Source organism: Melanerpes formicivorus, unplaced genomic scaffold, assembly GCF_026170545.1.
Source record: "Melanerpes formicivorus ecotype bairdi unplaced genomic scaffold, bMelFor1.0.p_v2 SCAF_32, whole genome shotgun sequence".
Lineage (NCBI taxonomy): Eukaryota > Metazoa > Chordata > Aves > Piciformes > Picidae > Melanerpes > Melanerpes formicivorus.
Window position 1 is genome coordinate 29,773 of NW_027142384.1, and position 576,716 is coordinate 606,488.

General features: G+C 40.4%; 1 protein-coding gene and 1 long non-coding RNA gene across 3 annotated transcripts; both read left to right on the forward strand.

Moving 5' to 3' along the window:
- Positions 1–17,846: 17,846 nt before the first annotated feature.
- On the forward strand, positions 17,847–326,345 carry TSNARE1 (t-SNARE domain containing 1; the record flags this gene model as incomplete). Its single annotated transcript, XM_068155430.1, has 10 exons — positions 17,847–17,924; positions 26,292–26,361; positions 73,026–73,116; positions 76,415–76,489; positions 78,004–78,060; positions 110,764–110,937; positions 149,736–149,808; positions 159,316–159,398; positions 270,516–270,631; positions 325,950–326,345. Coding segments are annotated over 9 exons (797 nt in total), but the record flags the coding sequence as incomplete, so codon positions are not given.
- A 75,739-nt stretch (positions 326,346–402,084) lies between these two features.
- LOC137449679 (uncharacterized) lies at positions 402,085–410,603 on the forward strand. 2 transcript variants are annotated; one of them, XR_010989443.1, is made up of 3 exons: positions 402,085–402,114; positions 408,990–409,045; positions 409,896–410,603. It is a non-coding gene; the product is annotated as an uncharacterized lncRNA (long non-coding RNA). The 2 variants fall into 2 exon arrangements; XR_010989442.1 differs by lacking the exon at positions 402,085–402,114 and adding an exon at positions 408,770–408,868.
- The last annotated feature ends 166,113 nt before the right edge of the window (positions 410,604–576,716 follow it).

The window sequence follows — 576,716 nt, forward strand, 5'->3', positions numbered from 1 at the left end:
TGGCACGTTGAGGAATTATAGACTGGTTGAGGTAGGAAAGGACGTTTGGAGGTCATCTAATCCAACCTCCCTGACTGACATTTTGGTTCAAAACCTCAAAACATTTCTCCTGAAAGCTTGCAATAGGTTGCTTCAACTATGGTAAAGGAAGGAAGAAGAAAACAAACCTCTCAGCAGAAAACAGCTCACTGAGCTTGGCATTTGTTTCTGTTGACTGAGACCAGAATGTTTTAGCTAATAAAACAGTTGTCTAAAAAATGTAATTCAGCCTTTTCTTCATCAGTTTCCTGTCACTTCCACTTTCTCAGACTCATCAGTACCCCAGTGCTGTGGATTCAGTTATTTTTATTTATTTATTTATTTTTATTTAGGCAAATACTTTGTTCCATGTCTCAGTTTTATTTTGGAAGGAAGGGAGAAAGTCTGTGCTCAAGTACATAATAGAGTCTCTTCGATTAAGATGAAGAGCAAAATCTGGTCTGCAGATATCTAATGAGTCATGCTGAGAATGACAAAGCGAGCTAAGCTCTGCTGAATTAAACAGCAAAAGGCCAGGTTTTGTCTTGCAACCGAATGCACAGATGGGCTGGGGGATAGATCAGTCCTGCTCCACCTTAGGGCTGATCCCCACTGTGATATCCATGCCACTGTTGTACCCACAGGGAGGGCTTATTGTGCTTTTACAAAGGCATCATAATAATTTCTAATAAACACTGACACCCATGCAATAGGGACCTGGGGGTACTGGTTGATAGTAGGCTGAACAGGAGCCAGGAGTGTGCCCAGGTGGCCAAGAAGGCCAATGGCATCCTGGCCTGTATCAGGAAAAGTGTGGCCAGCAGGAGCAGGGAGGTCATTCTGCCCCTGTACTCAGCACTGGTAAGGCCACACCTTGAGTACTGTGTCCAGTTCTGGGCCCCTGTTTAGGAAAGATGTTGACTTGCTGGAATGTGTCCAGACAAGGGTAACAAAGCTGGGGAGGGATTTGAAGCACAAGCCCTATGAGGAGAGGCTGAGGGAGCTGGGGTTGCTTAGCCTGGAGAAGAGGAGGCTCAGAGGAGACCTTCTTGCTGTCTACAACTACCTGAAAGGTGGTTGTAGCCAGGTGGGGGTTGGTCTCTTCTCCCAGGCAACCAGCACCAGAACAAGAGGACACAGTCTCAAGCTGTACCAGGGGAGGGTTCAGGCTGGATGTTAGGAAGAAGTTCTTCGTAGAGAGAGTGATTGGCCATTGGAATGGGCTGCCCAGGGAGGTGGTGGAGTCACCATCACTGGAGGTGTTTAGGAAGAGACTGGATAGGGTGCTTGGTGCCATGGTTTATTTGATTAGATAGTGTTGGATGATAGGTTGGACTCAATGATCTCAAAGGTCTTTTCCAACCTAGTTAATTGTATTCTATTCTAATATTATTTAATCTTTTACTGATATAAACATGGGTATAAAATTCTTCATCCAAATTACATTGCATGTGGAGTAACTAGATATGGAGTAACTACTGTGTTCTGTTCTGGGCAATGCAACAGGGACATTGAGGTGCCCAAAGAAGACCAACTTAGCTGTTGAAGGGCCTCAGTCACAAGTGTAAGCTAAGGGCACCGGGGCTATTTAGTCTTCAGAAGAGAAGGTTGAGAGGATCACCCTGTAGAGCTACCTGAAAGGAAGTAGAAGCGAGATGCTTGTTGATCTTTTCACATGCAACAAGTGACAGGGCAAGAGGAAACAGTCTCAAGTTGCAGCAGGGAAGGTTTAGGAAAAATTTCTCCACAGAAGGGCTTACCAGGCATTGGGACAGGCTGCCCAGTTTGGTGGTGCAGTCACCATCCCTATAGGTATTTAAAAGATGCATGGACATGGTGCTTAGGGGCATGGTTTAGTGGCAGAGGCTTATCAGTAAAGGTGGGATTGTGTGTTCTAGGTGAGTGGTGAGACTTGATCTCAAAAATCTCTTCCAACCTCAACACCTCTATGATTCTGGGATTCTATGGTACTTCTGCAGTTTTGCTTAAACTTCAAATAAACTTCTCCATTGCTTTTGTCACTTTTTTAATCACTCTTACGGGTTGTGTTGTGGGTTAGAGCTTGCCTTTTATGTTAACAAGCCCATGAGGTGATGGCTGAAATTGTCTTGAAAAAAAGCAAAGGGGTTTTGGTTCTGGTGGGGTTTTTTGTTTGGTTTTTTTTTCTAATGAATAATTAGCAGTAAGATATTTCCATCTACTTCTGTCTCAGTAAGTGAGGAAGGGCTGTTGCTGAGTATGTGTGTGCCTCTGCATGTGAAAAACACAGACAAATTCTGTACTGTTTGCCCACATTGACCATCTCTGTAGCAATGAACAATATAAAGCCTTGGCAGTAACTTGCAGAGGGTCAGAGAATGAACAATCTGCTCCATGTGGATCTTAGGCAGACACAGATGAGTCTGTGCCTTTTATACTACTCTACCTTTTCTAGTTTATAACTGCAGCAGTAGCTGTGTAACAGCTACAGTCTCTGCTGACTACTTGCAGGTCTCATAAGCTGTGGAGCACCAGATCTGCATAAAATGTTTCACAGAAACAAACCCAGGAGACTTGCAGAAATTGCAGCAGATGGTATTTCATCTTCCTCCCTGACTGATGTCTGGGGTTTTGTATGGATGGATTATAAAATCCAGAGTGTGCTTTATGATTTCTTCCAAAGAAGAAATCTGGTTCCTCAAACTAGAGGGTTTCTATTATGGTTAATCTTTGGCAAACAAAAATAGTTTTCATAGAATCATTTAATGGTTTGGGTTGGAAGGGACCTTTCAAGGTCATTTAGTCCAGCATCCCCCTGCAGTTGGCAGGGACATCTGCAACTAGAACAGGTTACTCGTTCCACCAACCTCACCAACCCTCACTGTGAAAGAAAATTCCTAATTATGTCTTGTCTAAACCTCTCCTCTTTTAGTTTAAAACTGTCACCCCTTGTCCTGTCACAACAGGCCCTACTAAAAAGGATTCTCCCCATCTTTCTTATAGGCCATTTTAAGTGCAGGAAGGCTGCAATAAAGTCTTCCAGGAACCTTCTCTTCTCCAGGCTGAACAATCCCAACTCTATCAGCCTGTCCTCACAGCAGAGGTGTTCCAGCCTTCTGATCATTTTTATGGACTTCTCTGGACCTGCTCCAACAGGTTGCTTCCTCCATTAATTAAATGCTGGGAAGATGATGCATAAATTATCATGCATAAATAATCAGTGTAGTTTTCATATTTAAATATACAGATAAAGACTCCAATAAATGACACTTCCCCCCTGCCCCAGAGAAATTCAGCTCTCCAGCAGAGGACACTGCAGTGATGGGTGCTTTTACTTTGAACTTGGAAGTCTGCTTCAGCACTTCAACACTATCCATCCACAAAACACTCCTTTTTTTTTCCTGTAGATAGATGCCAGCTGTCGCATTTCTTGGTTGTTGTTTCCCATAACATCCACTTTGTCTCTGTTTGGGTAATTTCTGCTGTCCTGTCATCACAGATCTCACTTCATCTCTGTGCAGATCTCAATGACTCTGCAAGGCCTCTCCAAGAATGTTCTGTTTACTTGCTGCTGGTACAATTTTTCTTCTGTGTCATTGAGATGGTCTGAATTTTCAGTCCTGGCCAATAAAGGAAGTAGATGAGGCTCTGGCCAGCCTGATCTAGTGTGGGGTGTCCCTGCCCATGGCAGGGGGGGTGGAACTAGATGATCTTTGTGGTCCCTTCCAACCCTGACTTATATTATGATACTCTTCATCTGAGTGTCACCACTATTGATACACCAAGTTTCATCTCTGGCAGTGTTCCTGTTAGATTAGTGACTCATCCCTACTCTGGAACTTCTCCACCATGGTGTTAGTAAGAATAATCTCATTTATTATACACATTATCTACCAGGATCACACACTCTTTATTGCTAACCTTTTTATCCAATATGCTTTGGGGATCTTTTTGGTAACGGAGTTTACCTTTCAAGATTTTGTTTCTAGAATCCATAATTTACAAGGAGTGAAAAATGCTACTAATAATCATAAAATCCAAAAGTATTTACCTGGGTGTTTTCAACTGGGAAACTGTGGTAAGATCGTAATATTTAATTTTTTCTGTCTTTTATTTGAATAGCTGTTTTTTCAAACTATCACAGTATCAGTCAGGGTTGGAAGGGACCACAAGGATCAGCTAGTTCCAACCCCCCTGCCATGGGCAGGGACACCCCACACTAGATCAGGTTGGCCAGAGCCTCATCCATCCTGCTCTTAAACACCTCCAGGGTGGGGCCCCAACCACCTCCCTGGACAACACATTCCAGGGCTTCACCACTCTCATGGTGAAGAACCTCCTTCTCACATCCAGTTTGAATCTCCCCGCCTCCAGCTTCATTCCATTCCCCCTAGTCCTATCACTACCTGAGATCCTGAGAAGTCCTTCCCCAGCCTTCCTGTAGGCCCCCTTCAGATACTGGAAGGCGACAATTAGGTCTCCTCGGAGCCTTCTCTTCTGCAGACTGAACAGCCCCAACTCCTTCAGTCTGTCCTCATAGGAGAGGTGCTCCAGCCCTCTGATCATCCTCGTGGCCCTTCTCTGGACACGTTCCAGCACCTCCACATCCCTCTTGTAATAGGGGCTCCAGAACTGGACGCAGTACTCCAGGTGGGGTCTCACCAGAGCTGAGTAGAGGGGGAGGATCACCTCCCTTGACCTGCTGGCCACACTTCTCCTGATGCAGCCCAGGATCTGATTGGCTTTGCGGGCTGCAAGTGCACATTGAGAGCTCCTGTTGAGCTTTTTGTCCACCAGCACCCCCAAGTCTCTCTCCAGTCACTGCCCAGCCTGTATTTGTGCCTGGGATTGCCTCGACCCAGATGCAGGACCCTGCACTTGGTCTTGTTGAACCTCATGAGGTTGGCTTGTGCCCACCTCTCCAGCCTGTCAAGGTCCCTCTAGATGGCCTCCTTTCCCTGCAGCGTGTCTGCTGCACCACACAGCTTGGTGTCATCAGCAAACTTGCTGAGGGTGCACTCAATGCCACTGTCCATGTCCCCCACAAAGATGTTGAACAAGACAGGTCCCAGGACTGATCCCTGGACTTAATCAGAAATAAATAAATAAACTCATCTCAATTTTATCATCAATACCCTGAATCTTAAAAAAGTTATTTTCTAAGGCAATTAGTACTGAATGCATTAATAAGGCCAGAAGAGGGACTGATTAAGAGCTAGTTTAAAAATAAAAACACTATTTTGTAGTCTATATCAGCAATAAGTCTTTAAATAACAACATTTTAAATATGTTTGGCTTCTTCCTCTATTTTTTTGGCTGTTTTCACATTACATTTCCAACAGCTTGCGCAGCGAGTCTAAGATTAGCCCCTTGCACTTTGTTTTTCAGTCAGTTCCTTCATCATTTCATATACTGCTGGTGCTTGTGTGTGTGTGTGGTGATAGCATAGGACTGCAGACTCAACTAAGAATATTTCAGTGCAACGAAAACCATGCTTTCACTCACATTTATTTTAGAGAAAATCATATAATTGTTGAATGTTTTGTGTTTAAAGGGACCTTTAAAGGTCATCTAGTCCAACCCCACTGCATTGAGCAGGGACATCTTCAACTAGATCAGGTTGCTCAGAGCCCCATCCAACTTGACCAGGACAGTTTCCAGGGATGGGACATCCACCATCTCTCTGGGCAACGTAGAAGAAGAATAGAATAGAATAGAATAGAATAGAATAGAATAGAATAGAATAGAATAGAATAGAATAGAATAGAATAGAATAGAATAGAATAGAATAGAATAGAATAGAATAGACCAGGCTGGAAGAGACCTTCAAGATCATTGCATCCAACCTATCATCCAACACCACCTAATCAACTAGCCCATGCAACCAAGCACCCTGTCAAGTCTCCTCCTGAACACCTCCAGTGATGGTGACTCCACCACCTCCCCGGGCAGTCCATTCCAATGGGCAATCACTCTCTCTGTGTAAAACTTCCTCCTGACCGCCAGCCTGAACCTCCCCTGGCACAGCCTGAGACTGTGTCCTCTTGTTCTGGTGCTGGCTGCCTGGGAGAAGAGACCAACATCCGCCTGTCTACAACCTCCCTTCAGGTAGTTGTAGAGAGCAATAAGGTCACCCCTGAGTCTCCTCTTCTCCAGGCTAAGCAGCCCCAGCTCCCTCAGCCTCTCCTCATAGGGCTTGTGTTCCAAACCCCTCACCAACTTTGTTGCCCTTCTCTGGACACGCTCCAACATGTCAACATCCTTCCTAAACTGAGGGGCCCAGAGCTGGACAGAGTACTCAAGGTGTGGCCTAACCAGTGCAGTGTACAGGGGCAGAATGACCTCCCAGCTCCTGCTGGCCACACTGTTCTTGATGCAGGCCAGGATGCCATTGGCCCTCTTGGCTGCCTGGGCACACTGCAGGCTCATGTTCAGCCTACCATCAACCAGCACCCCCAGGTCCTTCTCTGCCTGGCTGCTCTCCAGCCACTCTGACCCCAGCCTGTAGCACTGCGTGGGGTTGTTGTGGCCAATGTGCAGAACCCGGCACTTGGATGTGTTAAATCTCATGCCGTTGGACTCTGCCCATCTGTCCAGCCTGTCGAGGTCTCTCTGCAGAGCCTCTCTACCCTCCAGCAGATCAACCCCTGCCCCCAGCTTGGTGTCATCAGCAAATTTACTGATGATGGACTCAATGCCCTCATCCAGATCATCAATAAAGATGTTAAAGAGGATGGGGCCCAGCACTGATCCCTGGGGGAATTCCAGTGCCTCATCCCCCATACCACATCCCACACTCAAGCTTTGTCATCATTAAAAAAAGAACCCTGATAAAATAAAACTGCCAAACTTCTTAAATTGCTTTTTTTTTTTTTTTTTGGTTCAAATTACTTGGGAATCCTTTTAAAAAATAAAGTCAGACACCACCTTAGCACTTGCTCGTGCTACTGCTTTGGAGTGTGAAGAAGGGAACATAATTAGGCTTTCCATCGTGGACAGATTGAAGCAATGGGAGTTGACAGAGAAATTTTGCAAATGAATTGGTATTTTCCAGTGCACTGATTTATTTCAATCAAAAATGAATTGTCTTTTTGACTCGCTCCTAATCCACTACCAGCATTAGAAACAAAGAATCCGAGGGCTTTGCTTTATTTAAAAGCTACTTAGCTGCATCTTGGTAATATGTCGGAATTATGCAAAATCTTTTGAAGTTTGCCTGGTCTTAAAAAGGGAGAAAAACTCTTAATTGTGAAACTGTCCAACCAAAGCCAAAGTTCCACACTCTGCCAGATTAGCAGCTTCTTAATACATGGCACAGCTCTGTCCTGCACTTACATTTTTCATAAAACCTGTCTTAAAATTTTAAGACTATTTTGCAATTAGCCATCATGGAAAATCCACACAGAATAAATAGAACTGTTTTGATTGGAAAAGGCATTTAAGATTATCAAGTCCAGCCACTCCAACATTCTCCCTAATTCTCCTGTCTGAACCAGAACACCTCAGCCACTGTGGATGCCTGTGGTGAAAGGAATTCTCTGAATGACTTTATTAATTTTGGATCTGGGCAGGTAAAACAGGCCTGAGAATCCCACCTATTCATTTCCCATGGGATGCCAAGCTTGTCTGACCTTCAAATCATAGACTCACAGAATTGTTTTAGTTGTAAAAGACCTCTAAAATTGTTTAACTGTCAACCCATGACCAACATGGCCATCGAACCATGTCCTGAAGAGCCATGTCCACAAGTTTCTTGAACACCTCCAGGGATGGTGACTACACCACCTCCCTGGGCATGCTGTTCTAATGCCTGACCACTCTTTCTGTAAAGACTTTTTCTTTACAAATACCCAGCTTCAACTTCCCCTTGCACAAGTTCAGGCCATTTCTTGTCATTCTATCACCTGATACTAGGGAGAAGAGACTAACCTCCACCTCACTAGAATCTCCTTATAGAGAGTTGTAAGAGCACAATGAGCACACCCCACCCCACCCCCCCCCACCACCTCTTTTCTAGACTAAACCACCCCAGTTTCCTCACCTGCTCCTCAGACGACTTGTCCTCCAGACCCTTCACCAGCTTTGTTGCCCTTAAATCAGTTTTAATCATCATGTTTTAAATCACTTTTAGCCATCATGTTATTACCATGAAGTGATGGACTTCTTATTCTAGTAATGCTCTTGTGGGTCTTTGAAATTTCCTTCCACTAAATCAGAAAAGATCTGATGGGTTTGTTTTTTTTTTTAGAAATTGGAAGGCTGTGTGTGGATTGTTTTTTGGGGGGGCATGAGGGGGCATTAAGTTCTTGGTTTGGTTTGGTTGCTTGGTTGGTTTTTGCTTAGTTGATTGGGGTTTGGTTTAATATTTTTACTCCTGCCTGAAAGGAAGTATAAGATGAGATTTTTTCTGTCAGCAATGTGATTTAATACAGATGCAGAGGGTATAATGTGTGATACTGCAAACTATTGTTAGCCTTTTGAGCATCTTTAGCAAGCTTGAAAACAGACGATTGAAATCTGCAAACTGTATAGTTTGCAGTCTTTTGTTTTCAAGCTTACCAAGCTGTTCAAGCTGCTGGAAAACACCTGCAAAAGCAGGGGATCTGTTAATAAATTAAAATAAACTGTTAGGGAAATCATGCAGTAAAGTTTGTTGGTTGGTTAGGATTGTTGTCTTCAGTTTTGTTGGGTATTTCTCCCATGCCATGAGCTGGAAGCAGGCTCTAATTAGCATCTCGGCTTCGTCTGTTTTACTGTGAGGCGTATGCCACCTTCTGGGTGACACTTCATGCCAACAACTTCCCCTAATGCTTCTTGTCAAGATTTTGTGTGTCTCCAACTTTTGCTCCTAGCTTTGTTGTCCAGTTGTGAAGTAGACCTTCGGCACTAGAGCAAATCTGAGCTGCTGTGGCTCACATCTAGCCACATGGAATGGGTCACCATGGATGATCTCACCACGGAGGACATGTCTCAATTTGGTCAAGAGTCAGTGCCTGGTGGGGGCAAAATGAATGTATGTTTGGTTTGGCTCTAAAGACAAGTTCCCATGGTGGACTATTTAGATGTCTTTCTTGCCTTAACGGTATTTGGGTCAATTTAGGGGTATTTGTTATTTATGTTTTTGACTGTGAGATTGGTGGGGGTCTACCCTCTGGGACATGGGTCCAAAGTGGTCACCAAAGCTGAACAATATGTTTTTGGTGTGGCTGCACAACTCCTTGGCCAGGCTCCCTGCATGTGAGCTGATGCACTGGCACCTGATTGCCTGGACAGACAGGACACGCTACATGGCTGGGGACATACCAGCACTGGGTATCTTCTGTGCACCTAGAGTGTCTCCCTGCTTTCTTCTTCGACAGTTGCTTATTAGGGTATATGCTAAAGAAGGGAATGAGAATTGAAACATCTTAACTGAAGATAATGCAAAGCAGATCTGATTGAACCTTGATTGCACTGTTAAAAAAGATAAATTATGCTTCATTTTCTTTATGAACCGCTTCCTGGGGGGTTGCAGATTTGCATTTTGCTGGCTGAGGACTTGGTGTTGCATCTGGAGTTGCAACTCCAACCTCCCCCTTATGGTGTGGGAAAGGAGAATTGGAATAGGGCAAAACACCCTAGTATATAATGCTCCATCCAAGTGACTAAGTAAAAATCCAAAACTCTCCTGGCTGATTTAAGATGGGAGTGCACAGATTGTCTACAGCCCCTTTCCTCATTTGATCATGCAGGGGATACTGTATAATTCTGTATCTTCTTTAATTCAGAGGATGACTTTCACTGCAAGTTAATGCCCACCCTTTAGCTGGGCTATCCCTTGTGATGCCTTCTGTGCCACTAGGGCAAACACTTGAGATGCTGCAAAGCTTTGGTCCCACCGCCCTAGATCTCACCTATGTGGGAAGAATTTGTCTGAGTAGCTTCTGCCCTTGTCTTTTTAGAATTTCGTTGGCATGGGCTCTGTATTTATTATTCCTGCCAGAGATGCATGTTTTATATTTATTTAAAGCTTTATTTTTTATTTCACCCTAGGATCTTCCAAGAAGGAGCTGTGCTGAGTTCCAGGTAGATCTCATTAGCTGTAGCAGGAACGCTTGTGCTGGGGATACTGTGTTGCAGTTTCTTCTCTGGAGAGCCGTTAACTAAGGCACAGATCTCAGAGGCTTTACAAGGGTTAATGTGTTGAAGCTCTGCTTCAGAGAGCAGAAGAAAAAAAGCATGCCTAGGTGGGTCCTTACCAACCTGAAATCACTCTCCCTGCCTGCATTACCTCCTTGGGCTTCTACGCTCATTACATTTGGACCCTGCACTCAATTTGCCTTAGAAATGACAGTGTCTCTGTCTTCTCTGGTTAACTGGCTGTAGAAAGATCTACTGATCAGTCAAAAAGAATAAAATTACCGGTTCTCATAAGCAGAGCTCATTCAGTGGTTTTTTGAGGTTTGTTTGTTGTTTTTTAGTTTGGGGGGGTTTGTTTGTTTTTTTCTCTATATTTTTTCTGCTAGCGTATCCGATGGGGAAGCAAGGTGGGAGTAAGATACTTCCTCAGGGCAAGGCTGTGGGGTGAGAGACCTCTTAACTTCTTGGTTTTCCCTTGGGGGAGAGGAGGAGAAGGCAAATACTTCGCTACCTAAGCGTATCTCTCTTCCAGATGGGTTGGATGAAATAGGTTCTTCCAGCTGAGATGGCTTCAGGTAAAGCTTCATTTCTGAATGAAATGGAAGGAAAATTTCATTTTATATCTCCAGGAGAACTTGACCAACCCAGAAAAGCAATTTCCAAAAAATGACCAAGAGTTTATAAGTGTTAATGCAAACAGAGACCCCGAGTTAGCCTGTAGGTAATTGAGTTCTTGAATACACTGACTCCACTGTGTGAGAATGGGGGTTGGAAGAGGATTGATGCAAACACCAGCTTCATCCCTTTTGTTAAGTGTGTAATCTCCTCAGTGTCCCCTCTTTGTGCTGTGGCCATGCTGAGGAGACCCAAGGCTTTTCTACAGATCTCTCAAGAAATCCATAGCAAAGAGCTTCAGAGCATTGCCATGTGAAACAGCATCACGTTTTCACTCCAACAGAAGGAAATCAAAAGCTCCCAAGCTTGCATGCCAGGAGCAACTTTGCAACACTAGACATGATGATGCTTCTTTCATTCCCTTCAATTTCCCTTTCTATTTTAAGCTCTTTTCCTTGAGGAAAGGAGCCCTGTCCAAACATGCTCTTGACCGGTCCTTTCTATGCTAGTATTTGTCATCAACAATTTTTTTGACCAGTTTCAGCAGACAGGCAGAGGTCATGAGGGTAAATGAGGTTCCTGTGGTTAATATGAAATGGAACGGCAGCAGAGGACCAAAACAGTGTCCTCGCTTCAGAAGAGACATGGAATCAGACACCAGAGAGTTGCTGGGGATAAGCTCCCTGGGAAGCTGTGGTGGATAGAGGACTTGTGGGTGCAGGTGGCTGTGCATCCACCAATTCTTGCTTGTCTGTCTTCTGTTCATTTTCTTTTTCCTGTGACAATCTGCTTCGTCTTTACCCTTCAACAGCTGGACTTGATGACCTAACAGTTGGACTTGATGATCTTACTAGTCTTTTTCAACCTAAACAATATGATTCTTTCTTCCCCCACCATGCCTCCTTCGTCTCCCACCTCTTCATTTTCTATGTCAACTGTGGAAAAGCTAAAATGAAGACAGAAATTCCATGTTTTGCTCCAGAGCAAGTGTCTTGCTCTTGAACCAGCAGCCAGAAATCAATCTTTTTCTGTCTCTTGAGTTCATTTCCCATTGCCAGAGGCACCTGGCTCTCATTATGGATCACAGTCTTTGGTAAAGAGTTGCTTCTGTGTATAACATAGGTCAACACTATGACAAGTCTTCAAGGGGGGAACTGAAGGCTTGCAGTGGCTCCCCTGGTCCTGGGGAAGGAACAAGGTGCTTGATGGATGAAACTTATCCAATCAGCTGTGCTGTTGAGGAGGTAGGCAACAAGGCTGAGTTCAGGTGTGCTTTATCCATACTGACAGATGTAAACTGAAGATTTAGGATGGCTGGTTTGAAATTAGAGTGAGCAGGTTGCTCCCTATCTCCCTATCTGTACTTTACTCCTTGCAGGAGTTTCATGGCACAAAAAAAGGAGTTTGGACACCAAGTAACATTCTTCAGCAGAGGATGGTATGAAGCTCTGTGGAGAAGGACCTGGGGATCCTGGTGGATAAAAAGTTCACCATGAGCCAGCAATGCACCCTCAAGGCTTAGAAGAATGCATTAAGAAGTGCACAGTCAGCAGGTTGAAGGAGTTTCTTCTCCCCCTTTACTCTGCCCTTGTGAAGCCATACCTGGAGTATTGAGGTGCAGTTCTGAGTTCCCCAATGTGAGAGAGACAGGAAACTACTGGAGAGAAGCCAGTGGAGAGATACACGGATGCTGAGGAAACTGGGGCACCTCTGTGAGGAAGAAGGGCAGAGAGACCTGGTTAGCCAGGGTGGAGATCATGAGGATGGGACTGGACACATTTCAGGAGCGCCCAGTGATAGGACAATGGGCAGCAGGTACAAACTAGAACACAGGAGGTTTCACTTGAACTTAAGGAAAAACTTCTTTTCTTTGAGGGTGACAGAGCACTGGAGCAGGCTGCCCAGGGAGTTTGTGGATACTCCTTCTCTAGAGAGATTCAAAACCTGCCTGGCTGTGTTCCTGTGCAACCTGCTCTAGGTGACTGTTTTAGCAGGGCGGTTGGACTAGATGATCTCCAGAGATCCTTTCCAACCCTCACCATTCTCTGATTCCATGATAGCTTCACTTAAAGCTTTCAAAGGAGCGAGGATGCAGATGCAGATGTCTGTGCCTGCCCTTTACAGAGCACAGACATAGCTCTTGCAGGTACACTGGGGAGAAGTTAATCACAATTGTGAGATGTTGAGCTGCTTTGCTACAGCCATGTTATGTATTTTAAGTAAAAGGATTGAATTGCTTATCCTGTTTTTCTTATTTTCCCTTTTTATTGGAGTTACTGTAATTATTGCCTCTTCTTCCCTACAACTTCTGAGTTATTTTAGATTTGCTACAAAATTGAGTTCAGGGAGGCAATTGACTTCACCTGGCTGCAGAAAAGCCATTAGGAGCTTCAGATTAGTGTGAAATAATTAATAGGGAAGGAAGATTAACATGGGGAACAGGAGTAGTTTTCATTAATGTTAAGCAAAAGAGTATTTCTGTAGATACCTTTAGCATGCGTGTTGTCCTGGATCTCTACCTACTCCCTTTGGACATTAATTATATTTGGATCACTAGAGACAGGACCCTATAAGCCTGTCATGAAGAGGAGCCGGAAGACATTTCCACTTGCCAGCTCTCTCAGATATCTTCTTCTCCTGCCACAGCTTCTGTCGGTGATGGTTGGAGCTAATGACTGTCACAGCTCCTGAGAGCCCCAGGGATGCCCACATGCCATCAGCAGCATTTTCTTTCTCCAGAGCAGGATGAGGGGAAGCTGACTGTGAGATCCCAGGGTATATTTTGCTCCAAGCACTAACACCACATCTCTCACTGATCAGTTCTCATCCTGAGTGTCTCTCATAGACACATCACAAAAGTGTGATAAATTAAGGATTATAATTGCACTGAAATGTTGGAAGCAATGCACTCTGAGTTGCCATGGGAAAAATGGTTGTAAAAATTGAGTGTAAGACTTGCATGGACTTTTAAGGTTCCCAAGCACTCTCTACAACTCCCTGAAATGAGGCCATAATGAGGTGGGGGTCAGTCTTTTTTCTGAAGTAACAAGAGATGGGGCAAGAGGAAACAGCCTCAGGTTGCACCAGGGAAGGTTTAGGTTGGTCATTATGGAAAAAAAAATCATCAACAAAAGAGTTACCAAGCCCTGGAACAGGCTTCTCAGGGAAGTGGTGGAGTGGCCATCCCTGGAAGGATTGCAAAGATGTGTAGCTGTGTGCTTAGGTACACGATTCAGTGGTGGATTTGGCAGTGCTGCGATAATGGTTGGACCAAGTAGGAAAATATAAGAAAAGCTGGTGTAAGGTGCTTCTTCTTTAGAAATTGTTATCTCTATTTGCCAGGTGGGGAGAAGGTTGAGCTGATTTCACAGGAAAATATGTTGCCCTGTTGCCTGCCAAGAGGATTCTGCTGGAAAACCAACAGGAAAGATAAATGGAAACTATACAAATATGTTCAGAAATGTCCAGTTAAGGAAGTGGAGGGGAAACAATTTGCACATAGGATTCTATAACATATCAAATAATGTTCAAGTTGGATATTAGGGGAAAAATCTTTACTGAAAGAGTGGTCAGGCATTGGAACAGCCTGCCCAGGGAGGTGGTGGTGTCACCATCCCTGGAGATGTTCAGAAACCGTGCAGACATGGCATTTCGGGACATGGTTTAATGGTCACGGTGGTGTTGGGCTGAAGGTTGGACTCAATGATCTTAGAGGTTGTTTTCCAATCAAAACTATTCTATGGTCCTGTGAGTCTAAAAGTCATCTTTTCCTGGTTGTGACCCTGAACTTTTTTAAGTGTTAGGGCATGGAAAGTATTTACTGGATATTGACAACCTCATACTTCTTCTGCAGGAGCTGTAATATTTTAGCACTCGCTTTATGCAGTTGAAGTTGTTTAATTATTTATTAGACACAAATGTACTTCACGTTCACTTTCTGTCATGGTTGTGGTATGTCTTCACTTAGCTTGGCTGTGCAGATGCATTTTTGCTTTGCTTTCTGCTGCTGTCTTTTAAATTGTTTTGCTTGTCTGCTTGAACTGCTGAATCCTCCATGACTACTTACAACATTCCTGCGTGACGTGGAAGATTGAAACTGGAGTGGTTAAAACCTCCTCCTTGTTACCTTTTCCTTTCTCTTCCCCTTTCCCATTCTTTTTCCTTTCCCCTTCCTCTTTTCCTTTCCCTTTCCCCTTCCCTTTTCCCCTTCATTTTTCCCTTCCCTTTTTCCCTTCCCTTTTCCCTTCCCTTTGCTCCTTCCCCTTCCTCTTCCCCTTTCGCTCTCTCTTCTTTGAGTTGTAGGGATGATACAGTGCTATGTTAGGTATTTCTGGATTGAGTTTTCAGGCCTTTGAGAAGGAGTTCGTCATAGAATCATCCCACAGTCCTCTTGTATTTAGCTAGAATGAACATTCTGAGGCTTAAAAAGTTGTTTCCATGTCTTCATAGTATGATCCTTGTACTGTCCCGTTGCATTTTTCCTCCTTTCTATTAAGGAAATACAATACAGGGTGAGAAAATTGGTCTCCTTGTGGCCCCCCCAGGGGAGGTTGGATAGATCCCACTCTCCCAAATCATCACCTGAATTGCTGGGCAGCTTTATAGACCAGCTCTGGACATACAGAACTATTGCTCAGCGATTCAACTCTATTACTCAGTGTTTCTTTCTTATGGTGTTGCCGGGACTCCAAAATGCAGGTGTGCACAGCCTGTGCAGTGAAACTGGTGCTTTGCCTGCCTTTTGCAACATTTGGCATATTTCATCTGTGACATTTTAAGTGATTCCCTAAAGGAACAAGCTGGATGCTGTGAAACTACAGAGCTGTCCTCACGTGGGAACACATTGAACTCTGCAGTCCATAACATTTGAGGGGTTTAAAGTAGTACTGTTCCTAGCTGGTGCTTCAAATTGAGGACTCAAAGGAGTTTCCAGCCCATGGTTTGGCTGCATCATAGTTCGTCTGAGGCTTCATTCAGGAAAATACCTCAATGTATATGGACCCAGGATCACTGAGCTAGGCTAAAAACCTGTACAGTCCAATTCAGTGTTTCTAAGGCAAAAATTGAAATTACAGAATCATAGAATGGCTTAAGTTGGAGGGAACCTTAAAGATCATCTAGTTCCATACCCCCTGCCACAGCCAGGGACAGCCCCCACTAGACCTGGTTGCTCAAAGACTCATCCAGCCTGCTCTTAAATACTTCCAGGGATCAGCTGTCCACAATGGGCAACATGTTCCAGTGTCCCACCATCCACATAGCAGAGAATTTCTTTCTGATGTGTGATGTAAATCTATCCTGCTCTAGTTTAAAATCATTGCTCTTTGTCCTATCACCACAGGCCCTTGTAAATGGTCCCTCTCCAGCTTTCCTGTAGGCTTCCTTCAGGTACTGGTAAATGAGCCTCTCTCCCCCACACATCAAAACCCCCTCTATCACAAAAGGTGTGGGCCAGTCCTTTCAGCACATGCAACTGGAAATTTAACCAAGCTGAAGCCACGTACTGGCCAGTAATCCTTCCCTATTACTAACCCAGCCTACGTCTGCACACTGAAAATCTAGCACTGGGCTCAGCACAGTCTGTAGAGATCTAAAAATCTTATCCTGCTGCTAGATCTTGTTAGTAATAAATGAAATTCCTGAGGGATTAGGGAAGCCCAAGCTAATTTCTTGTGTTCTGTGGCCTCAGCTATAAAGCAAAGGGAAAGGGTAGATGGGACAGCTCATTTAGGAGGAGCTGCAGGAAGAGAAGAGTGGGGAAATCTTTAGCAGTGAGCCCCTGTGTATTTGGATTAAGGACTATTTAATGCCCTGGATTTGTGTCAATCTGACAGACTGATCCAGGACTTTCATTTGCAGCTGGTACAGGGTTGAACTATCTCACACAGGTGCTGCTGGGGATGAGGTGTGTGAGAAGCAGTGGAAAATTCTCTGGTTGCACTGTTGGCATGTGGAGCTTGTCCTCAAGCACCAGGAGGTGCATCCTGAGGACTATCCTGAGCAGTGCATCAAGTAGGCTTCTCCCTTAGGTCAATATTCATGGTTTTCATCTTGCTCTATAACTGACTTTCTGCTCTTTCAGCTGCAGGCTGGGTGCATGATGTTTGAACAATGCAGGGAAATATGGTTAAGGGATGGAGAATACATCACAGTTACAGTCTCCTGATTTGAAAATGTGAATTGTACCTCCCACTGGAGTTTTTGTCAGGCTTCAGCTCTTAGCCACTAGCTAGTAGCAGTGGCTTTTTGAATGTACTGAGGTGTGTTGGGTGGACAAGCCCTTTTGGACTTGACTGAAGTTTAAGGTTAAGCAGCTACAAAAGCTGCTCTAAGTGAGAGTCCATGAAAAAGTTACATTCTGTCTACTGCTTTCTCACCTCTTCTGAAGGCAAGACGTGCTGACATGCCCTCCTGCTCTGGAAAGTGATGGATAGCCATGCTCTTGTGCTTTCATTTTCTCATTCATTCATGTTTCTCATACTCACACTTGATAAATAAGCAGAAATCACTTGTATTCCAATTACTAATGAATCATAGAATTAGGAGGTGTTGGGTAGAAGGTTGGACTTGATGATCTTAGATGCTTTTTCTTACCCTGTGATTCTAAACATTCTTCTAATTCATGTGGGTCGTATCTGCCTTGTTGCAGCAGCATCTTTGTTGTCCTGATGGTGCTGCAGTAGGTATTTGCCTGTCCAGTGCAAGCTGCATGATCAGACACTGTGTAAGACTGCATCAGACCACCTACTTAATCTAAATTCCTGCAGCAAGAAGAGCAGTAGCCCCTTTCAAAGGAGCTGGAAAAGAGGAGATTTAGACTGGATATTAGGAAGAAATTCTTTACAGTGAGGATGGTGAGACATTGGAACAGGTGGACCAGGGAGATTGTGGAGACCTTATCCCTGGGAATTTTTTAACACTGGGTTGGGCGAGGCTTTGAGCAACCTATTCTAGTGGGTGGTGTCCCTGCCCATGGCAGGGCGGGGTGGGACTAGATGATTTTTAAGGTCCCTTCCAATCCAAACCATTCATGTTCAGCTGGCAATTGAGCCCTTTTCAGAGTGAGCATTGATCTCCAGTATTAATGCACCTTCTCCTTTTTTTTGTCTTTGCAGCCACCCAGATTGATCCCAGTGAACTACAGGAACTTTTCCAGGAGACTTCAGCCAACGTCTTCCGAATTAACTCCAACGGTGTGTACAATGAGAGGTTTCCTCCTCAGTTACCTGCTGTCCTGCTGATGGCTTGTGTGCGTGGCAGCTCCCATTCTCAGGGAGCAAATATTAATGCAATTTTCCTGCTGCTCCAGCTCACAAGTAGCAGCACATGTCCACGACACAGTTCTTTATAAGATGTAAAAATATTCCACCATATGTTCCATTAAACAGGCACAGATATATTTGATCCTTGCTGAGACCACATCCTTTTCTATTTTTAATTGTGTCATCTGTTACAATGGGGAGTTGGAGCGCAGAAAGGTGGAACAAGCCAGACTCATTTTGTAATGTGTTGCAGCACTACTGTGTTCAGAGTCTGTCATAGGAGCCTGCTAAACATCCATCTCCCTTAGAAAAACACCAACACCAAAACTCTTCTGTTATTCTTCACACTGTAGATTGAATAGAATAGAATAGAATAGAATAGAATAGAATAGAATAGAATAGAATAGAATAGAATAGAATAGAATAGAATAGACCAGACCAGACCAGACCAGACCAGACCAGGTTGGAAGAGACCTTCAAGATCCTCATCTCCAACCTATCATCCAACGTCACCTAATCAGCTAAACCATGCAACCAAGTACCCTATCAAGTCTCCTCCTGAACACCTCCAATGATGGTCCACCACCTCCCTTGGCAGCCCATTCCAATGGGCAATCACTCTTTCTGTGTAGAACCTCCTCCTAACCTCCAGTCTAAAGCTTCCCTGGTGCAGCTTGAGACTGTGTCCCTTTGTTCTGGTGCTGGTTGCCTGGGAGAAGAGACCAACCTCTGCCTGTGTATAACCTCCCTTAAGGTAGTTGTAGAGAGCAATAAGGTCCCCCCTGAGTCTCCTCCTCTCCAGGCTAAGCAACCCCAGCTCCCTCAGTCTCTTCTAACAGGGCTGTGTTCCAAACCCCTCACCAACTTTGTTGCCCTACTCTGGACATGTTCCAGCAATTCAACATCCTTCTTAAACTGAGACTGAGCAGGGATGCTGTTCCTGCTCATGTCTCCCTGGACCCTGGAGATGCAGAGCGGTTCCCACCTTTGGAGACATTCTCTGGCTCATCAGTTTTGGTGTGCTGAGCTGGAGAGATGTGTTTTGCAGGCATATATGAACTAGCATCACAGAATGGTGATAGTTCCTGTCATGGTATCCCAGTTCTAATATACACTAGTTTGAGACAAGGATGTAAAATTATCAGGTGCTGATTTTAATGTGGACCTTGAAATTGCTTCTGAGTCACCTGGACAGCTTCTCTGTCTGCTCTGGTCTGTGTCTATTACAGAAAAGGCTGGCCTAGGTGTAAAGAAAGGATTTAGGGCCTCCTTATTTCTGTAATTAGCTTCACCAACATGTCCCAGAGGTGAGCCTCAGTCCTTGTGTCAAGGAAACCTTGCTAGAGGAAGAATCACAGAATCACAGTATGGTGAGGCTTGGAAAGGACCTCTGGAAATCATGTAGTCCACCCCTGCTAAAGCAGGGTCACCCACAGCAGGCTGCCAGGAATCATAATGTCCAGGTGGGTTTTAGAAGTCTCCAGAGAAGGAAAATCTACAACCTCACTGAGCAGCCCGGTCCAGGGATCCAGCACCCTCCCAAGAAAAAGAGTTCTAAAACACAGTCATCTGTTATTTAGAGGAGCTGTTTATTCTCTGTCTGCCAGGAAAATCCAAGCACCATTTTTTCTGTGACTACAAAGGAGTAGTGGGTTTGAATTTACTTTCAACAGTGATCACCTTGAGTTCAGGACCTTCTGCAGCACAGATGTTCCTCACCTCAAGCACTGCAAGTCTCAGTGCTGCACTCCAGTGTAGGCTCTAGCCAGGCTCCATTAAGTCAATCAGTTGTCCAGCTTGCTTTGAAGTCCATTGTTGTTTGTATCTTATAGGATGGAGTAATGCTGTGTGACAGGACAGGACAGGATGGATGCTGGCTGGCTGTAAAGCTGTTTTGAAGAAAAGGCCTGGGGGTTCTGATCAACCACAAGCTGAACATGCATTAGCAGAAATCATATTCTTTTCTGTAATTACCTAAAGGAAAACTGTAGAGTAGCTGGAGCCATAGCATCTCAGATGTGCATGGTGGAAGGATGAGAGGTGTAGGGCATGAGAAGCAAAGGACATTACAACTCAGTATGAGGAGAAAGGTTCTGGCCCAGAGAGGCTCTGTGATCTCCATCCTTCAAGATACTCAGAGATGAACAAGACCTTGAACCATTTGCTCATGAGTGGACCTTCTGTGAGCAGAAAGCTGGACTAGAGACCTTCAGAGATCTTTGGCCTCCCTTGAAATTTTGGCAATGCTTAGCCTAGTGAAGCCCAGGTTAGAATTCTCCTTGGCAGCAAAGGCCTATTGCTGGCTCTTACTCAACTTGGTGTCCTTGCCTTTTTCCTGAGCATTTCCTTGAGAAAACTCCAGTGGTGTAACCTGGGCTTGTGGCCAGTGTGGAAGCTTGAGCCTCCCAGATGTGATAACCAATCATGGTTTCTCCATCACTAATAGTTTTACCTGAACAATGGTAGTGATGAGAGGTAGCAGCTCTTCTGGCCCAAACCAAGGGCTCGGTGTGAAGTTTCACAATGTGCTCATGAGCTTGTGTGTGCTGTTAATACTCAGCTAGCCCAGTTAAGGCAGCCTTGGATATACCTTTGTTCTATAGCCACAACTCCTGCTGCAGTGGAGTTTATCCTGAGAAATCCTTCTGTTGAAGGGGGCCTCGTTTTTGAAATGTCATGATCCAGTTTCTGGTTTTATTCTTTGTTGGAATTGCATTAATCATTTCAATTAGGCTTTGAGCAGTTTCTGGTGGTCTTTGTTCCACCTCTTGAGATGGTACAGAGAGCGTCATGATGTGCTTGCTGTTAAGAGTCGCCCGCACTGAGTGCTCTGTGAAGCAGGTAATGACAGCACCTGCACTTAAACCTATTCTGCCAAATTGGAGAGGGTACAGAGAAGGGCTGTGACAACTATTGGAAGTCTGCAAATGAGCCTTTAAAATGCATGCCATCCAAACTTCTGCTTTAGACATCTAAGAGGGCTTGATCGTGGCATGTAAGTACCTCTTTGGGAAGAAAGGCATCAAATAGCACTGGACTCATTAATCTAACATGCTCACACGTAACAAGATCAGGAGATAGGAGTCAAAGCTAGACAAATTCAATCTTTCTGTATGAGGATTACTAGCCATTAGAACTGTGTATTGAGGGGGCATGATGGATTGGTGTTGCTTCGAAGCTCTAAATCAAGACCTGAGTGTCTTTTTATAACATATACTTTAGTCCAGCTACAGTCAACAGTCTTCATGTAGGGGTGATGGGACAGGATTTTATGGGAGGAGATCAGATTGGATAATCAGAATTGCTCTCTCTGGCTTTTAAAATCTATGAATCTATGAATGTATAATGCTTTTTAAAGTGCTCTTAGGTTGAAGAAATGGCCATACAGTACTCTGCTGTTGTTGCTCTGTTCACCACCCGTACTAATTTTTGTCTGCTACTCAGTTTCATTCAGGTTGTGTGGCTTCTTCATAGCCTTTGCCCCCAAAGTGGGTACAGCTCTTCAGGAGAGGGATGTTGAGTGTACTGCTAAGGTTTCTTAGAGCTAATCCATGTCAGGTGAATAACTTTGTGAGGATATAAAATGGGGAAGGATGCCCAGGATCCTTTCTGCTCTCCACAGCTGTACCATATGGCCTATTTGGGAAACTCAGCAAGCTCCATCTCAGAGCATGTAGCAAAAGTCAGTCCTGTTGTTTGTGTACCACCAGAAAAGTGACTGAGCAGGGAACAAGTGGCTGCACTGCAGATGCTCACCAGATGATGATGGTTTCTACTCTTTCACCGGGCATGGTGTGTTGAACCTCCTACAAGGTTGCATAAATCAAATCACACCTACTCTTTTTCTTTTTTCCCTGCCTTACTCCTACCTCTTCAGGATTTTCCAGGTTCCCCATTGTGTTTGGAGACCAAACCATGCTATACATCTATTTAGATTCCCAAAAGGCCAAGTCGTGGGCAGTCCTGGCTTTATTTTTCCTGTCTTTGGGGAATGACTACTTTTCATGAAACAAGAAGTCAACTTTGTACTGGGATTTTAAAGCACCTATTTTTCTTTTTCACTAACACCATGGAAGTAATCAGCACTGCATGCTTTGTCCATCTTTGCTCTCCTTACTCTTCTTTGGGCTGGCTTAAATTCTTCTTGGATAGCTGAGGACTTGCCTCCTTTCCAAGTGAGCTCTTTGCAGCTCTGAACTGATCATGGCTGATCTCACATAGAAATGCCTCCTGCTCCCTTTTGCTGTGATGAAAACCAGAAATATTCTTCATGTATTAAATACAAATCATAGCCAGAGCAGTTGGTCCTGTTTATGTGCTACTGGATCCCCCTTCTACCAGGTTCTCAGCTTGCAGACTTTTCTATCTCATTTCTTAGAGAAGTGCCAAGGGGTAGAGGAAGATTTTTCCTATTCTTAGCACCTGCTTTCTTTCTCTACTTTTTGAGGAGCTGGCCCTGTTGAGCAAAGGGAAGATTATCTGATGATGCTTTGACTTGTGCAGGTTTGATGGGGCTTTTGTTGTTATTTCCTTTCAGGAAAAATGAAATAAAATAAACAAAGTAAAGAAAGCCACAAACAAATAAGGAAACAAACAAAAACCAAAGATCAAAAGCAAAAAAAGCACACCAAAAGAAGCTCCAATACTGGCTGAATTTGTTATTTCAGTGCCTTTTTTTCCTGCTTATTTTGATTAAGGTTTTGCATTTCTTTCAGTGTGCAGCTTTTAGCTTTCCTCTCAAGTAAATGCCTTATAAATGAGTACAATAAATAATACTTTTCAAAGCAGTTGGCTTGGGGCATCTTGTTTAGAGGGCTGATCAGTGGAGGATATACTGGAGGAATCAGACCTTTTCTGGCCAGATGGAGAACCAGAATGCTCTAATGGGTCTCTTCCCTCTCTAATTCCTGCTAGTTGCTCATTAACGACGCCATGTGACAGGTTGGTGCCATGTGCGGTCCCATTACCTTGATCTGAGAGGCTGAGCAAAAGATTTTTCAGCATCCCCCAGGTGTGATCAAGTCTCCATTGCCATCTCAAGATGGTTTCTTATCCCCCATTGGCTTTAAGAATTGCAACAGCGCAGACAACTGGTGCCAAACTCTCAGTTTATGTAAATGGGTGCAGCTCCAAGAGCAGTGATCTCTTCTGAGTGTGCCTTATTCTGGAGGACTAGTTGAAAATTTAAGTATACAAGGTTTAAAGTAAGATGTCTCTTTTAACACTGGCTTCACAGCATCTCTTCAGCACAGCTTGACATGTTGCTGCTTCAGTAAAGTTACTGCTTTCATGGTCAGAACTGCTAAACTGAGAGGGATTTTCCACATCCAGTGCAGGAACTACACAGATTTTGGTAGAGCAATTCTTTGTCAAAGCAGGTTAGATTTACTCCAAAAATAGCAGTGTCTCCAAGATCTAGGAGACTCAAGCTGGAGTCTTAGTCCTGCTATTTCACAAGTAAGAGCTATATTAGATGCCAACCTTTGGCTGTTCTTTTTGGACCTTTATGTATTTGTATAAATACTGTGCTCAAATTAAAATACTCCCTTCTTATCCAAAGCAAGATGTAGCAAAGGTCTGTATTGTTTTTGCACAGAACCACCTGCATATCAGATCTGTCTTCCATCAACCTCATCTTCCTTTGTAGGAAGACACTGGCAGAGTTACTTTGACTTTGAATTGCCCTGAGTTTGCATCTCAAGTTAGAAAGGTGCCTGGATGCTGCAGATGCTGTTTTCCTGTACAGAGCTGCCCACATGACATTAACGTGTTCTGAGAAACTCATTGTTCACATAAGTGCTTTCTCTGCCTTTACTTGATTTCCACTCTTCCAGGACCATGGTTAGCCCAAGATGGACATGTACCTGTTGCAGTAGGTCCAGAGAAGATCTACTAAATTGATCAAAGGGATGGAATACCTCTTCTATGAAGACAGGCTGAGAGAGTTGGAGTTGTTCAGCCTGGAGAAGATAAGGCTGCAGGAAGACCTTAATATGATCTTTGAGTGCTTAGAGGGGTCTGTAAGAAAGATGGGGACGGTCTTTTTATCAGTCTGTTGTGACAGGAGAAGGGGTGATGGTTTTAAACTAAAAGAAGGTAGATTCAGACTAGATCTACAAAAGATTTTTTTTCTACAGTGAGAGTGGTGAAACACTGGCCCAGGTTGCCCAGAGAGATGGCAACATTCGAGGTCAGAAGAGGCTGTGAGCAACCTTATCTAGTTGAAAACGTTCCTGCTCATTGCTGGGAGTTTGGACTGGATGAACTCTAAAGGTCCCTTCCAAGCCAACCATTCTATGATCCTACAATTCTATGATTCTGTCCATGCTCTGCTTTATTCTGAAGGGTTGGTGGGCCCAGAAATATTTTCAGGTAATTCAAAATTGTCCTTGAAATGGACAGTATGTAGATTGCATGGAGGATGGATTTGTTAGGACTGTGGAAGGGGGAAGAGTGAGGACTCTTATTTGTGAGATCATTACAGGGTCAGTGCTGTTCTCCTAGAGAAGCAAATAGTTATTAGTAAAATCTTTCAATTTAGTCTTTAAAACATTGTGCATCCACCAAAAGAGAATAATTATTAGCTCAGTTATAAACAATTCCTTGAGGCTTTCTCTTACTGAATCACCAAACTCGGCATTAAAATCTATTATTGATTTACCAACTGGGTGAAAATGTATGGTAGCATTCAAGCTTGTTTTGAATAGTCATGATGTCCAGACACATTAGTTACTTTCTATGTTGTTTAATGACTTTTGATGTCAACCCTCTGGTGTTTTGCCAACACAAAAAAAGAAGGGATTTTTGCCTGAAAAATAATTAAGTGGATTGTTCGAAGTTAGTGGCCAAGTCCAAGTCTGCAGAAACATTAAAACAGAGGATTTCTTAAGTTTCTACAGAAATAATTAAGCCATGTTCCTAATCTGTTCTTTTTCCTTTCATTGAATAGTGAAGCATGACTGATAACAGGTTATGAGTTATTATGACTGGAAGCATCCTGAGAAAATCCCACATGCAAATACCAAGAATCTCATTTATGTAGCATCTTTCAGTGTGGAAAATCTTGGTGGGCTTTGCATAGTTCGTACATTAAGGCCAAGAGCTGTTAACCTGCTGTTAATTTGAGAGCGTATTTGAAACAGTGAACATTCAAAGATGTATAAAGACAACCATACTCCAAGATTTCTGCTATTTTTTATACATACACACACACATATATATTTTCTTACATCTGAAGTCATCATGTATTGCAAAGTAAACCATGTTTCCAGCTTCCAGCTGCTCTCACTTGGAAAAGACCTCTAAGATGAAGTCCAACTACCAACATAACACCACCGTGGCCATCAATCCATGCCCCAGAGTGCCAAGTCTACATGTTTTTTAAACACTTCCAGGGATGGTCACTCTGTCATCACAGCAAAGCTCCATTTTATCTGAGCCAAAACAAAGATTTTGAAGTCTTCATAAATGAGATAGAAAATATCAAAATGAACATGATATTCTACCTCTTAATCACTACTCAAAGCAATGAATGGTTCTTATGCACTAGATAGGGCTCAAAGCCCCATCCAGCTTGTCTTTGGACACGTCTCGGGGGGAGCATCCACAGCTTCTCTGGGCAGCCTGTTCCAGTGTTTCGCCAGCATCACAGTAAAGAATTTCTTCCTAATATCTAATCTAATTCTGATAATGTGATAATTCTCCCTTCTTTCAGTTTAAAATTGTTATCCCTCATCCTATCACTACTCCCTGATAAAGTGTCCCTCCCCATCTTTCTCATAAGCCCCCTTTAACTATTGGAAGGCTGCTATAAGGTCTCTATGGAGCTCTTTCTTTTCCAGGCTGAACAACCCCAACTCTCACCCTGTTATCACATCCCCCTGAGGTCATTTTTGTGGCCTCCTCTGGACCCTCTGCAAAAGGTCCATGTCTTTCTTATGTTAGGGGCCACAAAGATGGACACAGTACTGCAGGTGGGGTCTCAGTAGAGAGGGACAATCCCCTCCCTTGACCTGCTATGTATGAAGCCCAAGATATGATTGTTGTGGCACACGATACATGGATTCACCATTTATGCATCCAAGGAACTCAACTGACCTTTCTTAGGGTAATAGCTATTCCTAGATGTTGTCCCCTTTGTCCCAGGAGTTACTTGTCCAAACACTCCCTTCTCATACTGTTTGTAAAAGAAAATAAAATTAAAAGAGCAAAACCTGAATGAAAATCCAGGATTTCCCCCCTGCCCCCCCTGAAATCTGTGTACTGCTTTTTTATTTGTCCTTTCTCTGCTGTTGACAGTGACCTCTCTGGAACGAAGCCTTCGATCTCTGGGGACCTCAAATGATACTCAAGAGCTGCAGGATGGACTGTGAGTTTGCTTTAAATTGCTGCAGGTCTCTCTTTGTACCAGCCTTTTCATTTTTTGTCTCCCTTATCCTAACCCTTTCTTTTGCCCTTTTTTTTACAGCTGGACACTTTTTTTGTCAGGCTTCCTTAGGTTTTTTTTTTTTCCCTTTCTGTTGGTGATTAATGATGGTAGGACTTGTACTGATTGCATAAGGCTTTGCTTGTGCTGGTTTCAGATGGCAGAGAATGGTGGGCAGATAACAGAAAATAATGGCCCACATTGAAAGAGGGTTGTGCATGTGGTGTTATTTTTTGTTGGGTGGTTGTTGTTGTTGTGTGGTTTTTATTTATTTTTAATGTCAAGGCAGAGCAGGATGCTTGTGTAGCTTTTCCTTTTTTTATTTTGCTCCTCCTGCCTCACACTTTGCCAAGGAGCACAAACCCAAGAGGGAAAAAAACAAGCAAACAACCAAACAACAGAGGGAAGGAGCAAGAAGCTACTTTATAGGTGGAAAAGTGTGTGTGGTGGTGCTGAAACCTGCACCACACAGCACAACGCTGAGGAAATGGAACTTCGGTTTCACTTGCAATAGATGCAGCTCATCAAACCGCCTCTTCTAGCTCCATGCACAGACAAACACACACACACACACAGAGTTAGTTTTAATTGTACTCATGCTAATTAGAGAATTAAAATGGCTTTTCCAAAATGTTGCACCATTTATTAAAGCTTCTTCCCTTAACGCAGCTGGTGCGCACACAGAAAAATCAAGTGGCTTGGGATGTGGCTCTGATTTGGTGCACGTGACTGCAGTTCCTGCTAAGATTCAGCTGTGAACAGGGGGGAGAATTTGGGTTCTGTTTCTTTATATTGGCTTTGCACACTGTAATTTGCCTGATGGACTTGACTGACCTTCTCAACGCAATCTAAACTCTCAGGCTGGTTTGCAGTCTGTCTCCTTCTCTCGCCAATCCGTTTGCTTTCATCAAGTGCATCAGCTCTGCCCTAATTCACATATACTCTGGTTTGCAAACTTGAGGATTAAAAATAGTCCCAGTAATAATAGTCAGAAGATTTGAAACTAAATTTAGGAGACTGAAGAGGATGAAGGAATAAAAAGTCAGTCTGTGAAGATGGGTGTCATCAGGAAAGATGTTTGCATGGACGAAATAATTTGTAGCATAAACCACCTTAACTGATGGAGGTCCTTAACCCAGGGAAGCCTCATGCAGAGCAGCAATTGTCTTCCACTCCTAAACCATGTTGGGTTTTTTTAAATGTAAGAATCAAACACAGACACAAAACAAGTAGATGATTTTCTTCTTTCCTGAGCAGTTACATAAATAGATGCATAATGCACTAATTGCAATAATTATTTTGGATCTTGGAATTATCATTAATAGTCCACATAGTTAAATGCAGCTTATTTTTATTTCATCCATGCTTCACTGTCCCTGTTTTCAGCCCCAGAATTCCTTCAGCTATCTTCTTCCAACCTTCTGATTTATCCCCTCTTCCCTGGCTCGAGCAGAAGGTCTCTCCTGATTTCTCCCATTTGAGTTGTTGCACCTCCAGACCAGACCATCCATGGTGCCAAGCTGAGAAGGACCAGCAGCTGTGTTCTCCTCAATCCTTCCATTCTTTCATGCTGTCCTGACACTGATGTGTCCTTCATGTTGGCCCCTATTTCATCTCCAGATATATGCAAACAGCCTTGAATGTTCTACTCTGCCTGTCTCTCATGAGTACTGCACCGACAAAAAGCAGTATGCCATGAATCATGAGAGCTGGCAGTGCTGCGTATATCTCTATGTTCAGGAGCAAGCAGAGGGTCAGCTCTTCAGGTGAGACCTCTGGGGCAACATTTTCTGCTTCCCCAGCTGCAAATCATGGCTTAATCTTCCTCCTTTGCCATTTGACCCATTTCCTTCAAAGGCTGATACATGTTTCTCCTTGAACATCCTCTAACTTGGAAGACAGCTGGGGAGAAGCAAGTGAACATTTGGTATATTTATAGCCTTGGCTAGTAGGAAAACAGGGATGTTTGAAGGGGTGGGGTGTACCTTGAGCAAATTTTCTCCTGATGCGAAACTGGGAAGTGTGGCTGATACAACATAAGGCTGTGCTGCCTGAGACTCAGCAAGACCTGGACAGGCAGGAGAGTTGGGCAGAGGTGAACCTCATGAAGTTCAACAGTGGCAAGCGTAGGGTCCTGCATGTGGGGAGGAGTAACCCCCTGCATCAGTACAGGTTAGTGCTTGACCTGCTGGAAAGCAACTCTGCAGAGAATTACTTGGATGTCCTGGTGGACAAGCTGACCAAGAGCCATCAGTGTTCTCTTGTGGCCAAGAAGGCCCATGGCCCTGGGGTGCATGAAGAAGAGTGTGACCAGGAGGTTGAGGGAGGGAGGCTCTCTACCTCTACTCTGTCCTAGTGAGACCACATCTGGAGTACTGTGTCCAGTTCTGGGCTTCCCCAGAATCTTCTCTGAAGATACAGAGGAAACTACTGGAGGTAGTCCAGCAGAGAGCTATGAAATGCTGAGGGTAGTGGAGCATCTATCTGAGGAGGAAAGGCTGAGAAGCATGGGACTGTTTAGCCTGGAGAAGAGCAGTCTGAAAGGGAAAATACTTGGTGTTGCTCAGTATCTAAAAAGTGGGTGTCAAGAGGATGGGGCCACAAAGTGGAACACAGAAAGATCCACCTAAACATAAAGAAAAAATTCTGTCATTTGAGGGTGCCAGAGCACTGGACCAGGCTGGCTAGAGAGGTTGTGGAGTCTCTTTCTCTGGAGACTTTCACCTGGACACAATCCTGTGCAACCTCTGAGTGACTGTGCTTTAGCAGGGAGGTTGGACTAGATAATCACCTGAAGTACCTTCCAGCCCCTACCATTCTGTGACTCTGAGAATAGAATAGAATAGAATAGAATAGAATAGAATAGAATAGAATAGAATAGAATAGAATAGAATAGAATAGAATAGAATAGAATAGAAATTAACCAGGTTGGAAAAGACCTTTGAGATCATTGAGTCCAACCTATCATCCAACACTATCTAACAACAAACCATGGCACCAAGCACCCCAGTCTCTTCTTAAACACCTCCAGTGATGGTGATTCCACCACCTCCCTGGGCAGCCCATTCCAATGGCCAATCACTCTCTCTATGAAGAACTTCTTCCTACCATCCAGCCTGAACCTCCCCTGGCGCAGCTTGAGGCTGTGTCCTCTTGTTCTGTTGCTGGTTGCCTGGGAGAAGAGACCAACCCCCACCTGGCTACAACCTCCCTTCAGGTGATTGTAGAGAGCAATAAGGTCTCCCCTGAGCCTCCTCTTCTCCAGGCTAAGCACTAAGAAGTGTAGTAACCCTTAGCTTTTTGTTTTGTTTTGTATGTCTTGTGTGGACATTTGCACCCTAAATAGACTGAAATGATCTTTTGGAAGCTGAATGGTTGTCCTCCAAGCTAGGAGCCTCAGCAGCTTGCTGAGGAGGTGGATGAATCCATGCCCTTCAGCTTTTCTGCATTGACATAAAAGAATAGAGGGCTGTTTTTTTTTCTCAGTTCATTTTATCATTTATGTGTATTGTTTCCTTTTTCTTTGATAAGTTGGAGGTATGGCTTATAAAAAATGATTTATTTTGTTTTAAAAAGCTTGTTCTACAAAGGTTTTAATTCCTCTGGAATGCAGATTCATTCGAAGCAGAAAGAGATGTTAAAGTTGTAATTTACTGAAAGAAGATTTTTTTCAAGTAAATCAGACAGAAGCTTTCAAGTGTCAGCATGTTTAATTAAGGGTAGGATTTAGTAATATTTTATGTGGTTTTGTTATCCTGCTTGTATAAGCTTAAGAGAAAAAAAAAAAGAGAGAGAGATTTCCATAAATATTTTGAAATGTCATTTTGATTCCGTTAATATGTTAAACCCTTCAAAGTAATACCTTCCCTGTTCAACTCAAAGCAGTCAGATTAACTTTATCTATCCTCCATTTATCGCTGCTGGCATCAATTTCTGACATGAAAAAAACCTCCTAGGTTTGGGAGTTAAAATGGGTTGCCAGATTGCAATGTTTGCATTTAACTTCATAATACACTTACTGCATTAATAACTGTATTTATGTGACAGATCTTACCCTTAAGATTCCCGGAGCTCCAGATATGTGACATCTCTGTGATAAATTACAAGAGCTGGTGATGAACTGCAAAACTCTCCAGTGATGATAAATTCATCTGCTTTTGACCACCTTCCCTGCTTAGAGAGGTCCTTGGAGTATCCCTTCACATGCCTGAACAGTTTCTAATGGTCACTGCAAATCAATCTGTCAGAGAAGGTTTTTGCTCTTCAGTGTTTTCCTCCCAGATTGCCCTTGCCAGATGCCTGAGTGGGCCAGAAACCTTGGCCCAGGCAATAGCATCTTCCCACATCAAGAAAGCCTTTGAAAGTTGTGAAATTTATGTCATGAAGTGATAGAGCAATGATTAGTTTGTGGCAACCATGGGGCAAAGAAAGATGGCATCTGGGGGTTTATCAGCTATCTCTCCTTGAAGGTCTCTGTCACTGCTGCCTATGTAATTCTTTCATCTTGGCTTGCATTTTCTTTTCTCTCTTCAATGTCATGGTCAGTCAAGGATACAAGACCATGAGAGCTTACTCACTGTTAGTGTCTCTGCAGGTGAAACTGGGTTGCATGGGAGCCCCAGCTTTCCCAGGTACTCTTCTTCCTATCTCCAGTTTGCAGATTTGACCATCAGCCTTAAGTCCGTCTGGTTAAACACAGTGGCTGTGACATCTTCAGGGGAGTTGAGGAACAGGAGAAGTTGGTTACCACAGGGTGAGCACAGGTCTTTGCACATTCACTCCAAGAAAACAGATCTGCAATAATGCTCCCTGGTCTTTTTGCCATTGTAACAGAGAGAGGACTGTTGTCTTCTGTCAGTGATGAGATACTGTAAAAACAAGACTTCTTCTCATCCTGTGCATCTCTTTTGATTTGGTGCCTCACTTGAAGAGTGTGTGCTCCTGTTTTGGAAGCCAGCTGAATCCTCCAGCAAACACTCCATTTGTAGCAAGAAAATTCTGCACTTCTAGAATTGTAGCTGGGTATTGCTGTGTGTAAAAATACTTGGTCACGCTTGGTCTTCTCATAAATTTTTCTAAGATGCTTATCTGGGAAATGCTGAACTCATGCTGATGTTATCTTATTTTTTTATTTTAATGAGCAGCAGCAGGATGAATAAATAAATAAAGTAAACCACTTCCTCCCTTTTCATCTTTTGGACCACCATGATAACATCAATGCTCCTGCTGATTTTTCAGAAGTGTTTCTGAGCTTGGTCATTGGAAAATAGAGAGTCATAGAACTGTTAAGGTTCGAAAAGGCCTTTAAGATCATCAAGTCTGACCATCAACCTAACACCACCATGTCTACTAAACCATATCCTGAAGTGCCACATATACATGTTTTTTGAACACTTTCAGGGGTGGTCACTCCACCACCTCCCTGGGCAGCCTGTTCCAATGCCTGACCACTCTTGCAGTGAAGAACTTTTTTTCCTTATATCCAATCTGAACTTCCTCTGGTGCAACTTGAAGCCATTTCCTCTTGTTCTGTCATTTGATACTGGGGCGAATAGACCAACACTGACCTCACTACAGCCTCCTTTTAGGTAGTTGTAGAGAGGGAGAAGTCTCCCCTCATCCTTCTCTTCTCCAGATTAAAAAATCCCAGTTCCCTCAGCCACTCCTCAGAAGACTCATTCTCCAGACCCTTCACCGGCTTTGTTGCCCTTCTTTGGACAGGCTCCAGTACCTCAATGTCTTTCTTGTAGTGAGGGGCCCAAAACAGAACCCAGTTTTGAAGTGTGGCCTCACGAGTAACATGTACAAGGGCACAGTCACATCCCTACTCCTTCTGGCCACACTATTCCTTGTACAGGCCAGGATGCTATTGTCCATCTTGTCCACCGGATCACACGCTGGCTTTGTATTCAGCATGCTCTCAAACAGCACCCCCAGGTCTTTTTCTGCTGATCATCTTCCCAGCCATTCTTCCCCAACCCTGGATCATTGTATGGAGTTATGACCCAAGAGCAGGATGAGGCATTTGGCTGATCATCTTCCCAGCCATTCTTCCCCAGCCCTGGATCATTGTATGGAGTTATGACCCAAGAGCAGGATGAGGCATTTGGCCTTATTGACTTTCATGCATCTGACCTTGGCAATATGCAGATCTCCTCTCCTATTATTACCACAGATATTATCTTTTCAATTTTGAGTTTACTTCTTTTGCCATTCCTCTGTGTTTGAAATGAAAGCTGGTGTTTGCTTAGGATAAAGATTGGCATTTTCAGTCAGCAGAGAAAACTTCATCCTCCCTCACCTTGAAAAACAAACCAACTTCAAATATTTTCCCTCTTTCCTCCCACAGAAATAGAGATAAGTGAAAGGCAAGTGCTCATCCTGTTAGCACTGCCTGCAGAGGGCAAATCTTTTTTTCTTTTTTAATTTGGTTTGAAATCTCCATGGGCAGGAAATTTATCTCATGACTTGAGGTCCTGACTGGGGTGTCTCGTCTCTGGATTTGTAAGTACAAGCTTTGTAAACTGTTTAGACCAAAACAATCTTCCCGGAGGGGAAGTGGGATGGCTGAGTGTTTATGGTTGAAGCTTTGTGCCCATAGTTGTACATTCAGAGATGTGGTTCATATTGATTGACTGGAAGGACTTGGGGGATGAAGTTTGTTTAATAATTCATGTGTGCAGGCATGGAGTGTGTGGTTGTCAGTTCTGAGCACCCTTTCTGCTGGGGAGTCCTTCAGGGGTCTGACATGCAAATCCAAACATGCTAATGTCTACTGCAACCCTTCTGCTGGCTTTCTGTAAAGTCTTGTTTATTCCCTGTGTCCTACACTGGCCATAAAGCCAGGAGCAGTGGTCCTGTCAAGGAGAAGGACTTTTGTTGTAATCTGTGGCTTTGACTGATCTTTTCACTCATGTTTCTGCAGGCTATCTGTGGAAACAACTGCAATCTTCTGGGTATTGGGGGGGGGGGGGGGGGGGAAGAAAGAAAAAAGGTAGAGTCCAACCTAAGAGAAGAGTACAAGGATCTGCTGAGGCATTGCTTGCTGGAGAAGTCACTCTGGCTTTCTAATTCTTTTTGTTTGGTTGGTTGGTTTGGTTTGGTTTTTTGTTATCTTGTTTGTAGGCTCATAGAATGCTAGGGGTTGAAAGGGACCTCCAGAGATCATTTAGTCCAACTCCCCTACAAAGCAGAACCACTTAAGGCAAGTCACACAGGAGCACATCCAGACAGGTTTTGAAGATCTCTAGAGAAGGAGATCTTCACAACCTCTCTGGGCAGTCTGTTCCAGGGCTCAGTCACACTCACAGTTAAAAAAAAGTTTTTTCTCATGTTGAGATGGAATTTCCCGTGACTGAGTTTAAGTCAGTCTCCCTTCGTCCTATCACTGGGTATCACTGAAAAGAGACTGGCTCCATCTTCTTTACAGTCAGCCTTCAGATATCTGTAGACATTAAAAAGGTCCCCTCCCAACTTTCTCTTCTCCAGACTAAATAGCCCCAGGTCTTTGTCTTTCCCCATAAGAGAGATACTCCAGTCCCCTATTTGTCTTTGTAACCCATGTTTAGTCAGGACCATAATCAATCCTCTGTGCAGAGACATCATCCATCTTCTGGTACCTGAAAGGGCCTACCAGAAAGCTGGGGAGGCGTGTTTGCAAAGGTATAAAGCAATAGGACAAGGGTCAATGTTTTTAAAATAGAGAAGGGGAGATTTAGACTGCACATTAGGAAAAAATGTTTTACTATGAGTGAGAGTGGTGGAACACTGGAAAAGATTGCCCAGGGAGGTGATGGAGGCCCCATCACTGGAGATATTCAAAGTCAGGCTTGATGGGGCTCTGAGCAACCTGATTTAATTGGGGATGCCCTTGCTTACTGCAGGGGGTTTGGACCAGATGACCTGTATAGATCCCTTCCAACCCAGTGCGTTCTGTACTCTTCCCATTGCAGGAGGCACTGCCAGGGCTTAATCAAATCTTTGAGTAACTTGTGTGAACAATGCATGTTTTGATTGAGCAAAGAGATGAAGAGATGTTTTTTGGCAAGTAACACTTCCACAGAGCAGTAATGGGAGATCAGAAGGAAATTTCATAGAAGATTGGGTTCAAACACCTTTCCATACCTTGTTTGAAGTGGAGCTAGATGAGCCAGATGCAGATGTCTTTTTGGGAAAATGTTTTGGAGGAAGAGAAGTGAATAAATCCAGAAGAGACCTACAAAGAAAAGAGAAGGCAAGACTGCTCTGAGAGAAATGTTTTTAATACAGCACTGTCTGGTTATTAGCACTGTCACAGCTTTTGGAATTTAGCATTCTGACTGAGCAGATTTATTCCACCAAATGTTTGTGATCAGGCATGGGTCTGTGACCTCCTCTTGAGTAACAAAGCTGAAGGTTAAGTGTTTGACAAACATGTGTGCTTTATTCTGAAGAAAGTGAAACTTCAAGGAGATTATACACGTTGACAGGACATCTTACACTGCTGTCTCCTTATATTCTCTCTCTGTTCACAAAAGAGATGCAATTTGTGCACAGAGAGCTTGCCTGCTTGCATCCTGTGATCTTCATGCATTCAGTCTTGCAGGATAATGAACAAGTGATGTCATGCTTCTTTCCTAGATTGCAGTGTCACAAAAGGAGAATATTTTTTCTAGATTTAAGATAAGGGTGGGGGGAGGAGATCTTAGTTCTCCAGTACAAGTCTTCAGAGGTCAAACTAAATGAGGAGGAATTTTCATCGTCCTTTAAAAGTTATTTTATGAATTTTAATACAGTAAATAGGTCCAGAAAGTTTAGGCTGTACATGTGATCCCCTGCACTTTGCAACAATAAACAGTTAAATAAGTTTTGAGTGCCCACTTGGTCCCATGGCAACAACCTCACGAGGAAAGGTGCAGACAAAGAAAGCAAACTTGTTGAAGTATTCAAAAGGTAGAACACTGAATAAGTGATTTGTTTTAGCTGTATTTCTGCTTTTCTTTCTCTCAAGCTGCAGTAAAGAGTAACCCTGTGTGCTAGAGTCTTGTCTGACACCCTGTTAGTTGGTGCTAAAATTATAATATCCTCCCTTTTGGGTGAAAAATGGATAAATCTATTGCCTTGAGAGGATGTGATTGCACCTTGAGTCCAGTCTTGCTTCTTGGAGGTGAAACCAGGGATGAGGAGAAATACAAACACAGCAGGAGAAGAAGGAGCAGCAGCTTTTGTTGCTGGCCAAAAATAGCATGTAGCTTATTGTGCTCTCTTGTAAACTTGTTCCAACCATGAGCCAAAATATTTCTAGATGCCTTTTTGAGCATGGCTTTATGTAGGGCTTCACAGGAAGCTGATTGAGATGACTAAGCAAAGATGTGAAAGGAAAGGGGTGATACAGGTTGCTGTAAGATTGATCAATACAAATGATGCTTCCCGCAGGATGGGGAATGTAAATTAGTGTTACTCATTGAGGTGAATCTGTCCCTCATGGAAGGATGGAGGTGAGAGCAAAAAGAGAGCCTTGCACTGCAGAAGTAGATACCACACCTTAAACACTGTGCTGGCTTGGGGCCCCTCGCTACAAGAAAGACATAGAGGTGCCAGACTGTCCAGAGAAGACCAATGAAGTTGGTGAAGGGCCTGGAGAACAAGTCTGAGGGAACTGGGGTTGCTTAGCCTGGAGAAAAATGAGGCTGAGTGGAGACTTCTCTTGCTACAACTACCAGAAAGGAGGAAGGTCAGGGTTGGTCTCCTCTCCAAGTAACAACAGATAGGATGAGAGGAAATCACCACAAGTTGCCTCAGTGGAGGTTTAGATTGGACATTAGGGAATTTTTCTTCATAGAAAGTGTTGTCAAACACTAGAAGAGGGAAAAGGTGGAGTCACCATCCCTAAAAATATCTGAAAGATGCTCAGGTTCATGGTGTAGTGGGGGACTTGGCAGCACTGGGTTGGTGGTTAGACTTGATGGTCTTTTCCTTTCAAATGATTGTATAATTATATGGTTCTATAACAGTGAAAACAACTGAACAAAGCAGAAGTTTGGATTGTTGTGACAGAGAGCAGTTCTGAAGTGGGTCAGGCACTGTTAAAACTATTGTCAGTGGATGAGCTCCCGAGAACTGAAAAGGGGGTTTGAAATGGATGCTTTGATAGCTTCCAGCCTGTGTGCAGGACTGCAGTGTTTTTCCCATGTGAAGCCCTAAGTGCACTTGTTTCCTTTCAGTGTAATTACCCGGTAACAAAGTCTGATGCTTGACATTTTTGTTGCATGTTTATGGTACTGCACATGATTGCAGTTGTGTTATTATACAGCAAGGTTAGAGATAAAACCATCTCAGATGGTTCAACTGGTGCTCATGGATCATTTCTGTACGTAGACCATTTAACCATCTGAGCTGGCAGATTGCAAATGGGATTTAATATGGGTTGGTATTAGCTGCTGAGATGTTTGAGAAGGTGGGCAAAACAGCTGAGTTATTTGCCAAAAAACAGGTTATAGCAGCAAGTTGACAGGAGATTTAGATTGTAATGTTGATAAAGCTCCTCAGCCTCTCCTACTTGATTTGCATCTGGAGTAGTGGGAAATTCCAGCTATGTCACATTGTCTGAGGAACATAAATGTGAGAGAGGAAGATTATTGAATTGCTGAGCATGGCAAATTCCCTCAAGCCCTGTAGAATAATGAATTTTAGCGATGCTGTACAGTTTATAAAGGTCAGTTTGCACTTCAATTGCAAATCTAGGTTTAAAGGCTGTAAAAGACACAGGGAAGAAAAAAAAAAAAGTAGTGATTTTTTTTTTTCCTTCTTTTTTTCTTTTGTAATTACCTCTTGGAATGCTGATAATATTTCAGACTCATTTATAAAAAAGATTTCATAGTACTATAGCAACAGGCATTTTCAAAGCCTCAGTAGGAATGCTGGAAATCTAGGTCCTGGTTTTATTTCTCCCTTTTACAGATGGACAAAATAAGCCTGGTGAATTTTTAAGGCTTTACAGTGAATTAATGACAAAGTTGGGGAGCAATCTTGTATGTAAGGTTCAGTCAAATAGCAAAGGAACTTCAAATAAAAAGAAGCCACACATTTTCTCCTTCCTTTTATTTTTTTTTAAATGATTTTGTTTCCTTTTGTAACCCTTTTTTACCAGCATCCTGGTTGTTAATCTTCTTTAGTGAATATGATTTCACAGTGTGCTGGGATCGCAAGGTCTGGTTAAATCTGGAGTTGACTGGGATGACAAGAGAAAAGGTTTCTACCGATGAGGAATTAACCAGAAACAGGAAGAATATTTTTCTTCTGTATAGATATGACTGAAATAGGGCAGGAAATGTTAATTTTAAGCAGATGAGTAGGTGCCTGTGCCTTTTACCCAGGCACTCCCTTACTACAGATGGCAGCTGTCCCATAGCTCCATGTATGTCTCTTCTTCTTGTCAATGTTGGAGTGACCACACTGCTAACAAGCCATGAAAAAGAAAAAGCTGAATTACAGGGTAAAGGGTACTGCATTCTGGAACCAGATCACACTAATTATGGCACTGAAAAGTGAGTTTAACTGGATCCAGCTAAATTACTACATTTTTCAGGCTGCTAGAGGGAGATTTTTTTTTCCTCACACCAGCTGAGTAACACTCCCTCCCTCGACACATGTGCTGCAGTCTATTTTATGTGTGTCTTCGTTCTGCTGATTATGCCCAAGAGATGGACAATTAAAAAAGCATCTGTTTTTATGGAAAGAGCTCTTCTGCCTCTGGCATTTTATGTGCCATAGTGGTTTTCTACATAGGGGAGGAGGATGAACGAGGAAAAATGTGGTTATATGGAAAGAAAAAAGAAAGAAAACATAAAAAGAATAAAACTGGCAAAATGTTCTTCTAAAAGGCTGTAGGCTGTGCTTATGCCTTCTGAGCTGTTTGGCTTTGTTTAAGCAGCAATGCATTTGACAAATGGATTGACAACACAATTGATGTGAAGCTGGAAGTGTGATGCTGATGCTCATGGGATGGGCAATTGGGTCGCAGCTCTGGAAATGCTTTTGGGCATCAGACTGGGCATGTGTCACCCAACAGGGTTGTTGCAATGGACTCAGTCTCTGAGAAGAGTCAGGGTGCATCCATTCTGTCAATGGAGGGATGGTAGTCGGATGGATGGGTGGATGGATAGATGGATGCTTTGGGTAGAGGTGATGGACTTAGGACTATGAATTTTCCCTGTGTTGCCTTGTTGAAAATGACACATGGCTCATTGCTATGGGAGGAGAGAGGAAACAAAAGATGTAGGGTAGTATTTGTCACGTATTTTCATGTATCCAAGCTGGGACTGGCACATGAGAGAGCTTAATGCCAGGAGCAGATCTCAGCTTTATCCTTTTTCTTATAATGCAACTCTCCCTGCTGTAGTTTCTTCTGTGTAGGCAACTGTGGGTTTTTGAATCACATCTCTTCCCAAATCTAAACTCACTTGCACATTAAGCCAGAAGAATCTGGGACATGGTATATGATGTTTTCACCCAGTAATCCCAGTCATACTCACAGAGCCATAGCCATTGCCCGAGAGAGAAATGCTCCAAGTACACGTCATGCATGCTGTTTAGTGCTTGTTAGTCACAGCCAAGGAAATGTCAGCTCTATTTCATCCTAATTTTTATGAAGCCACAGGGGCCCAGTTCTTTCTTCTCAAGCAGTGTAACCAACAAGCATTATATTAACATTTAACTCTTTTTCCCCCAAGTATATAAGTATGCATAAATGATGTATCTAAGTGTACATATATGTGTGTCTATGTACAACATAGAGACACCCTTCCATAAATAGGTAAAACACTTTACTACCTATGTATAACAATACATTCTGGATTGTGTGTCCAAATGCCTTGTGCATTAGCATGAGTAGTGTGTGTCTGTCAGAGAGACACAGGAATTGAGGCATGGAAGGGGATGAAATGAAAAAAGAATTGAAATTTGAGATTTTCATTTATCTAATTCCCCACTCAGCAGCTGTCATTTGAAGGACAGAGTTTTGTGGCCAGTGGAGTATATAACAGTGCCTGATCCTATTGCAATAGTTGCTGCTGCCACTGAGATTTCCTCCTCCTCTGCCTTGCAGCATACAGGTAACATAAATAAGAGGAGAGATCACTTTGTGTGGGTAACCAGGATATACAGGCATAGAGTTATAAACCTCCTCTTCTGTTCAAATGTGGAACTTTCATCAAATATTAAATAGATTCATCTTGGGATCTTTTCTCATTCAACACTGCTGACCCTTTTTTTACCTTTGTTGCTCATAAATGAGATGAGTACGTACAGTAGTCTTCTCACACTTGTCAACTGGCAAGATGATGGATAAAGAGGAGAAAAGAGATGCTCATGTTTGTCAGTGATGCTTATATCCTGCTAAAAGCAAAACACATTATATTTGCTTCTGAAGATATTCCTTAATCCAGCTGCTAGATCACAGAGTGATTGTGCAGCTCTCAGAAAGCCATAAAACCATCTATGCACCTGCTTCCCTCCCTGAGTTCAGCAGGGTCTGCAAGATAGTGCTGGAAGACTGTGTTTATGCAAGAGCTGCTGTGCCTGCTCTGCAGGAGGAGATGATTCCTGTGCAGATGCATGGTGTGACTGAAAAGTCCACTTTGGTGGCTCACCTTTCTAGTTTCTTCCATCATTATTTTGCAGGACTTGAGGTGAACAATTGCATTTGAGCAAAGTAATTTATTGCTGTGGAATTGCATGGAGTGTAGATCTGCTGTTTAGAGATTTGCTGCTCATGGGGAATTTTGTCCTGAATTGTGTTCAATTTAATCTTTTTCCTAGTTTTTTTGGGGGAATGGTCAAGTTCAAGACATAAATCTCTCTTGGCTTACCCCTAACTTCTGACTTTTTAAACCATTAATACGCTGTTCAGTGTTGATTAGAGTTAAAAAAAATGCAATAGTATACAGTTGTGGTCCAAAGAGCTTGTTTTTTCTGTTCAGGATGTTCTGAATGGTTCAGTAAAAGTGGTCCTTGCTGGGTCAGGACCGAAGCTGCTGCTTTTGCATATAGATTAATACCTGGTGGATTGAGAACTGGCTGAGCGGTAGAGCACAAAGGGTTATGATCAATGGTGTGGGGTCAAGTTGAAGATTATGGCTGGTGGAGTTCCCCAGGATTCAGTACAGGGTTCAGTCTGGTTTAACATTCATCTATAACCTGGGTGAAGGTACAGAGTGTACTCTCAACAAGTTTGCTAATGATGCAAAACTGGGAGGAGTGGCTGACACCCCATCAGGCAGTGCTGCCATTCAGTGAGACATGAACAGGCTGGAGAGTTGGGCAAAGGTGAAGTTCAACAGGGACAAGTGTAGAGTCCTGCCCCAAGGGAGGATTAACACCCTGTACCAGTACAGGTTAGTGGTTAGCCTGCTGAAAAGAAGCTCTATGGAGAAGGACCTTGGAGTGCCAGTGAATGAGAAGTTCACCACGAGCCATCAGTATGACCTTGTGGCAAAGAATATCATTGCGTCTCCTGGGGGATATTGAGAAGAATGTGGTCATTAGGAGGTTCTCCTCCTCCTCTACTCTACAGGAGCTGCTGGAGAGTCCAATGGAGAGCCACAAAGATGCTGAGGGAACTGAAGCATCTCTCTTACAAGGAGAGGCTGAGAGATCTGAAGTTGTCTAGCCTGGAGAAGAGCAGACTGAGAGGGGACCTTCTCAATGTTTATTGAGGATAGGGCTGGGCTCTTTCCAGTGGTGGCCAGAAGTAGGATAAGGGGCATCAGGTACAAAGTGGAACACAGAATGTTTCACTTGAACTGAAGGAGAAACTTCTTTCTTATGAGGGTGTTGAAGCATTTAAGCAGGCAGCCCAGAGTCTCCTTCTCTGGAGGCTTTCAGAGGGTCTGGGTGACCCTGCTTTAGGAGAGGATTTGCACTAGATCTCTGGAGGTCACGTCCAACCCCTACCATTCTATGATTTTATGAGTAGGAGTAGTTATGGAGTCAGGTGGAGCTCAACAGGAGCCAGGATATACCCAAATAACATTAGGAGATAGGAACTTGCTCTTCTCATCCCCTGCAAAAAAGAAAACAGGAAGAGAATGAGTGCAAACAGGCAAGCTTACCAGCTTATATCTGAGTATTGCCCTAGAAAGGAGACCTCACCTGATTTTTGCCTTGAGAGGCTCCACAGCTCCTGGTGTGACATTCCTCTCTGAGGTATCTCTGTACTGACAGTGTCTTATGAACATTAGTATGAGCTGTTGGACCTATCAAGAAAATGTGGTAGCTTAATAAATGATGATACAGGCAGCATTTTATTCATAAATGATGGTGGGGATGGAGGCACAGAGAGGGGAGTAGGAGCTGAAGGAGGCATTAAATCTGGCATTTGTAGAGTGGGAAAATGATCAGCGTGAGGGGGAGCTGGAACATGATGGACTGTTTATTGTGAGAGAGGAGAGATTTATGACGAGTGTGTGAACGGCTCACTGTTTTCCCCATCTCCTGTTTTCGTGGAGGAATAGAGCTTCTAGCTGAAATCAAAGTTTGCCTAAGCAAGAATAAAACACAGGTCAGAGCAACCAAGAAAAATAAATAATGTAAGGAAAGAACCTCCTATTATATTTTAAACCACCCTTGGCACAGTGTAAGATGATTGTAAAATTGCAAGGATGCCTAGAAAACACAAACTGAATAATTCCTGGGTGAAATGGAAACCAGGATTGACTTCAAGAGAGTGCTCTACATACTAAAGTTGAATTGAATACAGAAAGCTGACTCCATCCTTTCAAATGTACCCACAAGCAGTCATGTTTGCTTTTCCCATGCCTTTCTTCTGTCCTTCATCAGTTGGCTGAACAAAAGTTGCTCCCTTTCGTAGAATCATAGAATGACTTGAGCTGGAAGGGACCTTAAAGGTGATCTAGTTCCAACCCCATTGCCATGGGCGAGGGGCACTGCCCACTAAACTAGGTTGATCAAAGCTTCATCTTCATGAATTTCCTTTCCTCTTGCCAATACAACTGCATAACTCTTATAGCCCAGTGCTTTCCACTGCTTGGTAGATGTAGCAGATCAGTGCTCTGCCCTACCTGCCTTATCATTTGTATCCTTTGCATCTTTATTTATTACACTTGTGAATTTGCTTTATTTTCTTGTGCACCCTTCTTAATGGTTTTCTGACCCAAAGATTTAATAAAGTCACATCTTAAGGATTTCTTAATGAAATGCTGATTTCAGAATTAAATGCTGATTTCATAGGTACATTAGTTCACTACCACTGATGGTTAGTTTTATAAATTGTTCACTTAGGTAAAACTTGCAGGCCACAGAGCAGTAGAATTCTTTTGGTTGGAAAAGACCTTTAAGTCCTAGCACTGCCAACCAGTAAACCATGTCCCTCAGCACCACACCTACATGTCTTTTAAATGCATCCAAGGGATAGTCACTCCACCGCTTCCCTGGGCAGCCTGATCCAGGACTTGGCAACCATTTTGGTGAATGTTTTTCTCCTAATGTCCAACTTAAACTTTCCTTGGCACAACTTGAGGCCATTTCCTCTTGTCCTACCACTTGTTACTAGGGAGACCAGCACCCACCCTACTCGAATCTCCTTTCAGGATAGTTGCAGAGAGTGAGAGGTTCAGCCTCCTTTTATCCAGGCTGAGACACCCAGTTCCCTCAGGTAGACCCTTCACCAGCTTCATTGCCTTTCCTTGGCCACTGATCAAACCCTGTCCATATAGGTAGGTGTCTGCTCACTTTTTGTGGTTTATACAGGTGTTCATTTAGAATAAACCTTTATTTAGAATAAACCAAACCAGGTTGGAAGAGACCTTCAAGATCATCGCGTCCAACCCATCAACCAATCCAACCCACCCAAACAGCTAACCCATGGCACCAAGTACCCCATCAAGTCTCCTCCTGAACACCTCCAATGACGGCGACTCCACCACCTCCCTGGGCAGCCCATTCCAATGGGCAATCACTCTCTCTGTATAGAACTTCTTCCTAATATCCAACCTGAACCTCCCCTGGCGCAGCCTGAGACTGTGTCCTCTTGTTCTGGTGCTGGCTGCCTGGGAGAAGAGACCATCATCAGCCTGTCTACAACCTCCCTTAAGGTAGTTGTAGAGAGTGATAAGGTCACCCCTGAGTCTCCTCTTCTCCTGGTAATTATATAGATTACCAGGGTGGTACTGTTTTTAAAGGGACGCTGCTTGGTGTACAGATGTTCAGAGGGCTTGGGAAAGATGTATGTTGTTGTAATCAGTTGTATTTTTTCTTCAGTTGTGGGTTAAATTTTTTTTGTATGTTTTGGGGTTTTTTTTTAGGTCTTGAGTAATTTTAAATCCAATTCACTTGTCATAACTGTGATTACACAATACGGGAAACATCAGTCAACAGATTATTTTTAATCCATTTTTAGTAATTTTCCCTTCTTTAGTTTTGTGATGTTAACAAATGGCTGCAGAGTCTGAGCTGTGTGGATTGTAGAACATTTAACTCTTGTCTTTTGAAATCCAGATTGGTAAGAATAAGAATAGAAAAACAAAGCAACCATGCAATCCTTTCTGTTTACCTGCAAAGCCTGCAGACTAACCTCAAGGCTATCCCAACCCTCAGAATGATAGGGGCTGGAAGATACTTCTGGAGATCATCCAGTTTGACCCCACACCTAAAGCAAGGTCACCCAGAGCAGACTGCACAGCAATGTGCCCAGGTGCATTTCGAGTCTTTCCACAACAGAAGACTCCTCAGGCTCTCTGGGTAGTGTGCTCCAGTGCTCCATCACCCATATAAGAAAAGTTTTTCCTGTGTTCCAGCTTATGCCCATTGTCCTTTTCCTGTCACTGGCCATCACTGAAAAGAGTCTGGCCATCCTCTTGACCCCTGTTCTTTAGATACTGATAAGCATTGAGAAGATCCCCTCTCAGTCTGTTCTTCTCCAGACTACACACCTCCAGGTCACCAGCCTTTCCTTCACATAGAGAGATGCTCCAATGGCCTAAGCATTTTTATAGCCTCTGCTGGACTGTTTCCAGTAGTTCCCTGTCTCTCTCCAAATGGAGAGCCCACAACTGGAGATAGTATTCCAGAAGTGTCCTCGCTAGGACAGAGTACAGGGGGAGAAGAACCTCCTTTGACCATCAGGTCACACTCTTCTTTAATGCACCCTAGGAAACCATTGGCCTTCTTGGCTGTGAGGACACACTGCTGGCTCTTGGTGAAGTTGTTTTCTACCACAGGTTCTTCTCTGGATCTGCTTTCCAGCCATTCACTCTCCAAGCACCTCTTTAGGGGGGCAAGACAAATATATGAGTAAAAGAGCACACACAAAACTCATTGCAAGTTCTCTGCTCATTTTCAGCCACTAGATTAGAGTTCTTTGCCTTCGGACCAGAAAGTGTTACCATGCTTTCAGTAGTATTGTTATAAATCAGCTAAGAGGAGCCCCTGTTCCCCTGTTCTGTCAGACTTTGCATGGATCAGGATGCCACTGGAGGGAGTTGGGTGCATGTTGCTGTCTGCTCCAGCAGTGACGTTCCTGCTTATTGCGGCAATCAGGGGATGCCCATTTTAAACATGCTATAAAAGGCCTGCTGGCATTTATCTGCTTGTTTATTTTGGGACTTTATTCAGCTGTTTGCTTTGATAAATTACCTGACTAGTTTTAAACTGTGCAGAGCAAAAAGCCTGTATGGCTGCAGTCCCTCTGGGACAGGAACACCCCATCATAAAATTATGGAATCATCAATGTTGATAAAAGACCTCTAAGGTCATCAATTCCAGACATCAACCCAACACCCCTGCTCCCACTAAACCATGTCCTGCAGCGCCATGTCTACACACTTTTTGAACACCTCCAGGGGTGGTGACTCCACCACTTCCCTGGACAGCCTGTTCCAATGCCTGACCACTATTATTGACAAATAGGTTGTTGTGTAAATGTATATTAGAAAAAAAAAAAACACCAACACACAAAACCCCCAAAGCAACAATAGCACACAAACCGACCAACCAAAACCATTTAAATGGAAATAAATTAGCCTGGCAAGAAATACTCTATAAAAATGGATTGTGTCTACCCTTCATCTTGATGAAGTAGCTGGGCTTAAATTTGGTCTTTGACTTGTGTCTTTGGTTAAAGCCAGTGTTTTGGGGTGAAATATTACAAGTGAAGCTCTAAGCCTAAAATAATTTGTTGCAGCCTGAGCATTTTATTTTGGCACATACCTAAATTTCTCTCTATCCTGCCTTCACTGGGGTGATGTCCAAGCTCCTGGTATTTATTATGGTTTTAGTCAGCAGTCCTCTGAATATCAAAACAAGGTCTGTAAGACTCCTACAGTGTTTGCTTCATTGGGACAACAGCTGTGCTAGAAATAGTTGTAATGGTAATAAGAATGAGAAAGATTGCTGGGAGGTATCTTAGTCACTGTCAAAATCAGTATTTCACTTTCAAAGCAGGGTTGTGTCTCTCAGCTCACCACTGCAGCAGTAGTCCAAGGACTGAAGGATGTAGCAGAATGCATGGAGCTCAGCAATTTGCATGTCACAATGTCCCTAGCATCTTCCAGTGACTACAACCTTGCAACCACACCATAGTGTGTTTAGACACTCTCTCAAACCTTGGTGGAGCAAAAGGGAGTACACCATTTGGAGCCATGGTTTATTGTTAGGGTAGTTAATGTTTTATAAGTCTGATTTTCCAAGTTACCTAGTCACTGCAGGAGGAGACTTGACAGGGTGCTTGGTTGCATGGGTTAGTTGATTAGGTGGTGTTGGGTGATAGGTTGGACGCGATGATCTTGAAGGTCTCTTCCAACCTGGTCTATTCTATTCTATTCTATTCTATTCTATTCTATTCTATTCTATTCTATTCCATTCCATTCCATTCCATTCCATTCCATTCCATTCCATTCCATTCCATTCCATTCCATTCCATTCCATTCCATTCCATTCTATTCTATTAAAAAAAACAATTATAATTATTACTACCAGTGCTTTTGTCTTGTTGGCTCACAGCTAGTCAGGCTTTCTATCCTGTTTTGTTTCTCTAAAGTTGCTTTTCCCTGATTCTTATGAACCACTGCTGTCATGCCTTTTGATCATAGAGTCATAAGATCATCAAATCCAGCCATCAGCCTAAAACAACCATGGCCTTTAAAGCATGTCCCAAAGTGCCATGTCTAAATGTTTTTTTAAACACCTTCATGACCACCTTCCTGGGCAGCTTATTCCAATGCCTGACCACTCCTCCAGTAAAGAATTTTTTTTTTCACATGCAACCTTAACCTCCCTTGGTGCAACTTGAGGCCATTTCCTGTAATTCCATCACTTGATACTAGGGAGAAGACACTAACACCCACCTCACTCCAACCTCAGTTCAGGCAATGAGGTCTCCCTTGATCCTCCTTTTCTCCCGACTAAACAACCCCAAGTCCCTCAGCCACTCCTCACAAGACTTATTCTCCACACCCTTCACCAGCTTCGGTGCCCTTCCCCAGACATGCTCCAGTAACTCCGTATCTTTCTTGCAGTGAGGGGTGATGTTGTGCTTACAGCATATGATGTCTGGTACCATCTCATGTTTGCACATGTTCATACTTCTGGAGTCATAGACAGAGCAGCTACTTGTTAAAAACTGACACAAAACTAGGACAAATTTGGACAGTGGCAGTTGTTCAGACAGTTGTTATTACAGCTAAGATAGGTGCAATAACATTTTCTACTATTAGAAGACTACTGCTCTCTCTCACACACAGCTTCTTATTCATCTCTGTTTTAATTCATCATCTGAGTCATAGAATTACAGAATGGCTGGGATTGGAAAGCACCTTAAAGATCATGTAGTTCCAAACCCCCTGCCATGGGTGAGGACACCTTCCAGAAGACCAGGTTATGCAAGGCCTTGTCCAGCCTGGTCTTGAACCCCTCCAGGGAGGCAGCATTCGTGACCTCCTTGGGCAACCTATTCCAGTGTCTCACCACCCTTACTGTAAAGAATTTCTTTCTAACCTCCAGTCTAAATCTGTCCTACTGAACTTCAATCCATTCCCTCTTGTCCTATCACTACAAGCCCTTGGAAAAATTCCCTCCTCAGCTTTCTTGTAGGCCCCCTTCAGGTACTCCCCAGAGCCTTCTCAGGCTGAACAACCCCAAATCCCTGTGTCAATCCCCATAGAGGAGATTCTCCAGCCCTCTAATTGTGGCTCTCCTCTCAACCCACTCCAACAGTTCGATGTCGTTCTTGTGCTAGGAGCCCCAGTGCTGGACACAGTACTCCAGGTGGGGTCTTGCAAGAGCAGAGTAGAGGGGCAGAATCACCACCCTTGTCCTGCTGGTCACACTTCTTTTGATGAAGCACAGTTGTCTTCTGGACTGCAGGTGCACATTGCTAGCTTGTGTCGAGTTTTTCATCATCTAATAACCCCAAGTCCTTCTCCTCATGAGTGCCTCTCAAGCCACTCCTTGCCCAGACTATGTATGTGCTTGGGATTGCCCCGGCCCAGGTGTAGGACCTTGCACTTGGCTTTACTGAACTTCACGAGGTTGCATTCTGTGATTGTGACATGGGCCTATATCTCAAGCTTCTTCAAGGTCCTCTGCATAGTATGCCTTCTCTCCAGTGTGTCGACTGTGTGTGGTCACACAGCTTGGTGTCATCCTCTGTCCTTTGCTTCTCCCAAACAACCATATCTAGAAGAAAAAGAAGAGGCTGTCCTTAGCCTCTTTGCTGTCACAGTCAGACGTTTGTGTGGAGAGTTTTTTGGTTGATTTTGTCTTTTGGGGGTCTTCTGGAGTTTTCTTCACTTTTTGATTTCTTTTTCTAGGTTCTCCTATATTTCTTTATTTACTCCAAAGGTTTTTTCAATGTCCTCCCTCTGGGACTTTTGATTGCCCTGGCACTGAACTAAACTATGAAGAAGCTGTTAAACTAATGAGAGTTAAAACATTTTGCTTTCTTTGGTTGGCAGGGTGGTATTCAAACTCTGTATAATCATCTGCACATGCTGAATCTTAAATTTCATATAGAAATATAATGTGTTAATTAGACTTCCCCTGTCACGTACATTAGACTAATGCATGTGGCTCATTACTCATCTAAGGACAGTCTGGGTGGTGATCAATCACTTTGGGATGCAAACAGGTTTGTGATGACTGACCTCCATAATCCAGTCTTTGAGGGGTATGAGAGGGGAAGGTTTTTCCTCTCCAGGGGCTACTTGAAAGCAAAGTGTGAGCTAATGTGATGCCGGACTGAGAGCCCTGGTGTGTATTCAGAAAAGACAAATAGGATGGTGTTGATCTCTGAAGTGGAGGAAAGAGGGACACTTCTGTGATCCAATTAGTCCCTGTGACTTTGTCCATGAAAAGGAACAAAAAGGTCTCTTACTGAAATTGCAGATTGATAAAAGCCTTCTCCAGCCATGTGAATGTTGAGTTGCACCTGAAACATCTCTGTAGGCTGAACAAAGTTTTCATGGAGTAAAGCTTGCCTCATTTGAGAGAAGGTGATGAGGATCCTGAAGGGTGGTTGTAGCCAGGAGGGGTTGGTCTCCCTGGCAACCAGCACCAGAACAAGAGAACAGAGTCTCAAGCTGCACCAGGTGAAGTTTAGGCTCGAGGTGAGGAGAAAGTTCTTCACAGAGAGAGTTGTTAGCCATTGGAAAGGGCTGCCCAGGGAGGTGGTAGAGTCACATCCCTGGAGGTGTTGAAGAGGGGATAGGATGTGGCACTTGGTGCCATGGTTTAGTAGTCATGAGGTGTTGGGTGACAGGTTGGACTTAATGATCTTTGAGATCTTTTCCAACCTTATTGATTCTATGATTCTATGATTCTGTCCAACCTCTGAGGATTTAATGTCTTCAGAATGGTGAACACAGAAAAGTCAACAGGCTAAAGCAACTAACCATAATTTCCAGAGTAACTAGATGTTTTGATGCTTTCTCATCAACTATCTCTCACCGTCTTCCTCTTCCTCAAAGGTTGTGAGGTGTCATGGGTGAAAAGGAGATCCACTTCTGTGAAAGACAATAAAAAGCACTTTTATAAATATATTGATGCTAAAAAGAGCTGCAAGAAGAACCTTTACTCTTTATTGGACTTGGAGGGGAATATTGCAGCTAAAGATGAGGAAAAGGCAGAGGTATTAGATACCTTCTTTGCCTCATTTTTTAACAGTAAGACAGGAGGGGTCCAGGATTGGATGTAGCACTTCGAGCCATGGCTTAGTTGTCATGAGGTGTCAGGTATTAGGTAATAGGTTGGACTTGATGATCTCTGAGGTCTTTTCCAACCTGCCTGCTTTTGTGATTCTGTGAGGTGTGTTACTTTAAGGCTGCACCTTTAAAATTTTCCATAGATCTTGAAGAGAAAGTGGTAGAATATAAATAAATTACTGTTGGGTGTAAAAAGGAAAATAATGATAGTTCTAAACAATCCCATTGGAGAGATATCTACCATAAGAATTAGTTTGGTAAACTTTCTGTCTCATTTTGCTTCTTCACACTGGCAGATACTAACTTAGTATTTCTGCTGGCTTCTGCTTGACCTTAGCTGCATTGTTTTGGGAAAGTCTAACATCTCTCTGCTCCTTTCTCTTGTCCTTTTGTGTACAGAAGGGGTGAGGGGGCCAGGGAGGGAGAAGCTATTAGCAGCTCCCCTGGTCTTTGGCCAGGGGTGTCCTTGTGCTGTTCATCAATTGTAAATACAGTAAATACTGTATATTACAGTATAACTTAGGTTGGAAAGGACCTCGAGGATCATCGAGTCCAACCTATCAACACAGACCCCATGACTAGACCATGGCACCAAGTGCCACATCCAATCTCCTCTTGAACGCCTTCAGGGCTGGTGACTCAACCACCTCCCCTGGCAGCCCATTCCAATGACGAATGACTCGCTCGGTGAAGAACTTTCTCCTCACCTTGAGTCTAAACCTCCCCTGGTGCAGCTTGAGACTGTGTCCTCTTGTTCTGCTGCTGGTTGCCTGGGAGAAGAGACCAACCCCTTTCTGGCCACAACCACCTTTCACGCAGTTGTAGAGGGCAATGAGGTCACCCCTGAGCCTCCTCTTCTCCAGGCTAAACAATCCCAGCTCCCTCAGCCTCTCCTCGTAGGGCTTGTGCTCAAGGCCTCTCACCAGCCTTGTTGCCCTTCTCTGGACACGTTCAAATGTTTCGATGTCCTTAAACTGAGGGGCCCAGAACTGGACACAGTACACATTTTGTACATATTCATTGCATTTCATTGTAGATTGTAGTTTTGCTTGTAAATACAGCTTCTATTTGCTTCCAACTGGGCTGGGCTAGGCTGGCAAATTTAATGTTGGGGGTAATTTTCAACCCACCACAAGGAGGCCATACATTTTGTAGCTCATCTGAAACATCAAGGATCTATGACCTCAGTTCCCTTTCAGATACCAAAGTTGAGGTCACAGGATCACAGAATGATAGGAGTTAGAAGGGACCTCTGAAGATCTTCTAGTCCAATCCACCTACCAAAGTAGGTTCTTCTAGGGCATGTTGCACAGGACAGCATTCAGGTGAATTTTGAATGACTCCAGTGATGGAGACTCTACCACCTTTCGGGACAGACTATTCCAGTGCTCTACCATCCTCAAAGTAAAGAAGATCCTCCTTACATTTATTGCAGTGCTGCTGGAGATCCCTTTGGGAAACTTTTGCTTCCAAAGTACTCTCCAAAATCCCTTCATGTGAAATGTAATTTACAGGATGGGAAATCTAAGGCAGGCTTTAGATTTTAGAGCTGTGAGCATGCCTCTTCTCTGAGACTGGGTGGTTGAAGATAAGAGGAGGAGTGGGACAGTAAGTTACTAGAGGGCATAGATTACCTGAGGGAGGACAGGAGGGCATAGATTATCTGGGGGAGGACATGTTAAATAGTAGAGGGAAAAATAACATCTAATCTTTGCTCTGTTGAGCAGAGGCAGCTAAGGTATGTTTACAGGGAATAGTGACAAGTGTAATAATCAGTTACAATACACAGGTATGAGTCGCTCAGCCTAATGTCATCAGGATATGAAATGGTGGAAGAAATAATAGTAACAATAGTATGTCATCTTGTGAATCTCATGCAGCTCATTCCCTTTCCCTCTCCCTCTCCCTCTCCCTCTCCCTCTCCCTCTCCCTCTCCCTCTCCCTCTCCCTCTCCCTCTCCCTCTCCCTCTCCCTCTCCCTCTCCCTCTCCCTCTCCCTCTCCCTCTCCCTCTCCCTCTCCCTCTCCCTCTCCCTCTCCCTCTCCCTCTCCCTCTCCCTCTCCCTCTCCCTCTCCCTTTCTTTTTCTCTTTCTCTTTCCCTTCTTTCCCTTTCCCTTTGCATAAACCCAGAGCTTCTGGAATAAGACTTGTCCTGATGCTTTCCTTCTCATTCCAGAGCTAGCAGGGATGCCTAAAAGCTGTTCTGCCTCTCCTAAAGCACCATCTGATATGATAAGCAAATTAATAACCTTAACTTTGTCCTTGAATGGCAAATTGCTGTCTAAAGGCTCTCTCTGGGGTTTAGCAGGTCAGTGACATCGTCACTAATGTGTATCTGCGCACCCGGCCCCAGCAGTGAGCAGAGGTGGCACTTATGTGGGTGGTGATTGCCAGCATAAAAGGAGGAATGGATGACACAAGAGCTTGTTTTTGCAGCTAGAAAAACTTGGAGGTTTAAGGAGGCGGTAAGAGAAGGAAAACATCATTGGAGTTGTATTGGGAAACATGGAGGAACTGCAAGTTTTGTTTTTTCTGCATTATAGTTCCTTGTGTTCTTCAAACAAAGCTTTTAGGGGTTGATTTGGGATAATTCAAAAGATGTTCAGGGCTCTGTTTTGCATTCAGTTCTAACCAGCTGTAGTGACTGGAGACAGCACTGCCTTGTGCCTCCTTTGTCCTATGCTGGGGTCAAAGCTGACAGAAGAAAATGGTTTTGCCATTGCTGCAGTTCGTCCTATGTTTTTTTTTAGCATGAACACAGTCAGATCCATTCTTTTAACTGAATCCCAGAGATACTTCTCCTCCCACCTTTAAGGGACAGGTAAGGCCATGAACAAGATCAACTTTTGGAGCTGGTCAGTCATCTTTGTTTGGCTTCTCCTGTTGACTCCTATTATCCTCTATCATATTCTGTTTGCCTGCTGCCATTTTAACTTATTGGGAAATTCCATGGGTAGTATTTGTGAGTTTGTGTAAGGATGTCAAAACATGAAGAGTCTCTAAAATACTGTATTTGCTTTGAAAAAGGCAACCTGCAAAGAAAATATTCCAACAGAGGTGTTCTTTATCTTCATTCTGTGGGGGATTGAGAAACCCTACTGATGTTGCCAAAGCTATTTTAAGGCACGCGAACACAATGCATTTGAAAGTTTAATTGCTTGCTGAATAATGTAAGCTGTCAAAATAAATACTCAAGGTCTTGCATAAGGGAGAGCATTTAAAAAAAATAGAAAAGGAGAGAGAGAAAGAAAAAGAGAAAAGAAAAAAAAAAAAGAGAGGGGGAAAAAAAGACAATGCAGAAATGTAAACTTACTGAGCAGTGGAATCACACTTTACCCCAGAGTAAGCATCACCTTTCTTTCTGCAGGCAGTAGCTGCAGCAACAAAAAGCCAGCACAAGTTTTGGGGGGTAATAGTCTTTATTATCTGAAGTAGTTAGAAATCTGCTGGCTGGCTCCTGTAAATGTAACTGCTCCATGATAACCTCCTTTTCCCCCAGCTGATGGGTATGCAGCTACGTTTTCTTCAGGCTAACCAGAAGGAACAGTTAAGCTCCATTATGCAGATGATAAAAAGCTCTCACCCTGTGGAACGCAAAAGAAAAGCAACTGGAGGGGTGGTTTGGAAGCGTTCAGATGGACAGGAGGCTTTGGGTCACTGAGCCTACCTGGGAGGCAGCTGAACAGACACCAGTGGCTGTTTTATTGGTGGGAGGGCTTTTGTTCTCTTATGATTGCACTTGAGGAACAGTTCTTTGTGTATGATCTTTCTGAAGAAACAGGATTGCGTCAGCAGCATACCAGTATCTTTTCAGTAGGCAGAATAGGGAAAACCTCTCCCCATCTTTGAAAAATCCAGGGAAACATCCACATTGAAAGAGTTTTGTTTAGCAGGTCACACCAGTTTAGGCTGAGGTTGGTGAGGCAGCATAGCAAATTTGGCAAGGATTGATGCTCTCAGGTAGTGGGAAGCTAGGCTTGGAAACATCTAGCAAGAAACATGGAATGAAGAATTTCCCTTCCTCTTCCTTCTGCAAGTGGATTTTAATACCTAAGGTTTTGAGTGACACTAATTAAGACTCTCATATTCTGTTAATTAAGCTGTATCTGTGGGTTGGGCTGATGGTCCATAGTCATAGTGCTTTTTAACTGCATTGTATGCAGCGAGGTAGGTTCTTTTCTCATGTCACTGCTGATAGCAGACACTTCCACTAATCTCATTAGTACCAGGAATGATACTTGTGTGTGGAGGCGCCAAAGTGCCATATGATAGAATCATAAAATGGTAGGGGTTGGGAGAGATTTCTGGAGATCATCTAGTCCAATAAGTCTTCTAATCAAGGTTCACCTACAGCAGGTTACACAGGAATGTAGGTTTTGAAAGTCTCCAGAGACGGAGACTCTACAACCTCTCTGGGCAGCCTGGTCCAGTGCTCCGGCACCCTCAAAGGAAATAGCTTTCTCCTTAAGTTTGAGTGAAGCCTCCTGTGTTCTAGTTTGTACCCACTGAGAAGAGCCCACATCCCATCCACATGACCTCTGCCCTTTAGATATGTATATGCACTGAAAAGATGCCCTCTCAGTCTTCTCTTCTCCAGGCTAAACAGCCCTAGGTCTCAACCTCTCCTTGTAGAGAAGTATATTCCTCTCTGCCTACTGCAGGTAAAAGCATGCAACCAAGGTGTCAACTCCCTGACACTGTTGGAGGCACAAGATTATTTCTGTGAAGCTGAGCACTTGTGGAGGATGTTCAGCTGCCTCACACACCTGGGAAGAAACATTTAGGGGCTGTAAGAGCATTTGGCCTTTGTGGTGCTTAAGGTGTCAGTACTCCAGCATAGCCTGCACAACAAGCCTAGTGTCCTCGTGTATTCCTCTCCCATTCAGTAAGAATTATCTCCTTGTTGAATCCCATGGCACTCAGTCTTAAGTTCATAATTATAATTAAGTAATTTGTAAGTAATTATATTGCTCAGGGCTGAAATTCTTGAAACTTTTTGGGTTGGTTTTTTGTGTGTTTTGTTGTTTGTTTTTTTAAATCCAGGTGGAACTGAGATTGTTTTCTTCCCAAGAGGAGTCCAGATATGTGACTGCTCATGTGTGCTGAAGCATGGCAGCAGAAGGGCTTCCCCCCATTTGGTTTAGTGGGCACAGTGGTTTTGGGTTGCCAGACTTTATGATCTTGGAGGTCTTTTCCAGTATTAGAATAGAATAGAATAGAATAGAATAGAATAGAATAGAATAGAATAGAATAGAATAGAATAGAATAGAATAGAATAGAATAGAATAGAATAGGAAGAGGTTGGAAGAGACCTTTGAGATCATCAAGTCCAACCTATCATCCAACACTATCTAATCAACTAAACCATGGCACCAAGAACCCCATCCAGTCTCTTCCTAAACACCTTCAGTGATAGTGACCCCACCACCTCCCTGGGCAGCCCATTCTAATGGCCAATGACTCTTTCTATGAAGAAATTTTTCCTAACATCCAGCCTAACCCTCCCTTGGCACAGCTTGAGACTGTGTCCTCTTGTTCTGGTGCTGGTTGCGTGGGAGAAGAGGCCAGCCCCCACCTGGCTACAACCTCCCTTCAGGGAGTTGTTGATGGCAATAAGGTCTCCCCTGAGCCTCCTCTTCTCCAGGCTAGGCAACCCCAGCTTGATTCTCTTCCTCTTGTAATATCACATCTTTCCCTCAGTGGGAGTTGTAGAGAGCAAGAAGGTCTTCCCTGAGCTTTTCTTCAGGCTGATCAACCCAGTTCCTTCATCCACTCCTCCTAAGGTTCATGTTCTCCCCAGCAGCATGTTTGTGTCTAGCCAAACACAAAGTCGTTCCTCAGAAAAAGCAATCTGAGCCATGTTTATTAGACAGGGATGATGGTGAAGAGCAGTGACCTTGTGCAGATCAAGAAACATAGAAGGAGTTCCCAGGGATTCACAGGTCTGTGAACACTTATCTAGGGGGTTTAGAGGAGAAATAATCAAGTCCAAACACCTCAAGCTTACAATCTCACCACTATCACTAAGGTACTACCACTGAACCATGTCCCTAAGCATCATATCCACGGGTCTTGTAAATACCTACAGAGATGGTGACTCTGCCACCTCCCTGGGCAGTCTGTTCCAGTGCTTGATACAAAATTTGTTCTGTGAAGATATTTATCTTCATGTCCAACCTGTATAGTTATCTGTGCAATTAGTAAATTAGGGAACTGTGGATTATTATTTTTTTTCAGTGTTCACAATCATGGTAAAACTGTAAAAAAAAGACATGAGGAAAAAAAATAGAAGAACTAATTGGTATCTTGGGGGGATAAAAAAGGTGTTTCTCAGTGAGTCTTGTAGCACAGTCTTGATCAGAAATGAGGCTGAGAAGTGACTTGTATCACCGAGTACAAGCACCTTCAATGGGGAAAAGTAGCAGTATCTAAAGAGCTCTTAAATCTAGCATGTAGAGGAGAGATGAGAAGAGATGATAGGAAGTTGACAACAGAAAAATTGGAGTTAACTAATGCAATTAAAAGTAGTCTTGAGTGTGCTTAACCAGGGAAACTATCCACTGAGGCTATATTTGACCACTTGGGAAATGAAAGAGAAGTTGAGCAGGTATCTGAAAGGTTTTTGAACTTCTTTTTCTGAACAGAAGGAAATGCTCCAACCCTGCAAAGATGTGCAGATGCTGGAGGTAACCAGGTCTCCTTTCCTACTGGGAGGGATTCACACATTTCAGCAGAGGTGTTTTCTTTGAGCTAGTCACTCAGAAATGCTCGTAGTCAATCAAAAGAAACAGACAGTTCCATGGCATATAGTTGCCTGAATTTGACTAGACTATTCCTGTTTGGTGACTACATCCAGGCATGGTCAGTCCTTTATTTTATCCTTCACCTTTCTTTTTAATTTACTAAATTAATTCACCACTTTATTGCCAAAATTTAAATAATCTCTGTCTTTTCCAACCTGGTCTATTCTATTATTCTATTCTATTCTATTCTATTCTATTCTATTCTATTCTATTCTATTCTATTCTATTCTATTCTATTCTATTCTATTCTATTCTATTCTATTCTCTGCTACTCTGTGCTACTCTACTACTTCTATTCATTCTATTCTATTCTATTCTATTCTATTCTATTCTATTCTATTCTATTCTATTCTATTCTATTCTATTCTATTCTATTCTATTCTATTCTATTCTATTCTATTCTATTCTATTCTATTCTATTCTATTCTATATTTACAGTGTGGGTTAGATAATGGTTTGCACTAGTGGGCTGAACTGGAAGCCCATCTCCCATCTCTTGCTCTCTGATCATCCACCAGTTATGGTTGCCACCTGGACTCAACCAAACTGTGTTTTTTTCTCTTTCTGCAAACCCACAAACTTTCTGTGGTGCCTTTTTGAATCTTCCTTTCAATAGCTGTAGGGTGAGTCGTGAAAAGCGATAATTAAAAGATAGAACACAAATTTCAAGAGGTTAAAGGAGAGAGCACCTGGAGAAGAGAAAGAAAATTTGTAACAAAGCCAGAAAGCCATATCCTGGAGAACCCTGTCCCCTTTTGTTCTCAGACATCTTGGACTATAAATAGAAGATAATGGAATGCAAAGTCCTGCAGGAACCGTGAATAATTAGATGGCTGATGTACAAGAGCAAGTGGAGGTCACACAGATACACTAAAATAATACTTGAATTTATTGGGGGGAAAAAATTACTTGGAAATTACTTTGGCTGGCTTCTTGTTTTAATGGTAGGAAAACAAAATATATAAATCTTGAAAAGCATAAGCTCAATTCAAGACAGTGGTGCAAATCAAGAGTAATTCCATTAAAGCTAATGGAATTACGTCAGTGTAGGACCGGAGGTAAGTTCAGACCCAATTACATCTTAGTCCTGAAATGAGATTTCAATATTGTTTGCTAGTATTTGTATTACAGTGAGATCCCAAATGAGAATATTGCTTTGCTGTGCTGGGTGATGCTCCAAAGAACCTCCAATCCCAATAGACAAGGTAAAAAATAAATAGAAGAAGCAGAAGTTAATTCTTTGTAGAACAGAATGGGAAATGGAGGCAGAGAAGAAGCCCAAATGAAGCAGCATGGCTCATTAATGCATTTTAGAAGGGAAAACAAATGTCTTGTTCTCTCTGGGAGCAGTGTGCACCTGGCCAGTGATAACACTTGGGGAAAAGCTTGTCTTGGAGTCAGTTATGCAATAGAGTACAAACAAATGTAAAAAAATGTATCTGATGTGAAGCAGTTGGGTGCATGGCTGGAAGGTAGCAGGTTTGGGAGACTTGAGTTTTTTGATCTTTGTCTAGAGAAGAGCCTGGCAGAAAATGCAGGGTACAAAACCATCTCATTTTGAAGGTTATTTCTTTACACTTTTTAAAGATCTTTTTACTCTTCCAGTCGAGGAATACTTTTATCAGCTAGTGAAGTCACAGTGTTAGATTTCATCTTGTGCTGCAGGTAAGGAGTAGGTATTTTTTTTTAACACAAGAAATTGATCTTGCAGAATAAGGAACATGAAAAAAACCCAACACCTGTGAAAGAGGTTTTGTTATGGTCAGTGCCTTCTCCTGAACCCACAGTTTTATTACTTTTTTATTATTATTGCAAAACATCTGTGTGGCTTCAGAGGGACACTAAGATGCTCTCCGCTTTTAGCAGTGAACTAGAATACCTTGAGTTTCCTCCAGCCATCCCATCTGCAAACAGATTTTCTCAAGAGTCCCTGACAGCTGTTACAGAGCTGTTGGGCTCTCCTTAGCCAAGAGTGTTTACTAAACTCTGGTGCACTTCTGTCATCTCTGATTTACTGTGCTGGACAGTACCAGGATGGTTGGGGAATAGTAAAGGAGTTGTTTTCACAGAATGGTGGGGGTTGGAAGGGATGTCCACCCAGCCTGCTTAAAAGCAGGGTCACAAAGAGCAGGTGGCCCAGAATTGTGTCAAGGAGGGTTTTGAAAGTCTTCAGAGAAGGAAACTGCACAACCTCTCTGGAAAGTCTGATCCAGGGCTCTGATACACTCAAAGGAAGGAAGTTTTTCCTCATGTTTAGCTGCAATTTCCTGTGTTCAAGTTTGTGCCCATTGCTCCTTGTCCTGTCGCTGGGTAACACTGGAAAGATAATGGCCTCATCCTATTGACCACTGCCCTTTAGCTCTTGCTGAGCATTAAGAAGATCCCCTCTCGGTCAGCACATCTCCAGGCTAAACAGCCCCAGGTCTCTCAGCCTTTCCCTCTCAGAGATATGCTTCAGTTCCCTCATTATCTTTGTAGCCTTCTGTTGGACTCTCCAAGAGACCTGTGTTTCTTGGACAGAGGAGCCCAGAGCTGGACATGGGACTCCAGGTGTGGCCTCACCAAGGCAGAGTAGATAAGGAAGAGAACCTCTCTCAACCTATTGGCCACAGTCTTCTTAGTGCACTTTAAGTTAAAACTGTAAGTTTTCACATGAATGACTATCCAAGCTGTCAGTGGGACACAGGAAACATAATGTGGTATTTCACTGCAATTTAATAATAAAATGATGGGTATCCCTTAGCATCACATCACTGTTTCTTGATGGCTAATTCCCAGTGACATAAAGGTAGGGACTCTTATAGCTTGGACTGAAGCCTAATGGTGGGGAAAGGTCAGTGTAGCTGGAGAGATGAAATTTTGCACAACTCCCAGCTTGCTGTGCCAGGTGACATAGCTGGAATTGTGAGCCAAGGGGAATTGAAGACATGCTGTCATTGATATTGAAAGGGGAGTTGATAAATTGCTGTATTGTCTGTTTTAGAGATTGATTCTATTTTGGTCCATGAGAGTAAGAGTAGGCGATTTGACTGGTAGATTAATTGATCTTTTTTCTGTTCAAGTAATTTCACTTTTCTCTTTTTCAACCACTTTCCATTTGGAAAGTTACCACACCAACACTGGGAGCATTAAAAAGTCAGCAGTCCAGGGAGGGAAGGAAGAGGAATATTTCTCCAGTATTTTTCTCTACACTAAAGAAAAAGTCCCTAAAGTGACATAATGATTGGTTCGGAAGTTGAGATTGAAATCTCCTTCCCTGTCACATTCCCTGCTACAAATCCAGACATTTGACAAGTTGATTTTGTAACCTTGCTCAAAAAGCTGCTGTTGTGGATTGCTGGTTTTATTTTCTGTTCTCAGGGAGACAGTCCCAAAGACCTTTCCTTGTAGTTATCTCTGACATCTTTTGACCTCCAAAATAATACAAACAAAGCACAGTTCCAAAGTGGCATTAATTTAATGCATTAATATAAGAGATTGATATGGACTAATCAAATGAATACCTCTGATTCAGCAAGTTCCTTTCATGGAAGTTTTAAGGGCAGGTAAGATCCTTCAGTGATAGAAAACTCTTATCTCCTTTGAGAGATAGTAAAAGAGGCCCTTTCTTCAAGTCTTTTTTGTTAGATAATGTGGTTTAGAACTAAAAATGAGATCCCACCAGTATGACACAGATGTTGTGTCAGACAGGCAAATCCAACCATCATACTGAAATGACACTGGTTGCACGAGGCTCCTTTGTGCTGTTGGCTAAGTGCTCTCTTCAACAGACATGGAAAAAAATATTTCCTCATTACTGGGGAGAAAAGAAGACATGGAATTGTAGAACCATTAAGGTTGAAAAAGAGTTCCAAGATCATTAAGTGCAACTGTCAACCCAGCACTACCATACCACACTAAAACGTCTCCTGAAGTGCCACGTCTTCATGTGTTTTGACCACCTCCAGGGATGATGACTCCACCTCTGACCTGGGCAGCCTATTCCAATGCCTGACCACTCTGTCAGTAAAGGATTTTTCCCAACATCCAACATAAATTTCCCCTGGTGCAACTTGAGGCCTTATCCTCTTGTCCTCTTGCTAGGTACTTGGGAAAAGAGACCAACCCCTACCCCCGTGTCTGCAGATGGGTGAGAAGCAGGTGATAAGGATCCATCTGGGTGACAAGTAGGAGCACAGATTATGAAGCACCTCCACGGCAGAAAATTGCATTTCACAGAGGGTGTGAAGTTTGTCAAAATCTTGCTGAACTGAAATTGAGGTAGCTTGTGACAGCAGAGTCACGGTAACATGCTGGTTTGTGAATGGCTGCAACTGTGTTCAGGACCATTCTTGATGGGACTCGTCTTCTTTCAGTGTCACCCAGTGGCAGAACAAAGGGTAATAGGCACAAATCCGAACATATGATGTTCCATCTGAACATGTGGAGAGAAAGAGCACTGGAAGAGTCTTCCCTGAGAGGTGGTGGAGTCTCCATTTCTGGAGACATTCAAAACCCACCTGGACACGTTCATATTCTTGTGTGACCTTCTTTAGGTGAGCCTGCATTGACAGGAGGCTTGAACTTCATGATCTCCTGAGGTCCCTTTCAACCCCTACCATACTGTGATACTGTGACCATACCATAGACATCTACCTTTGGTGCAGGACTGCAAAGTGAGCAAAAAGATTCAGCTCTGGCAATGCATTTGCTCTAACAGATCATAAGGACATGGTCTGGTACAGTTGCTTAGAGGAGCCTACAACCACCAAATAACCTGCTCATGTTGGGCTGGGCTGGGCAATGGATGGGCAGAATATTTGTGTCTGGCAAGTGCAGCTGAAAGTACCCAGTTCTCTTTGCTGTTCCGTGTAGCAAGGACTTAGTTTGTTGTTGGTTTTGGTTTTGTTCTGTTTGTTTTGTCATTAATATGGGGAAGAAGATAATCAGGAAGCAATGATTTTTAATTTTGGTTTGTTTGTTTGGTTGGTTTCTTTACTATTATTTAAATTACATGATTGCTTTGGAGCTTTCCAAACATCTTGATAAACTCTGTTGACTGACCAGTGACAACTCTCCAAGGCTGGAAATTGCATTTGGACCAAAGCAATTAGGTTATCAGTAGGGTTGGACTGGATGATCTCCAGAGATCCCTTCCAAAGCCTACCATTCTCTGATTCTGTGATTCATTGAACTCCAGAAGTCAGTTGAACAAACTCTTATCTCTATTTAGGAAAGAGAAAAAAAAATATTTAGAATCTCTCCCCTTACCTTCTTGCTTTTCAGTCTGACCTTGTTTTGATGAAAGATCCCTTTATTTTCAAAGGAGAGGTCAGTCCCCTGCTTCTGTAGGCACCTCTCCTGTGGTGCATCAGGGCTTTAGCGGATATTGCTGCTGTATTCATTCAGCAGCTTGTCAGCTGGATCCATGTGCACAACCCTTTGGTAGCTACTGTATAAACCCAGAGTACTTAACCATGTCATATGAAGGGCTGTTTTTAAGCATTAAAACTGCAAAGAAAGGTTTGGGCTGATTTGTCTGCTTTTATGGTGCAGAGTGTGACTTTTTCTGTTTGCCTTTGTGTCTCCACCTGTGCGAATGCAAGGTGATTTTCACAGCCTGATCGTAAATACATAATTTAGTTACATTTGCAATAGCTTGTGTGGAAGTGAGGTGACACAGAATCAGTCCCTGGAATATTTTATTCTGCACATAAGCTGCAATTCAGGGGGAGAAGTGTTATTGATCTTTCATCAGGTAATTTTCTTCTTTCAAGTACCTGCATTGGACTCTTAACAGCAGTTCTTAAGCTGAATCCATTTTCACTCCAGACAACAAATTTGCTATCAACGGCGGAGGCTTGTGATAACAGAACTTAAAAGTTTTCACATTTGAATGGATTGGAAGAATTGGATATTTCCATTGTCCCTTACTGTAAACAGAGTTGCTGTATCTGAGTTCATTATATTCTTGGTCCATTGCCTTCTGCCAGCAGAAAGAAAAAAAACAGTCTTGTCTTACCTGAAGCAAGCCTTGGAGCCTGTTGATTTCTAATGAAATTCTTCAGATCTTTTATTCTGTTTGTTTATCCTCCTATTATATATCTGTGTCCCATTCTTCCTGAGGAAGTATCTCCTTAAAGTTTAATTTTTTGGACCACCAGTAGTGCATTGTAATTGTTGCTCTCCCTCTGGAGGTACATGTCCTTCTGGCCACAACCTAAGAGGCTTTGTCATGGACTGTGGATGGTGATTTGCACAATTCCTCTACCAGCAATGCCTTTTGGGTGCTAGTGCAAAATTTATTGCCCCACAAAATGGGGTCTTCATTCACATGGCCGCTCTTGTGGGTGTTTTATTGGCCAATAAAGTGCCTTGTGTTTTGGTAATCTAACTGCTAGGCTGCTTTATGATCTGATGTCAGCTGGAGGGTGGTGGGGAGGAGTAACTTGTGGTACATTGGGAATTACACATTATTGTCACTCGAGAGTCTGAAGGCTCTTTAAATTGATGAAATATGAATCTGGTGAGCAGAGAAGCCTCACCAGTAGAATTTCTTTTAAGACTTTGTCTCTTTTTTTAGAAGCTTAATCATTCCTAAAAAGAGACAGAGACGTTTCTCTGCCTGCTAAATTAATGTGCAGCTAGAAAGGTGGCGTGAGGCAGAGTGAGATTTAAGTTGAATGGAAAAGACAATGGAGGAGATAGAAGGAAAAGTATTTAGGGATCAAGAACTCTGTATTGCACTCTGGGCAGGATAAATATATTACTTTCCCTTGCACTTCACAGCTTGCCCTTATGTTCAGAAAGTTGCAGAGATGTCAGATCTAAAGAGGCATATGAAGTATATGGGGTAGAGCAATAGGTGGTACGTGGGCTGCTGAGATCCATTTTTCTTCCCAGCACAATCCCTTTTAGTCATCTCCATGCTTTTTGAGAATGAAGTGCATTATTAAAACAAATAAAGCCACAAGGAAAAAAAAACAAAACCAAAAAACAAACAACACAACAAACATGTCTCAGGCAAACATATTTTAAAGCTGCTTTCTGCTGCATATTGTCTTCATGTTTTACTTTTCTCCTTTCTATTGCTAAAAAAAAAGGGAAAAATAAGAGGAAAATTCGATTTTGGCATAAGTGTCTCAAAAGAATGTGTTCAGAAAGTGACAGCACTGTTACCAGCCTTGACTTTTATAGAATCATAGAATCGCCTGGTCACAGAGGTTGTGGAGTCTCCTTCTTTGGAGAATTTCAAAACATGTATGGACCTGTTTCTGTGCAACCTGCTCTGGATGAGCCTTCTTTAGCAAGGGGATTGCACTAGGTGGTCTCCAGAGGTCCCTTCCACCCCCCACCATTCTGTGATTCTGTGATTTCCTTCAGTTGTCACATGGGATGGGTTGGAGGGGGAGCACTGTAACTTCATCAGAAGTTACGGTTTTGCCGACTTGCTTCCTTCCGAAGCCCATAGCACTTGTTTTTGGCAGTGGTTGAACAATAGTTTCAACACTGCCAAATGCCAGGGTCCTGCACTTGGATCACAACAACCCCAAGCTATGCTACAGGCTGGGGAAGCGTGGTTGGAAAGCTGTCTAGCAGAAGGGGACCTGGGGTTTCTAATCAACAAGGAGCTGAATATGAGCAGTATGCCCAGGTGTTCAGTTTTGGGCACCTCAATACAAGAGAGATGTTGAGGTACCAAAGAGAGTGCAATGAAGCTGGTGAAGGGCCTGGAGAATAAATCTTGTGAAGAGCAGCTGAAGGAGCTGGGGCTGTTTAGTTTGGAAAAGAGGAGGTTGAGGGGAGACCTCATTGTCTTTACAACTACCTGAAAGGATGTTTTGGAGAGATGGATGCTGGTCTCTTCTCACAGGTAATTAATGATAGAACAAGAGGGAATGGCCTCAAGCTGTGACTGGGTAGGTTTAGACTGGGAATTAGAAGAAAAAAAAAATCTCAGAAAGAGTGGTCAGGCACTGGAATGGACTGCCCAGGGAGGTGGTTGGGTCACCAGCCCTGGATGTGTTTACAGGTCGTTTGGATGCAGTGCTTGGGGATATGGTTTGGGGGTGAACCTTCTAGAGTAGGGTTATGGGCTGGACCTGGTGCTTCCAAGGGTCTTTTCCAACCTGGACGTTTCTGTGATTCTGTAGCTTTCGTGTTTGTGTCCTGCTTCAGTGCTTCTTGGATATTTGTTGATTCATAAAGCTGGGCTTCTTGGAGGTGATAAACCACTTGTTTTTACACTTTAGACTGCAAAAGGATTGGCTGGTCCTTGCCTTTCTCTTTAGATTTCTTGCTAGTCCAAGGGTGGACATTTTTCATAGGTTTCTATGCCTGTTTGCTACACATTGCCAATTTCCGTGGCACAATTGCTGCTAATGCCTTTTCTTCCTCACTTAAATCCTGATTGAGGAACTGGGTTTAGGCACATCGCTTAATTTAAGTATGCACATAGGAACATTTGTGCTTTAATACCCCTAACTAGAAATACACAAATAACAACAGCAAACTGCAAAGTGTCTCCAGCTGTTTGCTTGCCTTTGATTTCTTGCTCATTTCACAAAATAACAAAACATCTCACAGTTCTTTGAGTGAAATGGATTCATTTTTCAATTAAAATTGCCTGACTTTAAGCAAAGTTGGCTTTCTTTTTCCTTTATTTTTTAATGAAATAATTTTTTGGGGGTGAAAATGCCTTGGTCTCAGAAATTTTTGTGATTTATTTGCTTTTTGCAGCTGGTTGTTTGTGCCACCCAGAAGGTGGATGGCAGGAAAAGACATGAAACAGCAAAAGCAACTTTTAAAATCATAATAGAGCCTCAAAAATATACATTTCTGGTCACCAAAACTCTCTGTACTCCAAAGTAGAAAGCACTGGCTTCTTTATTAATGAGGGTTTCAGCACAGTTTCTCAATGAGAGCAAAAGCAATCAATCACTTATTCACATCAGTAAAGTGCCCTTCATTTTACTTTTCACAGTGCCATACCCCATACTAAACTCATGTTAAATGCTAAAGCAAGAGAGCAACTGTGGGAAGGATAACAGGCTAAATTAATCTGCAGTGCAATTTATCTCCTCTCCACTTGTCCCTCTATTTCCTACATACATGGGGGGTTGTGTATGACATATTCCTGCATACTAGTGTAGCAATCAACTCTATCCAGATTGAGCCCTTGGTTAGGACTGGTGTGTACAGTGTGGGATGTGTTGCTGTGTCACTGAGAGCATGGTAGTATGTCTTACTATAAAAAAAAAAAAAAAAAAAAACAACAAAAACACTCAGCAATGCTGGAAAAGCTGTCAAGGGTTAGGGCTAGGCTGGCCACTAGATAAATGATGTGCTCTTTATGAACCCCTGTCCCTTCCCAATGGGAAAGAGAAAGGGAATAAGAGAGAAAGAGATGGGTTGGAAAATTACTGTCTGCTGTGAAGACAGGCTGAGGGAGCTGGGGTTGCTCATCCTGGAGAAGGCTCTGGGGAGACCTAAATACAGTCTGGTACCTGAAGGGGGCCTGCAAGAAGGATGGAGAGAGAGATGGAGAGAGAGGCCTGTGGTGATAGGATGAGGGACAATGGTTTTAAATTAGAGAAGAATAGATTTAGACTGTATGTTAGGTACAAGTTTTTTACCAGGAGGGTAGTGGAACACTGAAACAGGCTGCCCAGGTAGGTTGTTGAGGCCCATCCCTGGAGATATTCCAAGTGAGGCTTGACAGGACTCTGGGCAGCCTGATCTAGCTGAAGATGCCCCTGCTTACTGCAGAGGGGTTTACACTGGATGACCTTTGGAGGTCCCTTCCAACCCAAACCATTGTATGATTCTGTAATTCTAAAATAGCTTTAAATAAAACAATAGCAATGAAATGAAATAGATGCAAATAGATACAAATCCAATATTGAACACATTCCCCCGCATTCCATGTCTGCAGATTTGAGGGAAGGGTGACATATTCTAACACTCTCTTATGGTATATAAAATGTTTTCTGTGTTTATGGAGTACATGCAGGACTCAGAGAGTGTGTGGTTCTCCCTGTTCCTCCCTGCAAGTTGACTGGCTCCATTGCCTCCTTATGAGAGCCCTAAATACAGCAACTCGGGGCCTTAGATTGGTGTTGTGCTTCTGAAAAACCTGGGAAGATGACGCTGATCCAAGCTTCAGGAGAAAGTTGCAGTCAATTACTGGAAGAAAGGGTGGTAACAACTGTACCTAGGTTTCATGTTACTTAATAGCTTTCTGGTGTTGTTACAGGCACCTCTGGCTATACCACTGAGAACTGCTTCAGGGGTACTTCCCAGTAACCTTTCTGTGACAGTTGTTTAGCCATGGTCCACTTGTTTCTGCAGAAATTAGAAAAGCAGGACAGAATTAGAAAGCACAGGGAAAGCAATCAGAGCAGTCACAGTTTGATTCCATTTACCTTAGGGTGCTAAAAACTTTACTGGGCCGATGCTGGAAATGCTGGTGAATACTAAGAGCTTGTGGAGGGCAGCTGAGGTCCTCAGGCAGAAAGGGGAGGGACCTGCTTGTGTTTTGCAGAAATGTGGTGCACAGGATCATAGAAACATAGAATGATTTAGGTTTCTTAAGACCTTTCAGATCAGGCCCAACCATTAACCCAGCAGTGCTAAGTCCTCCACGTCTGCATGTCTTTTCAGTACCTCCATGGATGGTGACTCCATTACTTTACCAGGCAGCCTGTTTCAGAGTTTGACAACCCTTTTGGGGAAGAATATTTTTCCCCCTAATATTCAATCTAAACTTCCCCTGGTACAACTTGAGGCAGTTTTCCTCTTGTCCCAGTGCTTGTTAGTTGAGAGAAGAAATTGACCACCACCTTGTTCCAGTGTCCTTCCAGGTACTTGTAGAAAGTGATAAAGTCTCTCCTGAGTGTTATTTTCTCCAGATGGTCTCCTTCTGTAGAACCTAAGTTGTGAGAATAGTTAAAAAAAAAAAAAATAAGCAGTTTATCAGCACCAGAAGGAAAAAAAAAAACATACTATCATGATCAGTGGGCACCAGGGTTCATCCAAATGAAATGATGTTGAATTGAATTAATTTCTGTCTCTTGATAAGTTAAGAGGCTTACTGGATAAGGAGGGAGAAGGAGGTGTAATATAGTTCATTGCTAGCAGGGCATTTTCAAAGGATCCAAGGGACTCTTTTATTAGGAAATAAAGTGAAACTTGTAAAATTCAAACTTACTTTGGTAATAGTATGAATGGGAGAAGGAAAAATAACTTGAGAGGTGACTAATGTCAGTCACATTGTTAAGCTGCTTCCCATGGGGTCCTGTTTTGTGTGTTGTCTGAAAGTAATGATTGACAGATGGAATCTGTGGTAATATTGAACTTAATCTGCAGGTGATGCATGGTTTAGAGGGGATCATATAATACTGTCCTGGATATAATTTTGGTTGAGGACAAACCTCCATTGGTGGTACCAAGTCAGCGAGTAACTAGCTACTTGCAGAAACTGACCAAAATCTGTAGGGGAGCAACAGTTCTCCTTATTTGGTGATTCCTGTTTCTTCATTCTTTATTAGATAGTTTTAAGAGGCAATGAAAGAGAAAAGAGAAGAGGAAAAAAAAAAAAAAAAAAAAGAAAAAGCCTGACAGATCTTGAAAGTATTACAGAAAATTTTGCTAAGGTTTGCATTTCTGTGATGAAATTCATGAGGGCTACTTTCTGACTGCAATTCATGTTTTAATCCAGAACTGCTGAACAGTGTAGCTGCTAACCGTGTAGAGGAGATGACACAGTACTCATGCCAGGTGGATTTGAAATACCTCCTCGTCTTTTCACACACAACCACAGACCACCCCCTAAGATCCCTACAGAAAAATAACACCACATCTCCTAATACTTTCAAGTGACAGGCAAATTGGAAATCTATGATGCTTTTATTATAGAATACTGTGTGGCTGCAGACTTGGAAGTCGCAGTCTGTTTTTCTCCTGGCTTTTACTCTCCTGGATGGTTTACACCTATGCAAAGGGGTTTGCTGACAGATCAGAATTAGAGCTCTTATTTTGCCCTGTTGTAAATGATTCCTCAACATACAAAATCAAGTCCTAAAGGAAAAAAAAAAAAAGGGGAGGGGGCAGAGGGAAGATTTGTGAGCTTCAGTTTGGAGCCAGAGAACAAGCAGATTTAGCTTTTCTTCTTCTGATGATTGTAACAATTCTATAAAGATACTTTAGGGTTTAGTAGAACCACCTTTCCTCTTTGCTCATCTTTCCACTATGTTTACATTAGCAATAAATACTTATAGATGAGAGATGCTCACTGTGTTCATCATGCAGAAGCAGCTCTAGAGGTTGGGATGTGAGGCTGTCTGGGCAGTAAGTTACAGCAGCCTAATGCAGCATAAATTTCTATCTTGTGGGTAAGTGTTTGCTAGTGCAATCGTCAAACACATCAGCCTGTATCATCTGCTCCTGGAGACATCCTTAGCTCTGCTGTAAGATCATAGAATGGTTTGGGCTGGAAGGGACCTTTCAAGATCATTTAGCTTGAACCTCTCTGCCAGGGGCAGGGACATCTTCAACTAGTTCAGGTTGCTCAGAGCCCTGTCCAACCTGACAGCCAACGTGTCCAGGGATGTGGCTTCTACCACCTTTCTGGGAAGCCTGGGCCAGTGTTTCACCACTCTCAGTGTAGAAAAATGGTTCCTTAGATCTAGTATAAATATCCTCTTTTTTAGTTTAAAACTATTATCCTTTGTCCTGTCACAACAGGCCCTGCTAAAAATATTGTCCTCATTTTTCTTAAAGGTTCATTTAAGTACTAAAAGGCTGAAATAGGTCTCCCCGGAGACTTCTCTTCTCCAGGATGAACAACTCCACCTCTTTCCGCCTTTCTTCATAGGAGGGATGTTCCATCCCTCGGAACAATTTTGTGGCCCACCTCTGGTCCCATCAATCTCTCTCCCTTATTCCCTTTTTATACCCTTTGGGAGCATCCATCGTTGGTCTAGTGACCAGCTGAGCCCTAACCCTTGACACAGCTATTGCAAACTCTTATGCAGCAGTGTGGCATCTCCTGTCTTAGTGCATTCTCTTTGCAATCTTTATCCATACAGAAATACACAGCAAGAGATGATATTCTTCCTAAGAAATGCCCTTTTTCTGCACATTTCTTATTTTCAGAGTAGCTCTGTAGATGTAAAAGTCTTTTACAAGGTTTATATTTTAGCTATTTGGTATCTCCACAGACTGAATATGTAACTTACTAATGTGCGGAGGACTTTTTCAGAAGACAATTTTGCTCATCAGAGACACCCCTTTAATTAACTTCCACACTTGCATAGGAAGAGGAATATAAAGAAATAATAACAATAATAGTAATAACAACAACAACAAAATACCTTGTTACTCTTACATACTAAAATAAAATGCTGCAGGGACAGGACCTTCAGGGCCTCTTTTTAAATGAAAATCTTAATAGCATTTAATGTAAATTAAATATAATCCCTGTCTGGTTTCTCAGTGTATGTCTGAGGCTGAAGAATAAGAAGTTAATTGTACTGACAACATAGTGGGAAGCATCAAAATCAAGCACCAGCATGTTGATTAAAGTGCATTTTGAATGAAGAGGTGGAAGGCAAAACTTTTGGTTTTTTGTACTCCTGGTCCCTGTTATTTTGCAGTGCAAAGTGTGTGTGCAGCGTGGATTTATAACATAAGATGTCTAATATAGATTTTACATTAGAATGCAAATGAAGGAGGGTTTATTTAACTTTAGAGATTGGGAAGGATCAGATGCATGAGCCTAACAAGCCATTTTGTTTTGGGGATGGGGAGTTGCTGGGATGTAAATCCCTAACTCATTCTTTGGGTAGATAATGAGGGCTGCAAAATGACTGGACCTCATCTCTAGCATCTTGCATTGCATTAAGAAGAATTAGTTACAAAAGTCTCCATTTTCAAACTGTTGCTTATGGAATTCATGCACTTGGTGGTAAGATTTACTTCATTAAAAGATTTGGGATCAGGGTAACTGTGTACTCAAACTGATGTGACAGGATTCAAATCCCAGTTCCTTTTCTTGCAGTGTCACTGTGGCGTACCTGTCTGTGCTAGATATGACCTCTTCCATCTCAAATTGCAAGTGATGTATTTAGTCAGCTGGTGTAATGGGTCCTGGGATCATAAAGAAATGAAATACATTTTGATGAATGAATACAGAAATGGTATCTTAATGCAACTAAGGAGAGCTGAGAACAGCTAGCTATTGGATAGAGTGCTGTTTTCATATGAGATTGTTTCTCCTCCCTGTCTGGTGCCAAAGGAGTGCGTGCCTTCTGTGTGCCTGTTCAACCCTTAACATACATCTGAATTTACTGTTCTGCTCCTAAGAGGCGTTATCATTGTGGTACACTAGGCTTTCACTTGTACAGCTGGTAGGTGCTGTCCTTGACAGCTTTTCCACCTGAGTAGCCTGTATGTGCATCTTATGTGTAAAAAAGCTGCCCAACTTTGCTGTGGGAATGAATTTAACATTTCATGGTGCTTATGTCCATTTCCCCTGACTAGATGGAAGCAGCAGTCAGTAGAGTGCTTGTTGAGAGGTCCTTGTTTGTAGCTGAGGTTGGGCTTGTGAAAGACTGAGGCTTGTTCCGCAAAGGAGGTGCTGAGAGAGTTGACATAAGCCTTAAAAGAGCTGATTTCCAGCAGTGCTAACAGAGAGGCAGGAAGGACATGAAAAGCCAGGACAAGCCATGAGTCTTCAGGACAGAGAGGTCATAATCAGCAAATGTGCAGATGACATCAAGGTGGGAGCAGATGTTGATCAGTTAGAGGGCAGAAGGGCTCTGCAGAGGGACCTCGACCGACTGGGCAGATGGGCAGAGTCCAACAGAATGGCATTCAACAAATACAAGTGCCAGGTGCTGCACTTTGGCCACAGCAACCCCATGCAGAGCTACAGGCTGGGGTCAGAGTGGCTGTAGAACTGCCAAACAGAAGGGACCTGGGGGTGCTGATTGACAGCCGCCTAAACATGAGCCAGCAGTGTGCCCAGGTGGCCAAGAAGGCCAATGGCATCCTGGCCTGCATCAAGAATAGTGTGGCCAGCAGGAGCAGGGAAGTAATTGTGCCCCTGTACTCTGCACTGGTTAGGCCACACTGTGTCCAGTTCTGGGCCCCTCAGTTTAAGAAGGTCCTTGAGACTCTTGAACGTGCCCAGAGAAGGGCAACAAGGCTGGGGAGAGGCCTTGAGCACAAGCCCTGTGAGGAGAGGCTGAGGAAGCTGGGATTGTTTAGCCTGGAGAAGAGGAGGCTCAGGGGAGACCTTATTGCTCTCTATAACTACCTGAAGGGAGGTTGTAGCCAGGAAGGGGTTGGTCTCTTCTCTCAAGCAATCAGCACCAGAACAAGAGGACACAGTCTCAAGATGCACGAGGGGAGGTTTAGGCTCTAGGTGAGAAGAAAGTTCTTCACAGAGAGAGTCATTAGCCATTGGAATGGGCTGCCCAGGGAAGTGGTGGAATCACTGTCCCTGGAGGTGTTCAAGAGGGGATTGGATGTGGCACTTGGTGCCATGGTTTAGTCATGAGGTCTGTGGTGACAGGTTGGACTTGATGATCTTTGAGGTCTCTTCCAACCTTGGTGATTCAGTGATTCTGTGAAAGTCATCTTAACATTTTCTTATCAGAGAACTTCCATTCATTCTACATCCTGCCCATTCTGAAAAGAAGAGCAGTGTCAAATGAGCCTTTTCAATACAACCATGGCTCAAATGTATCCTCTAAGGAAGAAGAACAATGTAGGCCTCTAGGCCTTTCTGGAGTCTTTCTAGAATTTTTGATTGAAGCATTACAGAAATGCAACAATTTCTGACTAAAAAGATGTGCAATGCTCCCTGGGGAAGATCAGAGGATGAAAACATCCTATTGACCTTGTAAAGCATGAGAACTACTGGATTGAGCTAACAAATGGCTTTGGGCAGCATTTATGTTCCTTCCCTCTGTTTTGTGTGGTTGTGAGGAACAAAATCAGCAGTCAGAAATAATGGTACTGAAATTTGGGGTAAAAAGGATAGGGACAGCCATGACTGGAGAGGGACTGGTTTGGCTCCCTTCCTGCCTGTTCAGTGCTCATAAAACAGCACTGCACCTTCACTTTCACAGTGCTTTCCTGGAAACACTGAGTCATTAGCAGGTAGGTGATCACAGTAAGTGAACTTGTCCTGGACATTTTCTGCCTCTTCAAATTTCTCTTCTGAATACAAGATTTTCTGGCCAAGCCATCAGGCATCTCCCCAGTCCTATGTCTTTTTGCTGTATAACCCTTCATTGGCCAGTTGTAGTTGCAATGCCATCTGTGGTGGCCTCGTTACCTGTCCACCCCCTGCTTTCACCTTATCTTCCCCCATTGTCTCTGCAAGTCCACAGCTGTTGTCTGTGCAGGTGACAAGAAGAGTGTTTTGGGCAGCTACTTGCTGGTGTTTCCTACAGGCTTCTGGCTGCCATTTCTGGTCAGGACTCTGGACTTGCATAGTTGTACTGTGGCTCCACGTGCTGTGTGTTGTGTTGTCTCAATTGCTCTGCAGCTTGATAAATTTCTGTAAGTGTCTCATTATGCAATTAATTTCAATTGCAATTCCCATCATCTCTTCTCTTCTGTAGGCATGCAACCCAGCAGGAGACTAATAAAACCATCACGACGAGCACCAAAGCCATCAAGCAGCTGTCTGAGGTTGTCAGAGGCTCATCCAGGGTATGTGTCATTCAAGATGTTGTTGAGGGAATGTGCTGGGTCTTAGAGAGGGAGGAATAATGAATAAAGGAGTGGTAGTGGGTGCTTTAGGGCTGTTTTATCTTCCTTTCCTGTTATATAATAAGCAGAGCTTCCATTTATAAATGACCAATGGGAAAACAGCTGCAGAAACCAGTTCTCCCAAAACTGGATAGTGTAGAACTGGAAATAAAGAACTTCTCAATAAAACCTGGAGTAGCTCACAACTATCTCAAGGTCTCACTCACATGAGCTTGGCACTGGTTATGCATTGGGTGCACTGGATGCAGGTGACTTTGGAAGTGTCTGGAAAGGGCAAAGCAGTCAAATATGTCTGGACATGACATTCATTCACTGTTCTGTTCTTCTGTGAAGGAAGCAGTGAGGTTGGTAAATTAGAGGCTGTGGCCAGATCAGTGCAGGACTTTCAGTCACGGTTTACCCCACAGCAACCCCATCTGTTGTACAGCCAGAATGTTCTTCTGTTGTCATTAGGTTCACCTCATGTGAACAATATTGTCTCAGGAGTATGAGTAACCCCCATCTCTTAGTCGCCAGAGCAGCAACTCTCATCTTTATAGCCTTTCCACAAAGGCCTTTATACCTCATAGGTTCCTACTAGCCTTGGCCTGTTTTGTATACATCATGGAGAAAACTGAAGCATACCGTGGAGGTTAAACTTCAGCTGGTGTGAGAGTTGAGGAGGAGTTTCGTCCACATAACGAGTGATTCAGCTACTGACATGAGAAAAAGGACAAGTCTTTTCTACTTGATTCTGCCTGGCAGTTTTCCATTATGTTCTTGCTTCCAGCAAGTTTCTGGGTCAGGGACTTACCTGAATTGGTGTTTTATCCTCACTCACTTCCTGCCGTTTTCCAAAGTCATATATTACTCCAACTCTGTTCTTACTGTCCTTCCATCTAGAAAAAAATCTCTGCCCTAAACACACAACTCATCTCTGTCCAAGTGTTTTTTACATCCTGGATTTATGTCACTTGCCAACAGGCATATGAGATAAGGCTGTAAGAGCTGAATCACTCCAGGCCACCTTTGTAACCTGTGGAAGACCATGTGCAATTTAGCCCACCATAAAAAAATGAATGAATGATGGTCTACTTCAGAGGATGGGGAGAGAACTCAGCAATGATTGGTCTCCATGCATAGACATCAACCTTAATGCAGAGATCAACCGTAATAGTTTAATCTTTTTTAACATGTTGCTTTAATTATGGATGAACCTAGGGACTACTTTTTTCTTGCATACTCTGAGAATGATCACATCAGATCTGGATGAAACAGAAGATACTTTCTTGGAGATATGTGCATCTTCAGGGTTGGGGTTTTCTTGGTGCTGATCCCCTGACTCAGTTTTGTGACATAAATTGGGTCCAAAGGTCATGTTAAAGTAATTATAATGCCACACAAGAATGTCATTTTCCCCTTAAGCCTGTGTAGTGTCCTATAGACTGTGTCCTAGTGACTGTAGAGGACTCTCAGGAGAACAGGCTTTACTGTCATGGGGGAAAAATGTAACATTAAAGGGAGAATATTTAAGAACCAAAGGAATTAGACAAAGAAACAGTTACAGTAATAAAAGGAATTAACTTGCCACTCTCTACAGATACCACATTATAACTTTCCCTGCTCCCTCGTCAATTACTTGAACAGATCTTGTGTTTTTAACTCTTCTTTTCTAACAGTGTGCAATTTAAGTAATGAAACCTACAAATTCTAATACAAAGCCTGTATACCTCATCCTTTAGATAGATTAAATAGTTCTGGTGGGCATTGACTGCTGGTTGGTAAGTCCCTCTTGGAGATCTGGGTAACATTGCAAACTTTCCTCACATACAATTTCTCACAGCATGAAAAACCTTCCATTAATTAAGGACATTATAGTCAGTCCTTTCTGATACATTATGCTGTGTATTGTTTTGCATGCACACATAGACAACAAATGCTCATTTTTCCTTCCTTCCTTGTCTTCCACCACCACCAACATGGTTCACTGTGGGTCTTTCTCTGATGTCCCCTGAAGCTTCAAGTGCTGCTGGAGCTATTGGAGTCAGGATGCCCAACTGAGCAAATAAATAGTTTTTCAGGAGCAAAAATACTGATGTAAATGAAGCACTGGGATACAAGGCAGGAGACTGATATAAAATAGCACATGGTTATATTAGGGCTTCCTTTCAAACTAAGCTCAAAGGACTTAAATAGAGAAGCCTATCAGGAATGCAGAGTTTTGTAGGATGAATGCTGGACCATTAGATCAGCTCTCCAGGGTGGCAATCTTCTCTTCCTTTGCATGTGTAACAAACATAAGGTTTATAGACCTTTATCTCCAGAGTGGGAATAATGATGCTTGCTCTGTTCTAAAAATGGTTTTAAATCTTTGGCTGGAGAACTGCAAGACTGGGATATTCTGTGTATGAAAATATTACCATTAAAAATTAAAGACCTTTATCCCATCCATTATAAAATTTATGTTTGTATCCTTAGGCAGCTGTCTGAAGCAGCTGAAATTGATGTCAAGTGAATATTTCTGCTTAGTAGCTTTAGGGTAGATGTGGGTTTGTTTGCTACTCCTTGCAGTTCGTTCCCTTCTGTGAAACCTGGGCACATAAACTCCAACATACCAGAGATGCAGAAGGTAGAAGAGTTCCAGGAGAATTTGTGTTGCACAATAGTGTTTGGGTTTGGTGACTCCATCATAGAGCATCAATTTTGCAGCAGGTTGGATAGTTGCATCAGGCTAGGCTGGGGTTGTCTTTCTGAGAACATCCCCAGCAGATAATCCAAGGCTGGATTTTATTAAACAGAAGCAGGATACTGTGCTGCAACAATTCTGGTGTTTGGATGCCAGTAAGTTGTTCATTTGCTTGGGTTTCACTGTCTTTAAGAAATGGTGTTGGAGTGAGGCCCTCTTCATGTAACAATCAGGACAGCAAAATGCCCCACTCCATATCCCTGCCACAGAAGGTGTGCAGCCTAGATAGCAGGCCACACTGTAGTCATGACTTGAGTGCTGTCTTGAATATCCAAGGTGACATTTTTTTAAATTGCTTTGGTCTGAAAGATCAAAGCATCCTGTGCTGCCTTCCTAAAATAAACCCTCATAGCATCCTGCCAACCACAGTGAAATTGAATTTTTAGGATACTATTTGTGCCCTCTTTGTTTACCTGGTGTCTCCCACCAGGACTGTTTTCTCATGGTCACAGACTCTACTGCTCAATTTATCTCCAGATATCTGCTAACCTGGTCCTTGCTTTTTCAAAACAGCAAGAGCGACTTCAGCTGGACAGGTTGAAGAACCAGCTGTCTGATGCCATCCAGAGATATGGAGCTGTGCAGAAGGTGAGGGTCTCTCTTGCTTCCACTTTTCCACATGTGAGTTTTGGAGGAGAAGTGTTAAGTGTTACCAAGCATGGCTCCCAGGAGCATGGACCCTCTTCACAGAGCTGCTCACATGTGGTTTCCTCCCTCTTTCCTTACTTTATCAGTCAAGCAGCGTGTTATCACTTTGAAACATGCAAATGCATATGGCTGCAGAATAATTCAGCAGTAATGGAAAAGGGAAAAATAAAATGCTTTGGCCAGCTGTGCTTCTGGAAGGACCACCAATGGTACCAATGGATTAGACATTTTATTTTGGTGTGTCAGGGCAGAAAGAGAAGTGATCACAAAGTGCCCCTTTCACCTCTTCTGCTTAGAGAAAATGCTTGAGCAACCTTGCTGATTTAAATGTTAACCCATGTTATGGTTCTGCTGTGTGATATGACTTTGCCAGAAGATTGCTGAACACATCTTGTGGGCTGGACCTGTCACCAAGATCAAGTTGTTTAATAAAACAAACAAAACCTGAACTCCAGCTCCTTCATTTGCTTCTTGCTCTCCCACTTTACCCGGGGGAGACTCCACTGATAAGCAGATTTGCTTTGCTTTTAAACACTGTAGTAATGACTTAAGCTTACCATCCTCAAACTGCTTCTCTCCCTTGCAGTAACAAGTTTGCACCTGGATTAATCTCTGGATTAATCTAAATACAGCCTGCACAAAATCTGATTGCTTTCTACTCACTATTTCAGTGACTTTGACCCATGCCTGCAGCACAAGGGAGGCATATATGTTGTAATTATATAGGTGTAATGAACTTTGGCTAGCAACATGCACTTAATAATGTTTTTTCCGTTAGAAATGGTCTCTGATGATTGATTTTGCAACACTTGCTGCTGCTGGTTTAAAAAGAAATAAATATATAAAGACATAAAAACACATAAAATTGCCCTTCAACAGCATGTGTATTATGTAATGGCATTGCATTAGCTCTACCACTGTCTCATATTTTGAATTATTTCTCTGTCCTATTCAAAAACATAACCATGTGGTCTTGAAATGCAATAGCTTTAACCCTTAAATGAGAAGCTGGAAGGATTTAGGTGAAGCTAAAAAGGGGTTCAAATGAAAATTCAGGGACTGTGCATGTAGGTTTTTTTGGGGTGGTTAATGTAAAAACTCTCATCGTTTCTGAAGTGCCAAAATTAGCTGTTGCAGTTTGTGAATGCCCAGTTACGTCAGGAAACCAATCTGAGTGCTAAATTGCTACTTATCAACGTCCTAGCTGTCAGTTCTTAAATGCATGTTTCATTTTTGATAACCTTGTCTCTCTGGAAGCTTTGAAGACTTTTAAATCCGGCAAGACCCAACTTTTCAATGTGGTTATACTCCCTTTCTTTTTCTTAATAATAAGAGCTTTCCTCTATGTCCCTTTCTTCCAAAAGTAATAAATTCATTTGATTCCTTCCCTAAGTGTTTGGACTATTTTCTGAGCCATTTTATCTTTTTTTTTTTTTCCTTTCCCATTTCCACAGAAAATAGCAGAGAAATCCAAAGCTTTGCTTCCTACTGGGCAGAGAAGTACCAAACAGGTAAGTTCACATGTCTCTGTTTGACAGTAAGTGGTGTTGCTACAAAAGGAATGTTTTCTGACCCCACTGAAGATGCTGAAGAGCATGGTGCTTCCCCACTATCTACAGTGAAGCCAGTAAGGTGGTGTTCAAATAAAGATATATTACATCTTTGGAGGTGGAAGATACAGGACCTAGGAAATAAGACGTATACAAGGCCTGGTTAATCATTCTCTCTCTCACGGGGCTACTTTTCCATCATGGATGGGAATTTTGTCTATTCTCAGATATATCAAAGAGCATCCTGTAACCCCCTCCTTGGAAGCTGGGCTCATAGTCTAAGTGAAATCACGTTGCAAGAGTCATTAAGGGAGTGCACAACGGGGCTTTGGAAAGCACCTTCCCATTTCTGAGAACCGCTGTTAGAGCATGCAGCAGAGATGGTAATGTGTTTCAGGATACAGTCACTTCTGGTATCTGCTTATGTGTGGGGTAGACATACCTCCAATCCAGCCTTCTCCTTCTGCACACACTTTTGGTGCAAGGCAGCTGTTCCTCCTTCCAGAGAATCCACGGCAGGAGAGGGAGGATTTCAGGTGTCCCTCAGCTGTGACACGGAGCCTGAGACTGTGAGGCCAGTGGTAGGAAAGGTTAGAGAGTTAGAACAAACCTGTTGTCCTGGGCTAAGTCCATCTCACAGTGCAACAATTGGGTATAATAAAATATAGTAATGTTCAAACAGCGCAGAATAGATTATCCAGAAAATTAAAAATATAACTGATAGCCTGCAGAAAGTGTGCAAACTAGCCAGTAATCCCTCTGAGCTTAGGAGATGAAAAGAATTCTTCTTTTTAATGCTTTTTAATTATGATGCTTCTAACATCATCTGCTTCCCACAGAATGAGAAATATGTTATTGTGCCCATGATTGAACAAGTTCAAGTGATATTAAACCCAGGAGCAGACTAGGCTGACAAGCTGAGGGATCCTCAGGATCCATCCCTGGCAGTGCCTAGCAGGTACAGTCTGGTTTCTGCATCCCTATGAGATCTGCAGCATGTCTTTGGACCGCTTCCATCTTTCCTGGCTCCTCACTGACCGCACTTAGCCATCTATCTTCTCAACTGATGAGGAGGACAGTGGGCTTTCTCACCATGCAGACTTTGTGGGTGGTTCCCCACAGGGAGTGGGAGAAGGGGAAGCACATGTCTTTTTTAGCTGACAAATGAGTTTTCAGCTCAAAGCACACCGAAAATCTGAGCAGACACTTTGGGGTTTTTTTAAGAGGAAACTTTCCTGGCAATTTTTAGAAATTAAAATTACAGTAATTGTCATAGTGTAATGGCACCCCTCTTCATTTCCTGCTGCTCACAGGGAGAGGGAAGGATAATTACTGCTCTGGAACATGGCAGTTGCCAAAAGAGATGCCTTTGTTGCTTATTCTGTAAGCCTACTTGACCCATCTCTCAAAGGTCAGTAAATTATGTTTCTTAGGAGCACAGAACTTGGTAATAAACCTCTATTTGCATATACAAGCATTTTTCTCCTGACTGCATCAATTTATTCGTGCTTTAAATGGACTTCCTTCTCACAGGAAGCATCATTTCTCTCTTTCTTCCTGTGTTTGTGAAGTTGTTCTTTTTATATGATTAGAGTAAAATTCTTATTTTGGGGTAGCAGGATCCAACCCTTGTCTTTATGGAAGAATAATTTTTTTGGCAGCAATATCTGCTTAAACCTCATATATGCATGTGTACAAGTAATGACTCCAGTTATTTGGGCTCGTATTTTTGCAGGGTCCTTATCATGGTAGATGCTGCATAAGCACAGCTATTAGATTGTGCCACCCTGAGGATCTCTAAGCAAACACCAACAGGCTGTTTGTAGGCTAATTAAGCATGAGGGTTTTTTTAATGCAGTAGATGCACCTCATGCTGGAATTCCAAAGCTTACTTTGAAACTGGCTTCCACGTTTGGGAGAAGGTTTGTGTTTGGCTGAAATGCAGAATTGAGTTTCTTGTAATCAAAATACAGCTCTTACCCCAACCAATGGTGCTTTTTATTTGCACATTTATCTTGCTGATTCTTAACATCTTATCTTAGAACTCATCCCAGTTCCTGATGTTCCAGCCAGGCTGATGTATCTTAGGAAATCAAGCCTTTAGCTTTGGTGACACTATATCTGAGATGTGTGGTAGCAATTGCTGTGTCTTTTCAAGGTCATTTGGTATGCAGCTACTTCTGTAAAAAGTGTTATGCCAGTAATGTCAGCTTTGTTTTAAATAACTATGCATCCATTAAAAGCTGTATTCTAATCAACACACTCCTCTGTTCCCAGGGCTGTCAATATGGAGCATTTAAATCACACTGCTATTTTTTCTTGACTTTATTCAAGTAAGGCTTTTGTTTGTTTTGTGGAGTTTTTAAGGTGGCAATTAAGGCAATTTTCCTAAGAAAAAAGTCCTTTTATTCTTTTTTCTCCCTGTTCAGGGCTAGGGAAATAGATTCTAATACAAGGATTTAAGAAGTGAATGGAACTACATTCATACTTGATTTTCTTTCTTTGTTCCCTACATTCCCAAGTGAGGGGGGAATTTATTCTGAATGGCCCAAAGTACTGCCCTTGCTCTGCTTCTGGTGGGTCTGGAAGGGGAAGATCTTTCCTACTCAGTATGCCCACAGCCTTGCACAAAAAAAGCCAATGGTCTTAAAACCACAGTGCTTCACTAACTTTCAAAACCCTCCTGGACATGATCCTGGGCAACCTCCTCTCGGTGATCCTGCCTTAGCAGTGGGGGTGGATTATATGATCTCCAGAGGTCCCTTCCAACCCTGATTGCCCTGTGATTCTGTGAATCCTCCATCTTTAAGGGCAACAAAACCTGTACCACAACCCTTGGGAAAATGTCCATATTCCTCTTTCTGCTTGTGGTTGCACACTGGTTTTATGAGGCAGTAGGAATACTCAGTGCTTTAGAGATGCATGCAAAAACATGTAAGAAAACCCTGTATCTTTAAAGGAGGTAATTTCAGAGACGAGAGATATCAGCTTCCAGTTACAAATTCTACAAAAGGAGAAAAACAAGAAAAGAGCAAATCTGTATAAAGATCAAATTGGTAAAACCAGGTTTAGGAGGAGGTTTTCCATTTCCTAAATTGCCCAAACAGCTTCAACATCATGGATTTTCCTTAGCAATCCCCTGTCAGACACCTGCCATGGGATAAGCTTGCTTTGGCTTCCTGTGTCTGCTGGTGTAGGTAGAAACTGCAGCTTGCCTCTATCAGCACTGGAGCGAAGGATTTTGTGGTCGTTAGCTGGGTTTTCTGGCTGGCTAGGTTTTTTTGTTTATTTCTTTCCTTCTTTGTGGGTGGTGTTGTTTTTTTCCTTCTTTCTTTCTTTTGTTTGAATGAGAAAGGACAGAGGTTTTTATGTGGGCAGAGGATGAAGGCAGGGGAAGGGTTTCTTTTGTACGAATCCACCTCCACAGCAGCTTGCTGGCTTCACACGCCGTGCTGATGCTGCTCTCCTCTACCCCAGCTCTGAGTCACTGCCGGAGCTGTCTCACAATCCAAAGGGTTGTTTTGTCTGGAATGAGCCAGCCTCACCGCCCAGCTCAACAAGCATCGCTTTGATGCTCCCAAATCCTAGGACCACTTTCCTTCACCCCAGGCTGGTGAGGACCCTGCTGTGTGTGGGAAGTGGTGATGTTGGGGCTGCTTGGAGGCGTTTGAGGTCATGGGATGAAATGTGGGTGTGAACATGCCTTGTTAATAGGAGAGAGTGTTTTCATGGAGAGCAAATCCATATGGTGCCCAGAGGCTTGGACAGATGACATAACTCAACCGGTACCCACGTTATTATTCTTCTACAGCCAGCAACAACTCTGCAAATGTTTTACACCTTTGCTTGTGATAGCTGCCTGGGTAGCTGCAGTGCTCCTTTATCCTCCCAGCTTGTATTTAAAGGATGTTGTAAATATTCATAAAGGATGTTGTAAATATTTATACCAACACAGGGTCATTCATGGAGGGGGTCTCTGTAAAGATGTGAAAAGCCTTTCTCACCTGTTGCATCAGATCTGGCTGTGGTTTTGAGGAGCGCTAGCTCCTGTTTCCTCATGAGTGCTGCTTTTTCTGCAGTGACTGTGGGCAGCAGATGGCTGCATGGTCCTGTACAACACTGCTGATATGGACTTGTTCATCTATAGATGTATCTGTGTACCTGTAGATACCTACCTCTATATAAATCTAATGCTAAGTCTAATTATAAATCTAAATCTAATTGCAAATCTGAATCTAAATTTAATATTAACACACAAATATAAATTCATAGTAGCAGGTCAAGGGAGGTGATTCTTCCCTTCTAGTCCACACTAGTGAGATCTCCACCTGGAGCACTGTGTCAAGCTAAGGAGTCCTCAGCACAAAAACGTCATGAATATGGTCCACTGGAGACCACAGGTCCACTGGAGACCACAAAAATGATTAGGGGGATGGAACACCTTTTCTATGAAGAAAGGCTGAGAGAGCTGGGGTTGTTCAGCTTGGAGAAGCTCCAGGAAGACCATACTATGGCCTTTTAGTACTAAAAGGTGGCATATAAGAAAGCTGAGGACAGACTTTTTAGCTGGTCCTCTTGTTACAAGACAAGAGATGATCTTGATGTTTAGTCAATACCTGACACTCTCTTCTCGCTGGTCCTCCCTTTCTTAAGTAGCTAAATTGCCCTCCAGAACCTCACACTAAGTCCTAATTAATGTTACCTGCTTAGAATAAACCACTATTTAGAATATTTAGAATAAACCAAACCAGGTTGGAAGAGACCTTCAAGATCATCGTGTCCAACCCATCAACCAATCCAACCCACCCAAACAGCTAACCCATGGCACCAAGCACCCCATCAAGTCTCCTCCTGAACACCTCCAATGACGGTGAGTCCACCACCTCCCTGGGCAGCCCATTCCAATGGGCAATCACTCTCTCTGTATAGAACTTCTTCCTAACATCCAATCTAAACCTCCCCTGGCGCAGCCTGAGACTGTGTCCTCTTGTTCTGGTACTGGGTGCCTGGGAGAAGAGACCATCATCCGTCTGTCTACAACCTCCCTTCAGGTAGTTGTAGAGAGTGATAAGGTCACCCCTGAGTCTCCTCTTCTCCAGGCTAATCAATCCCAGCTCCCTCAGTCTTTCCTCGTAGGACTTGTGTTCCAAACCCCTCACCAACTTTGTTGCCCTTCTCTGGACTCGTTCCAGCAAGTCAACATCCTTCCTAAACTGAGGGGCCCAGAACTGGACACAGTAGTCGAGGTGTGGCCTAACCAATGCAGTGTACAGGGGCAGAATGACCTTCCTGCTCCTGCTGGCCACACTGTTCCTGATGCAGGCCAGGATGCCATTGGCTGCCTGGGCACACTGCAGGCTCATGTCCAGCCTACCATCGACCAGTACCCCCAGGTCCCTCTCCACCTGGCTTTTAATGCTTTTAATCTAAAAGAGGGGAGATTTAAACTGAAGAGAAGGAAGAAATTTCTTGCAATCTGAGTAGTGAAATGCTGGCCCAGGTTGCCCAGAGAGGTGGGAGATGCCCCATCCCTGGAAACATTCCAGGTCAGGTTGGATGGAATGCTAAGCAACCTGATCTAGTTGCAGATGTCCTTGCTCAGTGCGGAGGGGTTTGACTAGATGACTTTTAAAGATCCCTTCCCACCCAAACCATTCAATGATTCTATCAAATACAAATCTCAATATATTGTCAGGTGTGGCCAGCTGAATGGAGACTCACCATGGTTGGAGATCTCTGTATGTAGCTTTTCTGAGCAGTAAAGGTCACCTTTGGCAGCATTGTCAGTGTGCTGACACCAGTGTAAGAGGAGAACAAACACAGGCCAAGATCCAAGAGATGATGAAATATAATGACCTGAAGGGTGGTTGTAGCCAGGAGGGGGTTGGTCTCTTCTCCCAGGCAACCAGCACCAGAACAAGAGGACACAGTCTCAAGCTGCACCAGGGGAAGTTTAGGCTCAAGGTTAGGAGAAAGTTCTTCACAGAGACAGTCGTTAGCCATTGGAATGGGCTACCCAGGGAGGTGGTGGAGTCACCATCCCTGGAGGTGTTCAAGAGGGGACTGGCTGTGGCACTTGGTGCCATGGTTTAGTCATGAGGTCTGTGGTGACAGGTTGGACTTGATGATCTTTGAGGTCTCTTCCAACCTTGGTGATTCTGTGATTCTGTAGACTGGATCTTCAGGACACAAGTGGCTGTGAGGGCAGTAGGATCTACATCAGTATGAAAGCTTGGATTTTGCTCACTTTATGGGCTTTTCTCACCTGTATGTTCCTATTTTCCATCCTTTGCAGAAGCCTGATGATAGAGTGATGATTTGCCCATAGAGAGTGGGAGTGGTTTTTGCTGGTGTGATGGTGATGCTTGTATGGCCCCATCCACCTCCTCCCCGTCAACCATGCCTTGCAGAAGTTGCACGGCAAGAGTCTAAATTGACTTTTTGCCCTGTCAAAGATCACACAGCAACTGGAGAAATCAATATGAAACCTTAGTCAGTGTGTCACCTTGCTCCAAAGTGAAGGCAGTGTTATTTAATACATTTAAACCCCTCTGTGGAGACGAATTACTGAAAGGGGAGAAATTGTATTCTTCCGAACCTACTTTGATGGCTGCATTTATCACATGGTTAAATGTGAACAACAATGGTATTTTACCATGGGGAAGCAAAAAAAAAAAGTATGTGGAAACAGGTTAACCCTTGCTTCACTAGAGTCAAGGCAAAAGTAATATTCAATCACCTTTCTAGGGCTTCGTGAGGTTTATTTCCAGAGTCTTGACAAGCACAAGCCCTACGAGGAGAGGCTGAGGGAGCTGGGATTGTTTAGCTTAGAGAAGAGGAGGCTCAGGGGAGACCTCATTGCCCTCTACAACTACCTGAAGGGAGGTTGTAGCCAGGAGGAAGTTGGTCTCTTCTCTCAAGCAACCAGCACCAGAACAAGAGGACACAGTCTCAAGCTGTGCCAGGGGAAGTTTAGGCTCGAGGTGAGGAGAAAGTTCTTCACTGAGAGAGTCGTTAGCCATTGGAATGTGCTGCCCAGGGAGGTGGTGGAGTCACCATCCCTGGAGGTGTTCAAGAGGGATTGGACATGGCACTTGGTGCCATGGTCTAGTCATGAGGTCTGTGGTGACAGGTTGGACTTGATGATCTTTGAGGTCTCTTCCAAACTTGGTGATACTGTGATCCACCATGTAATTCAAAGATACTTAGCCCCTTTCAATCCTGTGTAGAGGGCAGTGCTGTCACCTCCCCATCATGTATATAATCTATGAAATGCCATGTGTTGTTTCAGCTACTCCACATGCCAGCCCCCCCATCGACCTGGCATAATAAAACAGATTTGCTATCTCAGACTGTTTGCATCCATGACAATTATTCCTGATTTACTGCAAACACAAGGAAATGGAAGACCAGGTTTGTAATTTGGATTCTGTATTCTGGTGCCCAGCTGAAAACTGAAATCCAAGGTTGTGTTATTTTGCTGAATTAACTTTCACTATGTTGTGGGGTTTCACCTTCACTTCCAATGATAACTCAGGGTGCTTAGTACCTTTGGAGCTAAATGGCAAATCTGGACACATATCAAAGAGGTAATTCACATATATCTTCTTTACAAAGTACTCCAGGATCTGTAAGATAAGGTAAGGTATGTGCTGCAGGTGGTGTTTCCAACGGTTATTTCTGAGCTGATAGCAATATTTTGTGTGCTAAATAAAATCAGTGTGTTCACCTAAACACAGACAGTGGTTCTCCCTTATACTCTCACAAACTTCTCAATTTGAGAATGTACCTGTGTAGCAAATAATTCTCTTAAGAGACTTTTGACCTTTGTCCAACGGTCCCAAATATGAAATGGGATGTTTCATGACCTATGCCATGGGCAAACCCTGCTGAAAATTCCCAGGAACCCTGGAAGTGTTTTGAGCAGCCTGATCTAGTGGAAGTTGTCTCTGTCCATTGCAGGGGGGTTGGAGATAGATGACCTTCAAAGTCCTTTCCAGTCCAAACCATACAACGATTCTGTGTTTTCACAGATGGAAATGACATGGGAATTGGACTTGATATTTCTTACAGGTCACCTCCAGCTTGAGATGTTCTGTGATTTCTGTGAATGAAAAGACTGAGCCATGAGTGTTGTGCATCACTGCTACTGTCAGGAAGAAATCTACATTGCCCAGCTGGTACCTTCCTAGCCTTGCCCAGGTACTTCATGCCAGGAATCTGTGTATGAATCCTGGGGGAAGTGATCCAGCCAAGCTATCATGGATATTGTCCTTCTGTGGGTATTCAAATGGGCAATTTGGCATTTCAGTAGCAAGATGACAAGAATGCATCTTACTGTTTTCCCTACAGGAAAACACAGCAGCACTTTGCAGTGTCCCCTTCATTAATCCCATTTTAATTAAAGCTATGTTACTGTGTGGTACACTGGGATGAGCACTAGGCAGCTGGTCAGGCCAGTGAGTCTTTCATTGAATGGGTGTAGTGCAAGAGAACTTCTCTGCTGCTTCCTCAATTAGTTAAGTCACATCTCTTGTCTCTTTGTGCTCAGCCTGAGTACTCCAGATGCTGGAAAGGAGCTGAGAATCCTAGAGAAAGACAGGGTTTCCCTTGTGCCTCTTTCTCTCATATAGTACATTCCAATATCATAGAATGGTTTGGGTTGGAAGGGACCTTAAAAGGACATGAAGTCCAACCCCCTTGCAATGAGCAGGGACATCTTCAATTAGATCAGGTTGCCCAGAGCTCCACAAAGCCTGACCTTGAAAGTTTGCAGGGATGGGATGGGATATATCTTACACACATGCAGTATTTCCCATACTGAATGAAAAGTTAAAGTTATTACACTTCTTGAAAGTGTGTTTAGTTACATGTGATGGATGAAAGCCTTATGAAAACAAACAGTGGTACTGAGTGAAGGAAAGCTGACCTTCTGCCCCTGTGTGTGCAACTTCGCACATCAAAACTCACACCACAGACAAGAGTTTCCCCAGGTTGTTATTGATACAGAGAGCAAGCCATGGAGAAACCTATAGAGGCTGCATGGAAAAACTGGATGGAAATAGAACAAAAATAAAAGGATTCATTCCATGAACACAGTTTTCTATGGGGCAAAGCTGAACATCCTACTTCCCATTTGCAGAAGCCCTGGATCTGTTGTGAGTTATGGTTTGCATACCTCTCTTGGATAAAATGAAAAACTGAGAGTATTTTATTTTCTACCCTCACTCAGCCTGGAAGCTCCTGAATGAAGTAAAAGTATTGAATTGGTTCCTAGAACTGTAACTCAGTATTACACTTGATGCAATCAAATCTCTTGATCTGCAGTGTTTCTTGCTTTGAGAAGTTTCCCTTTCATCTTCTTTCCCTTCCTCCTTTCCTTTTCTTTCCCCTTTCTCCTTCTTCTCTCCCATTTGTCCTTCTTTCCCCTTTTTATTTGCCTTTTCCCTTTTTCTTTCCCACTTTTCTTTCCCCCTTTTCTTTCCCCCTCGTCTTTCCCTTTCTCTTTCCCCTTCCCCTTTCCTTGTGGGGGTACATTTTCATGTAGAGATCAGTAGTGGCACACTGAGAAACACAGATGAATGCTCTAAAAAAAAAACCAACCCAGCAAACAGAAATGAGTAATCAAAGCATCTGCTTGCAACACAACGGATCTCTGGTGAGCGAGGAAGGTGTTTTCTCCCTTTCTGTGCCTAGCAGTTTGTAATTGGTTTGGTGATTTAAGGGAAGGGACTAGGAATGTGTCTTTTGTGAGCAGCAGAACATAGTGACCTCTTCTGGAAGCTGAGGACTGGGAAGTTTGATGGCCCTATTGTGTGAACTACTTCATTGACCCTTATATTCCAGCATGATTAAAAGCACCACTGAAGAGCTGAACACAGAAGAAAAAAAATAAACAAAGCCTAAAAGAAAACCCCAGCAAACAAAAGCCCACAAACAAACAAATGAAAAAAGGAGAGCAAACAAACAAAAAAAGCCTTTTCCAGCAGTTACTGGGGATGGGGTGAAGGAAGCTGTGGATGCTGCACACTATGGAGTGCCATCTGCTGGCATAGGACTCAGACAGATACAGAAGCCTTGTTTTATAGCATTCAGATGAGAACAGTGGTGGAGAAGGCTTGATGAACTGTCAGTGTTAATAACAGTGAGATGAGGATAAAATCTAAACAGACTTGGAGTGGAACAGGGTGTTTTATGCTTCTGTTGAAGGCAGAGTCCCTGCACTAGATGGTGGGAAAATGCAGTAAGTAACCACCTGGTACATGTTGTCTGTACTGGGTAGAACATACATATGAAATAGAGTTGAAGTAAATCTAATATGAATGCATTGTGTGCACACATGTCTATTTTTTCAGGTTCCTATGGAGAAGTTTTAGGTTTGGGTCTCATTTACTGGGAAGCACTAGGGAGTTTGGCAGTTTTTGTCCTCTTTGCCAGTTAGTCTGGTGGTCTGTGATGGACTCCACAGGGCTGTGTAGATTCTCCCTCTCTTCAGTTTACATCATTTGGGCACCTTAAAGATGAAAGTAGGTTTTACATAGAATCATAGAACAGTTTGGGATGGAAGGGACCTGTCAAGGTCATCTAGTCCAATGCCCTGCAGTCACCAGGGACATCTTCAACTAGAGCAGGTTGCTCCAAGCTCCAAATAGTGTTTAAAAATGCTGAGTTTGAGATGTAGCCTTTTTATTATTATTATTATTTGATTTTGATTTTATATTTTTTCCTTCATGCCTCACATTTTGCAAAACTACATCCTCTGCATGTGGGATGTCATTTGTGTTCATGTCCTACACCAGCCCTGCTTGTTTTGAGCTTGTGAGATCCAACATGATGAAAACTCCTAGCATTGTTTGTTGCTTCCAAACCTCTAGGTATTGTGACCATGTAGAAACTTGAGTTCACACAAAATCCCTTATTGCTTTAATCAGCCTTTTGTCTTCTTGACTCTCCCCTTCTGCCCTCTTGAATCCCACTGCTCTCCTGCCCTCAGCTGTAAGAGGCTGGAAAACATTACAGAGTATACATTGTCAAGGGAGAGGAAAAGGGACATTGTTAAAGTGTGGTATTGAGGTTTGTGGGCTGGGATTTTTGCTTGCTTGTTTGGGGGTTTTGTTGTGGTTTTTTGTTTGTTTTTTTAGAAGTGTGGTTTTTTTTAGATTCCCTTGCTTACAAACAAGTGATTGAATGTCAGATTTGTTATGAAATAGAAATGTGTTGAATTTCGGATGCCCCTGCAGATCTCAAACATTTTGCAAATGAAGATATTTCAACGCTACTGGGCAAAAAAAAAACACATACTAATTTTACAGAAAAGGCAGAGGTAGGATGGGGATTGTGGGCTGTGCAGGAAGTCATATATAAGCTCATCAGATTTGCCTTTGTCACTGTGTTGTTGTCAAAGTGTTTGGTCCTGCAATAACCCATGTCATGAGTTACCTGCTTTGTTATGTCTTGGTTTGGTTTTGGGTTTTTGTTTGGTTTCATTTTCATGATGCTCAGAAGGAAATGGAGATTGATGGGTCTGGAGGTATGTGCAAAGAGGAATAGGCTGAGCATCTGTCATATTCAAGGATGTTAGACATGCAAGAAGTCTGCTGCTTTTTAGTAGACCTGACAAGTTAAGTCAGATGCTTTTGGGGAAGGGCTTCAGTGAGTTTGAAAGCTTCTGCCTAGGAATGAGTAGTGGAACTGGGCCATGACATCTTCATGGTGAGGGGATTTGAGGAACATATCCTCTTGCCTTCAGTAGGGTTATGTTGTCATTGGCCTGGCTTACAGAACAGGAAAGGTGGAGGGGAGAATTTAAGTATTTCATTGAGGTTCAGCACCAGAACGAGGGGACACAGTCTCAAGCTGCGCCAGGGGAGGTTCAGACTCGAGGTGAGGAGGAAGTTCTTCACCGAGCGAGTCATTCGGCATTGGAACCGGTTGCCCAGGGAGGTGGTTGAGTCATCGACCCTGGAGGCGTTCAAGGGGAGATTGGATGTGGCACTTGGTGCCATGGTCTAGTCATGGGGTCTGTGTTGATAGGTTGGACTCGATGATCCCCGAGGTCCTTTCCAACCTAAGTGATACTGTGATACTGTGATATGACTTCTTCACCAAAGCCATGTAGTCATTTTAGATGGTGACAGGAAGGTATTTTGAAAAAGGAGTGATGTGCCTCATTGCTCTGTTAATTTCCCTGAGTTTCTCCTGAAGAGCCAAGGAATGAGTGAGGTATTTCATATTTATCAAATATCATTACACTTAACATAGTTTCATAGTTTCTGTGTGTAAAATCATGCATGGACTTCTTTACTTAGCATGGCAACTGGTTCATCTGGGCAGGCTACTCCACTGAGTAGGATAAAGATGACTTTGGCTACATTTCAGGACAAGTGATGTGAGAAGACTGCTTGTCTGCAAAATCTTTCCTGTCAGGAAAATTCCTTGCTCTATGATTCATTTATGCCAAATGTGGGGGAATGAAATTCTGTGCGAGATGCATGAAGGAAACCCCATAGGAGAAGAAAGGATTTGGCAGCTGATCTGTAGAGCTCTTTCAATCACCTCTAAAGAAAATGCTGTGATGCCAGTATCGGTCTCTTTCCACATCTGGGCTTGACTCATCTGCTCCATTGAAAGAAGAAAGAAACCCAAAGAAATAATTAAAGTTCATTATTGCATGTGTATGAAATAGCATTATTGAAGTATCTACCTCACATTTATTTATAACCCTTCTTCCTGACAGAGCCTGACATGTTGCACAAACACCACTGAGTGATTATATATTCCTTGCCCAAAAATCTCAGAATGATGCTCTGCATTTTATTCATCACTTGTTCAGTCAAATTTATGTTCCTGCACAATCTGTACATTTTATGAGATCTCTTTTTGTAGGCACATTACTCATGACACCTGCAGAAATATCTAGAATAAGGTGAGGTGGAAGGGCTCAAATTTCTTTTTGCAAAAGTAGGTATTTTAGGTTTTTTCTGAGGAGAGCCAGACTGGGCACTGCCACTGCATCAGAGGGTGAGACTGGCAGCAAATACCACCATCATCAATACAGTTCAGTAGACACAGACTCGTACAATCACACAATCATAGAATCATAGGATCATAGAATTGTTTTGGTTGGAAAAGACCTCTAAGGTTGAATCCAACCATCCACCTAAGATCACCATGGTCATTAAACCGTTTCCCAAAGTGTCATGTCCACACATTTCTTGAACACCTTCAGGGACAGGTACTCCACCACCTCCCTGGGCAGCCTATTCCAATGCCTTACCATCCTTTCACTAAATAACCTTTTCCTAATATGGAATCTAAACCTCACCTGGCACAATTTCAGGCCATTTCCTCTCATCCTATCACTTGATGCTAGAGAGAACAGACCAACCCCTACCTCATGCCAACCTCCTTTCAGGTAGTTGTAGAGAGAAATGAGGTCTGTCTCTGCCAGCTTTTCTCCAGACTAAACAATTCCAGTTGCCTCAGCTGCTTCTTATAAGACTTGTTCTCTAGACCCTTCACCAGCTTGTTGGTTAGCACAAAGGAGTTATCAATGATGACACTTACCAGGACAGCTGAACTAACATGATTTCTCTTGGAAAAGTTCCTGAAACATTGAGCATTACCCAATAATCAAAGTCTTCTGTAACCTCAGCCAAATGATTCCTACAAAATTAAAGCATGAATCAACATCATTGGGAGACTGGCTGAAGAGCTATCTTAAGGGCCTGTCTTTTAGTCATTATCACACTGGTCTCATCCTATTCTGTCTGAAAAATGAAACCTGAAAATGGTATGGATTGACTCTGTGGCTCTGGCATATTAGCACAGCTGTGTTTGAGCTAAGCAGCAGCAGGGGGGAAAGCATAGGTGGTGGAAGCAAATAGAAAGACTCCAGCAGAAAGGCAATGTAAACTCCTCAGGGACTTTAAAATGCTGAGACAGATCGATGTTCCTTCACTGATGGGAAGCGTCACCTCTCTCAGCAGGCAATGTCAGTGGTTCATGGAGCACTTTCCATGGGGAAAGTCAGTGTGCAGCCTAACGATTATGATAAAATATGCAGTGATGTTAGGGACTCATCCAGCTTCCACGATTTGGTATGGAAAATATATGTTCAGCATTAACTACGCCAACCAATTCCCTCACTCAGTCTAATCTCAGATCAGCAGAGAATTTAGTGTCTGTAAAGAGAGGTTTTGCCAATGCTTTTCTTTTACTCATTTTTAAATCTGTATTGCTAGAAGTCCCCTATGGCAAGAAAGTTTCCAGTGGTGGGAAAGATGTTGGTTTATCTTCAGAAATTATTGTCTTCTCCAGAAGAAGACAAAGATGTCTGCCTCTAAATGGGACTTTACTCCCCAGAAGCTGCAGCAGCAACAGTAGTGCATGGACTTCCCTAATGGGTACACTTGTTTTGTAAAGATTCTAATGGATTCCTTTTACCATCCTTGCTTCTGAAATACGTCAGCACTACTGAGAGTTTTGTTCCCTGTGAGGAAGATCTGCAAGTGGTCCTATCTCAGACCCTGTCTTACCTGAGTGAGATACCTGTGCATTTTGGAAGCATCCTGGATTTGCCTTTGGGTTCTTTTCAGTTTAATTCCATGCTTATAGAATCACAGTTGGAAAAGATCTTAAAGATCATCAAGTCAAACTGTCAACCTAACACTACCACAAGCACTAAACCATGCCCCCAGGTGCCATGTCTACATGTCTTTGGGCAGATACAGGGATGGTGACTTCCAATGCTTGATCACTCTTTCAATAAATATTTTTTTGCTGGTATCCAATCTAAACCTCCCTGGCACAACTTGAGGCCATTTCCTCATGTCCTATCACCTCACTAGGTTATCTGGGAGAAGAGATCAACACTCACCTCACTACAACCTCTCTTCTTCTTTGTCTTCCTCATCCCCTTTCCAAGCAGCTTCTATGATCTTCGTTCATTATTGCTATTTCCTCCTGTGTTTTTGGTTAGCTCTCCCCCTTCTCGTTTCTCTGTCTTTCTTCTCCTCTGTCTTTTGCTCAAGTTGTTTCCCTCTGCAGATGCTTTGGCAGAGAACTGAGAGCAAAGAGCATTGAAGCCATTTCTGTGATGTGTGTAACCCCTTGCATAGCACATGATACATTTCTGCCCATAGCCATACTATTAATGTTTAAATTGTGCTCATTGACATGATGATACCTATTGTGAAAATAACAATACAAATATGCTTGAGGAACAGCTAGCAAAACAAGATAAGTGTTTCCAAATGCCCCAGGGATATACACGGGGTGGAGAGTAATAGGGAACATGATGTATTTCACTCCACAACAACTTTTCAATACAAGAGGATTTAAAACCTGCAGCAGTTTTTAGCATATTAAGTGTGTGGCACTGAAGCGAATTGGGATTAGTTTATGTAATGACTTCTCTCTGTGCTTTAGCAAACAACTTTTGACTCTAGTTTGTGAAGTTGCTCTGTTCAGTGGAGCCTGTGGAGGTCATAGAAGCATAGAATTGTTTTGGTTGGAAGAGGTCCAACCCTTAACCCAGCATGACCAAGTCACCACTAAACCTTCTTCATGCCTTTTTGATTCCCCCAGGGACAGTGACTTCCCCTCTTCCATGGGCAACCTGTTTCAGGGCTTGTCAACCCTTATATTGAAGACATTTCTCCCAACATACAGTCTAAACCTTCCCTGGTGCCACTTGAAGCCCTTTTCTCTTGTCCTATTTGCACTCAAAAGTGTTTTCTTTGTGCTTCAAAAGCTGAATGGATATGAAACACCACTGAATCAGGGTTGGGAGTTAGAATCAGAATCAATGGAAAACAGACTCTGTTCTGTCATTCAATCTGGTGTCTACACTGTCCTTTAGGTTGGACTTGATGATCATAGAGGTATTTTCCAACCAAAATGATTCTATGGTATGTCATGCTAAAAACTAATGAGCTGTACTGAAACAGTTTCAGTACAGGTGTTCTGATAAATAGTCAAATATCATAAAGCTAAACAGAGGTGTCAAATAACTTTTAAGGGGGCATCATGGGAAGATCAGGGATCAAAAAAGATCCCATTGATATCCATGAGCCATAAGCTTCACTAGGATTGAAATTAAACCTTCAGCAACTAAATCCCAGGAATTATCACTCCATTTTCTTGCTGGTATTCTTATCTCTTGGTCAGGGTTCCTCCTTGTAATACAAAAGCTCATCCTGGAGCGTGGTAGAGAGGAAGGTGATATCTGTGAAAAAGCCAATTTTAGCAGGGGCTTCCCCACTGCACTAGATCCTTCATGGTCCACATTGTACCTCCCTTGATTGATTTAAATTGACCTTCAGGCTTTTCCCCTGCTTCTTGCATTGTTCTGAGCACTAAATCCTGAAGAAGCAAAGACCTCTTGTCTGACCTGAGCACATTTCACGGATAATCACTGTGTCTGTTCTTCAGAGTCTATAATGTCTTCGAAAGACACAGCATTGAGCATCTGCTTTCTCCTCTCTCCCCAGCACTGGTTTGTTTCTAATGAAATATTTATTAAGAGAATGATATTTGCAGGCAGAGAAGGAGATAATTCATGCAAGCAATCAGCTCTAGGTTAACTGGAGAATGAAAATGTCTTGGACCGTAGCAAAAACTCATAATCAAAGGGCTCCCCAGCTATCCATCAAACAATCAATTACTGTATCCATTAGTCCCCTTTCACCACACATTAGAACAATTTACTAGACATGCTAATGTTCAGGTCAATGCTCCTTAAGGATGAGCAAATAGCAGAGGCATCTATCAAAATTTTGATGCAGTGTGATCTCATACAGGGTGAATATATAGCTTAGATCACTTCATATCCTCATGGTATTACTAAGTCTATTAAGGACCTGGTCTGTGAGGGAGATGCTGGTTGCTTCCAGATCTCACCAGCTGGAGAAAACTTGTCAAAAGAAATCCAGCATTTCATATGGTGCAGCCTTCTGTGTGGTGAGATAGAAGGTCATTCTGTGTGAAGCATGTAGAAACAAACCATGCAGCAGAAAAATGCTGGTGTCTTTGTCAATTCTTGGTTACTCTGACCAGATAATTGCAAATGCATCTTCTACTCTTAAATGTGCCAGATAAGGCAAGACAGTATATCCTCATGGACTGTCCTCATCCACTGCCTGGTAAATATAGTGGGATATCAAACCACACATGTGGAAGGAGTCTCTGTTAATTATTCCACAGTGTAAATTTCTGTCTCTGAAGGCAGCAAGACTCCTAATACAATCAGGTGAGAGAAATGGACACATCTTAGTTTACTCATCTGAGCTAAGTAGGGTGAATTGTTTTCTAGGAAAGAAGTCTACCATGCCTACAGCTGGGCATGAAAAGTGTAGGTCTCTACTTCTGAGCCTGACATTCAAGGCTCCCTTTATAGTCTACAACACAATCTGATGTGAAATAGCTGTCAATCTTTTAAATCTGGAGAATAGGATTCTTATCTCCATTGACTTTATTGACCATGTCTCCACTGAGTATAATGGGAGTCTTAATCAGGAGCTAGGAGGTCAGTGCTTCCAGTATGGGTATGTGAACCTTGGTGAGGTGGATTTCTGAGAGTTGAATTTGTCCAATGAATTCAAATGAAGAGATCTACTGTGGAAACATCTCAAATTAATGTTAGGAAGGATCCTACTTAGACATCTATGCCTCCCATCCTGAACTATCATCTACCTAATTTGTCCCTCTTTTTCTGAATGAGACACTTGATATATGATAGGAAAAACTGGCATCTAACTTTAGGCAACTCTGTTAACAGCTACTTAGTCCTATGAGCTGTTTATAGATTCTTAGAAAGTCAGTGAAGAAAATGCCAACAAAAAATAAAAGCTAGCAAAGCAAGGATATGACTTTATTGGGTTGAATTACCTGCTAGAAAAGCCCTCTTTCCTGTTTTAAGTAGACAGGGCACAGAAGGAAATAAACTCCCTGTAAATATGTCTCCTATTGTTTGCTGTGGTCCCTTTTTCCTCCTTGGACAGAGAGGACAGTGCCAGGGACTGGACAGAGAGCAGGGAGAGTGCCAAATGCTTTGCTTCTTGTGCAAAGTGAAGTCTTAGGTTGTGTTATAAAAAGCTCATCTACATACATGCAAAGGAACACCAAGGAGCAGTATGTTATATGCTAGTACATACTGTGCACCACTGCATAGAATCATAGAACATTTTGGGTTGGAAGGGACCTTCAGAGGCCATCTAGTCCAACCCCCCCTGCACTGAGCAGGGACATTTTTGACCAGACCAGGTTGCTCTCTGGACAACCCATGCCAGTGTTTCTCCACCCTCATTGTAAAAAACTGTCTTCCTCATATTGTCTCGATCTGTAAGTGAGGACAGAGATGTGGTTCCCCTGAACATCTCTGAGAGTGAAAGTAAGACAAAAACGAGGTCATATATCAAGATGAGACTAGTTATTACTTAGAAACAAAACAGAGACAGAAGGAAAAGGGAGAGAGAAAGAGAGAGAATGGAGAAAGAGAGAGCAGGATTGATAATTACCACCACATGGTCCTTCTTGGTGCGAGTTGGGGGAGAGATGTTCCTGGGCTGCTGTCTCCATCCTGAGATGTCCCAGGTGACATTTCCCCCAGTAAGCTGGCATAGCTCAGGGATTTTATACTGTTCCTGGTAGCTCCACCTGGCCCACACCTTAGTCACATTACAGTGCATATGTGATTTCCAGGTGTGCTATTTTGGTGGGAAGAGCTGACGCATCAGGCAGGTTGTTCACCATGATCTTATCTTTGTTGAGACGATTAGCATGTTCTTAAGGTAGTCCTCACATTCAGGAGGTGATTTACATGATCAAAAGAGGATTCCCTCACATATCTAGTCTAAGTTTCCCCTCTTAGTTTAAAATCATCACACCTTCTCCTGTCACAAAAGACTGGTAAAAAAGCCTGTCCATAACTTTCTTATTGCCCCCTTTAGGTATTTAAAGGCTCTAATAAGGACTCCCTGGAGCCTTCTCTTCTCTAGGATGAAGAACCCCAACTCTGTCAGTTTATCATCACAGGAGAGGTGTTCCAGCTGTTTGATCATTTTTGTGGCCCTATGTACATGTGTGCTGTATGACCTGGAACAGCTCATTGCTGAGGCCTGATTTGAAAAGAGAGTAAGTAAAGAAAGGACAGCATTTTGAGTAGTAAGTAGTTACATCATAAGGTGTTATGAAGCTTGAGTAGCAAACTAGCCTTCATAGGAACACCAGAAAGTTGCCATCTTTCCACTGAGTGGATTCTACTCCAGTGAGTTTGGAGACAGAGGTCTGTGTTGGGGAGTGAAATATGATTTTAATTCAGTATGTCCTAGCCTTTCACTATCATTTCATTTCTCCTTTATTACCGTAGGAAGGGAAAATGTCCAGATTTGAATCCTTCAAGACTAGGCGGAATAATTAGACAAAATTACCATGAAGAAATCAATTCAACCAACCAACCAAAGCCCCATACAACAGTTTTCAGACTTGAACATGTAATACAAATTTCTTCTGTATTTGGATGAAAGCTCCCAACAGAAAATGCATTTTCATGGCACAAACAATGAAGTCTTGGAATTTATGGCTCGGGAAGGGCATTGGTATATAGAGAATAAAAAAAGAATGTGAATAGAGCAAGTAAAATAACATGAGGTATGTAGTCTATAAACATCAGATGAGAAAATGAGGGAGCTAAATTAAGTAGTCTGAAAGAAAGTGTCAATAGAGACATGATTACAGTCTATAAATACTTTCAAGGTGAAAACACAAATGAAGACCAGGTGAATTATTCACTGTGCTAAATGATAGAAGTCAGAATGGCCTAATGGTTGGAAAGAAACATGCAGGTTAAGTGCTAAAGCCAATAAAGAACAATAGTTTGGGTGGTTAATGCCTCATCAGTTTGGAAAGTCAATAGCACAGTTAAACTAGAAGTAAAATAAATAATAATAATAGCCCAATAAAAATGTGTGATAGAAATTATCTGCATATTTATCTGTGGCCTCTTCTACCCCTGACACCATTAAGACATTGTCCTGCTGTGTTGGTTTTGGTTTTCTGGGTGTTTTTTTTTGTCTTAATCCTTTCCCTGAATGTTTTATTTTGCAAACATTTTAGGTAGCTTTTCAGTCCTGCTGAAAGCCTTCATCTAGCCTGAGTGCTAATCGTGCAGTATGGGACTGAACACTTGAGCTGAAGAAATGGTGGCATCAGCCTAAACGTATATCACAGAGACAGCATGGAGCACATGAGGATAATAAAGCTGGTCTGCATCACTTTCCTTTGCTGGCACTCCCTATTTCTTGTCACTGTTTGGAAGGTTAAATTCATGTCATCTTGCCCTAGAAAGACCTTGCATGGGATAAATGAGGAAACTGCCAAATTCTTCCTGTTCTCCACAGGCAAACTCATCCAGATACAAGGTTTTTTGTTCCTTTTAGAAACGTTTGTGCTCCCCATTTTTGTTATTTTGCTCTGCATGCATTTTGATAACAAAGGTCCATCTGTGGTAGGGGTTGAAAGGGACCTCTGGAGATCCAATCCCACTGCTAAAGCAGGTTCACCTAGATCAGGTAGCACATGAACCCATCCAGGCAGGTTTTGATAGTCTCCACAGAAGACGCCACAATCTCTCTGATCAACCTGTTCCAGTGGCCTGGCACTCCAAAGTAAAGAATTTTTCCCTTCAGTTCAAGTGAAACCTTTTGTGTTCCTGTCTGTATCCATGTCCCTTGTCATATCACCAGGCACCACTGAAAGGAGTCTGGCCCCATCTTCCTGACCTTTACATATTCATCAGCATTGATAAGACCCCATCTCAGTCTGCTCTTCCCCATATTAAATATCCCCAGGTCTTCTCCTCATAAGAGAGTTGCTCTAGTCCCCTCATCATCTTTGTGGCCTCTTTCCAGTAGTTCCCTGTTTCTCTTAATCTAATGGTTTGTTGTTCTTTTTCTTTGCTGAGACCTTTCTTAGATCTGTGATAACTGTATCACTACTCTTGAAGAAGGATGTGATTCTCTTACTGCTTTTCATGTGTGTTTTATTATTTTGTTGGGTTTTGTTTTTTTCTTTACAGCACTAAATATCTTGACTTTATTTGACTTGAAACTGAAGTGGTCACTCTTAATTTTTATTGATATTGAAGTTCACATCCTCCAAATGAAGTTGACTGTTAAATATTTCCAGTAAAACAGTGTCCTCTGATCCATGTCATCACTCCTCTGTCACATTGCAAAGAAACTAGATCAAGTATTCAGTTTTCATCACTAGAACATAGTTGTGTGGTTGTTTTTTTAAGGTCATTTAGAGATAGAGAGATGAGACTCCTTTAGACAGGGACGACTATCACAAGACTTATCCCCTGTGATGTGGTGAGACCCTGGAACAAGTAGCCCAGACAAGTTGCGGATGTGCCCTCCCTGGAAATGTTCACATCCAGTTTGGATGGGCTTTGAGCAACCTGGTCTAGTGGAAGGTTTTCCTGCCCATGGCAGGGGTTGAAACAGGGTGGTCTTTAAGGTCCCTTCCAACCCAAACCATTATATGATATGATATGATTCTATTCATTTCTGTTTGTTAGGTTATATACTTTCATCACTCTGTTTTGTTAGCTCAAGCAGATATGTCACTTAAAAGAGGCCAAGGAACTTGCTCCCTAAGAAATTGTAAGTTGGAAAAAAAGCTACTTTGTCTGTCTAAAGCTCTATTTTGTTTTGTTAGTTTAAGGAAAAGTCCATCAAGACTCTGCTTTCCTGGCCTTGGCTATTTTCTTGACCCAGAAGGATCAGCGGAGCCTCTATAATAAGCACAGACTAATGCACTGTTGCAGATCCAGCTGAGCTGGCTGAAAACACAACCCACACAAGCTGTGCTGGGATTGTCTTCATGGCTTTCTTAAGAGGATGGGGTTGGTGATTGCTCTCAAGTCCATTTCTAGCTAAACCAATGGAGAATATCCATCCACCTGATTTTAAGGTCACCTGCATGCATCGCTGATGTGGGATAAGGGGCTCTCACAAAATCTACATGCTTGGATTGTTCCTTCATTAAATAATCTAGAAAGACACCCTTCAACATCTTCAGTGCTACCTGTTTTGGGAAGTAGATCAGCATAATTATCTAGTCTTTATTAATGATTACTTCCTTCCTTCATCTCCTTCCTGGTGCCTTTGCTTTCCTATCTCTCTTTTTTTTATTTTGAGATGCTTGTGATAACTTCTCAGTGTAGGTCAAAGAGAGAGAGACAGAGAGAGAAAGCTTATATCTGATCTGTTGAAAAGAGAAGCCAGGTCAAGCTCTTTAGATACTGTTTAGCCATTGTGAATGGGTTCACTAGAGGGTGACCGCGGATCATGTCAGTGATCCATGACAGCCTGTTGTATAACAGTGCTGCTAGATAGCCCCAAATTAGATTCTCAATATTTCATTTCAATTCAGTCAGTGTCTCTTGTTTCACTGCTAGTGTCTCTGTCATTTTGTATCTTTTAAGCGTGTTTATTATCTTTGTTTGCATTTTAATTACAATTAAAAATGTCCTGAATAAAACCAGTTATGGGGTTGTGTATAGTATTAGTGCAATACCTAACAAGCAGCTGCCTACAGTCAGATTGGGAGCAATAGGTTTCACTGTAGAAAAATCTGTGGGAATAAAAAAGCCCAAAACACAAACCACCAAGGTTTGCAGGGCATGGAGGAAGTGTGGACCTCTTTTGTCCCTTATCCCTTCTACTGTGCACATGCAAAGGGTCTGTGAAACACACTTCCTTGTTGAACAACCCAACTTCTGGTTTTGATCTGTTTGGTTTCTCTGCTGACACTGTGTCATGCAGTGTGCTGCTGACTTCACACTTGCTTGCAGTGGCTTTTTTTGGATGGGATAAATCATAGAATGTTTTGTGTTGGAAGGGACTTTCAAAGGTCACCCAGTCCAACGACCCTGCACCAAGCAGGGACATCTTCAACTAGATCACAGAGTCATAGAATGGTTTGAGGACATGTAAGCTGCTGACAGACCATGCATACTCTAGACTCGCTGTCAACTGTCCTATATATTGGTCTTTTTTTCTTAACACTCCCCTTGTCTTTGTAGAAAGAGTTGGTGATTTCAGCTCATCTCTAGACCCTTCTCTAGGCTCCACTGACCTAATTTTTGTTCTTTGGAAAGGTTGTTTTCTAAGGTGGAGATGCCACATGTAAATCATTGTTTAATTACTCAGGTGGACTCTGCCTGGCTCTGACTCTTTTGCCTGATTATTTTGAGTAAATTGCTTTGACTTCATATTTTCAGGCTACCAGCCTTTGATAACTCCTCTGTCATCCTCTGAGTTAGTTCTGCAAAAAATTTGCCTTAAGCTGGACCAAAGGGCTGAGCATCCTTTGTGACAGAATACAGACCATTTATGTCTTGCTGCCTTATGTTGAAATCGGATGGGTAATCAAAGGCTGCTCAGAAAAGCCTGGAAGTGAATCACAGAATCACAGAATGGTAGGGGTTGGAAGGGACCTCTGGAGATTGTTTAGTCCAACAGTCTGCTAAAGCACAGTCACCTAGAGCAGGTTGCACAGAAACACATTCAGGTGGCCTTTGAAAGTCTCCAGAGAAGGAAACTGCACAACCTCTTTGGGCAGCCCATTTCAGTCCTGTCAACTTCAAAGGAAAGAAACTTTCCTTCAGACGTTCTTTTCCTGCAGAGGTGTTGCCGTCATCCAAGTCTGGATCTAGTTATTTCTGTGTGGCAGCATCTTGCTGTTTTCTCAGGACAATGTTGGCATTGTTCAGGATGTATCTCTTCTGTGGATAGTTCCAGAAGTTGTGGTGGGGTGAATAGGTGTTGTCCCATCCTGATGTTCAAAGCTCAGCCCCTTTTCTCATCCCCTCTCACAAAGATGGTCCCCACTATTGATTTTTTTTAAAGAAAAAAAAAACCATTCTTTTTATTTCCAGCATCTTCCTAATTTTCCACTGCTCTGTACTACAGAGTGGCACTGAGCCCATTCTAGAGGTTGTCTGTGCTTCAGGAAATCAAGTTGGATTTGGCTCTTGCCTCCATGTGAACCCAGGAAAAAGTCTTCTCACTTTTCTTTTTTATTGGTTGGATGGATGTTAAGAAGTGAGCCAGTGACTCATTCTCCTTGTTTGCCTTTCTGTCAGCAACCTGCACACCAGCTGTGTGACACATACATTGGCATGATGAGATAAGGCTGCCCTTTCTAGACAGCCGTGGTGTATCTGTGAGCTCTTGCAAGGGTAGACCATTTACACAGATGCTGGGTGCTTCAGATATTCAGTGAGGAAGCTGCAAGTAAGGAAGTTTTCTGCCTAGCATCAGGATGCAGGGACAACATAGAGCACAGTTCTCAGACAGCAGTCTCAGCCAAAACACCGTGCCAGCAGCAGAGCTGTACAGGGATGGGGAATTATGAGAATATGAGACAGATAGGAAAGGGCTAGGAACAGCTTTAGGAATATGATGCTGTAAAAACACTAGTAAATTCTCTCCTTCATGACAGTCTTAAAGGAATGTTGATGCACTTGCTTTACATGTGTAGAGATGCCATCTGAAGCTAGTGATAGCACCGGCAGTTGGCTTGGAGAAGGATGGGTGTAGATGTGTAGTCAGACTTATGTCGCTCAATTAAATGAATTGGAAAAGGATGTTGGACTACAGAGAAGGGAAATTTCTGCCTCTCTTCATGTTACCATTTTCACTCACACTGCCATGGGACTGTTTATTTCCATGGTGGATAAAGTTGCCAAGTGAAGAGGAAAAAAGAAGGACTGGAAGTAGGACCAGGACAAACTGCTCTTTCCTTCCCTTATGGGGCGTCTGTGAGAATTCTGCAGGGTCAAAATACATAACAAAATTTAGCTCTCACCATCAACTGAAGTTTGTCCTAGAGACTGATGAGCTCCATGAGCAAAACATCAATGTCAGCCCCACCATCTAACCCTGGTAGGAAGGGCATTCCTCTTAAATTTGGTCTTCACCTTGGGGTGAAAATATGCTGTGCTTCTAAAAAGCATGTTGGCTATCAGAGAGCTCAACCTCAGGCTTCCGGCTTATTTTCTTTCTCTTCGTCTGCCAGAGACGTGTCATTTAATTCTCTCACCCTGAGTACAGAAAGATTGACTCTGAGCTAGTGCAGCCCTAGGTGATGAGGTCAGGATTGCTTAGAATGAATTTGGTGAAGTAATAAAGTCTTGAAGGAAAAATACAGAAGAAGAGAACAGTAGGAGGTATGAACTAGGTACTCTGTTACAAAGTCTCTTCTAGTTCCAGGAAGCTAAATGGATTTTCTTAGTCTTCATGACTGCAGAGGTTTGAGTGATTAAATCTATAAATGCTGAAAAGCAAACTAGGAAAATAGTTTCTGCTATTGCATCTCCCCTGAATTTAGTAATTTCTTGCAGATTCCATAGCAGGAAGCTGGTAGAAATGGCAATTTTCTTGCTCAATTTCAGGTTCACATCATTCAAAAGTAAACAACTTGATCAAGAGTGAAGAAAGAAACACATGAGAGAGTCTAGTTAGTTTAAATAAAAATGCACTTCAACCCTGCCCTTTATGCTGATTTTCCCCTACTAGTTTTTCTCATGCCACATTGGCACATGGTAATCAAATTTACATAAGTCAAAGAAATGCTGAACACATTTCTGTATTTGCACATGTTAGTGATGCATGCAGGAAGGGTCAAAAATATCCCATCTTAGAGTCATAGAATCATAGAATTGTTTCAGTTGGAAAAGACCTCTAAGATCATCGAGTCCAGCCACTGACTTAACACCACCAGGACCATTAAACCATGTCCCAAAGTGCCATATCCACACATTTCTTGAATGCTTCCAAGGGTGGTGACTCCACCACCTCCCTGGGGCAGCCTGTTCCACTGCCTGACCACCCTTTCAGTGATCTTTCTTTTTTTCATAATATCCAATCTAACTCTCCCCTGGCACAATTTGAGGCCATTTCTTCAGGCCTTATACTAGGAAGAAGAGACCAACATCCACTTCACTACAGCCTTCTTCCAGGGAGTTGTAGAGAGCAATGCTGTCTCCCCTCATCCTCCTCTTCTCCAGACTAAGCAATCCCAATTCCCTCATTCACTTTTCACAAGACTTGTTCTCTAGACTTTTGACCAGCTTTGTTGCCCTTCTCTAGACAGGCTCCATCACCTCAATGTCATTCTTGTAGTTACAGGCCCAGAACTGACCACAGTATTTGAGATACAGGCTCACCAGCGCTGCATCCAGGGTACAATCACTTTTCCTTATTGCTGATCATACTATTCCTGATCCAGGCCAGAATGCTGTTCAGGATTCATCTTTGTTACTTTTAAATATGCCCATGCTTGAGTGCAAAGGAAGAGCAAGGGTGGTTGCTGTTAGATAACAGACCTCAGATTGCCATTCACTTCTGTGATCATCTGTGGGGAAGATAATGCAAAGTTGTAATATCACTATTTCACTCCTCTAAAAGATTTAGAAGTCCCAGGCTGCTTGTTCTGTGTCTGCCTGAGGCCATTCTACCTGTAATTGCTTTGGGCTTTAGCTTGCTGAGATACAGCTCTAAATCTCATTGAGGCTGCAAGGTTAGTTGTTTTGGAAGGATGGTTTGAGGAAGATCATCTAATCCAATTTATCTGTCTTCTTAACCTAGCTGTACATTGTAGATAGGGAGACCAAACTGGCTGCTCTGTGCCGGTTTTGTCCAGAACAGCTTGCAGTGCCACCCTGCTATTAAAAATGGGTGAAACCCAGGCAAGCAGTGTAACTACAGCAGTATTCTGCACAGTGACCCTCTGTGTAAAGTATTTTATTGATCTTTAATGCAGGCACTCTGGCCTCATTATTCTACAAACAATAAAATGTGAATCTCTGAGCCTGGATGCTGGTGAGAATAGGATATCCTCATAAACTGTAGCCTGGCTGTTTATATGTCTATGCATCCTGTAAAGCAAGAGATAAACATCCCTGCATTTGCATTTTGTTTGAAAGCCAGAGCCAAAATGTTACCCAAGGAGATGTGATAGTTTGCAGGAGGTGTGGGAGGTGTGTTGATTTCTGCTTGAGCTAGCCATATAGAGGTATAGGAGGCTTCTGGAGATTAGAGAAGACAGAGCAATCTTCCTTGGTTTACTACCTGTGTCATCAGACCACTAAAGTACTCTATTTTCCCGGTTGCAGAAGATTTCCTTGGAACAATCTGCAGTATATAGTGCAAAATTAGCTTACATGAGTGAGAATTCTTTTATCTGTGCTTATATAAACTTGGAGGTAACAATGAACTTCTGAGCTGTGCTGTGTCTATCAAAGGCAAGTGTCTTACAGTCAAGTGATGAGAACAGCTCCAACAATTTACAATATGTATGTGAGTGAAGTAGTCAGCAAGAAAGAACTCATTTTACATTCTGTTCTCCAGAGTTAGATTTTCAGTCCAGTTAAGAGACTCACCTTCCCCAACAGCTCTGCCATATCCATCCTAAGATACTATGTCAGTATCCTCTTCCTGTGTTTTCAAACACAGTCAGAAATTAAATCCTCTCCAGACACAGCTCCTGGTTGAAGTTAGAGTGCATGGAGATGATGTAGGAATGGATTCATGTCCTCTAATTTCCTCTTCATTTGTCTTCCCACCAAAGTGAAGGTAGAAGTGTGTGACAGTCTTCTTCAGCCCTTCACCCTCCTGTCCCTCTAATGTGTTGTTCAACTGCTGGACAGGCTCTAAGTCTTAATTATTTACATCAAGTTTTACAGTTCTTTTTTTGGAGAGACTTATGGGGACACCTTAATAAAGTGCTCAGGTAACCAACCAGAGTTGGAGGGATTATATATATGTGTCTCTCTCTCTTTCTCTGTCATATACTTTTTTCTCTTTATCTTTGGGTTTTTGTGGAGATGTGGAAAAGAAATTATCCTTTGAAACCTCTAAAACATTTCACTGTCAGTAGAAGCCATTTCTGATCCTTCTCCAGTCAACATTTTGGGTTCTTAATTTCTGATTAGGGGACAGTTTTGGAATGAGTAATCAGAATTGGCATCAGAGTTGTAAAAGGGAACTACATGACTGAGATGGTGCCAGCACACATCTTGCTGTGCAGGAGATTCCCTGGCTCTCTGAAGAAGAACCACAAAGGCTGGTTGATATAGGAAGTGGGGCTGATGTTCAATATCTCCTTCTGAGTGGAGTAAAGACCATATGGGGACTACAAGAGAGGTCATTTCAGTGCCTTACTTGGTGATTTTATGTGATATGGGTTGTAAAGCTTGTGATACTGCTGTGTACAAGGAGGGGAAATCATGTGTGCTAATGGCCCTCTTCTGTGCCTTCTAATACACAAATGAGGAGTGAGATAGGCACAGGGCTGGGAGGAGATCATCTTTGGAGGGGTCTCAGACATGCAACTTCTGATGGCAAGGTAAAATAAATACTGGCAGGAGTTGTCACCAGCCAGACAAACCCCATTTTTAGGCTTTTTGGTTTTTTTTCCCCCTTTGTACTTTTTTTTTCCTGTCAGCATCTCCATGCAGCATCTCCCCATTGGTAGAATAAATCTGATACAAAAATGTAGTTGTCAGCAGCAACGATTTTATCTTAGTGAAGAGATTTTATCCAGCAGGAAAAAAAAAAAATAAATGAATGTTGTGCCTGGGCATAATTTTTCAGGTATGATGAATAACAGAATAGTATGACCCTCAGTCCTAAAGATTTAATTTAAAAGAACTACTGAACATATCAGATATACTCAACTTTTCCCCTCCTATCTTTTTTTTTGTGTGTGTGTGTCTTTTTTTCACAGGCAGAGTTTGGTTTGTAGATACATCTTGACAAAAATCTGCCACAGGCAAATTTCAACAAAAGAACAACTTCAAACACATCCAATTAACAATTTATGAAAGGGAATCCAACAGAAAATTACGCAGGGGTTTACAGGGCATAAAAATTGGCACTAAATGAAATTTAATGTGGAAATGCCTGTAAATGGAGTTATGGCCCCTTCCACTGTGGTGTCGAAAGGAGCTTTATCTGTGGAAGCTCAGTGGGATCCCTCCATCATATCTTCTCTTGCTATAAATAAAATATTTTGTCAGATATGGCAATGAGAACAGCTCAAGAGGGAACAAAGGCCACTGATAAATCAAGCTGTATTCAGAGTCCAAGCAGAAGTATTAAGTCATTAAGTGTCTTCTCACTTTCAAGTGTAGGATTTGTTCATTTCATCACAGAAACGAGAGGCTCTGTACCATCAACAAAGGCAAAATCAATTTTAAGTTGTTGACAGAAGCAGCCACCATACATGCCCCAATAGCAGGTGATGGTGACTATATTTAATGTTACTCTGAAGCCATTTTTATGTCTGGAAGGAAATGTCAGCCTGCCTGCATCCTGTTGTTTCCGGATTTACTCACTCATTCTGCAGCCGTGGTTGGATTTTCTCAAAGATGTTAAGGATGCAAACTCATGTAATTGCCTTCAGCAGCTCTGAAATTAACTTAAGCCACTTCTTTGTTTAGAGAAAAACATCTGTGTGTAGACCATTATCTATTTAAACACATGAATGGCTGGCTTTACAAAGAGATGGCTGTACAACATCACTTGCATTGCACTGTCTGGGTTATTTCAGGGGGTGTGTTATTTACAGAGAGCAGGACCAACAAGTGGGGATGACTAATAGAGTTGACACAGGCCAAAATCAAGCACATTTGTGATACGACTATGGTGTTACATGGACTAATGTAAGCTGAGGAGTTGGATGCTGTATGGTTGGCTCTCCTGGTAACCCTGTGCTTCCACATCAGAACAGAACAGGAAACATCTGAAAACCTGTAAATTCATTACCTTCCACTGAAATGCATATCTGTGTAGGAAAGCGTGGCTTTCAGTGTCCATTCATTTTCAGTTAGGTCTGTGGCAGTGTCCTTGCTGTGATGGTAATACAGGAATTAAATTACATCACTGTTTTCCTGCATCTTCAAGGGGCAGAAACTTGGGCCCTTTCCACCTGCTTCACAGAATTACAGAATAGTGGGGTTTGGAAGGGACCACTTGAGATCATCCAGTCCAACACCCCCTGCTAAAGCAGGGCTACCCAGGATGCCCAAGAGTACATTGTCTAGATGAGTTTTTAATGTCCCCAGGGAAGGAGATTCCACAACCTTACTGGGCAGCCTGTTCCACTGCTCTGTCACTCTCAAATGATTTTTTTTTCCCCTTATGTTTAGGTGGGACTTCCTGTGCTCTATTTTCATAGTATCATAGTATCAGTCAGGGTTGGAAGGGACCACAAGGATAAGCTAGTTCCAACCCCTCTGCCATGGGCAGGGACACCCCACACTACATCAGGCTGGCCAGAGCCTCATCCAGCCTGATCTTAAACACCTCCAGGGACGGTGCCCTAACTACCTCCCTAGACAACCCATTCCAGGGCTTCACCACTCTCATGGTGAAGAACTTCCTCCTCACATCCAGCCTGAATCTCCCCACCTCCAGCTTCATTCCATTTCCCCTAGTCCTATCACTACCTGATATCCTTTTTTTGGGCAAGTATCCCTTTGTCCTGTTACTGGGTATCACTGAAAAGAGTCTGGCCTCATCCTCTTGACTTCCACCCTTTAGATGTTGATCAGCATTGAGAAGATCCCCTCTCAGTCTTTTGTTCTCCATGATAAACAGCCTCAAGTCAAGCATTTACCCATACCACTGCATGATGTTCTTCCCACCCAGTTTCAGGGCTTTACTCTTGCCCTTGCTGAACTTCATTAGATTTCCCTTTGCAGCCCAGGATACTTGGCATTATGCAGTATAAATGCCTCTGCATGTTCTAGTTAACCCACTGGTGAAGATGAAAGGACACCTCTGTCACTTTAAATGAAACATTAGAATACCCCAAGGGTTTTTTTTCCTTCAGTCCATTAATACATGCTTTTGGCTCTAAAACACTCCACCAGATAAGTTAGTGTCCAAGGCACATAATAATTAGTCAATAAAACACCCCCAGAGCATCTTAATCCTATTAAAATGGGGCTTTTAAAGTGTAAATTAATTTTTAACCTCATTTTAAATGATGATTTTCTTCCTGTAATATACCCTTTCTCCATAGATAACAGATCCCAGGGAAGCAGAAGGTGAAACAAAGACAGACTTTAATGTCCAGGAGTTTAATCTTCTGTTTATATGTTTGAAAGATTGCTGGTTTGTTTTTTCTTTTTTCTGTAGGCTTCTAATTCCATCCTTTCACTTCCTTCACCACATTGGATATTTTTTCTTGTCTACAACTAGATCATGGTGATAATAATAATAATGATAATAGTCATGAATTAATTTAATAATGTAAGCTTTAAGCAACTGCAAAAATTCTTGATTCTAAATGCAGAAATTATACACTTTTTATAGAGTTAAGGAAGAGGTAAAGAGTTAAATAAGTGTTTCCAGATGCCTGATAGTCTTTAAAATCTAGCCAGCAGGAGTGCCTAAATGTGATTGCAGATGTTAAATATTACCCTTTTTTCTATGCCTCCTTCATTGTTCCTCCAAGGCAGATCTGTAAGCAAACAAGCAAAAAGTAAAACAATTTATAAGTGATTTTTCTTCTTTTCTTCTTTTTTTTTTTTCCCTTCTCACTTCCCCTTCCCGCCCCCCCCCATCCCTCTAACCTCTCTCATGCATGCTTGGATAGAATTCTCATTCTTGCTGTGGTGATTTGGTATTGCTTCCACTGCAGTGTCCGCTGGAGTCGTTGCAATCACAGAATTATTTTAGATGGAAAAGACTTCCAAGGTCATGAAGTCCAACCACTGACTTAACACCACTATAGCCATTGAACCATGTCCATAAGTGCCAAGTCCTTCCAGTTGTCCAGTCAGTCCTGTGGCAATCTTTCTGGTGATTGTATTTCCTCTTCACTCCGAGGGAATTTGAGGCATATTAATACCTTTGTAGGTTATCCACAGCAAGAGTGCAAAGACCTTTATTTCTCAGGCACAACTCATTGAAAAGGCTTTGGTAAAATTCAGATTTAGAGACCTGAACATTTCCCTGAATCCTTGAGTGTGTTTTCTCCTGTATCTTTCAGAGACTTCAGAACAGGTCAAGGATGTGTTGTAGCAACTGCCATTTCATCTTTCAAGCTCTTCTTTCAACCAGAGCAGCAGAAGCACTTGGATTACTTTTTTACTCTTTACTTTTGATGAGGAGTTAAATCTTAGCTTAAGGCCTGATTAACCGGACCATGCACATTGTTTTAAGTGAAATACTCATGCAGGTGTGAGATTGATGTCTTCAGTAACACCTGTTAGTTGGGAATTTGAGCTTGGCTTGCTTCAGTTCATTCTCTGAGTCCAGTCTAAACTGAGGCTAACATAAAGTCTTCAAGGCAAATTCATAGGCTCAACAAGGTGAACATGTCATTTGTCAGATGGATGTCAATGTTCCATTCTGTCAGAACAGTTGGAAAAATGAAGTTTGTTGCTGGGGCTCAAGTGTAGCTCAGGAGATCTGGCTTCAGGTCCCTGATCTTCCTTGAAGACTTGATATGTTTCCCCTCAGGTAATTTACTCTTTCACCACTGTTTATGCAATCTAGTATATTAGTATGTTCTTTTCCCATAAGAAGGTCATGTAAAACTGGACAACATTTACACTTCCTTTGCTTATTTTCCATTCTCCAGTCTCAGCAGAGCCCTAGGACTCCCTTCTCTGACCTACCTGATGATGAGAAGATCTTTAACGGAGGGGATGGCACATTTCAGAACCAGAACCAAGACCAAGCCTTGCTCTCAGAAATCACAGAAGAGGACCTGGAGGCCATCCGTCAGCGGGAAGAGGCCATTCAGCAGATTGAGGTCAGTAACCTTCTCCCATCATGGACTTGTGAGCTAGTAGAGCAGATTGCGCATTGCTCAACATAACATGGTGAAAGAAATGCTGATTTACATTGCTGCCAGTAGAGTATCACTAAATATGGGAGAGATTATCAAGTGTTTCTATAAATAGAAGTCAGTGGCAGAAGGAAGAATGAGCAATCCATATGACCTCTAATGAACATGACAGGAATTAATTAATGTTCATAGACTAATGTGGTGGGGTTTTTTTTCAGCGAGTCTTCCATAAGAGAGTTCATAATGAAGCAGTTCACTTGAGCTTGGTTCTGCAGCACAACAACTTTTCTTGGTGCATGCAAGTTCCAAACTGGAATTTGTCAGGGAGAGAAAATGCTCAGCTTTACATTAGGGAGAATAATGGCTAGACAAAAGGAAATCATTTGCTAACTTTTTCAAACAAGTCAACGTTTTTGCTTTATTAAAGTATTTGGATGTTTTTAATGAAGCTAAAAGGAGGCATACTAATTTAATTCCTTTATTTTTTTTTTTTTTAAAGAAGTGCTATAAATAAAATGTGGAAAAAAAAAAAAGGAACAAAAAGAGGCCTGAATAAGTTAAACATCCCACATTTTTCCTTTTATGCTTCTCTTTTTATGCTTTTGGGGAAATCATTACTCAAATTTAAGCAATTAATGAGTAAAACCAGAACATTTTAAACCTTCCTGATTTGTATGCTTTTGCAGGCCTAAACTGAAGATGAACCAAGGGGGGGTGTGGGGGGGAAGGAGGGCTTCAGAATGATCAGAACATCTAATTAAGGACTATACTTCGTCCTTTAATTGGATTGAGCTAATTTTATCAGGATAGATTTTGGTTGTGGTATAGCAGGAATTGTGATTTAGTTAGTGTAAAAAGGGGACAAATGCTCCTGGTGCTTGGAGATTTTGAGCTCTTTTTTCAAGCAGTGATAGCTACATAGGATTCAACACTGTTAAGTAACACATTTTGATAGGTTTATGGGAGTGGGTCGAGGTTAGTGTATGTCTAATTTCTGTTATGGTTTGCTGCATACAGATGATTGAGTTTTGTGGACTTGTGTGCATTACTAGGGATGAAATTGTTAATGAATCTTCTCACACTGAGTATCCTGAGGTGTGAATTCTCCTTTTGTGCCTGAGGAATCTCTTTTCATCCACAAAGACAAATTCCAGGGTGGAGTAAGGTTGCATATGAGGAAAAATTTCTTCCCCAAAATTGGTTGTCAGGCCTTGGAACAGGCTACCCAGGGTAGTGGTAGGGTCACCATCCCAGGAGGGTTTAAAACCGTGTAGATGTGATACTGAGGGATATAGTGTTCTGATAACCTGATGGTACTGGGTTGAAGGTTGGACTTGATGATTCTAAGAGTCTTTTCCAACCAAAACAATCCCATGTATCTATAAGAAAATGCATGTTATGGGATGTTCCTGCACTGTGATGTTCAAGAACAATGGTTGCAAAGGTATTTCTGCAACCTTGCTGGGGGGACAGAGAATATTGTTGTGATAGAATAGAATAGAATAGAATAGAATAGAATAGAATAGAATAGAATAGAATAGAATAGAATAGAATAGAATAGACCAGGTTGGAAGAGACCTTCAAGATCATCGTGTCCAACCTATCACCCAACACCACCTAATCAACTAACCCATGTAACCAAGCACCCTGTCAAGTCTCCTTCTGAACACCTCCAGTGACGGCGACTCCACCACCTCCCCGGGCAGTCCATTCCAATGGGCAATCACTCTCTCTGTGTAAAACTTCCTCCTGACCTCCAGCCTGAACTTCCCCTGGCGCAACCTGAGACTGTGTCCTCTTGTTCTGATCCTTTTGTTTGGAATATAGCTACTGTCTTTTTCTCTCCATCTCCATGTTTCCCCCTCTCCTCCTCTGGAAAAAAAAAGGACATATTTAGTATTTGCTTGTGAAGCCTACAGCCTGCTGGCTATGGGCTTAGGGCAGAGTGGCTGGAAAGCTGCCCAGGAGGAAAGGACCTGCAGATGCTATTTAACAGCCATCTGAACATGAGACAAGTGTGTACCCAGGTGGCCAAGAAAGCCAACAACATCCTGGCTTGTATATGAATTAGTGTAGCCATCAGGAGTCTCAAAGTGATTATCTGTCTGTACTTGGCACTGGTGACGCCACACCTTGAATGCTGTGTTAGGTCTTAGGCCTCTCACTCCAAAAGGACATTGAAGTGCTGGAGCCTGTCTGGAGGACACCAAAGCTGATGAAGCATCTGGAGAACAAGTTTTGTGAGGAAGGGTTGAGGGAACTGGGGTTTATTAGCCTGAGGGGAGACTTTCTGGTTCTCTATAACTTCCTGAAAGGATTTTGTAGTGAGGTGGGTGTTGGTCTCTTCTTCCTAGTATTAAGTGATAGACTGAGAGGAAATGACCTCAAGTTGCAGCAGGGAAGGTTTAGGTTGGATATTAGAAAACAAAACAAAACAAGATTACTGAAAGGGTGATCAGGCATTGGAACAGACTGCCCAGGGAGGTGGTGGAAACATCATTCCTGGAGGTATTTAAAAAACATAAAGCACTTTGAGCATGACGGTGTTGGGTTGATGGTTGGACATGATTGTCTTGGAGGTATTTTCCAACCTTAATGATTCTATGAATTTAACTTTGGGAGAGAGGTAAAGTCATGTCTCTTGTAATAGTTCCATGTTTTGCTGGTAAAATTGTATTTCTATACCACTACCTGATATCTTTGCTTAAAGCCATGCTTAACTATATGGCTGTGGTGAGGTCCTTCATGGGAGTTAATCCAGTCCCAGCTCTACAAAACCTGTAAGTAAATGCAGCACTCATGCCTTGTGTTGGTCACATATCTATTGGTTTGATAGCTCCTGTTTAACTGTCTGCCTAATACAAATTCATATCTGAATAACTTACTTAACTTTACACAATTAATGACTTACCCAGCTTAATCAATTAATGGTCTTCAACCTTCAGCTCTCTAAGAATGTGTACATTTTCTTCCCACATGTTTTTTTCACTTTTCCTGCATTTTACTCTTTGAGATCCATGTTGATCCTGTAAGGAGAACTGCATTCCACAAGACTTATTTCAACTGTAGCTTAGACATTTCTCCTCAGGAGAAAAACATTTAGGACCAGTAGTGTTTTGTTTGAAAGAAATATAATGAAAATGAAATGGATTTTTGGGCTTCATCATACCTCTCCCCAGCTGCATGTGAAAGAGCAGATGGTGCTTTTAAATCATTTTCACTGGATTTTGTATATCTGTTTGTGGACTCACATAAACATATTTCATGTGGAAGGAATCATCCTGCACATTAAAACTTCCCTAATTTCATTAGAAGTTGTGGGTACGTGGAGAAGAGACTCACTGAGCTCACAGTAAGCCTTACAGCTTTTTCCCAGTATGTTTTCATAACCAACAAGTAACCAAGAAGGTTAAAAGGAAATATCATGCCTGTCAAACACAACTAATAGATTAAATCACAGAATCACCAAGGTTAGAAGAGATCTCAAAAATCATCAAGTCCAACCTGTCACCAGGGACCTCATCACGCCTGTCAAACACAACTAATAAACTATATTTATTGTCAAATTGATGTATAGAATTTGCTCTCCTTTGCCCTTTTTGGACAAGAGTGACGAAGAGAGCTGTGCAAAACATCTCTCATGCAAGTAGGTTGGTCTTACTGGGATTTTTATGTATCTGTATACCTAGCTTCAGAAACATGTAGAGATCTTAAGTAGCAAAGAAAAGGTCACAGAATATTGCTAGATCGTCATATCTTCTGGGCCACACTGATTAGCACACAACCTGGAGAATCTTACAGTGCTAGCACTGCTAATGGTCCTTTCTTGTTTGTCTTTGGTTTTGTTTTTAAGAGGCACTGAATTTGCCCTTTTTGCAAGAACAGTTATAAAACCTTTTTCATTGCTAAAGAAATTAGGGAATAAATTCTCTTCCTGTCTTGTGTCCTGAAAAACAGATATAAATTTGTGCCCATAATAGACATCTTCTTACTGTTCCAATGACTCTATCCCACTTGTGTTTTCTTCATCTCCAGAATCTCTTCAGAGGTTCAGGTTAATGGGACGTGTTCTCTGTCATGAACATCCCTCGAGGCACTTTCTAGTGTTCACAGCTTCCACCTAGAAAGACAACAGCCGTGTCAAAAGTTCAGCTGGTTGTTCATTTTATTTAAATGCACTTCTTTTGCTATTGCTTGCAGATTTAAAATCAAGTCTGCAAAGGAGATGTCTCGCCAAACCCTTGCATTTTGGATAAAGATCTTTATTGCTTGGAAATGTCAAAATCTGGTAGGACACAGCAGCCTTGACACAAGTGTTATTTCTTAAAATATTGCTTTGAACTGTTATATAAAACCTATTTTAACTTGAACTGTATTGGCAGTGAATAATAGATGCCATAACAACTTTATATATAGCACTGTAAAATGTGCCATCAGAAATACATGAGCTGAACTGTAATGTGCATTGTCAGTGCTCAGTGCTGGCACAAGCTCTGTCATGGCAAATAGATATAATTTAGCATCCTATGCCTTCCCTTGGCACCTGTGGACATGTGAAAAATGGAAGGAGATAAAATTTTGAGAAGAAATGGATAACAATTGAATGAAGAGCTTCATAGTTTCATCTGGTGACTAGAAAAACCTGTTAAAAAAGATACTAAATACTGTATTGATTCAGAAAGCTTCCAGCAATCCTCCTCAGGTTCACAGCTTCTTCAGAGGTGATGAGAAAGAATGATGAGATAAATACCTCCCATATCTCACCATCATTTCCTTGGAGTGACCACCAGGTCATCCCACCTCCTCCACAATCCTCTTTCCTTTCTTATAGCAGTCTCATCCCCTTCTTCTGTCCTTCTCAACCTGCTAACACAGGAGTGGGCATTCTCCTATCATGAAGAATTTGGAATACATGAAACAGAAGTCCACCAGGGAAAGGGCAGAATTGAAGAGCAGGGAACTGGGAGTGATTATCCCTGAAATGGCAAGGTTCACTTCATCTATTCTGACTTTCCTACATTCCTTTGTCTCTCTGACCCAACAGAAGGAGCTCAGTCCATGGAGGCAGACATTTGCCCACTTTGTCAGCTACCAAACATAACACTACCAGGGTTAACCTTGTCACCTCTTGTCTGCTCTGAAAAGCAGTAGTTGCCAATTGGTTTATATAGATAATTGCAGCAACCAAATTGTTTAGCAGTCAGGAAGTTATTCAGGTCAAATAATACAAGTCTAGTTGAAACCCAGTTTAATGATTGCTTACTACTGGATGGGTGGACTTTGCAAACTGGAGACCATCAGTTGCAGATGCAACTGTAAAATGATTCTAAAAGCTTTATCCTACATCTCAGAGGGAACTGGGAGAATAAGTTGTTCATGATATTCCTTCCTCATTTCAGTCAGAAGACATAATAAGTAGCCAGAAGGACACCCCCACCTGCTCTGCAGGGTATTTCCACGGGTTTCCATTTCTTTCTTTTGCTGTTTATGCAGAACTTGGGCATTGTCTTGGCTGATGTGAGAAGGTGGATAGTTTTCTCCAGTAATATATGGTCATTGGAGCATGTGAGCCAATGCTATTGGGTGATGCTCTGCTAACTTTTGGCGAGGACTATATGGTAAGACTATCTCTGTCCAGTTTCTAGCCATCAATTGAGGATACCCTGAAGAAATCAAAACACATCAAATGAGCTTTGTTTGAGTTGGTGCTTCTTTTGACAAAGGGTTGGATAGGGTGTGGCAACAGGTGTGAGGGAAATGCTTTTGTTTTGAGGAAAGCTTGTATCCTTTGAGAAATGCAGATGTTCATTCCCTATCTGTTTTGAAGAAGACTGAGAGATGCCAGCCTTCACACCTCTCAGTCAAGCATTTGTGAGCAGACAGAAAATGAAACACAATAAAAATAAACCAAACCAAAACAATAAGCCCCACAGAGTCTGTCAGAGCATGTTTGTTAGTTCAGACATGTTCTTTGCTCACACATTGCTATGTATCATGGCTTGCTGAGGGGTATTTTCAGTCAAATCTCTCACTGATTCTAACCTTGTAAAGGTTTAATTCAAGTTATTTTCAATCCTTCATCATCTTCAGTAGTCTAAGTTTTTGACTTATGAGGGCTCTGCCTGCCTCTTCACAGCGACTTCTCAAGTCAGAGCAATGGATAAATAACACAATATCATGACAAGCACCACAAGTAAAAGATATGGTGCCTCCTGGGTGTCAGACAGCACTCTTTTCATTGCAGCATGGTGGAGCCTAATTATCTTGAGCAGCAGAGCTGCCTGCAAAGTTGACATGGCCATCCCTGGGACTTGCTATTGAGTTGTTCCCTAAAGAATCCACTCGAGTATTTTGGCCAGTCTAATTTAAAATGACCTGAGCTGTAGGACTGCCACCATTTAATTCAGGAGACTATTTCACGGTCCAGCAGGCTTCAGTGTTGATGAAATGCTTCCCCCTGCTCTTGCTAAAGATCCCTTTCTCATTCTCAGCTTCTTGTGCCTACTGAAACTCTACTAGACCCCACAAATAATTCTTCTTTCCCTTTGGCTTTTAAACTCCTCAAATGCTAGCAGTTATCCTCCACTTCACAAGTCAGTCTCTCTTTGCCTTTCAGTCACTTCAGTGCTCTGTTCTCAGTTATTTCCCATTTGTTATCTCCTTTCTCCTACAGCAGCAGACCACATAAAGGATCTTGGTGTTGCACCAAAGCTGAACAGAAGAAATGTGTAAAAAGCCCAATGGATCCAATTCAGAGGTCACAAGTGCTGATGAAAAATGTCTAGATAATTTCCACTAGTAAATTAAGCAGTATCAAGGACACTGGAACTGACTTGTTATGCTTTAAAATTGTTAGAGCCTATCCTGGCACACTTTCAACCCAGATTAGCCAGTGCTTGCCCAAGTATCAACACAGTTTGAGTTAACTTGTGCTCCATAAGCAGTTTTGATGCAGCTACCTTGTTCAGAATCTAAGGGGAGTTAATGATGTGGATGCAATGAAGTCCATGTCTGCAGTTTCAGTGCCTGAGTACAGGCATCTTCTGTGCCATTGTAATGCTATAGTCCTATCAAATCATAGAATCATTAAGGTTGGAAAGGAGCTCTAAGATCATCAGGTCTAACCATCAATCCAACACCATCATCATTTGATAATCTGATCACAAAAATTTCTGTAGTCTTCACTGAATTAAAGGAAGAGGAGAAGTAAGGTGAACTAAGGGTATATTCTGTGGGAAATTGTTCAGATCTGAGGGCAAAGTAAGAGATATCTGAAAATAACAGCTGCTTTCTTGGGAAATCTGGATAAGCCTTAGCAAATGTTGAGAACAAAAATGTCTGTCCCAGCAGATTCATGCAGTGACCATTTTCACTACATATTGATTTGTCTTCCCCCTCTTTGGGGACCTCCACAACTTATGTGTTGCTCCAAACACCAGTTACTTGCCTTCATGTTACAATACTTCACAGACAATCTCCACATCCTTAACATGTTACTTTCAAACTGCCATTGTCCTGCCAGTCAGCACTGAAAAGTTTTAGCAGCTGGAGTTTCAGAGGCTCTGCCCTGAAAGGGCCAGTCCTCATTTGATGTTTTTAGTGTAATTTTGACTCCCTTTTTCACACCAAATGCTTTTTCAATCATTATCTTTATAAGAGCTAGTTAACTTACCCAGGCTTCTTTGTGGAGCAAATCTGGCCTTCTTAGGCACTGGGCATACTCCCTGGCTCATATTTTGGTGGTGAGCACACAGCTGTGCTCACACATTGTGGTTTAGTTTACTTTTCAGAGCACTCTCACAAATTAAATCGCTGTGGGGTCAAATTCTATTAAAAGATGTATTGCAGGTTTCCACTTCATGAGCTTTGACCGATAACAGGCATTCATAGGAGCTTGCTGGAGCTAGTGTAAAGTCAAACTTCATGGATACTTTGCATATTGGGACCCCAGCACAGGGTTTGTTTTTTTCCTCTACATCTGTACCTGCTGCTCTGCAATAGTTGCCAGTGCATGTACAAAGAGTTCTTTTCAGAGCAAACAAGTCATAATCTGCTTCTTTTTCTTCTCCAGAAAGCCAGTGTGATTACATGTTACCCTAAGTTTGACTTTTTCCATCCAGGATGGCTGTCAGTGCTGCTTTAAAGTGCTGTATTCCTTTTTTATCATGTCCTAGAGCCCAGAACATCATGGTGCTAGAGGAGTTCCGCCATCATGCTAGAACAAAATTGCTCCAGCAATATGTGACACAACTCTCTCATGATACTACCTTGCATAGAGAAAGAAAATAGAAGATTACATTCCAGTGCTAAAGAGGCATCACACAGAACCCAGGGGAGATCCATGAGAAGTGCTTTGCAGTGTGTGTCTAGTCAGTTCTGTTGGTCTTGCACAGTGCGATGCTCAACCAATAGCTGAGGTGTCAGGATCCTTTTACTTCTGCAGCCCACAGGGCATGACAACTCAGTGACAATTTGGAGAATGGTATAGGTGAAAGTTACATGCTAACACAAAAGTCACATGCACCAACAGAGAGTTCTTGCTGTATTTTCTTCTCTTCCCATTTCCACTCTGTATTAAACGCTACTGTTACAACTATATTGCTATACATCCATCTCGCCCATAAACTCAATACATGCAGACACAGAGGCAAGAGATGAAATACCACCAGGTAATATATTGTGAAAATTCTTTCATCATCTCCTTTCTGCTCACACATCATTTTTGTTAGGACTACTTGCAAATGTCCCAACTCTTTTTTTCCAGCTAGAACTGTATTTCTTTCTGTCCTCACAGAACCGATTGGAGCTTGTCTATTTCTGCCAGGAGTATTTCATCAGGGATAGGTGTGCAACCTAGGGTCTCACTTTGCAAGACAGAGAGGATTCAGGAATATATAACATTTATTTTAAGCTGCAGACATTTCTTATGTGTCAGATGTAACTTTATGATGATACTGTGTGAAGTGCTTTTAACTAAATTGGAGAGTTTTCTACTGTGTGCCAGAGATAATTTTCCTTTTTTGACTTTGATTTGCAATGCCTTATCCAAAGACTGTTAGTGTCAGAGAGTCTTGCCCTAAACCCTCTCCTTCTTACACTCCTCTTTCAGTGAGTCTGCATGAAGAAGCCAGTAATAAAACCCTTGATTCAGCAAATCACTTACGTGTGTCTTAAAAGCTTTGCTGAATAGAGATGGACTTTAGCACCTACTAAAAAGTGAAGTATTTCCCCTGCAGAAGGAGAAAATAGTGCTGACACACACACTATTTGCTAATAATCTGAATTTTAGGCAGACACATCTACATATATATATCCACTGAAACTGAACTGAGTTAAGGACTTGTAATTTGACTATCAATGTACATTGATAAGGTGGAGAGCCAGAGAGGGATCTCTAGTGCTTGTGATGAGATAGTGCTTAGCTTCTGCAGATCCTTTTAATTAAGTGTTAATATTTCCTTTGTTGAAAGGATGTTACTTTCCTCCTCCATTTACTGCACTTTTGCCTATGTTTTTGTTGCCTGTCTCAATAAAGGTCTCACTACTATTTCTCTTGGCACAGACAGTACAAGCATCACACACACCCCCTCCCCCGCCTCCCCCACATTGATGTAGCTATTTTTGTGGACTCTCTCCTACTACTTAGATTAGAGCCATACATTGTCTAGTTCTCTGCTGTTAATTAACAGTGTAGATCAACAGCCCACTGACCAGCCCCTAGCAGTGCTCTCAAGAGCTGTTGCTGCATATTTGACTTCTTGCCTTCCTGGACTGACTGCCATGTTGTTTTTCCTTATTTCTTTTTGTCAGGGAAATCAAAATTTCCCCCATTCCAGGTGGAGAGCATCTCCACCTGGTGCAACTTATGGTCACTTCCTCTCATCCTGTCACTTCTTACTAGGAAGAAGAGACCAACACCCACCTCCTTCCAACCTCCTTTCTTGTAGGTGTGGAGAGCAATAGTATTTTATCAATGCCTCTTCTCCCACCAATGTTGACTGGAGCATCTCTGTTACATGAAGAGGCTGTGAGACCTGGTGCTGTTTAACCTAGAGAGGAGAAGCCTGAAAGGTAATCTTACCAATATCTTAAGGTTATCAATATCTAAGGGGCAAGAATCAAGAGAATATGTGCAGACTCTTTTCAGTGGTGCCCAGCAGCAGAACAAGGGGCAACAGGCACAAGCTGGAATGCAAAATATTCTATCTGAACATAGGGAAAACCTTCATTTTGAGGGTACCAGAGCACTGGACCAGACTGCCCAGAGAGGTTGTGGAGTCTCCTTCTCTGGAGACTTTCAAAACCCACTACTCTGGGTGACCCTACTTTAGAAGGGGGATTGGACTAGGTGATCTCAAGAGGTCACTTCCAACCCTACAATTCCGTGATTCAGTGAGAGAATGGCAATGGGGTAGTCTTACATCATAAACAGATAACAGCTGACGTAGAAAGTCGCTGGAGCATCCCACTGAGACCCTACTGTTTGGGGAAGTGAGGGGGTGGGGAATCAGCCCTCCCTGAACAGGAAAGAGGAGGGTGAACCATGCGAATTGGAAAGACCCTACAGAGATAACAAAGGAAGAGATCGCTGAGGAGGTGATTGAAATCCACATTTCACAGCAAGACTAGTTCATATTCCCTCCTATTTATGAAAAGATGCCTGGTTCTTTATAAATTAGCCTTGAGAGTAATATCCTGGCAGGAATGAGACTGAAAATCACAGGCAATGTTAATAGCATTAACAATGGCTGTCAAATTTTAGAGCCTGATGACAAAGACGGTTTTAGTTTATGCTCTCTGCACTAGGCAGGTTCTTCTTCAGGTATTCTTGAATACTTTTAATTCTTTATAGAGAGGATGTATGCTCTCTGGTTCAGGAAGAACTGAGAACTACTTGAGAGGGTACAGCAAAGGGCTACAAAGATGATTAGGGGACTAGAACATCTCTCTTATGAAGAAAGGCTGAGAGACTTGGGGCTTTTTAGCCTAGAAAATGGAACACTGAGTGGGGATCTTATCAATGCTTATAAATATTTAAAGGACAGGTGTCAGGAGGATAGGATCAGTCTGTTTTCAGTGGGGTCAGTGACTGGACAACAAGTAATGGGCACAAACTTGAACATAGAAAGTTAAGAATGTTAAGGCTCACTTAGGTGTTATGGAGAAAGGCAAATTTTAAGGTAAATCTTTCAACGAATTTTCTTTTCAATGCACATTTTTAACTAGGCCCTTGAGCAATTTGGTCTGACCTCCTGCTGTGAATGAGGAGCTGGACTGGGGCTCTCCTGTGGCCATTTCAAATCTGAGTTACCCTGTGATGCTGTTATCTTTCCATCTCCTCTGACTGCACCACTGAGGGCCACCAAAAGTTCATGTGTTAATCTTAATTCAGTCTAAAGCCAAGACTCTATTTCCCTGAGGACCCAAGTCATTCTCACATCCCTTCCTCTTCCATTTTTTGCTACCACAGGCAGGAGTTCATGCTGTTCTTCCTCTTTGACACTACACTTATCAGTTATTTGGGAGCATGGTTAGGACATTAGTATGTCAGCATCCTTTCCTCTATCAGATGCATGGGTAGAAGTCAGCAAAGGCTGGTGAGTAGAACATTGTCCATGCCTGTGTCTGCACCTCCCTGGAAGTGTAGTCCTCTGAGATGGTCCTGTGCCCTGTGGATCCATGTCCCATCAATGGGGTTACTCTGTGGACATCCCATGGACAGTGTGTCCATACGCTGTGGCTGGTCCTGAGTTTGCACTGACAGTTTGCTGTGAGTGTGGGTAACAACAATGATCTTATGAATAACCATTGGAGCTGCCCTTTGCTGGTCATGCAAACAGACCTGTCTGGTCTACAGACTATTAAATACTTGAAAGTGTGGCTGCAGAGAGAAAATGGTAAGTGCCCCATGGTGGCATTCATCTGACCAGATGCAGATATCTTAAGAATAGGCATTTCTGCATGAAGAGTTGCTTAGAGTCTGTTTATACTCAAGACAGTTAAAGGGTTAGATCAGAAGTTCAGTTTTTCTAAGATGATGTTTGTTGATCAAGGATCTCTGTGTACTTTCAAAGGACACTGAAACATTCTGACATTTGTCCTTCTTTCCCTTTTTTTCTGTATTCTTACCATTTTCGATGACTCTTATTTGTAATGGACTCTGTGACTCTTGTGCAACCTTCTTCCCTGTGCTCCATAAGCATTTCTTGTGAGTGCTTCACAGACCAATGTGAACTTGCTCTGTGCCCTCAGCTGTCACAAAATCACACTCTCATACATCAGGCTCACCAGAAGTCCTCTAACCATTGGTAGTGCAAGTTCTTCCAAAGGGCAGGGTAACAACCAAGACTCAGCAGACTGGTAGCATGGTGCAATTGCTATTGAACTTGCTGGATTAGCCCTTTCTGAGCACTTCTTTAAGCACTTTTTGTTTTTCCTGAGTACTATTCTTTTTTGAGGAATAGATCCCAACAGAGTATGTTGGAATGATTGCATTCCTACCATGTTTATTAATTCATTAGTCAAGTAGATAAAAGCAGCAAAGAATGGTTAGCATAAAAGTTGCCTGAGAAGTCTGAGTAAGTCAAGGCTGCGCATAAACATTTCTAGTGCTCAGTAGGGTGTTGGTAGTTTCATAAAACTTCTAGAAGCACATGGTTTAGCCTGAAATATTAAACCTCAAACACCAAAACTCAAGAGCTTTTAAATCTTCCTTCCCTTCTGGGAAGTATAATAAATATACAAGCACCTGGGCTGATGAAGTGTCTTCCCATCTCTATTTGCAGTACATGTTGGAAGTTCATGATGAGCGAAGGAGGAGACTATTTTGGTGCAGAGAGTTTAGACCTGTACATCCAGGGGCATCTTTTCAGGAGAATTCAGATCTATCTTCTACAGCAGGCAGTGGAATGTATATGTGGCGGGGCCAAACATGTAGTGAAAGTTTTGTTTGCTGTATTTAGGAAGGGAACCAAAGATTAATGCTTAAAAACATACAGGCATCAAAACCCACTTCTTTTGGTTTTGTTTGTTTGTTTTTTTCTTTTAAATGCAGCCTCTTGCTGACATAAAGACCAAAGGTGAATTATCTTGCAATTTGAGGGTGAATGATTGCTGTTAAAGGATGGGAGATGAAAGGGCTTTGATTCAAAGATCCAAACATATCCAACCTTTTTTTTTTCTTTTTTTTTTTAAATGTTATTTTCAACATCTGCTGAGCTGTCAGAGACTAAAAGGACTTTTCTACATCATTATAAGCATTCTCATTAATGTTTAAGATTTCCTTCCTTTCATGTACCTATAGCAGGCAGCACTGCTACAGCAATAAGCATATACTAACTCTGCCTTTGGTGATTGCAGTATCACAAAATGGTAGGGGTTGGAAGGGACCTCTGGAGAGAATCTAGTCCAACTACCCTGCCAGAGCAGGTTCACCCAGAGCAGCTGTCTCAGTCTGAGGAGGGAAAGAGACTCAGTTCTTCTGAATATTCCTGTGTTATGAAATGAGAGGCACGAACAACGCCAAAATATCAACAGCTAGAATATTTATTACACAAATAAAGTGAATGGATCAGAAGGGGAGAGAGAGAGAATAGAGAGTGAGAGAGAGAAGAGAGAGAAGAGCAAAGGAATTATATTACCACACCTCTCACCCCCCCAAGACAATTTGAGTCTGTGGAGGAAAGGTGCTGCAGCTTTGGATGTAGAGGAGAGGAAGGGTGCTGCAGCTCTGGCTGTAGAAGAGATACTGTCCTCTGAGCAGCCTCTTCAGCTTCATGAGTTGCAGCAGGCGGAACTTAGGACATGGAGAGGGGGTTCTTCCAGGCTAAATGGTGATGTCTCTGTCCTGGTATTCTCTCCATTTTCCTTCAGAGCAGCATTGCCCCGGGCTTTTCCTTCTCTTGTGTTTTCCTTCTCAGTGACATTGTCCAGGTCTTTTCTTTCCATGTTTTCCTTCTCCTGTGTTTTCCTTCTACTGAGCCAGTAGTTGCTCAGATCTTTTATACAGTTTTTGGGTCGATTGGCCTCTGCCCATTTCCAGGACAGCTGCAATCTCATGAGCAGTCCTTATCTATGCACCTTCCCGAGAGTCCTTCCTGTGGCTCTGCCCAATACACATCAGCTATTGTCTGGGCAAGCAGCAGAGGTGATTTTATCTTTGTTGAGTCACATCAGGAGAGACAAGATTTAGTCTCTCACAGCAGGTTCCACAGGACAGTGTCCAGGTGGGTTTGGAATGACTCCAGAGATGGATACTCTGCAATCTTTCTGGGCAGCCTGTTCTAGTGCTCTACTACTCTCAAAGTAAAGAAGTCCCTCCTCGTGGTAAGATGGAACTTCCTATGTTCAAGATTGTGCCCGTTCCTGAATCTTGTCTGTCCTTGTCAGTTCTTACCAACAAAGCACATGAGGGATCAAAATTGCTGCAGATTTCTTATGGTGCTCCTATACCTATTTCACAGCTGGAGAAACTGAGACATTATGGATTGTTTGTCTTCCAGCTGGGCACTGCAGAAATGTAAATCCCTTGTCTAAGACCTGCAAAAGAGGCAGGATCAATGCCAGGATTAAAATGCTTCTTGTTCTGTATTTCCACACTGAATTCCCTTCAGATTGTGCTGCGATGAGAGATCCAAAGACAAGATCTGGAGTATTTGGTTTTTAATTTTTCACCCCTTATTCAAGTTGCTAGGCAGATGGAATGTGCTCCTATTCACAAAACACCCTCTCATCTATCCAGCTTGGATGAAGCTCAAGGAAAATGCTAATCATCATTTGTAACTGAAGGCAGATCTCCCCTACAGCGCGAGCTTGCTGTGCTCTGAAGTTTTGCCCATGATATCATGGCTTCATCAAGAGAAGCTAAATAGCAGCCCGTCTCTCAGGGAGCACATAGCAGATTGCCCTGTCACAGAGAGAGATAACTTCTTGCCCTCTGAAAAATCTTGTGATATGAAGATGAGGCTATAGGAAGGAGGACAGGAAGGAAAAGAGCTGCTCTGATCCTTGTAAACATAAAGCACACCTGGGGGAAAACTTACAGGAACATGGACCTTGTCAGACAATGTACTGTGTTAAGCTCTTAAAAGATGACTAATCTCCTGAGTGCTGTGGGACTGACAAGCAGATGTCCATGGGGGGTTCAGAGTTGAGTGCTGGAGAGTTAGATTAGCATATGCTTATTTTATGAAGGATGTTTTTCTACTGGCTGCTTTCGCAGAATGGGTTTGTGTTCAAAGCCCTCATACACACAAGGGCATTTTGCCCCTGTCAAGCTTCTTAGAGGAGTCCTTTCTCCCCTGGGAATGCTGGGAGCCCAGCTATTTGGCAATGATGAGGGGGAACTACTTTAAATCTCACACAGTGCTCAGAGCTCTTGCACTCTCTTTAAAAAGACTGCTGTGTTCTCATGTAAGAAAAAATCCTGTCCTAATGTGCAAGGCAAATTGTTGAGGAAAGCACTTACTGCCTCTTTGCATGGCTGGTTTTAGGGATTGGCTGTAAATTCAGAGGTTTTTGAGGAATTATGACTCTTTTCAGCTTCCCTGTCATCTGTGTTGATCAGGTTTCTGGTGAACTAAAATGCCTTCAGAAAGCTTCCATTTCTCAGGCATGAAATTAATTTGGTGTCTCAGTATCAGCCAAGAAATTGGCTGTACCCAGTCTTCAAAAGTTTGGACCAGATGATCCTTGAGGACCTTTCCAACCTGGTATTCTATGATTGCAGAAGAAGGAGAGTGTACAAAGTAATTCATATGTTCTCCCCGTTGCTCCACATATACTAAACAACTGCTCCTGGAGAGTCTCCATCCCGGTGGCTTCCAGGGATTTGGGTCCTTGACAAAACTCAAAACAGACCAGATATGCCTCTTTATTATTGGTATTTTTGCACATGGGATGGGGCCAGTGGGGAGTAATATTGAACAGAGGGTAGGAAACTGGTAAGGAGGCAAAGTGAAGGTTGTCTAGATCTGCAGTGATTCAGAAGGATGTTCTATTCATTCTCATTTCAACAGTCCCTATAAACATAGTGCCATGTACATTTCACCTCTTTGGTCTGATTTAATTCGCAAGTCCTGCAAGCAGCCAGGGTCACTCTGTTAGCATCAGTCCCTGTATTTGGCTCTATCCTCTAAAATAACCCTAAAGGTGAACTCTCTGGAGCATTTTGATTATCACAGGGAGCATTTCTCTCCTTCCTCTTTGTTCCTTGCTGACTGCAGCCAAACAGTAACAAGGGACAAGAAAATTAAAAGCAAACCCCATGACTTCTCTGCCTGTCTTATTTTAGCTCATGCTTAAAAATATGAGTCTCAGCACTGGGATGCAAGGACTTTTGGATTAGGTTTCCCCACCCTCAGTGTACCTGGAGGAAATAAAAGGAAATCCTGCAGCTTTGCATGTGGGTGCTGATTGCTTACGAGGGAATCATCTCTTACTGAGGAGGGATAAGCCAAGTTCCTTCAGTTGTTTCCTCCTGTTGTTCCTTCTAATTTGTATCACTGTGAAGGGTTAAGGAAGGTGACTTCAGGTGCTGCCATTAGAAAGTCAAATTGCAAAAATAAAGCATTAAAAATAAATGCCACAGCAGAATTGCTGAGCCAGTGAATAAAGAGCTTTAAATGCAAACAGCCAAGCTCGTCTCTACCAGTCTCCTGCCTCCCTATCTAAGCATTGAGGACTCTGCGTCTTTTAGTCTGGAGTGTTTCCACTCAGCTCCAGGTGCTTCTGAATGTCACAACTTTTTATGACTCATCTATTAAGATTTAGAGGAACTTCCTTCCTTTTATTTGGTAGAAAGATTATTACTTCTTCTGAGATGTCACCTCATAAGAAAGAGATGCAAGGAAAGTCTCTCCTAAATCAGCAGGGTTTAAATATAGGTAGTCTTTCCCCAGACACATTTAAGGGACGTGGTGAGCGAGCTAATTTGCTTATGGGGTAGATCCCCAGCTGTTGGAAAGCGGTATTGATCAACTGACTTCAGTGCTGATTTCTGTGGGCTGTAAATGAACTGGTGTGTCATTTGGAATGACTTTGAAACACCTCCAAAGAAAAGCATGAACAGCAGTTCTTCCATGCACAGCTTCCCCCTCCCCTGGGTGTTTTTGCAGAAGCACAAGATATTTTACAACCATACTCGAAATGATCCTGCCATGCTACATCTCTCAATGTTTTTCCATCCTTGTCCTTTCCTCAAGGTCCTATGTTATTCCTCTGTATCTCACGATCCAGTCATCCTTCCCTGTTGTCCCAATCCTATGTCTGTGACATATCCCGTGTAAGAGGTAATGGGCACAAGGTTGAACATGAGAAGTTTCATCCAAACATGAAGAGAAACTGATTTATTTTGAGAGTGGTAGAGCACTGGAACAGGCTGCCCAAAGATGTGCTAGAGTCTCTGTCTCTGGAGTTACTCAAAACCCACCTGGACGCTGTCCTGTGTTACCTGCTGTAGGTGAACCTGCTCTGGCAGGGCAGTTGGACTAGATGACCTTCCAACCCTTATCATTCTGTGATTCTGTGATGCTGGTATTTTATTCTGGACCTTTGCTGGCTGGGGAAAAGCAGTTAGCTGGACCACTTTTCTGATTTCTTTCTACTGTGTGCTGCTGGGACGGGGAAGACCTCAGTGGGATCATAGTGAGCAGAAGACAGCCCAGAAGGGATTTGGAGGCTGGAAGCTGTGCAACACAGGAGAGTTCTGGGCCAAGCTGAGGAACAAGCTGGGTGTCTCAAATATCACAGCAGCAGCATCACATCCTAATTAGGGCCAGCACTGCATTTTACAATACTGATGTCCCCCAGGGCACCAGCGTATCCCCTCTGGACACATGCAGTTGTTATGATGAACAGTGTTGGCTTCACATCTAACTGTATCTGAGATTTCCCTTTTTTTCTCAACCCCTCCATTCTCTCTGCAACAGAAACATTAATTGATTTTGTAGCACAGTGTGTGAGTGGTGAGGTTTGGGTTAAACTTTGTTCGTCTTTTTCTCGTGATGCCTGTGGAGTTAGAGCATCTATTGTTGTGTGCCATTAAAAGAGTTCCACAATAGCTTTGGAAGAGCTGTGAGAAGCATGTGCTTTTGTTTCACAGGTGGGCTTTCTCTGTGGGTGTCAGGATGGCACCATGTTCTAGTGGCTTGAGCCGAGGGGGTGGCTGAGCAGATGGCTTTGTACTGCAGGCTCTCTGATGCTTGGTGACCTTCAAACAAGGTGAGGCAAGACCCTGTCCTTTGAGATGTGGGGGCAGGAGTGCCACTGAAATGCCACCTGCCTCTACCACATTGTTCCTGTCTGAAACAAAGGTGCTGGCACTCTCTGATCATGTTGCATTAGCACAGAGATAAATGAATGCTTTCCTTCTAAGTGAGGCTGGAGCTGGTAAGTGGTGCCAAACTGGCAGCCTTGTGTTATTTATTGCCTGGTTCATTGTGCTTCCTAATATCTTGTTTGCTATTTTGGAAAGCATCAATGCATTAAGCACTGGTTTTCCTTGGGCTGCTCGAGTCTTTCTGCGGAACTCCTGAGCCAAATATAGAGCCACATGAGCTGTACAAGCCATTTTAATTTTCCCCTCTCACCCTTGCATTCATCAACACTGGACATCATTCATTGTCATATTATCGAAAGTGGTCAGGTTTTTCTGATGTTTGTAATGAACCACTCCAGTCTTGGCAAGCGGGTCTACAGAACAACAATCCCTTTCTGTCCTGTTCATTGGCCCCAGTGGCTGACTTGTACATCTTCTATGTATATGCAATTCATTATTATCATCTCCTCCCTGGAGATGTTCAAGGCCAGGTAGTATGGGGCCTTGAGTAACCTTGTCTAGTGGAGATTTGTTCATGCCCATGGCAGGGAGGTTGAATTAGATGATCTCTAAGGTCTATTCCAGCCTAAGCTGTTCTATGAGTCCATGATTATTCCATCTTTTCTGGGAAACTGTCACCTCAATGCCCTGCACACTGGGCATTGCACTCTGGGTGCATTGTGCCTTTACCATCCATCTGGTCTGCCCCTTGAATCACTGATTCATAGGACCATTAAGGTTGAAAAAGACCTGCACAGCCTTTCAGGGTAAGAATATAGTTTAAGATCATCAAGTCCAACCTTTATCTAAATCTTGCAAGTGTGGTGTTAAAGATATGTAGAAAATGGTTGATCCAGTGTGATTTTAGACATCTGGTCTATCATGAGCTGAGCCATGATCAGCCTTAATTTACTAGAAGTAATGTTCATCTCACTAGCTGAGACATACATCCCTAGTCACTGATACCTATGTATTTCTCCTTGACCAGGCTGTTGGGACAAAACACTGGGTTTATGGAGTTTGGTTTGTTTGATTTTGGGGGTTTATGGTGGGTTTTTTGTTCGGTTGATTTTGTTCATTTGGGGGTTTTGTTTGTTTCTTTGTTTTGGTTTCTTTGTGTGTGTGTTTGTTTGGGATTTTGGTTGGTTGTTTTGCTTTGTTTTTTTTCTTTTGCTTTAAATGGCAATGTTGTGTCCCTGCTTCTGTCATCACTGTCTCTTAGATCAACTTCTCACTTTAGGTCTAAGTGAGGACACTTTTGTCACCCAAAGCTTTTGTAACTTGATCTTACCTGTTTAGGTATTTGGTTTTTTCAGAGACCAGCTTAACCTTTTCATGTTTGCCCAGGGAGGTGGTGGAGTCATCATCCCTGGAGGTGTTCAAGAAACATGTGGAGATGGCACTTGGGAACATCATTCAATGGCCATAGTGGTTTTAGGTTGATGGTTGGGGCTTGATGATCTTAAAGGTCTCTTCCAACTGAAATAATTCTATAATTCAATGATTCTAAGTCCTGGTTTCTCTTAAGAATACGGCATAGTGTTTTAGTGTCAATATTGTTTGATTTACCCCATCAGCTTCATCATGATGTGTCTTCTGTAGTTTGAAAAAAAAGGCTTAGTATTCTCCTGGTAATCATGGTCTCATGGCCTCATGAGTAAAGGCATTTATAAGCCATCAGTCTGGATAATGAAATTAAAGAAAAACAATATCTTGATTTTGGTGCTTACTTTTAATTGAACAAATGAAAAGCTTTCCATTCAGGCATGCCAGGTCTATGTAAGTAATATTCTGGCAAGTTGCCCTTTGACCAATGGGACAGTCCGTTCCAGCAAGAAAATGGGGGGAGGGGGGGAGAATCAATTCTGTTGAAAAAAATAATAATAATTGAATCCGATGCTAATTGCAGATCAGAAGAATAGACTTATTTTTACAATTTAGGAAAGCTAAGTGAAAATACGAGTAACAGAATGGTAGCCTCAGGATGAAACTCATACCTTGTTCTTTGTTGCTAAATGATGCAACACATCCTTTGCTATGACCTTGCAAACTAGAGACAGCATCCTGAATCAGGCTGAGATTTTGAAAGCTGACAAAACATATTTTCCTCCTGACAGTGTGATGTCTGAAAGACTTGCAACATAAAGGATTCACAGAGTTTTCTTCAGCAAATACATCGTTCTGTCCACTTGCACATCTGAAGAGTATATGTATGTCCAATGTCTGGAAGATATACAGGAGAAACATTTGAATATCTTTCACTTGTACAGTGTGCAACACATTTACAACAACCCTGATCTGGTCCCACCTCCCCAAAAGATTGAGTTTTTATAATCTTCTAAGTCCTATGAAGGCTTCTGGTAGTGATGCTACTTAGAAGTCTCTTTGCTGTGCAACTGACCAAATCAGGAGTTACCATCAGGTCACAAAGAAAGTGAGGGCTTTGTGGTTTCCTTCTTACTACAGCTCTTCCTTGCTTCTCGGAAGGCTGCAAAGCATTACTACTGAAACAATGAATTATCTCTTTGTGGCTGTCGGAAAACAAGCTGGTTTCTGGACATTTCTGGTTTGGGGGAGAGAGGTGGTGTGGGGAGAAGCTTTCTGAAATTAATTGGAATATGGCTGTCAGCTTCAACAAAATCAGGTCTGAGTTCCCATACTTTGTTTCTTCACAGGAAGGGATGTAAAGCCCTGAAACAGGCTGTTCAGAGAAGTGGTGAAGTCACGATTCCTGGAAGGATTTAAGTGACATGTAGATGTGGTGCTGAGGGACATGGTTTAGTGGTGACTTGGCAGTGCAGAATTAATGGTTGGACTTCATGATCTTAAAGGTTTCTTCCAACCAAAACTATTCTATGATTCTACGATTCTGTGATTCTATGATCCATAATTTTATGATTCTATGGTCAGCTTTGGGTTCCCATTCTTTTGGTGAAAAAAAAAAGCTAATCAGTTTTTCTTCCCTCCTGTTGGTAGTGTCCTTCTTGGAAGGAAATTTAAGTGTTGTGAGTGAGAAGTGAAGTGTCTCAGGATGGGCTGATGTGCATGTGTAATTCTTTGAGTAAAATTCCTGTTCTCCCATGGCTTGAGCTGGATTGTAGTCTATTCTGGTTTGCTTTAGGTAATTCTGGGTGGTGGGAGGATCACAGCAAGCAAGAATGCAAAATACCTTCCCTGGGAGATGAACAATCCAATTTCTGCACAGCAAGGGAACAGGGGAATTTAAACCCAGTAGCATTAATGGAGAATTTATCAAGTGAAAGAGAAAAGTCTAACAGCCAACTGAAATGCAGCAGCACTTCCCTGAAGTTTAACTTTTCCTTGATAATACAACTTCAGTTCTGGGATTAGAATATCTGTGTAGTCAAAGAAATAGAAAATCATCATCATTCACTCTGCTCCCCTTTCTTCCCACAGCCCTGGGAAATAAAGGAAAAGATGGAAAGGGGGAAAAAAATAAAAGGGTAATAAGAAAATTAAGATTGAAATGAAGCCTCGAAATCAGCAGCTGTCAGAACCCCTCAGGACAAGTGATAAAATGCTGCATTAAAGTAGCTACAGTGTGAAATGCCATTGACAGAATAACGAGGATGGGAAATCACTTTATAAATGTGCTTACCAGGATAAACAGATGTGACTGAGGGCAACTCCATTCTGTCACTAAGCACTTGAAAGGGCAAAATTTATGGCAATCTATTTTCTGATTAAAAAAAAAAAAGAAGAAAGCAAACAACACAACAGCAACAAGAAACAACAAAACCCCCAAAACACACCAAAAAACTCCCTAAACAAAACAAACAAACAAACAAAAGCACCAAAACACAACAGAAAGATACAAAATTAAACCCAAAGAGCCTTCGTGCAGAGGTTCAGTGCACTTGTAAGGGTGGGAATCAAGGCAGAAACTCTCTCCTGTTAATAAACCATATTGAGAGTCTTCTAAATCAAAATGTGACCTTGCAAACGGTGTTGAAAAAGGGGGTACTGGTTCCTGATGGCAGGAGCCACTCCACAACCATGCCATGGGATCTTCCAGAGACAAAACAATCAAAGGGATATTAGTTTGATTTTCTTCTGAGCTGAGGCTGTCTGGACAGTAGCTGCTCATGGAGACAGCCCAAATTCAAGTGATGCTTTTGGCTCTGGTGAGGATAGCCATCAGGGATGTGCACTCACTAGGAGAATGTTTCTGAGTGCTTTCATAACCTCTGGCACTTGAGAAGACTGAGATGCCATGGGTGGTGTTTCTCTTCCACCTTCTTATCTATCTTTGGAGTAATTCAAAACCTGCCTGGACACAATCTGTGCAACCTGCTCTAGGTGAACCTGCTCTGGAAGGGCTGTTGGGCTAGATGATCTCCAGGGGTCTCTTCAAACACCCTATCACTCAGTGATTCTGTAATCAGCACATCACACAGGGCAAGTGAGCAAAACTCAGTCAGATTCAAGTGTGGAAGCTGTCAGGGCTGGAGGACAAAAACTGTGATGCAGAGCACATCACTGGTGTTTTCAGAGATCAGCTCAGATGCAGAAAGTTGGAGAAGCACTTCTCTGGTGTGGGATGGCAAACATTCTTTTCATTAATTTTCAATGAGATCCAAGGACTTATCCAGCCTCCTGGTGAAAAGCGATGGTGAGCCAGTGTCCCCTAAGGGAGGCATGGATTTGGTCTTGCAGGACAAAGGTCTCTCTCAAATATTTCATCAGATAAATGAGCCTTCTGTCAGTATGTGTACCTGTCTAGGCAATGGCAAGCAAATGTAATTTGTGTTTTTCATTTGTCCTTAAAGAAACTAAAACTTTGTCCTGTTTTTGTTGTAAATAGCCTCTTCCTCTTTACAACTAAGGAAATGCTGCTGTTGTGTTTCACTGTTATTGTGTCCTACCAGTCCTGCTGGCAGGTGGTGAGCAGTGGTTGGTAAGGACTGAACAGAGCTCAATCCATCAGTTTATGCCAAATAACCATAAACCAGTCAGAAGTTACTGTCATCAGCCAAAAAAAAGCAATGACAATGTTTCTTCTTTCCATTGATGTGTATGAACTACTTCAGTGGCTTTCCAGCATTGTTCACCAAGGCTTGATATAAGTATCTTGATATTAATAAAAATATCAAATGTGTATGTAACTGTAGCATACTCTATAACTTTAGTAGTCTGGAGAAGAGTAGGCTGAAGGGAGACCTTATCACTCTCTACAACTACCTGACGGGAGGTTGTAGTGAGGTGGGGTTGGTCTCTTCTCCGAAGTAGCAAGTGACAGAAAAAGAGGAAATGGCCTGAGGAGGTTTAGATTGGGTAGTAGGAAAAATTTATTTCCTGAAAGAGTGTCCAGGCATTGGAACAGGCTGCCCAGGCAGGTGGTGGAGTCACCATCTCTGGAGATGTTTACATGTGGACATGGCATTTTACTTTCCTCTTCTCCAGTGCAGGTGGGAGCAAATGCAGGATAACCTACTCCTCTGCTAAGTGACTGCTGGTTTTATGAGCACAGGAGTATCTGCTCTGTCACTGAAGACATGCTTGATGGCTTCTAAGTGCAGTCTTTGGCACAGGGGTTAGTCCTGGCTTGTTTTTGCACACAGCTGATAGATGACAGACACACTGTTGCAAGGTGTCCCTGCCTGCAGATGCTGTTGTTCCATGCTAAGGAGGAGACGCTGCTGTCCGATTGTTATCTGTTGCTGTTTCATGACAGAAAATGCCTTTGTTGCTATTGATCAGTTGGTTAAAGCTCATTGAGTTTAGCCTTTCATTGTTGTGGACAGGGGTTTTTAGCAGAGCAGAGATTTGCTGAATTTGTCTCGTGCTGAAGGAGAGGTGCATGCTTTCATCAGTTTAGTGACTCAAGCTGAAGGGAAATTTGTGGCTGCTGCTGTCTGAAATAGTCCATCTCTCTGATTTCCAAGGTGTGTGTCAGTTGCATTGGATATTAGACAATCAGAGTTAAGAGCAATTGTTAAACATTATCAAATCCATCTCTGAGCTCTAAGACAGGATCAACTATCCAAATCATTAGTTTCTTGTAGAAATGTCTTCTGTTGCAGTTTAAGACCACAAATTTCTGTCATATGGGTGATGGCTATGGCGAGCAGGTCACTCCCTTCCTATTTGCAACAGCTGCAGTTATTTGAAAAGCATTGACCTGTGTGTCCCCGTCACTACCCTTTTCTGCCCTGGAAAATACACACTACTTCCTGATGTTCCAACCACGTCATGTTTCTGGCACCTTTGATAATTCCTATGGCTTTTTGATGAACTTTCTCCAGATAGTCCTGGAGGAAGTAAACCACCAAATCTATAAATAACAGCTTTCTCCTTTAAAGATTTAAATGGCCTAGATTTTTTTTCTGTAAGAGTATATTCCCCATCTGCCAATGACACATAGGCAAAGTTGACAAAATAAAATGAATGATGAACTGTTTGGATGATGGCTGCTTTGGTCAGAGAGCAAGCTGCTTATGTTCACAGCTCTCTTTTAATTACTTGACAGTATTGTGATTCACAGCCCTGATCTGAGATGAACATCAGATTTCTGGATTTGGGATGTCAGATACCATGTAATACTGTACTGGTAATCTGCACATGTAAGAGCTCCAATGCGTGCAGTAGGATCATCAGACAGGAGGGGCTGAAAGTCACTGTGCAGCTGGAGAGCTATGATACAGCTGCCATCAAAGAAGCACAAACGGAGTCCTGCAGTTGATGTCTATAAGCTTTTCAGAAAAGATAGGCAAGGAAGGAGAGGTGGTGAGATAGATTAGATTAGGGAGTGTTTTGACTGTGTAGAGCTTGATGATGGTGATGATAAGTGAGTTCAAGCCTACAGTGGGCAGTAGTGTCCTCCCTACTCTAGTCATGAGGTCTGTGGTGACAGGTTGGACTCGATGATCTTTGAGGTCTCTTCCAACCTTAGGAATACTGAATAGCCCCCTGAGCTGGAGAAAGGGATGGGGAGTAAAGTGAAGTCATCATAATCTAAGGGGACACTTAGACAAACCTATGGGGCCAAGTGGGATCCACCCAAGGGTACCAAGGGAACTGTCAGAAGTACTCATCAAGCCACTTTCTATCATGTATCAGCAGTCCTGGCTCAGCCAAGAGGTCCCAGCTGACTGGAAATCAGCAAATGTGACACCCATCTACAAGAAGGGCTGAAAAGAGCTTAGCCCCCTCCATTTGACACCCACCCCTCATATATTTATACACATTGATGAGATCCCCTCTCAGTCTTTTCAAGACTAAACAGCCCCAGGGCTCTCAGTCTCTCTTCACAGGGGAGATGCTCAAGTCCCCTAATCATCCTCGTAGCTATCTGTTAGATTCTCTAGCTGTTCTTTGTCTTTCTTGAACTGGGGAGCCCAAAACTGGGCACAGTATTCCAGGTGTGGTCTCACCAGGACAGAGTAGAGGAGTAGAAGAACTTTCCTAGGCCTGCTGGACACACTTTTCTTGATGCACTCCAGGATACAATTGGCTCTCGGCCACAAGGGCACATTGTTGTTCCATGGAGAACTTGCTGTTCACCAGCACTCCAAGGTCTTCATGAGATTTCACTCTGTTATTTCTCCAGACTCTCCAGATCCCTCTGAAAAGCTTATTTTCAGGAAGATCAATAAAGATGTTCAGAAACTGATTGAGATACAGAAAGTAAATGACATCTTGGACAGCACAGGGCATTCTGGCAAATAAAGCATATCTTAATCAGAAACCATGGAATCGATTGATCATCATTTTCATTTGTCACAGATTTATAATCCAGCTCATGATATCCAGCCCATTGCTGTTATGCTCATGTGTGCAAACACAGGTGTGTTGCCTTGTAGGGTGGGGTGACCAAGCTGCATTTTCTGCACCACGTTTTTCACTCTGGAACACAGGACTCAGAGAACTCCTTCACCTTCCAAAGTGCTATCTATAATGTCTCAGGCTCATCTCACTTCTATTTAAATATCAAAGATGGCAACTTCTTTCTGAAGGTGCCTACCTTCCTCTTATGCTTATTCAGAAAGCCTAGAGAAACTTTTCTTCTGGGTGACTCTTGTGCAGCGTAAGGGTTTGCACATTTCTAGTCTCTTTATAGAGACAAAGTCTTGCCATGAGAATCTAAAAGCTTATTGCAAAAGGTGATCCTTTCCCTGAGATAAAGGAAGATCAAGACTCAGTGTGAGATAATGTTGTAGTTTTAACCAGAAACTGGGAATTTCCCAATGGAAAACAAACACAGGGAGTTGTAATGTAAAGTGCACCATTTTAGAGTATTTTGTGTCTGCCTTAGACAGTGACACCTTTTATATGATAGGAAGGTGAGCAAGAAATGAGAGCTTTTTGGCCTCCTTTTTCTATTAGAAATTTGGAGGTGATCCAGAAGGAAAGAAATGAGGAAGAAGTATTAAGTATAATTTATGAAGAGAGATTACAGGAATTTACCAACTGCAGGCTCAGAAAGTGCAGCAGTGATTAGTTGAGCCATGATGGCTACATAGAAACACTTGATGTGAAATAGCATTGAAAAAAAAAGGTAGAATAATTTAAAATATTAAGGTTGAAGGTAGTAACAAATTACCAAGTAGTAACTTAGGACAGAGAGTTATAAATTAAACATTAAGAAAGAAATCCTTGAACAATGAGATTAATCATTTTTGATATCATGGATACTTTGTAAAAGAATCTTTCTGTGAAGAGAATGGAGATTAAATCCACATGAGGGTTGTTTAGGAGAGTCAGCTCCAGCAGGTCTGATTTTTTAAAGGAGGTGATAGCCATCAGGCATTCCTTTTGTAAATCTTTTAGCTGTAGTTGTAATTAATTGTCCCTCAGATATCTTTATTCAGCATCTGTACCTTTTAGGTAACTTCCATTATTGACTGAAAATATACAAGATAAGTGTCAACAGCACAGTCTGCAGTGCAAAAGTCTGCCATAGTCTGCAAATAATGTAGCATTTGATTTTGAAATGCAGAGACAAGTACAGGGCAGAGACCTTTTGTGTTTTACTTGTATGGATCATGTATCTTTTTGCCCAGTTTGGACCACTGAGGAGCATGTGAACCTTGGTTAGACATAGAATATGTAGTTAATTATGGAGCTAATGCTATCTACAACACTTGAAGACCTAGACAACCACCTTTTGGTTGCATCCCTTCAGTCTTCTGATGGTTGGAATTGATGATCTTAAAAATCTTTTCATAACTGAAGCAATTCTATGATTCTGTGAAAACAGAGGACAAGAATTTATGACCTTCAGTGATCTCTTTAGATTACATTTTACTCTCTGCACCGAAACTGCAGACTCCACGTATAGTAAGGATTGAATTAGAATCATAGAATCATAGAATCAACAACGTTGGAAAAGACCTCAAAGATAACCAAGTCCAACTTGTCACCCAAGACCTCATGACTGCTATACCATGGCACCAAGTGTCACATCTAATCCCTCTTGAACACCTCCAGGGGTGGTGACTCCACTACCTCCCTGGGCAGCACATTCCAGTGGCTAACAACTCTATCAGTGAAGAACTTTCTTCTCACCTTGAGCCTAAACTTCCCATGGTGCAGCTTGAGACTGTGTCCTCTTGTTCTGGTGCTGGTTGCCTGGGAGAAGAGACCAACTTCCTCCTGTCTACAACCACCCTTCAGGGAGTTGTAGACAGCAATAAAGTCTCCTCTGAGCCTCCTCTTCTCCAGGCTAAACAATCCCAGCTCCCTCAGCCTCTCCTCACAGGGCTTGTGCTCAAGGCCTCTCCCCAGCCTCGTTCCCCTTCTCTGGACACGTTCAAGAGTCTCAATGTCCTTCTTAAATTGAGCAGCCCAGAACTGGACACAGTACTCAAGGTGTGGCCTAACCAGTGCAGAGTACAGGGGCACAATGACTTCCCTGCTCCTGCTGGCCACACTATTCTTGATGCAGGACAGGATGCCATTTGCTTTCTTGGCCACCTGGGCATACTGCTGGCTCAAATTTCGGTGGCTGTCAATCAGCACCCCCAGATCCCTTTTTGTTTGGCTTCTCTCCAGCCACTCTGACCCCAGCCTGTAGCACTGCATGGGGTTGTTGTGGCCAAAGTGCAGCATCCGGCACTTGGATTTGTTGAATACCATCCTGTTGGACTCTGCCCATCTGTCCAGTCGGTCAAGATCCCTCTGCAGAGCCCTTCTACCCTCTAAAAGACCAACACCTGCCCCCAACTTGGTGTCATCTGCAAATTTGCTGATGACTGACTCAACCCCTTCATCCAGATCATCAGTGAAGATATTAATTATCTCCAGACTCTCTAGAGAGTGCAGGATTTTCAGCTATTTCTAATCTAAGAATTGGTAACACGGCAGAGAATCATGGAAAGCTGAGACATATTTCTCTTCCTTGTCCCATTGTCGTTCCCCTTTCAGTTAAAGATAGCTATTTCTTATATTTTTTTTTTTTTTTTAATTTCTCAGAAATAAATAGTGCACCTGAATGAATCACTCAATTGATAGCTACACATCAGACTTGCCCATCAGTATTTTATTTAAGTAAAATAATTTAGTGGCAATTGATAATTCATGACAGCTTAAGATTGCTCTAATTGCTTGGTTTCCCAGAACGCTCCTAAAAAGAAAATGAATTCCTCCACTGTATTTTTTCTGGTTGCATGACCTTCATGGAAATAAATCCAGAGTGAGGAATTAATAGTGCTGCAAACAAAGTGCAGAAAGTGTCAAAGTTTTTGTTGTAATCTTTGCACAGTTTTTACTTTTGAAGATAACATACCACCTGCAATAAACTACCTTTCCTGGGGCTGGTATCAGTCAGTGTGATAAATTACAACTACTTCCCTCTCCACTCAGTTTATACACTGCAGCCCGGGGCAGAAAGAAGGAGATGCTAAAGGAAAAGTCAGTCTGTGAGTTTGGAACTTGCTTATGGATTTCCATATCTTCAGAGAATTAGTACTCAGGAGACCTTCTTCTTCTGAACAGCTACAGAAAAAGTGTAGCTGTAAATACTAAATGCACTTTATCTTCTTTTCTATAGAAAGACTCAGTGTCCCCAACAAACATTTCTACTGTGTATATATATATGAATTAAAAAGTTTATCATTAAAAGGTTTTTGTAAGCACACATACCTTTTTTGGGTAGTTTGCTGCTGAAGAGACCCATGGCTCAATGGAGTGATTTGGAAGCTGATATAAAACAAATGTGGAATATGATCTAATAGTTTCTGGTGGACAGGTACCCCCATCATGATCAGTCCATGACAGTCACATCTAATTGTTGCGTTTATCATCCAGCACTTGCACAAAGACCTAAGTGACATGTTGCTCTTAAAACCTTTTCTCAGACAAGGTTATGGATAATTGTAAGTAGATATTTCTTCTCAGTGTCTTATCAGTACTTATAAATATGTGTAGGGTAGATGTGAATAGTATGGGGCCAGTCTCTTTTCAGTGCTCCCAAGTGATAGGGCACTGGGCATGAAGTATAACACAAGGCCAAAAATCCCACAAAAGCCTTTCTAGCATAGTAGGAAACAGAAGGAACATTTCTAGCCTGTGAGTCTTTTGTATACAGCCCAGGAGTCTGTAAGGAACACAAGGATATTGATCTTTCATTCATGGTAGATTAGCTAGAAACTTGGTTGTAGGAAAGAGAAGGTTGGATTTGTAGTGTGGGCTCCAATACTTCATTCTGTAACAGTGAGAAAACAAATGCATAGCCTGAGAAGTGTTAAGAATAAGTATTAGGTGTGACGAGTTTAATGCATTTTTAGTGTCACTGCTTCTAAATATTCATTAAAACATCCCAGAGACCTGCACCAGCTGTGTTAGTAATATCAGACACAAAGGGAAATAAAATTGTGGCATGCTGCCTTATTGAGAACTGATGTTCCCTCTTGCAGTCAGGAGAGCAATGAATCACATAATCATTGAGGTTAGAAAAGACCTCTAAGGTCATTGAGTCCAACTGCCAACCTGACACCACCATGCCCACTAAACCATGTCCCAGAGTGCCATGTCTACGTGTTATTTAAACACTTCCATGGATGGTGACTCCACCACCACCCTTAGCAACCCATTCCAACACTTGACCACTCCTTCAGTAAAGGAATATTTCCTAATATCCAATCTAAACTTACCCTAGCCCAACTTGAGGCCATTTTATCTTGTCCTATCACTTGAAATCACTTCCCTCTTGATTTTCTTGGTTTGCAGATCTTGTTCTTCTTTCCCTCTTTGTAGACCACTTACTACCAGAGGCTTTATCAGTGTCTAGGGGAAGAGGAGAGTGGTGGAGGTGTTGAAAGGGTTGCCCACTGTTGAATATGTGGTTGAATGTGGTCTCCTCCATCACAGATGATTATTGAAACACTTCTCTGATTGTTCTGCATCTTGACTTTGTTACATAATTCCTTCATTCCCCATAAAAGTGTTGCTTCTCAGTTCTCTGATGAGAGCCAGCTTTTGGCCTTTATTTTTTTTTTTTTTGGTCAAAACTAAGCAAAACAAACCAATTTTTAGTTTATTTTTGTTTGCTTGCCTGTTATCAGAAGACATCAGTGCTAATGCTTATCTTCCACCAGAGTGCTTAGCCAGGAAAATAAAAAAAAGCTGGGGATTTGAGGTCTGGTTTGTGCTACTGTAGACAGAAATAAGCCACTTGTATGTCTGCAATCTGCTAAACCTCAAATGCTCATTTGACACTTGGTGTATGTTGGGGGCAAGTTAAATTTATTAGTGTGATTATATACAGATTTGCTATTTATACAGGTGTCTGTGTTTGTGGTACACAAGAAATCGCGTCTGCATGTGTCTGTAAAATTCTCACTTGTGCCTGCATGTGTACTGAATTGAAGTGAAATTTTGAATGGAAATTAATTTGAAGTTCAAAACTGTGGTTAATAACAAGAACTTTTTTACTTGATCTTAAATACCTTATTGTATGCCACATCTTCCCAAATATATCATGAGGATACCTACTTTCAACCAGAAGAGCTATTGATGACCTCCTCCATTAACACATCTCCTATTTCCACATCTAAGGGGTTTTAAAAAGGATAAAGTATCTCTTCCTATCATTTGCATGATTATATTTCCCTTAGACTGTAGTAAAGTTCTGACCTTCATCACAGACTTAGAATTGATGTAGTTTCCATGAGAGAAAATATCTACCTCAAACGGTCTTCAGTCTCTATAAAGACAAACCCTGATGGATACAGAATATATACATAGAATACATCAGGTTGGAAGGAAGCCTTGATGGTCATCTAGTCCAACCTCCCTGCCGTGATCAGAGACATCTTTAACTAGATGCTAGGTTGCTCAGGGTCCCTATCAAGTTTGACCTTGAACGTCTCCAGGGATGGGGCCTCCACCACCTCTCTGGCCAATCTGCGCCAGTGCTCCACCAACCTCATTGTAAAGGACTTCTCCCTAATGTCCAAGGAGAGACAAGGGAGGCAGTGATTGCAAGGCATATTTGCAGGCAATCAGATCCATATGCATGGTTGTGAAGCTTCAGAGAAAAAGTGCAGAAGGTGGCTGGAAAATATGAACACACCTCACGGCACTGTGCTGCTGCCCCACCAGCTTCTTACACATCTTAGATAGTATCAGAAGTGACAACGTCCATTGTTAGCAAAGGCTGTCAAGACATGCTTTCAAATATGTTTCAATGGCTAAGATGAGAGAAGTTTACCAAAGGAGCTGTCCATCAAACCCATTCATGTCCACATTGCTACTGGTGGAAAGACACACACTGAGGGTGGTAGGGTCAACCCACCACAGGCACAAAAAATACTATTACTTGATGGCTTATTCCAGGATCTCTCTTTATAAATCCTTGTTGAGGTGCCCTCTGCAGTGGCCTCACATTTGCCTGATGATTTTGAGGCATCTCACCTTCCACAGCACCTAAATTTGGTTTTTGGTGACCAGAAATATTCTTCATGTTGAGTTCTCAAGTAGATTCTGGATTAGCATGGTGAAGCTCAGCACAATTATGTCAATTATACAGTGCTTCCTAAGACAACACAGACTACTAAGGTAGCAAAATAGAAAGGAAGTGCATACAGGTGAGGAAGAGGGAGCGAGAAACTCCCCACCACTGGCTGCTGTTCAGTCCCAGAGGAGATCTAACTCAGTCTGTAATTGCTTTTCTGGATAGATTCTGCCCTCTAAACAATTTTCTGCTGGTCTGTTGTTGCTTAGGCTGAATCAGTTTGATTTATAGAATGTCATATTTTTCTCCCCAGCCATAGACAAGAGAAAAATATTTGTTGAAAGCCTGTTGCAACAAGATTTAGTTTTTGTCCATCTAGCATCACAGAAGCTTGCTCACTTGCTATATTATTTTTTCCCTTTCCCTTCCTTCTCCTATCTCACAGGAGGGAATTGGATAGATGAACACCAGGCTTTGAGTAGTCTTTCTGTGTGCTCTGCAGCTGTGGTATACACACGGTGGACCAGAGAGTAGGAGATGCCCCAAGAGTATTGCAGATGGCAGAATACACATGAGTATCTACATCAGTAACAAGCACTAGAATGTTGTTTTGCTTTATTTTGTTTTGGAGGGCTTCCACATACAGAAATAAGAGAATCATAGAATAGTTTGGGTTGGAGCGGACCTTAGAGTCCCTGCATGGGCAGGGACTCCTTCCACTAGACCAGGTTGCTCAAGGCCTTGTCCAACCTGGGTCATCCACAGCTTCCTTGGGCAACCTGTTTCAGTGTCTCACCACCCTCACTGAAAAGAATTTCTTGCTAATATTCATTCTTAATCTACCCTTGTGAAGATTAAATCCAATGAGGCTGGGGAGAGGCCTTGAGCACAAGCCCTACAAGGAGAGGGTGAGGGAGCTGGGATTGTTTAGCCTGGAGAAGAGGAGGCACAGAGGAGACCTTATTGCTGTCTACAACTCCCTGAAGGGTGGTTGTAGACAGGAGGGAGTTGGTCTCTTCTCCCAGGCAACCAGCACCAGAACAAGAGGACACAGTCTCAAGCTGCACCATGGGAAGTTTAGGCTTGAGGTGAGGAGAAAGTTCTTCACAGAGAGAGTTGTTTGTCTTTGGAATGGGCTGCCCAGGGAGGTGGTGGAGTCACTGTCCCTGGAGGTGTTCAAGAGGGGATTGGACGTGGCACTTGGTGCCATGGTCTAGTCATGGGTCTGTGGTGACAGATTGGTCTCAATGATCCTCAAGGTCTCTTCCAACCTTGGTGATACTGTGATACTGTGATCCTGGCACAAGAAGTCCTTGTAATAAATCCCTCCCCAGCTTCCTTGTAGGCCCCCTTCAGGTACTGGACACACATAGATGTTATATTACATCTTTCAGAATCGCCTTCAGGTTTATTTTATTCTTCTGGCTGCTTGTTGCAGACTAGATGTTGAGGCAGAATAAGATTTCACTCCGAGAATTTGGCATTTCCTGAACACCGAATCAGCGATTAATTTAAATGCTAATTAGTAGCCCTTGACAAAAATGGATGAATGGATTGTAAGTTACAGTCAAAAGCACGTGTGCTAAGTTGGATAGACCACTGATACTCCTGAACCCATTTTTAATGCAAACCTAAGGCAAGCATTCTTAGAAATAGTGTGACTCTTCCCTCGAGGACCTGATCTGACACCGATGAAGGATGCTGGGATCTGGCTAAATGTGTGAGAGAAATTATTGACAGCAAATCCTTGTTCTGTATCCTTCTGAGGAGAGCAGGTTTTCCCACTCTGCTTTATTTAACACCGTTCCCGTGGCTGGAATACAGAAGTGTCCTTAGGATATCATTAAGGTCAGGGCTATGTTAGAAGTTTTCAGTGTGGATAAATCTTCACTCCAGCTAAGCATCAGCGTGGAAGCAAGAGGATGCTTACTTATTTGCTGTCTTGGCAAACACCCTAGTAACGTTCATCCCATGGGGAAACAGGCTGCTGGGATTTATGATTAGGTTGTTCCCGTCTTGGTAACAATGTCTGGGTTTTACAACCCGACTTGCTCCCAGATTAATTTTAAAAATGCTGGATTTGTGGTCTTGTTAAAGTAAAAAATGGAAAATGGAAATTTTCTAGTATATCTGCAAAATAGTATTTCCAACCATTTCTGTGTCAGAGTTGTGATTTCAGATTTTTTTTCCCCCCCAAATCTCAGTGCTTTGCAGTGACATTATTCACTTACACAGTCAGGTTAAATGACTCAAATAGTCCTGCCATTTTCACCTACTAGTTTCTATTAAAAAGTTTCCAAACTCCTTCTAGTGAGAATTAATTCTCAAGATCTTTAAGGTTCAGACTCTCATTTCTCTGACTCTCATTTTTCTGTTTATTGGCAGTCCTCTGATTTTTTAGCCATCTTTAGCTACTGCCACTTCCTGGTTTTTTCTCTTCTCTGAGTTTGCTGTTCAAAGAATCAGAGAATTGCTTTGGTTGTAAAAGACCTTTAAGATCATCAAATCCCAACCATCAACCTAAGACCACCATGGCCATTAAACCATGTCCCAAACTGCCATGTCCACGTATTTCTTGAACACTTCCAGGGCCACCTCCCTGGTCAACCTACTCCAATGCCTGACCACTCTTTCTATAACAATTTTTTTCCTAATATCCAACTTAAACCTCCCCTGGCACAGTTTCAGACCATTTCCTCTCACTCTATCACCTGATAATAGGGAGAAGAGACCAACTCCCTTATTGCTACAACCTCCTTTTGGGGAGTTGTAGAGAGCAGTGAGGTCTCTCCTCAGCCTCCTCTTGTCCAGGCTGAACAATGCTAGTTCACTCAGCCACTCTTAGTAAGACTTGTTCTCTAGATCCCTCACCAGCTTTGTTGCCCTTCTCAGGAGATGATCAATGTAATGAGAGCCCCAAAAGTGAACACAGTATTTGAAGTCCTGCTGGCCATGTTCCAGCATGGATGACATGAAATCTTGACTTCTAATCTGAACAATGGATTTCTCCTTTGGAAAAGAGAAAAATAAAAGGGAAGGGGAAAACAAAACACAAAACAAACAAACAAACAAAAATAATATTTAGATGACACAAATTTATCTCCCTCTTGCTATGGAATTAATTCCAAGAAAGGCTGGTGTTGATTAAACCCCCCAAAAAGCCCAGCCTATTTAGCTGGCAAGGAAACAGCATTTTTGGAATGGTGACTGGTGGTTGTACTCCTGGTTTCTGTGGAGTCAAAAGATTTATGAAGAGCTTTATTTCGCTGTGAATTCCACACAGTATGTACAAACACTGGAAACCAATGGCAATCTGATTTTTGCTAACAAACTCTGATGCCTGGCAAGCTCATGAGGTACCTCATGATGGAGCTATCTTGGCAAGAAGGAACAGGAGCATAGCTCCTAGGTATATTCTGTTATGGAAGGTCTTTATTTCTGGATACTTTTCCTTCTTCTGAGTTTTCTTTTGTTTTGCTTACATGTATCAGGGAGTTTGAAACTTCATATTGCCAGGTTAAATTATTCAACAGATTCCTTGCTTCAGGTCAAATTGTTTTGTGCTCTGTACTCTACAAGTCACTTCTGTTTGATTTTCCTTAAATACAATAGTCACATTTTTTCCTTCCTAACATCTCAGGGGCTGGCTTTAACTAATGCTTATTTGCTAACATTTATTTTAAGTGTTGTTACAATGTTGTGAAAAGTTTCAGTAGTCTACAGCAGCAGATGGCTGTTTTGTCCCAAGTACCTGCATATAAATGGCAGATGTGAAGCAGCACTGTTCATATACAACATTGAATTTGCTTTGTAATTCTTCTCTTCTCATCAAAATATCTGGATATCAGGAGGCAGACAGGTAACCAAACTCCTTCTGGTTAAATTACACTGAAGAGGACCCCATGAAGAGGCACTATATTTCCTGATCTGTCTTAGACCAAATAGTCTGCTTCTTTTATTCCAATAGAAATACTTGGAGAAGAGTATGAGGCATGTATAATATGCTGCAATAGCCTTTACCTAATCAAATGTGCCTGCAAAAACATCATAGAACCATAAAATGGTTTGGGTTGGAAGGGCCCTTTGCAGGTCATGAAGTCCAACCCCCTTGCAGTGAGCAGGAACATCTTCAACTAGATCAGGTTGCCCAGAGCCCTGTCAAACCTGACCTTCAGTGTTTCCAGAGATGGGGCATCTACCACATCTCTGGGCAACCTGGGCCATTATTTCCCCAACCTCATCATAAGAAATTGCTTCCTTTTCTCTAGTCTGAATCTCCTCTCTTTTAGTTTAAAATCATCACCTCTTGTCCAGTCACAACAGTCCCTGCTAAGAAGCCTGTCCTTATTTTTCCTGTAGGCCTTAAGTATTGAAAGGCTGCACTAAGTTTTTCTTGGAGCCTTCTTGAGGCTGAACAACTCCAGTTCTCTCCTTGTTCATTCATAGCAGAGGCTTCCTCTGGACCTTCTTCAACAGGTCTTTTTGGTGCTGAGGACTCCAGAGCTGGACACAGTACCTGGGATGGGTTCTCACCAGAATGAAGTAAAGGGGCAAAATCACCTCCCTTAACCTGTTGGCAACACATTTGTGAGTTTTAAACTGAGTTTACTTAAAGTGCTCTAAAAGAAGCAGAACAACATAAAACCAACTGACTGAAGGGTAGAAAGAATGTTATTAATGTTGCAGGTACCAAAACCCAAAGCCTGGTGTACAGGCAATTTAGCCAAGACAGACAAATAAGTGTTCTGGGCATTTTTAGTGCTACTATTTGTTTGACTTCTTATTTTTTTTTCCCCTTCACCATCTTTTACTAAGAAGTTAAATAAGATCAGGCCAGCACATTAATGTTAATTCTCAGTTCATCACATGTTGTTAAACTTTGGCTTTCTCCTTTCAAATAGTTTTGCAGCAAACTCTCCCTCTCTAAAAATATCACAAATGATTTCTCCTAATTTCCTGGCAATGATTTACTACTACAGTTTACCAGTGCAGTCTTAAACTTCATTGCTTTTACAAAAATACTCTGCAGTACTTACAAGTTATGAATAATACTATACATAATTAAAGCTTCATTATTCTTGACAAGCAAATCAATGAAGTGCATTTTGTGGTGCATTACCCAGTTGGATGATTTTTGGTTGGTTGGTTGGTTTGGGCTTTTATTATGATTTTTCATACAGCTTTAAACTTTTATTTTCTTTCCTCCTACTTCAGTTATTCAATGATTTGGTATGTTCTAGAATTCACAATAGGACTCCCAGGCTTCATTGCAAATTAATGCAATTCTACTGCATTATATGATTATGTGTTCTGCCACACATTCCCATAGCAAACTTCAGTAAAAAGGACTGGATTCACTTTGTAGAATCATAGAACTATAGAATCATTTTGGTAGGAAGAAAACTTTCAGATTATCAAGTCCAACCATTAACTCAACACTTCCAAGTCACCACGAAACCATGTCACTCATCTCTACATCTACATGTCTTTTAAATATGTCCAGGGTTGCTGGCTCCAGCACTTCCATGGGCAGCCTCTTCCAGGGCTTGACAACCCTTTTGGGGAAAAAAATCTTTCCTAATATGGCCCTGACGTGCCCTGAGCATCCTGTTTAATTGACTGCTCTGAGGAGGAGTGCTGGAGTAAATGATTTCCAGACGTTCCTGCCAACCTCAATGTGTCTGTGGTTCTGTGATTTGTGCAGTTTAACAAGATGCAGCCTGCCTATCTCTCTTTTTCTGCTCTGCTAACGTTGCCTTGCCGATACTGCCTTTAGCAGTACCTCTCCTATGATGTCTATTGTTGCTAGATTAAATATTTTTATAAGAGATGGTTTAATATGATGTCAACATGTGCTCACATTTGCTCTTGTGTATGGTAATTGTTCAGAAATTAAGGAAACAAACTCACTGACAGTTTGCTGTGTTTTAACTGAGATGTTTTTGGTACTGAATCTATTTTTTCCCCCTTACACTTCAAAACATATAAATGAATCAGTTCATCGAATAGGTCTGTCTTTATTGCCTTACCAATGAAGAGATTTCAAATTCAGTGAGTTTTTGATCCTATCTCCAGCCATTTATGAATATTTTATCAGATGGATTCGATGCTGAAATAACAGCTTTTACTATGCAAGATTCCAAGCCTGTATGAACAATAACTATTTTGGAAAGAGAAGGTTTTGCTGCTGTTGTTTTTATTGTTTTTTTCTCTCCTAGCCCTCTGCAATTCTGATGAGCGACCATATAATCCAATCACTCACCTTGTTTCTTACAGAAGCTTGAGTCAAATGGCTGGCTTAGATCCATCAAACCATGCCTTTAAGGGGATTTTTGATTTTCTATGGGAGCATTAAAACTTTTTCATGGAATCATAGGGCCATTAAGTTTGGAAAGGACCTCTAAGATCATCAAGTCCAATAGTCTTTAAATTCTACACAGACAAAGTTTTCTGGCTTTATTTTCTTTGCAGAGCTTGAATGTGGAACATGTCTTTCATTCATCATTAATACTAAACCTTCTGTCTTTTCAGAGTGACATGTTGGATGTGAACCAGATCATCAAAGACCTGGCCTCCATGGTGCATGAGCAAGGAGATGCAATAGGTAGGTACCACATTTAAAATATGGGCTTCATTACCTTTCTGCAGCATTCCAGTGTGATGTTGTGTGGTCCCTCATAAGCATCTGTTTGCTAATGCTCTGATTTTGAGCATTTTGTACATCCAGTGATGTTTTGCCCCATTCAATAAGGTTCCCATTGGTGTATCTAGCATAAAATAGAATTTACAGGAAAATGAATCCATTCCCTTTTGACTGTAAAAAGGAAGATGGAGAATATAGAACATCAGCTGTAAAGGGATCCAATTCTTCCTTTCTGCATGGAACTTTAATCAAAAAACTAATAGTATCAGCAATTATTGTTATAATTACTGATGGTGGTGGCACATATCTAGCACCGATATGTACTCACATATGCAATTTGAAGTGGCTGCCCATTAGCTGACCTGCTCTTGCACTCCAGCTACCAGTGGCTAGTTGCATGCTGGAGATAACTTGGGATAAAAGATGAAAGCAAGAAAGCAATCCCTAACATTATGTTTCAGGACCCCATCATTGACAGCCACCACTTTTTTGTGGATACAGAGATAGGACACAGTACATCAGCTCCTTCATATTCCCTTTGACTCTTTGTCACTGCTGTCTACTGGTGCAGCTAAGAAATAGTTTTGGGTTGTTTTTTTGTGTGTCTATGAAAATACTGTGCAGTTGCTTCAGAAGCAATTGTCTACTTCCAAATTTGAGACTTAACCATCCTAAAGCCATATTGAGGCACCTACACTCCAGGGAAGGAAGATTTGTGTTGATATTTCTAACCTACAGTGCTCAGCTGGAGTTACCAGTATAGCTCCTGGGAACTGGATCATGTCCTAAGACAGCCATAGGGAGATCATGAAAGAAGAAACTCTTCTCTGCTGTTTATTAATCACTATGGATTTCTTTGCTAATTTTGTACTTCTACAAGTTTCCATTAGCGTGAGATTCCTCCTTTTACTCTGAAATGAACTAGCTGCCTCTCATTGAGAAACACCACCCAGGCTCACAGGTGCAGAAAAAAACCCAAGATGGACTCTAAACCCAAGTTGTTTTTGTTGCTTGGTTGGTTCATTTTATTTTATTTTTGATTTATTTATGTTTATTTGGAAGCTCATTTTTGTGTACAGATAACTTTGGAGCCTGATTCATCTCCTAAAAGCACATCAGATGCTGATGCCTTGAGGGACATGACAACATACATCAGCTAGCTTCAAGATCCTTGTAACTTTCTTTCTTAAGGCAATATTTATTATTTTAAGATGTTGCCCATGCATAGAAGTGACCCCAGTATAAACTTGCCTGTGAGAAACAGATTAAGTAGGACGTTTTGTCTCTGAGCCAGCATAAGGGTTTGGTTATTTTGTATCTGACTTTTTGTTTTTTTTCCTTTTTCCCCATGTTTCACTGTGGTAGATTTTTAATTGTTTCTTTGGGAGCATCTTTTCAGCCTGGCAGCCAGTCAAGGCATCCTCCCAACCAATTGCTGAAAGGTCCTACTATTTACCTTTTGACATTCATATTTACACCGAAGTAAGAGAGATTAAGATGATCTTAGCTCCATTTTAGGAGCTAACCACCCCAGTGAAAAATCAAAAGCAATGATAAAAAAAACCAACAAGCAACTCTCCTGGCACTTTGTTTGTTTGGTTTCATTCATTTCACTTACATATATGAAATGGAATCTCTCTGGGTGCTTATTTAGAAAACCCTGGGAGAACCTATCCAGGGGATGTAAGATGTGCCACTCAATAAAATGTTCCCAAGGCTGTCAAGCAAACTACTCTCTGGTTCACCACAGCTGGGGGCATTAATGGGATGAGTTTGTCTGGCCTATGCATGGCACAGTAACCCACACTTAGAAAAACAAACCTAAAAGTGCTCTTGCTAGCATGTGGGCCAGTTCCTTAATGAACACATCCAAAACATTCCCTAGGGTGGAGAGTAATTTCTGTCACACTAGGAGAAAATAGATGAGGGGAAATGCAGACACTGGATGTCACATCTCTGATATGTTTTGTCTTCTGCAAATAAACTCCATGTTTATGTTCCTAGTCATGGCATCTCTTTGATAGAAATATTTAAACGTTTGACTTCAGTGAGCACTCACAGCTGGGACAAGGTAGTGTCTTTCCAACAAAATTTTACAGGTCTTGGCAAATCATCCCTGCACAGCATCATCACATAGGGTGCTGGTGAGGAAAAAGGGTGCAAGGAGGAGGGTGCTGGTAGGAGAAATCAATAATTGCCTGTGGCATTGGTGTTGGTGATTCTATAACCATGGGATCCTAGGATCAGCTCTGCTTGGATGAAATGAGATCCCCCTCACTAGGCATAGCAAATGTAGCCTCAGATTGCACCAGGGGAGGTTTAGGTTGGTTGTTAGAAGAAAGTCTTTCACTTAAAGAGTTCACAAGCACTGGAACAGGCTCCCCAGGAAGGTTGTTGTATCACTACTCCTGAAGTTTTCTAAAAGAGACAGAGATGTGATGCTGTGGGACATGGTTTAGCATCAGATTTGGTAGTTAGATAATGGTTGGACTTGATGATCTTCAAGCTCTTTTCCAACTGAATTGATTCTGTGATTTTCTGATTTTATCTGTTGCCTCCTCAAGTCCCTAAAAATGGGAACAGATACCAAGATCACATATCAACCATCTCTTTTAAGATTACAGCAGCAGGAACACAGCAGCTAATTTTCTGGTCCTTTAGCTTTATCTGGACCAAATGTATGCAAATCTGTGTTTGCACAGTAAATCCCACTTTGCTGAAAGAAGACCCCACTCTGTCAGGCAAAAACTTCCCCAGACTTTATTTTTACTTCCAGCTTAGATCTTGGTCTTACTAACCTTTCACTTCACTCTCAGAGTCGGGGCATTTAATATTTTAAAATAATAGGGTGAAAAAAAACTTCATAACATGGTCTAAAGTGGGTACTCCCTGACTATAAACAGAACTACATGGTCTCTGTCAAGGTAGAGCCCACAGACCTGACAAGACAAGCATAAACATGGCAGCCAGTGCTTTCCTTCAGAACTTCTTGATGGGGGCAATATATTCAGTCCTTCAGCAATGCTGATACTCACTGACATACTACACTGTCACTTGTTGCCTAATGACAATACTGCTGATAAACTTCTTTCAAAGCAGAATGTGTTTTTCATGGAGTCATACAACTGTATTAGTTGGAAAAGACCTCTAAGATCATGGGGTCCAACCACTGACCTAGCACCACCTTGTGCATTAAACCCTTTCTTGGAGTGTATCATGCATGCAAATGGGTTGCTTATTGTGTAAGCATTGGAATGTGGGGAGGCTTTTTTTAGGCTTGTATGTTGTTTTTGTTTTTGTTTTTCCTTTCTTGTGAAATTAAGTCAGCTCTGTTGCCTGATTTGTCTTTGTTTGCCCTTCTGACTTGAAGCCTGACTTAACACTTAGACACTATCATGAGGACCCATCTGCACCCTTCCACACATTTCCTGTTTCAGTCTGACTGGTGGAATGGCACAGCCAAGAGTCTGTTGTTAGATGCACTACTGCAAACGGAGCTGGGAAGTCATTCAGCTGGATCCTTAACTAAACTCTCCTGAGTTATGTCTCTCAGTTGGGACATCTGCAGAAAATTAACACATCTTGAGAATGGTCCCTGAACACCTGATTGTAACAGCTTTAATATCTACGTTTGGTTGAATGTGGTTTGCAAAGTCTCTCATTTGGTTAAGTTTCCTAAGTGATCTCAGAGGAGGCTATTATGTGAATGGGTACATTTATGCTCTTATTGGTTCCTGATGAATTGGGAAATCTTTTCATCCTATCAACCACTTGTTCACGCATGCCAGTACAGAGCACAGCCCATGCAGGAGGGGTACGACTGCAGTGTTGCTGAATCAGTGATAGTCTGTTCCATTTCCCACTCACTTCACAAGAAAATTCCAAGTTCTTGTGCGTCCTAGGTATTGTCCTGTCGTCTAAGAGCTGTTGTTATCTAACAAAGCTTTATTATAAACTATCATCCCCTGCTGAAATGTTACTGCCCTCAATTGCCACGTGGGGAAGAAATTAGAGGTCATAATATTTTGTGCACCACTGGCTTTGCACCCTCTGTTTTTCTGGACTGCAACAGAGGAGGCTTCAGGCAGCATGTTGTTGATAATCTCTGGAGGTCCCTTCCAAACCCTACCGTTCTCTGGTTTTGTTGTTCTGTGAGTTTACATCACAAGGAAAAAGGAAGACTGTGCTACAGATGAGTAGCTGGAATTTCCCAATCAGAGATAGGTTGAATGTTCTTTTAATCTGTAAACTATTTTCCGAGGTTGTTTTGGAAGAAAAATAAAGACAATCTGACCTGACCATCAATTTCTGCACAAAAATTGTCTTGTTGAAATACCCTTTTTTTTCCATCAGAAAAATAATTAAAAAATAGAAGTGAATCAGTTCTGTGACCATGACATACCATCCTCCAACATGCAAATTTTGTGAGATTAAACCTAGAGTCTTGGATTAACCAAGCCATGTGAGAGCATCATAGAATCATAGAATGTTTTGGGTTGGAAGGGACTTTAAAGATTATATAGTTCCAACCCCACTGCCATGGGCAGGGGCACCTTCCACTAGACCACGCTCCTCAAGCCCCTATCCAACCTGGCCTTCCAATGAGGAGGTATCCACAACTTCCCTGGGCATCATATGGGAACTGTAGGTACCTCAGACAGCACACACCAGGCAGTGAGGGTAGTGGCCATACCATGTGCCTTCAGGAAAATCTTCATATGCTGACTCTTCTGTGGTAAATATCAGTAATTTGAGACCACTTGTCTCTGTAATAAAGTGCAGTAAATTGCTTTGCATCTGCTAAATTGGTAATATTTCTGCACTCTGCTATTTAGCAGAGAACAAATGAAGTATCTTTTTTTTCCTTTGGTAGGATGGACTATTTTCCGATAGACGCACATAGGACAAAGTTTACATTTTAAATCCTTGGAAGTTGTATCCTGGCAAGCGTGGCAAACCTCTGGCAGGGTGTCTTGGTCTGGAGAGGGAAAGAGACTCAGTTCTTTTGAATATTCCCGCATTGTGAAATCAGAGGCACAAACGAGGCCAAAATATCAACAGCTAGACTATTTCTTGCATAAATAAAGTGGATGGATCAGAAGGGGAGAGAGAGAAAATAAAGAGAGAGAGAAGAGAGATGAGGAAAGGAATTATTTTACCACAACCCTCACCCCCCGAAGACAGTTTGAGTCTGTGGAGGAAAGGTGCTGCAGGAGATGTTTGGTCTGTAGAGAAAGGGTACTGTGGCTTTGGCTGTAGAAGAGATGTGGTCCTCTGGGCAGCCTCTTCAGCTCCATGAGTTGCAGCAGGCGAAACTTAGGGCACGGAGAGAGGGTTCTGCTTCTTCCAGGCTCCATGGTGATGTCTCTGTCATTTTTCCTCTCCTGGTATTCTCTCCATTTTCCTTCTCAGCAGCATTGTCCTTCTCCTGTATTCTTCTTCATCTGTGTTTTCCTTCTGTTTTTTTCTTCTGTGTTTTTGGTTCCACTGAGCCAGTAGTTGCTCAAGTCTTTTATACAGTTTTTAGTCCTTAGGTATGCATCCAAGTATTGTCCCTCAGGAAATCAGGGGCCAGGTGGTGAATCCATTGTCTCACCATCCTCCCTTTTGAGGTACTAGATGGGTGGAGATTATCTTGTCTTTGTTGTCAGGCCAGCTGTGGTCCAGTGAGCAATGTTATCTTTGCACCTTCCCAAGAGCTGTTCTAGTGGCTTTGCCCAATACACATCAGCTGTTGTCTGGGCAAGCACCAAAGGTGATTTTATCCAGGAGAGACAAGCTTTAGTCTCTCACACAGGGCAAGACCATTTTTCAGTGTATACATATGTAGCAGATACATGACGTTTCCAAGATGCATGTGAAGGACAGTATAAATCACTCAGGAACTGAAGTGCTGTGAATTTATGCTGGTGTTTGGCCATTGCCTTCGAGCCACTTTTATTCTTACTTTTTTTTTTGGCTTTGGGTTGTTGGCCGAGGAAAAACAGCAGGAGGAACTGGTTATGACATTTTAGGATGGTTTAAATACTTTTGCCTAGAAAATTAGGGTGAGTGGTTGTTCAGTGCTTCAGTTGTTACCTCTGAGGGCTGTGTTTCCATGTGGAAGAATAAAGCTCTAGTAAAATCAAATCACATGCTAGGTTCTATCTGCCTTTTGTTGGACACAACAACCACAGCTCTTGATGACTCATGGAGCTGCAAATCATGTTTCATTGCACCAGTCTCAGCCAGTGTGACCCATTTAGCCTTAGTGTAGCATGTGGGAGAGATTATAATAGTTTATAAAATAAATGTTGAATTTACAACTCGCCGTTTGCACCGAAGTTTGCAAATGACTAACCCACAGTCATTTTGAATTTCGCTCTGGAAGAACTGCCATAGCTTTCCTTGCCTTTGTTGTGCCTGCACACAGCCTGAGGGTCTTGGAATGACACTCACTGAAAACTCTCTCGAGCACATGGCAATTAGAATGGGCAAAATTCGTTTTGAATGGGCAACAATCGTTATCACACTGAAAAAATTTTGCTCCAACACTGGCTTTTAGTAAGGAAAGAAACCTTTATACATTTACTAAATACTGTCCCACTCTCCCTCCCCCTTTTCTTTTCAGTTGTGCTTCTCATTATGTTATATTGATTATTTTTTGCCAGAAATTGTAGTGATAAAAGAGGGTTAAGCTTATTAAAGTGCTAAAAATAAAAGCATGATATGGAACCTGAAGGGGCTCATTTTGGTTACTGCCAAGTGGGAACATTTTGAAGTTCTCACTCACGAGCTCATTTTGCTGCCTTTGAAGTGGTTTTACTGAAAATGCTGCCTTGTGAAACCAGTCCATTGTTGCTGCTACAAAGACTTAGGTCATACAGTGATTCCTTGATACATTAGGGCCAAAACCCCACTTCAGCCATTGTCACTCCAGTAATTTCACATCTGAGACTCCTGTTGGTCATTAGCAGGACTTCATCTTTGAAGAAAGGTAGAAAGACACCTCTTGGGGTCATCATGATTTCTGTCTCTGCGTGACAAGCATGTCATAAAATTGTATCAAATGACATCTAAAAGCTTGTTAGTTCTGTCGCCTTCAGTGCTGCTATTGAAAGGCTGTCTTTCAGCTAGGGAATTTAGAATCTTTTCCTAATTCCTTGGTGCATTTTTTTGCAAACACCATCTGCTTCACTGCAACTCTGTCCCCCAGTTTAATAAAATGGCCATCACATCACCTGAAGGTTTTGTTTGTTTTCAAACTGTACCATAAATTTGTCATCACAGACTGAGGACAGAAAACTATAGAGGAATTGAGTCTTTTTGGACAATCCCATACCCAGGGCTGGCTTATATCCCTTGTTTGGGAACAGAGTCGCTGTGTCTTCATACCAAAACCAAGGAGAAAGGAAAAGGCAGCAGGGTTTTTTTTCAGTCTACCTAGGACCCCATCATCCCTCTGGAAATTATTGCCTCTTCATCCCCAAGCAAGGTACCTCTGCAAGGAGCCTGAAGGTGAGCAAGATGAAGTGGTGAACCATCACTAGCATTCTGCAAAGATGTGCTGAAATAGCTGTGAATGACATATTCATCACTGACTTATTAATGTCCCTGGCTTATTCCTTACTTCCTTGCAATTTGACCCAAAATTTCATTCCTTCCCTTTCTTTCCTGTGTTAATCAGCAGAAATATCTCATTAAATTGTGTTACTTGTTTATGTCTCAATTTTAGAGAATTTTAGAGCTGTTTTTAGAGGGTTTTTTTTGCTTGTCTTAATTTTTCCCCTGTGTCTCAGGATTGCAAATTGCTTCAAAATTATTTTTAATGAGAGATTTGTTTATTCCAAGACTGGTATTGCCCCATTAAGAGAATAAATTAGCAGAAACAGCGCCACCAAGGTCCAGCCTCCTCCTGTAACATCACGTCCACTCATATAGGACATGCACCACCCTTCAATTCTACTTGTGGAGGCCTGTGCTGGCAGAAACACTGATGATATTTGCAAGACACAGGGTATAACATATGATTAGTCCATTCCATGTATTGCTAAGAGGGTGTTCAGAGTGTTTAGCTTTATCTAATGAAAGTAAACCTCCTTAGGCCCTTGTGCAGGCAACAGAAACTTCAAGGTTACTCTGGAGGGCCATCTACAGAAGCCAAATAAAGCTGCTTGTGTGATTTCTCCCTGCCCCAAGAGAAGCACAGACACATTGCTCCTGTTTCACTAAGATATCTTTCATAAATTTCTCCTCTGTAGGTCTTTGATACCTAAATGAATAATTTTTCTGAGCACAATCAGCCTTTAAGAAGCATTGATTAGTAAAATCTCCTCACAGGGATCCTGGGGAACGTTAGATACATGATTAAGTCCTGTTACTGTGATTGGGAAGTTGTCAGTGTCCAGCACACACCCCTCACCCCTTCCAAATCTCCTCAAAAAACTTTCTAAATCCCATCAGAAAGTAGCTTAAAGCAGGGAGGTGTTTTCCTATGTGAAACTGTAATCCCAAACCACAGTCAAATGTTGCACTTCTAAAATTAACAGATGTCCCAGTAGGATATATTCATATTTTTGGTTCAGTTCTGCTACTGTTGTTTTTTTCTTCTTTTCTCCCTATCCTAATATGTGACACAGCTTGATTATAGGAAAGCTATCCAGGATGGAACTTTGAGTGGCCAGGATCTGAATTTCAATTGATGCAAACTGGTGCTGTTCCAGTGGCTGCTTTTTATGGACTCCCAGAGAATGCATGAAACTTTATTTTTTAGACAAAATCAATCTTGCTAAATGTGCATCATGTAGTCATGCTTACACATAAATACTTGTCAACAGCTAGGTGACTAAGGATTTGTCACCTTGGGTGAGTGACAAGTTATTTTGGCTGATGTGTCTTGTTAACTCTTGGTTTCTCTGCTTTGTGCCCTGCTATTTCCACATACAGAGTCATGGAAATTAGATTGTGTCATGTAGTTCCCTGTCCTAACATGCAAATATAGAAAGAAAACTCTCCCTTTTCTACAGAGCCATTCTGGCTACCTCTTTTCAGCTATTTCTCAATTCTAACCAGAAAATATCAAATGTTCCTGTACCAAAACTCCTACAAAAATGTATAGAATGACCAATTACTGCTTTGTAGATCAGCTTCAGTATCACAGAATCCTAGAATCAGAGATCATCTGGGTTGTAAGAGACCTTCAAAGGTCAACTAGGTCAATCCCACTGCACTGAACAGGGACATCTTCAATTAGATCAGGTTGCTTAGAGCCCAGTCCAACCTGGCCTGGAATGATTCCAGGGATGGGGCTTCAACCGCTTTGGGCAACCTAGGCCAGTTAGGGTGGTGTTCCTACTTCCCTGTAGTAGTACAGCTTGCAAACATAATGCTACTCATCTTGTTATGACTATGAGTAGATTGTTGTTGCTGTTAAGTTTTTGTCTTGTGTTTGTACCCTGTAATTATCTTCTGTTCTCTTATTTCTTTCAGATAGTATTGAAGCCAACATTGAGACTGCATCTTCTAATGTAGAATCAGCCAATGAGCAGTTGGCAAAAGCCAGTCAGCACCAAGTAAGTGGGTCTAAAAAAAGTCCCTACAGATAGATTCAGTAATAGTGTTTAAAATAGAGAACTGTTGGTGGCAGTGAACCACATGGCACACAGCTGTGTTGGAATTTGTGCTACCTGGAAAGATGACAAAGCAAACTCTAAATAAGAGCTAAAGTTTTTTTCATATATATAAATATATATAGATATATGATTAAATTACTTTTAGCATCAACAGTTTACATTAGAGGAGTCATGAAGAGATCTGCATATTAAAGAGACATTTCCCAGTAGAAAACTGAACAATTAGCTACTATTGTTCTTGGAAAGACATCATAAAAAGTGTATATCATTTAAGTGTATATGTGCTTCTTATTGGCATGCTTCCCTGTAATCAGGCAACAGTGCTTTACAGAAACAACTGAACTGTCAAATGACATGATGTGGCTGGTGAATAATGGCTGTGGGAATGGTGTTCAGCACTTTTTAAAGGCAATTTGAAGGTGTTTTTGTTCTGTTGGTTTGGGTTTTTCTGTTTGGCTTGTTTGTGGTTTTTTTTTTCCTTTCTTTTTCTTCACTGGAGCAAGAATAAAACACAGAGACACACAAACATTAATCTTTTTGAAAACAGCTTGAGCGGAAAGAACTCTTCAATGGTTATTGTTAGTGCTTTCTAGGGATGGAAGGGGGAAGGGCAAGTGAACAAAGAAAGTGTATCATTTCTTGCAATGGATTGGCAGAACAAAAGCTTTTGTTTTGCTTTTCCCCTCATTTCTAAAGCAGTATGTCGAAGCACAAAGTGAGTTTCACGTATCTGGAATCTTGCTATGACAATACATAGCTGAGTACATGGTGCCTCTTTCTTGGTTCTTGGACACAACGAATTCCGAAGGTCTGGTACAAACTTCCATACCAAAGGAGTAAGGCATATCACTCCCTTGAAAAGAAGTACTGTGACTTTAAAATTACCTACAGTTCATTTTCTGGTGAAATGGACTTTGCTAATTGGGGGTAATATGAGCAACTTCTGTAGAAGTTGATATTGCAGAAACTAGGTGTGGCCTTCAGCTATGTTTTGGTTTTAAAGGCAGATACATTCAGTGCAATGTGTGTCTCCCTGCATGTAACCCTGCACTTGCTTTGGAAATAGCCTGTTACAGTTTTACTACATTGAGTCCAAAATGGGACTCAAATAAATTTAGTACTTGACAGTAGAGCTGATCACAAATCTGCAATGAGTTAATGACAATTTTGGCTGAGGTCAAAGAGTAGTCAGGCAGAAAATAAACTCAGCACAGCATAAGGGATATGCTTTCTTCAGCTAGCGGGAGCTGCTGAAGTAGCTTGCCCAGTTAGGGAGGTCCTTTGTTCCTCAAATACATTGGTCAAGGTGAAGACATAGTCAGTCAACCACTTCTAAGACCGTAGATCTGTAATGAGTGGTGTTTATGGGAAAACGCTTCAGAGTCTCCCTTGTCCTTAAGACAGGCCTGTATAGATAAATATCACTTAAAAAAATTGTGCTACTGAGGAAAATGTGCAATCCAGATCTCCTGTAGAGGACAGGTAGCTATTCTGTACATTGCTGGGTAAGGATCACCAGACAAGTGTGCAACCTCAGCTTGCTCTCTTCCAGCTCTTTCTGGAGGTTCTGTGAGATACGGAAATAAAATGAGATGAAGTTTCTGTGGCTCATTGCTAATGCCTTCTCTCTTATCTGCCTTGATACCTGCTCATCTCTCATCCAAAAGGGCATTGTCTCCATATGACAAGAAGGGTGCTGGTCACACAGACCTCTAGAGCTTTTGTAGGAAGCAATGTTGATGACATTTGCATTCACATGGATAATGCTGTGTGTGTATATGATATCTTACATCACCAATAGTCTGGCCAGCAGGACTTAGAATGTGGTTGTACCTCTCTGCTCAGCACTTGTGAGCCCACATTTTGAATACTGCATTCACTTTTGAGTTCCTCATTCCAAGAAAGATGTTGAGGTGCTGGAGCATGTCAGAGGAAGGGCAGCAAGGCTGGTGAAGGATCTGGAGAACAAGTCTTAGGAGGAGTAGGTAAAGGGAGCTGGGGTTGTGTAGCCTAGAGTAAAGAAGGCTGAGGGGAGACCTTACTACTCTCTACAACTCCCTGAGAGGAGGTTCTCCCAAGTAACAGGTGATGGGACAAGAGGAAACAGCCTCAAGTTATGCCAGAGGAGGTTTAGACTGGATATTAGGAAAAAAATCTTCACTAAAAGGGTTGTCAAGCTCTGTAACAGGTGGCCCAGGGCAGTGGTGGAGTTCCCATCCCCAGAGGGACTGAAAAATCCTCTAGATGTGGTGCTGAGGTACATGGCTTAGTGGTGGCCTGGCAATGTTGGGTTAACATTTGGACTTGATGACCTTAAAGGTTGCTTCCAACCAAAACAATTCTATGATTCTATGATCTATTTGGGATTAAACTAGCCAAAAGCAGACATGATCAGGTAGGTGTCTCCATCTGAAGCAGTTACCTATTCCTTTTAAATCAGGGAACAGAAATAGGCACATTTCCAGCATGATTTGGTGGAAATCAGTGCAACAAAACATGGAGGTGATATTTATTTGAAACAGAATTGATCTCAGTGACGCATTCTCACTCATAGTTAGTGTCTCATAGATCTTGCTCACAATTGCACACCCACATATCATGCTTCATATAACCTTAATTCATATGATCTTAGTTCTCTTCCAACCCAAATGATTCTATGATTCTGTGATTCTGGGGAAGGACTTCTCAGGATATCAGATAGTGATAGGACTAGGGGGAATGGAATGAAGCTGGAGGTGGGGAGATTCAGGCTAGATGTGAGGAGGAGGTTATTCACCATGAGAGTGGCGAAACCCTGGAATGGGTTGTCCAGGGAGGTGGTCGAGGCCCCGTCCCTGGAGGTGTTTCAGCCCAGGCTGGATGAGGCTCTGTCCAGCCTGATCTAGTGTGGGGTGTCCCTGCCTATGGCAGGGGGGTTGGAACTAGATGATCCTTGTGGTCTCTTCCAACCCTGAATGATACTATGATACTATGTTGTATGTGTGGTTTTGATTGCTTTAGAAACATCTAGGATGAATTTGGGAGAATGATCAGCCAGATGACTTTGTGGGTCAGCTGCTTTTGTGGAAGATGTCATAGTTGTATACACTTGAAATTCCCTTGGTACTCTTCTGTGCTGCTCAGCACAAACAGGTTTTTTACATCTTACTGAGCAGTTTTCCTTCTTTTGTTAAACTTCCAATTCATTAACAATTTATCTGTCTGTTACCTACAACCTCTAGAACAGTGTGATTGTGCTGTACACACAGACTGGCTTGCATACACTGGTTATGTGTTCCTATTTATAGGCACGTATGTATTTAAATGTCTGTCTGTGTGTGTGTGTCATTTTATACTGACAAATGTATACATAAATTGGGAAATCAGAAATGTCAACATCACAGAAACATTGAAGCTTAAGATCTACTGCAGACCTCAATGAAGGGATTTCTGTCAGGAATAAAGCTTAAACAACTGGTTATTTAGCATAGCTTTTGCATAAAGTGCAATGCAGTCACTTCAACAGTACAACTTAGAGCACCAGCCCCAACCTGTACATTAACATAACAAAGCATCAGTAGTTTTTTTTTTTTAACTAGTACAAAATAAGGCATTTAGATTCCCTGAAAGGATAGAAATGTTTAAACAAATGTAAATACCTTCCTGATGAGCTCCTTTGCATTTTAAGTGTGGTAAGGTGCTCCATCATCTTGAGATGTTTGTACTTACAGCAGTGTATTATTCCTTTGCATAAATTCATATGTTCCTCGCCTAAACTCTTTACCCACCCATACAAAAAAACCCAACCAACTACCTGAAAGGAGATTGTGGTGAGGTGCGGATTGGTCTTTTCTCCCAAGTAGAATAAATGTTTTCAAGTTGTGCCAGTAAAGGTTTAGACTGGATATTAGAAACATTTTCTTTACTGAAAGGGGTCAGGCATTGGAACAGACTGCCCAAGGAGGTGGTGGAGTCACCATTCCTGGAGGTGTCAAAAACTGTGTAGACTTCAGGACATGGTTTAGTGGACATGGTAGTGTTGGGTTGATGGTTGGATTTGATGATCACAGAGGTTTTTTTCCAAGCATAATGATTCTAGGATTCTACACCTTGCCTCCCCACAAAACTATAAAAGAACCATGAGGAACACATGAAGGGAATATATGCTAAGTAAGGTAGTGACAATCAGTTTTGAGGCTGGACAAGGCTATGCAGTGGTTCAGTGCAGTCCACAGACAGTCTCTGTTATCATCCCAGGGAAAGGAGCGGTAGGTGGCTGTGCACAATTCTGCTTCCCTCCTCACTGTTCCCTGTTCTCATGTATCATGGGCCTGCACATCTCTTTTCAGTGGATATGTACATCAGGAGATCAGGTGTACAGGTAACAGTTACCTGTACATCAGGTGTACAGGTAACAGTTACACTGGGCCACTGCATCGTCTGTAGGAATGTGCAGACTAAAGTACAAAGATTGAATATTGATACCAGGAGTAGAGGAACAAAGACCTTTTTCCACATGAAATACCTCTTGGTTACAGAAGCTTGACAGGTTTACTTTGTTGTCACACTTTTCACTATAAAATTTGACTTTAAAAAATGAATGAGTAGTAAATAAATCTGGCAGGGAGAAGCCAGAAAAAGTAATCTCCTACAGCAGACTTCCTGAAGTGCCATTCTTTACTGTGAAGGCCTGATACCTCTTAGACCTAAAGCAGTAATGAGGACCCTTGCCATTTAATACCAATGACCCAGATTTGTCTTCTGAAATGTCATCGTCCATGCTCCTGTAAAAAATATTTATCTCATTTATCTTAAAACATCAATTCTAATGTGAGTCAGTTTGCTTTCTGGAAGAAAAGGATTTGTTGGACCAAGCATGAGTGTCTTTGGTGGAGAAATCTGTGTTTAAGTGTCTGGATTCCCTTTATACCAACCAGGAGAAATTGCTTCCATGTCTTGACAGAGGACCGGTGACAGGTCTTTCTGGACATGTCTATTGTCTCCTTTGTCTGTAAAGTCCAGATAATAGCAATAACATCACAAATGAGGGAAAATGAATCCTGTGCCTATCACTCCTCCCTTTATGAGAAGAAAAAAAAAAAAGAAAAAAGAAAGAGGAGAACTAGACACCTGATAGGCCCCTGATGGACACCTGCCTTTGAGATTAGCTTAGGTGGGCTGCCTGCGATAAGATCAGCAGTTTTACTTTGCTCAGTTTGTTCCTGGCTTCCTGCAGGTGGATTGAGAGGAAGAAAAAGAAACAAATGCAGGCTCCATGGGTATGTATTAAACCAGTTACTCTTTTTGATGCCAAGTTTTGGCCTAAGTTCAGCTTGGCCACACTGACTGAAGGACTCTGTGTGCTCACTGTTGAAGCTAATTTGTTTTGGAAGAGTTGCTTGTGTTGCTCTGATTAATGCTGGTTGCTTTCTTTCCCTGTATCCTCTGTGGAAGTCAAGCTAATTTGGATTCACTGGCATTGCAAAGGCAAGCACCAGTTCAGTGACCCACTTGTGTAGTCTAAGAACAACGAGGTGTTTTTTTTCTTGTAAAGAAGCAATTGCTGGATCTGGCTTTCAGGGATACACAGAGGGCCACTTTGAAGGCTGGAGGTTTCAGAAAACAAAAGGCTCATAAATCTGTGACATTTGCAGAGAGATCATATTGCCTGGGGACCACCAATAAAGGACTGGCTGCAACTTTTGCACAAATAACTCATTTTTAAAAACAAAATAATATTTGAGTTTCAAAAGTCACTTTTGAATCCTTCAAGTTTCCTGCCACATGAACCTCTTCAAGCACTTGCTACTTATAAAGACTGTGATAATGAAGATGGTCTTCTCTTCCTTGTGGGTGTGCCCTAAGGTCTTGACTTATGCTGCCATTAAGTAATTTTAAAGTTGACAGTTTTAAAACCACAGTTTACAGCCAGTTACCACCACAATGTCATGGCATTGCACCCTGACACCTCATACAGCAGCCACCCAGCATGCAGTGGACCAACATGATGGGAATATCTTCAAGCAAACACAGCTTTGTAGCTACTTAATCTCCTAGGACAAGTAGAGGCTAGATGCTCATAAGCTAGATCTGTGACTGAGGGGTAACGACAGTCTGCAGCTAACTCTAAGACACAGTGCATACAATCAACCTCATGTTGCTGTGGCTTAGCTGTGTCTGTCTCCAGCATAAGTGTGGCTGAGTTTGCTTCTCCTTTGAGTAATTAGCACTTGGAACTTTTATTCAGGGGATTATGAAGCTATTCTTTCTTCTGGTGGTTTCTGCCAGTGAAAGGGATGGGAGCTGAATTAAAGCTGCAACAGGAACTCAGGGCTCTGTAAGGACTCCAAGCAAAAGCCATTACTGAAGTGACTATGTAATTACACAACTGAGCCTTAATCCTCCTCTTCAGCAGCACAGGGAAACTTTGCCACCATCCAGAGTCCTCATGATTCCATGCCATGTTCTTCAGTTAGTAAAAGAAGTCCTTCTCCAACTGCCTGAACCTATAAAAAAAAAAAACAAAAAAAGGAAAAAAAAGGCAACAACAACAACAAAAAAACACCCCAATTTGCAGTCTCTTTTTACTTTCTCAGTTTGCAGCAGAACACACACCAGCTCAGTTCAGAACCCTCTGCTTGGGCTTCCCGCTCAGAACTCATTTCTTCAACTTCAAAGCAATTTCTTCACCATAGCACTTGTTTTTCTTCCACCACCACCACCCCCCTCCTATTAAGCCAGATCTTTTCATTTTCACTCTGAATCCCAACCTCTCTGTCCTCCCCTGTCGCTGCATGGCTGCCAGCAAGACTGCTGCCTTAAACCATTCATTCCCTAATAATGATCCCTCTAATTTATTTGCCCAGATTGCTCAAGACCTACATCAGAGGGGTGTTTGTCCGTATTGCCTGTCATATGTGTCCTGCTCTGTATTGCTACAGAGCTTTGAAGTAATATCTTGATGCATGCCTGCCCCTATTTCCAGACTCCTTTGGTCTTGGAAGTGTGCTGTGGCCAGGAAGCAAGGAGGCTATCTGGGGCAATGCTTTGATACATTTCCCCCCGCTTATATTCCCTCAATAAATAGGCAGCAGCAGGTGGATTGGGACAAAACACATTCTTCCTTTTTGCCTTACTCCACTGGCTCCACAGACTGAGTTTTCAGATTTAAGAGTGTTTTATTTTGAAGGTACTTCTGTTTGTGCATGTTTGTTTTTACTGTATTTTAATGCAACCTATTTACAAACCAGCTGCTTACCCTGGGAAATGGTGTCCAAGTCAGCGGCAGTCCATGTGATGAATGTGCCGCATGAACGCAGCGACTTAACCTCTGTCAGGTCTGAACTGTAACATTTATTTAAGTCTGTCTTTGTTTCCCATAAATAATGGGTCTTTGTGATCAAATATTTATTAGGAAAGGGTTTGGGTTTTTTTTTGAGTTTTTGGATGTCATGCAATTGGGTGCTTTTGTATGGGAATGTAAAATCTTCCAGGGTATTTGTAATCACAACCGAACGTCTCTTAATATGAAGCATCAGAAAGAGCTGACTCAGCCAGGTGGTAGCTTAATCTTTCTTTTATTATCAACCATGCCCAATAGGATTTTTGAAAGAAAAAATTAGAATTATCTGTTGAGAGCTCACTTTAAGTACAAATCACTCAAGGAGGAGATGGAAAGGATAAGAAAAATTGTGAGGAAATTTAGTGGTGAGGTGATCAGCTAATGAAGCTTCTTTGGCTGGTGAGAAGTTGAGTGAGTAGACTGTAGTCTTTGCTAATTGTTCCTCTTGATGGTGTGCAGTAGTGGGATGGTTTCAAGGAAAGATTTAGAGATATTGGTTATGTTATGCATGATTGTCTGGACTAGGTATCTCAAAGGGAAGAATTCTGTACATGAAAGATGCATGGGTCTGATCTGTGACAATTCAGAGATGGCAAAAGGAAATCACATACATCTTTTCTTGTCCTATTTAATTTGTTTAATGAAATCTCTTTCCAGGGTACAATTTCATTTTGTAGGGTCAGAGATTAAAAAGCAATTTTTCCTCTCTGACAGCAGCATAAACTAGTGAGTTACATTTCTCTTAATGGTCTCATTTAACAGGGGAGTGAATGGAAATCCTTGGTTACTGAGTGGAAAACCACATTTAGATCCATCCTTGTGCCCAGTAGCAGCACATATATTCAATTGCATTGCCCAAAGGTCAAAGATTTGAGATACTATATTAAACTTGCCTCTTAATAGGCTAGGAACCCCAAGAATTGAGGAATATCAGCACTGGAGATAAATACCTACCCTGGATCTGAGGAAACCCAGGAGCAGAAACGAAGCATCCCACTTTGAGTCCCAGCTGCATAGCCTGAAGTGGTATTACACTGGGCTGTGAGCTTGTCACATCTCATCAAGTTGCAAAGTGGTCAGACTTGGTCAGTGCTCATATTGGATACCTCTGCTGAAAATCTTCACATGCAGGCAGCAGTGTTTTTTTCTTCACTTCTTGAGTGACTCCATTCTTGCACAGGGACACCTTCCAAACAGTTCCACCATTCCTGAGGTGGCATTTCATCAGGTATTGGTAATTTTTGTCAGTGACGATGCCATAGTGGTTTTCAAAGCCGCAGTGAAACTAATAGTTCGATTCCAGTGTGAGGATTTATGTTCTGATATCTGTACCTTGAAAGTTGACTTCATTCTCATAAGCATCAGTTTGATGGCTCCTCTTTTTCACAGTGACAGTCTAAGTAGATCCTATAATCTGCTATAGAACTGGTAGATGAGAAGCTGGGCAGAGCAATATGCACTCACAGCCCGGAAGCCAACCATATCCTGGGGTGCATCAAAAGGAGTGTGCTCAGGAGGCTGGGAGAAATAATTCTGCTACTCCATTCCACTTTCTGTAAGACCTCACCTGGAGCAGTGTCCAGCTGTAGAGTCTTCAGCCACAAAAATGATTGGAAAGATCAAACACCTCTCCTATGAAGAAAAGTTAAGGGAGTTTGGGTTGTCAGCCTGGAGAAGAGAGGGTTCTAGGGACACCTTATTGTGGCCTTTAAGTACTTAAAAGAGCCAGTAAGAAGGATGGGGTCAATCCTTTTTGGCATAGACTGTTGCAATATGACAAGGGTGATGGTTTTACACTAAAAGAGAGAAGATTCAGACTAGATATATAAAGAAGAAATTTTTCACAATAAAGGTGGTAGAGCACAGGCACAGTTTGTCTCCAGCTTCTCTTTCTATCAAGAAAGGTAGACAAGAAAAAGCTGATGGAAAAGTTTGCAGGTCAGGGCAATCATTGGATGGGACTTTGAAGATGTAGATTGAGAAGTGATTTGACTAGACAGCAAGAGTCTGAAGTCCCACTGGCAGTAGTGTAAGATAGTGGTGGTGGTAAGGATGTGGATGCTTAAATTGATGCCCCAACTACAATTTTGGAACTTGGCTCAGGTTAAAAAACAGAACAGTCCTAATCATCCTTTCTACACATCAACATTCAAGTGAAGGCTATAGAGAAGGTGAGATGGTGATTCTTTCTTATCTCTAAAGGAGTTAGTTATCTCTAAAGGAGTTAGACAGCTGTCCAATGCAATATTAGACTAATAGTGACAGTTCACAGTTAAGCTTCTATGTACATTAATATCAATTCCTGTTCTATTACAGAATATCCTATAAGGCAAAGAAAAAGAGGCTTATACACAAATAGGAATTTTTTAAGCTCAAGGATTTTGTCCCCACAGCCTGTCAAATGAAGCAGGCCTCCAAAGGCAAAGCTCTCTAGTGCATAGTATAAAACATTAGGAGACATTTGTATCCACAAAAAGCCCAATGAGAAGCAAAGCTCCCAGATGCTGTTCCTACATTCACAAGTACAGTAGCAAGAAAAGCACTGATCCTTGAGTGTTCTACTGCCAGGAACTTCTTGTTATGTTGATAAAATGTCAAGGGTTCATGTTCCGATACCATGATCTCCCTCCGTGAGCAAGAGAAGAAAGTGCCTTGTAGCACACAAATGCATTTGAAGACAACTGAGATGTCTGTACCAGCTGAGATGGACGTGTTAGGAGCAAGGGGTGGCACAAACTAATTTTGTCTGTCTTCTCTCTTTCTCCTCACAAACTTGATTTTTGAGAGGAGGTCATGCCAAACTACCCAGTGAGTGAAGTGTGATGCCTCCAAGTTTGAGGACCAAGTGCTCAATACCCAAGTCCAGGCTGAGCACTCTCATATCCTCCTAGTACCAACATCAGAACTCTTTTGATCCTACAGAAGCTCAGCCTGGAGGACTCATTGGAAAAGAAAAGGCCATGTGGTGTCCTTTGAGTAGACTTGGAGAGGCTGGTGAGTTGCTGGCCCTGAAGGACTCAGTGGAACAGAAAAGGCCACCAAAGAATGTGGTGTTCTTGAGCAGACATTGAGTGGCTAGTAAATTCCTGGCCCTCTCATAGGGAGGCAGTTTCAGTGCAAGACTGCCCTACTGCTGTCCAAATGTCTTCCTGGGCAGGCTCTGGGCAGACTGTGGAGCAGACTGGGATTAAAGACTTCTTTAGAAAGATTTTAGTAGATGAGGAAACATCTAAAGGAACCATGCCCTCTTCATAAACCACAGCTTCATTGTTTTATTTTTTTTTAAGATGACTCTTGAGGAAAAAACAATTTATACAGTGGGCCAAAATTTCATGATGGTTTTTATTTCATAGTAAATACTGCAGCAGCCTCATTTTTGTGGGTCCATCCTGTGTATATTCTCCAGAGCTTGCTGCTTCTTTCTGCGTAGCGAGTGACAATGTATCATCCTTTCTTTATAGGCAACAGTGCTGTCCATTTATGGGAAACTCTTGCATCAGTTCTTTTTACTGTAGAAGACATTTTTCTTACACAGATCTGAAACATATAAAAAAGTAAAATAAACTCTTTTCACATTTATCTTCACTCTTTAAGAGTCTGTCCCAGTGGATATTACTCTTTTCCTGAAACATTTATTTTTTTTTTTCAAAGAGTCTAAAGAAAAGAAAATTGTCTGTAACTTCAGGCTTTCACTGATGTCAAAGGCATACTTCTCACTGCCATTAATGGAAGTAGAATAGAGCTCTACCCACTGTGCAGGTCACATTTGCTGATTTAATGGTGCTGGGGAGAATTCATGAACATGCAGGTAAGTTTATTTTTTTACCAAACAGAGAAAAATTCTACTCATAGTTTCCAAGCTTTCCTTGCCTTTAAAAGATAAGGGCTTTATTATTGAGTATTTCAGAGTATAGGGATTTAATAACAGCTGATTTCAGCTGTCATTATATATAAAGCTGTTTCAGCTGTTATTATATATAAAGAAAATAATGCCATGATCACATTTTGCTTTATGTTCCATTTTCTTTGACCTAAAAGGAATTTGAATGTCATGTATTCATATAACTGGATATAGCTTGCTGTCTTCCTTCCTCCTTATTACTGTGAAAGCACACAATACATATATCCCCCAAGACTCAGAAAGACCAAATGGTACCTCCTGACTTTATTTTTATGTCCCATGTTTCCAAAGCATTCTGTCTTCTTGATGTTATGTGGGCTGAACCATTGTCTGGAGGTGCCTGTTTCTCTCTATTGCTTTCAGAGGGAGTGTAGGCTTTCTATTCTGGGCTCCTGCATTAGACAACTCAAGTTCAGTAGGACAAGTCTGAACAGAAATGCCTCAGAGAAACGTGTAAGAAACCTTCAAGTAGAAAAAAAAGTGTACTACCATGAAATTCATTCTAGTTGCATTGATTTCAGGTTCAAAGTCTCAGGTTTTGCTTTTCTTCCAGTTCTTCTTCAGTAATACTGATGGACATGCAAACATGCAGCCACAGGCACAAATTAAAACCTCACTTCTTGTTCCAGATCAACTCAGCAATATCATGCCCAATAATATGATGCATAGAAAGTAATTTTTTTTCTCTTAATACATAACTTTCTGCTTCATCACACCCTTTTATTTTGCTTTAAACCTTTTTTGTTTCTACTTTATCGTTTTATCCACACAATCTAATCTGAGAGATTGAAAGCCTTCTACTACTGGGCCGTGTTTCTCTTTGTAAATAGTAAACTAGTGGAGAAACCATTGAAATTAATTTCTTATGACTCTTGCCCATGTTATATTTGTGTAAAACAGAGTCAAGACTGAAAATCAGAATGGTCTGTTGCTGGTTGGCAAACAACTGCATGTCAGCTCTGAGCTGAATCACCATACATGCACTCAGGTTTCAGCAATGCAGCATCTCATATCTTAACCATGTTTCCCTACATCTTAAAACAAAAGAAAATCTGAGAACTGTGTATCTTTACCACAAGCAAAGAATAAGGTAGAATTCATTATAGTTCAGTTGATGCATGGGATGGGAGTGATCTCAACTGACTTTGAGTGTATCCATTAGGAATGCATTACTGGGTGTACTGTCTGGGCACCCTACATATTTACTAGAGCACTCAGAAGTATTGTGATGCGTGTATATGTCTACTCAAAGATGGGATCAGTGGTGCCACAGACTTCCATTGGCTGTGGGTCTCAAACATGGTCTGTGCTTTATCACTCAGGTCCATGTGGATGTCAGATATCACAGGACATTTCATATCCAGGTGCTTGTGTTTAGGTAGCTGAATTATGAGTCACACTTTGCTGGAGCGATCCTATTGCAGGGCAGTTTATTATGCCACATTATTGAGTCTAAGTCCTTACTTCAGTGGTAGGTGGTGTCTGGGTTGAGACCATATGATTAGATTCTTTAAAAATCATTCTTCAATGTGGCTTTAGTGTGAGTCATCATTCACATCAAAGGAGGACAACTTTATCTGCTGTCTGGTCTTGGTCACTTATTCTGAGACATGGGCCAGTGACTGAGAGTTCACAGGAAAGCAGCAGGAGCAATCTTGCAAGCCTGACTGTAGAGGAGAGATTACAAAATGAGTTCATTAAGCTAAAAGGGAGAAGATGGAGGTGGAGATAACAGTCATAAAAGTCTGCTGCAAAAAGGAAAAGAATAGTCACTGTTTTTTTATTACAGATGGGAAGAACAAGGAGTAATGGACTTAAACTGCAGCAGGAAAGAGTCAGGGTAGATATTAAGAAAAGCTGTCTAATGATAAGGAGATTGAAACACTTTCTGGGGAGATTTTAGAGTCTCCAGCACTGGATATCTGTAACAGTATCTAGTGAAACATATTTCAGGAATGGTGTTTGTATAATTGCTTTTACTGTTGCCTGTCAGATTACACTGCAAGTGCAATGTAAACAGGACATGTTCATATTGTATCACAAACTGTCATTATCTAATCAGAAAATGTTGCAACCATGAATTGTTCTTTGATTTTCATTCCCATCCTCTCTGCTTCTTCCCCTCAAAAAACCCTCAACACAACAGCAACATCACCACCACCAAAAAGAAATTCTTTTTTTAGACACCTTCCTTAGGGACCAAAATAGCTGATTTAATTCGACAGATGTGATGAGACTCAGCATTTTCTGTCAGCTTTGGTTAGAGTGCCTGTTGGGTGCAAATCCCATAAAGCACATTGCTTTATCCAAATATTTTCTACCTGGCTTTCAGGTCTCCTGGATTTGGTTTGCAATAATTATTTGTTCTCCAAGCTATTTCCAGAAAAGAGAGTCAATAAAATTACTGTGTTTGTCCTTGGTAGTCCTTTAGATGAGATAGTTGAGACACGCAGACATTGAAGGTGAGGCATCTGAGAGGTGGGTTGTCATTGCTTTCTCCTTCAACAGTAACAGATAATCATCATATTTCACTTTAACAAGATGCTGGATTATGCTTGGTTAGTACTAGGGCTGGAAGTAAGGAGGATTTACAGGAAGAGGGAAAATTAATGTGCTGGTAGAAATGAAAAGGGAATGCATCATACTAGTCGGTAAAATAAGGCCAGGGCTGGTCTGGTCGTGTCTCCATGGTTAAATTATAGAATCATAAAACCATAGAATAGTTTGGGTTGGAAGGGACCTTTAAAGGTCATCGAGTCCAACCCTCCTGCCATGGGCAGGGACCTCTCCAAATTGTCCATTAGGAATAGTCACTGGTATATGCTGGCAGCGACCTGGATCATTCTTTGGGAGAATAGGACAAAGCTGCATCAAAAAGCATGCATGGGTGATGGAGATCCAGCATTCGAGCCTATGCTTCATCTGTCTTTGAGTTATGAGTATAGAAGTAGCTGTTTTGTGCTGAAGTTTGCACAGGGGACTGAGTGCACTGTCTGCCTATCTTCTCCTTGCCCCAGGGGTTTTGATGAGCATGATTTAGGCCAGCTCTGAGGTACACTAATCTGTATTCTTGGATTACACTGCTGTGAGAAAGTGCTGTGAGATGCCTCCATGGCAGAAGCACTGTTTTGCTTGGGAGATACAACGAAGCTCAGACTCTTGCTCTTGATCCCTTCCTGTGTTATGCTCTAGCTCTACTCTGCCTGGCACTGTTCTGTGCTGAACCTGACCCAACTCACTGTCTTGACTTTCTGTCTTGGCCTCAGATCTGTGTTGTTTCTACAGATGCATGAAGAGGTCACTGACCCTTTGGCTGACCCAGACTGCTGGGCCACTAGACCTACTTTTCTCTCACTCAAGTGCTGTGGAATTGAGCCCTTGCTGCTGATGGTGCTGTCCCAACTCGCATTGCTGTCATCTTGTCTCCTGGCTTGTCCTTCCCAGGAGACCAGCTGGTGTTTGCAGTGACCTGACAACTTAAGGGTGTCTAGTGAAATAAAACTTCTGAGGGGTGCATAAACTTCATCAGCACTTGGAATGATTTTTGAAAAAGCTGAGCCCAGTGTTCACAAGGATGCAGTTATATTAGTGCAGCTCACCAGCTCTGGCAGTGTAGGAGAAGGGCTGCCCTGTACTACAACATGGCAGTTGTGCTGTGGCTCACAAGATACCTGAATTTTATTCTTGTTGGTCCAGTCAGAGATGAACTTTTGTGTGTTCCTTGGGGGTCTTGTAGTGCAGTTTTACTTTTCTGCTGTGCTTTTTGGGATGTATTTATAAATAGAAGAAACATTTTTTTTACCCATAGATTTGGAAATAGTTTCAGTGTAATAAGTATGGATATTGCATAGTTGGTTTACTTCTGATTATACTTTCTCAAGATCTTAAAGGAATTCTTGATTTGATAGGACAGGGGTGTTTTTTCAGTGCTAAAAGAGATAATAGAGTCTGCATGAAGAGGTGACTGAAGCACTGCATGGACCCTAAGGCTGTGGTAGAGACTAATTCCGAATAACACATGGAGACAAATCTTTTCCACCATGATCATGAAGGTGATGGCCATTAATTGGCTGTAAGCCCCTATAAATGGCAATTGGAGGTCACAGGTTTTAGGAAAACATATGCTGGAGGACAGAGGAGGGGAGGGATGACATATTTCTGTACCTACCTGGGAATCCATTTCAGAGACAAAAGGAATGCTGAATATAGGTACTGATTGCACAAAGCCAAATTGTGTTGGTGGGGAGAACATTAAATTCTGGGTATTGCACGTAGAGAGGGTTTAAACATAGCAAAGGATCAGCAGCATGCAATAAAGTCAGATCCAAAAGTCCAAGGATTTGAAAATGAGAGCAGCATGCCCAAGACCAGGCAGCCGATTGATCAGTGCAGTGAGAAACAAGACCACAGAGCAATACAAAGCAGCAGAAGGAGGTGAGAGGCAAAGCCTAGCACTTCAAAGTCTACTTTTTTTGTTGGGTTTTTTTTTTTTTTTTAATTTTCTTTCTTAATTTAAATTCTTTTTAATTACTTGGAGCACTTTCTAGCATCCAACAAAAGAGCCACAAAGTCAGGTTCTGTTCGTGGTGGTGTTGTTATGAATTGTCTTGGAATTGGATGAGAAACAGCTGGTGTAAAAAAGAGCAGAATATATCCCACACTCTGACGATACTGCTTTTGGACTGGGTGAGGGATGTGTTCTGCTTTCTTTACCCCCAAAGTGCTGTCTTGCTGAACAAAGCTGTAGTGAAATGCCAGCAGTACCTGCTGGCTATGGCATGCTGTGTCGCACAGCAGCCTGCTGCATCAATAACCATTGCCATATACAGCCAGCAGCTACCAGGAATTTGATTACTTCTACAGCATTTATCCCCAGTCTTCTTCAGCAGCATTGCTTTCAGTGACAAGACAGAGTGGGGATCATTTTATTGCTTGACTCTGTTCTCCTTTGCATTTTAGCATCCAAAGCTAATTAGGACTGAGCAAGGGAAAGCGGTTGTTGAAAGGCTGTTCTCAAACAGATCACAAAATTCTGGTGTACATTCTTTGCTGGCCACCATGTAGCCATCCACAGATGGCTCTTAAGTGAGAAACAAGCATTAACTTCCAAGGCAAAACTTTGCCTCTCGACTGGGGCTTTTCTAGTCTGTCTTCTGAATACATTTCCAATGCCTAGAGACTTCATGAGGAGTTAGCAGTCTTTCCCCATAATAATTCCAGAAGGCAAATGCCAGATCATTTCAAATCTACCTGCTGGAGATCAATAGAAGAAGGACTCAGAAGGTGGAAAGGCAGACATGTTTTTGATTCTATCCTCTCTGATTCTCTGCTTTCCCACCTATTATTTTAATGATGTAGCAAATTTTCTTTTCCTTTGGGTTCCTCCTTTTCCATTATATGGACAGCGTAGATAAGGATTTTCAGTCACTTCACTTCCTCTCTCATGTCCACCTAGAAGGAAAGGAAAAGCAAATGAACCCTTGAAGTATCAGTTCTGCCTTAGCCTGGATTCATTGCACTGAGAGCCAAGATAGCTACAGATTCCTTGACATCAGCAACCTCGTACATGGTTTAACCTACCAGTAGCAAGGTGAAAGATGGGGAGGGATGTGGTAGGGGTAGAGTAGCATCAGAAAACAACCAGAGTACAGCCTGCAAAATCTGAGTAGCTTTAACTGTAACTGCATAGCAGACAACACCATAACGTCGAAGTGCTTCACCACAAGGGCCCAAATCAGCATCTTAACCTCTTTGGTACAGAGCTCACTGCAGGTTCATTAAGTCTTCCAACATACTAAGTACATTCACTTGCAGTTAAGTTGGATCCTGCTGCTGCTGTACTCGCTCTGGTTTGACACACTGGGCCACTATACACATTTCAGTTCCGAGAAGGCTAAAGGCAATAGTCACATAGAAATATGCAGGTATGCTCTGTTTGTTCTGTAGCCAGCTGAGGAGGACTGTGTTTGTAAAGCCCACCACCCATCTCATCAACATCTGGGAAAGCTTGAGGTAACCTCGAACTGGGAATGATTTAGCAGTACCCAAGTACATTAGTTGACATCATTCTCTCTTCATTTTAGCTAGTTTGATTTGATGTTCTCCATGTTTCATCGAAAAGGATGAGGATTTTATATACTCCCTGTGAAAATTATTTTTCATTCCTCTCTGGCAGCCCAATCAATTGCTTGAATGGCTTTTTGAGAGTATTTTTTGTGAATCATTAAATATTCTCTGCTGTGATGTTAGTCTGTTGATTTGTCTTCACTAACTAATAAAACAATTTTTTTCACAGCCTTTTTTTTTTTCCTATTTTTGTATTTATAGGTAATTAAACTGTCTCCCTAGGCCATATTTTCTTCCAGTCTTTTCCTAAACATTCCATCTGCAGTAGATCAGGTTCACAAAACCTTTTTATAACTGCAGGTGGTCCCTTCCAAACACATTTGTCTGCATACAAAGCCAATCTGTAACCCTTTAATGCTCAAAAAGAAAGCAGAAGAATGAATCAAGTCCATCATACCAGTTTTGTAGGAAGGGAGCAGATGCAGAAAGAAAAGCATCGTGACATGGGACGCTGTCCCACCACACACACCATGTGAAACTGGGTGAGTTATTGATATGTAGACGTGAGCAGATTGAAGCAGTATAGTAGATAAGCTTCCCCAAGCCTAGAATCTCTGCATGACACCAGTGGTGTATTAGCACAGAACCAGAGAACGCACTGGGTTGGAAGGGACCTTTAAAGGTCATCTAGCCCAACCCCACTGCAGTAAGCAGGAACATACCCCACTAGATCAGGTTGTGGTTACGTCGTATCTCTTGCATTGCCATTATGATTCTTAGTCAAGTGCTGTTTTCTTAAAAGGTTTAGCCATCCTTATCATCTCTGGGGTAGAGGAGGGGAGGATGACTAACTCTAGTAGTTCTTTCTTTATTTGGGCAGACTTCTGCCTCTGCTCAGCTGTCAACACTTTTAGATTGCCTAAAATGAACAAATATATTCTTTAATGAAATTCTCTTTTCTGGATAAATGCATGAAAATCCGGTGAGATCCATGTGTACACATCCATGACTAGAGCATACCCTATGGGAAAGATATCTTCATGATCTCAGCTGGTGAGTATCCGGTACCCAGAAGCACTGAGTGTGAGGTAGCCCTTGTAATTCTTGTTCTGCTTGCACAGCAGCAGATGCTGCCCTTGACAAGAAGCCAACCATCCATTGAAGCTCATTGCTGTTTCTTTGCTTTTATTTTTTCTCTCTTCCATAGCATTCTCCATCAGAACACATCAGTGGTTCATTTAATTTTTTTTTTATTCCCAGGTCTATGAAGTCTGGGGCTAAATTTGTACATGGCTTTATTGCTCACTCTTTTCTTCCTTTCTTGACTTTATTTTGTTTTCTTTCTTTTTTTTTTCCCCAGACAAACAGAAAATTGCTTTTCAGTGTGAAAAGCTGCCTTTCCTTCATGCTTTTACTCTCAAATCTACTTCAGACTGAGGAATGAACATGATGAATCAATGGCAAAATGTGCCTTCTTGAAGCACTTAGGAAGAAAGAAGTTCCTTGATAGCATTTTATCACCTTTTTATCACACTTGTAATCACCATTTCTCATTCTTTCTTTAGAGAAGTTTTACAGATGTTTGCCTCTGTAAAAAAAAAAAGAAGGGAGAGTTCATGTGATAGTCAAGATGCTTCACCTTTGAAATCCCATATTTAAATGGACAGGCCTAAATTATGAAAGTCATGAAAGAACCTAATTCCTGTTGGATTAAGTAGGACGGAAAGATTGTACTACCAGTGAAAAACTCAATGTCATTTCTAGTCTGCTAAAGGCTGGTACTGCAAGGAGAAATGCCTTTGAGTAAAGCAGCTTGAAACAAAGACTAATTAAAATATGTTTCTTTAATTGCATTAATCAGGCTCTTAATAGGATTAAAACAATTGCTCTTTGCTCTTTTCTCTTTTATCCTGCAGCTCCTTTCTTTCCTTGCACAAACTCCATATTTATATCTGCTTGTGCTTATTTTCATATCTAAAAACCCAAGTCTGACTATTTCCAGCTGAGCTTCCAACAAACAAGGGTCCAGAAAAGGCAGCCTTCAAAAGTATTTCCTTCCCTTTATTTGATGAGGTGTTTACAGTTATGTCCAGGTCTAGTGACCAGGAAACTACCGATGGTTTCTGTACTTGTATTTAGAGCTGAAATGAAGGTAAATTATTCACAGCATTGTAGAATGGTAGTGGTTAGAAGTGACCTCTGGAGATCACCTAGTCCAACCTCCCTGATAAAGCAGGGTCACCTAAATCAGGTTGCAAAGGAACATGTCTGGGTGGGTTTTGAAAGTCTCCAGAGAAGAAGACTCCATAACCTTCCTGGGAAGCCTGTTCCGGTGCTCCCACCACTTCCTTGAGTTCAAGTGAAACCTCCTGTCTTCTAGTTTGTACCTGTTGCCCCTTGCCCTATCACCGGCCACCACTGAGAAGAGTTCAGCCTCATTCTTATGGCCTCCACCCTTTACTAATTTATATGTATTGAGAAGATCCCCTCTCAGTCTTCTCTTTTCCAGGCTGAAGAGCCCCAGGTTCTCTCAGCCTCTCCTTATAAGAGAGATGTTCCAATTCTCTAATAATCCTTGTGGTCCTCCACTGGACTGTCTCTCTTGAACTGGAAAGCCCAAAACTGGACGCAGTACTCCAGATGTGGCCTCATTACTGCAGAGGGGGAAAAGAACTTTCCTTGGCCTGCTGACCACACTCTAGGAGGCCATTTGCTTTCTTGGTCATGATGGCACATTGCTGGCTCGAGGTGAACTTCTTGTCCACCAGCACACCCTGGTCCTTTTCCACATATTTTCTTGGTTTCAGTCTTCCCAGTTTCAATCTGGAATAAATCCAGAATAAATCCAAATAGCAAAGATATTTTGTCCATTTGCTTTGGCTTGCTTCTCTTTTTCCCTGTGAGGGTTTTTTTTGAGGAAAGAGTAACAGAAGAAAGAGAAGGAGGGTTAAGTTACTGTTTCACTGTAAGAAATTCAGCTCCAACTTCTCCACTGCAAAGTCTGACTAAGTGCTGACATTAGTACTACTCCAACTATGTCTTCAGGGCAGTGAAAGCAGAACTTCACCTGTTGTGATTAGCAGCAACCACCCACCAAAAGTGCCTACACTTTTATTTTTCAGGTGCATCAGATTAAATTATGAGGAAGTGTATTTCATTAAGGGCTACAATGAGCCTTAACAACTCAGCACTCCCCTGAAGGCAGTGTTCTTGCAAATGTCATTCAGTTGATCAGATTTTTATAAATCTGTACTTTTGTGGCATTATGCACCATCCTGCTGTGCTGTAAATTCAATAATTGATTTTTCCCCCCCTTTAAAAGCAATGTGCTGGTTTTCTGTCAAGTCTCTTGAAATCTATGTGCCTTTGTCCCTCTGGTCTCACATAGAGTAGGTGGAAGCTTCCATTACATGCTGACATTAATGCAAAATAAGGAAAATGACCTTGAATAAAAATTTAAACCACTTTCACAATAATTGTAAGGGTAGAGTGGAAAGGGAATGGTTGAGTTATTGCAAAATGTTTAACAGAGAAAATGATCATTCCAAGTAGAATTCAAATGTATTGTATGCCATTTTCCAACTACATATGACACCAGCCTGAATATTGCATATATAACATTTTGAATTCTGCATTCACTTTTGGGCCTTTCCCTACAAGAAGGACATTGAAGTGCTGGAGTATGTCTAGAAAAGAGTAACAAAGCTGGTGAAGGGTCTAGAGCACAGGTCTTGTGAGGAGCAGCTGAAGGAACTGGGGCTGTTTATCCTGGAGAACAGGGGGCTAAGGGGAGACCACCTCACTCTCTGCAACTCCCTGAAAGGAGGTTAGAGCCAAGTGGGGGCTATTCTCTTATCTCAAGTAACAAGTGATAGGACAAGAGGAAACAGCCTGAAGCTTCATGAGGGGAAGTATGGGTTGGACATTATGAAAAATTTCTTCAAAGAGAGGTTTGTCAAGCCTTGGACCAGGATACCCAGGGAAGTGCTAGAGTCACCATCCCTGGAGGGATTTAAAAGATGTGTAGATGTGTGCTTAGGGACACGGTTTAGTGGCAGGCTTGACTGTGGTAATGGTGAATAGTCAGACTCAATAATCATGAAGATCTTTTCTAGCTTAAACGATTCTGTGATTAGGAAAAATGTCTTTACTGAAAGTATTGTCAGACACTGGAACAACTGCCCAAGGCAATGTTAGAGTCACCATCCCCGGAGGGACTGAAAAGACATGTAAATGTGGTGCTGAGGAACATGGTTTAGTGGTGACATGACAGTGTTGGGTTAACAGTTGGACTGGATGATCTTAATAGTCTTTTTCCAACAAAAACAATTTTATGATCCTTTGATCTACTCCCTTAGGGGATTAAACAGGCCAAAAGCAGACATAGTCAGGTAGGTGTCTCCATCTGAAGCAGTTACCTATTCTTTTTAAATCAGGGGACAGAAATAGACACATTTCTAGCATGATTTGGTAGAAATCAGTGCAATAAAACATGGACATGATATTTATTTGAAACAAAATTGATCTCAGTGATGCATTCTCACTCATAGTGACTATCTCAGATTTTACTTACCTACGTTCATATAATCATAATCCCATAATCACCAAGATCTGTGCATCAAGTAGCATGGCCATGATGACTTGCATAGGACAGAACAAACAGCACTACTTTAAGTCCTTTCTGTGTTGCTGTACAAGACAATGTTCAGACACTTTTTTGGGTATAAAGACACATTCACTGGTCTTTATCACTATAACTGTTTTCCATTATGCCCTTGGTCATCAACATGCAGCATTTCTGTAATCCTTCCTCTAGTGTTTGCTTTGGTACTTTCAATCACAGAAACTTCATTCATATGTCTTTCAAACCATTCAATATTTCTGCTACAAAGCTCTGCAAATTCATCTCACCCTACAGCAGATACCTAAAATTTATTAGAGGCATCACTGTCTTAGAAAGCCTGTTTCCTCTTCCTGGCTATAAAGAGAGCTGAGGATGTTTAGGTTGGCTACACATATCTCACTCTGAAACTATGCTTAACCAGCTGTCAAGCTTTGCTTCATAACCACTTGAGAAAGTGGAGCTGATGAATATTGAATTTTGCTAATGACCACTGAGATTTTATAATTAACAGTCTCAGTTGCCAAACTCCCACAAAGCAAATTATGATACTGATAAAAGTCAGTGTCCTCTGCCCACTTGAAATTCTTGCCACAGGATTTTAAACCTTGGCACTAAAATGTTTCTTTAACGTGTTCTAAGTGAAAAAAATTGTAAAAATATTCTGTTTATAGGCACTTTCACTTGTAATTATTGGTGCTGTCCTATTTCCATGATTTGCTTCACTTATAATGTCATCTACAGAGGCCAAAGAGGCTTTGCTCTGAAATGGTAAATAAGGAAAAACAGATGAGTAATCCTGTGTTAAGTTTTGAGGATTTAATTCAAACAACTTCTGTACTACAGTCTTTGTTGACCTTAGTGACATGAAGCAGATCTTCATTGGAAAAGATTTGTACATCATTTATCTTTATACTTGTTTGAAGATAAGCAAATATATGGAGGAATAAGTGGGTTTACTCACAGCGTGTCATTGAGGAAATGTATTTCACAGTCGCAGAACCATGCTTTCTGTACTTAGTGGTTTCTTGAGTGAAGTAATTAGTGCTATGTGGCAGTTTTAGGCTATGCCTTTAAAAGTTAGCTGCACCACATGCTAGTATTTATGTTGCATGTTTTTTTTTAATATAGATGTATCTGCAGTAATGCATTCACCAGCATCTACATAGCTCCAAGAACAATGAGCATAAATGGCATTATTTTACTGAAAAAGTATTGTGACACAGATCACATGATAAATATACTATCCAGTCCCCCCAAAAATAGGTTGTGAGGAGAATAGCATTCAAAGAGTAAGAAGCTTGTGAGCAGTTTAGATGTTATAGGAGCAATACCCATATAAGTATGTTAGATAGACTGCCATGTTCTTCTTCTCTTGGGATGTGTTTGTGCATCACCTTCAGGAAATATACAGAATGTTGTATAGATGTGCTTTTGCAGAATCTGTGTCCTTTTGATGTATGTGAAACCATAGTACCACAGGGGTCTTTTCTGTCAAGCTGAAACTAAACAGCTACTCCTTTCAGTGCTTAATTCTTTTTATGTAACTGGCTTGCAGAAGGAAATGTGTGTCTCTGCCCCACTATGAATGGACATTTCAGCAGGTGTCAGGTCATAAAATCACTTTACACCACTTCTTCAAGGCAGTTTATGATCACTAGATATTGTGCCTTTGGTTCATGATGTGGGGCATTGCCATATTGATTAAATGCCTTATGCTGTTACAAGGAAAAAAAAAAAGGAGGATATTTAATCAATAGACCTGCACTTTAGTTACTGTTCCTGTCAGGCTGTAACAGAAATAGCTGAAGAAAGGAGCAGCTTCTCATACAATTTGAGGGAGTTAAAGTTTGAAGAAAGCTAAATAATGCCTTTCCAAACCTGTGAGGGAAGATAATCAACTTAGCAATTGCAAGTGTGGAGATTGAATTACCAGATCTGCTTGGCTTAAGCATTCAGAATGGTTGAGAAGGGACTTTGGGCCTTAGAAGGGAGCCCCAAAGAAAACGTGGCTTAAACATGAGTGGAATAAATGCTCTTGGCTGGGAATGATGTTCCTGATCCTGAATGTTACATTCACAAGGATTAATTGCCTCTCAGCTAAAGCATCTAATTTAATGAGGTAGTTTGGGGAATGAGTCTTTCCACATCTGTGCTACGGTAAAAGGGAAGAGGTGGTTTTCCCAAGTGCCCAACTTTGTTATTGAGTGTAATGTTTTCTTGCAATTGTTTATCTGGTTTTATGTTACTGTAACTTAAGGCCTATGTCTCTAAATTGACTCCCTTGACTACTGTCAACTGGGTTCTATTTATCTCACTGAATTTAGATGTTTTGGGTTGGAAGGGACCTGTCAAGGTCATCTGGTCCAACCTAACTGCACCAGGCAGGAACATTTTTAACTAGATCAAGTGGTTCAGAGTGCCATCAAAACTGACCTTGATTTTTTTCCAGGAATGGGGCAACTACCTCCTCTCTGGGCAACCTGTTCTACCACCATCATGGTAAAAAAAATCTTGTCCTTATGTTTAGTATGAATCTCCCCTCTTTTAGTTCAAAACCATCACCCCTTGTCCTATTGTAAAGGGCTCTGCTAAAAAAAGACTGTCCCCACTTTTCCTATAGTCTCCTTGTAAGTATTGAAAGGCTGAAATAAGGTCTTCCTAAGGTCTCCTTCCTTCTTTGTAAATGTCTGCATTCACATTTACAGATGATGTTGTTATAATCAGTGCACAGAAACAGGCATGCAGGATGCAGTTTGTCCCATCTGTTTTCAACAGTCTATCCTTGGCTGAGAGATGCCACAGCAAGCTTAGCCTGCTATTGCCTCTTTCTTCCCACTGACCAAAAAATAACCCGCATTGACTGGTTCTGAAGAAGGCTTCCAACTTGTAGAGATGTAGGACAAATAAGTCTTCCTTTAGATGTAGGAGGATGTTTTAATTCTGCATTGAAATGTTCAAGAACAGACATCTCTTTCTGCTACATTTTAAAATGGATGTGGAAGAATGCCAAGTTGGAAACAAAACCATATATGAGAAAACTAGAAGTATATGTAGTTTAGCAGAATGAAGACTTAGAGAAAACTTTATTACATGCTGCTTCTACTGTCCTTGCAGGAAAACATTCCTGGGTCTCAAATGTAACAGGAAAAAAACAATATCAAGAATCAATGCCTCAAAGCTGGTGGCAGACACTTTCTGGGTGGAGGGAAGGCATTTCCTTCATTATTTCTAACAGTAGGGGTAATGAAAACTGGATGGAATTTACCAAAGGAGCAGTAGGGTTTTCATCTGCCAGTGTTTTTCAGTCCATGGTGGTTACCTTACTCAGTGATAGCCTTTTCTAAAGTGATTTGTACCTGATGCACAGGAAACATGATGCAAAAGCGACAGTCTTAATTAAGATGACCAAATTGTTTTGTATCCTGAATCTAGGAATTTATGGGGAAAAAACCAAAGACTAAAACAATTTTGTTTTGCTTTGTTTTGTTTTGGTGGTGGTGGTGGGTTTGTTTGTTTGATTGGTTTGGGGGTTTGTTTGTTTGTTTTCTTTCTTTCTTGTCTTTTGTTTAGTTCTGTGTGATTTCATAGTATCATAGTATCACAGTATCATTCAGGGTTGGAAGGGACCACAAGGATCCGCTAGTTCCAACCCCCCTGCCATGGGCAGGGACACCCCACACTACATCAGGCTGGCCAGAGCCTCATCCAGCCTGGTCTTAAACACCTCCAGGGATGGGGCCTCGACCACCTCCCTGGACAACCCATTCCAGGGTTTCACCACTCTCATGGTGAAGAACCTCCTCCTCACATCCAGCCTGAATCTCCCCACCTCCAGCTTCATTCCATTCCCCCTAGTCATATCACTACCTGAGATCCTGAGAAGTCCTTCCCCAGCCTTCCTGTAGGCCCCCTTCAGATACTGGAAGGCCACAATTAGGTCACCTCGGAGCCTTCTCTTCTGCAGACTGAACAGCCCCAACTCCTTCAGTCTGTCCTCATAGGAGATTTGGTCAGTTTGTTTGTTTGTTTTGGTGTTTAAACAGAAGTAACACAAAACAGTGTATTCTAATTCTGCTTGTGCAAACACAGAAGGGGGTTTGGACTCTCAGGAGGTCCCTTCCAACCCCTACCATTCTGCGATTCTGTGGTTGTACATAGTGATTGAGTTGTACTTGGTACTTCCTGCCTACACTTATTTACCTGTTTTACTGGAGAATGTGAAAGGAACTGGTTCTTAAGTAGGACTGTCGGAGTTCTGTACTTGGGGTGGAAGGGACTGATGTATACATTCAAGAACAAATACAGCTTGACAGCATACAAGCTCTTAAGACAGCCTGACCTTTGTGTATCTACTCGGCGAGTGCTAAGCTCAATTAGCTGTAGTGCTTCCAGGTCCTGAATCACCATTAGGAAGAGCCTTCTGCAGCTGAAGCTCTGAGGATGATTTTTTTTTTTTTTTTTTTTTTTTTTTTTTGTCAGTGTAAAAAGCATTAAAATATCCTTTACAAATACTGCCAGCAATAAGGGGAAGAGCCTCGCATTCAGTAAGGTCTAAAAATTAATTAGTTTTATCTCTTAAATCCAAAATAAATACATTCTGCCAAAAGCTTCAAGGCTGAGCTTCAGCCAGTTGGGTTCAAGCCGAGATGAGAGTTCTGGCTGCTGTTGGAAACATTTTGATGCAGAGCTTGGGCTGGTAGACATCAGTTTAGAGATCAGCTCTTTCCAACTCTTTCTACAAAGGCAAGGGGAGCATTAAGAGAAAAGGGCAGTTGACAGTGAGCCTAGTATATGTGTGGTCTGTCAGTAGCTTACATGTCCTCAAATCGGTCTATGAATCTGTGATCTAGTTGAAGATGTCCCTGTTCACTGCAGGTTGGACCTTTAAAGGTCCCTTCCAAATCAGCCATTCTATAATTCTATGATTCTTTCTTGCCTGTACTTCTGTTGTTCTATTTTGTATTTTGTGGGGTTTGTTTGTTTGTTTTCCTAGTTTATTTGAAAAAGAATGGAGCTATCAAGAGATGTAGTGGCATTTTATGCTGATTACTGTGTCTCATCAATATCAGAGCAGTCCAGGACATAGACCACTGAAGATCAGTTCCTAAACAAAAGTTTTAGTGCTGTTTGAGACATTTCTGTGGTTTCAAATACCCAAAATTTTATTCTTCTGCGTCAGATGAGATACAGGATCTAGAGCAGACTTATGTCCTTCTGAATCAGCAGTTGAAGGTCAGGTGGGATGTCCTGAAGCATTTCAAGTGATGCTAGACTCTAGGATATCTGAACTGAGCCCCAGAATTCAAGCTCTGCAACTTTTCCTCTTGCTTCTGCCTGAGGGTCTGACTACTCAGAGACATAGTGTTCCTCACCACTTCCTAACCTTGCTAACAAAACACTATGGACGCTTTGTCCTGACACTGATGTCACAGCTTTCAATGGCATAGTTACTTTTCTGTGTACTACATTCCTGAGGTTTTGGATTGTGTTTTCTTTGTCCTGGTTTGAGCTAGACCAGAACTAATTCTGTTCAGTGACTTGGCTTCTCAGCTCAGTCTCTGCTTAGTGAGGGCATTTTCTGCAGTTCAGGCAGGTTTGCACAGAGAGTGGCTTCTTCTAGCAGTGAGAACACTGATGGGGAGAGTCACTGCCATGCTGGGCTGCAGTAAGGCTTAGGCTTAGACTTGCTCCTGTGCAGAACAAAGGCACTGTCACATCTTGTGCTCCACACTGGGGTACAGTAAGTCAGAGCTGGGACCTGCAGGAGAGTTGAAGAGGACAGGTGACCCTGAACTGATAAACAAGTCTCTTTCCCTTATGCCATTTCTCTTCTCCTTTGAAAAGGAAAAGGGATTCATAGAGAGCATCTGTTACTGGTTTAGTGGCCAGCCTATACCTAACCCTTGACTGTCCTGTACCCATCATACAATTCTCAATGCCTAACTTTCTTAACTTGGCACCACGTTAGCTTTTGAAATCTTGAAGTAAGTTGGCATCATGGTTTCTCAGTGCAAGGAGGAGAAGAGAGGTGACTCCACTTTTAAAAATTGCTCCTCAGTCTCTCTGCATTAATTTGTGTGTAACTGACCTTTTAACTTCATTTTCTGTCTCACTGCTCATAACCTTATGAGGAAAGCCAGTCTTCAAGTGCAGGATTTGGTTTACATTGATTATTCCCTTTGTTGTCTTTCTGTGACCTCTTTTGAACTATGAACTCAGAGCTGTGGCTTGGTTGTGAATGGCTTTTATTTCTATCACACTGACTATAATTATGGATTACACAGTTGAATGTGACAGGCATCATTGCCTCTGTGCAAACAAAGGAAATAACTTCCCACCCTATATTAAACTGCAGTTTGTTTCTAAACAAGAAATATATTAACAACTGGCATCGAACTGTTTGCATTTAGAGGATGTGGGATGAGAGAGACGAGCAAGGAGCGTGAGTGTCTGATTTGACATAGTTTGGATAATTGTGTAGGCAAAGATCTGCAGATCTCATGTTCTATCAGCACTGCTATAAAGAAGCATTTGCTAATGGATGGGTTGTAAAACTGTCATGTTTCATTTCAAGGGGAGAATGGGTGGTAAACACTTTTATGTTCCACTTAGTATGTGATTGGTAACAGCCACCGTGGATTTACTAAGGGTACGACATGTCCAACCAACTTGATTGCCTGCTATGATAAAATAACTGGATTTGTTGGGGGGAGAGAAGTGGATGTCTTAACTCTCACAAGGCTCTCTTGGATACAGTATTTCTGTATCCAAGTTAGGTTGTTACAGTCTTGATGGGTAGAATTCTTGTTGGGTAAAACTTGGCTGAATGATTGGATTCAGAGGGCAGTGATTAATAGGCCCCAGTATACCTGGAGAACCTGGAACAAGCTGAGTGCAAAAGGCTGTCCTGAGACCTGTCCCCTTTAACACCTCTCAGGCATTAAATAATCAGAGGGCTGAAACACTTCCCCTATAAGGACAGGCTGAGAAAGTTGAGGCTGTCCATCCTGGAGTAGAGAAGGTCCCAGTATTTATAGCAGCCTTCCAGTACTTAAATGGAGCCAGTACTTGATGGGGAGCGATTCTTTGATCAGGGATTGTAGTGATAGGATGAGGAGTAGCAGTTTTAAATTGAAAGGAGGGAGATTTTTCACTATGAGGGTGGTGAGACACTGTAACAGACTGCTCAGAGACATTGTGTATGCTCCAGCTCTGGAAGTGTTCAATGCCAGGCTGGAGCAACCTGATCTAGTGGAAAGTCCCTCTCCATAGCAGAAGGATTGGACTAGATTGGACTTGAACAGGATGGGGGAGTGGGTTGGTCAGAATATGCCAACATTCAAGATGGACAAATTCAAAGTCCTGCACCTGAGAGGGATTAATCTTTTGCAGCTGAACACACTGTCACTGACTGGCTGAGGAGCATCCCCAGGTAAAATCTCATGGGATATGCTGGTGGAAAGTGAGCTGAGCATGAGTGAGACTTTGATCGCTTCAGGGATCTGCTGGCCAAAGAATCATGGGTCAAAGCTCTAGAGGGAAGAGGGGCCCAGGGCAGGTGGTCAGTGTTCAAGGATCACCTTCTCTGTGTCCAGGAGCAAAGTATACCCACAAAGAAGAAACCAGGAAAGAATGCTAGAAGACCTGCCTGGATAAGCAGGGAGCTCCTGGACATGCTGTCATACTCTACAAGGAGTGGAAGAGAGGGCAGTCAGAATGAGGGACATATAAGGAAGCTGCCCGAGCAGCAAGAGACCTGGTTAGAAAAGCTAAAGCTTAGTTAGAATTAAAATCTAGACAGGGAGATAAAGTGGGACAGTAAACATTTCTATAGATGTATTAATGGTACAAAGAAGACTAGGGAAGGTGTGGGGCCCCTAGGCCCACAGGCAAGGAAATGAGTGAACTGGTGACAAGTGGCATGGAGAAGGCTGAGGTTCTCAATGACTTCTTTACCTCAGTCTTCACTGGCAAGGGCTGCAGCTGCACTCCCAGAATAATGGAAGATAATGGCAGGGACTGGAAGAAGGAACTGCCCATGGTGAGTGAAGATAAGGTCTGTGACCATCTGAAGAACCTGAAAGTGTTCAAGTCCATGGGACCTGACAGGTGCTGAGGGAACTGGGAATGAGGTTGCTAAACTGCTCTTTATTATATTCCAAAAGCCATGGCAGTCTGGGGAGGTCCCCACTGACGGGAAAAGGGGAAACATAACCCCCATTTTCAAAAAGGGAAAGAAGGATGACCAGGGAACTATAGGCCACTCAGTCTCACCTCTGTGCCCAGTAAGATCATGGAGCAGATCCTCCTGGAGGTGCTGCTGAGGCAGAAGAATAACAAAGAGGTGAATGGGTACACCCATCCTATGGGTGGTTCCTGCATCAGTGAACCTTTTCAAGCTGTTCTGCAGTGATGCCAGTATGAAGCACTATGCAAAAGAAAAATTATGCAATTAGGCTTTGTGAAGTTAATCTGAAGAAGACTTTCAATTAGCTTTGTTGCCTTAGCAAGTACCTTGCTCATCTCTTTAATCCAGTTTTGGAAAACATACAAAGTGTTAATTTATCTATTAGTGTTTTATTTGGAACACAAACAGTAAGTACTAATAATGTGTGCCTAAATGCAATTACAGGTAATAAATCAAGGACTAGTTGTCCCAGATTTTATTTACTTGTTGTTTTCTCCTGGCTTTTTTTTCCTTTTCCTTTGTCTATCTCTTCCTCCCATATTTATGTTCTCTTTGGCTACCCCAGCAATCTTTGGAAATTTCCACTTTGAATACAATGCATCTTTCCACCAGCAATGAATCTAGATACAGCACGTAGTACCAGCTTTCAGCAGAGGCAAGAGCAAGTTATCAGCTTATAAAAAAACCCTATCCTTATCTACTCTCCTTAGCAGTGGAATAATTCATATGTGTCATTTACTGAATCTTTGGAAGACCAGCAGGACACAGTCAGGACTGTATTGTATGACCTTCATTAGTAAAGAAAAGAAGCCAATATTTCTTTGGTATTAACTGTTTCTGAGCCCAGACTGTTCATGCATTTAAATGCTTTTAAAGGGTGAATGCAGTTGACATTTTCATAGCAGTGTAGAATTAATGTTATTTCTTGAAGAAAAAGGAAAATTGTAGAATGATTTGGGTTGCAGGGACCTTAAAGATCATCTAGATCCACCCCCCCTGCCATGGGCAGGGATGCCTCCCACTAGATCATGTTACTCAGGATCCTGTCCAGCCTGGCCTTGAACACTTCCAGGGAGAGAAATACACATTTTTCCTGGGCAGCCTGTTCCAGTGTCTCACCACCCTTACTGTACTTACTCACTGTAAAGAATTTCTTCCAAATATCCAGTCTAAATCTGCCCTTTTCCAGCTTATAGCCATTCCTTTCATCCTTTCACAACAAACCTTTCTAAAACATCCCTCCCCAGCTTTCTTGTAGGCCTCATTTAGGTACTGGAAGGCTGCTATAAAGTCTTCCCGGAGCCTCCTCTTCTCCAACTCTTGCAGCTTGTCTCCATAGGGAAGGTGCTCCATCACTGATCATCTTCATGGCCTTCCTCCAGACCTATTCCAACAGTTCAGGTCCAAGAGTTCCAACATTCAGACTCCAAGAAAATGAAAAAAAAAGTAAATATGGCAGTAGTTATAAACATCTAACCTAAACCTCTGCTGGTGCAACTTGAGGCCATTTCTTCTTGTCCTGTCTCTTGTTCCTTGGGAGAACAGGCTCCCACCTTTATCCAACCTCCTTTCAGTCAGTTGTAGAAAGTGAGGTCCTCCTTGTGCCTCCTTTTCTCCAAAGTAAACAAGCCCAATTCCTTCAGCTGCTCTTCATAAGACTTGTTCTCCAGACCCTTCACCAGCTTCATTGCCCTTCTTTGGACATGCTCCAGTACCTCAGTATTCTTGAGGTGAGTGACCCAAAACTGAACCCAGTATTTGAGGTGCAGGCTTATCAGGGACAAGTACTATTAGACAGTCACTTTCCTACTCTGCTGGCCACACTATTTCTGATCCAAGCTAGGATGCTCTTGACCTTCTTGGCCACCTGTGCATACAGAGGCTCATGTTCTGCTGGGTGTCAACAAACACCCCCAGGTCATTTGCCACCAAGCAGCTTTCTAGCCACTCTGCCCCAAGGCCTGTAGTGTTCAGGAGATTATTTTGATCCAAGTACAGAGCCTGGCACTTGGCCTTGTTGAACCTCATACAATTGTCCTTAGCTTATTGATCCAGCCTATCCAAACTCCTATGTAGATCCTTCCTACCCTCAAGCAAATCAAAACTCCCTCCCAACTTAGAGTCATCTGCAAACTTTCTGAGGGTGCATCCAATCCATTTATCCATCTTATCAATAAAGTTATTAAGCAGAACTGACCCCAAATCTGAGCCCTGAGGATAATAAACCTATAGAGATGTCCTTCCAGTTGGACAAGAGCTACTGTTGTTTGTCAGTAGTTTTCTGCCTCAATATAATTGAGATCAAAGGAATTATTTTCTTTTACTTAGAAAGCTGGGGATTTTGTCTTTGTTGTCTTTCCCCCCTCTCATCTGCTGCTTACCTGAGACCTGAAACTTGAAGCCACAGCAATTGCAGCACAGCTACTACAAAACTGAGAGGCCACAAATGGATGTAACTGTGAACAGGATGTGGAAATGACTTCAGCAATTCCTCCTGGTCCTTGCTGAGAGAAGTGAAAATTTAAGTGTACCATAAATAGTGTATGTACACTATATAATATAGAAAATGCCCACTTGTATTTTGATCAGTTGGTAACAGCTATGCTTTAAAAATATGTAAGTAACATATGGTGATTATAGCAATGTTGTTTTAATGAAGCTTTAATTGAAGTTAGTTGCTGTACTGCGAGGAGAAAGGCTAACAAGCGAGATTAAACCAGCATGAAGGAAAACCAACCCAGAGCTGTTGAAGCTGAGGTCTGTATTTTGCCAGTAAAACTAGAGGGACTGGGAGAGTTTCTAAAGACAGTTTTAATTTTCAAAGAAAAGCAAGTCTAAGATTTTCAGCGTTTCATATAGATTTAATCAAAAGCAGCAGCATATCAGGTTTGACATCCTCACTACTGTCCCTTCAGATTTAATGAAGTGTCACTACCATATATAAGATAAAGCAATATTTAATCCTGCATCTGTAGCTTCTTCCCCTTGGACTGAGTTTCCAGCTGCAAAGACTGACAAAGGCTCAGCCTATGGCACTGCATCAACTTCCAGCACTTGATGGTCTTGTCTTTGTGAAGTTGATTCTGATTTTGCCGGAGTTTTAGCTTCCTTCTAACTTCCTTTAGCTTGGCAGACTGTGACAGAGCTATGCTATGGCAGGGTGGGTGCTGTAGTATTCTGGGTTGTGCATCAAAACCAACAGGATCATTAAATACTTTTTTATCATCTCTGTGACTGATGAGGGTACGCGAAGGAGAAAGGACGGACATTGAGATATCAAATCCCTGGTGAAGTTTATAACATCGGCTCATAGAAAACAGCTCTTGCCGTATAGGGTAACAGAATTTAGCCTGGCTGAAGAAAAAAATGCAGAAAGTAAAATGATTATATTCATGGTCACTTTTCTGGCTGCAACAGCAATAACAGAGAACTACTAAAAATCACATTCTGCATAGGAAATCAGTCTAACTAGAGCCAAATATGCTATGGATTGCCCTTCCAAGCACACTGAACAGGCACTTGAATGAAATGAATCTCTTAGCACTCTGACATGACCAGAATTCAGTCTGTGTAGCAGTAACCTTAAGCTGTTCACTATAATGTTCCCATTTTGTAGAAGGGAAAAGAGGATAATCATCACACTTCATATTTCAGTGTACAAAAAAATTAAAATGCAGTGTGAAAGAATCTCCTAACATCAAGTTTGATCTCAACTAGATAGTCCCAGACTACAGAATATTAATTTTGGACTGTCAAAACCAATTGAAAAGAAACATCTCCAAGGAAAGCATTGCTCATTTACATAGGTAATGCTCCCAGGTGTTGGTGAAATCAAGCCTCTTCAAAACCTTTTCATTTGTTGGACACTGCATTCAGGGTACTAAATTTTACCAACAGCTAACCAAGCTGTTCCAACCTAGTTCATTAGGGAATGTGGGCCAGGTAAACATCCTCAGAAAGGTGAAAGAACGTAATTATTTCACTGCTTCCTTGAGGAAAGTCCACAGGAGTTTGTTTGTCTGTTTTCCACTGACTATGAATGTAAACAGTCTCCACAAATCCACAGAAGTGATTGGATGGAGTTCTCTTAATCCCTGTAGCCAAGACAATTTCACATAGGTGAGGACAAAAGGAAAGGCCTCTCTCCCATTATTTTTTCCAACCAGTTTGGCTTTGGGGTTTGAATTTCCAGAATTCACAAAATTACAGAATCAAAGAAAGATAGGGGTCAGAAGGGACCTCTGGAGGTATCTAGTCCAAACCCCCTCCCAGAGTAGGATCACCTGCACAGGGTGGTATCCTGGTTTGTTTTGAATGACTCCAAAGATAGAGACTCCACCACCTCTCTGGGTAGCCTGCTGCAGTGCTCCACCACCCTCAAAGAAAAGAAGTAATTCTTCATATTTAGATGGAACTTCATGTGTTCAGATTTATGCCCATTACAAGTCAGGGTGGTTCTTTTTTTATTTAAATCACCTCAATTCTGCCTTGTCTACAGACATATTTGGTTTATGCCCATAGCTTTTCAAGGTCTATTCATCTCTGTGTCATATCTGCACTGTATAAATTTACAACCATTTGGTTGGTTTCTATCAAAGTGGCTAAAATGTAAATCTTCAGATTTTCATTCCTACAAAGTTTTGTAAAAACCTTTTCCTAGATAGAGAAGAAGCACCTCCATTAAGGGAATGGCTAGAGGGCAAGATCATTCCCTGTTAGATGTGAAATAAACCACAAAACAGAAGACCTGCACAGCTTTGATAGTGTTGGTGCTCTCTGAGTTACTTCGTTTTGAAGTAAGCTTCAAGATGATCCACCATTACTGGAGCAGAGAGCGAGCAAAAAATGGACCAACTTCACAGTAGACACCTGATTCTGCATTAGATGTATTGTGGTTATGGAGCTGAGATAAAAGCCAGGCAGTCTTTGTAGTGAAGGTCTTATTTTTTAAGCTGACACATGAAACAAAGAAAGAAAAAAACAGGCAAAAAAACCTAGAGTCTTCTAGGAGCACAGAGCCTTGGAGTGACCTGAAGAACTGTTCATGTGCCTGGAAGCTTTCTGCCTCTTCTCTCAGCTGTTTCCATTGCTTTAATAAAAGATAACTGGTCTTCCTACCAGTTATCAGGCCCTGAATACATGTGATTTTCTTTTTCCTATTTAAATCATATTATGATGATTTTACAGGCAGCATTGACAGAGACACAAGTTTTACCTACAAGAATAGTCCAGACTGTGGTGTTATATATATATATATATATATTTTTAACCTCACTTGCAAAAAGTCCTCAGCTCTCTGACTGAGCAGACTTGCAAATAAAAATTGTACAAATGAGGAGGTGGCTGTAGCGGTGATGTGTAGGTACCAAGAGATTATCTGTTTAATAAGGCCAAACACCTGGCTTTTTAATAGAGGTCACCCGCTGAATCAGGTAGAAACAGCTTAGGCAGGCATGTGGAAGCAGGGCTGAATTAGAAATAAGTGAATCCTAGCTTTGGCCACAAATGTGTGGAAAATTAAACTAAATTAAGTTGCTTGGGCCCTTTCACTGGCACAAACTGATATAAATTGGTTTCATTAAAAAAACCCTAACATATTTTAAGGCTGCAGTCCTAACCTATTACGTTTTGTGTGGTTGCCGAGAGCTAGCAGTTTAGTGGCATTTTATGTGGAAAATGAACAGGGGACAAATAGAATTTTATTGCTTTCTAAATGAAAAGGCTGGGAAGTTTTAGAATAAAATTGATTTTCACATCTGGAAAAGTTCGCCTTATCATTAGCTCTCTCTTGCTCTCTCTTCCTCTACTTGTGTTTTCACCCCATTGTTTCCCACTTATTTGCAAGGCAGCCTTGTAATTTCCATCTTCATTCATTCACGTTCACAAATTGTCTTTTGCTTTTCCGAGTGCAACATCTGAAAGTGTTTACACAGGGGCAGCTTGGCTCAACTGCTACTTGAATGAGGTGGGACAGGCAATGCTTTCTGCCTTTTTTTCATCTGCTGCATCTGGATAGAATATTTACTAAGGCTGTTTTGGAGCATTTTGAGAAACCCTGATTAAATTTAAAGGGATCCTTTATAAACTCTGTGATCCACTGGTCTTCCCAATTTACCATTGTATGATAATGCATTGTGCAGGAATGCAAGGATTTGTATGGCACCTAAACTTGCACCATGCTTTTATGGAAGGATTTATTATCTGAAGTTATGCACCTTGCTGCAGCTTTCATGAGAGGTTGGTGGCTTGACATCTTTTCATGGAATTTACTCAACATACATTAAATCATTATGCCAAAGTTTGTTCCTTGGGAATTGGCAAGTGCCAGTTTAATAAGGAAAGAGCTAAAGAAGTGGGTGGTCCCTTCCACTTGCACCACAGTGTGCAAGGTGTTGTGCTCTGTTTCCCGTGATGAAGGAAAAGTTCCATGTCAGACACATTGTGTGTCACACACGTGGAACTGTGTGCTCCTTAGAGAAAGGCCATGTCATTGGTGGGTCCTAGAAAAGTCCTAAGCACAGTCCTAAGTGCCTACTGCAATACCTGCATTGTAAAGAGAAGAGCACCTTTTGCAACAACTGCTGCTTCAGCTTCTGTGCACAGCCAAGGATACCAGTGCCTGCGAAAACTGAGACAAACCAAGGTTGCTTGGTATGTCTTGCACATAGTTGAGCAACAAATGGAGCAATATGTCCAACAGATATTACTGGCAAAGAGATTTGCAGATCTAAGAATGCCCCTCAGGCATGTTCTGGGATTGAATTCCTCCATAGAGCTGTACATACTGTGATGCCATCATGAAGTAGGATGTGTGGAAAGCAAGCAATGGTTCATGGAGAGTTAGAAGGGCAATGAACAGATTGACATTATATGGTGCAGTTTGGTAAAGAAAATGAGGTATAATTGTATTTAATCTGTAGCTGCTAAAGAGGCAACCCTCTGTCATGTAGGCAGGTTTATGCACCTTCCTGAGCCATGTTGAGCTACCTAGAACTTGATTTATCACCAGTTCCAATTTCTTTGGGAAACTGGGAGAGAAAAATATGTGTCTGAAAGCAGAGGTCCATGATGATAAAACCCCATCCTCCTTGGCAATGGCAAAGGTCAGATCCTCAAACATCATCCATCTGCGTGACACTGAAGATGTGTTATGGAGATGTGTATTTGTAGGAGCTTGTACAGACTCTGCCCATTTCTCTGTCTCTGTGCATACTTTCATGAATTCCTTCCTTAGTAGAAGGAGCAGATTCTTCACTCAGCAACAAAAAAAGCCTTATAGAAATGGTCAGCTGTGAGTTGAGACTAGTGATTGTGGAGTCACCCTGGGTTTATTTTGGCCTTCTAGATAGTCTAAGACCTGTAAACTTCCACACTTTCCCTTTTGCTAACTCACATTAGGTACACGCAAATTTTCTAGTGAAGGTGGAGTTCTCAGAAGTTTTGTCTCCAGGGCTGTCAGCTGGTTACCTTCTACTAGCACTGAATGCAATTTAAAGGGAATAAATTAAAGTAAGAGGTTTTGCCAAGAATTGCTCAGCTCTTCATGCCAAAATATTAATCGATAATGCCTCTTTAAATTTTCTCTTCACTCCAATCATTTTTATAGTCTTGCAATTTACTGCATGGAAGCAGAGTAGTTAAAGATAAAAAACATCTGTTAAGTCACATTATTATTAATATTTATCTATCACTTACAGAGCTCAAAAAGGTGTGCACAGCACTTTTGTGTGGGTCAGCATGCCAGGCAATGCAGCCACTTCTCCAAGGACTGCAGTTGTGAACAGGGATGGGATAAATCATAGAATCAGAGACTGATAGAAGGGTATGGGTTGGATAGGACCATTAAAGGTCATCTAGTCCAACTCCCCTGAAGTGAGCAGCGACATAAACTACAAGAGATTGCTCAGAGCCGTAAACAGCTTGGCTTTGAATGTTTCTAGGGATGAAGCTTCTACCTGCTCTCTGGGCAACCTGTGCCTGCGTTTCACCACCCTCATTGTAAAAGCTTTCTTCCTTATATGTAGCCTGAATCTCTCCTCTTTTAGCTTGAAAACATCACCCCTTCTTCTTTCACAACAGCCCCTGCTAAAAAGTCTGTTCCCATTGTTCTTATAGAACCCCCTTTAAAAGGCTGCAATAAGGTCTGCCTGGAACTTTCTCTTCTCCAGGGTGAACAACCCCAGCTCCCTCAGCCTTTTATAGGAAAGATGTTCTGTCCCTCCAATCATTTTTGTGGCCCTTGTCTCTGTCACCATAGTCAGAGAAATGCCTTCAAACAATCCCACGGTGCTTTTTGCCCAGGACCTGAATCTCCCATAGCCTGAGTGCTACACTGATGAAAAACATCAGAGGAAGACAAAGTAGCTCTCCTAGACCACCTGCAAGCCGACTGGTGAGAAACTCATGGGGAGCCATCAGTTCAAGGCTTGGGGCTGGGCTGAGGATGGGGATATTCTCATGGTGCATTTGGTTACAGCATATTCCTCCGGGGTCTGTTAGCATGTAATGCAGGACATCAGCTGCATGCTTGAACTGTGGAGCAATTCACCAGAGGTTTAATGATTACAGATAGTTCAAACGGATTTATCCACTAAAAAAGGGTGAGGAAGAGCAACAGAAGATGTATTTTTAAAGGAAAATGCCTGAAGCATGGTGGTATATTGTGGTAGGTAACCCTGACAAAAGTCCTCTTCATTGGCCCATGCATAGAGTCAGCATATAGCTGTGCTCCTCAACACCATTCCCTAGTGAATGTGAACCTAAAAAGTAGGGAAACAGCACACAATATTTGCTCCCACATCTTGCTCTGTAATTGAGATAATTGTGCTCACTCATGAAAGAAGTATGTAATTCAGCATGTAGGGTTTGGAAAAAGAGAAGTGTTCAGGCTTCAGTGGTTTTCAGACATTGAAAATAGCACAAATATGTCTTTATAACTGAGGTTCCAAATACTGGTAATTATACTGATTATGCAGTGAATGTCTTGTTTTCATCTTTAATAATTCCTTTATTCCCTCACAGTTGTAAGTGGACTAGGGCTTTTGCTGCTCTCTGGTGAAATTATAGGTATAAAACCTCATTAGTCACTATCTGTGAGTAGCAAGAGGAAAGGAATGTCACTGCAGTTATGCTTTACTGGAGAAATCATGGTATTGTGCTGAGGAGAGGTACAGTGGTATCTAGTTCCTAGAGGCTGGAAGTGAAGGTGTGATAGATAGGTATCACCTTGGAAATACCCATCAGTCTTGATCTTCTCAGGCTGCTTTTCATGAGCATGTCAATGATCTAGTGACCTCCCTTCTTCTCCAAAAACACAAATGGTATTGTGAGCCTTGACAGATATTTCAGTGACAGGGAGATTTTAGATGAGATGATTTCTCTCTTCCCCTCTCTCTATCGTTTCTTTAACCTTTGGAAGTTGTTTTAAAATTCAAAGATGTGATACTTGTCCTCGACAAATATTTTCAAGAACTTTGTTTACATCCTTGTTATTTTGAATTTGTGTTTTTACAAACTGTGTTACCTTACCAAAAAAAAACCAAAACCCAACAACAAAAGGCAGACAGAAAAACCCCAAACAAGTAAAAAACACAAAATCAGCACCACCAACAAAAAAAACACACCAACAAACCTGAAAGCTGCAAGGAAAGAATACGATGAACATCTTCTGTCATACTGGATCAGTTACCCACAGAGGGCAATAGGAGGACCGTTTGAAGGACACTGAGTTGCAGATGACTTTAGAATGACAAGGACAAATACTGTACTTGAGCCCTTCTCCAATTTGGCAGATCTCATGGCTCCTGTTTGCACAGCTAATTTGCACTAATTCTGGAATAAAAGTTGCTATCTCCTGTAATGAGACAATCATAGAATCATAGAATGGTTTGGGTTGTCAGGGATCTTCTAGTTCCAACCCACCTGCCATGGGTAAGGATTCTGCCTGCTAGACCAGGTTCCTGATGAAGGACTCATCCAGCCTGGCTTTAAATACTTTCAGGATTTCAGGGTTGGAGCCTCCACAACTTCTCTGGTCAACCTGTTCCAGTGCTTCACCAATCTCATGAAGAAGGATTTCTTCTTAATATCTAACCTAAATCTAGTTTCTGCCAGTTTGAATCCATTAGCCCTTATCCTGTCACTTACAAGCCCTTGTAAAAAGTCCATCTCCAGCTCTCCTGCAGGCTCCCTTCAAATACTGGAAGGCTGCTATAAGGCCTCCCCAGTGCCTTCTCTTCTCCAGGCTGAACAACTGTGTGTCTCTCAGCCTGTTTTCATAGGAGAGGTGCTCCAGCCCCCTGATTATCTTCATGGCCCTCTGCTGGTCCCATCACCCATGAAGAGCAAATACATAAGCAGCAGGTCTTTATCTCCTGAGAAGAGCATTGGAGGGACAAATACTTGAATGTCAGAGTAAGAAAAGAAAGTATTTAAAGCTTAAATTATGCTCCTGGGATGTTCAGCACCATCTGGACATAGTGAGTGTGGTCATGCTGGGCTCAAAGGACATTTCTGGAGCTGCCTGGAAACATCAGGAATGTCTCAGACAAGGAAGATATGAAATAATGACAAGTGGTTAAGAAGGGGAGAAAAGAAAAAGAAAAGAAAAAAAAAAAGAGGGGTGAGTGCACACTCCTGCAAAAAAAAATAAATAAAGAGAAGAATACAGGCAGACCTGGGGACACCTGAACAGAAGAAACACGTTTATTTCTGCCCACGTGGATTCAGGTCTCCTTTTGAGTACAAGCAGGACATCTCCTCTAGACCGCACCTCTTGCCTGCTGGTGAAGCAGCTGCCGTTTGCCTTTGCAACATGGAGGGGCTTAAATTACTTCATAAGGAACCTTGAAGAGTTGTGTGCTGCTGTGTGAAATCCTGAAGAGAATGTAAGAAAGTGGATTTCTGTGAGTAAATTGTGAATGAGTCGTTTTCTCTGAAGAGTTGTTTAATTGAGCTGCAGCTGAAGCTGATTATGTTTGTTTTTCCTTCAGTGTCTCTCATTTCCCTTCGTTTCTGTTAATTCCTGCTTTCATTGGGCAACTGTTGCTGTACAACATTTAAAGAGTGGGGAAAAAAAAAAAGAAAAAAAAAGAGAAAACAAGAAAAAAAAGTGCATATTTTGGGAGCTTTTTATGACAGTTGTTCCTGAAGACACCTGTGAACTGTTGAGTTGAATTGGGCTGCAGCTGCTGCTGACTGTATGGCGTGTGAAGGAGAAGGAGTGTGAATCATTCTTCTGGTGGTTCTACCACCCTCTTCTTTGGCTGGGCCTGCTGAGGTGGCTGTCAGGCTATGCTGTGATGTCTTTCTAGTTTAATCTCTGAACCAAGAAAATCCTGGACTCCTGGGGGCTGAAATCACAGGGTGTGAAGGGAGGCATCACTTCCACCTCACCTTGAGCAGGATAGGGCACCGATGTAGATGGGAGTTATGTTTTGTGTTTCTGAGGAGGCATCCCTGGCATTACTGCTGTGTATGAGTAGTTAAACTGCTGTGTGTCCTGGGCAGACAATGTGCTGTGTGGGCAGAATTCATTACCTACTTTATATCTTAATCTACATGGACAGAAAATGAAGATGGTCAGGATGGGCTGATAGGAACCTCATGAACTTCAGCTAGGAGAAACGTCAAATCCTGCACCAGGGAAGGAACAATCCCATGAACCAATATGTGCTGGGTACCACCCAGTTGTAAATCAACTTGGCAGAAAAGGACTTGGGGGTCCTGGCAGACACAAGTTGAACATGAGTGAGCAATGCACCCTTAATGCAAAGGTGGCAAATGGCATCATTTGTGGCTTAGATAAAGTACTGTCAGCAGGTCAGGGGAGATGATCATTTCCCTCTACTTAGCACTGAGGAGGTCACACGTGGAGTACTGTGTACAAGTTCTGGATTCCTCAGTACAAGACAGACACAGAAAAACAGGAATAAGTGTGACAAAGGGCTTCGACAATGACTAAGGTCTGGAACATCTCTCCTATGAAGAAAGGGTGAGACAGTGCAGTGTTTTGGCCTGGAAAAGAGAAGGCTGATATGGAATCTTATTAATGCATACAAAAAACATGAAGGGAGGATTCAGAGAGAACTGAGCTGACAAAAGGCAGTGAGCATAAACTGAAACACAGGGGCTGTCCACTCTCAACATCAGAAAACACTTTTTTACTGTGAGGGTGATCTTGCACTGGCACAGGTAACCCAGGAAGGTTTTGGAATCTCCATTCTTAAAAATATTCAAGAGCCGCTTGGATGTGGTCCTGGGTAAGAGGCTCTAAGTGATCCTGCGTGGGGAGAGGGTTTGGACCAGCGAGGAGGAACTTAGTATTTTCTTTTTTGTCCCATGGACTGTTTCTTCTGTCTATACCTACATTACAGAACAAACACTGTGGAACGAAATCATGTTGCACTGGAACTTCTGGGGCTGCTAGGTCAAATATGTTGTATGGTGCTTAGTATGAGAGAACAGAGGGCATGTTCTGGGTCCCTACAGGGCAACATGCCTTATCTGTGAAGGTTAAGTTAATTTGCTTTTTCAATCCTTTTTTAAATTTCATGTCATACCCAAAGGAATAGTCTTTAAATAGTCTCCTCAAGGCTAGATGACCAATCAAAACCTCCATGTTCTGTGACTACAGTTGTTTTTTGTAAAGAAAGAGAGAAGAATCCTCCAGAGCACTTTGGAGGCATGGCAAGATCAAGATCCTGTCTGATCTGAAAGAATTAAATTAATAAGAATTGATATTCACATGCTAGAGTTTTGTCTGGAGAAGGGAGTCCATTGTTAATTCATTCCACACCACCTCCCTCCTCCACCAAAACCATTTCTTCTCAGCATGTTCAAACTCTGGAGGGGCATAGTCAGCTGGCAGTCTGCTGCTTGTGTTAACTGTTACACAGAGACAAATATGGAGATCTCTGCTACTTTCTTCTGTGTGGGGTGCTTTTTTAATTTCCTCTGGTTGAAATATCTTGGGTTTCTTGATCTGCTTTGAATTCTCTACCTCAGGACATCGCTTTGCCAGCCTGTGGCATTCCCTGTAACATTACAAAAATACCCTGTAGCTGCCTTCCCAAGATCACCTCTATGCAAGACAGTCATGCACCCATTCTCTGTGTTATTTTCTCTATCAACAGCTGTTTCGTAACAGCTCCAGGGTCACTGAATGTAGCCAAACTCATAAAACCAAAATGAGATCATTTTCTCCTGGGGTTTTGTCAGTCTTGCTTTTCTCAATCATGCAATGCTAAACACATAACCAAGCTTTATGGGGTATCACCATGACACACCACCACATGGTAGCACAATAGCATTTTGAAGAGATGTCCCATTTTAGCAATGCCAATACGCCATGTTTTTAACCCATCTTGGACAGCATAGACGTTCACTGGAAGGTGTCTGTGCAGCTAGGTGACAGCCTCTGAAAGATTCTAGGCAGAAACTGGAGGAGAAGTAATTTAGGAACAAGTTGCTATTAAAGATTGTAGAATTCTCATAGAATGGTTTGAGTTAGAAGGGACCTTTAAAGGTCATCTTGTCCAACCACCTGCAGTGAGCAGGGAAATCTTTTACTGAATCTGGTTGCTCAGAGCCCCATGCAACCTTACCTTAAGTGTTGCCAGGGATGGGGCATTTACCACCTCTCTTGACAACCATCCTCCACACAAAAAAATGTTTTCTTTAGATCTAGTCTGAATCTCCCCTTTTTTAGTTTAAAAAGCATCACTCCTTCTCCTGTTGCATATGCCCCTGCTAAAAAGTCTGTCCCCGTCTTTCTTATAGACCTCTTTTAAGTACTGAAAGGTTGCAGTAAGGTCACCCTGGAGTCTTCTCCAGGTTGAACAACTGCAACTCTCTCAACCTTCCTCTTCACAGCAGAGGTGTTCCACCTGTCTGATCATTTCTATGGCCTCCTCTGGATCCACTTGAACAGTGTGCTGTGAAATGCAGAGCTGGATGGAGTGCTCTAGGTGGGTTCTCAAAAGAATGATGTAGAGGGGCAGAATCACATCCCTCAGTCTGCTGGTCATGATCCTTTTGATGCAGCCCAGGATGCAGTTGGTTTTCTGGGCAGTGAGCACCCTTACTCAATTGTCCTTAATCAAATTTCTCTTCTTTGGGACTATATATTCAGATTTCCTACACAGTTCTTCTGAAGCTTTTTCAAACTCAACTTTCCCCCAGTGGCTAAATTTTTAAACAACAAAACTCATCTAGACAGGGTTCCTTCTTTTTTGTTAACTCAAAGTTGTACTTCACAAATAGTGCTGCCTTTTAATAGCAGTCAACACTTTGTTTTGGACTGGTATCAAAATATTTTTTCTCCAGTAATTTTGCCTTATATGGGATGATGTTTCCTTACTGCTGGTTTTAAGAAAAAATTCTGCCTTAATGACAGATTTGTTCCCTGCTCTGCAGTTATTTCCCTGTGGAGTATTACTAATTTTTTGCATGGAATTAAAAGTCAAGGCAAAATTAATGCTTAAATTTGGAGTAACCAGAATTGAAGGAAATGGACTTGCCAGCTTGTCCATTCCTTTGCCAACTGCCTCATTGACATGGGGAAGGTGTGTTCTCTGCGAGTATTACGGGGACCATGTTTTGGAGCAACCCTTTGTTTAAATTTCACCTACCGGCTGCCACACCAGTGGAAAGTCTCAACTAATTGACAACTCAAAAGAAGACAGCCTGCTTTGTAATGCTCCTTGGGGACCCAGAAATGGACAGGGTTAATTCATGTTTTGTGTCTGGGCTAGGACAAAATCAGGTTGAGCTTGCTTTATGAGAAGGAAGCCAGTGCATCAATCCATAGCACCTCCTAGTGCGCTTGACATCCTCCTTTCTGTAATGAATACATATCCTGCATAGCTGCATGCTTCTCTCAGTATAGATATCTATGATTAATATGCCTTGTCTTTTATAAACAAACCTAATGCAAAGCCGATAATGTGAGTCTCCTTTCTTTACTGTCAGCCCACAGCTCAGCTTTGTTTTGGTATCTATGTAAAAGAGGAAAAATGAATGTTCACTCAAGCTTGGGAGCTGAAGCCATAACAAATTTATGGGATAAATAACACACATCAGTGTGAGGCAAATACAACCTGGGAAGGTCTGTGTTGTTCTTTCCTTTAATTTTACTTTTTAATAACAAGAACACTGTGCTGTGCACCCAGCAACAGATGTCTTAGTACACAAGGGGAACAAACATGTTGAAGTACCTAGGAAGCTTTTGTTCAGTGATTAGATTCAGCCATAGTTGATGAAAGCAGAAAGAACTTCTCTGTTCACATAAACAGACCGTTAGCCAGTGAATTTCCCCCAAATCAGGTTTCTCTTGAAGTAATTTACCTCAGAGACAAAAGAAGAGGTAGGGGGAGGAATGACAGTTTTAAATTTTGAATTATGAGAGTGCCAGGGGAAGTTTAGGCTCGAGGTGAGGAGAAAGTTCTTCACTGAGAGAGTCATTGGTCATTGGAATGGGCTGCCCGGGGAGGTGGTGGAGTCACCGTCCCTGAAGGTGTTCAAGAGGAGATTGGATGTGGCACTTGGTGCCATGGTCTAGTCATGAGGTCTGTGGTGATAGGTTGGACTTGATGATCCTCGAGGTCTCTTCCAACCTTAGCAATACTGTGATACTGTGAAATTCTCCACTGCTATTTCCCTTCAGTGCTTACCCTCCATGCTGGCTCTCCAAAGTGAATCTGTCCGTCTTATCGGTACTACCATGGGATTTTACTTTTCTTGTATAGGCTAGAACAAAGGCCCTATGCTGAAGACACATCCTCCAAGCAACCATATCTTGTGCCATTAGAGAGATACTTCAAGTTCTTTCTGATATGATGGATGATGCAAATTGCAGAGCCCCAAGTCTTTTTAAAGTCACCCAGACAAGAATCCCCATCATGACCCATCATATCAATATGGCCTGAATTCTTTGTTCCCCTATGTCTAGATTTATGTTTGGCCCCACTGACTGCCTTCATCTTATGGAGGTAGACTCTTAATACTTCTCTAACAAGGATCTCACAGGATTCCAATTAAAAATGATGTATGTGTCATGTTGCTAATAGAAAGGCCCAGTAGACCAGTTTGTCTGTAGTAATGGTTCATAAAAATGTTCTCTCATGGGGTATCTTCCTCATTACTGGAACAGCCAGAGACCGGAGTGCTTGGCCATCCTTTGATTCATAGTATATGTGTCATGGGGATGCATGTTCAGACACTGATTTTATGTAATTAACTTCATCACACAAACTAGTAATGTATCCTCACCAAAGGAGATGCAACATTTAATTCATGAGATCTTTTCTGCAGAGGCCAGTCATGATTGACACTGGCTTAAATTCCTTTTCTTTCATTCTTTATTTGTAGGGTCCTCTATTAGTTGCTCCATTGTTTTGAGCATCAGTGCTAGACTGGCAAGCCCCTAATTGCCTGGGTCATCCTTTTTACAATTTGACTGCATCATCTGGCTTCTTACCAAATAATGGACAAAAAAAATCCACTGAATGTGTTCACCCGTCTTTTCCTTCCAGCTCTGTTATTGACACTCTTTAATTTTAGCTGCAATAATGGATTCTAGTTTAGGGTGCATTTTTCTTTTGTCATACTTGGAAAAACTCTTATTTATTTTCTGTACTATTGCCAGTCATAGATTTTCACCATCTGATGAGTTTTCTTCAGTTCCTATGTTGTGCTTTATATAATTCTTCTTCTTTCCCCTTGTTTTGAAAAATACCTGGGGATTTTTACTGAAAATAGAGTCAAGGAAACTCAGTCCTTTTAAAGCAAGGGGTCCAGATAACAATTTGGTATAAAAATGCAGTTTAGTTACAATTTATGCTCCTACTTTGAAGAACAAAGTTTTGGAAAATCTAAGTTACATGCTTAGCTAGTGGTGTCTGTTTTCTTTTCAGAACTTTTTCTGTTTCCTGCCACAATTGGATTTCAAAATCAGATTTTTACATTCCAGTGCTGAATGTACTGATTTAAAGCTCAGGGGAGAATTAGCCATTAATTCTGGTGGCTTTTGGACTGGTATCTAGTTCAGACCCAGGTGATTATAGCTGAAACAAAAAATCTGGATGGAAGTATTGCCAATGTGGAAATTATAATTCCTTTATCACGAAGGACTTCCCACCCCCTCTGACACTTTTAAGCTTATATCCCTTCTGATTTACACATCAGGAAATAAGCAAGACTATAACTGAATTAACCAAGTGGCTGGATGGTAAATCATCTGCAGAATTGGGGTGGGAACCTGACTTTTCCATGTCCAGAAGGCTGCTTTTCTTGCTGAGGATGAAAAGACAGCAGATGAAGAAGTATGCGCACACAATTAATGACTTTCTACTGCACTTGGAAAAAATGTGGGGTAGGAAACACAGGGGCTTTTTAAATATGTGTGAAGCGTTTGGAGAGCAGTTTCTAAATTAGAGAAGCTCAGGATCAGTGAGCAAGGGATTACTGTAAAGGGTTGGATAAATACTTAGAGTTTACAGTAACTCAGAGCGGTTATGCTGAAATTGTTAGAAATCTATGTCTAATCACATATTCTGTGTTGTAAAGGAAAACAAGCTTTTACAGGGAGGAAAATTGAAATAGAAAACAGTTTATATATAATGGAGACAAGAATGCTAAAGATAAGGGAGAAACTGGAATTTCTGAAATGTATTGCTTATTATATGTTTCTATAATACTTCTGAGGTGTCAGGTTTTTTAAAGCTCCCTGTCTCAAAGATCTCTTCTTATTTAAATGAAAGGCTGTTGCATGGATCCTAGGGCAGGAAAGTATTATATATTTATGGCATTTACTAAGGGACTTGGGAACAAGCCAATTGGTGTTATGACATTCAGGATTTCTTGCAAGCATCACTGTAAAAAAATGAACTTTTCTGAAGGTTTTACTGAAGGTGGAAGGCCACAGTGGATGTCTTAAGGAAGGACATTGTCAGGTGAAGTTAAAGCACTTGAATTATGCATTTAGTTGAGGTACCCAGTATCAAATCAAAGAGTCATAGAATTGTTTTGGTTGGAAAAGACCTCTAAGATCATTGAGTCCAACCATCAACCTTACACCACCACAGCCATTAAAGCATGCCATGTCCACACATTTTTTTGCATGCCACCAGGACTCCACCACCTCCCTGGCCAAATTACTCTTTTTCTTTTGACCAAGAGGGAGTCTCAGTAGATGTAGGTCTGAACTAAGATGTTTATTCCTGAAGTTTAGAGGAACTTGGTTCTTCACTCCAGTCAGGCATAAGAAGCAGAGGAGATTAAGTTAGCAGCTGGCAGAAGGGATCCTCCTCTTATAAAGAGTGAAACAGAGAGGATTTGAGGTTAAAGACAGTCAGGTGACCTTAGAAAACAGCAAGAAGGAATTTTGCTCAGGTATTCTGAAGAAGGTCTTTAAGAAAGAAGTCAGGATGGTCAAAAACATCAAGTATGTTATCATTTTAACTCTGAGAACCAGAGAATTATCTGAGAGGTGGATAAATGATTGCAGTAGTCAAGACAGAAGAAGAGAGTTATTTATCCAGCCTCTCCTGATATATGAAGTGTTCAAGCCCTTTTGTCATTCTTCTTGCCCTACCAGGGTTTGGAAGGAACCCCTGGAAATCATCTAGTACAACCCCCCTGTCAGAGCAGCTTCACCTAGATCAGATTGCATAGAAAGGTTTCAAAAGTCTCAAGAGATGTCTCTGGATAGCCTGTTCCAGTGCTCTACCACCCTCAAAGTAAAGAAGTTCCTTCTCATGTTTACATGGAACTTCCTATGTTCAGGGTTGTTTTTCCATTACCTCTTGTTGTTTCACTGGGCACCACTGAAAAAAAGTCTGTTTGCATCCTCCTGACACCCACCCTTTAAGTATTTATAAGCATTGATGAGATCCATCCCTCAGTCTTTCTTCATAGCCCTTTGTATATGTGTATGTGCCTCATCCCTGGCACAGCATGCTGCTTGTCTTTCTCCTAATTTCACATCTCTATATTTTTTCAACAATCATTTTAGTTTCCATCATTGTTCTCCAAAGTGCTTGTATGTTGTTCAAGCTTGTACTCAAGTCTGCTCTCATCCACAAGCATTTATGGTTATACGTTTTATGCTTGTCTTTTGAATAGAACCAGGCCTAAGAAGCATCAGGGAATTATCTCATTTAAGATCTCCTTTGCATTTGATGCTAAGAATCATATTGCATGTTCTTTTACTTGATCTTGTGTGAGGCGTCTTTGCCCATGGCATGGGGGCTGGAACTAGATGATCTTTAAGGTCAATTCCAACTCAATCTATTCTATGATTCTTTCTCACCTGGCTTTTTACTAAGTCAGAAGTTAAATCAAGTTATTTGAAATTGTTTCTACAATACATTCACATTTTATTTATTTCTCTTTGATGAAGTCTCACAGGAGATAAAGAATCACAGAAGTATCTTCTCCATATCTGCAAATGGTTGGTTAATAATTTCTTGTAGCATCTGCCCACAAGTTGAAGTTAGGCTTACCAGTCTGTAATTTCTCAGCCATCAACTCTGCTTTTCATAGGCAGGTTCTATATTTGTCCCTCTTCAGTACTCTGGTATTTATGAAACCTCAAGAAACTCTTGAAGATAATCACTAATGACTCAGTTTTATTCAGCTACTTTCCTGCAAAATCTTCAAGACCCAACTAACTCAATATCTCTGCCTTCACAAATTACTTTGAAACCATTCTTCCTGTGAGCCAACTTCAGCCCCATCTCCTCTATTAAGATTATCTCCGTCAGCATCTAATCACAGGTTACCTTCTTTGCTAAGACAAGAAAAACATCCCTGGGATAATACTATCAAAAGGATAACACTAATTTTGTAGGATAGGATACTATCCTATCCTTCTTATATGCAATTTTGGGCTCCCCAGTTCATGAGCTACTGGAAAGAGTCCAACACAGGACCACAAGGATTATTAGGGGACTGAAGCATCTCTCTTGTGAGGAGATGCTGAGAGACCTGGGGCTGATTAGCCCAAAGAAGAGCATGTTGAGAGAGGATCTTGTCAATGCTTATCAATATCTAAAGGGTGGAGGTCATGAGGATGGGACTGGCCTCTTTTCAGTGATGGCCAGTGATAGGACAAAGGGCAGCAGGTACAAACTAGAACACAGGAGGTTTCACTTAAACAAAAGGAGAAACTGCTTTACTTTGAGGGTGACAGAGCACTGGAATAGGGCTCAAAATCAACCTAGAGACATTCCAGTGCAACCTGACAGGCAAACCTGTGTTATCAAGGAATTGGACTAGATGATCTCCAGAAGTCCTTTCCACTGCCTACCATTCTATGATTCTATGTTAAAACTGAAGCTCTGGTTCAGTGTTTGCTCCATAACTCGCTGCAGTAAGCAGTGCCTCATCCCGCTTCTTGTGCTGCTGCCATTGCTCTTTGATCACACTGAAAACCTTGCCAGTGAGATAATCCAGGTGGTTTGAAACAAAGATAGAAATTATAAAGAAAAAAAAAAATATGTTTCTCCCACCATCCACCATGTATTATTGTATAGATCTTGCTCCTTGTGGAAGGACCACTTTATCTCTTTGTCCCACCTCTCTCTTGTCTCCTTCACCTAACATCTTACAGATCACATTCTTCACCCAGAGCACATTTGGTGGGAGTCATCTGATTAACTGCAGATATCTGCAACGTGGGTGTCTTGCATCTGGGCAAGTTGCCCTAGTGTCTCTTCATACTCAATGGAGAGTGAGTCAGCAGAGTCAATGGAGCTTAGGGCGTGATTTTACATCCTAAAATAGGCATCCACTTTTGGTCAGATGACTCACGCTGTGAACTCCATTGACAATACTACCTCCAGTGTTTTCAGTGGGAGGCGAGACAAGAAACTCAGGTGGGATGCCTCTATCAGATCCTTAAAGTGAGATTAAATTAATCCCACCCCTACTGTGAAGTAATACATCAACATGTCCCATATATCACATTCACCTCTTTCTTGAAGAATTATTTCTGCCATGGTGTCTACAGGGAATGAATCAAATAAAGGGTAGTGAAGTAGAAAGATAGTGCTTGAACATAGCAGAAAGGCAAACCTTCAGCTGGATAAATTGGAGCAGTTTTATTGAATCCAATCATATTTCTCTCCTTCATTTAAGAATTTTGCTTAATAGAATTAAAAATGAATTTAAAAAGCAAAGCAGGCTGAGCATGCCTGTGAATGGTTGAGGTGTATTCTGACCATTGCCTTTCCATGTGGATTTATGGTTCACCATATTTTCCTACCAGTTTGACTATTAGTCTAGATAGGAGACTTTCCCCAGTGGTAGGCAATTCCTGCTCCTGACCCATGTTGGGTGCTGTGTAGTGCTCCAGCACCTCACTGATTTCTGCTTGTAAGGGCTGCTGGAGAGCTGCTGGGATCTCTGTAGGTCGAGTTCAATCTGTAACAATATGAGATCCCATGTCAAATATCCTCCACCTCCTGTGCAACACAAGTATCTTTACACCTCAATCATATGCCCCATTTGGAGATTTCAAATTTTTGTTACTTTGGATTTCTGTGGTAACTGAGGAATCCGCCAGTTCCCTGTGGGCTAGCTCTTGAGCTTCTCTTTGGAGGATTTATCAATCAATTTACAATCTGAATATTTAGCCCAAACAAAGTGATGATACCTGCTGCATCCTGTAAACTCCCAATGCAGGCAAACATCCATGTCAATGCAGCATATCCAAGTAGAGAGCAGCACAGCAGGAAGAGCATAGTTATGAAATAGATACATAAAAATCAATGCGGAACACAGCAAAATAGAGAGTAATAATAATAAATTGAATTTAATTAGTTCTCCTCTGGTCTTCATTACTGCTATCACCATCTTTTGCAATTCCAGTTAATCAGGCATAAGCACAGATGCTGTTGCTACTATCTACATATTTAAAAGACAGAGCCCACCCTCTCCTCAGCATTAGACATTTCCTCTTAACTCCCTCATTCATTGCACCATCCAGTTTAAAATTACCCTTCTGTGTCATAAAACCCACCATAAAGGGGACCAGCCTCTGCCACAATTTTCCTCTCTCGCTTTCTTTATTAGCAGGCATCTCCTGGAGAATTTCTGCTGTTGGCAAGTCTTCCCTGCAACTCTGACAAGAATAACCTTGTACCCCATTTGTTCTGACTCTTTTCAAACATAAACTGAAAACAACTCATCTCTCCAGTTTCAGCCAGTTAATTTCTACTTCCCTCTGTTATTATTTAGTTATAACGAGATTATTTGAAGGGGGCCTACAAGAAAGCTGGGGAGGTACTATTTACAAAGGCATGTAGCAATAGGGTAAGGGACAATGGTTTTAAACTAGAGAGGAGTAGATTTAGATTAGTCATTAGGAAGAAGTTCTTTATTATGAGGGTGGTGGAACACTGGAATAGGTTGTGCAGGGAGGTGGTGGAGGCCCCATCCCTGGATGCATTCAAAGTTAGGCTTGATGGGGCTCTGAGAGACCTGATCTATATGGGAATGTTTGCTTACTGAAGGGGGTTTGGACTGGATGATCTTTAAATATCCCTTCCAACCCAGTGCATTCTGCGATTCTCATTCTGTTTAACTCTAGACCATGTCATGGATGCAATTGGTAGGAAAGGTCCTACCTAAAGTATTGTAGTAGATAGAAAATTTGTCATGTAGTAAACCAGCTAAAGAGCATTTTAAATCTGGCTGGTCAGAGTTACTGAAAACAGACTGTGTTACCAAAGCTCTCATTTTATGAAGACTGAACAATACATTTGTTTGCTCCACTGGAGAAAATGCTAAGGAACCAAACCATCTCATTGTCTTGTCTGTGCACATAGATGTGTGAGCGCATCGCACCTACCAACACACACAAATCATTGAGCAATATAAAAAAATCTCCCATAATGAAGTCTTGAAATCTGTCACTGGTGAAGGTTGTAGTGCCACTCAGGGACTTCTTGACAACCTTTAAGGTAAGAGATGGATTCTTGAGAATGAAAGAGCTAGCATCTATCAGCTGTAATTGAGCAAATTAATAGCTTTGCAAAGTCTCTTCTTCAGTTAGCATCCCATGAAGTGACAATAAATGTGGCAAGATTCAACTTACAGCCTCTCCTTGCTTTTTTCTTTTGATTTTCACTGTTGTGTTATGTACACTGTGTAATGACAGTAAAACAAAGAGTCTCGTCTACAAAATCAGCAGCAATCGTAGTGTTGAAACAGTGAGGTAAAAGATGAAGTCTGAAGAGTGTTCATATTCCCTTCCAAAGGAGGCAGGGAAGTACTTTGATGGAAGATTTCTTTGCATTTAGACACCAGTTCTGCCTCAGGCATTGTCTCAGTCACAGGAGGAATCAGTAGGGAGCCTATGAGTAGGCACTTTTCAGCCCTTTTCTTCCCACTTCTCCACTATTTCTGGACCTCGATGGTTATACTGTTGCATTTTCTACAGAAACACTGGCAAGTTTTCCTTGAAACAGGGACTTTGCTCTGTGCTTGCTACCATGAGAAGAAAATCTTAGGAAGAAAGTGAAATAGCCTTCACTGGAAGAACTAATAAGAGGATGCTCTCCACTCCCATTGTTAGAGGAAGAGAAAGGCTAGTTTGGGCCATTATAATTATGGACAGTTCCTTATATATTATGGATGAATCCATGCACTTCCTTTGTTTATGCTCTGGAGTGTAAATACGGTAGGCAGTTGTTGGCGTCAATGTCTTTGTAAAGGATGTAGACACCATTCAAGATCCAGCCAGGTGCTGCTGCAGGCAGGATCAGGTTGTTGCTATTCAGAGCAAAGCAGAACAGTGCAGAACTGATCAAACTGAGTGTTACAAGCAGAGATGAGAAAGTGGAGCCTGAATACAGATCCAGAGGCACTAATCTGTGGCACAGGATTCTGTCATACTCACAGGCACATATCATAGCCTGCTCTATTTTTTCTTCTGAAACAGAAAGCTATCCTAAGAAAACAATTTAGCTCTTGCACTGCATATCCTTAAGCTTTAAAATGGTACTTGTTTATCTTTCCCACCCACTATCTGCTTTTTCTGTTTTTTCCTTAAAGTACAGTAGTATTCCAGCATTCATTTCATTACACCATTTACAGAGTAAAATGTGATTGTGTTATTTGCTTTCACTTTTCCAGTCTCTTAAATTTCCCAAGTCTTCCAGATTTATTAAAAACAGTCCTAAATGGGTCAGTCTTCTTCTAGGAACATTCCTTTTTGTGGAAGTTACCTGGATTGTTTTTTAATGACTGCCTTTTAAAGAAAAAGAGAAACAACAGCAAAAGAAATCCCAGTTTCTTGCTGTTTTCCCAACTGAACCAAGTATTTCTTATATGTCTGTCACAGGTCAGTGGGTTTGATCTGTGTACACAGTATAGTTTGTTAAATGTACTTACTTTCTAGTTGTAAGGACAGTCGAAACATTCAGAGTCAGGGCTCTGGGGACATGAAGTCCTTGAGCGTGGTGAGTTTTCTTAGCACTTGAGTTCCTCGATCTGGGGTTAGAGCATGGTTCATTCTCTGTTTTTTCTAGATGCTCTTCTATTTTTGTTTTGTTTTCATCACCTCTATTATTTATGGAGGTATTTATTTATTCATTCTCAAAAGAAAAACCTGTTGCAAATTAGGCAGTTTTCAAAATGAAACTCTGCTTGTATCCCCAAAGTTTGTGTGCTTGCAGGGAGAGGAGAGCTGGTTGGTACTTAGTCCATCAAACCAGCATTATTTATTCATTATTTAGGAACATAAATGCATCAGTTCCTATCTTCACTCTCATCAGTTTGTTCCTTCCCACACCACTTCCCACTCTGGCTGTTCCAGAGCTTCACAACTTTTATGTTGACAGCCTTTTCATTTCCAGTCTGTACATCTTTATGGTTAGTTTACAAGCATTTGTCCTTGTGACAACTTTTTCAGTTAGTTTAACTAGCTTCTCACCCTCCCTTCTGTTTACTCCCCTGATTATTTATAGATATTGGTCATACCTTTTCTCAGCCTTTATTCTGGTAGTCTAAATCAGCCACAAGTAGTATACCCACACACACACAAAATGAAACACACCTTCTTCAAAACATCACTTATGGGTTTTGAACTTGGTTTTGGTGGAACAAACCCCATAGTCAAAATCTCCTGAGCCACAGACCAGTTTTAAGACTTCACAGTTCTGCTCTGTGACAGTGCCACTGCCCCTTCAGAAGTAGTAATGACTTTCAAAGGGTTAACTGGAAGATTTTCTTCTGACACCAGTGCAAATTGGTCCAGTTTCTTTGTGAGAAATATCATTAATATGCAGAAAAATTTTGAAGCTACAGGACTGGTTTTGCTGCATTAAACCCTGGAGCAGGTTCTCATAGAATCATTTAGGTTGGAGAAGACCTTTAAGATAATCGGGTACTTCAGCACTGCTTCTCTGTCGCTTTTAAACACTTCCAGGGATGGGGATTCAACCCCTTCTCTGAGCAGCCTGTTCCAGGGTTTGAGAAGTATTTCAGTGAAGAAGTTTCTTCTAATGCCCAGTCTAAAGCTTACCTGTTGCAACATGAGCTCATTTCCTCTCATTCTATCACTTCTTGCTAGGGAGAAGAGACCTTACCTGGCTACAACCTCTTTTCAGGGAGTTGTACAGAGCAAGAAGGTTTCTCCTTAGCCTTCTCTTCTCCATGCTAAACAACCCCATTTCCCTCAGCTGCTCCTCATAAGACTTGTTCTCCAGACCTTTCACCACCTTTGTCGCCCTCCTCTGGACATGCTCCTCTGGACCTCACCTTTCTTGTAGTGAGGACCCCAAAATTGAGCCCAGTACTCAAGCTCTGTCCTCACCAGTGCTGAGTACAGGGAGACAATCACTTCCATGGTCCTGCAGGGTCTGTCTGCTTCTTTCTTGCTTATGGAGTGTGTTAGGAGAATGTATGACTTGGCACAGGCAATAGAAGAGTGTGATGGTACAGAAATTTATCCATTGTCATCTTCCTCTGTTGTCCTGTCCTCCATTGTCACAGCATTAGCTCTTACCTTGGCAAATCTCCTTAGGAAAGCCACAGGGCTAATTGCTAACTTGTCTGGGCTAGGGCTAGATCATACTGGCTCTGCTTGTTGTTCTAATTTCATGTGTTCTCCTTTTCTAAGGACTGCTCAGCAGGATGTGAAGCCATCCCTTCCAGAGGAAGGCTGTTGCTCATTCTCTCACAAGTCTCAGATCTGTGCACCCATGGTTCAAAGACAAGATGGTATTCACATTTCATTCATTACAGCACCCCCAAGGAGATTGATGTTCTAGACCAGTATGGCCTTCCTAATATGACTAACATTATACTTACATACTCTCTGTAAGATGGGGCTAAGCTGCAGGCCATCATTTCCTCTGAAACCTGAGAAGTTGTCTCTGTTCTCTCAGCTTCCCTGTCAGCTTGCTTGTGGCAAAGTGAGAGTGCATGAAGAAGAAAAAGATCTGCCAATTATATCCTGGCTGTCTGCTGCTCAGGGGACAAACACATGCCTTATGCATTATGATTCTGAAACCTGCTTGCACATTTATTTATTTTTACCAGCTTCTGAATTCTCTGTATTGATCTATCAGTTAAAGGGAAAAAAAAAACCCAAATCTGAATGAAGATTATGGCCCAATGCAAAATGTGTTTGGACAGTTACTTCAGGGTAAAAGCTTCCTCCCAGCAAAGGGACAGAAAACTGACTAGCAGCCCTAGTTTTGTCATGAAGAAAAATCAGTCACTTATGTGATGGCAAGAATATTGTTGACTAAAAGGAGTCTGTAGTACAAAATCAGATTTTGTTTAAACATAGCTTATTCTTGAATCAGAATCAAAGGAAAAAAATCCAGTTATACTTGGTTTAAGTTCATCTTTTGCTTCTGACCTCCAAAAATAGCATGCTGAATCCATAATGTGCTTAGTATTGAAGGAAGGTGCCATCCAGGAATCTGCTAGGAGCTCCTGAGTCAACATGACCTTTCTTGCTGTCAGAGCTTCCAAACACATACCCCCAACACCTCCCCCCCTTTTTTCCCCCTGTATCCTTTTCTGACCTGCTTTTAGAAGCATCCCCCAGTGTGATCCACATCCATATACTCTGTACAGAGGAGACAAGTTTAAATGATCGCCTTGAAGCTCACTACTGTCTATGCGGGAAGGGACTAGTTGCTTCTGGTCTGAGAGTAAATTCAGCAGTAGGGAAAATGGGAAGACTGAAATGTGGGGATAAACCATAAGGTGATGGTTGCTGCACTTAGATGCTGACACTGCTGAAACAACACAACAGAGCCATATTTTGTCACACTTCTATTTGCCCTTTCCTTAGCAGATTTCAGGCTAGAAGCAGTCATCCGGCACAAGAGTTGTATAAATGGCAGAGAAATTCCCCATCAGCTATTTTTGGGAAAAATCAATTCTCTCTGTATTCAAGAAGCTCTGAGCTTGCTAAGTTCCTTACCTTTTAACTGCAAATTACTCTAAATATTTTTCCCTTATCATCAATGCAGCACAGGGAAGCAAATCCAGTTTGAGGCTGAGCTGGTACATTTTCAGGGCAGTTTATGACAGCTGTTTTATTAATTTATTTTTTACCTATGTGTGCAAAAGTCTGCCTCTCTACAAAGCCATGGAAGTGTTGCTTTCATGCTATGAAGAATGGTCCAGCCCAGAAAGCTCTAAATGCAACCAACTGGTGAGCATTTATGTCACTGACTGTATTCATGAGGAAGGATGGATGCTGGCATTCCCACCAGTTGGTCTGTTCTGGTAACCTCGAAACAGATAGCCATGAAGTAGGCAACCATAAAGTGAACACAAGAGAGGCCAGGTCCACACCTGGGCAAGTTGTGTGCTTGCAGACCAGAAGGCCAACTGCATCCTTAGCTGCATCAAAAGAAGCATGGCCAGAAAGTCCAGGGAGGACCCAGAGCATTGTGTCCAGCTCTGGGGTCATTAGCACAGGAAAGACATGGACCTGCTGGAGCAGGACCAAAGAAGGGTCACAAAGGTGATCAGAGGGCTGCAATGAAGAAAGGCTCTGATATGAAGAAAGGCTGAGAGAGATGGGGTTGTTCACCCTGGAGAAGAGAAAGCTCTGAGGAGACCTTATTGCAGCCTTTCGGTACTTAAAGGACATCTATAAGAAGACTGGGGACAGACTTTTTGCAAGGTCTATTATGACAGGACAAGGGGTGATGGTTAAAATATGGAGATTTAGACTGGATAAAAGGAAGAAATTTGTTGCAATGAGGGTGATGTAATACTGGCCCAGGTTGACCAGGGGGATAGTAGAAGCCTCATCCCTAGAAACATTCCAGGTCAGGCTGGATGGGGCTCTGAGCAACCTGATCTAGTTGAAGATGTCCCTGCTCACTGCAGGGAGGTTTGAAGGCACCTTTAAGTGTCCACTCCAAGCCAATCCATTCTATCATTGTATGATTCTAATTTGGGAGGAATGAGATCAAAAAGTGACCCCAAGATTCTTTCAGTAGGTATGATTTTCACATCTACTTTCTTCAAACTGGGCCAAATTTCTTCCAGCAAGGGAGCACCTCCTGGGGAATGGTTGTGGGAGAGTAAAACACCAGTGGTTGCTGCTGCCAAGTCCATCAAGCAGACCTCATATGGACTGCTTGGCATTGTACAAGACAGAAAATGGCTTGCCTTCAAACTGCTATTGTAGTTTTCATCAAAACAGTGCTTCTGACTCAACACACTGTACTTAACACAATTTATGACAATATTTCTCCCTCAATAGCTTTTTGTAAAGTGTGTGCAACCTATTCTGCAGGCTGCTGGTTTTCTTACTTAGCATCTATTTTATTGTCTGCATTTTAAATTCTTTTAAGTGCAGGCAGTTGAGGAACAAGTTTCTGTGTGTGAGAGAGAAAGATATCACTACTCAATCCCAATTCCCTCATGCAGTGTCTGTACTCTTTATAGGCCAGTACCTTCTCCCCCAGAGACTGCGGCATTGCAGGAGTAGATAGAACAATCCCACTCTATGTAAACCATTTAAAATTATAATGTTCTGTGAGATTCTTCCATCTATAAGATGGAGTGTTGAAATTGATATGACAGTAACTTTTAGCTGAGATCACAGACCTCTCATACTAGGCATTACTCAAATCCGCAGGGAGAATTTGTTCCTGCTTCAGAAAGCTTGCATTGTAAATAGCTGTATGAGATAAAGGATGGAGGAACAAACAAAGCCAACCACAGCAGATATATCTACATTGTCAAATAATTCCCACTTCTTTATGTCCCTGTATCATCTGCATTGTATAAATATTAATTCTTTGCCTTTTTGGGGGCATTTTTTTTTTCCCTGAGCAATGAAACCAGTCCACTCTTTTTGAAGTGAACCAACTAGTCCACTCAAAAATGAAATCTGGGTGTGGGATAACTCACATCTATCTGCATGGAAACACAGCAGGTTTAGTTAACTCCTTGCACCACTCAGAGCCAACGCTCCACTAGACTTAGACTGTCCACCTTCAACGTCAAGGTACATAATCCATTCTCATACAGTTGTGCCATAATGCCACACTTTGGTGGGCAGCATCAGAGTTTTCATCTGTTTCAAACTGCTTTGATGAGAGTGTAAACATTGCACTTCAAGACATGGTATAATGCCCATGGTCTTGTTGGGTTGATAGTTGGACTCAATGATCTTAGAGGTCCTTTCCAACCAAAACAATCTATGATTCCATTAATAAAACCAACAGATAAAACTTGGCAATTTTATCTTGGAGCTATAGGGACACTTTACTAAGTCCAGAGCCACAATGCTATGGCATATGAACCCTGCTGATCCATTTCAGAGGAGCCAGTCCAAGAAAGGATGGATACAGCTACTCTTACCATGTATTTAAAATCACAGAGCAGACACTTTTTAGCAGTGTAAACATGGTCATAATAGAGTCCTGTGGCAGAACAGTTTGTTAAACTCCCAGTGTCCTCTTCCCAGCTCCAGCTTTCTTGTCACTGGTTCCAGCTTGGGGAAAGGGGGATGAAGGGAAGATGTAAGTCTAATGTCTTCCCAGGGGGTGAGCACAACCTGAAAAGCCTGAAGTGCCACTGGCAAACAGATTTAGCACTGTAGGAGAAAGACAGCCACACCGTTGACATCTGACAATATGACATACAGCAGTCAAGGCTGTCATGTCAACATGTCAAAGCACATCTTGAGACATTTGAACTGCTCTACTTTGTCTATAACTTGCTATTTTCAGGGCTGAAAATTCTTATTTTAATTATGACCTTAGCACAGGTTCAGGTTCATAGTCAGTGGGTGATTGTTGTGCAGGTAAACTCCAGAGGTCATACAACAGAAACAAGCCTGAGTCCTTGGGCTGAAATATCAGTCATGTCCAAAGTATTGCCCACACAATCAGCATGTTGATTAGCAGAGATCAGGAGCAGCAGGAACATGAAAACACAGGATTAGCAAGGAGTCTGTCACAAAGGCTTGGTTCTGCTTTCCCACATTTCCCACATGGGGATCACTCCCAGCACCAAGGCTTTATTCTTCTGTGTGCACTAAGGGTGAAACATTTACTTCTGATCCAATTGTCATCTACAAAGCCTAGAAATCACTTAAATGTCTCCAAACTCCTCTTTTGGGAAGCAATGCACTGACTTTTCTTAACCCTCTGTACCCTGCAGCTTGCTGTAGGCCTTGGCTGAAGATATTAAAAGCTTTATGGGGTGTTTTAAGATGTGGTGATCCGTAGTGTGAGAGGTCTTTCCTTAAATTCTTGAAATACTGTAACAGTAACAAAAGATAGAACTTAGTTGGATGGCCTAGGAAGACAGATTTACTGATACTTACAAAAACCTGGCAGGAAATCTGAGAGACCTTGAGGCCAGAAGTCTTCAGGTTAATTGTGTGTCTCATGATGCCATATTATTATTTGCAATAAAACTTTACTTCCATCATTGATGTATGTGAACAATGTAGTCGTGTGCATTAGATAGATGCTTCTCTTCCCTACCATTATTTTCATTCCATTAATTTCATTTGGCTTTTCTTACAAGAATTCACACTTGTAAAACATCTTCCATCTGTCTCATCTGCTTATTTAAAATGCAGAAAGACAAGAGGTTTTCAAACCTCTACAAAACAAAAGCATAAGCTGTAATTTAGAAAACATACTCAGCAATCTGTGATACAAAATACCCATCCTTCTTCTGTCCCTTGTCCTTCTCTCACAGTGCTGTGTTGTCTTAGCTCTCCCAGATTCCCTTCCCCTCTCCATCTTCTCATTCTCATACTTGCCCAACTTTCCATATCCCAATCACAGTTCTGTCATACTCTTGCTCAAAATGAAATGACTTGATCTTCTTTTGTCTCTTGTATTGTTCACAAGTCCTCCCAAGCTTCTGATCATTTTCTTTGCCTATTCCTGCCTCCTCCTCCCCTTCTACCTATTGCATTTTATTTCATTGCATTTCATTTAATTTCATTTCATTTTTGAGGCAATACAGTCAAACTTGAACACAATATTCAAGGTGAGGGCATCTCATTAAATTCTGTAATGGCATTGTGCTACTTTCAGCATTATTCTTAGTCCCATGCTTTCTGTACAATGCCATTTTCTTTTCTCTTTCAACTGCCATTGTGGAAGTGGCAGAAATCTCCACATTTGGACTCTGAACTGAAGAATTTGAGAATATGAAGTAGGCTACTGAAGGCGGCAGTACTAGAAGCTCAGAGATGTAGTTCAGCAGGGAAACTCTTCACTTATTTTCTGTGGTCACACTGGTGCAATGGCTGTCTAGCTGCATAGAAATCTTAGGTTTTGTTTTGGTTTGTGGTTCATTGTAGGGGAGTGGAGTTCTATGGCAGAAAGATTCCTTGTCACTGCAGAGATAATCGAGATCTGAGCTCAGGTCAGTTCCTGGAACAGAGAGTTATTGAATAAGATGCTTTGCCTCACTGTGCTTTTATTCTTCATCAGCAAAACAAAATTTCCTAATCTAACTTCTTATTCACTGGGATGGAAGACCTCTTGATTTTATATGAGGTGTTCTTTGAATAGTAACCAGCTTTCTTAAGCCTTTCTTTCCTCTAGGGCCTTATCACGTGAGAATCTTCTCAGCAGATCTTTTGCCTCTTCACTCACCAGTGCTGTGGGATTTCTGTCCTGCGTGGCAGGATGCTGTAGTATGTACAGTGTGGATGGGATGTGAGCACAGTAACAGCTTCCTGAAGGCCAGCAGCATGAATGTAGACAGGACATTATTGAGTTCTCCTTCTCTAGGGCTGGCCTCAGAAGCAACTACTGTGTGAGCAGAGATATGTTCATCTCTTCTCTTGGGTTAAGGAAGTAAGTGGCTGTAACTAGTTACACAATCAAACTGAAATTAATCTCAGTGAATTTCTAGTGACTATCAGTGGACAAAGGCTGTTATTTGGGAAGATGAGCAGGAGTATGTTGAGTTCTGTTGATCGAGGCTGAAGGCATCATGGCATGGAGTGCTTCAAAAAAAAGGCAGGTTTTCTAGGTAATTATAATGCTGTGATACAGTAGAAGCAGACATGAAAAACTGGGCATAATGGGACAGGAAGGTTTAGAACTACTGTGTACATAAGCATTGCATTATTTTCTTGGGATTTATTTATTTGTTATTTTTAAACTAGATCCTACAGCACCACATTCAGACTTTATCAACATGTAAAGGCAAATTTCTGCCAACTGCACGTCTGGCAGGAAGATTAATTCTCCTCAGAGGAACATTGGTTTGTATTTACTCCTTCAAAGTGACATAGGGGGACATTGTGGCATTGTGTCAGCACGAGCATTTTCATATAGCTCTTAAACTTATTTCCCTTGTCAAGACTGTTCTGTACCTTCCCTCTTACTGTGTGCTAAACCTGTTCCCGCAGCAAGCAGTTTTCCAGTTCCAGCATCAGATTTAGCCCAGCTGGTATGAGTAGTTAAAGCCTAAACACAGGCAATCAATTCTGTCTTCACAGAGCTTTCCTGGCTACTTCAAACAATTTGAGAAAAATGTTTGTATAAAAAGATTCATTTCATCTCTCCTCTTCTTTGCTACATATGTTAGGCTATTTTTTTTTGGTGTATTGTGTTCATGAAAAAGACCGGTGGTACAGTGTTACAGTAGACTTGTTATTGCTCTAGAAAGTTAGGGGAGTGAGTTTCTTGGTTTTGTCATGTTACTAGGTGTAAAAATGCTTCCTGGAGGTGTTAAAAAAATGTGTTGACATGGCACTTCAGGGAATGGTTTAATGGCCAAGGTGTTGTTAGGTTGATAGTTGGACTAAATGATCTTAGAGGTCTTTTCTAACTGGAATAACTATGATTCTGTGATTTTATATTATGAAAATAACCATCAACAGTACTCTTAAGGGTCTGTGAATGTATGAGTAGTTTTGAATGGAATAACTTTTGCATTTCCACTGTGAATCAGTAGAGTATGAGAAAATAGTTATCCATATCTATAAATCACACAGAATCACAGAATGTTAGGGGGTAGAAAGGACCTCCAGAGATCATCAGGTGCAACTCCCCTGCCAAAGCAGAATCACCCAGGGCAGGCTGCAGGCAGGAACACTTCCAGGAAGGTTTTGAAATTCTCCAGAGAAGGAGACTCCACAACCTCTCTGAGCAGCCTGTTCCAATGCTTCATCGCTCTCACTGTAAAGACGTGTCTGTTGGTGTTGAGCTGGACCCTCCTGTGCTCTAGCTTGTACCCATTGTTCCTTGTCCTATCACTGGGCACTACAGAAAAGCAATTATTTTTGCAAACCATGGAAAATGACACTGTGCAACTACTTGCATCTTCAACATCATTTTCTCCACTCACCAAAGAAGAGCTTGTTAAGTCTATAGAATCTGCTGGAAAGAATATGTGGCTTATTCATCTGGTACTGCAACTTGGGATTTTTCTCCTCAGAGCCTCTTTCTTTGTACTCCACTGTCCCAACAGCAGAAATATATGTCCTTCTGTGTGGGATAAGGCTAGGATTTAATTGCCATCTTTCCACAAAGAGGACAGTCAAGTTGAGCGAGGGGGGAGGGAAAGTGCATTTCAGGGGAGGGAAAGTGCATTTCAGCATCAGCCTGGGTAACGCAGAATTAGAGGTAAAGTCAAGCATGTGTTGACTGCTCCCCTTTCTCGGGCAGTCCTTGTCTGTGATCTCCCCTCACTCACCCCTGTTCTTCCAGTTTTTCCCTATTTCTGATTCCTCCCTACTTTTGCATCTCCCTCCTTTTTTTCCTAATTGTGTAAAAGTGGAGGTTGTCTGATGTAGTATCTGCCATGTAATCCTAAGGTACACGCTAAGCATGTGAAAATACAGCAAATGGAGTGTGTAAGGCAGAACAAAAGTGATACAATATCATCCACGCTACTCAGTTCCTGCTGAAATAGGTAATTGCCACCTTTAGCCGCCATTAGAAATTCCTAGTTAATATAGGAAATGGAATACTAGAAAGAAAGAGGTTGTTAAACCACAGGTTGCTTGACTCAGTGATTTCCTGTCTTAATCTTTGTTTAATTCTGAAAAACATGCAGTTTTTCTAACTTCTTAGAGATCTTAGTTTAATACCCAAACACCTCAGTCCAGACCCTTAATTTTTACAAGATATTAAAGTTGTTTTATATCCAACTGCTTACACATTTAAGCCTCTGAATCCCTCAGCTGGTTTTAGTGCCACTCAGACAATGAAAAGGGCTAATTCAAGATCTATTCTTACATTTATAGCATCATAAAGAATGTTCAGAGTAAAGACTTCATTTGCATACATCATAAAAATAAACAAAATAATTTGCATACAAGACTGTGCATGTAGCAGTGGTTTGACTAAATAGGGAATCTTGGGACATATTTTTGAAAGACAAGAAAGAGAAGTGAGAAAAGATGGCTTACCAAATGTAGGAAGGCTTTCAAGGGGTGCAGCGCTTAGTGAGATGCTCTGCTGTTATATCGTTAAATCATTTGATACTTTGCAGTTTTGAGGCATACATAGAATCATATAATCATAGAATAGTTTTGGTTGAAAGAGACCTTTAAGGTCATCAAGTCCAACTGTTAACCCAGCATTGCTGGGTTACCATTAGGCTATGTCCCTCAGCACTACATTTACGTGGCTTTTCAATCCCTCCAGGCATGGTGACTCCACCACTTACCGATGGAGACCACGAGGGCAGCCCGTTCCAGGGTTTGGAATTGGTTTTCCCCCAATATTCAACCTAAAGCTCCCCTGGTGCAACTTGAGGACATTTCTTCTTGTCCTATTGTTTTACTTATGAGAAAAGACTGCCCCCCACCTTGTTCCAACACCCTTTCAGCAAGTAGTAGGGAGCCAGGTCTCCCTTCAGCCTCCTTTTCTCCAGACTAAACAACCCCAGCTGCTGCTCACAAGGCTTTTTCTCTAGACCCTTCACCAGCTTTTCCGCCCTTCTCTAGAACTGCTGTATCACCTAAATGTCTTTCTTGTAGTGAAGGGCCCAAAACTGAACCCAGTACTTGAGGTGTGGCCTGACTAGTGATGAGTATATGGGCATGGTCCCTAGTCTTGCTGGCCACACTATTACTGGGAGAAGCCAACAAATGTAAAGCCAGAGGAGCACACATTTAGAAGATAACTAATAGGGACCAGCTTCCCACAGCTTTTAAAAGTGTTTTGCCACTTTCCTGCTTTGGGGCTTTGAATATGCTACACCAGATCTTCACAGTTGCCTGAGTCTTTAAGATAGGATTTAGGTTGCCATGAGTCAGTTCTGTCCCTTGTGAAATTAAGATTGTCAGTGACTATACAGCACTCAGAAACAGTCACAAAGATCCTGTGTAAATAGCACAGAAATACAGATCTTGAGAGCTAAGTGAAGCAGTCTAGAGAGTTATGTGACAGGTTGTGGCTGTCCTGTGGTCTCCTCTCATCCAGCTAATCAGTCTAAAGCAAAATTGCTATTGGGATGCAAGAGCCTCAGGAAATGTTTGAGTCCTATGCTTGAGTAGTTATGTATATAGCAGGGGTGATTAGCTGGTGCTGTGAGGAAAATCACTCAATACACATCAGGATTTCACAGCCCCCTCTGATTGTGCCCTCATGTAAAGGTTAATGGATCCATGCATTGCTGGAGCACATATAACTTACCCGTGGACCCTGCTGACAAGCCCATGAGGACTGCAGGTCTTGTAGCTGTATGTCTACCAGACTGCTACCTCTTCAGAAAGGGTCTCCTTGTGGATTCAAGTAAGAGAAGACTGCTGCCTGCTGAAAATTTTCACCTGTATTCCATAGGTTTTATACACAATCAAAGCTGTGATTGTGTCTTCATGTTTCAGTAGTTTCAAAAGACTGTGTGATATTGGGCATTAGAAATTCCACAGAGAGCAATTTGCAAGAACTGGAGTTTCTACTTGTCTTAGCCCAAGTCTTCATGTAAAGACCCCCTCCTTCCTATGCTTTTTCTTGCAGTTTAAATGACAAGAAATGTGCCACGCTTCACATGAGGGCACCACACAGCATTAGCTATACACATAGGGACAGCTGCATTTCATCAGAGAAGGACATGTCTTGACATTCAGTTTTAACCTGTTGGTATAAAATAGGTCATTGTGTATCAGAGCATGACTGTAGCATGATTGTAGCTGCAACATCTGGGACTGGCCTCTTTTGAAGCTGAGCAGCTAAGACTAGAGGAACAGAGAAACAAAGGGATGTTGTCACCTGTCTCTGCTCCCCACCATCAAATAGATTTGTCTCCCAAGTCCCTCTAACAGCACAAGTCCAAGCTCTGGGTCTCAGACTTTTGCAAACTAAAGAGCAACTTACCTGCCCTGTTTCTTCCTGCTCTCAGCATCTGAGATCTTACTGCTGTTGAGAGGAATCTCCACAAAGGAAATGGACAAAACCTGAAGGGATGAAGGGATGAGGGGCTGTGAAGGGCAGTTGCGTTTAGTGAGTGCTGTTGATTCATGAGGCTTGTGAAAAATTTCATGTCATACATAGAAAGTTTAATTTGCTCTCCAGGACCTGCCAGAAGTTTTGTGCTTGAAAATTGCAATATTACAGACTTTAGGATATTTTTTGTTCTGGCCAGGTGTGGTATCTTTTCAGCTTAGAAGCAGAATCCTCTTAGTTGGTCACCAGCACAGTGGCACAATGAACAAGACAGCCAGTTTGGGTGTGATGCTGGCAACACCAGCTAGTAATTTATACCGTATTACACAGCAGGGCAGGAGCAGCTAATGAAGTGCTACCTAAGTAAATAGTCATTTGTGTGGCTCCAGTTAAACCTTTCCAGCAGAGCATATAGTACTAATGAATCTCATTATTACAAATTGCCAAGCAGTGCCAAGGGTACAAGGAGACCTTGCCAGTCAGACCTCTGCAGCCACAAATCTTGTAGCTGTAACTTAACATGAACAAAGCTGTACCAAGTAGAGGGAGGATTTCTCAAGAATCCTTACATCTAAACATGACAAGGAACTTTTTTACTCTGAGGGTGGCAGAGCACTGAACAAGCTGCCCAGAGAGGTGGTGGAGTCTCCGTCTCTGGACGTTTTCAGGGCCTGCCTGGATGTGTTCCTATGCGATCTGCTTTAGGTGATCCTTCTCTGGTGAGGCATTTGGACTTGGTGATCTTCAGATATCTACTCCTACCCCTACTACTCTATGATTCTATGAGATGAGCTCTTGTAAAGTCAGTCTTCTCAGATGCAGCATCCTTCTCTTCTCTTCTCTGCTGTGCGCCTGTCATCCTGATTATCTCCAGACTGCAGCCTTCCTTTGTTTCTTTCTGACCTCACTTTTATACTGCCTGTTCCCATATTTTTCTCTTGTTCTCCTTCGATTAGTTTTTAATTTCTTTCCCCCCCACCCCATTCTCTGTCTCTAGAGGATCAGAAAATAATAATAATAATCTCCGGAACAATAGAGATCAACCCTTGTCCAGCTCCCCTGGTTTCTTTACTAGAGATAATGCAGGAACGATCAAGCCAAATAAAATCAGTCTGGAGGTTTCTATCACTTTTATTCCCTCTTCTTCACCTTATTAATATTGCAGCTGTCTCACTCTATAATCTCCTGCGTTAGCTTTACCAGGGCATGCAGCTCTGTGTTGATTCGTTTATTTTAATCAAAGTTTCGCCTCCTGATATTTTTTTTTTCCCTGTCTGGGCTGGAACAGAGAAAATGAAATTTCAACAGAAAACACACACACACACACACACAAATCGTTAATATTTGACCTCTGGAAAGAACTCATTTATTAAACATTTTTTTTTCTCATCCCTTCAGGGTATTCAGAGGCATAGTTTCTTTCTGTGTTACTTTGGCACTAATACTGGAGCGTGTCCCCATGGGCTTCTCTAAGTGATCTCAAGTGTACACTAATAGCCCTATGCCTTTGGCTTTCATGAGAATAACACACACTTAGTCACAGGATCCCCTTTGGGTGATGGTGTGTGTTTTTTAGGTGTTGCTTTTTTTCTTTTCTTTTTTTCCACCCTGGATTTTCTTTCTTTTTTTTCTTTTTGTAGAGCTGAGAAGAAGAAGGTTTGTTACTGTTTCAGTATGAAGTATAGGTGCCTTCTCCTGCAGCTCTGGAGTTTTAACAGATGGAGAATATTAAATCTTCATATATATATATTCAGAGTGTAAAAGGATTGATTGCCACAGAGCAAGACACTAAAAGCTGGTTGTTGGGTTTGTGTTGTATTGATGCATTTTTCTTTCCTGATGGTAAATGGCTCCAGAATGACATTGACACACTGATCATCTACTCACATCATCCTGGGTGGTGCATACAATTTAGACATTGGAGGGCTTGGAAATATGTATTAAGGAAAATTAAAAGTCCAGTCAAAACAACACAATAAAGCATGAACCAGAACTGCAAATGCTGCACCCAGCACTAAATTTTGAACAGGGATATTTCAACAAGCTGTTTGTCAAGCTTTAACTGAAGAAACTCCCCCCATTGCTGGGTGGAAAAGGGGGATATTTCTGATGGAGGATGTAGAATTGTGTTGTGAAGTGGTGTTGGTGGGCTCACATGGACAAATTAAAGGGTTCCTGAAGCACTGGGAATTTAAAAATGTTAGAAGTGGTGGCAAGAATACTTTCCACATGTTGAAGGTAGAGCATTAACTGTGGAGCAGTCTCTGATCTTCATGGCAGCATGGGATGGGGTACATTTCTAGTCTTCATTGGTAAGGTGGTGCCAGGATAGGTTTTTTGCATTGGAGAGGGTAAAGACCTGGGCCTGTGGGGGAGAACTGACAAGCTTGGTCATGCTGGTATAGCTTTATATCCTCTTCTCTGTCCCTCTCAAAATCTCTATGCTTTCGCTATATAGAGTATCTAGAAAGCCTGTAGATAGCATCAGACTCAAGGAGTCTCCACACCACTTTATGTCCAATGAAAAACAGCAATGCAAGTAGCCACCTTCCTGCCTTGCCTTACTTCCCAGATACAACCCCTACCTTGGCCCAGTTGTCCTGCAAGACCAGTGCTTTGCTTACCCCGCCTGAGTCTCTTGCCAAGAGCTGGAGTCAGCTTCTGTTTCATTTCAGAGCCTGCCTAGTAATTCACATGCCATGTCTTGAAGGGGCAGAAAAGGAGGTGATGTGTGCAACAGCTGAGCCCATGAAGTAGCAATTAGTGATGGTTTCTAAGTTTTCATGGTTAAGTTCTTGTATCTCACCAGCCCACTCTTTCCCTCCACCCCATCCCTCAACAGCCAGTTCTTTCTTGAGATCTATTAATATCCTGTGATTTACCTACGTATAGAGTATGTTACTTTCTGATTCCCACCGGGCATATGGAACAGATGTCCCTTTTCAAGGGATTTATCAGCAATTACAAATAATGCAGTGTAAATAAGTTTTCCAAGACCTTAAATTATGTTCATTAGCTTGAAGCTAATGAGACGTGGGATCAAATTTAAATACATGAGCCTATAAATGTGGGGATGAAGAGGCTTGCTTGGGTCCACAGCTTTAACAGCTGAATGTAAAGCCAGTACAAGGACCTCCTGGTAGTTGAAGCAGAGCTCCTCAGGATATTTTTAGGAGCTTTGCATGAACTAGGATCATTACTCAACTCTCATTTATTCCCCCATACATTACTCAACTTAGTCTTTCTTGTTCCTTTAAAGGGGCTGATGTTTCAGACCCATGGGGGAGTAAAGTCTTCAAGGAACACCCTTTTCAAGGGAAATCACAGGGCAACACAAAATAAAGGTTTTTCTTCTGGAGAGAGAGGAACATTTTAGCTCAGGGCTACCTGTGTATTTTTGCTGTAAACTCATCAGGTGCTTTAGATAACAGTACATCTGGAGACTTCGAGTCCTATGTTTCCTTATAGCCCTAGCTGGGAAAAAAGTCCCAAACCAGCTGAAAAAAGACCCCAAACACAACCCCCTACAACAAACCAGATGATGATAGCTGTGTCTGTTTTAGTAGCTCCACTTCTGCTCATCAGGACCATTTCTGCAAGCTGATCTTTGCCATGCTGTTTCTTCCTTTTGCTTTCCAGAGGAAAATCTCAAAATGGTGTCATTTATACTCACGCACACACATCTTTATCTTCTGCCACAGATTATTCTGCCTTAAAGATTAGAAATAGCTCAATAGAGTAGCTTCACCCGTGGCTGGCTATTAGTAAGAACAAGACAAAAGAAGGAGCTGATGGGAAAAGAAATTCTTTGTTAGCTTTCTCAATTTCCTCATCTTCAATAGGAACATGTCTACTGACCTACCCCAAACATATCTCAGGGACTGCCAGCACAAATTACATGTTTTTAATATGCTGATTTTCTGTTGTTTGGTCTCAGCTAAAGCTACAGAGAAGATGAGACAGGATTAAATGCATACCAGAGAGATAAAAAAGGTATGTCTAGTTCAGGAACATGAAGCAGCCTTTGAAGTCTGTGGGAGGTATGACTGTTTCCTCCAGCTCAGAATCTTCATGAGATTATTTAATTCTTATAAGGACTGTATATTAGCAGACTTTTTTAATAGTGTAGCTTTAAGCAATTAGTCAATGAGCTGTCTGTAGCAGAACTGCAGAACTAGTGTGTTAAACTTCTGCTCTCTGTGCCATGATCAATAATAGATCACTGACTCTACTGCTCAGTGTAAAGTGAAAGTATATCTCTCCCAAAAGATGATCTAATGCAGAAAAACTTACTTCATATATATTTAGAACAGATACATAGGTAGGTTCTATTTTGGTAGAATTAAATCTCTCCATACATCTATAATAGCTATAAAAGTGAAACAGGGATGTTAATTCAGGAGGATGTTCCGTGGCTGCATCCAAGAACGAAAGGCATCCTGGAAAATTCCAAAATGTGTTTTTAAACACCATCATCATCCAGTGCAAGGTGCCCAAATTGACTTTAGAAGTACATTGTTGTTATTAGGAGTTGCTATAATAAGCAGAATCAACCAGCAGCTATTTCCTAATGGGGTTTTATAATTGCTTGTTGGATATTTCCGGTTTTTGGCTCAGAGCCTTTTTATTCTTGTTTCTAACAGAATGAAAAAAAGTGTGTAATAACCAGTAGCTGCAGCCTACTGTGGAGGACACCATCTAAGTTAGGAGAATATATAATGAGCATTTTTGATTCACATTCTCTTACTCTTTAGAATATAATTCTGGTCTTTAAAAGGCTCCATGCACCACTTAACTCAGTAATTGGCAAGAGGGGATGGAAAGACAACATTCTGCAAGCAAAGTTGCACATTTCAAATTACTCTATGAGGGGAGCAGGCAGGCATTGTCACGTATTCATAACTTCTTTCCAGTACTCCATAACCACTTGATATCAGGCAATGGGAGAAATCTTGCTCTGCTTTTCAAGGAAAGGTGCTGCATTCATGATCTGCAGAGCATGTAACAGGCATGGGTGCTCGGGGCTCTTCCACAGCACATTTTAAGAGGTAAGAGTTTAATGATTGCAGAATCGATCATCAAACACAGATACTTTTCTGGTCTACAGGGAAGAGATTTCCACGTGAATGTGCCTACAGGCTAGAAGGGTCACAAAGATGGCTGTTGCCAGGACAGCTCCAACCTACCATATCTTGCAGCAGTCGTCAGAAAAATCATGGTGAATAGGGCATATCTGACCTAAATTTAGGTGCTTATAGTGGCAGTGTCTGTAGTGGGGTGTCTAGGTTCCTATTATATCCCTGACATTTGAAATGGAGGTCATCTAATCAAGTATAAGCATCTGTCATATGAAGAGAAGGACAAAGAGAAGAACAGAAAAGAGAGAAGGGCAGAAAAAAGGAAAGAAAGAAAAGGAAGGAAGGAAGGAAGGAAGGAAGGAAGGAAGGAAGGAAGGAAGGAAGGAAGGAAGGAAGGAAGGAAGGAAGGAAGGAAGGAAGGAAGGAAGGAAGGAAGGAAGGAAGGAAGGAAGGAAGGAAGGAAGGAAGGAAGGAAGGAAGGGAGGGAGGGAGGGAGGGAGGGAGGGAAGGAGGGAGGGAGGGAGGGAGGGAGGGAGGGAAGGAGGGAGGGAGGGAGGGAGGGAGGGAGAAAGGAAAAGAGACAAGAAAAGCATGCAGTGTAGCTTTATCTGTCAGCGTTTTCTCTCCCAGACATAGGATTTCATACCATAATGCAAAGCACAGCAGATCTTCATTTGTGTGACTTTTTACTGCTTTCTGCTCTTTCAGAGGCTAAAATGTGAAGGAAATGTGAAGGAAATCATCTGACCTTAAATGAGTTATTGTGGTCTGTGAGTAAAACTCACAGGTACTGAAAGCAAAGCCCCTGTAGAACTGACAGTCTCTCTCACATTACTTAACCTTCTGTAGTCACCCAGGAGTTTACACTCCAACAACAGTATTTTTAAGGTATGAGATCTTGCTTTCTAGTTCGATGAACACTTGGAGAGTCTTTTGTTGACGTTATCTGTACTGTATCTTCAGGGAACATAGCAAGTTTATAAGGGAAATCCACTTCCCATAAGTCAGGGAAGCAAACAAGCAGAGAAATAAAACATTCCTGACAGGACTAAGTTCAGTATTAAAAAATGGAGAGGGGGAAAAAAAAAAACAAAGTGAAAGAATGCATGTATTAAAACTAGAATTAAATTGCTTAGTTTCTCCAATACTTGCATATTCATTATGGAGAGTTCAATTGCTGTGAGGTTATTAATTTGTTAAGTGAGTAATACAGAATTATATTAGAACAGACAGATTTCTCATTACAAACAACTTGTTTTATCTCAGCTCTGCCAACTGCAGTGTCAAATCCTGGGATGTTTAGCTTCTTTTCTGGAGGGGAAAAAAAAAAAGCCTTTTATTGTTTTAGAAAAATATTTAATATGTATTTGGAGGCACACTTGGATATTTGGTCTGTGATTTGGACACTGGAAATTCAATTTCGGTTGATGAAAGGTGCTGCATGTGTCCAGCGGAAAAGCTTTTTGTGATTATTTTCTGTCCAAACCAAAGATGCACTTTCTGTGGTTCATCATGTTGTTACGATTGTACCCTAATGTCCTTGGAGGAGGTGCGACGAGATGACACATTGTTTAGGAAAAAACAACAGCTAATTCAGGTTGGACTAAGTTAATGTGCAAAACTAAGATCGAACAAAACCGGAGTGTTTTTCCTCTTCCTTTTAGAAAGCAGATATTAGTAATGGAATTAGTAATTCCATTCCATCAGTAATGGGATTTTAATTAATTTTTTGTTTTGTCTAATTGAGCCTTAAGAATCTTAGGATAAACTATGATCTGATCTAAGTCAGACAAAATACAGTCCTGCACATACTGGGGGAATTTTTAACTAGCCAAACTTCAGCCTAGCTCCTGACTGAAATCTGTGGCTAAGCTTTCCAAGAAAACTCCTATGAGTTTCAGCTCCCCAGCCTCTCGTAGTGTCACTGAAATGTCAGGATTTGCCTTTGTCAGGAAATGCCCACTCTCTTGATGCCTGAGTCCTGACATGTAATGGAGGAACAAAAGATAAAGACAATGTTATAAATTGAAATTAAAAAAGACATGAAATATTGTGTGGGTGATGCTAAGGCTTTGTCTTGAAGGGCAATACATTTTTCTGAGTTTTGTTTGGGATTTAGGAGACAAAGTTTTTAATGTAGGAAGACTTAAGTAACTTTAATAATCCTTCTAAGGAAATGCCTGCATCCTGTAATGTGTTACCATGCAGAGGTGCTTGAGAAAATGTGAGTAAGAGGAGCAGCTCAGGATTTTCTCTGGTGCAGAAGAGCTCCCTCACCTTTGTATCCCTCCAATGCACCACTCTTCTCTGAAGTAATACCCCAGGGATTCAGGAGTGCAAACATCATTCAGGGTCAGAGAGGTTCAGTCAGTAAGGTTTGGTTGAGTCAAAGGAGAGAATCAGAGGCAGAAAAAGAGAAGCATCCATAAGATACCACAACTAATCTTAACCTAAATACTGGAGGCATTGTGGAAAACCTCCCTCTGATTATGTCCATTTCTTGCTTATCCATGACCTGTACTGCTGTAGATTGACATTTCATAACCTGATTAATTCCTTATTGAGCAATGATGAATGTTCCTGAATCCATCAATACTTTTTTCCTTGCCTAAATTGAAGCACAAGCTGTTATAATTAAGGAGATTTTGCAGCATAATATTTCACTTTCTGCAATAAAGATCAGAGGTTGTTTTGCTAGAATTTCTTTTCCTGGCAAATAGACTGTTTGGAGGTTTAGTTATTGGTTGACTTTTGGTTTGGGGTTTTTGTTTTGTTTTGGTTTGTTTTGTGGGGTGGGAGGGTGTGTGTGTGGGTGTGTTTGGGTTTTGTTTGGTTTGGTGGTTTTCCTAAGAGGACTTCTGATGTGAATTTCTGATCACAGCCATTTACAGATTTACTGCACTTTGAAAGCACTTTAAAGACCTAAAAATGGCCCAAATTTGTCACTAAGCTATGTATTTAAGCTCACTGCATTAAAAGAAAAAAAAGAGAGAAATAAAATAGAAGTAATAACTATTGAGTAGAATATTTTCAGCCTTTAATCTGGCATTGATTTAAGCCTCACAATGAAAATACAAGTGAAGAAACAGAAATAAATTTGCTTACGTAAAACTCACTTCTTATTAAAAGTTATAAGCAAGGTCTGGGAGAAACATTCATGTAATTCCTCTTTTCTGATTATTTCTTGCCTGGATGGGCAGGACACTTTGTAAGTGACTGACAGAGCCTTAGCAGCCTGGCAGTGAGAGACAGTAGAAAACAGATGGGCATGTTATGGCAGGCAGGTCCACATGTCCCACCTCAGATCTGAGACCTACATGGCTTCACACAAAACAGAGAGTGTCAAGGGGATCCACAGTGCTTGGTTTGTTCTCTGACATGGCATTATGACTTATACCAGTACTGGGCAAGGAAGTGACGTTCCACTTTGTTGTCCCACACACCAAGCTGATTCTTCCCACTCTGCTGGTTTCACCCATTTCAGTGACTATCCTGACAGTATTTGGACAACGCCTGCTGTTACAGAGCCCTTCTGTTTCCCGGCCTGTGAGAACTACCACTAGCATGATTAGCAACACTTAATATAAGTGCACATTGTATTATGCATTTCATGAGGCTTTTACAAATCCATGGTCTTTAAAACATGCATTTCAAGTAAAATTCCACCTAAGCCAAAACAACATGAGAGTTATTACACTGCAACACCAAGAAAATTATATATATACACACACCTTTTTTCAATAACACTTCATTTTCTGCTGATGAAGTCACAAATTATCTCTTTATTTGTCTGCAACTGCTTTCACTGTAATTTTCCATTCATCTATCTTCCCAGGAGTCATGAGGAGTATGAGCAAAGATTGCACCCCTTGCTAGTGCTATCACAGAATCACACAGAATTACAGAGTCAAAGAATCACAGAATCACAGAATGCTAAGGGTTGGAAGGGACTTCCAGAGATTATCAGGTCTAAAACCCCTGCCAAGGTTCTTCTAAAGGTCACAGAGGAACATGTCCATGCAAGTTTTGAATGTCTCCAGACATGGAAACTCTACCACCTCTCTGGACAGCATGTTCCAGTCACTCTTAAATTAAAGAAATTCCTCCCTATGTTTAGATGGAACTTTTTATGATTGAGTTTGTGCCTGTTAGCCCTTGTCCTGTCACTGGGTGCCACTGAAAAAAGACTAGTCCCCTCCTCCTAACATCAATCTTTTAAGTATTTATAAGCATTTATGAGATGTCCCTTCAGTCTTCTATCTTTCCCTATAGGGGAGATACAAAATACAGAATTAACCAGGTTGGAAAAGACCTTCAAGATCTTTGAGTCCAACCCATCACCCAACACCATCTAATCAACTAAACCATGGCCCTAACTGCCTCTTCCAGTCTCTTTTTAAACATTTCCAGTGATGGTGACTCCACCACCTCCCTGGGCAGCACATTCCAATGGCCAATCTCTCTTTCCATGAAGAATTTCTTCCTGACATCCAGCTTAAACCTCCCCTGGCACAGCTTGAGACTGTATCCTCTTGCTCTGGTGCTGGTTGCCTGGGAGAAGAGACCAACCCCCACCTGGCTACAACCTCCCTTCAGGTAGTTGTAGACAGCAATAAGCTCTTCTCTGAGCCTCCGCTTCTCCGCTAAGCAACCCGAGCTCCCTCAGCCTTTCCTCATAGGGCTTGTGCTCCAAACCCCTCCCCAGCTTTGTTGCCCTTCTCTGGACACATTCCAGCAGCTAAATGTCTTTCCTAAACTGAAAGGCCCAGAACTGGACACAGTACTCAATGTTCTAGTTCCCTATTCATCTTTGTAGCCCTTTTCTGTATCCTCTCCAGCAAGCCCCTGTATGTGTTGAACTAGAGATCACAGAACTGGGCACAGTATTCTAGATGTGGCCTCACCAGTGCAGAATAAAGGGGGAGGAGAACCTTCCTCAAACTGCTGGGTGCACTCCAGAATGCCATTGGCCTTCTTGTCCACAAGGCTACATTGCTGACAGAATCACCACAACTGGAAAAAGACACCAAAGATCATCAATCATCATGTGACTACTAGGGCCACTGCTACACCTTATCCTTATAGCTGCTTCTGGGGTGACATCCAGAAGTGCTTAATTTGCATACCATTCGATAGTGGAATCATTCCCTGGAAACTATAGGTGACAATCATGTTATCTGTCTTTTTCAATGTAATCTATTTTTAGTGAGCAACATCCAACTGCCAACTCAGCTATAACAGTATTTATTTTTACGATAACATTCAAGCATTTTGAGATAAGGAAATTAAGCTGATGGGATGCATGTAAAAATCAGTAAGCTCTTTGATGTATTATCACATGGAAAGTGAATACTTAATTTGAAAAAGCTAGAGATTACAGAAGACATTTAAAAGTGGGTAAGACACTGATTTAAGAGGAGATGTTGAGATATGATCAGTAGCTGCTGGATTTGAATTGGCACTACAAACTGGGACTAATCTGATTTAGCATTTTCATAATACATTATTTTACCTTGGTGCACAGTCAGGAGGTGTTGGAAGTTCAGAGGGAGAAAAGGATATCACTCAGGGAGAATAGTTTTACCCATGTTAGTAAAGCAGCAAATGCATTTCCTAACAGCAATCACCAGGTTATTCATGTAAGGATTAATAATTTCCACTGTAAAATGATGTCACATCAGCTGAAAGTAAGAAAGAAAAAAATCTTGTACATTTCAGGGTGGGAATAAATTATTAATGTACAGGATCGTGATTCATGTTGCCATAGGATGTGGTAGGCAAGATATTTCTAGTGCTAAGGAGGGACTACTGCTGTTGTACCAGATACTGTGGGGACTTCAGTTAGAGTGCTATATGTCATTCTGAGCAACAAGAGTGAGTTGAAGTAAGAGCAGAGCTTAACAGAGCTACCGACATCATGTGGAGAGGGGAAATGTTACTTGAAGAAATACATTTATACCTACTGCAGTTTGCAGCTTAGCACTGAAATGTGCTAGCTGGCTGCTTATGGGCAAGTTCAGTTAATGGAAATACTGGCAGTGCACAGATAAAGTCCCAGCATGGAAATTAATGTTTTCTTTCCAGAGTAAAATCCCATAAATAGAGCTCCTGTGCCTGGCACTTCAGCAGAGCCACTAATAGCTAGGATTGGCTCTATACATCATGGTGGCATTGGAAAAGAAAAGATGAGAGGAACTGTTTATCCCTAAGATCAATAACATTGCAAGAATAAACAATTATAACATGCTCATGAATAAATTCATGCTAAACTTGAATTAGGTCTGTCTCAAGAAGACCATCTGACTAGGGTTCAGTTGGACCCTGATCAGCTGGCAGTAGCAGGGAACAGAGTACCGATGCAAATGTTGCCTTCAGTATGTGCTTCTAAATACATCATTGTAACAAACATTGCAAGAAAAATGTCTTGAGCTTCCCTCTCCAGTTCTTAATTCTTCTGGCCCCTGTGCTACCCATATGGTTTTACTGGTATTTGAGACCTATTGTGGAATTAGTTCTTAACACTTTTCATTCCTTTATGCACTGAAGTAAAAATTTCTCTTCATGTTAAGTACAGTAAAATAGCCAAGGTGTTTGATTATATGACACAGTTCTCTTCAAGAAGAGATGATTGTACCCCCAAATCCAGGAAGGTACCTTCTTCCTGATATTGTAGTTTGAACTGTTCACAGCTAGTGAGAATTGTGAATCTGTTCTGCCACCAGCTGATCTCAAACCAGCCTAGAGAAAATGTGGCTCAGATAAATGACAAAACAGTTCTGTGATTCTATGAGCTTTGGATTATGTCTGATTTGTGTCTTTGTATGATTAAAAACCAGAGTGTTTAGTAAAAGAACCTGACACCTTTTTCTTCTTGGCATAATTTGTTACTTCTAAAATTCATCTTACTTTCAAGACTGTCATATCTGAGTGGGTTTTGTTTAGAATAGTTACCTCTGCTTTTTCCCAAGCTCCCATGGACTTTGATTTGTTGGGTTTTCAGTGCATCTTACCTGTGCATTAGATTTCACGGGTAATACTTAGAAGAAAGTCATTTATTTTATTTAATGATGCAATTACAAAGGTATCTTGTTTATTACATTAGTGCCCACATCCACATCAGACCTGTCTTCTGGTGAATTAGTATCATTTTTCTCATTTGGGACTTGTAACTTTATGCCTCAATTATTCTGTACTATTGCATAAGTAACATTGCCAGGATCTCTATTAGATGGGGACAGCAGGTGACTCAAAGAAATTTCATACCCTGGCATTTTCAGCTGCAGAGCACTTGGTCCTATTATTAATCACAGCTCCAGAGCCTTATCTATCTCCTGATTAAAGATTTCAGCAGAAGGGAATGATGCAAGCTTTAAGTACAGTATTTTTAATTAGGGACAAATTCAGGGTATCACTGTGCATTACTTCTTTAGTAGGTGTAATTAAAGAGCTGATCTGTAACAAGCCCACTTGGAAAAATGTTCATCTTTAAATCCTAGTAGCTTGCTCTTAAATAAACAGAGCAAAAGAAATGGGGCATAAAATTTATCCCTCAGAAATCTGAATGGAGTGTGAATGACCAAAATTCTTTGGTCATTGTTGCCACCTGAATGACTTCAAGGAAGGTGGGTTTGGTCACACCATGTAGTATGCAAAGACACACTCACACATTCCTTATAGAGGCTAAAATGTGTGGAGAGTCACTTCAGTTTAAGAAAATAGTTTATTAATTCTCTGTAAATAGCAGTAGGGTTTGCTGTGGCTAAGTTCAACCATCTTAAATATGATGTATCAAGTTTAAATCATCTAGGATCCTAGTGAGAAGAGCAAGACTCCTTTTCCAATTAGAGATTCATCCTATCCTGTGGTAAGTGGTTGAGATATATGCTACATGTGGTATCTAGGCTACCCTAAGACATTTGATGAGGCATTTGATGAGGCATTTGATGAGACATTTGATGAACCAGGGGAGGTTCAGGTTGGATGTTAGGAAGAAGTTCTATACAGAGAGAGTGCTTGCCCATTGGAATGGGCTGCCCAGGGAGGTGGTGGAGTCGCCGTCATTGGAGGTGTTCAGGAGGAGACTTGATGGGGTGCTTGGTGCCATGGGTTAGCTGTTTGGGTGGGTTGGATTGGTTGATGGGTTGGACACGATGATCTTGAAGGTCTCTTCCAACCTGGTTTGGTTTATTCTAAATAAAGGTTCTAAATAAAGGTTATTCTAAATAAAGAAAGGTCTATTGTAGCAAAAAAAGTCAAGTGACTTAATGCTTCAGAAACTCAGAAAAGGAATTTGTCCATCTGCAATCAGAAGCCCCACTGGCTTGAATATATTAATTTCTGCAGTGGCTACTAGAGCTTTCTTCCCCCAGCTTTCCCTCCTCTCTTAACAGCCTTCTCCTGGTGAAGAAACATCACCAAAATTCCTCATAGATAATCATATTGGTTCTATAAATTGTCCATGGTGGTATGAGCAGAGCACAAATGTGAAGGTAGGGTTCATGACTCAGAACTGGAATGGAGAGTTTCTCCACAGTGGTATGGATTTTAGCTGAGATAATGCATTTAACTATTACAAGCCCAGTATGATGGGAAACATGCACCGACCCCAAAATGATGCTATTTTGCTAATCTGCCTACTGCCCTTCATCACAGATTCATTTTCTGTAAACTGCTTGGGGCTGACTGGTATAACCTTGAATTTTAGAAGCCATCACAAGCATTTTGAGTCCTACCCAGTGCACAGTTCCAGAGATCTCCATTTCTAGGGGGAATACCAGTTTAATATAGCCTCGCAGTCAGGTTAGAGCAGCTGAAAAAGCTACCACACCTCAGCTTCCAATTAACACTTTTCAGATGAGATGCTATAAATGAACATGTTAACATTCCTGGTTCTTTCCAGTGTGAAGAGTAACAGGGACAGCATCTTAGCTGGGGAAGCACCAAATAAGGAACAATAAACTCACTAGTTTCTATGAAAAGGAGGCATCTAGCCACAAATATCCCTGGAGGCGTTCAAGAGGAGATTGGACGTGGCACTTGGTGCCATGGTCTAGTCATGGGGTCTGTGTTGATAGGTTGGACTCGATGATCCTCGAGGTCCTTTCCAACCTAAGTTATACTGTGATACTGTGATAATGCTCCTTAATGGATGCTCACAAGGTAGCTGAGATGTCTAAAGCCAGTGGTTCATTAAGAGTTGATGGAGTATAGCAGATTAGCTCTGTTGGATATTCTCTGGGTGTAAATCCACACCATTTAAATAGAGGAACTAAACTTGGGAAAACTTACCTGGGAACTAGTCTCTACTGTCCTTATATGCAGTAAGTTGTTGGAAGTAAAATGAATACACACACGATCTTCAAAGAAAGGCGCACAGTAACTTAGAGAAAAGTTCAAGCTGTGGCTCTGAAATGCTTTAAAATATTAATACCAGCTTTAAAAGCCTGTGTCAATGCAATGTAGTGCACTCCTTGTCTGAAAACACCCATCTGGTAAAAATTTGTTCCAAAATTGGCTGGAGTAACTTTGCCATTGCAAACTGTATCAGTCAGGGGCTGTGCAGCCCTGTTACTTTTACTTTTTCATTGAAGCAGATAGAACATGAAGACAGAATGAGCAGCAACTCACTGATTAATTAAAAGAAACATGATGGCAGATCCAAATTGGAACACTAATGATCCAGTAGTTCTAATAGACCCAATAGAACTAGTCCTGAGGGCTTCAGGATGATTGTCTCATCTCTTTTTCCTCATCAGTGGCAAAAGAGGGGCTGCACTGGAAGGCTAAAGAGCGCATTGAATGTTACTGCAGATATGGGTGGAAGAGAGAGTGGTCACAGGCACAAACCAACTTCATTATACCACATGCTTGCAAGCTACTGGCATTTGCTGAGCCTCAGGCCCAAAATTTCTTTGGGAGGATTTTCCCTACAGGTGTGGGAAATAATAATTTCATTTATTTTTATTTCTCTCAATTAAAAAGGCAAATAATTAAAACAAACTAAATGCTTTTAAACAAAATCCAATGGCCCATTAAGGTAAAGGGGAAAGCATTATTTACTTCACTAGGAACAGTGCCTTCCAAGGCAATCATTCCTTTTCAATTAACCGAAATGACTTTAGGGAATTAGGATGACAGCTGCAGAAATAAAATGAGGGTGAGAATGTACTGAGAGAGAGCACAGGAGTCAGTCAGAAACTACCTCGAAGTTGGTTGAATTCTGTAGAGTTTCTGCATTGAGGTTTTATATGTATGAGTTTGAAGACTTGATTTTTCTTCATATAATGTTGCTGGAGCACAATAGAGAGAGGTACATGGTGATATATCCCTAACACCACTTTCCAAGCATTCAGTCTGTCATTCTTTGTATCAATAACGTGGATGGGGAAAAAAACCACCAAAAAAACCCCAAGAAAAAAAATCCCCAACAACACTACCCCCACAAGCCCAGTTTATCTAAAAAGAACATGGAAAGGAGCTGATCCACACACTAATTTGGAAGTAGAAACAGCATTGGGGTGAATGAACCTGCACCCCTCTTTGTGAAGCTGAGGCACCAGAAGAACACAGGGCTGCACATGATGGAGTTTCTGCCTGTGAACAATCAATAAGGATGTTTCCTCAAGAGTTTCCTGCCCCTGCTCAAAGGTGTGCATATCTGAATTTTGCACTGTGTACTGTGTGCTGACTAGATAACATGTCCCAGCTGGTTATCCCACTACTACTGCCTAAATGGGAGCTACACCCTAGGTGCTACTAATGTTTGCACATAGTATAAAGGCAAGAGGTAATATCAGTGCAGAAGGGGAGGGAGAAAGAAATAAGTAATTCTGAGGGCAACAAAGAGATGAAATGTAATATTCAACACCATGCATTTGGGGATGAATATTAGAGAAAATGATCCTACTATCGTATAATTTAGCCCATATTATCAGAGACAGCAAGAGGGATATGAGCCAAGGATTAGGGTGCTGAGGAGCTGAGTTCCAATCCTGTCTCTGCAAATGGCTTGATGTATGCCCTTAGGTAAATTCTCTACCTTCTCTGTTACAGCTTCTTTTTCTGCATTAACAGGATAATAATATTTAGATGAGCTTTGCAAGGACTAATTAGTTAATGATTATAAAGTGCTTGAATATGTAAAATGCAAGGCAAGTGCTAAGGATTATTATCATCTTTGAAATAATGAAGAATGTTTATTAGTTACTTATTGTGCTTATTTCTTTTAAAGCTCTTTATTGCTAAGTATATAAGAGGCTGTCATCTATAAAGTGGGCTTTACAAAGGGATTTAGAAGGGAAGGGTTTGAGGACTGGTTAGGAGGGACAGACAGAGTTTTAACACTGTAAGCATGCCAGTTCCCACCTTAATATGGCAGCTAGTAGTGCAGACTGAAGAACAGTGAACAGCAGCAGCATTTGTAGAGTCCACATAGTGTTTTGCCTCTTATGCATTCTATATGTATTCTATGATCTGTGGTCTTGCACTGCCTGCTCACTGGGTAGAACTGCTCTTCAGCTGTGCAGTTTTCCACATACTGCTCCTCTGCAGTCAGTTAAGGGTTCTCTCTGGGCTTCTGTAATAAGAGGACAGAAGGGATGGCAAAGGAAAACATGTTGTTTGGTCTAGACCATGAAGTCTGTGTCTGTCTGTGAGCTAGGAAGGGGTACACATCAGGATGTTCTTCTGACAGATTTTGCGGTCCAACCTTCTGCTCAAAGTAGGGCCAGCTAGAGCAGGTTGCTCAGGGTTGTGTTTATCTGCTATGTGTATACTTCCAAGGATGGAGATTCTGCAGCCTCTTTGGACAAGCTGTTTACCTATTTGTGCACCTTCATGAAACAACAACAAAACCAGCAATGTTATTTCTTGTGTTTCAGTAAAATTTCTCATATTTCAATTTTTGCCCATTGCCTCTTGTCTGTCACTGGGGAACTCTGAGAAGAGCTTAGCTCCATCTTCTTTAGTTCCTCCATTGAGGTATTTATAAACATTTATAAGGCATGTCTGAGCCTTCTCTTCTCCAAGCTGAACTCCCTAGAGTCAAACAGGACCTTCAAGGCCTTCTTTTCAAAGCCGTTTTGCTGTCAGTCAGCCCCCAGCCCATAGTGGTGTATGGGGTTATTCCTCCCCAGATGAAGGATTATAGACCAGGAACAGATAAATCCTGGACTGCAAATAAAATGGTGTCTTATCTTTCAAAAATGTTAAGCCCTTAATTTGGATTTGGTAGGTAAAATACAGAGTGATGATTGGTTACTAGGGAATGACATAAGTTCACGTGACCATTCAGACTGAAAGGGACTCAACAGGTCTGTAGTTCAACCACTTGTGCAAAGCCTGCAGCTTCTACATCCTGAGTGCAGGTGATCCTTTCTGCATTGAAGCCCTGTGATGGGTTTTCTGCATAGCCAGGATTGTCTCCTGGTACATCCAGTTTCCTGGTGAGTATTGAGATGCACCATTGCCACCCTTATTGCACTTGGAGGATTTTGTCCTTAAAACTCTGCTAGCTCTTCTGAACTTCATTGTCCTTCAGAGCAGCCTCATGTGGGACTGACCCACTAGTTCCCTTAGCAAGTCAAAGCCTGCTGTGTTCAGGGTCTGCCCTGGGCCTGCCTTTTTATCCTCTGGGGATTTTGACCCACACCAGTTAGTGCTCACTACAGCCAAGGCTATTACTGATTGTTACCTGTCTGATTCATCCAGCTAAGTGACCTGAACCACATTTGGATGTAATTTGTGATAAAAGTTGCCCATCAAGCTGTCTGGACACTGGGCCCTTTGAATCTGCAAATCTGCTTCCAGGATCTTTAGACAAAACTCATATATTGCAGCTGTCTTTGCTGGGACCTTTAGCTGGAGGATCACACTGTGCGGGAGTCTAAATCCTGGAGTGAGCTGACACAGCACTGTACTGAGCAGGTTTATTCCTGCCAGCCTAGGATCTCTGCAGTGCTTTCCATGATGTGGTGTAGACACGTTCTACATTTTCTCTAACATCCTAAGCCTTCTAGAGTACTTTGCTATCAAAGCCCCTAAAAGTATGTTAATACTTAACCTGTAAAAGCTCAGCTTATCTTCCTCCTGCCCTCCCATCATCCCAAATAGAAAACTGCTGACAAGTCTAAGGATGAGATAAACTGGCTCATGAGGGTGAGGAGAAGGAAAGAGACTTAAACTGACAGCCTTGATCTCCTCATGCCATCCTTTTCCTCCAGACAGCCCTTCAGAGTTCCAGTACAAGCTGCATGCAGAACAACTTTTACATGACAGTGTTTGCACTGCTGTATCCCTCCCATGAGCTTCTTAGGGGGGAAACTGGATTTACTGCCATATTTCTGAAGTTCTCTTCTGACAGCACACCCCAGTCCGCTGCTCTCCTGCACACCCTGTCAGATGGTGACAGCGTGATCTACAGGAAGCTTCTGAGAAGGAGACTAAGCTTATAAGTGCCTTAAAATTTCACATGGAGATGGGTTTCCATTGTAATAAGAGCTGACAGTACTTTTTATAATCAAAATGCAAACTCCCTTCCCCTGCTCGCTGCTCAGGAGCACAATTGAGAGTGACAGAATTCATTACACAACGCAGACAGATGGAGGATTTTAAAAAGAACCATACATCAAGAGCGGAGGTCTGTGAGTGTGTAGATAGTGGGCAAAAAAGCTTAAAAACTTCAATCCTTTCCATGCTGCTGAAAATTACCGATCTTCTTATCTTGGCAAAACCTTATTATGCAAATAGTTGTCAAGTGGAACACTCAAATTGGCAAAATTACTTTATTGTCGCACTTTTTACACTCCCTCCAAGAAAAGTCTGGTTTGCTCCTGTGATAAGTAAATGATTGATTACTCTTGCTGTTTCAGAATAGCAGAGTGGAAAATGATGTAGTAGCACCAGCAGTGCCACTGGCTCCTTTTAAATGGAGAGGTGCCACCATTTTTTGAGAGGAGTGTGCCACTAAAAACTGGCCCAGGCAGTACCTCTTCCTTCTCCTGCTTAATGCTTCTAGAGGTTTGAAGGCAGGTGAGTAGATTGAAATTTTTCAGACACCAAGCTATTCCTCCCTTTTGCTTGCACCATTGTGGACTTTGGTTGTTTTCAAATAAAATATGGAACTTGCCAGCACTTCTCTGCCTAAAGTAGTTGACTTCCAAGTGTTTTTTCTTCCTCTCACTATTTTTCTCCTGTGTTGCAGTGTGGAATATTTAATTCTCTCATTTGTGGCCTCAGTGTCCACTCCCTCCACTTGAGTATTATTGACTTAGATTTTTTCCTTGAGAAGGCAAGAACTGGAAATGGCTAATGGAGTAGAGCTGCCTGCTCCGTCTCTTCAGAAACATTCAGCCCTTCTCTCTAGAACCAATTGAAACTGGCTGTTGAACAGTGAGCACAGTATTGCCAGGTACATCACGGTCAGACTTCTTGGCACTGGATTACTACTGAATAAATAAATGGCACCAGAGAGGAGCCAGATGTAACATAAAAGTGTCTGAAATGGTCATTGCATTATTACAGTGATTTTTGTGAGTATCATAGAATCATGGAATGGGTTGGATTGAACAGGACCTTTAAGATCATCTAGTCCAACCCCATTACAGGGGGCAGTCAATCTTCAACTAGATTAGGTTGCTCTCATCCTACCTGACCTGGAATGGTTTCACAGATGGGGCTTCTACAACCACTCTGGGCAACCTGTTCCAGTGTCTTGCTACCCTCATTGCTGAAAAATTTCTTATGTCCAGTTTGAATCTCCCCTCTTCTCATTTAAAATTGTTGTCCCTTCTTGTGTCGCTGCAGGCACTGGTAAAAAGTCTTCCTCCATCTTTATTATAGGTCCCTTTTAAGTACTGAAAAGCTTTAGTAAGCTGTCCCTGGAGCCTTCTCTTCTTCAGGCTGAACAACCCAAATTTCTCAGGCTTTCTTCTAAGGAAATGTGTTCCAGCCCTCTGATCACTTTTGTGGCCCTCCTCTGGACCTGCTCTAACATGTTGATTTGTTTCCTGTGCTGGGGACCCCAGAGCTGGGCACAATACCCAACATGGGATCACCAGAGTTGAGTAGAGGGGCAGAATGCCTTCCCTCAACCTGATGGTCATGTTACTTTTGATGCAGCCCAGGATACATTTGGCTTTCTTGGCTACAAGCACTCATTGATGGCTCATGTCCAGCTTTTCATTAATCTGCATTCTGTAGTCTTTCTCTGCAGAGCTGATCTCAGTCCTTTCATCACCTAGCCTACACTGATACCAAGGATTGCCCTGACCCAGGTCTAGAACTTTGCACTTTGGTCTTGTTGAACTTCATGAAGATCACATGGGCCCCCTCCTCAATTATTTATGATAGCAGCAGAGCTTGCAGTTAATCGTGCTTTCACAAGTAGTCTTGCCATTGTACAGAGCTGTCTATATGAGCAGATGCAATATGGCAGTGATACAGATGCAGGCAGGTTCCAGCTGTCTGCCAGGGCAAAAAGGATTCTTGATGGTTGTACTGAGGTCAGTCTGGAGTGCAGATGACTGTTGAGAGTTTGCAGCCAGCTCTGGAGCTAACAGATGTCTTCTTGGCTCCAAGTGATTACTGAACAATGTTAGGGGAGGGGAGGGAAGGAAAAAGAGGCCTGGTTTTCTCCTTACATCCCACTTGAATTGCTGTAGGTGACATGAAAGTGAGTGAAAAAGAAGCCCCACTATTCTTTCTCAGAGCAGGAAATGGGATAACAACTGAAAACATGCCCATGGGCTGACATTACAGTAGCTTTTTGGAGGGCAAACAATGACCATTTGTCTTCTGACATGCCTTCACAGGAAGAGAAATTCAGATTGCCTGTTTGTTCACCAAGTTGTTTGCAAGTTGCTGTTGCTGATTTCCCCATTCATCTGTTTTTCCCCCCTTTTCACAGAATGTGATTAAAGCAGAAGAATATCTTCTAGACTGGACCAATCTGGCCACTAGCTACAGTACCAGCGTACTGGAATTTCTCTTGCCTTTTTGTCTGCTATTGTCAGTCTTAGAGTGGCAAACCTTATGAGAAAGTTTTCTAATTCAGAGACCATTCCTGCCCTTTTTCTAGCTAATTTTCATTTTGGTATATTTTTCCTTACTGATGCTATATGTGCATTCACTTCTCCATCTTATATGAATGCCATTTTCTATCATCTTTGTGGAGATAGAAAGATCTTATAACAAGGGAGTGCAGATCTGGGTCCATACAGAAGACAGTGGGGTTTTGTGTGGATGAAACACCGGCCTTTGTATGGTTGTTCATGAGATCAGTACTTGACCTATAAAGAAAGTAGTGTGGTGTTAGCTGTCTTTCCATAAATGCTTTCTGTAGTTGTAATTCCTCAGTAAATGAGTTCTGTTGTTTACACATCCACATGGTTTTGTCATCTCTCCCCAATGCAATGCATCCTCTTTGTAAATGTAGCAATGCAGACAACACCACTTAAGAAATAAATACACTTCACATGGATCTGTCTAAATTGCATGTTTCTAGAGTGCTTTATCTGAAATTTAGTGTGAATAGAAATAAATAGTTTTATCTCAGATTACATATTTTATATTTAGGCAGTTTAGATAGTTGTGATTGTCTAGGCAATACAGATTCTTTCCAATTTGCACAAACACAGAACCCTGCTGCCTCAAAGGCTTTTTTTCCCCCTTTTGAGTTAAAGGGGTGAAGCCTACACTTTTGAAACTTTGTATATGACATCAGTAATGCTTCAATTTTCATGAGTAATTAGATGTTATGTGTCATTGCTTATATATCAGCTCAATTACTTGTCCATTGAGTCCCATAACTGTGTTTTTTAAACACATCTATTACACTAAAGTACAGGCTTAACTAGCAGACCAGACTCGGTTATTATACCATTTGTTCCAGTGGTTAACCAACCTCACAAGCACTGTACCACTGTACCTTGTTTCTGATTGGAAGGTAGCTGAGGTCTGCCTCCAACTACACACTCTTTCAAAGTCTTTTCCATCAAGTTGTGGGATTTCTTTTTTCTGTCTCTGGAAACATCTACAGATTGTAATTTTCTGTCTTTCACCAAAAGGTAGTTTTCCAATGCTTACAGTGGTCAAACTGTCCTTTCTGATCTATGTTGTGTTATTTAACATCCATTTTAAACCATGAGTAATGGAAATGTATTCAACATTTTAGTACCAATCTCCTCAATGTTATACACTGTCATAAAGGCTCCCACTCCTAGTTGCCCCAGTGCATGGCCAAGGTTTGCCTCAGACCTGTGGACATATGATTGCACTGATAGCTCATCTAGGGCTGTTTATCTGCTTTGATTCTTAAGTCCTCTGCACTTAAGAGGCACACTGTTGGGATGGGTCTACATGGCTGGCTTTTTGGGTGCTGTTTGGAACAGGCTGTGCAGAATTCCTGATGAACGGTTGCAGAAGTTGTTTAAAATCTCTTTCTGTTCCTGATATAATACATAAAGGGATATGAATGCAACATCCTTCATTACCCAAATATGCATCCAAAATGTTTATTGAATGTTTTTGTGGTTTAGTGTCTTTAATGTCAGTGTTTTCTCTCCACCCTAATTGATTTGTAACATTGTTTCAATTTCTTTTATTTCTTTCTCTTTATAATCCCCCAAATTATTTCTATAGCCTGGCCAGGAATTGTTTCTCCTGATGCCTTTATCTTCTCTTTGTAATGTGTAGCTGGTGTTACATTCTATATATTTATATTGCATTTATATATTTTAAGTTTCATCTCTTTAGTGAATGAGATGTATTTACTCAACCTGTCAGTCAGCATCTGTCATCACTGAGACTTGGGGATATTGCAGATTAAGGTGAATTTTGGATGTCCCTCATGAGTATTCAGACCTATGGATGTGCCATTGGAGATTATAAGAGCTGTGATTACCAGTGCAGGGAAAATACAGTCTGATGGGTATAAAACCAGAGAATTGAAGAGGGTGTTCCTTCCCCATTCACAGCACAACTCCTTGAATTACTAATTGCTGCCTAAACTTTATCACTGAATCAAGATATAATTTTAAGCAAAACTCTCAATTTTTCAATGATGAGATCAGGGCATGCTGGCCAGTTAAAAGGCTGTTCTTTTGAGTTCTCTCAATTTGCTTTCTCATTTTTCTATTTACATGCTTTCTGCTGTGAATTTTTCTGAGAATTTCCACAGTTTTGGTAGAGGTGCCCTTTTGTGGCACCAATTATATACATAAGATACTACTGATTGAGAACTGATTCAATTTTTCATATTGAATTTAATCAAATCATTTTCACTTATCATTTAGAAACTCTGGATTTCCAATCCAGTAAGTAGTTCCTCTATATCCATCATAATCAGGTGGAGCCAAGTCATTTTGTCTTGGCTACCCTAGCCTGACATAAAACATAGCAGATGCACTTTTTATGCATTATTAGTGGCTTCTTTCAAGCTTAATCATATTCCTCACAAGTGGAAATTTCCCTTCGCAACATAGATTCTGGTTTTAATTTTTTAATCATCTCTCAACAGGCAGGTGGTTAAGGAATCACTTCATTTTCTCTGCTTTCGTTTGATACTTATAACAAATCCACACCACTATGTCAGCTCCCTGGCTTTACTTATTAGCACTGCATCCTCAAAATGATGAATTATTCTGCAATAATGGCTCAGAAATCATTCTGCAATTCTGAATTATTAATAATTCTTTAATAAGAAACAGTGTCTTTGACAAAGAGATCTTACTGTCTTCTTCTCCATGTCTGTTAACTTCTTGAGCTCTGTTAAATAGGACAGTATTTGGCATCAGAAGTGGTTTGTTTCTGGTCTTCCAAAGAGACCAATTGTCCAGTTTCTTTTTTCTTGTTTTCTGGACTTTCAGTAGAAGTTTAGAAGCAAGTTGAAAGCATTCTTTGTAATGCCAGGTTGATCAGTTCAGTGCTGTAGAGTTAAGCTTTGCAGTGCATCTGCCTTTTACACATTCTCTCCTTGCATTCTGATCATGGTTGGCTGGACAGCATTCAACTAGAAAAGATTAGTTTTCCTCTGCATGTGTTGGATGCACTTTTACAAGTAAAAACACAAAGCTGAAGTGAAACCAAGGGATGCCTGCAAGGCCAAATACTGAGTTTCTGGCAAAGATGAGGGGTAAAAATGCCCAAATGTGGTTCCAGCTCACCAGTGGCCTGATAGATATTAAATCCATTACCCTCCTCTCCTCATAAGCCACACCCTCACCTTCCAAAGAAAGGGCTCAGCGTCTGCCAAGTTGCAGTGCTTTAAATCTCTATAGCAGCAATGTTTGTATGTGCATGACAAACACACAATAGTGTGCTTCTGTCTTGGTATTAGATCTCTGACACATTTCTGGCCTTTTATGATCCGACTCTGTGTCACCTGTGGAGATGCACTTCAAAATTCAATGCTGCTTTACAGCTCTTACATCTCAAATCATCTGAGCTGCCTGGGGAAAAACTGGACACAAACAAAAGGACAAGCCAATTCCTTAACCACAAAAATCTGTTTAAGAACAGTATCAGAATCTTCACTGGCTGTCCTGCTGTAGATTAAACATTAAATAGGCCAAAGGCTCAGAATACCTCTCCTTTGATGCATAATTCTCTTGCAATGCCAACTCAAGGTGAGATAGGAGATGGTGGATTTGTGGAAATGCTGTTACCTGTATTATGAGTTGATTTTTTTTCTTTTCCTTCTGGAAGACTTGGATTTTTGGAGCTTGCTTACCCAGAACTTCTATGCTCTCGGAGAAAACAAAACTGAAGACTTGAATTATCCATTGCAATGTGAAGAAAAAAATGAAGTGGTCTAAGAAACAAACATGCAATGTCTCACTTCTCCTGTACTATCACATCCACACACTCATTTATTGTTTCATGCCAGTTGTGACAATCTATAGATCAACACCTGAGTCCAAGTAATGAGATCAGCAGAAATGATTACCTAAAGACAGTAATTATTTCAAATCCATTGGGTTTTGAACATCACAGCCTGATGCATCCGAAAAGGCTCTAGCTGCAGAGATTTTACAGACTAAGCTTGCAGGCTGTGAATTTGAGTGGAGCTTCAGACATTGCTTCTCACCACAGAAAATGCTAGATCTCTACCCACCTCTTCTTCCTGTAAGCTGCTGTTCCAACAGGGGCTTAAAAGGTCGAGCCTGATTCTGTCTCTTCAGTATACAGTAGCATCCAGGTATGAGATACCTGTAAATGTGAGAGATACATACACATATTCAAAATAGAACAAGCTACATCAGATAGTATTTCTACATAAGCATCCAAGGAGAAGCACATCATTTTTTTTTTTTCTGATGTTGCATACCTCAAAGCTCTGAGCATTTTGTTATTAATGGTAATATGCTCTGAGGGATTAAACTATGTATGCAGACAATTATAAAAAAAAAAAATATTCCACTCTCATGGTGTTTAGCTGTGTGAGACAAACAAATAATGAAAAATGTCTCTGCCAATCTGTTAGTATAATTTCTGTTCCATTGAACAGGTGGAGCAAAAGGTATGGGTATTTTTTCCTTCTTGGAAATATCATCTGTGTGTCTTTCCAAGATGAATAAATAACAACACTGCATGCACTTGTCTGCCATCTGGATCGTCTTCTGAGCCTTATTTAAGGAAAAAAAAAAAAAAATGTGAACAGATCTTGGCATGAAAACAATGAGGAAAAAATAAAATAAAATTCAGCAAGGAGCAAGGTGTGTGGATTAATGCCCAGAAAGGCACTGGAGTTACGGCTTCTGCTTCACTGGGTGTTCCTTTTCCCCCGCTTCTCGGTACCAGTGCCAGCGACGGTTTTTGAAGGTGGCAGCCCTTTGAAATATTGGCGTGACCTACAAGTTCCTTGAAGCATGAGAGATCAGGTATTAGTGGACAGTTAAAAGGCAACAGCAGTTCAAAACTCCACAACTCCACTGGGCATGCTTTATGTCCACTCATCATTAGCTTAGCTCTGACATTGCTGGAACAGACTCCTATTCAATTTAACTCACCTCTTTGCTTAGTCTTTTCCTTCCATTTGTTAAATGCAGTTATTAATTTAAGAGCTTGTGAAAAATGGTGGACTGGGACTATGGAGCAAAACCTTTAGTGCAGATAGTCAAACCAAAGGCTCATACAACATTTGTGTCCTCTACTGAGAGGCACGACTTCTGGATTTTGTGATAGAATAGAGTAGAGTAGAGTAGAGTAGTGTAGAGTAGAGTAGAGTAGAGTAGAGTAGAGTAGAGTAGAGTAGAGTAGTGTAGAGTAGAGTAGAGTAGAGTAGAGTAGAGTAGAATAGAATAGAATAGAATAGAATAGAATAGAATAGAATAAACCAGACCAGGTTGCAAGAGACCTTCAAGATCATCGCGTCCAACCTATCAACTAATCCAACCCACCTAATCAACTAACCCATGGCGCCAAGCATATGTATTGTCACATATTTCCCAGTTAGAGAAGCTATCTGAGACCAGATTCAAAAGCAACCTTCACATTATAAGTAGAATAGGAGAGTTGAAAATGAGTTTTCTGCAAGCAGCAGAAATTAATGATGTCTAATCTGCTTGTCAGCTGTGGCAATTGTCACCCTGAATTTCTCTCTTTTTTTCACATATCTCTCATTTGATTAAACTCTGCCATATGTAAATTGAAAAAAAATGTGGTGTTTCCAGAAACTGCAGTGTTTGCTGTTTGACCAGTTAACTGCTGCCAAACCAAAGGAGTGGTTTTCTCCTTTCTAAGTATCATGAGAATAGAAGTATTTTAAAGCCTTCTGTTCCTCTCTCAGATGTTACTGAATCTGGCAAAGTTCAAAGCTCTTGGGAACATGGAAAGGGTCTGACAAACAGGATACCTGCCTTCTTGCAAATTACAGGGCTAATGGCAGGAGACACCAATCCTGCTTTAAGAGGATATTTTTAGAAGGAAAAAAAAGATTTTAAAAGCACATAGTTTTTGCTTCTTTTTTTATTTTCAGTCAGCAATGATCACAGAGACAATCTGATAATCATAAACTGTAATGTACCTTTGTAGAACAGTGTTCTGTCTATTCATTCATGGACTCCCTGGTTATAGAGCTAATTTACACCCACAAGCCTATGATAAGATTTAGCAGCAGAGTGGATTGAAAGAAAATCAGTGAACAAAGCAAAACAGTTCACTGACATTCTCTATCAGTCATCTTCTAAATAGCAGCCACCTACTGCATGACTGGACTCAGTCTGACTCAGACACATAGAATTATAGAATCATAGACTGGTTTTGGTTGGAAAAGTTCTTTAAGATCATCAGGTCATGCTGTTAACCCAAGACTGCCAGGACAACACTAAATCATGTCCCTTAGCACCACATCTACATGTTTTTTAAATACCTCCAGGGATGTTAACTCAAACTCTTTCCTGGTGAGTCTGTTACAGAGATTGAAATTGTTTTGAGGATTTTTTTTTCTTAGTATCTAACATAACCAACCTCCCCGGGTGCAACTTCATCTTGTCTATCAATTTTCACTTGGTAGAAAACAACATCTACTACCTAGTTCCAACCTCCTTTCAGGTAGTTGTAGAGAGCAAGAAGGTGTCCTCTCAGTCGTCTTTTTTCCAGATTGCTCCTCATAAGACTTGTTCTCTAGACCCTTCACCAGCTTAAACTCACTAAAACCTTGCCTTTCCCCATAGGGGAGGTCTGGAGCACCTTGCCTATAGGGACAGGCTATTAGAGTTGGGGCTGTTCACCCTTACAGAAGAGAAGGCTCCAGGTCAACCTTATAGCAGCCATCCAGTATGTAAAAGGGGACTATAAAATACTAGAGAGAGACTTTTTTTAAAGGGCTTGTAGTAGTAGAATGAGAGGGAATGGATTGAAGTTTGAGGAGGGGAGATTTAGACTGGAGATTAGAAAGAAATTTTTTAAGGGTGGTGAGACACTGGCACAGGTTGCTCAGGGAGGTGGAGCCTCCTTGGAGGTGTTCAAGGCCAAGCTGGATGTGCCTTGAGCAAGCTGGTCTAGTGGAAGGTGCCCCTGCCCATGGCAGAGGGATTGGAACTGGATGACGATGATCTTGAAGGTCTCTTCCAACCTGGTTTATTATTCTATTATTATTCTATTCTATTATTATTATCTTTAAGGTCCCTTCTAACCCAAACCATTCTACGATTGTATGATTTAGATGTTTTTGCCTAGCACCCCAATTAGGTTGGATTTCATCAAGGATCCTTCTGTATACCTCTGTATACGGCAAATACTACTGTATTTGCATCCTAACAGAGAAGCATGTTCTGAAATTGAGAATTTCCCATGAAAATAAGACAAAGGAGGTGACAAGGTCTTGGCTATACCTGAAGGTAAAAAGCTGGAGAGATTCACTGATTTGAAGTCCCCACAGGATATGGACTTCATGTGTGTTGCTCACCTGTCAGACCTACTCTGAAAAAGAGGTCATAAATGAGTTATTCTCTCCTATTTTGGTTAAGGGATGCTTCTACCTAATCAGGCTTCTTGGGTTGACAGCAAGAAAATATCTTCAAAAGTCATAATTGGTGCTTTGTTACTTGTGTAGTGCACATGCAGTTCTGCCCAGTGTTTTACTCAAACAGAGGGAGCCAAATTCATCAGCTATGGGGTCTGATTTTCCTTGAGAACTTTGATTCTGTGTACTCCACTCATCTAGAACTGGTTTCTGGAAGTTACAGAATAAATTCATCTTATTCCCGTCCAGCTATCAAAGTAGTGTTGCCACTTCTGATATGATTTTTTAGCACTCTTGTCATGAATAATCTAAAACTGTGCTTTAATTTTAAATATATATGTACATTTTACCCCTTGGGGAATAATTACATAGTCTAATAGAACTGGTGTTAGGGGGTTTTCTTTCCTGAAGTTTAAATTGCTTTTTCTGTTAAAAAATATAATGTATCCCTACTACTCCTTATGGAACACTCTAAAATATTTCCATTTTATACTTTAATTTTTAGCTTCCCCACCCCACACTTACCCACAACAGATTCATCTCATTATTTTTTTTTCTTTCCCCTCCTCCCCAACTTACTAATAAATAAAGACTTAGCTTTGTAAGTTCCTTACCATTTTTGCAGACATTCTGGCCATAGATAGAATAAATTACATTATCAGATGTTAACCAAAGTAATGGCCTATTATGAATGGAGGAAAGCAAATAACACTAGATCAAGCTTGGCATTTCAGCTCTTACAGCATGTGAGCTGTTGTATTATTGAATCCTTTGTTGCTGTAGCAATAACCAAACAATAACTGTGTGCCTGAAGGCTGCGGTGGAACATGCACATGCATCTGACCTTTTGCAGTGCTGTTTCAATGGGAATGGCTGTTTCTTTCTCTCTGCATGTGTGCAGGAGTCAGCAAATACCACTCAACACTTTATGTAGCACATTTTGGGTCTCAACATGGGGTGATAGTAGAATGATCTCTACGACGGAAACCAACTTTCTTATTGAGTAGGCCTACAGCAATCACCAACTTTTTCAAGCATCACCGCACCATCAGCTGTCAACCAGTGCCATCCAATAAAGTCATCCATGATTAATTATTCTTAAATGACAGCAACATATTGAAACAAGCTGATAGCTGCTGACAGTGGAAATCCAATTAACCTGAATTACTATCTTGATTGTGGCCCAATTAATGTCAGCTCTGCCATGTCACAAGTGAAGGCTTGGCTAATATAATTGTTTAATTAATTCACTGCAGAGATTAGTTGATGTGGGACTGCCCTTATGCTGACTTAATTTCTTTGTGTTTTTCCTCTCCCACTGAGTGTTACATTTGAGAAAGAAGGGTAAGCAGCCTGCTGTCTACAGCATTTTGCTGAGGTGGATAAATGCAGTCCTATCTTTAAATAAGGCTTGAAAGATCACAGAAGGAGTAGTAGAGCTGTTAAACTGCTGTTAAGAATCTGTTGCCCATTGCTTCAGTGACTTTGACTTTGCAAAGGGATTGTGAGAACTTGTGTTTGATACATTTGAACTGGGTTATGATTTTGCTCTGCATTATTGATTTGTCTGCCTTTTGAAGTAGATATAGTGAACAGCAGGAAGGCTGGTAATGGTGAGAGGTGAGTTTATTTATCTTTAGAAATAGAAACTTGAGTCAGCGGTGAATGGGAGTTTGTCGCTTGCTATGTAGCATCTGCCTGGTGTCCTGAGTGGTGCTTGTGTTCTCAGATCTCTTGTGCAAAGACAGTCTTACATTGCAAATAATTAAGAGCGTTAAGGAATGCGTTATGACCAATTTTAGGAATGACTCACTAAAGAGTCTGTTGGTGGTTCTTCCAGTTGAAGCACATTACAGTAGCTGTTAGGATCTTTCCCACATCTGTTTTAACTGCTCTAGCTCTCTGCTGCTTGCCTTTCAACTGCCATAATGCATTTAAAAGTGAAATAACATTTCAATTCATAAAGGGCAATACAAGAAATAAAGTGCCACAAAACAACTGTAGCCTGAGTGTTCCACTAAACCACTGACTAGTAATAAGTTGGAGTTTGTGAAGTAGAGCAAGAGAGAACTTTCCTTGATCTCCACCAGAAACTTTAGAACATCTTTTAAAAAAATAAGTCAGAGTCAGACTGATTACCAAATAAGAGGATTATGATGAAAAAGGGAGCTCTAATGACTTAAAGGAGCTAGCATTAAAAAGTTAAACTCAGTAGATTAATATGTTAAGTACAGAGGCTTAAACAAGCAGAAAGGGGAAAATATACACACCCCCATACAGATATCTATATGGTGGTTTTTTCTTTCCCATGTGGGGCTCAGCTATTTAAGCTCTTGTCATAGATGCCAGGGAAAAAAAGTAATAGAGAGTTAAAAGCTTTGATCAGCTGCATGTAAAAAAAGCTGGGACACTTAGCAAGTTCAGAGGTTCCCTTCACTTCTCCAGAGTCTTTAAAAATATCTGGTCTCCTGAATGTCAACCTCAAAAAGCGCCACAAGCTGGACCTCCTTGGAGATCCCTGCCTTTGAATTGTTCTCCAAATAGCACCAGTGCATAATCTCCCATGGAGGTTTTGGTTTAAGTAGAAGTGCTCAGAACTACTTTAGAAACTTTTTCCGAGCTTCAAACCAGTCATTCAGTTCAGTTTCCAGGACTTGAAGAGGACTTTTACATAAGCCTTATCCTGAAACCTCGTTATTATCCTCATCTTCTTAGCAGCATATCTTTAAGAAAACCATATCATGAAGATCTGGACCACATAAAAACATTTTAAACTCAGCCTGGTTGAACAGTTTATTAATCTTTTTGCCTGTCCATCTCTACAATGATTTCTTTAGATTGTATGTAACTGAAATTTCTTTTCCTTGACTTAAAGTTGGTTATAGTTGAGTGATATATTATTTTTTGGCTAAATGCCCCTGTTTATACCATGCTGGATAAGCACATCTCTCTGCTGGCCTGTTCACTGAGGGAAGTGTTTACAGACTGTTTTTCCTTTAACAGCATAAACGGATGGTGTAGACCTACTTTGTAATGCCAACTTCTTGCAGACTGGCTACAAATTAGCATAATGACAGAAATCATGCACATACGTGCAAAGATACGGTAGATTTAATACACTTAGTACCTTTCTGCCCTCTTCCATCCTTTCAGCCAGATGAAACTCAAACATGAAAATTATTTTTGCCTTTAAAAATGCATAATATCATTTAATTCTTTCCTTTGCAGTCCTCTCATTGCTGCTAGTAATGGATGTGCTTTGTAGGGTAGACTGTTGGCAGTGTGCTTTGTGACATTCACAGAGCCCTGTTATGTTGTCTATCAGTCAAATTATTGCTACACACTTCACATAAAAACTCCTCTGTGTTGGCAGTGCTGCCTAGACTGTGCCTAGACCTGGAGTTTATGATTTTAGCCAACGAGGTCAGAATCCAGGGTCATTTGTGAAGGAATGCTGATACTCCATTATTTCTAACAATGATCTCTTTTATCCAGAATCCATTTCTACTTGTAAATGCACAAGGGTTTTGACATAGATGCAGGAAATGCACAGCTTTGATGGCAGCATGTTTCTGAACACTGTCTTATTGTTGGGAACTAATGAACAATAAAATGGTTAGACCTATGCTTATTCTGGCTTTTGTATCATACATTGTTCACCTTAGCTTAGTTCAGAGTAAAATAAGGATTGGGACATGTATTTAAGGATACTGCTGCAGAGAGATTCAAATGGTTGGTTGAGAGGTGAAGGAAATGACTATATTTCATTCCTCTGCATTATGAGCTCCGGTGCTATACTCGTCCTCTATTGACTACATAATTAAAGAGAAGTGCTGTCATCCAGGAAGATGTTAAAGCTTCTAACCCTAGAGATTGCTGGACTGGTTTACCTAAAACAAACAAACAAAAAAACCCTTCACATACAAACTGGTTATTAAAAAAACCCAAAAGTGCTTGTCTGTTGATCCTAGCAAATAATGAAATCCATCATCACAGGTGTCCCTGCTTTTGTTCTATTTAATCAAGTAACATCCCTAAACTCATAAAACAGTAAATTGAAGAACAAAGAAGTTAAATGACTTATGAAAGACCACAAAATAATTTAATGAGAAAAGAAGGCATAGATGCTCTGTCTGCCTGTACAGTTCTTCACATTGCTTGCTATTTTAAGATGGCTTTTTTTTTTTTTGAGGTTTTATATTTGAATGATTTTCTTACAAGTCCTGAGCTCTGCTCTTTGTTTGACTTTCCCTGGATCTCCATCTGCAAAACTGAGCAGAAAACCTCAGGAGAATACTCTCTCACACAAAATTTTCCAATATTTTGTGCTTTCTCATAGAGGGAGAAGTTCAGTATCAACTCAGGCTCCCTTCTGGCATTTGTGCATTTAATCCATCAGACAACTGAAAGCTCATAAGCCAATGTGAAAATGAAAAAAAATATCAGAGAGTAAAAATACTATTCAAACCTTGAAGAGCTTGTTTGGATTTAAACAAAAGCTTAGGCCAGGAATTTTGCTAGCCTAACCAATTCAGCATGGCTTCTACAGAAAACCATGCTGCCTCAAATTTAATTCTGTCTTACCCAGTAAAAGGATGTGGAGGCACTGTTTGTTTCCCCTTAGTTTCACAATGTTACATTAGATGTGTGGTGTTCTTGTGACAGACATTAGTAAGTAGTTGAAAGGAAATACCTTTTTGTCCTTTATTGATGCTCCTTTTGAAGTTATTTAAGACTTGTCTCTATGAGAGCTACTTTGAACAGATGAAGACCCACATAGGGGTATTTGTAGGGTTAAGAAGCTGTAAAATAGCTTTTAGTCTGCCTGTAAAACTAAGCTGTGTTAGGAAAAGTGTGGAGATGTGCATTCCTTTAGTTGCTTTTTCCAATAAAGGTTTTCATTCTCGGTCTTGATTTAATTTACTCACTTTTACTTAGCACTTTGCTCCCAAGTAGTCTGCATACCGCAAAGGAGCAGCAGTGACATGGTGGATGCTTGTAAACTGGTGAAACATAGCATGCCTAGGAGGAAGAATCAGTCTTGAGCTTTAGTAATATCCTTGGTTGCAAAAACTTGATGATTCTTTTGAGGTTTCCTTTTTAAGAAACATTCCTTTAATCTTGTTATTGTTAAATGATGATCCAGAGATAGTAGTCAAAGTTTGTAAGAGAGAATGTCCTGTATTAAAGAGCCTAGCAAAGAAACAAAAATAGACTTTTAAACAAGTAGCACAATTCTTTCCTGCTTTTTTGGGTTGTTTTTCAATCCTGTCAGTTGGTCTAAGGAAAATGCAAACAGAGAATGCTGCCTGTTGTAGTTCTGTGACATTTTCCACTTTGGAGATTCATCAGCTCCTAACACTGACTTTCTGAGGTGTTGATGGCACAGGACCTCCTGGCACCTCTTCCAAAAACTGGTTTTATTTATGATTCATAGGGCTGAGAGGAGCTTTTGTGTGGATCTTTAATGTATTGACTGATGTTTATATGCACAGCTAGCTGCCTTCTGGTGATAGAATTAGACCAGTTTAAACCTTCAATTTGCTCTTTGGTCTGCTTGAAAACTTACACAGAGGGTAATTTGTCTTAATTTCTGCTGAGATTTGAAGGCTAACCTTAGTTCAAGAACATTGTGTTTTGAAGATTAAAAACCAAAAAGCACACCTTTCTTTTAGTCCCAGTGTGAAAAATATTGTCGTATGATTTTTCCTCTACCTCCAGTAGTGCCTTGGTGTTCTTTATCTGACACTTGCATTTGCTTGAGAATGGTTTGAAGGTCCTGTATGGCTGATGCTCCTCAATTTGCAAAGCATTTTATTTTTATTTGAGTTTTCAAATAAAAATATTGCATATAGCCACAGACATGGTACCCAGAAGACATGAACTCCTTTAGACCAGAATCTCCTAAGAGTATACTGGAGTAGTTCCATTAACATCAATGAAGTTGAGCCAGGCTACATAGTTTCCTTGCTTCTGGTTCATGCAAAGTTCAGTCTAGTTGTTATTGGTATAAGGAGCCAACTTGGGAAGCCCAAGCATTTTACAGGACAGAAAATGAGCCAAATCTTTCTTCAGGTGGTTCTGCAATTAAATTGTTCTGAACTGCTCCCTTTTAGAATAAGTGAAGATATTTAGAATAGGTTAGTGAGGTAGGTTGAAAGCTGGCTGAACTGCTGGGCTCAAAGGGTTGAGATCAGCAACTTGGGGACCCAAAGGTTGTAATTTCTAACCCGGCCGAGTAGTCCTGTTCCTAAGATAATATAATCATTCTAATTAATACTGCTCAGGAAGAAGAGTTTGAGCACAGCACAGCTTTAATGTGGTTAGATCATTTTCTCTCTCCTCTGCTCCTTTGCAGCTGTGTTTCTGGGTTTGAATTGTTGGAGGAGTTCAGGTCTCTCTCAGTCTGACTGTGTTGGGCTGTTGAATGTCTCAAGGTTCCATCTCAATGTGAGGAAAAATTTCCTCAATTTGAGTATGACAGAGTGCTGGAACAGGCTGCCCAAGAGAGGTTGTGGAGTGTTTATCTGGAGATACTCAAAACCTGCCTTGGCATGATCCTGGACAGCCTGCTCTCAGTGAACCTGCCTTATCAGGGGGGTTGGACTAGGTGATCCCCTTTCAATTCCTAACATTCTGTGATTCTGTGTTTATGCAAAAGTATAAGGGCATTTGTTTTGTTCCCTTGGGCAAATGCTGCTTTGGGAAAATGCAGGCTCTCTGGTGTTTCAGGTTCACACAATAGTCATTACCTGCTTTAAACTTCTGGCTGGATTTTTTTTGTGTAGCATTTAAACAGCTGCCAGAGGTAGGTCAATTCATTCCAAGGCTGAGAAAAAAATAATCCTCTTAATAGTGAATTTGTAAATCACTTTAGAATCCTGCTGCCTTAAAAGGCATGATAGAAATGTAAGCCATTATCATGTGTTATTACAAATGATGTCTCAGCCATTAAAAAAAACAAGGGAATATCAATATGGCTAGTTCAAGTATTCTGAAGCTAGAAAATGTAGCAGCTAAATCTGTGTGTAGAGTCTTAGCATCGCATCAGCTAGGGTGTGAGAGAAGTCATACCTTTCACAAAATGAGCCAGATCTCCTAGTAACACTAAAAAATGCACCCTCACTAACAGGATAAGATTATTTCTCCACCAAAGCATGGAGGCTTCAGAGAAAAGATGGAACACTTAGACATTGTTTGCGGTAGGGATTTTTTGTTTGCTTGTTTATTGTAATATTTTCCTTAAAATTAAATGGCTAGAGGTAGATAGCAGGCATGCAAAATGTAAACCTGAATGGTTATCTTTGACCAAATAATTGTGTGGCAGAAAATAGCCTTACAAGAGGATATGCTGAGGAACCAAAGTTATAGATGGCAGTTGGCTTCACCTGGGGTATGGTCAAAGAAAATAAATTAATAAGAGAATTATAGACTTATGGAGAATTGGAAGAGTCTGCAGAATTCATGAAGCAGTGTCACAGAATCACCAAGGTTGGAAGAGACCTCAAAGATCACTGAGTCCAACCCATCACCACAGACTTCATGACTAGACCATGGCACCAAGTGCCACGTCCAATCCCTTCTTGAACACCTCCAGGGATAGTGACTCCACCACCTCCCTGGGCAGCCCATTCCAATGGCTAACAACTCTTTCAGTGAAGAGCTTTCTCCTCACCTTGAGCCTAAACTTCCCCTGGTGCAGCTTGAGACTGTGTCCTCTTGTTCTGGTGCTGGTTGTCTGGGAGAAGAGACCAACCTCCTCCTGGTGTCATAAGGGAAAGTTTGAAAAAAGCCAGAAAGTAAAGGCACAAAACCAACATGTCAGAGCCAAGTGCTATTTCCCTGCTGCTGTGGGCCAGCCTTTTCCTCTGCTCCCTTATCTTGTAGGTTTTACTCACATGCAACTTGTCTGCTTCTGTCTTGTTTAAAAACAGCAAAAGTGCTTAATAATATTATTGGCCTTTTGCAGCTTGTCTGCAGAAGCAGTGATATTTAATAGTGAATTCATTGTTACTCTATAAGGAAGCTTTACCATAAAGGTCACCAAATTTGGTCAGTGCATTTTAATTTGTACACACGCTAAAGGTCATATTTCTCACTTCCACTGCAATAACACAGTGTGTTTACTCCCTTATCAGAGATGATTGTGTATGTCTGAGCTGAGAGATCTTGTCAGTGTAAATGGAATATAAAACAAAATAATGATGAAAACACCAGTACAAGTGTGAGGGGGCTGTTTTTCCTTCTGTATGTTTATATAATGCTTGGGGGTAAACAGACATCTACAAGGTCTGATTTTCTGCCATGTTGCTCCAGTATTTCCTTTTTTTTCCCTCCTGAGGACTCCACAACCTTCAGCAGAGTTTCTGCTGGGGTATATTTGAATGACAGTAGTTTGAGATTCGTAATACAATCTCGGTATAAACACGTCCAAACGTAATTAAGGACCTGGTCTCTCCATCCAGCAGACCTCAAATTAGCTTTCAAAATGCATATTAAGGGCATAGACAAATGTTTTTGTGCAATTCCAAATGACCTCTGAGGGCAGGGTGAACAAAATTGTATGAAGCTCTTTAATGCCACAAAACTCTCTCTACAGAGATTTGCATATAAAGTGTACCATTTTATGTCAAACAGATTTGTTAATCTTACAGTGAAGGGAACAGTACTTGAAAATTAATCAAGGTGGGTTTTCATTGCCCAGCAGAGGCCCTTAAAAGGACCTGACCTGATAACTGGAGGCAATTATTGTGTGGTTTCTAAATTCAACCGTTTTGGGCTTTTATTTCCTGGATGGGTTTGCAGGAAATAGATCACAGAATCACAAAACCTTAGGGGCTGGAAGGGACCTCCTGCCCTGTCATAGCAGGATCACCTAGAGTAGGTAACACAGGAATGCATCCAGGCAGGTATTGAATGTCTCCAGAGAAGGAGACTCCACAACCTCTCCGGGAAGTCCATTACAGTGTCTTGTCACCCTCACAGTGAAAAATGTTTTCCTTATGTTCATGTGACACCTCCTATGTGCCACCTTAAACCCATCAAGGAGAAGAGCCTGGCTCCGTCCTCCTGGCAGTCATCCTTCATATGTTTATACACATGAATGAGGTCACCTCTCAGCCTCCTCCAAGCTAAAAAGCCCCAGCTCCCTCAGCCTTTCCTCGTAAGGGAGATGCTCCACTCCCTCAATCCTCTTTGTGGCTCTGTACTGGCCTCTTTCAAGCAATTCTCTGTCCTTGAACTGAGGGGTCCAGAACTGGTTACAATATTTCAGATGTGGCCTCACTAGGGCAGAGTAGAGAACTATTCTCGATAGAAGATAAATCTTTACTGGTTTCTTTGCTGGAGTAGTGGAAATGTACTTTTAGAAAGTCTTGTAATCCTGGCTTTGTTGGGAAATGCTTTATGATTTGTTGGTTATTTTAAAGTACACATAAGTGTTTCTGTAGGTAAAAAATGAGTGGTGTTACTGAGCCTTTCACTAGTGAGTACAGGATAGTTTTCTCCTTCCTAAAAAATGAACCTTCTCTCCTAGGAGACTGGTTCTTGCCTGTACAACACAACTGAAAAGCCTAGGGTATGTCAGTTGCTTATATTATTTGGTATTGCAGGAGGGAGTGGCAGAGACATGGTCTTGAATCAGCCATCTTCAGCAATGCTCTTACTCTTCTGTCGTCATCCTTATTCTGTTCCAAGAGCTAAGAAGAGGAAGAGATGGAACAAGAACTTGGGAGATTAATTTAGCTAATGATGGCAACTTATTCCATTTTTTCGTCCTGCTGGAGACCTAGGACATGCCACAACTGTGGAGTTGGGGGGTCTGTCTTTACTCTGAAGCAGTGTTATATGCTCTGAGCTTCCCAGAGTAGAGCAACTGTTCTAGTACAGAACCCTGCCTGAAATAAAATGCCTGTTTCTACGGCTGTTCACCTCCATAGTAAAGGTGGTTGTGAAATCTCCACCTTCCTGCCTTGCAGCTTATTGTGTAACCAACCCATAGAGGGGGGAAAAGCTTGATACTTCTTTTCCATATGTGAATTTCTTTTTTTATTCTATATATACAGAGAGAGGAAAAACTGTTTCATCTATCCTCCCCTATTCTTTATGCTTTGCCTTGCTGGTTTCTGAATCCCTAGCAAGAAAACATTTCCTTCCTCCTTGTAAATGCATTTGCTTAGGAATTTCCAAGATGAAACTTGCTTTTCTGGGCCTGGGGCTGTAATGGGCTTTAATAGTTTTTAATTACTTAACTATCTGTTGTGACATAATTAAAATATCTTTCAACATTTCACCCTCAAGAAATAAATATCTTCTAGGCTGCAAAATATGGCTCGCAGCTTATTTTTATGAAACAATGAGGGAAAGGCTTCTTGCCGGCTCAGTCACATCCAGTTTGCCTGCAAATATAAAGTGCTTCTTAGCTGTGTCCCTAAATAGCCTTGCTCATTCCTTCCCTGCTTTTCACTCCTATTTTGCATGGGTGTTTAAAGAGCTCCTGTCAGGATTAAAATATTTCTTTACCTGTACCATTTTACTAAAAAACCCTGAGAGGCTAGCAAAAATAACTATAAAAAGCCATTACATCTTACTACAGGATTAGGGATCTTTACTTTTTCCTTTCTCTAGGTTTTTTTTTTTTTTGCCCATGCTGCATTCTTTTCATCTTGGGAAAATGTGTACAATGAAAATAGATTAGCTCAAATTTAATCAACAGATTCTAGGTGTTATGGGAAATGGGCTTACAACAGGTTGGGCCGGAGCTGTGAAAACCAGAGCAGTGCACCAGCATAGCATTCAAGGTTCAGGGTAAATGAATATAATTAAAATGAAATCAGATAGTACTGCTTATAATTATTTGTCAGACGTTTTTCTAGCAGAAGATAATAAATTGTTGGTAGCTTTAAACTCGTCCCAAATTCAGCTTGAAGTTTTGTTAGGTGTGTTGATTTCTCTGTGCCTTTTGAGATGCTCCAATTTGAAGTATTAAAGGGAGTCAGTGTTTTCCAAAATAGAGTTTTGGGAAATGCTTTTTTTCCCAGGAGAAACATGTTTTTTAAGAGGTTTTGTTAAATTCTAGTGCCTCCTATATGTGAGCAGAGCCTTGCCATTTATAAAGGGGGAAAAAAAAAAGGAGAAAGCAGCCATACCTTTTTGTCACCTCTAGGAGTGTTTGGCAAAGCCTCCAAATCTTGGGGCGGGGAACAAAACCAAAACCAAACACACAAAAACCCCAAACCTTATTCTCTCATTTTTTATTGATATTTCCTTGAAATTGGGTAGACCACCTTAAAACTTCAGTTTGTATCAGCTGTCGATAACTATGCTGTGTCAGTAGTCCTAGGTACATCTTTTCTCTCTTAAGCAGCTAAGCGTGTCTCAAGTGTAAGTGGAAGGTGCTGGGCAAGATGATCTTGCAACTGGTCCTGAAACCAGTTGTGGGCGTAGGTTGCAGGAACTAAGAGGAGGTCATATTGCCTCAGAGCTTCCTGTGCTGGAGCCCAGGAAAGGAGAATAATGATTAATTTTAATGCACAGTGTGAAAAAACCCACCAGATCTTCAGCAGTTGAGGGGAGAAAGAGCTGGAAAATGATGAGTGAAATCAACTGCGGATTAGTTGGATGCGTGGGAAATGTTATAAAAATGCAAAGCTCCCTGAAGAATTATGTCATAAAATAAATGATTCATTTTACAGGTGGTTTAGTTTTTTTGTTAGGGTTTTCTTCTTTTCTCCTGAAACTTTCTGTAGCTATGTCTCTGCTGTTCTGAAGCTACTAATTTTGAGGCAGAAACTTAGTAGTGTCTGTCTCCTGGCAGTAAAGAACTTGCTGTGGTGAGAAATGATCCTGTTACAGGTTTGGAAATGGTTAAGCATAGATTAAACTTCATTCTCCCAGGCAACCAGCACCAGAACAAGAGGACACAGTCTCAAGCTGTGCCAGGGGAGGTTTAGGCTGGATGTTAGGAAAAAGTTCTTCATAGAGAGAGTGATTGGCCATTGGAATGGGCTGCCCAGGGAGGTAGTGGAGTCACCATCACTGGAGGTGATTGGTGTTTAGGAAGAGACTGGATGGGGTGCTTGGTGTCATGGTTTAGTTCATTAGATAGTGTTGGATGATAGGTTGGACTCAATGATCTCAAAGGTCTTTTCCAACCTGGTCCATTCCATTCCACGGATGGCATTGTGAATCACAATTTTTCCTCCTTTTTTATATTTTCCCTTTGGAGAATTGGAATTCTCTTGAGATCGGTTATACTTCCAGCCATGGCATGTGTCTCCACTTCTTTGGCTTAAGATGGATATAAACCCATCACTGCATTGATACTTGAGATGGAAAGTATTAATTATATGATTCTGCTGTCATGGAAGTCCCAGGGGAAAATTAGGATCTTTATGTTAAGTGAAAAGTTTGCCTGGTCCCACCTGAGTGTGGCTTTAGATGGTCATCCCAAGAAAAATGGAGTAAACCAAGTAAAATTTATAAGCATACATGATGTACATAACATAGTGATTGCCTGTTTACTGAAGAAGGCAGAGACCCCGGTTGAGAGGCAAGGGTAAAAATAATACCTGTATATTCATATCTGGGAAACAAACTCTAGCATTTCCTAGCTTTGAATGTTGCTTGCTTGTCTGATGTCGATGTCCTTCCATGGGTGTCTTGGGCTTATTAAACATACAGAGATATGTTTCTGTGTGTCCCCCAACTTCCTTCAATAATGAGGTGGTATTAAGACACTACTTCTAATTTCAGTTTGGAATTAAGGTTCTGTTAATCTAAACTGAGGATAATAACTAGAGTTTGTTATATATGATATTATTATTTATGCTGTTTATTAGCGTATATTCATGTATTACTTAGGTGAGGGTACCCATACTGCAGTCTGCAGATCCTATCCTGTGAACAATACAACCTGTGCAACCTCCTCTGTGCTAACATCTTTCTCCTCTGATATGAGCAGGAGCTCAACAAAATGCAGACTTGTCCTTTTCACAGGGCAGGGTTGGTGAATTCAGTGGGGTGTCAAGCCATGTGTGAAGGGATGCTTGTATAGCCTCTTCCTAAGCAGCATGTGCATCTGTACCTTGAGGAAAAACTGCTGCCTTTTGCTCATAGGTCAGTAATTTTCCACCCAAGTGACACAAAGAAGCTGGGCAATATGGCCACTCATCCTCAGTGTGGCTAGAAAAGGTTGTGTGATCAGGCAGGGCTCAGAAGCTATGTTTCTACTGCTCCTCTAGCATGTGCAGATTTATGACTGGAGACTAAAGGCACTTGAAGAACTGACCATTTTCCTTATTGAAATATAAAGTAAAGAAAGAAGGAATTATAGAGATTATATGGCTGTGATGGACAGTAATACTAAATCCACTAAGAGATGTTGTAAACAGAGCAGGAATCATTATCCTGACTTACCAGCTAGGACAAGGTCATAAAATGTGAACCAAGTATCAAAATACACGCTTGGCTGCATCTCTCCTACCCTCTGATTAGTCTATTTAAAGTGGAGTTTTATATTTTATACTGGTTAAAAACAAGAAGAAAGAGGAGAGGGGAGAGGCTATAAAGTTCAAAATAAGAGTGAATGGGACTTTGCAATGCTAGAAAGAGCCAACCAAAGGAATCTATCTGCAAAGGGACTGATAGAAAAGCCATCTGAAGGGATCCCTGTGCAACCTTTGAAACTCTCATTTGTATTTGAGAGTACTGCTGTGGCTAAATGACCCATTAGCATCCTCTGCTGACCAAAATAAGTCTCTGGCATTTTGAAACTGGGCAAGCACATCTAGGTGTTTTAAGACAGGCTTTAGTTTTAAGCAGAGGTTTCCCAGTTTGGCTTGTAATTAATCAGGGTTAAGAGAACATATCAGGCCTGTTGGCTCCTGCGCTCAGCTTTCAGAGTGCATTGTAGCTACCTCTCCAGAAATGAAGGCTGCAGGTGCAGAGCCACTTTGAGGAAACATCACTTTGTGTGTGGTAACATTTGTTAAAGAAGTATGTAGCCTTGAAGCACCTATGTTCTTCCCCAAGAGTCATGGTAAACTGTTAAAAAGTGTGAGGAAATGGTTGCCTCCAAGTAGGAGTTTGGGGAGGGAGAGAGTAGAGTTCCATTGCACACGCCTTCCTAGCATTCCTGACAAAAATATCTTTTTAAGCACATGCATATGGAATAATGTACTTAAAGCACCATTTTTCCCCCAAATCCAAAGAAAACATTTCTGTGAGAGTAATTGAAAAGCAAATGGAGACCTATGATGACTCACTGATTGTCAGCTTATGGAGGCAAAACAACACAGCATTTCAATTTGTTAAAAAATAATTATCAGGAAACCCATGCTTTAGTGAAAAACATCTGTTTGGTTGGTGATTGATTATGGAGGAGAGGGCAGGTCATGCATCAAAATTGAGTGCTGGAAGCACTATCCCAGCTCTGCACAGCAAAACAAATTTGTGAGGGAATGAAGCACTAAACTTTGAAGCAACAGTGTGAGAGATGAGTCCCCTGTTATTTGCAGTATAAGAGGCCAAAACAGCTGTAGAACAAAAGAGCTGGGGAACCATGGCTCTATGGGAAATGCTATGTGGTGTAAACCAGGTAGCAAAGGGCATAAGGCAGACTGGGAGGGCTGATTACAGCAGAGAGGAGAAGAAAGGAAAGAAAAGTGGGTAACAGCAGTAATATTAACATAATCTCTTCAGTGAGAGTGCAGCTTCAGTTGTTAGAAAGGTAAAGAACTCTGGATGACAGCAATTGGTTTATCATGTCAAGATGGTGTTATCAAGTCTAGTGGCTGGAGGACTGGCTGATATGGTCTCAGAGAAAATTGCTGACTTCACTCTGTTTCATTGAAGTTACTTTTTTTGTGTGTGTGTATTGGATAAGAGGATTACTGACACTGCAGGATCATGAAAACACTCTTCTTAAATCCATTCAAAAGGGGGAAGAAGAACTGAACTGTCTGCAAAAGATTTTAAAATGGAAGCAAAAATACTATGTCAGTGGAGGTCACTGGGAAGGCTGATGGGTTTAACTAGAAATAGACATCAGAACTAAACATTTTAATAGACTCTCTTTTATCATATCTTAATTTGACTAAGATCAGGGTGGTTAATACCAAAGGTATATTTGCCTACACTGTAAACAGCCTGCCTTATTCCTTGGCTACATTTCATTGGAAAGCAGGGTGGAGAGAGACCTCTTTGTCTTACAGGAGGCGGTCTTCTCCTGGCAACCAGAAAGCAGATGTGACACCTGCAGACCAAAACCAAATTGAACAGCCCTGCCCAAGTCCATCCCTCTGTGCAGAGTGGAAATTTAGTGTGACACAATGACTTAAGCAGGAAGAAAGTAATGTAGAAAAGGTGGTTGTGTTTAAGGGAGATTACCACTGAAAAGGAAGATTCTGGATTGTCCAGACGGATGAGTCAGTCAAAAATAGACAACATAAATTCTTTCAAATAGTCAAATACCAATGGAAACATAGCATGGATTAACTCCTGACCTTCATGTTAAACATTTGCATATTTATTTCTTTGTCTTTCTTCTCTTAGCTACGAGCCAGGAAGAGGAAGTGCTGCCTTCTCTCTATTGCATTGGCTGCTCTGCTGTTCATTGTCATAATCATCACAGTCTCAGTCAAGCACTGATCTGGCTTCAGTTTGCACAGGTAAAAGCCTTAAACTAAATCTTTTATGATACTCTGTAAGATGATTGGGAGTCAGTTTAGGAAGCTGATTAGGGTAAGAAAAATTTATCCTAGTTTTCAGATTCTGGCCTGGCCTATGAAAATAACTTTCTTTAAAGGATATTTGAGCTCAGAAATAACACCCTTAGTGGATCCTTAAATGTAAACCAGGGTGATATTCAAACAGAACATTTTATTACCCTTTTCTCTGTGAGTTTTTTTTATTTTATTTTATATATCTCTTATAGCAATGTCATTTAGTAAATCCTAAATCCACATGAATTAGAGATGTAGAAACAATGGTAAAGATTTCAGACTGAAGCAGAGTTGGGCACAGTCCAACATCTTACAGACATGCTGAAATGTTCCAAAGTACACCTATGTTCTGAAATGTTCCAAAGAAACCCTGGAGCCAAACCTTCCTGAGAAGCAGGAAGACAAGCAAATGGAGTTTGCAGTATGAACAAAAACAAGAAGGGATTTCTGGTTATCTTTCCTCTGGATCCATCCTTAAAAGGAATGTTGCACTGTAGTAGGGTGACTAGCCTGTAACTTTTCCAAGATAACTGAGACATAAAAGCACTTTAATTCTACTAGTGGAGTTTAAGCTACAGTGTGTTTTCTTTGTAAAGAATGTGCTTTAAATATAAAGCATAAGACACAAAAGAAGTTTTTATTTCCCTTTTTGTTTTGCCTCATTCTCCTAGCAGAATGACTCATAAGTTATTTCTGGTAATCTGACTGCTACAAAACATTTCTGGGTGTCTGCTTCTTTAGGAGGTCTCCAAGCCATTATTCAAGGAGAGATTATCAGATTTACAGAATTTCTACCACCCAAAGAGCTCTGGCATTCCAGGTCTGTCTTGCCACTGCCATGGGATGAAGTCACTAACCTCTAACATGACTTCTCTCCACATGCTGTTGTCAAATGAAATTAGCAGGAATTGGTTCAAAACAATCACAGAAAGACAACTCTTTATGAAAATTGTCCTTAAGCTTTGGACATCCTCCTGGCATTACATTGTAGATGTCAAAATTAGGGCATAAGAAGAATTTGTATACATTTATGAAAGAAAAAAAATCTGTTGAAGGATGTCAAGTACCATCTCAGTGGTTTTGGATGAGGATGATCATGGACTCAACATTATGGCTTGGAGAAATAGCTGGACATATTTTACTGTGCTTGCATACTTATTTGGGTGTTTGTCCAGCACTGATATAAAGATGATATCTGTGAGATGGATTTCTAGATTGTTTGAATATGGATATTCTAATGCATTTATGCAGATAAAAATTCTACATGTATTTTCATCCCTCTTTTACACAACAGACATTCCTTTCAGGTGCAGATAGTGATCTGTCCTGCTGATTTAAATCTAGAGCAGCTACGTAATTTTAGTTGTATTAGTCTAGTTTTACTCTGTGTTAACTGGATTGAGACTGTGATCCATCATGATAATCTATAATGGAATGAAATATCTTTTGTATGTAGTTAAATATTCTTATCTACTAGAAATTGCAAATCTCACTAACAGTTGACCAAATCTAGACATATTATAATCTAAATTCCTGAAGTGGAAAAAATCAGAGCACCAAAATATTCTTGGAATAATACTGGAAAGCTAGACTTAACCCTCTGTTAAGAGATCCATGTCTTGAGGAAAGTGAACCTGGAGATAATAATGAAGGTCCTAGAGAAACTGTAATGCTCTACTTTTCATCACCAGTTGAGAAATTAACTATTAAGCTCCTGAAACATGAGTTACTGTGCAGCAGTACAAATGTAGGAAAAACCTACACTGATTGTTATTAACTGTTCTTCATCTAGGCTGACCCTAAATGGTGTGCAGCAGATTTCACATTTATATTTTGAAGATTTCCAAACCAGAACATTTTCAGAATTTCTGTCTCCTGAGTGAACTTTTTTTTTTCCCTATGCTGAATTACAGCACAAATGGATTTTTAAAATATCAGTGGATTTAGAGTTTCAACTACCTCAACAAAGCATCTCACATAAAACTATCTTACATACTTTAGGGAGATAGAGAACAGCTGGGTTTTAATGTCTAACAGCTCTACATGACTATTCAGATGAAATAAAAGGAAGCAAAAGCAAGCTGGGGAACTAGTTACAAAATACTCCAATTGGCACAGGACACATGACTGAATAAAAAGCCAAATTTAGTAATGACTGCCCAGAACTTCCATTTAACATGTCATCAAAGAGCTTGCTCTGTGCTGGATCAGTAAGGAGCCTAAAGAAACAGCACCAGCCACCCCACTGAACTGCTGTATATCCTATTTGCATGACATTCAAGGTAGGCTCCTTTGGCTTTCATGAGTGGAGCCATGGTGAGAAATCTGAAGGTCACTGTTCAGTGAGTTAAATAAATGATGCCATTAGTATCTATGATCCGTGATGATCATTAGAATTACTAACATATAAAGTCGTTGTCTTTTGTGTGTGTATATTCCAGTTTCTACTTCTGCAATGATACTGAATCAACTATTCTTCTCAAACAGAAAAAAAAAGGCTTGCTTTTTTTTTTCCCCACCATAAATCAGCCATGACTTTGACAGACAAGCCCATTCCTTCCACAGGAAAGATCACTTTATGGGTCTTAGAAAGTTAAAAGCACTTTTTCCTGTGAGTTTCTCAAGAAGTTGTGGCATCACTGGCTGCTGGCTCAGTGCATGCAGAGAGACCAGCTGTTCAGGAGAGCTCTGAGCCCTGACTTCTGCCTGTTGAGGCCCCTGACATAAGTATGTCACTGCTCCCTTGGGGCAGTTTTGTCTGACAGGGAGAAGAGCATCTACGGAAGATGCAGAGAAATTCCTGGGGACTTATGTCTGTACGTTTGTTTGCTGACACCTCAGGAAAATAGCCCAGGAACTTTTGGGTCACATTGCTCATATTGTAGCAACACTGCAGCTGTTCTTTTTTATGTTATGGCACAACATCAGTAACCATTTAAAAGGACAGTGTCACAGCAGGAGACTGAAATAAGTTCCTTCTTTAATAACATCTTTGTGTAGTGTCAAGATTTCTTCACCTAGATAGACCTTCTGTGTCCTCCTCCTTTTGACAATTTGGATGAGTGCAAAGCTGCACAAACTAACAATCAGGACTGTTGGAATCATAAATCTTCAGCATTCTTTACAGGAAAAAAAAGAGGGGACAAACTTTGAGGAAGAATGTTGGAAAATATACTTTCCAGTGACAACTTAATCATCTTGACCTAGTTAGCTGGAGAGAGAGAATGAAAGGCAACTTGATTACTCTGTGGCCTTTAGTCATTACGGCAGAAGGTGCCTTCCCTGTCACAAGGCACACTTCAGTCAGATGAAGGTTACTAGATTGAGTACATGGACTTTGTTGTGTGGAATCCTTAAACCTTGTAGACATACTGTAAGGGGAGAATCTGCCAGTGAATAAAGTCAGGAGAGCCCAGAGGAGTAAGAGAGTGTTACCTTTCTTGGTAGCTGATGCAATGGTTAACAGTGATGCTCAGCTGTAGAAGATCAGGACAATAGACAACTGTACAAGTGGTCCTTCAGCAGAATATTCTCCTAGCCTTCCATAACTTGAAGCTCAGAGCCACCCTTTTCCAGGAAGTAGTTATTTATTCTTCATGTAGTCTTTAGATACAGCCAAAACTCCATCTTATCCATCATCTCCAGAGCAGAGCTGTAGTCAATATGAAAAAGCAATAATTAGGCTCCAGGTATCTGTTTCCTGGCTATGCAACTCTCTTGTTTTGAATTAAAATTGAATTAATTATTATGGAAAGCTAGAAAATGCTGGTTTAATTTAGATTATTTTTTTCCCTTCTTTGCAATCATACTTTTCCTTGCCTAATTAATTTGTGGGTTTATTATGTGGTTGAGGTTCACGTAGCTGATTTTATGCAATCAGTCTTTAGTGTTTGTTCTTACCTTGCTTTCAGACTTCAAGTTTTTTGAGTTAAGGTTGGGAATTTTTAGTAACTTATGCGTTAGTGTCCCTGTGTGCTGTACCTCAGAGTCTTGGCATCGCAGTAAGAATCACAAAACCTCCACTTGTAGTCATCATGTGTGCTTGGAGGAGCAGAGAAATACTCCCTCACATGATCTGGCTTGGGGAAGAACATCTTCATCTCAGAATTTTGAATCTCAGGATAGCAGAAGAGCTTTCTGCAGTGGGATTTTGCTAGGTCAGCCTCAGCCCCTTCTGAGGTCATTAATGATGCACCTTTCCCTCACAGCAGTACACATCCAAGTAGGGCATAAAGTACCCCATGGAACTAAAGGCAAGTTCTTCCAAGGCAGGATGCATCAATAAGCCGCCAATAAATGCAATCAGAGCCCACATGTCAGGATCATGAGGTCTGTAGGTGGTAGAGAGGGATAGATTGACAAGTAGCTTTGTGATACTTGGCATTAACAGTTCTGTCATTCCTTCCAGCAGGAGACAAGTCCAGGCACCCTCTTCTGACACACACACACAGACTGGAAGTTCTGACATTTGCCCAGTGCATCTCTTGCCTGGCAATGTCAGGTTGTAAGAGCACAGAAGTTCCTACTCAGTGTTGAACAGGGCAATAATTCAACCTAATGAACATTGTAAATAAGGGCAAAACATAGACAGGTTTGTTTCATGGCATTGCTTTTGCCTTTTAAACGCTATCAGGGGGCTGGCTTTACTCAACATCTCTGGTTTTGTCACACATCTATATATGGCTCAATAACTATATGAGTGGCTTATTTTTCAAGCTTGTTGCAGTTTCTCAAGCCCTGTAAGGGTCATAATATTTTTGACATCTGTCCTTCAGATTCTAAAATAATTCACCCCTCTGCCCTGGCTGTGAATAATTCACCCCTGTGCCCTGGCTGTGGCATTGCTGCCATGTTTTCTCTCCAGCACAATCAGGAATAATTAAATCTGCAATATAACTTTTTTTCCTCCTTCTTTTTTTATCCCCCCCCCCGCTACATTTAGAGTCGGGTGTCACTTCTTGCCTTTTAGTCTATATTTAATTGCTTGGATCCTGGCGTCCTTGCTCAGTTTTTTCGCTCTGGCAAGAAGACTGAGGTGCATCGTGATTCCGCAGTAATTTTTGTGCTTCAGATTTAAATGAGCCAAAAATGAGATCTAAATTTTCAGTGATTAATAGATAATGGCCCTGGGTTTAAGATCTGGCCCAATTTCTTAAATTAATATTTATATTCTTGAAGCCTTTCTTCATTCTAATGGCCATGTCTGCGCTTCTCTTAGCTAAATTATTTCCCTGATGGCAAGCTATAGTCCATGATACAGATGTGTGGAACAGAGAAATGACTACCAGTAGAAAAAGAAATTGTAAGAGACAAGCATCTGCTTTATGCAAAAAAAAAATTCCTTCAAATAATAGAGCAAGAAAGGCAGAAGTTCTAGGAAATAGATAGCTTAATTTCTTAAGAAGTTCACTGAGATTTCACCATTTGTACCTCTTCCAAACTTTCAAGCAGATGAATGTTTTGATGGGGCATCACTTGATCAGGTTACTGGGATTGAATGCATTTCAGGTTGACCTTGCTTGGTGCCTATCACATAATGCCAGGTCATTAATCTTACTGTGAAAGAGAGCTGGGGGAGTATGCATTACCTTTGCCGTAGCTTGAGAGTCCACATGTAAACAGCTCAATTAACGAGTAGTAACTTGGAGTAATTGATTTGAATCTAATGTCAGGAGAGGACTTTTGAGTAGTCATCAGCTTTCTTCATCCTGTCTCAAGTTTCTACACTGTTGCTTTGCAATCAGTATGAAAATTGAGTACTCCCACTGAGTGGCTGTGCACAGTGCTGACCCTTCAGATGGATGGCAAGTCTTTAATCTGAGCTTCCCAAAGCAATCTGCAAATATCAATTATTTATGCTTTGCAACGCCTTCAAACTTTAGCCATGATGACACACCTTTAAGGTCCTGACAGGAGAGCCTGATCTTATGTGCATTGTATCTGGGGAAGAGGAGGCAGAGGGGAGACCTCATCACTCTCTACAACTACCTGAAAGGAGGTTGGAGTGAGAAGGGGGCAGCCTCTTCTCCTTGGTGGCAAGTGACAGGACCAGAGGAAATGGTTTCAAGCTGCATCAGGCAAAGTTCAGACTGGATGCTAGGAAATACTTCTTCACAGAGAGGATTGTCAAATATTGGAATGGTCTGCCCAGGGCAGTGGTAGAATCCCCATCCCTGGAGGTGTTTAAGCAGCATGCAGACCTGGCACTTGAGGACATGGTTTAGTGTTGACCCCCAGTGATGGGTCAAAGGTTGGACTGGGTGATCTTTGAGGTCTCTTCCAGCTGGATGTTTTCTCTGATTCTGTGAAACACAAAAAGGGCCATATCAATTCAGACCAGTGGTCTCTCTGGCCTCAAACACTTAATTCACAGGCAATTAAGGAAATACCGAGTGAAAGGAACAAATATCTGCTAGAATTGTGGACACCACATGTAATTCCTGTAGCTTAGTAAATATGGCTTTAAGTGCTTAAAGCTTAGGTTCCAATTAGGAAATTATTGTCTTAAGTGTATGTCAAAAATCTTTGAAAAAGTCAGTGGCAGGTGTATTCTTCCCTATGGATAGTCTCATTTTCTCAGGAGCAGTGATGTCTGGTGGAGGGAGCAGTTGGTGTTTACAGTAGGATTAATGGTTCAGAAGGGTTCTTTGAGGCATAAATCAGTAGCCTCCAGGAGGAGGGAGGATTAAACTCTTTATAAGAGCAACACAGATTTGTAAAGTGCTCTTACGTCATTCCACCACTGATAGCTGACATTTTCAGTTGGCAATACTTGAATTATCTGCCTCATCAAGCCCCCAAAATACAGTGATACCATGGTGTTGTGAAAGGGACAAGAGCAGAGAAGAGCAGCCCAAGGAAAACCATTGTTGATCCTGCTGTCCTTTGGCTCTGGGTGAGTGGAAATCTGTTTGGGAAGGTGTATGGTCCTTCTTGATAAGGTGAAAGCAGCTTATTCCTCTCTGAAGAGCAATTCCTCTAGACCTGGAGATGATGGAGAGATGGCTAAGGTTGCTGCTGTGAAAGAAAAAGTTTGAAAAGGAGAAGTCTGATGCTAGCAAATAATACACATATCCAACTTCCATGCTCATGATGTTAAAGGGCTGTTACCCTCCCTTGTTTGTTCGCCCTAAGTAACTTAGAAATCCAATCTTAAACTTATTGGTTTGAAATAACACAGACACTCTACTGATGGCCTCTTTCTGTTCTCAAAATCAGCAGCAACAATAGAATCTGTATGTTGTTTCTCCCCTTCTGTGGACATGCACACTGCAGTATTGTATGGAATCTCTGAAGACACTGGGTTTTGATACACTTAGGTCCTCTGCTTATCTCTGTTCTTGAGATGTAAATATGGAAAAATTGTCCACTGAAACTTTCATAGACGTTCTTCAGGAGCAGGGCAGCACAGAGTTAATCAGTGTGTTCACTAAATGACAGGATGTGATTCTCATTGGTATACAAGCTGCTTGAAAGTGTTACATGATTATTATCCTTCATGGTGGTCTCAAAGCAAAGCAATTTTCAATCAGTATTCTCTGGAAGAAAACCTAGAAACCAGCAGAAAAGGTTTTCTTTTGTAACTCTGTGTTAAAGAGGGAATATTTTGGCAGTTTAATGAAAGAAACCAATGTCCCAGCAGGAAAGATTCTTAGAAGAGTAGTACGTTTGTGATTATCACAGTTTGTGAAGAAAGATGTGTGTAGAGGGGACAGTGTGTTTGCTGTTAGTTATGCCTCTCAAAGGGTTCACAAACAGTCATGTAGAAGAGAAGATTGCTTTGTGTCTTCATTGCCAAGAGGTTAAGTTCTGTCTTAGGGAATTGCAACCTGAATAACTTGACATTCAACATGTTGATTAGCACTTCAATGTCAAACTAAAATCATCATAAGTAATAAAATATACTCACTGAAGTGCTGTGCTTTATCCCAGCAACTTCAAATGAAGCCCCGGTGGTGGTCAACCTAGTCGGAAGATGGTGTCTGTCTCACAATGTCCTGTAACTTATAATGTTCTCCTTTGCAAGCAAATTTCTCTCTCCAAGTAAACCAATTGATCTGGTAGATATTCTTCAAACCAAAGAGTGAAATTAAGGCTGTTTTCTGTGGCCTCTTTTTATGCCTAGGCCTTCACTAACATGAAAATAAGAAAGTCTAAAAAGCAACATGACTTCAGACCTGACTGAGTTATAAAATAGTGGTTCCCATCTCTTTATTAGCTATCCAGCTCCTTGGGTAGATCTTAGAATATCCACATTTCAGTAATATATTGTCAATATATAAATAATAAACTCCTAACTGCCTTTATCCCTCTGGTGTGAGATTCTCAAGCCATCTTTAAAAGGAGAATTATAATTCCATCATACTCAGTAAATTTTCTGAAATATTCCTTGCAGTTTCATTAAGCTTTAATAGAAGTTGGAGTCTGCTTCACAACAACCTTTCATTTACAGAATGTTTCAGCTCTCAAAATAGGCTTTTTAGAAGTATCTGGAAAAGGAGCCTTTTGACTTTAGTAGTCACTATAGAAATAACTGTCTTTATCTCCTAAAAAAAAATGCTGGAGAGATGTCTTTTTTACTTCTGAGTTTGGTAAGGAGGTTGCTTGAGCTTTGACAGACTGTTAATTCTCTAATTAATAGCTATATTTTAATGCCAAACCAGGCTTTTTACATTAGAGTATCAAATGACTTTGCTATATAGTGCATAAACCATTTCATTTCTCACAAGCAGTTCATCAGGAATTACAATATTGAGGGCTTGCACAAAGAGACACCGTATTCACAACTGTGCATCTCAAATGAGTCTCATCCTCCCAGCTCAGAAGGCAGGCAAAGTTTCTTGTCACTGACACAGTTGAACAAGGTGGACTGGAGGTAGATCATTTCAATTTTCACATTACCGTGGTTGATTGAATTACCTCTTGTTAGCCGAACTGCTATAGCTGGCCATGTACAGCCTGCTGAGAGTGCTGAGTAAAATGCATTAGTTTTGATGTCGTGTCATCAGAACGTGCTGAGAATAACATCCCATCCATTCCTGCCTCTTATCTGACAAGCAGTAACTCATTAAACAACAGTAATTGGATCCCTTTTGATTGTCTGCCTACCACATTGTTTGTAGAATGTTTTCAAGGCCTCTGCTTTTTCTTCTTGAAGTTTGGGAGTTCTAGAGTGCTTACAGAAGAAGAGATGTGCAACAGCAATATCTTGAGCACCCTCCACAGAAGTTTGGCTTGGAGGGAGTTTTGAAATGGGGGTAGAAGGAAACCTGGCCAAATTTAGGCTCTGATGATCACTGTCTACATTGCACTTCATTTTTTGATTGTACATCTCCTTACCTAAATAAATCCAAAGCTTTCAAATGCAAGGGCCCTGCAGAATCACAGAATGGTTGAGGTTGTCAGGGACCTCCACAATCATCTGATCCAATCCCTTGCACAAAGCAGTCACCTAGAGAGGTGCTCAGGCTGTGTCTGGTCAGGTACCTTTTGATCAAGACTCCACAAACTCTCTGAGCACCTTATTCCAGTGTTTGGCCACCCTCGGAATAAAAAGGCATTTCTTGCTTGCACAAAAGTGGCATTTTCTCCTTTTCGTTTGCTGGAAGGATTAAGTTTTTTGATGTCTAGTGCTGTACTTCGCAAGAGTTTGCTACATGAAGAGGCATTCCTGTTGATTATTTTGAACAAAATAGTTCTTAGTTTTACAGCTACCATTTGTATTACATTTACAACATGCAATTAAGGATTTCTATTAAATATTCTGTACAAAGCAGATCCCAATGACCAATATTTATTTACATTTTTTCCAGAACACAGCATTAAAAAGGCTGTAGAGGAGCAATTTAATGCAAGAGAGAAGCTATAAAACCTGCATTTCAGCTTGTACGAACAAATTCGGGTATTTATTGACCTAGGAAATTTTCTCTTTTGACACTCAAGTATTGCTGTGGGTTGACAGCCACACAAATTTCCTGGAATCCCTTTAATTTGTAGCAACTTCTCCTTTATTCAATTATATATTCCAACAGATATCTTATTAATAACCACTATATGGCAAATATATTCTCCAAGCGTATTAGTGCAGAAATAATTTGAAGTGGCTGCTATAGTTCATTAAGGCTTGTTTATTTTATAGTTCATTAAGGCTAATTTTATAAGTATAAAATATATTTTAACAGCCATTTTTTGCCTCTTGTTTTTTTATGTTTCTCTGCCATCTACTGCTAGCAATAGTTTCTGATTTTCTTCTTTGGTCCTAAATAGTTTGACACTGTGTTTATGGTGAGCTGCTTAGTGATGGGTGTTAATCACCAGTTTTGCTGGGCAGTAGCAGATGCTAATCTTCAGTCAGACACATATTCAGTTACATATGCTTTTCCTGGGTCAGAAGAACCAGTTGGTATGATCTCGGAGCTCCTGATCCAGCAAGCTGAAATTTCACTTTGCTTTATGGATATAAATTTCCCTTGGTCTATACATGTGATAAAAAATTTCAGTAACTTGATTTTGTGACATGAAGCCCAGAGTAGGTTTGATTTACACACACGAAGTAAAAAGGAGTAAAAAGGAATTAGGCTAGTTTTGTGGTTGGTTTGTTTGTTCATTTTGTTATTCATTGGTAGGGTAATCATATTAGGAACATTCTTTAAAATAGGTTTTGGAATTGTTAATAGTATATTGTTTAATATAAATAAAGCTTATCCTAACAGTTTAGCATATGGTTAAATTCACCAGTCTGGAGAGCACATTTTCCAGGCTGAGTTTGAAGTGTATGCTCCTAGTTTTCTTTCGCCCTTTGCTCAGTGTCTCACTGAGCCAGAGGCTACCTGCCTTACCTGTGGCAGGTATGGGTTCAGTATCTATCTGTGGCATTGCTGCAGACAGATGGTTTTTTTTTTGCAGCAGATCCTGTCCCTGGAGATATTCAAGGTCAGGCTCAACAAGGCTCTAAGCAACCTGATCTAGTGGAGGATGTCCCTGCTCATTGCAGGGGGGTTGGACTAGATAACCTTTGGAGCTCCCTTCGAACCCCATGTTTCTATGATTCTCCTTCTCTAATGCATTCTTGATTTTGATGTGACAAGAACCTAAAGAACAATGCTACCTGAAATCTAATAAAAATATCTGAGAGACTGAACTCAAACACAAGGGAGAGAAAGGAATCTGGCTATTTCCTTTTCTTATGCCTTTTCCACTTTCAATGAAAACTTCAGTCTTTTCATCAAGAAATACTTGAACTGGAGCATACTACTCTCATTACTGTGCCTTTGCTATCAGATATTTGTCTTTGATATTAGAATAGAATAGAATTAACCAGGTTGGAAAAGACCATCGAGATCATCAAGTCCAACTTATCACCCAACACCATCTTCTCAACTAAACCATGGCACCAAGTGCCTCATCCAGTCTCCTCCTAAACACTTCCAGGGGCGGTGACTCCACCACCTCCCTGGACAGCCTATTCCACTGGCCAATAACTCTTTCCGTGAAGAACTTCCTAACATCCAGCCTAAACCTCCCCTGGCGCAGCTTGAGACTCTGTACTCTTGTTCTAGTGCTGGTTGCCTGGGAGAAGAGATCAACCCCCCTCCTGTACAACCCCCCTTCAGGTAGCTGTAGACAGCAGATGCAACTGTACATGGTTAATGTCTGTCTCAGCAGTGGACCAGTGGAGCAACTACCAAGCAGATTAAATAGTGGCACCTCCTGCATGTCTTTCACCCTCCTGACTTATGGTAGGAATCCATTGTTCAAATCCTGATTCTGGGTTTAGGGCACTATCTGGATTTGCATTCCCATCTAACCACAGAATACTAAAGCCAGAAGGTATACTATGAGGAATGCTAGACTGTTTTCCTCTCTTCCTGTGTGGTTAGAGGATCCAATGTGACAGTATTCAAGAGTACTCTAAAAGCACAGTCATTTCTCATTCCTGTCATTCATTTCCACAAGGATACAGCAAAATTTTGAGTCTCATTCAACTGTTGACAAATGTAGGCGAGGAAAGGTAGTCATCTTAGGACACTTTTTATTTCTTCTAAATTTGTGGCTATACTGGATTTTGCAATTTGTTCACATCTTTGTTTTTGCATGCCATGCTCAAGTGCTAACTTCAATACCATTTTCTCTTGTGAGAATTTAATTTTGGTAAAGTTGACACATTCATTCTTTGCTAAAGCACACATAGGCATGTACGTGCACAGACATGCAACCAAAACCTGGGGTATTTAGCCACAGAAACAAACCCCAAACCTGAACTTGGGAGGGTAGAACAAGCCAGTCACAGATAGAAGTAGTGATTTTTTTGTTTGTTTGTTCTGAAGAACAAAGCCTTCTTTCCCATTTTCATGGAACTGAAGGACAAAGTACTGACAGTCCTGAACATTATGTGCATGAATTTGTGTATATATCTGGTGTGTATGTTTTTCTGTTCATATGCACATCAGTACCTCTGTAAAAAACAACCTAGTTTCACTATGCAATACCTTGTTAATTGGATACTATTGTTTTCAATTGCTTAATACAAAACAAAGGCCTTTCAGGTTACTTTCTGTTGTAATTAAGCTTTCCCATTTCATTGGAAATGTTTTTGAGTCAGAGATGACCATTATATTTGTTATTTGTAATGAGTGGTCATGAGGGCTTCTTTTGTCTAAACATCCAGGAAGCTAATGAGCTTACTTCCATGGGAACAGAAAATCTCACTTTGAGTCCATATAATCCTTTTTTTCTCTTTAGCTTTTTACTTAGAGAGTACAGAAAACCTCCTCAGTAGCCAGAGAAGCAAACTTCCATCTTCCAGTCACTCCACCACTTTTCTTCTCTCATGCTCAGTAAGAATGACATTCAAGATTTAGACAGCTATTGTGGTGTTAATGCATCTCCTTCAGAGCCAGGCATTTCAAACTCCCCTTAGAGCCAGTGAAGATTTGGCCAGCAATTCATCTGCCCACTTGGAAGGTGTCAGTGAACTTGTCCACACATGTATGTCTATTGTCATTTGAGTTCCCCAAGGCCGTGTCATCCAGACCTCAAGTCTCAGTTCAGAAGGCCATGCTTGTCACTTGTCATATCTCCTAGTCCCACATGGTAGCATCCTTCTGTCTTTAACACTCACAGTAATTTTAGAGAACTTAAATTCTTGGGATGTTTATATAGAGAGATGACAACTGAGATCAGTGAGGGTAATGCTGGCTTTAACATTCACAATTCTCTGTGTTGTTGGGCAATACAGACAGAAGTGCGTATAGTGACCCACTTGTATTCACAGGCAAGGAAAGAGACTGCATGAATCTCAGCCAGCAGTGTACTCAGGCCAATGGCATCCCGACTTTCATCAGGAACAGTGTGGCCAGTAGATCTAAGGATGTGACTGGCCCTTTCTGCTTGGCATGGGTGAGGCCACACCTCAAATACTGGGTTCAGTTGTGGGCCCTTCACTGCAGAAAGGATGTAGATGTGCTGGACTGTGTCCAGAGAAAGTCAACAAAGCTGCTAAAGGATCTGGAAAACAAGTCTTATGAGGAGTGACTGAGGGAGCTGGGATTATTAGTCTTCAGATATCGACACTGAGGGAAGACTTCATCTATGTCAAAAGAGGTTGGAGCGAGGTGGGGGTCAATGTCTTCTCATGTGAACAAGTGACAGGACAAGGCTTGAGTTGTGCCAAGGGAGGTTCAGGTTGCACATTAGGAAAAAAAAATCTTCAGAGAAAGGGTTATCAAGCATTGGGACAGGCTGCCCAGGGAAGTGGTGGAGACACCATCCCTGGAGGTGTTTAAAAAACATGTGGATATGATGCTTAGGATGTGAGTTAGTGGTAGTGGCTTAGCAGTAGTGGTGGTGTTGTGAGCTCTAGGTGAGTGGGTGGACTTGGTGATCTCAAAAGTCTCTTCCAGTCTCAGCAGTTCTGTGATTTAGGAAAGGAAGAACTCAAGCAGAGCCTTGATCCCATGCTTAATACTTAGCAGATCTTTGTGTCTTTTGGGAGCTGGTGGAACTGCTCCTGAGTTTCAGGTACATGTTTTACTGCAGGGAATTTGGTGAATGAGAAGCCATATAATAAGAATAATAAGACTTTGGTGAATAAGAAACCAAATAAGAGTGAGTCCATGAATGAACTGGGTATAAACCCCATGGTTTTGCCTCATATATCAGGACATACTTTTTGTCAGGCTTTCCTGTTAGTGAGAGTTCTTCCTCCCCCTCCAGTCTACTGACAAGTTCTTCACAACTCACTCTCCCTCAAAAAAAAAAACAACAGACCAACTCAGCCAAAGTATTAGACTTGAGGCTGCAACTGAGATAACCAAATCCCCTGCTGAAATGTGTTGGAAAAGTTTAGGCCTGCTAGAATTATTTTGTCATCCTGTCTCTGGCTTTGCAGTGAAAGGCAGGGTTTTGCTCTCTGTCAGATTTTTTTCATATATTTTATTAATCTCATTTGGATGAGCTTCCTATTGGCGTTTTAGCTACTTATAGAGGAAAGTTAATTTTTTAATTGCAGCTTCCAACCAAAAAGAAAAAAAAAAAAAGCGTCACTTCACAGATCTTCTTGCTTTCATTTTTTTTCCTGCTGTTGCTTTTGCTCTTGACATTCAGCCTACTCAACAAGTCCTGATATGACACTCCATAAAATCTTTTTCCTGTCAAAGCCCTGCTGTGAGCGTTGCCCAGTACTTCCAGAATCTGCATACAGCATCCATTCACATGACTTTATCAGTGGGGCTTTCTTATCATTGAGTAGCCCTCCAGCTTTATATGAAAGGGCACAAAGTTAATGAAAACAGCATTAAAACTCTATTAGCATTTAGTGAGATTACTAAGCCTTGTTCTGAACTTAATATTAGTTTCAGCTTTTCTTTTTTTCTTTAACTCACAGTACCCAGAACCAGAGACAGCATTCCTATTCTTTGGCCCATTTTGAGGTGTGGATGTTATTACTGAAGGCTTTGATTTTGAAGATTATCTGAGCATTTAAGGAGTTTTCAATGTGGCAGGGTTTTTCTCCTTTTTTTTTTCTTGTGAAGGAAAAGCCACCAACTGAAGTTTATGTTTCTTTTTGTATGTTTTCACTTGAACATATCTCCAGTATTGAGATAGACATGGTACTTTGGGACATGGTTTGGTGTTGATTTGACAGTTGGACTTGATCCTAGAGGTCTTTTCCAGTGTTAATGATTCTGTGATTCTACTGGATGGAGCCATGAGAATCCTAGTTCAGTTCATGATTCTGATATGTCTGTTCCCATGGGAAGACCTTCAGTCCTTTTTTTTGTCTCAGTTTTCCTTTCCTAAATGTGAAGAATGGTGTTTGAACTAAGTGACTGTTTCAATTATACATTATTATGGTTAATTCTTCTGCTAAAAATGAATAGAAATCTTCTCTAACACAAAGATGTGTTCTGAGGGTAAGTTCACTATGTGCTTCCACCCCTGTAGATACTATGGTAACATCAAAAGAGGGCATGTAAGGACTTTGGCTGATAAAAGGACCTCAGGAGAAGAAGGGGACAGAATAATCTACTGTCATGTGTTGAGTCAGTTATTAAAAAAGGTAGTTACTTAAAATGTCCACAAGCATCAAAGCATAATAGAAGTCTTGGACAAAGGAAAATAATTGAAATTACTGTAGACATAATGAGAAATACACTATCAGGTTTTATAAAGGCTTAGAGCAAGGGCTTGATTCTCAAGCTGCAGGCAGTGAAACTGCATGTGCCAAGTGTGGGGAAAATAAAAATAAATAAATTAAAAATGGGTTTATAAACCCATTTGTGGAGAATGTCATTAAGTGAAGCCAGCTTGTCAGTTCTTTGTCAATCCAGGTACTGTTCTCATTAGAATGAACAGAGACTGAAGCACTGAATGCTAGATGCTGCTACATGCCTTTCATAACAGACTGTAAGACAGTGTGGCAAGCTGAAGATCTAATACAGATGTTAATAACAGCCCTGCGTGCCTTTCATACAGCTGGTCTTAGCTTACTCCTCCAAGCATCCCTCTGATGTGCAGTACACCTATCTATTTGAGCTGCTGTGTAATAGAATCATAGAATGGCTTGAGTTGGAAGGGACCTTAAAGATCATCTAGTTCCAACCTCCCTGCCATGGGCAGGGACACCCCCCACTAGACCAGGCTGCTTAAAGCCTCATCCAGCCTGATCTAGGTATGAGGTGTTCACAACTTCTCTGGGCAACCCATCCCAGTGTCTCACTACCCTCACAGTAAAGAACTACTTCCTAATCTCTAACCTAAATCTACCCTGCACTAGTTTAAAATAGATTGCACAGATTTACTGGATTGTATTCGGTGACAGTAGGTCGTTTGTCTTCATGTCGACAATTTCTTTTGTTTTTCTAGCATTTCATTATTTTCTACTCCATTACATTTTTCACTGTCTAAGATATTTCAGGTGAAAACATATCCCCCCAACAACAACCTTTGCCAGTACTTCCACTGTTGTGTCTGGGTTAAATATTGATGGCGACTCACCCATGAGTGACAAAGGTGCTGATGTTTCACATCAACATATTTCTTTCTTATTCCTCTTTTCATGCTAAAAACCCAATCTCATCTGTAAGGATTCACAAAGAAGAGGCAGACTGAAATCAAATGAAAGGGAAAAAAAAAAAACCAACAAACCAGTTCTATCTTCTTTCAGTCATCCAAATATGAGTTAGGCTTTTAGTCTGAGCTCTCTGAACTCCTCTCAATGCAGTCAGAAAACTGTAGATTTCACCAGAAGCTGAGCAGTCTTTGCTTTCTTTTAATATTGCCTTAGAGGATGAAACATCTGTAGGAGCTGCCTGCTCTTTTCTCCTAGCTGAACACAAGCGTGGATAACCGTCCTTCAGAAAAAGAGAAGAGAAACCCGTCCAGTCAATCACTCTCTTTTTTGATGGGAGCTGTTTAGGAATCTTAAAGAAAATGAATGACAAAAAACCCAAGTGAAGTATTGAAGAAATAAATTAGAGCATTGCATATTCTGAAAAAAAAAAAACAAAACAAAACAGACAAACAAAAACCAACCAACCAAAACAACAACTGGACTGTGGGGTTTAACTCAACTTTTTGTGTTTTCTGCCACTGCCTGACCTAGCTGGACAGTGAAGTTGGTGAAGTCCATAAAGTTATCGTGGCTCTCAGGCTTTTGGGAAGAGCCCACTGCTAAAACAGAAGAAAAAAAAAGTAGAGAGCAGGAGAAACTGGTGGCAGGTACAGGCTGGAGAGCAGGCAGATATTCAATAACAAAAAAGACTACCTAGTTTATTGAGATTTGCAAAGTATTGTCCATTTTCCTTAGCCTGGTGTTACAGTCAGGATAGCGTGTAAGCCAAAAGTAATACTTGCTTTAAAATAGCCCTTAAATACCTGTAACAGGCCAGTGTGAAGTTCAGGTTTGTGCTAGGCTGTGCCAGTGCTTTGTGTTCATTTCTTTTTGGCTTTTCTAAAAGACCAGAGACTAAAAGCAGCATTCTACTGCCTACTAAACCGGCTTCCAGATACTTTAACTAAATGCTTAAATATTTTACAGAATTCAGCTCCAAATTCAGGGAGCTTGTACTTGAAACTAGGACTTCTGCCTTTTTCACTCTAATGTGATTCACAGCTACAGTCTTCTCAGTATAATGAACAGGAATCCAGGCTCACAGGAAGCAAATAGTCCTTCTGAAGAAGAGTGTTTTTATATTCCCTCTTATATTAGAAAGATAAAAATAAGGCAAATATTAGAATAAGGTGCCTAAAAATAAATTCTTACTTAGGCTTCAGATCTCTTTCTTTGAACTTTACCTTGGAAATGCAGCTGGAACCACGCAATTGTGTGGTCTGATAATTCTTTCTTTTTTAATCAGCTAAATAGAAAAATAAATCTGATATTCAGGTGAGATACTAGTTATGCTATTTATTTTATGCCTTGCATGAGCCCAGAAATAGATTTCTATTTAACTTTCTAAATGATACTGGAAGGTACAGAGGAGAAAACAGTCTTAGTTCTGTCTTCCCCCCCCCCCCCCCCCTTTTTTTTTTTTCTCCTATTACAATAATCAACAGGAGCAGCATTCTGTCTGCCTCTGTACAGCAATTTATCATCTGGAGATTTCCAAATGCATTTGAAAGCACATGATGTTAGCTGTGCTTTAGTAACTGAAGTTACAGGAGCACACAGTTAAGTGATTTTCCCAGTACCGCAATGAAACACCACACTAGAGCTAAGCACTGGACCACACCTCCTCCTGCTTCATTCCTAGGTGATTAGCTCTTCTGTAACCTCTGTAGTGTTTCCATCCTGTGTTAGCTGAATTCCCTGCACCTAGTTGCACTTGATTAGGTGTGATTTAATGATGAATCCATCCTTTGTTGTTACCATGATGACAGGAGAGAGAGAATCTTTCCTCTTTCAAACTGAACATAGTTTTAGGATGCAGTTTTGCCCCCGAGGGGAGGAGTTGCCTCAGACTCACAAATGAGAAGTGTTTTTTTATTATTTTTTTTCTGATGGGGTTCCTGCACTGTCTTTCATCACTGCAGTGTCATAGGCAAGTTGTTTGCTGAAAGGCCAATATTTGAGGGAATGTAAATGGTACAGGGCAAGGAGTCCTGTCTCCTGTAGGTTATTAAAATGCTTACAATAATAAGGGCACTGCTAATGAAAGATACACAATGTCACAGTGGATGTGCCTCTTGATCCTCACATTTCCTTCAGATTATTGTCCAGCATTGTCTCCTCCCAAGCACAGGGTGGGCGCTCCTGTGTTTCTCCTAAGTTATACCAGAAGACCTCACATGGAAGTCCAGCGATCCACTTTGGCAGCTCCAAAGTGTCATAAGATTTAGTCCTTGGGTCTTGTTAGTTAACTGATGGTCTTCCTTAATTGTTTTGATTGTACAAAGCTACTACAGGAAGAAACTGTGGGTTACTATCACTGGAAAACAGGCCTGGAGAATTAGCTGTAGCACCAATGAAGAGGTGGGGGGTTTTTAACTTCTAATTCATGGTGGCCAGCTTTACAAATCCCTTATTATTCCTTCATTCAAGTGTCACATTTAAAATGCAAATTCCTCCCTGTCCTCCTCCCCCGTCTTAGTGTCTTTCCTTTGAAGTATCCCTAGAGCTTTTGAGGGGCCATCCACAGTGGGTTCACTGTGATGAACCAGCTTGCAAAACCAGTGCCCTGCACCACCTCAGGTGAATTCAGTTGAGTCCTGCTTAGCAGTCCGAGCTTGCAAAAGGTATCTGGATTTCATGGTAGAGGAAGGAAAAGGTGAAAGAAAGGATAGCAGGTGTGCTACTCTTAATGCAAACATTCACATTTCCTTCTTTGGTTAGCTTTCTTACTATTATAAAGACTGGTATTTTTACAAAGCCAGGGCTTCCCCTCCCAAGGGGCATTTGTGTGACCCATATCTACCATCAGCAGAATCTCTCATGTGGCAGTGAAGTCAATAAAATAAATATGTCTCTGCACATAAATATGCCTCCTCTTTTGTCTCTTAGACTTGGAAGAGCAAAGCTCTCCTGTGTCATCCAATCTATCAAACCATGTCAAGATTTAATTATCAGGGAGCTTCTCTATATATGTTGCAAAGGGTCAGAGAATCACAGAATGCTAGAAAGGACCTCTGCAGATCACTCAGTCCTCAGACATGGGTACTCTACAACCTCTGTGAGCAGCCTGTTCCAGTGCTCTACCACCCTTAAAGTAACAAAGTTCCTCCTTATATTTAGATGAAACTTCTTGTGTTCAAGTTTTGGTCCATGTTGTTGGTTCTTGCTACTATCTAGCCATGGTCATGAGTTCTTCTAGACAGTACTAGCTGGCCCAAGCCAAAATCATGCTAGGAATTTAGAAAGCCTATGGTGTTCCACTGCAGTACCTGTGTCCCAAGGGGGCTTATGGAACATATTGGAAGAGAACATTGTGTATTCAGGTAGAGTCCAGTCTAGTGAATGCATTGAACTTCCAAGAGCAACATAAATACTGTTAATAATGCCCATAATAGCATGGTAAATCGTATTACCAGTAATGGCTAAATAGTTTAATAATGTTCAACAAATAACTGAGTACCTTCTCCAGCAGCTAGACTTGCTGTCTCCTCTCTGCTAATGCAGTCAGTATTTAAAACTGGGAGCAATGTAATTTTGAGGATAGAGCACACTACTTGAGTTAAAAACAAATTTTTGTCAATTTAATGTGGTTTGTGGGGAGAAGTCACGCACACTTAGGAACCGTATCACATGTGGTCATAAGGCAACAGCTTAAAATTTGTCAAGGTTTATATAATGTTAATGAGGTTCCTGTAAGAATACTCTCAAATAGAATGTTATTTCCCAGTATGAGTGCAAGAAGGTGAGGTATTCTCAGCCTAATGCATTGTCCAGAATTGGTGGATCAAAACTATATACACACTGCTGGAAATTCACAAGCCATGAATAGGTGTTGATTTTATGGGTTAGTGATTATCCATGTCTGTAAACCAGCCATCTTGCTGGCCATCATACAGTTGCACTCCTTCTTGGTTTAAAACCCATCAGATGCATTTCACACAGCTTCACATTCTCACATGGTTGTACACTTTGGCTGTCTTACTGCCCTTTTCCAATCTAGAACTCAAGTGTTGCATTTTTCCTACTTTTTAACCAATGTCTGGATGCCTTTAATGGAAATGTCCCTTTCAGGAAAACCCAGTCCTTCTGCTTATGTAGGGAAAGAGCTATCTGGAATGTGGCTTGGCAGAAAATGGTCTGTGGGTCCCAGTGGACACCAAGTTGAACATGGGCCAGCAATGAGACCTTGATGCAAAGGTGATGAATGGTATTCTCAGCTGCATTAGACAAATGATTGCCAGCAGGTCAAGGGAGGTGATTCTTTTCCCCTACTCAGCACTCTTAAAGCCATACCTTGAGTACTATGTACTATGGCTCCTCAGTACAAGACAGTCATGGATGAGAGAGGGAGAGCATCCAGCAAACAGCCACAAGGATTATCCAGGGTTTGAAGCATCTCTCCTATGAGGAAAAACTGAGAGAGTTGGGACTGTTTAACTTGCAGAAGAGAAGGCGGATCTGGTTAATGTATATAAATACTTGAAGGGAAGGAGCAAAGAAGGAGCCAGGCTATTTTCAGTGACAGAGCCAGAGGCAATGAGCATGAACTGAAACACAAGAGGCTCCTTGTGAATATCAGGAAGCAGTTTTTTACTGCAAGGGTAACAGCACTGGCACAGATTGCCCAGGGAGCTGGTAGAGTGTTCATCCCTGGGGATATTCAAAAGCTCTCTGGTCATGGTCCTGGGCAGCCAGCTGTAGGTGGACTTGCTTGAGCAGGGAAGTGGATCTTGTAGAATTATAGAATGGTTTGGCTTGGGAGGGACCTTTAAAGGCCATCTGGTCCAACTTCTGTGCCATGGACAGGTATATCCTTCACTAGATCAAGTTACTCAAAGCCTCATCCAACCTGACTTCCAGAGATCCCTTTCAACTGTTCCACGATTCTGTGATTCCAAAGAATTAGAGGGAGAGAAAACTGGACACATGGTTGCCTAGAAAAGCCAAACATCCTCAAACAACAGTGTGATCAAGTTTGTAGCTTCTCACAAATTTCATTAGCAAGTAGGCAGTGACATGAACTTCCTTTACCAAATTCCTTTATCTGTGTTTGCCTTTCGTGCTTTGTATTTGGCTCCATGGGTATGTGGGAGACCTAGTGCTGCTTTTAAACACGATTTGTGGTTTTATTAAATGGATTTTGGAGTTAATTGTCTTGGGATGGTTCTGCCTGCCAGCAGGAAACCAGGACAGCGTTTTCAATACCCTTCAGCCCACATAATCTAAATAAATTCATGAATGCACAAAAATGATTCCACCTCGTTCCTCTTGCCCAGCAACATGTGTTGGCTCAAAGAGCTCAGATTTGCTGTAATCATCTTTTCCTCTCCAGTAACTCCTTAGAATTCAGCTGTCTCTTTCAGATACCTGTACAACTTCCACCAATTGTAATTATCTCAGATTTTGGTTCTTTTTATGAACTTTAGAATTTGGGATATTTTGCATATCTTGAAAGAGTAAACTAGGAGTGAGGGGTTCACACCAGCACAAACATAGAGCTATGTGTTATAAAGTCAGGAGTGCTTTTAAATTCAGTCATTAATTTTTGCTATTCTAAGAAATTAATCTCTTAAACAGGGGTATCAAAGAAATAAGGATTTAGGAGTCAAAAATAAAAGTCTAAAGGGATAATGTTTTGGGTTGGTAGGGAAGGAGGACAGAGTCTTTTGTGTATTTCCAAAACGTCCCAATTATTTTGACTAAGAAACAGTGATAACAATGTAAGCTTCAATGCTTTTATAATCCTACTATATACGGTGTCTTTCTTCTTAAACATGCATTTCCATACAAGATATTTGTGCTGTACTGGATGTTCCTTTACTTACAAGCTGTCTGCACACAACTCTGTTTTGAAAATGCATCAGAGGTGGAAAAAGAACATCTGTTCTATTACGCTTTAAAATAAAAGGTTGTTTTTACTGTTGATTTAGTCCAGCTTTATAGGAACAAAGCAAAGAAGTCTCTGTGGTTTCTGTAAAGAGATAATTCCTTGGCGTTCAGCATTTGTTCCCATTTATTATCTGGTCTTCTCTTGTGATCCTTGCCATTCTGTCAGAGCAATCAGCACTCCTTCTCCTGCGGAAGAAGCTATGGATTTTGGTCTTGGAACATTAACCGATCAATTTTGATTGCATTTGTACCAGGGTTTTAAATTGGGTTTTCCTGACGTTTGGTCAGGAATACTCAGCAATACTTTTATATTAAGAATCCAATTAATATCTCAGGTATTTATTGAGAAAAATGACACTGAATTGTGACTTGCTTCAGATTCAGTGAGATCTTGAAATGTAAGAGAAAGGGTTTTCACTCCATTAATACCTTCCCTCTTACTTTTAGGACCTTGACCAACCATCTGCTTGGATGGTGGTCTACCCTCTATTCTGAAATAATTGCAGCTATGCAACATACAGATTCTATAGTGCCTTTTGTCTTCTTTATCTTTACAAAATACTTATCAATCTCTGTCTCTTCACAAAGTCTGAGGATGCTACTGGAACAGAGAGACAGCAGGTTGTTACTCTCTCTTAATCCTACCATTTAAATGTCGAAGAGGATCATTTAGAATAGGGAAAATAAAAATATTCCTCAATTACAATTTGATCAGAACATCAAGACTAATGGCCATTTAGCTTTTTCACTTGCCATTCCTGTTCACTGCTTTTTCAGTAGTACAATGAGTTTGGCACTATGTTGCAGTGAAATCCCAAGTAGCAAATCTCCATTGGAAAGAGAAAGGAAAATCACTCCTACAAAATGAGCTGACATTTCTGCCTGGCAGTTGAAAATGTTGTTCGATACAGAGGAGATCATGCCTGGTGTATGACAATCCACCTATTCTTTCTGGATCACACGTCATTACTAATAACATCCTGTCATAGGTACTCAGACAAAAATATAGTGTACATTATATAAGAGGCAGAGTAGAATCCATTTTATTTTCTTCACTGTGATACTTAAGAGAAATGAAGTCTATTTTTGCCAGTAAAATGTGAAGACACTCAGAGAAATGATTCCACTCCTGCTTCCCTTATCTAGTGACTTGACTGATCAGAGGGTGGCTGAGCCACTGCTGTGGTGTACTCAGGAGGGGTTTATCATCTAATCCATTTCCAGTTGAAATACACAAACAAAAATTACATTGTACAGGTGATGAGAGGATTTCCCTCTGGAATACAACATGTACTTGTGGTTAAGACAAACAGGCTTGAGCTCAGAAGGAGGATAGAGGTAGAAACAGATTATTAAGAGTTTTAATAGGGTGGAGATCTTGTCTTAGAATAGATTCATGAGGTTCTTCTACCATGCAGCTGGAGCTGTACAGAAACCTGAGTTAGCTCAGCTTGACAATAAACAGTGATATATTTCTTTGCTGGCCTGGGACACTTGATCTGATTTAGAAATAATGTAGGTCACTTCTTCAAAGGTTTTCCCAAATGATTGTGTCCTGTCTTTCAGCACTTCCACGTTCCTGTGTGTGAATAAATGTGGCAACCCCCACAAAGGGTTTGTGTTGTTTCATTTTACATCAGGGATTAGATACAAGCACTTTTTGTAAATCTATCAAGAAGATGAATTCTGTTCCAAGGGGGATTCCTGTTGATAAGGATTTGCAGATCCAGTTCCTATAACAGTAAATAAATCAATGCATTGGCCCAAATGCAAGTTCTCCTTTGTATATAATTTCTCCTCCTTTATCTTCCGTGTGTTTGTTACAGCCCATTAGATGGTCCATGAACTGGGCTCTCTGTTCAGACTCTGTAACTCCTTTTTCTGGCTTTCAGTCCTGTTTCAAAAAAATGAATGAGACAAGAAAAGGGTTAAATCAGCTTGTAGAGGACAGTGAGACACACACAGATTGGGAAGGATTAAATCTCTAAATGTCAAAGAGAGAGAAAGGAAGAGGCTACCTTGCAATTTTCACTGAGTGTCCCATCATTCCTTGACGTTAATACCAGTGAAACAGAGATTAGAAAATCTGCTATTGAGCTAATTGAAGGCTGCAGCAAAGAGATAAGTGAACCATAATATCTGTTCAGGACTTATTTGTTCATCTTCACTCATCCAGAACCTTTCTGCTAGGTCTGAATACAAATTTCACAGTTTGTTCAGCTTTGCCATTGCTTTTCAGACCATTCAAACCATTCAAACCATTCTCACTCTCATGTAGAAGGCTTCAGAAGATGGTTTCTTAGGTTCAAGCATGTAGCTGGGTTTACAACATGCTACCTCAGGTTAGATCTTTTGGGGTTGGTTTGTTTTATTTTTTGTTCCTTGCTGTCATTGGCCAGAAAGCCTTGAGAGGAATGGATAGAAGAATATTCGTTTTGATCCAAAACATGATCTTCTTCCTTCATATTAATTTAATGTTTTCAGATTGAATCATCAAACTGTTAGTGATTAAGAGATCCCAGTGCATTTTCCCAAGGATCAAATTTGAAGACAGATAATTATATTCTGCTTATCTTTCTTTTTTTTTTTTTTTTTTTCCTTGCTCAGAGCTTTTTTAAATTTTCTTTTAACTTCTAAAATATGATCCAAGCCCCCGAGTAACAGAAAGTCTACAGACAATTCAAATCTGGCCTGATAAATTAAGGAGTGCATTTGCACAGGAAAGTATAAAAATTATCTTAGCCAACTTCTAATATGGGCAGAAAGCCGAGGAAGTTAAAGGGGAGCAAATAAGTTAGCACAGAGAGAGAGAAATATTCTCCTGTATTCACTGGGAAGGGGCTTGCATTTTAACAATGAGCATAGTGACAATCTGTACAGAGTGTGTCACTGGGATGATGACAGTTATGATTAATTGATAGCATTGGGTTTAGAAGTACTGAGAAAAAATGCTGGAGGGCATGAAGCATCAGCTTCCCTCCCAACTAGATTAGGTTTAAAAGCGGCTTTGTGGATGCTTTGGAGTTGAGATACTGCCTGCGCAGAATAAAATAATTACATTTGAAAGAGTAAGCTAAGAGGAAATGTGGTGTAATTTTGGTGGTTTTCAGTGTCATCCTAAGTTGAAGGTCTGGGTATTTTTGTGTTTTCCAGCATAAGAATGTGGGCATTGCAGGGCCAGTACCTTCAGCATGCTGTTTTTAAGGGATGGTAGCAGGCTAGGAAAAAACATTTAGGAGTTGGTATAAAAGTAAAACAGCAATCAGCCATTAAGAAGCCAAAACCCTTGTGTTTCAAGGATGGTCTCAATAAACCAAAAAATGTTTCTAGGCCTTAGGAAATGCAATTTGCTAATAGACTGTAGTATAACGATTAAGGGGAAGTGATTGTAATTGTAAATTACCATGTGCCACGTGGAAGGCTCTAATACACTTAAAGCACAATAGCGCATACATCTATGACTAGTAATGAAGGTGATAATCACCTTATATTCACAAAGGAAATGATGTAATAAATCCTATATAATGCAGTTTACAGGTTACCTTGGCAAGGGCACTTGAATCAACAAGGAAAGAGCAGGCAGTCCAATAGCTGCAGTATATGTTATAATTAGGAGCATAAAATTCTAATAAGATGTTGTCCTAAGTAATATTGATTCCAGTTTGATGTGGTAAGAGCACAATGATATAAAGCTATTCAGCTTGGTTGGTTCACTAGGGAACTGGAAAAACACCCACACCACCCCTGATGGAGCTCTTTCAGCAAGGGTTCCACCTCTCCCTTTAGTAAAACTTGGTACTTTCTGGCTAAAAAAAAAAGAGAAAGCAGTAGGAGAAGTATCCTGAAGCACTCAATTGCAGCAGAAGCAATTTTTCACCTTTAATTAGCATAAATTTAACATTCCGTGCAAAAAGATGGGGTTGCAGAGCATATGAGCTGAACAAACCCTCCCCAAAGTCTTCTTAATTTCACATCTCACTTAGTATGAGAGGCTGGAGATGTTTGGAAGGAGAGTAACATTGTAAGCTAGCCCTGCAAGTTGAAGAGATACACGTGGTGTGTGAAATGATGCTGAATTAATAGCAGCTTTTCAGGGTCAGGATGGACCTATGGCTGAAAAAGAGCAAGACAATAAATATCTATTTATGTCTCTAGAATGGTGGCGGGACATTTACAGAGGTGTCAATAGGACCAGCATGATATCAACTATAGGCTGACTTTTATTAGTATCTTAATAAAAGTGGAAAAACTAAAGATGTGAAAAATAACAAGGAAAGACCAAAGGACTTAGATCTCCTTTTGCTGGAGACGAGAAGGCTCTTCACAATATTCCTGTGCTTAAAGAGCAGCTACAAAGAGGATGGGGGCTCTCTCTTCATGAGCAGCTACATGGAATCACTGAATCACCAAGGTTGGAAGAGACCTCAGAGATCATCAAGTCCAACCTGTCACCACAGACCTCATGACTAAACCATGGCACCAAGTGCCATGTCCAATTCCCTCTTGAACACCTCCAGGGATGGGGACTCCACCACCTCCCTGGGCAGCACATTCCAATGGCTAACGACTCTCTCAGTGAAGAACTTTCTTCTCACCTCAAGCCTAAACTTCCCTTGGCACAGCTTGAGACTGTGTCCTCTTGTTCGGGTGCTGGTTGCCTGAGAGAAGAGACAAACCCCCTCCTGGCTACAACCACCCTTCAGGTAGTTGTAGAGAGCAATAAGGTCTCCTCTGAGCCTCCTCTTCTCCAGGCTAAACAATCCCAGCTCCCTCAGCCTCTCCTCATAGGGCTTGTGTACTCACCAGCCACAGACAGGGGGCCACAGGTGCAAGTTGTATTAGGCAAAGTTTTGGCTTGATATAGATGAACTGTTTGCAGTGAAAACAGTCAATCACTGGAGAAATGTCCCCAGGGAAAAGGTAGAATCCCTGGAAATTTTCAAGGTGTGATTGGACAGGATGCTGGATGATCTCATCTAGGCTCCCTTTCCCAGAAAAGGTCGGGCCAGGTGATCTTTCAGGGTTCCTTCCAACCTGGGCTGTTCTATGATTCTAATGACATATGAACATGATTTCTAGTTCTGGATTTAGACCTGTACAAAACCAGTCATTTCAAGGCATTACAATTACTCAACTTCAAACTAAAAAAAATAAGTAAATTTCTATAAGTTAGTTTTGTAGCAGCTTTGTCTGAGCATTTCCAGTCCCAACATGATTTTCATGAACACAGCTGAAAACATGACAAATTTGGAGGACTGATCACATGCTTTTCCATTTCCACAGTCATCCTAGGGATCTAGTAAAATTACTAGCAAGCCAAGAGCTGAAGTTTCAGGTAATTAATCAGTGTTTGTCAAATAGAGTTCAGAAATTCTATTCCAGTTTGCAGTTATTCTTATAGACACCGTACACAAATAACTTGTTTATGCTAGAACTATGGAAAAAACCCTCCACAGAAAGCCTGAACCCATTTCTTCTGAAGTAGATGGTCACCTCTGCAAATGATGATTACCTTTTATTTTTAGTCAGACAGTATTTTGTACAGTAGGAAACATCAAGACATATTCATGTCTTTTTAGCTAGTCACAGACAGACAAATTTTGAGTAACCAGGGAGATAAGAGACACAAGGACAGTCTTTCTGGCAGGGCCTCCTGTCACAGGACAAAGAGTGATTATTTTAAACTAAAAGAGGGGGGATTTAAGCTATATATAAGGAAGAAAATGTTTACAATGAGGGTGGTGAAACACTGGGAACAGGTTGTCCAAAGAGGTAGTAGAATCGCTATCCCTGGAAATATTCCAGGTCAAGTTGGACAGGGCTCTGATCAACTTCTCTTTTTAAAGATGTCTTTGCTCACGTTTAAAAGTCCCTTCCAACCCAAAGCATTCTATGACTCTATGATAATATACTTTTTTGGTACCCCTTATTTATTGTACTATAGCCTCAGCAGTAAGCAGCAAGTCTATACTCATCACAATTGAAATTAAATTATATTGTGAAAGTGAAAGCATGTGTTGTTAGGAATGGAGGAGTGCAGACTTTAATTCTCAGTGACCTCACTTTTAAAGTATGAGGCCAATATTTATTACCATGCTGCCCTATTGAAATTCTTATTTTATCATTTATAGCACTGAGGCAATGGGAATGTCACAGAATTACGCATCATCTAGTACAAGCCCCCTGCCAGAACAGGGTCACCTAGAGCAGACCACACAGGAACACATCCAGGTGGGTTTAGAATATCTCCAGAGAAGGAGACTCCACAACCCCCCTGGGCAGCCTGTTCCAGTGTTCCATCACCCTCACAGTGATTTTTTTTCCCTCATGTCTACATGGAACTTCCTATGCCTCAACTTCCACCCATTGCCCCTTGTCCTGCATTGAGCATCATTGAGAAGAGCCTGACTCCATCTTCCTTCTATCTAATGATAGAAATTATTAGGATATTGCTTGAGAACAAAGGAATAAGCAGTGTTAAGCTAGCCTATGAACTGACAACATGAACTCATACAGAAAGCTGCATGCCAGTCTAATTGCTCTGCCTCTGGAAGTTACAGCAACAAACCACAAAGAAAGGCAATGAAGCTGATCTCAGCTAAGGAAGGAATCCCATGCAAACCATTTGATAATGAAGCTGCTTACTCAGATCAGGCCTGGGCACAGCTGCTCTCCACACTCACCACCTGGTCTACAATATATACACATGTTATGCGGAGACAAGCCAGGAAAATGAGTGGCTTGAATGCTAGAGCGTGTGTTTGAGTGAAGAAGTCAGACTCTGAAGTAGAATTAACTGCAGGATTAGTTGGGTTTGTGATTCCTTTTTATCACTGCACATTTTTTATCCTTCTTCAAGTGAAGCAGAAAAGGACAAAATAGAAATGTCCCTCTTAGTTCAGGAAAACTGCCAGTACTCAGATCCTTGCTGGGAAAAATGCCAGCACTCCACTCAGGCAATATCTTTTTCACTTTAAACACACCCCAGGAATTGGGAGAAGAGTGCAAATCAGTGAATGCCCAATAAAGGATAGCACACTGTGCATCTTCTTTATGCATTGAAAGGAAAAAAAAAAAGAAAAAAAAGAAAAACAAAACAAAACAACAACACTAAACCCTGTAAATTCCTGGAGTTTGCTAAGTGGTACAGGGGAACTCTTTATTTCTCCAGGGTTATGGGTTTTGCAAGTGCTCTCTTCACATAATTTTGTGGCTCTCCATTATTGGTTGTTACTGCTGAGCTACCTACAAAGCTGGCTTGAATTCAGAAATACCTCAGGTACAGAGGCAACAGAAATCTCGAAGGACATTTGAGCCCAAAAGGTTTTGAGGTTCAGGAGGGATCACATAGTCTTTTTCCTTCTTAGTCTGCACTCGATGCATTTGCCTAGATGCTGTGTTATCTATGCTAGTGGTCTCAGCATAACTTCTGAAGTCCCAGTTATTTTGGCAGATGCATAAACATGATTTTTTTTACCTGTATGGTTTTTTGCTGAATTTTAGGACTTACTTGGGTAAGAGATCTGCATAGTCTCAAGCTGCGCATGGGGAAGTTTAGGCTCGAGGTGAGGAGAAAGTTCTTCACTGAGAGAGTCATTAGCCATCGGAATGTGCTGCCCAGGGAGGTGGTGGAGTCACCATCCCTGGAGGTGTTCAAGAGGGGATTGGATGTGGCACTTGGTGCCATGGTTTAGTCATGAGATCTGTGGTGACAGGTTGCACTTGATGATCCTTGAGGTCTCTTCCAACCTTGGTGATTCTGTGAATCATAGAATGCATTGGGTTGAAAAGGACACTCAAAGGTCAGTGGAGTGCATGGAGTGAGTCAGTAGAAAGATAATTGTTTTAATGGATAATGAAGAGCCCTTCAAAGGTCCAAAGAACATATAAAATGCTATATTCATTGGCTTTCTGCAGTGTTAGAGCATTGATCAGATGTCACCAACAATGAGATCTGTGTGGTCAAACCTCCAGCCCAGTTCCTGTGACCATGGAAATAAGTGACAAAATGCACAGTGATTTCACAGGGAAAGGGAAGACTTGAGATATGAAAATAGTGCACAAATGTCTAAAGCAGAGTGCTGTAAAGAAAAGGTGTCAACTTTTTTAGTTATGTAGTGAAGATAGCTTGTAGGACATCTGGAATAGCTTGAGAGGTGTCAAGAGGAGTTCTGTAGCAAATACTTATTTAAATGAGTCTTGATAACACAGCAGCTGACACATCAAACTAGAGAATTACCCTCATGTCCAGGAAAAAAATGCATCTATCTGCAGCATTTCCAATGAGTGAAGAAATAAGCAACAGAGATTATAGCGAAAAAATCTTGTGGTGCAGTGAATTTAAAACTAGGGATCATTCACAGGTCAGTTTGGCTCCATGAAAATGCTCCCTCCTAGCACTGGAATTGTGTTGTGTTTCTGAACTTCAGTATATAACAGGTAATCAATGCTTGTATCTGGTCTGGTTTTAAGTGGCTGGAAACCTCATGGTTTTAGCATCTGTAGGAATCTGTGTCCCAGAGACATTGTGGTGGTGAAAGCTCAGTAGAAAAATAATTTTTCCTAATTTAATTTCTTATTTTATTCAAGCTCATTAGAAAAGTTTTGTTGTTTTTTTTTCCTGGTAAGGGATCCTACTCATCCTCTTGTTTAATAGTCTTATTTGTATCGATTATTATTCCAACATCTGTGCAAATCCTGGCCATTTTTATGTCAAAGAGATCTAAACAAATGAGCAGGGGGAAAAAAAAAACCTCAAACAAAGCTAAGTCTTTTTAAGAACTCTAAGAAGAATAAAAAAAACCATAAATGTCAAACTAAATGTTTTCAGTTTAATTTTCATTACTTTCATTTCCTGACTTTGAAATTTTAAATGGAAATTGAGTTGGTTAACTTTCTAGCTCCCTCTGTTTGCTTTTGAAAACATCAAAGCACAAATATTTATCTTCCTGCTTCTTTTAATTTACTTGTTTTAAATTTTAATTTTGGCAAAGCCCCAGTGCCTTTTGGTTTTGTTGTTAACAGATTTTGATTTATTAGGTTTTTTTTCCGCCACAAATTCAGGGGAAAAATGCCATTCAAGCCCAATGATAACCTCTGGGTATGCCTTCTTGTGTATATACACTGAATACTAAGACAGTACCGTTATTCACTTGAAGCATTTTATACTTCTCTAGCTTGGTAACAACAGGGGAAGGACAAGAAATTAAAAGTATCCTGTAAAATTTAATGAAATATTTTTTCATATTTAATGGCTTAGAATCCTGATAAATTAATGAAAGCTTCAGGGAAGAACTGCAAATCAAAAAGAAGTTGCTATCTATTAAAAAACCAAACTAAAAACAACAAAGCAATGGCAATATATAGATGATATATAGTGAAGTCCACCAGCCAGACAGCTGTGATCTATCCAGAAATGAATGTGTCCAGAGAAGGGCAACGAGGCTGGTGAGAGGCCTGGAGCACAAGCCCTACAAGGAGAGGCTGAGGGAGCTGGGGTTGCTTAGCCTGGAGAAGAGGAGGCTCAGGGGAGACCTTATTGCTCTCTACAACTACCTGAAGGGGGTTGGTCTCCTCCCAGGTAACAGCACCAGAAGAAAAGGACGCAGTCTTAAGCTGCACCAGGGAAAGTATAGGCTTGAGATGAGGAGAAAGTTCTTCACTGAGAGAGTCGTTAGCCATTGGAATGGGCTGCCCAGGGAGGTGGTGGAGTCACCGTCCCTGGAGGTGTTCAAGAGGGGATTGGACATGGCACTTGGTGCCATGGTTTAGTCATGAGGTCTGTGGGGACAGGTTGGACTTGATGATCTCTGAGGTCTCTTCAAACCTGGGTGATTCAGTGATTCTGTGAAATGTATTTTTCTTCTCACTCCTGTCTTCAGAATGGAAAATAGAACAAGGAGAATCAACAGTTATTTTTATCTTTAATAATTTGACAAATCCAGCTTTAACTTTGTGCCCACAAAAAGCCGCTTGCTATGGTGTTTAGATGCAATATTGATTTTAATGAACATCATATGGGAGGAGTAAGGAAGAGCCTCCTGATGCCTTTGTCTACAGCACCATGTCCTGAGGGACCAGCTGTGCTGCACCTGTAGTTGTGCAGCCCTCACATCTACTGCTATCCATAGCCTGCAAAAAGGGACACCCAAAAATGTTCTTATGCACAGTGGGAGAGCCTAGGGTAACCCAGTTTCCTTGCCAGGGACAAAGAGCAGAGTGAAGTAAAGTGTTAGAAGTACTATGTGAAGAGCAGGGAAATGTGAAGAAAGAGGAGAAAGGACGTTTTCCAGGGTGCTCCAGATTTCAGTTCAGTGTATGAACATTGTGCCTTTCAGGAGGACCTATTTCATATCCTCATTCACATCCTCCCCATTTCATATCCCGAATTCAAACTGCTACATAAATCAGATAATTGAAATGCCTGTAGATAAGTGCATATATTGTTGACAAAACTCAAGGAAGTCGTTAAGGTCATGAAAGTCTCCATGCTGCCTGTCAGGGTAAGGTGCAAACATATTTGAGACATAGAAAGCGTTTACCATTTGACATTTTTCCAGATGATATTAGCAGCATGGGCAGTGTCGTTGGTACCTTTAACAATCAAGGTCTCTCAGGAATGGTAATGAGACCACTGATTTGCTTCAGAGAGGCTGCAGAAAGACTGCCACCAAACTGGACTTTGCAGTGCTGAGGGGTGGTATTGCTTTCATCTAAATATTTGCAGCAAGGCTTCTGTTGAGCATCTTTAGAAGAAGTGCTGCTAAATTTCTACTTCCTTGCCTCCCTGGCAGGAGGCAGATAAAAGAACCTTCTCTGTATATGAAGACACATTTGAGGGCTATTGTTAGCCTGTGGGCCCTCCTATCTGTGTCAGGACCTCAGCTACTGTGTTCCCAAACTCTGCTATAATGGAGTAAAGTTAACTTGCATTTTCTCGCACAGTTCATCTTGGCAGGAGTTGTTCTTTTTGTTAGAGCTGCAATGGATGAGATAGTCTGAGAATGGGGCACACGTGGTCCTGTCTCTGCTGGCTTGCTACTTACCATCCCTCCCTTGTTGATAGGTCCGTATTCTGGAGATTGAGGGAGGCGTATAGCATGTCAGTCTGTCCTGTTACTTTGTTCATGAAGGTCTGTAAATGCATGTATTCAAACAAACAAAGAAACAGAACTTTATAGTATTTATTGAAATAGTTCAATATCTTAGATACCATTTGAGCATACCGTGGGAAGTGACTTTATTAAGTGGCATCATGCAGTTCCCCATCTGTGGCATCACAAATATATTTTTTCAGAAGGTCACAAAACATTGTTGTGGTTTTGGTTTGGGTTGTCCCCCCCCACCCCGATGCTAGCCAAGGCACACAACTGGTGCACCTCACACATGGATATCAAATTCACATGACCTCCTGCGCAGGATACTGAGTGGTCGGTGAACAATCATTTGTCCTTCTCATCTTCACCAACAGCTCATATTTGCTGCACACCAGTCAAGTTCTGTTCTGAATGTAAGGTTAATCTCTTCACTGTGAGCTTCTGTATCTCACTTAATTATAACCCCTGAAATTCTCTCCCAAATGTCCTTTTTATGTGGAAAGACATTTTGTTCAGATTTTATTAATGACAACCTGAAGTGCAGAGATTTTATTATTCAAAGTCATAGCTGGTGTTTGGATGCCAAATTATTCACACTTATGGCCTGTTTTCTGTCAGAAAGCTGAGCTAGGTGATTGCATATTCAGAACAGATCAAATGTGCATGTCCAGAAGCTTTGGAGAAAACCAAAGGTTTGTGAATGAAAGGCAAGGGAAATACAGAAGAAGCAATACCTTTGATTACATTTATTGAGGTTGTGGGATGAAGGCAGGACCAACTGGATGGGTCATGCTTCATGCAGGTAATATGTCTAAAGAATTTTAAATGCCTAAAAATTTTAGAAGTGCTTATGCTTACAGTGAGCATAAGCAAGTGCAGCCTTGCATCTTGGCCAGGTTTATTTTTTCAGATGAATGACAAAAGCCATCTCCAGTATCAGTTCCCTATTTGAAAAATGGTTACATTAGAATTTCTCAGCAAAACATTCAAAGAATATTTTAGTATTAGGGGAAAAAAAATGAAGTTTCATCAGCTTACTGAGTTTGCATCTCAATAAGGTGATCTGTGGTAATCAACAAGGAAAGAATGACCCTCATTGAAAGGGAGGTAAAGATGCACATGATATTTCAAGCATTTCTGGCAGCTAGTAGTTCTGGGTAAGCTTATTTAAATAGTTATATGCCCCCTTATAGCATCATCAATGAGGCTATTAAAGCTAAGGTTATTTAGAGTAATGGATATACCAGCACATTACAAACTTTGGAGGAGGAAGGCAAGAAGAAGAAAGAAGTATCAGTAAAACAAAAAGAAGGCAAACAAAAGCCAAGATTTTGACAAAGCTGATTCATTCACCCTGCTCTTTAGAGATAACTGATGATTGAGTATCTGTGATAAACTGGGATGAAAGTCTGTCAGTCCTTTACCCAAGAAATCATTCACTGATTATGGGAGCAGAAGTGCAGAGGAGATCTTTTCGCCTCTTTTCATAGAATCAGAGAGTCATACATTCATACAATTGTTCAGGTGGAAAAGACCTCTAAGATCAAGTCTCCTGTCCTCTCCGAGCTTCTCTTCTCCTCTCTGAGCCTCTCCTCTCCAAGGCTCTCCTCTCCCAACCTCTCCCAGCCTCTCCTCTCCCCTCCTCTTTCAGAATGTCACATCTTAATAAATTACTCTCTCAGTCTTTTACTGACCTCACAAACAAATGTTGTTTTGATGGGGTTTCTTCTGCTGTAGAGTTTTAAAGCAGTCATGGAATGGCTGATTTGCTTTCTTCATTCAAAAAATAAAGTAAAAAACCCAAAAGTGAAAGGTATTTCTCCTACTCTTTTGATTAGTATAGCTTCAACAGTGGCACAGTAAGTTCTTTTCCACCTAATTTGTTGTTATGCTTCAGTATCTCAAGTGGTTTGCATCACAACTTCAGCTGCTTTGTAATACTCCAGCATAATTTGTAGCCATTTGTCATTTGTGGACAGCTTTTCAACTGTATAAAGTATTCAAAAGCAATTCTGCAGCCTTCATGTCTTTGGGAAGTTTGCATAGGTCTGTACTTACTCCCTTAGGTGTCTAAGTACCTTTGAAAACTTTACCCTATCAGGATTTTACTGAAATTGATGTGTTGGACTGGTACCTAGCTTCACGGCTGAACGCTCATAGCATACCAAGACAACTTCAAGAGCCTTAACAGTGAGAAAAAAAAATCTGAAAGCAATTAGATGAAGGGAATTTCATAGCTTTGGCATTAACAAAACCTCTGCTATTCTTAGTGCACTTTTATTTTGCACAGTGAGTCACACAAATACAGTGAGAAAAAAACAAAGAGGACGTCAAGTTCCATTACTGTAGTATGATGGTGGCTGACAAGGGCATCTGGTTGATAGAACAGAACAGAAAATTGCACTTTGTCTGGCAATTAAGGGAACAAAACAGAAAAAAATGTCACTGTCCTATTTCTGTTTAACTTCAAAAAATACTTATGATTTCTGCCTGAGGAGTTTCTGTAGGTGGCTGCCTGTTTTCTAGTCCTGCTTTTTGTGTTCAAAGTGAAGAAGTAAACCAGGTGATGAAATATTCATCTGACTAAATGTCTGTCTTTTTTTGGGGGGGTCTTTATTGTAAAAAAAAAAGAAAGAAAAATCCCATTACTGACTAGTTTCATCTTGGGTGTTGATGTAACCACTCATGATATGATACTGATTTTTATTGAACTTAGCAGTTAGTTGGTGTTTGATAGCAGAAGTACTGAGTGATGCTGCAGACACAATAAACCAAATCAATTTTTTTTTTTCCAGAGCTGAACTCAAAAGCCACACTTCTTTGCTTCTTTTTAAAGGTCTAAAAAAACCCCACAGATCCTTGTCCTCTCCTCTAGTACAGTTGGTCACTATACCTTCAGCTGTCAGAATGGAAATAAAAAAGATGCTACTTGTGCAGCGCAGCATTTTCCACATGTTTACAAATTTCACCAACTCAACAGTCAAAAGGGAATTTGAATGAGTTATTCCAAATAATTTCATTTCAAGATGTAATTAAAGAGTTGTGATTGGTTTTGGTTGGTTGGTTTGGGGTTTTGGGTTGGGTTTGGGTGTTTGGGTTTTTTTTGATTGGTTGGTTTTGATGATGTTTTCTTGTCATTTAAAAAAGCATGTCTTCCTTCTCTGAACTGAGCACACACCAAATCCAAATCCAGCCCATTATCAGTGGAATTTTGATATTGAAAGCCAGTCAGTTTTCATTTATTCTCACTAATGGAGTGGAACTCAAAGTAAGTCTTGACCACTGGGTGCCAAGGTAGAGGTCACACAAACCACACAGTCTGCAGTGATGAAGCTACAGAAAGCAATAGCAGCAGCAGAACTGGATAGATTTGGAGGCAAATTACACAAGTTATACATTTCCCTTACTTTCTTAGGTTTCTAATTTCATTATTAAAATGTTCAGTATTATTACTAAATTGTTCTTAATGACTCTATATGTAAGAAGACACTGCTAAAAGAGAAAACATAATAGGTGCTCTGATCTCTCCTCCTTCCAAATGCTTTATGAAAAGATGAAAGCATCCCACATTGTGCACTCATTTTAAAAGCAAAAATACCCCCAAGGATATACTGGGAGTCACACCAAATCCTCATCCAGCAGGACTTTAGAGGCTTTTAAGTCGGATAAGAAAAGTTTTCAGGCAATTACATACTCGAAGAGTTAGTTACTCCAGCTTTTCATCCCCACTTTTCAGCTGGAATTTTCTGCCACCATGGATTTGACATAACTGTCCTCAGCTCTGTTTCTCATGCATAGCTTAAATTATTAGCTCAAAATGTCTAATGGCATGCACTGTTGCCATTGCCCAATGGCAAGTTGAATATGAGTCAATAATGTGTGCTGGCAGCAAAAATATTCTTCAGATATTCTTTGATTCTATGATTCTAAACAAATTTTAGGGCTAGTAGCTCTCTGCTGAACATCATTAAAGCCCTTTTGTCACTGTAAGTGTTCCTAATTCTGAAACACTTAAGTGAGATCTGTACTCTTTGGTTTCAGGTTTGTCATTCCAGATTCCATGAGGTCCTTCTTCATTTGGTAGCCCATCCTATTCCTAAAACAAATGTAGCATATAAGGAGTTATATTCCTCAGAGATAAGGCAATATCCAGACTTCCTTCCAACCATTAAGATCAGTGAGTTTTCACATTCAGATGTGGATCATTTAAATGGTAGAATGAAAAACATATTTAATGTCCACAGGCTAAAAAAAATGTGTGGAGTATCAAGGCTTCATGGCAAAGCAAAAGCAGTGCAGGAAAGCAAGTGAAAGCATCACAAATATTCCTGACAACTCCAAATGTACTGCCAACTCCACAAAGCCACTTCTAGCACGTTACACCAGCACCCATGACAGATGTTTCTCTTTCAAGCTGTCTCCTCTGAGGTCTCTTACTCAAATATTAAATGAAAGCAATACAGTAGAAGGCTTTCAAATGCAAATATGAGGAGGGAAATGGCATATGGTAGAAGACTATGGATATGCTGGTGAAGGAATATTTAGCTTTTCCTTTGTGTAACATTTCATGATTATGTCAAGGTGCAATGCTCTGGTGAGCGTAGCCCATGCAGTTGTGAATTCATCAAAGGATAATTTGCCACAGCAATTTGTTGGGGGATTTTAGAATTATTGTTATTATTTTAAGAAGTGTGGCTTTACAGGGCTTGGAAATCCCTCCATTCAATTTAGAAACAGGTTCTGTACAGGGAATGTAGTTTTTCCACTGACAGTGCTTTAAGAAAAGACAGAAAATTACCATGCAAGAGTGTGTTCTGACCTCCTGATTGGGAAGTTTGAAAAATGAGAAGCCACCAAATTGCACAAATATGTTAGACATTTCCAGAGCTGATTGGCATATATTGGAGGGGAGGAAGTTGCAACAACTTCTAAATAGAAATTGTAATTATCAACCTTTGTGTTTCAAGGCATGAAGTGTACATTAGGATCAGGAGAGGATTTCTGCAGTCTTACTCTTTCTCCTTCAACTCCTTTCTTACAATATGCTTTGTAATGCCTAGCCAAACAATTAGCTCAAGATCAAGAATTAAATTTGCATGTATTTTGAATAACACAATAATTTCACTTGGAAAAGACCTTTAAGATCAAATCCAACCATTGAGTGTGTCAAGGACTGAATGAGAATTGCTTGGGTTTCCAAAACATCTGTTCCATTTTTTAAATATGGTCTTTTCCCTCCTTGTGGGATTGCTGTCTGTCCTTTTCCCACTGTACTGAAGATGCCTCAATCCAGAGGCATATAATTTTGTCACTGAGCTGTGCCTAGGTTCCCAGGTGACACGTATTCTAACATTTACAGTAATCCCAAATTACTTCTCCATGTTGCAAAATTTTGCTTCAACAGGATTTTTATACCATATCATCATGAACATTAAATATCTATGAAATGCACTAAAAGTAAGAATATATAGGTATATGTAAAGTTAGTACATCTCCTTCACCATGTCACTGGAATGTTACTTTTTGTTGTGGTTTTCAGGGCAGGTAACACATTTCAAGAAATTTTCCAAATGCCTTGATCAGTTGAAGGTTTGCTTGATGCCTTTTGCCTTCAAAACAATACAGAATTGTAAAATCATAGAATTGTTTTGGTTAGAAAAGTCCTTTAAGATAATCAAGTCCAAAACTGCCAGGTCACCACTAAACCATGTCCTTCAGCACCACACCTACACAGGCTTTAAATCCCTCCTGGGAACACGACTCTACTGTTTCCTTGTTCCAATGTTCTACAACTGTTTCGGTGAAGAAAATTTTCCTGATACCCAAACTAAACCTCTTCTGGTACAATTTGAGGCCATTTCCTCTTGTGCTATCACTTGTTACTTGGGAGAACTGACCCACACCTGGTTCCAACCTCCTTTCAGGTGGTTGCAAAGAGCAACAAGGTCTTCCCCGAGCCTCCTTTTCTTACACTAAATGACTCCAGTTCCCTTAGATGCTCCTCAAAAGGCATGTTCTCCAGACCCTTCACCAGCTTTGTTGCCCTTCTCTGGATGTGCTTCAGCACTTTCTGGAACAAATTTTTTTGTTGTGGTTTTATTTTGGGTCTGTGTAAAAGTGTTCATTTTCAGTAAGTAAATGCCACGGTACATGCACTGAATACCTGGATGCATTGCAGCTGCCCTTTTGTAGAACAGACCATCCTCCAAACAGCAGGATGGTTTCAATGTGTTTGTGTTACTGGAGTTTCTCTCCAGCCTTGTCAAAGTATACTACTTCTGCAAAGTACAGCTCAGAGAGTACATGAGAGATCTGGATATTTATCATAATGTAACTGTTGAAATGATGAAATATCTGAAATTTGGGATTTCTTTTTAATACTTTCCTTTGGGCTCCAATGTATTTCGGAGGCTGAAAGCCAAATACTGCCATAATAATAAATAAAACCCTTACATAAGCAGAAACAGGGAGGTTTCATCACGAACAATCAGGTGGCTCACAAGTCATTAAAAAGGTTATTGCACTTGAAAGTAAAAGAAATATCTGTTTCTGTTTTCCCTAAGTATTTCTTACATGCAAGGGCAAATATTCTATGTCAGCATTTTGAAACATGTTCATAATACATTATTTAAGTTTATCAGTGTTATCTTGAGTCATTTTTTCCTCACAGAAGAAATGTAAAGTGAGACTTAGGAAAACTTTTGCTTTTGAATAAAATGTTGCTGAAGCAATTGAGAGGTATGGATTTAAAGAAATTACTGTATCAACATCTAATTCTAAAAGGCCAGATTAATCCTACTTGTCATTCAGTCAAGGCTTAGATTCTGTAACAAGCACTGCATTGTATTTCTCTTGGATGCATGGATAGATTGATGGATGGAATTTTCCTACAAATTTCAAGAAGGCTGAGTGTGAGGTCCTGCACCTAGGTCAGGGCAATCCAGGGCAAACAGAAATACAGGCTGGGCAATGACTGGATTGAAAGCAGTCCTCTGGAGAAAGACTTGGGGTTACTGATGGATAAAAAGTGGAACATGAACTGGCAATATGTGCTTGCACCCCAGAACGCGACGCATGAGCAGCAGGTCGAGGGAGGTGATTCTCCACATCTGCTCTTCTCTGGTGAGACTTGTGTCCAGCTCTGGACCATTAGCATAAGAAAGGCATGAACCTGTTTTCAGTGTGTCCAGAGGAGGGCCCCAAAGATGATCAGGGGGCTGAAGCACCTCCTCGATTGATGACAGGCTGAGAGAATCGGGGTTGTTTAGCCCAGAGATGAGAAGGCTCCAGGGAGGCCCTATATCACCTTTCAGTATTTAAAGGGAACCTACAGGAAAGATAGAGAGTGATTGCTTTGTCAAGGAGTATACTGGTAGGACAAGGGACAACAGTTTCAAATTCAAAGAGGGTAGGTTTAGACTAGATATTAGGAAGAAGTTCTTAACTGTGAGAGCAGTGAGACACTGGAACAGGTTTCCCAGTGAAGTTGTGAATGCCACCTGCCTGAAAGTGTCTAAGCTAGGTTGGATGGGGCTTCAATCAGCCTAGCCTGATGTGATATGTCCCTGCCTGTGGCAGTGGAATTGGAACCAGATGATCTCTTAAGGTCCCTTCCAATCCAAACCAATCTATTATTATTTTATTTATATATTTATTTTTAATGTCTCTGTACTGACTTTTAAACATTCCTATAAAACAACAGAAGTAATATCAATCAGAGCAGAAAGCCAATCTTTGAATCCCTAGGCCTTATCCTCATTAACTTTAATGCCATTTTGCACCACTCTTGCAGTGCACAGGGGCCATAAACTGAATTACATTAAGCGTAAAATGTTTCCAGTGTGAGAACTAGACCCTCTGTATCTACAGCAGGTTTAGAATCACCTTCACAAAGATGGTAGAATGCTTCCTCCAATAATGCATGCTTTCCCATTTCTAACAGGGGGTCTGTGAGAGCTGCTTTCTGCAATGCTTCTTCCTTTCAGTCTGTATAATATTGGACAAGCTAGAAAAGATCCACAAGAAGAATCTTGCCAGAAAGAAAATGCTTTTCTGAGACAAATCAAATGTACTGGTGAAACTGGTTTACTGGCTGCATCAGCTCCACACTGGACTTATGGATATCCTACCCCTGTCTTAGGGTGATCCACGACAATTTCTCAGTTATTGAGTATAAGCTAATTAAAACAGCACTGGCCATTCAGGGACATACCTCTCTGCTATTACATTCCATGTAGGGGCATAGAATTCCACGTACAACTGAATAAAGAGTGCACCTTGTGTCACTGGGCACATTTACAGCCTAATCTTTGATTTTATTTTATCAATGACTTGGAAAATTTTGAGAGCCCTGAACAGCATGTCATGTTTCAGTATTTTCTTTCTTCTGGAAAATTTCTCTAGCTATTAGTAAAGCTTGATCTCAGGCCAGGCAATAGAGTTAGTTTGAGCTGAAGGACGACAGAAAATAGTAGTCAGATGTATTTTTACATACCAATGATACTCTTTTAAGAAGTTGTTAAATAAATCTGACAGAAAATCATGAATGTTTGGGTGAGAAACTCTAGATTAGTCACTGACACAATGAACTAAAATAGATGAAAACCAATTAGGCTGGTAGCTCTAGTCAAAAGTCTTCAATGTTTTAAGTAAAAAACTATTTTAATATAAGAATTGATAGTTGTCTAAGGATTTAATTTGATAACATGTCCAGCATGACTTCCTGGGCCCATTAAGAAACTTGAAAGTGACAGCAATGAGTAGCTCTAATTTTCCCATGCAGGCATTCAAGTCTGACATAGATCTACAGAGAGTCTGGGAAAACTAATTTGAGGGAAAAAAAAAAAAAAAGAAACATGTAAAGACATTTCTGTGTATTATTTGTTAGAGTTTAAATTCTGTAGAATTAAATATACAGCAGAAGAAACACTATAAAAACTTGAGTCCAACTCCTAAAGTCATGAAGCTATTGGTTGGCCCGGCAAGCTCTGAAATGAGCAGTGGTATTTGTGCTGTAAATCCAGCCCTTCATAGAGGAACTCTGCTATGAAAAAGGTTTGTGATCAGTGAGTCTGAGGCCAAGGGTTTGGACACAACAGAAGTTCTTTCCAGGAAAGGAACAAGACCTCCATCTGTTTTGATCAGACATGGAAGGGTTCAGTAAGAATTCATCCTTTGACCTTTGTCTTTCTTTCTTGATTCTCTTTCTTTACAATTGTTTTTTTCATTCTCCTCTGTGCTCCAACCCCAATATCTAGCATGCACCCATCTGTTAAAATATAAAAAGGGCTCCCTGCACTAGTATCTATTAAAGTGCCATATGGTTGAGGTATAGCCTTAGGTGGTGAGCATCACAGAGTGCATCTCTGCATTGAGGCTTAATTAGGTAAGTGCTTTTTAAGTAGCATCGTGGTTTCCCCTTAAATATTTACTATATCTCACCAAAGAAAAAGAGGAGATGAAGCTGATGTAAAATACAGCCTGGCATATGTCAATGAGTGTTCCCATCTTTTTCATAATGACTCACATCTCCTCATCTTCACCACTGGGAATAACGAAGGCAAAGTGGTCTCCTGAATGTGTATGCTCCCTCCACCTTGATCTGCCTAGCTTTCCTACCTCATTACTGCTGCTACAGATAGGGTTGTGCTCTGGGTTACATAGCACCATCTGTTACATAAGAGGAAGGAGCTATTTATTTCAGGATGCTGCTGCAGTATTGCATTATTGAGAGGGGGAAGAGCGAGGGGAATTATGTGCTTTTAGACGTCACTTAAGGTAATGGACTGGGGTGTAAAGCTTCAGAAATCCACCACCTCCAAACGAGTAGGAATCTAGTGCAGTGAAGGCTAAAGACTTCTAAAGAGAAACTTGGCAAAACATAATTTGAGGGTATTCTGATCCTCTCAACTGCAGGTCATGAACAAAGCAGTGAACTGACTCTAGGTAGTAAGGATTTAGTATTTCTTTGCTTGTTTTGTTTGTCAATGTTGTCAAAGGTGGAGTTCAGTATCTGAGGAGAGAGAACTGTGGGTGTTGGCCTCTTCTTCCCAGTAATAAGTGATAGGATGAGAGGAAATGGCCTCAAGCTGCACCAGGTGAGGTTTAGAGGAAGAAACTTCTTCAATGAAAGGGTTCTCAAATGCTGGAACAGGCTCCCCAAGGAGGTGATTGAATCCCCATCCTTGCAGGTGTTTAAAAGACAGAGAGGTGTAGTGCTAGGGAACGTGCGCGAGATTTGGTAGAGTTAGAGAATGAGAAAGAGTCTTTTCCAACCAAAACGATTCCATGATTCTGTGATTCTTCTGCTTGCTCTGTGTAAGGTTTTGTAGGCTTCTGCTCATTCATACTAAATATGACATCTGGTAACATTATTCCAAAAAAGGCAGTGGACAGTGCCAAAATTCACTGCTAATTGTTATTGTCTGGGAGATCTCAGTTGTACCAGATGGAGAAGACTCCGCAGTAGCTACCACAATTATTCTGCTTTACAAACATCTCTAGAGACATAAAGATAACTGAAAAGTCTCTTTCTATTCCATGAATTTTATGTAATTCCCTACAGTTTACTCTCTTTATTTTGTCTAGACTAGTATTTCATTTTTATGGGAAGCATGTAAAGACCTCAGTCACTGTGGTCTACAAGATCTATTAAAAATACCTAAATGGATATCCCTTTTTTTTTTCTTCCTCTGCCTTTTATTTAACAGATTTTAGCTATATAAAGGCTTCTTTGATACCCAAAAGTTCTCTCTGTGTCTCCTGGAGCCCTTAAATACTTCATCTCTCCTCTTTTGTCTGTTAATCCCTTACAACACTGCACACTAAAGAGTAAGTAAAATCTTGATAATTTCTGTTCACACAAATGCAACCAAAGGCACAATGCAGGATACAGAATGTATAGCTGGCTCTTCAGTGACTACTCATGATTATCTTCTCTCTCCAACAAACTTCTGTTTCTCATCAAAAGAAAATGAACACACTTCTGAAAGTCTACATAATCCCTTTAGTGATGCTGTTCATGATAGTGATAGAGAGGAGTCAAATAGATGTGGCAACTTGCTAAATCTGACCAGGGTGATTTTGAGGACATAGGGACAACTGCTTTTGCTAGAACAAAATGAGGAGATGATGGAACTGAGGTTGTTTTGCCTGGAGAAAAGCATGCTCAGGGGAGATCCCCTTGCTCTCTACAGTTCCCTGAAAGAATGTCATAACAAAGTGGGGGCAGATCTGTTCTCCCAAGTAAGAAGAAATGGGACAAGAGGAAACTGCCTCATATTGTTTTACGAGAGTTTTAGGAACAATTTCCTCACTGAACGTGTTGTCAAGCCTTAGAACAGGCTGCTCAGGGCTGTGGTGGAATCCCCATCCCTGGAAGTCTTTCAAAGATATGTAAATGTGGTGCTGAGGGACATGGTTTAGTGGTGACCTGGCAGTGCTGGACTGACAGTGTGACAGGATGAGATTTTTTTCCAACCAAAATAATTCCATGAATTCTCTAATATATCTGTGTTTTCCTGCCACAAGCCTTTGCTCTGATGCAAGGACCAACTGCTTTGGTCTTCCTGGTGTCTACTAAGATAACTCCCTTCTGATGGGATTATTGTTTTCATTAATCTAGTATTTATTGCTAGAGTCTAAGTGGAGCAACCACATGAAGCATACTTCCATTCAGTGCTTCAGCTCTGGCACCATCTGTATGAATAACACCAACATATGTATATAAACCCAGCATCACCCAGAGTTAATAGCAGCTGGTGTTCAGATGGATTCAAAAATTGCTTTATATTTACATCTATGGAATTTATTAGTTCTTTTTTAATTAGTTCCCTCTGCAGCAATCTATTTCCAGTGCTGGTCTTAATGAAAACATTGTAAGTTGCAGTTCTAATTCTAGTGCTAGGAGTTTTATCCATTCCATCTTTGTCCTCATTGACTGCAATCAATTCTGATCCCTTTCTAATTGAGTAGTCTTTATAAGAGAAAAAAAAAATAAATAAAAACCTGAGGCAGAAGTGTATTGCATTTAAGTACACTGGGTGCTGCACTGAAGGTTCCATCAGTGTAGAAGACAAGACTGCTGTGCAGGGTACACTGTCTCCTGTTGTATGTTCCTTTCCTAGTAAGTGAGCTTTTCAGTTCCCATTTTCTCTAGCTCTGCACAAACTATGTTATTAGAATCACAGAACCTTTAAGATCATCAAGGCTAATCATTGGCTGAACACTACCAACTATGGTTCCTGGAAGATTCTCAGATATGCTGAAATTGTAATGACCTGCTGAATGGGTAGTGAGTGATTCACACAGTGGGCAGCCTAGGCTACACACTCAAGTGTTTAAGCAGCACCCATCTCCTTAAAATTGTCTTTTTTCTGCAACTAGACATATTTTAATCTGAGTCAGCATTTTTCTTTCTGGTAGTTAATCCAAGCTGAAAGTCAAATGCTGGTGATTCTGCATGTTCCCAGAGGAGCATAAGACTTACCACATAGGTGCAAACTGATGGTCTGCTGTCTAGTATCTATTAGCTCCAACACAGATTTCTTCTTATCCAGCCAGTTTTTTGTGTGTCTCATTTTGGTGTTATACTGGGTGCTTCCCAGAATACTTCAGCATATTCATAAAGTTGGTTTATCTCTGTCCTTCCTCCCTTCACGCAACAGGTGTTGCCAACTGTGAATCTAGAGACACATAGGCAGTGACTGCATAGACCAAAAAAGATGTGGCCTGTTTGAAGGCAAGTGAGACTCTCGTCACTTGTTCATGAAGTTTGAGGGAGATGTGCATGGTCTGCCTCAAATGTTAACTTGCAGATCATGTTAAAAAAAATAAATAGATGAACGTTCAGATTGCTTAGGAGCACTCTGAAGGTAAGAAGGATGAAAATAGGCCACGTGAGTGATGGTACCCCTATATTTTAACATAACTTCTTCAAAATGCACCCATTGGAGTAGAAGTCTGATTAAAGAGGTGCAGTTGGAGCACTGTCCCTTGCTGTTCCCTGCTAGCAGCTTGTATGTGACAGCTATACCACTTACAAAAGGATGAACAAAATCCTTCACCTTTTTGTTCCAAGTGGCAACAGGAAGAAACATGCTGTCCTGAAACATCAACAAATCTAGCATCTCATCATCTCATCTCTAGCATCTATGCTCTCCTTTTCCTCCCCCTCAAGAGAAAGAGGATTTCTCTCACAGTGTCTGATGCAAGAAGGCGGCTGTGGCTTGTAGCTAAGCAAAGTTAATGCAGCTTAAAGCACAAAGTGAGCTCACAGATGGAGAAAGGCAAATGCTATCTCCGTGGTCATTCAGTGCTATCTGTTTAATGTCACCTAGATTTGGATCATGTATTTCTGGCAATTTTAACCTTTTTTTTTAAGGCACCAAAATTAAATCATAACCCTATTGCACCCTGAGCCTCACCCTTCCTCATTTCATTATTCTTCTGGAGATGGTTCCAGATAAGTTTATTTAGCTGTCAGAATGTTATGAAGGAAATCCCAAATGACAAGGATGGGGGGTTTTTTGACATGTAGGAGGACAGTTCTTCTACAAGAAAGAACATATGAAGAGAAAAAGAGTAGGCAGTTTTTGGAGGAAGCATCTCCTGTGAGTTAATATCTTGCAAAGAAACAAGGCCTTATTTTTAAGTGATTTTTGCTTCCTTCTCTCTCCTGATGTTCTTTAGTGTGAGCATTAAGATGTCCCTTAAGTTCACCTCATTCAGAAGATGGAATACCTTGTTTACATATTTCCAGATGTCAGCTTTGGATGGATCTTCATTTTTCTTACCTATTCACCATTTTTGCCTTTTCACCAGTGCATTGCCATAGCACTGTATAGGTGTCTTAGTGGATCCTGGACTAGAGTAACACATATGTGAAGTCATTTATAAGACAATGAAGCATCTGCAGTGTGATCAGTGTTAATGGTTAAAAGCAAGAGGTACAGAAAAACAGTTGTTTTGGTCCACAGGTCTCTGGACCAAAACAAATAGCTAGAGAGAAGATAGCAAAATGTCATGGAACCTTCATTAGTCTGTAAGTTTTTGCTTCAGGAAGCTCCTGGGGACTCCTGGCAGAACTTACTGGAAGAACTTGTCAGAACCCAAGTTTTATACCTCATACAACCTCATAAAATGCATTAATACCTTATGTCAACGGTGTGACTCCAATAATAAGAAGTTACTGGAGGCTGAAAAGGATCTGTGTCTTAAATTAAACATTTTCATGTTAAAGAACTATGTAATGACTTTTCAATCATATGCAGCTCTGCTGTGCACAGTGTGCCAAAAGGGAAAAAATTTAGTCAGCTCATTCAGCTAAGTCAGCTTAGCTTTTCCCCTTGTTTTAATGTGATAAGACAATGCTGCTGAGATTTGCTGTTCACTTGCCATTTAATCAGTGGTGACTGTGCAATGTCATTACCTGATATTTCACATATTCAACATCAGATAATTTAAAAATCCTCACACACATAGTGTTCCTACTTCTACAGCAGCATTTGATTTTGAGATTGGGCAAAATTACTGCTTCTTTCCCCCTTCTCATTCATGTTGTATCATCTCAAAGGCCTTGAACATTCCATCTTTGTGAAATGGATTTTCTCATGATCCCCAGATTTCAGCTAGCAATATTCAGTTCTGAAATATGGTATTACCTATTGCATTTCATGTCATAGGTATGTCATACTCTGCATTTTTGCCTCTAGGTGAAAATAAGATTCTGTCTCTGCTAGAGACCTTTTCTGTAGGTCTACATGACCTTATCTGTTGCCTGTTTCTTAAAAACTTTGCCATGTGCTGTGACACTGACAGGAAATGCATTGATAAAACAAATCTTCACAGCTTAGATGTAGAAGTGCTTGGGGTTAATTTCCTCCTAGGCACGTGCCAATCTTCAAGCATGAAGATGGAAAATTATATATCTTTTAGGGCAGTGTATCTCAAGGAGCTGTCTTAAAGAGACAACATATTTCTTGGACCATCAAGCAGTGCCTGTAGTATGGACTTGGGATTTCTTGTTGGGATTTTGAGTTTTGAGTTGTTTGGTTTGGGGTGGGTTTGTGTGTTGGGCTCATTGTGTGTGTTTGTTTTGGTTGGTTGGTTGGTTTGGGTGTTATTTGTTTGGGGGTTTTGTGGTTTTGTTTTCTGTTGTTGCTCTCATTTCTTGATTTCTGTTTTGCTTTAGGATCAATCTATACTATCCATAAGATACATCTAGAATAGAATAGAGTAAACCAGGTTGGAAGAGACCTTCGCGTCCAACCTATCATCCAACACCACCTAATCAACTAAACCATGCAACCAAGCACCCTATCAAGTCTCCTCCTAAACAGCTCCAATGATGGTGACTCCACCACCTCCCTGGGCAGCCCATTCCAATGGGCAATCACTCTCTCTGTGTAGAATTTCTTCATAACCTGCAGCCTAAACCTCCCCTGGCTCAGCTTGAGACTGTGTCCTCTTGTTCTGGTGCTGGTTGCCTGGGAGAAGAGACCAGTCCCCTCCTGGCTACAACCTTCCTTGAGGTAGTTGTAGAGAGCAAGGTCGTCTCCCCTGAGCGTCCTCTTCTCCAGGCTAAGCAAGCCCATCTCCCTCAGCCTGTCTTCATAGGGCTTGTGTTCCAAACCCCTCACCAACTTTGTCTACATTCTTGTGGTACTTGCATTAACATATGCCTCTAAAAATTCTATATTACCAGTGATCTACACCTGCCAAATCAGAATCCAGAAGGCCTCAATACTTCAAAAGGATCAGAATTTCAACAGGGGCATTCTTCTAAACTGAAAAAAGAAAGTATTTCAGTGATGTTGAATCAAAGGTGGTTGCTGGGCCTCATTGATGCAGTTAAAAGAATGCACAGGAGAAATAAGTGACTAAGTGAATATGAAGCAATATTGCACAGGGTATATCATCACTCTGCAATCTCATTTTTTTTCTGACAGAGGACTCTTGGGTTATTAGGTCTGTCCTATTTTAAGAAGCTGTTGTTAAAATTCCAGTATAGGCAGAAATGGCCAGTGTGACTGAACAAGAACAGCAGCTTTTCTGCTGTGGGCTGTTGTGCAGTACAGAAATGTCTAATTTCCATAATGAAAAGCAAATATCATTTAATTCCCTAGAAAAGCAGTGGGAAGAACTTTTCAAAAAAAGAACTAACTTTGATGAACAGTCTTTACTGAAGACAAAAGTCTTATCATCATACAGTTACTTGGAACAAAACCCCAGATTAAGACTTAGGTCTGGAAGGGCCACAGGGTCAGTAATGTAATTCTCAAATTGGTATCTGATTAGTTTCATCTTCAAAGAGGCACAAAACACCACAACTTTTTGAAGGGGTGTGATAGATGGGCTTGGTGGGCACCTGGTGTCCAGCCAGGGTCAATCCACTGCACTTGCCTGGAAAATCAGAGATTTCTGTACCTCTGAGAAATACCATGCTGAGTTCTCTAGTAGATTATTTTTAAAAAAAGAATATTAGCAACCACAAGTCACCAGAGGTAGAAAAATGTAACCAGGAGTTTCCATCTTTCCCTTCAACATTCAGAAACAGAAAACAGATCCTCATGTTACAGGATGCCATCTCCACTCTCAGCCTTGCAGGTAAGCTTAGGTTCTCTATCACAAACAAGATGGTGTTGTAGCATTTTGGCTCTGTCATATAAGTAGCTTCCAACTACATATACAGCAGGTTGAGAGGAAAGCAGATAAATACAATATGCTTTGACAGGAAATTGACTTAATCATTGTGGAATTGTTACTGTGTCCAGTTCTGGAGCCCCTATTACAAGAGGGATGTGGAGGTGCTGGAACATGTCCAGAGAAGGGCCACAAGGATGATCAGAGGGCTGGAGCACCTCTCCTATGAGGACAGACTGAAGGAGTTGGGGCTGTTCAGTCTGCAGAAGAGAAGGCTCCGAGGTGACCTAATTGTGGCCTTCCAGTATCTGAAGGGGGCCTACAGGAAGGCTGGGGAAGGACTTCTCAGGATCCCAGGTAGTGATAGGACTAGGGGGAATGGAATGAAGCTGGAGGTGGGGAGATTCAGGCTAGATGTGAGGAGGAGGCTCTTCACCATGAGAGTGGTGAAACCCTGGAATGGGTTGTCCAGGGAGGTGGTCGAGGCCCCATCCCTGGAGGTGTTTAAGCCCAGGCTGGATGAGGCTCTGTCCAGCCTGATCTAGTGTGGGGTGTCCCTGCCCATGGCAGGGGGGTTGGAACTAGATGATCCTTGTGGTCCCTTCCAACCCTGAATGATGCTATGATGATACTATGATACTATGAATCCAAAACCATCAAAAAACATTTACAGCTTGAGGATAGGTTTAGAACATGAGCTGGAACACTGATTGAAAAACTAAACAAGAAAACAAATCCAACCCCCCCTGAATTAAACAAAAATGGCAAAATCAATATGAGGACCTAATATTTCTTTTTTGTGGTCTTCAGCTCAGGATACCTGTGCTGAGGGTCCAGCTCTGGCATATGGTCACTCCCTGAGGGGGTTTGGCATATTGAGAAGGTGGCTTTAAGTAGTTTGAAGAGCTGTTTCCATGTCCATGCTTTCTGTATTCAGTACCAAAATTTGCCTGTTTATTCTGTCACATATTCTTCATCCTTTGGACAATCCATCAAACTTACTTCAACAGTGTGGGTTTATAGACTGTCACTTTGCAGGGCAACTGTAACAACTTTCATATGGACTTGATGCAAAGCTGGATGAGTGAGATGGTTTGCACTGTCTTTAGTTGTCACCTGCCCTCTTTTTATGATGCAAACTTCCATTTGATAATTTCAGAGGTTCTCTTTAATCATCTTATTCAGCTTACAATGAAAGTTGTGTCATACTATGAAGGAATCATTCCACTGGCCAAAAATCTCTCTGCATATACATAATGGTTGACTACTGTTAATAATGGACTACAGTTTATCTGAATGAGCCTTCTTACCTGAATGAGCTTAATGTCTATGGAAAAGCCTTAAATCTGTATACATTTTAAACAGTTCAATGCTGTATCATGAGGACTTTGTGTGATATGTGTCATCACATTTACTTGGAAGAAAGACAAAGATTGTGCTTGATTCAAAACAACAGCAGGTAGGATCAAATTAGTATTACTCAGAAGAATTTATCTTCCCATGAGACTAGCTCTTTAGTTCTCAGGCAGAACACCCTGGACTAAATGAGTGAGCAGAGTCACAAACAGGTGAGAGAGGTTTCTGTGAAGCCAAGGAGGGCTGTAGGACAGATGCTTATATCAGGTTCTTATTGCATCTTAGAGCTACCATGTGCCTGGAGGACCTCTTTACAGTCTTTTTTTGCAGGTCACAGTGAAAATGTATGTTAGCCTTCACAGGAGAGTAATTTTAGCAGCTGATAACAGCAGAACCTTTTTTCATTTGCCTTTTGCTTTCCAGCTCTCTCTCTTTATGCATAAAAAAAAAAATCAAGATGAATATGCCTGTTTTCTTTCATTGACAACAAAGGTAATAGGAATGACTCACTGGCCATATGAACAAAGCCTCAAGTCACCCAAGTTTTTACTGGTAAAGTTCCACAGATATTACAAAACCCCAAAGATCTACCCCAATATAGCTTTTTAATTATTCTTTTGTCTCAGATTTGTAATTTAGTTCTCTATTTGTACAGTAACCAATATAAGACTGTATAGTTCATGGCAGGAACTGCTAAACTCAGCATAACTATTACTATAGAAAGCAGCAAGAAAACCTCTTTAGTAAAAATCCAAGAGTATGACAGACCTCAAACTCTTTTTCAGCAAGTCAGAATAACTCATTTTTATCTTCAGCTAAACCAGAAACATACATTAAGTCTGTCGATTTGTTGGCCCAATATATCTTTTAGTTAGATTGTGCCTGGAGAGTCTCTCTTCTTACACTCAAGAGACAAGTCTGTAGATTATCTCTTTCTAATTTAAATGACTTTTGCAATGTTGAATATTTTCCCTGCCTGCAAATCAAGATTCATAATCCCCAGTAGCAGCAAACCCTGCCAAGAGTAATGGCCTGTGCTGTAGTAGAGTTTGCTTTCATGTCAAGCATATGGTGCCCTTCATCCCAGTCCTTGGAGAGAAAGCCTATCAAAGGCCCGCAGGATCTGATTAGACCACATTCATTCTCTCCTGTGTACAGGCATGTGTGTGCCTATAGTTAAGCTCTCTCACTCACTCAAACACACACATGCATACACACATCCACATGTTGATCATGAAGGAGCATGGCCAACTTATTTAAGGCAGGCATCTGTTGGAGATTGACTCAAATTTCTCATTTACTGAATAATTGCATTTGTATCGCACAGTTGTTGATTGCTTGGCTTCAATGAAACTGTGCTGAGGGCATAGAGAATCATAGAATTGGTTTTGTTGGAAAAGACCTCCAAGGTCATCAAGTCCAACCATCAACTCAGCACTACCACAATCACTAAACCATGGCCCAAAGTGCCACGTCCACACATTTTTTGAATGCCTGCAGGGACGCTGACTCCACCACTTCTCTGGGCAGCCTATTCCAATGTGATCACTCTTTCAGGAGAGGAATTTTTCTAGCACCTCCAGGCCCTGTTCCACTTTCTAGCCACTCTTCCTAAAGCCCATAGCATTGTTTGGGGTTGTTGTGACCCAAGTGCAGGACCTCATACAATTGACATCATGCAACCAGTTTGCAATTGGGTGATGCTATCATAGTGAGCATAGGCAAAGCACTGAAAACAGATTGAGTGGAGTGATCCTTCCCCTCAGCACTGGTGAGAAACATCTGGGGTGCTTTGTCCAGTGCTGGGCTCCCCAGGACGAAAAGCAGACACAGATATACTGAAGTGAGTGCAGCAAAGTGCCATGAGATTCATTAAGGAATGTGAGTATTTGAAATATGAGGAAAGGCTGAAAGAGCTCTGACCACTTCACTTCAGCTGACCCTGATCTGAGCCGGTAATTGGATGAGATGATCTCTGGAGACCTCTTCCCACCTCCTCCATTCTGTGGTTCTGTGACTTGCACAGGCAGTGAATCCGTTGTTGATTGGCGCCTAACAAGATGTTCCTTCATTTTCAAGTAGTTTTCTTTTCACTCCACTTATAGCCTTTCCTCTGAAAAATGATCATGAAATATTAAGTGAACCAGAAAGTGAGAATGGTTCCAAAGTGAATGTTACAGAATGAGTGATGTCCATTGCTATTCCAGAGCCTTTCCACTATTGTGAGTAACTCTTGCAAATCACGTTAAGCAATATTAGAAGGGCTTCTACTAATAAATTTGTGCCGCTGAATTTAGGTGTCCACAGCGCATATTTCAGCACCTGAGACAGTCATCCTGAAGATTCCTCTGTAATTAATACTTGTCAATAACAGTTAGTGAAAATTAGGGCATTCTGAAGTAGGTAACTTTATTCAAATGACCCCCACCCTAAAATCCCCTTGGTTGTATTGATTAGACCTGTAATTATTGTAATGGGAGCTTGGCGTCTGGGAGCCTGGGAGTGATGAAGATAGTTACACCTTAAATTAGCTGAGAGGAATGTCATCTTCAGAAGGATAACTCTTTCTCATTAGAGTGTTTCTATTAGCTCTTTGTGATGTTTGTGTGAATGCAACACAGGAACTCTTCTATGCTTTGTATATGCAGTGCAGTGCACAAAAACGTTGTCTAAACAATAGCTCTTCTCTTTCCAGTTCTTACAGGAATTGGAAAGAAACTTGCACTTCTATAGAACAAACAAACAAAATAGACTCTTTATTTTCATTAACATTGAGTAAATATTTTATGTAGTAGAGATCCACACATGGTATAGAGAGAAAGTGTATGAAAAAGTATTTCTTAGATATATTCTCTCCCGCAAAGTGCATCAATGTCGTACTCTGGCTTCTACATCTAGTCTGTGTTTCAGGACAGTGTATTTTTCAAACTAGATACTGCACCTGTATCATGTGACAGGATGAGGAAATGGCCTCAAGTTGTACCAGGTGAGGATTAGAGTAGATATTAAGAAGAATTTCTTTACTGAAGGAGTGGTTAGGCATTGTGACAGGCTGCCCAGGGAGGTGGTGGAGTCGCCGTCCCTGGAGGTATTCAAGAGGGGATTGGACATGGCACTTGGTGCCATGGTCTAGTCATGAGGTCTGTGGTGACAAGTTGGACTCGATCTTTGAGGTCTCTTCCAACCTTTGTGATACTGTGATACTGTGGTGGAGTTGCTGTGCCTGTAGGTGTTCAGAGCACTCGGAGCCATGGTACTCTGGGAGACGGTTTAATGGCCACGGTGGTGTTGTGTTGACAGCTGGACTCAATGATCTTAGAGGATTTTTCCAACCAAAACAATTCTGTGATTCTATGGTTGTCTGGGTGTGGGAATGTTGGCATGGAAGAGAACACAAAATCTGTTATTTTGCTTGCTGCAGGAGGCTTTATGCTGTATTTTCTGTATAAATTTGGTTTTCCTTATACTCTCAGGCTTCCACTACTTCTCCTTCCACAGTTACCTTAGACTGGAGTCCATGCAAATACACTTTTCTGAGATAATGTCTGCTTCATTGTTGACTATGGGTTTTGGGAACAGCTTGAGTAGTCACCCTTCAACAAATAACAACTTTCCATCAGCAAATTTAAGGAATTGTGTGAATACTTACCAGTTATTCTTGCTTTTGCAGACCCTGTGATCACCCCGTGAAGTGGAATGGATTCTCCAGACATCTCACGTTCAGGCTCTACATCAATGTCTGCTTTGCTGGTCACATTGTATTAAAATTGCTCTAGCAAACAAACATTAACTGTATGAAAGTAAAGCTAAGTTTTTTACTGTGTGTTACTACAATTGTGAATAATTTGTCCTTTGTTTTTAATCTTTCATTGCTGACATATTTTATTTTATGTTACAGATTTTGATTACGTCCCCTGTGTATCTGGGGAACACTGTTTCATTGCCTCCAGATTTGGTATAAAATGTGCTGTAAGATATGTAGCTGTTAATTCATCTTTATTATTTGTGGTTTTAGCATGCTCCTGATCTCCAGTTCTGCTCACTGGAAACATGAAACTCAAAATGCTTCATTTGATTCTTTTTTGTTGTCGTTTTTGTACGTTTTAGAAATAATCTAGCTCAGGTTCTCATACTGTGCTCTGCTGCTTTAGAATTTGCTCCGCTGGATCTGAGCTATAGCAACTTTACAATTATATGTGCCATTTGCAAACACATCAATTAGATGCTTATTTGATCCCATTGTATGCTTGAAACACCACACGTATTTATGAGGAACACTAGTAAAGGAGCAGGACAAATAAACAGTTAGACATTAGAAAAGAAAAGAAAAAGACCTTTAGTCTGTTACAAAAAATCAGGCAAGGCATCTCATGAAAAATGTCACAGTTTCCATTAGATTTCACTCCATAGATTTCACTGTAACCAGCACTTAGGATTTTGTTCCGTTTTCACCCACAATATTTTCTGCTGAAAACACGATTGGAAATGCCATTTCAGTTCTTCTTTAAATGTGTCATGTACTATAAATGCAGTTTTCCTCCAGTAGATAAAGCATTTAAAAAAAAATGCTTTTAATTAAAATGTCATAGGAATTATTGAAGAGAACTTCACAAGCTGATTTTTTTTTTCTTCTTTTAAGAAGTTGCCTCTTTTACAAAAATGTTTCTCAACAGGGAAAAAAAAAAAAAAGTTAAATAAAAAATAATCAGCTATCTCTCTGTGGTATGGATTTTTAGTTACTCTGAAGGCTTAGCAAAGAATAACAAATGCTTAACTGAATTCTTACCTGCACTGATTTCCATTACATGCTTCCTTTCCAAAAAGCTTTCGTCAGTAAGGGTTGAGCACAGAAAATGCTCAGAGAAATCTTGCACGCTCATTCAAAGGGTCAAAACTGTAAAACTTCTTAAATCAATGCAGTTGTGTTTGGTGAGGAGACAAAAGTCATAGTTTCTGGTGTTTTTTCTCTGGATCTATCCTACAAAATCTACCTAACTGGGTGATTATGTGCAATATTAAATATTCATTAGTTCCTATTAAGGATAGCTAATTAATAGAACAATACTCTTATTCCAACTGAGCTTAGTGCTGGCATGAAATTACAAATTAAGATACCCACTGCTTTACCTTACTGCATAGAGCTTACTCCTGAAATAGAGCCCCTGACTCGACTGCAAACTTCAGACTGCTTTTATCAGCACATTTGGCAAATCCTGTAGTGATGAAAATGATTTTCATCTCGTTAGTAAGAGCTGAAATGAACCCAGCTTGTAGCTGATTGCAAGCAAATATTTTGAGCTGCATTTGAACAAGGGATCCAGAACAAACAATCCTTGCCCCTTCGCTAATCCCATTCATTAGAAGCTCAGTGATTACCTCATTAGTATGATACAGGGCAGGGACAAACTGATGGAGCTTTCAATGAGCCAGCTTACACTGCAGATGCATCTGACACTGATGACCCAGGTGAGGTATTTCACAACTGAAAACTACAGAAGCTGCCTCATCTGCAAACCTGCTGGGGGTGCACTGAGTCTCACTGTCAATATATTGATGAAGATACTGAACAGCACTGGTCCCAGTACAGACCCTTGATGAATGAAGACTGCGGTAAGACAGGCTGTGCTCCTGCAGGGTGTGTGAGTTAATGGTGGAGCAGATTTCCATTTTCAGCCTATGGAGGACCCCATGCCAGAGCAGGCACATTCCTGAAGGAGGCTGTGACCTCCTGCACAGAGGACAACCTCAATGGGAGCAGGCTTCTGGCAGCTCCTGTGTCCCCATGGAGAGAGGAGCCTACACTGGAGCAGATTTGCTGATAGGACCTGTGGGTAAGTATCATGTTGAAGAAATTCAAGGACAACTGTCTCCTATGTGAGGTACTCCATGCTGGAGCAGAGGAAGAGTGGAGTGGTCCTTCTTTTGAGGAGGAAGGAGTAGCAGAGACATGTGAAATGACCACACACCCCATTCCCCTGTGCCATAGAGAAACTCAGGAGTGAAGTTGAGCCTAGGAAGAAGGGAGGGGAGGAGGGAAGGTGTTTGGAGATTTGCTCTTTATTTGATCATACCCTTTTTAAGATTTTGACTGTCAATAAATTAAATTAATTTCCTCAGGTCAAGTCTGTTTTGCCCAGAGTCAACCTTCCACAAGCTGGCTGCTGAAGTGGGCTGTCGTGAGAGCAGAGAGGTAGAATCACTTACCTTGACCTGTTGGCCACACTTCTTTGGATGCACCCCAGGATACCATTGTCTTTCTGGGCTGCAAGTCTGCATTGACAGCTCGTGTCCAATTTTTCATCCACCAGTCTACCCAAGTCCTTCTCCACTAGACTGCTCTCAATCCATTAATCACCCAACCTATACCAATACTGGTGGTTGCTTTGACTCTGGATGGCATCCCATCCCTCAGATGTGTCAGCTGTACCACTCAATTTTATGTTATCCACAAACTTGCTGAAGGTTGCACTCAATCCTGTACTCTGTCATTAATAAAGATATTAAGTAGCACTAGGCCTGATACAGAGAGTCCTGAGGGATAGCTCTTGTCATAACCTCCATTTGGACAATGAGCCATTGACCACAAAATTGACTGGAACTTCACTTACAAGTGCAACTGAAGATAAGTTTTCTGTTGCTTTACTTACTTCATAGGCACATTTTCCTTCTCCTTCCTCATGGCAAGTATATCTAACGGTGCCATTAAACAGCTGTTTATGCTACTGATGCTCTGGATGAAAATACTGCCGTAGATTTTTCTTCTTTATCACAGGCAGAGACAAGGAGCTCAAAGCTTTCCAACAGCAGGCAGTTCAATTTGGGCAGATCCTGTAAGTCACTATGGGGTAGGGGGTTAATATGAGAACAGGATATGACAGGGAAAAATTCTAATAAAACCTATTTTCCTGGGCATAATGAGGAGCTAGAGCATGCTGTTAACAGTGGCAGAAAAGTTAAAAAGATCCTGACAAAATAAATTAAAAAGAGGCACATCAGAAACATGGTGAGCTAAGTACCCAGTTCAATTATTAAGTTGTCAGATCCTCTTACTCAGGAGTGGAATAGGAAGCAGTTTTTATCTCTAGTGCCTTAAGGACAAGCATGAACATGAGAAAACAAACCTATTTGGCATGTCTCTTGCTGTCACAGACAAGACATTCAGGAGCCAGTGAAATTTCTCAGATCTGAGTTTTTTTGCAAATGGAGATTGTTCCCAAAAGCTAAGCCTGGAAAAGGATATAGGTGTCAAATCTGATTGTGTTGTGCATTCCATCTTCTGGACAACTATTCTGTGACCTTTCAGCCCGTTTTATGATGTAAGTGAAAACTTTTATGGGATATGTAAATGTACTGGGAAGATGGCTGCTTGAGCTAACCAGGAGAAAGATCTGAGGAGAATTCTGAGGGGATTTCTTGTGGCTTGAAAAGGAATTTCAGAAGTCTATTAATAATGCAGACAGAAACCAAAAGAAAACAAAAAAGGCCCAGCTTGGTTTTTTTTTCATAGATTTTGGCTTCTACTGTTGTAATTTCACATCCCTTTTTTCTTTCCATCAAAAAGGTAGCTAGTCGGCCTCAGTGAACCCTTTCCACTTCATCATAATTTTGCAGCTTCTGTTATATACCCCTTAAGTTGTCCTTTTTTTGGTGTGAATAGTCTCAGATGACTTGGCCTTTCATTAGGTAACCTGCCTAGTCTTCATGACTTACTCTTTCAGGTAGTTAAAGGAGTATCTTACATAGAAGCTATAGGTTGTATGCCTGACTTCTAGACAGCAACAGTTAGCTGAAAGGAATTCAGTCTTTTATCTAAGGTGTTCTGTGCAAGAAAGACATCTGTTGTCTTCTGTGCATGGTGCATTTTGATCCAAAGTCTGCTGAAGTTATTGTACATATCAGGCATTGTATTTTGCTGTTCACCAGTGCTGATCATTTCTTGGGCAAGTGCAAAAGAAAGTAAACAAAAAAATGAAATGGAAATGACTGACATGTTTCTCAACTCTAGCATTTCATGTCTCTAGAAGCATATGGAGTAAAAGTGAAGAATGATGGGTCAGGTCAACAGATCATTCGCTAACAATTTCCTAATCTAACAATTTACTAATCTACAGTTTCTGTTGGTCTAAGGGGGCCATGGAACACTGGAAATAGCTGCAATTCACCCCTTTGGTTTAATTGTGTTAACCCACGTAATTAGGTGCAGCCTCTTTCAAAGCATCAGCCCAGAGCATATTAATGATCCCTTGCCTGAGCTGTGTTTCTCATGTCTTCACTCATTACAGGCTTCCACGTGGTAGAACTGAGCTGAGCCTAATCGGACCACAAAGAATAATGGTTATAATTGGTCTGGAGCAGCTTAGTAAAATGTAACAAGACACTTCAACTGACTTCTTCTTGGTATTACTGATGCTAGAATTTATCATTTACTTTGGACAGTGAACCAACTCCACCTCACTTTGCCACGGAAGGGAGAAGAATAAAACATGATGATGAGTGGTAATTTAGTTAATGATTATACAAAGTAATAGCAGAAATTGGCAAGTTTCACAATAAAAGTCAGGGATTCCTGACCCTTGGAAGCTGTCATTAACTGAGATGTTGGGTTTGAGATGCCATTTAGGAAAGAAGATAAGTCACTGCTGCTGTGTAAGCATCATTTCAGTGAAACAGCGTTATGACTGATGCCAATATCACTACCAATCATACCATCTACAGACACATGTATTAATTAAATAGAGATCACCTATTAGCAAAGTGAACATGTTAGGCTTTGTGGCTGATATGAAGAAGGCAAGGAAGGTTTTGTGATGAGGCTTTACAAAATTGTGTAGGAAAGTGAATTCTCATTTGAAAGATTTATTATATTAACTTTATTTGATATTTTTTCCTTCCTCATTCTATTACTTGCTTCTCTTCTCTTCTCTTCTCTTCTCTTCTCTTCTCTTCTCTTCTCTTCTCTTCTCTTCTCTTCTCTTCTCTTCTCTTCTCTTCTCTTCTCTTCTCTTCTCTTCTCTTCTCTTCTCTTCTCTTCTCTTCTCTTCTCTTCCTCTTCTCTTCTCTTCTCATCACTTTTCAAAGTATTTTGCTTGCTTTTTCAACTCCTTGTTTCAACTTCTGTCTGGTTGCTTCAACAATCCTTTTGACAACCTAATGTAATCTCTTCCTACTCAGGAATACCACCAGTACAGTGGATATAGTGAATAATCTCAGTGCTGAGTGTTTGTTGGGTTTGGGGTTTTGTTTTTGGTTTTTTTTGACAAAGGAAAAAGCTGAAAATTTCATGACAGGCAATACTGAAAAGTTTGTTTTCCTTCCTTTCTTCACAGATCTTGTAAACATGATGAAAGACTTTGTAGCAGGCATCCACTCGATAAATGTGAGCCAATACTACCACAGGAAACAGAGGTGTGTATTGAGCATATTACAATAGTCAAGACAATGTACAGAGGAGGCATGAGGCAGGAGAACACAAAGGAAAATTTTGCTTAAGAAGGATCTCAACGAAACCTGTTGGGACAGTGAATACATAAGGTCAATGCATGTTGCTCCCAGAGCGACTGCTCAGGGAAGAGATGGGAGGTGAGCTTGAGAACATGACTCTACAGAATGTGAATGTAGTTGTGTCATTGCACAGTCTGCTTTCAAGGTGTGTAGTAGCACCACTGCAGGACTTTATCTCTGAAGGAGGAAGAAAGCACATATAGAGACAAGATGGAGAGCTTGGCAGACTCTGTTCCAGCTGATGCTGGCTGAAGATAATGTGTGAATATGAGATCATGAAAGGTGTTTACAGAGAGAGGACCCCAGGAGTCATTACTGCAATTGTCTCTCTAGCTGTGGAACTAACTTCCTAGTAGCCAGCTTGCTGTCGCATTAGATAAAGAAACAAAGTCTCCAACCCCATGGAGCATGTTGACATACTGGAACAGGTTTTGTAGTGAACAGCAAACAGGCAGTTAGTAGAAGGCAGAAGCATGCGGTGATGACCGACACTTCTGACAGCAGCAGGTAGGAAAACACAAGACGAGCCTGAGACTGCATCGTCCTTTGCCTTTGCCCCCCTTGCTTTATGTCTCCACTGGGGTGTTTCTGACAGTCTCAGCAGTAATACTAAGTGCTGGAAAGCCTGTGCCAGGATCCTCCAGCCCTGCACATTCAGAGCACAGACTCAGCAATTCTTCAATCTACCTAGATGGTTTTAGAGCTCATTTTCTTTACAGGTAAGATGAACTTGCTTCTGAGCCCAGATTTGCCTCATCTTACTTTAAGCATCTAAAAAGAAGCACAGCGACTTTCAGCTCCATTTACAGTCAGTGGAAAGAGATCTCAGGGCAGGCTGTACTACCCTCTAGAGATGCTTATGTTTCCCAAGGCTTGCTGTGTTCAAAATTTAGAGCTTCAGTTAGGTGAGGTGAGTCTAGGCTGAGTTTCCCTTCACAATGCTCCAATACAAAAACCTCTCTCTGGTGGGCTATAAAGTCTCATCAGAGTTGTTTCTTCCCACTTTTTCCAAATCCCATATTGATCTTTCCTGTACTATTAAGTGTTAGTAACCTTCTGAGCTGGCACCTTCATTTGACATAAGACCAAATAAAATACTCAACAGAAGGCAACCTTTGTAAATGCTTCTAGGTTCTTGCAATATTTATGGTCCTCAAGGGATAAAATGCAGACACAATGCAAAGACTGAAGAAAAGTCACTCTGCATTTCTCATGGCAATTAGAAGATTCAAAAATGGCTTTGCTTATGTCTCAAAATCAGATAATTTTGTTCTGAAGAGCTTTGCCAGAGAGACAGTGCTAGAGATGCGATATCTATGGGGGTACAAATGCAAAACTCTACCACTGTATGGTGAGAAAAGACTTACTGTGACAACTAGGAGATGGCAGACACATCGGTGTGGAAAAGACAGAACATTCTTTAAAAGAATTGAGATTATATGAACATCTAGTAATGGCAAACTTCTTCAAGTCTTTCATGTTCTTTCAATGAAAAATGCAAATAAGTGTGGTGTGGAAACTGCTGATAATTCTTTGGTTTTTGTGTCTGGTTCTTCCAAGCCACATGAAACAGGGTCAAGTCTGACCCCATATGACATTGGTAAGAAATGACAGCAAATATCACCAACCTGTCTGTGCTTTAGAACACAAGATATATAGCATTCCTCTGCCAGTCAAGAACCACTCTTCAGAGGCTGTTTAATATCCCCAGGCTAAAATTCTTCTTCAAGGTTTCTTTTGCAGAAGAAGCTCAAGTATAATTATGGTGAAAAGAAGGATCACCTCACATCTGTCAGCTTCCTATTAAAGGTAAATATTTCTACCTTTATCCTAACTGTACTGTTCTTCAAGGCTTGAATTTACCTTCTGAAGGTCAAGGGCAATTTCCAAAGACTGAAAGACAGCAATCCAAGTGCTGAACAGCCACACTGCACCTCACATCACCATGGCATCCTCATATTCTCCACAACTACTGAATCACTGCCTGTAAAGTAGTTTGATTTTGCCTGCTACACTGGGGAGTATTGGGGGTGTTTTGGTTGGTTGGTTTTGGTGCTGGTTTTGCCATTTTTATTTTTTTTTTGTCTCAAAGAAATGGGGAAATGGGGGGGGGGGGGTGGTGTAACTGAATCAGAAAGAACATTGTTTTCTCAGCTGTAACAAAAGATAGCTGCCAGGTGGCCCTCAGAAGCAAAATACTTGACTGATACTACCTGTGGTCCTCATTCTCATTTGTAGTCCTTAAAGGCAGTACATTTGTGTATGTGTGTGAACTAGTGCAATACCAGGGAAAGAATATGGGGATGCCACCAGCCCTCCAAGATATACAGGTAGAACAGCAGAGGGGAGACAGAGGGTGGAGGGAAGAGTTTGGAGTATGAACCAGGGAGGTTTGAAGTGGGGATGAGGTTTGGAAAGATTTGAAAAGTCATCTCTGAAAAAAGGGTATTATTCAGCAGTCACTTTTCCTCTTTTTCACCACTCTGTCTACCACACTGAATTATTTTCCCTCTTCACACTCTCCCATGGACTTCCCCCAAGCTTGTGATTGTATAATTAGTGATTTGATCTGTCCAACCAAGAACACAGATGCTCATTTTGGGAGCAGAGCTTACATGTGGTCAAGAGAGGCAATCCTGGCACTGGCTTCTTATCTCATTAATTCCTGACTTGATCAGGAGCAAAGGCTTGCCACTGATTTATGGATTGTTTGTTCTGGATTCAGATTGTGTTGATACTAAAGGACTTAGGGACTGTATTTAATCTCCCAATAAACCTCTTTATAACTAGAAGGCCCAAATATGTTGGAGAAGTGAGAAATATGCTGCTTTCCTGCTCTCAGCAGTCCCTCCCACATATTATTAAACATAGTTCTCCACAAACAACTGGGATATTTTTACATTTTTGCCCACTACACTAAGCAGTGGCATTATAAGATATAGTTTGTCTCCCAGGGCCCAAAGCCCCTGCAGTTAAATAATAATGTTCCTCTTGGTTTTAACAGTCTTTGATTTGTTATTCTCTTGACCATGCCCCTTGTTCATACTTTGTACCACATAGAAACTTTCACATTCTTCTCCAGAAAATTGCTTCTGTCTCTGTAAAACCTCTTGAGATATGGCAGACAGTAAAATCAAGAACTGGAGCTAAGAATAGAAAAAGCAAGATGGTAATCATGACAATAAAATCTCCCAGATCACCAGTCAGAGAAAACATTTCCATATAACTTTGGAGAGTTAATGTTCCCCAACCACAACTCAATTACAAGTTACATGGAGGCAGGAGGTTGGGAGTGGAGAATGGTCTTTTATTGGTCTCTATCACAGCCAATAAATAGAATATAAAAACATATAAACCAGGCAAACTGGCTGGGTCATGTCAGCAGGTCTGAAGGGCTGATTGCAGGTGAGCTAAACCCCTGGAGTGGGTCATGAGATCCAGGGAAAGGAAGATAATTTAGTTGGTAAGCCACAGAAGTCTCAGCGGTGTTGGTGAAAGTCCTTTAGTGTTTCTTCTTTGCCTGTGTATAATGAAAGACCTAATTTGCCCCATAAACTCCACTACTGGCTTAACCTCACTGGTTTTGCATCATATGCAACCAATTCTGTGCTAAAGTAGCTTTACAAAGTAAAGGTTTATAAAGAACACTTATTTTAGCATTTATTTTCCCTCTTTGATTTTTATTCTATTTTTATTATTTTATTGTTTTTTATTATTTTTATTGTTGTTGTTATTGTTATTATTGATATTATTGTTATTTTTATTATTTTATTGTTATGATTTTATTTTCATTATTTTATTGATCAAATGCCTGAGATGAAACTTGCCACAAACCTAAGCACAACTATTAAAGTCCTTGTCAATTTTGCTGCTTAACAAACCTTGACATCTGAACTTCAGAGTGGGAAAATCTGAATAGGAAAATATTTTTAAAGAAATTATAATGTTAAGGTCTTGGAAGCAGAACTGAGAAGGGAGAGACATGAAAGAGAATTGAAATGGGATAGGATGGCACTAAAATGAAAGTTCATTAGAAAACTGTTAACAGTGCCATTGTGAAAATATCCTTCCTCCCTCCTCTCCTTTGCTTTGCCCCTTAAATTCATTTGCTGGGGTGTGCAATGCACTCTGAAGGTTGCAGGATCCCAAAGTGATACACCTCCTCTACTGTAATGGCTTCATTATGACTTCCAGTTTCTGAGGACTTGGAACACACACAAACTGCCTTTGTTTTCTTTATGCTGTATCCCAGGGCCTGACAAGTATGCTTCTTCTCAACAGCCTGTGTCCTGGTGTGCTCTCATTGATGCTCCACACACCAGTGCAGGTTAGGGGCTGATCTGCTGGAAAGTAGTTGACAAGTTCACCATGAGCCAGCAGCATGCTCATTTGGCCAAGAAGGCTAATGGTATCCTGGGAAGCATTAAGAAGAATGTGACCAGCAGGTTGAGGGAGATCTCTTCTCCTTCTATTTTGCCCTAGTGAGGCTACATATGGATTACTGGGTCTAGTTCTGGACTCTCCAGTTCAAGAGAAACAGGAGAGAGTCCAACAGAGACAACAAAGATGCTGAGGGGACTGGAGCATCTCTGTGAGGAGAAAATGCTGAGAAACCTGGGCTGTTTATCCTGGAGAAGAGCAGACAGAGCTAAACAGCTAAAGGGTGGGAGTGAAGAGGATGGGGCAAGTCTCTTTGTAGTAGTGCCCAGTGATAGGACAAGAATCAACAGGCACAGACTACAACACAGGAAAATCAGCCTAAACGTAAGGAAAAACTTTCCTTTGAGGGTGATTGAGTCCTGGAACAGGGTGTCTAGAGGGGTTGTGGAATCTTGGTCTCTGGAGAGAAGATCACGCTGGATATGATCATGTGCAAGCTGCTGCAGGTGAACCTGTTTTAGCAGTGGGGGTTGGACTAGATGATCTCCAGAGGTCTCTCAGTTTCTTCCAGTCCCTACCACTCTGTGATTTTGTGGCTCTGCAATACTCCTCTGTGCTTTAAACTCTCTGAAAGTGGCTAAGAAAACACAGGAAATTGTTTCAGAGATTGAGTTCCTTGACTTACAAACATCTCTACCAAAAGCTATCCTGTTTCATTTTGCCAGTATTGTACCTAGTGTGATGCTAGTTTTGTTGTCATACTTCTGGTCTCCAAAACCAAATAGAACAATTTGTTTTACATTCTTCTCCATAAGGGCCACTTTCCACCACTGAAGCCCTTTGACCTGTTTCCTAGTTCAAAAAGTTGAATAGCAAGGGTATGAGTGATAACCAGAAAGCATAACAGGATGTGGAGTGGTTAGAAGGTGTTTGAAAACTCATACATTGTAATCCAGACACTGCAATTCACTGTGGTGTTTACTTTGTTACCAGATTCCACATACTTTGGGTATTTTGTTTGGTTTTGATGGCAGGAAGACCTGTCAGCTGTGTCTGCAATGGGATGTGACATTTAAGCAGGGAATGTCATGATACTTTTCCCTTACTTTGTCACAGAAACTACCTATTGATTTTCACAATGCAGGATGTTTCCACGGTGTTGACCTTCCCTAATACCACACTTCAATTTATTTCTACAGGTCCCAGCTGAGGGAAACATTTAGGCTCAGTGTTGCCCCATCTGTGTCAAGTACCTGGCTTAGTGGCTTTGTTGTCATGGGAAACCCTTTTAGTCAGAGTTAGCAGCTCCAAAGGGCAGAAAGGAGATAAGGAATTGTCCTCTGTAAAAGATGGATTCTCTCTTTCCATCAGTTAGATACTTGTGATGAACTATGTTCTTAATTAAATTTTGCTTAAACAGTTTGGCACTTCTGGAACTCAGAAGCTTTCTTTGGAAAGGGAAGTCCCATATGAACATAAAGACAATATAAGAACAATCATGTTGAGACACAGCAATCTCCACTTAATATCATGTGTCCAACAGTACCCATCAGTTTATGTCCACAGAGGATTTTAAAAGGAAGGAAAGGAGATACAGTGACTCCCCAAAGTACTATCTCAGCCTCTGCAAGCTTCCAGGTTCAGAGGATCTTTTTTTAGGTAGGGTTGGAAGGATTTTTCTTTCATAATTTTTGTCCAATACCTCCCCCCTTGACAAAGGCATCCTAATGATTTTCCTGGTTATTATTGCTTCCCTGTGATTAGATAGTGCCAGAGAGAGTCTGCATGCTGTGAGCAGGTCTAACACACAACTTTTTGGAGGGAACTTACAAATAAGCTGGATCTTGAAATTGTTCTGGTTTTGACTGGCATACAGTTATTTTTTTTCCATGGTAGCTTCTGTTGGACTGCATTTTGGATTTGTGATGAAAATAGTGTTGATAACACAAGGATGTTTTTGTTATTGCTGAACAGTGTTCACACAGTCACCCTGCCAGTGAGTAGACTGGAAGTGCACAAGGAGTTGGAAGGGGACACACCTGAGACAGCTGACTCTAATTGACCAAAGGGATATTCCACACCACATGATGCTGTGCTCAGCAATATAAAGAAAGGGAAGAAGAAGGAAAGGAGGGATTTTAGGTGTGAGGGTGTTTGTCTTCTCAAGTAACCAATGACATGGGATGGAACCCCAAAGATGACTGAACACCTGCCTGTTGATGGTGAGTGAATTCCTTATTTTACCTTACCTATTAAACTGTTTTTATCTCAACACATGAATGTTCTCAGTTTTACCATCCCACCAGAGAGAAGTGAGTAAACAGCTGTGTGTTGCTTCATTACCACAAACAGCATTGTATCAGTAGGGTCATGATTCTCTCTTCCAGATAAGAACTATTTCTTTTCTTTTTGACATAATCCTAGCTACCAAGAAACTTCCCATCAGAGAGAAGGGAGTTGTCTGGGTTAATTAAAGCAAGTGTGATCTACAGTCTTTACATTCTATAACGATATTACGTTACAGGAGTTTGACAATGCAGTCTGAAAGCTAAAGGAAAAAGTGGCAATATTGCTGGAGATACTGGGAAATATTACTGTAATTCTGTCTCTGAAATCCATTAGAATCTGTCTCTTTGCATGTACTTTTCTTTTTTGCTGTTAAAATATTTTGTTGACTTTAAAGAACAACTTTGGCTCTGAGAGCATGGCTGTCAAGAAGACAGTTTAAGAGAAAGCTGTGAATTTTGTAACCTGACTTTCCAGTTACTGTTCCAATTATTGGGTGATTCTTTATTAAAAAGAAAAAAAAAAGTGGATATTTTTGAGCCTGAGGAAAGTAGTGATTTAGAAACATACTTGGGCTTCTTTCTGTTGTAGAAATAAAGTGGATTTACATGCAACAAATGCAGCCTATGGGTTTCAGCTGGCTTTATATAAACACACCCAACAGAAGCACCATATTTGTCCTATAGATCAAAATAGCAACATTAGACAGTCATTTATCTTCAACTCTCTCAGGACTTGAATGGTTATTGTTTCTCTCATTAAGAACATTGCTGTATCCCAGGGGAGGTTGGGGGTTAAGGTTTCCACTGATACTCATTTGTCATATTTCTATTGCTGGTTTGAGGCACATATATTTAGGTAACGAATAATCATTGCTGCCTGAGGTCACTATCATGCCTCCCTTAAGAGAAGCAGAGGTTTATGAGTAAAAACTGTACCTTTTTGGGGAGAAAACAAGATGAAGACCAAGATTGTTTTTAAAACCTGCAGACTCCAAAAGGGCTGGATTATTGTTTGAATCAGAAAAGATATCATAGGGTGGACCTGTCACTCTGGACTTATTATTTTCTTCATCATCTGTACCAAGATCCCCAAACAAAGAGAGAACACCTGAGACTGCAAAGTCATGGAAAACTGTCTTAGAAGAACATAAACTCTCCTATTCACTTCAAGAAGACATTGAGTAACTATTGATATATTTACATCAATACCTTGATGTATTGTTGACATCTTTAACAATCTCACTTTTGATAAGAAAAGAAAGAAGGGAAATGAAGCTGTGTACCCTCAAGAGCTGCACTTGCTATGGAGCATGAATGGCTGAGACAGAACGGGGTAAGATCAAAACTGTCACCAAGGACATTGTAGAATGTGACAATAGATGCAAAAGCAACAGAGGAAACTCCAAAATGGGAGACCCCAGCATGATTTTAATGATGCAGGGCAATATTTTCTTCAACAAGTGCAGGAGACAACCTCACCAAGATAATCTGAATAGGTGTAAATGTAAAGAGTCTAGTAGTTTTGGTCCAGGGATTCATTGGTATTTGGAAAATAGGCTTTGGGGCAAAGACATGAATGTCAGTCTTCAAAACTCACCCTGAATCACCACATCACATCTTCAATAAACATTGGGATTTCATTTATTTATTTCTTTATTCTGTGAAGATCTCTGCACCATGATGGAACACTTCACCGGCTTCCTGGATCACCACCAACAGTGCAGGCAGAAGAGGCTGAACCATTGACAATGCAAACTTCTCAGCACCTGCTGACAGCTTGAAGGTATTTCTGTAAATTCTTACTGCTTTCTGGCTTGCTTCTGCCACTCTTTATTGCCCCCATTCTTCAAAATACAGCAGCGTTCTTATTTTGCTGAAGTAATTTTGTACTGAGGGCAACTGGTAGATGATGACACTAGATGGTACCAAGGGACTATTGATGAGCTATATAACTTTCCAGGTCTGAGTCATCTATTCTCATTTGTCTTGGTTTAGTGGTATCCAAAGTTCATTTCTTACCTGCTGGCTCCACTACAGAAAATGCACTTGGTGGGTTTAATCCAAATATGAGTGGTCATTCATCAAAATACCCTGCTGGCACTAGGTTTGATGCTTTCTGAAGGGAAATAGAAAACTAGGCACAGTGCAGTTTGAGCTAGTCTAGAGAAGGGCCATGCAGGACCCAGCATGTTGATTTGTCCAGTGCAACGCAGGTACAGACAGGCTGCCCAGGGAAATGGCTGAGTCACGATCCCTGGATGGATTTAAAAGTAGAAGTAGTGCTGAGGAACATAGTTTAGTGGTGACCTGGCAGTGCTGGGTTAATGGTTGGACTTGATTTTCCAAAAAAATTATTCCATGATCCTACTTTAATAGCTGTGTGGGTAAATGGGGGCATCAGACTCTGGGGATGTTGCTCTGGTGCATTCCATCTGTATTGCATTCTAAGAAACAAGCAAAGAAGCTTTAATAAAACCATGAACATTGTGGGATTCTTTAGACACTTTTGGGTTTTTTTTTTGAGAGAAGGTCATGTCCCATCCAACCATTGATTGGCTCTCCTGGGTGTGGGCCTTCCCAACTTCTTCCTAATCAAACCCAGGACAGGCATCATGGACAGAAAAAGAATAAACTGGTTTCACCATAGGTAGAAAACAATGAGCAACCTTTCAGGAAGGAACTTTTATACTTGATTTTTACATTAGAGAGACTCTATGATGGGAAGGATAGTCAGGTAAGCAACAACTTCATAGAACTGCAGAATTGTTTTGGTTGGAAAAAAACCTCTAAGATAAGTGAGTCCAACTGTCAATCTAAGGCAACCATGGCCATTAAACCTCATCCCAAAGTGTCATGTCCACACATTTTTTGACCATCTTCAGGGATGGTGACACCACCATCTCCCTGGGCAGCTTCTTCCAATGCCTGACCACTCTTTCAGTAAAGATTTTTTCTTCCTAATATCTAACCTAAACCTCCCTTGGAACAATTTCAAGATGCTTCCTCTCATTCTGTCACCTGATACATGGGAGAAGAGACCAACCCCAACCTGGTTCCAACTTCCTTTCAGGTAGTTACGGGGAGGAATGAGGTCTCCCCTCAGTGTCCTCTTTTCCAGTTCTCACTCTTCAAACACAACCTTAGATAGAATAGAATTAACCAGGTTGGAAAAGACAGCAATAAGGTCTCAGCGCTGGTTAGGCCACACCTTGAGTCCTGTGTCCAGTTCTGGGCCCCTCAGTTTAGGAAAGATGTTGACTTGCTGGAACGTGTCCAGAGAAGGGCAACAAAGCTGGGGAGCGTTTTGGAGCACAGCCCTGAGAGGAGAGGCTGATGGAGCTGGGTTGCTTGGCCTGGAGAAGAGGAGGCTCAGGGGAGACCTTATTGCTGTCTACAACTACCTGAAGGGAGATTGTAGCCAGGTGGGGGCTGGATGACCAGTCTAGAAAATTTTGACAGATTGCTCTTTGAATCAGACTGAATTTCCAGGTTTGTTCCCATCCAGTGAAATGTAAAGCAAATAAATTTTCAAGTGGGTGAAGGAACCTACAGTCATATAAGCTAAAGAATATATGTAACTAGACATTCTTTTGAGTTGGTACAGCTCTCCTAGGTATCCACCAGCACAGACTGTGTGGTCCTCTGCAGCTTTAATCAATGAATGGGGGGAAAACAAAATTAAGTAAAAATCTGCAGCACTCCCTCACAGAGCAGTTAATTTGCTTTCTAATTTTTCTGGCTCAACATTATGTACGAGCACTTAACATGGATTTGAAGGGTACAGTTCCCTAAATGCACTAAACAAAGCAGCAGCCTCTAATTTTGAATTTCCCTGGAGCTGGGGAGAAAAAGGGTTTGTCAGAACTAATAATGGGTGAATCCCAAAATGGGTTGTGAAGAGGAATTGTCTAATCCTAGTCATTTCCCTTGACAACCAGCTCCACTTTTGCTGGGAGATTCAGCCTGGAAATATTTTATTCAATAACATTTTTTTGTCCATATGGACCTATTTCAGTACAGTTCCACTTTTGGAGACCCATCTGAAGCTCCTCATGTCAACCATTAGATAGTCAAGTACAGAAATGTTAATTTTAGCTTTGATGTATTCTCTATTTTTACTTTAATTTGAGGAAATCCCCAAATCAGTCAGTTAAAGCACAGTGGAAGTGGGAGGTTTTTAATGGAAAGGGCTTTAGTAACAAACAATATATCATCACAATAATAAAGAATGGGATAGCAACATGAGGGAGCAAGAAATCATGCAAGATTCTTCCCAAAGCAGATCACTTCTCATCGTTGTGCAAGATGCATTAGCATCTTTAATGTAATATTAGGAACAGAGTTTGTTTCCTTGTGGGAGCAGACCTAATTCATCAGAGAAAACATATGTCTTCCCATATGATTTAGCATCTGGATCTCCTTGGTGTAGCACACCATTGGAGGTAGCAATTAATGTCTTAGTTCCACCCTGTTAAAAGCTATTACTTGTTACACCCTCTTCCCGCAGTGCCTTCTCTTTCCTGATAGGTAGATACATCCTCTGCTGTTCAAGGGGCGCTACACAGAATCCTTAGGTTTTAGACAGAAGCTCTCCTTGGGCCAGGGAAAATAGCTCCTTAATTGAGTAGCTGGTAGTGCCTAGCTCACTCAGTAATTAAGTCTCAGACCACATGGCTGGCTGGACCTTTTCACAACTGTGTTTATGCTGTAAAGCAACCCATGTGAGACAAAATCTTCCACATTTTAGCATTTTGCCTTCAGGCTAATGCCGTAATTATGTGAAAACCACACTGTATCCCTAAGGATGGGTCTTTTTATTCACAGAGCAAACCATCTTATTTATTTATTTCACTTGAATGAAAAATAAAACATTGCTCTTTTTTATTCTATATTCAGTAATACACTTAAAGCACACAGACTCATAGAACGGTAGGGCATGGAATGGAGCTCTGGAGATCATCGAGTTCCTAATTTGGGTCAAGTAAGAGTGAGGATAATTCCCTGTGAAATGTAAAGTACTGTTTACTTTATAAGAACTGAAATAATTAGTCTTCATATGGTATTTACTGAATTTTAGATGTGTTAAATGTGGTGATAAACTATTCTACAGTTTCCTCTTGGTTCAGGAAACCTAAGAAAAAGCAAAACAAAGCAAAAACCAAACCAAACCAAAAATCCAGCCAAAAGAGGTGGAACAAACATGAAACTTGAATTTCAGCTGGCATCCAAGAAATGGGCAACTCTTCACAGGGTCAAAGGAAAAAGGAATGGTGGCAAAGCAACCAGCACCAGAACAAGAGGACACAGTCTCAAGCTGCACCAGGGGAAGTTTAGGCTCGAGGTGAGGAGAAAGTTCTTCACTGAGAGAGTCATTTGCCATTGGAATGTGCTGCCCAGGGAGGTGCTTGAGTCGCCATCCCTGGAGGCGTTCAAGAGGGGATCGGATGTGGCACTTGGTGCCATGGTTTAGTCATGAGTTCTGTGGTGACAGGTTGGACTTGATGATCTTTGAGGTCTCTTCCAGCTTTGGTGATTCTGTGATTCTATGATTAGAGGAAAAGGCCTCAAATTGCTCTAGGTGAGATTTATGTTGGATATTGGAAGAAATTTCTTAAAGGTTCTCAAACACTGAAATAGGCTCCCCAGGTAGGTGGTTGAACCTGCATCCCTGGAAGTGTTTCAAAAACACAGCAATGTAGTGCTAAGGGATGTGGTTTAACAACAGACTTAGCAAAGTTAGATAATGGTTGGACTCAATGATCTTAAAAGGCTTTTCCAACCAAAACAGTTCTGTGATTCTATGACTATACTCTGAAACTTTGTTTGAAAATATTTGAGAACATACTGAGAATTTCAAAGATCCTTGATGTTAAAACATCTTCATAGTCTTACAAAAAATTATCAAAGGAGCACAGGAATTTACTACAAGGTTACTGTCTTTTGTTAGTCCATTTATAGGAATCCCCAGCCTCTATATGTTCACTTCACTTCTATGTCCAAGGTCAATGCATTATCCCATCTGTTATAAAATCTAACAGTTTCTCCAGTGAATAGCCAGTTTCTTTTTTCATTAGTGTTTGTTGTAAAAAGCCTTGTCTTTTAATACATCAGCCATTGCTGGGATGGTTTTTAGATTTTATGTAATTGCTGATACTTTCCAGAGGTAGCTGCAAGGCAAGGAAGCTCAGGGCAGTGAGGGACTTTTAAGCTTGTAAGGAAAACTGACAGACCTGAAATTATATTCAGCTAACCTACTCTGCCTGTTAGGATTCACAGCACGTTGCATATTAACATGATCACCAGATACCTTTTAACAGAGGATATGAACTGAGGACAAAAATAGGGGAACCTTAAAGCAGATTGCTTTGTGGAGTAGCTAAGTTATCACTTTTGGTGTGGGTTTTTTTTCCCCTGCTTTTGATCTCTATTCTTTTATCTGTAAGGGCTTTACCATGTACAGCAACAAGCAGTCATGTTGTTTCTTTCCTACTGAAAACCACTGCTTTATCCTCTTTCATCCCAATTTCTTTTATGAGCATTTCCTGATCTCTTTGTCACAGGTAGAGACTTCAAATAATGATTGTGTGTGATACATTATGTGTTTCAAGAGCACAATCTGATCCATAAACATTTTTTCCTGCCAAGCATCTTGGCTTTGCTACTAATCAAACACTAGGACACTGAACACTTCTTTAGGTATTGGTAATTGTTTCTCCTTTATGTGCCAAGACTGGATGCTTAAAATGTGGTAATTAAAAAGATAAAGACAGTGAGTACCTGTGCATATTTTCTTTTTCCAACATTTTGCTCCCTATCTGCTGCTGGTTTGCTAAAAAAAGTGTTTCAAACTACCTCTGCAGGAGGTAGTTATAATATTTCAAGAGACACACGTGGTATAAAACCTGTACACTTTCACTTTCTGATTTGGACTCTCTGCAAAGTATGGGATAAAGCAACCTCCTTTTCTTAAATACTTTCTCCATGAAATCAAACAAAACAGCTGAACACATGCGATTAAGTTAATGAAACTCGTACAGATGAAAATACTTAGGTCTTGGTTCCACATTCTGCTCTATTTTGGAAGTGCACAATTCAGCTGTCTCTGTATAAGCTGAGGGTGTAAGTTCTCGTTGCAGTTAACAGGCTAGAGACTCTGTAGTCAGTAGAGTCGATGGATGTAAGGATGTGATTAATCTGGGAATGTTTAGCCTGGAAAAGAGCAGATTGAGAGATCTGCTCAATAGTGAACACTAGCTAAAGGTTAAGGATCAAGAGGATGGGGCTAGTCTCTTTTCAGTGGTGCCCAGTGACAGAACAAGGTGCACTAGACACAAGCTGGGACATGGGAAGTTCCACCTAAATATAAGGAAAATTTTTTTTTTTTTGAAGGTGATTGAGCCCTGGAAGAGGCTGCCCAGAGAGTGGAGTCTTTTTCTCTGGAGAGATTCTAAAGCCACCTGTTCCTATGTAACTTGCTGTAGACAAACCTGCTCTAGCAGGAGAGATGGACTAGATGTTCTCCATGGGCCCCTTCCAAGCCCCGCCATTCTGTGACACTAAGACCAGGAGATGGATTGAGATGTGAAAGTTGATTGGGTTGCCTTCAGGGCTTGACAGCAAGATACCTGGGTTTGATTCTCCTGAGAATTATGTCATAGAATCATAGAAGGACTTGACTTAGAAAGGACCTTAAAGATCACCTAGTTCCAACCACCCCTGCCATGAGCAGGGACATGTCCTACTAGACCAGGTTTCTCAAAATAATTCCAGGGATGAGGTGTCCACAGCTTCTCTGGGCAACCTGTTCCAGTGTCTGACCACCCTCACAGTAAAGAGCTTTTTCCTGATTTCTAATCTAAATCTACCCTTCTCTAGTTTAAAAACATTTCCCCTTGTCCTGTCACCTCAAGCCCTTATAAAAAGTCCATTTTTATTTTTCCTGTAGGCCCCTTTCAGGTACCTGTAGAGTCTTCTCCTTCCATTGTTACTTTTTCATCCACCCTTCCTTGTTGTAATTGATCAGGACAGTCCTTAGGGCTGAACTTGCATTTTAGAGATTGCATCTGCAACCCCTAGTACCAGAGAGAACAATCAGAGCAAGAGCAAAAGGCCACAGAAGGAAATGGGGAAGCTCTTCTGTTTCTACTACATGGAACATGAAAATAGAGGGGAACAAGCAAAGAGAGTGGTGGATACAACAGAAAGGATAAGTAGCATTAATCTAATAGACTCTAGTAGATAAAAGCTGGGTTTCTAACCTAAACAAGTTCTTCACTAGACAACTGAAAGAGATTGGAACTTCCAGGTGAATCTTTTCACTGTAATAGAGATAAATTAAGCAGGGCAGTAACAACTTATCTAAAATTCAGCATCTAATATTATCCCTTTCCAGTGTGTCTGGGTCACAAAGGGGTAAAAACTGTGTGGCTTTAGAGTGTTCTGCAGGACAATTGAGAACCTCCAAAGTCTGACTTGAAATTAAGGACACAGGAATTTTCTGGCTTGATGTGCTGACATGTTAACCGACATAACTGATTTATTAGGTACAGGCTGGTTTATAATCCAATCCATGTTTTCTTACAAAAATTTTCCCTACTGTTCATTTAAAAGACTCTTAAAATTTTCATTATTAAAACCTCGAAAAGCTGCCACTGATTTTTCCCCCACCCTCCCTTTACACTGCCTGTAAATCAGATGCAATAATAACTTCTGAGAGGCTGGAAAGAGCGTATTTATCTCCCTGGGAAAGTTATGAGGATGACAGCTCAGTGCTTCAGCAGCAGCATCAGAGCTGCTACATTTCCATTCATTAACTTTCCCTTTTTCTATATAAAAACACATAATTGGGACTTCCCTTAGTGGAAACATTTAGCACATCTTATGGGCAACTCAGGATCACAGCACTCTAAGGCTGCATCTAAGAGTTATTGAGAGCTTCCTGAGAGCTGCCAAATGCTGCATGTTCCCATAGACTCAGCATCTTGCAGGATTAGATTCTTGTCATATTTTTAGTGTTAATAATGTCAATTCCTCTCTAGAACTTCTGTAATCTATTTTTAAAAATGTCACAGGGAATGCTTCTCCAAAATTATCAATTCTTTTCAAGTGCATTTTCCCCAACTTTAAAATGTTTATAATACTCTTATTTCCCACCACCCCTTCTCCCAGGTGAAGTTTCTGGTTACAAAGAATGAGAGAAAAAAGTTCTAATTCCAATGATTCTGGTGATGTTGAGAGTAAAATCTATAATCTGAAGCAAAGAAAGCGTTTTCATGGAGGTCTTGATCCACCTGTACCAACTTAGTAATTTGGTGTCTCAGTCTGGAGAGGGAAAGAGACTCAGTTCTTTTGAATATTCTTGTGTTATGAAATGAGAGGCACAAACGAGGCCAAGATATCAACAGCTAGACTATTTATTACACAAATAAAGTGGATGGATCAGAAGGGGAGAGAGAGAAGAGAAAGAGAAGAGCAAAGGAATTATATTACCACACCCCTCACCCCCCCCAAGACATTTTGAGTCTATGGAGGAAAGGTGCTGCAGCTTTGGATGTAGAGGAGATGTTGGGTCTGTAGAAGAAGGGTCCTGTAGCTTTGGCTGTGTTGTCCTCTGAGCAGCCTCTTCAGCTCCATGAGTTGCAGCAGGCAGAATTTAGGACACAGAGAGGAGGTTCCTCTTGGTCTGCTTCTTCCAAGGTACATGGTGATGTCTCTGTCCTGGTATTCTCTCCATTTTTCCTTCTTGGTGGCATCATCTACGTCTTTTCCTCCTGTGTTTTCCTTCTTCTGAGCTCAGGTCTTTTTATACAGTTTTTTAGTCCTTAGGTATGTGTCCGAGTATTGTCCCCCAGGAAATCTTCCTGTGTATTCCTTTCTGTTTGGACAGAGGTCTGGAGGAGGTGGGGGGTTGCTCCTCCTTCTCCATTTACCTGCCCACACACCCAATACACATCAGGGGCCAGGTGGTGAATCCATTGTTTTACCATCCTCCTTTTCCGAGGTACCTGATGGGTGGAGATGATCTTGTCTTGTGCACATTCCCAAAGGTGTCAATAGCAGTGGCCTCAGTCCATTGTCTGGACCAGCAGCAAAGGTGATTTTTATCTTTGTTGAGTCACATCAGGAGAGATAAGATTTTTAGTCTCTCACAGTAAGGAGTTCTGGATGTGTCAGATTTTCATTTTCACACCTATTAGATCATTTGTTAATTTGTTTAAGGTTCACCTGAACATAATGCCTTTGGAAGAGAAGAACGGCTCAGAGTTAGAGCACACCTTAATGGAACTCAGCATTTTCTGTTGAGTTTTGGTGAGAAGAGAGATATTTCTGGAGGAAAATCCCAACTTTAGAATGAACAGACTCATCCTTTGTTGTGACTGCCTCTTTCCAAAAACATAGAAAAGGAGTACAGGATGATTAAATTCTTATCTGGGTTTTCTCTATTGTGTGCCTAAAGATAGATAGATTTCTAAGAATAAATTTATTGTGCAAATACAGCAGAAGACATCTGGTCTTTGAAGCACACATCGTTTCAACAATAGCATTGCTTCTTGATGTATGTAGAATTAAGAAACAGCTATTAATAAGCATCTCTTTTTTTTTCTTTTTTTTTCTTTTCCCCCAACTGTTTCAGTTGTCATCAGTACTGAGAAATGTTTTTCTCCAGCCATGTCAAAATGTAGAGTGCAGCCTGATAAAACAATGATTAATTTCTCATATAAAGCATTTCCAGTCTTCATCATGCACCCTTCGAGGGACTCAGCATTAATTAGAAGCATAAGGCTGGAAAAATTACCAGTGTCATCAAACTCAGAGCCAATTATTGCAGACAACTACCTCGTATAACCCTGTTGACAACTGTTCACATTCTGTCTCAAGGCAGTCAGAATTTTTCCTGCCATGCTTCTGATCGGAGGCCACCCTAGAATGTTACTGCTCAAGAGTTTAAAATTTGTTTCTGAATTTTCCAGCTTGCATTTACTGTCAGGCTGATGTTCCTAGATCTGCACTATCCTGTAACTAGAGGACTGTTTTTTTCACTGTCAGCTAAAGACCAGAATTGCTGGAGTTGAATTAATATGAACCATGTCACACTAAATGTCACATGAGCTGAGCACAGAAAGGTCCCTCCTGACATACAAGTCTGACATGAATCTTTTCTGAAGGATTTACTATTTCTTTACTTGTCCTTCTTTGTAGAAGCAGGTCCTTCATCCTTTGAAGATCATCCAAAAGATTACCTTCTCTTATCTTTTCTAATTAAATAAGAGATGTATCATTTAATAACTTTAATACTGGGACCAGCAGATTTTATGTCCCAACTTTCTGAGTCAATTTCTTTGCTCTAAGAAGCATCACACTGGACATATAGATACAGAGTTCTAAGGAGCCCAAAAGGCACAACTCTTGAGGTTCATCTTTACCATTGTGCCAAAAGTTTCAAACCCATAGTGTGGCACTATTGGAGTCTGCAGACAGAAACACTGCTTAAAGGATGGGAAGTTCAAATTAGAAATCATTCCTAATTTCTTGGTTTGGAGTTTCTGTTTATTATCACACCTTTATCTACACCTTGTAGAGACCTTATTGCTCTCTACAACTACCTTCAGGGAGGTTGTAGACAGGCAGGGGCTGGTCTCTTCTCTCAGGCAACCAGCACCAGAACAACAGGACACAGTCTCAAGCTGCACCAGGGGAGGTTTAGACTGAATGTTAGGAAGACGGAGGTGGTGGAGTCACCATCATTGGAGATGTTTAGGAGGAGACTTGATGGGGTGCTTGGTGCCATGGTTTGGTTGATTAGATGGTGTTGGATGATGGGTTGGATGCGATGATCTTGAAGGTCTCTTCCAACCTGGTCTGGTCTGGTCTATTCTATTCTATTCTACTTTTTATTTCTATTCTATTAATAGAAATCCGGAAACAACCACCAAACTCACTTTGGTTAGCCAGTGCCTTTATTGTGTCCAAGAGAAAACTCACTAAGAAAATAAAATTCAATTACATGCTGTTTTTAGGAATTATATGGGACAACCCATACCTCTTTCTTTTCTAATGGGATAGTGCTGGATTAGGCTAAAAACTGAAATGTATTGAAACTTTGGCACAATAGGTCACATTTTTTGTCATACTCCCCCACATGAAGTCCATGCCACCTATCAGTCTCAAAAGAGTGCAGTGACTCTTGTTAGCATCTGGTTACCACACTTATTTGTTCTTTTAGTGACTTGACTTAAATTACTGCTGGATAAAATATTTCATGCTGCTCTCAGTCTCATCCAGCTAAATATCACTTCTGAAACTCTTTTGTCCTATTTTGCCTTTTATGATTGAAGGCACAATGAAAGATGAGATTATTTCTTCTGGTTTTAAAGCAAGATTAATAATACACTGAGTTGAGATTTATTTATGTTTAAGCAGTTTGCAGTTAGTCCTACAAACATTGCAAGTAAGATTAACTTTATTTTAGAGATGGGAAGATTGAAAGGTAGAGAAGTTGAGTGTTTGACCAACCTGTCTGGTGATTTGTTCACACGGTAGTATGAACGATTTGAATCATGAGGAGCTGGGATGAACTTTCAGTCAGAAGATATTATAAATGTCTTATTTTCAACAGGAGAGATAAATTATGGAGAATGTGGGATGTCAGGATTCTGACCTCATCCACAGTTCTTTAAAGCTGAGCTGTGTGAATCTGGGGAAAAAAAAAATCTCTGTGAAGCTTTGCATTTGTCTGTTCATTTCCATTTGGTGATACTCTTTGCTTTTTAATTGACCTTTCATTTTTTTCTTTTCTTTTTTACATCAAAAGCATGGACCATACCCCATTCTCCAGAGCAAGCTCTGGGCTGCCTAACACTCCTATTTTCAGGCAGGAGCACTCACCAATACATACCCTAAGATAAAAATAAGGACCATATTATGGTGGCTTTTCTAGTCATTTTATTTAAATATAATGTGGCATTCCACATTGCCAAGTAATATCACAGTATCACTTAGGTTGGAAAGGACCTCGAGGATCATTGAGTCCAACCTATCAACACAGACCCCATGACTAGACCATGGCACCAAGTGCCACGTCCAATCTCCTCTTGAACGCCTCCAGGGTCGATGACTCCACCACCTCCCTGGGCAACCCGTTCCAATGACGAATGACTTGCTCGGTGAAGAAATTCCTCCTCACCTCGAGTCTAAACCTCCCCTGGTGCAGCTTGAGACTGTGTCCCCTTGTTCTGGTGCTGGTTGCCTGGGAGAAGAGACCAACCCCTTCCTGGCTACAACCACCTTTCAGGTAATTGTAGAGGGCAATGAGGTCACCCCTGAGCCTCCTCCTCTCCAGGCTAAACAATCCCAGCTCCCTCAGCCTCTCCTCATAGGGCTTGTGTTCAAGGCCTCTCCCCAGCCTTGTTGCCCTTCTCTGGACACGTTCAAGTGTTTCAATGTCCTTCTTAAACTGAGGGGCCCAGAACTGGACACAGCACTCAATATACGTTAACAAAAGATGGTAACACAAAATACACTGAAATGCTTAAGACATGGATGAATGAGGTCATTTTAATAACCACTTCTATGCTCTAAATGACACAAAAATATTTATGAAGGTAGTGTATTAAGTACAAGCAACAGGACACCACATATTCCTTTTATAGGTGTCTGAACTATGACCATCTACCGTATTCTGAACTAGTTATTTTCCACTTTGGGGTTGGTTAGGGTGTTTTTTTTTTCTGCAACTCAGATTTTGCTTAGGCTGTGAAGGGAATTCTGCCAACTGTCCAGATAGATAAGGTAATCATGAGTCTGCTATATTAAATACAGGCAGCTCTAAGACTACATCTCCAGATCTACAGCTCAGATATGAGACTTTTCGCCTGTGACCTTAGCACGTGAATTCTTCTGGCTCGTTGTTGCTGTGCTGTGATATTTCTCACTAGCCCAGGCCTGAAGAGTATAATATCCATTTGACATTCCAAGGAGAATCTAAGCAGGGTAAATTAAAATACCTGTGTTTGAATTCAATGATGTTATACTTGCAAAGAATGCAGGAAATCTTCCTTTGCATGGGGGAAAGAAAAAAAACAAAACCCAAGAAAATCTTTATGCCTCATTCATGTCTCTTGATCAGAACTCTGTGGTGGTGCAATTTATGCTGCTGTGACTTGATTAGCTTCCTGAGCTGTAAAGCTACCACTTACCTCTGGATCTGCTAAAGAAATTTCTCATCAAAGCTCAGCCCCACTGCAAGCCCTTCTTGGTCTGACAAAGTTACAAACACATGGGAAAAAACCTCCTGAATCCTAAGAAACTCTTTATCCTTTTCTGGTTCACTTAGTCAACTCTACTGCACTGAAACTCCCTCAGCTCTCCACTGCTTGCTGCAGTAAACAAAGGGGTTAAGAAGCTCAGCAAAATTAACATGTACCTGTTTCACAGGGTTGTAATGGAAACTTCAGAGTAATGTGATCAGATACATTCCAATATACCCTAAACCCACTACTGCCATAACCATTATAAGCGAACACATTGAAATTTGAGGCTAAATTGTGTGACTAATTCTGAGTTGATTGAAATGAACAAGGAGAAACGAGGTGCTACTTTCTCTTACAGATACACAATCGATTTTGGAAGGGCTGCAGCACTTTTATCATCCATTTTAAGCCATAAATTAGATTTTTCACTTTGGCTATGTTGACTTTTTTTGCATTGATGGTAAAAAACCCCAAACATTTGCATTTTGACATTGTGGGCTACTGTATAAACCAGAAATAATGTGAGGTTTTGGCACAAGGAAACTCGTTGGTACATTTCTAGATATGCTTCTATAATTTTTAATCAATCACATTCATAGTTTACAATGTATTTGTCTGTTCCTGACCTCACATAACTATCTCAGCTACATAACTTGACTAAAATATTGAAGGTAAATAGGGTAGCTGCTTTGGACAGCTAGACACGGGGCAGCTACATGAAATATCCTGATCTGCAGAGAGATTGAAATTGCATCCTAGGGTAGCAAAAATGTTTGGAATAGCTGCTGGAAGCCTTTAAAAGTAGGAGATAAGCAGCTACTCCTTTTTGTTTTCTGAGAACACAGAGGATAGGGAGCCAAAGTAGGCTTGACAAATGATAGTCAATATGACAGGCTGAGACAGTGCCATTCATAGGAGTGAGGCAAGCTTTTATTCCTCAAGACTTGCAAGGGAGCACTTTCAAGGAAAAAGTAAAGAGAATAAATTAAATAGGAATAAGTAGGTCTGATCTTTTTTGCTGTCCTATGGAGTAGGAGAAGGTACAAAGCCAGAGAAGGAGTGTGCCAAAAAAATTACTTGGAAGAAGTGCAAGGAATAGGGACAAAATAGGTGTTGAGCTGTCATGTTACAGCCCCAGACACCATCATATGGGTAGCACGTAGGCTGAGGATTGTGAAGGAAGTCTACATTGTTGTTGGTTGCTCTCTATCTGCTTTTAGATAGAGAAATTCAATTTCCACTCTTGTCAATCCAGTGTTGTTCACCAGCTTCTAACCACATACACATAAATGCAGCATAATCATTTTTTTGCAGGATTTTACATGTAAACCTGTCAGAAGGAGCTCTGATATTGCTGACTTTTAAGTACAGTTTGTCCTTTCTTTGTTTGTTTGTCTTAATGCAATAAATAAACACACTGGAACTGACTGCAAAAACTCTAATTAAGAGAAAAGCTTCCAAAAGACTTGATAAAAAAGAATCCATACATGAGATGCCTGGAAATGCCTGTCATGTCTATATAGCAGCTAGATTCTTCTAGAAATACAACAGAAGATAACAACAGCTTAATTCTCAATTGCTAGCACATACTTTACAGTTCTGAGAAGAGACATCCTTCTTACTTGGTATGTCTGAGTGGACAATATATCCTCAAAGAGAACAAGATTGTTCTTCAGTTATCCCAGTCCTGTCCTGTGTGAAAGAAGGTGGAGAAAAATGTCAAAAGTAGACTCTATCCCCATTTTTAACTTGCATTAAAATACATATCAAACTGTAGAGTGTGAAGCACTGACGTACTTAACCGAGGGAGTATGCTCAGTTTTAGTGAGGAAACTGGTTGTGGCAACAATTGTCAGAAAAAAATCATGGAAGCTCATCTGTGCTTGGGGCTGCTGACTGAACTTATCACAGAATCATTAAGGCTGGAAAAGACCTCTTAAGATAATCAAGCCCAACGCATTTTTTTTGAACACTACAAAGCATGGTGACTCCATTACTTCCCTGGGCAGCCTTTTGTAGTGCCTGGCCATTCTTGCAGTAAAGAAATTGTTCCTAGTATCCAATCTAAACCTTCCCTGATGCCACTCGAGGTCATTTCCTCTTGTCCAGCCACTAGTTACTTGAGAGAAATGAACTTCATGCCTTTTCAACTGTGGTTTCTACTGTGTTGTTATCTTCAGTGGGCTAAAGCTTCCTACTGTTGAAACAAAGGGAAGTTATTATGTTATGACTCCCTTTTGGGGGGCTGCAATTCCAATCAAAGGCCAATGATAATTGAGCAAATTCATTCAAATGGAAATTTATGTTAGTGAGAACCAAATATTTTCTACTCTCAATAAATCTGTATGTGTGCTTAAATTCTGAATCTGATATATTGCCTCAGTCAGCAACTGCAGCAATGTCAAACTTTATACCGGGAAGGAAGTTGGTCTAAACAACTTCCATTTGGCCAAAATTGTGGAATCATCTTTAACATCATCAAGTTCGTCTGTTAACCCAGAACTGCTTGGTCCCCTCTAAGCCATGTCCTTCAGAACCACATTTACATGGCTTTGAAATACCTATAGGAATGTCTCCCCTTAAAAAGCCTTAGGGACAGGAAGTAGGAATAACTTTGACCTGGGGACCCCTCCCCCTGGGAGGGGGGACTAAGTCTCTCTGCCCACCTGGGTCAGGTTTCTTTGTTCACCTGGGGCTAGGTTCTTTTCAGCCCACCCTTTCCTGGGCTGGGTGTAACCTGGCACACAGAGGCAATTGATTTTTCAGGACATTTACTTCCTTCCTAACCAAGAGCTACACAGATAACATGACAGGAGCAGTATCATTGATCTACGTGCACTCAAAGGTACTGTTCACATTCACACAGATGTGATATGGTCAGGTGGGGTTCATGCTGACATTGAGTGCAATCATGCAAGTCTCTGTTCTACTAGGCTTTAAGAACTAGAGACTGTTTCAGTCTAAGTGATCTATGTTCATTTTCCCCATGGAAAATGAATGATATGCTAATATACACGGGAAAAAAAGCCTCTCCCAGTTTGCAAATTATAGTTTTGTTGTCCAGGTTTCACGGTGTTTCTGAAAGTTGATCATTGATTATATACGTGCTTGAAAGCTGTGTAGTACTGGCCTGGTGTCCCTGATGGTGTTTGCACCTTGAAAGTAAAAAGAGGTGTTTGTTTCAAGCAGTTTGTGGCAGGGTAATGAGAAGCTGGGGAGCACAAAATTCAATTATGTGAAATGTGTTATGTATGTGTGTTTTCATGATTTGTATTGATTCACGTGCATGACAGATTGGTTATAAATTGGGTAATATATTGGCTTGTAAATGAAATATATTGGCTTGCAGGAGCATATTAGGTGGGGTATTGAATTCTCAGGGCCACCATGACATTTTATTTGTGGGTGTAAAGAACCTCTGTTATTATGTATGTGTGTGCCTGGTATAACTGCTTTACAGGAGCAGTGCTTGGGTCATTTATGGAAATGTATTGGCACCACAACATGTCAGGTCACTGAGTGCCCTTGCTATCATTGAAGTGAAAGGATGAATCTGTCTCTCAGAGAGTGAAGTGTCTCTTCCCAAGCCCATGGTCACATCTAGCAAAGCCTTGTCAGCCTCCCAATGAAGATGTTTGCTGGTGTATGGGTTAAAATAGCAAGTTCCCCTAAGGTCTAAATCTGAAATATGTTCTTTTTAGCTAGCATCAAAGCCACCACCATGAAAAGAAGCAAGCAAACAAACAAAACAGAACAAAAAAAAATCAGTCCTCTCTAAAACTTTCTTATGTAGTCACTGAGTATAGTACTACTCCTACGTGGACACCCCTCTCAGAAGAAAATGTAATGGAATGAATTCTAGTAAGGAATGAGTAGGAAGTGAGGAATTTTGAAAATGCAAATGTGGAAAAAAATGTTCTTATTTTCCTCTTACAAAAATTCCCTCTTAGGGCCTGCATTGATGTTTTTGGCTGGCAAAGATGCAGAAGCAAGTGCTAAAAAGTTTGTGTCTTCTAGAATGGGAAGTGGAAAGAAGATTTATTTCACCTTATTATTTATACTGCTTCTTAGAGTTGCAAAAGTATTCCAATAATCTTTATAGAGCTCAATTATACCATAGCCAATTGACACAAGTGATTTCAGTACTTTTTAATATGCTGTTTAAAATCTCCAGTGTAAAATATTCTTAATGCATGGCATAAAATATATAGCAATCTCTTTTAATGTAACTAAGTCCTGTCTTTATTTGTTAGCTAAAAGGCAGCAAGTATAAAAACTGAGTTTGTATTAGTCTGTAGAGATGTTTCCCTCACTTCAGCTGAAGTTCTGTCAGTTATTCCACTTCTAATTTGACAGCAAGGTCTTGCACTGATCTTGTTTACTTATGTTTCAAGAAATAATTATTGCTTCTGTTTTGGGTTTTGACTGTTCTTGACTTTGTGAAATTCTGTTTCTATATTACAGGCTGTGCTTGTTCATCAAAGTATTTCCTCTTGGGCTTAGGTTCTGAGAATCAGATGCTCAGTTAACTGACAGCACAGCTACAGTAGTTTGCAAGAGGTGATTATGAATCTACTTTCTGTATAGGACATACTTGAGATGGAGATTTAACACCTCTACAACACTCTCTGGGATTCAATTCTTGACATCAATATTTAGCTATCTAGTATTTCCTTTGTCATCTCATCTTTTAGACAATCTTATATGGACGAATATGAGCAGAGAAGGCAACATGTGAGCAAGGAGATGCTTCTTGCACTAGCCAGTGGTATTTGTGAGTTTCTAAATCTGTGGTGATAAACACTTTACATTAGTCGTTTCTGTACAACAGTTGGGAAACAGTCATAGTGTATGGTGTTTGAGTATATTTTTGTCTCTGTGGAGGTAATACTGAACCTATATCTCAAATGATGAAGCTTCCAAGAATTAATGGGAAATCCCCAGAAAATTACAAGGTGATTACAAGGTAGGCTGTAAAGATGTTTAGGTTATAAAACCCCACCAATAAACAGGTCCAGACTGAACTGAATAATGCTGTGTCGAAGTGTTGGTTCCCAAAGTTAGTCCAAAACTGCAAGGCTGCTTCAATACTTATGATTAGCCATGAGGACTATTTTCCTTCTAGGGCTCTTTTGAGTCCCACTATCCAGGTCCTTGTGTACCATAGTCTGAAGTGCTGTGTGCTCTTTGTATTGGTTTCCTCTGCTGTCCTCTTCCTCCACTGCATTCCAGTTCTCTCAAGATTACCTTTTTAACACCTCTAGGGAGGGTGATTCAACCACCACCCTGGAAAGTCTGTTCCAATGCCTGACCATTCTTTCAGTAAAGAAATTTCTCCTAATATCCAATCTAAACTTCCCCTGGTGCAACTTGATCCCACTTCCTATTGCTAGTTACTTGGGAGAAGTGACCAACACCCATATCATTACAATCTCCTTTCAGGTAGTTGTAGAGAGTGATTTTTTTTTTTCTGAATGGGGAACTAATCTCACTGTATCTTCTCTTCACAGTTGCCTTGCCTGTCTGATCTGTGAGCTTTGCACTTGGTCAAGGTGCACTATAGCTCAGTATCTTCCTGCTGACAACTCCTCTCATGTTTTTCAGAGTTCATTAAAGCACTGATTGACATTTGCCCACTATGTAAGTGCCTGTCCTGTCACAGAGTCCTAGCAGCACCAGGACAGACTGTGAGCCGTGGGATATTGGATGCTTTTGTGTCTGGAGGTGGATAATTTTCTTATGCTGCTAAATATAAACCTTAAAATAATTTCTGAAATTCTTCTCCCAGAAGTTAAGTAGCCACATTTCCCAAAATATCTGAAAGAATTAAAACCTGATCATTTTCATAATGTACTCCCAAAGGCAATTTTAGTAATTACTTGGGTTTTTGTTTTACTCTGTGCTTTTGTGATTTCCAAGTCCCTGCTTACCTGCAGTATTCAATTCCCTGCATTGTCTGTGAAAACTTGTTCTTTAAAAGTGGAAACTAGACTCTAAATACAAATTAATTGAGTAGATATTGGCAAATTTTGACATGTGGTTATTGAATGTTAGTGTGAAAGGGTTGCTGTATCCTTTTAATGTATTTCTAAATGTTTTGGAATGAGAAATGTCATAAGTTAAAAGCAGCATCATAGTTTATGACTCACACACTATAAAATATGAGCCAGGGTCAGTGTATTTTCCTCAAATGATTTCCTAACAGTGTTTGTGAAGGAGGTGGATAATTTTGGGAACAAAAAGCTGCTTTATTTCTCTATCATCATTTGGCAGAGTGAAATGAACTTCATGTTTTCATTTGAGCATTGCTGTGCTACTGGCTCTGACTAAATTATTTCTAACCCTCCAGCAGGGACTTTCATTGAACCTCTGTCCAACATCTCTTATATCTGGTAGGAATGAAGATTAGCAATATGGAGGCGGCCACTCTCCTGGACTGATGTCCTGTTGATGTCCTGATGCACAGTTCACAGACTCACATATTCAGAGATTGCACCAGGTTGGAATGGATCCTCAAAGGTCATCTTGTCCAACCCACTTGCAGTGAGCAGGGACAGCTCCAACTAGATCAATCTGCCCAGCTTCTCTGGGCAATCTGTACCAATGTCTCATCACTGAAGGTGAAGAATTTCTTCCTAATATCTAATCTAAATCTTAATGAAGTGACACCGTTACCACTTGTTCTGTCACTACATGTCTTTGTTAAAGTTCATCTAGAGCTACTATGTAGCCCACATCAAATAGTGCTTCAAGGTCTCCCCAGAACCTTCTCTTCTTCAGGTTGAGCAACCTCAATTTTCTCAGCCTGTCTTCACCGAAGTGTTCCAGCACTGTGATCATCTTTATGGTCCTCCTCTGGATATCTATCAGTTAGGAGACAAGTTAGAATAGAATAGAAGATAAGGAATAAAAGTTAGATGAGAACTTCGATGAGAACTTCAATGTGGTTTTCTCTTTCTGGCAAATGTAGATTCACTAACACTTGAAAGTCTAAACACCAAATAAGCAAGACAAAGAGGAAACTGACAGGTTTTAGTCATTTTCTGCTTCATGAAGGGTTAAGCTGTTAAAACAAAGGAACAACACAACAACCGAATCAAAAAACCACTAACCAAACCAACCAACCAAAACTTAGATGCAGTCGGAATTTTCTGTAATTTAAATACATTTTATGTCAAAGTTTGTTTTGGTGACTTACTTTCTAAATTTACTGGTGAAGTAGGAACCAAACATTATTAATAACAGTGAAAATGACTGCACAGGAATGTATATTCTTCCCTTTCTGTTGTTTTCTGTAGAACTGCAAGCAAACTTTTTGCTCCCTTCCCTGTGATTTTTAAGTCTCTGATGTTTAGTGTCCTTCATGAGATACAGAATGGATCCAGTTTTTCAGAGGGATGAATTTGACTCTTGGTACCCCAAAGCAAATCAGAGATCAGCTTTTAAAACATCCAAAGTTATTACTTAGTACAGTTCACACACTTAGAAGTGCACTGTCATTGCAACTTTTCCTGGAGGCTCAGGGTCATCCTACAGAACTTCATCTGCTCTAACTCAGTGGGGAGGTATTCATAAATAATGAGCTTCTAGACTGCGGGTGAAGAACTGCAAGACTGAAAGGAATTATGAGCAACTGTACAGGTAGGTGTTACTCTCACAGCCAATGCGCCATTATTGTGCATAGTATCATGGAATGACACAATGGCAGGGGTTGGAAGGGATCTCTAGAGATAGTCTAGTCCAAACCCACTGATAAAGCAGTTTCACCTAGATCAGATTGCCCAGGATCACAACGTCCAGGAGGGTTTGGAATGTCTCCAGAGAAGAAGACTCCACAACCTCTCTGGGCATCTTGATCTACTGCTCCATCACCCTGCTAGGAAATGCTTTTCCTTGTGTTTAAGTGAAACCTCCTGTGTTCTAGCTTGTATCTATTGCCCCTTGCCTGGGCACCATTGAAAAGAGCCCAGCCCTACCCTCATGACATCCACCCTTTAGATGTTTATATGTACTTATAGGATCCCCTCTCAGTCTGCTTTTTTCCAGGCTAAACAACACCAGGTCTCTCACCTTCTCCTCCTAAGAGAGATTTTGCCATTCCCTGAGCATCTCATGGCCCTCTGTTGGACTTTTTCCAGTAGTTCCCTGCCTCTCTTGACCTGAGAAGCATATAGTAGCTCATACTGTAGTGTTTTCATGACTTTACCCTTTCTGGATGTTTCAGAGAAACTGATTTGGAAGAGGAGTGAGAAACTTACCAATTTTCACTCAGGGGATTCACACAGAGTCAGCATTATGCATTTTGCCTCCCTTTCCACAGTATGTTAGTGTCCTCCTGATTCTTTTACTGCTCTTGGTGAGATGCAGTGTTGGAAGTTAATATCATCTTGCAGCGCGTGTTGCTCCATATAAAGCATATTCTTGGCAATTACTTTGGGCTGTAATTGAGCCGAACCAAATAACGATGTGTTAACTCCGTTTGTTTACTATGACTCAAGGATCTACAAAAGATAACCCATTTAGGGGTTGAGGTACCTGTGCTAATTTCCATTATCCGCATAGATTAATTCCATTGTCTTTGAAAGTAATTGACACTAGTCTTCATTCTTCTACCATCTCATAATGATGTCAGCGCAAACATAACAAGAGGTGATTAAATCAGTAAAAGGGATGAATTCTACATGATGTGCAAACAAAAATATAAAATCCAGGGAAATTTAGCTAGTAGTACTATGAGCTTAATCATAAGATAAAACAATAGTGATATTCTCTGGCTTTCTTTGTAATTTTGTGGTAGTTTGGGCTGGGTGCCTCCTGCTGATGCCATACGGGGTGCATCTCTGGTGCCCCGGGTGTCCAGCCCAGTGGGTGGATGCAGGAAGCTGCGTATTGCATACCCATAATGTCCTGCTCCCTATAAATCCATCTGCAAGGTCTCACACTTCCTCTTTCTTCCCTCACTACCCCTGTGCGAGATGCTCCCTATCTCATATTGGAGGGAGAGTTATCTCAAGACCTCTTGGGCCTGGCTAGACCTAATGCCAAGAGGAGAAGGGGGAAGGGCAACCTCAGATCTGGCCAGCTGAGATTAGCCTAACAGTGGGGGGTGGGAAGAAAGAGCCCTGGGCATTTTGGGCATGCCATCAGGTGGGGAGAGGGGAGTGCTGGGATGCTTCTGGGTGTGCTGTGAGGGACTCTGTATGCTTTGGGATCTCTTTTGTCACTGTGCTTGTAGTTCTCTGTAAAACACTTCACTGGTTTTCTGTTTAAACTTTCCATCACTTCTGCAATCCATTTGTGTGAGTCTCATCTTTCTGCCCCAGTGGGAGGCAAAGGAGGATCTGCTTCAAACTGGGACAAATTTATTTCCCTAGAGTTTTCAAGCGTTGGCAATGGTTGCCTGTAAGTACCAAACTATGGTAACTGACTAACGAAGACAGTCATTTATACCTAAAGCTTGCCTTATCGTAGGTAACTGTTCATAAGCGTTAATATTGTGACAACCACCAGTGCACTGGACCAAATTACTAGAGGAAGAAGCCGAACTATATCTGTTTAAATCAATTCAACTTTTTCCTGTCTGGAGTTATAAAAATGTTTGAGAAAAGGAGCAGGAAAAACTTTCAAGATTTTCTCTAGAAGGCTCTGTCTGAAATGAGGTTTAAATTAAGTTTTAAACTGCTTTGCCTGTTATCTGTTTATCATCTTGCTTGGAAAACACACAGAAATAATATGTTGTTTAAACAGTCTGTCTCCTTTTATAGGTATAATTTCTCCTTGGACTCTGAGCTATGGGTGTGGGAATTTTATACAGTACAGTGTTTAGCATAAAGGACACAAAGTAGATACAAGACTCTTCGGTCTGTATGATAACACAGGTAATGATCAATGAGAACACATTAAAAACAACAGCTAAAATATCTGCATTCCATTCATCTGAGAGCAAGTACAATGGAAAAATTTATATACCTTAAATATAATATATACATTAGATGGAATAATAATAATAATAATAAAAACAGGTTGGAAGAGACCTTCAAGATCATCCAGTCCAACCCACCTAAACAACTAAACCATGGCATCAAGCACTCCATCAAGTCTCCTCCTGAACACCTCCAATGATGGTGACTCCACCACCTCCCTGGGCAGCCCATTCCAATGGCAAATCACTCTCTCTGTATAGAACTTCTTCCTAACATCCAGCCTAAACCTCCCCTGGCGCAGCCTGAGAATATTCTCAGGTTTCACTTACTAGAATCTGTTAATCATGTGCAACCCCCTGTTATCCTAGCCAGGCACTGAATGTTTTGGAAGGCTTTCTTTGGTGGGGGGCATAGTCACTTAGAACTTCTAAGAGACAGAATCTTACCTTTAGATGATTGAAACTGAAATTCAAGTTCCCCAAAAGATCTCTAAGTTTCACATTTTTGGCATAAATGTCTTTTTTGATGTCAGAAAATAAGTCAGGAAGTCAGCTAAATATCTAGCACAGCAAATGAAGAAATGCACTTCTTATTCAACAGTACAGATTCCTATGAGTTTTCCAGAGTTACAATATTAGCAGTGTAATGGCTCTGTACAAATATTTTGAGTTCCAAGTCACATCTACATGAAGCTTTAGAATAAGTTCATGCGTCACTGATGGAGTTCTTGTTTTTTAATTGGTAGAAAAGTGAAACATTGAGCAATAATAGTCTGTGAGACCATAAACTAATTACTAGCACCAAACAATAAAACTGAGCAACATTTTTTCCATCAGCTTTGCATCTAATTGTGTCTAATCTTATTGATCCTCTCTTTCTCAGCTAGGAAATCCCGCAAGGATAAATGTTCTCATACAAAGGAGTGGACATTTGGCTGCTAGATTCTGTTTTAAAGGCAGTCTCTGGGTGGGCAGCACTATAGTTCAAGGAAGTGAGATTTGTCAGAGCTGCATTTTGTCCTTCTACAGAGACAACAGAGAATGCTAGTTCTTTAGACCTATCCAGCTTTCATGAACTGTCCCAATCCAATAATATTTTGTTGATCCAGATGACTTAGGTTATTGCAGAGAAAGAGTTACACTGCTACTGAATGCTCATTTTTCTCTACGGTGATTAATGTTCTCACATATAACTTGGGATAGAAATTAACCTTTAAGAATAGTCATTTTTTTGCTCTTTTGTCTTTGATGGCACAACAAACTTGTCATGGTGGGAAAACTGCTTCATCTAACCCAGGAAAAATAAAAATAATGTACTAGATTTAGAGTCCATTTGGCTTTAAACAGGACTTTTCTCATGTTTTTTTTCTCATTATGTGTAAGCTCATACAATTAAAATAATTACAGGATGTAGTGCACAATGCTCTGCATGCTCTTTATTTCAGAGATGCGGCTGAAAATTAACCTACTGATTTTTGCTATTGTCTCTGAAACACCTGAAAACAAGTTGTTATTGTTTTTTTGTTTGTTTTGGGTTTTTTAATACAAAAAAGCATCCTGTTCTGCAAGGAACATTTAGTGCAGTGTCTTCTGAATCTGCCATAGCACAAAACTTTGCAGTGCAACAGTTTCTTCTGCCTTTTATTTTTTGCTCATAGTAGTTTAAGCAGCTTCCAAATCTGATCATGTGTTCCAATAACTGTTTTATCAACAGTTTGTGCATCCAGGTAATATAGCACATCACAAACTAATTGAGAATAAAACAACTCACCCAACTCTACATATTCTTCAGATTAAATATTGACTTTATCCAGTTCACCAAACAGATGCCCGTAGAGATATTCCAGCACAACACTTAAGAGTTGTTGGAAGAACCAGCTGAATACTTGTGGGACAGGGGAGAGAGATTGAAGGGGAATTTGTTGAGTTAGCTTCAGCAGCACTACCACTGAATGTGCAGCATGGAAATAGTTTCATTTTGTTCTGAATATGAACTTCTTTATATGGAAAATATATGCAAATCGGCCAGATGTACTGAGAGGGAGAAACATAGAAGCTCTGATTTAGCACAGTACTTAAGCACACTCTTAAAGTTAATCATGTGCTTAAGTCTATTCAGTGAAGCACTTGACACATGTGTATACTTTTGCTGAGTTAATGTAATAAAGCAGAGACCATAATGATAGTCCTAGGATAAACAGACAGGCTGAGTTGTCAAAAGCAAAGCATGTGTGAGCTCCTGTTTCCTCTACCCCATCCTAAAATAGGTCCCTAACGCTGAGATGAATCTCACACTGCAGGCACTTCTCCCTTTCCGTTGTGTAGTGAGGGAAGTCAATGATTAATTTAGACTAGACATTGAATATTCACATGGCCCAGATATGGTGGCAGCACAGAATGAATGTTGTCTTGCTTTTAAGCAGTAACCTACCCTCTTGACCACAGGATCTAGTAGCTTTCTGTGGGAAGAATGCAACAAGAGTGATGCTTGATTATGAACTATGACATCTTGAAGCAGATCCCCAGCCCTACAGAGTGCTCCTCCCAGTACTGAGTCTTTATTAAAAAGTAATAAACAACTGCTTTCTGCTTTCTACCTACTAACTAAAAATGGGTATAGTAAGGTTTATTCAGATCACAGCTGTTGCTCCTAGGATAGCCTTAGACCTCTGAACTGAAGGACCAAGTGCTGGTTCAGAGAGGCACAAACCACCAAAGTTATATCTTCTCTTATCAGAAGAACACAAACCCTCTTTCCTATTGATGATCATATAGCTAGACAGGGTCCACAGGCGTTACCTGCTAATTCTGAGAGTGAGCTGTAGGTTTGGACATGTAAACTTAGACCTTTGCTTACAGATGTTTACATGTGTGTGAGGTGTCAAAGCTCCTGTGATGTTCAGTAGAGATGTGGTCCATGCACTCACAGGTGCCTAGAAGTTGAAACAGCTCATCATAAAACAGATAATGACTGGCTTTGTTTATGGAAGTGAGGATAACTTTCCTGATTCTCGTGGAGAACCTGCTCACACAGGAATACTTACACTTCAACATCTAAATCTTGAACTGAATCCTATTCTGAATGAATTAAATTGTTCAAGACAATTGTCTTGGGAAAGGGCACACAGAAAGTTCATTTGTTAAGTACCTTGGTTTAGTCTCTTTCTCTAGTAAGCTGATACTGTTGAAGACAGGACACTGAGCCTTGTACTGACCAACTCTGGCTTTTCTTACATTTTCTTACATCCTCGTGTTGTTCTGATACTCAGAAATCATTTATCAGTGATGGGACTTGAATCTTTTCTATTTTGTGCTTTCATCATATTTTAAATTGTTTTACCACTATCCACAGAAATCCATTATTTGCCTGACCTTATCTGTTGCTTCATGGAGTTTACTCACTTTATCATTTTTTCACTGATTTTCATGGCTTTTAACAAACAAAGCCAGTAGATTTGAAAACTCATGCAAAGACATTTACAGAGATTCCTGGTTGCGGTTCAACTCTCATGTATAGCCTGGATGTCACTTAATTTTGTTTTGTTTTCTCCAGCTAACACACTGTCTTTTCTGGGACTTATTATCCCACTTGCTATGTAATGAAGGTATTGCACTCACTCATATCTCATTGCTCAATGCAATTCGTATACCCACATATACCTCACATTCATATTTCTTAGAGTGAGCAAAGTCACATGTGCTTATCACCAACCATTGGCAGAACACAAGAGTGCATCTACTTCTTTAGTTCTAAGTCAATAGGAGGGTTCAATTTGTTCTTAAATTGGATAAAAATGGTCCAGGTGAATATAAAAGTATGTAAATGTTTCCATTTTGGAGAGGATGCAGGCAGGCAGGGACTACCTTTGGAGAGGAGTTCACAAATTGAAGGAAGTAGCCCTTACTACTCCCATTTAACACATTACATTCCTCAGAGGTACATTATAATATCATATGTGCAAGCTATATATTAATTATTCTAGTGCAAGCTATATATTAATTATTCTAGCCATTCAGATGGCAAATTAATATGTAAGTTAACTTCAAGTGGAGGTAAGATGACAAAAATAGACTTTGCATTTAAAAAGAATACTTAAATCGCCATGAGGTTTTTCCTGGTGAAAGCTCTGTAGTAGCTGTTGTCAATTTGCACTATGGAGCAAATATCTGTGGGTTTGATTTGTCACTTGTGATCAAGATACTTAATACCTGCAAAATATCTTATTTAATTAGATTGCATTCAGTTTTAACTGAACTTGATAAACAGCATAACATCAAATCCCTTTTATTCACTCCCTTACTCATCAGTCTAGTTCTTCACCTTGTTTTTTTTTTTTCACAAGAACAAACTGACCTTCGGTTTACAAAACATGAAAAAAAGTTTACTCTTACACTGTTGTGACTCTGTTGACTGAAGGGAAATTAGTACTGACTTAATGAGTGATCAGAAACAGACCTTTTCAACACAACTTTATAAGACTGATGTCTGCACTGACCACAAGATGTGTATGCTGAATAGTAATGCTGGTCACTGACATATTTCTGTGGCTACAGCCATAAATAGAAACAACTGCGTTCACTTCTCCAACGTATATATTTTACAGACCAAACTTTACTATGTCTCCTGAGTAATATTTGCCCATTAATGTCCTGTACGTGGAATAGCTGCAGGCTCATATCTGAAATCTGGATGGATCTTATATTTAAGAGTGGAAGAAAGAGCTTTAATGAGAAATCAGTCTGACTGTATAATATACTAAATTAGGATTTTGGGAGGTTGCTGTCTACATCTGAGATATTCACCCTGGGTTCCTGTCATAGATAACAGAGAGCTGCTTTTTGTAGTTACTGACTTCAGGATGTGATTCGTCTTCTTAAACAGACACCTACATTTAGTTCAGTATCAATTCTATTGACCAGCTCTTCACTGACTATAAGAGCTTGGAGAACTGATGAGGGCACCTCATTGTAGATATCTGGATTTAGGTGACCTGAATTCATCATTATAAGTCTTTGGTAGTTTTTTGGTTGGTTGGGTTTTTTTCAGGGAGTTAAACCCAACACTATTGCTGTGTGCATGTTTAGCTTTAGTTTGGGGGTGCATAGGTGACTAAAAGGCCCTAAGAAGAATAACTACCTTTTTTTTTTTTTGAAATGTGCTGTTCAATATGTGTAACTGTGACATTTTATCTTTTACCTGTTTTTGTATTCAGCCCGTCCAGGGCATGTTGCTTCCATTTGAAGACTCCTGGGTCTTTCTTCACCTTAAACTCTATTGAAGCCTATACAGAGCTAAGAGGTCAAAATTTGTGTATGCAGTTTTGCCTAGTTAGTTGTGCTTTCTGAACATCTCTAGCATGATTTCTTGTCTTCTCTTCACACACTCCATCAGAGAGTAGGAACTGCTTGGGCATTTGTGTGCTCTACGTTCAATTATTTTAACGTCCAGTCTATTACAACCAGACTTTGAGTAATAACATCTGTCTGAAAATGCAGCAAGACTGCTTTATGAGTTTATCACTGCTTAGCTTGTCATACCATGAGCTAGTGTGTGAAAGTGTCCCTAGTGAAAATCCACCATACAAGCATTCTTTTTTAAAATATCTGAGTCTTACACTGGTCAATCAATGGAATACAAATAGCAGCTTTATATACATTTAATGTGTTGGAGATCCAGGGTCATGCTCATTCAATAAACCTTCCACAGTTCATAGTATTTTTTTAAGATGACAATCAATATCTCTTCATCAATGCAGGCTCGATACTCCAGAAGAACAGGGAAAGTGACTTTATGGATGACAAAAATTAAGTGGTATTAAAGAAGAATATCCTACAGAGTCTGCCTGACATTTCATGTCACATTTTTCTGAAAGTTACTCTGAAGCAAGCTATTGAGATTTTTTTAATTATTATTATTTTAACCAACAGCTTAATATTTTTGTTTGGAATGTCAAGTCAACAGGCAATTGTAGACAGGGAAAAACTCCCAAGCAAATTATATTGTAAAGGACCATGGCAATGTCAGAAAATTAATTCCTGTACCACAGGTTGCAGGTCACCTCATGTAGAATTTCTAAGAGATCAAGAACTGCTGAAATCTCAACACACTGCTTAGTCTGACACTGACTACACTGGAAAGACGGCATCACAAAGGACTTTGATAATATTTACTCTGCCAGGTATTCCAGCATGAAAACCATCAAGAATGATTTGGGACATACCTCTTATATTTTCTGTCTTAAAAAGTTTTATACATGTGTGGTGGGTTAACGCCTCTTTCTGAAAACAAAAGAAGAAAGCAGGGTGGAGGGCTTGCGGGTACTTTACACTCCCTGAAAGGCGTTTCCCCTGGGAAAGCTGAGTCTGTTCCACTCCCCCCTCCCTGCCCAGCTAGGGTATAAAAAGCAGGACATCATAGCTGTTGGATCTCCTTTTTGGCTCCTGCCTCTGCTGGATGAGAGCTACTGCAGCTGCCCTCCTGCTCCTCAGCCCCTCCTCAGAGAAAGACTGGTTTTGTATTATTCTTTTCTGTCCCCCTCCCATCCATTCTTGTTCCTTGCCCTTGTGAACCTTTTTTTTTTCCTGTTATTGTTATATATATATATATAATTTGAAGAAAAAAATTATTCGCCTCTCTACTTCCAAGCTGACTCCAGATTGTTGTTTAGTGGATTTGCTCCTTACCCTTTTTTTTTTTTCCCTCCTCTCCCTGTTTGGAGGGAGAAGGTGGGGGGGGAGTGGGGAAGAGATTCTCAGCCTTTTCCCCATTTGAGCTTTTAACTCTCAGTTAAGGCTCAAACCACTACAACATGTTTCCAAGTTCTACGAGAAAGTAGACAAAAAGTGCTAGGGCAAAAAGTCCTTATTTACCTCTCCGAACCAAGATTATAATCAATTACCTCTATGCCTCCACTATCTATATGTTGAGGAGGATGTTTTCTTCTGCTTCTTTCCTTCCTTATCCTTGCTTACACAATATTTCTTGTATTAATTAATTCATGCATCTGCTAGCACAGCTTTCTGGCTGAGGACTTTAAATTTTCAGTATGACAGAAGCACCAATAACCTCAATTTACCTGAATGACCGCTGAATCAAACTCTGTAGTTGCAATTAAACCAGTGTGTGTGTACCTGTGCCAAGAAAGAGGAATTTATTTCCTTCTAGATGAAAGGCCCATCTATATGTGAAATATTACTATTACTTCAAACCACAATCCTTAATTGAGAGATCTGAAGTTATTAAAACAAGAATTATTTGTCATTTTTTGTGGATATTGCCTTCACAATTGTATGCTTTGCGGGTTTAAATATGCATTCAAAACACTAATGGCTTTTTGCTTGAGCATTAAGATTGGGCTACACCAAAATTCCCAAGTAAAAATGAATTTTATGATTTGCCAATTAAGCTCCTTGGGCCATGTGCTGCAGGGGGCACAGGTGATACAGAAATTGGCTCACAATTGATTAATATTTTGTGGTTTCCTGTCTTTTATTTTGTTAGTTTGCTCAGGCACATGTCAGACTTACAGTTTCAAGTGGACCTGATCAGCCTTCAAATGATTTGGACTGCCACATTAAGGGGACAGAGGATGCTGGGACCAAATCTGTCTGGTCTTTAAAGGGATAGGTTTGATCCCTTCTTGCTTTGTTTAGTTACTACCACTTGTGTGATGTGGATCTTGGCTTGTTTTCTGGCAGGCTGCTTCTTATCACTGTAGTCACATTTTCGTATTGAAGAAAGTCAATTGGATTGGCAGACAGAAGTACATCACTACATATATTACTTTGACAAGTGTGTCAGAAAAAGGTTTAACGACTCAATAGTCATTCCACTGAACTAATTGAAGGACTGGCATATTTTCTGCGAAGTGTCTCATATTTTTAGTTTGTTTGGATTTTTTTTCATTTATGTTTCTTTTTATAATGCAGTGTCATTGTCTTTAAAATGTCAGATAAGAATTTAAATTATAAAGGGGAGTTTAAAAGATTGTAATTTTGGCATGCTTTCAACATGCTTTATAATTAGATCTCTAACAAAAGGTTGTAACATCTTTTTGAACCCAGAAATCTCCAGAACTCTTCAATCACAACAAAGCAACTGCCCCATTAGGCATCTGTAAGTTGCAATTATTGCAGAAACCGAAGGTTTCTTATTGTTCATAGGACTAACCGTCATGTTTTCATGAAACTGGAGTCAATTACAGATCATGTCAGCTGTCACGAAAGATGAGACTATAAACAAATAGAGAAGACAGTTTGGACTCAGACCATCCATCATATTCATAGTATTCAAAGGAGTTTGTAAAGCAGAAGAGGAGTGGAAAGAAATAATACATGATACACAGAAGCAGAGCAGGTGTCATAGAATCATTTGGGTGAAAGAGGCCTTTAAGATTATTGTGCCCAGCTTTTAACCTAGTATTGCCAAGTCCATGACCAAACCATGACTCTCAGCACCACATCTACACATCTTTTCAGTACCTCTAATACTTCCCTTGGCAGCCTGTTCCAATGTTTTACAATCCTCTCAGTGAAGGAACTTTTCCAAATATCTAACCTAAATCTCCCCTGGTGCAACTTGTAACCATTTCTTCTTGTCCGATCACTTGCTGTTATGGAGGAGAGACACTTTCTGATAAATGCCAGGATGCTCTTGGCCTTCTTGGCCATCTGGTATGTGTCCACATCTTGCTTAGCCCTGGGTATTGAGAATTTATTTTTAGTGAAATCAAGTATGTCACAATGATGAAGACTTTATGAACAATTTTGATATATGGACATAACAAAAGATGTAGGAACTGCAAGAATTGATAAATAGGTTAATTTTGGTTGAACAAGAAGATGAAAAAGCTATATAGAAGAACGAAGATGGATAGGTACCACAGAACAGGCAATGATCCACAGATATGCAGGGAAGTATGCAGATAACAGACAAAGTGTACATGCTTTCTCTTAACAATCCATTGCCTTTTTTAAAAAAGAGTTCACACATACTCAGACAACCCAAACAGACACTCACACAATGAGACACTACTGAGGAGAAAAGGGTAAAAGAACAAGTATGAATGGCAGTGCACAGATTTTGCAGTCATTCAGCTTGCACTACATTTGAGCTGGTAAGTGAGCAATCAGATGTTCTGTAGCTCATTTCCAGAACAACAGAGGAAGCAACATATATTTTCAGTTCCACACACAACAACACAAAGAACAAGAGTGGAAGAAAACTCAACTGTCACCTAGCCCTTCTTTCTGTCACAAGGCAACATAAGCCCTGCTGCATCTTTTTATAACCTGTGTCTGCCTAACTGCTTCTCTAGGAACATCCAACCATGAAATGTGTGTCAAGGCTGTGAAATCTTCTTCCATGAACCTTACCCTTTGCCACCAGACCTTATGTTTTTTTCCTTAGGACTTACTAAAACTTAACTGTCTGGACATGTCAACTCAGTCTCTGAAGTACAGGCATTTAGCACTGTCTGAGATATCCTAAGGTATCCAAAATGTCCACATGTGCTGACAGATATGACACAGAATCCACAGAAGACTCACAGCCTTCTGTAAACGGGATGGAAGCCAGGCAATACACCCTAGAAAATCTCAAATGGTAGTTGAGGTGCCAAATGCCTTACAAGTGTCACTGGGCTGTACCTCTAATGTCTATCTTAAACCTCTCTTGCCCCTGTTTGATCCTCCTTGTCCTAGGTAGGGATGAAGCTCTTGGCTGTTCTGAAGAATAGAAGCACTACTCCAGATGAAAAATATCTATGGTTTCAATCACAGTCACTGGAAAACTAGCTCACATGGCTAAGGGAGCTTAGAACATCCTTCAACTTAGCAGAGTAAGGATCTATTCTAGGCTGGTGCAACATGTCTCCATGGTTCCTAACTGTGTGGTCTCACCAGAATAGAAACTTAAATTAAGTGAATATAAACATGGCACTTTAGGACATTGTTTAATGGCTGTGGTGCTGTTGGTTTGATGATTGGACTTGATCTGAACTTCTATTAATTTTGTGAACCAGTAACAGTCTAGGTTCTCTGCTACAGAACGACTGTTTAATCTATCATTTCTTAACTGTGCCTAAATAAAATTATTATTGATGCATAAGGATAAAATCACACATTTGTCCTTATCACATTGCAATTCAATCTTTTTTTGAGACTGTTACAAGTTTGTCAAGACAATTTTGTCAAGTTCATGCTAATTGTCTTTTCCACCATGGCCTCCTGGTAGCCTCGTCCAGCATAATGTAGGGGCCAGAATAGACAGAGGGAAGAAATGCTTTATGCGGAGGGTGATGAGACACTGGCCCAGGTTGCCCAGAAAGTTGGTAGATGGCCCATTCCTGGAGCCATTCTAGGTCATGTTGGACAGGGCTCTGAGAAATTTGATCTAGTTGAAGATGTCTCTGATTACTGCAGATGCAAAAGATTCCTTCCAACCCCAAACATTCTATGACTCTACAGTGATGTCTGCGAAGCAGATAAACATAAATTTTACTTTATATTCTAACTCCCTATGGTCCCTGACTTAGCAGTGGGGATTCCTCTGAGAGTGATGTGTTGATAATCACACTATGTAACGGTATTTCAACCACTTATGCACCTGCATCGCAGCAGTTCTGTTTGGATCATATTCCCAAAACAGGATACTCTGAAAAATAGTGTCAAATGCCTTCCTAAATCTAATACAAATGGTGTCTATTGCTTCTCCATATCTGCAAGGCTTTTACACTGCCATAGTATGTTTTTAGAGAGGTAGGCACAATTTTGTCTTGACAAATCTCTTTTGGCTGCAATTCATCCTTTTGTTGTCTCCTAAGTGCTTACAGATAGTTTGATTGATTGTTTGTTCCTGCATTGTTCCAGGAACTGAAGTTAAGGTGACTGGTCTAGAGTTCCTCAGGATTTCTCTTCTCTCTGACTTTTAAAGAGAAATATTCAGATTTTCTTGTGCAAGTTGTCTAGGAACTCATCTGCATTTCATAAGTTCTCAAAAATATCTACTAAGAAATGTGCAGTTACTTCAGCTCTCTGCCTCAGTCCTATGTCATGAAATTCATGAAACCTAAAAAATTTGAAAGCTGTGTTTTCTAACTATGATAACTGTTGAGTTATTTTTCCATTGTTTGCTCTTAAATTCCATTTGCAAGGACATCTCTGGTGTGGTTTCCCCCCCCCTTTCTTTACTTAAATGAAAGGCATGGTGTAATTTCTTTTCAATTCTACTTAGCTTCAGAACTAAAAGAACACATTTCCCAATTTAGACTTGACCTTGCATTTCACAACAAGGTACAGACTATTCATGAATGTCAGGGTATGGTGTTTATTTCTTGCTGATGTTTTTGTTCTTATCAGAAAAGTTTCTGCTGAGTTCATTTAAGAAATGGTTGGCTATGCAGAGTTTAGCAGGTGTACAGTACATGAGTCTGAAATGGTTTTTAACATTTCCCCTTCTTCACAAACTAATACATTTTTCTGAGCTCTCTTTCCAATAGAATAGAATAGAATTAACCAGGTTGGAAAAGACCTTTGAGGTCATCAAGTCCAACCTATCATCCAACACTATCTAATCAACTAAACCATGGCACCAAGCACCCCATCCAGTCTCTTCCTAAACACCTCCAGTGATGGTGATTCCACCACCTCCCTGGGCAGCCCATTCCAATGGCCAGTCTTTCTTTCTGTGAAGAACTTCTTCCTAACATCCAGTGTAAACCTCCCCTGGTGCAGCTTGAGTCCATGTAGAGAGCAATAAGGTCTCCTCTGAGCCTCCTATTCTCCAGGCTAAGCAACCCCAGCTCCCTCAGCCTCCCCCCACAGCAATCCCAGCTCCCTCCAAACCCCTCCCCAGCTTTCTTGCCCTTCTCTGGACACGTTCCAGCAAGTCAACATCTTTCCTAAACCGAGGTGCCCAGAACTGGACACAGGACTCAAGGTGTGACCTAACCAGTGCTAATTACAGGGGCAGAATGACCTCCCTGCCCCTGCTGGCCACACTGTTCCTGATGCAGGCCAGGATGCCTTTTTTTTTTTAAAATCTGGGGAAGTATCCCAAGTGTTTCAATGCCTATGGGCCTATTTATCATTTCTTCTTTTGATTTATAAACATATATGGACTATTCTGAGCCACGGAATTTACTTCGAGTTCCACTCAGCTGCTAATAGTAAATAGTCTTGAAAAGTAGCAGTTACTAGGTAATTTTTGTAAACTCATGAAAATTCACATTTGTAGTGTCTTGCTTCTCAAGGTGAGTTATTGAACTCCCACCACCATGAATACAAAGAACATTTTCAGGACTCAGTGGGTTATCCATACATCTTCTCCTAATATCCCCCTTACGTTTACAATGATTTGTCTTACCGTATTAACCTGTTCAGCATTGTTCTGCTTCTGCCCTCCCTGCTTGTGGTCTACAGATATTTGTGAGCACTTAAGTGCAACTTTAAAGAGATAGATTCAGTTTAGTCACACTTTGTAGGTAACTGGAAATTGATAAAGCATTGTGGGTCTGGATTTTTTTCCTGTATAAGTTCCTTTTAATCCTTATTACTACTGGTCAGATCAGGAATGTGCAAATAACAGCTGAAATGTTAAAGCACTCTTCCACTTGAGTGCTGAGACATCATGGCTTACTGATCATTGAATGATGTGACAGCTTGGGTTGGAAGAGGTCTTAAATATCTTCTTGTTTCAAGCCCCCTGCCATGGCCAGGGACACCTTCCACTAAACCAGGCTGCTCAAAGCCGCATCCACCTTGGCCTTGAAAGCTTCCATGGAGGGGGTATCCACACTATCTCTGTACAACCTGTTCCAGTGTCTCACCACCCTCATTGTAAAGAATTTCTTTCTAATGTCAAATCTAAATCTATGTTCTTTCAGTTTAAAAATGTTACCTTTCCCCTTATCACTACACTCCTCGAGAGTCCTTTCCCATCTCTCTTATAGACTCCTTTAAGTCCTGAAAGGTCAAAATAACATCACCCCAGAGCCTTCTTTTCACATGGCTAAACAACTCCATCTCTCTCAGCCTTTCCTCATTGTGGAGGCTGTAATATCTGACTTATTCATACTAAAACATTTTAATCCCTCTGCATGAAGGAAATGTGAATTCCTTATCCATAAACAGAGGCGAGGCAAGGCACAAAACAGATCAAGTGGATACATATAGGAAACATTGCTAGCACTGCAAGGATGAACTTGATCTCAAATATTCCTGGATGTACCATTTCCCCAACTATCACTGCTACTCTTTCTACAAGTTTTAATCAGTGTGGTTGGGATACAGCAAAGAAATATCTATACAGTTTTGTGGTGCCTGTCATATATTTGGGGACTACCTGGAGTTTGGGTGGAAGAATGAATCCAGCCTTGAAAACTTGATTAAAAGTGTGCAGATGACCAGGCTGAAGTTTGATAACAAAGGTTCAGTGATACTGTGAAAACTACAGCTGTAGTCTTCCACTGCCATGAGAACAGGGTGTATAATTAGTTGCTAAAAATAATTGCAGTCTTGCAAGTGGAATCCAGGCATGTAAAATGTGCAAGTATGCAGCCTTGTCTGACACAGCATCATTAATCAGATGCGTAATCCCTTCCTAAGAAAAGTAGGCAGAGCACATGTGAGTTGTAGTCTGAACAGTGGGTTATTAAATCAGGAGGGTTTGGCAGAGAGGATAAGTATAGGAATATATATTTGAGCACACAGGGATATTCCTATATTAATAAAACTTTAATTTTTAATTCAATTCTCTCTGCCAGTTCAATTTCCTTATTCTTTCCCTATCACTGGATTCCTGGCTTCTAAAAAGAAAAAATAACTCCATCTTATTTCAACACATCAAAAATGATGATGACTGATGAAAGAAAGTATTTTTCCTTTCCAGATTTATAACCCTGGGTAGGAAAGCTAGGAATAGTATCTAGCAAAACAAAGGGAGATGAGGAGCTGTGTGCATTTAGTAGGAGCAGACTCAGAGAATGTCTAGTGGTGAACTCCAGGAAGAACTTTATACAGAAAACTATGAGGTGAACAATAGAAAGCAATTATAAAGCCAAAGGATGAGTTTGCAAAGATCTTTCAGGGATTTTTTTTTTGCTGAATTTCCATTAAAGTTAAATATTGTATTGGTGCAAACCTTGTCTGAGAATCACTTAGTTTAAGGAGAAAGAATCAGTGGGCTACACAGAAACTCAGAGAAGGGCAATATTTTCCCATAAAACACAGGGAAAAGAGTCATTGGAAGAAAAGAGAATGTATTGAAGTACAAGGATGTATGGGGATAGCTCCTCAGGTGAGGAGAATTGTGTATTACATTTGTGGCAGTTATAGGCCTAAAGTGAAACAGTAAAGCAAGCAATACAAGCATTTAAGCATTTATAACAAAAAGGCTATACTGCAATAGTGATATCTGCTAGTAGAAATTGGCATACACCCATCCACGTTAAGCTGATAGCTATTGGCAGCAGTATCTGCCTTCCCTTAACAAAACAGTTTTCACATTTACTCGAGTCATCGTTTTCAGGAGGCAATGAATGGAATTGTTTTAGCATGGAGTGCAATGTTCCAAGCAAGCCACAATATTTACACATTTTATGGACAGTGATAGGCAGTAATAGTTGAACTTGATGATCTTAAAGGTGTTTTCCAACCGAAATGATTCAATTGCTTTTCTATGATTCTGTGATTTTATGATTCTATATATCATAACCAGTTTGTGTGGAAGAAAAATCCCTACTTGCTTTATCAATCAACTTTTTGGGAAAACACAGCAGAAAAACTCTGGTTGCACCCAAAAAAACAAGAGCAGCATAAAGTTATAGGGATGCAAACATGTATAGAAGCCCACACGGTGTTTGAGGTTGTTTAGGGTGGCTAAAGCAGGAGTTAGCATATATTGTTCAGGTACTTTCCTTTATAATTCCACAGATCCTGAACTAATCAACACTGCTGTGACATTTTCCCTGATTTCTAAACCTGTTGATTCCCCAGCTGATTTGGAGCACTGAATACTATTTCAAAAGCCCTCTTTAGGCAACTATTGTAAGCCCATCAAAATGAATCAGTGCTTTAGATGAAGTCTTGGTCCAACTGAAATCAGTTGGAAAATTTCCCTTGACTTTAACAAGGTAAAATTTTCATCTTCAGCATTCATCTTCCATTCTCTTAGAAGAAAGCTATTTTTAAAACATCCCTGCCATGCTTTGTGCCTATTTATAAAGCAAAGATGTCAAAGTGTACCTCTTTATTCCTTTCAGACATGTAGCCATTGGGTCATTTTCCCTGGCAAAGGTCTTCTCAATCAGGACACTCAAGTCAGTGGTTTCATTAGTAAGGGTGAACCAGTAATCAAGAGGTCAGCACCCAGTGGGTTTTGAAAGCCCTCAGTTCTCCAAAGCAGAACATATCCCAGTAGGACAGGAGGGAGTACTGCCTTCAACTTCCCTGAATGTTTTATAGCTCTTTTGTACAGAATGACTTTATTTTAAGAGGTTGTAGAATAGGAGAAGATATCATCAGGTCTCCAGCTGGTCTATGGAAGGTCTCAGGCCCATTCTGATGATCACTGGTTATAAAAGAAGACGTTGGTGGGCATTGTTAGAAGCGCCCCCCACATATCAATAGGCAATTAGGAAACATAACTCAGTCTGATCCACTGCATACAGGGAAAGAGTAAATGGCTTCATATGAATAAATCAGCTAAAGAGAATTATTTTTCCCTCTTAAGAAATTATAAATGGTTCTGTCAAGTACCATTATGGGCTGTAGCGGAAATAAAATCTGACATTTGTCTCTAGAGCCTTTTACATTAAAGAATGATTTTTACAATTACATTCTCCAAACATTTAGTTCACTAATGGCAGAAAAGGAGACATAAGGGCATCAGCCAGCAAAGAAATGAGGCTCATTCTCATGCATGAGAAAATTAAAGAGATACTTAGGAAAATTCAGGAAGTAGGAAAGGTTATATCCCAGTCTTCAAGACTCGGGATGTAGACAACATTTTTAAAGTAAATGGTCACTTTCCTGTAGTTAATAAGTTATCTGATTACATTTCTAAAGAAGACAAGAGAACTTCAGGAAATGGTTAGATTTACAAGTCACAGGAACTTTAAAAGGCTTTATCATGGGTAAGATATAATTAGGTCTTTTTACACCTTCATGTGAACTATGCGAAACTGGGCATGATTCAGAAAAGGATTCAGCACCAAATTCATTCTGATGGTTCTGATGCTTTTTACTAATACCTATTTGCAGCAAAATAAAGTTTATAATTTGGTTTATTTCAAGTCAAAAGATGAAATTTGCTTTATAACTCAGCCTTCTTATACCATTTGAATCAATCTGACCTACCTTTGGAATTTGTACAGGAATTGATCAAAAAGGTGCCTTCCTCCACCAGGTTGTAAAGACACCAGTAACAAGCATTGTATGGCATCACCCCTCCTCCAGGCCTGCAGGATAGGAAAACAATCTTGCCAGCCAGGTCTGGGAAGAGCTGTGAGTTTCTGCTGTAGCTTGACCCACAGTTTCTGTAGCACTGATTGGGCTCTCTTGATGAGCGTATGGAGAAAGAGGGGTCAGAGACTTCACAGATCAAAGATCTGGCAACAGAATGGTTGCTGTCATCTGTGACATTCAATGCCATTGTCAGCTTCTCTGACAATAGAGATTGCTCAGGGAGTGTTCATTTGAATATGTTCAAATTATCTCCCTGCTTCCTGGCTTCTGGATGCCTTGTCAAAAGATATCAAGACCTTGTTCAGCGTCTGGTGGTTTCCCTTCTCAGGCTTTGCCATTAATATTTTAATTTTTTATTTTTCTATCTGGACCTTTTTATTTCAGAAGTTTCTCTTTTCTGTGCTGCAGCTAAACATTTAGAGACACTCTTACTGGAATAAAATACTTCTGTAAGTGTCATCCTAACACTAATTTGAGACTATAAGCCAAAAATGCTAACAACTTAAATGTGTTTGCTGATGCCAAAGGCTCTACCAATGCACCTCCAGGAATAAGCACAAGGGGTCAGCAGACCTTGTAATGAGTGCTCATCATTGGATAGCGCTTCATCTTTGCTTCTAACACTAAAATAGTACTCAGAATGAATCACTGTTACATTAAAAAAACCCCAATTCTGATAGGGATTGACATTTATAATTAATAGCTAGCTAGCTCAAGTGCTAGCTCTTTACTTTTAAGTGCTCCATTACTATAATTTCTCCTGAAATTCATTGTGATAACACTGATCACAAAGAGACCATTCATCTTTGATTTGGAGATATGTTGTCAATGATGGTAAGGGAAAGATTTGACCTATGTAAGAACAGAAGGGCAAGGGCATGTTTTGGGACTTGAACATACGGAGTTACAGGAGACTCGTTCATCATGAGAACAACACTCAGATATATCATCAACATAAGGGAGTTGCTCAAACTTCTACTCTTGCAGAAAGAAGCCTCTCCTGATTTAAGACTGTTGCATTGGAACCATCTCAAGGTCTGCATATCTCCTTTGTAGCTAGGTGTCTTAGTTTAAAGAAATACAAAGAGATTTTGTGTGAAGAGAAGCTTAGAAGTTCTAGGCTTGTCATTGATCTCCAAATCATTCAACAGTGATGGAGGAATTAGTCTCCCACCCTACTAATGACTATCCACCCAGTTCTGCAGATTTCTGGTGTGAGAGGTGATTTTGATTTCTTCAGATTGTGAAATGGTGCATTTGGATTAGCAATTTCTACTTCTTTTTTCTTTCTTTCTTTCTTTTTTTTTTTTTTTTTTGGCATTGTGGCCACATAGCCCCAGACTACTGATGGAGACAGTTCTCAGTTGTCCTCAAACTCTGTGATCTACCCTCTTCAAGGCAAATAGATACAGCAGCTTTCAGCACTAAAAGGTGAATCTCTGTATTATCTTGCAATCCAAACAGGCTTGCTCTGCCTGCTCTCTAGTCTGCTAATGTGAGCCATCTCTCAATATATGTCACTGTTTACAGGGTAGTGGGAGAGAAATAATAAACCCCTCTGGGAGGAAGTGTTGCTGAAATGTACAACAGTGGAAGGCATTTAGGTTTCTCTCTTACACCCATGATTCACCAGAGTTAGGAAAACATAATATATAAAACATAAACCATGAAATGTACAAAGCAGTTAAGTAGTGGCTAGGACACTCTTTCATCCTATAATCTTTGGTTAGGAGCTATGACAATAAAGTTAAAGGTTAATTAAAGAGCAAAACAACCTCACATTTGTAAAACAAAATTACCTGTGTATCAGTAAGAAAGTCATCTAATAATGGTTTCTGGCCAGAGGCAGAAGCAGATTTTTGAGTTAAACACGATTTTCAAGCTAAGGAGAATATCTGACCTAAACCACGTACCTAAGTGGTGAAAGGTTTCAAATAATAATGTGCTCCCAAGGTGAAAAGAGATTCCAGTCTCTTTCAGAGCTACTGCAGACCTCACAGAGATGCCTGCTAACAAAATAAAACCAACCTTATAAAACCAATGTCCAATTTACTTAGAGTTCCTGAGGAAACTCCCACAGAACTTCACTTTATATATGCTATGGGTACCTCCATCACTTCAGTCTAGGTGGATTAGAAATTATGAGCTGTCAAGGGCTGGAATTCCCTCAGATTTTATTTTTTCCTTTTTTTTTTTCCTTAATGCTCCCATTCAAAATAAAAACAAGTATAAAGGGAAATAAAAATGTCAGTTTGGAGTAAGTTTCTTGCTTCTGGTTTTGTTAGAGCTAAACAGAAAAAATTTAGCCAAGCAATGCATGTTATGTTATTCACATAATCTGCTTACAAACCAGTCCATGGACTTTCATACCCTCCGATGGACCATTCCACCACAAACTGTCATTTTGTGCCCAGGAAAACTGGAATGCATTTTGCCATAGAGTACACACAATTCTAAATTACTTCCCATTTCCTCTACCTTAGAAATAATTCAAAATACTTCACACAAGCTGTATTTTGCACTTGTGTAGCAACTTCTACCTGAAGATTTCAAAGTATATTCCTAAGTAAGATTCAAAATTCATGTGAATGAATGGCTCCCTTTCATTTTCGCAAGGGCAAAGCAAGAAATCGAGTAATTTATTTAGCTGACATTGTAAGGGCATTGACTTAGCTGAAAATAGAATCCAGATCTTGTGACTCGTAGCCCTGTGCTGGAGAGACCACACTACTATTCCTAAGCAACCTCCCAAGAAGCCCATAAAATTCATAAGTGGCAGCTCTATATATAATGCTGATCCAACATTTGCTGTGAGTAATGTTTCATAGTATATCTGTTGCAAATCACATCTCTAAAAGCATTCCTCTGCCTCTACCTAATGATTTACTCACTCTTTGTTGCCTGATGTGAATCTTCCTCCAAAAACAAGAATATGCAAATCTATAAAAGTGCAGCTTCAGAGGTTTCGCTGGTTTTATATAGATTACTATTATTTTATTTAAATCATAAACCTTTACATTGGAGGAATGAACATGAAGAAATGTGAACCAAACACTTACTGTCCTAATTTATTTTAGTCTACAAGTATTGTACTTTCCCTCCTGTTCAGATTTTTCCATAGCTCTAGAAATAACAAGGGGAAAATGTATCAAGAATGCTTGGAAATGGGAGGCTGGAAAGCAAAATCAAGAGTGTTTTAAGGACATTTCCCAATCTTCAAAGGTTAATGCCCCTGCCTACTGATCCTAAGAAGACACAGGATTTCCGTGTGGGGAACCACACTGGTTGCATCAAGAAAAGTTCTATTTGAAATAGAAAATAGATATGTCTTCAAAAAGCTTGGTGATAAATAGACAAAACAAAATATCTCTCTCCTAAAGCAGAGGATCTAAAAGAATCAGTAGCTTTATTGTGAAATAATAGAATGTGTGGTAAAGGCTGTAACTGAACTCTAACCTACACAGAAGTATAATTTAATTAACCTAGAATCATAGAATTGCTTTGGGTGGAATTGACCTTTTAGATCAGAGTCCAACTATCAATCTAAGGCCACCATGGCCATTAAAAAATATCCCAAAGTGCCACGTCCACACATTCCTTGAACACCTCCAGGGATAGTAACCCATGACCTCCTTGGACAACCTGTTCCAATACCTGACTACTTTTTCAGAAAAGAAATTTTTCCTAATTTCCAACCTAAACCTCCCCTGGCACAATTTCAGGCCATTTCCTCTCATTATATCACCTGATACTGAGAAGAAGAGACTGACCCCCACCCAGTTCCAACCTTCTTTCAGGTAGTTATTGAGAACAATGTAGTCTTCTCTCAGCATCCTCTTTTCCAGACTAAACAGTCCCAGTTCCTTCAGCCGTAGTCATCCAAAAGTGAACAGTCAAGTTTGAAAGTAAGCACCATAGCCTTGTACATCAAAGGGGGAAAAGTGATTCATCAATCCTGAAATTGTTGTCTGAGGTAAATATCATGATGTAAGGTTCTTTGCAGATTCTCATTTCTTTTGATGGTAAAGGACGTCATCTAGACAACGATTTTGTACCAGAGTGGATTTTAAAACGACTTCATCTCAGGGATGGTGAAAGATTATCAGGTAGCATTAAGATTTACTCTATCAAAGTGCACCCATATCAATTTTACTTGGACTGATAATGATAAAAGCCACCATCTCAGTAGTCCTCATTAACATTTATCTTGGCCGCCAGGACACGGATGATATTCTTAAGGCATGGTTGGATTTGACCTAGAGCTTGAGAGTTCAATAAGAGAGGTAATAGTTTCATCCAGAAAATAAATATTTGAGGTGGGACTATACCTACCCATCTACCAACAGATTAATAATTAGAGCATAATTATTGGTCATTGTCATACCTTAAAGTTTTTGTACCTGTTCCATTCCTGAGTTAAGGAAATGGTACTGCCTACCTTCAATGCCTGTTGAAGACAGTTTGTACTTCTTCCTTAAGCCAAATTCCACACTTGAGAGCCTTTTTTTCTGGTAAATACCCAGAAACATGGCTCACTTCTCCCTTCCAAAATTACCACAAATTCTCATTTGTTATGATCTTATCAAAAAAGTTAACTGAGAGTTAGGCTTTTTATGGCTTAAAACCTGTCACCTTCATGCAAAACACTATCAGTTCCTTTGAATTTTAACAACCACCCAGAGACCAAAATTTCTAATGAGAACTAAATAGATGGTGGCTCAGTTGGTAGCACATAAGACCCTTAGTGGGAAGGTCATGAGTTCAAGCCTGCAGTGGGCAGTAGTGTCCTCCCTACTCTAGTCGTGAGGTCTGTGGTGACAGGTTGGACTTGATGATCTTGGAGGTCCCTTCCAACCTTAGGAATACTGAAAAGAAGAGCTGCCAAAAGACAGGTGCTCTTAGCACATGAGATCAAGTTCAGTAGCTGCAGAGTTTTCCTCTCTTCCCTTTTTCCTGCAGCCCAGATTCTGGGCAATTCCAGCATTACATATATGTAATTTATCTTAGGGAATGTTTTGAGTTGGAAAGGATCTATAGTGTTCATTTAATCCAACCTTCCTGAAGCAAGTGGGAACATCTCAATTAAAGCAGATTGTTCATAATCCCAACCAACCTATCCTTGAATATTTCCAGGGATGGGGCATCTACCACCTCTCTTGGCAACCTGGGCCAGTATTTCACCACCCTCAATGTAAAAAAATTTCTCAGTTCTATGTAGTCTAAATCTTCCTGGTTTTGTTTAAAACCATCACCCCTTGTCCTGTTACAAGAGACCCTGCTAAAAAAAATATGTCCTCATATTTTTTATAGGCCCCCTTTAAGTACAGAGAGGTTGTAATAAAGTCTTCCTGGAGTCTTGTTCAGGCTGAACAATTCCAACACTCTCAGCCTTTCTGCATAGAAGTGTTCTAACACTCTAATCAGTTTGGTGTGTGTCTCTGGACCCACTCCAACAGGTTCACATCTTTCTTGGGCTAAGGGTTCCAGAGCTGGAATCTTGTCTCCTTTTGAAGACTGGCTGGGGCAGACATTTTTATTCCCCATGGAAAGTGTTAAGCTGATCCATAGCTAAGACATCTGAATTTTATACCTATGAAAGCAAGCTGCAAAAGCAGAGACTGGTGAAGCATTGTCTTTCCCTCGATCCAGCAGTTACTGTTAGTTTTTCAGCCCCTCACTCCTCTCAGGGTGTCAGCTCTTTTCAGCATTCTGGAATACTTACTTTTTTGAGTAGCATTAGTGGAGATGATGTAATTAGGTGTTCAGTAATACACCCTTGGAGTAACTTTAAGTAGCTTTTTGGTTTTAAAATGTCTCTTAGGGCAAACAGAGGTTGTCTTTGCAAGTTATGTGATAGAAAATTACTGTTTTCCATTTGTGTCTCAAAGATTTATCTCTGGCAATTTGCTCCTTTTCTATTAAATCTAAATTATATCCTGTAATATGACTTTTAAAGCTTAAACAGCCCTTGATTATGAGGGATCAGACATCATATTAAAAGATGCTGCAACAACAGCTCTGCAAGGAAACTGAAGCATTTCACACTGGGCTGTCCAAATGTGTTTGGAGACCAGCTGAAAAAGTCTCTTTTCTTTTTCTCAGTCAGTCATCAAAATGGACTTGGTGACAAGTCTAGCAAATACAGAAACATAACTTTCCTTAAGCCTACACATCTCAGGCTAACAATAAGAGTATTGGAAAAGGAGGGTTTGCTGGATTAGCACTCACAATGAAGGTTACATGTTTGACACTTCTGTTCTTTGATCTTACTTTATTTTGATATCTTGCTTTCTACATGTTCATGCTCTGTTGGTCTTTTACTGATTGATGGCTGTTCTTTAAAAAGAATTCCTCTCACTGACTTGTATCTTTCAGAGAAAAAAAAAGAAAAAAAAGGAGGAAGAAAAGGCTGACTAGGAAGAAGCTGGCTGAGCATCTCAGCACTTCAGCCTTTAAATACAACTGGTCAAAGGAAATGCACCGATGCCTACTAAACATCAGAACTGGTTTAGTGGTGCTTCCAAGCTCCCATGTTGGTGCTTTGGCTCTAGGCCAGTCACATGTCACCTAAACCTTCTTTTAGGTGGCCTAGAAACACCCACACATGGGTAAGAGCCAAGCTGACCTGCACGTTGACATAGGTGATGAGGAAGAAAGCTCTCTGGACATGCTGAAAACCACAAGTCACAACATTTCAATTCAGTTATTGTGATTAAGGGAAACATAAATTCAGACAATTGGTCTTATCCTTGACTCTGGCACTCCCAAGGTAGTGCTGCTCTCAAAGATGACACCACTGTAGAAATAGCAATCTATAGCAGTAATTAAATTGCTATTATCTTAATTTTAAAATGAGAGGTTGTGTGCTCCAGACACTCCTTTGTGCTCAGGGGAAGATTAAAGATTCCTGGGATGTGCTCCTGGCTTTTTATGTTTTCTTCTCAAGATACTGTGATTTCCCCTTTACAGTTCTAGACGCTTTGTACAGTGCCTGGAACATCTGACTCACATTATCTTTTTAAGAACAATCAAATGGCTTCTCCACATTATTTATCATATCTGCTTCACACAGAGGCAAACCAAACTGTAGGTGATGTTGGGTCCCCATCTCATCCTGCACAGGGTTTGAAGGGTTCTGTTATTTGGTCAGATTAACCTGCAGCTGTTAGTTTTACCTATTTCCTTTGAAAAGATGGTGGTCTAGCAGTTAATTGTTAAATCTTGGTCTTGCAAATCAGTTCACTTGATGTTGATATGTCTCAGTTTACACATTTTAATTTAAGGATAATAATAATAATATATGACCTGTTTCTTGGGACACCCAGGAAAACAGGTAATTAATGCAGCTTGAAACCACCATCGGAGAAGGAATGGGAGCAGTGCTGGTCTTGGCTATATAGTTTGAGAGGGCACAGGAAATGAAAGCTTAATTTTTTTAGGTGGAAGCCAACTGCTAATATTTGAAATTTTCATGGAGATTGGTTTTCAAATATGTGTTTTGGACACCTGTCTCCTCAGAAGAGCATGCCAAAAGTTTGATGAAGAAGAACAATGAGAAATGACAGTCAGACAGACCTGTGTGCCATTGAACAGGAGAGCAAATGTAATGCTGTGACTCAGACAATACTGAAATAGTCACTCACAGCAGTCCAGGGCAAGTGTCTCTTGCTGGCAGCATGAAGCCCACCTGATTGATCTCAAAGCCTTCTGAATTCAGCAGAAAGGCTCCAAAGCTACTTCACACTAATTAGCTTTTCTGTCAGTCCAAATATCATCAGTCACAAGAGACTTTAAATAATAGGACTTTAGAGTCTATGGCAGGGACAGCAACTATAAAACCTTCCCAACCCAACACAAACATCCTGAGGTCCTACAGCAATATTTGGTGCAAGGTTTTGAATAAACCATAACTTTATCCAAGGTAGAGAGCTGCATATGGTGTGACTGTGTTAGCATCAGAAAAGGGAAAGCTGCACAATATATGTGAATTATGCTAATATATGTAAAATTCCAGGAATTTCCTTTCTGTAAAAGTTACTCAGCACCTGGAGAAGGCTGAAAACTCTTCTTGAGAAGCCTGTCAGTGAGGTGATTTGGGTTGTTAATGGCTCTAGTTCAGTCTGACTAACTCTCTCCTCTACAATTGCATAGGTATGGCCAATACTTGGGAAGAGGGTTGCAAAGCCCCACAGGCAATCTTGTGCCTAAAACACTGAACTGTGGTTCAAGATCATGGTCTGTTTGCTGGAAGCAAGGCAGTTTAGTTATCCTGTGCCTTGTCCTCCTTATATTCTGGTATGTAATCCATTTTTAATTTGTGTTCTCTGTTCTGGTGATTGTTGAGACAATGACCTTTTCTCACTCCTGTCTAATATGACAATTTCTACTACATTTCCTTTTCCTCTCAAGGTATTTACATGAAGTTGGTGGATCCACAAACTGACTTGGTTTTAAATGGGTGAGTAAATGCTTGAAGTAGGGAGCCTTTAATGTATCATTAGGTCAAGGATTCTCACCAGTACTTTTAATAGCAGTAGGACTCCCTGTCTTATATCTTTGCCTTTGCTGTTGTCCTCTTACAATGTCACCTTGTACTTCTACCACCTTTTATAGAATCTGTAGGCCAGATTCCTAGCCATGTAAAATGGTGCAGCTTCACTGATGTCAATGGAATAACGGCAGTGAACATTAAAATCATAGAATCATAGAATAGTTTGGGTTGGAAGGGACCTTGAAGATCATCTAGTTCCAATCTCCTGGTTATGGGCCTGGACATCTTCCACTAGATCAAGTTGCTTAAGCATCACATAAGCATCTACCTTATTAGACATTATTTATTATTATTGTCACTATTTGTTATTAGTATGTAATTTATTATTATTACTGTTATTTATTATCAGCATTATTTCTTCAGATATTATGAATCCTCGTTGCATAAATGGCTTTGGAGACTCACATTATAGCCCCAAGGCAACAAAATGGAAATATGAGGAAGCTCAGATGACATTTTCAAGACACCTCATTAGTTCACATCCTGAAAGTCATGATATAATGAATCTGCTGTGTATCTTTGACTGATAGTGAGACAGTGCCACGCTGTGGATAATGACTGGGACCCGTCTGGTGCACAGGGAGGTGGTAGCAAGCTGGAGTTGTCTTGTGATGGAGCAACTGTCAGAGAGATTGTAGTGAAGTATAAGCTCATGTATCAGTAGTTGATGTGGGGTTCAGGTATACAAATCTCTCACTGAAAACATGAGATATGACCTGTTAAATCTCACCTGTCAAAAGCTTATCTTCAGGAGTTTTCTCTGACCACAACTTCAGGCATGAGTATGAGTTGTGGCCCTTTCTTTTATTTCTGACATGTACGTAATGGATTGGGGTGGGGAAAAGGGGAAAGTTTGCAGGTAATGACTTACTGCACACTTCTTAACAAGCACTAAGAAAGGGCTGGAAGGAATCTATCAGCAGGTGCTGCTCTATCTGGTATATCATGCTGCCTTCTGGACACAAGGAGACCATCACTTTTAAGTTGCTGGGATTATTTTCCATGGGTTGGAAAGGATGAGTTTTTCCTCTGTGTCCACAGCCAAGAAGTGATGACTATCCACTGAGATATGGCCTAATTTTCCACCTTGTTACCTGTCCCAGTCACTCAGCCATCATGGATAGATGGAAATACTGCCATGTTATCAGAGCATGATGGACATCGCAGCTAGCAAGTCTTCATTTTCATGGGTAACGAGCAGGACAGGCTTCTACATCATGCTGACTTTGTAGAGCAATAGCAAGGAACTGAGACGTGGCTAAATAATGTTCTTCCATAATGTTGTTATTTAGCAGGAATCAATGTTCACACCTGTTTATTTCTCTTTCAGACACAAATGAAAACAGTGTGCACAATTAATAGAGTTAAATTGAAAAATAGCACAGTATTGATTAGCCAGCTTTCCATTATGCTGTACATCATCAGTCAATCTCTCCTAGACACCAGCAGAAACCTAATGGGCTTTTATTTATCAAAGCCTAAGAAATCCCCATGGCAAGCTTCTTCAGCTTGAAACAGTAAATCTCAGGAATTTTGTTTTATCTTACAACTGAACATCTTTGCTCCTTGGACTATAAGTGAGAGTCACATCTTAAATTTTAGTGTCCTTTTTTGGACATGATCTTGTTAGATTATGGGCCTTAGCTGCATGTTTTGAGGTATAATGTGTATAAACTCAGGTCTAAATCCTGTCACAATTTCTCTTCAAGTTGATAGAAATATCGCTTTATGCAACCATCTCATCTGTTTATGATCTGAATTCCCAGATGGAGATGATAAGGTCAGAGGGCTGATTCAGCTTCAAATGGAAACGGAAAAATTACAGTGCAGATGTATCTAAAAAGCTTTTCTTCATTATCTCTCATCTACAATCTGCTGCCTGCTTTGCTTATTTCAACACCAGCATTGGGAAGAATTACATCAGTGATCCTACAGCAGAAGGCTTTGGTAGGAAATTGTTCTATGTAGGCGTATTAATGTCCTGATTTGCAGGAGAGCTCGGTCCAGCTGATAACCTGAGCAATGAAATGCCAAAAATTTCAAAGAACATACTAGAACTGCAGTTTGACAAAGAAACATTTAGCTGTTTAAGATAAAGGTCTCATACATGCTTTCATAGATTATCCTGAAGAAGGAACCCACAGGTATCATCAAGTCCAACTCTTGACACCACTAAGATAAACTAGAAGTTAAACATCTAAGAGCATTGCCCAAACCAATGGGCACTTGCTGAATATTAATTGATTTGATGTCAGGACCACTTTCTTGTGAAGCTTATTTCTCATGAAGCTTAATCCTGTGCTTGACCAATATTTCAGTGAAGATGTTTTTCCTAATATCTAATGTGAATTTACTCAGGCGTAGCTCTAAGCCTCACGTCCTATCGCTGAAGAGATCAGAACCTCCATCTCTGCTGACTGTTGTGAGAAAGTCATAGACAGCAATGAATAGACCCCTCACTCTCCTGAGATGAACAAACCTGTTTTCCTTGACTGGTCCTCATAAATCATGCCATCTAGTCTTTCCTCCATCTTTGCTGCCTCTCCTTTGCATATTGTGGAGTCCAAAATTGCACCCAGTACCCCAGTACTTGAAGTAAGGCCATAGCAATGCTGACAATAGACAACCAATTCTGAAGTATAGTCTGTAGCTTGGGGAGTCTCAGAAACTATATGTGCTATCTTGGTTCACATACAATTGGTTTGAAAGGTTGTTTTATTTTTTCCAACCTTTGTGATGCTACTATACAAAAAATAAAATCAGTCTTTAGCCTAAAGTTTGTAACAATATGATTTTCTTTATTTTTTCCCAGTCATGTATGGAAATAAGTATATGAGCAAGAATAAAAACATGAATATCCAGTTGCTTCTAACAAAGAAAGAATTACTCCATTAGCAGTGGTTTGCAAATATTTTGTAGACTTTAGATGATGTCTTCTAAGAAGCCATGTCTGAAGACAATTACTTGGGATAGCATTAATAAAAATAGGCTATTTTGAGTTTCAGATTAAATTTTGCCCTGTGACAATCTATGTGTCAGACATCCTTAAAAGGGTACTGACTCTACTGCAAAATATTCAGGAATCCACAAGGCAAAATGAATTGAAAACCAGTGGGAAAATGTAGAAGGAAATACACCTTGAAGTTTTACAATAACCCCATTACTACATACAAGGCCTTTGTGGCTTTAAGGAGTGCCATAAATGTACTTTACCATACTACAGGAAACTAAAAAGTAAAGACCCAGTCCAAACTCCCCATGCTCATGCCAGAATTTACTACCTGAGTGAGTGGTTTAGTGAAGATTTACAATCTCAATCTTACTTAGAATTCATGGGCTTCCCATAGATATTGTTGCTGGATGATCCTCAGATGTTAAACCTTCATTTCTAGAATAGTGAAAGTTTTCCTTTTTGATTGCTCAAAAAGCCTTCTGAAAACAGACATAGAGAGGGAAAGCTGACTTGGTTTCTAAAGAAAGAATTATATTCTACACAATTTGATTACTTTTTCTAAATTGAAGTGAGCATGTGACATATGGGCTTGTGTAACTTCACTAGAAGAATCATCTAAGTTCCTTTGGTCAGTGTTCCATATTATATGGGCTTCAGTGCTGAAGAGGAGCTAGAAGAAAACTTGATATTTCAGCATCTGCCTCAATATTTATGTGTACAAATGCCAGAATTCATCATGGATTTCACCAATGGTGAGCACAACAATCATTTTTCTGTCTCACATCATCCAGAGTTGATGCACTGGAAGCATAATGCCATATTCCTTCTCCTGCTTCATGAATACAGGGGCAAGCCTACAGGTTAATAGATGCTTTAATTTCCTGTCCAATTTGTCTTTGCCTGAGGGCTGGATGGCACAAAGTGGGAAGGTGGTAGATACACCTACCTTGCTGTTCCTCTGGGCTCATGCCTTGTAACCATGTCTTGATGTGCAAGAGAAAAGCCCTCCTCAGTGATGTGACCAGCACAATGCTCTCCCTTGTATCACAGCCAAGGGAACTGCAGAGGCTGATGAAAGTCAAGTGCTCTCAAAAAGACCAGATAAAAAGTTGCTGCTTTACTTTTTGAGAGTTCATATGGCAAAGAAGTACAAGCTGGGGATAACACAAAGCATGTATCTCACCAACAGACGATGGTTACTCATCAGTCCTCCTTCTGCCACTCACTCAAAAGAATGGAAACCATTATTCCTAATTACACAGGAGCTGAAACAAAGTTTATCAATTTACTTTGAGACAGAGGGCTTGTTTCTGGGTGCAGAGAATTAATTTTCTTACAGTAATGCCTGGGAAAGCAGAAGATTGGTTCTGGTTGACTTACACTGTCAGCATTTTTTTATTATGATTTCATGAACAACCTCCATTTAATCACAAAGCATCTAGAAATTGAATACAAAAGGAGACCTTTCATTATTCATACATAGGATCTTCCCCAATAGCAGTCTTGCTTGGTTAATAATATCTATCATAAAAAAATAAAATCTTTGTTCAGGTTAGCCTTGTAAGGCATCTTATCTATTTCTTGTTTAGTTTTAATACCTCAAGGGGTGCTGAAGATGAGCAAAATTCTCTCCTGCTTCTCTGAGTTGGAAGGTAGAAGTAGGAATTAATATATTTATTTCTTTTCAGATTATCTTTGATTTAACATATGGAAGTTTGATTCTGCATTTAAAAGTACAGTCTGTCAGTCTGTCACCTCTGCAGTGTAACTACTGCAAAGGTCTTGTTGCTGCTCGGTGAAGTCATGCAAAGCCCATACCTGTACTGAGACTGACCTGTGTCCTCAGCAGAACTGGTTATGCATTCCATGTCTGAACTTGGACATAAAACTAAAATTTCAAGAAAATACGAATTTTCACTGCCATATGTCGATTTGGTTTCTGCAAGTTTTCAGTGTCTTGTTGGACAAGCCTGAAAATTTGCAAGTTTAAGATATATTTAATTATTCTGCAATTTCTGGCAAGGTGGCTGACAGCTCCAGATTATTTTTCATATACATATAAAGTTAGGCAAAGCTAAAATTTTCCAGAAAAAGTGAAAGCTATCCCATGTTATTAAATATAAAGTCTACTACTGTCTATATCTAAGGAGGAAATAGAATAGAATAGAATAGAATAGAATAGAATAGAATAGAATAGAATAGACCAGACCAGACCAGACCAGACCAGACTGGAAGAGACCTTCAAGACCATCGTGTCCAGCCTATCATCCAACACCACCTAATCAACTAAACCATGGCACCAAGCACCCTATCAAGTCTCCTCCTGAACACCTCCAGTGATGGTGACTCCACCACCTCTCCGGGCAGCCTATTCCAATAGGTAATCACTCTGTGTAAAACTTCCTCCTAACCTCCAGCCTAAACCTCCCCTGGCACAGCCTGAGACTGTGTCCTCTAGATGTTTCTAGTTCTCATGGGTTGGAGAATATCTTCACATGTAAATAATGGGTAACTGAATCTTCAAACAAATGGAAACAAAGGTTTAAAAAGTATTATCTGCTTCAGTGCTCTTTGAAAATTATTCACAGTGCATTAGAGGTTGGAAGTGACCTCAAGAGATCATTGAGTCCAAACCCAAATAAAATCCCTGTTTCAAGCAGGACCAGAGAAGTGATTGTTCCCTTGTACTTGGCACTGGTGAGGCTGCATCTTGAATACTGGGTTCAATTTTGGGCCCCTTGCTACAAGATGAACATTGAAATACTGAAGTGCATCCAAAGAAGAGTGACGGAACTGGGGTGGTTTCGCCTGGAGGAAAGGAGGCTGAGGGGAGGCCTTCTGTCTCTACCAGTAACTGAAATGCGGTTGTGGTGAGGTGAAGGTTGATCTCTTCTCCCAAGTAAAAAGTATTTAGACAAGAAGAAAGGCCTCAAGTTGCACCAGGAGAGGTTTAGGTTGGATATTAGGAAAAATTTTTTTGCAAGTTTTGTCAAGCCCTGGAACAGGCTGCCCAGGGAATTGGCTGAGTCACCATCCCAGCAGGTATTGAAAAGATACGTAGATGTGGTGCTGAGGAACATGGTTTAATGTTGGATTTATCAGTGCTCTGGTTAATGGTTGGCCTTGATGATCTTTAAGATCACTTCCAAGCAAAACAGTTTTAGGATTTTGTATATAATGATTTCCATGGATATATATGGAGCTTTTTGTATAAATGAGAGTTCCAAGAAAGAATCTACAGTCTCTTTCTCCATGCATTTAGTTCAAATATTAATCCTTAATATTCTCCCTGCAATGTTGGGAAAGTTAATTTGCTAATGCCTGTAAAGTACTTTAGAATTTTCATCTCTAAGAAGAATAAAATGTAACAATTATTTTTTAATGAACTAGAAATAATGAGCACCCAGTCTCAATGTTGTTTGGGTTTTTTTTTCTCTCCAAGAATGTTTTCTCTTGAGCTATGTATTTAATTTCCTCTATATATCTACGTAGATTACTTTTTCTTAACATGCACATCACCATTTTACCTTGGCACTGATCCAGAAACACAGTTTGCTTGTTTCTTTCCCTGACAACTCCTTAAGCTCATTACTATCGATTTAGGAAGTATTGAAGACAAATTAAGAAGCAAAGCTTGCCAGCAGTAAGGTGCCTCTAAGGAGATTCATGTCATGGGATAAACTATCTGCAAAGCAGCAGGTAGGAGCACAGCCATTTCAGGACTTCCTTTAGTAGGAACTCCTACATTCCTCCAGAAATCTTCTATGAGATCAGATGTCAAAGGCAGAATTTAACCATTGCAAGCAGAAACATCACTGTGAGCTTGTCTGTTTGAGGTGTACCACATCTGAACATTGATTTCACAGGCCACCACCACACCTCATACAGATTCAGCACAACTAGGGACTTGTGAATGTTATGGTTTGAATGTTATAGGTGGTCTTAAGCAACACTCAATGCACAATTCCTTCAGCAGTAATAAATGCAAAGCACCACATTATTTCCTTGGATGAATTTTCGGGGCGCTATTGATTCCACGTGTATGCTAAAATCAAGCACCCCTTAATTCTCTGGTTTCATGGCAACTTGTGGCAGTGCCAGGTTTCACAGCAATATAGTGAGGAAATAAAAAATAAATCTGTGAAGACAGCATAGTGCTTTACCTTATCAACCTCTCAGAAATGGCTTAAAATTTCATTTTTGTGTGTGCTATGCATATCTGTGGTGCTATAACAAGAAATAATGGTTGTATTAAGAGTAATGAAGAATTGTAAAGAATGTATATAACTGAATGGACTCCCTTACATTCATTTTTCCTGTTAATACAAGGTGTTACTTACTTGAGGACTCAGCTACCCATGACAGTTATGTCTGTGTAAGACCAGAGTCATGATAAACAAGAATATTATTCTGATTAAAATATGGTTTCATGCTCGAATATCCTATACCTGTATCATCAAGTAAGCAAGTGTTTACTTGAGCAAGTGCAAGTTACTGCACAGGATAACTTGAAGAGATATGTATATGCTAGACCAAAAATATATCATATTTGTAACATTCATAATGTAAATCTCCTAGTCCAGCAACCCTTGGTGTTACTTTAGATATTTCAATCATTTAAAAACCTCAGTCTGACTTTACTGAGATCTCTACAGTTGTATTTGCATCACCTGTGTTAAGAAAACATTTGCTGATGAGTTGATAATCTTAGAGATCTCTTCCAAGCTGAATGATTCTGTGATAATTTCTTTACTGAAAGAGTGGCCAGGCATTGCAATGGGCTGCCAAAGGAGGTGGTGAAGTTAGTGTTCAAAAACCATGTAGACACAGCACTTCAGGACATGGTTTACTAAGCATGGTGGTGTTGAGTTGATGGTTGGTCTCAGTGATCTTGGACGTCCTTTCCAACTTTAATGATTCTATGATTCCATGTACCAACACCTTTGACCACTGTGAAATGATGACCATTCTGCAGTTTCTAAAACACACCTACTACCTCAAGCCCTGCTGCAGAGATGATGCTTCAGTTATTGCAGCTGATCAACTCCTGCTCCACTCTGAGAGCCGTTTTTGGAAGGCCATGGTAATCTCTAAATCATAGCTTTCAGTATGCATTCAACAATGGAAAAGCATTACCTGCAATTTCCCAAGCATTTCATTTCTTGGAAGATTTATTTGTAAACAGACATGAGCTTTATTGTTGCTTGTTGCAGACATGCAGTAAATTAGTTTTTCCACACTGAAATGCAGCAGCATAAAATTCTTACTCCACACTAACTGGTGTGATGGCATTACTTCGTTAATTATATTGGCACATACACTGCTGCTCTTTAAATTAATCCTCTATACCAGAAACACTTCTTACCTAATAATTGCCTGGACTTCATGTATATTAATTCATGCTTAATCTAGTTTAAGTTGTTGTCAAAGTGACAAATGCAAAGACATTTAAAGCAACATGACTCCTGAGTCAGCGAGCCATGGTCACAGAAGATCTCATGCAGTGATCACTGGTGAAAAATGATTTGAATAGGTTGAGTTTGGCATCTTTTGGTATCTTTGACATGTTTCTGACTCTTCCTTACCAGTCTTTTCCACTCAAAATTATTTTATGATTCTATTATTCTATGAAATGTTTCTACCAATCCAAATAAATCATTACTGAAAATTCTGCTAAGCACCACACAGCAGGACAGACAATATGATACCTTCACCGGAGATGAAACGAAGAGTTTTAAACCATACCTTACAGCTTCATTATCCCACTTACATGCAGAATGTGGAGTTTGGTCCCTGACCTCAGCATAAATACTGTGGTGAATATTCTCTGAATATGTGCTGTAACTTGTGAAATAGGTTTTCTTTCAATATAGAGTGTCACCATATGATTATTTTTCAAACATTAACTTCATGTCCACAGCCCTCACTTTGTGTATGGCTTTTCCTTTTTTTCTATCATTATGTTTTTCTTACAAAGTTCTAGGAGCTTTAAACTATTTTAAAATATATTTTAACTAGGCTCTCCCATCCTTGTGATATTTCCTTGCATTCCCCTCTGTTTTTTCTTCAGCTTCTAATTTCGTTTTCCCTGGGTTCATTATTTTTATGCTAGCACTTTGAAAATTGTTTTTCTGCACATAGCTCTTTTGTGTCTTGTAGTTCTGGATTGTTATTTACACTTTGAATGAGGGCTTGGATGCCTTCATCTAGCTGGTGGCTCCATCACATACATATTGTGTTATCTTATAATTCAAAATAGTTCATCTCAGTGGTGGTTTTTTTTTTTCTTTTTTAAACTGTGAAATCCCTCTGGGAAGATGCTGAGTGTGTGCAAAGAGTAGGAGCGGAGTAACCATCCAAGCTGATAACAGACCTCGCTGCACTCTGTTACAAAACCTTTGTGCTTTAGCTGGAGCAGTAATAGGGATCATTTCCAGCATTGGGATTTTCTCTGGGATTATGACTCCACAGGTACTTAGCTCATTCCTGAACTTTAAAAAGTAATTAACACTTGGGTCTCTAGGACTTTTAAAGCCTGAACCCAATGTGAGATTTCACCCCTGAGGAATGTGGGGGCAGCAGTTAAGACTAGAGATTTGCCACTTGAAGTAAAGCGAAAACCAGCTACCTTTTACAGTTTCAGGAGGAGTTCCTCCATTTGTGGTTATATTTATAAGAATGGAATGGAATGGAATGGAATGGAATGGAATGGAATGGAATGGAATGGAATGGACTAGGTTGGAAGAGACCTTTGCGATCATCATGTCCAACCTATCATCCAACACTATCTAATCAACTGAACCATGGCACCAAGCACCCCATCAAGACTACTCCTAAACACCTCTAGTGATGGTGACTCCACCACCTCCCTGGGCAGTCCATTCCAATGGGCAATCACTCTCTCTATATAGAATTTCTTCCTAAAACAATCAGACAAATAAACTTTGATGTGTTGAGTTTCTCAGCTGGTTTTTTTTAATTCTTTCTGTTTGTCTTTTTTTTCCTTTTTCTTTTTCCCTAAACAGCAGTGGATGAAACTGTGTACATAACACTATGTCATGAAAGCTTCACATGTGCTCTGCAACAGAGCTGCAAAGTAAAATTTCTGCTCTGTATCTTCTTTTGGGGAAATTTAGGGAAACTATTCTGTCAATAATCAATGTTATATTTTCCGGTCAATGAGTCAGATCCCTGCCCTCTGCCTCTGCTTCTTGAACTAAAGCCTGGACAGTGAAGATACTTACTCTTGTTCATTTCTCCTTGCCTTGTGATACTGATCCGCTGCAGATCATGACTAAACACAGTTAAAGTGGTTATTTCACAATATTTGAACCCACGTTTAATACTGGTGTCTCTCGTTGTCTTTTCTCCTCCTTGCAAATGTGTTTTTCATCTATAGTTCACCAGTGGCACCTTTAGAAGACTGCCATGCAGACTCAGCATCTTGATATAGAGTTCAGAGTGGGAAGGGAAGAGAAGAGCCTAGTAGGAAGATACAAATGACTGATACCAGAAGTCCTTGTGTTATGAAAATTATCCTGTTATGCAAAATCTGAATGCAAACCTTTGTGGGTTTGATCTCAGATGTGGAGCACAAATCTCACAGAAATATAGACACAAGTACAGTCTTGCTTATGGGATTGGAAGGCAAAGCCAAATTCAGGAGTGCCATCTAAATTAATCCAGACAAAAGAAAAAACTCTCTGGAATCATTCCCTGCAACCTCTTTCCTACAGCAATTCAGCAAGTGCCTATTGTTGCTACAACCTCTTTCTCTTTGTATTGAGCTCTATTTGCATTTGTCTACAACATCTGTCTTGTCAGTTAAAGAACTTCTTGTCCGGAGACAAAATTGTCTCGGTAGTATTAAAATCTTTTATATTTAAAGCTATTTAGCTCCCCTAAACTCACGAGATATTCAGGCTTTTTCTTTGAGGAAACGAAGACAAGGATCAGAGTCAACCTTGTCCTTTTTCTTTATGATCTCAATATTAAAAATAAAAATAGAAAAAAAGAAAAAGAAAATCAGAAATAGGAGGGGGGAAAAATCCAATAAAAGGATCTTTATCAAAGTGGTAGTGAGACTGCCAGAAATTCATTATAATCTTCACTACAGAATATTGCTCATATTTCACTTGAATCAGAGCTATTCTGGGGGGGTAAATCTAGAAATTAATTCTTCAGATTTTATTTCATGTGACAGGATGAGAGGCTATGGACACAAACTGAAGCACAGAAATTCTCATTTAAACAATAACAACAGCAACAAAAAAAAGAATAAAGGAGATTGCTGAAACACTAGATGTGGATTCTCTATCTTGGTCTTTTTCATTGTTGAAAAGATTCGCTCTTTGACCTCCAAGTGACAAAAAATTCTAATAGCAAATGTAGAAGAGACCTCTCTGCAGTCTGGACAGTGCTAGAAACCAGTTCTCCATGCTCTTGTCCTAGATCCTCTTGAAATGATTGAGATGTTTTGCCCTGGCAAACTGCAGCTTCACTTCAGTAACCTCCCCTACTTTTTGTGCAGTTAAGTGCTTTGTCATATAGCTGGCAATAAATCAGCGACAGAGAATGGATAGAATTAGAATTCAACATTTAATTCTCTACATAACTCCTTAACAGAGTATGAGAAATATTTAGGTGGAGAAAATGATCCTTGCAAAGAGTTGGGCTTTCTAACGTGACCATAACTAGACTTGAATGTGTTTTATTAGTTGGGTATTTTTAATGTGTGTTTGGTGTGGGGTTTTTTTGGTTATTTGGATTGATTGTTTGTTTTAGGGGGAGGTAGTTTAATTTATAACGTGATGTCCTGAAGCTAGCATGGATGAGGATTAAATTTAGTTATCAGTGGTAAAAATTGAAAATTACTTTTGTTATAGAGAGTTATCCGTGTGTAATGAAGGATAAAGCCTTACCATAAGCAATTTCCTTTCCCAGTCATAGAAAACCCTCAGTCACCTTTATTTTATACTGTTTTTTGAAGTCACAAGGTATATCATTAAAACTCTTTTTTCTCCAAAGTGGAAGTCAAAATCACCTTTATGACTGCTTCTTATTTTCAGCCTGTCTAGAGATTTGGTGTGGTTACTGTGAAAATAAAGTACTATTTGTACTTTGATTCATATCACAGGTTATCTTTCATCTCCTCTACTCTTATGGAATTAATTAATAGGACTCTCTGTGTCCAGACTATAACAAAATGTGTTTTATTCAACATATTATAATGTGAACACTTTTCTAGATATTCTCAACTATGTGTGAGTATAACCTATAGAAGGGGGAAAAGAGACATATTTTGATGCTTAACTGTTAAATTAACACATCTCTAGGTCATCTACGGTCAAGCATTGGAGCAAGCTGCCCAGGGAAGCAGTGGAGGTATAAAAATCTGACAAGAGAGGAGAAATACTTAAGAAGTAACCAGTGTTGCCAAGATACATTTGATGCAGGGTCAGTTTAATTATCAGGAATGCAGTAGCCCTACTGCATGTGCTTGGGTGGGCTGTGGGGTGCACATTTAGGTCAGATGTATTGTATTGTTACATATCCGCACTAAGGAACTGATAGCTTTGAGAAAGTGAAGAGAAGGAATATCCCCTAAAAGCACTGCTCAATCTCTCTTCTCTAGGCTTTTCTTTCTTCTTCTTAGCCTCTGTCTTCTCCCGATGTCCCATGAGTAGGATTTAAAATCCAGAGTGAAAGGTTGGACTGAAAATACCTACATTCACAAACAGATTTTTATGGTCGGTGATGCTCAGTGGGAAACATCTTCAAATGTTTAAGTGATTTAGGAGCAGGTTTACCTTGATACATTGACTGATGTGCAAATTGGGCTTTTTGAATGTCCCTTGCACCAGAAACATTGTCTTAGATCAAAGAACAACAGGGAGGAAAGCATTTTGTCTAATTCTTCCAACATGTTTGCCAGAGCCACTCACTTAAAAATTATCAGACAATTATGATATCGGGTTGCATTTTGTCTTCTTGTAAAGCACTCAAGCAATTTTGCTGTGCTTTTTTTTCTTCAGCAGAGGACAAAATAATAAAAGTAACTTACATATGGCACCAGTTTGGGTTTTTTCCCCTTTAATCTCAGGTTAAAAGAGTCTTGAATATGCAGGCAGGAATCCCGTTACTAGACCATAGCTTAATTATCTGACTTTAAAATACATTTGGCTGCTCCTTTTGATTTACTGGTACAGCCTGATAATTAGCTTGCTTTCTTTCCCCTCACTGAGTTTGTTTGATAAGGCTTTTACAGAGTCTTGGCGTGCGTAAGTTAGTAAGTTCCATTTGTGATGCAGCACATCTCTCTCTCGCTCACTCTGCTCTGTCCCAGGTTTGGAACAGAAGAGAAGTCTAATTGGCACTGTTTACAAGCCATTGCACTTGGGAAGAGCTATGCCTCCATCTGATAAGTAAAGATGTGAGAGATGGGAAGATTATAAGTAATTCATGCCTTGAGCTCTATCTGAATTAGAAAAAAAAAAAAAAAGGAAATTAGGGGAAGAAAATGAATTGAAAGGAAGCAGGTACATTTGGATGACAAATAGATTTTACTGCAAATTAAGCATTGGGAGTTTGGATATCAGATGGATTATGAGCAACTGGTGATTCTATGCTTACTTCAGCCTCCAATACAGTCAGTTCTTGAGATTGTCCCCTAATCAAATTTGGATCTGGTGCCCATGTGCTAGGACCAGAGAACTGCTCATGGTAGATTAGTGCAGCTCTCCTTCTGGAAGAACTCTTTCTTCTCATTATTTGTCTTTGTAACTCATGCACTTGTGCCTGTAGAGCAAACCGTTTCCATCTCATACTCCTGTTGTCTCCATACTCACAGAGGAGAGACCACAGGGTTCATCGTGGCATGTACTGTTCCTCTTTAGCTATAGGAAAGTTCAACTCAGCTAGCTAAATCCATTGGCTCATCTTCAGCGTAGCAGTGTCCTGGCTTTACACAGCCTGCTCTCAGAAGCGATCCCTCTCCCCCACACACAGATGAGTGGGAAAACAACCCCCAGAAACCCCTTCCAGGCTGAGATAAAGAGTTTACTGCGATGATAAGCTATACAATTACCTTAGCAGAAGGTGTGGGGGTTTTTTTGTTTATTGAACTTAACATCGGCCTATCAAAATCATGTTTGGGTTTGTCAGTAAATCATCTAATCTTTAGTCAGTAAAATTATCTAATGTTCCAGTAGTGGAATGTCCTGAAACTAGCCATATTAAACATCTAGCAATCACTAAAAGTCAATACATCATATTTGAATATAACTTTAATATCCATTCTTTCTCAAGAACACTGGTTTCACAGTCTGCTCCTTTTCCACCCCACCCACCCTATTTTCCCCCTTTTCCCCCTCAGAACCCAGAGCACCTGGGCTCTGTTGCAGTCTCCTCCCACCCCATGTGTGGCCACTTTGCCCTCCCTGCCCACTCCCCTATTTAATCCCCACCAGGAAAGGCAGAAGCCCTAAGCTGAGCCCATCTGGGCTGAGGGATCCTCCTCTCATTGCTGGTGAGTGCCCATGGTGCACACTGGGTGATGGTGGTGGTGACAACAAAGGCTGGGGGGCCTGGTGGCCCCCCGGCTGTTAGGGACAATATTCATTGCTACTCCAATATCATCCATGGGTGCTGGCTGGGCTTCCTTACTGGGGCTGAGCTCCTCTGTGTGGTATCTTGACTGCTTGAGGGTCTTGCCCTTAGCTCTGGGATGGGTACAAAAATGGTGAAGATGAGCAGGACCTGTTTAGGCAGGGTAGAGGATGGTGAGCAGAAGCTGCTTTGGGAAGATGAAGTGGGGTGAGGGGGGGTTAAACTAGATGACCTTTAGAGCCACTTCCAACTCAGGTGATTTTATGATTCTGTGACTCTGCTCTAGTTCCAACCCACTTGCCATGGCAAGTCCACTAGACCAAGTCAGCATCTTTAAGGTGGTTTTGTTTGTTCTTTTCTTGTGGTGGTTGTTTGTTATTTGTTTGTTTTACCACTTAAGCATAGTTCTAGCGATACAGGGATGCTTACAGCCAGATGCATGAAAATAAAAAGGAGGAGGGAGTGATGTGATTGGCCATTGGAATGGGCTGCCTAGGGAGGTGGTGGCATCACCATCACTGGAGGTGTTTAGGAAGAGACTGGATGGGGTGCTTGGTGCTATGGTTTAGTTGATTAGATAATGTTAGATGACAGGTTGGACTCAATGATCTCAAAGTTCTTTTTCAACCTGGTTAATTCTATTCTATGCTATTTTCTTTATATCCTGTCTCTCTGGTACATCTTCAGAACCAACTAACTGCTTCATCTCTCTCATCAGCTGGATGATAAGAGAGTCTTGCCTTGGCAGTGGTAATAAATGATGCCAATATGCCTGTGGTAAGGTGTTTAGGACTCACATTTCCTGGGCAGCAATCACTTTTCTCAGTCTTGCTTAGTGCCAAAGAGCTGCTAGGGGATTTATGGACATAAAATGTTCAGTTAGATTGTAGAGATTCAGACAGAGCTGTATGCAGGACTTAAGGATTGGGACATTGTCCAGCCGTACTGAATGGTTTCTGTCTTCATTCACACAAAATTGTAATAGTCTTTAGTTAATTTACTACTTTTTGAATGTAGAAGAAGTGATGTTGTGTTCTGTAAAGATGGTCCTGCAAGCTGCATATCAAGAGTAACATGATCCATCCCTATTGACTGACAAGGTAAAAGAAGGCAAGCTCTAATGTTGCTTGATGTTATCCTACCATGAGAAGTCATGTAGTTTCATGTACCATGGTGTAGCATTGCTGTATTTCCAGGGAAATAAGTAGTTTAAGGACCTCTGTTTACTGATGGCATTAAAATTCATGTGTGGAAGAGCAGATACTGAAGTTTCAGTGCTTGCCTTACATTCATATGCAGAGGTGATCTACCTTTCCAGCTTCTAAGCATTCTTCTATCACCTACCAGTGTCCTAGCTTCTACAGCTGTTGGCTTGGACTACTGCAGCCAAGCTTCACACAGGCAGTTAGTAAAGAAGAGTGTAATATGAGAGCAACTGCACTAGGTAAGGCAAACAATCTGCCTAATGCATTTCTTGTGCCTGGAAGTGACCAACAGCATTTTCCTAGGAACATGTATAAGAAAAGAGCAAGAATTGGGTCATACTCATCTAGAACAGTATTTCAGTCTATGATGACTTGCCTTGAAGGAACTTCCAAAACTAGAGATGCCTCCTAATAGCCTTCAACAGCTTTCTGCAATACAATAGAAACATCGTGATTTTAAGTGCTCATTATATTATCAGAAGCATAACTGATGGAAATAGTGATGTTAAAACTGACTGAAATACTTATCCTTTCTTCTTTTTTTTGTTTGGTGGGTTGTTTTGGGTTCTTTTATCTGCTGCTTCTTTATTTGGGGATCTGATTAATTTTGAAAGATAATAATCCACATGCACTGGAAAGGCTTGTATAATTGTGTTTGGAAATTATTTCTTCCTTCTTTAGACCTAATTGATTGTAAATCAACCTACATGAAGTACTAAATCCTTTGAACAACCTCATCTACTAAATCCCTTGAACAATGAAGCTTTTTAATTTAAAGAGTCTGCCTCTTCGCTGTGGGAGAGGGAAAAATCTTCCCTTCTGGGACTGAATACATCATTCCTGGTTGGGTCTTGACTATTTTGGGGCAAGATGTGAGCTAGCATGGGAAACTACCCTCATGGGCAAAGTAGCAGAAGAGATCTGGCAGCTATTCAAAGCCATTTTTCTTGGCGCACAAGAACTCTCAATTGCAATGTGTGGGAAATTGAGTACAGAAGGCAGAAGACCAGCATGGATAGGTAAGGACCTCCTGATCATACTGAAACACATGAAATAAATTCATAGGCAGGGACAAGTATCCTGGCAAGAATAGCATACTGCCTGAGAGTGTAAGGAAGGAACCAGGCACAGTTGGAGCTAAATTTGACAGGGTACATGGAGACTAATAGTAAGGGCTTCTACAGTACATTAATCAGAAAAGGAAGATTAAAGAAAATGTACCCTCACAATAAATGAGAGAAGGAAATTTGTGATAACTGACATGAAAAAGGCTGAGGTACTCAGTTTTTCTACCTCAGTTTTCACTGAAAATTGCACTTCCCACATCTATTGAGTTCCTGACTCTCAGGGCAGAGACTGGAGGAATGGAGTGCTACCCATTGCAAGAGCAGCAGATTGGTTGTTCAGACTGGAGAAGAGAAGGTTCCAGGGAGAACTTATTATGGCCTTTCAGCATAGAAAGGGAGTTTGTAAGAAAGGCACAGAGATTTTTACAAGAGCTTGCAGTGACAGGATGGGGGTAACAGTTTTAGAATAAGAGTGCAGATTTAGACTGGATATAAAGACTTCTGAGTGTGGTGAGACAGTGGAATAGGTTGCCCAGGGAAGCTGTGGATGTTCTGTCCCTGGAGGTGTTCAAGGACAGGTGGGATGAGGTTTTGAGCAACCTGATCTAGTGAAGATGTCTGTGGGAGGGAAGATGTACCTGGCAGGAACTAGATGATCTTTAAAGGCCATCACTTCCAACTCAAACCACTATCTGATTCTATGATTTTGCAAACCCTTTGTGCCATGATGTCTCTGCTTAATGCATTTGGGAAGAGCTGTCATGCTGCTGTGTGGATATATACGAAGTTGGTGAGGGGTTTGGAACACAAGCCCTATGAGGAGAGTCTGAGGGAGCTGGGATTGCTCAGCCTGGAGAAGAGGAGACTTAGGGGTGACCTTATCACTCTCTACAACTATCTGAAGGGAGGTTGTAGACAGGCAGATGATGGTCTCTTCTCCCAGGCAGCCAGTACCAGAATAAGAGGACACAGTCTCAGGCTGCGCCAGGGGAGGTTCAGGTTGGATGTTAGGAAGAAGTTCTATACAGAAAGAGTGATTGCCCATTGGAATGGGCTGCCCAAGGAGGTGATGGAGTCGCCATCATTGGAGGTGTTCAGGAGGAGACTTGATGGAGTGCTTGGTGCCATGGGTTAGTTGTTTGGGTGGGTTGGATTGGTTGGTGGGTTGGACGCGATGATCTTGAAGGTCTCTTCCAACCTGGTTTGGTTTATTCTAAATATAGTTTCTAGATTTTTGTCTAGACTTCTGACATTGAGTATTGTGTCAATTCCAGAGTTTGAGTTGGTTTGTTTGCTTTTTGTGTTTGGTGTTGAGATTTTTTGTAGTTGGTTTTGTTTGTTTATTTTCTTATGTCTTTGTTTTTAATTTTTCTTTGGCCTTCAAAAAAAAAAAAGATATCTAATTTTTGGCATGCCCTGAAATTTTAATACAGAATGGCCATCAGATTCATCCAGGAAGGAGGTAGGCAGATAATGAGGGATGATAGGAGGATTCTAATTCAGATGAGCCATCAAGTACGGTAAGTCCTGCACATGTTTACTAGTCAGTAAATATTGCTGCTTCTGCCCTTCTGATATGTTTTATTAGATCTTCTCTTTCCTCAAATCAAGCTCTCAGCTTTCTGAAGCAGAACAAAAATAGTAGGTACAATCGGAGCTCCCTTTGGAAAAAATGGCAATCCAATTCTGAGAAACAGACCAAGTTTACCAGAACAGAAACTGTGAGACAAAGTCAAATACCTGAAAACTGATTCCATTATGTTTCTGTGATCTAAATAATATTTTTTGAATGAGAGGTGAATAATACTGGCATTGTTTATTCAGTTAATCCTCAGAATATGTGCAGCACACAGGAAAGGTTTTGAAGTTGTGGTCAATGGATTTCTGTGCAGCACAAGGGCAGCATGAAGGAACATCTTAGGGACTATGTCTAAAAAAAGTCCTTAAAAAGCCACAAAGAAGCACACCAGCTGGCAGCAGGCTTCCATGTGCTCTTTGGAGCACTGCATTACTAGTGAGAAGCTCATAGAAGATCATCAATTTTTGAGATTATGAAATCATTGGCCTCCAGAGAAGGCAGCAATCATTTTCAACTATTAGCTCCTTGATGAGACACAAGAAAAATATTTCCTGAAACTAAAATTGAGAAGAAACTGTTCTGAATTTTGCTACATAAGGAGAGAGGGACAAAACACTCTTCTAAATCTTTTGCTGCAGGCATCAGTTTAAGATAGCTTACCAGTCTGGCCTCTGTTGATTTGTAATTTGACTTCTGAAGAGGTCTTTATATGAAGGCTCTTCCTGCAAGTCTTTTTTCTATCTCACTCAAACCAAAAGCCCTGAGCTTAGCTACTGAAGCTAAGCAAGGAAATAGCAACTTGAGTCTTACAGCCAACAGCCCCTGACCTGGAGTATGCTGGATGGAAAACATCTGGCAAAATTGGAAGTGCAATACAGATTTGGAAAGGTTACCACTTGAAAAGGCTGCAGGTGAAGGTGAGAGCAAGGCTGAGCGGAGGGAAGGTGCAGAGTCTGGACAAGGTACAGAGGTGGAGGAGACATGTAGAAAAACATGTTTGTGGAATTCAAGCTCATGAAAGAGTCCCATAAAGGGAAAGAACAGTGCTCTCAGATGGTTATGGTAAGACATGAAATGTCAAGTTTCAACTGCAACAATGTTCTTCCTGGGCATTTATGAATAAAGGCAGCACAACCAACCATCAGGCAAAACAATGAATCCAAAAGTGTGATAGAATTCCTCATTATGCCAGTGTGTGAAGGCAAACAACTTCCTGTCTCAAAGCCTTCCCCTGCAAAATCTAGGGTGAATTAGTACAACCGGAGATACAAATGTCAATCCCCTTTGCATTGGTCAGCAGTAACAGTTGCAATCAATGCTGATTCAGGGCTGTATCTTTCAAAAAACCTACTGGCAACACACATCATTCACTGACTACTAAGCATTTGTTCAATTATCCCTGTAGGTGGTTATTGCAGCTCCTGACTGACATCCCAGCCATTGGATAGGTCTTGTGGCAAAAGTTTATGGTTTCAGCTGACAACTGTTCAGGAGTCAGTTTGACCCAGCTGTTGCCCATGGCCACACGAATTGCCAGCAGCCCAGTAAGACAGCTTTCTGGAGCCTCATACTCTGAGGGGATTTAAAATAACCCCAATCCTTTAGCTTCCTACATAAAAGGAACCCATTAAAATGGGATTGGAAATTATTATCACAAATGACTTAATTAAGGGACATAAGGAGCCAGATAGAGACAGATGAATAGGTGGCTGGGAGGAAATCTGTTAGAGGAATCTCCCATCTACAGCTCAATTTGCCACAATTCTGTAATAATCACAGTAAACACAGAGATCAGTGGATTATTTGCCTAATATTGAATGACTTATGTGGCATGTCAGCAAAACACCCCAGAGAATAAAATGCACCAGAAACTGGTCTCTAATTACTCATTTCAGATGGAGTAATGATCTTTAATGTGTGGTGGATCTCATTAATTAACTCTCAGATTTTAATTAACTCTTTGCCTAATTCACCTGCCATAATATGTTATCACAAATGTCAACTTAACAGGGTTTTTTTTTTCTTCATCTGAAGAGGAGAAACAGGAAACACAAGTGTTTCTGTTTCCTCTTTTCTAGTGTCTCTTCTGGTAATGAGCAACTTTCCTAATACAGCTATTTGGAGTAGGAACCTGCTGAAACACCCAGAGAGTTTGGTTACCTACATCTAATGAACTCAGGGGGGAATAAATGTCTGATTGTCTTCAAATATGCTCTTCATTTGCATTTAAAAAAAAGTGAAAGAAAGCCAAGCTGGTATTTTCAAAGGGAAACAGTGGGCATCAGAAGGATTTTGTGGCATCCCAGATCTGCCAGTAATGTATTATAAGTCCTATTTATTGTTAACAACTATCTCCCTAAACACTGGTTATTCTTCCTGCCATATAAAAATTAATAGCTGAGTCCTCCCTACACACTTTTAATTTTTTTTTTTAATCCATGGAGTGTAACTGAAAATAAGTGAATCCTACCAGTGAAGTCTATGGCAGTAGTTCCACTCAATGATGTATGCTCATAATACAAGGTTCTTCCTTTGGTGTGCTGTATTAGTGTCACCACTATCAAAGAGCCATCTATGAGGTGTGTGGTATCTAGCATCAGGTATCTATGGTGCTTCATTAACCTCAATGTGAGTTTCTCCCATGTTCTAGTAGTTGCTTCTTCATAGGAAACTCTGGTAGAGTCAATATCTCATCTGAGTAAAGGAGAGACATAAGATCTTCAGTTAGGAAGTAAAAGTGACAGTTTCCTTGGATTTCTTCCTTTTTCACACCTTTTGTGTAAGGATGGAGACCAAATTATGCTGTCCCTTAATGGTTTGTAGGTAAGCATTGGATTTACATTCCTATCTTCACCCCTAAGTTCCTGTGAAATCCTTGTTTCTCTCATTCCCCCACTGGTTTTCACCCCTCTCTCATATTTTGTGCCCTTACCTCTCCCAACAGCAGCTTCTTTGGGACAGAAATGTACAAGGCTGATCGCAACTGAGTTTCTATTTCATGTAAGCACTTGACTAGTAAAAGACAATTTATGCCTTTCACAGATGTTTTGCTTTTTAATTTTGTAGAAGATCTATTGCTTTCCTCCCCCAGTGCTTCCCAGTCTATCTAAGGCATACTGATGAATAGTTTTAAGCAAACCTCAATGGAAAGGTATTCTGTTTATAGTTAAGTGGTTATGAAGATGGATATGCTGTAAACAAGGACTGTTTGATAGTGGTCATGCCCTGACCTAGCATTTATTGATGTATGAAATTAGAGACTTGTGATAAGCTGAGCTAATTGCTGTAACTAGAGATGCAGACAACTGAGACCAAATAATTACCTAAAAAATAACAACGAAAAATACTGTTCTAATTTATTTCAGGGAGATTAGGTTTTGGCAGATTCCCCTTACTTCACAACACCAACATACATGGGCTCACAATATACCTTATTGATGGTTTTCCTGGGAGGAAAACGGTTTTTTCAAGAAATATGACAACTTTCCAGAATGCAGAACATGTAAGGAGTTCTGTCAAGCCTGAAGAGTTGACAGGCCATGCACAGGGTCATTTATTTTGAGTCTGGCTGAGGAGTACAAGTCAGAGAGGTGGGACTTGCTTTTGTGTAGAACACTGGAAACCATCCATTTTCTGGGATTTAAAACTGTTTTATTTCTACTGGTTTTAAGCAAGTCATTTCATCTCAAATAAAAGCATTGATGAAATAAGGAGTGATGTTGACTTTAGATTAGGCTCTTTCTGATTTTTCTCAAAATGCTTCCTAAACAGAATGATTTTACAATAACAAAAGCAAAAAAGAATATTATGAATTCTAATATTTCCCTTTTCTGTTATAAATTTGATGTAGGTGCAAGATTTCCAAAGGAAGCAGTGAGAGGTGAAGAGCTAGTGAATGGTTTTCAACCACAGGTGTAAAGAAAGCAGACTTTGAAGCAACATCCAGCCAACTCTTCTGTGGCTATCTCCTTCAGAGGGAAGTGTGGATGAAAAGGAGTGACAAGATATAGACAGAGATGATGAATTAATGGTGAATGCAGTTCTAACACAGAAAATAAATACAGAAGTCTTATCTGCTCATCTTGCCTTTGAGTCTTTGAAAATGACACGGGTCTGTGCCCTTAATATGCCACAACATGATGTTAGAAAGGACCTACTTGTTAGCTATTCAGGAACATGATAATTTAAACCAGCTCAATACCTTCTTAGTACTTCCCCATATTATGGTCAACGTTTTTGTTGCTGTTGACTTTGGTATTTGGTTTTTTTGTGGTGGTGTTCTTTGGGTTGGAGTTTTTTGGTACATTTCTTCCATGCAATACTTCATGTATGTGAGCATCCCAAAGAGCTTGTTTTCTGGCAAATGCTGAGCACCTTTCCTACTGGGAATCCATTCCTCCCTTGATGTAGTTTTCTCTGAATTGGATGAGGTACCTGTGTCGTAGTATTAAAAGCAATGATTTGCCTAGCAGCATGTTATATTCTATAGCTTCTGTTAAAGATTTATTAAATCTTGATTTAACACTTTCAGGAAGCCATGTCCTATTTTAAGTGGCAAAATAAATGGCTCTGGATTTCTTATTGGTGGTTATTTGTTTGGGATTACCATTACGGTAGTCAAACATGGTGAAAGACTGAACGAAGCCCTGATTCAAAGGAAAGACAACTCCCATTTAATCCTTTAATATAATCCCAAGGAATTAAACTAAAAGGAAAAAAGAATGTTATTAGACACTGTACACAGAACTGTAGAGTCTTTGGCAGTCTGGAGTTTCACATCCTCATCAGTTTAATCTCAATTGTTAATGATCTAGTCTTAATACCCACAGATGCCTCATTGCATTTCTGTCTCATCTGTCCCTCTGTTCCTCTTTCAGGGATACCCTCTATGGGATACCTGCTAGATTACAGATGACAAATTCTTTCTATAAACCTATCTCTCTTCCACAGTGAAGAGTAAGGGAATTAGGGGGGCTGGTGGACCAGAAACACACATTAGAACAGCTTTAATCAAAGTAGTAGCACTTCAATATATACAAATAATTACAAATTCAATATTGAACCCAACCCCCTGATGGTGATTATATCATTGTCAGCACTGATGCTGTGGGCAGGCATTGGGAAAGTATCAGACTGCATGCAGCAGCAGTTGGGAATCAAATTCAGGAGCTGGTTTGAGGGGCACAGATGTTGGGACTGAAGGTAGAGCAGATGCAGTCCTCCTCAGATGCCAGCATTTGAAGAAGAGAGCTTGACCCTTGCAGTCCTTCAGCTTTATGGGGAATATGATGTCCATGGGATGAAATCCCTTGTTGGTCAGTTTAGTGTCACCTGTCCTGTCTGCTCTTCCCTGCAGGTGCCACTGCATCCCCAATGTTGTACATAAGATCTAGCAGTGACCTTAATCTCTGAAGGAGCAAGTCCAAGCAAGAGCCTTTCTGAAGCCAAACACCTGCCATTAACTCTACCCATCAGTGTTCTCACTGCTAGACACACCCACCAGTTGTGAAAACATGCCCTTAACTTCAGAAAATGCTGTCACTGAGAAGAGGCTGAGATGGAAAGTCAAATCTTTGAACAGAGCTATGTCTATTCCAGCTCAATGCAGGAGAAAAACAAAGCAGTGTATTGAACCAGCAGTGTCCCTTTCTCTGCCATTCACAGCCAGCCTCATGTTTCAGAATGCTGCAGATCTAGAATTCCCCTAACAATCTCTACTAGTTGATTGATTTCCACTGATTTACTGCTAACAGTTGTGCAATGCCCAGTGGTAAGACAGTTGCTGATCTGGCATTACTGTGACACTATCAGATATATTTTCTAGTTCAACTCAATATGGCCAGCCTACAGTAGAAAGGTTGGACTGCTGTTTCCCCCATTGAATTGTCCAAATTTGATGCTGATTTACTGGGTTTTAATGAAAAATAAAAGCAAACAAACAAAACCAATACAAACAAAAAAAAAAAACCAAACATTTTTTTTCAGATCATTTGGAACACTGACTTCTAATGTGGCTTACTGTCACTCATTAGATATTACAACAGCATCACTTCCTTTTAAATATCCAAATTAGGGGAGTTTGCCTCATGTGGCATAAAATAGTTAAGCATGCATTTCTAGCTTCAAAAAGCACTTTATGTGTTTTCCAATAATTCTCGGTGGTTTTTTATCACATTGTGTTATCCTGAAGCTTATAATGTGACTGGAATAACTCCTCTGATGGCAATTCCACAACCTTTGCTGACAATTGCTTCTAATCCCAGAATGATTGTTTAGTTATGATGTTTCTTGTAATGTTACACTCAAGCCCTTGTTGGTGACGTCTCCCTGGTTCTGCACAGCACGCTTTATTCTGTTTGTGGTGACTACTTGTCTACGAGGGATGCTTGGGTCTTTCTATACCAACTCTTTAAGCAGTGACTACAGCCTTTTAGCTGAACAGAGGCTGTTCATCTTCTCTTTAATTATCAGAAATCTATATCCTGAACTTTTATCTTTATATAATATCTCTCCTCTTAGCTATCTTTTAAAGAATGCTCCATATTGGGATATCTTCTATATTTGGAGTCTAACTAATTACTGTTGTATAGATTATTATATTGTCACATGAGACTCCCTTTTGAGTAACCATATAATTTCTTTTTGTTCTTTAAGGAAGAAAGAAGATGATTTTTATGTTTTTTTTATTCAGCTGTTGGGTATTTTGTGTGCCAAAAGACTTATTTAATCAGATGTATAGAACTCAGGCTGTTTATCTTAAAAAAGGGCAATCAAAAGGTGACTCTATTACAGCCTAAATATCTCCACAGGGAGAAATACCAGGTAGTAAATGGATCTTTAATTTAGTGGAGAAAGACATAACAAGAAACAGAGCCCAGAAGCAAAAAACATATAAATTCAAATGAGAAACAAGACATGAATTCTTAAATATACAGAAGAAAAAAAATTAACAGCAACCAAAAATATCAATGGTCTTGGCAAATGCTCCATCTTCCTAAGCTTTATAGGTCAGATACAGGTGTTTATCTGGAAGGCATATTTCACAAATGTAGGTCTTGGATTCATCATAGGAGAAAGAAGGACAAATTTCTTGGGCTTGTATTTTTCACAAAGCCAGAGAAAATGTTTTAATAATGTTTTCAGGCCTCAAGACTTGTGAAATATTTGATTGACAAGGTGGTACTGTTGCTATGGATTTTAAGAGAAAAACTGACAACAGCAGGAGGGGAACTTAGTTGTGAGACAGATAGCTTGGTGTATAAAGGGTCACAGCAAATTTAATTTGTATGTGACATATACACACGCAACCTGTCCTCCTGAACAGAAATAGACAGAAACAGCCACACTATGGAGAAAAAAACAACAATCTCACAAAAGCATATGGGCCATCCTGCTCCCAGATCTCACTCTGGATTTGGAATGGGTGAAAGAAAAAAATAGCGCAGGACAGATAGTAATTCACACACTCATAGGACAGCCTAGGTTGGGAGGGACTTTGAAGGACCCTCTGGTCCAACTTTTCATGGGAAAAGGGGCATAGATGACGTTATCTGTCACCCTGTCCAGTTGCATCCTGAGAGCTCCTGATGATGGGGACTCTAGCACATCACCAGGGAGGTTGTTTTATTTATTGATTGCTCTCATTATAAATAAATTCCCTCTTATTTCAGGATAAAACCTCTCCTCATGTAACTTGTACCCATTATCCCTTCTCTATGTGATTCCTTGGGCTACTCCTTGTAGCCACTGTTTAAGTATTGGAATATTGTGATGAGGTCGCTTCTGAGATTTGTCCACAGGGAAGAGAAGCAACTTCATTCATTCCCTATAATGCAGGCTCTTCAGTCCTTTGATTATCTTTGTGACCCTCCTTTGGACCCTTTGGAGTTTGTCCACTTATTTATTGAATTATGGGCAGCAGAAGCAGACACAACACTCCAGGTGTGGCCTGACAAGGGCTAAGCAAAGTGGGATTATCACATCCCTGTCTTTGGTAGCAGCAGCCCTGCAGATGTAGCCCAGGATCTGATTTGCCTTTGATGCTGCAGCAGCACACTGTTGACTTCTGTTCTGCTTGTTGCCCACCAGGACCCCTAGGTCCTTTTCAGCAAGGCTGCTCCCCAATCCCACACATCATAGCCTGTACTGGGCTCTTTGGTTATGTCATCCCAGGTGCAGGACTTCACTCTTGTGTTTATTTTTTGCTAGCCCTCTGCAAGATGTCTCTCTCTTTTGACATGTCCACCTCACTGCTCAGATTAGTGTCAGCAGAAGATTTAGTGAGGGTACTTTCCATCCCATCATCCATATCAGTGTACAGACATATAACCAACTTTTTCTGTATTTTCTCACAAACACAAGTGACACTGATACCTCCTCCACTAACATATGCCATCTCTTTGCCCCCTGTTTCACTGCTTTTTCCAGTTGGCTTCTATGCCAAAGTTCTGTGTTGGATTGCTTTTCTTTAGAAGAGTTTTTCATTTTGCTTTAAGAGTCTTGCTCTATCAATCCCAACACCACATGTTAATTTCTCAAGATCATTTTGAATTTTAATCCTATCCTTTAAAATCTTTTCATTACCTCTTTCTTTTTAATGCCAGAAGTGCTTTTCCAACTCCATCTTCTGCATTCCTAGTGAAAATACTGAATGTATAAAATCCAGCAACAGTTGCTACTTATTTTTTACACTAAATTCCTCAAGATCATTATTGCCAGCTGCATACCCATTTTATAGTAGTTACAAAGAAAGTGCATATTCCTCAATTTTAAAACTTTATTGGGATTCTGGGAAAGGAGGGGTGTGCTCCTGGCTCACTACCTAGTTAGTTAGACATATTTTGCCAAAATGACAGAGAGAAAGAGAAAGAGAAAGATGATGGGTTGGACACGATGATCTTGAAGGTCTCTTCCAACCTGCTCTGCTCTGCTCTGCTCTGCTCTGCTCTGCTCTGCTCTATTCTATTCTATTCTATTCTATTCTATTCTATTCTATTCTATTCTATTCTATTCTATTCTAAAAACAAACAAACAAAAAACCCCACAAACTTTTCTGAAGGAGTAATCAGGCACTGGAAGAAGGCTGCCCAACCCAAATTCTTTCAGCCTGTCTTTATAAGAGAGGTGCTCCAGCCCTCTGATCATCTTTGTGGCTCTCCTCTTGACCTGCTCCTGTAGGTCAATGTCTTTCTAGTGTTGATAGTCCCAGAGCTGGACACAATTTACCTAATTTAAAATGAAAATAGCAGACATTATTCACTGAAATCTCTCAGGACCCAGTGAACACATTTTCCCTAAATAACTATACTTAGATAGCTCTGAAAAATTGGTCTTGGAGTGCCGGTAGCAATAGACACATTCATCATAAGAGCCCTACCAAAAAGCTATATTTAAACTTATCTAAGACTGAGAAAGTGGGAGTCTTATTAATGCAATTGTATTTGCAAACACAATCTAGTTACAGAAGAACGGAAGGAATATAGATTACTCATCCCCAGGGAGAGAATAATTTTCTCCAGAGGCTAATGAAGAAATTATCTGCATTCAGGAGATTATTTTTCTAACTTAGCTATACACTCTGAAACAAAAATTTTAAAAAGATTAGTATTTAATACCAAAATAATTGCGAAGAAAAACGTTTTGCAACATACTGGACATGTTTAATATGTTTTTCTACAGCCCCATACTGTAATAAAGATTCAGTTAATGTTTATTTGTTTGCAGGAGTGTTCCTATCATTTATTTTAATGACATCCATCATGGTAAAACCATCTGCTAGTCACAGGGACATTGTTTAAATTACTATTGTGATTCCATTTGAATTATCAAATTACCAAATCATCAGATTCTAAAATTTGTTTGCTCTTAATGTATTTGAAATTAAGCCCATTCAAGGTCTGATAATCTCTACCTGTTTCAGACTCTGGATAGAATTGGTTTAAGAGCTAAAAGGCACAGAAAATAATTATTTTCATGCCTCCCACCTGCTATACAGTAATACCTCCATCAATACAGACACAAATGCAATAGAAATTTGGAACTGCAGCAAAAAATCTCTCCACACCTTCCTGCCTAGAGGTGTGCATTCTGAACCAGCTACTGAAGCCTCCCCATACCACAGAGGTGGTATGTCAGAAGGAGACAGCATGTAAAACTGGAAGCTACCCAAGCTACACCTTGAAACATTCATATCAGAACTACAGGAGCCGGATAACCTGGTCTCCTATAGGCCTACGCGTATTCAAGAATATGACACATCATTTTCTTCTGCCAGGTAATTAATGTAACTATGCAGGCATTTCTAGGGTGATGAAATCAAAGGTTTTCAGAACAAAATATGTCACAGGAAGCATTTCTAACCACAGGATATATTTAGACTGCTGGTGCAGCACTAGACTTCACTTGGCACTGAAGCAGCATTGACACACACAGAGTAGAGAGATTTGATTTATTCCAGTTCTACACAGAAAGGGTACTAGGGGCTAATGTGCAAAGCTAGCACACACCCTCAGAGGAGCTGTGGGATTTTATACAGTTCACAACAAGGAAAAGTTGCACTATACTTTGGTCATTTAAATAATGCCCTCCTGGGCATGCTCTGATTAGTGACTAGTTCATTATATAGAGAAAGCCTGACATTAATGTATTAGATCCTCACTATAAGAAACACAATTAATTGCTGGTGCGTGACCAGAGATGGGCAACAATGCTGATGAAGGGCCTGGAGAACAAGTTTTCTGAGGAGCAGCTGAGGGAGCTGGGATTATTTAATCTAAAGAAAGAAGGCTGAAGGGAGACCTCGCTCTCTGTAACTCCCTGAAAGGAAGTTGTAGTGAGGTGGTTATTGATCTCTTCTCCCTTATATCAAGTGATGGAAAGAGACAAAATGGCCTCAAGGGACACCAGGAAAGGTTTAGATTAGATATTAGGATAAATTTCTTTACTGAAAGGGTGGTCAGGCATTGGAAGGTGGTGGAATATTCACCCCTGGAGATGTTACAAAAACACGTAATCATGGCACTTCAGGACATGGTTTAATGACCATAGTGGTACTAGGTTGATGGTTGAATTTGATGATCCTAAAGGTCTTTTCCGATCAAAACAGTTCTATGATTCTATCTCCACTTAGGGGTGGACTTTTACCATTCTAATTAGTCTTAGGTTACTTTTGGTTAACTCTAAGCTATGCCACTTCCTCCTTTCCCACCCCTGGAGGTGATGGGAATTTATCCCACCCTGGCATTCTCTTATTGCTTTACTTTGAGGACTGAAAATCCCATACTGTGATTCTTTACTTTGAGGACTACACAGGATGTGTAACTAAATGAGTACAGATCTCAGCATGAACTCTTCAACACATCTATCTGCCCATATAAATATGTCTAACTGTATATATGCCCTAGTCCTTTCTTCTGAATAAACAGCAGAGGCAGAGCTGTTTTGTGACATGGAAAACTTCCTTGCATGGCACAAAATAGGCTTGGAAATCTTGAATTCACACATTAAAATTTCATCATGTGCAATTATTGCTACTCAAACAGTAAGTCTAGAATAACTCACAGGTTATTTTCTTTATAAAAACAAAGCAACAAATAACCAGAAAACAATAAACAAGCCAACCCCCTAACAAAATTACCCCAAAATCAAAACAATAAAAAGTCCACCCAAAGAGCAGCAACAACAAAAACAAATGAACAAACCCAATGAGCAAGGGAGAACAAAGTATGAACTCTGCCAGACAGAGCATTGAATGCATCACTGTGAAAATGCTAGACTGCGTAGAATAATGACAAGCAAAAACTCCTCAGTGGCTCTGGATTTGTTGGCATCTCACTCATCTGGAGAATTTCTTTGAAATTTCCTTCTGGCTTATTTTGTCTTTCACAGATTAGATTGTGCTCATTTCATCCAAAACAAAGACTACATCCCCAAGGCAAAAAGACTGTGTCTGTTTGCTCTTCCATTAATGTCCTGCATTCAGAAATATGTTTCTTACTTGGTGTTGTAGTTTAATCTTGCGCTGACAAGGAATAGCATTTCTGATTTCCATGTTATTCAATAATTGTTTTGGTAGTAAGGTTTAAGGACAGTGGGACTAGCAAGAAAATTCCTACTGCAACTTTCCCACACACACCCCCTGTACAATTTCTACGTATATCACTGTTCCATCCTCTCTGTGTTACATGAGCTTTACAAGATCTTTTTCAGAAAAGTCTGAACTTCAAGCTTCCCATGATCATAGATGACTGGATGTCCATCAGATACTGAGCCTGTACTCAGGTTATTGAAGCAATGGACTCAAGGTTATAAATACTACTGAGAATCTGGGTTTACCAGTTTGAGTACTTCCCCATGATAACATTTTTTAATATCTTGGAGCTTGGTTATATGTTAGTGGTCTAGAGGACAGAAAAAGCCACCTCAGACCTTTTCACAAATGTCTGTATGATTTTTTCTTGCCTCACCTACTTTGCTATTTGAATGGCATTTTTCCATATTGTCATTTTAGATGATAACCAGATTTCTTCTGCTTTTTTTTTGTTTTCAGTTCAAAACTTTCCAAGTTTTTAAAATAAAAGCTTCAAGAAAAGTAGTAGTAATAGAAGATTTTTAGTGTTGCCCAACTCTCTAATGAAATCAATTTCTTCAGGTCACAGGAGGTTACCTCTCTGATAAAAATCTGCATGACTTGGGAGTAAATAGACATACAGGAGCTGGGACTGAAAGGTTCAAAGTCAGGGGAAGAAAGAAACAGCAAAGTGCTGCAAAGGAGAGCAGAATCTGTTCCAACAAATCTCTGTGACTGATGCCTATGATGAAAGGCTGAGAGCTGGGGTTCAGACTGGGAAAGAGAAGGCTCTGGGTAGACCTTATTGTGTTCTTCCAGTACTTACAGGGGGGGCTATAGGAAAGATAGAGACAGTATTTTCATCTGTGACAGAACAAAGGGTAATTGTTTTAAAGTAAAAGTATAGAGATTCAGAATTGATATAAAGAAGGATTTTTTTCACAAAAAGGATAGTGAAATAAGGGCCCAGGTTTCATGGAGAGGTAATGGATGCCCCATCCCTGGAAATATTCAAGGTCACTCTGAGCAACCTGATCTACTTGAAGGAGTCCCTGCTCACTGAAGGTGGTTGGATTAGATGACTCTTAAAAATCCCTTCCACTCTATGATTCTATTCAAACCTACAGAAATAAAATTATAGCCTATTTTGCCTGTGACAATAATTGGGAATTGAGCTTCCAGTGTTTCCCCACGAGCTTTCTCATCTCATTTTCTTTCCTGACCAGCTGAGAAGCAGGAGGGAGAAAACAGCTGGGTGGGCAGGCAGCAGCTGGCCAAAGCAACCCACCACGCCAGTGCAGCACCTCCACCTTAAACACATTCAGAGTTCCTGAGCTGAAGATTCTGTTCCCAAGGTAGTTTATTTTTTGGTCAGTTTTGAGAACTGTAAGGAACTGAGAGAAATCAAAGCAAAAGAAATTGAAGTCCAAGGAAAGTCAAAGGACGTCCTCCATTTCATCTGAGAATAAATCCTGAACTGGTCTTTCTACCTACACTTTAAATAAACACTCTTACTCCTGGCATTCTGAGAATGATTAATCAGGACTTAATGCTTTGATGGTGTGGCTGATGTATTTAATCACTAAAGCAGAATAACAAAGTGCAATCAATATTATAATGGGGTGGGTTTTTTTTAGCCTTGTAGATATGAGCTACAAGCCAGTTTAGGGGGATAATGGATGTTCTGCTTCAGTTCCTCATTCACTGTGTTACTGAACATTAAATTTTTTCCCTCTATAATATGTATGTCAAAATCAAACTCACGGATCCTCTCAAATTAATGCTGTGAAGAAAAATATTTTGATCAATAATTGCTTTTTGGTTTATTGGTTGTTCATGGGATACTATTACTTCTCCAATATAGCAGTATTCTTTCACAAATACATTTCTGCATGGTCTCAGCAGGAACTGAAATGGAGAATTCAGTGTTTAAAGGAGAATACAGCAGTCTTTAAATCACTGATTTCATTAGGAGGATAACTAAATGAAATCCCTTCTTTCTCATCACAGAATTGTACTGTTGCATTGTAAATTTCCTATCATAGAATCATAGAATCAACAAGGTTGGAAAAGACCTCAAAGATCATCAAGTCCAACCTGTCACCCAAGACCTCATGCCCACTAGACCATGGCACCAAGTGCTATGTCCAGTCCCCTCTTGAACACCTCCAGGGACTGTGACTCCACCACCTCCCTGGGCAGCCCATTCCAATGGCTATGTATGAGACTACATCTCCTCACATAGAAGTAAACAAATAATTTTACCATGTTTAAGGAGGTGCTTGTTCTGACCCTAATCTTTCATCTTAAAGGGATGGACTCTGATGAAATTTAAAATATGGTGATATATTTAGTGGAACTATGAGGTCTGATTGTTCTTAGGTCTGTTGCATGGATTCTCTAGTGTCTATTGAGATGATTGATTTCATAGTATATTGAGGACCTTAGTTTGGGTCTGTCACTGACCTCAATTATCACACTTCTAAAAATGTATTTATTTTTATATTTGTTACCTTCAGGAGCTATACTTTTCTACTGAATTTAGTTGAAATTGCAGAGCAGAGTAAAACACCATTAACATGAACTGAAGGACAACATAGTGAAATATATATATATATGCATGGGCTTTCTTTAGAAAGAAAGTTGAAAAAATTTCTCTGCAGATATACTTGGCTCAGTGTCCCTACCTGGGAGATGAAGTCACTAAGGTGAAGAAAGACTGAAGGAAGGCTGAAGGAAGCCAGCCTCTTTTATATGGAAAATTATTAGCCATTAGCAATTTTCTGTTAACTGGGAGGAAATAAGGCAGGAAGCTTTCAGGGCTGTAGAAAGTTGAAACAGAAAGACTAAAGAGGGTTTTCAGGTGAAAGTGGAAAGTGTCCTGAAGGGTAAAGAGAGGAGGAGAGCACAGTTTCAGAATCATTTCTGAGGAGTCTCTCATCTTTCAGAGACTGAACCGAACTTGTATTGTGCTAAGTCTAGACCTGTGGGAGGTAAGAACTGGCATATTTGCCTGAAATTCTTTATATCTGCTTGCTTGTGGAAAACTGAACTGGGCGTTTCTTTCAATACTGAAGCACGTCAGATGCAAGGAATAGTCTTGGGAGCTGCCCAGAAAGAGAGCCCAAGGAGAACAGCAGGATGCTGCAAACCAGTGCAAATAGTGGTGACTGCTTCAAAACATTCAGGAAACAGCCAGCCCTTAGGCTTCACGATAGAAGAGGGTTCAAAGCAGAGGTTTATGTTTGGAATCTCTGCCTGTAATTGTCCATCCATTTCTGGGTTCATCCTAAACATTTCAGTCTATTCAGGAGCCTACAGAGTGATGCTTCAGTTTTAGGAGGAAGGACAATTGTTGCAAGCCAGGATTCATCCATTGCACAGGCTGAAAGAGACACCCCAATGAATCAGGAGATAAGTTACATACAGTGGCCGAAGTTTGCAAATCATGGGAGACAATGATTGTAATATTCAAACTGTTATGGTCCTGTTGATGCAAATTCCAGAATGATGTGCTTTTGGTCCTGAGAATGTGGAAGAATGTTTTGTGCACACAAAATTATTTCATTCTTGTAATTTTAATAACTTGTTAGATTTTCTTCTTAATGGTTATCATGGAATCATTAAAGTTGGAAAAGACCTCTAAGGTCATCAAGTCCAGCCTTCTACCCAACAATTCCATGACCACTAGAGTGGATCCTGAAGTGCCACATCTACTTATTTATGGTTTTTTACACCTCCAGGGATGGTGACTTCCACCACTTCTCTAAGCAGCCTGTTCCAATGCGTGACCACTCTCTCAGTGAAGAAATTCTTCCTTATACTCAGTCTAAACTTTCCCTGGTGCAGCCTGAAGTCATTACCTCTTGTCCTGTCATTAGAGGAGCAGCTGGTTGTCCTGAAATTATTTCAATATATGGGAGAATGAAGAATGTGTATTTGAGATCAGTGTGTATGCATTTATTCTAGACTCATGATTTGACATATTTAATAGGAGGAGACAATCATTGTCTATTTTGCTTCCATCTGCTTTAGAAATATAAAAAGCAATATACAGAAAAAAATGAAAAATTAAGCACTAGAAGTGCTCAGGAAGTGACAGTTCAAGAAGGGCCACACTGATTATTAGCCAGCCTGTGCTGATGGGAAAATCATCCTTTATGTATGAAAATGGTAGAACTGGCAGCAAAAATAGAGACAGATGGGAATATTAGGAAAATAACATAATAATGTGGATTACAGTTAAGGATGACAAAGGACTTCCCATTTTATTCCATCACTGACTGCAGTGATGCTCAGTGGCTACTGTAAACACTGACAGGTCCTTAAAAAAAGTCTTCATCAGAAAGTTTTAAGAGAGGTATCTGAGAAGTCAACTTCTTTACCCAATAGGTAAAGAAGGTGAAGTAAAGCACTAGAAGAGGTCCTCTAAAGATGCTGTGCAACCTACATTTTTTGTTTGGAAAACCTGACTGATCTCAAAAGTTGAACTTCATTTGTGTAGGACTTTGGATCATAGATACCCAGAGATCTCCACCAAACTGAATTATTCTAATCCTGTATTATATGCTTGCTTTTCTTATACTCTGTCCTGTTTGTCAGTTTATTTCCCAAACTTAAGACAGATTACTCTCAGAGATGGAGTGTTGGCCTAAAGTGCTGCAGACGTCTTTAGGTGTAGTAAATATGAACTGATAAACATTGATTTAAAAATTGAGAGTTGTTCATCAGTGAAAATGAACATGACAATATTTTTGGTTCTAGATTAATTCATGAATGCTTTGCTAGACTTTGTGAAAATGTTTCCCAATTCTTTGAAGGAATAGTTTGAAACATGAGAAGAGCTAGATTCAATCCCAGTTATATTCCTTGTCTTGTTCTCCTGTGCAAGTCGTTTCTCCTATACCTTTGTTCCCTTCTAGGAAATTCTTCACCATTTCTTGTGTGAAACCTATTCTTTTGTAAGAGTGAGTTTAGAAAAGGATGTGGGAAAATGGTAAGAAAGTGCTTATGCAGCTGTTAGAGAAATTCAAGTAAGCTGTCAGGCACACTAGGTATCTTCTCTTTCTCTTTAAACATAGATATAATTACTGCTATTTCCTCCTTACTGTGCTTTTAAAAAATGAGATGCCTGCAAATATAGAGGTATTTCTAGGCTGGATAGCATTTGTACTTGAAAAGGAGCAAGTTTAGGAATAGCTTACAGGACCATAGCTCAATTGCTACTGCTTTAATGAAAAAGTGCAAGGGAAAAAATGAAGACAGCATTTGATTAATGTATGAACTCCAGTCCAGAACTGTCAGAGCTTTGTATGTTGTCATCATAATGAAAATATAATGGATGTGATCTGGAATGTCATCCATCTTCCATTTATTGCATATTGAATTTAAAGCAAAGGTTTCTGTGGAAGTGTTTGTTTATTATTTTTTTTTTTCCCTCTTTGCACTCAGCCATTTTGACAAAGTAATTTCCTTAGTTAGAATTCAAAGGGAGGGGAGGGTTCAGGAAAAGTCTTTGAGACCAGGAATAAAGAATAAAAAATAGGGGGGAAAATTTAAATAAAAGGAGGTTGAACATGTAAGAAAGAGAAGATGTCTTTGATTAATCAAGAAAGCTCAGAAGAAGAGGAAGTCTAGGAAGGATAAGGTGATCATTGATAGAAATAGACAGGAAGAGACATTTCTTTTAGGGTCTTCCTGATAAGAAAAACTCAAGTGCATCAATTATTCTGTGAACACTGGAGCTAATGATGTTCGCTATCCTACATATTTGTGGTTCAGGACTGACTAATCTTGGTCTCAGAGAAAAACCGAGTTCTGAGACAAGCCTTAAGCAAATGTGAACATCAAGTGTGTGCATATTCATCTTCATCTGTCTTTATCTGTGTTATGATCGTAAGGAGGCTATTAATATTCAGTAGGCGGAAGGATCAATAAAAATATTAATAACTTTAATAGTAATAAAAAACCCTGGGGAAAATATTGACAAAACCTATTTACTAGTTTGAAATATTTGGTTGTGGAACAGATATTCTCACCAGCAGGAACATGTAACAATTTAAACAATATGAACAAAAAATCTGGAAACAACGCTTTAAGCTTTAAGGAGAAAGGGAACATTGGCAACGAAGCCGGAGATTGCCCACAACGGCGGGGGGGGGGGAAACTCCAGAATTCCCTAGGGCAACAGACCTTTAATAGATGCTTATAAAAAATCAGATTTCATAATTACTCACTGATGGTGGTGTACCACAGCACACGTGGACATTTAAACAAAACCAAAATAGCATCGACCGTGTGGAAGCTGCAGGAGCACAGTTTCACTTTCTGTTGGCGACTGCAGCTTATTGCTGAGAAAACATCCAGGTTTTAGCCCTGAAGGCTTTTTAGCTGAAAGCCTTGTAGAAAAGAGGTTCTGCTGCAATTCTTCGCAGCAGCACTCATGGCCTCTTCCAATAAAACAAAACTGTCCTGGGGACTCAACTCCTCCGGGGGTTTGCCTCTCGGCCCAGCAAGACATGTCCACTCTGCTCGTGGGCTTTACAACGCTATACAGTGAGGGGGTCTCTGCAGTCCTTTCTGCTTAAACTGAAGCACAGCTCGGCTTACAAGTGAGGCTTGTGCTTCTTCCCAGAGCTTGGATAATGACAAGGCAAAGCTCTGGCTCTTTGGGCTGGTACTTATGGATTTCCTGAGACAGTAATGGCCAGTGACAACACAGATTGAGAGATAAGACCCTGACACTGTAACCTATAGAAAGAGTTTTCTCCAAATGTGGCCAAAGGCACACACAGCTGGCCCACTTAGGCTCCAGGACATGTTCAGACAAGCCTAGGTAACGTGGGCATTTTCCTGCAAAACCAGACCTGCTGGCTCCTGACCCATTATCTGGCTCAAAAAGCATCTTTGAGGCTTTTTGCCTCTCTGGGACAATCTGTTCTTATATGCAGATAATGAGAATTTATGGTGAAAATAATGGTATAACCATATATAGAAATCGTATATGAGTTCTCTAATGTATTGTAAAGGTATGGGTTCGTGTTATGATTTTTTCCTCTGTTGGGAACTTAGAAATTCTCAGGTCTCTTAGCTATGTATTTTTAATTATCTTTTTATGACAAAATTTAAGTTATTCTGAGTGTCTCCCATTATATTTTAAAAATTGATTAATGATTACACAATTACTGGGAGAGACATGCAAACAAAAACCTATGATGTTCCAAAGCTTCTTTCTGAATCATAAATAAAACCAAAAGAAGCAGTTAAAGATATTTCTAGTACTCCATTTGTAACTCCTTTATTCATGCCACTGACACCATCAGCATTTGTATCTGTGTCTCATTACCACTCATCCAGCTTCAGCTCTTGGTACTTTGTTTGTTGTTACGTGATCACAAATTCCCATAGATACTCGTATCCATCATCATTGGTTTATTGATATTTGGTTCAATTAATTATCTGATTCTATGCTACGGCCCTTTCACGTTTTTTAACTTGAGAGATGAATCTACACATTACAGTTTCTTTGGGTTTGTTTTCTTTTTCCTTTAGCTGATAGAGTGACAGCAGAATATAATTTATTCCTTGATAAATTATATGCTGTCCAGGATATGCACTGGTAAGGAAAAGAAACCTTCCTGAATCACACTTTTGTTTTACTAGCATGACAGAAATCTCATGTGAGGAATAAACTCATTCCACCTATTACCTCAGTAATTGGCTTTGCATCTCAGATAAAGTGGGTGGGAGGACACCTAATTTTGTAGGTCACTGACAACCAGCCCAAGCTTCATGTTCTTTTATTTACTGTTGCTGTAGGAAGCTAATTCCTTATAATAGATATCAAAATACTGGTAAGGGGTAGAAGCAAGCAATCCCTCACTTGTAATTTATTGACACAAGTGCTAGGGATAGCTTCCTACAGCTGAGCTGCAAGCATTCAGAGGTGCAATAATTTCATATGTGCTTCTTTAGTCCTTCAAACTCTAAAACAGACCACTGGTGTGTTCAGAAAAGCAAGTACTATATTCCATGTTGGCATGCACTGAAGCACACCCTTGGGGAGTTCTCAGACAAAGCTGGTATTGTTCAGCTGTGGAGTGTGATTTTACTACTAATTCAGCCCTATGAATCTGTTTGGCCGTGTTCATAGTGTATTTGTTCTGGTCTTCTTTGCCACAGAGATATCTACATGGATTTGGGAACATAACGCCTTTTTGCTGGGTGTTTTCACTCATTCCTAGATTAAACATCATCTCTGAATTCCTTCTGAGTCACTTCCTCTCAGACATCTTTCTTTCCAGCAATGGAGAATATATGATTTGTCTTGTTTATGACAGGTATGGTATCAGTATCACAAAGCCAGGAAGGAATAAAAGAAGAAACACCTCATAAGAATATGATTTAAGATTAATAGCTGCCTGGTGAAGATTCATGGTAAAGAATCTCACAGAGACATTACTTGTTCACAGTGGAGAATTGCTTTTGCAGTCACAACTGATCAAAATATAGCAGAAAGAGGAGGTCTGACTCTAAGGATGCTTATCACATTTGCATCCCTGCCTCTGATCCACATCTTATGGAAAGTTGGAGATTATAATGGTGCATTCTTCAAGTGAGATGAAGACAGGTCTTCTGTGAGTGATACAGCTACTCTTCTCATGATTCTCTATGTCCAAGCAGGGGAGAAACATTCATCAAGATGACTATATACATATAAGAGATATTCACATATATATATTTATATATGACTACATTCTGTGCTAAGCACATTTTTTACTGACTTTCTGAGCTTGCATTTGTGGACAGAAACACCAAAATATCACAAATATCTGTCTACTTCTGCTGTCAGTTGTGGTTCTCAGCAGCAGCTGCAACAGATATTTCTGATGAAAAATATCAAACCTTGGGTTTGTAGGCAAAGGAAAATGTCTTTAGCAATCAAGAAGTGATTACACTTGGATGATTGTTTCTGCTAGCAAATGACAGTGATTAATGCTATGCCAATGTTTCTCAAGATTTTGGAAATACAGAATTCTTTTGGTTTGTCTGTGTCTGTGCAGCATGATTCTAAGCAGCAGCTCAGTTTCTTCAAGATTCAGGAAGAGAAGCAACTATAATTGATATCTGCTAGTATTGACAGTTACTCCCACAAGGAACTGAGCTGCTGCCAGAAAGTAAAAGCATCTTAAAATTTTGCAGACAGTAATCACAGCCTGCACTTGCTCTTCTCTTACATCTGGTCCTTGGAGAAAGTGGAGATGTTGACTACTGTATCTGAAGCCTTAGCTCCTTTTGTACTCTTTGGTGATGACCTATGATGTGGGACAAATAGGGGGGAGCAGTGCTGCTGCCATATTTTCATCTTGATCTGGAAAAAAGCTAGTCCTGGAGTGCTTCAATTTCTGAACAAGGTTCAGCTTAATTTCCACAACAGGACTTAGAGCACCATAAAAATTCTGAACCCATTTGTCTCTTTCCTCTGGTGGCACTTTGAAAAAGCTTTTACAGATCAATTATGGACTAAACAGGAAGCTGACAAAGGGTTTCACTGCCTTTAAAATTGCTCAGTTATCTCTGAAACGCAGTAACAGATGTTCTTTGAGCCGGCATGTCAAGCTTTTATCCTACTCATTTCCCTGTACTGAGGCTGTCTGGTCTCCTTGGGCCAGGTTCTCATTACATTTAGACTCCAACGTTCTTAACAAAGATGTGATCACATTTTAGCATGCACCAAGCCACAACAATGCCTTTGAGGTTAAGGAAGAGCTTATGTGGTAACAGTTCAGCAAGCACTTAGATCCACTGACATCCAAAAGATTAAGGAAGTGTTTAATCAGTGTTTTAAACAAGAGTGGGTGAAAGCAAAATATCCCTTCTAGTTCTCAAAAAGAAACTTCCCATCACTCTAATGTACGCTGAGTTTTAGAGTTTTGACCATTTATTTCTAATCATGTCTTAAGACAACTTATTTCTGATTTAATTTCTGCTCTGAGACATACCAGAGCTGGATGAGGTAATCATTTCCATAAACACCAATTTGGAGAAGAAAAAAAAAACACCACCAAAAAAGATGGTGCTATCACCTTCTCTAATTTGGTTATTAGCTCAGAGAATTATGTGCAAATTATACATTTATATGCAGTTCACAAATGGTTCTTCTAATTCCAGCCACTCAATGTGTCCTACATATGCCCCATATGGTGTCTGTGGGCGAAGTAGATAAACAGTTGAGCTTCTGCAAATATAGTGTTAGGATCAGCATTTTGCTAAAAAATTGCTTTTTCAAGGGGTATGAATTAGCCTGTTTATTCCAGCACAGTAGCAAAAGAACTGAAGATGTCACTGTATTTGGATGGGATCATAAACATTGATTTACATCTAATTTAAATGCCACTGGCAAGCACATATTTTTGAGTAAAAATAATTTTTTTATGAGACATGAAAATACTGTAAGGTTAGATACCAGTCAAAGAAATTTTATCTTTAAAAAATATCCTCATAAAGTGACGCTTAAAACACTGAAATAAACACTACCAAGATTTAAATCACTCTCTTACTAGCATTTAAAAATAAAATAATTATGTTAGTCTCCATGCTAAGCAAGTTTCAACAAAATAACTTCCTGAAAGTGGTTTTGTTTATATAGTTATTTATCTTTTAACTACCAAATGGAAATTCAAGAGCTCTTAGTTCAGGCCCCTGTTTAGATCTTCTGCGTTGTTACATGCAAAACATTCAGGACTTCCTAAGCTCAGTTTTATTATCTGTAAAACAGGAGTGAAATGATTTCTTTTATCTAGAATAGAATAGAATAAACCAGGTTGGAAGAGACCTTCAAGATCATCGCGTCCAACCTATCACCCAACACCACCTAATCAACTAACCCATGTAACCAAGCACCCTGTCAAGTCTCCTCCTGAACACCTCCAGTGATGGCAATTCCACCACCTCCCTGGGCAGTCCATTCCAATGGGCAATCACTCTCTCTGTGTAAAACTTCCTCCTGACCTCCAGCCTGAACTTCCCCTGGCGCAGCCTGAGACTGTGTCCTCTTGTTCTGGTGCTGGCTGCCTGGGAGAAGAGACCAACCTCTGCCTGTTTACAACCCCCCTTCAGGTAGTTGTAGAGAGTAATGAGGTCACCCCTGAGTCTCCTCCTCTCCAGGCTAAGGAGCCCCAGCTCCCTCAGCCTCTCCTCATAGGGCTTGTGTTCCAAGCCCCTCACTAACTTTGTTGCCCTTCTCTGGACTCGTTCCAGCAAGTCAACATCCTTCCTAAACTGAGGGGCCCAGAACTGGACACAGTACTCGAGGTGTGGCCTAACCAGTGCAGTGTACAGGGGCAGAATGACCTCCCTGCTCCTGCTGGCCACACTGTTCTTAATGCAGGCCAGGATGCCATTGGCCCTCCTGGCCGCCTGGGCACACTGCAGGCTCATGTTCATCTTACCATCAACCAGCACCCCCAGGTCCCTCTCTGCCTGGCTGCTCTCTAGCCACTCTGACCCCAGCCTGTAGCACTGCATGGGGTTGTTGTGACCAATGTGCAGAACCCGGCACTTGGAGGTGTTAAATCTCATGCCGTTGGATTCTGCCCATCTGTCCAGCCTGTCGAGGTCTCTCTGCAAAGCCTCTCTACCCTCTAGCAGATCAACTCCTGTCCCCAGCTTGGTGTCATCAGCAAATTTACTGATGATAGACTCAATGCCCTCATCCAGATCATCAATTAGGATGTTAAAGAGGATGGGGCCCAGCACTGATCCCTGGGGGACTCCACTACTGACTGGCTGCCTGCTGGATGTGGCACCATTCACCACCACTCTCTGGGTTCGGCCATCCAGCCAGTTCCTAACCCATCGCAGTGTGCTCCCATCCAAGCCATGGGCTGACAGCTTGGCCAGGAGTTTGCTATGGGGGACAGTGTCAAAGGCCTAGCTCCTGCTCTTGGCCATTTTTACTGGCAGTACTGTGGTAATACTCTAGCGAATAGGGGTTTTGTTTGGATAGGAAAAGCTTATGGAAAAAAAATAAATGAAATCACTTACCTCATCAGATTTTGGCCAAGCACAGGTTATGGTTGTGGAAAAATTAGGAACATTGTATACTTTTTTTTTAATGCTTGAAACATTATAATAAGTGAATATTTGTCTCTGTGCACTGCTTCTTGGATTTAGAACTGACTCAAGTCTCAGAGGACTGAAAGTATTTTCCCTGTTATACTATACAGCGGGTATGACACTGTATCACAGTATCACAGTATCACAGAGGTTGGAAGAGACCTCAAGGATCATCAAGTCCAACCTGTCACCACAGACCTCATGACTAGACCATGGCACCAAGTGCCACGTCCAGTCTCGTCTTCAACACCTCCAGGGATGGTGACTCCACCACCTCCCCAGGCAGCCCATTCCAATGACCAATGACTCTCTCAGTGAAGAACTTTCTCCTCACCTCAAGCCTAAACTTCCCCTGGCGGAGCTTGAGACTGCGTCCCCTTGTTCTGGTGCTGGTTGCCTGGGAGATATGATCAACTCAAGAATACTATGAGGCATTGTACAGTCACATCACATCTCGCTTTTTGACTTCTCTGTTTGGACTGCAATCATATTAGGAAAAAAAGGTCTTTGTGTTTGCTAAATGTTTTTTTCACATGGTTAACATGCCTTTTTTTTTTTTTTTTTTTTTTGTCCTCTCAAAATTTTTTTCCCCTTTAAGTATGCCTGTGAGAAACTTGACTGAACTGTTTTATTTTTTGGGGGGGTTATGCTTCAGCAGTCTCAGAAGCATAGCGTATTTTTGTCTGATTATGGAATCACCAAAACTCAGCAAAGCTCTCTTGTGACTCAAAGATTATGGACAAGAAACACAGATACCCTTTAGTTATCCACATATAATGGATATAGCATTCAGATTGTGTTGTGTAGTTCATATTAATACGGTGCAGACCTTTCTTCTATGTATTGCAATATTTTAGTTTTACATACACAGATCCTCTAAATTACCACTCAAACACATACCTAAATATTTATGATTAGGCTGCAAACTAAAGCGTGTTGAAACCACAGAGAGAAACTATGACAGCTTGCCTATAAAAAGTGCTTTCACAATCTAAATTAATTTTCATTTCCCAGAGCAACCTATGAGTTCCCACAGCCAAATTTCTGTAGCTTGTAGTTTCTCTGCTGGACTTTCCAAGGAATACTGCAGATTTGGATGGGGTGATATTTAGTGCTGTAAGAAGACACCTACTTCTAATTTTCTGCTTGTTTCTTTGTTCTTGCTTCAGAAGTGTCCACGCCTCTTTAAGTCCTGTTTTCCTGGCTGTTGCACTTGTGCTGACGTTTCTCTTACCTTGAAGCATCTCAGACTGCATGATGTACTTTTATATGGGCAATCCTCCTGACTCCAGTTTTGAAGGAGATTAATTTGCAGTTCAACTTGAAGGTCGTCTTTCAATAGCTTGTGGAACAGGAGCTGGTCTTAGAGATTGTGTTCTGCATTTAAGCATCATGTAAGGCAGAGTATGGTGAAAAAGACTAGCTAAGAACTTTAGCAGGTAACACAACAATTGCTTGCTTCTGACAGATAAAGTTGAATTGCAAATTATAGAGTTGCTTATAGAGTCTAATGTTCCTAACAGATCATACTAGCAGTTTTCTGCTTGGCTGTTTTCTGAGAGCAATACCTTTTTTCACTTGAGGTAATTCCTCATTAGATAGTATCAGGACTGTTATCCAGGTGCTGCTGGGAAGCTGGTATATAACTGCGGAGCATCAGCACTGTTCTCAGGACTGGTTAACAGGGATTTTGACAATAAGTGTTACAATGGGCCTTGAATTACTCATTAAGGCAGTGTGGGATTGAAGGAGTCTACATAGACATGTTCTCCAGCATTAGATGGAACCACTTCTCCAGTCTCCACCCACTGGAAAACTCCTTTCTGGCTTCAGGCAAAGCTCTGGATGGAGATACAGTAGATCAAGTGTCATGCTGCAGGGAATGAGTACTTAGTGCCTCAGTCTGATGTTGGAGATAGTGGTGGCTTCATGAGTGAGAGATGCACCTCAGATTAGGTGCACTCAATACCTATATTGAGTAGCCAAGTGAAGGAGCTACAGGAGATGAGCAGACTATGTAGTGTAGCCCAGATCAGAAAATCTACATAGCTCCTTTACAGCATAAATTATTCTTTATTCTCTCATACATTGTGCTTCTCAGTCTTCCCAGTGAACTCATCCAAGGATGTTTTGTCTTTTCTTCTGGAGTCAGATTTAATTACAAGCAATATGTGGGAAATCAGAAACAACACACTGAGCTAATAAGTTTCCTGTGTGGGAATCATGTTGCATCTTAGGAAAGCTCTAAGGATGCTGAAGAGGGGCACAGGCTAAGAGACAGGAAATATTTCACACTGTCATCATCTGCAGTTATTATGTTCCTTCTGGACACCTACAAACTATAAGAAAATAGAGTTGCAGGATGCATGGCCAATGTTTGTATATTCATTTATACAAATTCTAAGTACCTGGTGGGACAAATGTTGTTAAATTGAAGGTATGGAGCTATTTATTTATCTTTATTTGAAATGTATTTTTCCTATATTTTTTTCCTCCTAATTTAAGACATGTATTTTATCTGCTTATCAGGACAGAAACAAATATGCACACAGAGTCATATACCATCAAAATCTGTCTTCTAAGTTGAATTTTGAAGCCATTGAGCTGATCCTTGCAGCTTGGTCCTTAAGAACCATTTTCTCATGCAAACTCACCATCTGTAATTGAAAGAAACATATCAGCTTAAAGGGGAAAGGCTGCATTTGCTGTTACAGAGAGAGCAAAATGCCTCTCACTCATTTCACTGACTAAAAGGCATTTGTTACCTAATGTTATATTAGTGTCTGGTAAAACATATATTTATCAGAGTTTAAACCAACAAAAGTACAAAAGATCAGCAGGAATCCTGTTTAACCTCTTTTATTGTCACTCTCAGCAGAGGTCTTAGGTATATTGAAACGTAATGAATTATTAAAGACAGCACTAGATATTAAATGCTTTGAATTGTTGGCAAACAGCCAAATGAATGCCTTTCAGAATTTTTTATCTTCTAATACGAGCCCCAGGACATTTTAGCTAATGACTGTGTCCTCACAGCTCAACTGCTTATATAACAGAATCTATCTCCAAGGCTAGTAAAAGGAGTGCCAGGAAAGAAATGGGCATCCTATGGCAAGGAAACAAAGCTGGAAGATATCTGGAGACACAGATGCCTTCAGATCTGCCCAAATCTGCTATGTATTTTTGTCATTGATTGACCCCCTCTGCTTCTGGATAACAGTAGTGATAGAATGAAGGTTTGCATGAGCTGAAAGATAGCAATATAACAAGCCAGGAAGGACAAAAGAAACATGAATTAGAACTATTGTCTGTAATCAGCAGTTGCACCATTTTGCAGCCCTAGATAGCTAGCTCTAGATCAACAAGATGACCATTTAGTGCTAGGTCTAGCTGTGCTGAAGCCATGCTGTGGGGCTGAGACTACTGTCTAGACACTGGCAAACATCAGAGCTTTATGGTTGTTGTTGAAGTATTGCTGTCTAACTTCAGCAATAATACAGCTCAAATCCTATCTGAAAGAACCTACCTGATGAGAAAGGAAGGTTAAATCACCTCCACCTCTATAATTCTGCAAGAATAGTCTCTTCTGTTCTTATGCCTGCTCTTAAAAACTATACACAGTCCTGAAGAAAATAGATCAGAAATAGACTCAAGTTCCAGTAAAAAAGAAGTGCAGAGGAGATGAGATCAGCTTAGACTAAAAAACAAACCAAAACAAACCAAAAAACAAGACAAAAACCCAAACAAACAAAAAAAATCCCTCTAGGGGAAGTCAAATCCACAAAGGGAAATCATAAAACAGTGGAAAACACTTTGAAGAGCCTTATCTTGTATGCAATCACCACTGATTATTTCAGTGTGTTGTTTAGGACATATCTTGATTCATTATCATATCTTTCTAATGAAAAGTGATTTAGCATTTCCTCTTTGTCCTTATGATTTTTATTCCAGTGTCTGAATGCTTAGTGTTAGCATGACCTCACAAGGCAAAAAAGCTTTCTCATCAGAGGCCGATCAAAGGAAGAGTTATTCTGGTTTAAGGCATTTTATTGGTTCATGTAAGTTTGGTGTCTTCAGAACCTAGAGATTATGATCTTAGCACCTGAGGGATATAAATAACAGTCTAGAAAAGAAGTTAATGGGATAGAAAGAAAGCAAAACCATAAGTAGTGAATGATTCTGATTATTAGATGCATTATAATGGAAATAGTGAGAAAAGACAAATATGTCCCTATGCTTATACTCATCAAGGAAGGGATTACTTTCCTCCTGGTTGGAAAGAAAGGCACAGAAGTAATTATTATTGTTCTATTCAATCCATAATGGATTAAGACGCCAAAGTGTCCTGTAAAATACTGGTTTTGGCAGGATTTGGATCCTAGAGTTCTTTTCTGTTCCTGAAGACTTCACACACACACAAAAACTTCATTGAGCTGAGAAGACAATGATTTTTTTTCCTCCCTCATGTTTGATATCTCTTAGACATTTTGATTGTTTTTCAGTCAATTAAAATCATACTGTAAGAATGGATGCTTGTGCAAGTAGTACTTGTTCTCCCAGGTGTGCTCATACTGGAGTCTCATAGAAGCAATAGATGTCAGACAGGCATTTACATTAAGTACCATGTTGACATTAAAGGAATTGGGGAAAGTGCCCTAAAGAGTATTCCCCTCCTAACACTCCTCCCAGCAGAAGGTAACATTTACTCCTCAGTCTGTAATAAATTACCATATTAATTATTCAAAATACTTAATGTCATCAAACAGAAATGAATTTACCAGATTCGATCAAGAGCCAGACATAAGAAATCAATGGAGTTTAAAGGCCTTAGCTCTTGATGAATAATTAACTGGTTCTCATGAAGTGCAGGTAGTGGAGAGTGTTTGAACTGCCAGAGAAGGGAGCAGAGGAGGTCAGCCCAGATTGCAGCTTCAACTAAGAGTGAACTCTTCCTTCTTCAAAAGCCTACACCTATGATAATGCCAACACTTAGGGGAATACTTTAGGAGTGTGATGGACTGAGAGCTGTGAGAACAGGATGCAGCTATGCAAACCAACTGTGCTCTGAACCAGAGGAGTAAATGTACCGCACACTGGTAATTGCATAATTATACCAGTACAGGAAAACCAATTATTTTTTTCGCTTTGCCATTTTTTTGGGATTTTTTGGGGGGGTAGGGGGAAGGGGGTTGAGGGCTGTGTATTTTTGTTTTGTTTTTTGTTTGTTGGTTTGCGTTTTGTTTGGTTGCTGTTCAGACAAATGGTTGATCATGTTGGTCACAGAATGTACTTCTTAACACCCAGAGAAATATGTCACAAAGGAAATCCAGCCTAATTCTCCAAATATATATTACAGTCAATGGTGATTCACAGGTCAGAGTTCAGCCTCCATTATTCCTCTTTCACTGCCTACTACTTCCATACTTCTTATGGTGCAGAAATCAGGTGTTTCTTCACATCCTTTTCCTTGGCAATTCTTAGTTTTGACTCAACAGCATGTGGCAGTTTGTCTTTGCTGTCTTAGAGCTAGGTGGGCAGCTCAGTGTTTGCATACAAAAGCTGTACTGGTTTAACTGAGTCAGTCATAGCTTATCCCTGCAGAAGGAATGTGGTGAAATGTTTTGGAAATACAAAGCAAAATTTGTGAAACAAGTCAACATAAAGCATATAGAGACTAGATTATGTTTTACTTTCAGTACTTTGAAGATAGATGAAGGAGAAGAAACAAAGTCTGCAAGACAGTAAAGCATGAATACCAGCCTGCCTTGTTGTGAAGTGTTACAGCTGTTCAAAACTGCATTAGGAATATAGGAAATCCTTTGGCATCAGCTACTGGAGTGCAGTGTCTTAGACTTACTTAATAGTGCATAGTTCTATGAAAATCAAATTAATCCTTTGGCTATGCTTATTGCACATAGTGTTCATATTGTACCTGTGTGCTATATTGTGTGTTTGGTGATATTTCATCCCTTTCAATCCTGCAATGTGTTCTAGGAAAGGACACATGAAGGTCTAGGTTCTCCAGGCCCTTTGCAATAACAGAAGAGAAAAAGAAAATCTTTTTCTGTCTCAAACAAGAGGAGACATTTGTGGCAGAGCTGAAAATAGTCAACACTTTTTGCACGAACAATGACTGACTTTTGATTTTTCTTAGGGCAAGAATCAATTTTATGTGAAAATGCATCAGGTTCTCCTCAGACAAAATGCTGTTTCTAAGAACAATTCTGAGTCAATCTGAAATGTTCTCTTTTGTCAAATGATTACTGGGGGTGTGGGAAGGGAAATAAAGATGGCTTTCTGATCTATTTTTGTGATTGGTTTTTGCAAGAGTCCCTGATGGAGTGAAAGGGATGTGGACCACGATTTATTAGCACAATAGTATCGCAAAATCTGAATTGGATGCTATTGTGCTGAGTGCCACAGGAAAATGCTAAAAAGAGCAGTTGGAAGCCTATCACTCTTTTTCTGAATACCATTCTCTGTAGAATGATGAACTTAATCCAAACCCTGCTAAGAAATGAAATAAGATGGAAATGATTATACAGCCATTATTTTTCATAATGCATATTCATTTGTGTAGTTTACAGAGACCTCTTTTATTGGATCAGGAAGAATGAACATTTACTAGCAGTAATAATACAATAATGTATATCAATAATAATATCTCAAATTATCTGAAATTATTGTTCACCATGTAGTCACAGTTCACCAAGGATTAATAAATAAAAATAGCAAATCTGGCTCGGGGAGTCCATGAACTGCAAGTTGCTGTTGTATGGGAGAGGTTTTTGAGGAAATATCACAGTATAGTTGTCATCCTGTAAGAATCCACTTTGAATAGTTATTTGGTCTGACCTGATCTGGCTAGTTTTATTTTTTGTGCACTTCTAAATCTCATTGCTAGTTGCATCTTATGAAGCCTAGTGTACAGATTGTCTGACAGCTGGCTTCACTCTTTTCATTTTATCATTATAACACCTCAAGTCTCTGGTCACGGCCTAGGATTTTACAGTTCTGTTTACTGTACAAATTAGGAATACCAAAAAGAGCAGCATCCCAATTACTGTACTGTCTTGGGAAGATCTTTCCAAAACATAAGCTCTCAGGTACCAGTTTTTCTTCTCTGTAACTGAAGGCAAAAGCAGAGACAGGTAGCATTTGGTGTGTCATATCATGATTTAAGATTGGAGTTTTGAACATCAGAGTCTCTCAAATAATAAAATCGTCTATATTCTGATGCTGATGCTTAACAGTGAATCCACTCCTCACTCAAATTCGTTCTTCAGGGAGGTGATTAGACAAAGCACATCACATCTTCCTATCAGTTCAGCCCTGGAAAGACTTTCCCTTCCATCAAACCACTATATGAATTTAATTAATTTCAGTGCAAACACAGGCAAAAAAAGATATTTGCATGTTCCTGCTTGGCTGCCCAGAGAAGTTGTGGAGTCTCCTTCTCTGGAAACTTTAAAAACCTGTCTGGATGCATTCCTGTGTGGACTACCCTAGGTGATCCTGCTCTGGCAGAGAGGTTGGACCTGATGGTCTCTGGAGGTTCCTTCTAACTTCTAATATGCTATCACACTGTGATGGGCTCATGCTTCTTATGTGGTCCATGAGGATGATAGCATTGTTGAGCAAATTTAATACTCCCAAAATGTGTCACTCTTTGCAAGGAACTCTAATTGTTTCCCAGGCAAAATATCATAAACAAACAAACAAAAAAATAATCACTCTGTGTATCTTCATTTTCTACTATAGGAATAGAAAGTATCAGTAAAAGATTTCCACAACTGATCCTTCTGTTTCATTCCTGGGTGAACAACTCAATAATGTGATGCAAGTTAGGGAGTCCCAGCAAGAGCTTATGGATACATTACCAGGCACAGCAGAAAGAACAAAAAAAAGACAAGAAAAGCCTAGCTTTATGAGATGATTCATGAAACACAACTGTTAGAAAAGATAGTATTGTGAGAACGCGCTGTCAATCTGACTCCTTATAGCTTGAGTATAGAGTGGGCAAAATGTGAAAGACCTAGAGATAAAATGAGCTCATTTACCAAGGGACATGGGGTAAAAAAGAAAACTTACAGAGTGCACAATCAGTACAAAGAATAAGAGAAGGGCTCACTATGCTCAAATCTCTCTGTGGCATGGAGAAATCAGCAGCAGAATGTGTCAGAAAAGTTAGTGTTTTCTTCTTGTGCATTATCAGTCTTCATTTAAAAAGTGAGCTGTGTGCAGTGACTAGTACAATAAATCATAAAATCCTAGAGTCATGAATCATTACAATTGGAAAAAGACCTCTAAGATGATTAAGCCTGACTGTGAACCACCATGGCTGTTAAATTATGTCCTGACTTCCATGTCCACACATTTTTGACACCTCCAGGGACATTGAATCCACCACCTTCCTGGGCAATCTGTCCCAAAGTTGGACCACTCTTAGTAAATAATTTTTTCCTGATATCCAATCTAAATCTCCCCAAAGACAACTTAGGACCATTTCTTCTTTTTGGGAAGAAGTTCTTCAGAGAAAGAGTGATTGGCCATTGGAATGGGCTGCCCAGGGAGGTGGTGGAGTCACCACCACTGGAGGTGCTTAAGAAGAGATTGGATAGGGTGCTTTGTGCCATGGTTTAGTTGATTAGATAGTGTTAGGTGATAAGTTGGACTCGATAATCTCAAAGATCTTTTCCAACTTGGTTTATTCTATTCTATTATTCTATTATTCTATCCCATCCCATCCCATCCCATCCCATCCTATCCTATCCTATCCTATCCTACCCTATCCTACCCTATCCTATCCTATCCTATCCTATCCTATCCTATCCTATCCTATCCTATCCTATCCTATCCTATCCTATCCTATCCTATTCTGTCACTTCACACTGGGGAGAAGAGGCCAACACTCACCTAACTATGACCTCTTTTCAGGTAGTTGTAGAGAACCTCTTTTTCTCAAGACTAAACAATTCCAATTCCCTGAGCCATTTGTCATGAGTTGTTCTCTATACTGTTCACCAGGTTCATGTGCCAACAGCTATCGTATACCAATACAATAAACCAAACTCTCAGATTATAATAAAGAACAGTAAATGCTAGTCAAAGAAGTTCAACTTTTTTTGAATCAACTGGATGTGTTAAACTTCATCCTAGGTTATTTATTCCATTGGCTGATCTTATCTCAGATCTGCAAGACCTTGGGTCAGAATAAGAGACCAAAAAGGAGAATGCGCAAAGCCTGTCTTTATAAAAGGGATAAAAAAAAAGGAAGATTCAGTCCCTAGCAAAAATCCAAGACAGCAACATTGAGCAGACAAGGTCTAAGCACACAGAATGACAAGGAGATGGATTTGTCAAGAACAAACCAATGTAGTTTCCTTGTATGGCAAGATAAGAAACATTGTTGGAGCATTGTGAAAGGGGGAACAGCCTTTAATGCTTGTCTTCAGGGGAGCTTTGTAACTGTGTGACACGACACTCCCATCTGTAAGAGAGAGAAATGTGAGCTACAAAAAAATTACTTGAAGGGAAAGAAGACCTGCCTAAAACATCTGGTCAGAGTACATGACAAAGTTGTCCTTTTTCTCACAATGTTTCCCATACTCCAAAAGCAATGACCCCTCTTAATTTGTGAGGTGACCTTCTCCCATTGACCTACTGGCTGGGTGCCCCCACCCCCAAGCTAATGGGGCTGAGGCGTTCTTGGGATAGCCCTGAGGGGTCTCAAAGCAAGGACTCACGTCTCTGACCTAGTCATGGGGGCCCCCGCAGCTGCCCTGTTTTCTCTTGACTACCCTGTGTGTGGAGAGAATGGCCTTTGCTGAGTTGATGGCTACAGGGTAGTGGGCAGGATAATGCCTCCAGTTGTTCCTCTGGTATTTTGTGAGTGTGAAGATGAGCTTTTCAAGTGCATTACCTTGTGGCACCAACTGAATATTCATATGCGCTTACAGGATTATCTGAATGGAGCCCAAAATTAGCTCTTTATTTTAGAGGAAAAAAAATAGTATTAATTTTTCCACTTATTTTTGGAATTATCTTTTTTTAATAAAGAAGGTTTTAAATTGCCAGGTGTTTAAAGAATGTGCAGCTGTTGAAAACATCTGGCAAAGCTACTACCCTAGCACTTACAGGGAACTCAGACGACTGTTAATTTTGCATCTTGCACAACTTGTGCTTCTGCTGCTGCTGTAAGGCAGAGATGCAAAATAACTCTTTATGATTGTCATATCTCCCTAAATACTCACAGTCAGCCTACTTTGTACCTTTCTGTGCCGCCTAGCCAGTCTCTCCCTGGTACCACTTCTCTGTCAGCTTTATCTCAAACATGTCTGTGGACAATATTTCCAAGAGAATTTGAGTGTCTCATGAAGCAGAGAAACAGGCATGTAAAAATGTGGGAATAAAATCCATCTATCATTACCATTCAACATTCCAAGAGTAGCAAGACAGCAATTAAGAGCAGTGCCCCAGAAGTCTACATAGTAGCTTTATAGGGTTAAAACCCTAGAGCACTGAATACATGTTAATTGCCATTTAGGTTCTCCCAGACAGTGAAACACCTTGCAAATAGTATGCTTCATAGTCCTCTTCCACCTAGAGTTGGGAGCAAGTAGACACGCTCAGCTTGGGAATGCTCTTTAGAGAATGGAGAGCATAGCTGGGTCTAATTGGATAGATCTCTGTTCACAAGGGAAGAAGTTCTGCAAGGTTAAGGCTTCATTATATTGCCTAGGACATATAATGTCAGCAATTTGCATTATAGTGTTGGGTCTCCTCCATGCTTTCTCAGGAGGGCAATGTTGCCTGTGGTTGCACAGAATGTCAGAGCACAGTGTAAGCTGTCTTGTGATTTGTTTCTCAAGGGCAGGAAGGCCTGCCTAACAGAACAGTCCTCCTAGAACTAATTCAGCAGATGTTTAATGTGCTTAAATATATATGAATTTACCAGGAGCTGACAGTGCAGTCACATCAGGCTCAACCCTCACAAAGGGACTCAGTGTCCTTTAGCAGCAGAGAAGCAAAGTCAGGAGAAATTTCTGGGCAACGTTGTCCCACTGAATCATAGAATTGTTCTGGTTGATAAAGACCTTTACAATCATTGAGTTCAGCTGTTAACCCAGCACTGCCAGATTATCACTAAACTATGTCACTCACCACCCCATGTACATGGCTTTTAAATCCCTCCAGGGATGATGACTTTTACCACTTTCAGATAAGCATTTTGGTGAAGAAATTTTTCCTTACATATAGCTTAAACCTTGGTGCAATTTGAGGTAGTTTCCTCTTCTCCTGTCATTTTCCCTTTGGGAAAAGAGACCAACTTCCACCTCGTTCCAACATCCTTTCAGGTAGTTGTAGAGACCAAGATGGTTTCCCATGAGGCTATTTGTGTCTAGGCTAAGTAGCCTGAGTTCCCTCAGACACTCCTCAGAAACATCCAGATCCTTCACCAGCTTAATTGCCCTTCTCTGGACACACCTAAATATCCTTCTTGTACTGAGGGGTCCAAACCTGAACACAGTATTTGAGGTGTAGCCTCTGCAGTACTGAACATCATCTCAAATATATTTGACTTAAAAGCAGCTAAATGTTCAGTATAGAAAAGTGATTGGTCATTGTACCTCTGATAAGAAATGTGTATGAGCAAGAGGAGAGAAATGGTAAGGCAAATAGTTCCTTCTGAATCTTTGTACATTAAATGTAAGTCAGGGAGATAAGTCAGAAACCCAAGGCTCCTGGAAACAAACTTCATCAATAGAAAGTACACTAGAAGGAGCAAAGAAATCCGTCCAAGTTACATTTGGCATCACTACAGTTTGAGTTATTTACAGTGAACCTCTTCTCTGACCCTCAAGGTCTTCTGGGTTTATATTGCCATCACTGCCATTTGCCTTTAGCCTGTGCTTTCTTCTGTTGTGGCTTGTTTCCACAGGTTCATCCTCCAGGAGTTCAAATGCCATGAGTTGGAAAAGTATTACATTCATTACTGTCACTGAAAGTGTCAATGTTTTCTTCTTCCTCTTTGTCTCTGCAGTTCTTTGGCCTCTTTTGTGCAGTGAGTTTATGGTATGCACAAAAGTGTCTCAAAGTACTCAAAACTCTATTTGCTAGATACAGAAAACATTCTTTCTCCTCCAATCAGATTAATATTTGATTGCACTAATTACACCCAAATCTTAATATGTAACCAATTTTATTCTGGGAAATCACCATCCTGGGAAATTCATCTCCTTTTGTGTCAGGGTTTTATACAGAAAAGCAATCTTCTCAAATGTATTTATTAGGAAATAATTATTGAACAAATCTGGGCATTAATCAAGCATGATGATGGTGTGTATTGGTTTTGGCTGGGATACAATTAAATTACATCATAGTAGCTGGTATGAGACTATGTTTTGGATTTGTGAGGAAAACAGAGATATTTTAGTTACTGCTGAGCAGTGCTCACGCAGAGTCAAGACCTTTTGTGCTTTTCATCCCACCAGTGCTGGGTTTGCACAAGAAGTAGGGAGGAGACACAGATGGGACAGCTGACCTCAACTCACCAAAGGGCTACTCCATACCATATGGCATTGTCCTCAGCAACCAAAGATGAAGGAAGAAGGACAAAAAGGGAGGATGTTCAGAGTGATGGTGCCTGTCTTCTCTAGTAGCCATTCTGCATGATAGACCTCTGGAGATGGCTGAACACCTTTGATTTGCTTGACTCAGCAGCTTTTGTTTTGTACTAACCTGGGTGTAACCAGGTATAAGTGAAAATAAACATGTAACAAAACAAAAGGAAAACTATGCATTAGTAAGCCTGACTGAAATGCTGAACTCTTTGGGTACACGGAGGTCAATCTTGACATTGAGTTATGAATCTTGTATGTATATTGAGATTCTGCTGCTGATCAGAACAAAATAGAAGACTTGAAGATAGAACTTAGTAGTTGCCTCCAATTCAAAACTTTCTTTTGCTCTCTCTTTGAGAGAAAGAAGGTTCAGCTGCAAAGATCTCATCAATCAGACATCTTTATGTCTAATTGTTAATGACAAGCTTTCCCACAAAAGTTACAGCTTTCACCAAACTGTTCTAAAGGACACAAAGAACAGCATGGGGGGAGAGGGGGGCAGGGGTATACAGAGAATCCAGAGAGGTTGTTTAGAGCATCTCTTGCTTCAAATTGTAGGATGTGGACTGCCTTCAAAGAATGGGCACAGAGCTGGTCAAAGGACAGTTATTTCTCTTTCCAGCACTATTTGCAGTTGCTACATTTCTTCATGTTTCTTTCCCCTGAAATTTAAAATCGCATTAGCATCTAAGGAAAAAATCTTGCTTGGTGCAACAAGTAGATGTGAGTCACTGACCTTTTTCTTGCAGAATGAATCACTCCACCTCAGAACGTCAAATGAGATCTTGAATTTCAGGGTTTGGATTCCTTTTAGCAGAGTTCCAGTGACAGGATTTGAGACAACTCTAATGTGGCAGGATGCCCAAACATCTCACTCTGTCGAAGTTACAACTTCACTTGGAATCAATATCTTTGATTACTTTGGAAAAAACCCACACTTTTAGTCACAGAGTGTGGTGGCACATCTCTGTCATATCTATGAATCTTGGCAAGCCCTAACTGACCTGAAGAATGAAACCTTTGGCTTCTGCACAGTCCTTCTAGCACTATATACTCCAGTAACCAGTGCAACCTACTTCCAGAGTTCACAAATTAGCTGGCATCTCAGTGATGAATCACTCTGTTGCTCTCATGCTAATTGCAGACACAATCAGTTTCAAGTAGTCATTCTTCAGCCTTCAGAGAGCTCTGAATGATAAGAACAATGTAGCAGCACAGGGCAAGATGACTTGTGATTTGCTAACAAGAGAAGAAGAAATTACTGAACAGCAAGAGCCTTGAACTACAAAACAGGTATTAAGCCACTATAAGTATAGAAGAGCAGACACCAAGGTCTGACACTCCAGTCTTGTCAGGTTCTTCTGACACAGATGGTGCTTTACGTTCTTCCTGCATAGACAAAACTTCATCAAGGGAAAAACCTGAGCCAAAATCTCCTGCTGATAAATCATATGAACTTGCTGTCTCTTTTTACTTTTGAGGTAACTGATGGGCTGAGGGGGGTAAATGGAATTCACTCTGTGGCCTGTAGGAATGGCTTAAGAAGTAGCTAAAATACAAGATAATTGAACTTACGTGTGGCGAGTGCCATGAATAAAACATGTTTTGCTGTCTGCACGCATTTCTCCTAGCTGCCCTTCAGGGAAAGATCTCTGTTATACATCACTATTTGGAGAACAAAAGAAAGGACCTGCATGACCTTGTTCTCCTGGGGGCAGGAGAAGACAATCCTTTCCCAAAATAAAACAAGACTAGTTCTTATCCATGGGCCAAAGTTTAAAGGCAGAGACTTTCAAACATATTTAAGCTGACAATTCCTATCCGAATTCATAAGCCATTAAAATGAATGAGAGTTAAAACAAGATTTATAGATTACTTACTGAGTACTTCTATGGAGCAGGACCTTGTTTTGAAGTTATTACTTCTATGTCCCCTACTCCTCAAAACCTGTTAATTTAGTTCCTGATATTATTATTTCAGTGGGAAACAAAACAACAACAAATGAACAAACAAAAATACCAAACCCCCCAAACAACAGCAACAACAACAACAACAAAAACATAAACCAAACCAACCAATGGAAAGACCAACCAACCAAACACACACAACACAACATGGAAACGTGTAGAAACTGAAACATTTTATTACTGCTGGGAAAAAGAAAAAGAAAAAAATAAAAATAATCTGGTTTCTTTTTTCCCCAGTGAGTTTTCTTCCCAAATTTTGCCTCAATGTAATAAAAAGAAGAAACAGAAATAATAAAAAACACTCCCTTGAAAACAAAATATTTAAGTTTATTGAAAAGATTGTTTGAGGTTTCTACTCTAGGGAAAGAAAATGTTGCAAGTTAGCCACAAAAGAATGGAAAAAAAAAATGCTTTGTAAGTGAACTAAACTATTGACACAGATAGAATAAAATACAGGGAGTTACAAGTCTAGACAATGCATAACCACATCATCCTGATTACTGAGAGAACAAGGTTTGATCTTCAGACTGGGGAGTCTCCTCAGAGACATTGGCAAAACATTGAGAACCTGCCCTTAACAGATGACTGAGAAAAGCAGCCATGGGATGATTTGTATTTTTTTTTTCCAGAGTGCAGTTTGCTAAGCAACACACCCTCTCACTTTCAGTATAATTTATTCATTTAGTTACAAGACTCATTGCTCTTACAGAGGGGTTAGATCTTTCCACCTGTCCTGATATTGTCATGAGATGCTGTAAGACTTAGGACTCTCTTCAGACATTTGCTGTCGCTACTCATAGCACAGAAGAAGAGGCAAGGAGAATACACAGAAAGAGCATAAATTTCCCTACCCTCCTATCTTGTGCTTCTTACCCTGGTTGGCATCTAGCTTCTAAGGGACTGGTGTTAAACAGCCAGTTTAAAGCAGTGGCAAGGCCTCTCTATCATGGTCTAAGGACCAAAAAGTGATGGATACTTCACAGTAGAACTGGGTTCATTGTCACCAGACTGAAGTAGCTTTTGATCTGGATATTTGACAAGTTAGTGAAGGGAGGGCAGGGCTAAAGCCATTTCCAATTTCTACGACCAGTCAGTACTCCATGACTGCCTCTCTGCAGGTTTTACTACCAGCCAAAGGCTATGACTTTCACAAGGAGCAGACCCCAAAAATTCAAAAGCTGTTTGCGAATGTGGGGAGCTCCCACAGAGCATGCATTTTAAACACAATCTCACTGCCACTTCCAGTGTCTTAGGCTGTAAATGTCTGCTGTACTAAGAGAGGTGATATTTCCATGCTTTGCCCCTTGCCAAGCAGCTTCCTGTTCTTTCTTCCCCTTTGTTTTCTGGAAAGCTTCAGTTTCTGCAAACCTTTTTTTTGGGGGGAGTGTGTTTTTGGTTCTGTTCATTTGTCTGGTTTTGTTTTCAAGGTAAATAACTGGGGGGTGGGGAGTGGGAGGGGAAACACCCTCAATTTCTTAGTGAAAATAAATACATTTTTATCCATTAATGCACCAGTTTGAGGTCTGACCCTCTTTTGTGCAGGCTCTGCAAATTATACCCTAGGAAGGTAGAAAGCTTTTTTATTTATTCATTCATTCATTGTGGCTTTTTGCACTGCCATGAACAAAAGGGTCATCAAATCTACAGCATGAGAAAGATTGAAGGAGAGGAAAAATATATACCATCAGATTCTCAAAAGAAGGAAAGAAACTCCAGCTCAGTAGACCGTCCTTGCCTTCACTACTTCCTCTGTACAGTGCCCATGCTGGCAATCCACCTTTCAAAAGAGCCACAGTACAAATACCTATGAGAAAGCATTCAGTATTTTATATAACCCAGGAGCATCTGTTGATGTTGGGACAATAAATCAGTTAATTTAATAGCTCAGAGTGTCTTCAGATGAAGAACACTGCCTTACAATTCTTTTAATGTATTTAGAGACTACAAGTCTGATCCAGCTCAACCCTCTTCTATCTATTTGTACATTTAAGGTCATTATAAAAACTCAAAACACACAGCTTCTGTTTGCTTTCCTGAAGCAATGGCAGATTTCTTGTTATTTTTGCTGCAGAAGTTTGGGACTTTCTTAGATATGAGATAAACATGTGAAGCAGTAAAATTTTCTTCTATGACAATTTTCATCAAAGGCCATCAGGGTTTCACACATGTCTTAAGGTACTAGAAAAATATTTGGAAGCATAAAAGATGTGGATTATAACACTGGAAATTGTGGGGGTTATGTTAGAGAGAGTGTTTGTAAAACACAATGAAAAAAATAAAAGGATTCATTTTTTCAGAAAAATTCAAATATTTCCTTATGAAAGAGTGCTTCTGCTTTGAAGTGAACACAGACATTGTTTGGGGAAAAAAAATAGCCTAACAAATATGGTGTCATCATTTGTTTTCCTACAGTTTTGTTATTTATCATTGTGTTTGTTGCTTCATGAAATATGTGAGTTGCATATGAAAAAATTGCTCCCAAAATGATTTATTTTGATTTGTGCGCATGAGGGGAATAGAATAGAATAGAATAGAATAGAATAGAATAGAATAGAATAGAATAGACCAGGTTGGAAGAGACCTTCAAGATCATCGCGTCCAACCTATCATCCAACACCACCTAATTAACTAACCCATGTAACCAAGCACCCTGTCAAGTCTCCTCCTGAACATCTCCAGTGATGGCGATTCCACCACCTCCCCGGGCAGTCCATTCCAATGGGCAATCACTCTCTCTGTGTAAAACTTCCTCCTGACCTCCAGCTTGAACCTCCCCTGGCGCAGCCTGAGACTGTGTGGAGGATTGGTGGGTTTGGGTGGTTTCCCCCTCTTTGTTTTGTCCACCAAACCTGAAATCCCATTAGCCGCAGAGTTCTTATCTTGGAGTCATGCAGTGGCTTGGGAGATATCACTCCGCTTCCTCTGCTTCTGCTTCTTTCTTAATCTCCTCAGATTGCTAATTCTTGGGATCAGAGCTGACTTGGTCAGAATTTATACCATTCCCAGAAAAAAAAAAAAGATAAATAAAAATCTCTAATCTCAAGTAGAACGTTTAACTACTTTGATAATAAAAATATTTAAATGGTAAAAGTAACAGTAGCAACCACAGTGCCTGAGAATCAGACTTGATTAGGAGACATCCCTCAGTGTCACCCACCAGTTGACCTTCACCTACACGGACACAGATTTTTTAAATTCTTTTTTATCACTGCCTTTTATTGCTGTGAGGCACAACTGATATTGTGAAAGCTGATGCTGGAAAGCTCCCCATTAAAACTGTAGTTTCAATGTGCTGACATTTCAGTGGGAGGTTTGATCTCTGTGCTGCTCAACAATTTGGGTTTGCAAAATATCATGCAGTGCTTTATAAGCTTGGCTTGCAGCAGGGCAAAATATGGGGTAAACTGAGTGAGCAAGAGGTTGCTGTAAGGCTCTGTATTTTATCAGTCTTCGAGTGAATAGCATTGAATTATAATATAAGTCCCTGGTCAGAAATCATATGACTTTTTTTCTGTGATTGGAAATATTTATGATGCTTCCTTTATATGTCCTATGGATTTTGTGAGGATGATGAAGTAGATCTACTTACTCAAAGAGAAAGGGCTTCTCACATAACCAGTAAATGCACCCTAAATAATAGGATACTTTTGATCAATTTTCCAGATTAGAAACTATTTCACCTCAGTTCTTATCACAAAGATGGGTAAATTATAAGAACAAAGATAGAACTGATCTTGGACTGCAATCTTGGGATGATTTCTGTTTGACTCTACATTTGGGAAAAGATATAGTTTGCTCTGGGAGGGTATAATGAAGGGGTTACATTTCCAGTGAATGATAGAGCCAAAAGTATATCCTCCCACCTTGTCAGTGTAGTAGGTACTAAGTCAGGCTGTACTCCAGTCTGTTCAATTATAAATCAAGAATGTTTCATTAATATTGAAATTCAATCCAATATGGCAAAGGGCCCAAAACTACTGTACAGGAGAGAGAAACCTTCTGATGTTTGACCATCTCTTGTTACATGGTCTCCAGTGATCTTTTTTCTGAATAAGATACAGAGCATCTTGCTGTTTTCGGCACAGTGTTGAGAAACAGACTGTTTCACAGAGACCATCTCTAACCTTGATGGTAGCAGCTCCAGGGCAAGGAAGCAAAAATCCTTTGAATTAAGTTTGCAAGCAGTCGTATTAACAAGAATATGATTACAGTACAAATTGCCCTGAATACTTCAGAAAGAGTCCTATCCCAAGTTTGATGGTAATCACAGGCCAGGAGAGTATTATTAAAATTGACACCTGTTGTCTGGGGCAAAGACTGCTTCTTCTCTCCCTCCTTTCTCCTCTCTTCTTCTGTCTCCTCCTCTCCTCTCTCCTCTCCCCTCCTCTCTCCTCTCCATTATTCACCCTAGAGGCAAGTAAAACTTAGAGAAGTCTCCACTCAGTTCACTCTGTAATTCTTGTCTCTGATGCTTGCTAAATCCAAAATAAATGAAACAAATTCTGGCAGTCACTGAAGCAATTGTTTATCTTTTAAAAACAAAGTTGATTTGTGCCTGCAGATACAAACAAAGGGCTGATAAAATAAACCTCATCCAAATATCAGTGCTGTTGCTGAAAAAGCAGCAAGTCTCTCAGTTATTTGCTGTGTGTCCTTCTGTTTATTTTTTCCTTTCTCCTTCCTTTTCTTTCCCATGCCTTTCCTTTCCCTTTCCTTTATTTTCCCTTCCCTTGCCTTTCCTTCTTTTCCTTTCCTTGACTCTTTTTTTCCCCTTTCCTTTTTCTTTTTGCTTTGTGGGTTTTTTGCCCTATTTTTTTTTAATTTTTTTTTCCTTTTTCCTTTTCATTTAACTCATGAAGAGTTACAAAAAAAGCCTGTATTGCCATCCTCAGAGAGAGGAGTCTTCTTTTCCCCACAGCACAAAGATGTCACCTTAGCAGCAGCTGTGGCTTGATGCCATGGGACCTCTGTTGGCACCAGTGCTTGAGATGCAGCAGAGCAGCACAGTCACTACTGTGACAATTAGTGGCAATTAGTGCTAACAAGTTGTGGAGCAGGCATTGGTGTGTTAGGAGCTGGACTGATGCCATCAATGGCAGGAAGGATGAGCTGTCAGAGGACCAGGCTGGCTGGAGGTTCAGGCAAAGCCCTGGTGTCCCCAGGGTGGGACAGTGAGATGGTGCTTTGGAAACCACGGGGCTGTTTTCAGCTATGCTGCTGCTTAGCCATGTGTGAGCTGGGTGAGTCATGGTGTCACAGTTGCCTCGTCCACCATCTGTGCCTGTCTGTTTTCATTCAACACTCTTTGGGGACAGAGCTGTCTTGTCTTTTTTTTCCCTTTTCTTCTTCGTGCTACACTTATCAATAGAAAACCCAGAGGCTTGAACAGGTTTCTGGGGGAGCATCTGTGTTGTAAGAATAAATATTATCTTTGTAAAAGGCAGGAGAGACACAGAAATGCTGTCTGACTGTCTGCACAGACCTGCTGCTGAATCATCTCAGGCCTCTTGGGCAGCACCAATATTAGCTTCAAGGAGTCTTTTCTCAGTCACACACAGACATCTGCTAGGTCTCTAGATACTTCCCTCAGAGGGAAACAGTACCAAATACAGCTTGGACACTGCAGAACTCAGATGGTGCCTAAATGGTTCCTGGTGAAATGTTGATGTTACTGCAGGGACTCTTATCCTCTTTACCCAGCAACTCACTACAAATGTGAATAAGATGGACTGAGTCTAGCTGTGGGTAGTGGTGCTCCCCAGAAGTCACTACAGCATCCAGTCTTGATGAACATATTCATCAATGACCTGATTGAATGGACATAGTGAACCCTCAGCAAGTTTGCTGATGATAGAATACAGGGAGGAGTGGCTTATGCACATTCAGTGAGATTTGGACAGGCAGGAGAGTTGGGGGAAGGGAAACCTCATGAAGTTGAACAAGGGCAAGGGCAGGATCTTGCACCTGGGGAGGAATAACCCACTGCACCGGTACAGGTTAGGAAGGATCTGGTAGTGCTGGTGGATAACATGTTGCCCATGAGCCAGCAATGTGATTTTGTGGCCAAGAAGGCTAACAGTCTCCTAGGGCGCATTAAGAAGAGTGTGGCCAGCAGGTGGAGGGAGGTTGTCCTTCCTCTCTACTCTGTCCTGGTGAGGCCATATATGGAGTACTGGGTCCAGTTCTGGGCTCACCAATTCAAGAAATACAGGGAACTACTAGAAAGGGTTCAGTGGAGACTACACAGATGAACATTGGACTGGAGTGGGGCTGTTTAACCTGGTGAAAAGAAGGTTCAGGGGTGATATTATCAATTATTGTCAATATCTAAGGGGTGCAAACCAAGAGGAAGGGGCTAGACTCTTTTCAGTGGTGTCACAAACTGGAATACAAGAAGTTCCACCTACACATAAGGAAAAACTTCTTACTTGTAAGGATGATGGCACACTGGAGTCTCCTTCTCTGGAGACTTTCAAAACCCATCTGGATGCATTCCTGTGCACATGATCTAGATGACCCTGCTTAAAAAGGAGAGGGGTGGACTATGTGATCGCTAGAGGTGCCTTCCCGCCCCCATCATTCTGCGACTTTGTGATTGTGTGATGAGAACAAGCTGGTTTGAGAGAATAATGACTGACAGCTCCAGTGACAGATTTTTGATTTCTTGACATAAATGTGGAAGGGGAAAGAATAAAGGGAAGGAAACAGCAAGCAACTGAATGGGTATGTTTGCAAAGAAAGTGCCAAGAACCACGGCATGAGAATAAGTTTTGACAACCTGAACTGATGGTCGGAAAATGGAGACAAACGTGTCTGTACTTGTGAAGGGTGATAGCTCCTATAAGCAGACAAGCAAACCTAAGCAGGCTTAATTCAGGGATTATAACTGGATTTCCTTTCTGCTCCGCACCTACATGTACTACTGTATGTTTTCACTGGCAAGAAGGCAATGCATTAATTACTGAAAATGTTAGAAAATAAATGACTTTATTTTTCTGACTATTTTTCCTCCATTTGAGTTTCTCATTTCCATATTGCCTTTCCCCCATCTTGAGGTGTGAAACAAGAAAAAACTTGGAATAGTTTTGGTTTGCTTTGTTGCCAGCTTAACTTTCTGGTCCTCAAACATAGACACAACAGTATTGAGTTGTCAAGGTTGAGAAGACTATCTAAATAACCTTTATTCTTTGATCTACCTCAAGTGGAAACACTCTGATCGATCTAACAGGTTGAATTTTCTAATTAAAATTTAATTTTAGGGACATCACATTTCTAGACATCAGTCTCCATTGGAGTTGATGTCAAAGGCTTCATTTAAGCGGGCTGAGTTCCCTGCGTTAAGAGCACCTTGTCAGAACTATTTTGGGGCTCAACATTCATCAGAAGTACAGATTCTCACCCATTTAGACAAGGTTTACCAACTTCTAAGCACAAAGCATAGCTCATTTCCCCACTTGAAAAACAGAAATCCAGCAGTGGAAAATCAAAAATCTGCCTGGAAAATTTTAAATGAAGTGTTTTGAATAAGTGTTTCATTGCTAGCAAAGAAGTTGCTTCTTGCAGTCTAAATTACATTGTTTATAAAACCTAAAAAAAATAATAATGGTGCAATGCTCCCATCAGATTACACCTTGATGAAGATTCAGTAACTTTGCTTCAGTAATCATTTGTATTTCTGTAATGTAAAAAGGGAAGGGAAGGGAAGGGAAGGGAAGGGAAGGGAAGGGAAGGGAAGGGAAGGGAAGGGAAGGGAAGGGAAGGGAAGGGAAGGGAAGGGAAGGGAAGGGAAGGGAAGGGAAGGGAAGGGAAGGGAAGGGAAGGGAAGGGAAGGGAAGGGAAGGGAAGGGAAGGGAAGGGAAGGGAAGGGAAGGGAAGGGGAGGGGAGGGGAGGGGAGGGGAGGGGAGGGGAGGGGAGGGGAGGGGAGGGGAGGGGAGGGGAGGGGAGGGGGAGGGGAGGGGAGGGGAGGGGAGGGGAGGGGAGGGGAGGGGAGGGGAGGGGAGGGGAGGGGAGGGGAGGGGGTTTTGCACAAAGTCCACTATCATCCTGGGGAAAAGAGTGGACCATACCCAGCTGTCTTCTCTTTTAACCAAGGAAATATCCCCTGCCTTTAAGTCACTGCAAAGAGAGGGAGATTGAATCATGAAGTCAGACCTTTTAGAAATAGTAGCTTTAACAGTTATTTGCAAAGTCCTTGCTCAAGAAGAGAAGGGCAGGATTTACTTTGTTCAAAGGAAATGTGCTCACTCAGAATTTCAAATTATTTTTTAAAAGTAATCAATTTATGTAAATGTAAATACAGTGCATATGTATGTTTAATTGTGCTGCTCATAATGATAATTGCAATTAAGCTCCCTGTTCTCTTGGCAGAGCAATAAGGGTACATAAATAAATAAGTAATGTATGTTTCCTGTGACCTTTTTAAAAACTTGTGGGGGAAATAGAAAATTGATCTTTTAAAAGTCTGGCTTGGGTAAGGTTTTAATAAGCATATCCATTTATTACAGTGTATATATGTTGCCTTTGGGAAAAGTGAAGGGTACAAACATCCAAGATACACATTCACAAAGAGAAAGATTGACTGTGGAAACAAAACATCATGGAAACAAAACATCTTCCATTGCTTTAATGATAATGACTCCAAAAGACTGAATCTTTGGTCACTGATGAAAGCAAACTTCTACATTTAAATCAGTGATGCAGGAAGAAATGATCTTTTCTCTTTTCTCTGTTAGTTAATAAAGTTCATCCTTCTAGAATTGTAGAATGGTGCAGATTGGATGAGACCTTTAAAGGTCATGTAGTCCAACCCCCTGCACTGAGCAGGGACATCTTCAACTACATCAGGTTGCTCAGAAACATTTCCAACCTGACACGGGATGATTCTATTCCATGGAACGATGGGGTGTCTACCCCATTTCTGGGCAGCCTGTGACACTCTGTCACCACTTTCATTGTGAAAAATTTCTTCCTTCTATCTAATGTAAATCTCCCATATTTTAGTTTAAAATCATCACCTTTTGTCCTGTCACAACATGTCCTTCTAAAAAGTCTGTTGCCATCTTTCTTATAGGCCCCATTTAGTACTGAAAGGGCACAGTAAGGTGTCTGTGGAGCCTTCTTTTCTCCAGGCTGAACAATCCCAACTGCCTCAGTCTGTCATCGTTACAGAGCTGTTCCAGTCTTCTGATTGTTTTCATGGCCTCCTCTAGATCTTCTCCAACAGTTGCATGTCTTTCCTGTGCTGAGAACTCTAGAGCTGGATGGAGCACTGCAGGTCAGATCCCATGAGAGCAGAGGGTGAGAACCACTTTCTGGTCAAGATGAGCAGAGGGAGACTTTCTGAACTCCTTTGGAGTGTATTACTGCAGCTATCCACTGTCATGATCAAATCTAGCAATCTCTGAATTTTGTCCCAAACCCTCAATCCAAAACCCTTGAGACACGTGCAGTCAAGGAGCAGGAATAAGGTCAGCAGTCTGTTGTCCTTCTTCATGACAACTCAAGGATCACCTTCTCTGTGCCCAGGACCAAAGTATACCTACTAAGAGGAAAGCAGGAAAGAATGCTAGGAGACCTCTGGGTTGAGATAAAGAGTTTACTGAGATGATAAGCTATACAATTACCTTATCAGAAGGTATGTGTGGGTTTTTTTGTTCATTGAACTTAATATTGGCCTATCAAAATCATGTATGCGTTTGTCAATAAATTAACTAATATCCAAGAGTGGTAGAATGTCCTGAAATTAGCCATACTAAGCATCTAGCAATCACTAAAAGATGTCATATTTGAATATAATTTTAATATCCATTCTTTCTCAAGAACACTGGTTTCACAGTCTGCCCCTTTTCCACCCCACCCACCCTATTTTCCCCCTTTTTCCCCTCCAGAACCCAGAGCACCTGGGCTCTGTTGCAGTCTCCTCCCATCCCAGGTGTGGCCACTTTGCCCTCCCTGCCCACACCCCTATTTAATCCCCACCAGGAAAGGCAGAAGCCCTAAGCTGAGCCCATCTGGGCTGAGGGATCCTCCTCTCATTGCTGGTGAGTGCCCATGGTGCACACTGGGTGATGGTGGTGGTGACAGCAAAGGCCGGGGGGCCTGGTGGCCCCCCGGCTGTTAGGGACAATATTCATTGCTACTCCAATATCATCCATGGGTGCTGGTTGGGCTTCCTTACTGGGTTAAGATCCGCTGTGTTGTATCTTGGCTGTTTGAGGCTCTTGCCCTTAGCTCTGGGATGGGTGCCAAATGGTGGTTGTGGAGCAGGAGCTGTTTAGGCAGAGTAGAAGATGGTGTAGAGGGATCAGGGGCTGCTTTGGGAACATGAAGTGGGGGCAGGCAGGTGAGTTAAACTAGATGACCTTTAGAGGCCATTTCCAACTCTCATGATTCTATGATCTAGTTCCAACCCCCTTACCATGGGCAGGGACCCCTTCCACTACACCAAGCCAACACCTTTAAGGGCATTTTATTTTTTTCCATACATAAAAATCAAAACAATAATATGGTAGCTGTGGTGAACTGCTGGATTTTGGATTTGAAGCTACCTTATTTTGAAAACAAGGTCTTCTGTATATTGACATAAGAAATGAAATGATGTCATGAAATTTAAGAATGAATAAAAATTATTGGCATAAGAACCATTTAAAATCCCCTTGAATTTGTGGGAAGGGCTTGGCTATTTCAATACTATTGCTGAGGAAAAGTTAGTCTTTGTCTGAAGTGTAGGTAGTGGAAACACTGAAGTCATAACTCAAAGACAAGTTGTCTTACCAATATATTATGTAATTCTAGAAAGAAAAGTCCATAATCCATTCCTAACTTTGCAGTCTGACTCAATAAATTTTGATTCAGAAAAAGGGTAGGAAGGATCCCAGTTTCACAACAGCTGGATGTGTCTGGGATTAGTGCATCTTGGATCAGATCCTGAGTCTAGTATAAGTGGAGGGGAAAAAAAAGGAATTTTGTACTTGGGAATGTGTCCTATTGGTTCCAGATATTTTGTACTGTGTGGTTTTTTCCCTTGCAGATAGACACAATCATTCCAAACAAACATTTTTTGGGTTAGGCAAGCTGAGTTGCATCCTCTAATGGGAACAAATTCATTGAAATGAGAGGAACGAGACTACCTCATTGATTCCTCATCTACCTGCTGACATGGAAAATTATCCATTTCCAGTAGATCTTTCATCTGCTAATTATCCTCATTGATTTTTGGATGAGAAAATGTAGTGGCTGAATTCAGCTCTGCTCTAAAGCACATTCTGCCAGCTGGGATTTGTTTGAACTTTGACACACAGAACCAAAGATGGAAAAAAAATAATGCAGCAGTTCAATTTCCCTCCCCCTTCATGTCATTCCCTTAGGATACCTGGGATGCCTTTCCATTTTACTCATAGCAAACAGTGGTTCCTTTTAATTTCAAGAAAAAATATTTTAATTGCACTTCATGGCACTGACAAACCTAGCTAGAAAAATCCAATCACCAATCTGCAGTAAAGGGAGAGGATAGAGCTAAAGGGAGAAAACAGCAAGACAGTGTGGAGATATGGAACAGACACTTTAAACACTGTTGAATAGTTTCACCAGGTTGCTCCAGCTATTGTTGAAAAGATAAATCAATAAATCATTGAACTCATCACAATATTATTTTTATTGTGAAATGCCTGTTTTTGGACAAAGGTGACTCAAAGTTTGTCTGAGCCACAGTAACAAAGCTCAGAAGATAATGACCACTCATGTTGGTGCAGAAAGCAGCATTGTGAAAAGCATAGTGAAAGAATGTTGGAATATTTCTTAATAATTAATATTAAATTGACTGGCAAGAAAATTTAATCAACAACAAAAAACACAACAAAACACTAAACCCTGTCTCTTCAGCAATACAACTGTGCAAAACAGAGTGAGCCTAGTGTAGTCTAATTCTAGTAACTTTCCATCCCTGAGGAGCTACTCTAGCAAAGTTCTTCACAGCGGAAGCAGAGATTGAATAGACTTAACTTGTAGGACTATCTAGGGGAAAAAAAGACAAACCAAAACCAGAAATAGTTATTTTTATTTCACTCCACAACATTTTTTCAGTCTGAGATGAAGAGAACGCAACTTGACATGAGCTTTCTCTAATAATTCACTTTCTTAATATCTACTGTATTCATTTTTAATTGTGACATTTTTTCTTCCCAGTCACTTGAAGTATGCAAATGCTTTTGCAGTCCTTTAGTAATTCCACTGCTTCAGTCCAGCCCCCTCTCTACATAGTTTCTGCCTTCAACTTGCCTTCACCAGGCCAATGATCCATCACAAGGAAGCTGCACTACCAGTTAGCATTAGGGCATCACTTCATATTTCACTCCTTGTGCCTATTGATATCCTGTTTGACTTCTTGACTTCCAAAATGGGGCTTTCTTTCTTTGCCTTTAGATATCCTTTAGTAATCTCCATCTAAGATAATTCTCATAGCTCCTATTACAAGCAATGGAGATCTGGTAAAAAGAACCCTGAACTAGTTCTGCTGACCAATGTCAGGATGTGCTGAATCTTACAAAGAATCATGGATTCCCCATCCTCACAGATATTCACAACCCAACCGAACATAGTTCTGGGCAACCAGCTCCAGCTGATCCTATATTCTTTGAGTAGAGTCATTGGACTAGAGCATCTCCAGAGCTATCTGCCCACCTTAATGTTTCTGTGATAACTACTTAGAAGATATTTATAATAGTCCATTTTGTGTGACCTTGTCAAAGGCTCCTTGCAAACCAAAATGCCTGATAGAATAGAGTTTCTTTTGACATTTTCATGGTATCTTTGAAGAATTTTAAAGGCTCTGATCATGCTGAGGAAAATCACTCATTTTGCTCAGTGAAAAAGAGTGAATTAACTATGTTTTGGAATGGCATAGGAGTGCCCAGCAACAAGTATTATGGGCCAGCTGATGTGTTACTCATAGCATGTATAAAGAATGAAAGACTAGTAAGTTACCACTGCCATCAGAGAATGAAACTGATAGCACATCATGTTATACATTTTAATCTATTTGATGCATTTGTTTTTCTGTTTAATGATTATTTCAGTCAATATGATAGAGCCCCAGGGTTTGCTGCTCTTCTGTTCCCAGAATCTCTATTCAGTGTAGAAGTTAAAACTGCAGACTGGTATTCATATTGTAGTGACAAAATCCTGAAAATAAATGCTAATGGAAAAGATATGGTACCAAGACCTAGAAAATTTGGGTCTTATTTTCAGTTGGCTACTGATTTGTCTGACTGTTAATTTCAGAGTTCACAGTTTGGTTCGTTGTATGTCTGTTAAGACATTTTAATCCATAATCATCAAGAGTACGAATTCTACCACTTTTCCTGAAGTCTTTAGTGTTACTGGATAGGATGTTGGATTGGCGAGATTTCTCATGTAGTCCAATTTTCTTTAGTCAGAGGAGAATCCCCATCCTGGCTACAAGTCTCTCCCATGAAATTTGTTCCAATAAAGCCTTTCATTTTGACAAAGAAGCATGCCATGTTTATTTTGCGGTTCTGCTTAAGAAAGTCAAAAAGTCCCCTGGATACATCAGGAGAATAAATTATTTCGTGGAAGAATGGTAATAATTTTAAACTGATTTATGATCTTCTATTTGCTAGTGAATGCCTAGCCTTGAAGTCCACTTGAAAGTGATTTTCTTTTTGTCATTGATAAATGCTTTACTATCATAATAAAGTTCATAAAACATGAGTGAACATCTGAAATCTTGGCTACCTATTGAGCAGAGGCAGGACTCTGCATCCATTTCAGCAATGGTATGTGACTTAGCCACATACTCGTGTATGTGAACTGTATGTTCCTGAGGTATAATTTTAGTGTTGTCATACATGTACAGAAAGCTGTATTTAGACACATTGTCAATTAAGAGTGCATGTGCTTTTATGTCTGGTCACATTACCCAGGGTTAAAAATAATAGAGAATACATTCCATCTTAATTTGAAAAGGTGAAAAAAACACAATACTAACCCTATGTATCCAGTGACAAATGGATCATTTAGTATGGGCATGTGACAAATGAATGCAAAGACAGAAGTCTTCTCTGTGATATCATCATATTACATCTATATTGAAAGTAGAAGATATCTTGAAGCCTCTTTAGAAATATCTCAGTCAAAATGCAGAAACATTGACGCATAGAATCATTCAGCTGGAAAAGACCTGTAAGATCACTGAGTCCAACCATCAGCCCAACACCACCATGCCTACTAAGCCTTGTTCTGAAATACCACATCTACACACTTTCTGAACAGCTACAGGGATCCACTATCTCCCTGGGCAGCCTGTTCCAATGCCTGGCCACTCTTTCAGTAAAGAAATGTTTCCTACTAACCAGTATAAATGCAAGTTTAAGATTTGCATCCAAGACCAGTCATAATGTTTGTGTCTCCAAGTGGCACCCTGAGAATCCAAAAGAGATGGCCACACCACTTTCTTGGTGTTGAAAATGAGATGTTTTATAGGATTATGCCACTTAGACACTGATAAAACTTTGATCTTCATTCTGAAGGAAGACCTATTTCCACAGGCATATTCCACTCTTTTATTTTGCAATTCTTAAAAGATATCAAGTATTTTTATAAAGATATTTAAATAATGTTTATTACTCTTCCCACTGTATCAAAGAACTTGTGTTTTTCACCTATTCCTGGAAGATTTAATATAGTGGTAACTGAGATATCCATGGCTTGGGTTTCTAAATATTTATTGGATGTTATAACTTCAAACAGTCATGCGGTTTATAACCGTTAACAAGATTTCTTTGGTGCTTATTGGTTTAAAAGAAACTCTGGCTTTAGAGAGAATTCCAGTTCTGTGTTAAAAATGTATTACAAACAAAGTACCAAGGTATTTTTTTTTTCCCCCACTTTTAACCTAAGGCTATTTCTGTAAACAAAGTATTTTGTTTGTGTATGAAATGCCATTTTGTGACAAACAGACTTGACAAAAGGCATATATGGTCAAATTCCTGAATTATGCCTGCAGAGATAAATTCAGCCCAGATTAATTTCTCATTTTGATCTTAAATGTATCAGAGAAGAATTTTATGGCTACCAGATGCAAACCTGCAGCAGAAAGATGCCACTTAGGATTAAAGACATTCCTCAAAGTATCTTAATTGGTATCAGGAACACTGCCATGGGTTTGGTTCTTGTCTAGCAGAAAGGGACCCCAAATCTGAGTAGTGTTTCTGCATAGTTCTCTGTTACAGATGGTAATAAATGATCATGCTGGTGAAACTGAGACACAGGTAATTTGTGGTATCATTAAATATAACATGGGAGTACTTCAATTTATAGATTAATAGGTAATACATATTTATGTAGTCAGATAGGATCATTTTGTTCTAAGATGTTTTCTTGCATAGCATAACAAATGATAGGGACAGATGTTTTAGTAGAGCCTGTTGTGACAAGACAAGGGGTGATGGTTTTAAACTAAAAGAGCATATATTCAGACTAGATCTAAGGAAGAAAAGTTTTACAATGATGGTGGGGAAACAGATTGCCCAGAATGGTGGTGGATGTCCATCCCTGAAAGCATTCAAGGTCAGGTTGAACAGGACTCTGAGCAACCTGATCTTGTTGAATGTTCCTCACTGCACCATGACTAGATGACCTTTAAAGGTCCCTTCCATCCCAAGACATTCCATGAGTCTATGATAACACAAGCCATAATACTTACATTCTGTCATTTCTGCTTGAGTGTCTGCACTACCAATCTCTTAATGTAAAGGCGAGTCAACTGCATCTGTGATGAACTATTTTCCCTGTTGAATATATGGTGTTTCTTAAAATCTGAATTTATCTTGTTTGAAAGAGATTAGCTCCTGCATTTAACTATTTCATTGGGTACTGCATTCTGCAGGACACAGACTCATCATGTAACAGCAATCTTTTCTCCTAAATGAAGAAATCTTAACGCACACACACACACATACTTCTAGAACTTAAGTTTCCTGCAAATCTCCTCTTCAACATGTCCAAGTTTCACACTCTAAGGAAGCTGTATTACTGTTTTCCAAGACCTTTCCAGTAAACTAATTTTCTTCTTTCTTTTTTTTTTCCAGGGTGGATTTTATTTTCTTTTTTTCACTGATGCCACACACAGCATTAATAATAGCTGTCTGACATCTTCAGTGATTATATTTATTACCATATTGCAGTCTGGCTTGAAGAACTGTGGTAAATAGCCTTCTGGAAATCAGGGCAAAAGAGATGTGCTCTGTACTTCAGGTTAATTTCCCCAGTCCTGTACTAGCACATGTTCTAAATGCAGCTATGATACATTAAATATGCTCTCACACTTCAATTTAGTAATCTTCAATCTCATGAGGTAGGGCAGTAGTATAGTTAAGTTTTAGTAAGAAAAAGATAAAACAGGACCTTAATTCTTGAAAGGTATTTAAGTAGACAGAAAACATATTGGAAAATTTAGTACACAAGACCAAGGCAAGGTTAAGGTGGAGAATTGTCTCATGCCTCAGACTCAACACACTGGGCTATATGATCATGAAAGCACAAAAGCATGGGTGATCAAAGCAGTAACTGATGGTACTGTCCATTAAGAAAAACATTCCTGAGCTCTGAGATTCTGGAGCCCTCTCTGTCTTCTTTGATTTCATGCTAGGGCTGAACCTGGGTTCACATTGCCCTAGTTTTCTGTGACCCTTTCCTCTCTTAGGTGCTTTCAATATCTTGGAAGCAAATTCTGCACTGTGGAATAGGAGAGGATCATGACATGGTTGGAGTAAATAATAATGGGGAACTCAGAATGTCTCCCCATGGCACTTTAGACTCAGCTAAATCCTCCAGAAAGAGGTGGTCTAAAAGCCCATGTGGGGGAGAAATCATAGAACCATAGAACAGCTTAGACTAGAAGAGACCTTAGATATCATCTAATTCAACCTCCCTGTCATGGGCAGGGATGCCTCTCAACTAGACCAGGCTACTCAAGGCCCTGTTCAACTTAGCCTTGAACATCTCTAGGGAGGAGGAGAATTTGAAGAGATGCTACTATTTCTTACCTCCCATCTCTTACCAGGAAGTTGCTGTGTTACAAATTCATTGTTCCTGCAGGTATTTCCAGTCTTGAAGCCAACCTTACCACTAAAAATTTGAATGCTTTTGGACCCTGAGCCCTTGGATAATGCTTCCAAACATCCTTCTGACAGAATGATCTGGGGACATCATGACACCAAAGATTTGAGGACTCTAGTCCTCTATTGCTTTCTTAGAATCATATAATCATTTTGGTTTGAAAAGACCTTAAAGATCATTGAGTCCAACCACAAACCTAACGCTGCCAATTTGTGGTAGTTCTAGGCTATGCCTTTAAAATTGTGCTATAGAATTTGAGCAGAAAAGTAGAAAAATATAAATAAGTCTCTATTGGGTGTAAAAAGAAAAAACGAAGATAATTCTAATCAATTCCATTGGAGAAATATTTGCTATAAGATTGGCTGTACCAAAATATTCTGGGGGCTTCTCTTTGCTCACTTCACCTGGGAGAGATTAACCTGTCTATGCTGATCTTGGCTGCATTATTTTAGTGAAATCTAACTGCTACTTTCTCCCTTTTGCACAGGGGGTGAGGGCAGAGGGACAGTTTCTCTGGTCTCTGCCCAAGGGGGTTTTCATGCTGTTTGTTAATTATAAATATCTGTAAATATTGTAAAATACTGTATATTTTGTACATATTCATTGCATTCCATTGTAGAGTGTAATTTTGCCTGTAAATACAGCTGCTATTTGCTTCCAACTGAGCTGGTCTGGCAAAGTTAATGGGGCGGGGGGTGTGGGGTGGGGTGGAAAATCTCAACCCACCACACAAGTCCACCACAAATCCATGTCCCTCAGCATCATAACTGCATATATTTTAAGTAAATCCAGGAATTACTTCCTTGGGTAGATTGTTGCAATGCTTGACAAGCCTTTCAGTGAAGAAATTTTTCCTATATATGCATCCTAAACCTCCACTGGCACAATTTGAGTCTGTTTCCTCTTGTCCTATTGCTTGTTACCTCGGAGAAGAGACCAGGCCCCACCTTGCTACAACACAGATGAACTGTCCTGATTCTTTCCTTTGAACTTCATTCCCTTCCCTGAAGTTGTCCTACTCAGTTTTCACCTTTAAAATAGCAGTATCAAGTATTTGTAACAATGTGATTAAAGAAGCCAAATGTATTTTAATTTTTGATGAGGACATTGGAATTGATAATGGGTTATGTAGCTAAGATTCTCAGATGGTAAAATTCAGGTTTCATCCTTCAGAGGTTTAATTCAATTACTTACAATCATTCCAGACAGAAGCGATTTAAAACAGGTACATTAATATCACAGATGTTTTGGACATATTGAACTTCACTATTTAATTCAGGCATTAATTGGAAGGTGTTTTGTTATCTTACAATAATAAAACAACATCATCAAAACACAGTGTGTTTGGGTTTTTGTTTTGTTTTTCAGCCTGAAGCTAGGATTCAGGCTTGGAAAAATATTGCATAGATTACTTGTGTAATTTAGCCTTTGCATTCAGCTACTGTTTCTGCTTCTGCTGCAACAATCATGAAGCTGTGATGAGCTTGTCAGAGGATTGCATAGACTTGTTCAAGGTCATAAAACAAAGAGTCAGGTGAAGCTATAATGGAGAAATGCAGACTCAATGTCAGGGTGGTAGGCAAATTAACATGGCAAATTTCATCTTTTTCTCCTTGGATGTAAACTTTGACATTGCTGCCAGTTCAGTCAGGCTGATTCTTCAGTGTATCTCACTTCGAGAAAAGCGCCAGCATGAATTTGCTCAGTGCTCATAGGTTTCCTTATTTTCTAGTCAGTAAAGGAAATGACTTAAAAATGCACAGGCATGCATATTTATGATCCAGTAAAATTTAGTCAGTGAATTCCTTTATATACACTCAAAAAAACCCCAGTGAGTCCAAACATTTTATTTACCTTTGTCGCAGATAATATCAGGCTAACACATCTAACATGTGTGTATGAAATGTCACTCAGCTCTGAGACTACAGTGAGGAGGGACTGAGGAGGTCCCGGAGTACAAAGGCAATGTGGAACAGATCTCTCTCCAGTGACTCTAAGATAAAAGAAATCAGGATTAGAGTTGTTTGGGAATTTTTCACTTTTGGGGAAACAATTGCATTTATTGGGAATTTTTTCAAAAGATTTAGCAAAAAAAAAGAAGTGATCTTTAATGTTCCAAATGGCTTATTTTTCCACCTGGTTCTAGAACCTCTACCCAAGCTTGTAATTTTTCTTAGTACTGATACTTGCCTATGTCATATTCCCTCACTGGATAATGTCATTACACTGATTTTGTTCTTATTATTATGCCATTTAATTTTACTTTTGCTGAAGTAATTCCAGAGGACATGTAACATATTTAAGTAAAATCAAGAGGCTAATTTGCTTTTGAACTGTGACCTTAATGAACAAGCCTCTTTGATACTGTGCAACAGTTAGAATTCTGTGGGTAAGCATGAGTTTTCTGCACATAAATATATTTAACATAATGATTACAAATTTTCATCATAATTAATATATGAACATATTCCAAAGACTAGCACTAAACTTAACTCATTCTGATTGTTAAACAAGGAGTCTATATTTAGCTGGTAATAAGATGTTACAGTGCTCTTGTCAGTGGTGATGATCTCATCTTAGCTGAGCAGTAAGCAGACTGTTAAATGATTTACAAATAGCAGAAAAGCTACAAGGGCTGGCTGGTAAAGAGAGAAGAAAGGGATGATTAAAGCTTTAGGGTTCAATTCTCCGTGGTCTCTGAGATATGATGCTAATTCAATATAGTACAAATTACTATTGAAATTCATTAGCATCAAACTAAGCAATATGCAATCACAGCCAAGTTCACAATTAGCATTAATGACATTCTCAAAGTGGGGAGAAAAAAATTGAGGATTCAGTTTTACACTACAGACAAGATAATACAAGGAAAATAATGCCAGGGATTAGTGTCTAAGATGGGGATTTATTACTGGCTTGTTTACAAGTCTCAGAGCATGAGGACAGTGAAGTGAACACAGAGATTGGATGGTTCTACCTGCAGATATTCACATCCAGCTTCTCCTAGTTTCATTTGGTCCTTACTACGTGCATTCTGATGGAAATCTACCTAATGAAGATATAGCTGAGGTTTCTCTATATTACATTTACCCTGTCTTATAGTCCAGCTCCTCGCCACACCCTTGTTAGGAGCTTTTTGGAGAACCTCTCCTGTGAGGATGGGCTAAGTGAGATGATGTTTAACCAAAAGAGAAAGCTCTGGAGGGACCTTGTAGCAGTCTCCCATTATCTAAAAGGCATCTACAGGAAAGATGGAGAAGCATTCTTTATAAAGGAGTCTAGTGACAGGACAAAAGGTAGTGGCTTTAAACTGAATGAGGGTAGATTTAGGTTAAGAAATTTGTTACTGTGAGGATGGTAAGACACTGGACCAGGTTGTCTAGAGAAGCTGTAGATGCTCCCTCCTTGAAAGTACTCAACATCAGATTGACTGAGGCTTTTAGCAGCCTGGTTCAGTGGAAAGTATCATTGCCCATAGTAGTGGGGTTGGAATTAGATGATTAGTGCTTATAAATAACTAAAGTGCAGATATAAAGAGGATGGATAGTGCTGTGCTCTTTTCAGTGGTGCCCAGTGAGAGGACAAAGGGAAACAAGTACAAACTGGAACACAGGAAGTTCCATGTAAACATAAGGAAAAAAATTCTTTGAGGCTGACAGACTACCTAGAAAGGTTGTGGAGTCTCCTTTTCTGGAGAGATTACAAACCCATGTGGATGTGCTCCTTTGCAATCCTTAGGAAAACCTGCTAAGATTCTGTGATTTTGTTATCTTTACGATTCCTTCCAAACTCTTCTATGAAAATCAGCTTCATTAATATGAGAGTTATTGAGCTTTGAAACAACAGGCTATGTATTTCAGTTCTAATTGGAAAATATTTAAGCAGTTAAGTCTGATTATTTCTAATGACATATTTCAATGACTGATTGTTCTCACTCTTACAAGTTGAGGTCCTAGTTTAATCTTCAGTATCAAAGTATTTATTCTTTTATTATGCTTGAGGACCTTTCTTTTGGTCTGATTTTATCATCCTGAACTAGACTTTATAGTCCAGAATTTGACTCTGTCTTGCCATATACTGATGGCATGAACTTCCCTCTCCCTGTTCCAATTTGCTGTGGCATTGGCTGATGAGATGATACCTTAAGAAGTGGATGTGTGGGGTTAGAAGTTGTGAGTAGAGATGTGTGGAGGAGGCATGGTCCTTTCTTCTTTAAGCATTACATTGGAAATAAGTTTTACATAATTATACACTTTGACCACAAGGATTTATATTTTAGTAATATTAATTTCTTAGGATCACTACTTTTCAGTTTGCCAGCACCTATGCATAATTTACATACTTCTCGGTATGTAAACTCATTCAATTTTCATACCATTTTTAACTAACTGTATGGTAAAGGGTATGATTGTGCAGAAAACACAGAGAGCACACATTTGCTGATGACACAGTGATGCAACTGGACACAAGCCTTGCATGATCAGTGTGGCTCTAGGACTGACCTAACATTACTCAGACTTTAAAAGAGTATTTTTAGCTTGAGCGCAGCATCACATATTGCACCTGTACAGCATCTGGATAGGCAGTAACTGAATTTCAGGCAAAGATTCTCCCAAGACCTTTGCAACTTGCCATAAGCAGTAATCTTTTTCACACGATCAGTGAGAGACATTGCTATGCTGCTTAACTTCATCCACCCCAATCAATCCGCCTTGAGAGATGCAAATACTGAAAACAAGAAGTCTGCCTTTATAACAAGAACTGTTGGTGGTACCTAGCCCAATTTACTGATAAGGCAGTCAGAAGACTCCAGCAGGTAGGTGAAATATATGAAATCAAGGTTAGTACCTTGTGGTAGTTGTGATGGAGTTTCTCATGAGGTAGAAGATAGTAGTTCCCAGCAGAACATAGAAGTGTACAAACTAACTAATGGAGATTGAAGCCTGGGGAAGAATATAAGAAATGGTACTGAGATAGCAACTTGAAAAAACAACACAAGATTATAAGAAACACTGAAAAAAAAAAATTGATTACTCTGTTGCAGTGCATAAATTCTGACCAAATATTTAACTAAAGATTTGTGTAGATGCAATAGATGTTCAATTAATTCAATACTACTGTTGATCTATGTAATTACTAACAGTGTGACACTATATTTATGGTTTGCAGTGTCATAACAAACTCAGATACTGTAGTCCTAACATGGTGATTACTTCTTTGCCCTCTCTCTAAGGGCACTGTTGGGCTATCATAGTATCATAGTATCATTCAGGGTTGGAAGGGACCACAAGGATCATCTAGTTCCAACCCCCCTGCCATGGGCAGGGACACCCCACACTAGATCAGGCTGGACAGAGCCTCATCCAGCCTGGTCTTAAATACCTCCAGGGATGGGGCCTCGACCACCTCCCTGGACAACCCATTCCAGGGCTTCACCACTCTCATGGTGAAGAACCTCCTCCTCACATCTAGCCTGAATCTCCCCACCTCCAGCTTCATTCCATTCCCCCTAGTCCTATCACTACCTGAGATCCTGAGATCTCAGGATCTCAGATCCTGAGATGGGCTCCCTTTTTTTGACCAGCAAAACTGGTGAATGGTAGCTGCTTTCAAATACTGTGCAAGGGATAGTAAAACCTAGTCATGTTACCATGGGCTGACTTATTTGAAATTAATTTTACATTAATTAATGGAAAAATTTAGTCTGGAAAGGTCATTTTCTGTTAATATGCTTTTAAAGGGTGTATGTGTCACATCTTTTCCTCCCCGCCCTTTTAAATGATTGTTAGATGACTGAAATTATTGAAGAGATTAAAGAAAAAGAAAGCTGTTCACTTAGAAGTCCTTTTTTTCACTCTCTCTCCAATGTAGAGCAACTATGGACATCTAGAATCAACTACAAGGAAAATTGCTAAGTCTTATGGTATAGAATATTTGTTTGTTATAAATCCCAGCTAATATGCAACTTTAATAAACCTACTATTTCATAATTTTGAAAATACCAAACACTGACTTTTCTTTGTAGTGCTTCCACCTTCCCTGTTGTTTGAGAATTGTTTTGGGGGAAAGTTTCTTAGTTACAGTGCAGCTTTTTTTATCTTGAATAACTCAAAATACTTGTGATGGCAGAACAACTTATCCCAGTGATTCAATACATCTTCATGGGTTCTTGCTAAAAAGATGAACTGAGACATCAGTTTTCTGGGGCATCTTTTTCAGATCTATTCACCTTCACCGATTTCCGTTAGTGAAATGCTCACTTCGGTTTAGGATGGACTGAATCACCCTCCAGGAATGTCATTTTTTATCTCAATATGCCTTGGACCTAGACAGTAGTTTAATATTCATAGAAAATCATAGAAATCCAATAGTAAAAATTTAGATTCATAGATGCAGATCTCTGGAGGAGAACTCAAAAGACCATCGCTTCCATATTTCCAACCTAAGGCAGGGTCATACTCTATCTAAATCGTTCTTGACATATGATTTACTATCCCATCCTTAAAACCTGTAGTGAGGGCAGAAGGAGATTTAATGCTCATAAAAGCATGCATAGTGCAGTAGGTAACTACCCTTGCTGGTTGAAAGGTTTTTTTTTCCTGACGTCTAACCTAACAAGTATTTGTTGAACCAAATAATTGTCTGGTGAAACAGAAACCTGAAATCCAGATACACTGACGGTCCTTGTTGTTCAGAGAGAAGACAAGCTGAACTGAACCCATTATGTCATCACATGTGCCCTGGATTTTCAAGTCTGCACTGTACATCCATCTGAGGACAATTTATCAAGGAGGAAGCGGGAAAAAAGATGTGTATGTATTTTGTCTGTCTGAAATGTTTCCATATCTGTCTTTATTAGCTATTAAGGCACACTGTTATCAGCCTAGTGTTCCTATAGAAGCATGACAACATAGACTACAATCTCTGGATATCTTTCTGTTTTTTACACATCGAATTGGTGTTTTCACTAACACCAGCAACACTTGAAAAGCAAATGTATCTCTCTCTAATCTGCACTAGTGAGACCACACCTCAAATACTGAGTTCAGTTTTGGGCTCCTCACTACAAGAAAGATGCTGAGGTGCTGTGGTGGGTCCAGAGAAGGGCAACAAATCTAGTGAAGGGTATAGAGCACAAGTCTCATGAAGAGCAGTTGAGGGAACTGGGGTTGTTTACCCTGGAGAAAAGGAGGCTCAAGGGAGACCGTCTTACTCTCTACAGCTACCTGAAAGGTGGTTCTAGTGAAGTGGGAAAATAGTCTCTTCTTCCAAGTAATAAGCAATAGGGCAAGAAGAAATAGCTTCAAGTCATGCAGCAGGAGGTTTTAGGCTGGATATTCTTCACTGAAATAGTTGTCTAGTATTGGAACAGACTGGCCAGCCAAGTGGTTGAATCACCATTAGTTAAGAGATGTGGAGATGTGGTTTTCAGGAACATGGTGTAGCAGAGTTGTTGGTGTTAGGTCTACAGTTGGACTTGATGACCTTAAGGGTCTTTTTCAATTTAAATAATTCAAGACTACTATTCTCTTTCCTTAGAAATGTCTAGTAGTGGACCTGTAGAGGTCACCAGTCTAAGAGCTCACTTTAAGTGGAATTATTGCCAACACTAAGTAAAGACAAAAGCAATTTTGTCTAGCCACATCTTGAAAAAGTTCAGGGATTGATTTTCCATGAACTCTTCAGATACCCTGGTCCAGGACCTTACTGGGTAAAACTTTCTTCCTAATGTCTGTTCTGAAACTCTACCTTGTAATTTGAGGTTGTCCTGGATTTTACCTTCTGTGACGTGACTAACAAGACAATTTGTCTCCATTGCCTCTGTAACTGCCTCTCCGGTAGCTGAAGGCTGAAATTACATTCCCCCTTTATGCCTTTCCTTACACTTTTCATAAGCCCTAGGTCTTTGACCATCTTAGCAGCCTTCTTTCTGGCCCTCTTCAGTTTTATAATGTCCTCCTTTAACAGGAAAGTAAAGGTTCTCTCTGTAGTTCCTGACCTTCTTATTGTTTGCCAGTGGTTTCTGCTTCCCAAACTTCATCTAGCCTTTAGCTTCCTTATATTGTATTTGAAGTCCTAAATTCTGCTCCAATATTTCTTTTTCTACCACCTGTTTTTACTTCCATGGTCTCTCTCTGTGTTTAAGGTCATTGAGAAATGTCTTGCTTAGCCACAAGGGTCTTCTGTTGAAATTCCTAATCTTCCTGCATAATCAGATGTTTGTTCCTCATTTTGGATATTAGAAAGACTTCTTTAATATGAGGGTTATGAAACACTGAAATAGGTTGCCCAGGGACGTGGTGGAGGCCCTGTCCCTGAAGACATTCAAGATTAGGTTTGATGGGGCCCTGAGCAGCCTGATTTAGCTGGGGATGTTCCTGCTTAATGCAAGGAGGTTGGACTAGATGACTTTTAAAGGTCACTTCCAACCCAAACCATTCTATGATTTTCTTTTGCAAATCAGCTAGCTCTCTTTGAAGTTTCTTAGGGAATTCTGTCAGGAATTCCCTAAGTAAATCATAATCTGCTCTCCCAAGTCCACACCAGGTTCTTCTGCTTTCCTTCCAGGTCTTGCACTGCATCGTCACAATTTTCTTGCGTTCACTGACATGGCCACATTTGCCACCAGTTCCTCCCAGTTTGTGAGCAGCAGTTCAAAGGCAGAACTACCTCTGACTGACCCCTTTGCTATCTGACTCTGACCAAGAGCACCCAGAACCTCGCTGTGTTGTTCTCACAATGATGCACTGGCTTTCTGTCAGATGTCTGGATGGGTGAAAAACTCCTCACTGACATCAGGGAGCAGCCTACCACTTTTTGAACAAGGAGTCTACCAATTCAGACAGCTGTCTGCATTTCACAGCTGTTTTTTACAGAAATTAAAGTCTTTGTGTTTAAAGTATTCCAGCCTTTGCTTACTTCAAGTGTCTCATCAAATTTGAGATAGATGAAATAACAAAAATATCAGTACAATTAATCTCTCCTTCTGATTTTATTTCATGTTCTGATGCTTTTCTTTAAGGAAAAAATATTTCAGCATTACTCTTTACCTATAATATTGAGCCTGTGAATCAATGGGTGTAAGGAGGTCTACTCACACACAATTAAACTTTATTCCTCTCCCTCTCTTTATTTTCCTTTTTAAGGTTAGGACTTTGCTTTCCTTAAACCTAAGGTTCTTTTTTTTTCACTGCATTTTATTTACCTTTAGAAGAATCTATATCCATCTTGAGCTTAAGAAAGACAACAAAATGAGGAAATTCATTAGAAACTTCACATATCTATGCTAAGTTATATATGTCACACATACAGACTGCACTGCATATATAGCATGCTGTGTCTTGATTTCACTGTAGATATTATTTACCCTAGAAAAGATGGAAGATGTTCCAAATCTTTGACCACTGCATTAAGCCCATGGGAACGTGTCTCACTTCTGGAGGTACAACCATCTGAAGAACAGTTGACAGTAAAATTATTTTATTAACTTCTCATTGAGCTATACATCAAGAAGGATATTCATGCTTCATACACCTGAGGTCAGAAGATGCGGAATTATTTATTTCTCCTTTCCCTAATCAAAAATAAGTAGCACTAAAAACACATTAATTATCATGTAGATTCACAAAGTCATAGAATGGTTTGGATTAGAAGGAACTTTAAAGATTAGGTAGTCCAACCCTCCTGCCATATGCAAGGGACATTGGATTGCTCAGAGCCCTATCCAACCTGGTCCTGAATGCTTTCAGGGAGCAGGCCTTTGCAACCTCCCTGGGCAACCTATTCCATTGCACCTCTACTCTCATAGTAAAGAATTTCTTCATTGCATCTAACCTAAAGCTCCTCTCTTTTAGTTTAAAAAACATTACCCCTTGTCCTATCACTACATGCCTTCATAAATAGTTCCTCTCCAGCTCTCCTCTAGCTCCCTTCAAATGCTGGAAGGTCATTATTAGGTATCCCTGGAACCTTCTCTTCTCCAGGCTTTACAAACCCAACTGTCTCTGCCTGTCTTCACAGTGAAGGTGTTCCAGCCCTCAGATCATCTTTGTGGCCTCCTCTGGACTCATTCCAACAGGTCCATGTCTTTCTCATCTTGGTGGCTCTAGAGTTGAATGCAATGTAGCAGATACAGTCTCATGAGAGCAGAACCGAGGTAGAGAATCCCCTCCCTTAACCTGCTGGATATGGTTGCTTTGATGCAGCCCTGATTATGGTTGGCTTTCTTGGCTGCAAGTGCACATTGCTGGGTCATGCTGAGCTTAAAACATAAATTATCTTAAATTAAAAAAAAATAATCATGATATGCTCTAATTACTACCCTTTTATCTGTCCTTACTTGCACTTTTGCTTGAGGGTTTTGGCAGATGAAATCAAGTGAATGGAGAAGTATATTTTAGCTAACAAGCTTCCTAGTCTAAAAATTCCTCTTGAGTGCATGATTCAAGCAAATTAGAATACAGGGAGAAAGAAGGAGAAAAAGCAAATGGAAGACGATTGCCTTGCTAATTTAATACTTTTGGTACACAATTAGTACACATCAGGCTAGTCGATAGGAGACCGCCTTGCATGTCAAGCTTTTGCAGAGCAATGTGCTTTGAATGGCTCATTGAACTGTTGGTAAGGTCTGCTTGCATGGTGGGGAAGCACTCCACACAGTTTGCACCTGACAGCTTGCCAGAGATTAGCTGTCAGGAAAGTGCCACTCGGAATTTCCTCTTTCTGTGATGGCTTCTATTATCTGGTAAACAGCAGCCAAAATGAGTTATTCTACAACCCTCTCTAACCTTCAAAACAATGGTCCCGGTTACTGGGCTGGCAGTCTGGGTGCTGGACAAAGCTTATTCATTCTCTCTATTTTGAGCAGGTATGGAATCAAAAATAAAGCTGCACACCTCCAGCATTTTGTGCATCCTTGCAGCAGAGTAGAAAAATTGATGAATGGCTGCTGGAAGCACATCTTCACATCTTTCAGGCTAGAGACAGTGGACTGGACAGTGAAATCCTGTGAGGAATAGAAAGCAGCTGTTTGATGTGCCTTGCTGCTGCGCTCAAAGTTCAACTGCTACTTAGAATTGGGGTCAGAAGAGAATGTGAGTGTTCCCTCCAGGCTAAATTGGCAAGCATGATTATTTGTTTGCTTTTATGTCTTTCTCTGCAGGCAGGGCATTGTCAGCTTTCAGTAATCACCTTTTTTTCTCTTGAATTGTCTAATTGATTAACAGAATTAAGTTGTCACAGCAATTTATTCTTCATCTCACTGTTTTCTGCTTCTGATTCAAGCCTAGAAAGGTGCATGCAGAAAGTCTTGTCTTTTCCCAACCTGGTCTTGTAATAGAAGACTTTCCCTTACCCTACACATTCATCTTTACTGTGATATGATATGGTAGACCCCTAATATACTCATAGGCATTTAGATGTCTTTATCTCAAAATGAATTACACTGATAAAATTAGTTGAAGTAAATTCTGCAATGCAGAAGCCTACATGTCAACAGTCATCCCTAGTTGCTTTTATGGAGCCGGTGGATAGCAACAGACACAGCACATCTGATCTATTTTAGATGTCTACTTTAGTCAGATGTATCACATCCCAGAAATGCCTGTTTCTTTTTGTTGATTTCTTTAATTCTGTATCTGAGCAGAAAAAAAACCACCACCAACAGCAAACCCAAACTCATTCCTAATGACTTAATAAATATTTTTGCCTTATTAACTACTCATTCTTTTGATTTATTTCACATGTATTGTAATAATAGCATCACACTTCCAACAACTGCTGGGCTGAAATATTCTATAAAGCAGAGCATTCTGAAATAAGTTAGAATATTCATGTTTATCTTACCAGGCTTCTGAACCTTACTGGATCCCTTGTTTCCAAAGACATCCGTGTTTCATCAAATGCAGTATCAAGGTTAAAGGCTTCTGATAATTTCATTCCATTATCACTGAAACATCTGAACATTGGGCACTATAATCAAGACCATCAGTAGTCAGACACCTTGAAAGTAGTGTTTTCTTGAAGGTGTGCTTGAAGGTGGATTTGTGTGGCCAAAGAATATAAAGCTAAGTCATGGCAAAGAGAGCTTAAGAGCTTACAAGATAAAATTAAATAAAATCAAAACCCAAACCCAACTATACAAAAACCCTCCAACCCCAGAAAGATCATTTTGTTGCAACAGTAAAGATACAGAATGCAAAAATAATCAGATAACACCTCTCTTTTAGAAGAAAATGTTGAAATTAATCTGAAACTTATTGCTTTAAGAATTCAGTTATCAGAAAATACAGATTTGTTTTCCTTGAGCCACCAGCAAAAAGTAAACTGGGATTAATCATCTAGGAAAATTTAAGCACAAGTGTAGTGAGGAGCAGAATAACTATGGCAGAGATCTGCCAGAATTATACATTCAGAATTAAAAGCACTCTCCTCCCTTGTTTTTTGTATGTCAGATAGGCAAGATGTGTGATGCCATGGAGCAGTAACAACTACTTCTAGAGGCATCTGTGAGCTAATTGTACATGTCACCAACCGCATCAGTATCTCAGTCTGCAGAAAGAAAACCAAGAAATAAATCGCTGCTCTATAAGTTAATCCTCATATATTGTATTTCCCTCATAGGAACAATTTTTTCCAGGTTCAAGGTGTGGTACCTACTTTCTGATCTCCCAACTACATGCACAGATAAAAAGGACAGTATGTAACACAACCTTATGTAACCAGATTAACCTATTTGCTAGATATCTGTCCAGTAGAAGTTGCTAGAGTGTGTGATGGTTATAGCTGCAGAAAACTCATCTTTGTGTTTCCAGTACATTATTCCCATTATTATTTCCTGATCTGAAACTGTAACCCTAAAGGCATTTTTTTTTGGATAAGAAATTATCTTCAGTTGCAGATATTATCTCAAAGTCTAGGCAAAAAAATCTTAAATCGGGAAAAATACTACTCTTGAATGACTGAATCCTGTACTCCTTCGGTCAATGGGAAACATGAGAAACTCTTGCAGTGCCATTTTTGCTACGCTAGTCTGATCAAAGACACCAGCAAGATAACAATGTAACACCCAAATTGAAGAGATAGATGGATTTCACACTTTCTGAAAATCAGATCTCTCTGAATTGTTTTGCATTACACATTAAAAATAATAAAATAAAGTCAGAAGCAGAACAAATCAACAGTCCTTTGAACATCCTCTATATGACCTTTACACATCAAGTTGATAGATTGCAGTCTTTGGCAGAGAGGCATCATGCCACTGCAATCAGTTATGTTTAAACACCTAAAAAATTATTCAGTGTGTATTTTGGGTGTTACAATTCCCCAAAAGATACACGACACAATGCAAATGAAATTCTAGGCTTAAACATGTCCATCTCCAAAGTGAGATTTGAGACACAGACTTAAAAAAGTACAGTAAGTTGGGAGAAGAAACAAACAAAAAGCAATGAGGTAAAAACAATACTAGAAAAAGTGCTCCAGAAACTAACATGAAAATTCATTCATGTAAAAAAAATCAATACAATCAGAACCAATAGTTTTGAATCATAAAGAGCTAATGCCATAAACAGTAGAAGAGTTAGGGGATTATTCTTGGAAGTATCTCCACACATATCTACTGTCCTTACATGGTTTATGGATGTATATCACTGACTACTGCCAGCAACAGAAACAGTGTCTGGACAGAACTCTGTTCTAATGTACTAGAACACAGGAGGTATCACTTGAATTTAAGGAGCAATTATTTGAAGATGAGGGAGCATTGCAACAGGCTGCCCAGACAGGTTGTGGAGTCTCCTTCTCTGGAGAATTTCAAAGCCCACCTGGATGTGTCCCTGTGCAACCTGCTCTAGGTGAATCTGTTTTATCAAGGGATTGGACTAGATGATCTTTGGAGGTCACTTCCAACCCCTACAATTCTGTGATTATGTGAGATGTTGCTAAGTTCAAGACCAAAGTCTCATGGTTAGAGCACAAGTGACAGAGAGGAATTGAGTTCTTTGGCTTTATACAGATTCTGTGTGAGATTCAGTTTGTCTGGTATGTGTGGTATCTAAGTCAACACTGATTTAGGATTCAATGCAATACCTCACATCTATGTGTCTAAAACTACTACAGGGTACCTTTGACTTCAAGTCTAGCAGATATGACAAAGGAACTGCAGTAAATGAATGCCCTCCTGGAACAGAGCCAGAGGCCAGGTACAATATCCAAAATGATATTACAGGGTACTCATGTAGAAATAGTCAATAAAGACTGAAGAAAATGATACTCACCATTAAATAAATACCTACTGGTTTACAGCTGAATTAGTCTTTAAGTTATATTTACTGCTTTGACTAGATCTGCATGTTGGAGCTTGGACACCTCACACAGAAACAGGTAATTTCACATATGCACCTATGTTTAGATGTGTTACAGTGGAATTGTATCCCACTATAGGACCTCAATTTCTCTTACTACATGCAGGTGTCTAGAGCTCTTCTAGCCAGCAGGCAGTCTGTAATGTCTCCACAGAGCTAGTACAAATGATAATGGAACCACAAGAGAGTCTCTAGTTTCTGGAGCAGTGGCTGGAGGTCTGGTGGGGCAACGTATCATGCTAAATTTAAATTGTACCAAGTTAGCTGTGAGTCTTCTTGGAAATGCTAGTCCTGTCCTTTGCCAAACTGTCATCTTAGATTATTTTCCTTTATGAGAAAAGATCACAATGTTAAACACAATGAAGCTTCCTTTCTTGGGTGGAACTTGGTGTCCTAACGTAACATGTAGGGATATATCCAAGCCTGGAGAGTCTCTGAAAGAAGGATGCTTTGGGGACATCTTGTTGCAAAAAAACTTTAACCACAAAAGAATTTTTTGATCTTTAGCTTGGGAGGAAAGATTTCCAACTAATTTATGATGACATTAGAGGATGACAACATGCACAGTAATGAATTCTCTTTGGCCTTTGGGCTGTAGCTATGTTTTACTGTCTGTAGGAAAATAGAAGTGGATGCATGGAAATATTCAACATCTGTATTTTAATTGCCCCTGAGGTTCTGACTATTTTGTACAAGACACAATTTCTACTGTATAGAGGATAAAAAAAGAGTTATATTTCTAAGCTGAATTCTGATAAGAATGAGAAACAAAGTGCATCAGCAGAGGTGAAGCTCCTGTATAATTAAAACAATGGCACAAAGTTTGCCATTTAGGGTGAGCTTTCAGGAGAAATACATGACAAATACTGGTGAATCCTGGGCTGGACACATGGAAATGAACAATGGGATGTAAGGGATGGGACAGCATTTCACTTCATGTGGAAGAATCTTGTGGCTTGCAGATATGTCAGAGGGTTTCCTAGCTAAATTAGATAACTACACAAATTAGAGAGTTTTAAAGGGAACCTGACGTGGTAAGACATTTTTGAACTGGTGAGATGACCTGTATCCTCCTTGTCCCCTGTAATGCAAGTAATAGGTGATTAAGAGAGGAATAGGATTGCATTGTCTTTAAGCCCATTTTATAGCTGGATTAAAAAGATTTGCCTTTGACCTTTCTTGAAGACACCATATACATCTTGAAGGATTATTTTCTGTTAGGAGATAGTAATTTGTTTAAATAGAACTTTTAAGATTGCAAGAAGGTAAAAAGAAGGGTGAAGAGATTCCACATTTCAGTTTGCTTTCTCCAACCCTGATTGCAAGCTTTTCTAAGAGCTCTGCTTTGGAGAGAGAGATAAAAATCTTCCTGTTTAACCAGTTTCTATTTCTTTTAATAGAGATGGAATGTATTAGCAGCGATGGAATGGATTTTCCATTTTCTTTAATAGAGTGGAACGGATTATCCTAGTCTGGAGGCCTGACCAGGCTCCAAATCACAACAAAGCAGAGATTGACATTTTCCTTACCCTTCCTGTAATTTAAGAGAAGTTGGAAGTGCAATTGGAGTCTTGGCTTGTCAAGCTACCTTGTTGATATGTTAGCAGTTTATATGGACAGAGCTCAGGGTCCCAGGTAATCTCATTGATCCATTCAAACCAGTCTGCGACATCTCACAGAGTTCTCTCCAACTCGCCAATTTCATTAGTATGTGTCTCCAGGAAATGAGTTACTCTTGTGGGAAATACTTCCATAACCTTAATGTATTTTCTTTGTTTGCAAAGCCACAGCAAAGCGGTCTTTGGTGTTCAACCCACCACAGAGTGTGCAACAAAAATCGCAGTATCACAGAATATTGGGGGTTGGAAAAGTCCTCCAAAATCTGTGTTTTGAAAGATTCTGAGATTAGATCATGTTATTTATACATATCTGTATTTATTTCCATCTCCAAGTCTCGAAGCTCCAAGGCCTAACTAGATTTTGATGTGAATCTCACTAAATGTATAGCTTCCAATATATTGACCAAAAAAATAAATGGACTACAAAGTAGTTTATTTCCACCGCAGAGGAAAAAACCTGCTGTGGGTTAATATAGTCACACAAATATGAGATCTGTATAGAATTAAAGGAGAGGGGCAAAAATAAATACTGCTAATTTAAAAACAATATACCATCTGTTTAAATAATTGTTCCCAAAATCATACCACCACCAAAAGAAAAATGTTTGATAAATATTTCTCTAGTGAAATGTAGACAGTTATGTGGACAGTTATAAAGGAGTATTAATGACTCTGAGTGAATGTATTGGTGTACATGTGTATGGTTTTATGCTTGAATGAACATGTGGAATCGTGAAATCATAGAATTATTTCAGTTGGAAAAGACCTTGAAGATCATCAAGTACAATTGTCAAGCAAATTCCTCCACGACCCTTAAACCATGTCCAGAAGTGTCACGTCTACATGTTTCTTGAACACCTCCAGAGGTCGTGACTCCACCACCTCCCTGGACAGCCTGTTCCAATGCCTGACCACTCTTTCAGTGAGGAAATTTTTCCTAATATTCAATGTAAACTTCACCTGGGACAATCTAAGGCCATTTCTCCTTGTTTTATCATTTCACACTAGGCAGAAGAGACTAACACCCAACCCAATATGTTCAACTTGTGATCACTAAGGTGGACTCACTTCAAATGTAAAACAGGACAAGCTTCCCACATCCCTGCAGGTCCGCAGGAACATCTCAGGGAGAAAAAGCAAAACTAAAACCAAAATAAGCCAAAACCAACCAACCAACAACAAAACCCAATCAACCAATCAACTTTCCATTCCAAATACTCTATTTCAATTTGGTCTGTGATCCTTTGAAGACTCATTTTTGATTGCTCGTAAGAAATATGAGCTGACCCACTAGGAACATAAAACCTTGCTGTATATATGGGTTAATGACATTACTTCATGGGCTGATGAGACACAACTGGATGTTGCAATGATCCATGACACAGCAGGAAAGTTCCCTGTATGGGTTAATGAGTATAGAAAGTTTCCACCTCTTGCAGAAACTGCTGACATTTGGTTATTATTTGGCAGACAAGGCAGGGAATGGAGGACAACACAAAGGGCAAGTGAAAAGAAAAAAAGATAAAGTACAGAAAAAGATCTGCAAGAAATGTCATGTTCTCTTCTCTAAGTTATGTGATTAAGGGCTAATCTCTCTGAACACAAAGACCCAGGGAGGCCAACGAATCTTTGTAACCTAATCAGTGAATCTGCTTCTGGTGGATGAATCAGCCAAAGAAACCGCTTCTTGGAGGAGCCCTGCAAACTAGAGGGGTTATTGCCTGAATGAAGTTAGGACTTATTATGGGATGCAGAGGAGGAAAGTATTTGGAGATTTAAAAAAGTTATTAGAAAAGGTTTTAAGGACATTGAGGGAATATTCAATATTACAGGTGAAATGTTTAGCAGAAGGACCAAAGGTAGGAGAAGGGAAGAAGGATCAGGCAGGATCAGGAAGGGAAAAAAGAATGGGAAAACAGAGGACAAAGACTCATAAGTAAACAAGCTGCTGGTCAGTACATTTGTCTGGCTGAACCATTTCCTTGGTCACCATAATCTGTTCTAACTTCTAAAGCCTACTGTTGGTCTCCTGTGCTAGTCAACTTGTTTTACTTATCCAGTATATAAACATGATGAGCTGCAAGCCAGGCTGTCTGTGAGCAGGACAGGAGGCCCTGTGTCACCTGCTAGATTTGGGACAGCAGCCCCAGGTGTTTGAGGGTCTTGATACATGCCTCTGGGAGGGATTCGGCCCAGCTGCTGGATGAAGTAAGTCCAGTTACTGGTGAAAGCTATACTCTGTGTCTGTTTTTTTCTGTAGCAGCTTCAATCCTGGTCAGCTAGGGAGGAGGAAGACCATGGGATTTTTTCTGCTGTTAATGTGGGTACTGTATGTTTACAGAGTGTTGATAAAGGTACTGTTCTCTATCTGTGTTCAACTTTGTGTCTGGTCATGTGTGTGTGTGTACCTTTAGACAATACATGTCAGCATTGCAGTAGAGTTTATCCCACCTCCCCAAGCAGAACAATAGCTTGCTTTTTTTCAGACCAGGATTTTTGCTCTACTGTCCCCCCTGTTTTATTACTATATCTTTGATGTTGTTCAAAATCAATTTTGCAAGGATTTAAAAGGCAGTTAAATGTTAAACTTAATTTATTTCTCCTCCCTCTATAAAAAGGCAAGTAACTGGACAATACACATCCTTAGTAATGATCATTATATTCTGGGAGTGTTAATTCCTTTGCCTATATTTAATATGATTCTGTAATCCAGAAGTAAACCAAGGAACCTGGCAGAAATGTTTTGTCCTTGGCTTGTTTTGTCCTTGGCATTGTTTTTTATTTGGCCATGGAAAAGAGTTCTTACACACTGCTTTGCCCCCCCTACCTTGCTCTGTAAAGCACTATGCCTCATAGACTTTTTCTCTGCAGGAGCACTTTCAGAATAGTCTTTTTTTGCTACAGTTGCATGTTTTGAGTTTAACATGCCTAATCTTGGTTGTCAGCAAGTTTGCAGGCTCATATGGAAGCTGAATTTGCTTTCACCTAACTTCACTATCTAAAAGCTGAATACTTCATCTAAGCCAGTTGTCTAAGCTTCCTGTATAGTTATTATCAGATCTGCCTCAGAATACGACGAAGCACCTTCTAGTGCTGAATCTGTCAATCCAGCAGATAGAGAGTGAGCCTAGCTCACTAACTTAGACCAGGCACATTACTCTTAGACAGCTACAATAAATGGGGAAAAAAATCCATTTCCTGACACTTAGCCCTAACAATAACAGCTTCAGCTTAGCTGAATTAATTCAAAGTCATTTTGGTGCCCTGCAAAGAGGTGGGGGTACAAACATTTTGCATTTGGCAAACCGTCATGCTCACAGAAGCATTAGAGCACATGAAAGACAGGGTCTGTGAGATGTGGTCCCTACAGTGATAGAGATACTGGCCTTGTCTCTTCCAATTCTACAGCCCCAAGTAACCAGTAAGTGGTGGAAGGGACATGATTGTTTTAGTGGTGACATGGCAGTGCTGGGTTAACAGTTGGACTAAAAGGTCTTTTCCAATGTAAATTACTCTGACTGTAAGCATCTGATGGGGCACACAAATGGAGTTTGTGGCCTCAGTTCAGGTCTGAATATCTGACTGGCCAGCAAAAATCAACATGCTAATCTGAAAGCTGATGGGCACAGTGGAAACTGATTTGCTGTCTCTTTCCTATGCCTGAAATACATGTTCAGAGGAATAATTATAGAAATCCATCTTTGTTCTTTCTCTTCCTCAGAGAGAGGGAAGACTTAGTCTCTAAGAATCTAACACAAACCCTCATCCCTATTTCTATTAAATATTTCTTTGCAATCTCTTTGAGTTTTAAAGTAATAACACTTGTAAAGTTCACTTGACTAAATAATCTGCTGGGTAGCTGTGTAGTGTCTTTTTAGAGCTGGCTGTGACAGCAAGATGTGCACTAGATTCTAAGAAAGCAGTTTTCCTGTAATCAAGGTTGCTGTCATTTAAAATAGGACATCAGCTTCTCAACAGTGTTTGCCCAAATATGTGTGATCTACCTGACTTTTTCAAGTGATCACTGGGCATTTGCTGTTAGCTTCACATGAATGTGCAGCATTCAGAAAAAGCTATTTTTTATGCTAATAGAATGTTATTTCCTCTGTCTTTGAAGGGAAGTGCTCACAGAGCAAAGAACATGCAAGATTTTGTCTTTAACTCTTGGATAGGATATACAAAAGGTTCAGTCAATCCCTAATGAAAGGGACATTTTTCCTTCAGGAAATTGAAGAGGCAAAACATATATCTGCATCACAATATTCCAGTTTGGAGGGAATATATAGGTTGTTCAGTTGGCTGAAGCTTTTGAAGCCACATAAATTTCAGCAGTGACAGGGCACTGCATTTTGTAGGCTCTATATATAACCTTATGCCTCAACGTCCTTTGAAAGGCAATGGAGAGAAAAGGTGTGTGGGAATGTGACTGCTTTGACCCATCTAGACATCTACATGAAGACAAAATGGATCTGCCCTTTAAGCACATAATTCTTTCACCAACTGTAACACAAGCCTAAAAATGTTCTGTTTCTTTGTATCACCAGATGAATCACAAATAACAACTACAGAAATGTATCTTTCCATTGTGACTTCATTGGGAAGATATAAGTCACAATCTTTCCTATGTAGGGAAGGCTTCTACTAGGCCTTTCAGTGAGTACAGAATTAGAGATGGGCAGAGCCACAAGCATTGTATGCAAACTTCCACACTTTTAGGATGATCTGAAGTTTTTGGGGCTAGATTAATCCCTGCTCCCCTTATATTACTCAGGAAGAAAACAGTTTATTTCAGGGTCTAACAGCCACAGACATACCACTGGGGGGAGGATACGAAAGCTGAAGGTTCATTCTCACAGCTTATTTGCCTTAACAAAATGCCAAACAGATTTGCTTTAAGATTTTGAAGCCTTGCTTCTTTGTCTTGAGTAGGATGCTTTCTAGCAATGTTCTCTCTGGGGCCAGGAGATTCACAATGCTATTGCTGTTTGCTGAAAACACACATTTTTACACAGATTTCATAATTGGAATTCAAGCTGCACATGATGCAATTTGACATTAATTTCAGTTATTTGTGTCTGAGGTTTGCCCCATACAACAAGAACTGACAATAAAGAAGAGCACTGGAAATGGAAATACACAGTGTCATTAGATTCAAGGCTTGATTTGTAAATCACTTAGCAATAAAACTGGGGATGGAAATAAAAGTGTCAAAGCTCAGCCTTCTAAATGCTAAATAATTCAGGGCGGGAAAGGGTGAGGGGGGAAAAAGTACAGAGCAAGATCTTTGTGTGTGAAAGCAAAGGCATCTGAGCAAATCAGAAATTTCAAGCTCTGATTGAATGTAATTTAAGTTCAATTAAAGCATGACATCAAGATTGTGGGCTGCTAAAATTTGGGATGAAGCATGTCATTGTTATGTGCAGTTCTGAAAGATGTACAGCAATACCTGCATTGAGGAAAGATATTCTCTGAACTGATGCCAAAGGCCTCTTTAACAAGCACATAGCTACTTCACAAAACTGGGCTGCAGGAAGTCAGAGCCAGCAAAATTCAAGATGAAAATTATTTCTTTTTATTTATTTTGTGTGTGTTTGGAAAGTTGACAGTGAAAGTAAGTTATCCAGAGGAACAGATAGATACTTGATGAAAGAGAGAGGGAAAATTTGTTGTCACCTGAACTTTACAAATTTGGAGTTGAGAGGTTTGGTGGTGTTCTTTTATTTTTGTTCTGAAGACAGACTATAATCCACTTGCAAGCTGCTAAATTTAGCACAAGAACTGCTGAATGAATTTTTGTGGAGTTTTTTTGGGGTGTTTGGGTTGGTTTTGGTTTTCTTTTAATCAAGATGTTATTTCAATGCAAGATGGATAAGGAGAAGGGAGAGTAGGCAAGAAGCATAATACAGAATAGTTGCAACCAAGTAGATGTTTTCTGCTCCCCTGTCCTTTCCCCAGGAGAGTTTCGAACAAATCGTTAAATATCAAATCCTGCCCTAATAGCAAAACATTTCCTCCGTTGCTCACAGACAGTCTGACACAAAGCTGAGGTGTATCAGTATCACAAATCTTAATGAAATAAATGTTTGAAAATGGAGGTAACATTTATACAAGTTACCTACCAATGATCTTGCTCCTGCTATTGTAGCCCATCATGGTGGGCTCTGAAACTTAGCTTGATTTTTAACCACAGTTATAGTCATGACAATTTCTTTGGAGCTGTAAGTTTAGCAATTTGTTCTACATAGGAGCCCACCTGACCTCTGAATGCCACATTCTGTTACAGCATACAAGGGTCAAGTAAGGCAATGGTCATAGAGAAACACCTCAGGACAGAGGACAGAAAAATACGTTTGGATAACATCTTGATAGCTCACAGGATCACATAATCGCTATGGCTGGAAAAGGCCTTCAATATTTTCAAGTCCAACCATTTTCTAACTCTGCCAGAGACATTACTGCACCATATCCTTGACCACCTTGTCTAGACATCTTTTAAATACATCCAGAGATGGTGATTAAACCACTACCCTGGGCAGCACGTTTCCGTCTTTGATAAACCTTTTGGTACAGAAGTTTTTGATAATGTCTAATCTAAATGTCCTCTGGTATAATTTGATGCCATTTCCTCTTGTCATGTCAGATGTGACTTGTTAGAAGAGACCAACACCCACCTCTCTACAATCTCCATTCAGATTGTTGTGAAGAGCAATAAGGTCTCCCCTCAGCCTCCTTTTCTTCAGACTAAACAACCCTATCTGGTTGCCAGTAGGATATGGATGAGACATCACTGAGCTTACTTAGGAAAATAGTTCCAAATACTGCTAGTCCCACAGATGGAGCTGAACACATTATGTCATATTTTCAGTGGGTTCTGCATTGTACCTGGCATCAGAAAAGCCTTCAGGGCAATACTTTTAAGTGTACAGTGAAATGGTTTATCAATTGTTCTACAGTAAAAAAAATCACATGTATAACAGAAAAAAGATGAAATCTTGTTCTTCCTACAACTCCTGTAAGGGAAGCATGAGCACTGTGAATTCTTGAGTGTTCTAGTGTGATCACTGAACAAACACAGTGCACAAAAATATGAAGGGATGGATAGTCTCCTAAGTAGCCTAGTACGGTAGCCATCAATTTTTCCATCTTGACACCTACATCTGATGTAGTCCTCTGAACTCCCTCTGCAAGAAATGGAGAAAAATAAGACCCATCAAGTGTGACTCATTTCATCCTAAAACAGACTTATAAGTCAAAAGACTTGTACTCTAAAGTCCCATTCTTTCTGCTTTGTCTGTGAGATGATTCAACTCTGATGGAAACATCAACACACTAGAAATAGAAAATGAAGGATGTGTTTTCACATTGTAGTAAGTAGAGAAAACTAAAGATAGGAGAAAGATCCAAGCACTGAAACATCAAGCCATTTGCCCTGAGTCTCAAAAGAGTAATATGTCTTCACCCCAAAGTTTTTACAGCAGAAAAACTATCAAGTGTCTTGTCCCTCTGCGGGTACGTTGCCCAATTTTACAGGAAAGCCTCAGAGACATTGAAAAATCAAACAAACAAGTGAAATTCACAAGTACTGTTTTCAAGCTGGATTTTATCTTGAAGTCTGCTGCTTCCATCTGAGATCTGAAGAAAGGGGCTTAAAAGCACTGTTGTTTTTTTTCCAAGGATATCATAAAAGATATTTCCTATTTCTACTGACCTTGTCTCACCTCTGTTCACAGCTACAAAAAGACCAGTATTGCACCTCAGGTAGGAAGTGTCAGAACAGTAATTTTTCCTGGAAATATCTTTGGCACCTTTCCTCTTCAGAAATAATGATAGCTGAAAGTGAATATTTTGATAACAAAATCAGGGAGGGTGACAGTTGTGCTGTGATCAATGCTACCTGTCTTGAAACATGAAAATATTTGCTTCAGACCATTTGGAATTAGCTCATTTATAGTTAAGGACACAACCAAACCTGAAATCATGTTTGCATTGGAAAACTGTACTCTAAACACTTATGTGTGTTTGGTTACTGAATGGTTCACACTTGAGGACCTCAAACATTTCACTGAAGAAATGTTTTGTTCCCCTTTGTGCACTTTCCAGTTGTTTTCTTTGTCATTTCATAGGCTGTAAACAGCTTGGGAGGTTATGATTATCAGACAGCTCTAGGGCCAAGTAAGGGCTTCTTTGTTCTGAAAGAAATTTAGTCACATTCTTGTTCCAGCCAAAAACTCCCTTTCCAAAATCATTACAGATCTACTGTGTTCAGTATGTGGCCAAGTACTGATCTGACACCTAAAGACATCACAGATTTTGTAGAAACATATCCAAGGTCTGTGGATAACTGTCTTATGTTTTTGTCAGACAAGGAAATCTCTTTCCAGATATGATAAGCAGATATTACAGCTACTTTTATATATTATTAGGTAAAGATTCCTTTTTAATATGTGTTCATCACTGTTTAAGTTCATATTCTCAAAGTCCCCTATTCTTATAGACTCATGCTAGATAGTATTTATTGGCTGAATCTTACAGGAATTTTCTTTGTGGTTACTGTATTATGCATCAAGTTGTTTCTGGCATACAGCAGTTTGTCATTGTAGGGAAGATCTTCCATACAAGATTATTGACAAGCACTTCTTTTCTGCATTTATATTTTACTTTACTTAGTCCTTGAAAAAAAAAAAGTATTTATGGATTAGATATTTAGTTTTACAAACCTCTAATACCTAATTAAATCAGAATATTAACTCTAAGAGTTAGTCACCTACCTTTGTATTGAGTACACATAATAACTGGATAAAAAGCAGGGCTTTTAGAGCACTCATAAAATGATGAAATCCTTTCTATAAGACAAACAAAAAAAAACAACAAACCAAAACAAAACTAAACTTGAAATAATATGCACTGCCAATTTCTCCTAGCAACACACCACTGTCAAACAGTACAACTGGCATATAAAATCTTCAACTGTTTCACTATAAATTGTAGTAGCCTTCAGAGCAGGGGAGGATATATCTCACTGACTGATAAAATCAGAATGCCTGAAGTCATTTATTGTCTGAAACACACACACATCTTCCGAGCCAGTTAAAATATGTAAACTTCAGTGAAGAAAACAGCAACACTAAATAAAACTTCTCAGCTCTGCCAAGGTCAATAGCACCACAAAAAGGCCCCTGGAGCTCTGGAATCGGAGCAGACAGAGCAGTATTATATCATATTCTCCCACACTGACAACTACCTTACACTGTGAATGATAGACATAAATTGAAGCTATTTGTTGAGCAAGTCTGCTTCTCAGTCTGAATAAAGGAAGGGACAAGTTGATTTCTGGAAGTAGTAGCTTTGGTCTATATATTTTTTGAGGGAAGAAATAAACCAAAGTGAATTCATTTCTTACATTATTTGAAAAAGCTTTCAGATGACCTTGAAAGGAATGGGGAAAAGGAAGAAACTAAAGACCCAGTACACTTGAAAAAAAATAAACAAAAATTCCAACTGGTTCCACAAAGAATTTATTATCTTGAGACACTCTGAATAACATAAATTCTGGAGTATCCTGCAGTTTGTTTCAGATGTTGCTTATGAATGATGAAGTACAGTTTTATTGATCTTCCAAACCGTCATACAATGCCTTCCCAGTCGACTGTGAGAAACCAAAATTTCCAAAGCTGCTTTAACCAAATTGTGCCACACAACTATAAAACTTCCATCAACTCTGTTTATATGTTTATACCAAGGTAATTAGACAGTGATGACTCATCAGTTTGTTTTGGCTAACAGTGTGCAGTGATTTTCATTCACTAGGGAGCACTGTATCTGGAACAAGTTCTAAATACCATGGATGAAGCATTCAATCAGAAATTAAACTAATAATTCCACCTTATTTTATTTATTTTACTTTTATGTTGATTTATTTTATTTTCAGAGGATTTTCTGGCTTCAGAGTTCCTGAAGCAGATAAAAAAACAGAGCTAATGAACTTGGATTTTAATTGAAAACAAATGATTGACAGCATCTGGAAGTGCTATAACAGGAATTAATGAAATCACTCATGGGACTGATTAGATATAATTTTTCTGTTTCTTTGTCTAAATACTTCCTGGGCATTAAATTTCTTTTTTACAATGTTAATTTGATGTCTTGACAAGAGAGGAAAAAATGCTTAAAATGTGTAAAAGCTACCAGCAGACTGAGGTTATTACTTTACTGCAACATGATTTGAAAACATTAATCTAATGGGAGATAGGAATAGGTATTCCATGACTAAATAGGATAAATACCCATTGTCCACTGCCAGTCTGTGAAGTTTAGGGAGTAGCAAATAGCTAATACAAATTTAAAAGAGAGAAAATGAATTAAGCCAGTGCTAATGAGCAAGGGAAATTCATGAAGCAGCACATGACCTCTCTCTTACATTATCTCCTTCACCAGTGAAAAGCCCTTTGAATTTCTTTTCATTTGCCTTAATGTAAATGCAACTGTATGCAATATGAATGCTTTTGCTTTTTCTCTTGTTGCTTTTCCCCTCAATGTCCCCTCAAATTTCTCTCTGTAAGACAGCAGAAAACATGGATGGATGGCCTGATTCCATATAGTATCACCAGTAAGAAATCACAGTTTTCATAGAATAATTAATGAAGTTGGAATTAGAAATGGACTGGCACCACGATGGAACTCGCAGGCTGGAATAAATTTGTGAACTGATAAGCAGTGAATAAGCAGAGCACATGTGGTCTTTAAAAAAGGCCAAGAAAGAGAGGGAAAAGTCCAATGCCACATTTTAGATGTCTTTAAATATTTTGTAGGACATCCTATAATTATTTTTGATGAATAAATTATTGACTGATTATATAAAGCATGAAAGACATGAGTGGTACGGTTGATAAGTCTGAAGGATGGGATGCCATCTAGAGTGGCTTTTCTTCTGTCTATTAATAAAGTCATACAATGAACTATTTGCAGAAACCCTTCTCTGTAGAAAAAATAACAACACCAAGTTTATCAGATATGAACATAACATGGGAACATCCTAAATCATTTAAGTCCTGTCTTCTGATGTGGGGAGGGGGAAAAAAAACAAACCAAACCAAATCAAACCAAACCAACCAAACACAAAAAAAACCAACCAAAACAAACAACCCCACAAAACCCCAAACACAAGCACATGTTTTAAGCCTCTTTTCAACAGTAATTTTCAAATTTAATGTATGTAATTTATGGCCCAGAAACAGGGTATACAGAAGCACTTGCCAGTAACAGAAACTATTAGGAAAGTGTATCCTCTATAGGCATACTAAAGAGTGGAAAGCTCCCCCCAAAACTACTCAGAAATCCAGGCTGCATGGAAACAAAATGGAAGAATATAAGCTACTTAAACTGAGAATGTAAAGTAAGAGAATTACTAGGGAATATTTTGTGGTCTTAATGTTGTTACTTAACCCAGGGAATATTGTGTCCTTTGGAGGTTCATTTTGTTTCTGGTGAATCCTCACTGGGAAGCAAAAAGGATCAGCAGGAATTGCAGTGTAACTATTTGCTTTCATAGTACTTTACCTGTGATATCCCAGATCTACATCAAGATCAGTGGAGGTTTTGCCAGGAACCTCCATGAAACTACACATAAGATGAAACTGGTTTGACACCAAGGTTTAAATACTTCGTGACTATAATTCCTGATAAGGGAGTAATGAATTGGAAGACTGTCATATAATTATGTGGGCAGTGTGAAACCCAGGCTAATAACAATCTTTGTGTTCTTGGACAACTTGTACATGGATGAAAGGAGAGGTGCCGTAAGACACATGCTATGAGTCATACGGGGAAGTTGTCTGCTATACAGGAGTGGATGGATTTGCTTGTGTGTTTCTACCCATTCCTACACAAATGCTTCCTTCCCATCCAAAGCTGTAAAACTTCACAGGAGAAACTGTATTTTAAAACCCCTCTCCTGCATTATATCTAGGGTGTTCTATGACTCCAGCAGCTGCATTTAGGATCCATACTGTCAACACACTTCGACTAATACCCAGCTAGTGGGTGGTTTTCAGGAGAAATGTCAGTCTTAGGAGACATATATAATTTTCTAAGAAGGCTTCAACTCTCTGTTTTCAAAATAGTATGAATTCTTAACTGAAGGAAATTCTTCAAATTACCTTTCAGAAAGAGAAGAAAGAAAAGAATGAAGAGAAAGAAAGAGAGAAAGAGAGAAGGAAGGAAGGAAGGAAGGAAGGAAGGAAGGAAGGAAGGAAGGAAGGAAGGAAGGAAGGAAGGAAGGAAGGGAGGAAGGGAGGAAGGGAGGAAGGGAGGAAGGGAGGAAGGGAGGAAGGGAGGAAGGGAGGAAGGGAGGGAGGGAGGGAGGGAGGGAGGGAGGGAGGGAGGGAGGGAGGGAGGGAGGGAGGGAGGGAGATGCCCAATAATTCCATTAAAAAAATATGGGACAAAAGGTTTGTCACCCTAAGTGAACTGGGTAGTAGCCCAAATCTGAAGAACAATCTCCTACGATGCGGAGCTCAAAGAATGTCCAAATCCAGAGGCCTAAGCACCAAGATCTTAAGATCTGTAACATCTGAGAGTTCAGTCTAATGCTGATGTTTCTTGGCTTGCTTATTTCTACATTCCCTGGTGGGATGCATGAGAGCCCCAGGATCTCCTTCTGAAAAGTAAATATTCTCTTAGGCTCTGACAAGACCTGATGCCTTTCTGGTAGAACCTTGCTTTTATGGGTCCATTTACTCAAAACTTGGTTTTTGTTGGAGGTGCATTTTTGTGGGGAAAAGCCCTCAAACTTCAGTCGGTGTGTTTTATTCTCAGAAAATCTCAGACATGCATGAAGATGGATCTTACTTCTCTGAAATATAAAAAAAAATGACACAAATGCACACGCTCCTCTGTTTGACTGTATTAACAGATGCTGAAATATGAGTGTAGAGTTCCATTTCTTTTGGCAGATTTGGTTGTTCCTCTGTCTTTAATTCATTTTTCAAAGAAATTTTGTTTTCTTTTGCCTGACTGTATCCTTTCTTGGGGAAGGGATAAACATCCAGGGGAGCTTGCTCTTTCGCTTTGTTTCAGCTTCAGGCTAACTGTCTACTTGTTGCAGAAATGTCAGGGTGTTTGTTTATTTGTTTGTTTTTGCATTGCTAGGGGACTAGAAAGAGAGATTGGAGCATGTTGTCACTGCTACCTATAGAATCCAGATGTTGTGGCATGAATTTTGTCTTCTGCCACTCTAAAGGATGGGAAGGATTTCATAAAAAAAAATTAGGAGAGATGAGGTGGGGCAGTTATGCCCTTCCATTTTAACAAATAATAATCCTGTATGTAACATTGACAGTGCATAGTCATAGATTTGTAGAATGGTTTGGGTTGGGAGGGATCCTTAAAGGCAATCTAGTCCAACCTGCTTGCCATACGCAGAAATACCTTCTACTATGTCAGGATGCTCAAAGTCCCATCCAGTGCAGGGGACAGAGGCAAGCCTGATTTGATCATAGAAGCATAGAGGCATTCAAGTCAGAAAAGATGTCTAAGATCAGCAAGTTGAACCATCAGCCAAATGCCTCCAGAGTTATAACTCCACCACCATCCTGGTCAGCCTCCTCTGATGCCTGACCATTCTTTCAGTAAAGAATTTTGTCCTAAAATTCAATCTAAACATCCCCTTATGCAACTGAAGACCTTTTCCTCTCATCCTATCCCTAGCTACTTGGGAGAAGAGACTACCCTCCACCTTACTAAAACCCCCTATTCAGGTAGTTGTGGAGAGCAATAAGGTCTTCCCTTGGCCTTCTGTTCTCCAACACTGAATAACCCCAGTTCCCTCAGCCACTCCTCATAAGACTTGCTCTCCACACTCTTCACCAGTGTTGCTACCCTTCTCTGGACACTCTTGCAACTCAATCTCTTTCCTGTAGTGAGAGGCCCAAAACTGAACACAGCATTCGTGGCTTGATCCACACAACTCTTTTTCTGAAGAAATTTATTCAGTCCTTTCCTTATTATGTACATTGCAGCAGCATTTTGTAGTTCTGAGCATTATGCTGATCAGGCTCGAGTTAGCACAGGAAATAGAGGTGCAAATCCCAGTTCAGATGCCTAACTAGATGCACCTATTGTGATTTGAAATGCCCTAAGGTACTTGAAACATTCACATGGGTTTAACAGATATGGCAAACGTCCTGTCCCATGTGCACATATTTCTGGAGCTAGAACTGAAGCCACTACGCTATATAGAATAGAGTAGAGTAGAGTAGAGTAGAGTAGAGTAGAGTAGAGTAGAGTAGAGTAGAGTAGAGTAGAGTAGAAGAATGGAATGGAATGGAATGGTATGGAATGGAATGGAATGGAATGGAATGGAATGGAATGGAATGGAATGGAATGGAATGGAATGGAATAGATCAGGTTGGAAGAGACCTTCAAGATCATCGTGTCCAACCCATCATCCAACACCATCTAATCAACTAAACCATGCAACCAAGCACCCCATCAAGTCTCCTCCTAAACATCACCAATGACGGTGACTCCACCACCTTCCTGGTCAGCCCATCACTCTCTCTATGAAGAACTTCTTCCTAACATCCAGTCTAAACCTCCCCTGGTGCAGCTTGAGACTGTGTCCTCTTGTTCTGGTGCTGGTTGCCTGGGAGAAGAGACCAGCCCCTGCCTGTCTTTGCTTAGGCACCAATCTGAAAAAACATTTTGAAATATTTTATAATTATATGGTTAAAAATAATCTCTAAGTTAAATTTAATGCAAAATTAGATATGTAATGTAAAACATTTTTTGCTGTACTCAAATTGTTTTGCTCACAGTTAGCCCAGAGACAAGTGGCAGAGTCAAGAGCAGTGTGCCTGGCTTCTCAGTACAGTGTAGAAAGCATTCTATCCCCACCTCATCCAGTGCTGAGACACAGATGGCTGGGTACAGATAACACCAATGTAAAGTGATTCTGCTTCTCTTCAAAGCAAAGTCAAGCAGAAGTGGCTACTGAATTCACTGTGATACTTTTGAGTGTAACCACAGACATTTCCATTTGTCATAAAGCATGTGTAGAGGAACTAAACCTGTGAGCTGCTAGGTAAGGTGTATAATACATAATTCTTCAATGAACTCAGTATGGCCAAAGTTACAGTGGATGACTCCTCTGCTTTCCTGCTGTGCTCAGTTCTGAGTGTGACAGAATTACAGCCCGGCACAGCTCTGTGTTTCCAAACACCTCTGTCTAGACTCAGGGCTGAACAAAAGCTGATTGATGGTCTGAGCACTGAGAGGGTTTATAGTCACTTTCACTTAAAACTTCTGAGTCTTTAAATTACAGAAGTGGGAAGAAGAGAGTGTGCAAGCAGTATGAGCTGGTGCTGTGTGTGTACATGGGAGAATGGAGAGGATTCCAGGTCTAGAATTGCAGATCTGTGTCCCCTCAGTGAAAGCTGTGTATGCTTCTATCACCACAGTGGCATAGAATTGTTCGGGTTGGAAGAGACCTTAAAGATCATCTCATTCCAACACCTCTTGTCATGCATGGGGACATCTGCTGCTAGAACATGTAGCAGAAGGCCCCATTCAACCTGGCTTTGAACACTTTCAGGCTTGAAGGATCTTGCTTTTTCCAGTTCAAATAGCAATAGGACTTTTTGAACAGCAACATAATATGGAAGATAAAGCTCACTCTTTCATATAACAGAATTGATATTTATTATTTGCAGCTCATAACAGACAGGTAACTCTATGAAAGACTCCTGTATACAGTGCTTAGCATAGGACAAAAAAGCATGATGTATCCTTCTAGATGCTCTAAGAAACTTAATCTGAGACAAATTCCTTACTGTACTCCAAATACAGGACTTCCTTGCACTTGTGCTTGTGTGCTGATGTATGCCCATACCTCCCAACACAGGGATGTCTCAGATTTGAGATGAAGGAGGAATTATTAGTCTGTACCACTGTGATTAAGGCCACTTCGAGCTTTACTGCATCACCTATCTCCTTTTCCAAGCTGGTCAGTCTAGCAGAAGTATATCCCACCAGACCATATGCCCGATGTATCCAATCTTGCTCCCTGACCAGTGGGTATACAGTGTAGGAACATCTGTGCTTCCAAAGAGGCTAAAATTCTACCCAGAAAACAAAACTACTCTGCATCTCCTCACTGGCACTGAATTCATGACTGAGAGTGAGATGTATAATAACAAAATATTAAGTATTTCATTGCCCACTCAAGTGACTAAGTGAAGACCAGAAAATGTCACACAATAAAGCGATGTCCACCTCAGGTCTTAAAGAGGGTATGATCAGCTAGGCAGTGGAAGTGAAATTCTTTTTTCTTTATTCCAGAACTACAGGTTAGTTTTCAAAACTTTCTGATTTTTTTTTTTTCCAATCCAAGTTTATATGTCAAGCCTTTAGATCAATGTATTGTGAAGTTTTGTGCAGAAGGATTTGCTCCAGTTCTAACCTCCAGCGTAAAAGGTAGATGGCAAGAAATGTCAAGTTCTTTTGCTGCCCTGGTTTGGATGAAGCATTACAAATAGCTGGGATTTTCTTCCCCATTTAGCTAGCAGCAAAGGAGGAGAATGTTTCTCCACTGTCTGTTCTTGGCAAAGTAAAATTTATTTTGGATGACATTACACTTAGAGCCGTTCCAAGGAAATATTGTGTATTTGTATTCACCTCTTTGGTCAGCAAAATGGAATGCATAGTGAAATACCACTGAAATTTATATAACTCATTTACTGAGTGAAGAACAGGTACAGATCTATTTTGCATAAATCTCTATGAAAGAAATCTTCAAACAGGAAAACATTTGAATATAAATTATTCTGAAGTCTACCCACTGATATTGTTTAGAGTAGAACTTTCACCTGCTTGCAACGAGAAAGAACATTAATAACCACAAATCAATGGCTGATAATTTTTCTCTGTCTTTTGGACATTTAATTTCCCCTTTCAGTCCTTGTTTTCACAGGAAAACATAATAATTATACTTGTGAATGCTTTTAGTCTGGAATGAAAATTACTCTTGTTTTTATTTTTTTTTGGTTTTAGCGTGGTTTTTGTCATTTATGAAAAGGTTTAAAGAGAAAAGAAAGAATGACTTCAGAATAAGATTATTTTTAATTACTGCCTCTGATGTTTTCATGAAAAAGTGTCTAGTTGTGTGTGCTCAATTTAGGTGTGTTTGTTAGGAGTCTCATGTCTCTGAGCATCTAATGGAGAAAGATAGGTTCCTCATCTGTGAGCTATTTTATAACATTAATCCTGAATACCCATAGCAGGACTTCAAGCCATTACCAAATACCCTCATTGGAATATAACCTCTGAGGTGTTTGCTGAAGCGTAGTAACTCAAAAAACTCTTGGTCTAATTAAGTGATGGTGCTGACCCTTTTCCTGGTATCATCAAAGACTGCCATGCTCAGGACTAGTATGGCTCTTCCTCACCATGAAGCTCTATTTTTCACATTCTGCCCAGAAGTTCATCTTTGTGGGAACCCTGTAATCATGGTTTGTTTCTTCAGGGTTGCATTGTGGCGGCAACAAATGCATGTGAAGCTCATCATATTCTGCCTAAATAAAACATGAATCTCTTTGTCCCCTCCCTCTCATGCATAAATGACCTACAGAAATCCAACAAAAGCTTACAAAGGCAAACAAAAAAACAAACACAACAACCAAACTTTCTTTCAGGAGGAAGAAGTCCAGAGAAGATGCAATTCTTGACTCATGATAATAATCTCATTTTGTCATATTTGAAGAGAGGTGCAGATGTCACTGCACTAGGTTAGATGAAATATTAATCCAGCCTGGGGTTCCTGTCTCCAACAGTGGACAATAATGTATATTTATGGGAAAATGATAGTGCTAAGAGAAAGTGAGCTGTCTGAACATGCACAAACCCATTGAATAATAACAACTAGTAAAAGGAAAAAAAAGATGAAACTTGACAAAACTCACAAGATCTCCACACGGGTGCTTGAACAACCATGGAAAGTCATGTCCTGTTAGAATCTACTCAAAGCATGTTAAGAAAACTCTTGCTGGGTGCAGAGCAGCTATTGGACTCCCTCACAATGCTGCAGGAAGAAACTTGAAAATACTACAGAAAGTACAGTCCAGCTGGGTTAGTCAGTACAAAGGAGCAAAAGAGAACATAGGCAATTCCCAAGAGATCATTTGTCACTGCTTTAAAGCCAAAACATAAAAACATCAGGCAAAGGGATTTTTTGAGCATTTTCCATAGAGGGACCAAAATGTTATCCATCTGGGCCTATGTAGCAGATTGGAGTAGTAATGCATTATTTTGCTTCTAAAGCTGACTGCTGCCGCAGGTCTTGAACAATGTTGTGGTATGCAAAGTATTTGAAGCTTGAACATACTCAGTGTCCCTCAGTGTTCCTCAGGCTGTATTGAGTCTCAGAAGGCCTGAATTCATCTTGAGCTCTGAAGTGAGATCACTTAGTAAAATTGTGGTGTCCTACACTCCCAATCTGTCCATCAGTACTGCTAGTAGAATCAGGTGAAATCTGAAGACAAGATATCATTTCATGTAAACTGGACTATGACCACTTTCTAAGAAGCTACTTTTGAGAAGCTTCTTTGATCATCATCTTCATGAGCACAGGAGTTTCTTTCAGATATGAGAATGAAGCTGGACACTTTTACCCTAAAACCTTCCCAATAGCTCTTTTTCATGAGTTATTTATGTAGCTAATCAGAATGTTGCAACACATTTTTTCAGAAATAATTGCATGTCAGACTACATATAGGGTGAGTCAGAATGAATGTTCAATGAGAAAAAGGTTCTCAAATTCAGTGCATTAAATATTGAGTGTCTTCTGTTTTGCTCCAGTGTATCAACAATTTAATCTCCCATTCCTTATTCACACAATTTAGCTGCACTAAGAGAACCTGACTGACATCTAAGGCAAACACAATGGTATCAAATAGATTTCTTGGCTACTTCTGCACATGTACTCAAACACTACTGGAATATAAATCCTAACAATATTTGTAAGCAAGTGTTTTTTTATCTATGGAATTAAAAATCCTAGCACTGATATTTTACATAACAAAATTAATGCAGCAATATGAACATTTATTACTTAATCATTTCTTTTGAGTGGAAAGTTTATGACATGTTTATAAAACATGATTAAGAAAGGAAGTTTCAAGGTATCTGTCAAGCAAAATGGGACAAAATAATGACATATCCTAATGCTGTTTGGTGTTCAATCTGTGTAAGCACTGCCAGTCCTTAGCTCAGGATGTGAAAACATTGTGCTCAACTGAATATTCAGAGTAGATGTATAAGCACTACTTTCTGAGAATCAAATCTGTGAAGCCTGATTATTATCACTGGAGTTGATGAAATTAACATAGTTTTGCCTGCTTATCATTCCTTTTTTTTTTGGTTGTTTTTTTTTTGTCAAAGAAATATCGTCTTTTCTTTCAAGCCTTTGGTGAAAATGACTGAGTGTTGCTTGCAAAGCAATCATTTTTGTATCCTTCTCCCATTGCCTCGTTAGTTCATCTTATGTTTTTCCCCATGGCAGAACAGTAATATTGATCACTGAATTCATAACACTGATCTTTCCAAATAACTCCATCTTAAAAATGCTTTCAAATAAGTCTGAGGTTACAGTATTTGGTAGAATATTTTCAGGAGAATAAGTCTGAGGTTACAGTATTTGGTAGAATATTTTCAGGAGAAAATTTACACAGGGAATACGCTACTCAACCTCAAAGTGCTGCAGAGCAGATATTGTTTTGGAAACACTTATAAAGCTCTCAGAAACCTGTTTGGTTTGTGGTTTTCAATCTTAAGTTTTATAACTAATATGCTGTGTTACTTTGAAAATATCCAGCTCTATGGGAACAGGGAGAGGCTTTTATAAACTCCTGACATAGCAGAAGTTTTGAAAGATGTGCCACTTTCTCAAGTGATTCTACTATCAGCCATAAGATGCCCCTTATGTCACTTTGCAGCCTGACTTACTGGGAAATGTTCAGTCAGATTCTTTTAATCCAGCTAAATTGTTGCATGAATAGGGAAAGGGAGATTAAATTGGATAAGGTGGAGTGAAGCGGAAGGCAACACTAAATAGTTAATGCACTGGCAGGAAGACTTTGCTAAAATCCAGAAAACATCAATATCTACTGGCTCCCCCTGGCCACCTTGTCATAAAAGGAAATTAAGATAGTTAAGACAAGAGTAACATAATAAAAACTACTAATCTACACAATTCTTAGCTACTACCCCTTTTCCTGGCAATATGCTAACCCTTCCACTGCTCCTCTGGAACCGTGTCAGTAACTCTAAGGTCAGTATCTCTCACTGTAAAAGTGGGCATCTCTATTTCAGGAGTTAAACTCCTACACAAAGAGGCAACCCTTTCAGAGAAGCCTATACAAAAGAGCAACTTTATTTCCCAGGCACTAAAGTCCATCACAACTCCTCCTGTATTCTGCAAGGAGGTAGAGAGAGGTTTACAAAAGCACAGTAATGATAGAAAAATGGGATCAGTCAGCCACCAGCTGTAGCACACCTTTTCTTCATCATGCTTTTTTGAAACAAACTCAAAGTAATGCACACAGGCAAAGCAAGAGTAAGATAATAATCAAGTAAAACACTGCAATGGATGGTTGTTTTCTTAAAGAGTCCTTCAGAAAGAGACCAAACATCACATGATAAATATGAATGGTATTGTGTAACACATGGCTGAATGACTAAATGTCTGTGTGAGTTAGGTCTGAGTTACTCAAAGAAGTGGGATTGTCTGGATGCATGTTCATGCATGAGAGAAGCATGATACGTAGTTATATTTCATGCTTAACAAAGTGTCTCAGTATCACCTTGTATTCAAGAATGTGTTCACATTTGAAAGTATGCAGTGTATAAAATTATGAGAAGACACTTCTTGAATAGTGCACAAATTTCTGTGGATTTTGGTCTTTTATAATATATTTTTTTCTCTTGCTTTATGTGGAAAAGATAGAGGAGCAAACCTCATGGTTTTGTTGATCAGTGGATACACAGGAGGTGAACACACACTTTTCACCAGGACAGATGTACCATCATGGAATTCAAAAGGCTAAGAAAGGAAAGCAAACAAGACATGTAGGAGTTTATAGGGCCCTGAGCCACAACAAAAATCAGTCATTCAAAAGTCAGATAGTGTTATCAGATTTTACTTTCACCATTAGCATGAGATTGCATGATATTTTAATTTTATTTTTAAACTGTTATCACTTGTATCAGTATCACTATGGTTGGAAGAGACCTCAAAGATTATCAAGTCCAACCCGTCACCGCAGACCTCATGGACTAGAGTAGGGAGGACACTACTGCCCACTGCAGGCTTGAACTCACGACCTTCTCCCTTCTCCCTTCTCATTAAGGGTCTTATGCACTACCAACTGAGCCACATCTGCTTGGGTTTTGTGTTTTTTTTTTTTATTATTTTTATTTTTATTTTGGTCTGGGAGAGGGAAGCATCACTTTATGAAATATTTAGCAGATTGCATTAAAAAAAAAAAATCAACAAAAAATACTTCCAACAAATAGGATTTAGAGAAAGGGGGAAGGGAAGGGAAGGGAAGGGAAGGGAAGGGAAGGGAAGGGAAGGGAAGGGAAGGGAAGGGAAGGGAAGGGAAGGGAAGGGAAGGGAAGGGAAGGGAAGGGAAGGGAAGGGAAGGGAAGGGAAGGGAAGGGAAGGGAAGGGAAGGGAAGGGAAGGGAAGGGAAGGGAAGGGAAGGGAAGGGAAGGGAAGGGAAGGGAAGGGAAGGGAAGGGAAGGGAAGGGAAGGGAAGGGAAGGGAAGGGAAGGGAAGGGAAGGGAAGGGAAGGGAAGGGAAGGGAAGGGAAGGGAAGGGAAGGACTATCAAATGTATAGTCCTTCTCTTGGAATATGTTTTAGCATTGGCTTGAAAAACACTGTATCCACAGAGGACAGTCTTTATCAGTTCCTGTTGTGGCAGGACAAGGGGTGATGGTTTTAAACTAAAAGGGGAGAGATTTAGACTAGATATAAGATTTTTTTGTTTGTTTAGCTTGGTTTTGTAGTGAGGATGGTGAAACACTGACACAGGTTGCCCAGAGAAGTGGTTAGATATCCTATTTGTGGAAACTATTCAAAGTAAGTTTGGACTGGGCTCTTAGCAACCTGATCTATGTGCAGATGTCCCTGTTGACTGCCAGAGGGTAGGACTAGATGATGTAAATTAAAGATCTCTTCCAACCCAACCCATTCTATGTTTTCCAGATTTGGCCACTATTTTGTTCCCATATGTAAGAAATTGCTTAACTGTTTACCAGGATCATGACCTGATCCATGTAAAGGATTAATCATTCAAAAGGACTCAGTTGAACAGGGACTATGCTAGACACAGACACAAATTTGGGCAGTATTATTTAAAAAAAAACCCAACATATGCATTAGAAATTAGAATCTGGAACAACTGAATGAATTTATAATAAAGATGATGTCTCAATTTTGGGAAGTGTTCCCAACTGTTAAGACCTGATAGGCTATAAAGCTTGTTTACTGGAGAAACAGTGACAGTGTTACCTCTTGGGAAACTGAAACAGAAGAGGACCCGTTCTGGGGTACCACAGGGAGGAGTGAGGGAAGCCACAGCTTGATCAAAAGTGTCTTTTCCATCTCGTACAACCATAGCTCCATGTAACAGACTTGCCAGCTTCTCAAAAGCAAAGCATGAGCTGAATCAGTCTCAAAACCCCACTAATAATAGGGACAGAAACATGCTGAGACCGCATTTCAAGGTGATACTAGTAGGAACTGGGTGAATGCTAGGAGACAGCTTCATGAACTGAAATACAGATCATAGAATGAGGAGTTGGTCTGCACAAAGATATTACAGCCCATCTTGTTCTGTGCTACTGTGGGTACAGAGAGCAACATCAGCATGATAGTGTGCTTAGCTCAATGTACTTTCTTCCATAATAATAATACCAATAATAATAATAGTAAAGTCTAACAGGGTGTTTCACCCAGTTATGCCACTTCTGTTCCTCAAGGCAGTCTGAGCTAACTTCTCACAGAGAAACATTGAGATCTGGGCAGTCCACAGAGCTGATTTTTTGTTTGTCTTTTTGAGCATAGCCATCTTTCTGTTTCACACCATACTATGATTCTACACATAGAAGAGGAAGGAGAATTTTTTCCAGCAGACCAGACTGGCTAATGTAGAAAATCATACTTGAACAAATTTGGGCATCTAGTGTCCCAATCTGTGACATGTATATTTATAAGCAAAAAAGTGGATGAGTGCGCCTACCTAAGTAGCAAGGAATGGTCCCAAATCCTCTCCAAAGACAAGAACTCTAAAGTTCATTCATTCATACACAACCTGGTCTATATCTTTGAATGTTAAGTAATGATTTTATTTTTCTTTCTTTTCCCCAAGACTCTATGACCTCTTTCTATTCATGTAGTGTGCCACCTCCTGGACCTGGCTTATGCCAGTTTCTCTCTCTGGTTATATGATGCTTAGTATACTCTTGGAAGGCTTTTAACAGGAGTTTTTCTTTTATTAAGCAGCAAAAGTTGTTTCTATTTTCATTAGCTGGTACATCACCTTAATCTTTGGACACAGTTATGACACAAGAGCTACACCTGAGAATTCAGTCTTCTGCATGTTGTAGGAATTGAGAACTGATACATGATTGTGTTTAATATTAAAAGAAATGCATTGTCAGTGCTTTTCAAAGCCTGCCATATGTATTTGTTCAGATATGGAGGTGAAGTAAAGAGAAGGAACAAAAGAGCTGCAAAACTTGTGTTCCTTTTGCTAACAAAGGGAAGGAATACAGCTTTTGTTCATTCTGTGATTCCTGTTTTTATCTGGACAGACACCAAAGAATAGGATTAAAATGCCATTACTTTTAAGTACTCCTATCTTCTTCATTATAAAAATAACAAGTTTCTCTAAATATTTTACAAGACATAACTTTTTCTTTAATTTCTCTTCATCTTTTTCTTTCTTGTTTGACTTGTTAGAAGTTATTACTTTCCCTGTGGGTTACCTCTATGCTTTTTTTATCATGTACTTTTTCCTCATTCTGACAGAATATGAGACATTATCAGATATGCCCTCTGCTTATTGAGTTCTGCCTGATACTGTAATTGTAATATACATCAGCTAGTACTTCATGCTTACATTGTGCCTTACATTCCAAGACCTAATAGTAATTCAGACAGAGGTATAAAGTATTAATGACCGATATAAAAGAAGGGAAGTATAAAATGAAGAGAGGAAAAGGAAGTAAATTTTCAGTCGTATTTTATTTTGGTTCTTCGGAAGGAAGAGAATGTTTCAGTTAAGAGCAAATGAAAATAAAAAAAATAATAATGTCACTTTTAATGAAAAAAGCAATTTTAAACTTGAAGGACTTTTATGAAAGTTTTAATTTTGAGACACTGCCTGGTTGGATGCCTGCAACCGTCTGTACTTACACAAATCATCCATTTCACTGCCAGAGAGACAGTGTTATTCTTCAGTTCCAGAGATGCTGAAAACTGAATATGTCAGAAAATGCAGCCAGTCACACATTGAATGTGAGGAGTATAACTTCTGAATAGAAAAATCAATCTTCTATTCATGTTACATGCAAACTGACATGTACATGCAGCCCCAAGAGGTAATGCTGGCCACAGAGTGAAATCTGGAAGCTGACTCTTGGATTTTGCTGCTTACAGTGCATTAGTTGTTATCTCATTATAAATTTTTGGGATAAAAAATAAAACAACAACAAAAAAATCTAAGATATTAGTACTAACTCTTAATATCCCTCTGAAAGACCTTAGGTAAACAGAAGACCATATTTACAAAGTATTGTAATTGCTTCATTACAGATTGTATATATTATTCTGGAAGACAAAACACAAAATGGTTTATCAGTTTGTCATCCTGGAGGATTTTTCCTTGATTTGGACTCTAAATCTAGGGCATGGTTGACAGTGCAATCATTGTAAAATTGTGTTGATTTCTAAAGCTATCAACTGATAAAATGTAGCTTTTTCTACAGACTTACCACCAAGATGAAAATGTTTAGTACCACACAACCTATTATTGAAGTGCTTTTGACAGCATTTCACACCTCATTTGCTGCCAAAGTTATTAGATTTTAGTCAATGGTCAAAGAGTATATTAACTCAAAAGGACTCCTTCAAAGCACTGAGGCATGAGATTAGTACAATTTAGAAATTATCTTGATCTTTACTTCATCATGTGCTCAAAGTAGAGGTACTCACTTCTTCTAGCTACCTTCTTGCTTATTTAAAAGGAAAGATTTAAGATTAATATAAGGCTTGAAATGGTGCTGTTTGTATGTGGCTTCCGGCACTGATTTATTTGGAAGTGTGCCTGTGATAAAACAACTGTGTGAATGTAGATTGGTTGTAGCTACTTCCAATCACAAACAAACTTGGGCAGTCTGGAATGAATGTTGATTAGCAATGCCAAGATCTTTTCCCAAGGATGAAATCAGTAAACTCGAACAACTTGTGAAACTGGTGAAAAAAAAAAAGAGTTCAAGGAGACACATCCTGAAGACTATCTTGTTAGCACCATGATCTAATGTACATGGAATCATAGAATGCTTTGGGTTGGAAGGGGCTAGACACAATATCTCTTGTCTTATTTTTTAACCTATGTAAAAGTATTTCTAATTGTTCTGCTCTTTGCCAATAATGTTTCACTGTAAGGAGTACTACACATCATAATTCCTTCATCATCATTAAACTAGCTCATTAATTTCAAGATTCATTTATGACTTATTTACTGTGAAGAGCCCACCAGGCTTTGCTATTCAAGACAGTGTTGGAATGGAGAACTCAGCATCCTTCAAAGTACATATGTGCTTCTTCCCTTCAATAATAAATTTGCACAAATCTCCCACGTCACTTAATTTCAGAAGCTCAATACCAAGTTGTTTCAACTGATGCTACAAGTATTCAAAATTGCTGCTTCTATCTGAAGTACTTTTGGATTACTTGAACCAGCTACTGCAAGGTCTAAGGGTAAAAATAAAAGATATTTACTTGTTTAGTCTCTGAACTTGGAATGCATCTAGACTCAAGATTGCAAAGGGCATAATTTATCTTCAGGTATTCACAATACATATGCTGTGTATTTAGGTGTTATGGGATGGAGGTGAAAGTCTAACAGCCTACTGCTTCCTGATCCCTTTCTGTTTTCCTTGCAGTGAGGACATGCAGCAGAAGCATCCAGTTTCCCATAAATTGAACAAGGCATGTTAGTTTAAACTATATACACAAGGGGACAATTAGACCTCTAGTGTTCTTGCTTGTCTCCCTGCAGATATTTTATATTTCCTGGAGGAATTCCTACAACTCAGGGCACTGTGTGTCAGCAATGACAAACTCCCCACTCAAACCACTTAGCCTCTTAGAAATTGTCACAACATCCAATCTGGCTTCATGAATCTGTGCTACCTTAAACAAAAAAAAAACAAACAAACAAACAAACAATAAAAGAGCTCTGAAGTGGCTAAATACCATGACTGAAAACGTTGTAGTATTGATTTCTGGGGACTGATAGGATCCATATGTTAAAGAAGAGGAAGACTGCTTTCAGTCATAGGCTTGCCAAGGTGGTGAAGAAGACCTCAGTCCCTGAGAAGTAGTAAAAAGGAATTCCAGCTACTCCATCCAGTAAGTCAGGTCCCTCAAGGTCCCAGCTTAGATATCTATATTTAAATACAAGGGGAATAAGCAAGAGGAGTTAGAGATATGCACATGCCTGCAGGGCTATGATCTTATTGGCATCACAGAGACATGGGGGGATGGCTCCTAGGGCTGAAGAGCTGTAATGGAAGGATACAGGTTCTTTAGGAAGCACAGGCAGGGCAGATGAGGAGGTGATGTCACATTCTACATCAGTTAACAGCTAGAGCGCATGGAGTTCTACCTAGAGATGGATGAGGAGTGGAACAGAGCTTTGTGGATCAGGATTAAAGAGAGAGGAAGGACAGGTAACATTACAGTAGGGGTCTGCTACAGGCCACCTGACCAAAAAGACAGAAGGTATGGACCTGTTGGAGACAGTCTGGAGGGAGGTCACAAAGGTGATCAGAGGGCTGAAGCACCTGTTCTATGAAATCACGTTGAAAGTGTTGTAGTGCAGTCTGGAGAAGAGTGAAAGAGTTTTCCTGTATGTAGCAGGGAGGGGTTGGAACTACATGATCTTTAAGATTTCTCCCAACCCAAATCATCCTATGATTCTGTGATTTGGCACTTGAGGACGCTTGTTCACAGACAATTTCAAGTGTCTTTCTAGGAAACACATTTCTGTGCCTGATGGTTTACTGATGGCAAAATGTCTTTGATTTATTCCTTGAAAGATTCTCAGTTGAACTGTTAATTATTTTCCTTGGCACCAAGAAACCACTGGAAAAGCATGACTGACATTGTTTAAAAAAAAAAAAAAATCCCTTTCTTCACTCTGTGACAAAGTTGCAGGCAACTCTTTAGTTAAATCAATTGTCAGTAATTAGAGTACTACTTCTAACTGTGCCTAAATCAAATTTGATTGGGGCTATTGTGTTAGCTCTTGCCATGAACTGTATTTCATTGCATCTGAATTATTCTAAGTGATCCACTAATCCTCTCGTTTTCCTTCGATTCAAAGATGAATGTCTTAGCTTTACACTACTGTAGTATCAAAACCTCCTCTCTAGACTAATGTGTTAGCAAGATTCATTTTTCATTGAATGTTAGGGCCTGACAAAGAATTATTATTCTAATGTGTTGGAAAGATTAGCTCATTTTCACGCAAATTCTCCTTTCCCATTCATCACTCTCCTGCTGTGGGACTTCCAAAATGATTTATTCAGGCAGGAAAGTGAAGTATGGCGGAGGAGAGCTGAAAGCACACAAATGGCACAGGAAATGCCATTCCTTTCCATTCTGCTCTACTGAACATGACTCATGAGTTGAGTGTACTTCTTCCTTTCAATTGTTAGGAAAGTCTCTCTTCTTAGGCCTTCATATTTTTACTAGCATCCCCCTAATACATATAAAAGAGATCCTCTCTTCTGTAATCTGGTCAATCAAACACATCTTTTTATAATCTTATGTTGCTAGCATGGGCCCATATTGCTGATAATTCTCTTTATTCTAATTTTTTTTTCTCTTCAGAGCTGCCACATAGCTCAAAATATAACCTTATTTATCCCATGAATAGTCTGGACAACAATGCCATGAAGACGTCAAAATTATGAATAAAACTCCTGTATTTACAATGATTTAGAATGGCTAACAGAAATCCCTATGTTGTATTTATTTGCCTTGCTCAATGGTACCATATGCAAATAAATACAGTGAAAATCCAGCAGACTAAATTCTTGAATGACAAGAAGCTCAGGAATGCAAACTTTGTCATGAAGCTAAATAGAAAACAAGTCATTCCGGATGATAAAGTAGCATAAGAAATAAGGGGAAATGTTGATTTAATCTAAAATCACAAAGCAGACAATGGGAACAGGATGAGAGTCAAAATGAGGTTGGCTGAACTGTAAATGATTTGGAAGGTTAGGATGAAACCAGTGAAGGAATCCAAGAGATATCTTAAGATCCAATGAAATATGATTAATGAATACAGTAGAAGTAGAAGTTTTAATCAGCTGTTCAAAAAGGGGCTATATAAGGAAGGAAGACTGGCAGAAGACTAGCAAATCTTTCTTACAATACATGGACCTTACAATATTGTCATGTGCAGAAAGGGAGCACAACTTATATACAGACCAAGGAAATTTCTTGTTTCCCTATCCATTAATAGTCTAAACAAAATATTGTTAGTCTTATAAAAATATTTTCTTAGTTCTCAGTGCAGGTGTCTGACTCTGAGATGTTGAATTGCCTGGTACTGATCTTGGTGCTAGAAACTGTTATTTAGGCTTCAACTGAACAAGTGTAAAGGTCTCTATAAGGTGACACAAATCAAAAATCTCACCCCTGAAGTAAGAGATTAATCTCATTCATGCTTGTACTACAGTTCTTTTTCTGTTGTCTTGACAGTTTCTCATACTCTCTACCTCACACAGTAGGAGCTACCTTTTCCTGTATCAAACTTTCTCACATTCTGTACTTTAGAACTGGCTGACAAGTTCAACTTTCTATTGCTCAGTTGCTTCTTACTTGCTTCAATACTTGCCATCTGCCCTATCTCTTGCTCCAGTGATTAAAGTGCAGTGTTGTCACCTTTCATTAAGGTGTTTGTCTATAAGAGGACAAGTTATTCATAAATTAAATGTGAGGAAAAGACTCTTTTAGAACACCTCTCTATTTCTATTTCACAAGTTTGTTCTCTATGACTAACTGTGACCGTTTGAGGCCGTGCCTTTAACAAAGGAACACCATGGCCGAATGTTTTATAAACAAAAGACAGGTCTAAACTAATTTCATTGGTGGAGAGGCAGAGCACTGCCTTAAGTTTTGATTCCCAGTGAGACTAGTCTCAGTCTCGCACTTCTTCCCCCTCCTTTTGCATCTTCTGGGCTTTCGGCCAGACTGACCTTGGGCAGATAAAGCCTGTACTAAAACTTACTAACATATTTTACTTTAATTAACAATTGCTCTTTTTCTCTCTTTCTAACCCTCTCTGGGGAAAAAGGGGAGAAAAGGGGGGTATGGGGTGGGGGTGGGGAACCCTCCTCAGCAGAGGAGGGAATCTCATTCCTGTGTTACTTTGTTATATATTCCTGTGTATATATTGTAAATACTGTAAATTGTGTATATATTCCCCTGCATTTCCTAAACTGCTTTGTAAATACAGCACATTTGCTTTTGCTCATCCGGCTGTGGTTTTTCTTTCATTTTTCTTTCCCTTCACTTACGGGGGTGGGGGGGGGGGGGGAGAAGGCTTGAGGCCTTCCCCTCAACCCTCGACACTAACTCTGGTGACTGACCTCTTCATTGTAACCTGCTGGCTTCCCTACACTAGATGGAAAGCTCTGTCAGCAAGACCCCATAATGACTTTTTAGTATCTGCCTGTTTCTTCCTGAGGCATACACTGACTTGGAGGTATTTTTGAAAGATTGACCAAGTCAATGCAAATCAATGCAATATAGCTTCAAAGATACTCATAATTTGAGAAGTTGTCAATCTAGTTCACTTCCAGAGGTCTGTTTCAGCCTAAATAGAATAACTCATAATTTTGTACTGCAAGGTAAGGACAAAAAGGACATGACCCTACAGAATGACATCTCTTGGGAAAACTACAGAATCTAGCCCTTCATCACGGTCTTCTCAGAAAACAGTGCAACCCCACTTCTTCTGAATATAGAATGGAAAAATATATCAATTCTGCTACCCATCATTGAGGTTAAAAATTTTCATTCATTGGCCTTTGAAACAATAAGAATTAGATAATTTCTAATGGCTAGTCCTCAGACTCTGCTGAGAACTCTGCTTTACAGGGGTGAAAATAGGAGTAAGATAATTCTACCATGACCTGAACAGAAACCTCAATGTGTTCAGATTCTTGTTAAACAAAATTGTAGACAGACACTGAGGGCTTCCTTCTCCACAATATATATCCATTTGTTTTCTCTCCCAACACAGAACCAAAGAAAACTAAGGTCTTGCAGTGACAACATGCATCCTGGCATCTGGAAATATCCCTATCAGTTCAGATAGCATTCCCCACTGGCTGAGGGAAAATGGAGGAGTTTACAGACTGAGTGTTTGTGGCAGGGATGTTTTCTTTCCCCTTGCTAGATTCAGCTGATTAGATCAGAGCACAAACAGAAGAAAGGGAGCACATGTAACCTGACCTTGTCATCCTAAGTGGTTGTGGCATTGCTAAGAATGTTCACCCCACTCCCGCTCCTTGTTTCCAACTGCTTTCACTTTGTCTCAGAAAGTTTTCTACAACAATAAACAAAGTAAGAAATCCCATGGGAGAACCCCCTCCTAGAAACACACTGCTCCCCAACAACCTTATTTTCATCACTAGCTTCTCTTTACAACAGAGATATATTTCTTTGCCTAGTAGAAGTGTTCCTACTTGATGAAATAAAAATGCCATGAGCATGTAGTGGCTACAACTTATGACCCTGCACCCAAACCCACAGCAAGTTAGGGTGCAGAACTGAGATCACAGATCATAAAGTGGCATGCCAAGTTCTGAAGGCAGTATCTATGTCAAGACAGCTTTAATGAAATCAAGTACTGAATATTTAACTGCACCAAGATAGGAAGGCTAGATTACATGGAGAAAGAAAAACAGTGGAACAAGCTCTGGTCACCCTTCCAGTTGTTACTTGGTTTTCAGGGACTTAAGCCTTTCCCCTGCATCTTACATTAGCTGCCTGTCAAATGAGTATCTTAAAGATGTGGGATTCATTAAATGTATGTCCTCCTTGACTCTCAGAGATCCCATAGAGCAATACACTGCCACAGAAATAATTCCTGTGTTCTACTGGAAATACTGGTTTAATTTCTTTTGTTGCTTGTGTAGCTATAAATTTATATTTTGTGGCTTGGTTCCTCTAGGGAAGAAATCTGAATGTCTCAACATAGGTTTCTGGTACCTCTTGAAATGTCTCAGTGTAATCCTGCCAGACATCCATTTGCTAACTCAATGCAGCACAGGTCTCTTGCAGTTTTCATACTATGTTTACTAGCAAATACTGAGGGCTTTTAAATTGCCTCTAGACGATTCTGTGTGGGCACCTAACTTCCAGCTCAGATATAGATGAAGTTTCTTGAAACCCTAAGGTAACTCCAAGGCATTCCATTCAGTTTAAAATAATAATTAAAAAAAAAGTACATCATCATCACAATTAAGTAAATAATAATAAAAAAGTACACCTGACTTTGCTCAGATATGAGACTAAGACATGTATGGACTGGAGAAAGACCATCTATGCAGCTATTCAGAAAAGAAAAGGTTTAGTTAAATTAGAAGACAGAGTATGTGAAAACACTCAGCAAGTCACAACTCCATACATAAAAAGAAACCAGAATGACAACTTGGTCCAAAATGGAGAGAGGGCAAATGCATGCAGCATCTTAGCCCAAAGATCACTTCTTGTTCAAATAGTTTGGCTAGAAATAAAATAAGCTAAACAGAGTCCCCTACTAAGAGACTTATTTTGTTTCATCCTAAACAAAGTTCACTGATGTTGATCTACAGCCAGCAGCATGGACCAGAGCAGTCCAGTGCAGCAGAAACAGCATGTGCTGATGTTTGATCCCACTCTCTGCTGTGTGTTATAGATTGCTTGGACTTGTTTGTGTAAATTCCCTCACAGTAGTTGTTTGACCGGCTGGTTAATTCACAGATTGCATTGGGTTGGAGGGGATACTCAAAGGTCATCTTGTCTAACCCTCCTGCAAGTCAGCAGGAACACCTTCACATAGATCAGACTGCACAGGGCCACATCAAGTCTGCTCCTGAATGTCTTCAGAGACAGGGCCTCAGCTACATGTCTGAGCAACCTATTCCAGGTTCCACTTTCATTGTAAAGACCTTCTTCCTTATGTCCAACCTAAACCTACCCTGCTCCAGTTTAAAACCATTGCCGTTTGTCCTGTCACTACAGGCCCTTCTAGACCATCCTTCCCCAGCCTTTCTGTAAGTCCCCTTTAAATCTTGAAATGTACCTGCAAGTCTCCCTGGAGCCTTCTCTTCTCTAGGCTGAACAGCCCCAATTCTTTCAGCCTGTTGTTGCAGGACAGGTCCTCCATCCCTCTGATCATCTTTGTGGCTCTCTCTGGACCTGTTCCAGATGTCTCTCATGTTGGAGTTGCCAACACAATACTCCAGATGAGGTCTCACCAGAGCAGAGTGGTAGAACCATGTCACTTGATCTGCTGGCCCAGGATGTGTGGGCTACAAGTGCATGCTGTTGGCTTATATCCAGCTTCTCATACACCAGTACTCCCAAGACCTTTTCTGCAGGGCTGCTCTCAATTTCATCATCACCCAGCCTGTATTGATACCTAGGACTGCCTGGTAGGTGCAGGACCTTATTGACTCAGTTATCTCAAGGTGGCAAAAAAAATAGTGTTTTCTTTACTCCAAAATGTGTGCCATTCTGCCATTCTTTCTATTTTAAGAGTTAAAAAATAGTCACAAAATGTGTCTTAGACCAGTCAATGTAAATTTGTCTCATTTGTTGACAGCTGTTTCTAAGAAAAATAATGCTTACTGAACCACAGCTGCTAGGCATTTGGCTTTCTCCATGACAAACCCTCACTGCCTCATTGTCTACACTACACTACAGGGCAAGCTGGCCCTCTCTGTGTGATGACCTTTGAGGTCATGAAACATGGGTTTGATGGGTGGACCACTAGATGGATAAGGAACTGGCTTGATGGTCGCACCCAAAGAGTGGCTGTCAATGGCTCCATGTCCCAGTGGAGGCCAGTGACAAGTGGAGTCCCTCAGGGATCGGTCCTGGGACCTGTCTTGATCTTTGTGGGTGACATGGACAGTGGCATTGAGTGCACCCTCCTCAAGTTTGCTGATGACACCAAGCTGTGTGGTGCAGCAGACACACTGGAGGGAAGGGAGGCCATCCAGAGGGACCTTGACAGGCTGGAGAGGTGGGCACAAGCCAACCTCATGAGGTTCAATAAGAGCAAGTGCAGGGTCCTGCATCTGGGTCGAGGCAATCCCAGGCACAAATCCAGGCTGGGCAGTGACTGGCTGGAAAGCAGCCCTGAGGAGAGAGACTTGGGGGTGCTGGTGGACGAGAAGCTCAACATGAGCTCTCAGTGTGCACTTGCAGCCCGCAAAGCCAATCAGATCCTGGGCTGCATCAGGAGAAGTGTGGCCAGCAGGTCAAGGGAGGTGATCCTCCCCCCTCTACTCAGCTCTGGTGAGACCCCACCTGGAGTACTGTGTCCAGTTCTGGAGCCCCTATTACAAGAGGGATGTGGAGGTGCTGGAGTGTGTCCAGAGAAGGGCCACGAGGATGATCAGAGGGCTGGAGCACCTCTCCTATGAGGACAGACTGAAGGAGTTGGGGCTGTTCAGTCTGCAGAAGAGAAGGCTCCGAGGTGATCTAATTGTGGCCTTCCAGTATCTGAAGGGGGCCTACAGGAAGGCTGGGGAGGGACTTCTCAGGATCTCAGGTAGTGATAGGACTAGGGAGAATGGAATGAAGCTGGAGGTGGGGAGATTCAGGCTGGATGTGAGGCAGAAGTTCTTCACCATGAGAGTGGTGAAGCTCTGAAATGGGTTGTCCAGGGAGGTGGTTGAGGCCCCGTCCCTGGAGGTGTTTAAGAGCAGGCTAGACAAGGCTCTGTCCAGCCTGATCTAGTGTGGGGTGTCCCTGCCCATGGCAGGGGGGTTGGAACTAGATGATTCTTGTGATCCCTTCCAACCCTGACTGATACTATGATAGTATGATACATTGTCTAAAGATGTGCCATCTTTACATCAGATAAGGCTGTGGAGTGATGACTTGGAGAAGGTCTCTTTCAGCTTGATCATCCTCAAGGTACAAATCTTAATGCAAAATGAAAGGGAATAAAAAAATGGAACAATGTTTCCTTTCTCATTTTAGAAGAGAGAAGGAAAGATTATTTAGGCAGATGAATTAGAAGGGAAAGAGAACCGAGGTGGACCTCAGATATTTCTCAAGACACAGCCAAGGCACACCAAGCAACAGGTCCCTCAAATTTAGCGTTGACTGCTTTGTTTTTCAGACACAGCCAAACACAAAACATGCTGCTAAAACTTCTTTGTATGAGAACACTCATCTAGGCTCCCATGTGGCTCTCCTGTTATTTCATGAACTTAAAACCCATACCACCCACTCCAGAAAGGCAGTTTAAAATTAAGGCTTTGAATTCCTGTCTTTGGAGGAGCTTACACAATACTCAGTAGTCAGTGTACTGTAGATTCAGTGTTTTAGTCAAGTGGTAAGACTGCAAACTAGTTTCCACTCACATAGTATCTATTTGCTCCCCTAGCCAATTGTATAAATCCTCCCCCACTGAGCACACAATACATAAAGTCATAACTCAGATCTTGATCAAACTCAAGGACACCAATGGAAATAATTAGACTAACAAGTATGTAGTCCTTGTGGCTGATGTACTGAGAACTGTGCTAGGAGACCTAGGCTGCACTGTTGAAATTACTTAGAGTTTTAACTCCCTGTTGTCCACTGATGCTGAAGGATATTTTACTTCTCAAGGACTTCCCATCAGATCTCCATTTAGAACTGTCACCACTCTGCAAATGCTGCTGTCCTTTCAGTTGTACCTGAGTTTGTCCACTTGTGCAACTGGATACCTACCCCAAGCAAATCATGGAGTCCCAGTTCAAGTGGTTTATTTGATTCTTAGCTTTCTTTCTTGTTTGTTTTCTTTTTTTTTTTTTCTTTCTTTGTGTCTTCTCATCACAAATGGTGACTTAATTGTCTCAAAGGTATTCTACGTTTGGAACAGTGTGTTTTAGTGAGATTTGTAATATAGTACTTGTCTCTCTGGGGAGTAATACTGCAAGGTTTTCACATTCAGCATCATGATATTTGAATTTCTGATGAGATAAGGGTCACTTGTGGCATTTCTGCTCCCTAATTGTATGTATGAATTGCAAATACACACTCAGAGTAATGCAGGGCTTACTTAAAATTCCCTTTTCTTGTATTTTTCACCAGTTAGGTTGGAATATGAGCTGAAAGTGGCATCAGCTCATAGTGCACGGGTTCAACAATTCAAGATAATACTCCCACAACATTTACCACATTATTTTCCCTGAGGCACTTTCAAATGATCCATGACTTTTTAATATATGTACAGTGGTTTGAACACCTACACAAAGCAAACTACTACTGCTGCCTTGTTATTAAATTTGGGCTATTATTAGCATAAGTGCTTGCATTAGTATTATCAGTAGTAGATGATAGGGCTTGTGATATAAAAAATGTTACAAGTTTTAGTAATTGTTAAAACTGCTCCCACAAGGAACTCTGTTCATCTGTCTATTCAACCTAGGTCATATAATGCTCTAAGTCATCAGCAGTCTGGGGCTTTGTTTTCTACCTAGGAAGAAACAAGATATTGCTTACTCACAGTTTGGTGAATAATAAAGGTGCTGAGGTGTTATAGAAGAATTTAGCCAAACATAGATGTTAAACTTTCTCCTGCGTACATGTCTTCACATTTTTGTGCTCCCATAGAGTTGGGAAATAACACTCTTAAACATTGGGGAGGGGGATGTCAGATAAAATGAAAGAAGTGATTTAGGTCCAAACACCTCTTGCAATGAGTAAAGCCATATTTAAAGTTTCATTTCAGTTGTGTCAGTTCCTATTTCTCACTAACATTTAATTCCTAATGCTGTTCAATTTGCCACCACTATGTTCCAAATATTTGTTTTTCTTTTTCTTCATTGTATTTTTATACCAAGCATGGAAATATAAGTTTACTTCAGATCAACAGATAACAATCTCTCCATTGCTGTGCTTGATTACTTCTGATGAGACTTGGTCTGAAGTGAAGCAATGTCACTAACAAGCATTGCAGGATATAGGTTTATAGATGTCCAGGATTATGAGTTAATTTAAGAGTGATTTTGGTAACCAATATGAAACTGCCAAGAGCTGCTTGGCCTTGGCAGTGTAGCCTTGACCTTTCACATAGGTCATGTGAGAGTTAGATAATTTTCTGTGTCCTATTTCTTTATACCTTAGTAATGAGATATATATTAATTATTAATTAATAACTCAGAAGAAAAAGAAAATAATCCTCTTATTTGTCATAACATTCATTTAAGAAGCTACCAGATAGGGATTGCCTGATTATGCTCACTCTAAAGAGTGCATTTAAATGTAGAGTGTAAGGGGGATGCTTTCCTCAATAAATTTTCATCTCCACTCCTCAAAGAAATCAGATTTAGTTCTACTTCACTATCCTGTGGGCTAAGAATTCAAGGGACAAAAACATGCTACCTCAGACCCACACACTTGCTGGATTCTTGAGTTCTGTTAATAAGCCCTGTAAAGTTACTATATCTCTCACTACATTTATTAACTGGGTTTTGAAACTCTTACTAGGTAGGGACTCTATATAATGCTGCATTTTGCAGCACAGGTTATTCATGGATGCTTCACCCCAGGAGAGCAGTGGTCATCCAGTAAACCACTACAAGGGTACTAGTGGAAATTCTCTGATAGCCTTGTGACACTCTGATGACTTCTTAGTCCGAAAAGAGACCCAAAAAGTGTTGTAGTAAAGGATTACAGAAGCACCTTCCATGTAGAAGTGCCTAATGTCTGTCTCTTCTTGTGCAGTTGTCTCAGTCCAGAGAGAGTAAGAGACTCAATTCTTTTGCATGTTCCCATGTTATGAAATTAGAGGCAAAACTGAGGCCAAATTATCAACAGTGAGGCTATTTATTAACAGAATAAAGTGGACGGAACAGAAGGAAAGAGAGAGAGAGAAGAGGAAAGGAATTCTATTACCACCCCACCACCCCCCAAGACATTTTGGGTCTGTGGAGGAAGGATGCTGCGTTGTTGGCTGTGCTGTCCTCTGCTGGAGAAGGGGAGGGAGAGATTCCAAAGTCCAAGTTCAAGTCCTTCTCTGAGCAGCCTTTTCAGCTCCATGAGTTGCAGCAGGTGGAACTTAGGACACAGAGAGAGGGTTCCTCCTGGTCTGCTTCTTCCAGGCTACACAGTGATGTCTCTGTCCTTTTCTCTTCTGGCATTTTCTTCATTTTGCTTCAGAGCAGCATTTCCCAGGCCTTTTCCTTCTTATGAGCCAGTAGTTGCTCAGGTCTTTTATACAGTTTTTTAGGTATGTGTCCAGGTGGTGAAACCATTGTCCTTTTCACCATCCTCCCTTTCTGGGGTAGCTGATGGGTAGAGATGATCTTGTCTATGCACATTCCAGAGAGTCGTTATCCAGTGACATCTGCCCAATACACATCAACTATTGTCTGGGCAAAGAGCAAAGGTGATTTTATCTCTCTTGATTCACATCAAGAAAGACAAGATTTAGTCTCTTACAGCAGTCTGTGGGAGTGTAGTGCAACAAACATGTAAATATTGATTTTAAAAATTGCACTCCAATTCACTGGGCTCAGTGCTGTTGATGTGCATGAAGCAAGGGTGAAAAGAAAAACATGCACACATAAAACTGAAACTAGAAAGAACTTCCTGTGTGAGTTTTGCCAAGTCATTTTTTCTTTCTGGTTTAGCATATGAGTTTGTACATTATTTTCCACATAATACCTCAGAGCAATTTGGGGTTTTTTTTTTGCACATTAGTTGGAATATAAAGTTCTTTGCTGATCTTAAAAGTGTTAGTAATTAAGAGAAAGAGCAAAGGAAAGAGATAAAGTGAAAAAGAAATTAGAGGAAGAATAAAAAGAGGAGGAGGTGGAGGAGAAGGAAGAAGACAGGGTGGCAGGAAGGGAAGAAGTTTTGTAATTAAGTTCTTTAGTAATTTACTTCTGAAATGCTTTTTCCTTCCAAAATTTTCTTAAAGACTTATCAACTCTAAAACAGCACTAAACCCAGATGCTCCTATTGGAGTCAAACAAAAAGGTTTTGTGAAATCAGAAAGCTCATTTTGTGGGACTGTTTAACAGCAAATCTTTTCATCTCATGAGTATATTTCAGTGTAGTTCCTCCTTTTCCCATATTTTTCAGCTTGACTGGGGAATTAAAAACATCTGTGCTCACTGAACAGTGTGAAATTTTTGAGGTGCCCAGACAGAATAATAAGACTCTATAAGTCAGCCTTCTTCTTATACCTTACCTCTCAATATAGAGTCTGTAAATTAAAATGTCAGAGATATCTGAAAATATTCACAGCTAGGACATGGGAAAGTGTTCATTTTCACTCCAGTTTCCCTTAATGCTGCTGGAGTGTGTATTCCTGTACAGGTGCCTGGCTCTGTTTCAGCAAATCTCAGTCATCTAGAAGAAACGTTTCACAGTGCCTCCATCACTACATGAAAAATTGAAGGAAGGTTCTAAGCTTTCAGAGTTCTTTTTTAAGGTTAAGAAAAAATACTCTCTGGCTTGTTTTAATTTCCATTCCCCATTTGTATGGCTGATATATGCCTATCATGTCACTTTACAAAGTACTATTTTTTCTGCCCCACTGCCATTTTAACATTCTTAATCCCAGCAAAATTAATGACTGTCCAATGAATTCTACATCAGGGAGAACTTGAAGCCTCTATTTGTTTGTTGTAAACCAATAGTCTGGAAATTATGATAGCTACAAATAAGGGTTGATGTGCTGTGCAGTCTGGCACAAAAAGAAAAATGGCCTTCTACCAGTAAGAGAAAAACATGGAAGGCAGAGGAGACACTTTTCAGAGAACTGGCACTGGAAACATGTTGTATTTCTACCAACTTCTTGCACTGATTTGAAGCTCTGGCCATTCAAAATTTTGCCAGGTTTTTCTGTGAGATTTCTAGGATCAGGGCTCTCATCTGGTTTAGGTAGGATTTGTGATATTGGGTTGACATATCAAAGATCCCTACCTGTCCATTAAAGTACTGTGTTGCACTGATAGACTGTGTATTTTAGATACCAGTTCCCTTCAAATATAGAGAAGTTTTTAGCGATGCAAATAATGTTTGTGTCAATAGTCCCAGTTGAATTCCAGGCCAGATAATGCCCCCCCATATATATTTGGATAGTCCAGGTCGTCACAGCAAGGTTTGAGCTACAGCAGAAACAGATTTTCATGATTTTTTTTCCTCTTGTATCTCACATCTTACCTATCCTTGACCTATCAGCACAAGTGCTAATATTTGGTATTTCACCTCATTTTGCCATATTGTGTCTGTTATAAATACTTGCAGTTAAGTGAGAGTTTAAAACAAAACAAAACACCCAAAAAAAAAAAAAAAAAACCCAAGAAAATATTATTTGTTATCCTGAGTCACCTGAAGATGAAGAAAGAGTCCTTAATATGGAAAACCAAGGAATTTCTACCAGTTCAGATTAAATCAGAGTTTAGGAAGCTTTTGGACTGTAAAGCATGGAAGAGTGAGCTGCCCTGGTGTTAAGGTCTCGGGGGTGCTCAAACATTTAGCTATGAAGGTTCATTTCTCTGGTGGAGGAGAGGGGAAAGGGTATTTAATTCCTTAACATTTTAATATTAAGGGGGAGCAGAAAGAAAGAAGACAAGCCAAGGCTTTATGGGAAAACTCAAAATCTATTCATTTTTTTAACATGGCAGATAAGGAAAAAAGAAAAGAAAAAAAGAAAAGAAAAAAAAAGACAGATAGACTTCTAGTACAGAAAATCATAAAATTCTAACATGCAACAGGAGATATATCTCATTTTCACAGATTTATCATAGAATTGTAGAATGGTTTGGATTGAAAGGGACCTTAAAGATCATCCAGTTTTAACCTTGGCAGGGACACCTTCCACTACACCAGGTTGCTCAAGGCCCCATTCAGCCTGGCTTTGAATGCTTCCATGGAGGGAGAATCCACGACTTTCCTGGGCAGATGTCGCCTCCCTGCAAAATGTTTATTACCCTCCATATATATCGTTCTTTTGTTCATTATCCTCCATATATACTTCACCAGTAGTGTGCCATGCCTTCTAGACCTCACATGATCAGAACTGGGGCTAGAGAGCTGGCTGGAAAATTTCTCTAAGCAGCAGAGAGAAGGATTTCCAACCAACTTGAAAATGTTCTGCGTGGACAATGCCTGTTCTCCACAGCCTTGTTTTGTAAGATTATAGCAAGCAACTGGAAATAAAGCCATTCCAGTTTTGACTTTTAAATATGTTATTATGTTTAAAACACACACACTCACACACACACACACCATTGGGAGGAGGCCATGAATCTTGTTTAGTGGGTGGTTATAGTTGTATGTAAAGAGTGGAGATTAAATTAAGCATTGCAGGAAGGTAGTGCATCTTTTCTGGGCAATTACACATACCTTGTATAATCTAATGAGCTGTTACTGGACCCTAATGGAACATTTAAAGAGAGTTATTATATTTTTTCACAGTTTGCTGGATTGGAGAAGTTAATTGATTTACCAGGGAAAATGCCTCTCCCTTTCCTTAGACCACCCCCATCTTTTAAAAAAAAACATACTGAAATAGAAACACAGTAAGGAAAAATAGTAGAATAGGTAGTAATTGAGTACAAATCCTTCAAAAAGATCAGTTCCACAGTGTCTTCCCCAGTAGCAATCCACAGTGATAACAGCAATACTCAGCTCTTCAATAGCTCTGTAAATCCATAGATTCTAAAATGCTCTGCAAGGAAGAAAGTGAAGTGCACTTCCTTCTTTCAGCCTGCCATAAAAAAAATGTAATAAAGACCTCTCTAATATTCAACTACAATGATCCTAAAGTTTTATATTACACTACTACTAGAGGACTTAGGAAAAGCCCAGAACATTTTCCAGCATTATTTAAAGTAAGGTATTATAGAAGTATAATTTCCCAATTACTATTTGCATTACATGTTCAAAATATGGAGATGGAGGGGGGTTTGCAAGCAGGATTTGGACTGAGATAAATAAAGATCACCACTGACTTTAAGTAGCAGGTAGACCACAGACTAATCATATAGTGTTTAGCTGGATATAAGCAATTACTTCTCTTGAGTTTAGTGGAAAAAACAAGAGCTAGATCCTCATGTGAAAGCATGAAAACATCATTTCCTCAGATTGTGATTGATCTCTTCTACATTTAAAACATCTCTATTTCTAGGAAACTTCATCAGGGTGGTAATTTCAGGCCAGTGTTTTCTGTGGTGGCTTCTAAATTTCTTACCCAGCCAGGATTCAGTGTCTCCCAGGTGTTTGCTGAGCCTGAAGGCATCCTTTCTTAGTGCAGATAATGCAAACCTGTGTGGTATCACTGTGGTTTCATTGACAAATAAGGGATTTCACATTCAAGGTTATCAGCTAAGTATTTTTTTTTTCTTCCTTTTTTCTCTTCTTTTCCCTGATAACAATTTCATTAAATCAATTGGACTAAGGCCAACAGCAGAGAGGTTTGACAGCTTTCAGGCAAAATCCTACAAATGTGATCTCCCAGCTGCTGAAATGCAATGAACATTTGTGATCACTCCAAACTGGTGTTACAGAGAAATACTCCCTGGTGGGGCTGCCAGCACTTTAAAGGAAGCATACAAAATCAAAAGTGGATGCCAATGATAAATATATTCTTTAGAAAAATACTGTGCCTGAGAAGCACTGGATGTGAAAGCTGGAAATCAGCAGGTGATGTGACTCGTTTCTTTGCCATTTCTTTTCACTCTACAGGTTAAAGCAAAGAGGTGTTTCCAATGAGACTCTTTAAAGGTTGAAATGCTGAGTTTGAAGTAACTTTGTGCTTACAGGAGGCAGAAAGAAAACTGTTTCTGGGAAAGGAAGGAGAACATCCTTCTAACTGTCCCCACAGCATCCTTGATTTGACTGTTTCCCTTTCCACATCAAATTCTCATACAAAATTACAAAGATTGTTAAAGTACAGGAAATTACCATTTCCACAGGAACTTGTAATTCTACCCATAATAAGGCAGTCTTTTTGGTTGAATTTTAAAGCTGATTTTAGGTTGCTGGCAACTTGCATAACTTTCTCATTTGACAAACAGTTCTTTTACCACATATCTACCTTCAGTATGTCTAGACATTTTTAAAATCACCATTTGTATATTTCTGAGACACTTATAAAAAAAGCCTTTGTTTCTCTGAAAGAGTAGAAGGCTATCACCATGTTATTTGTACCACGTGAACAGACAAGAAAATCATTTGAAAATGGTCTGAAGAATATATTCTCAACCAGTTTTGCTCTACAGTCTCTATATATTCTGTTCTGCTTTTTGTTTGATGGGTCATCCAGGATCATTGCAGAGTGCCTAGGCTTGTCTGAACTGACACTACAGTTTCCTTTCACCTTCCCACCTACTGTGGGCTGACTGGTATCAAGGGATACCAAGGACCATTTTTCTCATGTCCTGTTGATGTCCAACCTTCCACACTCCCAAGAAATAACAGGGAAAAGACACAGAAAGGAGCAAATTCTGTGATGCAAGTGTAAAAGAAACAAGAAAAAGACTGGGAAGAATAAGAGAATACACTTGGCAGTAGATTAAAATTAAGAACTTGCAGATACATGAAGGGGACTGAAGAATATCAGACTGAAACAATGATGAAGGGAATGGTTATCTGGGTGGATAGACAAGGCTGTGACAGACTGGAAATGGAGTGAGTTTTGCAAGGAATGAGTTCCAAAAAACAGGTCCAACAGGAGCTACAGTATCAGGGTGAAATAGCATTTGGTAGGACAGAAGGGACTAAAACACTTAAATAAAGGGGTGAGGGATGCTAAGGAAGTAAGTCAGTGAAAAACTGAAAATTGAAAGGGAAGGAAAAAGCTAGAATGAGCAGAGGGACAGATTAAACATTGATATGAGGGATTTGATTTAGCAGGGAAAAGTGAGAGAAATAACACACTAAGACAGGAAGTAAGAGTCAGAACTAGTTGAGAAAACATGCAGTGATTCAGCTAAGGAACATGTCCAAGCAATGCTGAAACCAAAGACTGGATATTTTGGCAATTAAAAAAATGGGTGAGGGGAGAAGCAAATGAGATTTGTGGGAGAATTTGCTACCATTGAGACCTGTTACCCTTCAAAGATAGGAAGGGATTCTAAAGAGTCCAGTGCTGTGATTTCCTCTCTGATCAGGTGTATGAAAGTATCTCACCGCATTTGTGTGCTGGTTCCCCATGGCTGGCAAACATCTCTGTCCATTTGGTAGTACAAGTGGCAGAGGCTGGTATATTAACCAACCATGGACAAAGGAGGTGTGGCTGAAGGTTTTCCTTGTGCTTGACTGGTTGTGTTTCTGAATTTGATGAAAAATACAAATGTTAAACTAGGAAATCAAATTTGAGAACACATTAAATTACTATAAATGTTAACCATATAAGCAATTACCACAGACATCTCCATCACAGAATCACAGAATCACCGAATCACCAAGGTTGGAAGAGACCTCAAAGATCATCAAGTCCAACCTGTCACCACAATGAGATGAATGTTTTCAGGTCCCTGTTATGGGATAGCCACTCAATCAAGACATGTTTCTTGAATAGATCTCCTTCTTTTGTCCTGTGCAGAAATTTTGCCCAGTGGGCATATCAGGAGTTTCATTATTTGGATGTCTCAAATATCCACCATTGTGGCTAGAGAATCAGATAAAGACATTACATCCAGCTCAATCTGAATGCAACAAGTTCACTATTCATGTGCAACTAAGCAAACATTTAGATTCCTTTCTCAGATAGAAATGCAGTGCCTCCACTTCTTCCTTAGTACACAAGACCAATGAAGTCTGGTATTCCATAAGGATCACTATTCTTTATCCCAGAGGTATATTTTATTCTCAAATCAACTATATTCATTGAATTAACTGAGGAAACAGTCCTTTGGAAATGAAGAGTGTGAGCCAATGTGAAAATTCTCTAGCATACCGCATGCAGACTGCAAGGGTAAGATAAAGCAATGAGCAACTTTAGATTAATCAAGGCATTTTCAGACTTTGAGATACTAATTTTATAATTGTAAAAATTGTTTAGTAGTGATTTTTGTGGGGGGAGGGGGGGAAGTTGGGGGGGGCGGGGGGGGGAAGATGCAGTTTGTTCTTTTTCAGTTTGTTTGGTTTTGTTTGTTTTCCTTTCTGCCTGTACAGAATATACAAAGGAGATAAAGCTGCATTTCTGGCTGTTTATGTCAGTAGTTCATAGAAACAGTGCCATCTACTGATATTAAAAAAGTACTCTACTAAGACCAATAAAGCCACCGTTGAGGGTTCCCTCTGAGGACTACCCAGTTCTCAGGAACAGGCTACATGTATCAGGGAGTGGAAGTCTGTTGGGAGAACATGCATACTGATCCTGAATCTTCTCTTGGCCTAGGAGATGTGTATGTCAGCCTCTTGGATATCTGTCTTTCTTCATGTTAAACTTTCATTCTCTCTCCTTTGTGGGCTTATGTAGAAGTTTCTTTTTATTTGTTTAAAAAGTCTATGGAGACATATCTCAGCCTCAACTGGCTGCTGAATTCAAAAAGAGGATTACTTTTGCAACTATGGCCAAGCCAGTACTTTCTGTGAGTGGTTTGGCTTTGTCCTTGCTAGTGAGATTTTTATTTGCAAGAAAGTAGGGAAAGAAGAGAGAAAATTAGACCATAAGGTAATAGTGCCAGCCCCTTCAACTCTGAAGACAGAAATATATAGTCTCAGTGGTAATTTCCCTCTCTGCCTAGCCCACATTTTTTCATCTGGTCAGCTAATAAACACAAGCTGGTAACTCAAGGTGATGCCAGCCTTACTTTATGGCTGCTGCCCGCAAAAAAGAACAATTTCTACTCTGATAATTCAATCAAAGCCTGCATCACCATCCACTAGTCAGGATGTCTGCATTCCTGATGTTAACTCTTCTGTTATTTGGGTACTTTCTGCAAGGAGTTGGAGAAGGGGATCAATTCTTCTGCACTGAGTAAAATTGAACAGGAAACATTTACAACACTGTTGAGTGCTTGCACTGAGTAGAGAAATATGTCAGAACTGTCATTGTTACTGACCCCTGCCTTAACACAAATGAGCATGCATTTGCATAAGCAATAACAATGTTATTAAAAATCAGCAACATATTAAACTCACATTGAAATTCTCAGAAATGTAGCTGCCATTGGGCAAAGAGGAAAATACTATAACAAGATACCAGTAGTTAAAAGCTAATTAAGCATGCCTATTAGTTGTCCATTATCAACACTGAGTTCTGTAAATAAAAAGTATTAATTGCTATAGGCTATGTTGTTAACTGCCAAATAAATCCATAAATGTTTTTTACAACATTCAATGATAGTTAAGTATGCAGTTCATGTATTTAGTTGGGGGTGGGGGGGGGTGGGGGGGTTTAAAAAATGAGGCTTCTGATTACCTTGAGCTTGAAAAGCATTCTGGAAAACTAAATTCCATTGTGGCATTGTCATTCACTTTGGATATAATATAATTTCAAATAATTATATTTCCTGGACCTGAACTAGGATTTGTTGATTGGTGAAATCTAATTTGATTTCTCCCCTCGCTCCCACCCTGCATATCTTTCTTTTTTAACTCACCCTCTGTAGAATGATTCATTGTTTGCTAATTAAACTGGAGAATTCTGTGTGTGATAATTGCCTGTGGGTACCTTTGGTGATTTCCAAATGTGACATTTTATTTTGTGTGTCTAACTTGGAACATCTTGCAAAGACCTCATTTTCATGGTATCTTTCAGAAATCAAAATCCTTTGTCATGTCTGTGTCTGAATGCCTCACCTTACAAACGAGGCACACAAAATCATTAATGTCTTTCAGAAATTCTGGCTTCATTGATACTTCATAGCCAAATGCTCTCATTTCCCATGGCAGTGAGCATTCAGCAGTTCATTTAAAACAGCAGTGGTAAATGCTCAGTCCTCTGAAAATCAGGCCATGTATTTTAGATGACTCTCTATAGATTGCAGAACCAGTCAAGGAGATTTGAGCAAAATACTCTCCCCACTGAAAATATAATCTTTAGGACTGGTAGCACAGTGCTAATGAACTAGATCTGGAAAGGCTGCAATTATCTCTACTGGGACTGTGGCCTTTAATAAAGCAAGCCATCAAAAGCTGTAGCAATGGTAGTTATAACAAAGCCTCCTCTTACAATCCTTTTAACCTGGATGTTTGCAAAGTCTACTAGATATTGTCTTTTTTCTGTACCTGGGAAAAACTAAACCCGCAAAGTTTAAAGGATTTAAGCAAGACGAGCCATGGAGTCCTACACAACTCCTTTATGCTTAGCCTTAAATTTACATGGCAAGTCTGAACAAACCATCGGGGCTCCCTCTATTATTGGTTGACAGTACCAAGCACGCCTCAGGGCAGAGGATCCCCATCTAAGGCAAATGTCTAAGGTAGATTAAATGAGATGTTCATCATCACCTTAGTTGCATCTCACCTAAGAGCTTTGTAAGACTGCCCTCCAGCTCTGATATCCACTCAGTCTCATTACATGCAAATTATTGAAGTCTCCATGACTTTAACCTGATAGCCATATTCAAACTAACTATTCGTTCAGGACTGGGCTAATTCCTTAGCTCTACATTGCTGTTATTTAGGAGTCTCTATGGCAGATGAGACCCAAAGGTTGTCCAAGGACCATTGAAATAGTTTAACAGTGTCAACGGTATACTTCACCTGCTTGGGTCTGTGCCCAAACACTGTTAAATTTATACAGCCTTTGTGTCCAGACCAGTGTTATCCCTAAGACTTTCTAAATCTTAAATCCCTTTAGACTACAGTGACAACACAAAGCTAAGAATCATGTCACTGGCTATAAATTTCTGTATCTTGACTGTTCCAAATATTAGAAGGCTTTACCTAGGTAACTGGACTGCCTGCAGCTAAAAAGTAGAATTGAGATAAGTTCTAAGGTTAAATGGCATTTCAGAAAGATTGGGGTACTATTCATGCTCCTAATCACATGGCTACTTAACAAAGAAGATGCCATTGCATTACTCAAAGCCATAACAGCTTTCATAACTATGTCTGTTGCCTCTGCTTTATCATTTTTAATTTTTAAGCAGATTACAAGTCCAGTGCTGCAATATGCTGAAATGACAGCACGTACCATTTACACTTGTGTGTTCCCAAATCTAAAGCCATAGTCTCAAAAGATCTCTGGCCTAACAACAACAACAACAGCAATAATAATAACAACAACAACAACAACAACAACAATAATAATAATAATAATAATAATAATAATAATAATAATAATAATAATAAACAAATTAAAAAAAAAACCAACAAAAAAACCAGCCAGCAACAAAACAAAACAGGGAAATCTGTCTGTGGAACTGATGGAACATGCTCAGTGTTGATAATCTGAGATTATTCCATTTTGGAGAGATGGCTCTATTTAAATTGGTGTTATCTTCTTTACATAATTTATAAGGAGGAAAACATATTGAATGTCATGGGTATAGCTGCAATTCCCCCAAATCAGGTTAAATTAATCCCTAGCACAGACAGATTTTCTTTCCTTTATGATGTAGTTTATTTATCTCTAAATGATTCTGACAGCTTTGGTGTAGACATCCATTTCTACATTATTCAGAGCAGAGAACAAATGACAAGTTTGAAAGGCTTTGTATAGCACACAATAAAAGAGAAGGATAAGAAGACAAGGCAGAGGCAATGGCATTCCTGAAAAATAAATAATTTAGAGAAGTCATGGTAAGACTTGCCAGTCTGCCATGATATGGCACTCTCCAGCTCTCCAGAACCTGACAGTGAGGACTGTGACTGCACAGCTGATGTCTTGGCAATTTAAGGGACTGTTTCTTAACAAAGGTGTATGAGATACCCCCACAGCTCATTCAGCTCTTTAATTTTGAGCTTGAGCAGTGAATTATTATGGACTTTACCTGTGGTCTTTCCCAGTATATTTATTCTCCACTCATTAACATTTATCATTCAATTGACTCTTCTTTCCCTTTAGACAGATTCTTTATGAGCAATTAATATGCATACATATACATTAGGAAGATGGACTACATTATGTGTTAAATCTGACTTCAAACTCTCTGAAAGCAGTGTTTTCTTCTCTGGAGGGTATGTACACCAAATGCCAGGTTAGCCCAGTAAAATCCACTAGTGAAATTAGATTATGTCTAACTGGGAATGATAAAGGAAGTCAGAAATACTGCAATCATTCACAGGTCTTGTTGAAGATTTAGATCTTTATTTCCTCCTCCTATAATTGAATTTCTTTCAATTTAAGATATGCCCAAGAGACTCCCAAGAAGTGCAAACAGGCCTGCTGATAGCATCTCATGATGTATATGTTTTCTGTCAGGATAATAAAAGAAAAATTACTATGTTAGTTAATATCTCTTCAAACATCCTATCTCACCTTTAATTGAAAATGAAGATGTGTTCACACATATCTTGAGTAATTAAAACCCTATGGCTTTTTCCTTATCTAATTAATAAAGAGAGCGAATATCAGAAATTGTAAATTGGGCATAAAAACAAACAGAATTTAATTAAGGTTGTGTGTGTGTGTGTGAGGATCATTAAGTATAAGTGAATCTGGTTAAAGGGAAATTTTAATAGCTGCTTACAGGTGTTTGAACTGTAATTAAATTTGTGAATTAAAATGTTGCAAAAAATATATAAAAACAACAGTTGTGTTACAAAAGTCAAGTCAATTGAAGAAACAACTAAAAAAAATATTAAATATCAGTGCTTGGCAGAATTTGACCTTTGAGGGGAGTCTAATCAATTGTAGTCATCATTTCACTTTCTCCAATGGATGCATTAGTTTACCATGATGACATTTACTTAACTTTTGCATGTTTCTCAGTTCTCCTGAAGGCATCAAGGCTAGAATACATGCATTTAATAATCTCCCATTAAATACTTTCCTGAACAAGGATTTAAGCTTGTACTGAAGATTTCCCCCCCTCCCATCCCCTCATTTTGGAATACATTTTTAAGGCAAGCAGCAGAGACAGGCACATATTTTTGTATTAATGAATTCTCAGGCACCTTTGTTTCTGCTGCTTAAGATGCAGAAGTTTAGATGGTGCTCCTTTCAGCACTGCAATACTAGACTAGTATGCATGTTGTAACATCATTCTTATAATTAGTGACTATGACATGTGTATTTATGTATGTGTGTATATATATGCATTTACATGTATATATAATATATATGTATAAATAAATATGCTACATAAAACTCTGCCTTCAGGCCCTGTGGAATTCTTGGGCTTCTCATAGAGCAAAGGAAGATGCAGTGCAGAAGAGAAAATCTATGCCCTAGTGCACTACAGTCCAACTTTAAAAAAGTAGTGAGGAGCTTGCATTTATTCAGGAAGCAGTCTTGATTGGTTATTTAGATTCCATCTGTTGTCAAGGACTTGTAACCATGGCCATTTATCCAACTTATCAGACACCCTTCTTGCTATGAAATAAGTCATTCTTTTCTGGTGGTTTCAGTTTTTACCTTTTGAGTACAGAAGGAGTAAGGATGACGATTTTGGAATAGAAGCTTATATTTCAGTTGGTAAATCTGGGTAAGAAGAGTCCCAGAAATGAACATTTTTCTAGGTCTTGAGCATCCAAGCAGAGAAAACACATCAGAGTGAAAAAGAGCCTCGTTATCTTTTTCTGTTGAGGAGCTCTGAGGTGCAAGGAGTCAATCAATTGCTCCAATGTAAACACTGAACTTCTCATTTAAGATCCAATACTTTGCCCAGTTGAAGAACTTTCCTGTCTATAAATTATCCTTCTGTATCTCATTGAAGAAAATATTCTTTCAAAAAGTAAGTAAAAGACTATTCACTAAGAATAGTCTCTATGCGTGAAATATTGCAGCAGAGGTATAATTACACTACCTTTTTTAGATCAATTACATTATTGTATCATCCCAGAGGTGTTCAGATACCATGGTGATGAGTGTGGGACTGATTATTTCAGTGTATTTTGAGATAGATCATAATATATTTGTATTGCAATTTTCATACTAAAGGAGTCCCATGAGCTTCATGCAATAGCATATCCCATCTCCTACCTAGATATTGATGTTTTTGGTTCAGATGGGAGAATGCAAATGAATCTGCCCATTAGTACAGCTTTGTGAGGTACTGCTAGACTTTCTCAGACAACCATTGTGGCATTCTTGAAAAACCTCTCACCAGAGCAAGGCTTTCTTGCCTTTGGAGATCTTGGAAAGAGAGTGCTCAAGGACCTTCATATCATCTCAAGATGTGAAAGAGATGTCCCTTGTAAAGTGAGCCCTATTAATTAAGCATGACCCCAGCTACTGCATAACACTATCCACAGGAGAAAGCTCAGAATCTGTCTTTAAGAGGTGCATGGGGGAACAAAGCTCATGAGTAGTGCACAACACTTGATGGACTTGGAAAAATGATAGCTGAAGAAGATTCAGGAAGCGGATCAAATCTGAACATCATGCTTGATGCTATCTGGAGAAACAGTTTGGAGAAAATATCTCAACTCTCCAAGCAACTGGGAGAAGTAACAATGGAAAGAAGACACTTTAAAGAGTTGCAGATCAAAGAAGAAATATCAAAGAGTGAAGATCTTTGCTGTATCATATTGTAATATTCTTAAGAAAGAATTCAATTGCTTCAGAGAATATTGTTAACAATGGAACTTGATCATTCTGGACTGATGTAAGCTGTTCCCAGTATGCAGTTTGTATACAGATACTTTAATGCAGAAGAATAAGGATACTTAATGCCAGTTGATTGCAGTGTTATAAAATTGCCCTTACAACTTACCCTGCAGTGGATAGGAAAGCAATAAATGAGGGAAAGAGAGGAGGCTATTTGAGATCTTTTCATGGAAGCTGACAATTGATCAGACTTTACTGAGAGTGTTATTGCACATTTGACAGGAATTTGGGCAAGATGTAATTGTAAAGTCAACATGGGTACGGAAAAAACAGAAGAGTGGAAACCACCATTCAGTTTTTGAGCACTGTCAATTCAAAATCAGGACATTTTTAAGGAAAGAAGAATTGTGTGAGCCTCTATCAGGCATGGAGATGAGAACTAGATTCAAATCCACCAGAACAATATACAACTGATTTTGCGGAGGGTTTGGAGCAAAACGTGGCAAAATACAGACAAATCAGCAATCCTATCACATTTGTACAGCAAGATGCTTTACGGTGCAGCACCATCATCTATCATTAGTGCCAACCTCTGGCTATTGGTGCTCTAAAAAGTCAAGAATTACTTCATGTGATTTAAACAAAATCGCAATAAAGGTCAGATACATCAGGGAAGAAATTTCCAAAATAGATTTAGCCACTTCTCAGCTGCAGCTTTAGCTGGCAGCAACATTTGACAGAATAAATATCCTGTGCATTATAATTTTCTTCTTGAGAGAGTTAAATGCTTCAATTTTTTAATTCTCTTTTCTAAATTGGATCAATTAAAAGAAAGAGAGAAGAATGACAGTAGTTCCAAGTATCAATAAGCTTTTCAAAGACTGGTGTAGACAGAAGCTGAATATTGTATTGTAATGTAAACACATTGGGCCAATTGTGTTTCCAAAATAAAATTAGAAATAGAGCAACACAGTGTGTGCTGCAAAACTCATAATTACATATGAAAATAATATGAAAGGGCAAGAGTTTCAGTTCATGCAAATTGAATTACCTCCACTGACTTCAGAGTAAGTTTTCAGATTCATACCGTTTCTGGTAGTACATTTCTCAGTGCGTTGAGGAGATTAAACCCAACAACAATAACAACAAAATAACCTCTATAAGCAAACAGAAGGGAAAATATTCCAAGAAGTTGATAATACTACTTTTTTAAAAAACCAGTGATATATTCTCATTTGGAACACAAAATTTGTCTTATGTATTTTATTTCAGCTTAAAATTATCATAAATAAAGAAGAGTTAAGTATATCTATGTATACACACATACATATATATAAATACTGTAAGATTTTAATCTGAACAATAGAAAGAAAAGCAACTGCGAAGTGAACACAAGTCAACAAAAATGGGGTGAAAGGCAAAGGAAATCACTGCATTGCTTTTTACTGTCTGTCAGTAGGAAGAGATAAGGCAGTGCTTCTTGAAATGAAAGATGGATTATTTAAGTATTTATTCTTTAAATTCAAAGCAATAGAATCACAGAATCATAGAATCCTAGTATATCCTGAGTTGGAAGAGACTGGCAAGGATCATTGAGTCCAACACCTGACTCCATACAAGGTTTTGTTGAAATGTTCCTTGTATGCCATCAGGCCATGATCACTTCCCTGGGGATGTTTTTCCACTGCTTGATGACCCTCTAAGTGAATAAATTTTTCTCACTGCTACATGAAATACCAAGAAATCAGATGGCTTATGGTAGTAGTCTGTGCAAATATATGTGTCTCTTCATACCAAAATTGGAGCTGATACTATTGTTCATGGTGGAAGATACTGATATCTGTTCAGTTAAAACCTGGTTTTGTTTGCTTATGATTTTGCAGACCTTCAGCAATTTGAATTAGGGATGGATCCCTCTTGACTTTAGGTATCAAGATACTTGTAGGTAAGCTCCTTCTATACTGCATATAGAGGGAACAGCAGTCCCAGATGATGATTCATCTCAAAAAGCATACCCACATAAATTGGGAGGTGCCCTTGGCTCTCTCCCAGGCTGCATGGAATTTAGAGGAATAATTTAGTCTTGAAATTTTACTTGCTAGAGAAAGTGGGTTTAATTCCGTCTTGTCGAGGTGTTCTGTATCAGATATCTAATTTACACTGGATTATTCTGACGTGAGATGAAATGGTTCAAATTCATCACAGAATCCACATTACAGTGAAAATTAAATTTCTTTCACAGTTGTGCAATACCTGTGACCTCTTCTTCAAAAACCTCTGCTCGTTCTATCCATTTGAGTTCAAATTTGAAATCTGGCAATGACAGTGCTGGACTTTGTTTCAAAGAATGCCCTAAATTCTATAATGTTATCATTTCATTGTATTATCAACCTTAAAATGTACCCTACCAATTTTTTTAGCCACTAAACAAAGACAGGAAATATCTTTCGAAACCCTTAGAGAGCACCTCAACCTGTTTTAACGCCTCACTCAAAGAAGATCACAGTCTGCTGCTTTTTTTATTCATCCTCTTAAATGGTCAAAGGGCCTTCCATAGTATTAGATCTATTGTCTGTTTCCCAAAGTCAGAGTGAGATTATGAAGGTGACCTTCATCATCCAGTTTCATTGGATCATTATAGGATCAATGAAACAATGGCTGAAAGCAGTTATGGAGGATCTACAGTCAAAGTTTCTAATGTAATCGTGTTCAGCTATGAGATGTCCAGATTTGCTCATGATTTTGAGAAGTCACACCTTGAAAACCTCCCAAAAAAGACTGTACAACCTCTTTGAGCAACTTGTTCCTCTGCTTGACTGTCCCAATTACAAAACAAAACAAAACAAAACAAAACAAAACAAAACAAAACAGAACAAAAGTTTCTTATCTTCATAATGTTTTGGTTTGTTTTTCATTTAAGGTTGCAGTACTTGGATTTAAACTATAATAATGTCACAATTTAATCAGCACAGAGTAACAGGTTTCTGAGTGTTAGTTGAGCCTGGGTAACTGATTAAACATACTCCTTTCTCCTTACAAAACATTGTGATGACTCACTCTATCTCAATTCTCTCGCTGAGATTCAAGTTAATGTGCTTTATTTCATATTCCCTGGATGCCAAGAATGTGCATGCTGTCAGTTGCTGCAGCTAAACTCACAATTCCTGAGTATTTAAACACCTCCAGTTTTGTTATGGCTTGGTCAGACAAAATGACACATTAATGACTTGTACTTTGAGGCTTTACTTAGAGAAGAAAGTCTCTTGGATCATATTTGACAGGGAAGTTCTACATAGTTCACACTACCTACTCCAAATACTTGCTCTCCATGTTGTGTGAATGGTTGCAACAGGCAAAGGGACACTCTTTTTTTTCCTTGATTTACTGATGAAGGCTTTTGAAATAGCGAAAGGATTATGGCAAATACCTAGTGACTAATAAACACTATGCTGTTTTAATCTCATATAAGTTCATTATTTCTCTTGTTAAGGTTACATACGCTTGAAACATCAAATCAGTATCCCAACTTAGTTGACAAAACACTTAAACACTTATTTGTCTAAACACATATTTATCTTTTACTTCAGGTGCCGCATATTGCAAGAATATGACAGTATCACAGTATCACAAAGGTTTAAGGGCAACAAGGCTGGTCAGAGGCCTTGAACACAAGCCCTGTGAGGAGAGGCTGAGGGAGCTGGGATTGTTTAGCCTGGAGAAGAGGAGGCTCAGGGGTGACCTCATTGACCTCTACAACTACCTGAAAGGTGGTTGTAGCCAGGAAGGGGTTGGTCTCTTCTCCCAGGCAACCAGCACCAGAACAAGGGGACACAGTCTCAAGCTGCACCAGGGGAGGTTTAGACTCAAGGTGAGGAGGAAGTTCTTCACCGAGCGAGTCATTCGTCATTGGAACCGGTTGCCCAGGGAGGTGGTTGAGTCATCGACCCTGGAGGCGTTCAAGGGGAGATTGGACGTGGCACTTGGTGCCATGGTCTAGTCATGGGGTCAGTGTTGATAGGTTGGACTCGATGATCCTTGAGGTCCTTTCCAACCTAAGTTATACTGTGATACTGTGATACTGTTGGAAGAGACCTCGAGGATCATCGAGTCCATCCTGTCACCACAGACCTCATGACTAGACCATGGCACCAAGTGCCATGTCCAATGCCTTCTTGAACACCTCCAGGGACAGTGACTCCACCACCTCCCTGGGCAGCCCATTCCAATGACGAATGACTCTCTCAGTGAAGAACTTTCTCCTCACCTCCAGCCTAAACCTCCCCTGGCACAGCTTGAGACTATGCTTCTATCCACCAAAGACCATGTCCTTTGCAAAGAGATATATTTTGTCTAAGGCCATGTATGATGCTGGCTTTGAAACTGGGAAAAGTAATATGAGTTCCTATGATGAGAATCCACACACCTATATGCATTCAGACATTCATATCTTACTCTGCATGATTATATATTTATGACAGTTTCAAACCAAGAAATTAAAACCAAGAAGTCAACATACAAAATCCTCAAAGAAATAGGAAGTTGCCAAAACATTAATATGAGAGTTATCTGAGGTGTATAGATACAGATATATCAGATGGTATAATATGCTTTCAATTTTGCACTCTGAAGTATAAAACTTTTACCCAAGATGACTGGCTAAAATAAAAATTTAAAAGCAGTGGCAAGCAAAATATCAATAGATATTTTCAACTTTGGAGCCCAGAGGCAAGTTCATGCTATTTTCAGGCAAGAAGAGAATTCAGCATTTAGATTGTCTGCCTGGTTACTGCCTCCTCTCAACTACAAAGTATTGGCCTTGATTCAGGCAGGCTATGGACTACTGTGACTTCATGGCCTAATCTGCTATGGAAAATCCTGTGTTCCAGGCATTTCAACATTACATTTGATACTACAATACATATTCCTTGAAGCTCAGGAATTAGAAACTTCACTGAAAGCTGAAAGATATTAATAGAAAATGAAGCTACTGGGAAATTTCAACAATTTAATCGACATCTTTAAAAGTGAAATTTTATCCTCACAGTTCTGACAGGGTAGAAGAGCTGATAGAGGTCCTACAGCCTCTCTTTCTTATCTACGGATGTTTACCTTAGGGGAAGAAGACAGCAATTCTAACCCTCTCTCCCTCTTCAAAAGCCTGTTTGTAAGGCAGGGACACAGCTGTAGAATTAAATTGACCTTTCCCTTTTCCTCGTCCTCTGCAATCCCAACAAGTGGGGCCTCAGGCAGCCTGTTAGATACAGGGCTCTGTCTCTGCTCCCTCACTTAATTCTGTTTTCTCTGCTCCTGCAGGATATGCTGTCTCTGAATACCAAAGTGGTCCAGTAAGTACCCAATCACAGATGATACATCCAAAAACTTGCAGACTCTGCAGAAAGCAGGAGAAGCTTATTTTAGCATTGCATGGCTGCAATTTTTTTCCTTACAAAAGGTTAGGGCTACATTCTCAGTTTTCAGCCTCTGACTCTGGATTTCACTGGAGTTATGCTCCCTACTCACTTAGAAATGGCTTTTCTGTATATACCCTGGGGCAGTGTGGGTACTGCAACTGATAACCTGCTCCTGGAGCTTTGGATTCATTGAACGCTAGAACTTGGGTTTAGTAAATATGGTAATCCTACTCTGTCCACAGACTTCTGTCTCCTATCATCATCACAAAAGATACTTCAGCTTGGCTATCCAATTGCTTAATTTTCAAATTCTCCTGTTACTGTATTTTTCTCCTATATTTAGAGCTTATGGAAATACCAAGCAGTAGTCCCCACTACTATTACCTCTTATTTCCTTGCCAGGCACTATGGAGACTTTGAAAGAGGCAGGATTTGGTAACAGAAACATGGATGAGTGAAATAATTTTTTTACTCTTATTGATGCAACTTCTCCTTAAGGAAATTGAGTCACACAACAAGCAGACACTTCTCTGAAGTCATTAATAAATTTCTTGAATGGCCTAGGGACGATTCCTTCCTTGAGGATTTTTCTGATATCTTAATAACCAGACACATCTTCCCATCAACTGAGAGCTCCAGGTTGGACATTTACCAGTTCCCTGGGTTTTATTATATCCTCATTTTCCCTGCTTATCAGGTGTGTACAGATCACTCTGACAGTCCTGTCTTTTGTACAGCTTGCCTTTCCCTTGCTCTGATATAAGCTCTGGCTTTGAATCACTGATTATGTGTGAACATCTTTAAGGAAGATGCATCTGAGGTTTGTGTTCCTGCCAAGGACTAGCCTGAGGGCTTGGACAGCGAAAGAGAATAATCAAATTAAAAACATGGAAATAGCCATTGTGTGCAGGTAAAAAACCTGCTGCTTAAATCAGAGCTTTTCATTGGGAAATGTCATCTAGTTAAACCCTTAGTTTCTGATAGCTTAAAAAATTAATTTGAAATCACTTTGATATAAGATTTGCGTCCTTGTCATTTTCAATCAGACTTCACATTGCTTTCTGACAAGACCATAAATGAGAAAAAACATTTGTACTGTGTTTTGGATTTAAAATTACATGTGGTGTTAGGTGCATAATGAATGTACTGAAATTCCCTGCACACCAAGAGCATACGAAGATGTTGTATCCTACATAACTCTTTCTGGATAAATATTATCCCCCAGCTGCTTACAAAGCTAATGAATGAAATCTGAAGGTTCAAAGAAAGAAAGAAAGAGGAAATAAAAAGGACAAATGATAATGAAAACAATTTTAAAGGAATTACAGAAAAGTAGATCCAGCACCCCCATTTTTATGCCTTTGTTGTAAGGTTGTTTTGAGATGCAGTTAAGGTGAATAAGAATACAGAGTTTTTAGTGTTTTCTGCAATTTATTGGTTAACATTTTTCTTTTCTGGAACTGTGTGGAGTTTTCAAGGCTGTAAGGGGAACTGATATTACAGGCAATGGGATAAGAAAAATATTTGTAATAACACTCCATAAACTGGTCAAAATACTTCCAAAAGGAAGGCAGGCATCTAAAGAACAGCTCAAACAAGAAAGTTTGTAATATGACTTTATGCCGCCTCTTCTTCATCCTCCGTGGTGGTATGATAAGGCTCTTCACTTCAGCTGAGGATGGTAAATTTCAGGGAGCTTTTTAGTTCCCTTCCTCCCACACATAATATCCTTCATTTCCCATTAGAAGAAAAGTCAAAGGTGCAGGCTAAAAAGAAGCTATAACAGTGCCATACCAGTCTCTCTATTAAATAACTGGACAACTGTCTTTAAACACTGACTCAGACTTTCCCTTGGACTCTACAGTTCTGGACCCTTTTCATATGGATGTCTGACATAAGATTAAAGAGTAATCCTCTGTCCACATGGGCATGGCAATCTGGAGAGCCTGTTCTTCTTTGTTCAAACCTTTACACCTGACACACTCCTGGGATAGTCAAGGAACACAAACTGTCCCAATAACAGAATACTACCAAGAATTCTGGGGAAGAGTGCGTATGCACCAGATCTAAACTCCAATTAGCTGCTGTGGGTTTTTTTGTTTTGTTTTATTTTTAATGAAGTATAAGCACAAGGCTCCTCTAGTGTGATCTTTATATAGCAAATTTCCACAATTCTTTGTAACCATTTTAACAACTTTCAGCATTTTTTTCCCCCAATCTAAGCAGGTATCTTAAGATACATAGTGGTTTTTTTCATCCACATACAAGTGTAGCCCAGACTGGAGAGGTCAGAGAATCTGTGCTTTCCTTTGAGGTATGAAAATATCCACAGGAAAGGAGAAGTTTGATGTGTGCCATCTAGTCCAACACACAGCAGCCACTCTTTCTCATGAATTCTTTTTCATGAATTACTTCCTCACTCCTAGACAATTCAGAGATCACATATGGACAACAGAATCTAGACATTGCTGTAACATATTAGAGAAGGTCAAATATCCTATTTTTTAATTATTTTCTTTAAAGTGATTCCACAGAGATTTATTAATGAATTCATATTTCAATTATTTATGCTAACAAGGTCAAAGTTTAATGCCAATAAAGTTTAACAGGTTTTACCTAAATAACATAAATTAACCTAGTCTCAAGGGCTTCCAGATTAGTTTCTCTCTTCAGTACCAGAATTTAAGCCAGAATAATTATCAGGTGTTAAGTACTTTTATAGCAGACAAATTAATTATGTCCTTTTTGATGGTTTGGGGGGTGTTAGAATTTCTGTCTTCAGTTATACTTTCTGACCTATTTAATGAGCTTGAATTGCAATGAAAAATGGTATGCCTAGGAAGAAAAATGTAAGAGCAATTGGTAGAAGATGCAAAGAAAGCAATGGGACCTAAAAATAAAAGAAGGAGGAATATAAAGTTAGCTTTTCTCTTTCACAATTTTATCTTTTCCCTTCTTTGTTCTTTACTGCGCTTGGTGTCTTCAGGATTGCTTCTCTCACATTTTTCTTGTTCCTTTTTCTCACAGCTGCTGTGTAGCATCATTTACTTTCTCTTAAGTGTGTTATCACTGGGTGCCATCAGTATTATAGATGGGTTTATCTTTGGCCAGTGGTGAGTCCATTTTGGAGTTGTCTAGAACTGACTCAGTTCAACAGAAGGGCAGCTTCTGATCTTTTCTTAGAGATGCCATCCTTGTGAATTCTCCTCTACCAAAGCCTTGTGACATAAACCCAAAACAATTAAGATAATGTAAGCCATGTTTACAAAATGATGAACTCAAGGACTAGGTTTAAAGATACAGGAACAATATCTTGAAGTCACAGCTAATGATCTCTGAAATCATGATCTTATGGAGCAGTTTAGTTACATATCCCCAAAATTTTAGGCATTAGGCAAGGCAAAGGATGTCCTTCTGTCACTCTACAAAAACTCGTGCCCTTATGTTGGATATTATTTGATTCTTGTCAGAGCATTACAGTGGAATTAAGGAAAATGATGGACAAAATGATAAAAGGAGCAGAGCCTTATAGAAATAGATACCTTAAAAAGACAGACACTAGAGCCTAGGAGCCTTCAATTTAGAATGGACAAGGCAAAGAAAGTAAATGATTCAATGAAAGTAAATGATTCAAGATAGAAGATAAACTGAATGTAACAAATCCCACAGTATTAGAGTTGGGAACACTCAATAATATGAGGAAAACTAAGCAAAACAAAGTACTTTAAAGTACAGTGTATGGTGAGATTCTGTAGTTTGTTGCTACAGAATAGGGGCAGACAGGCTCAGAAGTTCAAAATGAAATTAAACAAATTGATGGACAGCTGGTCTATAAATGGATACTAAAAAGATTAGGTGGAGACAGAGCCTCTAGCATCCCTAATACATCATGCTCAGAGAACACAAGGTGGATGAATGACAAAATGTATACAGACATGTTTTTCCTAGATAACATCTCCTGTTCCCCTTGTCACATAGAGTATGGGGCTAGAGTATTGATGAGAGTCACAAGATGGTCTTAGGTGCATTGAATCATTCAGGTAGCTGAAGTTGTACCTCTCAGACAAAAAATCTGGGCTGAACTTCATCTTTAGGAAACCCTCGAGTGCTGAAGAAACATAAGTCTGGTAATTTATCCTGAGTCAGAAAGGTATAATCACAGGAGGATGCCACGAATATTTGAAGTTGTGATAGGAAAGGGGAAAGAATCAGTACTTCCCAGGATTCCTTTGGAGCACATATATGGAGAACTGATCCAGCCAGAATCACAGGCAAAGTGATACCGAAACACAGAATCATAGAAAAGTTTCATTTGGAAAAGACCTGCATTAGGAAAAGAGCCAACCATGCTCTAACTCTACCAAGTCTGCTGTTAAATCATGTCCCTTGGTACCATATCTCCACGTTTTAAACACTGCTACGGCTGGTGACTCAACAACCTCTCTGGAGAGCCTATTCAAATGTTTGTAAATCCTTTCAATAAAGAAGTTTATTCTAATATCCTCATGTTTTTCCTAGATGAGAAATTAATGCTATGTGTCCACTAGACAGTGGAGGACATTGTTGATACCCAAGCCAGCTCCAGGTTGCATTGTCCACGCAGAGCAGGGAAGTATGCGTCGACGCCCATATGGCTGGTAAGCATAGAGACGTATTACTGCTCTGAGGTTGTTCTGCTCTAGCAAACTAATTAATGCATTAATTAAATTCAGTCATAGAGTTCAAACAGACCCTGCAATTCAAGAGCTTCTGTGCTGCAGTTTTTCAACCAGTGAAGAGATAGTCTTTAAAACAGAGTAAAAAACAACAACAAAAAAATCCAGGTCAATGTAGAGTAGAGCTGTGAAAGGAAGCCATGGCACTGACATGACTCCACTGTCAGAAGTACATGTCCATGTCCATGTCCATGTTTCACCATTGCTGGCCTGGTTTGTACTCTGTCCAGGTCTGCCATCAGTATGAGTATGGTAATCAACTGTCCTTTGCAATCTCAAGCTTTTCTTTCCTCACTTTCATCTAAGCTTTTTTAATGCAAAGTAAACTTTCTAACACAAATATTTTTTCATTTTCACATAGATGACAGGTTTCAACATTATAAGCAAATATGTAAAGTATCCATATTACTTAGCATTTTGGGACTCCTTAGATTAATTCAAAGCAACATAGAGAGAAAAGTCTAACTCATTCGGATAACCATTACCCCAAGCTTGTTCACCAAGATCTTTCTTCTGTCAACCCTGAAAATCCTCAGGTTCTTGCTCAAAGGTGGCTTTATCTTAAGCTCTGTCATGCTCTGGAGAAGGAGCTCATTTGGTACCTTGTCATAGACCAAATTTCCTGATAGTATTTTACAAACATGTCCAAGGAGATGACTTAACATAAAGATGGAACACTTGTGGTCTTGCTTTCAGTGTCACACTATAACAACTCAGTCCAGCAGCTCTTCATTTACCAGTTCACTGAGATAACTTCACTTAAGAGCAAATCCATCTACGTTCTCCTTTTCCATACACAGCACAGCTCCATCATCTGAGTCCAAGCAGAAGAGATGTTTCCAATCAAGGATGATTGAACAGAAACAGTTGGGTGTCAGTAACATGAATTCCTTGAACTTTAGCCTCAAAGGGAGTTGAGGAAAACTACATGTCAAAGTGGGAATGATCCTGGACATACACTGTATACTGTAGCACTTTAAAAAACTTATTTATTTATTTATTTATTCCTCTTTGTGTGTGTGTGCATTTCCTGTTAGCATTTACAGGAACATGAAAGTGAATTGCTGCGTTTATTCAAATGGCACAGAATCTAAAAGCAATCTGTGGTGACAAGGTCAAAATGGGCAAGTGGAGGCTTTTTATAACTCTGCAGAGAGCTGGTGAGCACGTCTATGTTGCATATATACAATGAGAGATATGAAATATTTTTGCTGTTAATGATACTGAGACAGAAAAAAATGTGTGCAACGATACCGAATTTTCTAGACAACCTAACTACTTCCAGGCTTGTTAAATGGGGCCAAGAGCAGCAGAGGAAGAATACTGAATTTATAAGAGCAGAACAAGACACATGAGAAAGGATTCATGCCTGATTGAATCATAGATTCTAAACTAACGAGAAGACAGACAGCAGAAGGGCTAACCATAAACACTTGAGTGATTTTTAATACTTATTAAGTGATGCCAGACTTATTTTAAATGTTAATAACTACAGTTTGCATACACAATTATTCACTGATAAAATAGAGTAATCTAAAGTGCATTAAGATCTATAGAGTCATTTATAATTGTCAGGGAGTTTGGTCAGACACTTGTCTAGCTGCTGCAGCTGAGCTAGGACTCAGGTGAAATCTGGAGGAATGACACCACCTGGAGTGCTGCATCCAGTTATGGAGCCCCTGTTACAAGAAAGGTCTGGATGTGCTGGAACACGTCCAGAGAAGGGCCACAAAGATGATCAGAGGGCTGGAGCACCTCTCATATGGAGACAGATGGAGAGAGTGGGGGCTGTTCAGTCTGGAGAAGAGAAGGCTCTGAGGAGACCTTACTGGGGCCTTCCAGTATTTGAAGGGGGCATACAAGAAAGCAGGTGAGGGACCTTTTAGGCTGTCAGGTAGTGATAGGACTAGGGGGAATGGAGCAAACTAGAAATTAGTAGATTCAGATTGGGCATTAGGAAAAAATTCTTCACCATGAGGGTGGTGAGACACTGGAACAGGTTGCCCAGGGAGGTAGTGGAAGCCCCATCCCTGGAGGTTTTTAAGATCAGGCTGGATAGGGCTCTGAGCAGCCTGATAATTTGTGAGGTATCCATGCCCATGGCAGGGGCATTGGAAGTAGATGATCCTTCCAACCCTGACAATTCTGTGATTCTACGATTCTACAATTCTATGACACTAAAATGATATCTTAATTTCTGGAAAGTCCCTCTCATGCGCTACTTACAGCAGAAATCAGATTTCATTTAGTGTTTTTCTTAGCAATTCACTCCACAGATTCCAGGCCAGAAGTGGCACTGCTCTGCTTCAGGAAACTGAAGCTCTTAGTGAATGCATTGTACATATTGTTTCATACATATAAATATTACAAGCCTGAATTTTCCAGTATTCCTGTTTCCTCAGGAGAACAGCTCCCCATGTAGTGACCATTAGGTCAATTACTGTTAGCAATCAACAATTAAAAGTCTTTATTTCCAGAGGAGTGCTAATTAGTAGTTGCATCTTGAGTTTTGAGATATTTATGAAGGTTATCATAGTTATAAATCACTTGTCAGAACTATATTCATTTGTGCTGTTAATTTGTCTTTCATATGTAAATTGTAGAGAAGGTAAGGCTACACCTCGGCTTTTATTTTAAGTCTGCACACCATGCAGCACAGTTGTATGCTGGGTTGTGTCTACTGCTTTAATTTTATAGCAACATATGGTCTTAAACTCTTCTCACCGACTGTTACCACCTTCTAGGAATCTCTGCAGAGTCCAAACCCAGTAGGAAATATGAAAATATATGCTGAAAACCAACAGAACCCAGATGACTTCATGTGATAGGAGATTAAATTATGGTCTCTGGATGGAGAAAGTCCCCACAGTAAAGGAAGACGTCTCAGAGGAAAGAAAACTAAACAGGCATTTAAAAAAATAATAATAAAAAGCAACTACTAGGAACAAAGAAGTAGCACAGTTATCTACTACTATCTAATAGCAGTTAATGAAGCACAGAGACACACTTTAGTGTTCAGACACCCACTTTTGTACTGTGGAAAGATGTTAATGACGAGAGACCAGACGTTCAGAAAAGTTTGCAACCCATCTGTGGTACGGCGAAGAGAACTTCAGTAGGTGTAAAGCAGCTAAGCATAACTGAATCCTCCACCAGCTACAATCTGGCCCAGTGATTCCAGTTGTGATTCATTAACACAGATTGACAAGTTTGAAGACTCTGTTTAGAAGCTGTGTCATTAAGAACAGGTAGCAATTTAATCTGATGCTCTGAATTATTGACTAATTTTAGCTGAGAACAGACCTTTAGAGTAGATGTGACTGCCATTATTTTGCACAAATTTTTACTAATTTCAAAGTTTGGAAAGGCTCTAAGTCTTCAGCATGTTGGAAGTTTATTTTTAAAAGTGCCTTGGAGTGCATGATTCCTCCTCCTCAGAACAGCATGAAATAAAAGAACCTGTTGGGATCCATCATTAGACTCTCTTACAGGGAAGAGTCGGTGGATTATATCGTTGATTCCTCATGCTGCAGTATCTGTATTCTCAAAATATTCTAATCTGTGGCAGGGAAACTTTCAGATGTTGTGGAACCTGAATATGTCATTCATTGAAATTAAGGAAGAGAAGTGCCCATTAAATGAAAGGAAAGTTAGATATTTAACTATATATTCTTTTGCTCTGGTCATAGCCTAACAGATAACAAGAAAAGGTAAGCAATTATTACTACATAGAATTACTTCTTCTCTAGAACAGAAAGGTTGAGGTTTTGCTACCTCCTGTTCCTTAAGCTCCTGACCTGATCAGGAGCTAAATCAGATGAAGACTATTTGGAAAACCTTTAAACAGCTAGAAAAATTTTCTCAGAACTAAGTCCTGATACAAAGATAAGCTGTCATGATATTAGATGCAGTGACCCTGCTGACACTTATAATACTCAAGATCTTTTTGGAAGAATAATAGCACCATAGAATGGTCTACATTAGAAAGGGTATGGAAAGATTATCTAGCCCACCCCTGCTGCCATGGGCAGGGACATCTTTCACTAGATCAGGTTGCTCAAAGTCTCATCTAACTTGACCTTGAACACTACCAATGATGGGGCATCCACAACTTCCAGTGATGGGACATTCCGTTGCAATGTCTCACCACTCTCATTGTAAATAAATTCTTCTTTGCCACCAATTTGAATCTATCCTTTTTATGTTTAAAAACACTGGCCCTTGCCCTGCCACTACAGGTCCTGGTAAAAATCTCTCTTTTTCTTATATACTCCTTCTCTATATTGAAAGAACTCAATAAGGTCTTCCTGGAAAGAAGAGTGTTTCAGAGAAGCTCTCTGTTATTGACAGTGCTGGAATCTTCACACTGTTTTTCCTAAGTTCTTACATTCATATTCCAGTTTTTGTGGATTCTGCTCTGACTCTTTATGTTAATTAGAAAATGAGACTCATGTTTCCTTTCTACCACTTTGATTAATATAATTTTTTCTTCTGCAACATTTGAATTTTGGCTCTTGGGTTGCAAGTCAGTCATGAAGGCAAGAGAAACTACACACTATGCCATCTGCATGCCAGAGATGTTGATCTTCAAAGGGCAATGAATAGGTTTTGATAGAATCAAACTTTGCAGGTAGAGATAAACTATGATTTAGCTGCTACCTGAAATTCCTGTTCTGGAGTAGGCTGTGGGCCCAAGAGGAGTTCAGAAATTATTCCCTAGTGCAAATCAGAGCACTATTTTCTTACAAAATGTGATAATTTGGATCTAAATGAAGCTTATTGTTTTGTCTGTATGTGCAATTATATACGTCAGGTTTCCAAAACATTAATTTATCATCTCAGTAACACAGCACATTTCTTACCTTCCAAGAATATGGACTCAAAAGCTTTTGGATTCTGTGATTTTGAGATTGTCCAGCATGCATATGAAAAAGGAAAAGCAGTTTCCATAGAGTTTGTTAAGACAGATTTCACTGACAGCAGATGGTCACTTCCCTCTGGTGCTGATACTGCTTTTGTCTGAGTTTTTCAGCTATGCTCACACATGTATTCAAAAGACACATGACAGAGACAATTTACTGAAGATCAGAAATGCTGCCATGTTCCCTCTGAATTTGGCTAAGTGTTGTCACTCCAGCTAACTGGACAATTTTAATTGCTGAGTTTTCTGATCCAGGACTTTTTGACAGAACTAGTCAGAGAGTGACACCCTGGGAGGTTACACAGAAAAATCTGAAGGTGCAATGATTTGTATCAGAGGAGAAGTATATCAAGAAAGATGGTGATAAGAAAGTGGTATGGAAGGAGTGGTACAACTTCATAATCAGGCTCAGTCAGGACAATATGACTGATCATAGAGAACCTTCTAGCTGAGGGAGACCATACCACTAACAGCACTCACTGTTTGTCATCTTGACTGAGAGCTAGCCATCTTAAAGTGAAGGGGACATTGAAAAGTTTGGTGTTCAGAACTCCTATTCTATGCATATAATTGATAGGACAGCTGAAGTTAAATAGCCAGTGAAAGTCACAAAACCCAGTCTCCAGGGCTGTCAGACACAGTGGAAAGGTTAACCTCACTGCTTTTAATTACGGTGTAGATTTCTACACCTGAACCTTGGTCTCTTCTAATACTCATGGGAAAAAATAGGCCTGCTGAGGGAACAGTCTGATCTAATATATATAAATATGCATATTTTAGGATGAGATGAGTCATGTCAGACTTGAGTAAGCTGATTGAATCACTCTCAATTCACTATAAAGCAAACTTTGGGGGAACATGGTTCAGATGTAGACACCTACACTATAAGTATCCACATTTCAGTAAATGACTCCTACATCTGCTTATGAAATCAATAAGTGTTGCCCAGTACCTGGGGAAGACTTTTACAAGTATTACAACTTCTTCTTAATTCTGCCTATATTGCAAACCTCAATCAGGAAAACTCAGGGTAATAAATGCTCCAGTGGATTCACTTTTCCTCTGACCTAAAGAAATAAAGCAATCTTCAGTCTGCACTCACGTAGTTTACAAAACCTTTGTGTGCCATTCAACTGTCTGGAGGCTTGTACCATCTTTCCTTTGAGTCACTTCTTTTGCAGGTTGAATATGTCTAGGCTGCTCAATAATTCCTCATGTTGAAGTTGTTCTTGAGATTTTATCTTCTTGTTGCTCTACTCTCAACATTTCCTAGTTTTAATACAAAAACCTCCTCATAATAATATTCTCTCCCTTTCCCCAACTTTTACTCTGCTTCCTTTGCTTTTTGTAACCAAACCATCTGTGACTCTAGTTTTTTCCCAATCTATTCATGGCTCTTCATCCATCTTCTAAGAGGTAAGCACCATCAGTGGGACTTCCAGTCAACCAAAGATCATTCTTTTGGTGTGAGAGGACTGAGAACAATTTTTCCTGACTGACAATATTTTTACCATGTGATGTCAATCTCCGGACTAGATCTAGCCTGAAACCCGCAATGCTGAAAAGACCTGGATTACACTTTTCACTCATGTTGCTCAACTGAAATGACTGCACATTATAATTAGACATCTTGTGAGAAGCCCCCCCCCATTATTCCATTTTTATTGAAGTTTAAATCTATAGGCAGGCTAACTAGTTGTATTTATGGAATAGATGATTTTGTGATGTCCTACTGGACAAGCTACTGGGAAAATTAGTCCTTTCTGTTTTTCTAGTAGGATTTTAATGGAAAGGGTACCTGCAACCACGCTGGTGTTCATGTAGAGATTATGGGGAATTATTGTCCACTCGATAATGGAAATTGAGTACCTGGTAGCTCTGTTCTTTTCATGGGGAGCTAAGAAATTGTTTGAACGTAATTAATTTTCAGTGAACTTTGGGGTAAAAGTCACACATCAGAAACATCCTGCCAACTTCCAAACCCCTGCAAGGATTGCAAAAAAAATTGTCCACAGTGAAGCAAACATCTTTTTCTTTGTTTAAAAATGTATTTTCCCCTAGCCCACTCACTGCAAATTATTTTTGTATACCTAGGTGAAAATACAGAAACCTTAGAAAGATACTAAGAAACTCAAGTGAAGTACATGTTGTAATGTGTTGAATGACCTCAAACATGTTTCCTATAAATTGATCCATTAAGCGTCTCTCAAGTGTGTCTAGCACACAGCCCTTTATGTCTCTAATTAGTTCCCTCAAATAAATACAAAAAAATATATGAAATTTTCAGTTACCCTGTTTTACAAAGCCAAAAGCAAACTCTCGTTTTCCCCAACACATAAAAAAAAATCACTCCAAGTGAAAAATATAAGAGCTCTGACTAAATTATAGAGTAACCTGGAACCAACATAGAGCTGTTTGATGAAAACTGTCACTTTGTTCAAGATGTAAGTCAAATTACAGGAGGAAAATATATTTATAGGAAAGGAAATCAGAAAATTTCCATTAGGAACTAAGGCCATAGAATTAAGTAATGTTCCTTTAGTTGCATTTGCTTAGCAAGGAGTAGCAGCTTCTATTTTATTCCCTCACAGCAGGGTCATTAATAGTGACTTTTTAACTCTGCTTAGATTCTTTTAGCCTGTTGAGACATCCTAGGGATTCTTAGTTATTTTCAAAATGATTTTGACTAATTGCATTAGGCTTCATGTTGAAATCTTAAATATACCGTAAGTAACTGGCATTTTCATGTAAAGTTATAACACATGCTGTTTCCAGACCTTATCTAATGCCACTTGGTTGTTGATACTTTATTAATGACAGCAGCTGTAGCAGTAACTCCCTGATTCATAATGATTTCAAGAGAGATTCTTAATGCATACTGAGACTTCTGCCTTCATCTCTTGGATGGCAGCTAATACTGTCAGATAACATAAGCCATTCTCATACCTTGATCCATCCCCTCTCACGGGGAGACAGTGCCCAGGCAGCGGACATCTATACGTAGAAAGATTCAAAGCCCCCTCACAACCCATTTCAGCTTGACACAGTTTGCATGGGTCATCACAAGGTAGGTCTGCCATCCAGCTCTCACAGTTGAAACTAGATTCTCTTTGTCCCAAAGTGAATCCATCAGACCAGAGAATGTGGTGGGGCTGCCAGCTAGTAATCAGAGCAGCAGATACATGAGCTCAGGATGCCCAAAGTTGCTCTGATACTTACAGTATCACAGTATGACACAGTATCACTAATGTTGGAAGAGACCTCGGGGATCAATCGAGTCCAACCTGTCACCACAGAGCTCATGACTAGACCACGGCACCAAGTGCCATGTCCAATCCCCTCTTGAACACCTCCAGGGATGGTGACTCCACCACCTCCCTGGGCAGCTCATTCCAATGACTAATGACTCTCTCAGTGAAGAACTTTCTCCTCACCTCCAGCCTAAACTTCCCCTGGCACAGTTTAAGACTGTGTCTTCTTGTTCTGGTGCTGGTTGCCTGGGAGAAGGGAGCAACCCCTTCCTGGCTACAACTGCCTTTCAGGTAGCTGTAGAGGGCAATGAGGTCACCCTTGAGCCTCCTCTTCTCCAGGCTAAACAATTTCAGAAGAAATACATTTTCTCAGTTCTCCTCAGAAGAGAAGAGAGGATAACAATCACTTTCTTTCTCCATTTCCCCTGCATTTTTCATAACACCTTTGGGATAGGTGTCCTCATAGGTACAGCACCCTGGAATTGGACATAGGCACACAGCATGAAGCACAAGTAGAGTTTTCATCACAGCTAAGTCACTCATGCTTTTCTGAAATTCATTGAAGTGCCTTCAAGTGACCTTCATGATCTATATATTGGAAAGGAAGCTGATAATCTGTAAGTGGCTCACAGAGATGTTTTCTGTAATAATAGAAGTGCACACAAATAAGGAAAAAAAATACATTGCAATAAAGTCTGTTAAACAATAGAGTACACCACAGATCTGCATATGCATGGCACACTTGCATGTGACCCTGTCCTGAATCTTTCTCCTAAGATTTTATGAATGGGGGAAATTGCCAATGCAATTAAAACTTTGGCTCCTGTGTCATTCTTGTTCTTTTTCTAAGGGGCAAACCTCTAGCCTCATCAGAATTCTGCCTGTTACTGCTATTGAAAACATAATTTCATAAACAAGTCTCCTTCCCAGGAGAAAGGAGAAAAGGCTGATGGTCTGCAGATATGTAAGGTCATCTCAATCAGCATTCCACTGCATATGGGAAGCAGTGATTTTTTTCAGTAAGTCAAGGACTTTGAAAACTGATTTACCGTGCACTGGGAAGGGAATAGCCTTTGAAGCACAGATGCCTTGGCTATTCAGAATAGAATGAAAATCTTTCTGTAAATGCATTCCAGCTAAGCTTAAAAGCTCATTTCAGAAAGTCCTGCTGGTTAAACAAAAGTGGAAATTCCTGACTTTCTTATCCTCTGAATAGGTACCATTTAAAACAATTGGAGAACATGGCTTTTTTTTCAGACTGTGATGACTCTCAGTGGTTCTCAGGTTGGGAAAAAAGGCTCATAGTTATGAAAGAAGAACATGCAAGGGTTTTTGAGCTTTGTCTAGCTGTAGAGTCTCCTTACTCATACATCTTGCTATAAACATCTTCTGAATTTCATCTGTCACAGATTCTAAGTCTGTATATGCTTAAGATCTTCATCTTACATTGTCTCCGTACACTCAGAGGTTCAGACCTGAAAGGCAAATCTGCAATGCTTTAAGAGGTTCAGAGATATACAAAACCTGGGTGATTTACCATGGGATTCCAGTATTTCCTGCACTTAGTTCTGGTTCTGTACCCATGAAAGATGGAGTTTTTCAGTAAAAAAACCTCTGAACTTCTCAAGGAAATGAGTCTGCTCCTCATAAACCACACTTCACTTCAGCCAACGTCTTTTACTGGCAGCACACAGGCTAGTTGGGAAATTCCCTCTGACTACCATCAAACAAATGAAATCACATTCAGCAGAAACTTTTCAATTGGATTCCCTGCATAATAGCTTCACAAGGCAATCTATAAAGAGGACTGTTTTGATTTACCTGAAAAGAGTGTATGATCACCTCCCAAAGCAGTGGCCAAACTCCAGTAAGAAATACTTTAGCAAGAAAGCTGAGGTGCATTCTAAACTTCTCTGCTGTATAAAAGACACTGAAGCTGCAGCTGGTAGAGCTCTTTAACTCTTTCTTTCTGAGACTTGAGAGGAATCTGTGCATGTAAACCCGCTGACATATTTCTAGCAGTTGTAATTGACGACGGTGGCTCCCTCTTCTACACTGCTCCTTCAAAGCAATCTGCTGTAATAGATGTGCTGTTGAAAGCACAGACCTCTGATGATGTATTACTTACCTGCAAGAGGTTGTCATGAGAGGGCACTAGAAAAATAAATACTTTTGTAGTTCTCTAAAATTCCTTTGTTCAGTTTGGGTTCAGAAAGTAATCTGATAGCATTTTTTTTGTCTATTCTCTGTATATATTTTTGTTTAAATGAGATAGCACCAGCAGCTGCCTTAAAAAAAAAAAAGCCACGAAACTTTCATGTGATATGCATTACAAGGCATGTTTTGCCATTTAACTACATGCTCATTGTGCTGTTTCTGCCTCCTCCCAGAACTTACAGACTACACAGTAGTATTCTAGTCCCAGTGAGTGGGCTAGTTTAAATGTTAAGACAGAAGCTTTTGCTAATAGACTTCAAATCCCCATCTTTATCAAAGCATTTCCTGGTTGCACAGCATCATGGAAAAAAAAACCCCAACAAGTAGAAACCACAAAAAAATCCAAACAACCCTAAAGCACAGAGATAGCAAATACCACCTTTCAGTGAAACATCTAGTTTGATAGAAGTGGGAATTCAGATATTCAAAAATCTAGTTCAGCATTTTGGTATTTTTACAGCAATAAGGGGAGGCAAGTTTCAGGCCTCTTTCCAGAGTAGTTTTTTCTCTTTCTCCCACACAGTAAGTCTACATCCAGCAATTACTTTAACTGGGCTTCCAGAACTAGCTGTAGGAGGTGAACCTGATCTTCTGACTGAGGACCAACTTTCATGCATGCAGGTAAGAACAGTATAAGAGTTCAGCATAACCACACAGCTACACTATGAGATTTACCTAGTTCGTCTCTTCCCAGACACAACGTAGATGATTTCATCCTGTGCTACAGCCACTCTGAAAAACAGCAATAAGGACAGCAAGGCAGCAATAATGGGGACACACAGTGCAATGTTGTCAAGCTCATCCTTCAAGCTCTGCACTTCACCACATGGACCTATCCTTAGAGGTCCCAAGGATGTTTATTTGCAGATAAAGCTTAAGTCTGATAATGGTGTACTCTTTTGTGTGCATCTTCTACACAGTAGGCAATCAGGTCACAGATTTTATCACTTGAATAGCAACTTTCTTGGCAAGATGGTCCATGAACCTACCTCATCCTCTCAGAATTGTGCCATGAGTTACGAAAACTGTAGAGCAAGAGATATATCTTCTCTTCTTTGAGAAGTGAAGCTCTCACTGATTTTATCAACTACCTACCTGTAGCGGTGGTGGGTCGATACAGAGATGGTATGCTCCATTAGTGAAGCAGAGCTGAGCACTGTATTCCCAAAGGATCTCCCACACACTCTGAAACAATAAGCAATAGAAATACCTTTGGATATAAAAGAATAACAGTCTAAGAGTTTTCACTTCTGAGAACTATCCTCCTATTCATCCCTCAGTAATTTGCTTTCAGGTATGTGTCTTTCAATGTGGAATAAGGACTGTGGTCTTCAAGAAATGTCTCAATAATGTTACCAAAAAAAGAAAAGAAAAAAAAAAATTAAGGTTGTTTTTTTGAGGGGTTTGTTTCAGTGATAAATCACCATCAAGTTCATCTCTTCTTAAAATTTAGCCTGCCAGCCTGATTTTTAATTTTTTTTAATATATTTTTTTGGCAAATAATAGCATACCAGCTCTGGAACTTTTACAAATTAGGTCTTATAATTAGATTTCGGGATGATTACTAGAAAAATAATTAAGAAGTTATTCTGGGAAAACTGATGGAAATCAATGAGGTATACAGATGTCACTATATTTTCAAGATACATTGCTCATTAACTCCTTGAAGGTGAAGTTTTAATGTATATAAACTCACTTTGGTCTGATCTGAGAAACAAATGAGAAGACGCAGCACACTGGAAGTCAACCTTACATGAATTTAATATATTGGCACTATTTTATTGTATTAATATTCATCTCATTAAAGCCTTCCTTGAAGTTTTTTGCTAAGTACTCCTAAAGCAGTTCACACTTAAAAGAAGAAATCATGATTTTCTTGGGGAAAATGAAAGGAAAAAAAAATAAGAAGATATTTGACTGTAGATATTTAAGAATATCTATAAAAAGCTCCAGTGATTTATATCAGCTGATGAGGTAAAAGCCCAGGAGGTTCACAGTGTGGCAATTGTTCATCTAAAATTCAGCATCCTTGAAATATGTTGATATTTCTGATACTAAAAAAAAAAGGCATAAAAAATGTTTTTGATGATAAAATCTAAGTTCTATCCATTTGGAGTTTTGTGCAGTGTTATACTACAGTCTAAGAAAGTTTCTGGCTTTATCTACAGTCAATGCTGATAAAGATGAACATTTCCAGATGGCAGTACACTCCAGTCTCAGGCAAGGTGTCTGTTTCTCCTCACTGACACTAAAGAAAAAGCAAAACTGGAAGGGAAGAATTTCTGTAGGTGTTTGCTGTGTGGGCATCACATTTTAAACAAGTTACTCTGTGTTCCTTTTTATAGTTGAGGAGACATAGTCATAAAGTCATTGAAGTCTAGACATAATGTATCTGCTTTCACAGAAGATGCCTGCATTTGGCCAGTGGAATGACAGCCTCACCCTGTAGAAAACAGCTTGCCTGGTTTCCCATCTTGTTGTCCACAACATTTGGATTCCAAAATGTCCTGGGTCATATCTGCTTGTTCTGTGCAGATGCCTTAGGCACGGTATGGCATTTCCAGTTGCACTAGGCATCCATGAGTTCAGTGAAGCTGATGACTTCTGGTAGGAATCCGGTGGAGATTAAGGCATCTAAATGTAAGGGTCTGCCAGTTTAAGGTCCAGTTGCAATAAATGATGATACAGACAAAAGAGTCCAGGCAGTTCTCCAACTTTGCTCACTGTACACAGTCACAGCCTTCTTTCTGGCTTTGCCTGACGCACTGAGACAAAGGGGCAGAATGATGCTCTAAAATGTATCTGCATTTCCTTCTTACCACTGAGTAAAAGGTTGAAAGCATTATCAGAGTCCCTGGATGATTTTGACTGTAGGGGCAGCCTGAGAAATTATATAAATAGGCAGCAGGCCTGTTAGCTTGAGAACAGTAGTCAGGATAGAAGTTGTAGGCTTCTTATGTGTAGACACAATCTGTGCAGAGCATACATAAAGTTAGAAGTAGCAGATGAGCTCACAGAATTAGGAGTTTTAGACAAATTCGATTCACTGCTTTGACCCAAACCTCAGGCACTGTCAGAACAAGCAGCTAATCAGGTTAGTACAAAGGCCACCAAGGAACATTGTGAGATCAATTGGCAAATCATTTGAATGCTCACTGGAAGGAAAGGGAGTAAGTAAATTATGGATTCCTGTGCTGCGTGGGACATCACACACTGCTGTTAATAAACATCTTATGGTGTGAAATACAGCATGGCATGGAATAATAATTACAAATTGGTTCAGAACAAAGGCTTAAAAAGAAGGAAGTTGTTGTTGTACAATTGACTTTAAAAATTAAGTTTTCTTCCTTTTTTTCATAAAGCTTTTTCCAAAGAGCTTTTTTCAGGCAGATAAATGGATATCATACATTTGAATGAGTAGGCCTTTATGTCTCAAAGAAAGAGCACTTTAAGGCTGGCAGAGACCATTATCATAAATAGCCACAACCTGGTATATCGTACAACATAGAGCCTTTTACTGTGGCCTTTGAATATACCCTATCAATGTAGTTTTAAGGCAGAAGATACATTTTTTAAACAGAAAGACATACAATCTGTGTTTAAGGACACAAAATGATCCCAAAATCCACAGTCCTTGGAAATTATACTTACCAGTACTATTGAAAACTAACAACGTGCATTTTACTCCCATTTACCTGGTACTGCCTCAATTTTCTCTCTGTTGATGTCCATTCAATGCACTGGCTTCTGATGCATTCTATTAGATTAAAGTCTGCTCTAACATTAAGTATTTTCCCCTTTGTGAATATACTAAAAAAATGTGTTTAAATCATATCCTAAATCCTTTAAAACTAAATGGAATCTGTCTGTTTGTGCTTGCATAATACTCAGAAAAGATTATGGACATTTTCAAATTTCGGTTCATAAAAGTAGTTTATTGAAAAATCAAATACTATGACTCCAAAGAAAACTATTCCAGCAATGTTTTACCTGCTTTTTTTCTTGTAGTAGGGCAAATCTTAGGCACACAATCTAATTGAGGTTACAGAAGACCTCATGAGGTCATTTACTCCAATGCAAAAGGCAAAGCAGGGTTGTCTAATGTTAGGTGAGGATGCCTGGCACCTGTATTATTCTACTTGAAAGGATGTGACAGTGAGGAGGATATCAATCTTTTCTCCCCAATGGCAAGCAATAAGACAAGAGGAAATTACCTCAAGTTACACCAGGAAAGCTTTCTTTAGGTTGGATATTAGGAAAACTTTCTTCTCCGAAAGACTTGCTAAACACTGGAACAGTGCCCAGGAAAGTGGTGGAGTCACCACCCCCAAAGGTGTCATAAAGATGTGTAGAAGTGGTGCCTAGGGACATGGATTAATGGTGGACTTGGAAGTTCTGGGTTAACAGTTGGACGTGAATCTTACTGTTCTTTTGCCAGATAAACAATTCTGTGATTTCAATTCTATGATGTTATAGTCAAAGCAACTGCCTTGTTTACAAAGTATGTAGCTAATAGCCTACTATTTAGCTAATAGCTAAAATGAGTACAATTTCATACACATTTTGGTGTATTGACATTTTCGAATGGCAGAATTTTATATCAGAAAATTTCAACCCCTTTTTATTGTTTCTCTGCCAAAGAAGAAAAACAAACAAACAGCCAACTGTGAGAAAAGGAATGGCTTGAATGGCTAAATTGTCTTGTGAGTCAATAAAAGTATGTACGCAGATAATGTGTCTCCTCTGGGACAGTTGTCTGGTTATATATATATATCTAGCTTAGGTGTTCAGAGAAAGGCAAACTCCTGTAACTAAACTTCAAACTTACTTAGAAGAAATCATGTTGAACATTAATATGAAATTGGAAAGTGCAAATGACAAGTGACCAGCCCTTGTCACAGCAGTGTTTTTCTACGCTATTAGTAAGTGTAGGCTTGCGGTTTCATTTCACATCTGTAACTCACTGAATGATGCAATACTATTGACATGTACACAGTTGCACTAGAAACAGAATTTTGTTCAAATGTGGCATAGATCTCTGTAAGGAAAAGAAAAGTAGTAAGTTTCACCTCTATGCCTAAGAGCACACATGAAATGGCAGAAGGAATCAGACAGAAAAGTCAATTATAAGAATGATGAATTTTTAAGTATCACATGTCCCAAGCATTCAATTAAGCTATTAGTGAGCAAATGTGGAAAAACTAACTGTAATTACCCTTGCTAAAGATTTAGTCTCTTTGCTGAATTCAGTGCCATGGGCTTCACTTCACTGATGACTGCATTTTGCACTGATGACTGTATTTAGCCCATTCAGATGAAAAGCACATACAAGAATTTAAGATCACTATTCATATTATTTATTTTCCTATATGCTTCAGTATACATAGTTATAAAATGCCACAAGGAAAGTTGCTCAGAATCCAATACACAAGATGCCAATAAAAATCTACCATGATTCTTTGAAAGAACATCTATTATGTATACACAGAAATAAAATGAGTTTATAGATAATGTAATATGTTATTATATAATTATATAACATATAAACCTTTACTAAAGCATAAAATATACAAAATTGGTATGTATCCTTACATTTAATACATATACATTTTATATATGATTATTTAGTATATAAAAATATAAACATGCATATGACTCACAAAAGAACCCTACATTTCTTTAACCCATTGCCATGATATTTCAGAACCTGTTCTGAGGATATTGTGCCAAAGGTCCTGAAAATACTGCTTCATCCAAACATCTATTTTGTAGTGAACTAGTTCCTGAAAAGAATGTTTCATTCACTGGTCAAGAGAGAATCTGAATACAAAATATTTCCAGAAAAAAATCTTCAAACATTTTGACAGAAGTACAAAGTACTGACTTGCTAAATTTTGTCCCAGATCTGCAAATTTCAAGCAGTAAAGGTGGCTCTTCCATCATTTTTTATCTTTCTCAGGAAAGCAATGTTGTCACCTGGAGCAAAATTGACTGCCCATGTTTTCTACAAGATTTTGATCACTCTGTCCATGTGTGTGTTTGGACTTTGGGGCAAATACTGTATTACTCTTCAAAGTACAAAGTTCATCTAGAAGAATTAGCTGGAATTATGTCACTTGCAAAGAGATAGGAGGAAATCTGAGGAAGGGATGCATACCTCTTATGTGCCACTGAAAGCAATACAATGACTTACACTTCCAGAGCAGAAACACCTAGAGCAAAGTCAAATAATGGAATGGAATGGAATGGAATGGAATGGAATGGAATGGAATGGAATGGAATGGAATGGAATGGAATAGAATAGAATAGAATAGAATAGAATAGAATAGAATAGAATAGAATAGAATAGAATAGAATAGAATAGGTTGGAAGAGACCTTCAAGATCATCGTGTCCAACCTGTCAACCAATCCAACACACCTAATCAACTAAACCATGGCAAAACTAAGTCCTTAAGCCATAAGTCCCAGTGAGTGTCTGACCACCTCCTTTTCAGGGCTGTTGAATGAAGATCTTTAGAAGACACACAGCTTGGATATTTAAGATTGTTCTATTACCTTAGGAAGATGAAATGGAGGATGGACTCTCTCATACAACAACTTTCCCTACTTAAACAGACCCTTGCTAATTTGCTTTGGCACAATGGAGAGGTTCTGAAGTGGGTTCCATTAATCACAGTTTTGGATTATCTGGCAATATCCATAACATATTATAAATAATAGCTGAATAACTAGGCCTTGATATATTGCCTGAAAGCCACACAAAGTTACTTGTTCTCTACTAAAACCCACACTGTTATTGCCTCATTTTATGAGGCATTCATCTCTTCTGTGCAATTTACTGACTATCTAAAAATGAATAATAGAACAACACCAACCTGTGACTGATGTCTATGGGCCCAGTTCTGCAGCCCTTCTGATAGGAGAAATCTTGTGGAAGCCGTGATTAAGTACTACAGAGGAAGACTCTGGCACTATTAAAATGAGATTTATTTTTATATAGCTGGTTTAAAATACATATATTTGACAGTTCTGATGTTGTTATTTTCTCTATTAAAGAAATACCATTGTTTAAGGAGTGCTTAAAACCAGGGCATTATGTTTGTGATATCCACCCTCCCCTACGCAGCAAGTCAGCTGCACTGAGACTGAGAGAAGAGAAAGCAAACACATTTCTAAGGTATATCCTGGGCAGTCATCCTTTGTTTCTTGTGTGACCAGTTCACCTCCATGATGCAGCTGGTTTAGAATGGAAAGACATAGCAATGATTCTTTGTCAAAACAAAAGGGTGAGTGCTATAGTCCTCTGCTGGGTCCACCAGTTAACGTTGTGTATTTTGTTCTGTGGGTTATTTGAAAATGGAGCATACTTATCATAGACTCACAGAATTATTTCAGTTGGAAAAGACCTCTAGGAGCATTAAGGCCAACTGTCAAAACCACCATTGCCATTAAACCATGTCTCAAAGTGCCATTTTCAAATGTTTCTTGAACACTATCAGGGATGGTGACTCCACCACCATTCTGGGCAGCCTGTTCCAATGCCTGACCACTCTTGCAGGAAACAAAAATTTCCTAATATCCAATCTAAACCTCCCCTGGCACAGTTTCAGGCTATTTCCTCTTGTTCTGTCATCTAATACTAGGGAGAAGAGATCCACCCCCACTTTACTGCCACCTCCTTTCACTTGCTTGTAGAGAGCAAGGAGGTCTCCCCTGAGTCTCCTTTTGTCCACACTAAATAATCCTAGTTCCCTCAGCCACTCCTCATAAGACTTGTTCTCTAGACCCTTCACCAGTTTTGTTGCACTTCCACTTGCTAAGCTCATGGAAAATGCCAGATTAGAAATACTTCAGAGACCAGTACAAGAATTCAAAATCACCTTGGTGGGCTGGTGCAAGAAAGAAAGAAAATGATTCAGTAAGGATACGAACAAAAGAATGCAACTGAGTTTGGACTTAATCTGATGTTATATGAACCACCAAAGCATTAAGACTCTAGTGCAATTTTGTCATCTGGATCACTTACATGCAGTGAAAAATGACTCCTCAAGAAAATGATTCAGCCTTCCCATTTAAGATACCTGTCACAGGAAGGAATAGTATTATCCCCTGAAATAGTTAAGTCTTTCCAGGATGACCACTCAGACCAGCAAGCACATTACACTGGACTTGGACGCTGGATTCTAGCTACTCCAGAGCTGATGATGATAGAGTGGATATTTCCCATTGGTTTGTATGACACCCTAGGAATCAGTTTGTCAGTGAAGGATTTGGGTTTTAAAGTGGATCAAAAGCTTATCAGGAATCAGAATGTCATGCTGTCACAAGGAAGTGAGGACATCAGAGCTAGTCTTTCCATTCTGCATAACACTGGAAAGCTGTCAGTTCAACATCTGCATTCATGTCTGGTCACTGAATTTCAATAAAAATGTAAATCAGCTGGAAAGGGTCCAGAAGACAGCACTAGGAGTGATCAGAGGTCTACCATATATGACCATTAAGGGAACACTAAAAGAGATGGAATTGATCTGCTAAAAATGGGGAGAATCAAGAGAAAATACAAGCTAACACACATTTAGTTAGAGCTAGGTAAAATATTTCAGTTGGTGTGGATGGTTAAGTGCACAGGAGATTGCCTAGGAGGTGATTGAATCTTGATCATGGGTGATTTTGATAAGATGTGCATCTACATCTTGTTTAACTATGGATAATATAATTTCAAGAGGTGAAGAAGCTCAGTACAGAGAATTGTATTTCTGGGGGGAGTGAAAAAGAGCTTGTCCTATGCTGTGTTACCAATATGATTAATCAATCCAAACAAAAAAAAGATGAACATTGAAGGTTCATTCTTTACTTTTAAATCTTTTACCTTCATTCTGTCTGCTTCCTTCCTGTATACAGGAGTGTATACAAGGAATTGAATGTGTATTTAAAATACTTGTGCTTGGTTTTTAGATCACATTTCAACTAACAAAATTCAAAGAATCCACAGTTCACAAGCTGGCCAAAGCTGAACTACACAACTTCTTGAGATACCTTTTAGACCTTTCTTACTGCAAAGTCACGTTTGATGAAAAAGAACAAGTGTCTCTTTTTGTTGGTGGCATCATACAGGTCTTTCAAGTTTGCCATATGCTTAAGGACTTCGCTCAATAGGAGCCTAAATCTTCAGTAATTGAGTGGTGAATCAGACTTCACATTTTATCTGTACATATAAAAAAAGTGAATGTAAAATTCCTTTCTCATGCCAAAAAAATGTCTATTTCTGGACCTTTATTGAATTTTTAATACCTCTAAATATTTCATCTTTATAGATTGTATTATTTATATCTTACAATCCTTGTCATCCCCTCAAGCTGTGTCAGGAAACTACTTCTTCCTGTACAAAATAAATTGCTTATAAAATTTTTCTTCAGGGGAACTCAGATACAAATAGTAATGTGCACTCCTTCTAAGTCACAGATAACAGGCTGATAAATTGTTGTTTTTAGCACCTGTTTTGAATTTCTTGCCTTGAGGGATATGCATTCCTGTGCATATACAAGGTGGCTCATTATAAAACATAGACTACCTTAGGAAAGAGTTAGCTCACCTGACTTTGAACAACTAATTGTGGTGTGTCTAGACTAAATTAGTTAGCTAGATTTCCCAGTGACTCAGAGAAGGAAGACAAGCACTTCCAGCAGGTATTTTATCCCAGTTGATCTGAATTATCCTCTGAAGATACTGATAGATATCACAAACAGCTTAGACATCTGACTTTATTTCCTAAAGTGTGGAAGGAATGCATCAAATCTTAACAAAAGATTGTTCCCTAGCTTTGTCAGATGGTAAGGCATGTGAGAGTTTGTGGTTGTATTAAAGTTTCAAAGCTAGCTGCCCCCAGATCATTGATTTTAATGGAACCATGTAAATCTATCACCTGAGGAATTCAGCTCTACTACTTTTCTTCTTCTATGTCTTACTCTTTCTGGATCTTATGCATCAGCTCATGTATCTATTCCATGAAGAAACATATTTTTGAAGATTTATCTCCACAAACAGGAAATGCCAACAATAAGGCTAGAAAAGCATCTTTAAGTCTATTGTTTCCATCTTCCTGAATGATTTTCTTCCACAACCATCAGTTTTGTCTAGACATGTTTGGCAGAGGGGCAAAATCTCAAAGTTAGGTCCTTCAAAAACATGGGAAAAGGTTAAAAGAGAGAAAAGAGTTCCTATCAACATTCCTGTTCAGAGAAAGATACAATATCTGATCATCCTTAATTAACAGAATCCATACAGGCTTTATAAATATCCCAAACATCATGAAAAAAGTACTTAATTAGTCCTTATGCTTTATTAGGTAACTGAGAATCTAAGACCCAAATGTAGTAGAAAATAGGCTCCAATAACTTCACTGCTCTAGGCAGAGCTTGTTGATGCATGTTTTCCATGTTTGAAAATGTTGATTCATCCTGAAGAGCACATGGTATTGTGCATAAAGGTCCAGTTTCAGGTTTCAGCATGCTTTGAAAAGTGAAAATTACCTCTCTTTGAAATATATTTTCAAGGAACTGGGATGCTGAAGCATGTTAAATCCCAAAGGAGAAACAAATGCTGAATGTCAGCATGGAAAGGATAATAGAGCAAGGACCAGAAAAGAAGGACCATAAGATAACAAAAAATTGTTTCATGTTCTTCTCATTGGAGAATTATCTTGATCATGAAGTGTGTAAAGCATGTAAAAACTTAGAATACCAGTTACCAATACAGTACTTAGATGTTCTTGATTCATATGGTCTGTGAGACCTCTCCACTAGAGACTTTTTAGCCTTGAATTCCCTCTGCCACACTGCACTGTATCTCTTAATCTTACTCATCTCATGTTCATTGTAAAAAACTCCACCTCAGCACAAGTCCTTCTTGGTCATACTTCATAAAGCATTAAGTACAAACTCCTGGACAAAGTCCCACACTATAAGATTCACTAAGTATTGAAAAGAATGCCTTTGACATTTGAGTCTGAATAGCTACTAGGATGGCTTCATTGGACTGCTGGCTTTTGCAAAATTTAAAAGAGTTTAGAAATGTAAGAAACTCTTCAAAATTCATTCTAACAATTGTTTTCTTCTAGCCACCTAGAAAAAGAATATCTTACATTCCTAAAAAGTAGCTGAGATGATCAGTGGCTCTTTTGCAGAGTCAGTAGAAGATGAAAGTTTGCTCTGAATATCCTTCACTTACTCTATTTGGGAGCCAAATGGGTGCCCTGAGATATCCTGAAAGAACAGTGAAAAAGACTTCCCAGAAAAAATGTTCTAGTAATTGAAGGCCATCTCCCGGAGTCCTCTGGAGAATTTAACTTATATAAAACTGATTTGTAAAGAAAATGAGGATTAACACAGCGGGGTCCCTCAGGAGCAGGGCTATGTTGGAAGAGAATTAAGCAATACTCAAGGCTTGGAGAATCCTCTCCTGGATGTATACAGATAAGGCAAGATGTTGTCACAGGAGCATGTTAACTGTCCATGGAAGGAAGAGGCACCTTTCAAAACCTACGCTGTTTCAAATGGTCATCTAAACAACAAAAGCATGCATTTAAAGCATTATGTATAGGCAATATGTATCACCAGCCAGTGAGGGGACTGCACAGCATACATTCCTGATATCTTTTAGGTGTTTGTGATGTTGCCCTTCTCCTGACAGAGCCACAGACCTATTACACTGTTGTGGCTGCATCTCATCAGCCTGAATCTTATTCCTTGAATCCTTTCCTGTTGTTGACAGAAAGAAATTTCCTTAGGTATTTTTCCCAAGTAAACCAAATAGCCTCCACTATTACACTCTCCTCTGACTGTCAAATGCAAAAATTGTTTTGTTTTTAATCACTGAAATTGCAGGTATCTCTCTGTGTAAGATTCCATTTTTTAGATATAAATGCATTACTTATTAATTTCTATAATCACTGCAGTTTTTCTTATTAGTGCTTCTTTAATTTCTTCACTGATTACTAAAATGCAAGGGTCAAATGAGGCCTGAAGGCCAGGTTTTCAATTACTGTTGAGTTATGTAATATAGAACCATTAACTAGGAACTAAGAAATACACAGCACTTAATTATGTGTCTGAACAGCTTCTGCCTTCGGGCATTTTAACTGATGTCTCTGTACTCTCTTACAAGGTTTCATCAACAACTATTGATGTATGGCTACAAACCACCAATCATAGATGTAAATCCATCTATGAAGACTCTAATTCAATGCATGAATTCACCTCCCTCACAGAAACAAACCTTTCTACATCTGTGTTAGAACCATAGTCATAGAATAATTTGTGTTAGATAGGACTTTCAAAGATCATGTAGTTCCAACTTCTCTGCCATGGAAAGGGACACCTTCCACTAGATTAGGTCATTGAAACCCCTGTCCATCCTGATGTTGACACTTCCAGGTAAGGACACAACTTCTCTGGACAACCTGTTCCCGTGCCTCATCATTCTCATTATTCTAATCTAAATCTACCCTCATTTGGTTTTAAACTGTTAACTCTTGAGCTGTCACTTGAGGAAAAAAATCTGTCTTTTACACCCCCTTCCTACAGTGAAAGCCTGCAAACTTTCTCCAAACTATAAGATTAATTCTCTCAACTTTTTTTCATATGACATCTGTTCCAGCTTGATGTGTCATCCAGGAAGTTTCTTATCCGTTGAACAGTCCATCCTTCAAACCCACATCACTCCAGTTTAATGACAAGAATGTTGTGTGGGACTGTATCAGATTAGTCAGGCCTGATCTGGCCTTTGTGAAGCCATGCTGGCTGTCTCTAATCAATAGTCTCCTTATTGTCTGGAAATAATGATTATTTCATCTTTGCATATTTCCTTCCTTGAGGTTCCATTAGAGAGGGGTGTGAAGTGTAAAATTGTTCTTACTTCAGTCAGCTATTTACATGAAAAAATATATATATGGTTGCTCTTTCTGTTGGGGTTTTCTTATTTTTTGCATGAAATAAACCTACTTTGGGACAATGTGTGTTTTTTGGAAAACAATTTTTTCTCTAGTTCATATGATTGATCTTTTTTTCTGTTTTTAATTAGCTTTCAACTGAAATGTGAACATTTAGTTACTAGCAAGCAAACAACTGAGCTCTTAATTTTCAGCTTTTTAGTGGAAAACATTTCACAATTAGCTGTAGTGCTGTCATGCTGCCTCTATTCATAAAATTGTTTCTTTCTCTTAATTCCAAGGATTACATCTGCAAATAAAACTATGTGAGAACCACTCAGCCGGATCAGTCACTAGCTCCTTTTTCCCAATACCCAGTCTCTGAAAGCAGAATGTAACAGATATTGATGGAAATAGTATCAGAAAGAAGGCAAGAGCAGATTAACATTACCCTATGTATAAATCAGAGATTTAGACCTGACCAAGAAGTTTATTCCATCTGAATCATTATATATCACACCTGCTGAAATACCTTTTCTCTGTGAATTTGTTAAAAACCTTTTTGAGTCTATGTATACATTTGCCTTTCATAACAGCCTTTGATGATGATTTCCATGACTGAGTCATGCGTTTCTGGTGAAAGTATGTACATTATTCATTCTATGTAAAACTCTGTGTTAAAGTTCTTTTAATAGCTTCACCTCTACTCCCTGATCACTTAAGAATTTGTGCCAAAGTGACCTATAAATTTACACAGAAAACAAAGGGAACTGTGTTCAGTTTCATACAGAAAAGCCTGGTGATTTTTCCTGTAGCAAATTCTGCAATGGGATTTCTTGTGAGCATGCACACAGCTGATGTGCACAAAATGAGTTTAAGATTAATCTTTTATATCATGATTTCTCACCCACTCAAAGTATCCCAGGAAACCTACAAATGATCTGTTAAGCTCTGAACCTACCTTTTGGGAACAAAATACATTAGCTTCAATAGCCAAATATTTCCCACTTCTGTCAGTCTTCTGCCCATTAGCCTTCATTTTTCCTGTGGTTCATGTCATATAACTCCAGTGCATGAGATTTGGCTAGATGATGTTTAAAGGCCTGTTCCTAAGCAAACCATTCTGTGATTCTATGTTATTCTTGCAATGTTGTAGCCCTTTTCTAGCAGGTAAACGGACTCAAAATTCATTACCTTTATCTACCCTTCAAGTTGTTATCAGTGGGATTTTTATTCATGATAGTTCGCCCCTGTTTGCCTGGACAAAGTGTCATTGATCTGCTTACGTACCTTTAAGTTGTCATGGGGAGGAAGCACTGCTGTTCACGGCAAGATTTCATTAGGTGAAATGGCATAGAAGTGAGTCTGGAAGATTTTTAAATATTGGAAACATCCTGGAGACTCTTTGACACCCCTGAGGCTTGCTTATTCTTCCCTATTGGAGTTGTGAATGTTATTTGCAATATTAAAACTTTGCAGGCAATTTTAGGCATACATTATTGTTTAACTTTATAGTTCAATTTTAATTATACTCTTCTGCAACTATGGAAGAGCAAATATGACATTCCTGACTCTGAAGATTAGACAGTCTGTCTTCTGTATAAATAGAAGCATTTGGGGAACTGCTTTAACTTGTGCTTTTTGGTAAATGGCTCATAAACCAACAATGTGACAAAGGCTCCTACTGGACTTACGGATCCCAGAGAGATCCCTTGATGTCTGTTAACGGTTCAGTTTATGGAGCAATTTTCTCTCTAAGCAGGGGCATTAACACATCTCTCTCTTCTGTTAGGCTATTTTCACAAGGTATTTAATAATATAATGTTTCTGACTTCTTTCTCTCAAATTGTCTGAAATTGGCCCATATTTCAAGTATGGCTGAAGTGGGTAAAAACAACAATACTCACAAATTATTTGGAGAGTGAGCTCCCAGTCCAGGACATCTGGACATTATAAATTAGGAATCTCATTTGGTACAGTTAGCCTAGGTTAAAATGTAATGGGAATGCCTGCTGTGCAAAACTTTCCTCATGTCATGGAGTTGAAGCTGTGTACTATAGGAGTAACAGCACTAAGAGCTATTCTTTCTCCTTACTGAATCCTTACTCCAAATCTGGAGAGCTTTATGGGGAAAGGATGGCTTATGAAACTTACACACACAGGTTAAAAAGGAGCAGGAAAATCAGCCAGGAATAAAATTAACAAGACAAATTTTCAGCAGAAAGTGCAATTTAATCAAAACTTTTCAAAGTAATGTGCACTGTTTCAGTGGCACTTTTAACACAAAAATGATAAAATGAACCATTAGCTCCTCATCTTTTTTTTTTTTTGACAAAGTAAAAAATTTTTCTTTTCCATAAAACAAAACCACTCCTCTCAATATCCCTTTCTTGTTGTACACAGTCCTTTCTATTTGTTGTGCAGAAAATATTGAATAAAATATACTGCACACTAATGATGCATAGCTGATTATACTAAATAACTTTTTTTCCCAAGTCTTGGAGAAAAATACTCTTATTTTTTAAGAAATAAAACTCTTTCATGTTCACATTCTAGAGAAAAAAAACCTGGTTATTTTATCTGCTCTTGGTGCTGGACAGGTATGTATATGCATCTGGAAAACACTAAGCAGCAGAAGCAGGACTCAGCATAATGGCCATGAAATGTATCATGGTATTATTTTCATGGTATTATTTGGCTGCTTGTTGTGAGCCTTCATGAGTTTGTGTTTCTAGTGGCTGTGTTTCTACCACATCTTGCATGCGATCCTTAACAGTCTTCCCTTTTGCAGTAAGCAATCTGGAAATCACCAGCAACAACAGAACATCTCCCTGGAGTGTGTCAGGCTGCAAATTGTCAACATGAAACCTGAGCAGCTGCCTTCCTAGCAGGATGTGGCAAGAAATGTGGTGCATTAAGGATGTTTAAAATGTCCTCTGAGGTTATTTTTCTGAAGGGATATAGATACAGCCGTAGAGACAGAAAAACATATTCTCTTCAACTAAGGTTCTTCAAAATCAGCAGTGCCTCTTTATTAATTTAGCTGACATCAGCCCAGGCTCAGCTACACCAAAGTTGTGTCTCCTTCCACAGAGGAAGCAGAAGGCTCAGTCGTAGGATTGGCTTCCTTTATTCTCTAGAAAAAATGAGAGTAAGGATGTTTCACTTCAGTCTTTCCAATGTGCACAAAGGCTCCTCTCCACCCCTCTCCTTTCCTTCTACCCCTGTTAATGCAAACAAACAGTCAAGGTAATGACAATGTAACCCCTACTAAAATGTTCCCAGCAGTTTAAGGAGGAAAATTAAGTAGCAAATACTTGTTTTCCTGGCTGTGTTTGAACAGCAAGTCATAGTTTTAAAAACAAAATAATGCAGCCTCAGGCTGTTTTTCTGAACATGATTGGAGTCAGGGGATTTGTATGGATACCCACAGTTATAAATAAATGCACTGAATTTTCAACACATGTCAGATTTTATAGTCATATAACTGATCCCAAGAGCTCTTAGATAAGAAGGATGTTCTGATAACCACAGCTCCCACTGTATTTTCAGTTTTACCCTCATTATTTTTAGAGAAAATCCAAAGGAGACAATTGCCATAAATGTGATGAAAAGTCCATTGAGATATAACAGTGAAACCAACCTCTGAACAGGCTGGGCATTTAACTAGTGCTGCAGGAGATAATTGCCAAGAGTCAACTGGGTGAGAATTTAGGCATAATTGCTGGGAATTATGAGTATTTTAAAAGGATTGACAGTGCTGGCAGGCACAGTTCTGCTTTCACGCTATGCAGACCTTGCCTCACAGTCTTAGAGCTTCTTGGCCAGCTGCCAAGAATAAATGTTATCACAGAATATACTTTTTTACATATTTTCACTTAAGAAGAAGAAACCTGAATAGCTGACTCTGCTGTTTTAAACTTAGGAGTACATGCATATTGGAAGCAGGGATGCAAGACTGAGCTCAAAGGATTGATGATCATTTTGGAAATGCATCTTTCAGAATGGTGGGGACACAGCTATGAAGTCTCCTACTAAAGTATATAAAGCTCTTATGAGGTGGAAGACTAATATACTATAGTAGCTACATGTAGTATTTGGTATCACTGATACTCAGCTGCTCCCACCTCAAAGGAACAATCTTTCCAAAGTTATGAGGATACTTCCGCATTTTATTTTTCAAGTGACACCGTCCAAAGACAGCACACGGCTGTGTGACTGGGAAAATAATACACTATAAGCCATCCAATGTGTGCTAGATGACCACCTCAGCTCTCTGAGTAGTCAGTGTCTAGATGTTCAATAACCGCCTGTCCTCTAGCACTTTCTCTAAAGTCAGCTCTTCCAAAGAACAGTTCATGTGCTTGACTATTGGTGCACCCATAGGAATGGAGGCTGCACACAAACTATGGACCTCCTTTTGTTTACATCTCCAGCCAGACTTGCTCTTCAACACTGTTTTACATAACTCCGTTTTGATGCTTGCTCTGGGTTTTGTGAGCATGTGGGAACACCACACAATGACTTGAACTATGCATTCAGATGATACAAGGGAATGTGGATGTTTCATACACCCTCTCCAGGGAGCAGAATAGGGACTCTGACACTCTCAGTCATTGTTCTCCTTTTTACACCCCACCCCCCAAAAAAAAACACACCAAACCAACAAAACACCCACTATAACTCTTTTCCCCTTAGCACTGTATTCATCTGATATTAGGTATCCATCTTTCAGTTCATGGATGAACTGTGCTATTCTAAGGAGGGAAGAAGGGTTTGTTTTTTAAAGTAATCAGTAGGAAGGAGGAAGACATGGATATACACAGAAACAAACATTCAAAGCTCCAGGAGGGAGAATCAATTCACACAGAAGACCATTTGCTCATCCATCTATGTTTGCTAGGTAATTTAGGCCTCAAAATCAGCACAGTTAGCACACTGAAACAGCATTACTTGTTACTGTTCAAGGTGAATAATGTGGCCTTCTAAGGCCAGGGTCATTATCTCTCTGAGCCTGCTTGTGGCAAGGTAGAAGAAAGAAATATAGTGTCTATCTAAGACCAATATTTTCAATTCAGATGTGCTTTGTATGAAACAGAAGCTCAGTATTTTATGAGGTACAGCACTGTTTCCACCATATCTTTTATAATATTTGCTTGGGGCTGGCAGAAAAACTAATAGTACTGAGCCAAAACCTTTGAATTAGATAAGTTAATCACAGCAATGGTTACGTTTTTCCACATCAGTCACAGGACATCCACCAAGAATAACAGGCAATAGCAAAACCAAAGGAGTTCGATATAAGCAAGTCAGAGCCAAAATGATGGTGTTAGATCTGAGCTTTCCATTTGACTGTTGTTCAGAAAGACTTATTTGAACTGCTTTAACTCAGTCTAAGCAGGATTCATGCCCACTAAATTCAGATGCCTACAGAGTAGATGTCTATGTTAAATCAAGTTATCTGATAGTCTGTTGTAGCTGGAGGACATTAAGTCAACAGAACAGCAGGAGTGCAGGGTACAATTCCTCTGATTCAGTATATAGGCACCTACACTTGGAAGACTACAATTCCTGTGATTCAGTATGTAGGCACCTACATTTGGAAGACTTAAGTTGCACAATAACATCTATCAATTCTATTGACTATAGCCTTAATTAAGATATCTAAACAAAAACATCCATTGCCATTGGAGGTGTCCTAGCATAATGCTTTTGGAGTTCATTTGGGAGCCCAGAAGAGCTTCAGTCTCCCAAAGGTCTGGAATCCTATCTGTCTGATGTCTTTGGTACGTTAAAGCATTTTAGATATTGCTAAATACCAGGGCTTACCCAACTGAGTTAACTCCCAGCTCTTCACTGGCAGTAAAGATGCCTTGTTCCGCTGTAAACAGCATTCAATAATTCTTTAAATGGATTCCACATTCTTACTCAACAGAAGCATAACCACATCCAGTGTCAGGGCATGACTGTAATGTATCTCCCACTTCTCACAGCCCTGACAATTTAACTTCAAACTATAAAAGAAGGAATAGCATTTGAAACTTCTAAGTTGAATGGGTCACCTAATAAGGATCCTGGCTATTTTGGTATTACCTATGAGGTCAAGTTGAAAAAGAATAGTATTTTTCTTGAATAGTTTTATTGAAATCCTATCATTTGCTCTCATACGTTAACTCTCCTTTACAGGGAGTCCAAGTTTTTCTGTCTGAAGTAGCAGATAGCCTTAAATAAGTTTCCTATTGCCTTGAGTTCCCTCATCACTTTCCTCATTTGTCAACATCTTCACAGGCAAAGGCAATTCAAATTTGTCCCAAAAACATCCTTACCAATTAGATATTTTTTTTTTTTTATAGGTTGTAAATAGCAACTTTTTCTCTCTTTGCTGAACTTGAAAATGGTTGGGTCATCTGGTGCAGAAAAGATCCAAACAACAGAATTACCATTTTTGCAAGGGAGTAAGGTCAAAAGACCTGGAAAAATCTGACTTCCTCTATTCCTCATATTACTTTTGTACTAGAAAACAATAGAGAAACTGCAGCACAATTATGACTGTATCACTGAAGAAATCATAATACAAATTCAGAAGAGAAACATATTTTTACTATAGAAGCAATGCTATTTCAGATACTTCATAACTACTGAATGCTTGAATATTGTCCTTGACACTCCTTGATAGTCAAAAATTTGTTTTCATAAGTAAAAACCAACAAAGAGAATAAGTTACCATGATAAGAATTTAATCTATTGCAGTTATTCCAAACACTGAAGGAGTCAAGCAATCTTGAAACACTTCACAGCAAAATGACCTTTACCTGAAGCCAGTGGAACCTTCTACCTTCATTGATGGTATGGTACTGTGAGCTCATTTTACCATAAGTTACATCAAACCCATCTTTTTCTTGATTCTTTCCTTTCACTAGCCTTCTTCTGCCTGGAAGTCTGTCCTACTTCCAAGCTATCTTCTCTTCTTTTGCCCCAATACCTAGTTCTTAACCCCCATTCCTTCATCTTCCTCTGCTGGAGTACAACTTCTAATGTTGTATATTTTTATCTAAAGATTTATGATTTAACTATGTTTAGCAATTCATCACTTGATAACTACAGCTATAACTCTGATAGAGGTGACCCGCTAGATGACAAGTCCCCCCTCCAAAGAACAGAGGAACTAAAATGGTGAAATGATATCAGATCAATGCAAATCAGATCATCTGGAGAGTATTTATTTCTTAACAGAAATACATTAGGAACAATATTCCATAATCTTGTTCTTAGGAAAAAGATGATTTAATTGAGTATGGGAAAATTTTATAGAAAGACAAATAGAGGTTCCCAAATTGAGAAATCATAATTCTATGTGACATGACTTGTGCCCTGACTGGAATTAAATATATTAGCACTTGAGCTATTCAAGTTCAGCTCCCAAAGCTGTTTCATGTGCTGGCAAGGTGCTGATTGCTAATTCTAGTGCCCAGCTATCAGGGAAACTACGCCAGCAAGAATATACAACTGTGAGAGTGGTTGATTTTCTTGAGATTTGGCTGCATGCTCAAATCTTGCATAATCCCACAGAGGACTGCTGGGTTTACAGTTAATCTAGCCCATTTTAAAGTCATTCTTGTAGCTGTTTCAGCCTTGAATTCTCCTTCATATGTGATACTTGCCACATGGTTTGCAGTCACACGACAATTTCATTGTGTGGGTTGTAATGTCAGGAATATTTTGCCCCAGAATTATGTCTTCATAGAAAAACATTTATTATTGCAAGACAGTTGGATTCAGCTTTAAAACTCAGTACTTTCAGATTTGGGGGCAAACCTGGCTTCAAGACTACTACTTCAATGTTCTGTTGAGGTGCAAAAGGGCTGAAAAAACATCTGTGTCATTTTGCTCTTCATCCACACAGTGTGTGCACTGCATACAGAAATTCACTTTGCATTCAGCACAAACATGTCACTCTGAAAGAACTGTGTCAGCAGCCTTAATTACTTGGCTGGTGCCACAAGACTGATGGATTGTAGACTCCCGCATTTCTAGAGGAAGGATGAGAACAGATGGGATTTTGCCAGTTTAAACTTCTGTACATGTTTAATGTCCTATTTATCTCTTCCAGTGAGCCTGAAATGGTAATAAATGAACTAGATTTTTACTGGAATCTGTTAATGTCACGAGAAGCATTTGTGAAGAACAAAAAGCTCTATTAGCCTACATTGACCTGCAAATAAACAACAGGCTGTGAGGAGTGGTTACCCACTTTCTAATTTGCTTAATGGCCTTTTAATGAGTGGGCTTATGGCTGTACAGTAAATACACTGATCTAGTACCCTGGAGGCCTCTACTCCTGCTGCTTCCTGAAATGCTGAGACACCTCCTATGATTTCTGTTCCTCTGCTTTTCACTCATATGAACCTAACAGTACATCTATTGAATCCTTAGATTATTTTATGGACTGGAATGCAAATAACAGCACTAAGACATTCATGTGACAAGTCTAAGAACCTTAGTGCCCCATTCATCTATGAACTAGGTTGAGCTTCCCAATCTAAATCTAAATCTAAGTCTAAATCTAAATCTAAATCTAAATCTAAATCTAAATCTAAATCTAAATCTAAATCTAAATCTAAATCTAAATCTCTAATGATTTTCTTTACTTAAAGTGTATGTCACACTTCATATAGAAGTGCATCCTATTTTAGGTGCTGTAGAGATTATGAATTACTAGCTGTCTTTGAAGGGTTCAGAGCTGTAAAAATCATAACATAATGGAATCATTGTTGTATGAGAAAACAAGAAGAATAGGCTGTATACACCACAAAAACAAGAATGGAAACAGTTTGAGTTACTTTTGCATTTGCCAGCAAAGAATTTTAAGTTTATCACAGATACCTTCTGATATGTCTGTTTATTCTGGTTTAAATCCTTCCGCATGGAAATCACTACAGAATTACTTTTCTAGCATTACTTCACAGGAAATTAATGGGAAACCACCCTTCTGTTTGGTCTGTAAGATCACCTTCAGGAATCATAAACCAAGTTACTTCTGAGAAAGAAAATATAGCAGAGGAAAATAATTTTGCATCAGTTTCCAAAACTGAAAAAGTTTGGATGAATTCCACATAGAATTTTAAGTGACAGAAATACTTCCAGCATTGGACATGTTAATAAGCAAAATGTAGCATATCTCTTTGGATTTAAGCTTTTGCAAAAGAATTATTGCTCACAGTGCACAACCTTTGCACTATGGGCAATACAGAGACACATGGATTACACCATTGGTCTTCTGTGCTGAAAGTCATACATTTTTATTCAGGATTGCTTCCTTTTTGACTAAAGTAAGAGCAGTATCTTTGGAACCTCTGAAAACCGAAGTGCTTTTTAGATGCCTTTATTTTGTTATGCAAAGCAGAATATATTGGATCAAATAATTTAGCTAAGACCAAACATTCAGACAGTGACACTTTCAGGAGTGTTCCCATCTTTGTCTTCCCTCCTCCACAAAACTGAAAAGTATTTTTAAAATAGTATTCAAATTACCTGAACAGATCTTTTTTACCCCCATAGGCCCTACTGAACACCTTTGTCAATAATTTAGAGCCTGAATACTAAACCAAAACCACTTAGCAAAAGAAAAAAGTATTAAAATAAATTAAAGGATAGCAAGTTCCAGTTAGCCTCCTAATAGTGCCTATGTTTAAATGGTTTCTGTATAAGCAGCAGCAGGACTAAATCTTTTAATGCAAAATTAGTAAAGACCAATAGATTCAACAGGATTTAAACTAGAGAGGAAAGGAAAAAAGGAAGTGTTTTCTAAGCTTAGATAAAATTATTGGTATTTCAAATGTCAACATACCAAATACATTTCACAGTATCACAGTATCACTAAGGTTGGAAGAGACCTCAAGGATCATTGAGTCCAACCTGTCACCACAGACTAGACCATGACTAGACCATGGCACCAAGTGCCATGTCCAATCTCCTGTTGAACACCTCCAGGGATGGTGACTCCACCACCTCCCTGGGCAGCCCATTCCAATGACTAATGACTCTCTCAGTGAAGAACTTTCTCCTCACCTCGAGCCTAAATTTCCCCTGGTGCAGCTTGAGACTGTGTCCCCTTGTTCTGGTGCTGGCTGCCTGGGAGAAGAGACCAACCCCCTCCTGGCTACAACCATTTCTTCTTTTTCCTTTGTTTTCAGAATAAGGTAAGTAGTAAAGTATTAGCGCTTATATGCTGAAGAATAATTAAAAAAATAAATAACTAAAATAAGCTAAAAGTGTTACCAAATGATGAAGATGTTGAACCAGAGATCATTGATTTAATCTACTTGAATAATTTGTATAAACAGAACACCTATGTATAGCTAGTCACAGTCTTTCTGGGAGCAATAGGGCTAGAAAGAAAAGGAGAAGGATGACAGGATATGACCATGGTATCACAAGATGACATCATCACAGTGAAGACTGTGGAGGAAAAAAACCTGTAAAGAGGAACATAAAATAAAGATTTGAACTTCTCTCTTCTTTGAAGAGTTTGGAGAAACAGGAACAGCATTATGTGTATGCCACTGTTTGTAAGGTCTAGAGCTGGTGGTGAGGTTTCAAATGAATCTGAAGTCAGTTATTCTTAAATGTTAGACATATGGCAATTTGGACAAGAAAAGTTTAGGTAATCCATGGAGCTGGTATTTTAGTCCAAGCCCAACTTAGAACTGATGAAGTTCACTGATGCTGCACAGTCAAGTTACAGAATGAGTAAGACAGTGGTTCTTTGGGTGTCAAAACTTATCCAAAGATTTTTAAAATCAAAATAGACGTAACCTTCAGAGATCAAATACTTAGATTATTTATTATTATCTAACATGGCTTTCTGTCCAACAACCAGTGCTTGGAAAACTATAAGCACTCAAAATGTTATTCAGACACATATTAATCCCATTTAACTTTCAGTACCTGTGACAGTTTAGGCTGGGTGCCTCCTGTTCCTGCCACACAGACTACACCTCTGGTGTCCAGAGGGTCCAATCCAGTAGGTGGACACAGGAAACAGCATATATCATACCCATAGTATCCTGTGCCCTATAAATCCATCTGCAGTCTTTCTCTTCCTCTTTCTTCCCTCTCTGCTCTTAAGGGAGATGGTCCCTATTTGGTAACAGTGGGGGTGTATTTCAAGGCCTCTTAGGCAGAGCAGAGAATGAAGAAAGAGGAAGGAAGACTTTGTAGATGGATTTATAGGGTGCAGGATATTACAGGTATGAAATATGCTGTTTCTTGTGTCCACAAACTGGGTTGGATCCTCTGGACACCAGAGGTGTTGTCTGTGTGGCAGGAACAGGAGGCACCCAGCCTAAACTGCCACAGTACCTAAATAAATCAGTTAGTGAACAGAGATAATGCTCTATCTTTTATCTAAATTCAAAGGTGAAAAATCTACACTTCAGAGTGATTCACATCTTAGATAGATTCAGTTGCCCATGGGAATTGTGCAAGTCTGACTGGATAGGAAACACAAAGGAAAGAATACTAAGGCTCGGCAAGAAACATGAAAGTACACAGAAATAAAAGATTCAGCGTTTCCTTAGTAGTTTGTTGTGTCATGTGCAGCTCATGATTTATTTCATTTTTCAGTCTTCAAATTTCAAATTTTGGACCTTATGTGGTCAAGCATAACCAGGAACTGGGAGTATGAGAGTGGACTAACCCAAATGTCAAGTTATGGCCAGTAAGAATGGAATGGAATGGAATGGAATGGAATGGAATGGAATGGAATGGAATGGAATGGAATGGAATGGAATGGAATGGAATGGAATGGAATGGAATAAACCAGGTTGGAAGAGACCTTCAAGATCATCATGTCCAACCCATCATCCAACACCATCTAATCAACTAAACCATGGCATCAAGCACCCCATCAAGTCTCCTCCTAAACACCCCCAATGATGGCGACTCCACCACCTCCCTGGGCAGCCCATTTCAGTGGGCAATCACTCTCTCTATGAAGAATTTCTTCCTAACATCCAGTCTAAACCTCCCCTGGTGCAGTTTGAGACTGTGTCCTCTTGTTCATCTCATCCAGCAAAGTTAAAGCCATTCAGCAGCAAAAATAACCAGTGCAATTAGAGTCCCAGCAGTGGAAAAAAAGTTCATTTATGCACATATAAGTTTGCTGATCCTGACTGCTAAAAGTGGAGAGATTTTAGACATAAATCAAGAAACCTTGTCATCTGAGAAACATCTTCATAGTCACTGAGGCAGAGTGCCTCATTTCAAGATATCAAGAATCAAAGTAGTAAAAAATTTATTTATTGATGGAAAGTATCCACTAAAATATATTTCACAGTTAAATGAAAATATATTGCAACTAACGTGAAAGGAAATTATAAATCCTAAGAGTGAAATTCAGCCCATATAACTTTATTTGCACTAATTATTTTCACACTCATGAAATGCCTGAGGAGTTAGTCTGCCATCTATTTGGATGACTGATAACATGTGATGACACAGAGCAATCTAGATAGTGACTATAAAAATCAGGGCAAGCTCAGGTACTGTGTGAACATAAATCATTAATGGGGGAGTGCATGTGAATAAAAAAAGGACAGAGGAGTGACTAAATCTAGAATTATTTGTTGGCACAAGATAATCCTTTACACTGTAGTGAATATTGAAATATGAAGATAAATAAAAGGGGCATTTATGACCAATGACCTTAAGCTCTGCAAAGGGAGGTTTAGATTGGATATTAGGAAACATTTCTGGACTGAAAGAGTGGTCAGGCTTTGCAACGGGCTACTGATGGAAGTGGTGGAGTCACCATCCCTGGTGGTGTTTGGCAGTTCAGGACATGGTTTCACGGTCATGATAGTATTTTGTTGATGGTTGGACTTGATGATCTTGGAGGTCTTTTTCAACCTTAATGATTCTAAAATTTTATAAGATAACTTTCCAGTGGCTTTTTTCATTGGTTGGCAGGAAAGTCTTTGCCAGAAAAAGGCTATTTTTTTCTTCTGAAATTGGTATAATATATGAAGAAACATGTAAGTAACTGAAAGTGACAGAAAAATAGATCAGATCTCAAACCTCAAATTTCACAAATAATCTTTAGAATGGTGAAGAAGTTTTCCTGATGTCCACATTTCTGGGGTGAATTTGAATGATGAAGGGGTTTTGTTTGCTTGTTGTTTGTTTGTTTTCCTTGCCAAGCTCATTGTATACTCTAACAATCTCTAGGTATTTATAGGGAAGTCAACCTATAAAAAAGCTTTGTTAGGTCATAGAAGAAAAAATATGGCTGTGCATTTCATGATGTCTGAAGAGCGGAAGGATACAAAGAATCTTACTGGTATATTGTTCATTGGAAATTTGTAGGTCAGCTCTCCAGCTGGAGGAACATATTTTCTGAAATCGTGGATGATTGTGCAAGCTTTGGCAGGTCTCTTTGTAGATATTTAAATTGGCTACTGAATAATAGGATGAGGTTTAATGTAGTAAGGTGTCTCTTACATCACACCAAGTTATTCTCTTACCTGTGGTTTATCGCCAAATAAAAATCAGTTCTATTAAACCTCCTTATTCAGTCATTTCAAGAAACTGTTACTCCAGAGCTTCTAAATATGTGTTAGGATGCAGATTTGTTTCAAATATCTTCAATGATCTGTATTAGATCTCTAAATTATCTACTTGCTTTGATTCCACTGTAGCACTAGAGCAAGATAATGCGTCTGCTGAGTTATTCGTCCCACTTATGTTAGACATCTATCTTAGACTGGGATGAATCACCCTCTGGAATTATCAGTCCCTGCTTTGTGATCACTGGGGAACTTTAAATAACTAGTTAAGAATTGCTGTCTACTTACAGGGGAGCTTTCATGGACTGCAGCCATGTGTGTGTTATCCTACTATTAACTGCAATCCTTCCAGGTTGATATGGATTACAGAAACTGCAAAGATCTTTTATTTCCCTTATCCTCTCTCAGTCTTCTCTGAAAAAAAAACACAACTGACCGACCATGAATTATAACACCTGACAGCTCACCAGAAAGGAAATCAGCAGACTTTGCTTATGTGTTTAATCAAGGAGGTAAAAATTACCAGATACCTCAAGTAAAGCAGGATCTACCAGGTCTTACAGCTGAATCCAAATAATT